The following is a 454020-nucleotide window of genomic DNA, read 5'->3' as shown; positions in this document are numbered from 1 at the left end:
TTGCTGATTTGTCTGTGTTGTTGTATCATTGGTGATAATGGTTTGTTTGCGTTGTTTTCATACATCTGAGTTATAATATAGCAAATAAAACTCAAGACAACATGTCGTACTTACCGTCAGCCATGTTAATATCGGCCAATGCTGAAAAAGTAATTGTTTCATGGGTAGCATTGAGCGTGTCCCCAGTCCCAGAACTTGTTAAACTCATTTCTGTTCTGCTGATCATCTGACGAGCTAGTTCACTGTTTACGAACGTTGGTTCATTTTCATCGTTAGCTTCTCTGATGAAAGTATTTGATCGTGTGACAATATCTGTATTTGGTGTCTGTATTTCTGATATTTCGTGGTAATTAAAATTAGTGTCTTCGTCGTCATACATATTTGAAACGCTCGCAGCCATAGCCCTATTTTGATGAGGGGTAGTAATGTCGATTCCATCAGCAGGATTGTTGATTTCTTAAATATTGGAGAACAACCACTAACAGAAAACGAAACTTATTATAATATTTTATAACTAAAATATTGCCGTATGTTGTTGACATTAGATAACGGATTTTAAATACGGTATATATTTCTACCAAAATGCAAATTTACTTACCAATCTGACGCGGGTTATATTTCCAATAAACGCAGAAAGACAAATTAATTACAATAAAAACCGTGACACCCGCTGCTGCCAAAATTCTAATAACTTCTGTGTTCAAACCAGCTGAAAATAAATAAAATGCATGTTTAAGTTGTTACTATGCTTTTTTCATTTTGTCACATACTCTTTATATGAATATTTCATGACTATCCAAATCGCATCTATATTGTATGACTATTGATTTGAGTTTGAAGTTTATGTACACATGTTTATTGTTAGATTTAATATAGGCTGTTAATTGACTAGCAAATGATCCAAAAGCTTTGAGTTGACCATACAAACCCGTTTACGCAGGTTTACATGAACGGTGTTGCACTTCACTGAACTATCTAAAACATGTTCACGTATCTTAAATAAACTAGCACGCAGAAATGTAAGTTTAGTTGATTCGCCGTATAAAATTTGCATTAAAATTCGCCGTATTATATTCAGTTTAAACGTTATTTGTTTTATAAATAACCGTCGCAATGGAAGCAGTTATGCAAACACGGTTTATAGCAAGTGTATTCGCATTCACTTTTCGAGTCGAAACATATTAAAGGGATCTTTTCACGCTTTGGTAAATTGACAAAATTGAAAAAAGTTGTTTCAGTTGCAAATTTTCGTTTTAGTTATGATATTTGTGAGGAAACAGTAATACTGAACATTTACCATGGTCTATTATAGCCATTATATGCATCTTTTGACGATGTTAAAACCTAAAAATTATAAAGCGTTGCAACGCGAAACGATTGAATAATTTGGAGAGTTCTGTTTTTGTCGTTAAATTTTGTGAAACTACGAAGATTGCTTATATAAGGTATAAAATACTTCAAGTATATGTACTCTGCGGAATAGCTCAGTAGGCTAAAGCGTTTTTACTTCAGGACTCTGGCAGGACTCCAGGGGTCACTGGTTCGAAACCTGGTCCGGGCAATGTTCTTTTCCTTTTTTTAATTTTATTCTTGATTTTTTACTGGAGCTTTTACGATCCAATGTTTACATTTATCGATATAAAGCATTTAATGAATAAGTTAAAAAATGCCAAAATCTGTGAAAAGGCCCCTTTAACGTTAATCAACGGCCATTACACTTACAGTTCAAATGTCCACTCTCAGAGTGTCCGTTATATACATTTTTCGTTTTGCTGTCAGAGGTCGTTGTAAACATGGCTATTTCTTCTGTTGAGAAATTGGTATGACGTTTATCTGTAAATGAATTAAATATACTTTACGGAGCGTGTATTTGTTTCCATTATCACATTTTTTTAATCGAGACGAATACATCATAAGAACGTTATTTTAGACATGTAGTATTTTTTTAAGTGTACACTTTGTTAGCGCTCTATACAATGAACAATTCGAGCGAGCCGTGTAAATAAAATGTGCGCAGCATGCCAATAGTGTTTACACGTACGTGTAGCAGTTGAACGTTTTCAGTTAGCGATAAATCGAAAGTACCTGTTTACTGTATAAATATAATATTGATTACGAGTTCTTACCTCCCGTATATGTGAACAGATTTACTGCCTCTATAAATGTTTCCGTAACAGCGTTCAAACTTGTTGTACTTGAAGCGAATGTTGCGTTTTCTTCCTCGGTTATGTGATCCAGACGCGTGGTCGTTGTACATTCAGTTGTATCTAAAATTACGTTTTCTTAAGACTGGTTGAAATTAATAATGATTTAAACAGTTAACGATAGTGCCGGTTGTAATTGTTTTAATTTACAAAAAACAACAATTGGATTAGATATGTCTATAGGAATAAGACATATTCACCTAACCTATTTTACCCAACAACATATAACACGTGATTTAGGACTACAGTCAAGTTTGTTCTTTGGTGCTATTCGGGATACGACTGCCCATAACGGTTTGGTCAGAGTGAATCATAACATCATCGCATACGGGCATTCTAATAAATAGCAGTAATGTCAAAGTCACACTTAAAAGATTCATAACTAGAAATGGCGCGGCAGAGGCCGACGCGTATCCCCACGCCGAATGTTTGACCTAGGTGTGCCCCAGGGTTGGTAATGGGGCCATGCATAGCTGAGATTGACCGTATTGTCATAAGAGAAGTTCATCATCAATTAGAAGTGAATTGGTGTAGAAATGAAGAAGTTATAGTAAAAGGCAATTTTGGGTGGGTGTGACATATGTGGGCAGGGCGCCCCTGGGTTGGTAATTGTGCCATGCATAGTTGAGATTGACCGTATTGTCATAAGAGAAGTTCAGTATCAATTTGAAGTGAATCGGTGTAGAAATGAAGAAATTATAGTAAAAGGCAATTTTGGGCGGGTGTGGTCTATGTGAGCGGGGCCCCAGGGTTGGTAATGGGGCCATGCATAGTTGAGATTGACCGTATTGTCATAAGAGAGGTTCAGTATCAATTTGAAGTGAATCGGTGTAGAAATGAAGAAATTATAGTAAAAGGCAATTTTGGGTGGGTGTGGTCTATGTGGGCGGGGCGCCCCAGGGTTGGTAATGGGGCCATGCATAGTTGAGATTGACTGGATTGTCATAAGAGAAGTTCAATATCAATTTGAAGTGAATCGGTGTAGAAATGAAGAAATTATAGTAAAGGCAATTTTGGGTGGGTGTGGTCTATGTGGGCGGGGCCCCAGGGTTGGTTATGGGGCCATGCATAGTTGAGATTGACCCTAATGTCATAAGGGAAGTTCAGTATCAATTTGAAGTGAATCCGTGTAGAAATAAAAAAGTTAAAGTAAATGGAATTTTTTGGTGGGTGTGGCCTATGTGGGCGGGCGCCCCAGGGTTGGGATTGGGGCCATGCATAGTTGAGATTGACCCTAATGTCATAACAAAAGTTCAGTATCAATTTGAAGTGAATCCGTGTAGAAATGAAAAAATTATAGTAAATGGAAATTTTTGGTGGGTGTGGCCTATGTGGGCGGGGCGCCCCAGGGTTGGGAATGGGGCCATGCATGGTTGAGATTGACCGTATTGTCATAAGAGAGGTCCAGTATCAATTTGAAGTGAATCGGTGTAGAAATAAAGAAGTAAATGTAAAATAACCTAAAAAATGAGTGATAATTTCTGACGCGGCCCCACCCCAACCGCTATAACTTTTGACCCAGGGGTCAGATCAAAATTCCAAATAGTGCAGGGTCGCACATATGCTCATAGCTACCATGTGTGTAAGTTTCAAGGTTCTAGTGCTTTTAGTGTAGGAGGAGATAGTGGCCAGGACGGACGGACGGACGGACAGACGGACGGACGGACGGCGGAGATAACCACAATATCCCCACCTTTTTTTCAAAAAGCGTGGGGATAATTATGCTTTTTTTTTATTGCACTTACTTTGACTGGAAACAATAAATTGGTTGCTTAAATGTAAATATTCATCTATGAATCTGCTGCAGTGCCATTGGTCACCTGCTTTAGCGATACTCTGATTGCTTATGCCGCAAATGACACGAGTATCTTCCACGCAAAAACAGTTCGTCGATGCAGTTGTTTTGAGAGCAGATACGAGGCATTCTTGTTTTGTGTTATCAATTTTTGCCATACTAAGCATATCTTCCAAACCAGCCCGAGTTCTGTAAAAAGCCCAAAGTCCGTTGCTTCCACTATCCATATCGCACGAAACTTCCACGGTGGATTCACACAGTAGTATGAAATGGATTAGTGGTTCATCTGACACTGAAATTTAATTATGTTCTGGTTCATTATTCTCAATGATGAACTTTAATATTGTCAACATGTTTAATAAGTTCACGGTGTACAGTTAAGAGTGAAAATATAACCTAAAATGTTTGTTCGTATTTCTTTGATTGTTTTTTTCCTTTTTAATAAACGCTAGATTTTCAAATATTATACACAATTATTTCCATCTAGTTTATTACGGTTATCCGCTTAATTAGTGCTATTTATTAAGTTAAATTTTGGTCTTATTTTATAATGCTTATTTAAGGTGAACGTGAGACTTACGGGCATGCATAGGTGTAATCGAAGCCAACGCGCATAGTACAAATATCCTTTCCATGTTCCTATTTGAAATACTTCTTAATAAACAAGCACATTGAAACGCGATTTTGTCTGCAACGATGTCAGATGATGTTTATATAATTATGAATATGCGCTATAATTGTTCGGCGAAACCGGAACATGTGTTAAACAATAAAAGGGGGAAGTTTGTATTCACAATTATGTTGTTTTCATGGTCTACTTATAAGCGTATTTTTTTTTACAAACACTATTTATTCGATTCATATTGTTTCAAAATTAGCCATTTTATTTGTATCAAAATATGTTTGCTGACATCATGTGTATGTGAACAAGATTACAGAGCACCGATTTATTTTATCATGCCTTTGTTACAAACATTGTCCGTATAAAGCAGGGTCGAATAAAGTAGTTGATCTCCGGCAACCGTAAGTACGTATTCCTACGCGCCGATTGACATGTTCTAATATGTGACCTTTTACAAAATGTACATGCGAAGTTCTTGACAAATGTTTTTGTCAATGAAAATGATAGTAAAAGTAATAAATAAGTATTAAATTCAAGCAAACATTTGGCAATGAAGTAATCAGGTTTGCCTTAAATTTATTTACTCATAACCTTTATATAAATATATTGGTTACACTCCACTAATACAAACTTATTTTCAGTCGTCTGCAATTGATTTTTCTTTTCAATGAAATATCATTTACTCGAAGATACTAACTATATTTGAATAAAAATCCATATCCTTATGTGCAGGCGCATCTGTGAATATTCATATTTAGCTCCACTGGCCAAAGGAGAGCGGGGCTTATGTCATGGTCCTGTGTCCGTCGTGCGTGCGTGCGTCTGTGCGTTAACTTTTTTAAAAACATCTTATTCTCCTTATCTACATGTCCAATTTTGATAAAAACTTCTCGCAAATGTTTCTGGGCTGAACCTCTTTTAAATTTGTTCAAATTATGCCCCTGGGATCAAATTTGACCTCGCCCGGGGGTCAATAAATATAACATATGCTTATTTTGTGCAAACTTTAAAAATCTTCTTTTCCATAACCATTGGGCCTAGTGCTACCACATTTGGTATGTAGTGACATTTAATAGTTTCCTATTTTGTTTGTCCAAATTATACCCCTGGGGTCAAATTTGACCCTGCCCCGGGGTCACAAAAATGAACATATGCTTATATAAAGCTTATTTTGTGCAAACTTTAAATATCTTCTTGTCCATAACCGTAGGGCCTAGGGCTACATTATTCGGTATGTAGTGACATCTTATAGTTCTCTACTTAGTTTGTTCAAATTATGCCCCCTGGGGTCAAATTTGACCCTGCCCTGGGGTCACAAAAATGAACAAACGCTTAAATGGGGCCTATTTTGTGCGAACTTAAAAAATCTTCTTGTTCATAATTAAAGACCATAGGGCTACTAAATTTGGTATGTAGTTACATCTTATATTCCTCTACCAAATTTGTTCCAATTATTCCACTGGGCTCAAATTTGGCCCTGCCCCGGGGGTCACAAAAATGTACATATGCTTATATAAAGCCTCTTTTGTGCAAACTTTAAAAATCCTCCAGTCCACAATTATTAGGTTAAGCGCTACCAAATTTGGTAAGTAGTGACATCTTACAGTTCTCTACCAAGTTTGTTCAAATTATGCCCCTGTGGCCAAATTTATCACTTGAAGACTCCCATTTAAATAGTTGTTCAAGAAAATTTGATTCGTCAAAAAACATGGTCACAGGAAGTCGTTGAACTTTGCATGTTTATACGTTTTTGCTATTTATTCAGTATGGGATGAATAAACTACTTTCTTCTCAAACTAAAAGTTTATCAAAATACACTTGGAATAACTTGTTAATTATAAGAGATAAATGCATACATGTCGAGCGTGAAAGGTAGACCAACATGTTAACTATCCATAAATGTTAACCCTTTACCAAACGACACATTTTGGACTGCCCCAAATTAAAAGAGATAGCAGACGAGAAATAATATTGTAAAGGACTATTTATAAATTGGCTCGGTGGGGTAGAAATCATTGTGATAAAATCCTTTTTGAAACCGGAAATCCTGTTTTCAAAACGAAAACAAACTCTTCAGAAGGAGTTATGGTCTATGGAAGGTCGAGAATGGCATTTGGTACTTAATCATCACATATCTACAAAGAAATTTAATGTATAACCTTTTTTGCCGTTAAAATGATAACCCATCAGTTCAAAAGCACGATCGAAAACATTTCTGCATATGCGTGGACCAGTCCAAGACGTTGTTTACATAATTAGTTCCAAGGTCACACCAACAACAACAAACCAACATGCATGCATGGGAATTAAGTCTTTTTGCGTCCGTTTGAAGATATTATCTCTAGTTTTTAAAGCATGGGGGATGTTTATCAATAAAAAATCAATCAATACATATAAGCAGATGCACAACTATTTATTTTACTTTTTGGATATCAAAGTTTATACAGACCATCGGAATCTGGGTCACGAAGCTGTGGGAAAAAATGTCGATTTTGTTGTTTTCTTCTGATTTTCTTGTAAACATGAGATAAAACCCTGTCATTTAGTGCCATTTTAGATCAAATGGTGACTGCTTACAAAGGCATTATAGTAAAAACATGTGTTATGCATGTTTTTCTTATAAACTGAAAAAAGTCGGGTTTTATTTAAATATGTCAAAGTGACCATATATCCGTATAAAAATATTTCGGATGACATGTTAATTTCATGTCTTTTTTGTAGTGTTTAAACCATTTTAACAATATCTTATTGATTTAGAAAAAACAACTGCCATGAACTTAATTATTTCAAGAAAAGTCAATATATGATACTGCATGGTAAACTCAAACTTTGTATCCAAGAGAAGGTGTTTGAATTAATGAAGTGCAATGTTCTTAACTATCGTATATGCTGCTTTTTAATTACTAATGATAAAAAACGGTGGAGCGATACAGGGCCATCATGGTCCTCTTAGTTTTAAGTATATCAAATAATTCATCGTGAAGTGTGACATTTTACTGTTCATCCGTTTTCACAGACACTCGTTTCAGTAAACGACCTTAAACTTAAACAAACAATGTGTTCATATTTTGGTGTTGTATTTTTTTCTTATTTCTAACAATAAAATTTTTATATTATCGATTCATTTTTAAATTACTTATAATATTTTCAATAGGAAAGTATTGAAAGGAACAGTTTAAAGTGCACCTACTTTTTACGTGACACAATCGGTAGTTATTCGGCTGTCATGTTGTGTTCACGTTGGAGGCCCGATTTAAATAATTATTTTGGTATGTTAAGTAATCGTTTGCCTTTGATAAAATGTGTTGAAGACATAATTTAAAAGGAAGCAGGATAAATCGAATACATGATAGGTGCCGAGATTGAGAAAGTTTATCCGGTTCGGCTCGAAAAAGAACAAAAGGGCTTGCCCTATTTTCATTTTCTAAGCCTCACCGGATAAACTTTCTTCATCTCGGCACCAACCATGTATTCTCTATAAAGGTGCTGTTAAGCAGGCCAACTATATTTTTTTAAACAATTGCACGATAAGCGCTTACTAAACATTGGTAGTATTTTGCTATATCCGTTATCGTATCAATCAGTGTTTTACCTTCATACTGCCGGAAACCAACCCACACTGCACTTCTATTTAATTTATTGTAGCACTATAACATAGGGGTAATTTTTCAAATTTTAATGATAAAGTTTGAGATAAACTATACGAAGTCTTACTGCATCGTGAGTATTCAATTATAATTTACCTACAGATTGTTTAAAAAGTTGTGTATGCCATGATATAAAACATTTTTTTCAAAACCGAATTTGATTAGCAGTAGATAAAATCGAAAGCGAATAGTTGAACCTTTCACTTTGGAATCTATATGTTTTATCGCGTTTAAGTTTGATTTTAATCTTCAAACCGATATTATTTGGACATACACAGATTTTAATCATTATTAAGATTTAGCAGTATTATCGTGAGACTGATTTTATTTTTTGTAAATATTGAAACTTTGAAATCCCAGTTCTTATAATACTGATTTCAAAATATTATTAAAAGCCGGAATAACTTGCTATTGAAACAAGTATTTTTGTATTCAAGGACGTACGGGGCTACAGGCCCGTAGCAAGGGTTGTGAAAAGGGGGGTGCGAATTTTCCCAGCAACGATGTAGGTCTGTAGTTTTACAATACCTATAAAAATAAACCAAACAAAACGTTTAGAATAAGCATCAAATATGATCTTTAAGACAGAAAAAGCAATTCATCAGAAAAAAATCTTAATTTGTTTGTTTGAAACCGATTAATTAAAAAGAGAATAAAAAGAAAGAAAAATGTCCGTAAACTAGTACCAATCTGAGTACTACTCAAGTCTTGAAAAAAATTAGCACTCCTTTCTTTAAATATAAAATTCAATTGAGGTTTCTGATAAGGGTTTCAAATAATCACACACATTTTTGTGTTGCATTATTTGAACTGCAATTGTGTTATTTCTGGGATTAATAAGGTCTACTGTATGACTTTGCAGATAATTTTCTTGTAATGATCTTTTAGAAAATATCTTTTTACTTCAAACATATAAACATGTAATATTTAAACAAACAATAAAAAACATGTTAAAAACTTACCAAACTCAGATGAATATGGTGGTTAAATTGAATGAAAACAAAATAGATTGACATTTGTTGCTGCATACTTTGTTTGTATGGCAAATTTATATCAAGTGGGAGTAACTCAACAAATTTATAGAACCCACAATCAGGTAATTTTTTTACAATTATAGTTGTTATAGCTTTCAAACAGTTTAAATTTGACTCAGTGGATCAACAGTACCATGTATTCTAATTAAATGAAAAAACTATGCTATCGAAAATGGTACATTTTTTCATTAAACTAGAAAATACTATACAGTACTGAAATGAAAATCATCATTTAGCTTTTAATCTATGTATAATACAACGTTAAGCTTACCTACCTTCCCACTTCGTCAGGACCGGCAATCTAGATTTTTTTCACATTTTGCTGTAAAAATTTCGGTGGATTTCAACAATTCTTCGGTAAAAAAATGTCAACAAAAACTACGCGCTATCTTGAAAATGACTTCAACGAGACATTCATTATATGGTTACCTGTTGATAGCCTATTTAAATCAACATTTTTTTAACGCTTAAATGCAAAGACTCACTTGATCCCGGGAAAAGATAAATAACCGTGTGTGTTTTTTAGTCGAATAAAGTTGGGTGCAACTTATAGAACAACATTTTTATTACTCGGCAAAAAAATAGGTTCCAACGCACCCAACGCACATCCTCTGGCTAAGGGGATGGGCTATTTAAATATGAATGTTTATGTGTGCATAAATTTTGCCTTATTAATCATCAGGAGATAGGGCGATGAAAAATAAAAATGAAGCGTACGCAAGGCAACCGAAGATCTGCTATCAACTTTGGAAATTAAAATCGATATCGAATTGGAACTCGACTTCGACTACCAAGTAAACTAAGTCGTTTAAAAAAGTATGAAACCGCTATCGCGAGAGGGACTCAAATAGATATGCATATTCACTTCTTTAGAGCACGGTCATGTCTTTTTAATATGTATGGTGGCATAGAGGTTATTATATATTTACTCCTCTTTTTTATCTCGTTGCCACGAGTTAGCTATGTCGTGACCTCGAGTTACTAAGTCGAGGCCACGATATAGAAAAAATAGGAGTGTAACACTAAATTAAAAAGGAGTGCAATTAAAAAAGGTGCAGTAAATAAAGGTGATGGTGCAATAAACAAAATAGGAGGGAATTTTAGCTATCGCGAGAGAACGAGTTAGTCAGCCAATCAAATTGTGCGTAACATGTGCAAATATTCTGTTCGCATATATACAGCTGATCAAAGCGGGCTTTTAGTGTGAGGATTACTTCCCTTTGTATAAAAATTTGATTGGCTGACTAACTCGTGGCCACGAGTAAGCGAAATCGCTGTCTCGAGAAAGCTAAAATTCTCTCCTCTTTTGTTTAATGCATCATTTCTATAATTACTGCACCGCTCTTTTTATCCCTGCCGAAATGAAATTTCGGAATGGGTTATAGTAATAGTCTCCGTCCGTCCTTCCGAAACTTTGTCCAGAGTATATCCAAATATATTCAATGGATTTACTTTAAACTCAGAATATAAACAGATGGCAACTAGGATAAGTGCAGTAACCAAGAACCATAACTCTACCTACCTTAGTTTTTGAATTATGTCCCTTTATATAATTTCAAAGTAAATTTTGTCCGGAGCATAACTCTTAAATCTACTGAAAGGATTTACTTGAAACTTGAAATATAAACAGATGGCAAGTAGTAGAATTGCAGTGACTAAGAACCATAACTCTATCTTAGTTTTTGAATTATTTCTATTTATTTTATTTCAAAGTATTTCTTTTCCGGAGCATACCTCTAAATCTATTGAAGGGATTTACTTAAAACTAGAAATATAAACAGATGGCAACTATGCGAAGATCACTGAACATGAACCATAACACTTTATGCCGTAGTTTTTTTAATTACCTCCCTTTCCTTCATTTCCATATTTTTTCTCTACAGCATAACTCCAACACTATATAACTAATTGAGCATTGGAATATAAATATATGAACAGAGACTAGAACTAAGTGCAGGGGTAATAGCGGCCTACAAAAACCCACTTATCATTAATCGCGACTCACTGTTGATGCCTCCAAGCGGAATCGCTCCTGTTGTGCGACTGCACGTGTTTAAATTTTTGCGCGACACGGGCTACTTAGATAAAATATAATATTCCGTTGGACTATTAGCGGTAGATAGAAATAACAACACATACCGTCAGTTATATACTGCTTCATTTATTCAAATTAATAATAGCAATCTTATGTACTAATGACGGGCGGGACTCGGACGATGGTCACTTCGGTGTGCACCATATGGCCACTCGTCTGGGCCCGAACTGAACCTAACCATATTATCCCGGCCCTATAGGAAAAATTAAAATAAATAAATAAATAAAAACTCAGATCAATAATGGCAACTTTATGTACTAATGACGGGTGGGTCTCGGACGATGGTCACTCTGGTGTTGTCCATATGGCCACTCGTCTGGGCCCGGCTCGAACTTATATACTATTATTAATTAATTTGGTTCTAAAACTGTACCGTAAAACAATCCATGATAAATGTAATTTTAAAGATCCCAATTAATAATGACAATTTTATGTACTTATGACAAGAGGAAAATTGCATCAACAAATAAATAGATATAGAAACACTGCATGTAATGTGCACGCCGAGAACCTATATTTGTATTTGGGGTCCAAATGTACTTTGGATTGGTAGTACATTACAATGCAGTGTCCAATAACACCTTGATGACGTCAATACATAAATAAACAATACTATAAACAAGGCAAAGATGAGGTAGCTGTCTATAACGAACGTTCGCGGTTTCCTCGTCTGCGCTTTATGATATATAGGAAAATTACACCAATAAATAAATAGATAAAGACTAATAATACTAAAACGACGGAAGGGTACGTCCCCCCCCCCCCCCCCAATACATATGTCACTCGGCCCCTTTCGACCACTATGGATAAGCTCTAAGCCTTCTTTTACAACCAAATAGCGCTCTAGGTAACAAAACCCAGGGTTCCGCGAGACCCTCGCTTTCCTTCTCTTAAAGCTGTAATCAGCAACAACGACGAAGGTAGGGGAAAAGCACAAAGACAACATACTTTCACGCAGGATCGGAAGACGCAGTAAGTGCGCACGTGGGCAAATTTACCCACAGTGCAACCCCTATAGGTGTAAATATTGTTGTAATTAAATGTGATTAGTTAACATTTTTCCCATATGTACAAGACTTAAACATGTTGAGTAGAGCGTGTCGGCTGGGCCAGAGGGCGCGCCTGAAGAAATATCATTCGCCCGTGCACTCTGGCTCCGTTGACATGACATCCGTGCACTCTGGCCCCGTTGACATGACATACCCAACATGACAAAAATAAAAGTAAAAAGAGAATGGTGACGGTATTTGTTGTTGTTGTTTCCCCTACTGTAGCGTAGGTGATGTTTTCTTGTAGAGTAGTGTAAGTTTTTTCCTTGCATGCCTGTGCCTTGTAACGTTTGACGTTGAATTGTAAACCTTGTATTGCTAACCTGCACGTATTACCCTTGTCACTATGAGGATCAGATCGAATTAGAGGGATGGTCAGCATTAACATCCCAGATCTATTCCCTCCTGAACAAAATGCACTAATACATATAATTACCATCTGTGTAACCACTAGCAATATAAACAGGAAGAAGAACGTGCGCGCGAAATTAGAGCGAGTCTAGAAGAGAGGACGCAGTAGGAGAGACGAGAGAGGAGAGAGAGGAGAGAGAGACGAGAGAGCTAGCAGGGAGCAGAGAGAGGAGAGACGAGAAGGAGAGAGAGAGGGAGAGAGAGAGAGAGATGAGAGAGAGAGAGCGGAGAGCGCGATAGAGAGCGACGCGAGAGAAGAGAAGAGAGTAGAGAGCGAGGACGAGAGTGGGAGAGAGAGAGAGAGAGCGATAGAGAGAGACGCGCGTAGCGAGAGAGTAGAATGAGCATAGCGATAGCGCGCGATCGGAGTACTCATCTATCTATATAGATCTCTCTACTCCTCTCTCTCTCTCTCTATCTCTCTCTCGCTCTCTCTCTCTCTCTCTATCTTCTCTCTCTCTCTCTCTCTCTCTATCTCTCTCTCTCTCTCTCTCTCTATCTCTCAAAAACAAATAAAGGCGCGTGAAAATTGTCTCGCAAAGAAAGAAAGTGTAGAACCAGATATTGTCCTCCCTTTACCACCAACAACCAACCAGTCACCTCGGTCCAACCACACAAGCGCAGCCCCTTTTCTACTATATTAACTTCAAAACTATTCTGACCCTTGCAACACCATTAAACACCTGACAATATCCAACAGCACAACAGAGAGAGCCCATGTTGAATTTTACACCAAGACACAGGGCAATAGAGTAATATCTGTACTAATCTATATTTATGTACTAACAAGTCCTCCGCGAGGGACGTTAAACGGGGGTGTAGTGTATCGATGCTGTACACCGGGCACTAAAAAGAACCAGGGGCGCCTCTGGAATCGGGGCGCCCTCTGTATCCCGCTCGAACCCCCACTAACACCTCTTGGGGCGGAGAGCACAAAAACCACACACAAACTATAAGGAATTAACATTAATGCCAATAAGGATAATGATAATCTAGAGATAATAGGAATACTGCAAAAACCATTTAGATAAAAGGCAAACCACTACATAATCCATTAAAAAAAAGCATCTAGTAAAAAAAAAAAAAGCATCTAGTCACATTAAGGTCTCATTGGCCATCGTGCTATGATGTATAATATGACCTTATTTTCTCCCCTGAAGGGTCACAGGGGCAGGTCGATACATCTGTAGTCGAGAAGACGCTGGACGACCTGTAAATAAATCTCAAATACACACAATATAAATATATGACACAGTTGCCATGTTTTACAAATATTATTCTACTCTCTTAAACACATGTTCTCATACAAGCAAACACATTTCGGCGAGGATGGCTCTTATTTTTAATTGCACTCCTCTCTTATTTAGTTTTGCATTAATGTTTTTTTTCTTTTATCTCGTGGCCTCGACTTAGTAACTCGAGGCAACGAGTTAAAAAAAAGAAGTGAATGTCACTTCTATGCCACCGTAATACGTAAATATGCCATAGTATATTGCTACTGTTAAAATGAGTTTCTATTACGATCGAAACATTCAAATGTAAAGCTGAAAACGTTTGTATGCCAACATCAACGGGAAGTAAATGTTATCTATACACACGAATGAACGTGACTAACCATAATTGTGTTTGTCGACTGGCGGTTAACCAATCCTTAAAATAGAAAGAAACTCGTGATATTGAATGCGCAATTTATCATGACTCAGTTGTCGTCTGGCTTCATAACCCGTATTTATTGTCTGTATCGGCTCTCTCATGTGCGCAGTAGTAGTTTAAAGGGGCCTTTTCACAGATTTTGGCATTTGTCGAAGCTTGTCATTAAATGCTTATATTGATAAATGTAAACATTTGATCTAAAAAACTCCAGTATAAAATCAGGAATAAAAAAGGAACCCTCAACAGGGCTCGAACCATCGACCACTGGAGTCCTGGAGTAAAAGTCTACCATTAAGACCATTCGGACATCCGTGCTCATATATTGCTGAATGTATTTTTTACTTTATTTAAGCAATCCTCGTAATTTCACAAAGTATAACGAAAACAACAGCTATCTCCAAATTTTGCAGTCGTTTTGCGTTGCAACGCTTTATAATTTTCAGGTTTTCAAATCGTCAACACATGCATATAATGGCTATTTTAGAGCATGGTAAATGTTCAGTATTACTGTTTCCTTACAAATATCATAACTAAAACGAAAATTTGCGAATCTGAAACAACTTTTTTTTAATTGTGTCAATTTACCAAAACTTGAAAAGGTCCCTTTAAAGGGATCTTTTCACGCTTTGGTAAATTGACAAAATTAAAAAAAAGTTATTTCAGATTCGCAAATTTTCTTTTAGTTATGATATTTGTGAGGAAACAGTAATACTGAACATTTACCATGGTCTAATATAGCCATTATATGCATCTTTTGACGATTTTAAAACCTAAAAATTATAAAGCGTTGCAACGCGAAACGATTGAATAATTTGGAGAGTTCTGTTTTTGTCGTTAACTTTTGTGAAACTACGAAGATTGCTTATATAAGGTATAAAATTCTTCAAGAATATGTACTCTGCGGAATAGCTCAGTAGGCTAAAGCGTTTTTACTTCAGGACTCTGGCAGGACTCCAGGGGTCACTGGTTCGAAACCTGGTCCGGGCAATGTTCTTTTCCTTTTTTTAATTTTATTCTTGTTTTTTTACTGGAGCTTTTACGATCCAATGTTTACATTTATCGATATAAAGCATTTAATGAATAAGTTAAAAAATGCCAAAATCTGTGAAAAGGCCCCTTTAACTTGGAATATCAAATCAAATCACAAGCTTTACGTTTATGTCGCTACTACGAAAAGAACATTTTAAATGGCCACAAAAGACAAAACCTTTTGTTTTATTATTATTATGTTTTTGTTTTGTTTAATATTTTGAATATTGGTTATAATGAGTGTTATGTGTGATGTAGACAAGTAAGTTGTGTAAATCCTTTTTTTTTCTATACTATGGAGTTGATTTATCTCAACTTTATTTTTTTAAATTCCGGCTTGATATTTTAAAAAGAGACATTATCCGTGTGTGCGCTGAGTGAAGGTTTTGTATATGATCATGCTTTAATTGTGTTCACGGCCAATGGTGTAAGAAACATAAAAATGCATTCGAATTAGCACTTTAAAGAATTTCATTTCAAGTGCTGTAAAATATTGCTGTTTATTTATTAGAGACTTCTGTTTAGATTATTAAAACAGTTTTTAACTCCTTGATATTTTGATTATTATAATTATATGCCGATACACACAAACTTGACCGACACCGATCTTTGTAATTCAGATAATAAAGGTATATAAAAGGTAAAGGTCGTCATTACTTGACCACGAGCGTGAACTTGTCAACTCGAGAATGTAATATTATCACTGATTCACGGATATTAAAAAAAATCACTTGATAGTTTAACCAAACGGTTATTAACATACATTGCTTTCACTTAATTTATATACTTATAAACTGTGCGCTGTATTCGGAGTCGATTGAGGTAGTGGCAACAGCGTAAAAATACTTTCGGTCCTGTTGATGTCTCTTAGGTTCCTCTGCGTGGTAATGCTACCTTATATGGAATTTCATAAACTGACTCAACAGCCCTTGGAATTAATGAAAACAATAATATTTCTTGGTACTGAACCAGCACTGTTGCCGGATATCAATTTTAGTATTTTATATGCATTATTCTTTTATAAATACCTGTAATCGAATGAGTGTTTTCTTCTGTGTATTTATGACATTTTAATTGCTAATATGTAAATCCGTTTTGTTTTTTATACAAATGTATGCACTTATAACTTTTCTATATAATGCGTTCCACCAATTTTATGAAACCTTTTATGGCAACATGCACTTCGAAATTTCGCTTTTTGTTAGACAATTAAACACTGTTACATGTGCTCCAAATAAACAGGTTGCGAACACGCAGAATGTTTATTAAAACAATACATGTGTTCACCTAGTGCTTTTTACACGTGGCGCGTAAAGAAATTAACATGTTTATGTACTTTCAGAGAATGCAGCTCCTTGGTGGACGTTTGACTGTCCTTATAGTCGGTAAGCCGACTATAACTATTATAGATTTAGATGGATATTTGGATAAACATAATATTGAATATTTGACAGTCGTTGGTTGGCTTTTTAAATCTCGAAACTGCATCAGTTGAAACATTTTTTTTTAATGAAAGGACATAGTATATTATTGTATTGTTTATTGTTTTGATGTAAATGTAACCACATGCGTGTTAATGATTTTTATTGATATCCCCTCAAACGAGATTGATTAACAGTAGATCAATCACTCACGAGCTGACTGGAGTAGATCAGACTTGCTCTTACTTAAAAAACTTAAACTTGTTTTATACAGTTTCAGTTTATGCCGTTACAAACACTAATGGAACAATCCTAATGGTTAGACCGAAGGAAACGGCAATAGAATGTTCCTCAAAGGCAGAAATTACTTTCAAATTCTACAGCAACATACCAAACATATCTCCAACGATTGCAGAATGCGATCCTGTTAGGAAATGTATTATGTTGCAAAAATCAACAGAAAACAAATACAGCGTTTCTTACACTGGGCGTGGCGGAATCCTGAGAATACTTAGAGTCGACGAAGAAACCACAGGGACATATCGATGCTATGAAACATTTGATCCCCAAAATTTCGTCACCACGATTATTACACCGTCGCCGATTGCAATCGAAGCAGACAACCCACTCAAAAGTACTGGTATTTTGTTATTCCTTCGCAGTATGGAAGGCATATAATTATACTATTCGTTCCTAATGCATATGTTTACATTCCAGTGCCATTGTGTGTTATATTTAAACCACCGTCGAACGTTTATCTGAGATAAATTCTAATGTGTTTGTCTGAAAAATATCATCCAATGGTAAAACGCTTTTTTGATATTACTTTATTATTGTTGGTTGGATATGTAAGTCATAAAGAAAAAGAAAAAGACGATATGTTTTCGGTGTTTGATTTTCTTTTTTTGTGTTTTACTGCTTTTGAATTTCGTTTCACTTTAGGTGATCGTTTTATTTAATAAGATAAGATCGTTCAAAGCATGTACTAATATATTATTGAAAGTATTTTTTTAAGTAAGACAATACATACAGAACTAGCTCTACGATACAACATTTAATCAGTGATAAATTGCAATGTTCATTTTGTAATTTCAGGACCCACTCCAAATGAAATAATAAGTCCTATCGTCTTGGGCACATTGAAGGACACATCTTTTGAATGCGCTTCCAATGCCGATATCACATTCAAGATTATAAATAATAAATCAAATACGTCTGCAACAATTGCAGAATGCGTCTTTACGATGAAATCGTGTTATACATTGAAACCAGCATTCAAGAACAAATACAATCTTCTTTACACGGGTCAAGGGGGAGTTCTGCAAATAATTAGTGTCGACGACGAAACAATTGGAACATATACGTGTTATGAAACACACAACCCCAACAACTTTGTCAGAATTGACCTTATTGTTAATTCTACAAAAGCAGAGAATGGCACGTGGACTGTTATCTCAGAAACTAGCAATACAAGAGGTAACTATAAGATAGTATTAGGTGCGTGCTTATTATTTAAGATGTGCAGTAATTCCGTTATGGCGACATATTTTATATAGTAATAAAAAGATTTTGCATGAATTATCTTGAAATCTAGTTATCTTAAAGTAGGAGTCGACGGTTGAGCAAAATTCCAAAAAACTGATTTACAAATACAGCGAATTTGTTCTTGCTTTGTTGGACAATATTTAAATATATCAAGCATTATTTAAGACTTAACAAGGATAGGATATTTTCATTTTTTGTGTGTTTCATATGTAAAAATGGAACCGTATGAACGCGCTTTAAGCACCAAAGTACATGCAATAAAGTACTTTTAATGGGCACTCAAACTAAACGTTTGTTCGAGTTTATAATTTTTCGTTAGTGTTTGTTGAAAATGTTCGCATGCATGCGTCGTTGGGAAATGAAACTAATAAACCGATAGGAGTGAACGTCCTTTTTCCAGACAAATCTGACCTTGAATATATTTAATATATTTAATGTTATCAAGCATGCACTTTTCCCAATAATTGAATGTTGTTGAAGTTTTTATTTTTCTTTGGCAATGTGCATTTGATTGTTTCAACAAGCATTTCAGACGATTGACGTAGGTTTTACAATGCAAAATCACGATATCAATACCGCTAGTTCTAGTTGTCTCTTGACGAATTTTAATAGTTATTAGTATGTTTTTATGTGGCCTTCTTAAAGCATCGTCACTTTGAATGCCTATTGGTTATGCAATTATTAAAAAACAATCATACTTTGAACTGTTTTGAACAAAAAAGCAAAAGGCCACCAAGAACTATATAAAATAATTATACTTTTGTTGCACAGAGCTCATCAGGTTCTTTCGAAAACTTACATAATTGTTTAGGAAAGAAACAACTTTTAAAAATGCATAAGTTTTGGTCACATACCTTAAATTGTGAGTACATATTTACTCGCAAATGAAATGACATTTTTATTTGCAATTGACATTTCCTGATCTGGTACATGTACATGTATATTGAATAACATTTTATCGATAGCATACTCTGACATATGTTACAGGAAACGTATTGGATGAAAGTGGAGTAAATAGTTCCGTGGGCGCGATTATCGGGAGTGTAACAGGTGTCGTCGTCGTTTTGGCATACTTTTGTTTGAAGTGCGGTACGATAATATTTTTCTTATTTTGAAAACAACATCAAACAAAATGTTTCATAATAGCAGCAAATTGCACTATGTTAAAAAATAGAGTATGGATTTCGTAAATTTAAAATCGTACACGATGCTTAAGGAAGAAAGGTACGTTAATATTTTTTCTTATTTTGAAAACAACAGCTAACAAAATGTTTCATAAAAGCAGCAAATTGCACTTAGTTAAAAAATGGAGTATCGATTTCGTAAATGTAAAATCGTACACGATTTTGCTTTTGTTTAACTTAGAATTGTAATAAAAATGTAGTGCCTTGTTGTCCTGGTGTCTTATCTTGAAACTTGCTAATTTCTTAATGTCTTATCGATACTCGTCTAGATATTCGTCTTAGATTTTAAAGATTTAGTGATATTTCTTTTTCAGGCTGTTTTCCTTTTAAACGCCAGACGAGGTAATATTTTTATTTGTGAGTCGTGACAATATAGTTTCGTGGTTGGTCAACAGATTATCTTTGCGAATTTGAAAAACAAGTTTTATTAAATGATTGTTTGAATTCGTACCCTCTCATTGTTTTAAAGTGCCATAGTAAATAGTATAGGTATTGGTAGTTGATTTTTTTAACGTGAAAACAAATCGCGTCCTTATAGTGTGCATATCTTGTAACATGAAGTAGTAGTATCTTATTTAAAAATAGCATTTTGGTAAAATACTATCAAATACTTCACTAGCTATTGATTCTTTAAATGAAAAAAAAAAACAACGGAAAGATTTTCTATATAGTATGACTATTGTGCTATTTTTTTCTAATAGGAATTTTTGAAAGACATTCATAAATGAAAAACAGTTGTGTGGGTTTTTCTTGCAATACACGTGTTGTTTTAAACCTTCTATTTGTGCCTGTACAGGTCGGACAGAACGGAACAGCAAAATTTACTAGACCCTGTGGATACAAACACTTAAGATATTACCCGACAGGCATCACCAACTAAAGGTATCACTAACTATAACGGTATATTTAAAGACACAATTTGCAATAACATAAGCATTTCATGGATTTTAATGCGGATGTTTGTATTTTTATCAGAAAGATACGCATAAGAATTGTTCCATTATAAGCTTACCTATGCACACTTGTCTTGGCCTTTTTCATCTGGTAAAAGGAAAAACGCAGTGAAGACTTGCAGACGATTTACGTAGTTAAAATGTATCAAGATATTTCATGAGCATTTTATTTTGAAACAATAACAAAAGGAAAATGTATTTTTTTGGTATTTTATTCAATTGTTATCAATGACAATAATAATTACAATAATATAAATAAATGCAAATAAATCACTATTACACACGAAAGTACTGTCGTCTTCTTCAATTAAACATTTAAGAAGAAAAAATATTAGAAAAATAAAAATAAAACAAGTCTTAAAAGAAAAAAACAAAAAAGTTAAATAATTGATAATATAACATTTATAGAGAATACTATGTTAGTGACATTGTGTACTTGAATTTATCCGACGAGTCAAAGAAAGGTTTACATGGCGAGACTTGCACCAAATGATATTATGCACTTCAAAGGCCACAAAAACATCCAATCTGTATTGAATTACAGTGCGATTTTTGAATCAGAACAGAAGGCCGGATCACACATCATCTCATTGGAAACGACGGTATCCAGCCACTGCATATGTGACATATTGAAAATTTCTCAGTGTGCTTTCAATAGTTGCTTTATATGGCATGGTAAATATGTGTTTCCAATTAAGTTTATTTTCTCCAAAAAGGACTTGCCATTTATTTTGGATTTTGGAGTTTTCTGTAGGGTTTTTAATTTGTAGTGTGTAAAATATTTTATTTGTTTTGTTTTTTCTTCCAAGTATGTTTTCTACAAATGTTGTTTGAGTACATGGTGTATTATTTGTATTGATTTCAGATTTAATATGTATGGGTATGCTTTTGATTAGTGTGTAGTATTTCAGAAAATTATTTGAAGGTATTCCGTATATGTAGCATATATTATCAAAAGAGTAAAAATCCTTAATTCTGTAGTCATATAATTGGTCGACATATTTTATGCTTCGTTCAAACCAATCTTTATAGAAAAACGTCTTATTGTTTGAAGTTATGTCTTTATTGTTCCATAAAATAGTTTTACTGCTGTTTTGGGTTTCTAGATTATGAGTGACATCACTCCATGCTGATAGAACATCAGACAGAAATATGTTTTCGTTTCCAATTTAATGTAGGATAGTATTGTTGATGTTACATTCAAAGAGTAAAGAGTCACCATATTTTTTTAGGATTTTCTGGTAGAATAGTTTCCATGTACTCGTATTGGTATTATCTAGGTATCTTTTAACCCAGCTGCATTTGATTGCATTCAAGAATGAGTCAATGTTCGTTAATTGGATACCTCCATTTTCTACAGATTGAACTAACTGAGTTCGTTTTATTTTGTCAGGCTTACCGTCCCATATGAAATTAAATATTGCTGATTTTATATCGTTAATAACATCATTTGGTGGATTTGGGAGGACTGTTAATACATAAATTAGTTTAGGAAGTGCAAACGTTTTCAATACTGTGTTTTTTCCGATTAGTGTAAGTTTACGGTGATGCCATGATTTTAAGCAGTTTTTAAAATTCTGTAATTTAGGTAGTATGTTTTTAAGAACTGTATCCTTTTCATTATTTGTGAAAGTAATTCCTAACGTTGTGGCTTCATCGGATGTCCAATGAAATTTCATTTCTTTTTTATATTGAACATTACGTTGTTTTAATTTACCTACTCGTAGCACAGTACATTTACTTTTGTTTAGTTTAAGACCCGATGTCATTCCGTAAAGGGTTAGCGATTCTATTAGATTATGGAAAGAATCGTAATTGTCGTTTAAAAAATAAGTTGCATCGTCAGCAAATAGGGACTGTTCTAGTGATATGCCTTTTATGTGTTTATTTGATTGGATGTGATGTGATAGATACTCGATGCAAATAATAAATAGCGATGATGAGAGTGGACATCCTTGTCGAACCCCTCGTTCGATGTTGAAACTTTTTGAAAAGAAGCCATTGTTTATGATTAAACTGTTAATATCAGTATAGAATAGTTTGACCCATTGAATGAGACTTTCACCAAAGTTCATATTTTCTAAGCAAGAGAACATAAATGAATGATCAAGCGAATCGAATGCTTTTTCGGAGTCTGCAAAGAATATTAGACCAGGATCATTTGAATTGTTGAAATAGTTGATGCATTCTTGGATAAGACGAACGTTTTCACCAATGTAACGTCCTTTTATGAAACCAGATTGAGATTTTGAAATGATTGATGGTAATATTTTTTTTATTCTGTTTGCTATACTTTTAGTTGCAATTTTATAATCATTGTTTAGTAAACTAATTGGGCGCCAGTTCGATAAGGATTCTAAGTTTTTTCCAAGTTTTGGAATGAGTGATATTATACCTTGTTTTTGAAGCGTAGTTAGGTTTTCATTATTATATGAATAGTTTAGTGATTTAATTAAATGTGTTTTGATATCATTCCAAAATATTTTATAAAACTCAATGGTGATGCCATCAGATCCTGGACTTTTGTTATTTTGCATTTCTTTTAGTGCTAATCCACATTCATATTCATTTAGTAATCCGTCACACAATAGTTTTTCTTCTTGATTTAAAGCGTGATGTGTGTTTTTAAAAAGAGTGTTATTTTCAACATTTTTTCGTTTATAGAGGGTTTCGAAAAAATAAACGTTGTTCTTCTAGTATTTGAGTTCTGTTTGTTATATCTTTGCCATTGACTACTAATTTGTGTACAGTTTTTTGTTCGCTTCTACGTTTTTCAATGTTTGCGAATAGAAAAGATATTAATAAAGTCGGTGTAGTTTAAACAGCATCTCTAATAAATGACATATCGAATGCAAGCAAACAAACGAAATTTAAAGCATGGGACTGTAGATGGGTGAATATTTGATTACGTTCCATTCTAATGAAAAAAATAATCAAAAACAAAATTAGTAAAGTAGTGTCGACAGACCTTTTATCAGTTACGTACATGTCAGACGGACGTCAACCTAAGCTGGACACGACCTAATGTGACCCAGATCGCAATTATGAAGGCTTTTTTAACGCACGTCAAAAGCTGTGAAGATAACACCGTTACGGACAAAAGCACTTGTTTGATAAAGTTTTTTATTTAAACTTGATTTATATGATATTTTTTTGCGTTGTTTTATTGTCTTAAGTGATTATGAGTGGCTATTACATAAATTCCAAATCGTAAGTGTCTTTATCAGAACATTTAGTGCGTAACGGTGTAAATATACATTTTAATTATGTTTTACACTTTTTATAATTTCTATAAAATGTTAGGGAACATGTTTATATACTAGTTTTTTCTTTCATTTGAAACTTTTATCAGGACTTTATGATGTTATAACACGTTTGCAGTATTTGTTTTATCTAAATGTATATAAAAGTGTATTTTTTGCGGCGTAACGGTGTTGTCACAAGTGTAACGGTGTGAAAAGATATAACACCGTTACGGACATAAATTCTTGTTTGATAATGTTTTTATTTAAACTTGATTTATTTGATATTTTTTGCGTTATTTCATTGTATAAAGTGATTGTGAGTGGCTTTTACAGAAATTCCAAATCGTTTGTGTCTTTATAAAAACATTTAGTGCGTAACGGTGCAAATATACATTTTAATTATGTTTTACAACTTTTAAAAATTCTATAAAATGTTTGAGTACATGTTTTATACTAAATTATTCTTTCATTTGACACCTTTTTGAGAACTTTATAATGTTTAAACACGTTTGCAGTTTTTGTTGAATCTTTATATATATTAAAGTATTTTTTGCGGCGTAACGGTGTTGTCACAATTGATACGGTGTGGAAAGATTATCTTATACTTTCACATTCTTGTTAATTCGCATCGTGTTTGTTACAAGACATGTCTTAAAAGGATGTTTTTAGATTGGTATTTAAATAACAGAAAAATCTTGAAATAAGCTCACTTGCATTGAATAAAAAATGTGTTATAGAAAGTATAATGGATAGTTTTATATGTCTGACAGAGTAACTGGCCATCTTGCCGGAGGCTGTGTCTGACAGAACTGGTTCAATGTGCATGCATTCTTTATTTTTGTCTGATAAGTTGCATGTTAAATAGCGATTTGTATGAACGAAAATCGGCAAAATGAATACAAAATTTATACAACACCAGAAACATAACATACAACTAGTGAAAATAACCTTTTTAACCAGATTAACACTAACTTGTATTAGTTCAAAAACGAAGTGTTCCCAACAAATGTACAGCTATCGGTAATAACACTCAAACCGATAATAATCAAGCACTGATGATTACATGTCAAAATGTTGTCAAACACACTGCCAAGTATGAAGTGGCATTTGCATGTGACGACTAGTAACACTTTCCATGCCTGCAAACTGCAAGACAACCTCGTCGTAGCAATAACCAAAAACATCTTCTCTGGCTGGCCAAAAATAACGATTTTTGCCGATGCAATGCATGACTTTCACAGAAACTTGATCATGGCTTATGTCTTGTACAATGCCTGGATATGGTTTTTCGTCATAATTTACAACCACCCAGCAGCCAACCAGATCTGACGAAAAGTCAATTTCATGAAGTGTGTTGCTAGGCACCGATGCCAATGATGGCACAGGAATAGACACACCGACGTCATGTTCATCATTTGTCGTCGTGGGCGTAGGTGTGTTTTTACAAACGTTTACCACTCTAGTAGCAAAGCAATCACACCTGATCGTCGACTGGCAGAAACAAGATAAATCCCTTACAATTATTTCGTTTTGATGTTCAAGACAGATTACCTGATGCAAAGACATGGTGCCTTTAACAGGTAACGTAATGACCTTTTGTAGTATGGCGTCATTCTTCGTGATTTCAGATTCCTCAATGTGGTAGAGTTTTACGTAAGGTCTGCCTGTTTCAAATTTGTAAACATATCATGAGCAGTTGTAATATCGTTTCCATACGAAACCTGTTTATCAGCCGTTCTTTTTATAAGGCCACCGACCCCATCCGGTGCTCCTTTCCCATGTCCAGACTCTGAAAAATTCCAAGTAACTGTTTTAAATCCAAACTCTTCAATACATTTATGTTTTATTAAATAAAAATTTGTTTTTGAACGGTATTGTGTAGTTGGGCCATCTGATATAAAATGGAGCATATTAACCAGTGGGAATTTGGTTTTGATTTCATCAATTACAGGTTGAAGATGAGCCCAAATACTCGGCGGATCGTGACGGGTGCTCTCAGAAATACTGCAGAACGAAGATGGTTTCAAATCTTTGATGTACATAACTCCTGTGTGGAGAGAGACTTGATTGCGTGAGGCACCAAAGTGCATACCCTGTACTTCTGTTTCAATTTTACAGGCGTAGTTCTCGCTAAAGTCTATGTGAAGGATACATTCGTTTTCTGAGATATTTTCCTTCAGTTTTGATAATTCTCTGTATTGGTGGGTTATATTAAACACATGTCGGCAATATTTTTTTTTTAACAAAATGTTCATGTCTTCAACCAATGTTGACAATGTGCAGTGGACTTTTTCTTTTGATGTTATTTGTACAGTTTGTGTTTTACCTTTGAATGTTCTCTGTTCCTGTCTATTCTGCCATTCAAACACAAATATTTGTTTACCTTCTTCAAATTCATTAGTTTCAAGCTTGCGCTCTTTGTATTGTAGACACTCTCTGTACATACATACTTTTTCTAATTCATTGCAGCACAAACTTGCACAAGCTTCTCTTAATGTTGTACACTTAAGCGTCCCATGTTGTTTCAAACGTTCAAATTTAAAATCAGCATTGGCGTGGAGTTTACATGTTCATGTTTCTCTGTCTCCACACTTCGGGTCGACTATCCAAAGTGGCCTCAATTTACAAAACATGGTGTATGACACCTTCATATCTTTATTTGCCTGTAAAAACTTCTTGTGTAAAGATTTCAGGCTGTCGGAGAGAAGTCGTTTTTGTTTCTGTATCTTATTCCGAGTGATTGTATCACGCTTACCTGGCATCATCCGAGAGTTAATGTCTTCCTCTAAGAAATCTCTTACTTTCTGCTTTACTCTCTCGCTGATTGAGTTCTTGTACTTGCGTCTACGGAACCTGTCACCTTTGCCCCTCAAAGAGTTAAACTTGAGCCTTTTTCTTGTTATTCCCAACATCTCGTTTGCGACCTTCATAAGGTCGTATTTCTTCAGGATCTTTCTGCTAACTACACTTGACAGTATTCGTTTCTCTTCTTGATTCATTAGCTTTTTGCTTTTCATTCTTCGTTTAATTTGGTCCGCAACGACGCAGTGTAATAATAATGCTTGTTTTAACTTTGATCTCATTGCGCTTTCTTTCAGCATAAGCCGTACCTTGAACTTCGCCCTTTTCTCTGGTTTTTCAGTCTTTTTTTTCAACCTATGATAACGTTTTCGAAATTTTTCTGCCTCCCTTGACTTTTGTAGTAATTCTTGTTCTAACTGCTTAATTCGCCTATAACTTTTCGCACGTTCCTTCTTTACATTTTTTCTTCCTCGCTTTGCCTCTGGGGTTATGTTCTCGTCATTCGATGAATGTCTAGGGCTGTGTGGAGGTGATATCATCACAGATGCATTCTTAATCATGTCATCCCTTTCTCGCTGTTTGCGTCTTCTTTCTTTCATTTCCTTCCTCCAAAATCTTCTTTTTGCACGTACATGCTTTTGTGTCATGTCCTTTACCAAAGGTGGTAGTTTATTCTCCTCTCTTCGTCTTTTCCATCGTTTTCTTTCATTTTCTAGATATTCAGCATGACGACTTTGATCAGTTTTTATTCTCTCCCTGTAACGTTTCATCCGCTCTGCTGCTGAAAGCGGCATTATTCAGCCTTTTATATGTACCTGGAATGTAAATCAATTAAGAATTGAGTATCATGTTCTGCTTTTCACCGGTGTATGAACTGTCGGTAAATTTACGCCTAATTTGAATAAACGCCGACGTCATTCAGGCAACTTGTTTACAACCAGAAAGTAGCGCAATTGATATTCATTTTTATTTTTGCATACGAAGTGGGTTCATCGGAAAATGAAATCAGGTCACGTGAATAAATTATCCAATCAGAATTCAGCATTCATATGAAAGTGACAGAAGTTGTAATTATATCAAAGTGTTGTGCAATTTTGAACCATTCTACATTTTAAGCGATAGTGTGTGTATACATTTGTCCACACCGTTACGATGTTGTCGACACCGTTTCTTATTCAGCGTAACGGTGTGGAACGTAACGGTGTTGACATTTAGGCATTTGATCATCCACAAACAGCATGCTACTTGTCTCGAAAACACATGACGCACTCATTATTTTGTAGCATCTAAGACTACATAATATTTGAAAATTATAAAAGAATAGAAAAGGGAAAAAGCAAACAAAATGAAAGAACGGTGTTGACACACAATAAAAGTACGTTCAATATTTTACTTACTTTTTGATGATTTTGGTATTTTTCGCGCTGCGTTCTTGGAGTATAATGACGTCAAAGGTTGAAAGAATGTTTACTGTTCGGAAAACATTGTATCACCGTATCATTCCCGTGCGGTAGATGGAATTTTCTTCGTAACGGTGTCGACTTGCAAAATTAGGGACAGAGCCATAACTGACCGTTTAAAATTATTCTGCATATATAGCTACTTAATATAACTGTTATTAAGTTAAGTTTAAATATATTTAGCTCCGTGTGGTTGCTTAATTTTATTTCCGTTTGACATTTGTTTATAAAACAATCAAGAAAATTACCTATAAAGAATTGGGACAACACACCGTTACCAAAATACGTGGGGGGGTAGTTACTTCAACAAAGCAAAAAACGGCTTTAAGCGTGTGATCTGCTTAGAATTCTTATCTAATAGTTTTCACATATAATTTGACATTGTAATTATGAAAATATTTACCGTTAATTTCTACCATTTATATTATTGTTGAATATGGACAGAAAATGACACCTAATCAAATATTCACCCAGATACACTTGAAGTTTTTTATTTAATAATTATAGGTTATTAGACGTTTCACTGTACAATACGGAGATATATTTGAACGAGCACACAGTTTGAAGTCATATTGGACGAGCCGTTAGGCGAGTCCAATATGACTTCAAACTGTGTGCGAGTCCAAATATATCACGTATTGTACAGTTTAAACGTCTAATAAACTTTTTATTCTATATCCTCATTACCAAACCAGCTTTCCGTATTTTTATTTTCATTCATTGATTACGCACTTTATGACGTATCTCGTGTGACGTCATTTCTCTGACGAAACAAATAAGTATAAGCAAGACTCTGCATTTTAGGGACAACAATATGGAGGTGGTAGTGTTTAATAAATCTAGTAGCACATTATACCATTTTGATAGCATTGAACGAATCCAAAAGGAAAAAAAACGTATTTCGGATTGTGTGTTTGTCATGCATAATTGTTAACTTCGATAGGAATAAAACAACTCGCTCCGACAGGATTACGAATTCGTAAATTGTGTTTTGGCCTTTGGGTCAGAATGGTGAGCAAACGCTATCAACAAATACTGTAGTTTAAAATACATTTCGATAAATGGATGGAAGAACAGAAAATGGAAAATGGAAATGCATATCATTGTAACTTAGTTGTTATTAGGCTAGCATTGGATTAAAGTTGTCATTGAGGTTAATAAAATTGATTTTTTGTTTTGCTGTTGCATATTTGTTTTCAATTTCTAGCAATAACAATATCACTTGCTTTTGCATTTTTTTTTAATTTCTAACAATAAAAATAAATTAAATATCACATTCTCGATTCGTTTTTTTATTTCCTCTCATATTTTCAATAGGAAAGTATTAAAAAGAGACATACAAGCAAAATATCGCCTGTGTGAATCGATTATAGTACATTCGGATACTTTTTCTCGGTAACGGCTTTTATTGTTATAAAACAATTGCTTAGTGCACTTGTACTCAACTGTCCAATATGGAAAAAATACAGGCTTTTTGGATCCAATACCGGAATATATTGGACGGTCACGTGGTACATATGAAGAATGCCGATTGGATGAATTTATTGGATATAGAATAAATTTAAATATTGTACACTATTTTGACGTTTCTTCAACACAGTATTGACATACCACTTATCAATACGTGCTATTTCTGATTGTTCTCAGTGTATTGAATCGAGATTTAATACAGCCCACACGGTGCAATATCATTCTTAATATCATGCATCGAGCATATTTACCATATTATTCAAAGCGTTGTGCACGACGTAATGTTCATGTGTTTATAAATAATAAGCCCTGAGTTTTAGCTGATCGCAAAGTATTGGCTCCAACCCACCGATTGTTTTTCAATCAAATCCGAAAATGCATACTAAATCAATTCAACCAGAGTTATATTTAATTTGGTTTAAGTTTTAGTTATGATGCTGTGATGTTTATGTTTATTTACATATCTATGTTTTAAGTTGTTGTTTGCGAAGTGTGACGTTTGAGATCCCTTTAACCTGTTTAAAACACCACTGCTTTGCTTTGCAAAACAAACATAAATTAATATTATCCTTAGTAATCTATTTAATGCACTATGTGACAAAATCAACTATCATAGTTAACGAGTACACGCTATTGAGTTCAGTTTATTTAAATTATAAATATTTCTGCGATTTATGCTTGGCAGCAAATTAGCGGTATTTAACAAATAGCTCAAAGTTATCATTGTAATCGACTGTATGATTAAGTTAAGAATGTATGTTTCAAATTTAACAATTCGCGTCTTCTGACGTTATGCCTTAGACAGATCCATTGCTGTTCTCAAATGATTGCATAAGTAGTAACCTAAGTAAGTTTATGGAGTACATTTTAAACTTATAGTCAAATGTGTTATGAAAATAAATAAAAAAATCCATGGATAACTCGTATATTTTAACAATCGACACGTGCGTATTACATTAAGTATCGGTGTACTGTAGGTGTCAGTAACGTCTAATGAACTTTTGTTCGATCAGCGTTTAGAAATAGTGTAATTACTTTAACGTTTCGTTTATTGATTATTACTTTTGTTACATCACATTTTACGCGACCAAACATCGGGGCGGGCAAGCCAACGCAAGCGTTACAACACCGCTTCGCTGGAAGACACATGTAACCAAGAAGAGTTCAATGTCACTGTCTCCAACAAGTTTCATGTCCTAGAGGAGCTGATTGAAGTACAAAGGAAGGATAGAGCAGAATTGGCATCAAGTGAAACCAGCAGTGACTTCAACATGCTTAGAAGTACTGGGCCAAAAGTCGAACACCCATAAGGAATGGACATCAGCAGAGACGCTTCAGAAAATTGAAGAAAAAGAAAAAAGAAATGTTAACAACAGCAGAACAAGAGCATCAAAAGCGAAAGAGCAAAAAGCGTACACAGAAGCAAATAGGAACGTCAAGCGAAGTATTAGAGTAGACAAGCGGAACTACCTCGAGACGCTGTAAACAGATCCGAAAGGGCAGAAACTCAGAACAGAACCAAGGACATGTACCCAATCACCAAGATAATGGAAGGAAAGTGAGCCAGGCCAGAGAGGCCAGTAAGGGACCGAATTGGAGAAGTGATAGCAGATAATCAAGGGCAAACGAAGAGGTGGATTGAGCACTTCCATGGGCTACTCAACAGACCAGCTCCTGTGAACCCTCCAGAGATACCGTCAGCAACAAGCGATCTGCCAATCAAGTGCTGCGCTCTCAGGAAGAGATCTGCGGCGTAATCAAGCAATTTAAGAATGGAAAATCTGAATCCTCTGACAGCATACCGGCAGAAGCGCTGACGTCTAGACCAGTGTGGAGCTACTCTTTCCGCTCAAGATATGGGAAGAAGAAGAAATACGAGTGGAAAGACAAAAACTTCATCTAGCTCCCCAGAGGACACATTTTCGAGCGGACCAAGATTTGATGGTGACGTCGTTTGTTTTTACAATGAACAATACTGTAACCGATATATTCAATCTGGAATATTTTTTATTCAAAGACATTGTTTCTATTGGCGCATCGTCGGGAGGTGTAATGGCAGATATCACCAAACTTCCAGGCACCTGCATGTTTTGATTATTTCGTTTATTCTGTAAAAGTTGGCTTACAAACAAGTTTCATTACTATTTTAATCAAGTTCACAGGGTCTGGTTACATGTACATGAGCACCATTTGGACGCTCTGACCTAAGATCAGTATGCCGGTTATTCTTAAATGACACCGTTTGAGAGATCCGATGTCTACGGCAGTAAAACCTTTTCAGTAAGTTGATATTACATTGACATTAAAGAAAAATTGGCCAATTTGACGGGCTTTCCATCGCCCGCTGTATACTTTATCTCGATCAATTAAGTTAAAACCGATCCCGGGGTTATACACGGTTAACAAACATACCTTTGTTATTTTCTATTCAAATATCCATTATCAAATTATCACTTACAAACTTAAAAAAAAAATTGATAGTTAGAAATGTGTGACCTACTGAGGAGTGGAAAGTTAGACAACGACAGTGTTTTAAAGTATCAAGAAGCTTAAAAAATAAGCTACGGATTGCGTATTACGTTTGCTATTGTAATCATACTATTCGTTGTACATAAAAGCAAATGGGGACATTACAAGTTTAAGCAATGTGTGATATTAATTGACAATTAATGTCCCTCTATCTCGCTCTACTCCTGTGAAGCGGGGATATAGATTTGGTCTGGTCGGTCCATGCGTACTGTCCGTCCAGCGGAGTGTATTACAACTAGATACAACGTTGTACAAAGAATTCATTAACTTGTTAACAATACATGCTTGTGTGCACCTGGATAGTTTGGTGCATTCATGTTGATTATAGATGAGAAACCAATAACTGTTTTGCGTTACTGTAATACTACAGCTATAACGCGCTAAATTTACGCCATATACTTTTATTAACGTCCGGAAATGTAAGCTGTATGGATTCGCCGGCCGGTTGCGCACTTACCCCATGGATCTCGCAGTGAATAGTGCAAAGAAAAGACAAAGACAAAATAACAAAATTCATGCATAATTCAATGTAGTCAATTTTGACAAATATGTTTATTTGTAAACGATCCAAGAAATATATATTTGTCAATATGGACGTTAAGTTCTTGTAAGGTAGAAAGTGTCTACTCATTGCGTTTCGAGCATGATAACTCGAACGCATCGTGTATCGGACGTGGAGAGGTATTTGCTTGTTTTTCGCGATAACCTGTGTGTTTAGTTCTTAAGGCGCGGATAGCGGGAGTCGGACTTGTCTTTGAAGTCTATTTGATTTCGTCATACGTAAAATGCAATTAGATTCGAATATCGGCGTAATATTTCATTTCGATTGTTTTTATTATAGGAAGGATACATCTTATTACTTCCGATGAGGTTGCATATCTTGTCGGTATCTGTAGAAACAAATACGAAAGTACGTTAAAAATCCAAACCACGAACGCAAATATGTCACCGCTGGTCATTCAATTCTGCACTCTTGAGAATTTTTGCTAAACAAATAAACACTATTCTTTCAACCCATCTTTTGAATCTGATGACTTGTAAAAATATTCTTCAGGTAAAGTAAATCACATGGGAGCTTATCGAGTCGCTGAGTCTAGAACGTCTAATACGACGTTAATTCCCTCAGAGAATCATCCGTTTCTTGTTGTACTGCTACTTGTTACATTTTAAACGTGAACTTTGCAATCTATGTAATTATAGCATGCATTTGCTTATGGACGTGGTAAAACATTATAATAAGATATCCATGATTTTTAAACACAAATGCGTTATCAGCATTTCCATAGTACTTCTGCATATTTGCTCTTTATAAACATCCCATACTTAATTAGCTATAAATTTACATGGTTACATTGTAAATCATGTCTTGTTGTCAGAGAAAGTGCATTAATCTGCATTTCGAAAGGCAAATTGTCAAATATGACTCAGCTATTATGATGCATTTACATTTACATACTTTATTGGGTAACCTCGTGACGTTTATTTGACATAAAAGCAAGTTCCGTTCCGCGGTGTGTCCTACAGCAAGAAGTCTGGTAATTCATATTTCACAAAGAGCGCGTCTACGTAAATATTTTAAAATAATAAAAAAATGCAAAATATCATGCAATTTAATAAGTACACAACGGGGCTATTATACGGATAAAATGGGAGTATCGTTCCCTGGTGCATTTCTATTGCTATAATATGGCATTTTGCAGATTTAATATGAACGGGAATTTCATTTTATGATTTACCTCTCTTTACAATACGGCACCAACTTTACGACATCACTTGCCTTATCAATTGTTATCTTCCGCTCTTATTTTGTTCTTATTGAATGTTTGGTTTTATTACACTTACAGCCCATCGGGCTCCTTTAGAAGATATATACACTTAATATTATCAAAGGTAGTACCTCAACAAAGGGAATATTTATTCGGATATATTCTCAATAACCGATATTGGGATCTATTTATCTGCACAATGGCATTGTCTGTTGCCAATAAGCGGGTTTGAAGTGGCCTGTGTACCCGTATGAGTTGTAAATATTTTATATCAACTTGTCATGTTTACGTTCTTTCTATTTTTTGAAACATATAAAACTGATTTTTTGAAAGAATTTCCCTTTAATATTTGGAAACATGTCCTCTCTGATATTTAGAAACAAAACGTACTGATGTAAGGAAAACGTCCCCTCTTATATTTGAAAAGACGTCCCTTCTGATATTTGAAAATACGTCTCCACGGATATTTGAAAAGACGTCCGTCTGAAATTTGAAAAGACGTCCCCTCTGATATTTGAAAAGATGTCCCCTCTGATATTTGAAAAGACGTCCCTCTGATATTTGAAAAGACGTCCGCTCTGATATTTGAAAAGACGTCCGCTCTGATATTTGCAATGACGTCCGCTCTGATATTTGCAAAGACGTCCGTCTGATATTTGAAAAGATGCCCCCTCTGATATTTGAAAATACGTCCCCACTGATATTTGAAAAGACGTCCGTCTGATATTTGAAAAGATGTCCCCTCTGATATTTAAAAAGACGTCCCCTCTGATATTTGAAAAGACATCCCTCTGATATTTGAAAAGACGTCCGCTCTGATATTTGAAAAGACGTCCGCTCTGATATTTGCAAAGACGTCCGCTCTGATATTTGCAAAGACGTCCGTCTGATATCTAAAAAGATGCCCCCTCTGATATTTGAAAAGACGTCCGCTCTGATATTTGCAAAGACGTCCGTCTGATATTTGAAAAGAGGCCCCCTCTAATATTTGCAAAGACGTCCGTCTGATATTTGAAAAGATGCCCCCTCTGATATTTGAAAAGACGTCACCTCTGATATTTGAAAAGATGCCCCCTCTGATATGTGTAAAGATGCCCCCTCTGATATTTGAACAGACGTCCGCTCTGATAATTGAAAAGACGTCCGCTCTGATATTTGAAAAGATGTCCGCTCTGATATTTACAAAGACGTCCGTCTGATATTTGAAAAGATGCCCCCTCTGATATTTGAAAAGATGCCCCCCTCTGATATTTGAAAAGATGCCCCCCTCTGATATTTGAAAAGATGCCCCCTCTGATATGTGAAAAGACATCCGCTCTGATAATTGAAAAGATGCCCCCTCTGCTAATTGAAAAGACGTCCGCTCTGATATTTGCAAAGACGTCCCTCTGGTATTTGCAAAGACGTCCGTCTGATATTTGAAAAGATGCCCCCTTTGATTTTTGAAAAGACGTCCGCTCTGATATTTGCAAAGACGTCCGTCTGATAGTTGAAAAGATGCCCCCTCTGATATTTGCAAAGACGTCCGTCTGATATTTGAAAACATGCCCCCTTTGATAATTGAAAAGACGTCCCCTCTGATAATTGAAAAGATGCCCCCTCTGATATTTGAAAAGATGCCCCCTCTGATATTTGAAAAGATGCTCCCTCTGATATTTGAAAAGATGCTCCCTCTGATATTTGAAAAGACGTCCGCTCTGATAATTGAAAAGACGTCCGCTCTGATAATTGAAAAGACGTCCGCTCTGATAATTGGAAAGACGTCCGTCTGATATTTGAAAAGATTCCCCCTCTGATATTTGAAAAGACGTCCGCTCTGATAATTGAAAAGACGTCCGTCTGATATTTGAAAAGATGCCCCCTCTGATATTTGAAAAGACGTCCGCTCTGATAATTGAAAAGACGTCCCCTCTGATATTTGAAAAGATGCCCCCTCTGATATTTGACAAGACGTCCGCTCTGATAATTGAAAAGACGTCCGTCTGATATTTGAAAAGATGCCCCCTCTGATATTTGACAAGACGTCCGCTCTGATAATTGAAAAGACGTCTCCTCTGATATTTGAAAAGATGTTCGCTCTGATATTTGAAAAGACGTTCCGCCTGATATTTTAAAACAAGTCCCCTCTGATATTTCTATACGCGCCCCTTGTTATCTTAGGAAAAAGTCCTCTCTGATATTGAGAAACAGGTCCCCTCCGATATTTAGAAACAAGTACAGTCTGATATTTAGAAACACGTCCCCTCTGATATTTGGCAACACGTCCCCTCTGATATTTGAAAACACGTACCTTCTGATTAAACCCGCCCCCCTCTGATGTTTAGAAAAAAGTCTATTCTGATATTTGGAAAAACGTCCCTTCTAATTTTTTGAAACACGTCCCCTCTGATAGTTAGAAACATGTCCGTTTTATATTTGACAACACGTACAGCCTGATATTTGACAACACGTCCCGTCTGATATTTAAAAATACGTCCTCTTCTGATGTTAAGAAACACGTCCCCTTCTGATATTTGACAACACGTCCCGTCTGATATTTAGAAATAATACATACCTTACTATATATAGTAACACATTTGTACAGTTGTTCATGCCATTATCACCATTGCGGGGTCATTATAAATATTCGGCCCTGTGGCCGATTATTTATATTCGGCCCTCAGAATGTGTGCGCGTGACGTTGAACTGGAAAAAATGGCGTCCAAATCCAGTCTTAGCCATAAATAGTAAAACATCTAGGCTATTGTTCTACTCACCGAAGTTGTGTGATATCCATGTTTATTTTCGTAAAGTTTAATTTGCTTCCATGATGAGTTAAAATTTTAGACACATTTCTTCATCGCCATCCACCTTTTCCATTTTAAAGCACTGGATGTAAGCAGGCAATTCTTTGTGGATAGACATTCTTTGATCGACTGACAAAGGAACGACTTATTCATCAAAGAAATTACCCTTTTAATTCAACATCGATTTCTTTCGAACAGTTTAAGAACAATTCACTTACACTTTTCTTAAATTTAATCAATCAATTAGATTCAACAAGACATCGCGTTATTCGACATTTTAACGAAATCGAAAATGCAGTCTCACCAGTTTCATTCCAGTTTTATATCCCAACACTGTTATTCACATTCATAAAAGTATAATAATCCATCGTAAACACGCACACACATGTAATCGTTCAATGCTTAAACAATATTTAACGGTTAAATAAAACCCCTCTAAGTCCGATTTGTTGTTGTCCTTAAATCCAAAGCGTCTAGCTAGTTTCGTCATTTAAATTACGTCACATGAGATACGTCAAAAATTGCGTAATCAATTCAATGAAAATATAAGTACGGAAAGCTGGTTTATCATAAATTTTAGTGAAGGACCAAAATAGTATGATTTTATGGCTCAAAACCTGTGCCCATCTATAATTTAGTATAAAAGAAAGATATATATTATAGACGTTAATACACAGCTGAGCCGGGCCGGGCAGTGATAATCGGCCCCAGGTCGCAAACGGCCCTCGGGCTAAAGCCCTCGGGCCGTTATGCTCCCTGCGGGCCGATTATCACTAGCCGGCCCGGCTCAGCCGTGTATTATCCTCTAAATACGTCCTCTTCTGATGTTTAGAAACACGTCCCCTTCTGATATTTAGAAACACGCCCCCTTCTGATATTTAGAAACACGCCCCCTTCTGATATTTAGAAACACGCCCCCTTCTGATATTTAGAAACACGTCCCCTTCTGATATTTAGCAACACGTCCCCTTCTGATATTTAGAAACACGCCCCTTCTGATGTTTAGCAACACGTACCCTTCTGATATTTAGAAACACGCCCCCTTCTGATATTTAGAAACACGTCCCCTTCTGATATTTAAAAACACGTCCCCATCTGATATCTAGAAATAAGTCCCCCTGATATTTAGGAACAAGAACAGTGGATGGTGTTATTTCTATGCATTTCGGTTGCAATGATTATGTTTTTTTACTAATAAGTTCTATATAAATCGTATAACCAATGGGGCGTGGGCAGATTTTCCCCAGGTGTGTGAAATGAGCAATCTTTGTAGAGGACAGCTAAACGATGTTTCACACGAACTATTAAACCACTGACCTTTGCAGTTACAGAAATTATATTTTATTTATTTACTACGTTTATATAAATCAACTGATCTATGGGGCGTAATAACAAACTTCCGCAAGATAATGACATTACCAGGGCGCAGGATCAACGGGTTTTTCAAAGGTTTACACACGGAATGGAAAGAATGTAAACACCGGTAAGAACTTTATTTTTGAAAGATCTCGAGTTATTGAAATACCTTTGAAAAATAAAATAAAAGACAGTTTTTCTTGCAGTCTGTGCCTTACGATTAAAGAATAAATTAATCAAGTCTGAAATCGGTGTCATAATGTCACGTTGCGTGCAGCATAACCGTGTAGATGAATGTTGTAAACATCGAATTTTGGCCAAGAACACAGGCTTATTAAACTAAGTAATTCTGATGTTTTCACATTGCCATAAGCCGCATAAAAACTGTCTTTTATGCACTGGTTGAAATTCTTCAGTTTTTTTAGTTATTTGAAAAAAGCACCACTTACCAGTGTGTTTACATTCATTAACATTTATACGTGGACCAGTGGCGTAGCCAGACCCAAATTTTAGCCGAGGCAAGTATCTTAGGTCATTCTAGGGGTGTCCGGGGGCATGCCCCCCTTCCCCGGAAATTGTTTTATACCTAGCACGTCTCTGGTGCGTTTTAAAGGCCATATAAACCACATTTAATACCTAAATTATTGGAATCGTGGACGCTATATATGACCGTTTAGTATCAATAAAGTTAAGAAAAAAATCTGCTACACGTTTATTGTCTTTTTTAGATTCTGTTACCATAAACGGTGTTTGAAGTGACAATTATTACAGATATTATTTGTTATGAGTTTTATTATAAATTTAATTTTTGAGTTTACATCAGATCAGCTTCCGCAAACTTGCTGTTGTAGTTCAGACAAGTTCACCGTGAAAAAAATCGTGGACGATTTGTTTTCCATTTAGAGCTAAGAAGCACTATAGGGCTCTTTAAAAAAGTTTAAATACATTAAATCAAAAGCGTTTTAAATCGTAAGCACATATGAAAAGGATCATTGATGGAAGTTATTTTTAAAAAACGGACCTACTGAGGTTCGAACCAACGCAGTCACAATATAATAGTGGTCAATGGATCCAGAGTCTGACGCGTTACCGATCGCGTCACAGTGACATATTGATGCTCATGAGGAGTACAAATATTTGACTTAAATCAGTAGAGTTTCTGGCCATTTTTTTCAATTTTCTTGTGTAACATTTTGTTTTAGCACTGCGTCATCATTTTCTGTCAGTTCTATCATCAACTAAATTGACTTTTAAAAAGAAAAGATTTGACCTTCTTTATATAAAAAAAGTTTAATACGTGGGATATCATAATTTGAAAATTCTAATGTAACCAAAGAATCGTACCACCTGAAACGGTCCCGGATTTAACTCGACGCCGGCCATAAAGAGGAGAATACCAATAAAGCCGAAAACGCCAACCACCCGAAGTGTGTCTAGGTCCAAAATAGACCCAGACCTGGCCGTAAAACACCCGATTCTAGCGCGGTACGTTCCGATGTCCACCATGATTACAGCATCGAAGTGTATAGTGCGACGCTTTGTTTAATATACGGATTTTCCATATCATTTTGCTGAGCCATTTTGGCATCAATATAAGTTATTAAATTGAAATAATTATCTGCCTCAACATGAAATAATTGTACTCAATGATAATATTTGTTTGTGAATATCATAGCGCCTTAAATTCATTAAATTGCCTCAATTTCTTATATAGATTTTATTCTTGGACATAAATTTTCCTTTTTTTCCTTGCAATCTCAAGATTGCTCTGCAAATTTTAGCCGAAGCAACTGCCTCGGTGTGCCTCAGCGTGGCTACGACGCTGTGGACCCCATGAAGTCACGTGATCCTGCACCCTGATTACGTCGCCTTTTATTTATTAAAGCTCGACATGCTTTGCACGAAAGGATGACATAAAATGCTATGGAAACAGTGACGTAATTGAAAAAAAAGAAACCGTTATTGCAAGTAGTCTTAAAATGAACGGATAGGCAAATACCGATTTCATGGTACGTGGAGTTGGTTTACATCTTTCAGACATTAAAACACAAAATCGCACTCAGTTGTAACGTAAAAATAGCATAGTAACACGAAGTTGTGAGTCAATGTTCCAGAATAACATCCGGAAAACTCAATGGCAACGATTGCAAACGCCGGACGTTTCACATATTTTGCGGCATCATCCGGTGGTAGTGCCCTGTTCGCAGACGGAAGATGATCATGTGATGTAGTCTTGACAGGTGACGGTAGTTGTCATGTGGCTGTTAAGTTCGAAAATTGCACAATACGATGTCATACCAACGTTTAACAAAGACCCTAGCCAGTCTATTATGCGCTCAGTTTGAAATAAATATACAATAATAAATATACATGGAAATAAAATAAAAAGATATATGTCGAGGAACGGCTCAATTTTTTTAATTATTCAATACGTATACCATTTTATCTCAGATAATCGAATCGTAAAGTTAGTGTATATCCGAGCAAACGCAGTATGACAGTTAGTGATCAGACCATTTTGTGCAGCGATCATCGATCGCCCTCCTGACGATTGCAGCTTTTTGGCCACACGTTTTAATGTATTGAGAAAAAATAGCCCTGATGTGTAGATGCACGCATAAAATCCAGCATTTAAGATAATTAATTAATATTTTTCACAAATACGTATATTTGTAAGTTGTATTTATATTCATAAAAATCCATTGAAAATTCAGACAGGTAATGCCATAAAAGGACAATGGCTGATGAGCCTTTTCGGAGGGAATAAAAATGTTACATTTAAATGTCAACTAAATAAAGCCATAGGAACTAATCAAATCGGAACACGAATTTGTAATATATATATAAATACTGTTTCATGTTTAAATTATTTATTGCGTTCGGATATTAGCAAGTTGTAGTAGTCTTTTACAATCCGTTTGGTATTTTTAAGCATTTGCAACACTCTGATTATTTCATTTTCATATCATTAAAGGTACCGTCACAGTCATTGTTATTTATACCTGGAAGCGATATTTGGTTTTGGGCTGATTAACTTCTAGGTATAGATTCATAAAATACTTTATTCGTGGCCGGAATAACAAATGAATCACACATACATTGTACTTAAGTTTTAGGTCAGAAAATTGGTTTAGTTTCGTCCGTATTTAATTGTAAGGTTATTGTCCTCTGGGCATATATATTAATGGACCACACTGGTTAGCAACATCTGGTGATGTTTATTGTGTGCATGCTGCATGCATTGCATCTCACTCCATATGTGTGGACGCTCTTGTTTGTGATGTACAACGGCCGGTATATAATGTCACATGTTTGGCAAATATATGTAATAAATATTTCAAATATTATGTTTATACCTTGAATATTATTTAGTTTTCAAACTCTTTCGACTTTTATTGTCTATTGCCTATTGCTTAACTTGAATACTATCTAGTACATGTATTCACTTTTTTCGACTTGTATTGTGTATAAAAAGTAAAGGAGCCTCGCTCTTAGCCCTTTGCATGCTGGGAAATTTGTCGTCTGCTAAAATGTCGTCTGCTGAATTTCTAAAATAAGCATTTTCTTTCAAAGAAAACTATCAGAATAGCAAACAGTTTGGATCATCTGGATCCAAACTGTTTGCAAAGGCCTTCAAAATTTGGTTCCAGCACTGAAAGGGTTAAAATGCGAGGCTTAATGCATGTGTATAAAGCATCGTCCTAGATTAGCCTATGCAGTCAGCACAATGTAATCTGGGACAAAGTCTTCCGCTGTTTTGGTACTTTGCGAAACTCCAGTTAAGTCGGAAAATGTCGTCCCATATTAGCCTGAGCGGACTGCACAGGCTACTCTGGGACGATAATTCACGCACATGCATTAAGCCCCGTTTTCCCAGAGCGCGACGTAAATACAATTCTTTCATGTTTACTCATCACCTTTTAATTTTTATACTATTGTATTATTTTAATATCAAAGCTGGTTAAGGTTTCAGCTAGGCTCCGTTTGTTTTCTGACATAGAGCCATTTGGAAGTATTACACAAGAAAGTCTCTTATAACTTTACAGACGAGTCACAATGGTGTATTCTGTCTTTTATTTTATGTATATATGTTTAAATGATATACAAAATTGATGACATTTTTAGATACCACGTTGCTGGAAAATACGAGCATACACGTTCTCATGCTCGTACGCATGACATACATGTTCACTTGGCTATTTTACAACCTTTCCAGTTTCCCGAACACGCGTGCAAATCTCGTTAGAGAAAGTGTAGTAAAATATAATTGACTGAAGCAGCAATGAGGAATTTCCATTAAAGTTTCTCGTAACAACTGCAAGGACCATAAAGTAAAAAAAGTTTAAATTTTATGACTAACAGTGTTCCAATTAAGATATTGTTATAAACGTGTATAACGAGTTCGAAGACAATGTTCTATTTTGACGCTCGAAACAAGCAAGTAGTGTTATTCATGTGAGTGAGTGACTGAGTGAGGTAGTGTATGAGTGAGTGATGAAGTGATTAAGCGAGTGAGTAAGTGAGTGGGTGAGTGAGTGAAAGAAGCATGTACGCAGAGAGAGAAGTAGGCAGGGAGGAAAAAAGTCATTGCTTGAGGGATGAAGGCAGGGAGAGAAAGAGGCGGTGAGGGAGAAAGGTAGGGCGAAAAGAGGGAAGAGATTGAGGGATGCCTGGATAGGAGATAGAGAATGAAGGAAGCAGGGAGCGAATATGCAAATGAGGATGTCACTGAACGAAAGCGGCAGGGGGGGGGGGGGGGGGGGGGGGGGGCGGGAAGAGATGCAGGTAGTGACGGTGAGGCTTACAGTAGGACGGAGTGAGGGAGGAAGGTATGAAATTTGGGACCGAGGGAGATATTTCGGGACCGACGGAGGGACTCCTACTTGAAGATTTACGAGTGACGGACTGCATTTTGCCAAGTCGTCAATGTCTTTATATATTATACAAGAGCGTTCTGCTTTGATTGAGAACACATAAGAACTAGCTTGCGTGTGATATTTGCTCGTTTATAGGTGACATGGAAAAGAAACATGCATCGGCGGTTTCAAAACGAACCTTTTTAGATATAAGTGCACAGAATAAATAATTATTTAATAGAAAAGGTATATAATCTAATAGACAAATAAACAAATTCAATTATTTATTAGTATGTCCTCGTATATCATTTACTATCTATTTAACAAGCAGAACATCGTAGACGGAGGAGGATAGTAAGATGCCAAAAATGAACGGCAACTCTATTTTGAAAAATTCACTAGATCTAAAAAATGCAATAGTCGTCGCCCTTTGTCTGATTTCACTATTTTTAAACACGAAAACGTGTAAATGTTCATCAATGTGTTTAATCCGATTGTCTGCGTGCTCAGATCATTTAATCAAATTATTAAGGCGTGAACGTATTAAAGGGGCCTTTTCACAGATTTTTGCATTTTTTTTACTTATTCATTAAATGCTATATATTGATAAATGTAAACATTGGATCATAAAAGCTCCAGTAAAAAATCAAGAAAAAAATTTAAAAAGGGAAAAGAACATTGCCCGGAGCAGGTTTCGAACCAGTGACCCCTGGAGTCCTGCCAGAGTCCTGAAGTAAAAACGCTTTAGCCTATTGAGCTATTCCGCCGAGTACACATTCGTGACGTATTTTATACTTTATATAAGTAATCTTCGTAGTTTCACAAAATTTAACGACAAAAACAGAACTCTCCAAATTATTCAATCGTTTCGCGTTGCAACGCTTTATAATTTTTAGGTTTTAAAATCGTCAAAAGATGCATATAATGGCTATATTAGAGCATGGTTAATGTTCAGTATTACTGTTTCCTCACAAATATCATAACTAAAACGAAAACTTACGGATCTGAAACAACTTTTTTCAATTTTGTCAATTTACCAAAGCGTGAAAAGATCCCTTTAAACACAATAGGACAAAGAAGGTGGCGTTAAGATTGAACCACGTTCTGTGAAAATGGGGCTTAAGGCGTGTGCGTAGACACTTTTTGTCTTAAGAAACAGTGTTTGTTTTGCCAAGTAGGAACATCCTATCAACGAAAAATACCATATAATCGGAGTGTTGTCCAAGATTAGCATGTGTGGACTGCACATACACATGCATATGGGACGACACTTTCCGCACAAGCACGAAGCCCCCTTTTCCAAGAGCGCGGTTAATATATAAGTTAATGAATGCCTCACAAGGACTACTTGCCGCCGGTGCTTTGTGAACTCAGGGAACTATATGCAAAGACCAAGAAGTGGAAAGACTGTAAACACGTAGACGGTATGACAAGAGTATAATTATAGACTATATAATTATTCATATTTTTCATTACTCGAGCCCTGCCTATATATGCTTCAGGTATTTCGATAAAAACAAAATCAAAGAATAAATTTTCTCAAAACAAATACAGTGAGTTGATTTTAGTCGCAAATTTATAGTTCGCAAAAAGTTTGTTCTCTAGGCAGAGGCAATGACCAAATATTTTAATCACCGTACACCATTAATTATAGTTTATTATTGTATGTTGTCACAGTACTAGTTTTGGCAAAGTTTTAGTATAAAATTACAGTTTTCTAACTGCGGGTATACCCAAACATGCGATCGAAACAGAGTTCACAGTGGACCATTTGCACGGAATATCTTCCGTTTACCGTGGTCAGTAGTATATGCAAAGATTGGTGGTGACAAAGTGAAACAATTTCACTTAAAATTCTTTTAATTGTTTTCTCATCACTTAACATGAGATATAAAACTACCAAAAGCGATTTTTAATTAATCAAGCACCGCTCTACATGTTTTCCTTCAACGCGTATTATTATTATGTTGTCTTTCATAGTTGTCTCTCATATCGCTGCAGCCCTTTTAACTCACATTTTTTGCACCACGACGCAGCTTCCAATCAAAGTTTACTTACACCCTCACTCAATTTGTCTTTAAACGTTAATACAATTTAATGCAAAATTTACCAATAACTTTCGACGGAATATTATTTTCTTGCACTTAGCTGGGTCAATATAAAACAAACAAACGGTTATAACCGCTGAACTTAACTTATTGAATTTTCTACCATTCCGGCTCTCGCGGTGTTTGATTCGCTGTCGGGATATTGTTAAATATAATATTAATGTCTATTAAAAGGCGTATTTAACACAAGCCCGATCTTATGATCTTACGTTTTAGAGTATTTGAACGTGTCGCGAAATAAGTCGGATTACCCAATGAGGATTAACCGAGTCTGTCGGCGAGATCAAATGCGAAGTGAACAGTGTTATTTGATTGGACAAATAATCACACCCCCAGTGTGAGAGCAATGGTAGCTTCCACAATGAGGTGTATTGGTCCGTCAATAGCGTAGAATGCTCTCTGTATTGTACTGAATTCTTTGGATTTTATTCGAATGCGTTTGATTCTATCTTGCAAACACGACATTAATAAATGTGTTTTTAATTTACCAAAAGTGAGAAGGTTTTCACATTTGGAATTAATACTTACAGCGCACTATTATGGAATTATTTTGAAAAGTGATTAAGGAGGTGATAATATTGTTTTTTTACGAAATAGCACAAAAGTCAATAATATATCGATACATTTGATGTTGATTTAAGAAAGATATGGATTTAATGGATAATTCAACGAGCAATTCTGTGAAAATGGATTTGAGATAATAATGGACTTTTTTTATTTGATTTTATAACAAGAGTACACAAACATCTTTTATGGAACGTTGTGAGTTAAATATGTAATAATATAATTACATATCCAGGGCTGCTAATAACGTGTCATACAAAACATGAATTTGTTAAAAAATGTTGAAAGTACATCTTTACGACAAGGCGATTAACATTTCTGTCTGATAATACGTAAGTGTTTTGTAAGTACCATTATTGATGTGTTTTTCGTGTCGGGGCATTCACAGATTCTGTTGATGGTTTTGCGAAAAGTGAGTGGATTTATTCACATCTTCAGTATGGAACCAAAGTATTATGCATGTGTGTGGATTTTATTCCATGGATTTATATGGCAGCTGACCGCCCTGGACCTTTGTAAGTATCCTCGTTGTTACTTGTTAGCATACTAGTGTTACAAAGTTGTTTTTAATTTGTACATTTTTTTTTCAGATGTTGAGAAAAATAACATTACACTACATAATGATATTATAATATATGTTGTAATAAAAGTATGTGTGTCCCACGAATTATCCCCTACTTTGACTGTATATAAATTATTATAAAGTGTACGTTGGTCATATATGATATTATTATACATATAAAAATAAATACAAAAAAAATCTTTTTCATATTTGTTCACATCTTAACCCATTTATGCCTCGTGGACTCTCTTCTAAATTGGATCAATTGATTTCTAAAATTAGGGATGTCTAGTATATTTATTTCTATATTTATAATATTTCTTACAGAAATTCCTTTTAGCAAACAGCACAGACCCTGATGAGACGCCGCATCATGCGGCGTTTCATCTGGGTCTACGCTGTTTGCCAAGGCCTTTTTTCTAGGCGCTAGGCATAAATGGGTTAAATATTTGAGCTATGTAGGTTTTTAATGGAACTTATAATTAAATTTTTTTTTTTTTAATAAATACATTATTTCCAAGATATCGTATCCTTTTCAAATCAAATGATAGCAAGTGATAAATCAAATGAGAACATAAAAGCAGTAACTGTGTATGTTCAATACATCCATAAATCTCCAAACAGTAATACCAAAATCATTTGAACTACTGTAGCAATAAATTGATGGCATTAATATTTAACTGACTTAATTTGCCTGTAAGCCAGATGGCTGCAAATAAAAATCAAATTGATAAATTGGTTTATTCAGCGGTTTTGAAACATAACAACTGGTCAATTAATCAATATTAAATAATATTAAATAAGCTTTATAATTGTAAAGCCATATGTTAAAGGTCATTTTCTTATTATTGTTTATAAGAGGACAGTGTATTAATGAATTTAAAAGCATTAAATAACAATAAAAAAACAGTTACACCAGTGATAACTAAAACAGAGCAATGGTGCATTATTTTTACTAAATCAAAAATCAGTAACTTTCTTCTAAAAATCAACTGAAAAACATTGACACCTCAGTTGACTCCTTGTTGATTACTGCAGCATTGTCATTCTGTATATTTTACATTAGTTAATTAGTTATTGTTATTAAATTTTTATCCCCATAGTTTTTGTTACCTAAACATATAAACTTAAGTTAACATAGTAAGCATAATGGTCCTAACTGAAAGCTCAGTTTGTTGTACCTAAATATATCAGTAAACTACCTTGATGTTATGATGCACTGCATGCTGTGAGTGACTGTCCCAGTCAAATGAAAGCTTGACCCAGTTGATGTTGACAGTTATTTCCACTGCACCCCTTCACTGCCAGATATAACTATTCTCTTGTAAACACCACTGCTCAGACAGAGAATAACCAAGTAGATAGGATTACTGTTTTCTATTCATGTATCCATTCCATCTGTCTGTAACAACCAACAATCATCCCACCCAACCAATCTGACTCCCACCGTGATTATGTTTTGTTCAGTGATTAAAATGTTCAATCAATCAATCAATCAATCAATCAATCAATCAATCAATCAATCAATCAATCAATCAATCAATCAATCAATCAATCAATCAATCAATCAATCAATCAATCAATCAAAACTTTTTTTCACCATTTATACTATAAATATGGCTGATACCTGTGACATTTGGTATTTTAGTGTCAGTTTTCATTAAAATGGAAAAAAAAATTGATTAACAAATATAATCTTGATTGAAATTAACCCGTTGGGTTAGAGGAAACAAAGTTTTAAACAACCATTTTTTCAACGCCTTATTAACGTTTAGATGATGTACATGCTATTTCTTTAATGGACTGTTGGTTTAAAATATCACCTATAGGAAACTACATGGACTCAAACCCTCTCGTTTGAAAATATCTTTGAAATGATAATTTCACTTCATTTTTCAAAAATTGGACAGAATTCATTGTTTTATTTTATTTTACAAAAATTATGTGTGGCAAATGTGACAAACATTGTGTCAACTATGTGTGGCAAATGTGACAAACATTGTGTCAATTATGTGTGGCAAATGTGACAAACATTGTGTCAATTATGTGTGGCAAATGTGACAAACATTGTGTCAATTTGGTGCATACTATTAGTTACATCAAGGGGATATTTTACATATTTATATTGTTTGAGACCAAAATGTCAGTTACTGACAGTATTTGAAGTTACAAAACAAACATCATATTAAGGAGAAATTTTGTTAAGTATGGTATAAAGAGGACAAACTTTTAATTTACCAGATTTTCTCCAGTATCATGCACAAAGTCCTTCATGGCAAAAAAAAATATCAGGTCGGTTTTCTATTTCTATTTCTATATTGTTGCAGGCTGATTATTAAAGGGATCTTTTCACGCTTTGGTAAATTGACAAAATTGAAAAAAGCTGTTTCAGATTCGCAAATTTTCGTTTTAGTTATGATATTTGTGAGGAAACAGTAATACTGAACATTTACCATGGTCTAATATAGCCATTATATGCATCTTTTGACGATTTTAAAACCTAAAAATTATAAAGCGTTGCAACGCGAAACGATTGAATAATTTGGAGAGTTCTGTTTTTGTCGTTAAATTTTGTGAAACTACGAAGATTGCTTATATAAGGTATAAAATACGTCAAGTATGTGTACATGGCGGAATAGCTCAGTAGGCTAGAGCGTTTTTACTTCAGGACTCGGGCAGGACTCCAGGGGTCACTGGTTCGAAACCTGCTCCGGGCAATGTTCTTTTCCTTTTTTTAATTTTATTCTTGATTTTTTACTGAAGCCTTTCAATCCAATGTTTACATTTATCAATATAAAGCATTTAATGAATGAATTAAAAAATGCCAAAATCTGTGAAAAGGCCCCTTTAAGTAGAAGTAAGGTAATTTTGAGTGTAGAAGTTGTCAGCAATTGGTATAAAGGGACCAAATGATAAATGACACTTTAAACAACATTAAACCCGATGACTTCTTTGACAAAAAAAATATGTACATGTATTAGAATAATATAAGTAGCCTTTTTCAATAAAAACATAAAGAGATTTTACCTGTATCAGTTTATTGTTGTTGCTTTTTTAGTTTCCTTTGTGCTTTTTATCTTGTCATGCAAAGTAATTTTCAGCTGTAAGATTTATTCAGGATTTCAGAGATGAAAGAAAGTTTTTTACACTATATCACTTACTGTTGGATAAATTATTATTATTAGACTGCCTCATGTAATGATGATATAATCTGAAATTTAAATAATTGTTGTAAGGAATTGCTTATTTGTTTTATAATGAAAATATTATTTAGATATTGTATATTTATTTTAAAATGACATTTTGAGACAGAATGTTGCTTTATTTGGAAGGATTTATAGATTTCTTGAGGGGATGGGTCTGTTTCGTTGTGAAGTGAAAGTAAAAGAAAGGTAAAATATTGAGGATTTTGAAAATATTATTTATCACTAATATGAATTTTTTTTGAATAATTTTATTTTTTCCTTATGGGAAAATGTTATGGGTCACAGAGAATTTGTATATGCACATATTACAATTATAACATGTTTTGCATTCCAAAAACGATAGTAGAAACTGAAGTTTACGATTTTGCTAAGAAATTCAAACACTTTGGTTAAGGGTTTCTTTGACCTTTAATTTGAATTTGTCATCTGAAAACAGTAGGCAAACAATCAAAGTAGCATATAGAGTAATTAAACGTATTAAAAAAGTTATGACAAAATACAAATGTGAGACCATTTATTTGAAATATGAAGCCTCTTATTCCATCGATCAAGATCAATTGTCTTTCCCTTTCATCTTAATTACTGCTAAAAACAGACAACCGCTATACTATAATTTTGTTCAAATATAACCCCTATCATATTGTTGTTTTATAGGATTTTTAATAAGGAGAGAGTTTGATGGCTTCGGATTCACATGTAGAAACTATCATCCTGTATTTGAGTTGAATGGCAACAAAAAGTTGCTGATCAAAGTTCAAGGAACAGAGCAATTTGCATGAGATCATATCTAATACACCCTGTTTATCATTCATCACTTGCACTTGTGAACAATGAAACAAAATCAATGTCCTGTTCTGCTGTCAACTGTTGTTTGGGCAGCAGGCACTGAATGCAGTGAATTGTGACAATATTCAAATTGACATTTTAGGAAGCTTTAGCCTTAAATGAAGATTATACACCAATAGCTTTGAATAATGCGAAGCCTTATATTAATATAATTTATTATTATTCCTCGGTAAAATCAGTATTAGCTGTTCAACAACGCAAATAAAAGTGTTTGTTGAATACTCAGGTTGATATTACACAAATTGTTTGCCAAAAACAGTTTGAAATTGTCTTTGTATTTGTTATCAAATGATGGGATCAACAAACAATGCAGCCTCGCTCTGGAAAAAGGGGGCTTAATGCATGTGCTTAAAGCACATTTCGCTTTTATGGAATTTTCCATTTTACATTTTCCCACTTAGGAGCAAAGTGAAAATGGCTATGTGCAAACAGCATAAAACCAAAACAGCCTGAGAGTAATACTCGCAGTCTGTTCAGGTTTTATGCTGTTTGCTGCTCATCAGTATCTAAGGGTTGGAAATGAAGCCTTAAAAAACTTTAGTAAGAAAGGTTTTTAATTAAATGTAACTTTCTAAGGAACTACAAATGCGTGAAAATACGTATCTAATTGGTAAAGGGTTAAAATAAAAGGAAGTCTCTTTTAAATGAAAATCCTGTCTAGGCGGAAAGTGTTGTCCAAGATTAGCCTGTGCAGACTGCACAGGCTAATAGGGAGAACACTTTACGCACATGCATTAAGCACTGTTTTCACAGAGCAATGTTCATATAGTTGGATACAAGTCAAATGACAAAGTTTGATTTGGTGATCTGAGGACCATGGTGTTTATCTGTCTGAAAAAATATTAGCCAGACTATTCTCTCATTTACCAACCAATGGTGATGACCACATATGGGGTATGTCCATTTATTAAACCCCAGGTGGCAATTCAATTGATTCACAGACTTCCACCATTTTCCTATTGATTTTTCTTGGGGGTTAATTTAACTCCCTAGAGTTCATTTAGTGAAATAAATGTTTAACCTTCAACTTTTGTTCACAATATCTTTCTCAGTTCAACTCTTGTTCACAATATTGTCTGAAAGTTATGTTGAGCTGATAAATTAATTTAATTCCAACTCAGTAATGATATAAAATTTATTGTAAAGTGTAATTAAACAAAACAAAAGATGAAGCTAGGATTTTATTACTCTTTCATTTATTTATGTAACATCATATGGCCCTATTCCACTACCAAAACAAGCCCATGATTCGCTAAGATTTACCACATTAATTGAATCGGGAAGACTCGTTGCAGTCTACGATTCAGTTACGACACTTGTACGATTAAGTTATGACGAATCATGGGGTTCGGTTGAAGGCTTTGTTAATACGGTCGGGACTTAACTACGATGTGTAAGAATCTACTGTGACTGTACTACGAATGATGCAGATCGGTCACAACTAAGCTTAGTCGGACCTCACCGAACGCACCCATGAATTAGGCACCAATATATATTGATATTGATCTAAATTGCGAGAATCTTAGCGGGCTCGCAACTCACTCGAGGTAAACTCGTGAGAGTCATGATCTAAATTGCGAGTATCTTAGCGGGCTGGCAACTCACTCGGGGTGAACTCGTGAGAGTCTTGTCAAAGTCGTAGCTGATTCGTAGACAGATCAAGTGATCAACGATTTCCTGATTCAGTCACGAATTACCTAAGATTCAATTACGACGCCCAAGAACGCACTAGGACGCTGTTACGAGTCAACTGCGATTAAATTCAGTCTATGAGGTCCTGGCAAAATTTTAAACATGTTTAAAATCTGACACGATTTTTCAGGAGCAGGAATCACTTGGGACCGGCCCATGACTTAAGCAACAAATGAGTTAGGACCTTCGCCTATTGAGCTACGAATGTCACTGACCTAAAAATATTGGAAATCAGGACAAATCGTGGGCATTCGGGTCGTAGTGGAATACCCCTAATACTAATGTCCCACAGGTTTACCTGTTTAGGTGTTTACGCATTTTGTTATTATTTTAAATATCCTCTTTGAAGAGCTAAATGCTCTAAATTATACAGGAATAAAACTAATTGATCCCATATTTGTTATGACTTTATTATGATTAAATAAGTTCATATCATTAATTTTGTATTTACAATTCATCATAACAGTTAACCAGGGATTTGACATGTAAAGACATTTTTAATAGAAAACATGTTTAATAGAAGGATAATCTCTCTGTCCAAGATAGTTGGTTTTTCATTGCCGTTTTATTACGACTCATAAAAGTTTTACTGCATGTTAATATGATGTTATAAATTCACCCAGCCTAAGTTAAAGGAAGTATTGAATTAATCTGAGTTTTTCAAAATAGTGGATATACTTATGTTGATTAGAGAAGTTACATAAACCTGTAACGAAGGTTAACATGTTGCATGTTATGATCACGTTTGAAAATCAATTTATGCCTCGTAGAAATAAAATTGTTTCAAGGTCAAACACAAAATTGTATTTATTGTTGCCATGGTGTAAATTTAAAAAATTCTCATTTGACTTGGTATTGTTGTTTGGGAAAAAATGTTGAAACTAAGGCAATACATTATAATTTATGTAATACATAAATAATTAAAACTATATTAATTAAGTATTTTCATTATTTATGTATATCTGCTCACAGGCTACTGTCCATTGCCTAGATTTGTCACAACAAGCAGAAGGATTTTGACACCTTTGTTATATTCGTAGATTAATCATTTGGACGAGGGTGATATCTGAGCAAATATCTGTCTTATCAAATAAATGAATTCTGGCTGGCGCATGGCAAGGGGCTTAAATTGGCTTGATGGATTTGCTCAAGTTAAATTAACCTTGGCTCCTGCATCAGGTCTTGGAAAACTTTATGACACCCTTTGCTATTGAGAATCACATGGAGCCTCACTCTACACAAACCAGGTTAACCCTTTTAGCGCTGGAACCGGATTTTAAAGGCCTTTGCAAACAGTTTGGATCCAGATGAGACGCCACAGAACATGGCGTCTCATCAGGATCCAAACTGTTTGCTATTCTGATAGTATTCTTTGAAAAAAATCGAAGAAAATGCTAATTTTAGAAATTCAGCAGACGACATTTTAGCAGACGACAAATTTCCCAGCATGCAAAGGGTTAAATGCATGTGCGTAAAGTGTCTTCCCACATAAGCTGGCGAGTACTATAGTCTGCAAAGGCTTATGACAGGGACGACACTTTTTGCTTTAATGGTATTTTCTGTTTTAACCCTTTCCCACTTATTTTGACGCATTTGTAGTTCCTTAGAAGTTTTCATTTATTTTAAGACCTTTCTAACTGGATTCAAGTTGTAAGAGTTTCATTTTCAACCCTTTAAGATACTGATGAGCAGCAAACAGCATAACACCTGTTACTAGCAGGCTGTTCTGGTTTTATGCTGTTTGCACATAGACATTTTCACTTTGCTTCTGTCAGCGGGAAAGGGTTTAATTATATATTGTTTCCTTGTCATAATGAATTTATGAATATCTTACAGGGCCAAAATATTATTTCAATTTGATTAACTTGCCATCAATTGAATGCACCTAACTTCACCAGCTCTTAGGTTACTTAAGATGAAAAAAAGCAAGAAATATCTCTAATGGTTAAAATTTGCAAAAACTTTGATTAAGATTGATGTCAGAGAATACGTTTATCTTGCATTTTTAACACTTTATGCAAGATAGCTGTTTCATAGAGAAATCTGAGAAGATTTATGCATATTTTGTCAAAAATAATCAGCTGAGTCATAAAGCATCCCTCTGTATGTTGGTGGCATTTCCACGCTTGTCAGTATTCATTGACTACAGAAGCCTGCATCACTTATAATATCAAAACTTTATTTATTTATTTAAACTGGCAGATACCAGTGCAAAGGGAAGCTTAACCTCTCAATTTGTATTTTTACTGCAGATATTTATTCTATTATACCAAACAAACATGCTGTATGTAGAATAGCAAGAACTGATCAGACATGCAGATTTTATATGAAAATCAAATACTCGTTAAGTTTCATGTGCATTTAAATAGTAGCTCACCGATTATTAGCGTAAACAGTATTTTTGGAAGACCTGTTGTACTTTTTTTAGGCCAGCATGCAAGGAAAAAGTATTATTGTTAAATTATTTATCATTTAAAGTCCGATAAGAATATGTAAAGTTCCAACATTATGCCATGGTATATAAAAAATATGCAGGCATTGATAAATGGAAATTTATTACGTGAAAGTCCCATATAATAACTGGTAATGATATTTGATTCTAAATTACAGGTAAATAAATACCCTTTTATAATGGCAAAAAATTGTTTCAAATGGTTTCTTCTAGTGACTATTAAATCAGATGTTCTCTGTAAAATCTGATAATCATTCAAATGAAATCCATACAAAGTGGCAGTTAATGTAGTTAATGTAGTTAAACAACCGCTATTGCGGTATGCCGGGCTAAGCCTTTATTTGTCAGTCAGCATTCTGCTGAAACATGACTGGCATGTATGTGCCCCGACCCGGGATCGAACCCGGGACCTCTGGATTTCGACGCAAGCGCCTTATCCATTCAGCTACACAGTGGCCTAAATGACCCAAATTCACACAGGCCAATTTTCCAGTTATTTTCACTCGGTCGGACTCCTATGAATGGGTTTTGTATGAATCCTGCCACTTTGCTGTAACCCAGACATGTTGAAAAGTTTGATGGTTTTTGCATGTTTCTGGTTCCATAATGCCCTCCACCAATTCTGTTTCAATTTGAGCATGGAACATTCAGTTAAACTGGTATCTGCATTTATCTAAGGTTCATAAAACCAGCTCCACAGAATGGCTGTGCTTGATTCTTCCTCTATGACAAGTTTTTCAAACACTGCAATCATTTCTTTGCAGGGAGTGCTTGTTTCTGAGTAATTCCCTGCTTTTTCTCTGATAAAAGTAATGTGTTTCATAATAAAAGAGGTCACAGTTTTTGTTCACAGCATTTTGTTTTTATTGGATCAAATACATCTATCTATTATCAGATTGTGTTTTTTTATGTTGCATAGTTTCAATGTATGAAGCCCACCTTTAAGTCGGAATATTTTTTGGCAACTTTTAATATTCTTTTTCTTCTGTATCTTTGCACATGCAATGCACAGATTTAGCCAGATATTCATGTTGTAAATATGGTTTTGTTTTAAAAATGAATTTGACAGAAAATCAATTATTACTGCAGAAAGAAGTGCATGAAATAGTGACACAAGATTTATGCTTGCATTCATAATTGACTATGCGCCATAAAAAGTTTGGTCCAGTCCTGTCTGATTGGATTCTGCAACCATGTGCTAATTTTTATCACTGAAATATAAAACATTAAATGAAGAAAAAATATTCAATAAATGACTGACAATTTAACTTATTGTTATATTGGTCAACTGATTAGTGGTGTAGAGATAGGAGTTTAAACCAGCATCTAAATGGGCCTTAACTAATACATAATTATGAGCCGGGCCCTGGGAAAACAGGCTAAAGGCTCAATGCATAGCATAAAGTGTTACACTAGATTAGTTTGTGCAGTCTGCACAGGCTAATCTGAGGGATGACACTTCGCGCCTAGACTTGATTTTCATTTACAAGAAACTTCCTTTAAATGAAAACTTCCATAATAGCGGAAAGTGTCTTCCCTGATTAGCCTGTGCAGACTGCACAGGCTGAACTGGGACGACATTTAATGCACATGCAGTAAGCCCTATTTTACTGTTTCGATAAGGAATTGTTTATATTCTTGTCAGGAAATAGATTGCAGAATAGAGCTGCCTTAATTATGGTATTCCAACAAAGATTCTGCAGATAGTGTGCTGCAATGTGTCAATTATGCACCAATTTTATGGGTCTTTTGTGTCATTTACTGGCAATTTTGTGGCATTTTCCCATGTTTTGAAAATAATCAGATCCTTCGTTATGGTGAATTGATCAGAAGGTAATTAGATTTTATTTCACATTATTTAATATCTTTTTGGGTGCATCTGTCTTGCTTGTTAGGAAAAGGTTATGAGTCAAAACTATAGCAAAATGCATTTGATGTATGGTAATTACTCTTTTTTGGACACTCTTAATTTACAGACAACCACATTTTAAACAAAAATCTAAAATTTCAGTGACTACTTTTTTCAACATACAGATTTTCACCCATATTTAATGACACTTAATTTTCTGTCATTTTATATAAATTTTGCATTTTATCATATTTTCAACCTATTTGGGTTCATGCTTTGCACACAGAAAAAAATGTTTTTAAAATAAGATAATGAGCATAAAACCACTGGACCATTTCATTATTAAGCGTTAGTACAGATAACAACTCAAGAACAAATAACAAAATCATAGCATTTTTTATTATTAATAAATTCATATTATATGAGATGTTAATCTTGAAACTTGGTGAACAAAGTGCAGTCTTGGCTTTATTTTATGAAAAACAAATTGATATGAATGAAAGGAGTTAAAATTCATAGCAAACATTGCTAAAATATAATATTATAATATGTATAATTAAATAGTTTTTTTAATATGCAACATTTTAAACAATGTATCACGTCTTTGCATGTTTGATTGTGTCTCTAAATTTTGGGACGTCCGTATTTATTGATTGTTTTGTGTAGCTTATTTTTTCAGACATGAAGGATTTCAATTATTTTTAAGTGCCAAAGGCTTAGAGTAATTACGGCTATGACTTACTCACATTACATTACATAAACAGTGTAAGACATCTTTCTACAGCCTTCAGTATGAATTTTGTCATCTTAATTTTTACCTAGAAATGACAGCCTCATAAACAAGGGCAATAACTGTCTGAGGATGGTTACCAGACTGTTATGTAAACCTCTGACCCATATTTGTCACTATAAATCAATTAATTTTGACTGGCTTCATTACTCCTGAAAGGAAATCACATGTATTTGGTTACATAAATTCCATTATGAAGAAAAATCAAGCTTGGTAGGTTGCCAGTGTACTTGATTGCCTGGAACAATGTTCAGTTGGTTGAACCGGGTTCACTGGCTGATATTTGGAAGTAATCCACTGCCAATTAGCTCAATTTGTATTAGCCACTTGATTCATAAATCCATAGAGATCATTGAGACTGTAAATCACAGACAAATACCTTGCTTATTCTGATATGATTAATTCCTCTCAGATTATCTGAGGAAGATGTTACAGATCTAATTAATTCATTAATTGAAATTGGAGAGGTCACAATGATACTCTGAAGATTTGGAAACATCTACCTTTTATTTTATTATTGAAATAAAAATATTTGTGAAACAAGCTCTGGGGAATAACATGTTTGTAACATGCATGACACAGCCAAAATTCTTATTTTTCCAACTAATCACAGTCCAATTTCCAACTTGAGTCAAACGCATGCTTATGAGTACTTCAACATTTTAAAGAAATAATTTTCTGCGAGGCATTTAAAAAGGTGAAAAGTGGTTAGAAATGTTATCTAATTTCCTGAAAAGCAGTTAAAAATATATATTGATTTCGGCAGACGCTGGTTGTTTCTCTCAATCTCCATGCCTGGTTTAACTTCTTCCACAGAAAGTATCAGCAGAAAATTGACCAATTTAATCAGTAGATAGTGGACTGGTAAACACAGATTTCCTGGAGCCATGTTATGTAAGAGAATGGAACCAGTCTGTCTGCAAAATGTGTATGGCCCCCCCAACTTCAGTAAGGTGTTCTGACCTATTAGGGCAGTCTGTAACCAACTGACTAGACTGGTGTATAATTATAAAAATTATCAACATATTAAACACTGTTGATTGTCATCAGTTATTAGGCTAAGCAAACCAATATGCATTTATGTAATCATAGAATAATCACGCTCTCTTTCCTGATATAATTTGCTTCAAATGATTCCAGCAAAGCATTGATATAGATTATGACTATGCTTCGTCTTTTTTTCCGCATCTTGCAAAATATGCAACACAATTTGAGCACATCAAGCTTTAACTTAAAAGTGTTGTTTATATAATGGAACAGAATTAATTAATGTTTCGGCTTTATTGGCTAGTTTCTCTATAGAGCTTACCAGAATTGATTAAAATTTCAGCTTAAATTGCTAGTATCTATAAATAAATACCTACGTACTATCATTGAGTCGCGCTCTAGGAAAAAGGGGCTTAATTCATGTGCGTAAAGTGCGTCCCAGTCGAGTGGCCTCTGATTCTATACAGGCTCTATACAGGCTAGTCATGGACAATATTTTCCATCTAAATTGGAACTTTCTTTATACTTCCTTAAAAAATAAGACATTAAAGCAGAAAATGATGTCCCTGATAAGCCTGTGCAGACTACGCATTCATTAAGCCTGGTATTAGAGTTACAGGAAGAAAGTTTGTTTACAATATGGAGTGGTCATTCATTTATAAGCTGCTGACCACACTAACCAGTGCACTGCTAGATGATAGGATGCCTCATGTTCTGGTGTGTATCACAGACAGGTACATGTATTTGTGCCACAATGCGCTATGGGCCAAGTGCTCCATTTCAGAACTAATTGGTTCATGTTGCTACATTTCTCCCCATAGGAAGTGTGATTTCCTACACCTATCTGTTACACAGAACATTTGTTACTGAACATTGAACCCTTGTTCTCATATGGGAATGAGGAATTGGTCAATTGATTTTGAACATGTTTATATAAAGATATGGTATTCCCTCAATTGGTATTAAGTATTTGCTATATTAAAATTGTGTTCAGTGTCCTTAATTCTGTGTTAATAAAATCATTAATATCAAACAAGACTTTCATCTTGCTTCTTTTACATTCCTTTTTCTTTCTGCCGTGGTGCTCTGTTTGTACTTACTTACTATGTGAATGTACCAGAATTAGACACAATATTAACAAAATCCCCAGGGACTAGTTAAACTGCAAAGCATTCCTGTAATAAAGAAGTGAGTCTGGTTTAAACTGTTAAGTAGATATCATGCTGTTTGTTTTGGTCACTTAATTGGTGATCCAGTCTCATTAAAAACCTATACCCTACAGTAGTGTTATTATCAGATACAGTTGGGTTGTGGAAAATGATCAGTGATATTTGTAAAGATACCATGCATGCCACTAGTGCTTAAGATGGATAAATAGATTCATGTAACTGGGGAGATGCAGAAAATGTGTAAATGTCATTATTCAGGGGCAAGCACTAGCTGTATCTACATTAACTTATTTGCTGCTTCTACAACATGATTTCTTTTCAGGGTGTGTACAAGATGGACAAGAAAAGATTATTGAAAAATACAAATTACAGAACAGTAGAAAGCAGACACTCCAAAATGTTTAAAACTTCATAAGATGAGAAGTGTGAATAATGACTTCACATCTATTGCCGGAATTTCAAAAAATGGACTGTATATATTTAAACTCATCTGACAGTTAGTTAATAACGTATGTAAGAGCTTTAACAAACACATTAATATTTTGAAATTCCGGAAAATGGAGCAGCCCCTGCGAAATGTTGTTCTGCAGTTCATGAATAATTCGTGAACTGTTCATGAACTGTTCGTGAACTGAGTTCATGAATTGTTCACGAATAGTCAGTGAACAGAAAATGAGCCACATCTGTGAAATGTTCTTGAAATTTTAGTTCATGAACTGTTCATGAACATTAATGGCATGAAGTGTTCATGAAATATTCTTGAAACCTAATGGCATGAAGTGTTCATGAACTATTCTTGAACCCTTATGGCATAAAGTGTTCATGAACTATTCTTCAACCATTATGGCATGAAATGTTCATGAACTATTCATGAACACCAATGACATGAAGTGTTCTTCAACAGTTCATGAACAACACAATTCTTGAATAATTATTCAGGGTTTTGCTGTTCATGAACAGTTCATGAACAATTTTCTTCTATTTTTCAATGGCTCATTTTCTGTTCACGGACTGTCAGTGAATAGTTCATGAACCATAGTTCTTCAAGAGTTCATGAACTGAGATGGCATGAAGTGTTCATGAACTATTCATGACCAAGAATTTGTCAATTTATGCAAAGGTTATCGTAAGTGTTACCAAAGCTCAACAAACAGGTCAGGGTAAGAAGAAACAAGTCTTGTATTAGCACTTAACATATTGATAGCAACATATAACAATAATTTAAATATAACACTAATAACTGAGATACAAGTGGTTTGATAATACTCTTTAAATTTCATAATACAACTTTGCACTATATGTTCATGAATAATTCATGTATTGAAAAGATTATGAATAGTCTCATTTTCAGTTCAAGAATCATTTACTAATCAATGGTTTCCCTGAAATGGTTACACTTACAGTGCCAAAGAACTTGAAATGGAACCAAAGGCTGATCAGTTCAGCCGGTAATTTATTAAAGACTTACATTTTCAAATATAACATAAACCATGTGCCTTCCGTTTCAACTTCCTGTGCACACAATATTCTTCCTTTGTAAAAACAGCAATGCCATGTACATGTTTGAGTTCTTGATATCATCTTAAACTATTCTTGAAATAAGATGTCCTTAAAACGTTCTTAAACTTGTCTTTTAAGTCTTCCAAGAACAATGACAGATCCTTTTAAGAACATATTGGATTCTTAAAAAGTCCATCATATGTTCAAAAACATTGTGTAGACCTGTTTAAGAACATCAGAAGGAAACATGTTGTTCAAAAAAGTTCTTTAAGTGTTCAAGAATAGTTTAAGAATAATTCAAGAACAGGAAAAGTCCTTAAAAAGTTATTGAAATGTTACTGAAGGCAGTTCTTGAACAGTTCTTGTACAAATTTTCTTAAAATTCTCTAGAATAGGTTAAGAACTCTTACTAACAGTGGTGAAAATACTATGCATATTCATACTAACTTCACAGGTTTCACAAATCTACAAAATTTGTATGCTAGACATTTCAATATTACTTTTAAAAATATTTATGTTCATTACTAAGTATTTATGGTTAGATGAAGAACTGTTCATGAACTTTGAAGTGTTCAACAAAAATTCATAAACTGAGCGTGTCTTAAGAACAGTTCATGTCCAAAAGTTCATGAACCAAGATCAGGAACTTTTTGAGAACGGTTCATGAACAATTCCTGATTGGCTTGAAGTGTTCATGAAATCATGAACAACATTTCGCCAAGGGAAGACCCCACCACCATGTGTTTCTTAGTTCAACAATGGTGAAATGAATACACTTATGATGTGGTACAAACAAGCTTATAAGCAATTAGACGAGAAGTCATTATTCCAGTATAACATTCCTCTTTAACTGGATTTTAACCAAAAAAGAGACTTCCCGTAAATGAAAAATTCCATTGAGGGATTTAGTGTCGTCCCTGACTGCACAGCTGCAAACTGCACAGGTTAATATAGAACTTTTGATGGCGCTTGGGTAGATTAATCTGTAAATTTAATTTACATATGAACCGCGTTCTGAGGAAAAAGGGCTTCATGCATGCTCATAAAGTGTTGTCCCAGATTAGCATTTGCAGTTCGCACATAAGCCTATCGGGGACAGCACTGTTTTTTATACATGACTTTAACTAATAAGAGACGTCCTGTAAACTTTGACTTTCCCTAAATCTGTAAAGGTCTGACATTGAATGGTATAAATCATCAGAATGTACCCAAACTCCAGTTAAGATGTCTGATGGTTACTTCACCTTTAAGACCACCAACATTTAATCCTTTTATAAAGAAATGTCATAAGAGTATTAGGTGACAGTGACCCAACCATTCTACTGACATATGGACCACAGATTGTGTGTGAAGAACGTGGTCTTATGGAGAATTTGGTCTTATTGAAAATATTCTAACCTTAATGATATTCAAACATTCCTCCTAAGTTTTGTTTAATGTTGGCAAACATGGCGAATTTCAAGGTTCAATTATGTTACTTACTAATATTGTTTGTTATACACCTTTTCAACATTGCCTTTTGTACATTATTTGTTGAATTCCAGTAAATTAAATAAATTTTATGAAATATTTTAACTCCTTAATATATTTTTTTGGTATACATGGAGATTCCATTTGGCATGAATATTTTATTTACTGTGCAATGTTTGCTGAAAGACAATACAATTTAGCAATGCTTTGGCACAAATAGGTTTAATGTATGTGCGTAAAGTATATTGCCACAGAATAGCCTGTGCAGTCCGCACTGGGACATTATGTTCCACCTAGACTGGATTGTTATTTTGAGGTGACTTCCTTTAAATGAAAAATTCCATAAAAACAATTGGTGTCATCCTGTTTGGGACAACACTTTTCGCACTTGAATTAACCTTTCCCCCTCTGATACGAATTGTTACGCATTTGTAATCTCTTAGAAAGTTAAATTTAATTAAAGACCTTTCTTACTAGATTCAAGTTTTAAAGGCTTCATTTCCAACCCTTAGTTACTGATGAGCAGCAAACAGCATAAAACCTTAACAGACTGTGAGTTACTCGCAGGCTGTTCTGTATTTATGCTTTTTGCACATAGCCATTTTCACTTTGCTTCTTACGGGGAAAGGGTTAAGCTCCATTTTCCCAGAGACCAGCTCCATATATTTTGATTTAGCACAGCAAAACTTCATTTCTTTGACTATTTTATCCCTGTACTAAAATAAACATTATATAAAATGCTTATTTTGTATTTCCATTCTAAAACTTTCAATTTATTAAATAATTTATGCATATAATTAATGAAATTGGTAGCAACTTATAAAATGAAGTTCAGTGCAGAGTAAACATAGTTGTTGAATGATTCCTATTACATAACACATACTGATAAAGTATGATGGTAGTATCAGTTATAGTTTGATAATTAGTAAAACCCTGGGACAAGGTCTCTGTTGATGAATTGATGAACTCCTAAACTAGTGTTTAACAGCAAACTGGTGTATCTTATGTACAGATATTCAAGAGATGCAGTAATTTATAGTTCAAATCTTATTAAATAACATTTGCTTAGGTCCCAGCAGCTTTGTATAAACAATTATGTAATAAAATCTCAGGATAAAAATTTGTTGAGGTTACAAAGTGGTTGTAATAATAAATAAACCAAATAAGTATAAAAAATGTTAAAAGAGTGGTATAATTGCCTAAATATAGGAGTAGAGGTGATTTGTTATATAAATGTGAATACATGCCTACCACAGTCACTTTGACATCATTATTTCATTTGCAATTATAGTTTTATCTGTTAAAAATGTCACTGTTAATACTCAATTCATTGTAAAGCAAAATTATGCAATTTTGAATTTGTTTAGCTGTGCCATTTCTTTATAAATTGTTTACAATATTCAGTCTACGCCAGTTTTGTTTGCATTATTTTGTCAAAGAGCCTGTTTTTAATTGGTCTATACAGAAGATCAATGATGAAAAGCCTTTGAGTACATTAGGTCATTTCACTTTGTTTTCTCTGTACATATTTAGCTTTTGGGTAAAAGATGTTCAAATATTTATATGGATTTAGTTAAAAGGGACAACAGAGCAAATTGTTGTAAGTGATTCAAATGAAAAGAATGAAAGAATTAAGTTTTCTCAAAGTATGTAGAGTTTGATATTCATTGAAACAAAATTTGTGTTCAATGAAAAATGATATCAGGCTTTTATAGTTTTTAGCTCTACTGGCCATAGGCCAGAAGAGCTTATGGGATGACATGGTGTCTGTGTGAGTGTGTGTGCGTTAGACTTTCTCTTGTTTATCCGATAAAGTCCACAGTTTTCATCCGATTCTTTTCAAACTTGCTCAGTGTCTTTATATTAATGAGGACTCAAACCCTATTGATTTTCAGGTCACTGGGTCAAAGGTCAAGGTCACAGTGACTCGAAATAGTAAAAACTTGTTTATCCAATAAAGTCCACAGTTTTCATCCGATTCTTTTCAAACTTGCTCAGTGTCTTTATATTAATGAGGACTCGAACCCTATTGATTTTCAAGTCACTGGGTCAAAGGTCAAGGTCACAGTGACTCGAAATAGTAAAAACTTGTTTATCCGATAAGTCCACAGTTTTCATCTGATTCTTTTCAAACTTGCTCAGAGTCTTTATATTAATGAGGACTCGAACCCTATTGATTTTCAGGTCACTGGGTCAAAGGTCACGGTCACAGTGACTCGAAATAGTAAAAACTTGTTTATCCGATAAAGTCCACAGTTTTCATCCCATTCTTTTCAAACTTGCTCAGTGTCTTTGTATTAATGAGGACTCGAACCCTATTGATTTTCAAGTCACTGGGTCAAAGGTCAAGGTCACAGTGACTCGAAATAGTAAAAACTTGTTTATCCGATAAGTCCACAGTTTTCATCTGATTCTTTTCAAACTTGCTCAGAGTCTTTATATTAATGAGGACTCGAACCCTATTGATTTTCAGGTCACTGGGTCAAAGGTCACGGTCACAGTGACTCGAAATAGTAAAAACTTGTTTATCCGATAAAGTCCACAGTTTTCATCCCATTCTTTTCAAACTTGCTCAGTGTCTTTGTATTAATGAGGACTCAAACCCTATTGATTTTCAGGTCACTGGGTCAAAGGTCAAGGTCACAGTGACTCAAAATAGTAAAAACTTGTTTATCCGATAAAGTCCACAGTTTTCATCTGATTCTTTTCAAACTTGCTAAGTGTCTTTATATTAAAGAGGACTCGAACCCTATTGATTTTCATGTCGGTGGGTCAAAGGTCAAGGTCACAGTGACATGAAATAATAAAATGGTTTCCGGATGATAACTCAAGAATTGGCCTAGGATCATGAAACTTCATAGGTACATTGATCATGACTTGCAGATGACCCTATTGATTTTCAGGTCACTGGGTCAAGGTCACAGTGACTCGAAATAGTAGCGCGATTAAGAACACAGTTTCCATCTTATTTCAGGTCACTAGGTCAAAGGTCAAGGTCACAGTGACTCGAAATAGTAGCGCGATTAAGTACACAGTTTCCATTATTCTTTCCAAACTTGCACAGTGTTTATACCAGTAGAGCGATTCAGACCCTCATGGGCCTCTTGTAGGTATAATAATGTTGAAAATAAATAGCTCAGCTGCAGCTCCAAGCTATACAGCAAACAGCAACAGCTTGGTCTGTGATTGTAATTGAGCCTTGTTCTGGGATAAATGGGCTTAATGTTATACAGCGAACAGCAACAGCTTGGTCTGTGATGTAATTGAGCCTTGTTCTGGGATAAATGGGCTTTATGCTATACAGGGAACAGCAACAGCTTGGTCTGTGGTGTAATTGAACCATGTTCTGGGATAAATGGGCATAATGCTATACAGGGAACAGCAACAGCTTGGTGGCGTGATGTAATTGAGCCTTGTTCTGTGATAAATGAGCTAAATGATATACAGGGAACAGCAACAGCTTGGTCTGTGGTGTAATTAAACCTTGTTCTGGGATAAATGGGCTTAATGCTATCCAGGGAACAGCAGCAGATCTGTGGTGTAATTGAGCCTTGTTCTGGGATAAAGGGCTTAATGCTATACAGGGAACAGCAACAGCCTGGTCTGTGGTTCATTATGGAGCCATGTTCTGGGATAAATGGGCTTAATGCATGTGTGTAAAATGTTGTAGCAGATTAGCCTGTGCATTCTACACATTCTTATTAGGGACGATACTTTTTGCCTAGCCTGGATATTTGTTAAGAAGAGACTAAATATCCTTTAAAAGAAAAATTATGTACAAGCTGAAATTGTCTTCCCTAATAAGCCCGTGCAGACTTCACAGCCTTATCTGTTACAACACTTTATGCACATGCATTAAGCCCAGTTTTCCCAGAATGAGGCTCATATATGTATAGCAACATCGTAAAGACAAAATCTTTTTGTTTTCTGTTGCATACAGTACAGCCAAAGCGGAACAAACGTATTTCGCGATTCGCGGCGGCAAGGCGAAATGAGTCGATGCCTCGTCAGTCGTTGAAGCCGCGTCAGTATGCGGCGGCAAGTCGCATTTCGCCGCGAAACTTCGCATCTGTCCGCCGAGGCATGCCGCGGTCCGCGACATGATGCCGAGTCGATGCGATCATGAAATATTTTTTTTTTAAATTATTAGTTACATGTAGTTAACAAATTTTGAAAGAACAATTATAATAATAATTAAAATCATAATAAATTTATTGTGCGCGGATTGTATTAGCATATACATGTAAGCATAGTTAATGTGTCTGGCCAATTATTAAGTTTGTTTCCCGCCCGTAGCGTATGTATTTCACACATAAACAAGGTCACGTAATTATATTTTCGCACATACAAGTGGTCAAGGCTCCAGCATATGGTGGATTTATAAATTAATTGCATGTTGATTCCGCTATTATATTTTAGCTGAGAAAATTAGCAGTTTGAAGCCACATCAATAATCAAGACGGTGACAACGTATTTGTAGTTTTGTTAATTATCAGCTTATTATAACTATTGTTTGAATATGCGTATATAAACACGTTTTATTTTGTTCATATTATACAGTTAATATCGCTACTTATTACCCGATAATCCCGTATATTCCAGTGTTAAAGCAAATGCTGGTAAATATTTACGATACACAAACATTCTCGATATTTCCTTAAGTATCAAATACATTTTGGCATTTGTTACTATTTATAGAGATGATGAAATAACGTCTAATCGGGGCGTTTTTTTCTCCACTGAACACACGATTTACGCCTGACGTGATGTTCATGTATTTATACAACACAAAATACACCCAAACTTTCCAAACGACGTTCTACATGTCTGCATAATTTTCGCGCGCTTTTTATGAAACAAAGGATATTTTATCATTGTTTATTTGACGCTAGAATTTGCCAAATGACGCGTTAGCATTAAAATTCGGAAGTGTGTTTCGGATTACAAATTTAATAATGGTAATCGAACAAAACATAAACAGTTGCGCGTAATTAATTCTACGCTACACATACATGTATGTACATGTAGGTGGATATCTTTTCACTCGATCCGCCGCGTACGTATGCGGCGGATTTACTCCGCGAAAGTACGCGAGGTTAATACAGACTCGGCGTCGTTGCGCGGATCGATGCCGAGTGCCACGGCGATACGCCGCGTGAACACACGATTCGGCCGCTGCGGACTAATAATCTGGCCGTGGCGTAGCCGCGGATTATGTTTGTGCCGCTTTGGCTGTACTGTAAAATAAGTTTAATTTCCACCCTCTGTAACTCAAAATTCCGTATCCTCACTTGGAAATGGACAACAACATAAATTGAAGAAAAATGTGTATAATTCACTGCAGAAATGAAAAAAAAGGCTGCCATTTGACAGGGTTGGTTAAAAAATGGACATTATTATAAGCGACTCTATTATTACTGCCATTTCAGGTGTTGTTAAGACTGTTTTTACTCCCCCCCCCCCCCCTTCAGGTGATTTATGAGTTTTCATGGAGGTGTAATCAGGCTTAATTAATTATTGCTTTGTCTAATGCAGATTAATTGGTTCACAGGTATTGAGAAATAAAACAAAGGGTCTTTATGGTTGTGATTCAACTGCTGTACTGTAGATTCATTACTTTTTGGGAGAACTTTAATTTTGGGTTACTGTTACTGGGCATTGTATAATAAATATTATAATTGCATGTTTTTTTGTTGTTTTTTTTTTTGGGGGGGGGGGGGTAAGAGTGTCTTGTTTGCTAAATAAAAACTGTTAATTTTAGTTACTTTGTGTATATTTATGGTATTTTAATAGTAAAGGCATTTAACAATAAACATATGATCAGTATTGGAATATACAGTTTAATGTGTCTTAATCCATTATATTTTAATATTGTCAAATCCACTCAGGTTAAGAGAAAATAAAATGTCCTGTAATGCTCTTAAGTATAGCATGTAAATTTAATTGATACTGCATTAAAATGTGTATGAAAGTAAGATCAAATATAAAGATATCACTTATGTGGTTAATATGTGTATTAATCGGATCATTCCGATTTTATCTTAAACTGTAAACCAGATGACTTAAATATTAATGGTGCATGGTTGTGTTTTTTTCGCTACTGGATGATAATTTGTAGATGTCATTGAACTTGTTTTACGGCAATTTAACTTATTAATATCAAATCTTGGGACATAAATGGGGATTTAAAGATTACGACAACAATTATTACACACAGTCAGTATCTTATTTCTTTATGTGGGTGTTTAATGAGTTATTTACATTTTTCAACCATTCCACAGTACTTCACATAATATCGAGATCCAATGAATCAAGCCTTGCTCAAAGCTTGTCAAATGTTACCTGCTAATGTCACAAACGTCAGATCAAATTTCACAGTTTTTAAGCTGGGTTTGACACATGTCTATTATTTAAAGACACTGCTGAATTGTCTACCATAATTTATATCTTTTTGGTACGCACTTTAAGAAAGGCCAAGAAAAGGCTCTGATTTTCTTAAATATTTATAATTTATTTTCCTAAAATTGTCTACAATTATTTATATCTTTTTAGTACGCACTTAAAAAGTAGGAGAGAATTCTATTATAGTTTCTGTAATAATTTATATATATTTTTTTTTTTGTAAATGTACAATTGGCCAGCTTAGAGTCCTACCAAAGTTTTTGTTTTGATTTACCATAAGATTACTTTTTTGTATTATGACTTAAAATTTAAAGTTATTTTTTTTTTTTCTATTTTCAAGTGTATAAGTATAAATATATTAATACATAAACTATATAAAAATCGCATATAATTTTAACAGCACAATAGTTTTTCAAGTTACAAGCCTCATTTTGATTCGATGGTGATCAAATTTATCACGGTTGAATCATAATCCGTTGTACGGGCCTATGTGTGGTCTTAAATAACCCCATACCCAAGCCATGGCGAGCATTTAAGATTTACACGATAGCTTCATTTTTAGTCAAATATTTAAAAAGCAGGGCAAGTTGTTAAACACATTCCTTACGTGGTAATTGAATCTTCAGAAACTTTGCGCTACATTAGTTACTTTAGGGTGTTTGTTAACGTCACACCATTTGAACAGGAGGCAATTAGCTGCACTAATGATTTTGCAATTTTTACATTGAATACATTTTATGGTGAGAAAGTTTGATGTATTGGAAATATGGGCGTACTTTAAAATTGGTGGCTGCCAACTAAAAAGATTCGTTGTTGACAACTTTAGCCATTTTGCATTTCTTAATTCAATATTCGAACACCCTTGTACTATAATATAATAATTATGGTGGCTCAATAAAATGTATAAAAATATGTCACACTGTTGTTCACAAAACTGTTGCAAATCAAAATAAAAAATACACCATTTGTTATTAAAATTGTTCATGGTTGTCGATTTAAATAAAAAACAACACATATTTGTTAAAATAAATTTTGTTTGCACAACTTCTTAACCGGAAGATAATATGGGATTAAGTATCTGACAAATAAATTATTTTTTGTAAACATTCCCGAAGATGCTTCCTAGGAAATTCACAACAAGAATTTTGGAGATTATTTAATATATTTTTAGATTGGATATATTTTTGATATTTATTTTAATGGGATAGACCTTAGACCAGATTTCTCACAATGTATTTTATCAGGCCTGTAAAGCTGCCATTTATCTGTATGTGTTACTCATTATCTCTATGAATATCTCATAATCAGTATGACTATCTCATTGCCACTTCAACAACCTTTTGATGCAGGTTTCATATTTTCAACATCATGCCTTTCACAGAGATAGGACACACACCACTCTTTTGCAACCATCAGCTTCATAGTGGTATTTTACCTCTTTTAAACACTGAATTGGGTAAGCTGTTATATAACTTTTACTGACTAAAATTATATTAATTAACTATCCATTCCATGAGTTATTCATATTGTTTTATACATGTAGATGGTATATAAAGTAATAACATTATTCAACTTAGGTTAAACATTTTCAGTCTTTATGCCCCCTTCTAAGAAGAGGGGGTATATTGTTTTGCTCATGTCGGCCCATATGCTTGTATGTCCGTCGGTCCGTCCACCAGATGGTTTCTGGATGATAACTCAAGAATGCTTAGGCCAAGGATTATGAAACTTAATAAGTACATTGATCATGACTCGCAGATGACCCCTATTGATTTTGAGGTCACTAGGTCAAAGGTCAAGGTCACGGTGACTTGAAATAGTAAAATGGTTTCCGGACGATAACTCAAGAACACTTATGCCTAGGATCATGAAACTTCATAGGTACATTGATCATGACTCGCAGATTACCCCTATTGATTTTCAGGTCACTAGGTCAAAGGTCACGGTGACCCGAAATAGTAAAATGGTTTTCGGATGATAACTCTAGAACGCTTATGCCTAAGATCATGAAACTTCATAGATACATTGATCATGACTCGCAGATGACCCCTATTGATTTTCAGGTCACTAGGTCAAAGGTCCAGTTCACGGTGACCCGAAATAGTAAAATGGTTTCCGGATGATAACTAAAGAACGCTTATTCCTAGGACCATTAAACTTCATAGGTACATTGATCATGACTCGTAGATGACCCATATTAATTTTCAGGTCACTAGGTCAAAGGTCAAGGTCACGGTGATCCGAAAAAGTAGAATGGTTTCCGGATGATAACTCAAGAACGCTTATGCCTAGGATTATGAAACTTCATAGGTACATTGATCATGACTCGCAGATGACCCCTAATGATTTTCAGGTCACTAGGTCAAAGGTCAAGGTCACGGTAACTCAACTTAGAAAAATGGTTTCCGGATGATAACTCAAGAACGCTTACGCCTAGGATCAGGAAACTTCATAGGTACATTGATCATGACTCACAGATGACCCCTATTGACTTTCAGGTCACTAGGTCAAAGGCAAAGGTCACGTTGACTTGACACAGTAAATGGTTTTCGGATGATAACACAAGAAAGCTTATGCCTAGGGTCATGATACTTCATAGGTACATTGATCATGACTCGCAGATGACCCCTATTGATTTTCAGGTCACTAGGTCAAAGGTCAAGGTCACAGTGCCAAAAAACGTATTCACACAATGGCTGCAACTACAACTGACAGCCCATATGGGGGGCATGCATGTTTTACAAACAGCCCTTGTTTATATTTTACACTTGTTACAAATTGAAAACAGTCAGAAGTGGTTACAGATAATCATAACCAAATGCTCCCATTATACCAGTGTAACGAATCCTTGTGATAAGTACATGTCCCATACATGCTGTCAGCACTTACTATGGCTCCCCATTTTCGTATGACCCGGCTTATCATTGTTTTTTTTTCACCATTTTGGGTGGCAGGATCCTTTTGGATTAGGAAAAACGCGTCATTTTTACTAAAATTTGGAAATTGGCATTGTTGTTGTTTTGTTAACAAATGCTTCAAATTAGAATATAAAAGTGTTTTCAATATTATGTTTAAGGTTCAAATTATTGAGCTGGATGCTCTAGATGCTGGATTGCGCTGAACTTAATGTTTATATTTAAAAAAAATATTTTTGTTGAAAACCTTCTATTTGGGAATTTCTAATTTTGAAATTTCCTGAATGTAAATGAAAAAAATCACTGCTCAAATGAAAAAATACTGTCACAAGAACAATATTAGTGTCCATACATGGAAGCGATTGATGTACATCTCACCAAGTTACGGCCTCATTTAACTTGTGCAAAATGTTCTAGAACAAAACCCATGCAATAAAATCTGATTCAACAATCCAAGTGTATAATTTATGTTAATTCAATTCAGAATGCCTGGTTAATGATTGTCAAGCTATATCTAAGAAGTAAACTTGGTGTACATAAATGATTAAGACTTTGTTGTTACCAGAGTTATGGTCATTGGAACTCCTACATGCCATGCATTTGATTTATGTTGGCATAGTCTTTGACAGAGTATCACCTAAAAGCATTCCTCAGAAAGTATGAGGAAATCTGTTATCAGGACACCTGTTTTAATTACATGTTCATTTTGCTGTGGTTACAACTTAGTACATGTTATTTATTATGCCCCCCTTCGAAGAAGAGGGGGTATATTGCTTTGCACATGTCGGTCTGTCGGTCTGTCGGTCGGTCGGTCCGCCCACCAGGTGGTTTCCAGATGATAACTCAAGAACGCTTGGGCCTAGGATCATGAAACTTCATAGGTATATTGATCATGACTCGCAGATGACCCCTATTGATTTTGAGGTCACTAGGTCAAAGGTCAAGGTCATGGTGACCGGAAATAGTAAAATGGTTTCCGGATGATAACTCAAGAACGCTTAGGCCTAGGATCATGAAACTTGATAGGTAGATTGATCATGACTCGCAGATGACCCCTATAGATTTTCAGGTCACCAGGTCAAAGGTCAAGGTCACAGTGACCCAATATAGTAAAATGGTTTCCGGATGATAACTCAATAACGCTGAGGCCTAGGATCATGAAACTTGATAGGTAGATTGATCATGACTTGCAGATGACCCCTATTGATTTTCAGGTCACTAGGTCAAAGGTCAAGGTCACAGTGACCCGAAATAGTAAAATGGTTTCCGGATGATAACTCAAGAACGCTTATGCCTAGGATCATGAAACTTCGTAGGTAGATTGATAATGGCTGGCAGATGACCCCTATTGATTTTCAGGTTTATAGGTCAAAGGTCAAGGCCACGGTGACCCGAAATAGTTAAATGGTTTCCGGATGATAACTCAAGAACGCTTATGCCTAGGATCATGAAACTTCAAAGGTACATTGATCATGACTCGCAGATGACCCCTATTGATTTTCAGGTCACTAGGTCAAAGGTCAAGGTCACAGTGACCCGAAATAGTAAAATGGTTTCCGGATGATAACTGAAGAACGCTTATTCCTAGGATCATGAAACATGATAGGTAGATTGATCATGACTCGCAGATGACCCCTATTGATTTTCAGGTCACTAGGTCAAAGGTCAAGGTCAAGGTGACCCGAAATAGTAAAATGGTTTCCGGATGATAACTCAAGAACGCTTATGGATAGGATCATGAAACTTAATAGGTACATTGATCATGACTGGCAGATGACCCCTAGTGATTTTCAGGTCACTAGGTCAAAGGTCAAGGTCACAGTGACAAAAAACATATTCACACAATGGCTGTCACAACAACGGAGAGCCCATATGGGGGGCATGCATGTTTTACAAACAGCCCTTGTTTATATGAGCTGTACTCCAGGAAAAGGGGATTTAATCAATGCGCGTAAAGTGTTGTCCCAGATTAGCCCATGCAGTTTGCACAGCCTAATCAGGGAAACACTCTCCGCTTTTATGATATTTTTTATTTAAAGACAGTCTCTTATTAGCAAAAATAAATAGTAGGTGGAAAGTGTCAGCCCTGATTAGCCTGTGCAAAGTGCACAGGCTTATCTGGGATGACACTTTACGCTCATGCATTAAATCCTGTTTTCACAGAGCATGGCCCATATATTTATGCCCCCCTTCGAAGAAGAGGGGGTGTATTGCTTTGCACATGGCGGTCTGTCGGTTGGTCTGTCGGTCGGTCCGTCCACCAGGTGGCTTCCGGATGATTTCTCAAAAACGCTTGGGCCTAGGATCATGAAACTTCATAGGTACATTTATCATGACTTGCAGATGACCCCTATTGATTTTGAGGGTCCCTAGGTCCAAAGGTCAAGGTCACGGTGACCCGAAATAGTAAAACGGTTTCCGGATGAATAACTCAAGAACGCTTAAGCCTAGGATCATGAAACTTGATAGGTAGATTGATCATGACTCGAAGACGACCCCTATTGATTTTCAGGTCACTAGGTCAAAGGTCCAGGTCACAGTGCACCCGAAATAGTAAATGGTTCCGAATGATAACTCAAGATCGCTTAGGCCTAGGATCATGAAACTTGATAGGTAGATGATCATGGACTTTGCAGATTGACCCCTATTGATTTCTTCAGGTCACTAGGTCAAAGGTCAAGGTCACGTGAACCCGAAATAGTAAATTGGGTTTCCGGAGATAACTCAAGAACGCTTATGCCTAGGATCATGAAATTCAAAGTACAGTGATTCATTGACTCGAGATGACCCCTATGATTTTCAGGTCAATGGTCAAAGGTCAATAACTCAAGAACGCTTATGCCTAGGATCATGAAACTTCAAAGGTACATTGATCATGACTCGCAGATGACCCCTATTGATTTTCAGGTCACTAGGTCAAAGGTCAAGGTCACAGTGACCCGAAATAGTAAAATGGTTTCCGGATGATAACTGAAGAACGCTTATTCCTAGGATCATGAAACATGATAGGTAGATTGATCATGACTCGCAGATGACCCCTATTGATTTTCAGGTCACTAGGTCAAAGGTCAAGGTCAAGGTGACCCGAAATAGTAAAATGGTTTCCGGATGATAACTCAAGAACGCTTATGGATAGGATCATGAAACTTAATAGGTACATTGATCATGACTGGCAGATGACCCCTAGTGATTTTCAGGTCACTAGGTCAAAGGTCAAGGTCACAGTGACAAAAAACATATTCACACAATGGCTGTCACAACAACGGAGAGCCCATATGGGGGGCATGCATGTTTTACAAACAGCCCTTGTTTATATGAGCTGTACTCCAGGAAAAGGGGATTTAATCAATGCGCGTAAAGTGTTGTCCCAGATTAGCCCATGCAGTTTGCACAGCCTAATCAGGGAAACACTCTCCGCTTTTATGATATTTTTTATTTAAAGACAGTCTCTTATTAGCAAAAATAAATAGAAGGTGGAAAGTGTCAGCCCTGATTAGCCTGTGCAAAGTGCACAGGCTTATCTGGGATGACACTTTACGCTCATGCATTAAATCCTGTTTTCACAGAGCATGGCCCATATATTTATGCCCCCCTTCGAAGAAGAGGGGGTGTATTGCTTTGCACATGGCGGTCTGTCGGTTGGTCTGTCGGTCGGTCCGTCCACCAGGTGGCTTCCGGATGATTTCTCAAAACGCTTGGGCCTAGGATCATGAAACTTCATAGGTACATTTATCATGACTTGCAGATGACCCCTATTGATTTTGAGGTCACTAGGTCAAAGGTCAAGGTCACGGTGACCCGAAATAGTAAAACGGTTTCCGGATGATAACTCAAGAACGCTTAAGCCTAGGATCATGAAACTTGATAGGTAGATTGATCATGACTCGAAGACGACCCCTATTGATTTTCAGGTCACTAGGTCAAAGGTCAAGGTCACAGTGACCCGAAATAGTAAAATGGTTTCCGAATGATAACTCAAGATCGCTTAGGCCTATAGGATCATGAAACTTGATAGGTAGATTGATCATGACTTGCAGATGACCCCTATTGATTTTCAGGTCACTAGGTCAAAGGTCAAGGTCACAGTGACCCGAAATAGTAAAATGGTTTCCGGATGATAACTCAAGAACGCTTATGCCTAGGATCATGAAACTTTGTAGGTAGATTGATAATGGCTTGCAGATGACCCCTATTGATTTTCAGGTCACTAGGTCAAAGGTCAAATTCACGGTGACCCGAAATAGTAAAATGGTTTCCGGATGATAACTCAAGAACGCTTATGCCTAGAATCATGTAACTTCATAGGTACATTGATCATGACTCGCAGATGACCCCTATTGATTTTCAGGTCACTAGGTCAAAGGTCAAGTTCACTGTGACCCTAAATAGTTAAATGGTTTCCGGATGATAACTCAAGAACACTTATGCTAGGATCATGAAACTTGATAGGTAGATTGATCATGACTCGCAATTGACCCCTATTGATTTTCAGGTCACTATATCAAAAGTCAAGGTCACAGTGACCTGAAATAGTAAAATGGTTTTGGGATGATAACTCAAGAACGCCAATGGCTACGATCATGAAACTTCATAGGTACATTGATCATGACTCGCAGATGACCCCTATAATAGTAAAATGGTTTTGGGATGATAACTCAAGAACGCCAATGGCTACGATCATGAAACTTCATAGGTACATTGATCATGACTCGCAGATGACCCCTATTGATTTTGAGGTCACTAGGTCAAAGGTCAAGTTCATGGTGACCCGAAATAGTAAAATGGTTTCCGGATGATAACTCAAGAACGCTTATGCCTAGGATCATGAAACTTGATAGGTAGATTGATCATGGCTCGCAGTTGACCCCTATTGATTTTCAGGTCACTATATCAAAGGTCAAGGTCACAGTGACCTGAAATAGTAAAATGGTTTCCGGATGATAACTCAAGAACGCCAATGGCTACGATCATGAAACTTCATAAGTACATTGATCTTGACTTGCAGATGACCCCTATTGATTTTGAGGTCACTAGGACAAAGGTCAAGGTCATGGTGACCCAAATATTAAAATGGTTTCCGGATTTCAAGAACGCTTATGCCTAGGATTACGAAATTTCATAGGTACATTAATCATGACTCGCAGATGACCCCTATTGGTTTTGAGGTCACTAGGTCAAAGGTCAAGTTCACGGTGACCCGAAATAGTAAAATGGTTTCCGGATGATAACTCAAGAACGCTTATTCCTAGGATCATGAAACTTGATAGGTAGATTGATCATGACTCGCAGATGACCTCTATTGATTTTCAGGTCACTAGGTCAAAGGTCAAGGTCACGGTGACCCGAAATAGTAAAATGGTTTCCGGATGATAACTCAAGAACGCTTATGGCTAGGATCATGAAACTTCATAGGTACATTTATCATGACTGTCACATGACCCTTATTGATTTTCAGGTCACTAGGTCAAAGGTCAAGGTCACAGTGACAAAAAACATATTCACAGAATGGCTGTCACTACAACGGAGAGCCCATATGGGGGGCATGCATGTTATACAAATACAAACAGCCCTTGTTTTTAATTACAATACATGTGTTGTACCTGGGCCGGTATGCTTGTATACCAGCACTGATGGTTGGAACATGGATACGGCAGGTTCTGGCAAATTAAACAGTATTACAGGCCTCACTTGAGCATTACCAAAGGAGTTCAAACCTGATGATTTCTTGACATGGAAGTCATCAACTGAAGTGTAGTGTGGCGGGTTTAAATAGGTTATATCTATCAAATACTTTGTTATTAATCAGAATTATGTGGTGAAAGTTGTTGTTTATTAATAGTAGACTTTTATTTAATAATTGAAATAATCAAAATTTGAAATTCTATTTTACTGTGGGTCTTGTTCCACAAATGTAGAAACTTTATTTATCATTTATAATTATAGAGTTAAGTCAAATAGATGAATGAAGACAGTAATAATAAGGAGTATCTTTCATTGAATGTGATTATCTCTTTCAGTGCGGGAACCAAATTTTGAAGGCCTTTGCAAACAGTTTGGATCCAGATGAGACGCCACAGAACGTGGCGTCTCATCTGGATCCAAACTGTTTGCTATTCTGATAGTATTCTTTGAAAAAAAATCGAAGAAAATGCTAATTTTAGAAATTCAGCAGACAACATTTTAGCAGACCATAAATTTCCCAGCATGCAAAGGGTTATAAACTTGCCAACATTATTATAAGTACTTGTGCACATTTACATTTAGGCAGCACTCTGGATGAACCTTATCATAATAATTTGTGCGTACAGCATCGTCCAAGATTAGCCTGTGCAGTCTGCACAGGATGACACTTTCCGCCTAAACTGGACTTTCTGAGAGCGCTGCTAATATGAATTAAGTTACCATTGTCCGGGAATATTATCACAAAGGATTATACATTTTAAAAAAGGCATATTGTGTAATCCCAATACCAAGGGCCCTCTCTTGCTGCCAGGGGAAGCCACCCACATCCCTCATGAGGGGGAATTTCGTATCGTTTCGGGCGGAAAGGGGAATTTTAGAAGATCTTTTCACCAACCATTCAACCCCTAAAATTGCTATATTTTAATTTAATTTACAAAAATGTACATTTAATCAAAGGTTAGTAGCACGATACCAGCTGGCAACATAGGTATAATAGTGAAAAAAAAAAATAATTTGGAGGGGGAATTTTAAGCTGAAAAAGGGGAAAAAAAATTACTTTTTTCATGGGGGAAGCCGCCGATATTTGGCGGTAAAAAGTGCAAAACGAGGGCCCTGATACCTGGTCAGGTATGCATGTAAGGCTATCAGCACTGTACTCAGCTCCACTCAATCCTTTATTAAAAGGCATATTGTATGCCTTTGGTGGTACATAATGTTCCATAAAACTTATTAACCTGTCTTTCTTGGGGTGCAAACCCTACTTTTGTCCTGTAATCTCCACTGTTATGTGTTATGCCAATTTGAAATTGGAGGCCTGTTCCGAGTGATTTCCTTGTATTTATGTACAAGTTTTATCTTCAAATTCCACCCAGAGACTAATAACGAGCATATGGCACCAAGCCATAGGGAAGTGCTCAGTAGCATGCAGGCTTGATGATCATCACACTAATATTTAAAATTTGAGCTGCGTCATGCAAAAATGGGTCTAATACCATATGTGGCCATTGTAGCTCCAGACAAGCCTGCGCAAATGTCGCATATTGCTTAAGACCAATTTTCGCACTATGTGGCTCAATTGGTATCTTAGTCAATCTTCCACCCTTGATCAATATCATAAAAGACTGGGGACATGTAAATCATGGATTGTATTAAAGCCAGATGGGGCTTATAATTTTTCATTTTAACATACCATGATTGTAGCTTTTAGCTTTCAAGAGACAAAGCCTGTCCAGCAGGTGAAATTATTATTTGAAATTAAGTGTTCATTTAACCCATTTACGCCTAGCGTCTAGAAAAAGGCCTTTGCGGCGTCTCATCAGGGCCTGCGCTGTTTGCTTAAAGGAATTTCTGTAAGAAATATTCTAAATATAGAAAAAAAGATACTAGACATCCCTTAAAGTTTGAAATTAATTGATCCCATTTAGAAGAATGGGAGAGTCCTCTAGGCATAAATGGGTTAATATGATTTACATCTAAATAATAGATAAACCGGAATGAAACAGATAAATAAGATGTTTCATAGTATTAAGATAGCCCTAAATTAATCAACCAACAATAAGGATATTTTCTGGACTGAACATTATAATCCATTCAAACCTTTTAAAAGATTTGGTTGTACTAAAACTATGCTAATCTTCCCTTCATGTTTTCAGTATAGTTCTTGTAAAGTTTATGTATCATGCACACATTAGGACTGTCTACAGGAGGAGTTTCATCAAAAAGCAAACATTGGAAGCCTTTGTTGTAATATTGTCTTGTTCATTGGTTTAACATATAGACCATATAGAATCAGGCATCATATGTCTGAGACTATAATCTGACAATTGCAAAGAGTGTGAATTGTTTAAAAAAATATTTATTAATCAAATTATTTACCCCCCCCCCACAAAAAATAAATAAATACATATAATAATAATAATAATAATAAAATGAATGTATGTTATATGAAATTATTTAGCCTAATTATTAGCCTCTATCTTGACATCTCGTTTTCCCACAGCCCTGTTCACCCACTTTCCAATGGCCTATGGGGGTAACTGTATGTTTGTTGATGATGATTTTCTGTTAATAATTGCCTTGCCTGCTGGACCTAACACTTTTCAGTCTGCCGTCCCCCACTCAGCCATGTTTACCACTTTCCAATGACCTTAGGAGGGTTTGTATGTTTGTTGAAGATGATGATCTGTTTATCATTACCTGGTTTGCTCGACCCAACACTTTCATGTGTGTGGACCCCCACTCAGCCCTGTTTACAGAAATGCCACCAATTTGTAGTGGAACATGTATACAGCATGATCACTTATCACTGGGCTTCTGGGTTTGCGCCTCAGACATGTTTGATGGATTAGATTTGACTCTTGACTCCTGTCTGAAAGAAGTCTTGCTGATTCATTCTGTGCTGTTTTATCGCAAAATTGTTATTATTTCTTATAAAAATGTACTATGAGACATTGATTAAAAATATATACAGTCAAAACCCGATGGCTAGAACTCATCGGGACCAGCAACAAAAGTTCGAGCCATCCGGAATTTGAACCATCCAATTTCTAATAAACTTTTGTTTACAAACATTTTCAGCTCCAATTGAAGATCACACATATTGCTTAAACTCTGTACTACTTCGTACTACATGTTGCTTTTGAATTAGTAAGAACCAAATATATACTAATACTTTAATACTTTTTTGTACCAATATTTTATTTAATGTTATATTTTACTCAAATCAATAACGATTGAGTCGATGACACGTTTGCAATATCAATTATTGGGTGCCTTGAATCAAGCAGTCCTAATCAATTAACAGTTTATGCGATCCGAAGCGAGTTTGAGCCATCCGAACAAAAGAACGTGTGAAAATTGTGATACCTGGACTGAGCAAACAGTTCGAGCCCGATAATTTGAGCCTCGGGAATTCGAGCCATTCCACAAAATTTTATATGAATATATAGCAATAAAAATCGGTGCTTTGATAAGAGTTCGAGCCAACTGGAAATTCGAGCCAAGCGAGTTCGAGCTATCGGGTTTCGATTGTAGCTCATAATTTCACATAAAATAGCCAGTTTTTGCTAAATAAATCTGTGCATAAAATAGTTGAACACATCTGACAATTTAATACATAGACCCTATTGGGCATAAAAACATTAGGTGAATTTGCGCATAAAATTAAGCATTTTGTTTAAATTGTTTTGTCCGTGCTGAAGACAGATACATTTGCATAATTTAGCAACGTAATGAACATAACAGTGACATATCTTAGATAATATAAAATAATAATATGCAATTTGGAAAATGTCATGTGTTGTAAAAATATAAAGAATGAGATCTCTTAATGTGCTGTAAGCAACATTATGCTCAAAAGTGTCAGTTATAAATGAGTCACGATCTGGGAAAATGGGGCTTAATGCATGTTTGGTAAGTATTGTCCCAGATTAGACTGTGCAGTCTGTACAAGCTAAACAGGGAGTACACTTTCCATCTAGACTGGATTTTTGTTTATAAGAGACTTCTTTTAAATGAACAGTGCCATAAAAAGCACAAAGTGGCCTCCCTGCTTAGCCCTTGCAGACTTCAGACTTTACCAACATGTATTAAGTGGCCTCCCTGGTCAGCCCTTGTGGACTGCAGACTTTACACACATGTATTAAGTGGCCTCCCTTCTCAGCCCTTGTGAACTGCAGACTTTACACACATGTTTTAAGTGGCCTCCCTGCTTAGCCCTTGTGGACTGCACACTTTACACGTATGTATTAAGTGGCCTCCCTTCTCAGCCCTTGTGGACTGCAGACTTAACACACATGTATTGAGTGGCCTCCCTTCTCAGCCCTTGTGGACTGCAGACTTTACACACATGTATTAAGTGGCCTCCCTGCTTAGCCCTTGTGGACTGCAGTCTTTACGCACATGTATTAAGTGGCCTCCCTGCTTAGCCCTTGTGGACTGCAGACTTTACGCACATGTATTAAGTGGCCTCCCTGCTTAGCCCTTGTGGACTGCAGACTTTACACACATGTATTAAGTGGCCTCCCTGCTTAGCCCTTGTGGACTGCAGTCTTTACGCACATGTATTAAGTGGCCTCCCTGCTTAGCTCTTGTGGACTGCAGACTTTACACACATGTATTAAGTGGCCTCCCTGCTTAGCCCTTGTTGACTTCACACATTACGCACATGCGTTAAGTGGCCTCCCTGCTTAGCCCTTGTGGACTGCATACTTTACGCACATGTATTAAGTGGCCTCCCTGCTTAGCTCTTGTGGACTGCAGACTTTACGCACATGTATTAAGTGGCCTCCCTGCTTAGCCCTTGTGGACTGCAGACTTTGCGCACATGTATTAAGTGGCCTCCCTGCTTAGCTCTTGTGGACTGCAGACTTTACGCACATGTATTAAGTGGCCTCCCTGCTTAGCCCTTGTGGACTGCAGTCTTTACGCACATGTATTAAGTGGCCTCCCTGCTTAGCCCTTGTTGACTTCACACATTACGCACATGCGTTAAGTGGCCTCCCTGCTTAGCCCTTGTGGACTGCAGACTTTACGCACATGTATTAAGTGGCCTCCCTGCTTAGCTCTTGTGGACTGCAGACTTTACACACATGTATTAAGTGGCCTCCCTGCTTAGCCCTTGTTGACTTCACACATTACGCACATGCGTTAAGTGGCCTCCCTGCTTAGCCCTTGTGGACTGCATACTTTACGCACATGTATTAAGTGGCCTCCCTGCTTAGCTCTTGTGGACTGCAGACTTTACGCACATGTATTAAGTGGCCTCCCTGCTTAGCCCTTGTGGACTGCAGACTTTACGCACATGTATTAAGTGGCCTCCCTGCTTAGCCCTTGTGGACTGCAGACTTTACACACATGTATTAAGTGGCCTCCCTGCTTAGCCCTTGTGGACTGCAGTCTTTACGCACATGTATTAAGTGGCCTCCCTGCTTAGCTCTTGTGGACTGCACACTTTACACAGATGTATAAAGTTGCCTCCTTGCTTAAGCCTTTGTGGACTGCAGTCTTTACGCACATGTATTAAGTGGCTCCCTGCTTTAGACTTGTGGACTGCAGTCTTTAAGCACATGTATTAAGTGGCCTCCCTGCTTTAGCCCTTGTGGACTGCAGTCTTTACGCACAAGTATTAAGTGGCCTCCCTGCTTAGCGCTTTTGGACTGCAGACTTTACGCACATGTATTAAGTGGCCTACCTGCTTAGCCCTTGTGGACTGCACACTTTGCACACATGCATTAAGTGGCCTCCCTGCTTAGCTCTCGTGGACTGCCATCTTTACGCACATGTATTAAGTGGCCTCCCTGCTTGGCCCTTGTGAACTGCACACTTTACACACATGTATTAAGTTTAGTGTTTTATACAGGAAGGAAAAAGGGCGTGGTGCAAAATTTCAAAAAAGGGCACTTTAGCGCGCGACATCCATAAAAAGGGCACAAATATATCTGTATAGTGACTTAATAACAAGCTTTGTTACACACAAACATTGTATGTTTAGTTTTGAGATTTATTGTTGAATAATTAAACCAACAAAATCCAGAATGTATATTTTATTATGTGTTTTTATATTTTCATGTAGTAACAAAAAACAAGATTAAACACCATAGGATATATATCTTATACAAACTATAGCTTTTCAAAGATGTCTTAGAATACTGTTAAATGAGTTACCCTCTTAAACAATTATTTATATTTAAAACGTTACACACATTGCACAAACAAGTCCTTTATATGCATTTTAACTGGAGATTCACAAACACTAACACTTTGTTGAATAGTCAGAAAGTTCTGCGTAATGACATTGTTTTCATGACCACGTGTTGTATTGTGTACATTTTATTTCGCAAAAAGTGTAACTAGGAACGGCGCCGTACTGTCTTTTGTTCATTGTTAATTAATTCAATACACGTTAATTGGTCTCCGATATAAACTTGTTTTGCTTACAAAGCAATTTGCATCAATTTCTAATTTACATTTCGTCGAAAGTGGAATGCCAAAATCGGAAAGCGTACGTTGTGACATTCTAAACACGAATGATAAGTGGTACAAGTTCAATATTTTTGTAAAATTCATATCTGTGTTTGCCAATTAACATATTTTGACAAGTTACAAACGGGTCATAATGTTCTGAATTGAACCAATTGTGCAGGCCTACTACTGTTACAACAATTCACAACTTTTGACCAAACAGGGTCCAAGACGGGGTATGAACTTCTTTGCCGACATTCACACGTTATTGTAATCAAAACATCGTGACAATAAACAAGCACGTGCTCCAATTAAGCGCGGTCTGCCTAACCGTGAACAGCAAACGTGTTAAGATTGTCGTCTGCTATAATTCATCAACACACATCTACTGTGAGCCTACGCCAATTGTATTGGATAGGAGGCGGAGCGTTATTTTAATCGACAGCTTAAATATGAGCCTGCGCCAATTGTATTGGATAGGAGGCGGAGCGTTATTTTAATCGACAGCTTTAATATGTCACGGGTTGCTATTTTCGGCGTATGGCCAATTTTCAGGTTGTACAGTGGACGTCATGGGGTTTTGTAATCGGCGTATGGAAACAATTATCGGGTGTAATATACCGCCGTACGCCGCTTAGTGCAAGCCCTGTAAATTAATATTATTTTATTTGCATTAAATTGAAATCAAATCAATATTTTACAGATACAACTGGTGTTTTTTTTTAAATTTAACTACGCGTAAAAATAAATGTTTTGATATAACTGAATTATGCATGAAATGCACAATTTCCACGTGAATAACATCGAGGTTTTCATCAAGTCTCCTAAGTAGCTGTGCACGATTGTATCCGGACCGATTAGTGTTACAAAGCCACTGAAATTATCGATTGATATTGACACATGGTTATTCACGCATGACGTATTCACAACCGCGCGAATCTTCGCTGATAATAGTCGGCTTAGAAGCTTGGTTAAGAGGCAATTAAGATGTTATCAATAAGGTCGCACACGGCGGAAAACAGGGCGGCGGCCTTTGAAAAGGGCAGCGTGGCGCTGATTTGCTTTGAAAGGGGCAGCGAGGCGCTTCAAAAAAGCGGCGTGGCGCCGCGCCACGCTAAAACGGCCTGGATAAAACACTAAAGTTGCCTCCCTGCTTTAGCCCTTGTGGACTGCAGTCTTTACGCACATGTATTAAGTGGCCTCCCTGCTTTAGCCCTTGTGGACTGCAGTCTTTACGCACATGTATTAAGTGGCATCCCTGCTTAGCGCTTTTGGACTGCAGACTTTACGCACATGTATTAAGTGACCTCCCTGCTTAGCCCTTGTGGACTGCAGACTTTACACACATGTATTAAGTGGCCACCCTGCTTAGCTCTTGTGGACTGCATACTTTGCGCACATGTATTAAGTGACCTCACTGCTTAGCCCTTGTGGACTGCAGACTTTACACACATGTATTAAGTGGCCTCCCTGCTTAGCTCTTGTGGACTGCAGACTTTACGCACATGTATTAAGTGACCTCCCTGCTTAGCCCTTGTGGACTGCAGACTTTACACACATGTATTAAGTGGCCTCCCTGCTTAGCTCTTGTGGACTGCAGTCTTTACGCACATGTATTAAGTGACCTCCCTGCTTAGCCCTTGTGAACTGCACACTTTACACACATGTATTAAGTGACCTCCCTGCTTAGCTCTTGTGGACTGCAGTCTTTACGCACATGTATTAAGTGGCCTCCCTGCCTTAGCCCTTGTGGTCTTCAGTCTTTACGCACATGTATTAAGTGGCCTCCCTGCTTTAGCCCTTGTGGACTGCAGTCTTTACGCACATGTATTAAGTGGCCTCCCTGCTTAGCGTTTTTGGACTGCACACTTTACGCACATGTATTAAGTGGCCTCCCTGCTTTGCCCTTGTGGACTGCACACTTTACACACATGTATTAAGTTGCCTACCTGCTTTAGCCCTTGTGGACTGCAGTCTTTAAGCACATGTATTAAGTGGCCTCCCTGCTTAGCCCTTGTGGACTTCAGACTTTACGAACATGTATTAAGTGGCCTCCCTGCTTAGCCCTTGTGGACTTCAGACTTTACAAAACATGTATTCAGTTGCTTCCCTACTTAGCCCTTGTGGACTTCAGACTTAACGCACATGTATTAAGTGGCCTCCCTGCTTAGCCCTTGTGGACTTCAGACTTTATGAACATGTATTAAGTGGCCTCCCTGCTTTAGCCCTTGTGGACTGCAGACTTTACGCACATGTACTAAGTGGCCTCCCTGCTTAGCCCTTGTGGACTGCAGACTTTACGCACATGTATTAAGTGGCCTTCCTGCTTAGCCCTTGTGGACTGCAGACTTTACGCACATGTATTAAGTGGCCTCCCTGCTTAGCGCTTTTGAACTGCAGACTTTACGAACATGTATTAAGCCCTGTTTTCCAAGAATGTGACTCAAATGTTTGTTGCATTAGCTTTTATTCCTGCATCAGTAGAAGGTATGTAAAACAATGTGTACATTTCTTAAATGCTGTCAAAAGGCCAGAAACAGGTGGTAATAGTTTAACCTGCTGTTCTCTGATCATCCCTGCCCCTAAAAACACAAATAAACAAATAAACCTGCCAATGTCACTGGATTACCTTCACTGATTCTGCTTGTGATGAACATTCTTCAGTTGGGTACCCCAGAGGTACAGCAGGTACCCCAGGGTCACTCTGTGACTGATATCTGCATTAGATGAACATTTAAATGTTAGGTACCCTGTAGTCAATGATAAGTACCCCAGGGTCAACCTGCAGGGCCTGATAAGCCATCTAACCCTCAACACAAGAAAACCTAATGCTTCTATATTACTGTGTAAACATGGCGTGGGGTTTAGGCAAGGTCAGGCCAGGGGTAGGTTCCCAGGGGATTTATTATCATAATAAATAACTAGGAACTGGAGGAGGTGAATTCTGACATATGGCCTCCAGAATGGAGGCACTTTGTACAGTGAGCTTGTCTGCATGATCTGTCAGGAATTCTGCTATAAAACATATCACCATTATATTGTTGGCCCACTTCTTTACTTTTCTAAGGCAGACACTATCATGTTATCATGTCGCTATAAAAGCTAAGCTCCTGTAGTGGTATAAGTTCTCCTTAACCCTCTCCATACTACATGAGAATACCTGTATATTTTTTTTACAAAATTTAATTGCTACAATTAATTTTGTCTTGTGGATCATGAAACTTTCAACACAATAAAAATAATAACAAATCCATGAAAGTAAACTAATATCAACATTCCATTAGTATACAGCTCAATGCTCCTAAGCATACATGCCAGAAAATTTCATGTTCGAATCCGGACATTCCATTAAAAAATGTCGGGACATTTGACCAAAAAGCGAGACACATAGAACGATCAATCATGCCACCTTTACTGTAGTCAGTAATCAGTATATAACTTACAAAATCTCATTATTTCTGGCAAAAATTGACGATAAATGTGTTTCAGAATTTCAGGAACACTGACGTTCTCCATTTTCCGGAAGTAAACACACATGTGCACTATGCGGATAAATCAATTACGTGAAATTTCGGGGGCATCCATTTGGGACAGACTGAGAGGCATGTGTAATCGTTCAACGCGAGGTGCGCGCATCGAGCAGTTTTTTTATTCAACCAATCACAGGTGGTATAATACACAGAATACTTCCTTATATATATATATATATATATATTTGGACTTGATTTGGGTCATGAAATAGTCAAAAGCAGTCTGTCTTAATTCACTACGAAGCATCTATCGCTAGCAATTAGTGACCCCTATCATAAAAACACCACGGTGTGAAAACGCGATAAAATCAATAGTTTGCCGATAGATCGCTGATAAGGTGTCAAAAACAACACTGGTTCACTACTAGTAGATATGGTTTGTTAATAGGGGGCAATAAAGAGATTCGCGATGATAATTCAAGCCAGACAGCGCTTGATTAGCGAAATTTATTGTAAACTTATAGAACGTAGGTTGTTTTTTACGAATGCCGGGACAAATTGTGTCTCATCCGGACGCTGGGACAAACACCCAAAAAGCAGGACTGTCCCGCCAAGATCGGGACATCTGGCATGTATATGCTCCTAAGATCTACAAGAAAAACGGACAGGCTTAATACTACATTAACTTTTATGGACGTTGGTTGGCAATATTCTGGAAGTGTGTAAAACATATTTAATGCCTCGCTTGCATCAGTTTCCGAGAAATTAAAAGTATTATCTCTTCTTTTAGGGAGAGATTTTGTGGGGACATAATTTGATGTTGTAGCATATTAAAAATCATCAAGTGTTTAAGTTGAAGTTACAAGATGATTTTTGTTCTGTTTATTAAATTAGTATATTTCTTGAAAAATGCCATAAGTATTAAATTCCATGATGACAGATCAGCCCATCTGGCTTTTAATTTGGGACAAATTATGCAAAGTTACCTGTTACATAAGTTACAATCATTGTTTGTTTGGATATTTTGTCCATACTCAACATAATTCAAATTTCAATTCAATGGTTTGTGCAGTAAATTTATGTCCTGTAAAAATCGGCATTATTAATATTGGTGTTTTGGACTATTTGTGTTTTCTTGAATGTAAAATTATGAATTAAAATATTTGTACTGTTAAGGATTTATGATTGTTCATATTGTCATACATGTAGATACTGTAACACAGCCATAACCTAATATTTTTGCAGCACACCAACTTTAAGTTTGAAAATAATTGTTTGAGATTAGATGTTTAAATGGCTAAAACTTCTTTTGTAGTAGTTTAAATAACATTTTAACATTAACATTATGTATGGAGGAAACAAATGAAATCCAGTGGTTAAAATTTAGTTTCAAATAGGTAATAACATTGTTAAAATGAATGAAACGGAAAACAAATAAATCAAAAGCAAAGTATTTTATCATGACTATATGAGGTGACAGTGTCATTTGTTTGTCTTCTAATGAGACAAATGTTACAGCTATCTAACTCAGTCATGATACCCTTGAGGGACAAATGGGCCGTGAACATCCATTGTGGCATATGGCAATCATATTTATGTTTTTAATTGCTTTTGATCATGTGGGCAATGTGTTTCCTGAGCTTGGAGACAAACTTCCATTCCATTTCATAATTGAGACTATCATTGTTAAACATATACAGGTTAATCAACCATCATCCTTGCGACCATTGCTCTGGGATGTAGCTCATGGACGCATTCTTGCATGCAGATGTGCACAATTGACAGAGCTCCAGATAAGGGTCGTATTTTCGTAATTACGAATTATTTTTAAGTCCGTTACATATTTATTTAAAAATCTTGTCGTACCATTAAGAATTTCAAAATCAAGTTACGAATATTATTTTTACATCGGTTCGTATCGATTGTTATTGAGTTCTTTTCGCGTATTAAACATCGTTGCGGTGCTTATATAGAATGGTTATTGGGTTTGTATAACACAACGCTTTGTTTTCAATAAAAGCGGCGTATACAGTCTATCTGTCGAAAAAACAATGGTGGCGACCAGAGAACGTCTTAAAAAACTGCAAAGCGTCCATAAACACGTTTTTAACATTTATTGTACGCAAAGTGAGCCGAAGTTAAATATTAAGAAAGACATAATAGAAAAGATCTTATACGATGTTGATACATGTTCAGTTGCCGACACAGTCGGAAAAGCTAAACAAAAACGCGACACGACGGGTCCAAACTTAAACACACAAAAAACATTGAACGAGTGGAAGGGACAAGTCCTGTGGCTAATCGTTGAAAAGATTGAAGGGGAGACCCGTTTTAATTGTGAAATATGTAAAAATTCATCTAAGGCATACAATGTAAGCACAGTTTGGGCATATGAAGGTATTTGAAAAATAACATTGTATAATACTGAAAAGACACTGTTGAACTCGCATAAATAAAGTTGCTAGTATGTTTATTTTGATTTTTTTGCATGAAAATAACCATTATTATTTATTTTTAGGTCATCTTGAAAGAATAAGAATTATTTTCCAAAACTTAGTAGTAACGTTAAGAATAAAATTTCAGAGTTAAGAATTCTTTTTGAAAATCTGGTAGTAATTTAAGAATTTCACAAAACCTTATCTGGAGCGCTGATTGAACTTTGATACAACATGAATGGAAAATGTAACCTTTAAGAGTCTGAGGTTTAGCAGTATTAAAATAATGACATTTAATGTTAATATATATGTTAGAATATTTTGTTCCACTTGGCCTTTGTTACCTTGCTTTGGTAATCATGGTATGTCAGTTTAGAATATATTATACTGCTGAATGTTGTGATTTGTTTGAAAGTTATACCTTTTGGGGTTTAAACTATACAAATCTTAAATAGTATATACTTTTCATATTAAACAGTCCTTTATTCCAACCGCATTTCTCTTCATCATTTATTATGCCCCCCTTCGAAGAAGAGGGGGTATATTGCTTTGCTCTTGTCGGTCTGTCTGTCGGTCGGTCGGTCGGTCTGTCCGTCCACCAGGTGGTTGTCAGACGATAACTCAAGAACGCTTGAGCCTAGGATCATGAAACTTCATAGGTACATTGATCATGACTCGCAGATGACCCCTATTGATTTTGAGGTCACTAGGTCAAAGGTCAAGGTCAAGGTGACCAGAAATAGTAAAATGGTTTTTGAATGATAACTCAAGAACGCATACGCCTAGGATCATGAAACTTCATGGGTAGATTGATCATGACTCGCAGATGACCCCTATTGATTTTGAGGTCACTAGGTTAAAGGTCAAGGTGACCCGAAATAGTAAAATGGTTTCCGGATGATAACTCAAGAATGCATACGCCTAGGATCATGAAACTTCATGGGTAGATTGATCATGACTCGCAGATGACCCCTATTGATTTTGAGGTCACTAGGTCAAAGGTCAAGGTCACGGTGACCCGAAATAGTAGAATGGTTTTCAGATGATAACTCAAGAACGCATACGCCTAGGATCATGAAACTTCATAGGTAGATTGATCATGACTTGCAGATTACCCCTATTGATTTTGAGGTCACAAGGTCAAAGGTCAAGGTCACGGTGACCAGAAATAGTAAAATGATTTTCAGATGATAACTCAATAACTCTTTTGCCTAGGATCATGACACTTCATAGGTACATTGATCGTGACCCGCAGATGACCCCTATTGATTTTCAGGTCACTAGGTCAAAGGTCAAGGTCACAGTGACAAAAATCGTATTCACACAATGGCTGCCACTACAACGGACAGCCCATATGGGGGGCATGCATGTTTTACAAACAGCCCTTGTTTACATTGCAGAAAATCATAATTTTTGAACTGTGAAAAGGAATAATAAACCCAGGTTTCTTCCCCAGCAATGAATATTTTATTGCAAGTGAGTGAGTGTTTTGTATCCTGAACCAACTTTTCCTAATCAAGTAGTTCTTTCCCAATGGAATTGTGGGATAGTAAAAAAATATATGCTTGATTTGTTTCCCTATTGGATAATTTCAGGCTGAGAATATGGATATTGGTCTTTTTAAAAATTCCTGAAAAAGGGCATTTGTTAATTTTTACGAAATTCTCCTTGGAGGATACAAATGAAATTGAAAACTTCGGAATGACACCAGATAGTCTGGTTCTTAGATCTCATTTGGGAAATGGCACCTGCAGCTCATCCAAAAGATACTACTGTAAAATCATTTATAATTCCCTTGAAAGGAAATTTTGTGGCTTAAAAAAAAGACTATTTTGTGGAAACGTACATTGGTGGATTTCTTTTTTGAAAAAAAAGGAATTTGCGTCTGTCATTTTCTGAGGTGTCAAAATTTGTAAAAAATTGTGTCAACCCACAAAATCAAAGAGAATTAATGTCGCACTAATTATAATGATTTTACAGTACTTTGCAATGAAGTTATAGTCCTCCACACAATTGGGAAGTGATTAAAATGAATTATAAATAATTTACCTATCAACTTATTCAAATATCCAATATAACCCAATAATTCCATAAAGTTAACCTCCAAGATTTAGCATTATAATTATTTACTTTCCTTGAAATGTTTGTCTCATCCAAAAAAAAATAAGATGACAGTCAGGTCTCTGAGGTGCCTAGGAAATATATTTTTCATGATTAATACTGAAAGTAAACATGTAAAGTTATATAATGAATGCTTTGAGAAGACGTATCATGCTGATAAGCCATGCCGATATTCCCATACTTTGTACTGAAAGCTAGTTGGAGATGTTCATATTTCATTCCACTTATTTACTGATTTAAAGGGGCCTTTTCACAGATTTTGGCATTTTTTTAACTTATTCATTAAATGCTTTATATTGATAAATGTAAACATTAGATCGTAAAAGCTCCAGTAAAAAATCAAGAAAAAAATTTAAAAAAGGAAAAGAACATTGCCCGGAGCAGGTTTCAAACCAGTGACCCCTGGAGTCCTGCCAGAGTCCTGAAGTAAAAATGCTCTAGCCTACTGAGCTATTCCGCCGAGTACACATTCTACGCGTATTTTATACCTTATATAAGCAATCTTCGTAGTTTCACAAAATTTAACGACAAAAACAGAACTCTCCAAATTATTCAATCGTTTCGCGTTGCAACGCTTGATAATTTTTAGGTTTTAAAATCGTCAAAAGATGCATATAATGGCTATATTAGAGCATGGTTAATGTTCAGTATTACTGTTTCCTCACAAATATCATAACTAAAACGAAAAATTACGAATCTGAAACAACTTTTTTCAATTTTGTCAATTTACCAAAGCGTGAAAAGATCCCTTTAAAGAGAATGGTAATAAATAATGTTGATAATTTCATGAAGATATAAATATATATACCATCGATGAGAAATAAATAGGAGTTTGTTCCCGAAAGGTTTTCCTTGTTTCTACTGGCACCAACAGACTGATTTAATTAACGTCAGCCAACTGTTAACGCATCCAGCTTTCATTCAATACAATTATTAAGTCTTCACTTTTATTGTGATATTCTAATTTAATTGAATTATAGACTAAACATTTTGATAATCCCTAATAATTTCCTAAAATTGTACGTTGGGTGAAAAAAGAAAAGAAACAAAGGTACCAATTTCAGTATCTCCAGAATCTGTACAATTTTCTCAGGCTTGGCGAAATTGGAAAAAAACTGCCGGTCATCCGGACAGGCATTTCAGAAAATGTGCCGGTCCGGAGAAAATTTAGCCGGACCGAAAAAAAACAACAACACAACTATGTACATTAAGATAAACCCTTTTTTTCTCAGAAAAATCGGAAAAAAACGCATCGTACCGAAGTATGAGCGTCCTAGAAACTGGTCCATATTCCGTGTTTTGTTGAATTCTCAAATGCGCATAATTAAATTTGTATTCCGAAACACTCTTCCCAATTTAATTTTTACTCGACGTTATCACATTCTTCAAATAAACTGCAAATGTACAGTGTGTTTTAATCCTTTCTCTCCAGAAAAGCGCGCGCAAATTATTCCCTACATGTACAACGTCACGTCAAACACATGGAAAGCGTGCGTGTATTAAATTTCTGTTAAATGTTTCGTGGTAAATTTTAATAGAATGATATCGCGAAGAATGTGTGAGTGTTGTGAAAACACGCTTAGCGGTTTTACTGACCCTGTGTAGACTGCGATGTTTTAACAAAAGGGATTAAAATGTGCGAAAGCAGTTGCCGATTTTGCGAGTTTGAAGTAGGTGTTGTGTAACCAGTTGGATTTGCTAATTGTACGTAACAAACTTATTGCAAACATCAACACAATGAGCGATTTCATTTTCATGATGTAGACTGTAGTAAAGGGTTTGCTCTTCGAATTTTCAACTTTGAAAAAATATGATATGTTTGCATTCTTTGCACATTTATTTTGCTGGTCACAAGGACCGACATTCTGGTTAAACCTGCCGGACCAAATGAAAATTTGCCGGTCAGGACCGATTGACCGGCAATTTCGCCAAGCCTGTTTTCTGACCAAATTATATGTTGCCCAAGCAGTCAGTTCAAAGACCTCGTTCTGGCAGCCCTCACATGTTTAAAGTCAGGCCAAGGGACAAATTTGTTGGTGGAGCATATTGTTATCTTCAAAATCTTATTAATGGAGGAAACATTGTTTTGACAATCTCTTCAGAAGCTTCAATGTTTTAATTGCATGAATTTCAGCTGTAACTTCCATTCTTTTTATTGTCAGAATGTATTTGTTAGTTTGTCACTCTGGCATTTAAGTGGGCCTTGTCTAGATGATTGCGCAACATAATCAAAGTGATTCCATTCTGTTTTTGAACTTTTTAATAATCTTCTTGATTCTTTGAGATTATCCTGAAATATAAAAAATAATAATCAGAAAACAACATTTAAGGTTTTGTCATAAAAAAGTGAGTTTAGAAGGCTACTATGTTACAACCATTTAGTCCAAACAATAATATTCCTATCGTAGTTCTTGACAACGACAACTTGAAACTTATTTCTTTATTCAGTAAATTTTAGTGCTTAAAAATTTCACAAACTTCTGTAACATAAACAGCAAAAAATGTTTCAATACTTCAACACTAACTGATGATGTTTGAATGACATGTTCGCTCAACTCTGGTTGAAAATTGGTAAATAATTGTTTTCATTCGTCTTGAGTAATCACAACATTTGCATGCATGTAACAGGAAGTGGCTGGAATGGATTGTCAAAAAGGCGTAAAGTATCACGCTGTACAGAAATCAATAGCGAATAATTGCAGTTCAGTAATAAGCATGTAGGAGACATGCTGTAAAATCAGAGTGAAGAAAATTGGGTTTTGCTATTATAGCCTGATATGGAGGAGAAGAATGAAAAGGGGAGATGCAAAGGTCTAAGAAATGTTAAAAAGGGCCTGCATGGAGATCAATAATAACTGCTTGAAAGGAATGGTCTTGGGGCTGGAAACCGTCTTCCACACTTCCTCGTAATTTAATACTTTGTTCATCTCATTACAGGCAAATGAAGTGGCAAAAGATTTCTTAGACTCTTTTAAATCGCAGAGTACAATCACATGTGATTTTGGTAGAAAATTGAGAAAATTGCAACACTAATTTGAAATATGAGTCAAAATAAACAACAGATGCTTAATGTAAGGCTTTTCGTTAATTGCCATGGGTATTGAGAGAGAAATGAATGGTTATTTAAACAAGACGCGCAGCAAATAGATTAAATGAAACAAAATTTAATCTAAACCCCCGTTTGGAAGCTAAATCAAAGGGTTTGAAGGTCAGATGCCTCTGCTGTAATCACTGTGCAAATGTAGCAACTTTGTCATTTCCAAGAGTAAATATTGACCATGCTGTTCAAAATTGAATCTTTTTTTGTGAAAATGCAGTTGATGGGATTTATAATGATTCATTTGATGCACGCCCAGTATGTAAGAGATAATCATGAAATGAAAGCAGTTTTTAAGAGTATCAGATGTCTGGTCTTGGGACATTAGTCAACGGATCCATGTTTAGTTGCTGGTGTTCTGAATTTGTTCTTAAAAAGATTATAAGAAAAAACATATTGACAAAAAATATTGAAACATATCTGTATTTTAAGCTGGTCTGCACTGTATTGCCCATATTTATGATAACACATACAAATGTAAACAGGAGAAATTGCTGCCAAATGTCTTGAGCGCAAGTATTATCAAAATGTATTTGCATCTGAAATGATTAACTGTCAGTGCAGGGAAATCATCGGAAGTCGTGTTTTATGGACAATAAATCATATTAACTGTCTGGTTATGTTGCAAGATTATTAATAAAGATGCTGCATGGATTGACGTGCAAAACCAAAAGGAAGTGTCTAGAATTTGTCAATTTATTTCCAAGTTAGTGGGCATTTATAGAATTTAGATGATGTGGAAAATTGCAAGATTTCTATTCATTGACTATTCAGATGTGTTTTATTGGAGGGTATGGTTCATGACATTGTTGTCTTAGACATCTAATCAGTTTTCTTTTCTGATGTAATTTAAACCCACAAGCGATCTTCAATTCTCATGTATAACTCAACAAAAGCTATGACAAATATAGATATTTATCTATGTATTATTTGGAAACATATGAGCAATTTTACAGAGAGAAACATCTCTTTCTGTTCAAAGTATTTTTGAAGGCATTTTTGTTGAACATTTCATTTGAATTAAAAAAAAATAGAAAAGAAAATTGAGTATTGTATAAACATCCTGTTATTGTTTTTAACTATTTACTGTAAAAGATCTTACAAAATATCAGCTATTATAATTGAAATTTAAAAGAAGTACATTTATTCACTTTTAGTAATTCAATGAAAATTCATATGAACATGTTTGAAAAAACAACACCACCATTATTCTTTGACTCAACTTTGCCTCCAGGTGGCGAAATTATTCATAATGAGAATATTATAAATCTTAAAGTCTTAATTTTGCCACTTGAAAAATTAGTTGACATGAAACACTTTGCAGTTGTACATAATTTTACATAATTGTACAGGTGTACTTTTTGTCACATCTATATATTTCATTTTATTAATTACATGTACACGTTAACAAGCGTGAGCGTGACACGTTCTTTTTTTTGAAAGATTAATTACAATTGCAAAACATTATTCATTAACAATTATTAATGAATTGTAGCATTAAAAGTTCGTCAAAAGCAGGCAGTTATCAGTGTTTTATTCAGTAACCAATTTAAACTTTTGTATCAAAATATTCAAACATTATGTCATTCTTTTTCTAAAAATCCAATTATTTAATTTGTCATTGTTACATTGGCTTTTATGTTCATCCAAGTTTGTTAATGTATCCTTAGAGTGGGTGGCTAATTTGAGCATTGCACGTGTGCATGTGTCGGTCTGTACTTGTCCATCTGTCAGTGTGCACTTGTCCATGTGTTCATCTGTACTTGTCCATCTGTCCGTATGCACTTGTCCATGTGTTAGTCTGTACTTGTTCATCTGTCCGTATGCATTTGTCAATGTGTCCATCTGTACTTACTTAATAAGCTTGTGTATTGAAATCCTTTTTAATTCCTGGGTGGATCTTGCTACAATATTCACTGTTGAACAACCTTATTGTATAGATAATTGTAAATTTTTGCTGGGGGTGAGTTTTTACAGAATAATATTGCCCTTTGTTTGTTTGTCCACTATATAATGCCCAGCAGCTTGTGTTTTCAACTTCTCTTTAACTACTTTGTGGATCCTATGCAGACTTTCGCAGTTAGATGATCCAAATAAGTAGATGAGGGTATTAGGAAAGGGGTTTTGGCTGGGACGTGTTTTAGCAGAATGTTTGCCTTTTTTTTCATTCTAGACTGTACATTTCTAGACTGTATATTACAAAAACAGTATTTGAACACAAAGTATTTTCTGTTCTGTTTAAAACCTCTATTGTTGTGTCTAAAATGATGCATTTGTAGCCATGAGGTCTTTTGTAACCATGAGGACAGAATTGGAATTCAAAGCCTGCCTCTGGTTACAGGGAAATGCGGTGTGATTGACAAATCTAGCTATTATAATGCTGAATTAAATGACAGAGGATCGAAAAACGTATCCGTCTGGAACAAAAGTAATGTCTGATGTCGATAAGAATTCGATAGAATCGTCATTGGAGACATAAGTCTGCGTGGAATATTTATTTCAGCCTGACGTTTTCCAAGAAAACTTTGTATTATAAATAAAATTCATTCAATAAAACAGTATGACTGGCACATCAATGCTCTTTTTGCTTATAATTTATTATCCATGCTCAGTAAATATACCCCTACTTCAAAGAAGAAAAACAAAGACGTAGAAGAAGATGACAATGCAAAAAAAGCAATGCAAGCAATATAGACATTTGATGACATTTATGTTGAATTATGGTGTTACATTTCACACTGTTCATGCCATCTAAGTATTTACAGTTGCAAACAGGATGTTAACAATAAGAAGCACTTTAATCACAATCTGTGGACATAATTATGCCCCCCTTCGAAGAAGAGGGGGTATATTGCTTTGCACATGTCGGTCGGTCTGTCGGTCTGTTGGTCCGTCCACCAGGTGGTTTCCGGATGATAACTCAAGAACGCTTAGGCCTAGGATCATGAAACTTCATAGGTAGATAGATCATGACTCGCAGATGACCCCTATTGATTTTGAGGTCACTAGGTCAAAGGTCAAGGTCACGGTGACCCAAAATAGTAAAATGGTTTCGGGATGATAACTTAAAAACGCATACGCCTAGGATCATTCAACTTCATAGGTAGATTGATCATGACTCGCAGATGACCCCTATTGATTTTGAGGTCACTAGGTCAAAGGTCAAGGTCACGGTGACCCGAAATAGTAAATTGGTTTCCGGTAGATAACTCAAGAACGCATATGCCTAGGATCATGAAACTTCATAGGTAGATAGATCATGACTCGCAGATGACCCCTATTGATTTTGAGGTAGCTAGGTCAAAGGTCAAGGTCACGCTGACCCAAAATAGTAAAATGGTTTTTCGGATGATAACTCAAGAACGCATACGCCTAGGATCATGAAACTTGATAGGTAGATAGATCATTACTCGCAGATGACCCCTATTGATTTTGAGGTCACTAGGTCAAAGGTCAAGGTCATGGTGACCCAAAATAATAAAATGGTTTTCGGATGATAACTCAAGAACGCATACGCCTAGGATCATGAAACTTCATAGGTAGATTGATCATGACTGGCAGATGACCCCGATTGATTTTGAGGTCACTAGGTCAAAGGTCAAGGTCATGGTGACCCGAAATAGTTAAATGGTTTCAGGATGATAACTCAAGAACGCTTACGCCTAGGATCACGAAACTTCATAGGTACATTGATCTTGACTCGCAGATGACCCATATTGATTTTCAGGTCACTAGGTCAAAGGTCAAGGTCAAGGTGACCCGAACAGTAAATTGGTTTCCGGATGATAACTCAAGAACGCTTTTGCCTAAGATCATGACACTTCATAGATACATTGATCATGACTCGCAGATGACCCCTATTGATTTTCAGGTCACTAGGTCAAAGGTCAAGGTCACAGTGACAAAAAACGTATTCACACAATGGCTGCCACTACAACTGACAGCCCATATGGGGGGCATGCATGTTTTACAAACAGCCCTTGTTAATTTGTTCACATTTAAGTGCAGGGATGAATTGCATTGGAATTGATGTGTGCACTAATTCATTTCCATTCAAAAAGGATCAACTGTGAAAACATTATTATTGGTCAGGGATTAAGTTTCCTCTATTACATCAGTGGAAGGAGTGAAGAATTTAGGGTCCTTACGAAAAATTATGTTCAATTTTAAAACAAAATTAAGACTGAATTACCGTAGGCATGAGACATTAAAATCCAAATTATGTAATTCACGCATACATAAATGTTTATTCAATTGGTGGATTTATTTATAAAATAACATATCATGTGTAACTATTATGCTAGTTTACATTACATGTGGCTTTATTTTGTAAAAATGTGTTCAATAACATTTGTGAAACCATTAAAAGGTTTCTTATCAGAAAATAGTTTTGTTTAATGTTTGTTTTAATAATGCATGATGCTAAAAATTCTGTAAAATCAGTTTTCTGTTTGGGACATTAAGTTTGATTGATTTCGTAGGTTGAACACTAATTAAACACTAACACATTGAAAATTGACCGACACAAATTTTCTTTTTTTCACCAAACCAGAAATCCACAAAATTAACATGGCCACAAACAAATATTTAAAAACAAAAAACAACAAGAAATATCATGCTGATGAGTATGTAATATAAATGATTTAACAGTAGTAATTACGATGTGTATCATTCTGTCTTAGCGATGATTCAATTTTATTTTCAAGTGGGCATAAAAAACCTCATAGCCAAGGTCTGTTGCAGTGATCATTTCCACTATAAACAACAAGTATGAAAGTGTCACAATGGTTAGTTATTGTGACTTTCATAGGTTTGCCGCAAAAAACAGAAGCAGGTATACATAAAGAACAATAAATGTCTGGGTTATGAAGTTGAGGAGGTTGATCTTATATTCTCACGATTTGTTATGTAGTCAGCAGAGAACATTCATTTTCTTGTTATAGCACATAAAGAAGGAATGAACTAATGTCTAAGTAGGTATGGCTGTTTAGCTTAATTGGCCTTTACAGGTATTATTGAGTGAATTAGGTAAATGGAACCTTCCTGTGACTAGATTGACCATCATTGGTGCTTTATTAGGATACCTGATCTCTGGTTGCCTACCTTCATACAGAGGCTGCCTCTGGAGTCAGTAAAGATTGGATTGTAAGTCATGTGCAGTCACAAACAGTTTGTGTAGCTCTGAAATGTAGTGTGACATTCATTGTTGACATTCATTGAAAGGCACATGTTAAATTCTTTTGATCTAAGGAAGGACGTTCTTTGAGGCTCAGATGTCAGGTACTTTCTTCAACTGAATTGTGACATAATCTCTTCAACTGAATTGTGACATTTTCTTCAACTGAATTGTGACATTGACCCTTCAACTGATAGTTAACATTCATTTTAACTGAATTGTGACATTGACTCTTCAATTGAATTGAGACATTGATTCTTTAACTGAATTGTGACATTGACTCTTCAACTGAATTGTGTCATTGACTCTTCAATTGGATTGTGACATTGTGACTCTTCAACTGAATTGTGGCACGCTCTTCAACTTAATTGTGACATTTTCTTCAACTGAATTGTGACTTTGACTCTTCAACTGATTTTTAGCATTCTCTTTTACTAAATTGTGACATTGACTCTTCAACTGATTGTTAACATTCATTTTAACTGAATTGTGACATTGACTCTTCAATTGAATTGAGACATTGATTCTTTAACTGAATTGTGACATTGACTCTTCAACTGAATTGTGACATTGACTCTTCAACTGAATTGTGACATTGACTCTTCAATTGAATTGTGACATTGACTCTTCAACTGAATTGTGACATTGACTCTTCAATTGAATTGTGACATTGACTCTTCAACTGAATTGTGACATTGACTCTCTTACTGAATTGTGAAATTGACTCTTCAACTGAATTGTGGCATTGACTCTTCAACTGAATTGTGACATTGACTCTTCAACTGAATTGTGACATTGACTCTTCAACTGAATTGTGACATTGACTCTTCAACTGAATTGTGGCACGCTTTTCAACTGAATTGTGACATTGACTCTTTAACTGAATTGTGACATTGACTCTTTAACTGAATTGTGACATTGACTCTTTAACTGAATTGTGACATTGACTCTTCAACTGAATAGTGACATTGACTCTATAACTGAATTGTGACATTCTCTTCAACTGAATTGTGGCACGCTTTTCAACTGATTTGTGGCATGCTCTTTAACTGAATTGTGGCACGCTCTTCAACTGAATTGTGACATTCTCTTTAACAAAATTGTGACATTCTCTTCAACTGAATTGTGACATTCTCTTCGACAGAATTGTGACATTCTCTTCAACTGAATTGTGACATTCTCTTCAACTGAATTGTGACATTCTCTTCAACTGAATTGCAACATTCTCTTCAACTGAATATTGACATTCTCTTAATTGTGACTTTGACTCTTCAACTAACGGAATAGTGACATTGACTTTTCAACTGAATTGTGACATTCTTTTAAACTGATTTTTGGCATTCTTTTTAATTGATGTGGCAGTTTCATCAATTCCCAAATTAAACCAAAAGGGGAATGTGAACATACTCTACATTTAAATAATGAATGAAATCCTTGTTCATACACTGTTTCATAGACAAGCCCTGTTTATCAGTTTACAGCATTGCCCCATCTTGCAGGTGTGTATAATAACATACATCAATTGCAAATAAAAGTTTACACATGTGCTATTACAGTAAATTCATATCAGTTTGTTGGTACACAATAAAATAAAAGCTTAAACTCTTTCCACCTGGATCATTATTATCAGCCGCTAAATCAGGTAATAATGTGATTGTAATCACAGGAAAGTAGGCCATAGCAAAAATGCTGGTAAATCCCTGTATTTGTTCAGCACCTTTTGGTATAAGTTTAACATATTTTACATTTTATTTGTATGAACATCATTTAAATGAAATGAATGAAATTTGGGAGTACGTTTTTATCGGGCAACTTTGATACATGAAACAAATGCACAATACCAAAATCCCGTGTTATAAAGTGTCACAATGAAACGCATTCTAAGCATGAAAACAAAGTTAATTTTTTTAATTAAGTAGTGTTTCAATTACAATGAACATCTTGATGCAATATCAAAACAAAATATGTTCGCTGAGAAATCAACACCTGTACTATAAAATAATGACAATTCTTTACATTGTCTGAATAAAAACACACCATAACACACATAGAATGAGAAAAAAATTGTGTACAATGAGCTGTCAGTAATGTAAAAATGGGTCTTATGCAGTATGTAGCTGCGCAGTCTGGTCAGGAGCTACCCTGTCCACTTATGAAACCACAAAACCTTTCATGACTTTGTAGCAGACTGGGTCTCTAAGTCAGAATGCATAAATGACACATATGACATAAGACCCATTTTCGCATAATGCGGCTCGTGTCTATTAAATTGGTGGGAGCTCAGCAATATGTTAATTGAAATACCTTTCAATCATATGCTATAATAGCAGCTTAATCTAAGTAATAAACATTTAAATTCTCTCTTAACAAGTGACCTTAAGTAGCTGCACAGGTATTTAAAATCTCATTTACTTGTCGTTATACATTCATATATTGCCCCAATAGCTCTATTATGAAAGCTAAACCATGTCATTTGCAAATTGTAAATGCACAGATTAGGGGGCCTGATATTTTTATTCACCTGTTTTAAACTATCAGTTTTCAATATATCAAATTAAAATCAAGAAGTCACCTATCCCGCTGTTTTCAAGCTGCCATTTATACTGTATTGGAGATAAAATCAACGATAAATCATCAAATTTCATTCAAAGATGTATTCGTTACACCGAGGTGTAGTGCTTTTATTTGTCCTTGTTGCTAAATTACAAGATTTTGTACCGCCGCTTTCCGATAGAATTACAAAAAGGGGCAGGATTATGATTTACATCCGACTTATTTTGAAATAAATGTCTTTTTGAAAAATGAAAGACAGCCTTTAGTACTTCTATCACTTCACTCATCGGCTTTTTATGAACAAATTAGTATTTTGTGAGGCTTTCACGATTGATGCTCCCTGTCGCACTAAAGTTGTGAAATCATAGCGATAATGTGCCAAAATTGATCATACTGTGAATGTGCGATATTATGCAAGACTGGCAAGGAATAACATTGAATAAATTTCTGGTAGATGAAAGGAAAAGGGACGCATAATTACCTACTAATATATGTAAACTGGCAACACGTCGTCCTCTCAAGCCTCCTCAGTGTCTCGTCGAGGTCGCGATTAAAATGAAAATTTCAAAACTTTATTCATGGGTAGTTACTGGTGGTTTTATCTGAGTTCAAATTTATGATCCTTTTAATGAATCATAGACAATGACTTGTCAGTTTAGTGGCTTGTTGACCCTACTGTTACACACAATGACTTGTCAGTTTAGTGGCTTGTTGACCCTACTGTTACACACCAAGTGAAAACAATATGAGCTATGTGCCGGGAAAATGGGGCTTAATGCATGTGCATGAAGTGTTAGATCGGCCTATGCAGTTTGCACAGGCTAATCAGGAACAACATTTCCCCCCTAGTGTGTATTTTCTTTAAGAAAAGACTTTTAACAAAACAATACCACAACAGCGGAAAGTGTTGTTCACTTTATGCACATGCATTAAGCCCTGTTGTCCTAGAGTGATGCTGATATGGGTAGAAATTTTGAATATTTTTTATGGCCTTGGCTTTGAAACCATTAATTTGCTTGTAATTTAAAAAGTGATGTATTACACTATAAACTTTTAATGTGCAACAATAAAATTAAAAGGTTCTCTGATGTATTGACAGCAGTGCTGCTGCTGCTGCTGCTGCTGCTGCTGATGATGATGAACATGATGAGAAAGCTTCCTCAAAAACCTCATCATTCCACTCTGATCTTTTATACAGTATCAAAACTATTCTAAATGTGCAACATTACAATTAAAAGGTTCTCTTAAGGTACACAAATATGCTGTGGATTGGTAGCACTGCTGCTGCTGCTGATGCTGATGAATACAATGATAATGTAGGACACAATGAACATGATAACAAAGATACCCATTTTCTATAAACATATCAGATTATTCCAAACACCTGTTCTCATCATGTCACTACAATTATTGACATTCAACGTGTCATCCTTGTTTTATTCATTAATTTTATGTTTATCCCCATAAACATACCCCTGACTTGCTCATTTGCAGTAACAAAAAGGTTATAAAAACAAGAGTGAAGTAATGAACATGGGCTGTAGCAGTTACTGCTGTCCATACAAAAAAATCTTAAATTGGGAAATATATTATTGTAATTAAAAACTGTGTTTCAACTAAACAGATGGGCTGCAGATTTAAATATTGGTTGGTCTGGGTATGGTTGTAATGACAAGTAGAAGATAATGTAAATCAGCAACAAAGGAAGCCCTATTGTGAAATCAGCAGCAACAGCAGCCATATTGATAAATCAGCAGCAAAAGCAGCCATATTGAAAAATCAGCAGAAAAAGCAGCCATATTGAAAAATCAGCAGAAAAAGCTGCCATATTGAAAAATCAGCAGCAAAAGCATCCATATTGTTGAATCATCAGCAAAAGCAACCATGTTTAAAAATCAGCAGCAAAAGCAGCAATATTGAAAAATCAGCAGAAAAAGCTGCCATATTGAAAAATCAGCAGCAAAAGCATCCATATTGTTGAATCATCAGCAAAAGCAGCCATGTTGAAAAATCAGCAGGAAAAGCAGCCATATTGTAAAATCAGCAGAAAACACAGCCATATTGAAAAATCAGCAGAAAAAGCAGCCCTTTGTGCAAAATCAGCATCAAAAGCAGCCATATATGCAAAATCAGCAGCAAAAGCAGCCATGATGAAAAATCAGAAGCAAAAGCATCCATATACAAAATCAGCAGCCATAGTGTAATAGCAGTCATCAAAGCACAGTCAAAAGAGAACACATGACTATCATTAGCTAACTTGTTTTCCTTGTTTGATGACAACATTAATGATTTATGGCATAAATCTGTCTCTAAAGTCAGAGTTTATACCTCTCCTAAAGGCACACTTCCAAATGTTTTTGTTTTTTTTATAAACCAAACCTTTTTTGAGGGCGACACTATTGCTTTGAGAAAGATTGAAGAAAATATAACCAGTCTTAAATTATTCTCAAGCGTCTAAAAAGTCATTTTGTCTACTCAGTTAGACGCCATAAATATGTGGCTACGATACAATAATTGTATGTTTTGCTGTTACGAGGAATAGTAAAAAAACGTACTGAAGATTAAATAAACCATGTCCGAATGATCAACTGTGATCACCTCAGGAACTGACGGGTTGTAATTATGTCTTGCTTTTAAAAACAGGTCTTTGTTTGGTTATGCAAAGTAACTCAGTGGTGTGGACTCAATGATGTTTGACATGTAAATATTTTCACTATCAAGGTATCTTAAGTCAACACATCCATTCTCCAAGGGTGCACATTTCCTACATAGTTGAGAGATAGAGGTGGAAGTCTGACTTCAGGCGCTGGCATGTCAAGGACAGTGTGAAACTGGTCTATCGGCTTACAAAATTCTTATCTGATATGACATTTTTGCATTTAACACTTTATAAATAATTGTGGTCATAATTAAATTAAATTCAGGATGATTCTCTGAGTGTATATCTATGACAAATATAAACAGAAAGCATTCCTTCTTTAAAATGTTCGATGAAATGGGCATATAAATCTTATACTTAAAAAATGCATATATATTCAGGATTCAGGATATAAAATGCTTTTGTAACAAACAATAAGTAAAAAATATTATGTAATTAAGGGATTTAATTTGCTGACACTAACCATATCACATAAAGAAACAAAAATATAACCCTGATTTACGTGTCATTTGTAACACAGACCATACAAATTCTGCAAATCCCCGATGACAAACGACCATGTTCAGTGTTCATCATGTTAATTCTCCTCATTATTAAGTGTCTCCCAGGTAACAAGTAATTGCACTGTCTCAAAACATGCAGTGTCAATGTCACCTCTCACAGTTACAGGGTTTGTAAGGAGATGCATCTGCATCAACACATGAGCACTTATGAGCGTCACCAGAACACTTATTAGCGTTATGAACGACATGCCATGGCCAAATACTCATTGCTCTTATCCGATTACTTAGGCTTAATCAATTGGATAGCAACCCAACAGATATTATGATGGACACTCAAGCCTATTAGGCCTTGTCCCACAGTGGACTGCAAGGTTACCATATGCAGGGATTTTTTTCCTTCTTTAGCAAGGGCCTCTTAAAGGCCCCTTCCCCATAGAGAATTTCTTTAAAATTATGCAATTTTCCCCAAAATTCAATCTTTGCTAATTTCCCCTTTCTCAGTTTTTATGTCCCCCACCACTATAGTGGGGGACATATTGTTTTTGCCCTGTCTGTTGGTTTGTGTGTTTGTTTGTTTGCCACAACTTTAACATTTGCAATAACTTTTGCAATATTGAAGATAGCAACTTGATATTTGGCATGCATGTGTATCTCATGGAGCACAAATGGGGACATAGTGTTTCTGACAAACACATATCTTGTTAAGATAATTTTTTCCTCAAAAATTGAAGGCCAGGCCAGTTTCCCCAAATCAAGAAAAAAAGCCCTAGTTATTAGTGTCAAGCGAATAGAATGTTGCCTGCAGAGGTTCAAACCTGGGACCATGGAGCTCTTGTAACTACATAAACCTGTGTCCACCTTTCTAATATCCATACGCTTAAAAAAATGTTATCATTGCACTAAAGTTAATATTTTGCTTGTAATACATGAATTGGTTGCCATAAAGGTTACATTTCAGTAAATTTATTTCACTAAGGACTTATAAAGCGCAGCAGTGACATAAAAACAAAAGGCTTGATCATGACACTGATTGAAGGTTGAAGATTGTAGCCTAAGACTAAATGACAATCTTTGAATGTTTTTTCTGTGTGTAAAGCTGAATCTGCATTTTGAATAATGTTGTAACTCTGAAGTGTTTTGCACCTGATAATGTTTTACTTTCACTAAATCATTCAGTGAAGACAACAGATATTCCACTTTATTGTTGTAATAAAGATTTTAGATTTGCAAAATTAAAAGCTCAGAAAGATTTTATCATGATACAAAGATACATTTGGAAATTGTCTACTTTTTTTCTAATAATAGATGAATTTTTAACCACATTATATGTTGTTGTATTAAAGGGATATTTTGGAGAAGAAAAGTTATTTTTCTCTTTTAAACTTAAATCACTTAAGAAGTTAGGAGCTGCAATTTTATTTAAACTCTTCTCCCTTCACCATTGATCTACAGTTCATTTGAATCTTCTGTAGTGTACAACTTTCAGCTCAATTTATGCAAAGTCTCTCCTTTCTTTGCATAATCATTTGCATATTATTTTGTTGTGGTGCTTTTACCTATTGAGTATTTTTCCACCTTATTAGAAACATTGAAATCCATGTGATGACTTTGCATTTGTAGATTGTGTTTAATCAATTTTGAAGTTTCTTCTTTTTTTGACTGCCACTTTAGTACTTGTTTTTCCCCATGAAATGGACTTGAGAGTGTCTGTGTTTGTCACTGTCTTTTATGCAATAGACCACATACAAATAAATGGTCTTAAACCAAAAAACTATATAATTCTGCTGAAAATTTAAATGCACACAAACAAAGTATTAATACAGTAAGAGTACCCTCTTTGACCTAAATGCATTTTGACCTTTAAAATAATAACGATCAATTAAGTATGAAATGTAAACTAAGTAACGGTATTTGGAATCTGTGGCAGCCCTTTCATCCTCCAAGGATCAAATGTCTTTAATTGGTCCCTTTACATTGAGCAATTTACGCTGGCAACTAGACACATACTCAAGGAGGCAAAATCCTGTGATGATAATTAACACCTAACCAATTACCTATACACATGCATACATTATGGTATGTAAGATTACCATAAAACTCCCAAGTCTATATCATGCACGGACTAAATGAAGGTATATCATTCCGAGCTAAATTGTATTCAAATAATGATGCTGTTCCCCTTAAATTGAGATCCTGGAGTTTAATTCCATTTTATGTAATTTGATTTGTTATCAAATCATTTGAGCATGGAAAAGAGCATGAACACAACATGTAACATTTTTTCATGTATTTCTTTTATCTGATTTAAAAGAAGAAAAATAATAGGAATCGTGAATAAATTCCCAGAGTTTGTTGCTTTAAAGGACCAGTTTATAGGGCTCCAGTTACAGCCCCCTTTCCTTGCAGCTGAGATCCCTTCATGAGTATTTCCCCACCCCTGCAAAATGTTGTTCTGCAGTTCACGAATAATTCGTGAACTGTTCGTGAACTGAGTTCATGAATTGTTCACGAATAGTCAGTAAACAGAAAATGTGAAATGTTCTTGAAATTTTAGTTAATGAACTGTTCATGAACACTAATGGCATGAAGTGTTCATGAAATATTCTTGAAACCTAATGGCATGAAGTGTTCATGAACTATTCTTGAACCCGTGTGGCATGAAGTGTTCATGAACTATTCTTGAACCATTATGGCATGAAATGTTCATGAACTATTTATGAACACCAATGGCATGAAGTGTTCTTGAACAGTTCACGAACAACACAATTCTTGAAAAAATATTTAGGGTTTTGCTGTTCATGAACAGTTCATGAACATTTTCTTCTATTTTTCAATGGCTCATTTTCTGTTCACAGACTGTCAGTGAATAGTTCATGAACCATAGTTCTTCAAGAGTTCATGAACTGAGGTGGCATGAAGTGTTCATGAACTATTGATGAACAAGAATTTGTCAATTTATGCAAAGGTTATCATAAGTGTTACCAAAGCTCAACAAACAGGTCAGGGTAAGAAGAAACAAGTCTTTTATTAGCACTTAACATATTGATAGCAACATATAACAATAATTTAAATATAACACTAATAACTGAGATACAAGTGGTTTGATAATACTCTTTAAATTTCATAATACAACTTTGCACCATATGTTCATGAATAATTAATGTATTTAAATAATTATGAATAGTCTCATTTTCAGTTCAAGAATCATTTACTAATCAATGGTTTCCCTGAAATGGTTACACTTACAGTGCCAAAGAACTTGAAATGGAACCAATGGCTGATCAGTTCAGACGGTAATTTATTAAAGACGTACATTTTCAAATATAACATAAACCATGTGCCTTCCGTTTCAACTTCCTGTGCACACAATATTCTTCCTTTGTAAAATCAGCAATGCAATGTACATGTTTGAGTTCTTGATATCATCTTAAATTGTTTTTGAAATAAGATTTCCTTAAAACGTTCTTAAACTTGTCTTTTAAGTCTTCCAAGAACAATGACAGATCCTTTTAAGAACATATTGGATTCTTATAAAGTCCATCATATGTTCAAAAACATTGTGTAGACCTGTTTAAGAACATCAGAAGGAAACATGTTGTTCAAAAAAGTTCTTAAAGTGTTCAAGAATAGTTTAAGAATAATTCAAGAACAGGAAAGGTCCTTAAAAAGTTATTGAACTGTTCCTGAAGGCAGTTCTTGAACAGTTCTTGTACAAATGTTCTTAAAATTCTCTAGAACAGGTCCAAAACTCTTACTTACAGCGGTGAAAATACTATGCATATTCATACTAACTTCACAGGTTTCACAAATCTACAAGATTAGTATGCTAGACATTTCAATATTACTTTCAAAAATATTTATGAAACATCTAGCACAAAGGAATTCATGAATTATTCATGATGGATCCTCAAAGTCTGTCTCAAAAAAGTCATCAGAAATAATTGTTCATGAAATGTTCATTACTAAGTATTTATGGTTAGATGAAGAACTGTTCATGAACTTTGAAGTGTTCAACAAAAATTCTTAAACTGTTCATGAACATGTCTTAAGAACAGTTCATGTCCAAAAATTCATGAACCAAGATCAGGAACTTTTTGAGAACGGTTCATGAACAATTCCTGATTATGGCTTGAAGTGTTCATGAAATCATGAACAACATTTCGCCAAGGCAGTATTGTAGCAGACTAATTAGGGCCCGTTTTGGAAAACAGTGGCTTTAATCTTGAAAGACCATAAATGTTGGAAACTTAAGAAGTAATTTAACACTTGTCAATATGGATTAAAATGATTCACTGCTGCTAGACTAATGAGCAGTGGTGAGCAGGGAGCTGTAATCTGGTAAAAGAATTCTACCTGAAGCTCCTTGTGAAAAAACAACATTACTCAAAGGTTCAACAGTTTACTTCACAACAAATGTGGGTGCATACAGTTTTAGGGCCCATGAATGAGGGTTGAGTAGGAAACTGTCCTATTTGATTAACATATTAATTGTGATACAGTCTAAGTTTCACCCTCATTGAAATACAGTCTAAGTTTCAGTCGCAGTGCCACATAGTCTAAGTTTCACCCTCATTGTAATACAGTCTTTAATAAATTACATAAATTAAAACATAGCAATGTTTGAAGCAGTTTTTAGCGAAGGTTAAATTTACTTGTTACATTATCAAACCACTGAAGCATCTTATTTACAAAAATTTATAACACAAATTCACTTTGAAGATGTCTTATAAATTCCAATATTGTTCGAATAACTTAAGAGTCACTAAAATGTTAAAAGTGAAATCCTCATAAACTGTCAACAATTATCTTCTGAAAATAAAATGTCAGTCATAAGTGTAATTAACTGAAGAAAAATATGTTTTTAAATCTCTCTCAAAGCGTGTGATTCAATGAAAGCTAATTTGCTTAAGAAACATAAAGAACAATTTTACTGTCATTAAAGTAATTTGAGCTAAATAAATCACCTTTGGGCTCTTTTTACTTCTGTGTAGCCCTTTGACCTGACTTGTCAATCACTGATATTTTGACAAAATTTTGAACACAAAGTTACTGCAGAATTGACGCATGTGAAAATGCTCACAATCAATTGTTAGGCTTTTGCACATTTCAGCATTTTTTTTGCAATGCATGGCAAAGAATTCTAAAGGGTAAAAATCCAAGTCTTTCCAATTGTTAAGATTGACACGGTGATCGCCAGGGTACTGTGATTATGATTGACATTTGAATAGCTTCCTATAATTTGTTTAAATCTGGACTGCGCATATCTAGGCTATCCTATTACATCCTGCATTAAACACCTCCTGAAAACTGGTGGTCCTCACACAATACCGGGATTGTGATGATAAAAGTTAAGACATGCATGAAACAAAAATATTTTTCCATTACAAAAAATGCAAATTTTTGCTTCTGATCTTATGCTGCAGTGTCACCTTTAGAATTCATTTATTCAAATGGTCTTGTATTAAACACAATTGTTTAAAATGCTTTTTCACATTGCAAAAGGCCCAGTCTGTACAAGTCTGGTAAATAAAAACTTAAGTGTGACAATATTCGGTTTTTACAAATGCAGCTTTTTAAGTTTAATTTTTTTTCTTAAAGTACTTTTTTCATTAAAACAATTGAAAGAATAAATATCCCTAAATTAGGAACTGGTCTCTATGTACTTCGTAAAAATGTCTTATTCCGTCAGTTATTTTTTATTTGATAAAACAAATTTAGATTACCAATTTTGTGAAAATGCAAGTTGCCTTATGCCAGAACCAATCAGACCCAATGAAAAGATGTAACAGCTGATCTGATTGGTTGTCAGGATAAAAGGTTGGACTGCATGTGTTCAATGATTTCTTTGTCCAAGCTGTCCAATGTTGTAAATGTGAGGAATTCAAGAAGCCAGTCTCCCTGGTGAGACTCATCTTCTTGCTACACTTGATTTAAATTGGTGATTAAATTGTCTTTAACAGATACAAATACCATAGCCCGTGGTATTTGATTGACATGACCTCCAATTAAAGCCATTAACTGCTTCTTTGAAAATTGTTGAGGTCGATTCTTCAGTATTCATGTTCCTTTGGGGCTTGAAATTAAAGTTGTTTAAGCAATCCTTCCACAATTCTAACATAAAACACATATTCACAGTGATTTTTAGACACTGTTAACTCATAATTGTTGTTTTGATTCAATTCAGATTTGGTACATTGTTTTATTGCTATTATATTTAGAATGATGTCATTTTTTGTCAATACATATTACAATGCTTTTTTTTCGAGTATTTTTTGTGTGAACAATATTCAAATATTTGAGTGAAATCCTATATAGTAGAGAATAGCCTCTTTATGTAACTGTATATAAACAAAATTTAAAACTTGACCTAGGAGTCAAAAATATGCTAAATACAGCGAAAAAAGGCAACAGAAAATTAAGATGGACAGATATCATTCTGTTGACATGTTATACTATCTGATGCAGCCTAAATATTATTCTGACACATTATGAATAATGCAAGTGTACCAAACACTGAAGAATTTAAGTGGTCTCGTATTACATATTTCTGTTTTGTTCTTGGTGAAAGAGTTATGTGGAACCAAAATAAAATGTTCATAACAATTTGCTTATCGAGTTATTTTGCTAAGCTGATGAAAATAAGTTAATATCGATAACATTTTCTCGTTTTCAAAACTTCATTTACCATGTTTAATGGTTGTTTGGAAAGTTTTTCAATATTATACATTGGACAGCGTAAATACTGGTGAAGTTGATAAAATGCACATTGAAAATTAAATAGGAAAAGAAAATGCAACCACTATTCAAATATAAATTAACATACACAGTTAGTTTATAAATGAAATTTCACAATTTATTTAACAGTATCATATCAGAGCATCACGCAAGCTCAGCAAGCATTATTTGTATTTGATCGACATGGGCCCAGTGAATTGATGCCTAATAATTGCTATCTACAGAACGCTTACTATGTATGCTAAATAAAATGCTTATTTCCTTATGAGAATGAATTAAAAAGTCTGTTCATCATGTACGCAATGACTAATAGTGTTCATTATTATCTTCAGTACAAGTGTTTTTGTCAAAAATATATTCACAACGTTATTCTAATAGCTTACTTGAATAATTATGTACACTTTAAACACCTTGAGTTTGCACCAATTATTGACGGACATTTAACCTATGTTGTAAGTTTGCATTCCCTACAATTAGAATGTGTGCAATTCTATTGGGCATTGAATTGTTCCGCTGCATAATTATAATCTAAATAAATCAAGGTCAAAACCCATCCTACGCAGCAATTCCAAAAAATAATCAGAGAAAAAACAAGATTTTGGACAAGATTAATCAATTAACTCAAAGTATTTTGATAAGCCCTCTTATTTAAACTGCAGCTACAACAACAGAAAAGCAGAATACAACAATAGCAGAACTTGCAAATGCTTCATGTATGTATGGAGGGTATTTGGTTACATATCCACCATTTAGAGTTGGGTTTCATTCCACCATATAGAGTGGTCTCTCTTGATCCTCTGACTTACTCGGTACTTCCCTTGATAATCTCTTTTCGGGTAGGATTAACCTCACAAAATGTCATTTCCTTGTCAACTCTTTCTTCACTGTAGTGTCCTTAAACTCACACATATCTTATATGGACTGTTACTGTTTAATCTTAAAAAAACTCTACTAAGTACATGTAAGTAACTTTATTAATTTACTGATTTACTTCCCTTATCGCATAGTTATGCGTCATGGTAACTTGCAAGGAACTCTAAAAACGACCAAACATATAAAATGTCACTGTATGATTATGATGTATATGCATGAATTTTATTATTTGAAACTTATATAATATAAAATATTGGTATTATGCAATCATATATCTGATTCTTTCTGATAAAAATCAGAAATATAGTTTGTGTGAGATAAAATTATATTTTTATATTTTGTAAAGCACATTGTATTGATGTCATGTTCTCAGTTTGGTACATATATTAATGTTATGCCATAGTTGTGTCATACAGTCTGTGTGTGTTGTATGTCTGGACCAGAAATATTATTTTCATTTAACCTTAATTTATGCTTACCTTATACTTCATTATAACCTCAAAACAATACCACTCTAAATATCTAGGCCACAAAGACTAATTAATATTAAATTTCTTAGCACAGTTTAGTGGATGTATGAAGTATACATTCGTTTTACTTTATCATATCAAATATTGAAAACTTAGTGATGTTTATTCAACTGCTTGAAAAGCAACTTCTATATAAGTATTTTAAAGACCTTTATTAACCCAATGTGAAACATTTAAAGCGGATATATACGATTTTGTCAAATATTTATGAATTTATATAAACTGTGTAAAAAACTTATTATATATATATTTCAATATAAATTAAAATAAAAGTTAAGAAGAACATATGTCGAAAAATGCGAAATAAGCCAGATATTTAATTCTGAAATTGAAAACGGCTGTACAGCCGAATTCGCCAGCATGTATACCATACATGTACGATGTGCATCTAAACTTAGTTTAACGGTTTATTTGAATTCCTGCAACGATATCTATTCATACGACACACGAACACTGTCTCCGATCCTAATACAAAGACAAATGCTTCGGTTATTGTAGGAAAATATGTATGTCACTATCGGCTCCGGGCGCTAATTTGTCTTTGCTGCATTTTATGAAATTCGGCTTTAATGTATAATTTTTCTTGCCTATTTTGTGTTATTGTAACATATTTTATCAATATATTACAATTAAACACATATAAAAAATCGTATATACCCGCTTTAAGCCTCGCTGTTGGTAAACTGGACTTAATGGGACGACTTAATGGGATGTTATAATTTGTGGTACTTAATGTATATACAATATAAAATAATAATAATATATATAATTGTGGGGGTATAATTTATCTACATGTTTTTTGTCATTGTAAGGTTTTTGTATGGCTGTCACTATTTCACAATGTTGTAACCATGGTAAGCATGTTGGTGGTAAACATGTTATTGTGACTGTCCATGTCTTAAGTGCGTATATGCAACACTTCTGTCCGTCTGTCGCTTCAACCATTTTGTTTTGCTTTATTTTTAGCCTCTGATGCCGGCCAGCACAACTTCAAAAAACGAAGTATGTATTGATCCTTGCACGTTTTGTGTGTGTTTTTATGTATGTTTGCCTTTTGATAAATGACCTTAATTCTAGGAAAAACGGGCTTAATGCATGTTCGTTCATTTTTTCCCCAGGTTAGCTTGTGCAGTCTCAGTACAGGCTAATCAGGGACTATACTCTATGCTTTCATGGAATTTTTTGGTTAAATGAGGTCTCTTCTAAACAAAAATCAGTGTAGGCAGAATGTTTTGTCCCTCATAAGCCTGTGCAGACTGCACAGGCTAATTTGGGACGACACTTTACGCACATAATATATTATATGAAGCCCAGTTTAATCCAGAACTAGGATTATTTAAAGATTAGCTGATCTATACTCCTGTATGTACTTGTGTTATTTGTATATTATTGCTAATTTTCAATTTTTAACTATGGTTATGTCAGATAGTTCCATTGCATGTATAAAAACATTAAAAAAAGAAATACAAAGAAAGCATTAGACTACTTATAAATGAATAAATATGTTTTTATTAAATCTGTTGCACACTTCGCTGACTACTGCATGGAAAATAAATCCCGAAATAGTTCAAATAACGCTTGTTGGAATTAAGGTGTGTTTGAAATTTTTATAAACATCAGTGTGCTTGAATTTTTATAAACATCAGTGTGTTTGAATTTTTATAAACATCAGTGTGTGTGAATTTTTAAAAACATCAGTGGCAGTTTCCATATTGAATGGTGCTGACTAAGGAGAGGATTCCTTTTTCTAGGTACACGACAAAACAGCCTGTTTTGGCAATAAAAGTGAGGTTGTTTGCTCAAGATAAACAAGCAAAACATAAAGTTTGAAATTTAAACATATTTTAATCATTGAAATGCAAAATATCCCAAATAAATTTTTGATTTGGTAGTATTAATTGATAAAGTCGAAGTAATTTTACAATATGTGACAAGAGTTGGTAGAAGCCCTTATTGAGAAATCATTAAATAAGGAAGATCAACATTAAGGTATATTCACTTATATATAACATGGAAGCTGATAATACACTATTAATGATTGTAATCAAATAATAGACAATGTACATGTGTTGATGATATAACCACTTTTTATATGTATTACTAACATTTTTTGATTGTCTATATTGATTATTGATCCTGAGTATCTATAATAACATATGTAACTGTATATTAATTGTATTAAATTATAAAAGTCATTTCTTAAAATTAAGGATATAGTTTAATAACGTATACTTTACCTTTAGATTTTTTTCTTTTAAGAAAAAACTTATTTGTCATGTCTTATTATTAATGATATATTTTTACTTACACCTTACCTTAAATAGATTTCATTTAAGAAAAAGCTTATTCTAACTATGCATTATATTTAAACGTAAATTATAATATTCAACAGTTTTGGTTCATAATAATCGTTAATTACATTGACAGACACTCATAACAGTAAACATACTTAAATATTTACTAACACATTCTGACTAATAAAGGTTATAGTGCAGTGCAGATAGCTAGTTAAGTGTTGATTGCCTTGTATTTTATGAATGATATTTAATTTTAAAAAATATTGAATTTGAGATATTGAGTTATTGTGGGGTTTATGCAGACAGGGCCACACACATGTATTTGGTGTTAAAATATTTATCTTTAATTGATAAACATTTGAAAGAAAATTAAGAATGTCAAAATCTTAAGTAAAAATATACAACATTGGTGAATATACACATACTGACTCATATGTTTTTATTTATCAATTGATAAGTAAGTTTTAAGTCAGACCAAGTCGTATAAAAGTCTATGTGTGTTGTGAATATAAGTACAAGGGAATATGTGTGACTGTTTTAATTTATTTCTTGTGATAACAATCTTTTCATCATTTCAGTGTGATTGCTAAAATTGGGGCCAATTAATCTACTGCCTTGATAGGCATCAACTCATTTAAATTTATTCAGATCTAAAATATGTGTATAGTTTTGTGACCAAAAATACACGGAGCATTTAATTGCGCATTCATTTATCACTTTGACGGGTAATGAGTTGTGTAATTTTGACATGATGACGATAATTGTTGAAATGTTTCACCCTATATGGAGCCTTTTCATGGAATGAATACTTCTTTACACTAATTGAAGTAAGATAAATGAGCTAATAATTGGTTATTTTTTAATTTCTATAACTTGCCTTAACTTCTCCCTATGATTAATGAGAAAACAAGTTAAGAGTATGACGCCCATTCCTTGGAACAGTTAAAATTTGCCATGTATGTTCTAATTAAATTAAATTGCACGATTCATGAATTCAAATGCGCTTTACTATATCTGGGTATTTTTTATTCGGAAGGATTTTTTAGTTTAACTTTCACTGTTTGGACAATTGTAATTTTATTTAATAAAATACTGATATAGAAGTAAAGAGTCACGACAAATTTCAACATTCATTTCCCAATTTTGTTTTGCCACAGATTGTATTTAATTTCAAGATACAAGAATGCTTGTTAGTCCCCTACCGGTTTCACCAGAGGAGACTTATGGTTTGCACTCCGTCTGTCTGACAGTCAGTCAGTCAGTCAGTCAGTCAGTCAGTCAGTCAGTCAGTCAGTCAGTCAGTCAGTCAGTCAGTCAGTCAGTCAGTCAGTCAGTCAGTCAGTCAGTCAGTCAGTCAGTCAGTCAGTCAGTCACACTTTTCTGGATTTTGCGATAACTTTTAAAGTTCTTAATATTTTTTCATGAAACTTGAAACATGGATAGATGGCAATATGGACATTATGCACGTCATTTCATTTTGTTCCTACTGTACGTCAAAAATTCTGGTTGCTATGGCAACAAATTAAAAAAAATAATCTGAAAATGGTGGAATTTCTGACAATGGTGGAGCTGGTAGGGGACTTAAATTGCTTGACAATAGTCTTGATAAAATCATTGTGAATAAAAGATGCTCCTTTTAGGCCAAACTTACATTTATCTAATGTTTCTCCAATGGCAGACTTGTTTTTGGTGATTTTGCATTTCAATGGCATGTGTTCTCTTTTGTGTGTCATGATGTCAAAATGATATGGCTTACACAAACAATAAGAGGCTATAATGATGTATTAACATGAGGTAATTTCAGGAATGCAGCAGTAATTGTTTGTGTCGTATAAATAAACAAACAGAAAAGTGGGTTTGCAAATGGCGTTACTCCTTTAGGCTTCACTGCACAACCATGATAGTAAATCAGTGTTTGAGTTATAATTTAGTACTTTTTGAAGATCAATTAAGGTAACAATCTGGGTTTAAGACAGCTATATATGCAAAAACCATAACAGATGGGAGGGAACACTGCAACAAGTAAGAGAAGTTATAAGTTGTATACTTGTATTTTTAGCTCTGCTGTTTTCCGAGAAAAGCCTAGGTATTGTATATTAGCCAGCTGGTCATCCGGCGTCTGCCGTCCACCATCAGCGTTGCGCTAAAACCTTGACATTAATGGCTCTAAAATCAAAGTGATTCCACCTACAACTTTAAAATTTCATATGTAGATGCACCTTGATGAGTGCAGCCGAGCATTGGCACCGGTTATGCGGTGCTCTTGTTTAATTGATGATATAATTATGTCTCAGGGTACAACTTTACAGTGGCGTTCTATTAACCAACTTTGGCTGTGCCTGCATGGGCTTCATTGAAAGAATGCTATTCAAAGTGACCAGACCTGGGTTTGGGCAATTGTTCCCATTATTTGTATTTCCAAATAATAAAGCCATGCTTTCTTAATTAAGGGCAAATACAGGAATAATAGCAACCAGAGTCAAATTTCGACAGACTGTTTATTCAGCTTTCTTACAATGGGACTGATATTTGGTCACAATTGGAACAGAAAACATCCATGGCATGCAAGAGTGGTGTGACAGCACACAAAGGGGCTCTGAAAGGCTTTTATGTTTGCCTTTGGGGATGACCCCTTCAGTCAGGGCCTTAAGTGTGAATAGCTCATAAATGGATTGTTATGTCATGCAATATCTGACTTGATTCGTTTGTTGAACCAATTTTACTTGATCTGTTAAAACCTTCAGCTTGGGTCACTTTATAATGATCTTTGCTTAGTGATTCTTTGCTTTGTGATTCTCGCTTTTATTGTCCCCTACCGGTTTCACCGGAGGGGAGTTATGATTTGCGCTCTGTGTGTCTGTCCGTCTGTCTGTCTGTGAGTCTGTCTGTCACACTTTTCTGGATCCTGCGATAACTTTACAAGTTTTTAATATTTTTTCATGAAACTTGAAACGTGGATAGATGGCAAAATGGACATAATGCACGCCATTTCATTTTGTTCCTACGTCAAAAATTCGGGTTGCTATGGCAACAAATAGACTAGAAATACTGCTGAAAATGGTGGTTTTCTTGATCCTGAGATAACTTTAAAAGTTCTTAATATTTTTTCATGAAACTTGCAACATTCCCCTGCGAAACGTTTTAGAACTGTTCTATAACATTTCTAGAATTGTACTGGAACAAATGACTAGAAGTGTTCTGGAATCATCCTTAAAATGCTCTAGAATGATTTAGAACAGTTGTTGAACATTAAATGAGAATAATTTGTAGAACAAATAGTTCTAAAAAAGTTCTGAAGGTTTGTTCTAGAACAGTTCTAGAACTATCTCCTCCTACACTATAAGCACTAGAACCTTGAAACTTACACACATGGTAGCTATGAGCATATGTGCGACCCTGCACTATTTGGAATTTTGATCTGACCCCAGGGTCAAAAGTTATGGGGGTTGGGGCGGGGCCGGGTCAGAGTTTTCACTCATTTTTTTATGTTATTTTACATAAACTTCTTCATTTCTGCACCTATTTACTTCAAATTGATACTGAACCTCTCTTATGACAATACGGTCAATCTCAACTATGCATGGCCCCATTACCAACCCTTAGGGCACCCCACCCACAGGCCACACACAACCAAAATTGCCTTTTACTATAACTTCTTCGTTTCTACAGCGCGATTCACTTCTAATTGATACTGAACTACTCTTATGACAATACGGTAAATCTCAACTATGCATGGCCCAATTACCAACCCTGGGGCACCCCGCCCAAATAGGCCACTGCACCCACACAAAATTGCCTTTTGCTATAATTTCTTCATTTCTACACCGATTCACTTCTACTTGATACTGAACTATTCTTATGACAATACGGTCAATCTCAACTATGCATAGCCCCATTACCAACCCTGGGGTGCCCCGCCCACATAGGCCACACCCACCCAAAATTGCCTTTTACTTAACTTCTTCATTTCTACACAGATTCACTTCTAATTGATACTGAACTTCTCTTATGACAATACTGTCAATCTCAACTATGCCAGACCCCATTACCAGCCCTGGGGTGCCCCTGGGTCAAACATGCGGCATGGGGATACGAGTCGGCCTCTGCCGCGCCATTTCTAGTTACAAAATGTGTTAATCTATTTTGCTGAGAAATATAATAAAATATTCAAAGGGTTATGTCTTCGGATACAGACATACCAGATACACACTGCATATGGCATAAGACCCATTTTAACATTACATTTGGCTCATTTTGGTGTTTCACACTAACACACTAATACATATATCAACATTTATAAAACTGAGTCTTAAACAAGCAAATTCGTAGAATTGATTTCCCCGCCAATATGCTTCTGGACACAAAAGTATTATATTTGACACTCAAAAAAGCATTTTTTCAAGATACAAAGGACCATAACTGCGTTATTAACAGATAGTGTACAATGCCATTTGGGGTGCATCATCCTCTTATCCATATATATACTCATATCAAGTTTCAATGAAATCCGCCAAAGCACTTCAAAAATATGGCTCCGGACACACACAAAAAAGCATTTTTTCAAGATACAAAGGGCCATTACTCTGTTATTAACTGATGGTGTACAATGCCATTTGGCGTGCATCATCCTCTTATCCATATACATACTCATACCAAGTTTCAATGAAATCTGCCAAAGCACTTCCAAGATATGGCTCTGGACGGACGGAAGGACGGAGAGACTGAAAACGCCAAAACAATATCCCTCCGCCTATGGCAGTGGATAATAAGGTTGACCAATAATTGTCTAAAGAATTAGGTTAAGTCATTAATGTTTCTTATGGGGTGTTTTCTGTATTGATTGGAACGGGAAAAAGTTTTTATTATGACCATTATAGGTAAAAAATATCTTGGAAGAAAAAGGGTGGATGAAACAATAAGCTAATACCACACTCTTGCACTGTCTTTACCAAACGTAATTAAAACGGCTCATTTGATTATTTTTAATTACAATGAAATAACCAATGCAGATGGTACTGTCACTCATTAACCATTTCACCTTGACCAAAGAAAACAAGACAGTCTGGGTTTGCAAATTGGCTTGACCATTCTGTAATTGAATCAGGAACAATTAAGTGACATGACTTTGTTTGTAGAAATGATGAAAATTTGAAGTGGACAAAATTAAATTTGAAAGCCATGTTTAGTTATTGAGCCTATTGACAAATATAACTTTCTTTATTAAATAATCAAATTTATCTTAGTCCATTTTTATTCCAAATTATTAGCATTTGACCAACACAATGAATTTGTTATGCATTTAACAAGTTTCTTTCAATATTGAGTATTATCAAAATTTCAGACTTCACATTTATAGATAGTCGAGGTACTGGCAAAAGTACAATCTGAACTAAGCTTTAACTTCTGGTTCAAATGTGCTGCTGATTGCTAATATTCAATGTCCTGATATGACATTGTACATGGAGTCAATCTAGCCATGGGGAACAGTTTGTGAAATTTAAGTAGTAATTCAGACCAAGTAAAGATTTTATTTATGATGGCCATTTGTATGTAAAGTGAACTCAGTAGTTGAATGTTTTGTATGAAAAGAAAGTGATTCCTAAGTATCTCCCTGTTTGAAACCTTTTTAGATGGAAACTGTGAGATCAAAGTCTCTTGAATGATCGTTTAACAGTATGTAACATTGAGTGTTAATGTTTATTAGAGGTATTTGCAAGTCTAATGTGGTATATATCTTGTTAAAGTTCTTGCGAGTCCAATTAAAGGAAAGGGTGTGTAAGTGATAGGAGCTTAATTTGAATGGTGTTTCAACCTTGAAGAGTAGCAGTGAAAACTACATGCTCTGAAATAAAAAATGAAATGTCACACTGTACTATGTATCTTTTACATGAGGCTGGGGGGTGGGGGTGGTGGTAAAATAACAGTATTAAATTTGGTAGTGAAACAGATATATCGGAATGATGATGGATGAGTGGAACTGAAGATGGATATTTTTCTGAATTTGATAGACAGCTTGCGTTATATTACAGCTGTATTGAGTTACTTATTAAGAATGTTTTGTAAGTGTCGCTCATTAATTGTCGAATTTCAATTGGTGACAATCTTTACAGTGCTTGGAGGTGTTGTGAATGATTAACACTTGTTTGTGGGTAAATAAAGGGTACTAGGAGAAAGTTGATTTCTTGCCAGTTTGTAAAGATAATTACTGAGTACTAGGAGCACTTTTCTATCTAGTCAAATAACTTTTAATTGATTAATGATATGGTTGTCTTTAATTGGCAATTTCATAGGTAACATGTCCTCAATTTATACACTTAAGCTGGCACTGGGGTATTTGTTTAGGATTATGTTACCTGCTTGAACTTTTATTGTTATAAATGAACTTCACTGGTATACCACAGGTATCTTAATTTTTCAAAACAATATTTAAGTACCTTAAACTAGTTTCATTTGAACATGCATCACATGTCAGAAAGTAAGACTTCTATCAGGCAAAGTTCAAATGGGATTTGGATCAGATACTTACAAAGTGCCAATAGAATTCAGATCATATACTGACAAAGTTTCATTAGGATTTAGATCAGATACTACTGACAAAGTTCCTTTATGATTTTGATCAGATATTGACAAAGTTCCAAAATGATTAAGATCAGATACAGACACAGTTCGAATAGGAATAAGATCAGTTACTGACAAAGTTCCAATAGGATTAAGATCAGTTACTGACAAAGTTCCAATAGGATTAAGATCAGTTACTGACAAATTTTCAATATGATTAGATCAGATACTGACATAGTTCCAATATGATTCAGATAAGATACTGACAAAGTTCCAATAGGATTTAGATCAGGTACTGACAATGTTCCAAAATGATTTAGATCAGATACTGACAATGTTCAAATAGGAATAAGATCAGATACTCACAAAGTTCCAATATGATTCAGATCAGTTACTGACAAAGTTCCAAAATGATTCAGATTAGATACTGACAAAGTTCCAATAGGAATAACATCAGATACTGACAAAGTTCCAATATGATTCAGATCAGTTACTGACAAAGTTTCAAAATGATTTGGATCAGATCCTGACAATGTTACAATAGGAATAAAATCAGATACTGACAAAGTTCCAATATGATTCAGATTAGATACTGACAAAGTTCCAATAGGATTTAGATCAGCTACTGACACAGTTCCAATATTATTCAGATCAGTTACTGACAAAGTTCCAATATGTTTCAGATCAGATACTGACACAGTTCCGTTTAGGATTTAGATCAGATACTGGCAATGTTTCAATAGGATTTAGATCAGATACTGACAAGGTTCCAATATGATTCAGATCAAGTACTGACAAAGTTTCGATAGCATTTAGATCAGATCCTGACAAAGTTCCAATAGGATTTAGATCAGATACTGACAAAGTTTTAATATGATGTAGATCAGATCCTGACAAAGTTCCAATAGGATTTAGATCAGATCCTGACAAAGTTCCATGAGGATTTAGATCAGATCCTGACAAAGTTCCAATAGGATTTAGATCAGATCCTAACAAGGTTACATTAGGATTTAGATGAGATCCTGACAAAGTTCCATAAGAATTTAGATCAGATACTTATTGATCAAGATGTATAAGATAGATTTTCTAGACTGAATGTGCAAAATGTGCTCGCAACCTTGCATGAATACCTGACAATGCAAATTTTATGGGCTTACATTTTTTAAAGTTTTTTCAAAGTCTTCTTTTCATTTCAGATTGACACCCATCATTATGTTAATTATCCAGATAAATAAAACACATTTGGCACAGCTTCTTAAACATTTATAGCTCTTCAAAATGTCCAGTAATTACATGCACAAGCATATGGGGAAAAAGAAAAGTTTTGCAGGATTTTTATCCAGTGTTGACCAGTGATCAATTCCTGTCCGGTCTTGGTCTCCCTGATTACTAGTAGATTTCTTGTCCTTATGCTATGTCCAATATCCCAATGCATCCGGAAGCCTTGATTAGAACATGCCTTATCTTTATTATTTGGCTGCTTAGGTTGGAATCCATGCTGATCCAACTGATAAGGAAAGGTCAATGTGAATTGAGATGGGTTCTATGAAAACTTGGCTAAATGCATGTGCAGAAAGTGTCATCCCAGATCATAGCCTCAGTGCTGTCTGCAAAGGCTAATCAGGGACGGCTTTTTCAGTCAAGACTGGATTTTCCTTAGAACAGACTTATTTTAATAAAAAAAATCCATGGAAGCGGAAAGTGTCGTCCCTGATTAGCCTGTGTGGACTTCGCAGGGTGTTCTGGGATGATACTTTAAGCACATGCATTACTCCCTGGTATTCTGGGATGATACTTTAAGCACATGCATTATGCCCTGGTATTCTGGGATGACACTTTAAGCACATGCATTACTCCCTGGTATTCTGGGGTGATACTTTAAGCACATGCATTATGCCCTGGTATTCTGGGATGATACTTTAAGCACATGCATTACGCCCTGTACTCCCTGGTATTCTGGGATGATACTTTAAGCACATGCATTACTCCCTGGTATTCTGGGATGATACTTAAAGCACATGCATTACTCCCTAATATTCTGGGGAGATACTTTAAGCACATGCATTACTCCCTGGTATTCTGGGATGATACTTTAAGCACATGCATTACTCCCTGGTATTCTGGGATGATACTTTAAGCACATGCATTACTCCCTGGTATACTGGGATGATACTTTAAGCACATGCATTACTCCCTAATATTCTGGGGAGATACTTTAAGCACAGGCATTACTCCCTGGTATTCTGGGATGATACTTAAAGCACAGGCATTACTCCCTGGTATTCTGGGATGATACTTTAAGCACATGCATTACTCCCTAATATTCTGGGGAGATACTTTAAGCACATGCATTACTCCCTGGTATTCTGGGATGATACTTTAAGCACATGCATTACTCCCTAATATTCTGGGGAGATACTTTAAGCACATGCATTACTCCCTGGTATTCTGGGATGATACTTTAAGCACATGCATTACGCCCTGGTATTCTGGGATGATACTTTAAGCACATGCATTATGCCCTGGTATTCTGGGATGACACTTTAAGCACATGCATTACGCCCTGTACTCCCTGGTATTCTGGGATGATACTTTAAGCACATGCATTACTCCCTGGTATTCTGGGATGATACTTTAAGCACATGCATTACTCCCTAATATTCTGGGGAGATACTTTAAGCACATGCATTACTATCTGGTATTCTGGGATGATACTTTAAGCACATGCATTACTCCCTGGTATTCTGGGATGATACTTTAAGCACATGCATTACTCCCTGGTATTCTGGGATGATACTTTAAGCACATGCATTACTCCCTAATATTCTGGGGAGATACTTTAAGCACAGGCATTACTCCCTGGTATTCTGGGATGATACTTTAAGCACAGGCATTACTCCCTGGTATTCTGGGATGATACTTTAAGCACATGCATTACTCCCTAATATTCTGGGGAGATACTTTAAGCACATGCATTACTCCCTGGTATTCTGGGATGATACTTTAAGCACATGCATTACTCCCTAATATTCTGGGGAGATACTTTAAGCACATGCATTACTCCCTGGTATTCTGGGATGATACTTTAAGCACATGCATTACTCCCTAATATTCTGGGGAGATACTTTAAGCACAGGCATTACTCCCTGGTATTCTGGGATGATACTTTAAGCACATGCATTACTCCCTAATATTCTGGGGAGATACTTTAAGCACATGCATTACTCCCTAATATTCTGGGGATATACTTTAAGCACATGCATTACTCCCTGGTATTCTGGGATGATACTTTAAGCACATGCATTACTCCCTGGTATTCTGGGATGATACTTTAAGCACATGCATTACTCCCTAATATTCTGGGGAGATACTTTAAGCACAGGCATTACTCCCTGGTATTCTGGGATGATACTTTAAGCACAGGCATCACTCCCTGGTATTCTGGGATGATACTTTAAGCACATGCATTACTCCCTAATATTCTGGGGAGATACTTTAAGCACATGCAGTACTCCCTGGTATTCTGGGATGATACTTTAAGCACATGCATTACTCCCTAATATTCTGGGGAGATACTTTAAGCACATGCATTACTCCCTGGTATTCTGGGATGATACTTTAAGCACATGCATTACTCCCTAATATTCTGGGGAGATATTTTAAGCACAGGCATTACTCCCTGGTATTCTGGGATGATACTTTATGCACATGCATTACTCCCTGGTATTTTGGGATGATACTTTAAGCACATGCATTACTCCCTGGTATTCTGGGATGATACTTTAAGCACATGCATTACTCCCTGGTATTCTGGAATGATACTTTAAGCACATGCATTACCCCCTAATTTTCTGGGATGATAGTTTAAGCACATGCATTATGCCCTGGTATTCTGGGATGATACTTTAAGCACAGGCATTACTCCCTGGTATTCTGGGATGATACTTTAAGCACAGGCATTACACCCTGGTATTCTGGGATGATACTTTAAGCACATGCATTACTCCCTGGTATTCTGGGATGATACTTTAAGCACAGGCATTACTCCCTGGTATTCTGGGATGATACTTTAAGCACATGCATTACACCCTGGTATTCTGGGATGATACTTTAAGCACATGCATTACTCCCTGGTATTCTGGGATGATACTTTAAGCACAGGCATTACTCCCTGGTATTCTGGGATGATACTTTAAGCACAGGCATTACTCCCTGGTATTCTGGGATGATACTTTAAGCACAGGCATTACACCCTGGTATTCTGGGATGATACTTTAAGCACATGCATTACTCCCTGGTATTCTGGGATGATACTTTAAGCACAGGCATTACTCCCTGTACTCCCTGGTATTCTGGGATGATACTTTAGGCACAGGCATTACTCCCTGTACTCCCTGGTATTCTGGGATGATACTTTAAGCACAGGCATTACTCCCTGTACTCCCTGGTATTCTGGGATGATACTTTAAGCACAGGCATTACACCCTGGTATTCTGGGATGATAATTTAAGCACATGCATTACTCCCTGGTATTCTGGGATGATACTTTAAGCACATGCATTACTCCCTGGTATTCTGGGATGATACTTTAAGCACAGGCATTACTCCCTGTACTCCCTGGTATTCTGGGATGATACTTTAAGCACAGGCATTATGCCCTGGTATTCTGGAATGATACTTTAAGCACATGCATTACTCCCTGGTATTCTGGGATGATACTTTAAGCACAGGCATTACTCCCTGTACTCCCTGGTATTCTGGGATGATACTTTAAGCACATGCATTATGCCCTGGTATTCTGGAATGATACTTTAAGCACATGCATTACACCCTGGTATTCTGGGATGATACTTTAAGCACATGCATTACTCCCTGGTATCCTGGGATGATACTTTAAGCACATGCATTACTCCCTAATATTCTGGGGAGATACTTTAAGCACAGGCATTGCTCCCTGGTATTCTGGGATGATACTTTAAGCACAGGCATTACACCCTGGTATTCTGGGATGATACTTTAAGCACATGCATTACTCCCTAATATTCTGGGGAGATACTTTAAGCACAGGCATTACTCCCTGGTATTCTGGGATGATACTTTAAGCACAGGCATTACTCCCTGGTATTCTGGGATGATACTTTAAGCACATGCATTATGCCCTGATTTTCCAGAGCGAGGCTTATATTAATTGTTGTATTTCAAATACTGGGAAGCCTAAAATTGTGGTTATAAAACAAAAGATTGACAAAAAGAAAACTATTTCTAGTATTAAATATATATAATTGTAATGATGGTGATGATATAAAAGGTAATGAATATTTTTCTGAAGAAATTATATTTTGAACAAAAGAAAAAATGAAGATGAAGAAATTGTCATTATTTGTTGATTGCACGCAAGGTCGAGTCAAAATTGAGTATTTAACCACAGTGCATAAAATCAAATGTGAGCCTTGCTATGGAAAATGGGGTTCAATGCATGTTTGTAAGCACAGGCAATCAGGGATGACACTTTCCTCTTATTGTATTTTTGGTTTAAACATTAGTCTCTTTTTTGGGGTAAAATCCAGTTTATGCGGAAAGTGTTATACCTGATGCTGACTGCAGACTGGATGACACTTTTTGCACATGCAAAATCCCAGTTTTCCTATAACGCGACTAAATTGTTAAGAATTCTGAAACCATTATGTGCTGAAATTTAATAAAACTCTCTGGTGGAACTAAAGTAATTTGGTGAGCAGCACAACCAATTAACAGAGAGATCTGTCAAACAAATATAATATCTCCTATTTACCATTGGGAAAAACAATTCCCTAACACATCAGAGAGAATCCCAATGGCCAACAGACAGTGATGATTGCATGCTGGGATACCATTAGACATTCATTGGCAGGGTATTATCAGCTCAGTGGATTTGTAGATGTCCTGCTTTTATTGCCAGTGATCATGGCAGTAACATTAGCTGGACACTTGATTTCCATGAAGATTACTGACACCATGCATGTGCGGTGATGGCCATTTGTATGAAAGTCCAGAACCATGAGGCAATTAGACATGATATTTTAACTATCTGCTAGTTTCATACCGCTATATGCTTACTTATTTGATTTCCACTAGAAGAATTAGAAAGTACTTGAACGTACAGAGATGCAGGCCCTTGATGAACTGATAGTAGTCAGCACTTGAGTTCATAAAATAATCTCTTGCCTGGTAAAAAATAAGACAGCAGACCTTGTTAAAAAGAATATTTCAATCAAACAGGCCTCCTGACAGAACCGATATCCTACCACAGCAAACACAGCACAAAATTTAATAGGATGTCAAAAACTGACCCACAACAAACAAAGGGGCTATTAATGTCCAGACTAAGTAACCTGTGGTCAGTTTTGGAACCTTCTGATTCCCAGCATGCACCAGGCTGCCATGGGGTGGTAGGTTACATTCCATCCATTTTTGACAAGGGATGGGTGATTTGTGTTCATGGTCAGTAAATCTTGACAGGTTGATATTTGTTTGGGCTAAGCTGCAGTAAATTATGAATGTTGTGGAATATTTTATGATTTGCTGAATTTAGTGAGGAAGGATTTACTGCCCATGAATACTGTAATATGTGCCTAACTTTCCTCATAAATAGTACAGCATTTTGGCAGTACAGCATTTTGATTGCCACGGTTTTGAACTATATTTAAGAAATAGTCAGCATATTGATTGCAACGGTTTTGTAAGTAATACAGCATATTGGTTGCCCAGGTTTTTATGTCCCCCACTATAGTAGTGGGGGACATATTGTTTTTGCCCTGTCTGTTGGTCTGTTGGTTGGTTGGTTGGTTTGCTCCAACTTTAACATTTGCAATAACTTTTGCAATATTGAAGATAGGAACTTGATATTTGGCATGCATATGTATCTCATGGAGCTGCACATTTTGAGTGGTGAAAGGTCAAGGTCAAGGTCATCCTTCAAGGTCAAAGGTCAAATATATGGGTCAAAATCGCTCATTTAATGTACACTTTTGCAGAATTTCAATATTCAAGATAGCAACTTGATATTTGGCATGCATGTGTATCTTATGGAGCTGCACAATTTGAGTGGTGAAAGGTCAAGGTCAAGGTCATCCTTCAAGGTCAGATGTCAAATAGATGTGGCAAAAATCGCTGGAAGTATTTTGAAAGCAGTAAGGAGAAACCAAATAGTGGCATATGTTGTGCAATGGCTTCCATAGAGATGACACAGTTTTGCATGAACACAAGTTTCAGAAGTCTATTATGGACTAATGGTTGCCTGTGACATGCTTTAACATCATATCTTCATGGTTTGATTTACATGCCTTTTGACACATATTGATTCCATTAATGGGCCTCTAAAAGCAAGATATTCCAGACGAACTTACACACATATAGTGACATTTATTCGTTTTATGACAGATTTTACTATGATACTCAGTGATACAAGTGTTAACCAAAACTAAGTGAATGGAGAAAGCTGGGTTATGTTTCAGTGTTCTTTTATAGCATCAAGACACAGGAGTTTCTCCGGTTCAAAAATAGATTTCACCACTTAATTTAGCCTATTTTATTAAGTTCAATATATTAAGTTGTTTTAGCATATCATAATTATTGTTTATTGAGACAAGTTATTCATTCTTAAAATGATGAATGCATTAAAGAAATCAATCTGAAGTACAATACTACTTTATATGATTTATCAACTGGAAGCAGATACAGTGTTTTGCTTTGAACAGTTGAAACATGAATTGTTGTAATGTGTATCATTTAAGACATTCTATCCCATTCAGTAAAGCAGTTTTTTTTCAGTACAAATTCCTTCTTTAATATGCATAATAGCTCAGTGATTTTGTAGCAGTGCCTTTTATAATATAAATTTAAAGTTCTAGTGATGTCAAGATGACATCTTAACTTTTGATTATACAATTATGAGCCTGCCTCATACAAAAATGGGTCTTGTGCCATATGAGGCCAGCTTAGCACATGACCAGCCTCAGAGCATATGCACAGTCTTGTCTGAGATTTACTCATGAGACCCCAAAACATTGCGTGACTTTATAGTGGACAGAGTATAGCTCCTGACAAGACTTTGCGTCTATGCAGGCTGGTCTGGAACTCTGCTGGCTGCATATGGCATAAGACCCATTTTCGCACGATGCGGCTCTTATGATCTACACAAATACTGATAACCAATTTGGGTGCATGCTCCTGTCGCTGTACACAAGGGCCAATAAACAACTTGCAATCAGTCAGAAACTTGAAGCTAATGGCTGCTGTCCAAACTTGTCCGAACTTGGTGTAGGCCCTGTAATTTATTGACCTTGCAGTGTGTGTGGCGGCTGGTAGGGGAGTGACAAGGGTGTCTGAACTGATGCCTTCACCATGGAAGCCCTTGTTGTAGTGACCAGAGAATGATGGTCATTTGATTTAGTGGGCCAGTGCACTGACCAGTTGATTTATGAATTGTAGGCAATTTATGAGTTGTTTGAAAATGGCTGTGTCTGCCACTGAAGCTCAGTTGTTATTTAATATTTGTTTGTATGTAGAGGTGTTAACCCTATACCACTTAGATACGTATTTTGACGTATTTATAGTCCCTTAGAAAGTTAAATTTAATTAAAGACCTTTCTTCCTAGATTCAAGTTTTCAAGGCATCATTTCAAAACCTTAGTTACTGATGAGCAGTAAACAGCATAAAACCTGAACAGTCTGTGAGTTACTCGCAGGCTGTTCTGGGTTTTTTGCTGTTTGCACATAGCCATTTTCACTTTGCTTTTAAGTTGGAAAGGGTTATTAGAGGTGTTGAACTGGTTTAATGGTTGAACTGACCATATGGCTGTATGGTTATCTTCATGTCACTAACATATTTTATGTCCTCAAGTCTATAATGAGGAACATATTGTTTTTGCCCTGTCTGTTTGTTGGTTTTTTCAGGTTTGTTTGTGTCAAACTTTAAGATTGGCCATAACTTTTGCAATATTGAAGGTAGCAACTTGATATTTGGCATGCATGTGTATCTCATGGAGCTGCACATTTTGAGTGGTGAAAGGTTAATGTCAATGTCATCATTCAAGGTCAAAGGTAAAAAAATATGGGGGACATAGTGTTTCACAAACACATCTTGTTTTTTTATATCTATTAAAACCTCTCGAATTGTATAAGTTTTTATAAAATTTATCTACAAGCGGTTAGTGTGGACTCAGAAAATTGTGTTAGAATGATGTCTTAGATTTGATAAAATGAACATTCTAATCCTTTATATCTATTTCCTCTTGTTTATGAATTCTTTAATAAGAAACTGAGGAAATATTCAGATCAGGGAAAAGTGACCTCACAAAAGTGACCAACTGACACAACTATAGCAACCAACAGGCAAATAAACTTGATGTTGACCTAATAAAAAATTATTAACATGAAAACCAACCACTAACAATTATGTTGACTTTAATTTAAATTAACTAGCAGTTAAACCAAGGTACTCTTGACCACTGCCCACAATATGGTCTCTACTATACCTGACTATCACTTGACCTTTAAATTACCACTTAACATCACAGAAGTGACCATACATCGTTGTACTGCCCCTTTAATTGTCCACTTGATAGCAAGTTGCTAGTGACTATTCCTGATTATTATTTGTCCTTCAATTGTCCACTTGACATGACATAAATGCTACCATCTAAGATGACAGTTATTTTTTATGCATAGACTCAAATGAGCAACAGGATAACCTGACCCTTAACTTACAACTTGAAGTGATGCACAATGTGCTCTTTATCACAACCACCTGGGAAGTATAAAAGGCTGCATCCTTCTCCACTGATTCAATGTTTGTACACAATAATATTTGCTTTAAGTTTGTGCTCCTTTTTGTAAACTGATTCTTACTCTACAAGTGGGTCCATTTTATCTTTAGGGTAATTTCATTATCTTAGTGGTCATTTCTGCTATCATGGCTGCCACTTTAATATCTTGTTTGCTGAAACTTTACCTTGATACATAAGGCTGTAATTGAGCCATTATTTTGGTATCAGATTAGAGATGATCCCCAAAGGTGTGACACTGACAGTGTTAGTGCTGTCTTGCCTTAATAAGATTATGAAGTTCACTTTGGGAAACACTCGTGGATTAAGACTGGTTGAAACACTGCCAACTTTCATTTTAGTTAAACTGAATGTTACTATATACACAAGTATCAATATTATAGTAATTGATATGTTTATTTAACTATATTACATTATTCCACTGTTCCCATGAATGTTGGTTTGAAAAATGAAAATATTAAAAGAATTAGTGGTGTTTTAATAGCTCTGATGGTAGATTTTGATTTAGTACATACAAAAATTTTGAAACCCCTTCTACGCTGGCTTGCTGCTTATTATTCCTGAGAGTGGTTATGTAGTGGTCATTTGGTCAGAGTACAGCCGGATTACCCCTTGATGTCCATGGTGATAACAAATTACATCTGATAAACTGATGGTCTGTGGACAAAGACAATGACAAACTCTAACAGTTTCACTGCACCAGTTTTACAGAGGTCAGGGTCACTGAAGATAGTGGAACTGGATACTGGACCAATTAGATCAAACCCCTTGTGATGGGGGTATCTTGTGTTTATCATGATTTAATAATATGATTTTAATTGTATTGGCTTTGAAAGTAAAAGCCAATTAATATTAATCAAGCTTCAGATAACCAATAAAATTGGGGAAAATAATACAAGTACTATACTACAATATAAGAATAAGAGAATAAACAAATGCCATATTACAAAAAACTTAATTAAACTGCACTTGATGAAGAATAAATTAGAATAAAATTACAATGGTTTTGAGTTTTCCTTTCCCATACTCACAATAGCAAATTTAAATGTAAAAAATGTCCTTAGGCTGAATTATTTGAGCCAGGTTCTGTGAAACAGGGGTTTAATACATGTTGGAAAAGTGTCGTCCCAGATTAGTTTGTGCAGTCCGCACAGGCAAATCAGGGACGACACTTTCCGTCTAAACTTGATTTTTGCTGAGACGAGACTCGCTTGAAATCATAAAATCAGAAAGTGTTGTAGCACATGCATTAAACCCCTTTTTCACAGAGCATGGCTCATTTGTATTATTGGGCTTAATTGGATTGTCTTTTACTGCAACAGAATTCTTTATCAAACTTTATCAAACACTTCCTCCATGGCTTTATCAGAATTTTGTAAAAAGTATTGATGGGATGACTATAATTGAAGGAATATGAAAGTAAATCATCACATGACCCATTCATCTAACACTCTGAGGAAATCTATCTCTCTGGAAAATGTTCTGTTGTATGCTTCCATCAGCAGATAAGGTTGATCAAGTAGATTTAACACCTCATTTAACGCAATCCTTGCAAAAAGTGTTGTTACTCCTGTCTGGCGCAAAATTATTTTTTATGTTTCAACATAAATAAACATTCTGTAATAGTACAGCAGTAAATGTGCTCCAGCGAGAGGAATTGACATGTCAGTTGGCAAAAATGTTGCACAAAAAAGCATAATTGTGTTTTCACTCGTTATTTATGTGGAATGCATGTTGCCCCATGAGTATGTTGTCAAACTGTCTAAAAGTATGATTAGTAAGTGTCTAAAGTAGTAAACAATGAAATGATACATGAAATTATGTCAATATACAAAAAACCATGAAGTGTAAGATAGTAAACTTATCATGAAAAAATAAAAATTAAAAATAACACTTCAACTACAATTACTATATTTGCAGAATTGCTGAAGCCCTGAAAATGTAATTGGTTAAATTCTCTTTTATATCAACGGCCATGTAAAGTTCCAGTCAAACTTGCATTTTCATGGCGAAATGATGGTTTTCTCTGTCATTCTGTTTGAACAATTGTGATTTCTTTAAGGTAACTTGGTATTTATTGAACATGTCATCTGGTATATTATTATAATGTTAATACAAATTGCTATGGGAGTCGCAGGGCTCTTAATTAATAAATAATTGATTGATTCCCACTGAGTCACTGTTCCATATTATATTATACCTGTTGAGGAGAGATTTACAGATTCTAATTATGGACTGATTATAGCTATTTTAGACACTTTAAGGACAATTTAAATTAATTCTTAATTTACCCACAGACATTAAGTATGAACATGAACATATACTGTCCATAGGGATAACAAAACATTCACTTCAGCTTTGCCTACCAAACTCATGTATTTTAAAGGTTGGTTCATTAGCATGGCTACTAGATGAACATTGATTTTTACACTGAGCCTACTAATGTAACTGTTGAATGACTCATGCAAAATCCATGGCGATAACAAAACATTCACTTCAGCTTTGCTTTCCAAACTCATGTATTATAAAGCTTGGTTCATTAGCACAGAGACTAGGTGGACATTGGTTTTTACACTGAGCATAGTAATGTAACTGTCGAATGACATGTGCAAAATTGAGATATTGATGTTTTACCTGAGGATTTCTGTACATCAATTTCATCTTGTTATTTTCAATAGTTGTCCTTAATGTTTTCAGCGTTAGTATTAAACAAACAATTTCACAGTGGCACGTGTTGATGATACATTTCATTGCTGTCTTGCTTTTATGGAATTAGGAATGATTGAACGGCAGTATTAGTCATCCAGCAGTTTCAACTTTTCATTTCATGAGAAGATAATGATAACATTAGCTTTGTCACTCCAAGATACTGTACACTGATTGGAAAACTTTTTATGCCCCCCTTCGAAGAAGAGGGGGTATATTGCTTTGCTCATGTCGGTCTGTCTGTCGGTCGGTTTGTCGGTTGGTCGGTCTGTCGGTCCGTCCACCAGGTGGTTGTCAGACGATAACTCAAGAACGCTTGGGCCTAGGATCATGAAACTTCATAGGTACATTGATCATGACTCGCAGATGACCCCTATTGATTTTGAGGTCACTAGGTCAAAGGTCAAGGTCACGGTGACCCGAAATAGTAAAATGGTTTTTGAATGATAACTCAAGAACGCATACGCCTAGGATCATGAAACTTCATGGGTAGATTGATCATGACTTGCAGATGACCCCTATTGATTTTGAGGTCACTAGGTCAAAGGTCAAGGTCACGGTGACCCGAAATAGTAAAATGGTTTCCGGATGATAACTCAAGAACGCATACGCCTAGGATCATGAAACTTCATGGGTAGATTGATCATGACTCGCAGATGACCCCTATTGATTTTGAGTTCACTAGGTCAAAGGTCAAGGTCACGGTGACCCGAAATAGTAAAATGGTTTTTGAATGATAACTCAAGAACGCATACGCCTAGGATCATGAAACTTCATGGGTAGATTGATCATGACTTGCAGATGACCCCTATTGATTTTGAGGTCACTAGGTCAAAGGTCAAGGTCACGGTGACCCGAAATAGTAAAATGGTTTCCGGATGATAACTCAAGAACGCATACGCCTAGGATCATGAAACTTCATGGGTAGATTGATCATGACTCGCAGATGACCCCTATTGATTTTGAGGTCACTAGGTCAAAGGTCAAGGTCACGGTGACCCGAAATAGTAAAATGGTTTTCGGATGATAACTCAAGAATGCATATGCCTAGGATCATGAAACTTCATAGGTAGATTGATCATGACTTGCAGATGACCCCTATTGATTTTGAGGTCACAAGGTCAAAGGTCAAGGTCACGGTGACCCAAAATAGTAAAATGATTTTCAGATGATAACTCAAGAACGCTTTTGCCTAGGATCATGACACTTCATAGGTACATTGATCGTGACCCGCAGATGACCCCTATTGATTTTCAGGTCACTAGGTCAAAGGTCAAGGTCACGGTAACAAAAAACATATTCACACAATGGCTGTCACTACAACGGAGGGCCCATATGGGGGGCATGCATGTTTTACAAACAGCCCTTGTTTTGTAAAAGTTTCTTCTTTAAAAAAAAAAGAGCACTCAGTTGACCACAAACTTAAAATGGGAAAACAGTAAGAAGAGAAAAATATCATTATTAGTATTGATAAACAAGCTAAGTGAACTATTCAGTTAATTTAGTATTCCACTAATTGCTGACAGGTTTTGTTTTCATCAATGTTTTATTAGGTGCCTTAAATTGCAGTCTTATAGTAACATACAACATTGATTTATAGAGCAGAGAATAAGTAACATACAACATATCGCGAAGCGCGACACGTATTATTGATTGTAACAATGAGTTGTGATAAAGGAAGCAGCCGCTTATCAAGGAGGAGCTGTGTTCCAGCAACCTGTTTCCCTAGAGTCAAGCACTCCTCAGAGTTTTTTTTTAAGAACCACATATAGAGCGCGAAGCGCAACACGTATTACTATCCAGGTGGTATGGACCCTTTGGTATGGACTTTTTTAGGTGACACTATCAATGCGCATTTTGTGAGATGAAGCAGATGTTTTAAAACCTACACAGTTCTGTTCCATTAATGAAAATTGCACATGGATGCCAGTAAAAAAAGGAAACCAATGTTAATAAAATGAACTATGGAATATTTGGGGGTTACAACACAAAATCAAAGATAATGGTTATTTGGGGGTTATAACACAACATCATAGATAATGGTTATTTGGGGGTTATAACACAAAATCACAGATAATGGTTATGCCAGTATCTATTTCTATTTTGATTAAAATTATATAATTGGCCAATATATTTATATTTACAGTAGAAAAAAAATCGTTCCATGTAACTTCATTGAGTGCCTTTTACACTGAAATTCCCGACACCCTTTGATGCTTTGCATCAATACTTATCTTGTTGTAAAAAATCTTATTCAATAAAATGACAGTGATACATTGTAAATGATGTGTTCAAAACAATCCTGAAAGCATGTGAGATGAATGTGTCTTGAAACATATCTGGGATCAAATAAGTATTAGAACAAAATATCAATTATTCTGCATCTAACAAACATTAAGGCATCCAAGAAATCCCCAGCACTGCCAAATACATATTCCCGAACACTTTGATAATAAATGCGTCTAATTGGCTTAATATACACTGTACTGTAGTACTTTATAAAGCGACAATATCAAATCTAATTACCTTTCCCATTTACGCTATCAGGAATGGATAAAATGTGGGTAATACTCGTCTATGAGTAATTGTTTTCTAGCTGAAAGACGGATTATTGCACTGCCAGCGTCAATATATCTGCTGGTAATTGCTAATCTTTGATAAAGCAAATTTTCTGAATGACTGGTGTTGTTAGGCAAGCTATAATGGTATAATGACAGATAAGAAACTACTAGTCAATTTATGAGAAAAATAATACTTATTTATAAGCTCGCAGTGTTCATGTGACACAAACTGTGTTTGAGTAAAATTGCAAAAGTATTTATGTCAAAATTGAATTATAATCAAATGCGCTATGTGCCAATTTAACTTAAAATAACAGCAATTATTTATGTCTTTTTTCAAGCACAATCATTTTATAAAATAAACCATTTCTGTTAGGAACACTGGGTATATTTTAAATGTGCAAAGAATTAACATGTCTGTGTTGATAATTAAATCAATTAAGGCTAATGTGACCTTTGCAAATACAGTTAAAAATGATAAGAGACTATACATTCTAGTTAATTATCTTTGATATGCCACTTTATAGACATTTAAATTAAGTCATAATTCATTGAACTCACGTGCTTCTGTTTTAAATATGCTTAATGCTTTTCACATGCGTGTAGAAATCTGTCATGGAATGCGTTTGGAAGACTGCTAGGTGTTAACTTTGATATTTTGATGTCTTGACTTTAAGACATTAATCTTAACAAAAATTTCCCCAATTATTATTTATTCGGAGATTTAGTTTTAATCTATTTTCTGTAAAATGCAATGAAATTTAATTAATTTGTGCCAAATTTTATTGCCAGGAAGAGTAAATCAGTTGGGGTTTTTTTGGGGGGAAAGGAGATAAAAATAATGGTATAAAATGACAGATAAGAAAATTTATGAAATAGAATGAAAAAGAAATAAGAAAACATGAGAAAGGAATGTGGCATCAGACAGGGAAATATTAATAATGTTTCTATGCGACTCTTGGAATGAAGCAATTACCACGTCTCTTGCATGGTATGTGATGATATATGAAGGACAGATAGTTATGTCATCGTAGACAATTCAGCCAGCACAGAAAATTACCCACAGCTTTTCTTATTACCGGTTTTGATGGTGGCGAGACACTCACATATATCTTTGTGTTGGTTGTATATGATGTTGCAGTATGATATCTTGGTGTCAAATACTCCTCATACATTTTTTTGGTAAGAACATTATACGGAAAGTTTTCTTTATGGCAGCATGATTATGTAAGGGAGAAGTCAACTGCTTGAAATAAATTTAACGCCAGGTGATTTTTAAGCATTTGAAGAATATACTATGTATTTAAATGAACTTCATGAAACAGTGAATAAATCATTCAATTAACCTGTCCAAAATGATAACTCCTTGATATTTATTATGTGTTGGAATCTTTAAATAATGTAACCTTGTTTTGTTTGCAAAAAGGGATTTTCTGCCTTTGAAACTTCTGCTGGTAACAATATGCAGTCTGCAATACACACAAGTGTTAGTAATTAGCTCTTGCATTAGCAGGTTCACTTTGAATAACTATGATCAGCTCACACTGGCTTGCACTGTTCTTTAATTCACATTATTGTTCTGCAAGCCAAGGTGATGCAGACATTGGAAATGCCATGGCACTGAGAGTAGAATTGCCTGGATTTCGGATGTTTAAAAAGCCAATAAATTATTCATATTTACCAGCAATAGTTCTAACCACATAAGACTGTATTCTTAAAATTGTCTTCAAGTCAGTTGTGCCCCATTTAAAAAAAAGAAAAGCAAACAATATTTTAAAGACAGGTAAAATACAATTTTATATCTGTGTTATTATTGGCCTCAAAACCAGTACATCAAATCCCCGTAAAGGCATAAAGTGAAATAGTGATTTGGCCTTGTTCCATCCTTGCATAAGACAAATTTGTCAGACCACACAAAACAGTTAATTTTAAAAGTTCTGTTCTTCATTTAAAGGGATCTTTTCACGCTTTGGTAAATTGACAAAATTGAAAAAAGTTGTTTCAGATTCGCAAATTTTCGTTTTAGTTATAATATTTGTGAGGAAACAGTAATACTGAACATTTACCATGGTCTAATATAGCCATTATATGCATCTTTTGACGATTTTAAAACCTAAAAATTATAAAGCGTTGCAACGCGAAACGATTGAATAATTTGGAGAGTTCTGTTTTTGTCGTTAAATTTTGTGAAACTACGAAGATTGCTTATATAAGGTATAAAATACGTCGAACATGTGTACTCGGCGGAATAGCTCAGTAGGCTAAAGCGTTTTTACTTCAGGACTCTGGCAGGACTCCAGGGGTCACTGGTTCGAAACCTGCTCCGGGCAATGTTCTTTTCCTTTTTTTAATTTTATTCTTGATTTTTTACTGAAGCTTTTACGATCCAATGTTTACATTTATCAATATAAAGCATTTAATGAATAAGTTAAAAAATGCCAAAATCTGTGAAAAGGCCCCTTTAAGGAACGAGTTTATAATTCTGCTGAGACTTTAAATGCTTAGCACTTGATGTCAACCATAATTCTTGAATCACTGCTTCTTAAAGTTGTTGAATCAGAAAGCTATAAGGTGTGATTTTTACAAAATATAAATTTACTATATACACAGTAGCCTTTGGGTGATGTGTGGCAAAATACTAGCTTTGCTTACTTTTGAACATATATTGGCATGCCCCATTGTACATGAAATATCAGTATCCAAGGGAGAGAATTCTTAATGGTTGTGACATGTATATCAGCACCTTACAGGTCAGCTCTTTCCTCTGCAATCAAATCAAGCATAGGGATGAATTACACTAATTCCAATTCCCATAGGGTTCATGATTGTAAAACTGCCAGCATTCAAAGCATTTTTATGTCCTCCACTATAGTAGTGGGGGACATATTGTTTTTGCCCTGTCTGTTGGTTGGTTGGTTGGTTGGTCTGTTGGTTGGTTTGCACCAACTTTAACATTTGCAATAACTTTTGCAATATTGAAGATAGCAACTTGATATTTGGCATGCATATGCATCTCATGAAGCTGCACATTTTGAGTGGTGAAAGGTCAAGGTCATCCTTCAAGGTCAAAGGTCAAATATATGGGTCAAAATCGCTCATTTAATGTACACTTTTGCAGTATTTCAATATTCAAGACAGCAACTTGATATTTGGCATGCATGTGTATCTCATGGAGCTGCACATTTTGAGTGGTGAAAGGTCAAGGTCATCCTTCAAGGTCAGATGTCAAATATATGTGGCCAAAATCGCTCATTTTATGAGTACTTTTGCAATATTGAAGATAGCAACTTGATATTTGGCATGCATGTGTATCTCATGGAGCTGCACATTTTGAGTGGTGAAAGGTCAAGGTCAAGGTCATCCTTCAAGGTCAGAGGTCAAATATATGTGGCCCAAATTGCTTATTTTATGAATACTTTTGCAATATTGAAGATAGCAACTTGATATTTGGCATGCATGTGTATCTCATGGAGCTGCACATTTTGAGTGGTGAAAGGTCAAGGTCAAGGTCATCCTTCAAGGTCAAATATATGGGTCAAAATTGCTCATGTAATGTCACTTCTGCAATATTGAAGCTAGCAATTTTATATTTGAAATGCATGTGTATCTCATGGAGCTGCCCATTTTGAGTGGTCAAGGTCAAGGTCATCCTTCAAGGTCAAACGTCATATAGGGGGACATTGTGTTTCACAAACACATCTTATTCATACCTTTTCTACATATCAAATGCTGTATGTCGTCTGGTATCATTTTTAAGATAAATCTGTCCTCTTCCAATTATTGTAGTTAAAAAGATACCGTATTGCTACTTCTGTCAATCTGAGAAAGTAAAATTCACCCAAAAGCATGAGCACCCTCGGCAAACAGAAGTTTCAGAAGTGAGATTTTGACAGAAGCCCCGTATTTCAATAAACGTAACCCAAATGTTCATCTTCCAACATAGCCCCAAATGAAATGCACCAAAGTGTTTCAAAAACACATATAGGATGCAGGATCTTATCATAAAAAGCATGAGTGTGGTCCCTAAATGGATTTTAAACCAGAAGAGAAAAAGAACTCTTTACAAATAGGCACTTCTTTTGAATTGACCACATAGGGATACAAACTGATTAAGTGTAATGTTTTAAGCACTCTTAATTTTCATTGACAGATCAATAAGAAAGGGGGAGCAAACTTTACTGTAGTGCAAGAACAGCAAGTAAGGGAAGCACTAGTCAATTTAATGATAGTTCAGCAAGTAAGGGAGAGCACTATTTACTGTAATGACAGAATATTAGGTTTAATTGTTTCTTATATTTTTGCAAATGTGTTGTCATTACAGTTTGGGCAATGTTAATAATGCCCCTTGAAATGGACATACACATTTAATACATTGCCACACTCAATTATCATTATTATTATGTCAATATATTGCCCACATGTAAGGCAAATGCTCAGAATTGTTTGTGGTCAGAACATTTTTGGGACTTTCTTAGGCAAAATGTTTTTAAACTAATTCTGATAATGTTTAATAAGAAGACTTCAAATAATAACATCAAGAGTACAATGCATACACAAAAAAACCTAACACTTATCTGAACATAAAACAAGTAGTGCTATGCAAACAGATTAGATCTATTCCAGGTGGTTGTATTTTCACACTTGAACAAAGCCATGTCTTTCCTGCTATTTGAAATGCTTTTAACTGACAAGATATGGAAGATTCCTCTGTCTTTTGAATGTTTTTCACCCTGTTTGTTAATGCATTACGCCAACATTGTCTGCTATGTCTGTATTGCGATTCCAGATAGACATCAGATAGAACTAATTGTGTGTAGTTGAGCTGTCATTCTTAACAAATAAATTGAATTCACTAATAACAATGTAACACAATTACACACACAATGTATAGCACAATATGAAACAACACTAATTAGAAATTTAAAAAAGTCATTTCATAATTGAGACTGATTCAAGAATTGTGTAATATAAGCAACTAATTTCCAAACAATTCATGAATGTTTTTTTTTTTTTAAGGTTCTTAAATGATTGATGTTTGAATCTTCTGAAAAGGAATTAGGGCAAAATTGTCAGCAAAACTCAGCGATTGAAATGAATGACTTTACAGAGAATTATGTGGCCTTTATCATGAAATGGCTCCCTGGGCAAGATTAATACGTGCCTAATACCAACTTGGCAATAATAAGCCAGTTAAGGTGACAATTTACTCACAAAATGATGACACTTCTCTGGGGTTTCTACTTGATTTGATAAATGTACCCTAATAAAAAAGTGAACTGTGAACTTCATAGATTTTCTGTGTGTTCCTGTGTGTTTTGGTAAACAAGGACAATGTGACGAATTTCAGATTTTTTCTTCTAAGTCCACACTTCAGTTTACTTTAAGACAATTGTCTTGGTATGAATGTATCAGTAACTCATCTTATGATGCCTCTTTGTGTAGTTTCATTTCCATTTATGAACAAGCACTTTTTGTCATTAAAAAAATAACTCGTTAGAAAAAGCTTCCTGCCCAGTTATTCAGTTTGAAACTTTTCAGTTTCCCGTTTTGAAAAGTTCTGTAAGATATCCATATCAACTGGCTGCATCCATGTCAACAGTTCGGTAGTTAGAGTTTGTTTGGTGACAAAAATGGAATTAGTTGCCATTATCTGTATGAAATGTTGCAATTTGCCTTTCAATTAGGACAAATGGTGGTGTAATATTTTTTTTCACATTTCCGCTTTTATCATCATAATTATTACAGCTGTGTTTGATATTTAAACCTACTTAAAAGGGGACATTGCATCAGAATGGCTCAGCATGGTGCATTATGGGTAACATTGGTTGCCAAGGGTGATCATGAGTGTCACATGACCTAGTGTGGTGTCTTGTGACCAATCAGGAGCTGGGTTGTTGAGCAAACAGCATCATGAGAAGGGCTGGGCAGGTCGAAGATGAGAATTTGAGTAATTTTGTGAAAAAATGTTGGTTATCATATAAGAATGGGTTCAATTTGAACTATTAGAAATCTTGAAGATTTGTTGTTTTGTTGTGTAGAAGATGATCTCAGGTTTTTAGCTGGGGAGCAGGTGCCTGGTTGATTTATTATTTCTGTGTTGGAAATTCATCTCAGTCCTATAGGGGGTATTTGTCTTCTGGAGTCATAAATGGTTTATTGGCAAACAAGAGGAATGGTTTTTGTGAAGATTGTGGCATATGTTCTCGCTTCTTCAGTTACCTGTTAATTTGAAATCGTTTTGTCACAAGTTTAAATGGATTTGGTTGTTTGATGCAAATTTTAGACTGATAATGTCAACTTCTGTCTCTCCATTTAAAGAGTTTGTTATCTACATTTGCATTTACTTAATGAACTGGCATTTGCCAAAATGAAAGCCTGACACCTATTTAAAGTGAGAAACATTCATTACTTGGATTGTAAATATTTACAGTGGCCTGAGTGTCTTGCAGCATATAATTTGGGAAAATTCTTCTCTTTGGTTTTCATTATGATTGAAGTATTTCAAGTATATATCAACGATATTTCAAGAATATTTGTAATGAAACTGTTATATTTTATCATATCTTTTTTTGAAACACATATAACATGCTGTGTTTATCAATGAAGTTTTCATTGACCAGGTTTGAAAAAAGTGTTTTGCAGTCTCTAATTACTCGTTGCAAAGCACAGGCTAATAATGGAAAACACTTTCGGCTTCATTTGAATTTTCTTTTTTTGAAGGAATTCTCTTCTAAATGAAAATGCAGTCTAGGCTGAAAGAGCTGTCCCTTATAAGCCTGTGTTCCAGCCTAATCTGGGACAACATTTTATGCACATGCTTTAAGCCCTTGTTTCCCAGAGAGAAGATCATATTAATATAGAGCATTTTTGATGACACAGTTTTCTGAGTACCGTAGGTTTCCACGTATAGCGCGCTCCCGTGTATAGCGCGCAGGCTGTTTTTTAAATGCAAAAATGGAGAAAAAAATATTTAAAGACAATAAAACCACCAAATCGGACCGTAAATGGCCGCCATTTTACTATTGCACAATCCAATAATCCAGGGCATTGGAAAGTTTAATTAAGCATTCAAAATCGGAAGCGTCATTATGATTAGGAGCATGGGTTGCATAGCACTATACTTTTCTGACGATTTTGTAATTTTTCTAGCAAAAGATTAACAGTCTACGTGCATTTCGTGATAAACGTGAGAAAATAAGAATTAGTGTTCATTGTATGATTTTTCCTCGGGGAAAGCCTGGGCATTACCGGTAAATTTGAATGTTGCATGGGAGACAGGGATACAGTTGTTAAGGTACACCACTGTTGAACGTTCAATATTTATACACACAAAATGCAATTGCATATCTTCACGTTCTCAAGTGTCAATAAGTGTCTCAAATGTCAATTAGCGTCTTAACAAGTCGTGGCACATATTACTCAATAACATCTGCCAATTACGAAGTGCAAAATGACCCCCTTTCACACCTACCGTTACCCGCAAAAAAGACCTCGTTCGCACCTACCCTTGCCTGCTCTCCGGAATGTCGACAACAATCCCCATCGGAATTCATCAATAAAGAAGTGTAAAAACACAAAGAAATGTCCGCAAATTTATTCAAACAAATTTTTTTTTACCAAAACTTCTTCTACCACATTCATATCTACCAGTAGCGACTTCTTGTTGTTTCGGCAATGGCCCCTCAGTCTGTACGATTATAGGGTGGTAGTTTTCTGGAAAAAAACATGGCGGCCATTTTGATTATTTACGACTACACAACATATTTTTTTACCAATTTAGCAGCCAGGATAGCGTTGTATCAATGTATAGCGCGCACCAGCTTTTTAATTTGAATTTTGAAGGTAAAACACTGCGCGCTATACGTGGAAACCTACGGTACACTTCTCTGATCTGCCTAAAAATCTTATATTATTGCATTTCTCCATTTAATTCCTTACTTGCAGTCTGGAAGCTAAGTGTTTTCTATATCTGTCATTTGTTTCTTTTTCCTTTTGTGTCTTTGGGGCCCAGTGGCAGACAATAGTGGCAGCTCACTCAGGGGTTATAGGGTAATAAATTGTTCTGATAGTAATCATGGAATGGGAAATGCTTTAGACAATACCCCCATTGAACAAAGTTGCATGTAACCACTTTGAAGGACACAATTATTAAAAAAATAATGGACAATTACTCAATAATTGTGATTTGTTGGTCTTTTTATCTGATGCAGAGGTGTCTTGTATCAGTTATGTCCAAAGGTCAGAGTGTAATAAATTAGTTAGATATTGTCCAACACAAAAAGCTCACATCACAGAAATTTGATGAACACTATCTCCATACCTTAGGGGCCAATCTTCAATCTGTTGACCATTTGTTTTTTTTAGATTCATAAATCAGCGCCATGCCCTCATTTCCTAAACCTTAAAAAGGACTACAGCAGTATGCAAAATGATACTTTTCTTGTGGTCACCAGACTTTTGGATTTGGTCCATTGTTTTAGACAGTCTCCAAAAGGTCACACTCCTCTCTTTTCTGGCACATTGTGATTTAGACAAATTAAATGCAGATGACAAGTGATTTTTCATTGTAAGAATTTTAATTTGATGACCTACCTGATGCCTGTTGCCTGGAATCGTTTTGACACAATGGAGTGTCCAAACCAGACATGGCACTTGTGGTTTTAGCCATTGTTTGAAAACCTTGTCCTGTCAATTTTTAACAATTTGATTAATGCAGTCATGGCATGCTGAAAGGGGATTTGAATAAAAATGAATTAAATGACTTTCCTTGAAACAAATTATGACAGATTATTGTGGCAGTGGCAAAAATTGTCCCTCTTAGCAAGAGTTAGAGTGAGAATTAGATTGTTGAATGAAGGGAGAAATAGTTTCTCTGTTTAACCATGTTTACTCACTTACTTACATCCAGCTAAGGAATTGTAAGCTCTCCTTATTGCTTGAGCTTTTTGCTTTCAATTGTTAACTATCCGACCTTTAATAAATATTTCTGCAAAAAATGTAGATTCAATGGAGTCTTGAAAGGCTCTATCAGGGATAATTTATAATTGTCAAGATATGTTTTTATACATAGACCTCAAAGGAAATGACATCAGTTAGTTCTAATTAATTTGATCTGACAGACTGTTATCTTCAAAAGCAATCTGTGCAATTCTATGGAAAAAATATCGCAGTAATTTGGCATTAATGAACATAATAAATTGCAAGATGCTTTTACCGTAAAACGCTGTGTATAACGCGCATTTATGTATAACGCGCATCTACTTTTTAAAGCTAAAAAATCGGGAAAAAAGTTTTTGAAGCAAACAAATCGGGGGAAAAATTCCGTACCACAGGCTAACTGAAAATCGTTATATTTACATTGCCGATCTTCCGTGTTCTTTTATTGCTTCAATTATTAATTATTTTAAAGATGATAACGATATACAAATAGTTTGTGTTTTTTTATAAAATCATATTATGCGTAAAAATAAATGTTTGGATTTAAATGAATTATGCATGAAATGCACACTTTCCACGAGGATACCATCAAGGTTTTCATCATATGTCTCCGAAGTAACTGTCCACGATTTTATCGTGGAGGTGTACACATAAGGGATGGATTAGTTATAACTAAGAAACTGACATTATCGATTGGTATTGTCACGTGGTTATTCATGCATGACTTATTCACAACCGCGTGTTTATTTACATTGCTGATATCATGCGTTCTTTTGGAGTGTCTATAATTGACAAGAGACTTAAAGGACTCAAATTTCTCAACACCATTACGACATTACCAACGATAAACAAACAATGGAGGTGTGAAGCCGTTTGCCGGTTCGCATTTTTTGATAATAGCCCAGCTACACAAAACTTGACAGGTGACGCAAATTGCTCGATAACCACATCCTCAATCTTGACAAGACGTATGAAAACGTGTAAACAAACACAACATCAATTTTATTAACACATTTGAAAAGCAAGAAAAATAATCATAAATATATTGGGAAAGACCTTGCCGACATACTATTGTAAATCGACAAGTGCCTCCAAATAAATTGTGTAACCCTAGTACAGTAGGGTAGAATATTGTGGGAAAACAATAACATTTAAATTAAAATGGCTTCCTTGTTTTTCATTCTCTTCTTCAAATTTATTTGATTTCAATGCTCTGTACGTACCTGAAAAAGATAGAAAATATTTATTTTAACTTTAGTATGTTTGTCCATCTTATTCAGATCGTAAATATAACACTATTATTAACATAGTTACAGTTTAAACACCAGGAAACAGTTTGATATGAATTACCGCAACTGGGTAACTGACAGGGAAAAAATGTCTTGGCATGGCTGTAGTTGTGCATAACGCGCATCAAGTATTTGAAATGAATTTTTGGGTTATATAAGTGCGCCTTATACACAACTTTTTACGGTATATGAGGCAGATATTTTTACAAATAAATCCATGCATTGTTGGTTGTTTGTTGTGATGTTTTAATTAGAAAATCATCATTTAATTTATATACTTCAATTTTATAATGATACTAATTAAAAGTTTGCTTTTATAGAACACTATTTTTATTTCAGTTTATTGCATTCTCATTATGAATCCTGAAATTTGGGCATACTAGTATTCAAAAGAGTGCAATATTAAGCAGATAATTAATAACAAAATGTGTTGTAAAATCAGATAATTATCCCTTTACCACTTAGATATGCATTTTCATGCATGTGTAGTCCCTTACCCTTTACCACTCAGAAACAAAGTTAAAATGGCTATGTGCTAACAGCATAATACCAGAACATCCTGCGAGAAACTAGCAGTCTATTCAGGTTTAATGCTGTTTTCTGCTCATCAGTATCTAACTGTTGGAAATGAAGCCTTAAAAACTTAAATCTTACTTAGAAGGGTCTTTAATTAATTTTAACTTTCTAAGGGACTACAAATGCGTCAAAATATGTATCTAAGTGGTAAAGGGTTAAGTGTCTGTGCAACTTTAAGCTATGCACAACTCCACTTTTACTTAAGTGTCTGTGCATGTTTAAACTATACACAAGTCCACTGTTACAAACTAAGTGTCTGTGCAGGTTTAAGCTATACACAAGTACACTGTGACTTCAGTATTTATGCAGGTTAAACTATAGGTAAGTCTACTGTGACTTAAGGATCTGTGCAGGTTTAAACTATACACAATTCAACTGTGACTAAACTGCCTATGCAGCTTTTACAATACACAAGTCCACTGTAACTTTAGCGTTTATGCAGGTTTAAACTTTGCACAAGTCCACTGTGACTTAAGGTTTAAACCCACTGTCTCACTACATTGTCTATGCAGTTGTAAACCATCTGTCTGTCCTTGCGTCCCACATTCTAGCGCTACCATGCTGTCCACGATATCCATGTAATCCATGTTATCTTAGCTCACAGCTGGCGTATCACAAAATGCCACCTTATACAGTGTAGACTATTTACTGAACATCACTTATTGCAGCTAATTCAATCATTTATCTCCTATGATGCTTCACTTCAGGAACACAAGACCATCGTACCTAATCCATGCATTTCTGTAAGGCTATCAACGTAACCCCATTGCTATTGATTTAAAAGTGTCTTGTGACATTGATTTTGAGATAAACATGTCCTGTTAATGGTAATACTTAACACCTTGTAGCCTTGTTGAGGCGTTTGAAGAACCAAGTTATTTCTTAAAAAAATAATTTTGGTTTAAACTTGAACAATCTTGTGAAAACAGTACAATCATTGTTACTTTTGTGATCTTGATGTATAATTATAGTTCCTTGTGTTTTTCTGCAGATTTTTTTTTAAATAAGAAAGATTAAGCGCCTCCTATTAAGACTTAGATCATTGTCCAATTGTTTATGCCCCCTTCATGATAATGGATGAAGGGCATATAGTGTCAACCCTTAAAAAAGGTGTGTGGTGGTGAGCGTGTGTGTATGGGACATTTAATGTCTGGCTCATAATGTTTTTGTTCGTTATGGGATTTCAACATAAAAGTCTGCCCAAATGATCATTAATGAAGACCGTGTGGCGCATGCAGCACCCATGTCACTCCCTTCAAGGTCAAGGTAGATATTTTTTGCATATTTCTTATATGGGTCAAATGTAAGTTCATGTTTGTGTCTGGCCCATGACTTTATTGTGCATGATGGAATTTCATAATAAGTTGCAACAAATAATCAGCATATCAACAAGACGTTTTGTATGCAAAACTGTGTCACTTGCTTTTAAGGTCAAGGTTACAGTGGACACACTTGTCCATATTCTTCACATGACAACCGTTAAGGTACATGCTTTTGTCCAGCCCATAGCTTTTCATGTGGAATGGGATTTAAAAAATAAATAGGCCCAAATGATCATGATATAAAGACAATAATTATGTCTTATGCAAAACCATGTCGATCACTGAAAGGTCAAGGTCACTGCAGACTTTTCCCATAGTCCTCAGGCCACGACTTTTTTTTTATTGGTTTACAAAAATTATTTTGAAAATGGTCCATCGGGCGGTCGAAAAAAAAAAAGAAAAAAAAAAACATCATTGGAAAAAAAAGTTAATACTAATAACATCAGAACAAGGACAACATATCTTTTATAACCTTAACACAGAGACAAAACATCAAATTATGCAATGAAACACATCTATATCATCAAATGTAATGAGTCCTAAAAGCATCTTTTGTAACATCAGGCAATTTTAAACACTCCATTACATGACATGCGTTCTTCTTCCATTAAAACAAAAAACTGCGCTTCATTTCCGCAATTCGATGCGCACCATAACGCAATGCGATGCCCGTTGCATAAATCTTATATAAGATAAACTACTCTTACACAAATTATGTGCTTGCTCTTACTCAACTTATGAGATCGTCCATGAAAAAAAATAGAGGTCGATCGATCCCCGCGTCGTCGCGGTTATGTTTGTTTAATTTGTTGTTTTCATGAAAACTCGTTGATTTACAACGCCAAACGTCTTATTTGAACTGATGCGAACTAATTTAATCATATTTGTCAACTTCGCTTTTGCTTTATTTTGATAATTTAATCCAAAGTTTAATGTAAGCAAGTGTTTTTAGCTCACCTGAGCACAACGTGCTCATGGAGAGCTTTTGTGATCGCCTTTTGTCCGTCGTCCGTTGTGCGTCGTGCGTTGTCAGTTGTGCGACGTCAACATTTGCCTTGTTCACTCTCTAGAGGCCACATTTATTGTCCAATCTTCATGAAATTAGGTCAGAAGATTGGTTTCAATGATATCTTGGATGAGTTCGAAAATGGTTACGTTTGCTTGAAAAACATGGCTGCCAAGGGGCGGGGCATTTTTCCTTATATGGCTTTAGCAAAATCTTGTTAACACTGTAGAGGCCACATTTATTGTCTTATCCTCATGAAACTTGGTCAGAAGATTTATCCCAATGATATCTTGGACGAGTTCGAAAATGATGTCGGTTGGTTGAAAAACATGGCCGCCAGGGGGCAGGGCATTTTTCCTTATTTGGCTATAGTAAAACCTTGTTAACCCTCTAGAGGCCACATTATATTGCGATCTTCATGAAATTTGCTCAGAAGATTTGTCCTAATGATATCTTAGATGATTTAAAAAATGGTAACCTTTGCTTAAAAAACATGTCTGCCATGGAGCGGGGCATTTTTCCTTATATGGCTATATATGGCTATAGTAAAATCTTGTGAACACTCTAGTTATTTATTGACCAATCTTCATGAAACTTGGTCAGAAGATTTATCCCAATAATATCTTGGACGAGTTTGTAAATGATGCCAGTTGATTGAAAAACATGGCCTCCAGGGGGCGGGGCATTTTTCCTTATATTGCTATATAATGAAACCTTGTTAACACTCTAGAGGCCACATTTATTTTCCGATCTTAATGAATCTTGGTAAAAAGATTTGTCCCAATAATATCTTGTTATCTCAGGTGAGCGACTTTGGGCCTTTCAGGCCCTCTTGTTACATTTGATTCACTGAAGTTTCCTAATCTTCATAAATATTGTTCTTTAGATTAAATTAGACCTATTTTGTAAACTAAATTTTTGAAGTACTTTCTAGACTAACAGTAACTTATATTTATATCAGTTTTTTTGACAGATTTTGAACTTCTTTTTACATTCATTAAGGTATTTGCTGTATGTTGTTCATTTTTGTAACGATACTTAGATTCTTTAGACTTGGCTTGTACCTGTTCTTAATTTTCTGTCATTGTTCTTCATTTTCCGAGTTCTTGGAATAAAAATTAGTTATTTTTGTTAAAGCTGCCTTGGTTTTCACTTATAAATACATTCTTTGAGTGTATTTAGGCGTCCCTGACTGAACGCCTTTAGTTAATTGAATTACAACCAGTCAGTATAGTCATCCTGACCGGAAATAAGAGTTTGTCAACTAAATATTTCCGCATTACATAAGTGCTTACAAAGTTACATAACTTGTTACCGTCCTGTGACCGGTTCATTTGCGTAAGCGAAGGAGACTGCACTACCACGCCTGGATAGGACAGTTGAGTTCGATAATGGTTTGGATCTGTAAAAAAACATGGCCGCTGGGGGGTCTTTTTCCTTATATTTATATAGTAAAAAAGTTGTGAACACTCTAGAAGTCACATGTTTTGCCTAATCATCATGAAATTTTGTCAAAACATTAGATATGTGGATGTCTCGGACGAGTTTGAAAATGGTCATGATCAGTGAAAAAACATGGCCGCCAGGGAGTTGGGCAGTTTTCTTTATATGTATATAGTGACAACATGTGAAGACACATTTTTTTTCCCAATCTTCATGAAATTTTGACATATCTTGGAAGAGTTAAAAAATGGTTCAGGTCTGTTAAAAAAACCTGGCCGCCAAGGGGCCATTTGTTGTTCATTCTTCATGATACTTGGTTAGAACATTTGTTCCATTGATATCTTGGGCTGCAAAGAACAGGTCATTTCTTTTTATCTCAGGTGAGCGACTTTGGGCCTTTCAGGCCCATTTGTTTTACTGGAATTGTAAACAAGGAGCCATGCAGTTAAAGTCTTCCGAAAATGTGCAGTCTGTGTGAATTGACAGTTTGACGTCATCAAAGGAAAGCCGCTGTCTGTCTGAAGCAATAAAGCGACAAATTTAGCGCCAACAAAATTTGAATCCTTTGTATAGCAATTAACATGCCAAACCAATCGTGTGTTTGTTTCTCAATTGCAATTCTCCAATTTAATAATAGCACGTGCATAGCTCCGCCTTCGAATCTTTTGCAGAGAATGGAGGCGGAGTTTAACGGTTAATTGAGCTAGTGTTTTACGCAAGTTGAGTTCCGATTTGCCGAAATTACTCGGCCCTTAGCATTGAAACGACAAATACATTTATCAATGATTTTCAGAGATATACCGATTTGTTCTGATTTCCAAACTTTCTGTACAGTTCCTATAAACTATGAAAGACGTGTTTACAAAATACCTAAACACATATATCGTAAATAATGGCAGTGTTTTATTGGATTATTTATACTAATTATCAAATTATAAGGTAATACTTTTTTATCTACTATTATATCGGGTTTGTTTAAAATAATTAACATGTTAAACAATATGGTTGCGTCACAGACTCGGAAATAAATTTTGATGAGGTCAACATTTACTGACGTTGATTTTCCTATTGTCTGTAATTTTTACCCAAAATAAATTTTGAGACGTGCCCATATAACTTCTGGACTGGTACATAATGTGTCACAATGAAAAATATCCTGATCTCTGCAATATATGTGAACCAATAGTTGATTGTACTTACTTGATTTTATTTGCAACCGTACTCAAACCGGATCGTTTTTTCTCTCGTTACGCTTATTTTCAGTGCGATCGGGAATAAAATATATTTTAAAAAAAGATGATTTTCCGATTATATTTTTTTCCCCATTTTCCAAAACTTAGGGTCGGCGGTTTTGTAAACCAAGAAATATAAAAGTCGTGGCCTCATATGTACATACTGAAAGTAAAAAAAGCATGTGCATAAAGTGTTATCCCAGATTAACCTGTGCAGTCCACACAGGCTAATCAGGTACAACACTTTCCACCTAGATTGGATTTTTGTTAAGAAGGGACTTCGTTCAATTTCAGAGAAGCGGAAAGCCGTCCCTGGTTAGCCTGTGCAAACTGCACAGGCTAGTCTGGAATGACACTTAATGCATATGCATTATTCCCAGAGTTATTCCGTTCTGTGGCTCAAGTGATTAAAACTAGGCTTTTGTGACTGAACCTTCATCTCCATGTCTAAGTGATGTGTATTCTATAACATTATCATACATGCCATACGTCCCGGATTGTCCGGGACAGTCCCGGAAATGAAGAACTTGTCCCGCTGTCCCGGAAATCTGTCAAATGTCCCGGAATTTACAAAATCCATAAATACATGTACCTTATCTTAGGCTTAACTGCACCTCGAATCTGTGTATATCTGCAGCGTCTCCATGACAATGCCTACCCGAATAGGCAGACTACGCTACGTGTAAAAATCGATCAATTAACAGGGGTCCTGTTATCATATCCATCGGCTCACGTTCGCGGTCAAACCGAAAAGGCGGCATTGTTTAATGTGGTTGTTAATTGACGTTAATTTATTACGTCATTATTTCCCGCTGCGTAAGGGCAAAGGATAGTTGTTCACACATCTGAAGTCCAACATCGCTGAGTAAAAAATTGAAAGCTGTTTATGTTCGCACGTTTAACCGACAAAGAAGTTGAGTAAAAAAGTAAGCATTTAAAAACGTCATCCTCACTAGGTTTATTATTGTCTTGTTCTTAACCCCCAGTAAACATAACGTTAAAAATAATAAGTGAATTTGAATTGCGTTCGCCATGTCAACAACTTCGCGTTTCACACCGGTCTTAATAACAATAACGCAGTGACGTCACCATCTATGTTTAGAACGCTTACACTGAAAACACGTGGCTTGTATCTAGTAACGGAAGTAGTAATGTTTAATTTGACGTTAATAGATCAAGTGTATTTCGGATAGGCTTTCAAACTTTTGCTCTTAACCCATCTCAAAAAAGTGTGTGAAATGTACGTTTTACGTACGTTTTGCGTGCGTTAAACGTGGCGGTATTGGCACTGCGTTTTTTGTGCGCTTTTTCTTACCGAGTGAGTTTTTAACAAAAACAAACAAACAACAAAATGTGCGCTTTTTGTGGATAAATGTGCGCTTTATGTGCGTTTAACGTGTGCTTTTTATAAGTGTGTTCAATGTGCGCTTTTATGTGCGTTAAATGTGCGTTAAACGTGCGCTTTTTATATAAGTGTGTTTTTGACTACCATTTATGTGTGTAAAATGTGCGCTTTTAAGTGCGTTAAATGTGCGCTTTTTGTGAGTTAAATGTGTGCTTTTTTATATAAAAAGCGCACATTTAACTCACAAAAAGCGCAGTTATAACCCACATAAAAGCGCACATGTGTGTTAAAGTGCGCTTTTATGTGCGTTAAATGTGCGTTAAACGTGCGCTTTTTATAAGTGCGTTTTTGACTGCCATTTATGTGTGTAAAATGTGCGCTTTTAAGTGCGTTAAATGCGCGCTTTTTGTGAGTTAAATGTGCGCTTTTTTATTTAAAAAGCGCACATTTAACTCACGAAAAGCGCAGTTATAACCCACATAAAAGCGCACATGTGTGTTAAATGTGCGCTTTTATGTGCGTTAAAATAAAAAAGCGCACATTTAACTCACAAAAAGCGCACATTCAACGCACTGTTAAGCGCAGTTATAACCCACACAAAACGCGCAATTTACGCACATGAATGGCAGCAAAAAACGCACTCACAAAAAGCACACATGTGCGTTAAAGGTGCATCTTTTGCCTTAACAGTTGATTCAATTATATGCTGTTAAAAGATTTTTTTAATTCAGATATGCAATAAAAACCAATAATTATATACACATATATATTTGTGTATTTTAATAATTACAAGATAATTAAATTTTATACTTTAATGTACACCAACATTTTTTAACATACATGAGTAATTAAATATCAATGGCAATTTGATGAAATAAATATAAACAAAATTTGATTATAAATAAACAAAAAATAATAGCATACTATAATAACATGTACAGTATATACACACGAACAGCTATATACATGAGAAAGATGCATATCAATCAAGGCCTGTCAGCATTTCTTTGAGGCGGCGGAGTGCAGCTCTCATCTGTCTCTCCAAGTCTGCCACCAGCCGGTCAAACTTCTTTGCAACTATTATACTGTCATGGCCTTTGCGCGATGCGTCTCGTGCATGATCTCATTTGATCAGGTCCTGAAAGATATTTTATAATGTAAGTGTTGAATATTGCTGTTATGGTAATCTTGTTGCTATAAAAATTATAAATTTAAATCAAAACTAGTTTGTTTGCTTGTTGTTTTTGGTTGTTTATTTTGCAATTTTAATCCCCTGATCACATGTGACTAAACGCTTTTCATAAATAAATACGTTTGATAAAAAAAATACTGTTCGAAAATGTTCCAAGATACGTGGTTCTCATTTTGCTGTGTGGACTGATCGGAAGTGTGACACCTTTAAAATGCAATAACCAGAACCCTGTATAGTTTTACCTCTAAACAAATCCAGCTTTTCTTGGTCAAGGAGAGGGCGCGGTTTTCCCACTCCTGTTCTCCTCATGTCGGCCAGCTAATGTGCAGGGTAAAACCTGGTATTCAAGTCCACACATCAGGTAGTCTCTCTTTTGCTCCCTTTTTTGGCAGGCAATGCGATGATGCACATTCTTTCCAAAGGATCTTCTGATCAATGTAAATTTCACGGTCACCATGGGGTTTAACCTGTAAAATTAAAAGTTCTCATTTAATATGGGGGAAAAATCTGTTCATTAATGACCAAAAATAGGTATAAATAACTTTAAGATGACAATAACCATAAAATACAGCCATAATAATTCAAATGGTGTTGTTTTTCTTTTAAATTGCATTACATTTACTCATCCATTTACCAGTGACAATACATTAATATGATAATGATCATAATTAATTCAATAAACTAAATAAAAAAGGGATGCAGAATTGAAAATACGAACCTGTTACAACAAACTGTTCTTCAGTATTCCAAAAATACAGGTAGTTGTTGAACTAGACCATATCACTTTATATGTCTTTAACCACCCTCTTTTAATCTCCTTTGCAACAAACTTATTGTTGATTTACACATTGTAGTAAATACACATTTTTTTCATCACACAATACTTCATGCTGAAAGTATTTCAAGACATTTTACACTAGAATAATAAGTCTTAATTCTAGCTTAAAGTCAGTTGCTGATGCTGCTTGTTTTCAAAAAATAACTTCCTGTCTGTGGTTCTCAAATAGATGGGGCCTGAACAAATCAAAAGTATATCAACACCCCTTAGTTAGGCTTAGATGGAGGACTGATAGGGACTGGCTATTCTCTTATCTGATTCCATGCTGTGTCTAAGCCAAAAATTGCATAATTTGAGAAATACTGATAAGGCAGTCATTTCAACACCAAAATATTTATTGAATAATACACAGCACCCTTAACACATTATATTTAATTGTAAATATTTAAATATAACATGCTGAATGGTTTTAGCAAATAATATTAATAGTATAAATATTGTTTTAATTGCCTTTTAAAATGTATGTTTATGGTCAATGTGGTAGACATTAATTGTATTAGCGTATAAATATCAGTATAAGAAAGTTCAAATACTTATTTATGTTGAGGAAATATAATTGATACTATCAAGCCCACATAATACTTTTGACACTTTCAATATTTTTAATTAGTTACACACAGTCTGATTTAGGTGGAAAGTTTTAGAAATGTTTGAGAATAAAACGTAAGCAATAGGGTATGCATTGAAATTGTATGATAAAGTATGTAAACATTAAACAGGTTAATATGGACAACCAGTAATTATTCAAACTGCCCCTTATATCATTACAGGTTACTGAGATATATGTCTATGTTTATTCATTTGATGTAAATAAATTGTTAGAGCCTGCAACAATTTTGTTTCTTGTTCAATTTCTGTACAACATTTGCTAAACGGTTGTTAAAGACGCACTTTTTAAGAAGTGTGTTAAACATGTGTCTTTTTAGATACATCCGTTTAAAACAGATCATATGATAAAAACGCACTTATGAAATAAGACTACCTTATGCTTAAAAAAGACGCACATCAAAATAGAAAAACGCACTTTTGTGAGAAAAAACCCACATCTGTAAACCTTAAAACACACTTCTTAGATAAAAGACGCACTTCCTAAATAAAAGACGCACTTCTTAGATAAAAAACACACATTTTGCTCACATCTACACTCAAAAGCGCACTTACAGATGAAGAAAACACACAAAAAACGCACTTCCTAAATAAAAGACGCACTTCTTAGATAAAAAACACACATTTTGCTCACATCTACACTCAAAAGCGCACTTACAGATGAAGAAAACACACAAAAAATGCACCTTTTCACTAAAATAACGCACTTGAAAAGCAAAAACGCACAAAAAGCTCACTTAAATGCACTTTTGAACACTGAAAACGCACATATTAACAAAAAACACACAATTAACGCACTTTTAAGTGCGCTAAATGTGTGTTTTGGTAAAAAGTGCGTTTTTATTTGACAAGAGAACGATGCGAAACAAATAAAAAACGTACCAAAAATGCGTATGTCTATAAATATCGCTACATTTTATACATGTCCCGGAAAATCGGCAAAAGTCCCGGACAATTTAACTCAATGTCCCGGGATTGGTCTGAAAAATTATGGCATGTATGACATTATATACATTTCAGGTGGCAAAAGTGGTGTTTGTTCTTACATTTATCAATGTCATCGTGATGTCTTCATTCCATAGTAATCATGGTGTTCTGTTTGCATTTCAGAAAACATGGATTAATTTGAAATAAAATCATCATGCAGTGTGATGGACAAAATATCTTGAAATTTACATGATTTAAATTATTCTGTCAAGTGAAGACAGGAAAATCAAACAATTGAGAATTAATTAAATTCTCATTAATAACTAACAAAAAAAGAAAGCACAAAGCAGATTTTTTCCGTAAATAAAAAAGAGATACAAAAAGAAAATGTGCAAATATGAAATATATTTTATATATAAATCCTTTGACCTTCAATACCCCATCATTTACTTTACACTAAACTGACATTTATTATGTAATAAATGAGACTTGAACATGCTTGCTTTTTGTTGTGTGCATGGCAATCCTAGAATCATTAGGCATGTAAGTAATAGACAAAAAAGGTGGCATTTTAAATACTTTACTTAATGTCTCTATCAATGATTTATCACTCAAAACCATTATTAATGCAATATCAAAAGGAATCCACGTGTCTAAATGTCAGATATCTATCATTTAATCGTGTTTGCTTTAGAAAATCTTATGTTTTTGATGTGATACAAAGTAAACATTCCTTGATTATTTGTCTTGGAAGAACGACTAACAGTCAAGTTCTTTTGCGGTCTGGTTTGAACCAAAAAGCACAAGTCATTACCTTCAGAAAGCACAGGAGGGCCTGTTTTTGATTCCTTAACCATTTATGGTTTTGTCTCATAGATTTTACGATGGTCTGGTATTTCTTAAGTAGCCACAGGACTTTGAAGAGCATTTCTTATTAAATGAATATTCGAGCCGAGCTATGATTACTAAAGGTGAACAGAGGTGGTACAGCTTACTCAGTTAAAATAGTTTACCCCACTTCATGGCATAAAGGTACATTGCCTTAGGGTGAGCCACGTTTTGGGATAACCGGGCTTAATGCATGTGCATTATATATATATGCATGTGCGTAGTGTCATCCAGGGTTAGCCTTTGCTGTCTGCACAGGCTAATTAGGGACAAAAATTTCCAGGCCTTCTCTTGTCCGTCCGTCCTAAAACTTTAACATTGCCCATAACTTGTGCAATATTGAAGATAACAACTTGATATTTGGCATGCATGTGTATCTCATGGAGCTGCACATTTTGAGTGGTGAAAGGTCAAGGTCATCCTTGAAGGTCAAAGGTCAAATATATGGCGTCTGTCCGTCCGAAAACTTTAACATTGCCCATAACTTTTGTAATATTGAAGTTAGCAACTTGATTCTTGTCATACATGTGTATCTCATGGAGCTGCACATTTTTAGTGGCGAAAGGTCAAGGTCAAGATCCTCCTTCAAGATCAAAGGTCAAATATATGGTTTCAAAGCGGAGCAATAGGGGGCATTGTGTTTCTGACAAACACATCTCTTGTTTTAACTTTTTGTTTAAAGGAGGTATCTTCTCAATGAAAATCCAGTGTAGGCAGAAAGTGTTGTCCCTGTGTGGGTCCCTGATTAGCCTGTGTGGTCAGATCGAAGTTGACATATATCGAGGCTAATGTGATGCGACAACTCTAGGTTTACCTCTGACATTAAATTTCATCCAATACAATCACAAACATTTGACAAATTTACCACATACTGATACATTTCAGGGTATATAAAATGTTATAAGAATCATCATGTGACGTTCAGTTGGAAAGACAACTGTTAATGACCAATCCTTATCACTTTATTCATTTCAATGGTGTTCACAACAAAATAAATGTTCATGTATTACACAAAGGGTGTTCATAGTTTGGAGTCTGAACACAATTGCCAATAACTTACATATACAAGATGCATAACTCAGTGAATATATTGTACTTTTTGTGCCTGTAAGCCCTAATGGATTTGGAAGTGCACCCATGACAATACTGCTGTCTGTGTAAATTTGCTATATCCTAATTTACAAGGCAGACATTCCCCAGTTATTACAGATCTGCAAAGCTTGTACCAATCTCTATCAGAACAATCCTCAACAATCCTGCCTTAAAAATCAGTGCCTGCCAATGTCGATATCACTCTTCCCATCTTGGCAAAGCTGTTGGAATTGCAATCACAGTGTTTTAACACAGTTCAGTTTTACCTCAGATCTTTTGTTCCCGTCTTGGGTGTGCTTTTTCAATCAGGAGAAGATAAATGTTAATTTTGCCATGTTGAGCCTGTGATGTATAGATGTGCTACCCCATTGGGCTTGGGTTTGGGCTCTCCACGTGGAGGGCTCCCAGAGATGGCACCCAGGGGTCATGGTAACGTAAATCATTGTTTCTCAGAAGCTTGATAATTCCAAGCCTTTGTGGTGGAGTTGGGTTACTGATTATGCAGCGCTGTAATGACAATTTCACATTGGCCTATTCTGTGATAAATAAATTAATCACAGGACCTAGACTTTTGATGTGTGAATATTTGGTGTAATGTTTGTTGAAGGAAATTCAAACAAATGTGTGAATTTTCATGAATGTTTTTCATGGTTGACAGATGTTTAACATGAAAAAACAAATGCTACAGCTTTGATATTCAAAGGAGCATATCCATAGTATTTCCCACTAAATTATGACATGTATTGGAACAGAGGACAAGCCTTTTCAGGCATGTATTTATCTACGACCAATGTTATATGATCAAGGTTTTTCATATAAAAAATGGCTATATAAAGTTCTTAATTATTTAAAATTTCACTTGCATTGGTGTTTCCTTCTAATGGACCTTTACCTTTATACAAATTTGTCCTGTTTTGGGCTGTGAATTTTTTCACAACATTGATTTAATTGGATTATAATTGGAAACTGATATGGTATGGGAATGATTTATTTATTTGGCATTTATTGTTCCAATCACTCTTTGCTTTCACCTCAAAACATTTATTTTCCCATCATACATAAATCTGGTACACTGCAGCTGTATTTCTCCAGTTCTGTGCTGCAGAAAGGCTTGTTTATTTGTTCAGTACCTATGTAAATGCATTTTTAGAGCTCCTGAATGATCCCGAATGTTTCCATCTGTCATCAGGGTCCTGTAGAAGCAATAATGTTGGGTCCTGCAAGATTTCATTGATAGGCAACCTTTGTGTCTAGAGTAACAGTATTGCATTTGGTTTCTTTTTCTAAGTCACATGAAAGGACATTTAATTATTTTATGTTGTAATATTGGTTTAAATAAATTGCAACAGCTGTTTTTTGTGTACTTGATGAACTTGCTATTCATGGGTTTCATTTTCATACCGTGTGAATATGGTTAACATGAAAGTATTTTTTTGATGTTGCCAAAATGTACATTTAAATCGCTTGTGTTTGTAACATCACTTATTGCTGTTCTTAATTTTACTTCTTCTATGCTGTCCTTTGGAAAGTCAAGAAGTCTGGAAAAAAGTACGTCATTACCAGAAAAGCTGTGGACTATGGTATCATTCTAGGTTTTTCCTTTCTTGTTTGAATGTTGAAATACAGGCTGGTTTTAAAGATCTGCATGATGGCTCCATGCTGGTGAAATGTGGTGTCAACATAGCTTCAAAAGTTTTCACAACATGTGGCTTTGGTTTCACAACATGTTACCTCGCCACAGTGGGTGGGGTTATTCGCCATGCTTGAAATTTGCATCATAATATTACAGAATGATGCAGGGTGTAATAACTTTTTAATTGCCACCCAGGGTGACTGAATTTGAGTTGTTAAACTGTATAGTAATTGTATATGAGTATGTAAAGAAACTGTAAAAGTTAGAATTCCTGGGATACTTTATATAGCACAAGTGCTTTGCATTGTATGATAGATCAAAGCAGTTATGATGAAAGAATATACAATTATTTTTGTTATCAAATTGAGTGGTTGTTGAGTACAAATCTTAACATATAAGTAATATGTTTCAGACATTCTTTCCATTTTGGCTTAGAGTGATACAAATAAATATTTTACCACATCATTATGGTGAATAAAACACAAAGCTTGCTAAGATGTTTTATTTGGAGTGTGTTGGTTACCAACCAGAAATTTTCCTTTTTACATTGATCAAAATGTGTGCATGTAGGATATGAATTCAGTTGTATTTGCAAAACATGACTGCACGACATGCACTATTATCCATAATAACAATGCAACATTAGTGCAAAGAATGTGCATATTTGAAAGCTGACATTACTGATACAAACAAGAACTTTCCTTTTTGAAAGGGATCAAAGCAGAAGTAATCAAAAAAGTTGCAAATAAGTGCAGGACAGGAGCTGTTTTCTATCACACTGCAACTAAGAATGTGCACATTTGAAAGATGATATTTTCCTGATTGATACAAATGCTGAAAAGAAAAGTTACTTCATTAAACCTTGAGTTGTCAGCTGCCAATTCAACAGAAGCTGAATTAATTGGGTAGAAAAACCCTGCCTGACAGTACATCTCATTGTGTAGGTTACACCCTACTAACTCCAGGGAGGCATAGTGCAGGTGTGCATGCATGGTTGTGTGCAGACATGCAATCAGGCTGACACATTACGATTGCATGTAGCTTATCATTACCATCACCAATCAAGGTCTCTGTTGATTGGCAGATTTTAATATTTTGTCATGAAGTTCCTTTGTTGAATTGGTTGCTGGCATTCCAGGCATTTTAAAGGAAGTATAACAATATAGTATTAGTTCAGCATGCAGCTAACCATAATGTATAATAGAAAATATTTTGAAAAATTGCAAAAAAATAGCTGAAGTCTAGCATTACACTTGAATAATGAAAGATGATGTGTTAAGAGTGGTATAATGTTAATTAAATTTAGCATAAAATGTACCATTAATTGAAGGCGACGATCTTTATCAAATTTTCTGTAATGCACCAACATGTATATTATTTTATTCAAGACTAATGGCCTACTAAGATTAGTAAACAAAGCGTCCGGTGGCAGCTATTCCAACAATGCGTTGCAATCAATGTCATCTAGCATGTTTTATCTGTTCACAGTTGACAGATATGAAGCCCTTTAGTTCAGAAGAGACTGCACTGAGTTTGGTTAAGAAAAAGGCCAACATATATAGGTGTTTGTGGCATGAAATTTTAACAAAACATAGTGCAATTCATTTAAACATGGTAAAAAAAAACAAAACTGAAAAACTTAGGTCTGAAAGTTTATGAATTGATAATGCACCTATTAAAACTGCAAAAATCTGTTTTTGTTTGTTTTTATATTTTATGTAGGCGTTAAGGGCAATCCATTATGAATTCTCATATAATAAAACAGTTTAATTGTGATTCTTTGTAACTGTAAAAAGTATCCAAGACGAAAAATACATATTTCATTTAAATATCAGCCTTCTAAATTTTTGATAGATTAAATTATGTGACTGTCAAAATTGCAAAGCAGCACACAAATACAAACCAATTATTTTATGAGATTGTTTGGCCTGCTGTAAGAAGTATAATTGATAATGATTGCAGCTTTGTTATGATACCATCTCATTATTGGGGAACATGTCAATGTTGGTACGCTGGTGGTCTACCATGCAATCAATAGATATCCATATATTACATGTCACCATATCCAGTGAACTGTCTGTCTAAGACAGCCAAAGTTTCACACTGCATTAACCTTGGCTGTCTCCTGTACCAAATGTCTCAAACTAATGGAGAACTGTGCAGCAAAGTTCTTCACAAAAACTTATTTTAAATCAGTTAATACATGTTCATGCATATATCCACTTTGGGAGCTTAAATTATTGAAACAAGTTTGTTTTTTATGGCCCCCACCACTACAGCGGGGAACATATTGTTTTTGCCCTGTCTGTTGGTTGGTTGGTTTGTGTGTTTGTTTGCTCCAACTTTAACATTTGCAATAACTTTTGAAATATTGAAGATAGCAACTTGATATTTGGCATGCATGTGTATGGCATGGAGCTGCACATTTTGAGTGCTGAAATATCAAGGTCAAGGTCATTCTTCAAGGTCAAAGGTCAAATATATGGGTCAAAATTGCTCATTTAATGTACACTTTTGCAATATTGATGATAGCAACTTGATATTTAGCATGCATGTGTATCTCATGGAGCTGCACATTTTGAGTGGGGAAAAGGTCAAGGTCATCCTTCAATTTCAAAGGTCAAATATATGGGGACATAGTGTTTCACAAACACATCGCTTTTTACCGTTGGACATAAATCCCATGGCTATGTCACACTTTCTTTTTCTTTAGTAGCAATACAATATTTTATCTCTCCTGTCACAGGACTTAAGACAAACAATAAATGTTGTGTTTATGCAAAATATGGGAAAATGGACTATATTGGATAGTGTTTGATATTTGATGTGCTGTCCAGAAATAAATTAATAACACTTTAAGGCTTCATATATTTTGCAAAAATTTCTCATTGTATGTTTTTTAATGTTTCTTCCTATGGGATTTTGTGAGAGACACTTTATGGGAACATTATTGATGGCAATTAAGGCATAGTTTCGTCTTTTTGGGCCAAAATTCAGCCCCATTCCCCGCTGCCAAAAGTACACATATTCCTCCCCAAATTAAAATCAAATTTCTCTAAAAAACAAAAAAGTAAACAAAATTGATTTTTTTATATTTATGTTATTTCAGTTAAACAGGTATCTAAAACAAGTATTTTAAAACATTGCCTGTGTTTGTTTTTATTAATTATGTCTACTTAATGTTACTAGATTTCACTATTTTAAGTAAATAAAAATATATACTTTCATTCCCCCTGTGAAGGTATTCAAGCTCTTCAATTATAAATCCATCCTCAACGGTCTAGCCCCATTTCCTTGGAGTGAGAATAAGCCTTGGCAATCTAATAGTTAATATTAAAAATTGGGGTTGCCTTGGCGTAGTGGATATGGTGTCCGCAACTGGGAGGTCATGGGTTCGTTCCCCACTGTGGAAGCGTTCTTTAGATCTCTCTCAAAGACACCAAGTAATGGTTCTAGTCCCAGGAAACGGACTGGAGAGCGTTTCAAATAAGCCTTTCAATGCAATTGAGCTCAAATAAAAAGGTTTAAACTTATATTGAAAATTTCTCAATTTGCCCATCCATAAATAAAGTCAAATGCAATTCTTTCTGGGTGTCAAAAGATGCATTTGAAGAATTACATAAAGACAATGTTTGTATGTGTATTTGAAAGCGTATTCAAAGTTCAAACATTTAATGTAGCTTTTATTAATAATTAACATAAAAAGCTAAATCGTTGAACATGGTTTACAATTCAAATTATCATATATTTTCAATTTAATAATTTAATTTTCTACGTAACATTTTATTAAATATATGCCTCAAACCAGTCATGCATTTTGTTTATATTGTTTTTTAATATAAATCAAATTTCTTTAGGACATGAAGGGGAATAAAAGAGGAGTCAAATGGCTGCACATGAATAAAGTTTCGTTTCTCAGATTTAATTTCATATTTACTGTACAAGGCACTGATGAATCTTAAACTCATATCTCTATACACCTCTGAAGAAGACATATAGTTGAAAGCGCTAGGGTATAGGATACTTATTGTTTACACTGTTTGAACAATTTCTTCTTCATAAATTATACTTGTGTATAATTGTTCTTGTATCCTCATAGGATCCAGTGTTTTTGAAAGTACCTTCGCTGGTCTTTTACTATCTTTCTAAACCATTTGTTTGAATTAAATTGAAGATGAATATCATAACCAGTATATTACTTGGAAAGTATTAGAATGGTGTTTTACAGGGAAATCATTGAAGTAATAATTCCTTAAACAATGTCAGTTTAATCAAAGTTTTTTTTATCTCATTAAATGGCCTCCGGTAACATAATTTTTATTTTGCTCTTTGATTGAAATATTTAAGATGCGTCTTGAAATTTTGCCAGACCTCATGGTGTTGACAGGTGAAATTTAAATACGGTTTAATAGTGAATTGTGTTTTAGATTTCATTTGAAATAGGTATTAATTATATAACAATGGCACCGCATAACGGATGCCAACGCTCGGCTGCAAAAGCTTGTCAGAATTGACCTTGACCTTTGACCTAGTGACCCAAAATTGGGTGTTGCGTGTAGAACTCATCAAGGTGCATCTTCTTATGAAGTTTCAAAGTTGTAGTTGGAAGCACTTTGATTTTAGAGCCAATGTTAAGGTTTAAGCACGACGCCTACGGCGGACGGATGACGGCAGACCGCGAGCTGGCTATGACAATACCTCAGGTTTTTCCGAAAACAGCCAAGCTAAAAATGGATGTGGCGTGTAGAAATGAGGAAGGTGAATGTATATATGAAGTTTAAAAGTTGTAGGTGGAAGCACTTTTATTGTAGAGGCTATGTTAAAGTTAAATATTAGAGGTCACAGCGACTTTGACCTAGTGACCAAAAATGGGTGTGGCATGTAGAACTCATCAAGGTGCATGTTCATATGAAGTTTCAAAGTTGTAGGTGGAAGCACTTTGATTTTAGAGCGAATGTAAAGGTTTATGTTAAAGTTTTATATTAGAAGTTACATTGACCTTGACCTTTGACCTAGTGACCCAAAAATGGGTGTGGCGTGTAGAACTCATCAAGGTGCATCTACAAATGAAGTTTCAAAGTTGTAGGTGGAAGCACTTTGATTTTAGAGCCTATGTTAAAGTTTTATATTAGAGGTCACAGTGACCTTGACCGTTGACCTAGTGACCCAGAAATTGGTGTGGCGTGTAGAACTAATCAATGTGCATCTACATATGAAGTTTCAAAGTTGTACTTGGAAGCACTTTGATTTTAGAGCCAATGTTAAGGTTTTAGCATGACGCCTATGTCGGACGGCTGACATCGGACAACGAGCTGGCTATGACAATACCTGTGGTTTTCTCCGAAAACAGCAGAGCTAAAAAAAGTTCGAAAGTGTGAGTTTGCGAAAACAGCCGAGCTAAAAAAAGTTCGAAAGTGTGAGTTTGCGACATACTTTTGGGGGGGGGGGGGAGTCTAAGAGTTTGTGACAGTAAGGGAGGGGGGTGGTAAAAATGGTGAAAAAAGCTTGACATACTTTGTCATTCATTTTACAAAAAAGCTACCCCCAAAATTAAGTAACCTAGGGGAAAACTGACTTTCATTTTGCAAAAAAGCTATCCCCAAAAAGATGTTTTATGTATTATATAAATTGTCTAGCCTGATGTGTCAAACGTAGAGCTGACAGGTGTAGTGTGTAACCCACAACATGGTGGAACCCTTGTCAGATAAACTCTTAATTGGTAGAATTGGATGCCCTTACATTTCAGCTGGAATTGAGATAATTGTTTGTGGAAATAAAAATATAATTGCCAAGGAAAGTCTGGTGGGACACAGATTCAATCTGTTATTTGATAGTTCAACCAAAATAAACTATACAGCAACTTAAGTTGTTAAATCTTACATACCTTTATGCCTCTGACATTATTAGCTTTAGAATCATCCAGGTAATTAGAGGGCTTTCACTGTATTAATTGTCAGAATTACTCTTTAAAAAGTGGATTTTGCATTTTGTATGCATCATGTTTTTAATGAAAAAGTTAATTGATGACAATGTCATAGACATGTTATTGTTTTTATTGATCAATTAACACATTTATTATTGTTATGCTTTGTTAAAAAATTTTGCTTCTGCTTTTAAGTTTTTCTTAGAAAAAGGACCTTTGAACAAAACATTTGCTACAGCACTTCATCGTAATTGGTTCCAAGCAGTGCCTCAGCTGGTTGCCAGCCAGCAGATGTTATGTAAATGGCAAAAAACATGAATGCATCAGGATTACTTACATTTTTTTCCCAAACAACAATTGTTATGCCTGTCACTTTGGCAACATTCTACTTATTTTTGCCCCATTTCTAATCCATTGTCAAGTCAGCGGCAAATTCAACTGCCACGGTTGTCCACATTTTCCTGTTTTATGTGTGAAATGTCATGTAATACGGAACAGATGCAGACAGTATTGGTGTTATTCCTTGCAGAAAATATAATAAGTATTATTGATTTCCACATAGTTCTCTCCCTTGTCATGTCTCCTTCAGTATAACTGCACAATATGCTAAAGCTTGTGTAGGTTATGTTAAGGACCCACATGTGATTTAGACATTGTGAAAACAAAATGACAAGATATTTATTTAAAATTTCTTAACATATTAAATGAGATTTCCAGGTTGTATAGTTTAACATAAAATATATATATAATGAAATATTCACTTGTTTTGATTACCTGCCGCATTGATTTAATCTGAATAATTAATATTTAAATCTGAATAATTGATACTTTGAGATATCATGCAAGAGTCGCTAAACTTCGGGTTTAAACTATATGTCAACCTTTCATGAAAAACTTCCTATAAATACAATTCATGTTTTTAAGTTATCAGTGTCATAAATGCTGTATGTTTTAATAGAAACTTAAATCACAATGTGATGGTAGTTTAAGATTTTATGAAATCTTTAATGATCGATTTGAGGTTGCTTTTATTGATCGGGATCGAAATCAAAGATCGTTGCGATATCACCAGCCTTCCCACCTTCCATGAATACTGTAAGAGCTGCTAATGATCACTAATTAAGGTTGTTGCGGATACATGTGTCCAATAAAATTATCACTTGTGACAATTGCAAAAGTGAGTCACAGATCGTGAGTGCAATTACAAAGGTATTGGGTTTCATTACTTGCAATTAATTTCATGTATTATGTATCCTGATGGAATGGGAATGGTATTGAACGAAAGAAAAAATGCAACTTAATGCAAAAGTGTAAGGGCGATGTTCAGTGAAATACTGGACAATAGAAAATAATCTAAGGTCCATAGAATCAAGCAATATCCTCTGCAGTAATTGTGCTGGTGGTGTTTGGGATGGTGGTAATGCTGGCTTGTTAGAAAAAGATTCTTTGATATAACAGAGTCTCCAAGGACTTTGAAAGGGACAAACTTGAAGTAATTATTAAAAATCCTTCATGAAAGATTTATGAACCAAATTAATTGATCATGGTAGCTATCAGATAATGATATTCTAATTGAAGATGGACTTATGCATAATTTATGACTAAAAGAAAGAATGCCTTGGTTTTGTGTCACGTGAATGTGTCTGTAGAGTCATGAGAATTCATATTCCATTAAAAGATTCATGAAAGTCCACTTAGTGTGTCTTAAATTATCAAGAGAACAATTGTCCCTAGTTACCATTTTCTCAAAGACTAAAAGATGCCATAAAGTGGTTTTTCCAAAGTTTCTCAAAAACTTGTGGGACTGGTTTCTTAATTTGCCATTGAAAAGGTAAAACAGGGAAGATTTAAAACATGTTTTTGAACAAACTAATCTACAGATACCTATTGCAATCTTCTGATAACAGTTTCACAGTTCAGATCACAAGCTCTTGATTTGATAAGTGGTCCTTACCACAGATATACATGTAGATGAAAACTTTTTTTTTTATCAAAACATGATTTTAATATTATCAGCTCAGAATAGACATGTTTATTGCTGATGATCTAAAATTGTCAGATATTTAATACTCCATAACCTTGATACTGTGGGATTATAATTATGTCAATAAAAAATGTGATAAAATCATTGAGTTGCAAATTTTGGATGAATTAATTCAAGATTGTGGGTATTATAAAGAGGCTATGAAGGATGAGTCAAGAAGTGATACCCTGACTTTCTGCTGAATGCTTTGCAGCTGGGAGTGTGGTCTGTAAACAAGGGCTGATGTAGAGAGAGGGAGGGAGCTACCTAAACAATGGCAGATAAAGGGATGGGGAGGGAGCTACCTAAACAAGGGCAGATGAAGGGAGGGGAAGGGAGCTACCTAAAAAGGGCAGATGAAGGGAGAGGAGGGAGCTACCTAAATAAGGGCAGATGTAGGTAGGGGGAGGGAGCTACATAAACAAGGGCAGATAAAGGGAGCGGGAGGGAGCTACCTAAACAAGGGCAGATGTAGGGAGGGGGAGGGAGCTACCTAAAATAGGGCAGATGAAGGGAGACGGAGGGAGCTACCTATGTACCTTATGTATTGGTCTCGCTCTATGAAAATTGGTCTTAATGGATATTGGTTAAATGCCGTCCCAGTGCAGACTGCACATGCTAATCAGAGGACAACACTTTCCTCCTAGACTTGATTTTCGTTTAGAAGATACTTTTTTTAAAACAAAACATTCCATAATAGCAGAAAGTGTTGTTCTGATTAGATTGTGCAGACTGCACTGGCAAATGTGGGACAACACTTTATGCACATGCATTAAGACCCGTTTTTTCAGAGCACGTCTCATATATATCTCCTGAAAAATGTCAAAGATTCAATCTTTATGCATCACGCTGACATTATAATCACTTATTATAATAAGAGTAATATAAAAGTTTTCACATTATTAACATTGTCATGTTGCACGTATGTCATAAAAGAAGTCAAAAACATTTAAACTATTATCTACAAAATAGCAATAGTTTTTACAACTGATCAGCTATACTTTTAAAACCTTAATGTCGGTTCATAGTATATGTCTACATATCTGTTTTCCATGGTTAGAAAGTGCAGATATGTGCCACCCATTCTAACTCCCAACACACAATCTGCAGCTGGTGTATGATGGGAATGCATAAACAGGGTCAGACACAGGAAGTGCAGATATATGCCACCTCTTTAACCTCCCAACACAGAATCTGCAGCTGGTGTATGATGGAAATGGTTGAACAGGGTCAGGCACAGGAAGTGCAGATATGTGCCACCTGTCTTCTACCTCCCAACACAGAATCTTCAGCCGGTGTATGATGGGAATGTATGAACAGTATCAGACACAGGAAGTGCAGATATGTGCCACCTCTTCTACCTCCCAACACAGAATCTGCAGCTGGTGTATGATGGGAATGTATGAACAGGGTCAGACACAGGAAGTGCAGATATGTGCCACCTCTTCTACCTCCAAACACAGAATCTGCAGCTGGTGTATGATGGGAATGGTTGAACAGGGTCAGACACAGGAAGTGCAGATATGTGCCACCTCTTCTACCTACCAACACAGAATCTGCAGCTGGTGTATGATGGGAATGTTTGAACAGTATCAGACACAGGAAGTGCAGATATGTGCCACCTCTTATACCTCCCAACACAGAATCTGCAGCTGGTGTATGATGGGAATGTTTGAACAGTATCAGACACAGGAAGTGCAGATATGTTCCAGCTCTTCTACCTCCCAACACAGAATCTGCAGCTGGTGTATGGTGGGAATGTATGAACTGGATCAGACACAGGAAGTGCAGATATGTGCCACCTCTTCTACCTCCCAACACAGAATCTACAGCTGGTGTATGATGGAAATGTTTGAACAGGATCAGACACAGGAAGTGCAGATATGTGCCACCTCTTCTACCTACCAACACAGAATATGCAGCTGGTGTATGATGGAAATGTATGAACAGGGTCAGACACAGGAAGTGCAGATATGTGCCACCTCTTCTACCTCCCAACACAGAATCTGCAGCTGGTGTATGATGGGAATGTTTGAACTGGATCAGACACAGGAAGTGCAGATATGTGCCACCTCTTATACCTCCCAACACAGAATCTTCAGCTGGTGTATGATGGGAATGTTTGAACAGTATCAGACACAGGAAGTGCAGATTTGTGCCACCTCTTCTATCTCCCAACACAGAATCTGCAGCTGGTGTATGATGGGAATGTTTGAACAGTATCAGACACAGGAAGTGCAGATATGTTCCAGCTCTTCTACCTCCTAACACAGAATCTGCAGCTGGTGTATGATGGGAATGTTTGAACAGTATCAGACACAGGAAGTGCAGATATGTGCAACCTCTTCTATCTCCCAACACAGAATCTTCAGCTGTTGTATGATGGGAATGTTTGAACAGGGTCAGACACCGGAAGTGCCAAGATTTGAAGTGATATTTTGACTTGAATGCATAACATGAGGCATTAATTTCCTCAAATGAATTTAAAAGCAACAGAATATCAGTTCTGTTGTCCTTGATCCTTTGATCTTTAAATGTTGTGATATTTATTAGAGTCTAAACATTAGTTCATCATAATGTTAGGAATTTAAAAAGGTTTTGCTACCCAAGAGATCAAAAATATATTTGAATGATCATTCGGCTTATCTATGTAGAGAAATGTACAGTGGAAAGGTTTTTAGTGTCATGGTCACCACACAACCCAGGACCAATGTCATCACTCTGCACACCTGTGTCTGCTCGTGTCAATTCAATATGGACTTGGTAAACCAAACAACAAATAGACAATATTTTTTATGTACCGAAAATGTACACAACAGACCATAAGTACCAGTAATTATAAACTATTGTCAATGGCAAAATATGTGTATTATTATTCCACATTACATAATTTTGATATGCTCAAATACATGAATTGATTAAACACACAAAATAATGACACAGAATTTCAAGTCACTCAAAAATGTGTCATGTAGAAAATGAAATTAAAAATATAATCTCAGAAGGCAAGATACACATGTATTTACTGCGTATTATTTGTGATAAAGCTTTTAGTTGTCTGTCAAAAACGCACAGATCAGATTATTCTGTAGATTTATCCTGCCATTTGCATAAAACACAAAATGTACTTTGAAACATTTGTCTTGGGTTTTGTTGAAAACATCTTCAGAATGGCACCAGACAGATTGGCAGTGTCAGGGTGATTATCCCAGATATTGTGGCGACATTCTATTTTTGTTGTAGATGAAAAAACGAAGCAGACACCAAACAAATATAGCAATTAATTACATGCTGACGTCTATGAACCTGCTTGATTGATATCATTTATGAATTTGAAGAAACCTTTGGTCGGATAATTCATTCTTTATTATGCACATTATTTGTGTTGCTCTAATAGTTTTACAAATGGCATATCATATAATAATTAGTTAATATTTTTTTGCATTATTAATTACACCTTTTGAGGAAATATATTTTGTCTGATTACTTGTAATGAAAATTCAAATTCATGTTTCATTCTTAAATGTCTGCACACATACAATTAGGGTTGCATACACTTTTTTGTATTATGTTACTAAAAGTATTTAGTCTGTGGAATTAATAAAATGATGAAACTGACATTACAGACTGTGATTATTATTCCATAATAATTTTTAATTCAACAAGAATGTAAAATGGTATATGTTAAACGGTCATATATTTTATAAAGGTCTTCGAAAGATCATTGTAGAAAATTATTCTTCTATATAGTGGCATCCCTAATGATTTCCAATCCACCTCTTTATATTATAATTTTTTTTTACACTATTTTGTTACCATTTTGGGTATTACATGATACTATTAGGTAAATTTGCTGTAAAACATCCTTGCATAATGCATCCATTGGCAAGGGCCTAACATGGAAGCAACTAATGTGCTAGTGGGTTTAAGTGAGATGGAATAATGGACACTGGCATCACCTGCCATAATTTGCAGAGGGCAATAAACTGTCTGCTGTGGAAACAGAGCATTTTTTATTTGCAACCAGATTTGAAATGGCATGGACTTTTTTCACTTCAAAGTCTGATCAATTTATTTTTGTTTGTCATATTTAATTAACAAATAATATGTCTGATTAACTATGGTTTTTGTTAATCATTTGAATTTGCGGAAGCTAAGCGACAAATCACATTCTGCTGTTTATTCTAGGATTTAAAAAACATTAAAGGAAGTCATGCAAGTGCAGGGTTAAAAGTCTTCTGGTTTGTGCCGGAATTCCAGTTTTTCAGGGCACCAAAAGGTTGTTTTCATAATTCATGTAAATTCGTTGAGATAATTTGGTGGGGGGAGGGGGGGGGGGGTAGAGGTTGACCCCCTCGCATTGTCCAAGCAACATGAAACGTTTATCAAGCAAACAAAAACATGGAACTAAAAAAATAGGCTTTGTAATGGACATTGCGGAACATGTTTCGGTGAACGAGCTGCAATTTTGTAAATTAACAAAAGCAGGTGCCGGAAAGAGTAATCATTCTTTACATTGTAATCTGCGCGAAAAATAAAGGAAGGCAAGAATTTGCGACATTTTCGAATCATTTACGTCAAACGAGCGCCATAATCAAAAATAGTTGCTTTTCGACGTAAAACGAATTTGACATCGAGAGAGTTAAAGAGTTTTAGCAACTCTCAATCAAATTCAGTTGTACAAACTACTTTTACATGGAAGGGGGGAAAAACTGGCCGAAAAGTGAAGAATAAATGTAAAAGATCAGTAAAATAAACAATAAGGGGGGGGGGGAGGCAGTTTTAGCTACTATCAATCATATTATGTTGTTAAAACTGCTTTAACAAATTAGGGGGGGGGGCAAACTGGCCAGGGCGGAAAACTAGCCGAAAGGTGAATAATACATGTTAAAGATAAGGGGGTGGGGGCAGTTTTAGCAACTCTATCAAATTCTGTTGTTAAAACTGCTTTTATATGTTTGGGGGGGGGGGGGGAACTGGCCAGGGGGGAAAAACTGGCTGAAAACTAAGGTGAAGAATAAATGCGAAACAGAAGTAAAATAAAAGATAAGGGGGTTGAGGCAGTTTTAGCAACTCTCTATCAAATTCTGTTGTTAAAAGTGCTTTTACAAGGTAGGGGGGAAAACTTGCCAGGGGAGAAAACTGGCCGAAAGGTGAATAATACATATTAAAGATAAGTACAATAAAAGACATGGGGGTGGAGGCAGTTTTAGCAACTCTCTATCAAATTCTGTTGTTAAAACTGCTTTCACATGGTGAGGGGGGGGGGGGGGAACTGGCCAGGGGGGAAAAACTGGCCTAAAGGTGAAGAATAAATGTGAAAGATAAGTAAAATAAAAGATATGGGGATGGAGGCAGTTTTAGCAACTCTCAATAAAATTCTGTTGTTAAAACTGCTTTTACATGGTGGGGGGGGGGGGGGGACTGGCCAAAAGGTGAAGAATAAATCGAGGGGTTAAAGCCAGAACGTTATAAGTGCACTTTTTATCAAAAATCACTTTTTTGCACTTTCATAAAGTTATTCCAACGCTCTACAATATGCACTATTCCCTGGAATCATATCTTGAATACAACATAGTTTATCCGACAGAACCAAGGTGCACTAAGTGCTTATCGACAAATCTGGTGTATGCCAGAATGCTTCAAGTGCACTTAAATCATTTTGGCACAATAAGTTTTCATACATATTGAGAGGAAAAACATGTGCCAAAAGGATTTAAGTGCACTGAAATCATTTAAACATAAGCCATTTGTGCATATAATTTAGGCCACGACTTTTTTTTTATTGGTTTACAAAAATTATTTTGAAAATGGTCCATCGGGCGGTTGAAAAAAAAACAAAAAAAAAACATAATTGGAAAAAAAAGTTAATACTAATAACATCAGAACAAAGACAACATATCTTTTATAACCTTAACACAGAGACAAAAAATCAAATTATGCAATGAAACACATCTATATCTTCAAATTTAATGAGTCCTAACAGCAACTTTTGTAACATCAGGCAATTTTTAACACTCCATTACATGACATGCGTTCTTCTCCCATTAAAACGAAAAACTGCGCTTCATTTCCATAATTGGATGCGCACCATTACGCAATGCGATGCCCGTTGCATAAATCTTATATAAGATAAACTACTCATACACAAATTACCCGGTATGTGTTTGCTCTTACTCGACTTATGAGATCGTACATGAAAAAAAATCGAGGTAGATCGATCCATGCGTCGTCGCGGTAATGTTTGTCAAAGTTGTTGTTGTCATGAAAACTCGTTGATTTACAACGCAAAACGTCTTATTTGAACTGACGCGAATTAATTTAATCAAATTTGTCAACTTCGCTTTTGCTTTATTTTGATAATTTAATCCAAAGTTTAATGTTAGCAGGTCGATACATCTGTAGTCGAGAAGACGCTGGACGACCTGAAAATAAATCTCAAATACACACAAGTTTAATGTTAGCAAGTGTTTTTTTTACTGGAATTGTAAACAAGGAGTCAGTTAAAGTCTTCCGAAAATGTGCAGTCTGTGTGAATTGACAGTTTGACGTCATCAAAGGAAAGCCGCTTTCTGTCGGTAGCAATAAAGCGACAAATTTCGCGCCGAAAAAATTGGCTTCCTTTCTCTAGCAATCAACATGCCGAACTAATTGTGTGTTTGTTTCTCAATTGCAATCCTCCAATTTAATAAAAGTACGTGCATAGCTCCGCCTTCGAATCTTTTGCAGAGAACGGAGGCGGAGTTTAACGGTTAATTGAGCTAGTGTTTTACGCAAGTTGAGTTCCGATTTGCCGAAATTACTCGGCCCTAAGCATTGAAACGACAAATACATTTATCAATGATTTTCCGAGATATACCGATTTGTTCCGATTTCCAAACTTTCTGTACAGTTCCTATAAACTATGGCGGACGTGTTTACAAAATTCCTAAACACATATATCGTGTTTTATTGGATTATTTATACTAATTATCAAATACTTTTTTATCTACTATAATATCGGGTTTGTTTAATATAATTAACATGTTAAACAATATAGTTGCGTCACAGACTCGGAAATAAATTTTGATGGGGTCGACATTTTACTGACGCTGATTTTCTTATTGTCTGTAATTTTTACCCGAAATAAATTTTAAGAAGTGCCCTTAAAAGGACTGGTACATAATGTGTCACATTGAAAAATATCCCGATCTCTGCAATATATGTGAACCAATCGTTGATTGTACTTACTTGATTTTATTCGCAACCGTACTCAAACCGGATCGTTTTTTTCTCGTTTCGCTCGTTTTGCAGTGCGGTCGGGAATAAAATATTTAAAAAAAGACGATTTTCCGATTTTATTTTTTTTCCCATTTTCCAAAAATTAGGGTCGGCGGTTTTGTAAACCAAGAAATATAAAAGTCGTGGCCTTAAGGTAAAAACAAAATATGAAGCCCTTACCTTGTTAAGGAATTATTGCATCTTGTTTATTTAAACAGGAATACACAAACTATTGTGCTAATTTGTAATTAGATAGGGAAATATGCCTTTATCGGTGCTTATCTAAAAGACATTATTCTCCCACTAAGATGGTAAACTAAGATTTGATCTAGAGGCTGTTTTACCGATTCCATGTTCTCGTGTGAGCCAAGTTTATTATAAAAGAAAAAGAAAAAGTTTCAATATTTTCTTTTACTGTTTACAAAACACAAGTTTGACATGTTTATTGTGGAACGAAACTGAAGGAAAATGCGGCTGTGAAGTGGGTACCTGTCTTTTGACTTACATGAAATCCCTTCCCATCACAGTAAAGAATGTCTGTTTTTATTCTGACTGTTGTAGTGGTCAAAATCGAAAATAGGTAATTACTGTTGCATTGAAAATGTAAAAACATAGACACCATTGAACAAAAGTATTTAGAAAGTGAACATACCCAGATGGAGTGTGATAGTGTACCTGCTTCCATAGAATGAGCAAAGAAATTTACATTGGTATATTTACTAATGGGAACCAATTGTGAGGGTTACACCAAAGAGAACTCCGTATGTTGTAGTGCCTATGAAATACTATGACGCTTTTTATATCAAGCATGTAGCTTAAACTGTAATGCAGCAAAATGTTGTAAATGTAAGTGGACAAAAGGTTATATGGACAAAAATAAAATTGATAAAACTACAATTGTGATCCGGGTGTGTGTTTTTTAAGACTTAGTGCAGTTTTGATGACACCAGTTTTCAGTGTGGTAAACTCATATCCTCTATAAAATCAAATCAAATCCTCTATCAAAGGACCTTCTATAAAATGTGACATACAACCCTTGTAGATTCCAAACTTCCAATTACAGCAACAAAGAAGAAAGACCTGCCATCACTTTGCTCTGAAGGGATAATTCCTTCAGAATATCACCAGTATTTCAAGGATATTCCAGACCCAGATACAATAGAAGATAGATAAGATGCAGATGTGGAATAGAATATCTGAATCTTAACTTTCTTCCATTGTTAATGTTGGAGACACATTTGCATGTCCTGTTCAAATCTAGAATGCAAAAGAAAATAAGTATGTACTTCTACAAAAAGAATTACCATTATGATTATTAAAATAAACTTGTTTTAAGTGCACATGTTTCGTTTAGTCTCGTAAAATAGATGCATAGCACAAGGCTGTTTTGCTTTAATGGCACTAAGTCCTGTATGGCATAGGAAAAGCAGCGTTCAATTCTTATGCAAAATAGCATCAAGTGCACTTAACACAGTTGTACTCTGAAAATATATATGTTTTACGTTTATGCCAGAATGAAGTAAGTGCTATTTTGAATACAAAAGCATTAAAATATTGTATGCAATCATATAATATGTTTACAATGTCATAACAATACTATTACCTATATTATAACCAAATATTATGCTGATATTCATATTCATTTAAAAGTTGTAGTCTGTCAAACCTTAATTTTGCGTTTTTCTCCACTATTTGAAAAATGGAGTTATCACGTTCTGGCTTTAAAGGGATCTTTTCACGGTTTGGTTAATTGACAAAATTGAAAAAAGTTGTTTCAGAATCGCGAATTTTCGGTTTAGTTATGATATTTGTGAGGAAACAGTATTACTGAACATTTGCCATGGTCTAATATAGCCATTATATGCATCATTTTACGATTTAAAAACCTAAAAATTATAAAGTGTTGCAACGCGAAACAATTGAATAATTTGGAGAGTTCTGTTGTTGTCGTTTAAATTTGTGAAACTATAAATATTGCTTATATAGCGTATAAAATACGTCAGCATGTATGTTTGGCCGGATAGCTCAGTTGGCTAAAGCGTTTTTACTTCAGGATTCCGGGGGTCACTGGTTCGAGCCCTGCTGCGGGCTACTTTTTTTTCCTTTTTTAAATTTTATTTTTGATATTTTACTGGAGCTTTTAAAATTTAATGTTTACATTTATCAATATAAAGCATTTAATGACAAACTTCAAAACATGCCAAAATCTGTGAAAAGGCTCCTTTAACCCCTCGAAATGTAAAATAGAAGTAAAATAAAAGATAAGGGGGTGGAGGCAGTTTTAGCAACTATCAATTAAATTCTGTTGTTAAAACTACTTTTACATGTTTGGGGGAAAACTGGCCAGGCGGTAAAAACTGGCCGAAAGGTGTACACGGAAAGATATATTGAATGAAGACTCGAGGGGGAAGAATTGGCCTAGGCCACTTTTTCTCTGGGGAAAAAATGGACTAGTCCATTTTTTCCCCTGGGAAAAAGTTGCCAGGGGGGGAAAAATGGCCTGTTACACCGGTTAACTTTTTGCTGCATTTATCCCCCCTGTAAGCATAATACAAAAGCTTTCTTGCTAAAAATTGGTTAATATACTCGGAGCCTTTACCTAATGTATACCGTAGACACTTATAATTTTGTTTTTATTGTTGCATTATGGAAAATTAAAAACAAATAAATCAGACCTGCTTATTATCCGGAACTAGTTGACAAACTGTATATGTTGATTGTTTATTGAAATTTTTGTTTTTTTACAATAAAAAATAATATATAAACTCTCCTTTATAAAATGAACTTTAAAATAAAATGAGGTTTTTCAGTTTTGCCAACTTTTGACCCTGCAACTGTCTGTAATTTACAATTCATCTCCTCCTTGCTGCCACTTGGAACATGGCAAAGATTTAAGAGGGCTTACTGTCAGGATGAGGGGAGGACAGCAGAGGAAGACAGAGTGGGATAGAGGATTTAGTTGAGTGTGACCTGACATTGGCAGGGGATTCAGTGGAGTGCGGTCTGTGATAGAAGATTTAGTGGAAAGTAGCCTGGCATTGGCAGGGGTGTTTGGCTGTCATGACGGGGCTGGAATTGGAATTAAGGGGCTGTGAGCATGTGATGTATGTAGGATTGGGAAGCCTTGTTGAGGACATGATGATTTGCCATTCTTCTTTTTTTGATTCCGTCTAATCTGGCAGGTGCTGAAGTGAAGATACTTAAAATAAACCCATGAAATAGAGTTTATTTCAAATTGTACTGTAGTTCTGTGTAGTGTACATAGTGTTTGCAGGTAATATTTTGCAAAGCAAGGGGTTAATATTACAAGGACACAATTCACAGGCTGGCAAAAATATACATTTATGAAAATGGAAAATATGGCATACTCCACAACAATTAATCAGCAATCTTCTAGCAATATCAGGAATAGAAAAAAATTCAATATGCCTGTTTTCAATACATTTGAATGGCTTCTGACTGTTGGCAAACACAATTAGTGTTATTACAGATGGTCAGCTGCCAAACACCACTGGTCAAGTGTCCAAAGCTCCTGGGCCTGACCACAGTTTGCCACTTGACCAGGCACTGTCCATTTCCACATTTTATTCATGATTTATTCATTGTCACACTTTCAATCTTCCATATTTGCATTCATATCACACCCAGCACGTGCAGGTGCTCTTTGAGTTTTACGACAGCATTTAAATTACAATATGTGAGACATAAATCCTTCCAAAGCGCCTGCCATCCGCTAACTTTGTTAAATTTTGACCAATGGTCACAACAATAGAGCCTGGTCAATTAATGTGCGGCCTATTGTTATTCACAGTGGCTGGACATGTGGGGGACAAATCTGGTCGGCGGCTAATGAATGATGGAAAAACACAAAACACAGCCAATCATATGTGGGGGCTGTTGACCAACCTTCCCCTTAAATTAGCTTTAAAGTTTATTGCCGTGTGCACATTGTATCCCAAACAATTTGTACCTTTCAGTTTGTGCAGCAATTTTTGTATGATAATAATCCGCAACTTTAAGGTTTTGGGACTTATACCTTATTACAGATTACTAAGTTTTGTGTCCATCTTCAGTGTATTGCATTTCTAAAATGTGATGATTGATTATGTTCTAAATCCATTCCAAGATATTCTTCAGGTTTCTTTACCACACCTTTGTGTTCACATTTGAACTAGAGACTTAAAGAAGTAGAGATCATTTAAAATTTCACACAAAACCAAGATCAAATCACATTATGAGCCAGAAGTATATTGTATATTGAGAATATGGTATGCAAGAAATAGAGCTTTAGTATTAATATTAGAGTGACTGTGATTAAGGATAGTAGCAACTGTGACAGTGACCCTCATAAATCATCTAGGGCCTTATAAATGGCAATGTCCCAAAGGACTTGAAGGGATATGCAGATATGACCCCACACTGGCCCTGGGGTCAAAGAGTAGTTTCTGGAAAATCAATATAGGGAATGAGGGAGGAGGAATAGTAATGAGCCTAATGCAGCCATTTCTTAATACCAGGACAGTCTGTCAAGATGGATCATCGGCAAGTCTTGGAATAATTTTGTTTAAAAAATGAGCTTGCAAAGTATGTAATGAGCCAATCATTCAACCTCACCAACAACCAAAGCCACAAACAGACCAGCCAACCAAGTAACCAGTCCATCAGCAAAAAAACAATCGGCAGAACATCCAGTTACCCATTTCACCAATTAATAAAGTTCAACCAATCAACCACTTATTAAAGACACCAATACAGCAATTGTGGCAGTCAACCAAAGTCCATCACACTATTATAATGTCCACCCATCATCAAGTCAGCAAACCAATCAACCAATTAACAATAACCACTTTCAATATGCAAAGTGAATCAACCAAGGAACAGAATAAGACAAAGTGTTACCTTAACCAGAGGTCAATATGTCATCTAAATTAGTGGAAACTGCTGTTAACTTTCCGCAAATCTTTAATTTGCACGTGGTGACATTTTAGTAATACGGTTATTTTCATTAGTTAGCGGTTTTAGGCACTAATTCTGCTTGCAGCAAGCTCCCATCTCACACAAGTAGCTTAATATACGCCATAATTGCTATTATTTCTGGCAACACATGCAATTATTGCTTCTGTCATCTTTAATATTATAATATCATTAATTATGTACTTACTGGGTACCAAGTGCTGCATGACTTGCAAACATGTGCAGCAAGGAAAGAAGTCCTCTGACATTTTGGGGTAATTGGAAATTGCAGTGCTGGTGTTGTTCTTTGTTTGTAACCATGAAGACTTTATGCAAACCGACTGGTAACACTTTGTTTTGAGTATTTAAAAAGATTTATTTTTCATAATTTCATTATCCTTGTATAAACTATCAGATTGACATGGAAATTTGTATAGTAAGTCCATCAAAATAATTGCATCAATATCATAACCAAAAATTATGACACATTTTGGGATGTATTGAATGTTTTTATTCATTATATAATTATCTTGAATCAATACACCAATAAATATCTTAAGTGCATTACAGTTCTAATTTATGTACACCATCATACATGAAAAAAGCATGACCATTGCATTAATAGATGAATCTCCTTTGGAAATATTTTCTGTCACATATCATGACAAATGATTAACAAATTATGACATAAAACTGGTCAAAGCAAATAGGAAACACACTGCCATGTGTTGTAGGTCTTAATTGATTACTCAAGTAAGACTGGTTCAGGAGTCTTTGATCTTAAAGGGAGGGAGTGTTTGATTCCAAGATGATGCCATATGGTGCAAATTACATCTTAATGAATTGCGTCTTAAGTGGACAGTAATAGAGTTAAAGCCTTTTAAACCTGTATGCAGATTTTAAACTGGTTCATTTTCACATGGTTTAAATTTATAATAAAAAATCAGAGGTTTATGGTGTGGCTTGTTTATTTTCTTCCTTAACCTTCCATGTGTCAGTTATTTGCATTTAATTAATTTATTTTTATACCCCACAAACAAAGTTTAGGGGGGTATATAGGAGTGAACAAATGTCTGTCGGTCGGTCGGTCTGTCTGTCGGTCCGTAATAAGTGTCTGCTCTCTAATTCAAGCAGTTTTCATCCGATCTTCACCAAACTTGGTCAGAAGTTGTATCTACATGATGTCTAGGACAAGTTCGAACATGGGCCTTGCCGAATCAAAAACTAGGTCACGGGGTCACTTATTGTGTTTTTAACATTCAGCATGTTGTCCGCTCTCTATTTTCAAGTAGTTTTCATCAGATCTTCACCAAACTTGGTCAGAAGTTGTATCTAGATGATCTTAAGGCCAAGTTTGAACATGGGCCTTGCCGGGTTAAAAACTTGGTCACGGGGTCACTTAGTGCGTTTTTTAACATTCAGCATGGTGTCCTCTCTCTTATTCAAGTAGTTTTCATCAGATCTTCACTAAACTTGTTCAGAAGTTTTATCTAGATGATCTGAAGGCCAAGTTCGAACATGGGCCATGCCGGATCAAAAACTAGGTCACAGGGTGACTTAGTACGTTTTACACATTGAGCATGGTGTCCGCTCTCTATTTCAAGTAGTTTGAATCCGATCTTCACAACACTTGGTCAGAAGTTGTAACTAGATGATGTGTAGGTCAAGTTCGAACTTGGGCCATGCCAGGTCAAAAACTAGGTCAAGGGGTCACTTAGTGTGTTTTAAACCTCACCATGTTGTCCGTTCTATAATTCAAGTAGTTTTTATCCAATCTTCACCAAAATTGGTCAGAAGTTGTATCTTGATAATGTCTAGGGCAAGTTTGAATATGGGTCATGCCGGGTCAAAAACAAGGTCACGGGGTCACTTAGTGTGTTATGAACATCACAATGTTGCCCGCTCTCTAACTCAAGTAGTTTTCATCCAATCTTCACCAAACTTGGTCAGAAGTTGTATCTAGATGTAGGTCAAGTTTGAATATGGGTCATGCCGGGTCAAAAACTAGGTCATGGGGTATCTTAGTGCGTTTTAAACCTCACCATGTTGTCTGCTCTCTAATTCAAAAAGTTTTCATCCAATCCTCACCAAGCTTGGTCACAAGTTTTATCTAAATGATCTCTAGGACAAGTTTGAACATGGGCCATTCTGGGCCTAAAACTAGGTCACAGGGTCACTTATTGCGTTTTTTAACATTCAGCATGGTGTCCGCTCTCTAATTCAAGTAGTTTACATCCGATCTTCACCAAACTTGGTCAGAAGTTTTATGGAGATGATCTTAAGGCCAAGTTAGAATATGGGCCTTTCTGGGTCAAACACTAGGTCAAGGGGTCACTTAGTGCGTTTTAAAAATTGAGCATGGTGTCCGCTGGTTTATGTGAATACGACATGCAAAATATTATGTGCCAATGCGGCATGTGGGGGTATTCGTCATGTCTGTGACAAAGCTCTAGTTGTATATTAAACTATAAGTAATTTTGTTTCATTATTCTTTAGTATTGCATAGAAGACGTAAAGACAATATTCAGTTAAGGATATACTTGCTTATAACATCTCTTTTATGTTGATGTTCAACCGGCGTATGATTACAATCTCATTTACATTATTATACCCGTTCTCTCTAGCTTTACTAACTAGACAAGATGTGGCAGACTTATGAGTGTACAATTAATAGTAAAGACTTTCAAATTGAAACAAGTAGGTCTCTATACCCAGCATTAACTCACTGTTAAACCCGCATCCATCAGTCAGGAAAATGTCTTCAGTAATTACATGTTTGAGACAGGGTAATAACAAGTCATGTCACATTCCATCACCCAATCTACTTCAAACCTTCCAACTCTTGCACCATGGTGTAGGTATAGGATTTCCTATATTGCATTCATACTGGTCCTATTTTGTGAGCAGGTCCCCTAAATCTCCTTCATGCTTCTGATACTTGCAAATTATGGTTGATAAGTGAGCTTGGGTCACTGGCAAGGTGTAATTTTTACCATGCTGATGACAGCAGAAAGCCTCTTAAAGTGAAACTGGTCACACAATAGACTTGGACTTGCTTAAGAAAGCATCTTAGGACTGGATGTATTGAAAACGAATTAAATGAAATTGACACAATAAAATCTAAGTTTATTTATAAAAATCTTTCGGACTTTTTAATAGCTTTCTTTTGACTTGTGTGAACACATATTAATAATTAAAAAAAAGTAATATAAATGTCTACTATTATTTTAAAACAGTTGATTTTATTTTAATTGCTACAGTAAAATGTAAACCAAACGTTATAGCATGTGTAGTTATTAGCTTGTAAATGGTGCTCACAAGTTTACATTTAGTAATAAATAACAATATGTTGCAAGAATATATGAATTATTGTTGATTTTTCTGTAAACTTTTTCTAAGATCAGCTGTATATAGCTGCATAGTTCAGCAACTGTAAACATCTTAAACTTAAATGGAGGTAACTGGAAGGGCATTGAATTAAAAAAAAAAGAGCATCACTATGAGAAAGTGTCATTGCAGATTAGCCTGTGTGTTCAACACTAGCTAATCAGGGTCCTGTGTGTTCAACACTAGCTAATCAGGGTCCTGTGTGTTCAACACTAGCTAATCAGGGTCCTGTGTGTTCAACACTAGCTAATCAGGGTCCTGTGTGTTTAACACTAGCTAATCAGGGTCCTGTGTGTTCAACACTAGCTAATCAGGGTCCTGTGTGTTCAACACTAGCTAACCAGGGTCCTGTGTGTTCAACACTAGCTAATCAGGGTCCTGTGTGTTCAACACTAGCTAATCAGGGTCCTGTGTGTTCAACACTAGCTAATCAGGGTCCTGTGTGTTTAACACTAGCTAATCAGGGTCCTGTGTGTTCAACACTAGTTAATCAGGATCCTGTGTGTTCAACACTAGCTAATCAGGGTCGAAACTTTCAACCTAAACTGGATTTTTGTGAAGAAGATACATTAAAAAATACATTAAATGCGGAAAGTGTCGTTCCTGATTAGGAATAAGGAATGCAGTATGCACAGGCTAATCTGGGTTGACACTTTACGCACTGTTAGAATGAGACTCAAATTTAAATATCACAAATGATTGAAAAAGTGTTTTGTATGGATAAAATAATAATAGTACAAGAAGTGATAGTTGTGAAATTGAAGAAGTTAATTCTGCAAATGTCTTATTACCTTTGTTAGCACTGTATTAACAACTGAGCAAACATCTTCTAAACTCTTAACTTGCATGCATATTATGATATTCATTATTGCACAACAAAATTGCACTAGATTCATCAAAGTAAATTTTGTGCAACTGACTATGCTTGATTTTGAATTTGTGTTCAATATATGACAAAACTAAGGGAACAATTAAGCAGTGCTCATGGAAAACCTGGCTTAATGCATGTGCGTAAAGTGTCGTCCCAGATTAGCCTGTGCAGTCCACACAGATTAATCAAGAATGACACTTTCTGCTTTTATGGAATTTTTTGTTTAAAAGAAGTCTCTTTTAAACGAAAATCTAATCCAGGCATAAAGTGCCCTCCCTGATTACATTAAACCCTATTTTCCCAGATAGAGGCTACTTTACTGTCTGTTGATCGATCACTTTGTGTTCAATACCATTGCCTTGCTGAATTACATGTGTCTGTTGATCGATCACTATGTGTTCAATACCATTGCAGTGCTGTATATCATGTGTCTGTTGATCGAGCACTATGTGTTCAATACCATTGCATAGCTGTATAGCATGTGTCTGTTGATGGGGCACTATGTGTTCAATACCATTGCAGTGCTGTATGGCATGTGTCTGTTAATGGGGCACTATGTGTTCAATACCATTACAGTGCTGTATATCATGTGTCTGTTGATCGAGCACTATGTGTTCAATACCATTGCAGTGCTGTATAGCATGTGTCTGTTGATCGAGCACTATGTGTTCAATACCATTGCAGTGCTGTATATCATGTGTCTGTTGATCCAGCACTATGTGTTCAATACCATTACAGTGCTGTATATCATGTGTCTGTTGATCTAGCACTATGTGTTCAATACCATTGCAGTGCTGTATATCATGTGTCTGTTGATCCAGCACTCTGTGTTTAATACCATTGTGGTGCTGTATATCATGTGTCTGTTGATCCAGCACTATGTGTTCAATACCATTGCAGTGCTGTATATCATGTGTCTGTTGATCGAGCACTATGTGTTCAATACCATTGCGGTGCTGTATATCATGTGTCTGTTGATCGAGCACTATGTGTTCAATACCATTGCGGTGCTGTATATCATGTGTCTGTTGATCGAACACTATGTGTTCAATACCATTGCAGTGCTGTATAACATGTGTCTGTTGATCGAGCACTATGTGTTCAATACCATTGCAGTGCTGTATAACATGTGTCTGTTGATCGAGCACTATGTGTTCAATACCATTGCAGTGCTGTATAACATGTGTCTGTTGATCGAGCACTATGTGTTCAATACCATTGCGGTGCTGTATATCATGTGTCTGTTGATCGAGCACTATGTGTTCAATACCATTGCGGTGCTGTATATCATGTGTCTGTTGATCGAGCACTATGTGTTCAATACCATTGTGGTGCTGTATATCATGTGTCTGTTGATCCAGCACTATGTGTTCAATACCATTGCAGTGCTGTATATCATGTGTCTGTTGATCCAGCACTATGTGTTCAATACCATTGCGGTGCTGTATATCATGTGTCTGTTGATCGAGCACTATGTGTTCAATACCATTGCAGTGCTGTATATCATGTGTCTGTTGATCGATCACTATGTGTTTAATACCATTGCGGTGCTGTATATCATGTGTCTGTTGATCCAGCACTATGTGTTCAATACCATTGCAGTGCTGTATATCATGTGTCTGTTGATCGAGCACTATGTGTTCAATACCATTGCGGTGCTGTATATCATGTGTCTGTTGATCGAGCACTATGTGTTCAATACCATTGCAGTGCTGTATATCATGTGTCTGTTGATTGAGCACTATGTGTTCAATACCATTGCAGTGCTGTATAGCATGTGTCTGTTGATGGGGCACTATGTGTTCAATACCATTGCAGTGCTGTATATCATGTGTCTGTTTATCGAGCACTATGTGTTCAATACCATTGCAGTGCTGTATAGCATGTGTCTGTTGATCGAGCACTATGTGTTCAATACCATTGCAGTGCTGTATAGCATGTGTCTGTTGATCGATCACTATGTGTTCAATACCATTTCATTGCTGTATAACATGTGTCTGTTGATCGAGCACTATGTGTTCAATACCATTGCAGTGCTGTATAACATGTGTCTGTTTATCGAGCACTATGTGTTCAATACCATTGCAGTGCTGTATATCATGTGTCTGTTGATCGAGCACTATGTGTACAATACCATTGCGGTGCTGTATAACATGTGTCTGTTGATGGTGCACTATGTGTTCAATACCATTGCAGTGCTGTATAGCATGTGTCTGTTGATGGGGCACTATGTGTTCAATACCATTGCAGTGCTGTATAGCATGTGTCTGTTGATTGAGCACTATGTGTTCAATACAATTGCAGTGCTGTATAGCATGTGTCTGTTGATCGAGCACTATGTGTTCAATACCATTGCATAGCTGTATAACATGTGTCTGTTGATGGGGCACTATGTGTTCAATACAATTGCAGTACTGTATAACATGTGTCTGTTTATCGAGCACTATGTGTTCAATACCATTGCAGTGCTGTATAGCATGTGTCTGTTGATGGGGCACTATGTGTTCAATACCATTGCATAGCTGTATAGCATGTGTCTGTTGATGGGGCACTATGTGTTCAATACCATTGCAGTGCTGTATAGCATGTGTCTGTTAATGGGGCACTATGTGTTCAATACCATTGCAGTGCTGTATAGCATGTGTCTGTTGATTGAGCACTTTGTGTTCAATACCATTGCATAGCTGTATAACATGTTTCTGGTCTATTTACAGCTCAGTGTCGTGACTCTCTGGGCATGCAGTCCGGAGCCATTCCTGACTCAGCCATCACAGCCAGCTCCTCTTTCGATGATGACACAGTCGGACCGAAGTTTGCAAGGTGAGATTTAATATCAGGTGCTTTTCAGTTCGGCTGGCTGGCTCAGTTGGTAGAATACTGGACTTTCTCCCTCTACCGTTACCCCTTTCCCACTCAGAAGCAAAGTGATAAAGCTATTAACTCACATTCTGTTCAGGTTTTATACTGTTTGCTGCTCACCAGTATCTAAGGATTCGAAATGAAGCCTTTAAAGCTTGAATCTAGTATGAATGGTCTTTAATTAATTTAACTTTCGAAGGGACTACAAATGCATTAAAATATATCTCTTAGTGGTAAAGGTTATGGCAGTTTTTGATACTTGTAGATCAGCTTACCCAGGAAGAATGTGACTTGGTGAACTGACAGCCATGATGTGTCCAAAACACTGTTGAAAACTGTGACCCAAACAATGTTGAAAACTGCATGAAATCCAAATAAATAAACAACATTGTCCAGTATTTTGTCCAGATGACACTTGGTTCATTATGAAATCTCTGAATCAGGTTGAACAAATTGAATATACGATATTGTGCTATGTCAAAATTGAAGAGTATAATATGAACTTATTGTACATATTGTGCATAAGATTGCTGACAATTTATGTCATGTGACTTACCACTGAAATACAACATGCTATATAGCATAGATAATATAAAGGCGATTCTATTGGAAAACGGTCGCCTGCTTTAAATAAAAACTTTAGGACGATACAAGAATGTCTCTCCTGGAGATTGGTCTAGATTTTCATGATTCCTATAACACAAACAAGAAATACCCGGTTTATACAGTTTGGGTGAGATTGATGTTCAAGTGCATATCAAGGTTGCAACTTTCAATTATTGCCCAAAATGCTTATATTTGGTATAATCATCAACAATTTATATATTAATACTTAAGTTACCTATTCCACATATTAGGTTTTACTGGAACTTTATATTAAAACAAACATTGGCCAGTCATTGCTCTCATCTCACTTGAAGATATAAAATAAGGATAAAACTCAAGACCAGTCTTTTCATTTCCTAAAATCCTCTGGAGTGAATTTCTTCACATGGAAGCACAAGTCGTCATAAAACACACGCTCATAATTTATTGTGTAGGGTACAGACTTGGGTAATAAAACCAACAGATTTTACAACACTGTAGTTGTACAAAACATTTGGAAAGCAATTTATGACAGTTTAATTCAAAAAGAGCACTGCACAACTACTTCAGGTCAATGTGGTACCCCGGGTTTGCTTCAATGGCATCGTACATGTAGAATAATTGCTTCCATAATTCTTTTATTCCCCTGTTGCATGCAAGTCAAGTCATGAAGTCAAGTTACAGTGTTCACTTCAAACACACTTCACACTTCTACTTATCAATGTCTTTTGATAGTGAAGTTTTTATGAAAGTCCATCTGTCAAATAATGATGAATGGTCGAATGTTGTGTAATTAAGATTCTGCTATTTATATTGTTGATGACATGTACAGCTTATTTATCCTGCTAATGGTTCCCATGGGAGAACAGGTGATGCCAAAATTGCAGCTTAAGCTGTTAGTGTGTTCACACTGCTCAAGAAGGATGAAGTTTTCTCCTTTCCTGTTATTTTTTTTTTTTTAACTGAGATCTGTTAGTAATCATTAACCAGGGGGTGGATCGTACGCAAGTAACTGGCGTGGCGTAAGTGAGAAAAATAGTAACTGGTGTTCAAAATGGCGGTAAATGGGTGAATTGTGAATGTTTTCGTCGGAATTTTTGAAAGGTTTGTACATTTACCATATTTATTCGACATTGTCCTTACGCGCATGATGATCTACTGATATTCATTTAACCTCGGTATAAATCCTGTAGATGCATTATTAATATTAAACAAGTTATTCAAGACTTTATACGCAAATGCTTCATTGTTTACGATTAACACGGTTAATTTTATGTGCATTTTGAAACCATATATAAGGATTTCTCAGCAGTTTTCATGGAAAGGTGGACTCAATAACCATTATAGTTTACCTTGTATAAACACCAGGATGCTTCCAAATGCAATCGCAATATATGCATCAAAATTTGAAAATTAAACCCCATTTCAATAACTGGTGAGCACCGTACCCCCACTTTCAGTAACTGGTGTTTATTCAATAGTCAGAGTACACAGAAAAAAGAAAACATAATAATATTTATTTTATGTGTTATTACAGATGGAATCGTCCAACGGAGATCAAATTCAATGGGAAGTGTGCGGTGTTGCATTATCATGTGCATACTCTTTAAAGCGGCGCATGCAGATTCATAGTGATTCCACATACGAGTGCGATTTTCCAGAGTGCGGAAAAACATTCAAGTGTAAAAAAAATCTCTGCAGCGTCACACCCGTTCCCACACCGATGGTCCAAAGGTCTGTAGTCAGTGTGGGAAGGAGTTCACAACGACGTATTGGCTTAACAAGCATGAACATGAGATTCACCGAGGCAAAGCATCGAAGTATTCATGGACAGTGTGTGCGAAGCATTGTCAGTCAGGATTCGCACTTCAACAACATTTGAGTTGACATTCGGATGAAAAAAATACACCCGTGAAGTATGTTCGAAGTCATACCAAACCCCGTCAATTCTTCGAATACACAATTGCAGCCCTCCGGACGATGGAAAAGGAAAGCATGCCTGTGCAACATGCACCAAAACATTTAAGACAATGAGGCTGTTGAAACAGCTCATGAATAAGCACGATGCTCACAAATTTTCTTGCCACGTCTGTGGAAAAATGTTCAAATGGAAGCATTGCATGAACAATCATATTAAGCAATGTTGTGTGGAAATTAATCAAGAGTAATTCTAACACCCTTTCTCGTAAAACTACAACGTTTGCCACTGTTTCCCTGTTTATTATTTCATTGTTTGAATTGCTTGTTTTTAAGTTGAGTGCCATTTTTTGCTTAATTAACAAAATTCCTATTCAAACCACAAATCACAATATTTCCTTTAATTTGAGCTTTATCGTCGTTTTAATGTAAGTAATCAGGAAATCAACACTGACAGTCTTTTTGAAGTTATTTTTCTCGAATGTTTTGAAACTTATAGGCTTGCATCCGTTCTTTTATAAATAGGATAGGAAAAAAAGATTTTAATAATTAAGTTATCACAGTTGATTTTTTAAAAGTTTTTTGTTTACAAGCTGTGTGTTCTATATTACGAGTAGACATTCTGGAACTGAGTGTTTGTTTTTGTATACACTTAGTTGTTTTTGTTCTTATTTCCCAATATGTACATTCCAATAATATGCGATTTTGTAAATTTTTCACAAGGACACATAGATAATCAAAAAATATGTATACATTGTGTTCGGAATTCTGCATTTTCATTGTTAATATATTTACAAATATTTTGTGGTGGAATTCATGGAAAGATTTTATATAGTATGGGTTTTGGTGCTAGTTAAGTTTCGTACAAGTGACATAAACCATACATTAATAGCGTCATATACTTTTCTAGTCGTTTAAAGTTGGCATGGAGTCTGAGTGTGTTCACATTTTATTGTGATAAATATCCCCACCCCCTCCGAACCGCTGTGATTGTCATTACAAATAGTAATGTGATTTTATGTTTCATTATTATTACATTCGTAAATAGTAACACAGTGTGTGTTAATACCGTGAGTCGTGTTCTGAGAAAACTGGGCATAATGCATGTGCGTAAAGTGTCCCAGATTAGCCTGTGCAGTCCGCACTGCTAATCAGGAACGACACTTTCCGCCTAAATTGAATTTTTCCTAAGAAGAGACTTTATTTAAAAGAAAAATGTCATAAAAGCGGAAAGTGTCGTCCCTGATAAGCTTGTAGGCTAATCTGTGACGACACTTTACGCACAAGTATTATGTCGAGTTTTCTCAGGACGCGGCTTTCGTGTTTCTAGTCAATTTACATTTATTTGAATTTATTTTGAATCATTATTTAAATGTTAATAAACGTAACAATGAATAAAGTACATTCTAGTATGTCTTATTTGTATGGAACAGATCATGCGCATTATATGATACAGATTCGAGCATTCATGTAAAACGCAAACGTGAACAGTTTTACCAACAATGCAATTTATTCAGGAAAAAACGTTAATATTTATAGTTCGCTGTACTTGTCCCGCGGATTTAAGCTACAAAACGGGTAAAACAACTTTTACCGCGTCACACAAATATTAGTTACTATTAATCTCATTCTGATCGAAATTCCGCGAACACTTTAAATAAGAAAACACGGCCTCGTTGAATCTTGTTATTTGTCTATTATGCACATAATAATGAACGCCTTTCGGAATTTCACCGAGGTTGCTTATCGTTCTCTTCTTTCCTTTGTGCGGAGCCCTTATGTCAAACTCATGGTTTCTGAAACAGAAAGCTAAGTTGTGAGGAATGGGATTGTAACTGCACAAAGGTCCGTATTAACAAATGTTGAAAGGCTAAAATATAGACTCAGACTGAGATTTTCAATCAATTAATTAGCGATTTTAAATCATGCTTTAATAATGAATGAAAAGTGGTCTTTGTGTAAATCTGTTTATAGTAAATGTGATTTTTGTATGACACGAATTGTATATAAAATGATAGTTCGATTCTTTTTTTAAGTCTGAGTCTATAATTCAGACGAAAACCTTCATGAATTTAAGCCTTGTTTTTATGTACATATACCAAGTGTGCTTTTTTAAGAAACACCAGTTACTGAAAGTGGGGGTACTGTGCTCACCAGTTATTGAAATGGGGTTTAATTTTCGAATTTTGATGCATATATTGCGATTGCCTGTTGGAAGCATCCTGGTGGTCATAAAAGGTAAACTATAATGGTTTTTGAGTCCACCTTTCCATAAAAACTGCTGAGAAACCCTTATATATGGCATAAAAATGCACATACAATGAACCGTGTCAATCGTAAACAATGAGAATCTTGTGCATAAAGTCTTCAATAACTTTTGTAATATTGATAATTCATCAGTAGGATTTATACCGAGGTTAAATGGATATCAGAAGATCATCCTGCGCCTAAGTATAATGTCGAATAAGTATCGTAAATGTACAAACCTTTCAAAAACTCAGACGAAAACATTCACAATTCACCCATTAACCGCCATTTTGAACACCAGTTACTATTTTTCTCACTTACGCCACACCAGTTACTTGCGTACGATCCACCCCCTGATTAACCAATATTTTGAAAAGATAAGAGGCAATGGCAGTTTTCCAATGTATATTAACCCTTTACCACTTAGATACATATTTAAATTTGCCACATTTGTAGTCCCTTAGAAAGGTTGATTTAATTTAAGACCTTTCTTACTAAGATTCAAGTTTTAAAGGCTTCATTTCCAACCCTTAGATACTGATGAGCAGCAAACAGCATAAAACATGAACAGACTGCGGTTTTCACTTTGCTTCTTAGTTTGAAAGGGTTAAGTTGTTGTGTGAACAGAAGTTAGTTGATAAATATGTATAACTTTCAGTACACACATATGGACCTTATAATTGCAGGTTTAATTTGCACTAGCTTTGTTCTTCAGTATTGCGATCACCCCATGAGTACAGTTTAAATGTAATAATGACGTAGCCTGTGTTATTATTCTATGCATGTGTTTGCTGTATGATATCTGAGCGCAGATCATATATTTCTTAACCATTGTAAAACGTTCAAATGCGTGCATCGTTGTTTTCTTTAGTATTTATTTGCCCACTAGTTTGGAGCAGTAGTTAGTATATAGATAACATAAAGCTATCCATCCCCCATTTTAGCTCATCTGAGCACAACGTGCTCATGGTGAGCTTTTGTGGTCATCTTTTGTCCGTCGTGCGTCCGTCGTCAACATTTGCCTTGTGAACACTCTAGAGGCCACATTTATTGTCCGATCTTCATGAAACTTGGTCAGAACATTGGTTTTATTGATATGTCGGATGAGTGTGAAAATGGTCGTGATCAGTGGAAAAACATTGCTGCCAGGGGATGGGGCAGTTTTCTCTATATGTTTGTAAGAAGCATTTTCCTTATATATATATTTTGAAAAAATCTGGGTATTAAAAACATGGCCGCCAGGGTGGGTAGGGTAATTTTCTATATAGGCCTATTTTGAATACTTTGGAACACCTTATTTTTAAAGTCAGTCTTGTCATACTAATAATTTGAATAATTTGAAATATTTGCTGAAGAGTTTTAATCTTTGTTTCTTTCCATCTAAGTCTCTCAGGTGAGCGACCCAGTGCCCTTTGGGGCCTCTTGTTATTATTTTGTCTTTCATTTGAGTAGCCCCTTAAATTCTAGAGCTATATTCAGTGATTTTATTTCTGTGGGCTTGATATAAAACTTTGAAAAGTGGCATTTTATATTTTGCCACTTATTATAATAAAGATGGTTTGATTTTGATCTATGGTTCGCTGTTGGACAGGGACAGTTGGATGCTGACCCATGCAGATTGCTTGATTTAGGGCATCTGATTGTAAAATGATTTACGACCACTGAAGTTGTAAACCATCTGTGATGTGCATTATTGATATTAATAGTAGTCATGATAAACATTGCCCTATCACCCGAATATGATACATTTGATGCCCGAGGATACAAATGGAAGTTGCCGTACTCATTATTATAATAAAATATAATAAATTCGTCTTCATATATCTCCTATCTTTAGAGATATCACGTCTGTGTTTTGAAGTTTAAAGGACAGTTTTTATTCTTGTAATAAAATGGTATAAAATGTATTTAGTAAGAAGGAGGTGGGAATAAAAACAGTGGTAAAATCTGTTTTCATGTGGAATGCATGGTTATGTTTAGCCTCAGTCTCTAAGGACTGTTTGTGTTTTATTGCGAGTTAGGTGTTCTCATGGTATTTTGATTACCTTATTGTCAATTTATTCATCAAATGATGGAAATAAATTGTGTTAAGGATGGCCTTTATTACAAAACCAACAAAGATTGAGCCGAGTCATGTGGAAATGTGTCTTATGCAATATGCTGCCAGCGAAGCTCCAGACCAGCCTGTGCTTTCGCTAAGTACGAAACATTGTGTGACTTTATAGCGGACAGGGTATAGCTCTTGACAAGACTACACTGATGCAAAATATTTGAAACTTTTACAAATGTTAATGCAAAAATTATTTTTATGTTTCTTAAAAATTTGTTTATTTATGCCAACAGCAAATACTTCATGTACGTTTTTCTCACTCAACATTCTGATTAAATAATCTGTATCAGATAATATACACAATAATGTCAGTATACGTGACAGTTATATTTTAGCCTGATGTACATTTCTAGGCACTTATTATTTTGCTTTTATTTGATGTTGGAAGCGTCAACATCAAATTGACGCTTCCAATATTCTCTCGCAGACAATTCAGAGCTTTTTGTCAGCAACAAAACTAAATTAGGAGAACTTTGGAATGAGTGAAGAGCTTCAATTAGTGCTTTGAAAGACATAATTGGGTTCAGCTGAAAGTGACACACCTTCTACACTATGTATATGAGTCACGATGCAATTGTGGAAATCCTCATTATTGTCTCATTTGCACAGTTTTAGAGTTGCACAACGGGCACCAATCTTACATAAGTAAGGAAAAAAATGTGCAAGGTCGAATGAAACAATAAAAATGTACACACAATTAGTAGACAGTAAATATTCTTTATAAAGGAAGTGAATGTCATTGTGATTGTTGTTTTAAATTTCTCAGTGAATAAATAACAATTTTGTTATTTGAGACATGGGGGTTCTTAATGCATAACTAATTAAAGACCAATGTTGTTTCTATAGTATCCAGGATGTCACTGGACACAAAGATGCTAACTAATGAGAATTTAGTGCTGCCTGGGAATAAATTGTTCAGACAAGAGCTAATTTTGCATGACAATAAATTACTTGTAGATCTATCACGTGAAGACTTTACTTATAATTGAAATCTTTAATAGTTCCTTTTGAATTGTAAATAATGTTGGTATCATAAGAAAACTTTTGAGGTTCTTTATGCTGTAAAATTGTTAAACATTCGGATGTTTTCGCATTTGCAATAAATGTTTCATAACATACTCTGCTAAGTCCCTTGGCCTTGAACACCTTTGTGTACCATGTTCTGCAGTTTTGGGTTGGTTTGAGGTCAATGAATAATTTATTAGCTCAAATTCTATCAAGTTTAAGAATTTCCAGGAAGATATTCTCTTGTATCTTTTGTGTTCACCTTGATTGAGATAATCAATAATTAAGAGATCTCAGGGCCATCGTCAGACTTTTCAAAGTGGTCAGGCTCTAAGTACCGGAGGTCTGCGAGCGCCAATCGCGCGAAGCTACTAGGGGGGTCCGGGGGCATGCCCTTCGGAAAAAAATTTGAAACATAAAGGCTAACTTGTGACATCTGGGAGGTTTTGAGGCCAAATAGATCTTAACTCATTTAGCCTCTTTCATTATCTTTTTAATATCCCATGAATATTTATTGGCTTAAATAAATCCTTCGGCTTTCTTTAAGTTTGTTCGTGTATGTTTATTCATGGATTTGCAAAAGAAAATAATGAATACCCCAGATAGCAGACCGACGTTGGCCCAACGTCGGCATTACGTTGGCATGATCTTGGTGTTGGCGTGCTAATCTTGGGCCAACGTTGGCCAAATATTGGTTGGCCAACTAAGGTTGGCACCTTCTGTGGTAATATCTTCCAATGTTGGGATTCATTATTTGCACTATTATATAAGATAAATGCTTAGCAGAAATGAGCAGATTGGATTTATAAAAAGATAGGTATTGAGAAATGCTTAATCTTAATCTTAAATATAGAGATTAATCAATTGGCAGATGTGTGACGAATGGGCTTCGTAGTTTTACATTTTGTACAGAGGGACACCATGATAAAGCCCTTTTTTCTTTTTTTTTCCATAATTTGCAGAGACATTGTCAAAGGATTTTGATACAAGATGATCTGTCTCATACCTTCAATTGAACGTCAGGCAGAAATCAACATTCTTGGAAAAAAATGGTCTGCATCTTCCGGTATTAACGTCCGGGAAAAATGGAGTGTACGGTGGCTCGTTTCTACCATCGGAACACAACGAAGTTAGAAAACGGATAGAACTAACGGGATTTTATCACTTTTGCAACAGCATCAGTTTTGTATTGAAAATCGCTTTTTTTTTTAAATAAGGAAGCATGATAAAATATGTCTGATCCAGAAGAGATTAAGCAATTCATCTCCTTGCTCAGCCTTCTTTCTCTTTTTTTGGTCAAAAAGTGGTCAGACTATAGCCTGACCGGCCGACGGCCCACGACGGCCCTAGATCTCAAACTTCAAAAGAGCAACCATCTGTATAACCTAGATCAATGCAATCTTCTAGAGGTTTGTGTAATGAAGGTGATTTAGAAGCTTCTTTAGGTGATTAAAGCTTCTCAATGACTTGATTGCTGGATCAGCTTCTAAGCAAAATGATGAATGGGTTACATTCTACTGATTACTGATGATTTATTTTGATAAAAGAATGTCTATTTTAAGTATAATATGTGTATCAAGTACAAGCAAGTGTTAAAGAGCTAATGTGATACTGTAATTTTATCACACGGTTGCATAATAAGTTTACAATCTTAAGCTTTTATCTTCTGATTGCACAACACTGAAGTGCATACAGTGCATACAAATACATCTGTTGAATTGTTTTATAGGGTACTAAAATCATATTTCATTCAGATTTGTTGATATCCTTATTACTACATTAATCTTAATGATCAATCATCATTGAATTTATTTTTTTTGCCACTCCTAAGCCCAAAGCTGTTATTTTAATTCTCTTTTTATAAATAAAATTGTAAACCTTTTAAATTAAAAATGTATTAAAATGAAAGTTAGGATTTTAATACGTAGACTTTTATGCAAAAGTTATAATTAAATTTATAATAAGGTTTTTATATCTTCATTGTACTGTATCTATCTATATGGCAATCACGAAAACCATTAAAAAAGTGATTCATAGCGAGATTCAAATTGCATATCATGATGATATTGAGGCATGCCTTGCCTGAAATAAGCTTCATTTGGTCCATCTTATTTGAATCTACCATATGATGTTGCCTGGAAGTGCATTGTCCATGCCTATAAGTGCACTTGATATGATCCCATGTGCACTGACTTTTACTTCAAGCAGTCAGGCTATAATATCATCAAAAGTGCATTACAGTTGATACATTTATATATGACTTCACATTTTAAAAGCTATATTTTCATGAAGTTTCCAATGGAAAGTGCACCTGAATATATATTTCTTAGCTATTGAGTAGACAGATTGAAGAATAATCCTGCCATCATATAATCTGATCCATTTGTTTCTGAAGTCCCACAGGGTCACTCACTCTAACCACGCCAAAACACCCAAAGGCTTGCAAAATAACTTGATAATACCCATGAAAACAACATTTTTGCATGGAATGTGCTAATGGGTCACAGTTAATTTATGGTTCATAAAAAATGGGAGTTTTCAGGAATGGCTTCAGTGGCCTCTATCAGAATGGTGAAAGAAATATGGCCGCCTGGAACCTGTGGCAGATGAAAGAACTGACTCTGATATCTACCATTATCTACACCATGTTTTTGAAGACAATTCAGTTTTGTTAGTTCTTACCTTCAGTAGATGGAATGAACATCCAATAAACTTGAAGATGCCAGAATGTGGCTTTGAAATTGTCTGCTTGCTTTTTGAAGGATATGTCTTCAGTACCATTACAGTTTCTGTAATAATAGATTTGAACAGCATGATGCAACAAAGGTTCTTATGACATATGCCATATGCATCTGCTCAGTCTGGTCTTGAGCTTCACTGTCTGCTTATGAGACTCTGAATCCTTGTGACTTTATAGAGGACAGCGTTGCACCTGACCAGAGTGCATGATTCCACAGGCTGGTCTGCTACACTATAGTCTCATTTGGGATAAGACCCATTTTTGCATAACATACATCATATAATTTTCAAGCATAATCAATCATCTTCTTCAGTTACGTGTCATCATGTCGTGCTTGCAACATACACATGACTTTTTGTTCTGTTATTTTTATAACATAATTTTTTTTTTTGATAACAGTAATTACCTATAAGCTTTGGCAGATGATTGATAAGACATGGGTCTGCATGTTGGAGATGCTTCATAACTGTTTTGTATACTCATTTTATGCATAATACTTACATAAACACTTCATTTCACCATCGAAGCTTAATGACTGTTGGTTTTTTCGACAAGGGTTTATGAAAGCATGTTCATGACACAAAGAGAAATGCGATTGTACCAAGTGTAAACTGAGTTCTTATTTTCCTGAAATTCAAATTTACATTAAGATTTATTAATTACTATTATTATGTGTTACTTGGTTACATTGGATTTAAAGGTTTTGGATCATAGGCCTAAGTGAGTCTGTGGATGTGACTCATGGGAGAAGAAACAGAATGAAGCCCATGTATATGAGTCTGTTGATAAGACTCATGGGAGAAGTAACAGAATGAAGCCCATTTGTATGAGTCTGTGGATGAGATTCATGGGAGAAGTAACAGAATGAAGCCCATGTATATGAGTCTGTGGATGAGACTCATGGGGGAAGTAACAGAATGAAACCCATGTATATAAGTCTGTGGATGAGAATCATGGGAGAAGTAACATAATGAAGCCCATGTATATGAGTCTGTGGATGAGAATCATAGGTGAAGTAACAGAATGAGGCCCATGTATATGAGTCTGTGGATGAGACTCATGGGGTAAGTAATAGAATGAATCTAATGTTTACAAGTCTGTGGATGAGACATATGGGAGAAGTAACAGAATGAAGCCCATGTATATGAGTCTGTGGATGAGACTCATGGGAGAAGTAACAGAATGAAGCTCATGCATATGAGTCTGTGGATGAGACTCATGGGAGAAGTAACAGAATTAAGCAATTGTATATGAGTCTGTGGATGAGACTCATGAGAGAATGGATGAGTTTCATGGGATAAGTAACAGAATGAAGTCCATGTATATGAGTCTGTGGATGAGACTCATGGGAGAATGGATGAGACTCATGGGAGAAGTAACAGAATGAAGTCCATGTATATGAGTCTGTGGATGAGACTCATGGGAGAAGTAACAGAATGAAGCTAATTTATACCAGTCTGTGGATGAGACTCATGGGAGAAGTAACAGAATGAAGCTAATGTATACCAGTCTGTGGATGAGACTCATGGGAGAAGTAACAGAATGAATCCCATGTATATGAGTCTGTGGATGAGACTCATGGGAGAAGTAACAGGATGAAACTAATGTATATTAGTCTGTGGATGAGACTCATGAGAGAAGTAACAGAGTGAAGCCCATGTACATGAGTCTGTCTCTAGGAAAACAGGGCTTTATGCTTGCGCTTAAGGTAACTTCCCTGGTTGGACTGAATATATTCTTTTTTTTTATTTTAGAAAATGAAACATAATTAATGTCATCCTTTAAAACTGAATTAATGCTAAGATTTCCTCGCCTTTTATTAATTCGCAAAGGTGGGAGACAATTTAATATAAAAGCTGTATAGTGCAGGTTCCTTAAGGAAAGTGCAAGTCTAAAGCAATAAAACAATTTTGGCCATAAACAAAGAACCGTGAGATTTTATGGTCACTTGTTTCAAATAACCTTGAATATTATATGTCATGTTTTAAGATTTTTGAGACATTTGTGATTGAAATAATATGTGTTGTTTTTCTTTTTGGATTGGCATTTAATTGGTCACCATATGGCTTGCATTAACTTTGTGGAGGTGTGTGTGTACAAAAGGTAAAAAACCAAAAGATTTTAAGGCATTTATTGTGTTCTTTTATGTGGTACATGTATACTTAGTACCACTGTTTGTAAGTGTTAAAAGTTATACATTGTAACAGAAGTGTTGCTTTTAAGTCCTATATTCCTGTATTTCAGTGTTCTATTTTATGTTTTATCTTTTATAATCATTGAAGGATCATAACCCTGTGGTTACCAGTAGGCATGTTGCTCTTTGGCGAGGTGAATTAGTTCATTGCATGTGGGTATTTCTAACTAAAGTACTAACAACCATCTGTGTTTGACAAAAACACCCCCAACTTGTTGGCCCTGGATGGCCCATTTACATGACAAGGTCATTCAAAATGCTGTCAATTTATGTTTTGAAAGGGAGTATATATTGGCAACAAAGGTTTTAGTTTTACAGGAATGTAACAACCATTGTTGATGTTAGAAAGAACAATAATTTCAACATAATCTGTTTCAACCTAGGCCATCTGTAAAAAAATTGTTTCTTAGTGATAACCCCATCACTTATCCAACCAAAAGGCTTTATAGTTGTAACCATTTTGTTTTCTTCATGAAACAATCGTATCTGCCTAGTTCATTATGAAAGACAGTTTCACAATTACACTCTTGATCAGACTTTTCCGCAACACAATATGTCATGTCTTCAACCAGCTGTTGAAAAATTGTTTTTGCTCTCATTATCCCCCGCCAGAGGCGGAGGGATATTGTTTTGGCGTTGTCCGTCCGTCCGGCTGTCCGTCCGTCCGTCCGTCCGTCCGGCACTTTTGTGTCCGGAGCCATATCTTGGAAGTTCTTTGGTGGATTTCATTGAAACTTGGTATGAGTATATATATGCATAAGAGGATGATGCACGCCAAATGGCATTGTACACCATCTGTTAAAAACAGACTTATGGCCCTTTGTATCTTAAAAAAATGCTTTTTAGTGTCCGGAGCCATATCTTGGAAGTTCTTTGGCGGATTTCATAGAAACTTGGCATGAGTATATATATGCATAAGAGGATGATGCACGCCAAATGGCATTGTACACCATCTGTTAAAAACAGACTTATGGCCCTTTGTATCTTGAAAAAATGCTTTTTACTATAGGCACTTTTGTGTCCGGAGCCATATCTTGGAAGTGCTTTGGCGGATTTCATTCAAACGTGGTATGAGTATATATATGCATAAGAGGATGATGCACGCCAAATGGCATTGTACACCATCTGTTAAAAACAGACTTATGGCCCTTTGTATCTTGAAAAAATGCTTTTTACTGTAGGCATTTTTGTGTCTGGAGCCATATCTTGGAAGCGCTTTGGCGGATTTCTTTGAAACTTGGTATGAATACATCTTCTCTGGGCTTACTTCAATTTCAATTGGCTGTTGCCTGCTCATGGAGTAGTATTCAAATTGTGATTGACAGATCAGAATGTAAGACAAGGCATTTCAGCCCATCCTTCACCCATCCTCAAACAAAGCATATGTTGCCGGGGATACCTTGGGCCTTTCAGGCCCTCTTGTTGTTATTTTTTCTAAAATGAGGCAAGTGTAATATGAATGGATTCAAATTATATGACTTGTGTATTCTTTTACTGTATATTGTCATAGACATCAATCAATAGATCTTCATGTAAACAACAATGAATACAAAAAATCACATACCCTGCTTTAGGTCAAGTTATCCCAAACAAACCTGTTGTTTTAAGGATGGCCAAAATAGTTTGAATATTCAAATTTCAAATTAGGGCAAATAGATGATGGTGGCTGCTATGGGTGGATTGGAGTGGGTCATCAAGAACAACTTCTTAAGTATCAACGTGTTGTTTCAAGCTCTGTAGCTACTAGATGAAACTTTGATATCTAGTTGACCAAGAAGAAGCTCATTTAATTGAGTTTGTACTAATCAGGTCAAGATAAAGATAAAGTGACAAAGGAGAATAGTGACAACCACAAGCAACTACTAAGTATCAGAAAGTTGTAGTTTTGGTGTTTGATGAAAGACAGATGGATGGATAGTAGAATCACTATATGCCGCGCACATGGAGATGTATGGTACCAACATTTCTGCACCTGAAGTCCTCTACTCAAACCTGCTGCTCGCATTTTGCATCAGAAGTAGCCTATCTGGAGCTCTCTGTAATATCTTATAGTAGCCCACCTTGGCGGCTACTCATCACTGTGGTGTTGAGTGGCATGTAACCTCTCATGAAGACCCATCTATCAACACTTGGTATGCACAGGGAGATATTTGTGTCCATTCTCATTAAGATCTGACAGATAATCCTGGGCAGATGATTTATGGCTCAAAATGCATGGTATTTGTAAAGCACTTTTCAAATAGATTGTTTAACAATTCTTTTCCATCGCAAGTGACCAAAATGACCATGTTTGCAAAGTTGTTAAGTTAAGAATGAAAAACAAAGGTAATTGATCATTTTTCCCTTTGTCCAATCTACAAGAAATGTGTATATAAGTTTATTTTGACAGCTTTCGATACAGTGTGTTTGATGTTATAGATGGCAAGCGTTGAAAGGTGAAATGAAAACAGTAGTTTGTGATTGTGCGCATCAAATGTGATGGATATCTCACCTGATACAGTCCGTCAGTGATTGATCTATGCCAGAATATCAGGGGCCATCTTTGACTCCTCTGACTTCCCGAGACATGTGCACATATAATCACATATGATCTCTTATAGCCACATTTTCATACTTACAATACACCCCCATCCAATACCCACCAATCTGAGCGTGATATAATGAAATGCAAGATAACTTGGCTTCAGTTTCAATATGCCGCTTCATGCATGTGCATAAAGGTTTTGTCCTAGATGAATGAAGAGACTTCCTTTTTATAAATCCATGCAAGCGTAAAGTGTCTTTCCAGACTGCACAGACTAATCTGGGATGACACTTTACGCACATGCATTTAGCCTGGTTTTCTCAGAACTAGACTCAAATGTTTGTTCATGGTCCTTTCATCCTGAGGTGGTTGAGGAAAATCAGCTTTTTAAACACATTCATTTCCATTTCGTTAACAGAATACTGAACACACTTACAATGCCCATGGTCATTGTGTCATTGCTTAAAATTTCCATGAATGGTAAAATGTTCATCTTCCTGATCATGCTGCAAATTACATATCTACTCAGTAAACACTAAGATAAGAATATGTGGATAAGCCTTAAATGAGTGCCAGTGGTAAGAGAAAAAAAATCAGATTAAGTTTAAGGCTTCTGTCAACGGCTTTTCTCTACACTTTATGACATTGAACAATAATTTTGTATGGTCATAGATGTCAGTACATTTTTGCTAATTGATGAAATCTCCAAATTATTTTCCTATTTACCTTTTTTGTGAACTCTGAGTGTGTAAACCAAAGTCTACAAATATGGTTCATCAAATAAACCAATTAAAAGATAATTGAAACACATGGTCAATGCAAAAACAATGGCTGGTTTTTGCTCATTCTTATTACCTCAATAATGAATTTTAAAATCCATTAAGGGAGGTAATTATCCGCAGAATATGAGTGATGACATATTGGCATTTCCATGAAATGCTTATCAGCAGACTGGTTGACAGCTTGTGATGGATTGGTTTTCTGCTCAAGTGTCATCTGGAGGCTGTACAAGCATCTTGATGATCATGATCATAGAAATTGATAAACCTGAAAATAAAACAATAATCAAGGGAGACTACTCATTTAGATAAAGGTGTAGAAAGATTTGGGCAAGTTCTTCATTAAATTGGTTCACAGTGATTGAAAGATATTGCTTTGCCAAGAGCAATTTGTTCAGGGGCAGTCAATTTAACAGTTATTCAACATTTTCCTTCAAACACAATGAGAATTCTTTGTGCGCTATAAAATATGTGGGGTAATTACAAATATCTTGCTGTACTTGAAACTCCAATCATAGAAAGAGAAAGTTGCTGCTGTCAATTTTGTTTTGGATTTTTTAGTTAATAAACACAAGCTTGATCATCCTTATTGCACAGTTGCTTATGGTGATCTAAAATGTTTGCAGAAAAAAATTCATTCGCAAAGGAGAATTTATTGAGATTCTTTTTAAATAAGAGCACAAGAATATTCAGGCAACTCTTTGATATAAAAATTGTCTAGTAGAAAATGTTTGTTTGTGTCTACTCAATAAATTGTATATACCAGAAAAAAAAGCAAATAAGTGTAGTAGAACATTATTGATAAAATGATTGTGCATAATTATATCTGGTGGCCATAAAACAAAAATTTAAATTAGATGACTTTCAATAAAACAAAGTCAATGTAAGTTTCGAGCAATAGTATAATGGGAAAGCATAATTTTTTGGTTGGTTGCAATTCACACCACATATTCATAACATTTGCTGCCATAATTAAATGTGTCAGTTATGTGTATGCATTACTTGATTATCCGTTAGAAAGGGTTTTATGTTTTCCATCTTTAATTGAAAGTAGACACAGCAGATTTGATTTGTGGAAATTGAGCAGCAAGTTAATCTGTGGTGGCATATCGGACGCACATGCAGTAATATATTCAAGAGTTGGACATCAAGACAAGTCTACGTTGGTTGTTCAGTGCACACATAGATTTTAGATGACATGGATAAAGATAAGAAATAATATAATAAACAGCTTCTTATAGTCGAAAATATGGAGACTGTGTTGGTGGGGTATATTAAGACTGGGCGGGTGGGGTATATTGAGATGGGTGGATGGGTTGGGTATATTGAGACTGGGTGGGTGGGTTGGGTATATTGAGACTGGATGGGTGGGTGGGGTATATTGAGACTGGTGGGTGGGTGGAGTATATTGAGACTGGTGGGTGGGTGGGGTATATTGAGACTGGGTTGGTGGGTGGGTGGAGTATATTGAGACTGGGTGGGTTGGTGGTGTATATTTAGACTGGGTGGAGCATATTTAGACTGGGTGGAGCATATTTAGACTGGGTGGAGCATATTTAGACTGGGTGGAGCATATTTAGACTGGGTGGATGGGTGGAGCATATTTAGACTGGGTGAGTGGGTGGAGTATATTTAGACTGGGTGGGTGGAGTATATTGATATTGGATGGTTGGGTGTTGTATATTGAGACTGGATGGGTGGAGTTTATTGAGACTGGGTGTGTGGGTGGAGTAGATTGAGAATGGGTGGGTGGGTGGGGTATATTAAGACTGGGTAGATGCGTGGGGTATATTGAGACTGGGTGGGTGGGAGGAAATATATTAAGACTGGGTGGGTGGGTGGGTTATATTGAGACTGGGTGGGTGAGTGGGGTATATTGAGACTGAGCGGGTGGGTGGGGTATAATAAGACTGGGTGGGCAGGTGTGGTTTATTAGGACTGGGTTGGTGGGTGGAGTATATTGAGACTGAGTGGGGCCTGAGACCAACTTTAATACAGACTCTATGATAAAACATGTCAAGATGCAGAATCCACATGTATTCTGAAGCATCTTGCATTTTAATTGGACAAACGTGAATCAATCTTTTAATTGTTTATTTATACACCCTTGTAGGTTATATTTTCAGATAAACAATACCCTGGAATGAAGGCACTAATAAATGCATTCTGATATAGTTTTGCCACTTAAACTAAGTTCTCTGGAGTAGACAATTGTTTTATGTGCCCTTCTACTGTCTACAATCAAACAGCAGCATTATAAAGGCGTTTCTGAACAACATGCAAAAACTCTTTTTTTAATCAGCGTCTTGATTTTTGAGAGTCTTCTGTTATTAATTGATATGTTGATTTTGTAGTAACTATAAAAATTACTTGCCAAATAACATAATGCCTAGATTGTCATTTCCCCATTTATGTTAAGAATGATTTAGCATACAATTTAAATATGTTTTATTTTGTGACTTATCATCAGTTTCTTTCCTAGTCATTCTTTTGTTTGCAGTTTTTAAAGTTGGAAAATCCATACAGTCAATGACAGTCTACTCTGAATTTAGGGAACTGACATGTAGTAGCATCCTTCATAAAGATGTGCCAATGTTCAGCTCTATATGTCTTGTAAATACAATTTAATTTTTTAACAAATTGTAATGAAATATATACGCTGCGGTAGATTTTTATCAGACAATTTACATTGTCACTTCACATTTTTCGTTTGATTGTTATGTTTCCTTTTACATCTTCTGATTTGCATGAATTCCTTGTGCAAAAGCTATCAGAGACACTATCAGAGATGTATGAAATACATTTCATCTCACAATATTGGTCTTTCAGTTAAGGGAAGAAATATTGAGACAGTAAAGTGAGGGCTTTCTATACTTAGACACCAATTTTGGTAACACTGAGGAGTTGAATATGTAAATTGCTGATTATTTTTACAATTAAGATGTGTTTGAGGTAAGATTGGTAAGGGGCCTAAAGGGATTTTTATTGAAATGGAAATTCAAACGCGCGTCAATTGAATGGATTGTGTCGCCAGGGACATTTGTTGTTGATGTTGTTTTATGCAGTACGCTGCAGCAAGTTAGAACAAATTGTGCAACAATTGGCCAGAAGGTCTGTATTGGTGTAAACAAATTGGCAGATGTTTGAAACATCTTGAAACATCTAACTTTTTATGCCCCCCTTCGAAGAAGAGGGGTATATTGTTTTGCACAGTCCGTCGGTAGGTCGGTCCATCCACCAGATGGTTTCCGGATGATAACTCAAGAAAGCTTACGCCTAGGATCATGAAACTTCATAGGTACATTGATCATGACTGGCAGATGACCCCTATTGATTTTGAGGTCACTAGGTCAAAGGTCAAGGTCACAGGGACTTAAAACAGTAAAATGGTTTCCAGATGTTAACTCAAGAACGCTTACGCCTAGGATCATGAAACTTCATAGGGACATTGATCATGACTGGCAGATGACCCCTATTGATTTTCAGGTCACTAAGTCAAAGGTCAAGGTCACAGTGACTCGAAATAGTGAAATGGTTTCCGGCTGGTAACTCAAGAATGCTTATGCCTAGGATCATGAAACTTCATTGGTACATTGATCATGACTGGCAGATGACCCCTATTGATTTTCAGGTCACTAGGTCAAAGGTCAAGGTCACAGTGCCACTACAACTAAAGCCCATATGGGGGTCATGCATGTTTTACAAACAGCCCTGGTTTTTATTTCTTTAAGACACATATCTGCTGGAAGATTCATTTCTCCAAGCATTCACATGACAATTAATATTGCTTGTTGTTAAGAGTTTTTTAACAGGAATTGTACAAATATCAAGACACAATTTGTTATTGTTGGTGTCTGTTTGGTTTTCTGACAGAAACGGGTGCTCAAAAGACAATTAGCAGGTTGGCAGTGAACAAACAGAGGGCCAATGTTAGAATAAAGGAATTCAATGAAATTGTTGGCAACTCTTCAATACAAATAAACAGATGCTAAATAAAGTATATAAGACAGGATATTTGGCTTTTGTGCATGTATCAGTCGCCTATACAAACATTTTAAACCATTACATAATTACGTAATTATCATGATTATAATTTGCTGGTTTCTATAAAAAGTATCAGGAGCTGTAATGGGCAACATTTTCTACACAGTGAAATTTTGCTAGCAGGTGAATGGAAATTATACTTCAACATTTGCGTTTTGATACTTGAGAGCTCTTAGGAACTCTTTGAAAACTTTGGAAACCTGACTGGCATACAAGGAACATTTAAATGTAATATGGTGTGAGATAATATTCAAAGCTGTATATTAAAGTCTTGATTTACAAGCTTGCCTGTGGAGTAATGTGGCAGTTTAGAGAAGTTAAAAATTGCCCTGCTTTTTCTAGATCCTGTGCATTTTTCCGACAGCTTTACAAAACTGAAAGAAGCCAACAAACTCCATGCAAGTTCTATGTTCATATTTAATTGATTTGAATGACAGTCACTTATTATCCTTGCTAAAGGCAGAAGGATATAGATATCGCATTGTCTGTCCCTCCGTCAGTTCATCTTTCACAAACATTTTAGGGCTATATGTAAAAAACTATGTAAGATTGCAACATGAAACTTTATGATTGTGTACATTTTAATCAGGATAATTGCAATTCACAAGAACCATAACCCTACACATTCTTAAATAAGAATTATTGCCATTTGTTGTTTTGTATGATTTAACAACACTAAGTGAGAAAAGGCACAAACCTCCAAATAGCCATTTATTTTATTTCTGCAACCATCAATGAACACAATTCATTTGGCAGGGGATTTCAATTAAAAGATTTGCTTGTTATACACTTATCTTCTTTATTTTCTCACGGTTTCTTTTGAAATGAAAACTTTGATTAATGGAAAATAATAAAAAGAATGTATCGGAAATACAAATAAGGTTGTCAAGTACAAAAGCATATCCAATTATTTTTCTTGGTATGTAAATATATTTGGGCTGTGCTCTGTGAAAAAGAGGTTTAATGCATGTGCGTAAAGTGTCGTCCCAGATTAGCCTGTGCAGTCGGCACCGGTTAATTAGGGATGGCACTTTTTGTAAACAGAAAATATAATAAAAGCGGAAAGTGTCGTCCCTGATCAGTATTTGTTTTTCATTCACAATCAGGTCCAGTAACCGGCCCCATTCCCAATGTAAAAAAGTGTATTTTTTTCCCAAATGGGAGCTAAAAATTCCCTATGTAAAGTTTCCCCGCCCCCCCCCCCACCCCCGATTTTTTTTTCTGATCTCAATATTTTTGTCGACCCTCAATGGCTCATCCATATCAGTTCAACCTTAGTAAATATTATGCTGAAAACACTTGTATTCTCAATTTTGAAGCATTGTTTAGCAAAACAACAACAACAACACTAATTTCCCAATTTTAGTCAAAACGCCGCAATTTTTCCAAATCAAAAGGGACCCGGCCCCATTCCCAAAATGCTGAAAAAAAAACCACTGCTGATTAGCCTGTGCGGACAGCACTTTAAGCACATTCATTAAACCCCTTTTTCACAGAGTACGGCCAAATTAAATGGTAAATGTTGGAGCCAAATGTGAAAGTAAGGTAATAAAGGATGGGAAAAATACCAGAAAGGCATTTGTACATCAAAAGGGTGCTTGGTCATAAAATGAACATATGCCATTTTATTAGCAATAAATTCCATCAAAATGTAATCAAAAAGTGTTAACAATAGCAATTGTGCAAAAATAAAAGAAACATTTTATTTCTGTAACTTATAAATTAATGCTCAGCCATTATGTATGATTATGTGCGAATGTCCATCTATAACAAATCAAGGTTCACAGTCATGTTGTTTGGCTTCTATCTTTCTTCACTTATAATAACACTTATCAGGAGGTATAGCAGCTGCTCAGATGACAGTTATTGATTTAATCGTCGGAACTTTAATAATTATTTTATATTTGGACATGACTTCTGCAAGTTGAGTGTTACCAGTATTTGGTGAACGTTGTAGTCATGTTTCTTCACCAATGTACCAAAGAAGCTTAAGTTGTTTACTGAATCTTCTTTGATATGATTTTCAAAAATAGAACACAATGGAATGAAAAACAAAGCTGAAAATATTTCTGTAAATATTAACAGCCCCTAAAACGCTTTTAACAGTTTTCACTTAAATACGTATCTAAGTGGTAAAGGGTTAAATATGTATCTAAGTGGTAAAGGGTTAAATACGTATCTAAGTGGTAAAGGGTTAAATATGTATCTAAGTGGTAATGGGTTAAATATGTATCTAAGTGGCAAAGGGTTAAATATGTATCTAAGTGGTAAAGGGTTAAATATGTATCTAAGTGGTAAAGGGTTAAATATGTATCTAAGTGGTAAAGGGTTAAATATTTATCAAAGTGGTAAAGGGTTAAATATGTATCTAAGTGGTAAAGGGTTAAATATGTATCAAAGTGGTAAAGGGTTAAATGTGTATCTAAGTGGTTAAGGGTTAATGGTGTAGTGAGCCTTGCTCTGGGAAAACGTGGCTTAATGCACTGTAATAGTGAAGTGTAGCCTAAGGTTAGGCAGGGCTAGCAAATCAACAACAACGCCCCCATTATATGACATTTTTCATTTACAGGAAGTCTCTTCTAACAAAAATCCAGTCTTGGCAGAAATTGTTGTACCTGACACAGGCTAGTCTGGGACAATACTTTATGCACATTCATTAAGCATGAATATCTCAGAATGAGGCTTGAGTGTTTATGATAGTAAGCTGTTGTGGCGGAGGTTTGAAGACAATTGCTGATTCTGATTGCTGAAATAGCTGTTTACAATGGTCTGTTGTTTCTCTATTACTTAAAACAGATAATTACAACATTATAAATTAATAATCATGTTCTTTTGTCTTTGTATTGGAATTCCTTCAAATGGTATGACAGTAACATTATACAAATGGTAAGTTTTGAGGAATTTTTAGAATTTCAAACCTCATGGGTGTAATTGGATATTTGAAAGTGTTATTTTACATTTGAATGGACATCATCCATCATTTTAATATTATCAGGCATTGTGAATTTGTTTGACAGTTTTTTAGATAATAAATTGAAGGTGTTATTGTTTTTAAGAATGTTATTTAATATGGCGTAATAATGGTTGCATTTTTTTTATTAAAAGCTAATGATATTTTATAGTAAACGTTCAGTCTACCCAGGAGCTACCCTGTCTGGTGCAGTCTGGTGAGGAGCTACCCTGTCTGGTGCAGTCTGGTCAGGAGCTACCCTGTCTGGTGCAGTCTGGTCAGGAGCTACCCTGTCTGGTGCAGTCTGGTCAGGAGCTACCCTGTCTGGTGCAGTCTGGTCGGGAGCAACCCTGTCTGGTGCAGTCTGGTCAGGAGCAACCCTGTCTGGTGCAGTCTGGTCAGGAGCTACCCTGTCTGGTGCAGTCTGGTCAGGAGCTACCCTGTCTGGTGCAGTCTGGTCAGGAGTTACACTGTTGTGCAGTCTGGTCAGGAGCTACCCTGTCTTCTGCAGTCTGGTCAGGAGCTACCGTGTCTGGTGCTGTCTGGTCAGGAGCACCCCTGTGTGGTCAGGAGCTACCTTGTCTGGTGCAGTCTGGTCAGGAGCTACCCTGTTTGGTGCAGTCTGATCAGGAGCTACCCTGTCTGGTACAGTCTGGTCAGGAGCTTACCTGTCTGGTGCAGTCTGGTCAGGAGCTAACCTGTCTGGTGCAGTCTGGTCAGGAGTTAACCTGTCTGGTGCAGTCTGGTCAGGAGCTACCCAGTCTGGTGCAGTCTGGTCAGGAGCTACCCTGTCTGGTGCAGTCTGGTCAGGAACTACCCTGTCTGGTGCAGTCTGGTCAGGAGCTATCCTGTCTGTTCAGGAGCTACCCTGTCTGATGAAGTCTGGTCAGCAGCTACCTGTCTGGTGCAGTCTGGTCAGGAGCTACCCTGCCTGGTGCAGTCTGGTTAGGAGCTACCCTGTCTGGTGCAGTCTGGTCAGGAGCTACCTGCCTGGTGCAGTCTGGTCAGGAGCTACCCTGTCTTGTGCAGTCTGGTCAGGAGCTACCCTGTCTGGTGCAGTCTGTTCAGGGGCTATCTGCCTGGTGCAGTCTGGTCAGGAGCTACCCTGTCTGGTGCAGTCTGGTCAGGAGCTACCCTGTCAGGTGCAGACTGGTGAGGAGCTACCATGTCTAGTGCAGTCTGGTGAGGAGCTACCTTTTCTGGTGCAGTCTGGTCAGGAGCTAACCTGTCTGTTGCAGTCTAATCAGGAGCTACCCTGTCTTGTGCAGTCTGGTCAGGAGCTACCCTGTCTGGTGCAGTCTGGTAAGGAGCTACCCTGTCTGGTACAGTCTGGTCAGGAGCTTCCCTGTCTGGTGCAGTCTGGTCAGGAGCTACCCTGTCTGGTGCAGTCTGGTCAGGAACTACCCTGTCTGCTGCAGTCTGGTCAGGAGCTACCTTGTCTGGTGCAGTCTGGTCAGGAGCTACCCTGCCTGGTACAGTCTGGTCAGGAGCTAACATTTCTTGTGCAGTCTTGTCAGGAGCTACCCTGTCTGGTGCAGTCTGGTCAGGAGCTACCCTGTCTGGTGCAGTCTGGTCAGGAGCTACCCTGTCTGGTGCAGTCTGGTCAGGAGCTACCCTGCCTGGTGCAGTCTGGTCAGGAGCTACCCTGTCTGGTGCAGTCTGGTCAGGAGCTACCCTGTCTGGTGCAGTCTGGTCAGGAACTACCCTGTCTGGTGCAGTCTGGTCAGGAGCTACCCTGTCTGGTGCAGTCTCGTCAGGAGCTACCCTGTCTGGTGCAGTCTCGTCAGGAGCTACCCTGTCTGGTGCAGTCTGGTCAGAACTACCCTGTCTTCTGCAGTCTGGTCAGGAGCTAACCTGTCTGGTGCAGTCTGGTCAGGAGCTAACCTGTCTGGTGAAGTCTGGTCAGGAGCTACCCTGTCTGGTGCAGTCTGGTCAGGAGCTACCTTGTCTGGTGCAATCTAGTCAGGAGCTACCCTGTCTGGTGCAGTCTGGTCAGGAGCTACCCTGCCTGGTGCAGTCTGGTCAGGAGCTAACCTGTCTGGTGCAGTCTGGTCAGGAACAACCCTGTCTGATGAAGTCTGGTCAGGAGCTACCCTGTCTGGTGCAGTCTAGTGAGGAGCTACCCTGTCTGATGCAGTCTGGCCAGGAGCTACCCTGTCTGGTGCAAACTGGTTAGGAGCAACCCTGTCTGGTGCAGTCTGGTCAGGAGCTACCCTGTCTGGTGCAGTCTGGTCAGGAGCTACCCTGTCTGGTGCAGTCTGGTCAGGAGATACCCTGTCTGGTGCAGTCTGGTCAGGAGCTATTCAGCCTGTTGCAGTCTGGTCAGTCGCTACCTTGTCTGGTCAGGAGCTACCCTGTCTGGTGCAGTCTGGTCAGGAGCTACCCTGTCTGGTGCAGGTCAGGAGCTACCTTGTCTGGTGCTGTCTGGTCAGGAGCTACCCTGTCTGGTCAGGAGCTTCCTTGTCTGGTGCAGTCTGGTGAGGAGCTTCCCTGTCGGGTGCAGTCTGGTCAGGAGTTACCCTGTTGGGTGCAGTCTGCTCAAGAGCTACACTGTCTGGTGCAGTCTGGTCAGGAACTACCCTGTCTGGTGCAGTCTGGTCAGTCGCTACCTTGTCTGGTCAGGAGCTACCCTGTCTGGTGCAGTCTGGTCAGGAGCAACCCTGTCTGGTGCCCTCTGGTCAGGAGCTACCCTGTCTTGTCAGGAGCTACATTTTCTGGTGCAGTCTGGTCAGGAGCTACCCTGTCTGGTGCAGTCTGGTCAGGAGCTACCCTGTCTGGTGCAGTCTGGTCAGGAGATACCCTGTCTGGTGCAGTCTGGTCAGGAGCTATTCAGCCTGTTGCAGTCTTGTCAGTCGCTACCTTGTCTGGTCAGGAGCTACCCTGTCTGGTGCAGTCTGGTCAGGAGCTACCCTGTCTGGTGCAGGTCAGGAGCTACCTTGTCTGGTGCAGTCTGGTCAGGAGCTACCCTGTCTGGTCAGGAGCTTCATTGTCTGGTGCAGTCTGGTCAGGAGCTACCCTGTCGGGTGCAGTCTGGTCAGGAGTTACCCTGTTGGGTGCAGTCTGCTCAAGAGCTACCCTGTCTGGTGCAGTCTGGTCAGGAACTACCCTGTCTGGTGCAGTCTGGTCAGGAGCTACCCTGTCTGGTGCAGTCTGGTCAGGAGCTACCCTGCCTGGTGCAGTCTGGTCAGGAGCTACCCTGTCTGGTGCAGTCTGGTCAGGAGCTACCCTGTCTGGTGCAGTCTGGTCAGGAGCTATTCGGCCTGTGGCAGTCTGGTCAGGAGCTACCCTGTCTTGCCAGGAGCTACCTTGTCTGGTGCAGTTTGGTCAGGAGCTACCCTGTCGGGTGCAGTCTGGTCAGGAGCTACCCTGTCTGGTGCAGTCTGGTCAGGAGCTACCCTGCCTGGTGCAGTCTGGTCAGGAGCTAACCTGTCTGGTGCAGTCTGATCAGGAACAACCCTGTCTGATGAAGTCTGGTCAGGAGCTACCCTGTCTGGTGCAGACTAGTGAGGAGCTACCCTGTCTGATGCAGTCTGGCCAGGAGCTACCCTGTCTGGTGCAGTCTGGTTAGGAGCAACCCTGTCTGGTGCCCTCTGGTCAGGAGCTACCCTGTCTGGTCAGGAGCTACATTTTCTGGTGCAGTCTGGTCAGGAGCTACCCTGTCTGGTGCAGTCTGGTCAGGAGCTACCCTGTCTGGTGCAGTCTGGTCAGGAGATACCCTGTCTGGTGCAGTCTGGTCAGGAGCTATTCAGCCTGTTGCAGTCTGGTCAGTCGCTACCTTGTCTGGTCAGGAGCTACCCTGTCTGGTGCAGTCTGGTCAGGAGCTACCCTGACTGGCGCAGGTCAGGAGCTACCTTGTCTGGTGCAGTCTGGTCAGGAGCTACCCTGTCTGGTCAGGAGCTTCCTTGTCTGGTGCAGTCTGGTCAGGAGCTACCCTGTCGGGTGCAGTCTGGTCAGGAGTTACCCTGTTGGGTGCAGTCTGCTCAAGAGCTACCCTGTCTGGTGCAGTCTGGTCAGGAACTACCCTGTCTGGTGCAGTCTGGTCAGGAGCTACCCTGTCTGGTGCAGTCTGGTCAGGAGCTTCCCTGCCTGGTGCAGTCTGGTCAGGAGCTACCCTGTCTGGTGCAGTCTGGTCAGGAGCTACCCTGTCTGGTGCAGTCTGGTCAGGAACTACCCTGTCTGGTGCAGTCTGGTCAGGAGCTACCCTGTCTGGTGCAGTCTCGTCAGGAGCTACCCTGTCTGGTGCAGTCTCGTCAGGAGCTACCCTGTCTGGTGCAGTCTGGTCAGAACTACCCTGTCTTCTGCAGTCTGGTCAGGAGCTAACCTGTCTGGTGCAGTCTGGTCAGGAGCTAACCTGTCTGGTGAAGTCTGGTCAGGAGCTACCCTGTCTGGTGCAGTCTGGTCAGGAGCTACCTTGTCTGGTGCAATCTGGTCAGGAGCTACCCTGTCTGGTGCAGTCTGGTCAGGAGCTACCCTGCCTGGTGCAGTCTGGTCAGGAGCTAACCTGTCTGGTGCAGTCTGGTCAGGAACAACCCTGTCTGATGAAGTCTGGTCAGGAGCTACCCTGTCTGGTGCAGTCTAGTGAGGAGCTACCCTGTCTGATGCAGTCTGGCCAGGAGCTACCCTGTCTGGTGCAAACTGGTTAGGAGCAACCCTGTCTGGTGCCCTCTGGTCAGGAGCTACCCTGTCTGGTCAGGAGCTACATTTTCTGGTGCAGTCTGGTCAGGAGCTACCCTGTCTGGTGCAGTCTGGTCAGGAGCTACCCTGTCTGGTGCAGTCTGGTCAGGAGATACCCTGTCTGGTGCAGTCTGGTCAGGAGCTATTCAGCCTGTTGCAGTCTGGTCAGTCGCTACCTTGACTGGTCAGGAGCTACCCTGTCTGGTGCAGTCTGGTCAGGAGCTACCCTGTCTGGTGCAGGTCAGGAGCTTCCTTGTCTGGTGCTGTCTGGTCAGGAGCTACCCTGTCTGGTCAGGAGCTTCCTTGTCTGGTGCAGTCTGGTCAGGAGCTTCCCTGTCGGGTGCAGTCTGGTCAGGAGTTACCCTGTTGGGTGCAGTCTGCTCAAGAGCTACACTGTCTGGTGCAGTCTGGTCGGGAACTACCCTGTCTGGTGCAGTCTGGTCAGGAGCTACCCTGTCTGGTGCAGTCTGGTCAGGAGCTACCCTGCCTGGTGCTGTCTGGTCAGGAGCTACCCTGTCTGGTGCAGTCTGGTCAGGAACTACCCTGTCTTCTGCAGTCTGGTCAGGAGCTACCCTGTCTGGTGCAGTCTCATCAGGAGCTACCCTGTCTGGTGCAGTCTGGTCAGGAGCTACCCTGTCTGGTGCAGTCTGGTCAGAACTACCCTGTCTTCTGCAGTCAGGTCAGGAGCTACCCTGTCTGGTGCAGTCTGGTCAGGAGCTCTCCTGTCTGGTGAAGTCTGGTCAGGAGCTACCGTGTCTTGTGCAGTCTGGTGAGGAGCTACCCTGTCTGGTGCAGTTTGGTCAGGAGCTACCCTGTCTGGTGCAGTCTGGTCAGGAGATACCTTGTCTGGTGCAATCTGGTCGGGAGCTACCCTGTCTGGTGCAGTCTGGTCAGGAGCTACCCTGTCTGGTGCAGTCTGGTCAGGAGCTACCCTGTCTGGTGCAGTCTGGTCAGGAGCTACCCTGTCTGTTGCAGTCTGGTCAGGAGCTACCCTGTCTGGTGCAGTCTGGTCAGGAGCTACCCTGTCTTCTGCAGTCTGGTCAGGAGATACCCTGTCTAGTCAGGAGCTACACTGTCTGGTGCAGTCTGGTCAGGAGCTACCCTGTCTGGTGCAGTCTGGTCAGGAGCTACCCTGTCTAGTCAGGAGCTACCCTGTCTGGTGCAGTCTGGTCAGGAGCTACCCTGTCTGGTACAGCCTGGTCAGGAGCTACCCTGTCTGGTGATGTCTGGTCAGGAGCTACCCTGTCTGGTACAGACTGGTCAGGAGCTACCCTGTCTGGTGCAGTCTGGTGAGGAGCTACCCTGTCTGGTGCACTCTGGTCAGGAGCTACCCTGTCTGGTATAGTCTGGTCAGGAGCTACCCTGCCTGGTGCAGTCTGGTTAGGAGCTACCCTATCTGGTGCAATCTGGTCAGGAGCTTCCCTGTCTAGTCAGGAGCTACCCTGCCTGGTGCAGTCTGGTCAGGAGCTACCCTGTCTGGTGCAGTCTGGTCAGGAGCTACCCTGTCTGGTGCAGTCTGGTCAGGAGCTACCCTGTCTGCCTTATATAAACATAAGGCTTTAAGTGGTCTCATTAGCAGACAGTGTAGCTCCTGGCCAGCCTGTGTGATTGCACACTTCTCTTATAATGATTGCCATGCAATATTACGCATAAAAGCGTTAATCATATATTCGCCATATTTAACAATGTTTTTTGTTACATACTTAACATCATCTTTTGCAAGCTTATTTATTATATTCATCTGGGAATAACTATGAATTGCAAAAAGCTATTTAACAAAAGTTATACATGATTGCTTTATAGAGAAATATAATGCAAGATTGCCCATAAAGCTTATACAGGCAAACAGCTATACATATTATTCTGACAACACAAGAAAGGGTTGTAGCTAAGTTACCTTGTAGGTAATTGCAGATAATCCTGGGGAGGAAAGATTTGAAGCACAAAATATGTACGAGCTTTGGGAAAACAGGGTTTCTTGCATGTGCATAAAGTGTCATCTCAGATAAGCCTGTGCTGTCTGCACTTAATGATCATGGACAACACTTTTCGGCTATTTTTGATTTGCGCCTAATCCTGATTTTTGCTTAGAAGAGACTTCCTTCAAGCACAAAATACCATAAAAGGAGAAAGCATCCTCCCTGATAAGCCTGTACATGTACATAATGTACAGGCTAATCTGGGACAATAATTTACACACAGGCAATAAGATTTGTCAGAGTGAGGCTCAATTGCTTGTCAAAGAAAACAGAAAAGCATACAATTAAAATAATAAACTTACTAAATAATAAACTAAATTTATAAATATTAAAATAAAAAAATAAAAAGTTTTATAAAGTTAAAAGTTTGATTATCTTTCATCTGAGAGTGTCTGCCCAACTTGTATTTACAATTAAAATATTAAGTTAATTACGTTTAAAGTTCAGTATTACAATTTAAACCTTTTTTTCAAAGTTTTAAAGAATAAAAATCATAGTTTTAAGGATAAATGAATTTGATACTGTAAGTAATGGAAATCTATTAAAAACAATCATGGGTAGGTTTGAAAGTTGTTTTTATATTTAAAGAAATATGGCCCATCTATATTAGATATTAAATTTTAACGTATATAATGATATTAACCTGAACACAAGTAAAAAAGCAAAGTTTACTCATGTTCTCATACGTATTCCAAGTATGCTGTAATAGCATTATTATTTGTGGGACTTTGAGTTTAGTTGATTTAAGAGAAATCCTGGACCATGACTTTAAAACAACCACTTTTAGTCTTCTTTTTTTCCAAAATCAGAAATCCATGAATTCATAATTATATCAACACATTTGTATTTTTGTTGGAAAAACCACGAAATTTCATGCTGATGAATATAAATGATATTACAGTATCTAAAAACAACAGAAGTGCCTGAGTGTGACAGAATATGAACTCTGGTATTTGTGTTTATGTCACTGGGAGATCACAGACATTTAACTCATTTTGATTGCTGCTAATGACCCCCACAGCAGCTTTCATCAATCTCACTTTGGTGTTTCTTTGGACATTTTTTGTTGCCAGCTTTAACTGTTGCTGTTAGAAGAAAGTAAAAAACACTTAAACCTTAAAGTTTGATATTTATTACTGAAATAGTGGAGCATGACATTAGTCTTGATATGAACCACATTCTGGCAAAACAGGTCTTAATGCAAGTGCATAAAGTTTCATCCCTGATTAGCCTGTGCAGTCTGCACAGGGCGTGAAAGAAATTATATATTTTTCGACAATCCATTTTAGCGGGAGGAGTTGTCCCTGATTAGATTGTGCGGACTTCACAGGCTAATCTGGGACAACACTTTATGCACATGCTTTTAGCTCGGTTTTCTGAGTACACTGCCAATATTTATTGCTTTTATTTGTGAACATCATTCTGTGTATACACAGAAATTGAAAGTTATCTTTTAAGAGCTCTTGAGTTTTATAACTTACATAATTTAAATATGCATAATTACCTCTTCATGTGTTAACAGCTTCATTTTGCACTTAATTTGAGCAAGCAGTCCTTATGAAAGACAGGGTGTTAAATTATATTTTTGTTTTATAGCAAAGAATGTCGATGTCTATCACTCATGTGATGAATTTTATTAGTGAAACACGAATATAAGCCCAGTAGTGCAATTAATTCAGACAACAAATGTTTCTATTTTGCTTTTACAGCGTTTTGAGTGTAGCTAAATACTTGGGGTAATATCCAATATATTTGTAGCATTATCAGCCAACAAAGATGTTATCGAAATAAACAGTCTGATGAACGTTATGTTGGTCAATAAAATAGGCTTAAAGTTGGGTACATAAGATATTTGCTCTGGGACTTGAGGCTTTTCTTAATGATATCAAAATGTACTAGATTTATTATTAATCTGGGCTGTTTAATGTGCAAAACAGTTAATAGCAAATGTACTTTAATAATTACATGTAATCAACAGTTAATAGCAAATGTACTTTAATAATTAATCATGATGAGCAGAGCTATAATCATAATGGTATGTTTTGGTATAATCATAATCATAATTATAATGGTATGTTTTGCTTGCTAAACACCCTTTGCAAGACTTAGTCATGTTTTAAACTTACCTTTGAACCTTGACCTATAGACGTGTTTTTTGCTAGGAAACTTAACCTGATCTTTATGTTTGATAGTTCCTAGGATAATGACCCCTGACCTATATATGCATGTTTGTTGCTAATATACATACCCTTGACCTTTATATGTGTGTTTGTTGCTAGGATAATGACTTCTGACTGCTATGTGTGTTTCATGCCAAATTATTATCTCCTGACCTCTTTGTGTGTTTGTTGCTAGAATACTGACCCCTGACCTATATGTTTTTTGTTGCTATAATACTTACCCCTGACCTATGTGTGTTTGTTGCAAGGATTATGATCTCTGACCTGTTTGTGTGTTTGTTTCTAGGATACTTACCTCTAACTTCTATTTGTGTTCGTTGCTAGGATACAGATCCCTACCCTGCTAATGAGTTTGTTGTGTAATGATACATACCATTTTGTTCCTAGGATACTGATCCCTGACTTTTATATGTGTTTGTTGCTAGTATGCTTATGCCTGACCTCTTTGTGTGTTTGTTTCTATGATGTTTGTTGCTAGGATACTGGCCTCTGACTTCTGTGTGGGGTTGTTTCTAGGATACTGACCCCTGACCTCTATGTTTTTGTTGCTAGGATACTGGCCTGTGACTTCTATGTGGTGTTGTTTCTAGGATACTGACCCCTGACCTCTACGTGTGTTTGTTGCTAGGATACTGGCCTCTGACTTCTATGTGAGGTTGTTTCTAGGATACTGACCCCTGACCTCTATGTGTGTTTGTTGCTAGGATACTGGCCTGTGACTTCTATGTGTGTTTGTTGCTAGGATACTAACCCATGACCTCTGTGTGTGTTTGTTGCTAGGATACTGGCCTCTGACTTCTATGTGTGTTTGTTGCTAGGATACTAACCCCTGACCTCTGTGTGTGTTTGTTGCTAGGATACTGGCCTCTGACTTCTATGTGGGGTTGTTTCAAGGATACTGACCCCTGACCTCTATGTGTGTTTGTTGCTAGGATACTGAACCCTGACCTCTATGAGTGTTTGTTACTAGGATACGTACCGAGACGATGGGAGGTGCCTGGTGTCCCAAGCCAATGATCAGCCAGAACTCGTATGAGTATCTGCAGATTGACCTCGGAAAACTCTCCGTGGTAACCATGGTGGAGATTCAGGGACGCTTTGGGAACGGTCAGGTATGTCATCACAGAGTAACATAGCTGTTAATTTCGTAATTGTCAGTGCCTGACTGTTAATTACATTTATCAATGTGAAAATTATTTCTTAGGTGTGTCAACATGTTTGACTGTGACAATGTTTATTGGCATTGAATTTAAAACTCAATTAAATATTTTTTAACCAAAGACACATTTATTTGTTGTTGTTTTTTCAAATAGACGAATAGTGACATTTCAGTAGTTTTAGATTTCTTACTGTTTGAGATAAAGTTTTCTAGCCTGATGTAATAGATCGCTTAGATCAATGTAGATCTATGAATATGTGTTTGAAATAATGGCAGAAAGTATAAGGTGCAATAAGTATGAAAATAACGAGTTTGCTGAGATATAACTAGATGCAACTGCTGTTTGTTAATGACAGAATAAAACAGCAGAGATCTTGGCAGAACAATATTTTATTTAGGGTTTTATCATTGTACACATGCCATCTAACCATCTTGCATGCTATCAATGCAATAAAACACCAATTTGCTAGGATTTGAGAGCCATTTTCAAAAATATGAAGAAAGAATTGCTCCCAATTATTCCATGAGATAAATTTCTTGGATTATTTCTGAATAACTGCTCACCAAATTAGTGTCAAACCATTGGGAATAGTGTATGTCTGAAAAAGTATTTTTGAACATGCAAACATAGATAGCAATAACTTCGTTTAACTAGAATGTACATACATTGAACACCTTTGTTACCAAAAAAGTTATAATAAAGAAATTGCCAAATATTCTCCTATTTTTTTTATAGTTAACAATAACAAGTTTGTTCACAGCTCTTATACTTTGTTATAAAATACACTTCTTGTGGATTTTCATAGTAATGGAACCCAGAGTGGATTCAAATGTAGGCGTGTGCATCCACAAGTTAAACATTAAATTGTGATGAATCAAAAGTGAAAGTTTCAGCTCTAGACCTCCAGTGTGTTATTATAATCAATGACAGTATGAATGTAACTTTCTTTAAACTAACATCCATTTTACATTCAGGTATCTTAGTTTTAAATGTCCTGTCTATTGGAACAGCACTGAGACCGAGAGATAAGAGGCATAATATTTGGAATTAACCAGCTTTCCCTATTACTGGTGTATTGAGATTAAACAATAATATTTAAATTGTCACATTCATAATCTACTTTCTGTGAAACCAAAACTCACACTTTCTCAGCATGTGTAACTTTGTAATACATGTTTTACTTGAGACTAAATAAATATTCAATTTATTTCAATTGCTGGGATAAATTACAGAAATAAACAAAACTACCCATAATTCACACCATTCTTATCATGAGGCATATTTTCCACTTATCATTAGAGTCTCTACTTACAAATAGTCCAGATAAGCCCAGTAATTTATGACTTCCATGAGGGCTCCAGATTCCATAAAATAATAACTGCCCCCTTTGAGGTTAAAAGCTCATTGTCAACTGGTTATCTTGTTTATGAGGGGAGCAGCTAGTGTTGATAGATTCCAGAAAATAAGTTGTTAACAACAACATTATTATTAATCTAGCATCTTGAAAGGTTTAAAGTTAAAGTAAGATTTACCAACAATATTAGTAAAAACATAGTAATATGAAAGATTTGAGACTATCTGGGAGCTATACAGTTATAAAGATTATTATAATGTATGAACACAGTAGAGGGCTCAATGTTCTCTTTTCCTAACGGAAAAAGGAGTCAGTATTGCTTTGCTTTGTAAGACCATTTGTCAGAGTGATGTCAGAGTGTCCTTAGGCTTAGGGCCTTTGTAGCTATGTTAATCAGAGGTCATTGTGGCCATATAGGATAGCAGTAAAAGGTCAAAATCAAGGTCAACATGTTAAAATGACCCACATTCTTGGAAAACTCGGCTTAATGCATTTGTGTAAAAGAGGTCATTGTGGCCATATAGGATGTGAGTAAAAGGTCAAAATCCAGGTCGAATGATTAAATGACCTGCATTCTTAGAAAACTGGGCTTAATGCGTTTGCATACTGTGTTGTCCCAGAAAAGCCTCTGGGCCAATATTGTAAAACATGGATATTTTCCCCATTATTTCTGGTTTGAATGTTTATTATCTTTGACATCAAATATGGAGCATAAACAAGTATAAACTCTTACCTGAAGTAATTGCTTTTAGAAGATAATAACTGTGCCATTGTTCTTGCAGGGTCAGGAGTACACAGAGCAGTTCTTGCTGGAATATCAAAGGGAGGACATGGGCGAGTGGATGAGATTCAGGAACAAGCAGGGGCAGGAGGTAATGTCTACAATAGCATGTAACAAGCAGGGGCAGGAGGTAATGTCTACAATAGCATGTAACAAGCAGGGGCAGGAGGTAATGTCTACAATAGCATGTAACAAGCAGGGGACAGATGTAATGTCTACAATAGCATGAAACAAGCAGGGACAGGAAGGTAGTGACTGCAATAGCATGTAACCAGCAGGAGCAAGAGGTAATGTCTATAATAGCATGTTGCAAGCATGGATAGGGGGTAATGTCTACAATAGCATGTAACAAGCAGGGGACAAAGGTAATGACTACAATAGCATGTAACAAGCAGGGGACAGAGGTAATGTCTACAATAGCATGTTGCTAGCATGGACAGGGGGTAATGTCTACAATAGCATGTAACAAGCAGGGGACAGATGTAATGTCTACAATAGCATGAAACAAGCAGGGACAGTAAGGTAGTGACTGCAATAGCATGTAACAAGCAGGAGCAAGAGGTAATGTCTATAATAGCATGTTGCAAGCATGGATAGGGGGTAATGTCTACAATAGCATGTAACAAGCAGGGGACAGAGGTAATGACTACAATAGCATGTAACAAGCAGGGGGGAGAAGGTAATGTCTACAATAGCATGTGACATTAGCAGGGGACAGAGGTAATGTCTACGACAGCATGTTGCAAGCATGGACAGGGGGTAATGTCTACAATAGCATGTAACAAGCAGGGGACAGAGGTTATGTCTACAATAGCATGTAACAAGCAGGGGACAGAGGTTATGTCTACAATAGCATGTAACAAGCAGGGGACAGAGGTTATGTCTACAATAGCATGTAACAAGCAGGGGACAGAGGTAATGACTACAATAGCATGTAACAAGCAGGGGGGAGAAGGTAATGTCTACAATAGCATGTGACATTAGCAGGGGACAGAGGTAATGTCTACGACAGCATGTTGCAAGCATGGACTGCGGGTAATGTCTACAATAGCATGTAACAAGCAGGGGACAGAGGTAATGTCTTCCAGAGCATATTTTGAATGAGTCTTCTTTTATGCCGCTATATAAGCAACAGATATGATTTATTTAGTAATTGTGTTTTCCCAAGTTGAGGACATGCACTGAAATACATTCCTTTAAAACTCTTTAGTTACTATAGAATGAAAGGTGGACCCTTTGCCTGTGAATGTTTTCTGTTGCTAGAAACCCATTCCCTCAGTGTGTAGGCATAGAAGGATGTTCATGTTTACATGCCCCTGCACTGATCAAAATTGAGACATTTCAAATCAGGTGTTAATTTTCAATTGGCAAAGAGCACTGGAACATCCAAAGGACATAAGGAAAATCATGACAAGATATATTCTTGGTGCTTATGTATTGTATTATCTATATGTCTGCATGGGAATGGGTGAAATCATTTGATTAATTGTTTTGGTACAGTCTGCAAAGGAGACACAATTGAATCTACCCCATCCCCTGTCTATGTCTGTCTTGACAAGATGATGCATATTAATGGTTGTGCTGTATGTGTTTACTTGCACAATTTGTCCTCGGTATAGCATATGTTACCTTAAAAAAAGTTAACCAAAAGAAAACAATTCTAAAACAAATAATGTCATGAAAATAAACGAAATAATATCATAAAAATCAACAAAGTAATGTCACTATACTGTGCATGTTTGTAGTACTGGTTTTCATTTTTTTTTTAAATACTCCAACATTTAACAGATATGCTATTATTTCTTTAAAGCGGTTATGAAAACCGCAAAAATGCTAAATAATTATTGTGTAGGTTATGACTTTTTTCAATTAATAATCTATTAAATAGGGAAATGACCATGCTCTTGTCTGGTTTGTATTTCAATGATGAATGTCTGACCCCTATTGTTATTATGAATGCTTCAGTCCACAAAGAACCAAATAAAGACTTATTGACAAAATGAAAAAAAAAGTCACTTCTCACCTATTTTCCCTGATAAGGGTTTTACATTGGAATGCAAATAAACAAAACAGCGCCTTTAGAGAGTATTTTGATTGATGTATGGAATGCATTAATATTATTATAGGAAGGAAATCTGTGAAAGCATGTTTATAAAACAAATATCAATATCTTAGGGGTGGAAATGAAGTCGTTAAAACTTAAATCTAGTAAGAAAGGTCCTGAATTGAGTCTGGGATAAAGGGGCTTAATGCTTTTATCTAAAGTGTCGTCCCAAATAAGTCTGTGCAGTCAGCACATGCAAGTCAGGGGCAACACTTCCCGTTTAAATGGTATTTTTTGTTTAACCCTTTCCCACTTAGAAGCAAAGTGAAAATGGCTTTTGCAAACAGCATAAAACCAGAACAGCCTGCGAGTAACTCGCAGTCTGTTCAGGTTTTATGCTGTTTGCTGCTCATCAGTCCAGAGTTAATGATTCTAATATCCTACAATGTTGCGGCAAAACCACTGTTATCTATTTATTTCATGGTGAAAAGATTTTATACAAAATAATAATAATGATGGTAAAATCTTTTGTGAAAGAAGATATTTTAGAAAACAAGGGGTGGGATGTAATGGAAATTGTTTTGAAAGAAGTGGAATTAAAAGTCAGTATCTTATCACATGGGAAACCAACAAAGGTATCAGAAATCAAGCAAGAGGAATTTGCAAAAAGGTGTGTCTGATTGCTAAGATAAGCAGATTTGGTTTCATATGTTGATGGACGTCCAGGAAAGGTGTATAACCTAAAGTGTGATCAGGTGTGAAAGGCCATGACCAGATAAAGGCCATAATTATTCCACAAAAAATTCATTTTTTTTAAAGTGTTATCTATGTTTATAGAGGAGGTAAATGATAACAAATATCCTGCAATTCATCATCTAATGTTTAAAAACTGTTGGAGGAATTTTTGTCACTTTCCCAATTTAAATGCCATTCATCATCTGTTTATTTTATATGATAGGTGCTGAGAATTCACCTGAGACAAACTTAGGGCTTATTAGTAGAGATTCCTCAGGAATAGGCCCCAGGCTATATATCGGACTTATCTGATGTTATTCAACATGATTGGATTGCTGATTTGGGAAGATTTATTTGATATAATGCCAGTCATTCCCACATACTTTTAATACAAATATTCTCTTGATAAAAGTGCACCTGTGAGGTAACAGTGGCTATTGAAAATGCTTCAAAATGATAAATTGTTTTGAAAAAAATAGGACTTAGAATTGAGTGTTCCCTTCATTTGATTTATTGGCACTTGTATTTTGAATAGTGAAATTAGTCTTTCCTTTTTAAGCTTTTTTGAAACATTCTATTTGTAGTTATGATTAATGGTTGTACAGTATTGAATGCACTTTATGTTGAACTCTAGGTTTGGATATCTGAATTATAAGTAATTATGCCATACTTCAAAGAAGTAGGGGTGCATTGCTTTGCACCTGTCGGTTGGTCATTTAGGGGTCGGTCTGTAGACCATTTTATTTCCGCAGGATATTTAGGGAAAGCTTGTGACTGGTGTATTAATTTCCTTGCTTATATTAAAATAATTGTATGTGTATGCATTTTAATATAAACTAGCAATACCTTACATAATCTGTGTTTGTTTCAGTTGTTCAAGGGCAATGAGAACACGTACCTGACGGAGATGAGGGAGGTAACTCCACCAATCATTGGCCGCCGTGTCAGGTTCATCCCGTATAGCAAGACTCTCCGTACCGTGTGTATGAGGGTTGAGATATATGGCTGCAAGTGGGAAGGTACAATCCAATTTGCCAAGCTCTGAGAAAACCCAGAATTAATGCATGAGTGTTTCATATAGATCCAGATTAGCCTGTGCCATCCGCAGAGGCTAATCTGGGACAACATTTTCTGCTTTTATGGAATTTTTCATATTAAGGAGTCTCTTCTAAACAAAAGTCAAGTGTAGGCTCAAAGTTGCGTTCCAGATTAGACTGTGTTGACTGCACAGGCTAATCTGGGACAATACTTTACGCCCATGCATTAAGTCCAGTTTTTTCAATGCCAGACACAATTTTATCTTAATATCCACAATAGGCTTTGTGAAATATTTCTGGTTTTTGAAAAAATGAAATGCCAGGGTTAATAATAGCCCATACATGAAATATAAGAAATGCTGTTGTTTTTGCATCAAACAATTTTGAAACTTTCATTGGCCATTAATAAGGACATATTTATCCAATATGATGATGTATAAGGTAGATAGTATTATGATGAGAAAAACCTGCTGATTATTTTCTTTCATCTGGGTTTCTTTCCTGTTCTTTCAATGTCATCATTTCGATAAAAAAATCTGCATGCACATTCATATGTCACCTTGTCAATATTTTTCAATAAAGACTCCAAAAAGATATTCATTAAAAGCTGTGTACATTTATTGTAAAATCTGAAAGAAGTCTGCAGACATATGGATTTTTTTGTATTAATAAAAATGCACTGACATAGTTCTTGGCTTTATATAATATCTTAAAGTGCAACAAAATTAGCAATATATAATGTTTCACTATAATCCTGAAATCTACAAATTATGGTATTAAAATCTGTGAACAGCTTTGTTAGGTTTTCTTCTTAATTCTGTGATTTCTTGTAACTCTGCTTTATTACCATGAACTTCTTCCCTGCACGCCAAATAAATTTTATTTCAAATGGCATAATTAGCCGTAGTATATCTTGCAGTTATAGGATTAAGATGCTCTTCAAGACTAAATAATTCTTTCTGACTGAACAAATTGTTTACAAGTTAGAGAATTGTTTACATGATCTGTTTATATAACTTTGAAGAACAGTGTCTGGTTTAATGTTTTTAAGCTGAAAAGCCATGTTTTGAATCTGGTTTTATATCAACAAGCTTAGTAGTTTCGAAAATTTGAACACATTTGTAAACACAGACTGATGCATGAAAGAACGCATTTGTTAATTACAGAAAGAGATGTTTCCAGGAATGTAGTTGTTGTATCATGGGCAGCTCTTACATTGTTGGTATTTTGTATGAGGTGTGGGTATCATTGCAGGTTGTAGTTGGTGAGTGTGGGGTTTCAAATGCCGGAATTTTGTTGGTTGGCACAGTGCAAGTTGTTTGTTGGTTGGTAGGGGATGCATCGGGATATTGGTGGTACAGAAATTATTGAACACATTTGAAACTAATTTGACTATTATTGAATTAAAAGACTCGTCAAGGAATCTATTATGTCAAAGCTTCCCCACTCTTTTGTAAACCAAGGTTTAAGGTCAAGGTCATGTCCTTAGGTCAAAGGTTAAAGGTTTGCATTAAAAAGCTAAATGTTGACTTAATAAGTGATTCATATAATAATTAACTTGTGGAACATCATGACCTATGCCTGTGTCACAACATCAATAATGGGGAATCCACATCAGTGTCATACTATTGTTGATTATGTCAGTCTAATACTTAAACACAAAGCCTTGTAAGAAAAATAAAGTAATATTATGTATACACACGTGAAACAAATTATTTTCGGATCAAAGTAGCTGCTGCTGTGAATTTGTAGAAATTAGGCAGACTTTGGTTACATAATCGTGAGTACAGAATATGCAGTCACATGTGCCACAATAGATATAATGTGCCCCAATGATTTAAAAGCATGCTGCTATGATGAACGGGGATAAAAATCGTTATGCACAGCTGTGACATATTAGGTTTGATTTCCCAGTGCACATTGTGCCATTGTTCCCTAAATTATTATAGCAAATGTAACGTCACATGTTAGATCATGATGTCCTAGATTGCTGACATTGCTGCATGATGTCAATGATGTACAATTGTGCTGCCTAGCTGTCATATTGGGTTCAAGATTTAAGCCGCGTTCTGTGAAAAGGGGGTTTAAATCATTTGCGTAAAGTGTTGTCCCAGATTAGCCTGTGTAGTCCCCACAGGCTAATCAGGGACAATGCTTTCTGTCTAAACTGGATTTTTGCTATGAAGAGAATTTGTTTAAACAAAAAATACCTTTAGAAGCAAAAAGCGTCATCCCAAATTAGCCTGTGCAGTCTAATTAGCCTGTGCAGACTGCACAGGCTAATCAGGGACGACACTTTACGCACATGCATTAAACCCCCTTTTCACAGAGTGCGGCTCATTTGTTTGTATGGTTCATTCTTCTTACATCCTCTTCATTGTGGTATGGTAAAGAGTAGTGTTTTCAAAACTATGGTAATATATCAACTTTTTTCTTCCTGGACAACAGAACAACTGCAACAAAATGTCTGCTCCTCAAAAACAAAAAAAGAAGAAATTACAGCAATATACAGGCATGTTTCTTGATTTTTCTAGTGGTTTTCATTGAGTCCCATATATTTCATACAGTCTATGAAGATTTGTGACCTCAGATTTTAACTCACTTGGGCACACAGTGCTCTTTGTGAATGTGTAGTAAACCACAATTGTCTGCCAGTCTGTGAGTGGGTGAGACTTCCTGAAATATTGGGCAGAATTTCAGGACATATCACTGGAATGAACTTCGGGTGCCACTCTATTCAAGTAATTCCAGTCCACTCAGATGTAGGTCACAGTAGCTACAAATATATATTTTAAAAATGAAAACTTCTTATAACTTTGGTTTGTAACTTCATCTAGTGGTCATCTTCTAAGTAGATAACTGAGGCCAGAAAGCAAAATAACTTAAAAAAAATCTTGAAGCCAAGGCCCAGAGTGTAAAGTTTGGCATGTAACATTGTATGGTGGTCCTTTACTCTTTTTTTTAAATCATACTTCTTGGATCAAAATTATCCCTTACCTGAAACAGTTAAGTTGTTATTTATTTCAGATGGAGTGGTATCAAACAGTATGTGTCAGTATGCAATCTTGTTATGTATTTCAGATGGAGTGGTATCAAACAGTATGTGTCAGTATGCAATCTTGTTGTGTATTTCAGATGGAGTGGTATCAAATAGTATGTGTCAGTATGCAATCTTGTTGTGTATTTCAGATGGAGTGGTATCAAACAGCATGTGTCAGTATGCAATTTTGTTGTGTATTACAGATGGAGTGGTATCAAACATTATGTGTCAGTATGCAATCTTGTTGTGTATTTCAGATGGAGTGGTTTCAAACAGTATGTGTCAGTATGCAATCTTGTTGTGTATTGCAGATGGGATGTTGTCCTACATTATTGGTGCATACAATCTTGTTCTGTATTTCAGTTTGTGTGGTGTCGTATAGCATGTGTTCTATATATTCCAGATGGTGTGGTGTCATACAGCGTACGTCAGGGAGACAGACGTGGCTCCGAGCTGGACTTTGTGGACTTCACGTACGACGGCATGATCCAGGAGAACTTCCTGTTGGAGGGGCTGGGTCAGCTAACAGACGGGGAGATAGGGGACTACAACTTCAGGCTCGACAACGAAGAACTGCGCATCAAGGGGTAAGAGAGTGGTGTGGCTTACATTGGCTTGATAGGGTTATGAGATTGACGCTTTAAATTGGCTTGATTAAATAGTCATGTATGTCATAATAAGGCACTGCACATAAAGGGGTGCAAATTGTCCCTTTACATGGGCGTTTTTAAAACCTATTTATTCAGGCTTGATTGCATTGAAATCCTAAGGCTTATTGAAATGCTCTCAAGAGTGTTTCCTGGGTAGAACCAGTACTTGATGCCTTTTGGGGATATCTAAAGAATGCTCCCACAGTGAGGATCGAACCAATGACCTTCCTGGTTGCTAGGTGGACTATGTATCCACTACACCATGCCGACCTTATATTGCTTGATCAATTAGTTATGTATGCCAGTGCTGCTTCTTTTCTTTCTTTTTTAAATAGACTCTAAAATTCATAAAAGAGTTATATAACTAATAGCAGAGTAGATCTTACAGTATACAATAGTTACTAGTATGTTATATATGAAAAAGGGTATATTTTTTATTTTTAAAATGTGATACTTTTATTTCCCGCAAAATTCCAACACCATATTAAAAGTCTGAATGTGAGAAATGTGACATTAACTAATGGAGGGAATTTTGTTCTCAACACATTCAAAGAAAATTGTAAACATACTGCACTGCAGTTATTCACTAAAATTCCTGTTAAGAGATTCTAGTTATATATTGAAAATGTGAGTGATGTCGGTAGGTGAGTAACATTATTTGTTGCCATAGAAGCTCTTTATTGGATCAATTTACCAAAAAATATTACTTGGCAAAGTTATCTAATAATCTATTATAATTTTTTAAACATGGACAATTATATCTCTGAATGTGGTCATTTAATATAGCAAAAACTATATCATTACTCAATCCGTTGTTGTTTATTTCTTTCAGTAAAGAGTAAAAAGAGGTACCCATGTATTGTTTCATGGTCTCACTGACATATTCATCTAATTAAAAGAATTTAAATGTTTGGTAGTAATCAAAATGCTTTAAAAAGTTCAATTGTGTCAAATGTTGTTTAAAACGAAGAGAAAGAACCTTTTCTTGCTAAGATTATTAATATACAATGTAGATTGTTCCCTGGTGCTTATAGTCTCAGCGTACCCTATTAACCTGAGTGTGTGTTTTTGTATTCACATACACAAAATACTCACAGTATGTTCTAATGAACGCATTATCATTTAGCCTCGCTCGTGGAAAACAGGGTTTCATGCATGACTGCCCAGGCCAATCTGGGACAACGCTTGACACACATGCATTTAGCCCTATTTTCCTAGCGGGAGACTCAATTCCAAATCATGAAATACTTGTTACATCTAGATATTTAAGCACATATTGTGTTATCAGAAAAAAATCCCGTCTACTTGCAGATATGAGTGGGTGGGCTGGCGTAATGACACACAGGACTTCGAGGGCCCTCTGATCATCACGTTCAAATTTGACCAAGTACGCAATTTCAGCAAAGTCTTCATCAACTGCAACAACCTCTTTTCAAAGGACGTTCGTGTTTTCAAGGTGGCGCTGGTTTACTTCAGCGTTGGTGGGAATCTCTACCAGAACTCGCCAGTCAAGTATGACTTTATTCGGGACGACGTAGTGGAGTATTCGAGACCTGTGATGATCAAACTGAACAACAACGTAGGCCAGTACGTCCGTCTGCAGTTGTACTTTGATGCCAAGTGGATCATGATCAGTGAGGTGCAGTTCATATCAGGTAAGCAACCGAAAATATTGAAATTCCTTTATATGTGGAGTTCATATCAGGTAAGCAACCAGGAATATTAAAATATCTTTATAGGCGGAGTTCATATCAGGTAAGCAACCGGGAATATTGAAATAATTTTATAGATGCAGTTACTATCAGGTACGCAACCGGAAATATTGACATGTCTTTAAAGGTGCAGTTCATATCAGGTATGCAACCGGAAATATTGAAATATCTTTATAGGTGGAGTTCATATCAGGTAAGCAACCGGGAATATTGAAATAATTTTATAGGTGCAGTTCATATCAGGTTTGCAAACGGGAATATTGAAATACCTTTATAGGTGCAGTTCATATCAGGTACGCAACTGGGAATATTGAAATATCTTTATAGGTGGAGTTCATATCGGGTAAGCAACCAGGAATATTGACATATCTTTATAGGTGCAGGTCATCACAGGTAAGCAACTGGAAATATTGAAATACCTTTATAGGTGGAGTTAAAATCAGGTAAGCAACCAGGAATATAGAAATGTCTTTAAAGGTGCAGTTCATATCGGGTAAGCAACCGGGAATATTGAAATACCTTTATAGATGGAGTTAAAATCAGGTAAGCAAAGAGAAATATTAAAATGCTTAAGCTTTGCTCTGTGCAAAAAGAGTTTAATACATGTGCGAAAATGTCGTCCCAGATAAGCTTGTATAGCCTGCCTAGGCTTATTAGGGTCGACGGTTTCTGCTTTTATGGCATTATCTGTTTAAAGGAAGTCTTTTCTAAAGGAATAACCAGTCTAGGTGGAATCTGTCGCCCCTAATTAGTGTGTGCTGACTGCACAGGCTAATCTGGGACAACACTTTACGCACATGCATTTAGCCCCATTTACACAGAGTGAGGCTCACTTCTTTTAAGGGTTTTAATTTTATAAAAACATCTTCAATTGTTGTAGCTTTTATTCTTGTTAGTAATTTAATACTTAACAAACATTAAAATGAATTAAGCTTTAGTTTGATCTGGTAATGTTATGTGCATGGTTTAGAAAATTTGAAGTGAAACTTCAATGCATTTCCATTTATACAAGCAATTTATTCCATGGGTTTTCATTTACTTTGAATATTTAAAAACATTGTCTACTTGAAAATACTTTTTATTAAAACTGAATAAACTTGACATGCTCAAACCTGAAATATACATTTTTAGCACAATAACGATTCAATTTGATTTTACATACATAATAAAAATAATGATACAGAAATAAAAAATCTATTGATGATCATTTCATTTTAAATTCCAACTGAAAAATCATCAGCCATCATGAATCATTTACTGATACTGTAACCACATGTAACTCCTCGGGGTTGTGGATATGATGCCTGCCTTGCAACCAGTAGGTCATGGATTCAATCCCCACTGAGTAAGAGTTCTTTAACTCTAAAAGTAAGTACTGATTCTATGCAGGAAACAGACTTGAGAGCTTTTCAATAAGCCTTAGGCTTTCGATGATAAATAAATAGATTTGAACTTATCATGAAAATGAGCTGCGCTTTGTGAAAAAGGTGTAATGCATGTGTGTAAAGTGTTGTCCGCACAGGCTAATCAGGGAGGACATTTTCCTCTGAAACAGGATGTTCACTAAGAGGAGGCTTCTTTCACTTAATATTCTGTAATGTGTGTTCAATCAGAGCTTGTGACAGGCAACTTCACAGAGGAGGTTCCCCCTGCGACCTTGAAACCCCCGCTGGTGCCTCCCAAACCAGAAGACAAGTACTATGAACATGAGCTGAGCATCGGCAAGGATGGCAAGGGTGAGTGTTGATGTATTACCGTACTTAACAATGTATTACGCACAACTATGAATAATACGCACCTGATTTTTATGTCCCCCACTATAGTAGTGGGGGACATATTGTTTTTGCCCTGTCTGTTGGTCTGTTGGTCTGTCTGTTTGCGCCAACATTAACATTTTGCAATAACTTTTGCTATATTGAAGATAGCAACTTCATATTTGGCATGCATGTGTATCTCATGAAGCTGCACATTTTGAGTGGTGAAAGGTCATGGTCAAGGTCATCCTACAACGTCAGAGGTCAAATATATGTGGCCAAAATCGCTCATTTTATGAATACTTTTGCAATATTGATGATAGCAACTTGATATTTGGCATGCATGTTTATCTCATGGAGCTGCACATTTTGAGTGGTGAAAGGTCAAGGTCATCCTTCAAGGTCAGAGGTCAAATAAATGTGGCCCTAATCACTTATTTTATAAATACTTTTGCAATATTGAAGATAGCAACTTGATATTTGGCATGCATGTGCATGTCATGGAGCTGCACATTTTGAGTGGTGAAAGGTCAAGGTCAAGGTCATCCTTCAAGGTCAGAGATCAAATATATGTGGCCCAAATCGCTTATTTTATGAATACTTTTGCAATATTGAAGATAGCAACTTGATATTTGGCATGCATGTGTATCTCATGGAGCTGCACATTTTGAGTGGTGAAAGGTCAAGGTCAAGGTCATCCTTCACAATGTCAAGGTCATCCTACAAGGTCAAACATCATATAGGGGGACATTGTGTTTCACAAACACATCTTGTTAAATACCAAAATGGAGGAAAACATTTTTCTATTGATTAAAACTGTCAAATTTGCCACCATTTTATTATTTCACAACTTTTTGAAAACACGAGCTGAACTTAAACAAGGGTGGAAAGGGGATGGGTAATAGGTGATGTCTAGTCTTTTTGTGTCACCTGAAAAGGTGTCATGAAGCAGTTACTCTAAGAAGCAAAAGGAGTAATGACTCTGTAAGTTGTATGTAGGCAATGGTTTAAAGGGTGTTGATCCAAGGGTCACATGTGTTCGAAAATAAGGTCACCCGGTAAAGTTTTGATAATTGTTTTTTTCTTACTCAGGTGAGCGGTTCAGGACCATTTTGTCCCTCTTGTTTATTTTATGTGTCTAAATGTGAATGCCATATTAACATAGTACATTAAATATGTTGTGAAAATGATGTGACGTTGTGCGACGTTGCCAGGAATTGTCATGTTCAGTAATTATTTTTGTTGTTAATGCTATGATTCTTATATTTGAACGATGATGTTGAAAAGGTCAAACATTGAGTGCGTTTCTCTTCTTATTAACAGGCTATTTAAATCTACAATATAATCATGTTTACTGTAATTCTTCATCAACAGGTATGCACTCATCCTATGTAGAGCCAGAGAATATGAATTCAATATTAACAAAGTGCTTAGTATGATAATTCATGCCCACTGTCATTCTTCATCATAGGTACGCAGGTTGGCAATGTAGAGCCAGAGAAAGCTACCAAACAGCAGACACCAGGAAGTGACATCATCAGTATCATCATCGGTTCTCTGGCGGGGCTCATCGCCATTCTCATCGCCATTGTGATCTTCATAGTGTGCCGACACCGGCATAAAAAGAACAACAACAACCGTCGCATGAAGACAGCCATCGCAGACACAAATAACCAGATGGCGGTCAACATGTCTGACCTGCGGGGGACACATAACAACGGCAAGGTGCTCAATGGACACATGTACAACGGGGTTCCTCTCACGGAGCTTGAGTCTGACAGGGAATGCTGCAGTGGTGAGTTTTATATGACAAAAACTTGGTCAGAACCTTTGTTCTAATGATATCTCTGTTACTCAATTGACACGTATATACAACGGGGTGCCTCTTCCTGAGCTAGAGTTTGACAGGGAATGCTGCCATAGTGGGTCACTCATTTATTCTTATCTTGGCTACCCTGAGCTAGAGTCACACATCTTAGGAAACAATTTGGGAAATTCTTTAAATTCATTAAATACGTTAAATCTGTTACTAGTTCATGTTTCAAATTTTTGACATTAACATGTTTTAAACAAGTCAAACAAGTTTGCTTAAGTTATTCATCTATTTTTTGTTATTGGATAAAATGGTTTTCTGATAGCAAATTTGATCTGAAATTTCATCTTAGTTCATGGTAGACATTTCCTAGTAGTTGTTTGCTAAATATAACAAAAAAATAAATAAATATGTTTTACAAAAAGACACATAATGTCTTTTATAACAATATTCTGTTTTGAAATGATTAAACCATTACCGTGAGGCATTATAGAGGCTTTGTTATATGCAAAGATGGAAAGAATTTCTAGAATCAATATTTCTTCATTTTATTAAGAAAGATACCATCACAAAAAAATATTTATTCATTTTTTTCTGCAATATCTTATTTTTTAAGACTAGTGTTTGTGTCAATGACCTTTTTGTCAGTGATCCTCTTTAAGTAAGGTTATTTAATTGTTTCAGAATGCAATATTTTTTTTATCAAAGTACAATGTCCGTACTTGTGTAGAACAAAAACTAATTTATTGCGAGTATAATTAGTTGTATCCAACAATATCTTTTAGAGATATGTTTTTGACTTAAACTTTTACAGTTGAGCGCCCAAAGCACAATGGTTATCGCGAACCAAAAGACTCGGTTATCGTAAATAGGGGCAGCTTGGCCCCTAATTTGACTGACCTCCCAGAATTACCTTCACCAGGTATTATACTGTTTCTGCTTGGTGCATGGGAGTTCCATACTAATCTGACTGACCTCCCATAATTACCTATACCAGGTATTAGACTGGTTCTGCTTGGTGGATGGAAGTTCAATACTAATCTGACTGACCTCCCAGAATTACTTCACCAGGTATTATACTGGTTCTGCTTGGTGCATGGGAGTTCAATACTAATCTGACTGACCTCCCAGAGTTACCTTCACCAGGTATTAGACTGGTTCTGCTTGGTGCAAGGGAGTTCAATACTAATCTGACTGACCTCCCATTATTACCTATACCAGGTATTAGACTGGTTCTACTTGGTGCATGGGAGTTCAATACTTATCTGACTGACCTCCCATAATTACCTATACCAGGTATTAGACTGGTTCTACTTGGTGCATGGGAGTTCAATACTTATCTGACTGACCTCCCATAATTACCTTATCCAGGTATTAGACTGGTTCTGCTTGGCGCATGGGAGTTCAATACTAATCTGACTGACCTCCCATTATTACCTATACCAGGTATTAGACTGGTTCTACTTGGTGCATGGGAGTTCAATACTTATCTGACTGACCTCCCATAATTACCTATACCAGGTATTAGACTGGTTTGCTTGGTGCATGGGAGTTCAGTACTAATCTGACTGACCTCCCAGAATTATCTTCACCAGGTATTAGACTGGTTCTGATTGGTGCATGGGAGTTCAATACTTATCTTACTGACCTCCCATAATAACCTACACCAGGTATTAGACTGGTTCTGCTTGGTGCATGGGAGTTGAAAGGAATACAGTCTTGCATGTGAATAGATGGCTTCGGGTGAAATACTGCTCATATAAATATAACATTACTATTAACTAAGACATGCATGGGTTGTGTATTTAAGCCTTAATTTTTGCTTCCAAACTAACATCAATTCAAAATTTGGGTAAAACAACAAGAAAATATGAATTACATCAAATTTATAGTATGATACAAAAACGAATCGAAGTGAGAATTGTTTCAATGTGATATTATATAAAAATGTTTAAAAAAAATGTTAATAAAAGCCAAAAATGGCAATCAATTGGTCTTAGCAATGAAACCTTGCAATTATACCAATTTTTGCCTGGCCTGATAAACCACACAAGACCCGGCAATGCAAATGGAACCTTATAGTTTGCTTTAAAGCTATTCAACCCTTTGCTCTATTTTCTTACACATCTATTCATTTATAACTTCACTTCCACATTGTTCACCTATAGTGTGTCGGGCCTTCTAGCTCAGTACTTTAACTCGCTCCCACTCAGAAGCAAAGTGAATATGGCTATGTGCAAAAAGCATAAAACCAGAACAGCCTGTGAGTAACTCGTCAAAGTGTGTCAAAGTGCGTCTCTTAGTGGTAACGGGGTTAAGCACTGGACTACACATTGGAGGATCATGGGTTTGAGCCCTGGTCCAGCCACATGAATTGTGTGAAGATGGTAATTAAAACTGTTCTACGGCCCTTAACCCCCTATCTCTCTTTAAAGAAAGGCAGTTGTCGTTTACTGACATAAGTATGTGTACCTGGTACTAGTAATTATTCAGCTTGGCATAAGTATGTGTACCTGGTACTAGTAATCCACCTTGGCATATATATGTATACCTGGTACATGAGAAAACCTCATGTAGAGCTCTGTGTGCATTTACAGTTTATTCTTGCCTCACAATATAGTTATGGACCTGACTAACAACAATTATTAGTTTAAGTGTTGGTAGCAAAACGTTTTATTTCACTAAAAAGATTAAATAGAAGTGATTATTGAAAATTTTGTGTGTAATAACTAAGAGATAAAATATGCACATTGTTTTATTAGTAATTTAAAGTTCATACCATAATAATTTTTAGTAGTTTAATGGTTGACATCTGCATGGGAACTGGAAGGTTGTTTGATACTTACTTGAGACTGGTGGACTGATCTCTGTCAGAATACATCCAGTTCTCACCATGGTTCTACCCAGAATAATAACATTTGTTTATGTGGCTGTTTCATTGAAAGTATATTGTGTTCCTCTTTTTTTCAGCAAGTAAAAAATTCTCAAGAATGCTTAATATTCAAACAACTTTCAAATACTGGTGCTAAACTACATTTGAATTTTTATGCGTTACTATGACATTAATTCAAAGGCATTTTGGCTAAAGGTGCCAGCTCAAGAAATACAGAACTTGTCGATCTCAGAAAAATCTCTGAACATAAAATATTGACCCCAGAGAAACATTTAAGATTTCACTCTCATTTATTCACTATTTAAAATGAAAAATAAAATTAATCTCAAGTTTTATCATAGTCATTGGCCCAGTTTTTACAATCATCTCAACATTGCTCTTCCCTTCTATAGCAGAAAGCCAGGATTACGCTGTCCCCGATGTTACCAAGTCAGCTCTGATGACCTTTCCACAGGCGCGCAAGCAGAACAACCTTGACAAGCCACCCCCACAGTATGATGCCCTCTATGCTGCAGCCGACATTGTCAGCACCCAGGTCCCCAATATACCTTCACTACAGGCAAGTATAGCAGCACCTAAGTCCCAAATATACCCTCCCTATAGTCAGGTACAGCAGCACCCAGGTTTCTAATATACCCTCCCTGCAAGCAAGTATATCAGCACCCAGGTACCCAATTTACCTTCCCTACAGGCAAGTATAGCAGCACACAGGTTCCCCATATACCTCCCTGTAGGCAAGTCTAGCAGCACCCAGGTCCCAAATATACCCTCCCTGCAGGCACGTTTTGCCAATATAGTAGTGTTTCTCATACTTTTGATTGTTCTGCATTAAAAACTTGTCATTGACTTAAAATATTGGCACTGGAACAACAAGAGCTGTGTTCGTCAGAAGCACAATGCCCCCTACTGCTCTGCTTTGAAATAAAATTTCTATTTATCATTTGGCAGGTATAGAAATCATCTCCTTTTAAAGCTTATTACTTCCCTTGGATTTTGTCCAATCCAAGGGGGGGGGTCTGTAGACAGTCAAAAATGACCAAGTCAGACATCGCTGACAACCAAGGCTTGTGGTTTATCAAAGAGATCATAGCCAGAGTTCATCATGTATCTATGGACATAAGTCCAAATGTATGTAATGAACCCTACCATTCACAAATTAGTACAGGAAAGAAATGACAATTATATCATTTAAAAAAAAAACCTTTGACAAATCAATCATTTGAGTTATAAATAATCAAAATAAAAAATCTGTACAGTAACTGTGAAAAGAACTTAAATTCTTGGAAATATATTATCTGAGATTTTTAATTATATAAATTACTTCCCTTGAAAGTAATTGTCTCTAACAAATCTCTATTTTTTAGTTGCAAATAGTAAATAATAAAGCCACTACCCTGACTGTAGATTCACCACTCAAAATGTGCAGCTCCATGAGATACACATGCATGCCAAATATCAAGTTGCTATGTTCAATATTGAATAATTATCTCCCTTTAAAGTTTATGACTTCCCTTGGATTTGTATTTTTGACCTTAGACCTTGAAGGATGACCTTTACCATGATGTTTTTGTCAGAAACACAATGCGGCCCACTATGCCGCTTTGATTTATTTAACAAAAATATATAGTTTGGCAGGTCATATAATTGTCCATTTAAAGCTTATTACTTCCCTTGGATTTGTTTTTTCGACCCTTATGACCTAGTTTATTACCCGGCATGGCCCATATTCGAACTTGACCTAGATATTGTCTAGATACAACTTCTGACCAAGTTTCATAAAGATAGGATGAAAACTATTTGAATTAGAGAGCGGACACGAAAAGTGCGACAGACTGACTGACAGACTGACGGACAGTGTGAAAACTATATACCCCCTTTTCTTCGAAAGAGGGCATAAAAATTTGCTGTTTTAATTAATCATTATAAGTTTTAATTTGTTATGATTGAATGTCCTGTATAAACTCTCCAATTGGGAAGGAATGGTTGTGTTTTTATGCCCCCGGATCGAAAGATCGGGGGTATATTGTTTTTGGCTTGTCTGTCTGTCACTGTGTCAGTCAGTCAGTCATTATGTGTGTCCCAAAACTTTAACCTTTGTAGAAAACTTTTGCAATATTGAAGATAGCAACTTGATATTGATTGACATGCATGTGTATCTCATGGAGCTACACATTTTGAGTGGTGAAAGGTCAAGGTCAACTATATGGCTTCAAAGCGGCGCAATAGGGGGCATTGTGTTTCTGACCAACACATCTCTTGTTTCTTCATTTATCATCAAAATACACACATTAACTATAATTTGATAAAAAGAAACCTAGGTATTGCTTTGGAATAAAGCTTGGAGTTGAAGTTTGCTAAACCTAAATAAAAAGTGAGTTAAGCACCGCACAAGCTAATCAAGGATGGCACTTTCCGCCTTGACTGGACTTTGTTTAGGAGAAATCTACTTGAAGCAAAATATTCCATTAAAACAGAAAGTAGCGTCCCTTATTAAGCCATGCAGACTGCACATGCTAACTATGAACAACACTTTACGCACATTCATAAAGCTCAGTTTCTCCAGAACCTGGTTCATATTATTTTACAGGGTGTGAGTGGCAACAATGTGTACGCTGTTCCCAATGCAGAGCTGCTTCTTAGCATTGATGTTTCTGTCAACGAATTCCCACGTGAGAACCTACGCTTCATCGAGGTGTTGGGACAGGGGCAGTTTGGAGAGGTAGGCAGGGGAGTGCACTCTTACTAAGTTTGAAAGGGAAAGCACTCTTACTGAGTTTGTTAGAGGGAGCGCACTCTTACTGTGTTTGTTATCTGATTTGTTTAGGAGAGCACTCTTACCGCGTTTATTATCTGACTTTTAGGGGAGAGCACTCTTACTGTGTTTGTTAGAGGGAGAGCACTCTTAATGTGTTTGTTATCTGACTTGTTTAGGAGAGCACTCTTACTGCATTTTTATCTGACTTGTAGGAGAGAGCACTCTTACTGTGTATGTTAGGGGGCAGTCTACAGTTCTTCTTGAAAATCACCAGGCCAACTGTTCTGCAAAACACCCTCAAAACAAGGCCTTCAGTCACAACCTGAAAATAGATCCAGACAATATTCAGTGCAGCTCAGCAACAGCTTTAAAATAATGCAAAAAACAATGCAGAAAATGCACTTTAAATTGATATCTGGGGTAAAATAGTAGGGGAGAGCACTCATACTGTGTTTGTTTTCTGACTTAACATAAAAAAATTGAGTATAGAATTATCAAATACTTTTAGGGGAGAGCACTCTTACTGTGTTTGTTAGAGGGAGAGCACTCTTACTGTGTTTGTTATCTGACTTGTAGGAGAGAGCACTCTTACTGTGTTTGTTTTCTGACTTAACATAAAAAATTTGAGTATAGAATTATCAAATATGTGTTATCTTACTTAAAATCCAAAAAAGGTGTTATGTGATCTACTTGTGTATATGCATGGGTCTATCACTTAAATTGAAACATATAAATCAAAGTAAATCATTTGGTCATATTATTGTTTAAGTATGAGAATCATTTAATATTAACCACATGTCATTTAAAGAAAACCAATATAACAAATATACTCAAAATATTGTGCAAATATTGTGCAAAAACAGAAACATACTTATTACAGTTAATCAATTTACATTTCTTTCAATATCAGTAAATGTATAAAATGTGCAATACTTAACTACTGTTATTTCCTTAAGAAACTACTGTTATTTCCTTAAAAAAATCAACATTTTCAATATGATACATGTAGTTTCATCTGTGTGATATATATAATGTATCAATCCATTCCCTGGTAGGTTCACCTGTGTGATACATGTAATTATCAATCCATTACATAATAGGTTCATGTGTGTGATACATATACATTTCTTTCAATATCAGTAAATGTATAAAATGTGCAATACTTAACTACTGTTATTTCCTTAAGAAACTACTGTTATTTCCTTAAAAAATCAACATTTTCAATATGATACATGTCGTTTCATCTGTGTGATACATGTAATGCATCAATCCATTCCCATGTAGGTTCACCTGTGTGATACATGTAATGTATCAATCCATTCCCTGGTGGGTTCATCTGTGTGATAACATATCAATCCATTCCCTGGTAGGTTCACCTGTGTGATACATGTAACATATACATCCATTACCTGGGAGGTTCACCTGTGTGATAACTTATCACTCCATTCCCATGTAGGTTTACCTGTATGAAAACCTATCAATCCATTCCCATATAGGTTCACCTGTGTGAAAACTTATCAATCAATTTCCCAGTAGGTTCACCTGTGTGATAAATTATCACTCCATTCCCAAGTTGGTTCACCTGTGTAAAAACTTATTAATCCATTCCCATGTAGGTTCACCTGTGTGATACATGTAACATATCAATCACTTCCCTGGTAGGTTCACCTGTGTGATACATGTAACTTGTCAATCACTTTCCTGGTAGGTTCACCTGTGTGATACATGTAACTTGTCAATCACTTCCCTGGTAAGTTCACCTGTGTGATACATGTAACTTGTCAATCACTTCCCTGGTAAGTTCACCTGTGTGATACATGTAACTTGTCAATCACTTCCCTGGTAGGTTCACCTGTGTGATACATTTAACATATCAATCAATTCCCTGGTAGATCCACCTGTGTGATACATGAAACATGTATTTCCATTCCCGTGTAGGTTCACCTGTGTGATACATGTAACGTATCAATCACTTCCCTGGTAGGTTCACCTGTGTGATACATGTAACATATCAATCACTTCCCTGGTAGGGTCACCTGTGTGATACATGTAACATATCAATCCCTTCCCATGTAGGTTCACCTATTTGATACATGTAACTTGTCAATCACTTCCCTGGTAGGTTCACCTGTGTGATACATGTAACATATCAATCACTTCCCTGGTAGGTTCACCTGTGTGATACATGTAACATATCAATCCATTCCCTTATAGGTTCACCTGTGTGATACATGTTACTTATCATTCCATTCCCGTGTAGGTTCACCTGTGTGATACATGTTACTTATCACTCCATTCCCGTGTAGGTTCATCTCTGTGATACATGTAACTTGTCAATCCATTCCCATCTAGGTTCACCTGTATGATACATGTAACTTATCAATCCATTCCCATGTAGGTTCACCTGTGTGCTAACTTATCACTCCATTCATATGTAGGTTCACCTGTGTGATGCAGTGAACATGAGTCATTTTGTGGAGGAGGATTTCATAATGAACCGCACACTGTCCAGACCATGCCTGGTGGCCGTGAAAATACTCAGAAACAACGCAGAGGACAGAGCAAGGTTGGTAGACACACAGTCATCTTGGGGTGGGAGGGGACAGAGCCAGGGTGGTAGGCACACAGTCATTTTGGGGTGAGAGGAGATAGAGCCAGGCTGGTAGGCACACAGTCATTTTGGGGTGAGAGGGGACAGAGCCAGGTTGGTAGGCACACAGTCATTTTGGGGTGAGAGGGGACAGAGCCAGGTTGGTAGGCACACAGTCATTTTGGGATGGGAGGGGACAGAGCCAGGTTGGTAGACATAGTCAGTCATCTTTTCAAAACATTTTACCCCATGCGTTTCTGTACATTAAAAAACAGGCTTCACGGAGAAACACTTTAAGCCTTAACCAGTTTTTTTGTATGAGAAAAGACTTGCTTTAAACAAAAAAAAGTAATCTTAGCACAAAGGGTTGTTCTTTATTAGCCTTTGCGGACTGCAGAAACTTACATGGATAACTCCACATAGACTGAAATTTTGTTTACAAAAGTCTTCCTTAAAAGAAAAAGTCAATTAAAGCGGAAAGTGTCATCCCATATGAGCGTGTTTATGCACTGCACAGGCTTATCTGGGACAACAAACAACTCACATGAATAAAGCCCTGTTTACCAGAGCAAGGCTCATATGTTTATTCTGCTGATATGTTTATTCTGCTCATATGTTTATTCTGCTCATATGTTTATTCTGCTCATATGTTTGGCTAATATGTTTATTCTGCTCATATGTTTGGCTCATATGTTTATTCTGCTCATATGTTTGGCTCATATGTTTATTCTGTTTATATGTTTGGTTCATATGTTTACTCTGTTCATATGTTTGGCTCATATGTTTATTCTGCTCATATGTTTATTCTGCTCATATGTTTGGCTCATATGTTTATTCTGCTCATATGTTTCTTCTGCTCATATGTTTGGCTCATATGTTTGGTTCATATGTTTATTCTGCTCATATGTTTGGCTCATATGTTTATTCTGCTCATATGTTTGGCTCATATGTTTATTCTGCTCATATGTTTGGCTCATATGTTTATTCTGCTCATATGTTTGGCTCATATGTTTATTCTGCTCATATGTTTATTCTGCTCATATGTTTATTCTGCTCATATGTTAATTCTGCTCATATGTTTGGCTCATATGTTTATGCTGCTCATATGTTTGGTTAATATGTTTATTCTGCTCATATGTTTGGCTCATATGTTTATTCTGCTCATATGTTTATTCTGCTCATATGTTTATTCTGCTCATATGTTTATTCTGCTCATATGTTTGGCTCATATGTTTATTCTGCTCATATGTTTGGCTCATATGATTATTCTGCTCATATGTTTGGCTCATATGTTTATTCTGCTCATATGTTTGGCTCATATGTTTATTCTGCTCATATGTTTGGCTCATATGTTAATTCTGCTCATATGTTTGGCTCATATGTTTATTCTGCTCATATGTTTGGCTCATATGTTTATTCTGCTCTTATGTTTGGCTCATATGTTTACTCTGCTCATATGTTTGGCTCATATGTTTATTCTGCTCATATGTTTGGCTCATATGTTTATTCTGCTCATATGTTTGGTTCATATGTTTATTCTGCTCATATGTTTGACTCGTATGTTTATTCTGCTCATATGTTTGGTTGATATATTTATTCCGCTCATATGTTTGGTTCATATGATCATTCCGCTCATATGTTTGGCTCATATGTTTATTCCGCTCATATGTTTGGCTCATATGTTTATATTGCTCATATGTTTGACTCATATGTTTATTCTGCTCATATGTTTGGCTCATATGTTTATTCTGCTCTAATGTTTGGCTCATATGTTTATTCTGCTCTTATGTTTGGCTCATATGTTTATTCTGCTCATATGTTTGGATCATATGTTTATTCTGCTCATATGTTTGGCTCATATGTTTATTCTGCTCATATGTTTGTTTCATATGTTTATTCCGCTCATATGTTTGGTTCATATGATCATTCTGCTCATATGTTTGGCTCATATGTTTATTCTGCTCATATGTTTGGCTCATATGTTTATTCTGCTCATATGTTTGGCTCATATGTTTATTCTGCTCATATGTTTGGCTCATATGTTTATTCTGCTCATATGTTTGGCTCATATGTTTATTCTGCTCATATGTTTAGCTCATATGTTTATTCTGCTCATATATTTGGCTCATTTGTTTATTTGGCTCATATTTATTTGACTCATGTGTTTATTGGGCTTATATATTTATTTGGATTATATATTTAGTTGGGTCATTTGTTTATTTGGCTCATATTGATTTGACTCATGTGTTTATTTTGCTCATATATGTATTTGGCTTATATGTTTAGTTGGGTCATATGTTTATTGGGCTTATATATTTATTTGGCTTATACATTTAGTTAGGTCATATGTTTATTGGGCTAATATATTTATTTGTACTATATGTTTAATTTGCCCAAACGTTTATTGAATTCATATATTTATTTGGGTCATAAGGTTATTTATCTGTTTATTAGGCCAATATTTGTATTACCGGTAGGCTAATATGTTTATTTGGACCATATGTTTATTTGGATCATATGTTTTATTTAGCTCATATGTTCATTTGGCTCATTTCTTTATTTAGCTCATTTTTCTAATATGTATATTCATCACATATGTTTGTGTTGGCACATATGTTTATTCAGCACATATGTCTATTTGGCTCATATGTTTTTTCGGCCCAAATGTTTATTCGGCTCATAAAAACTATGTTTATTCAGCCTTTATTTTTATTTGGCCAATATGATTATTTTGACCATATGTTTATTCAGCCGATATGTTTATTTGGCCCATTACCAATATGTTTATTCCACCCATTTGTTTATTCAGCTCATATGTTAATTTGGCTCATACTTTTATTTGGCTCATACTTTTATTTGGCTCATGTTTATTAAGGCATAATTATGTTCATTTTTCCCATATGTTTATTCGTCTTATATATTTATTCCATGACTTCCAGAAAGGACTTTCTGAAGGAGATCAAGATCATGTCCCAGCTACGGGACCCCAATATCGTTCGTGTCCTGGGCGTGTGTACGGGGGAGGAGCCATTGTGTATGATAGTGGAGTACATGAAGTATGGAGACCTCAACCAGTTTCTGCTCGACCACGTGCTGGAGACACCTTCTGCACAGGCTATCAATGCTAAAATACTCAGGTGAGTCACAGGCGCTCTTTGCATAGTTTGTCAATGCTTAAATACTCAAGTGAGTCACAGGATTGAGACGCCCTCTGCGCAGGCTGTCAACAATAAACTACTCAGGTGAGTCACAAGCTGGAGATGCCCTCTGAAGAGGCTCTTAATGCTAAAATACTGAAGTGAGTCATTGAGATGCACTCTGAGCAGACAATCATCCCTTAAATACTCAGGTGAGTCACAGGCTGGAGATGCTCTCCACACAGGCTGTCAATGCTTAAATACTCAGGTGAGTCACAGGCAGGAGATGCTCTCCACACAGGCTGTCAATGCTTAAATACTCAGGTGAGTCACAGGCTGGAGATGCTCTCCACACAGGCTGTCAATGCTTAAATACTCAGGTGAGTCACAGGCTGGAGATGCTCTCCACACAGGCTGTCAATGCTTAAATACTCAGGTGAGTCACAGGCTGGAGATGCCCTCCACACAGGCTGTCAATGCTTAAATACTCAGGTGAGTCACAGGCTGGAGATGCTCTCCACACAGGCTATCAATGCTTAAATACTCAGGTGAGTCACAGGCTGGAGATGCTCTCCACACAGGCTGTCAATGCTTAAATATTCAGATGAGACACAGAATGGAGACACCTTCCCTGCTGGCTATTAATGCAAAAATACTCAGTTGAGTCAAAGGCCATCAACTCTAAAATATTCAGGTTGCTCACAGACTGCTTTGACAAACAGACTACATTTGTTATCAAGTTAATCCACTTACAAAAATCCATGTATGATAAAAACAATGTACACTGTAATCCCATTATATTCAAATAAATGCATGTATAATGAAAACAATCAATTTCTAATCCACCTATTATCAAAGAAATCCACTTAAAATATACTTTTTATCTAAGCAATCCATGTATAATCTACATTTCATGTAAGCAATCCACTTATGATGTACTTTTTATCCCAGCCATCCACTTATAATGTACCTTTTATCTAAGCAATCCACTTATAATCTACTTTTTATCTTAGCAATCCACTTATGATCCACTTTTCATCAAAGTAATTGACTAATGAGCAACTTTTAATCCAAGCAAATAACTTAATATACTTTTTATTTAGCAATCCACTTATTATATATTTTTAATCTAAGTAATTTAATCCACTTCTAATCAACCTTAAATCAAAGCAATCCACTTATCCCCTTATAATCAAGGCAATCAGCTGTTGCATAAGACTTACTACTACTGGGGCTTCAATTGTTCATATCAATGAGCAGTTTTGCAGAAAAATAATCCTGTTCTGGTATAAATAGAATGGTTTGCCATTATTTTAAATAGACTTGTTACTGATTGATACATTCACAATAAAAAACACTATTTTGATTTGTTAACTTATGAAGCATTCCATTTCAATTGCTTATGATGAGTATTTATAATTACTTTCTACAATCTAAAAATACTCCAGTGAGTTGTGAACCAATGTGAGGAATCGTGACAGCTAAGTCTGGGAAAAATGAAATGCTGTAGACACTGCCACAATGTTGACCACCGCTTAAGTACTCATGAAATAATTATAAATATTTGTTTTGTCTTGAACTATATATTGTTCAAGTTATATAACTTGCACAGTATTTTTAGTTAATAATTATAAATATTTGTTTTGTCTTGAACTGTATATTGTTTAAGTTATATAACTTGCACAGTATTTTTAGCTCATCTTATCATGAAATGCTTATGGTGAGTTTTTGTAATCATGTCCAGTGATGTGGATCGTCTTTAAGCTAGTTATTTCTTAAGACACCATTTTTATGGAATCTTGATAAAACTTGGTCAGAATAAATATCTTAATAATATCAAGATCATGTTAAAATCTGATGTCACATGCTTCCAAAAACTAGGCAACCATGTGAAATCTTATAAAAACTTTTCTACCACTCTAGAAGCCACATTTATGATCAACTTCAATGAAACTTGGTCAGAATGTTTATCTTGACAATATCTAAGCCAAGTTTGAATCTGGATCATGTGTGTCCATAAATTAGGTTACATGGTCATATCTTTTAAAACCCATACAACCCCTCTAGAGGGCACATGGAAGACCCAAGTGTGATGAATCATGAATTAAATGTTTATCTTGACAATATCAAGGCCATGTTGGAATCTTTGTCAAATTGGGTCTAAAACTATGTGACCAGGACAAGTCTTCAACAATTGTAGAACACAGACTTCAGGTGAGCGCTGCAGGGCCATCATGGTCCTATTGTTCTTTAAAAAGATGCGCGTGTTTAAATAATAAAATATCCAATATGGTTAGTACAAACTATAGAATGTACATTTCAGCTACGGGTGCCTGATCTACATGGCGTCCCAAATTGCCTCCGGCATGAAGTACCTCGAGTCTCTGAACATGGTGCATCGTGACCTCGCTGTACGCAACTGCCTTGTTGGCATGAACTTTACTATCAAGATTTCTGATTTTGGGATGAGTCGGAGTTTGTACAGTGCTGACTATTACAAGATAGAGGGACGAGCTGTGCTTCCGATACGATGGATGGCGTGGGAATCTATACTACTGGTAAAGTGACATAAACACTTTTTCTTTTTTGTGCATAATTATATGTTCACCATATACTAATACATAAATTCATGTTATATACATAGTATGTCATGAACTTGTTCTTGAAGGTGTATTTAAACACATTTGTAATCATACATTCATATAAAACGCATAGTTTTATAAAACATTACAAAAAAGATTACTTGTATATGCTTAATAAAGTTTCACATGTAAGTATGTATATCTTCTTTCTTTGAATAATATACACAAAATGACGTCACATCCTGCATTTGACTCACACAGTGTAACCTATGTTTTCTGGGGAACTTAATAATGTTTCAAATTTTTTTTAGTATTGAAATGCAAAACGGGTGTAAGTGCATGTCATTTCAGGGTAGATACAACATTAAATTTTACCCTAATTAGCATTGAATTGAATGTGTCCATGCCAATGGTAAATTCACAAAGGAACTTAAATAATACTAAAACATGTTCAAACAAACGGATTTGGAAGTTATGTGCAAATGGAATTGTGTTTTTCAAATTATGCATTTAAATCAGAAAATAATAATGATATTTTAGATTTTGATTTTCAAATTGATTAATTAAGGATGGATCTGAATCTACTGTGACATAACATACTTGTATTTTCTTTTCTATATTTGTTTAGGGCAAGTTTACGACTAAGTCAGACGTCTGGTCATTTGGAGTGACGCTATGGGAAATATTGACTTTTGCTCGTGATCAACCGTATCATAATCTAAGTGATGATCAAGTGATAGCCAACGCAGGACATTTGTACAGAAACGACGGACAGCAGATAGTTCTACCGCAGCCCATTGTTTGCCCCCGTGAGATTTATGACATGATGGTCGAATGTTGGAACCGCTCTGACTGTGAGCGACCCACATTCAAAGACATTCACATGTTTTTGTTACGAAAGAACATGGGATACAATCCAAAGGATGAAAAGTTGAACCAATTAAAAATTCCAGTGTGTTAGTTATGGTGACTTATACTGGTAGATATCGAAATCGAACTGAGACAACAAAGCTATTGTGTCCTTCAGTTATCTGCCAAGAATTGGAAGCAATATTAAATGCTGTGAGAAAAGCATATAGAAGAGTTGTTATTCTAGCAGAGCGCTCTCCGTTTGTAAACAAAAGTGTCAACAATAAAAACAGTGAAGATCCAAACAATATTATCAACGGTAAATACAGAGAGGCATCCAAATGAATAAACAATTTTGTCAACGGTAAATGCAGAGGAGATCCAAATGAGTGTAACATGAGGCTTGGATATGGTATTTTAGCATATTGTTTTATTTGAAAGAAAGCTTAAAGCCTTTAACTCTTCGGTTGGCGTCCCATTGTGCTATTTACTAAAAAACATCTCAGTCCACGACTTGACTAACTCAAATAACTTATATCATTCATTTCTTATTTTGTGCTAACTGTTATATTGTTATATATCTGGTATATATTTTTCAAAGTTTTTAAAAACCCTGCTGTGTTTGCATTAAACTGTACACTTTTCTTTGTTGTACTTATTTGGAATAAAAAAAAGCTATTTATGGTAGATCTATATTGAAGTCCTGTACATAGTAAAAATAAATCCGATTTAAAAAAAAGTACCGTACTATGAACACTATTATTTTAAAATGCAGAGTTCTTATGCATTAATTTGTCATATTTATGCCCCCCTTCGAAGAAGAGGGGGTATATTGCTTTGCTCATGTCGGTCGGTCGGTAGGTCAGTCGGTCCGTCCACCAGGTGGTTTCCGGATAACTCAAGAACGCTTGGGGCTAGGATCGTGAAACTTCATAGGTACATTGATCATGACTCGCAGATAACAAAAATAATTTACTGGTAGACAAACATTTTAATGGCAAGTTCAGAATATCTTTCAGCTTACAATGGCCTTGTGCTATATTTTGTGCCTGATTTTATCGGAGATGTTTAAATGTAAACAAAGATGATGAAAGTCATAATTGTATCAAAAACAAAATCTCACTTAGACAAAATTAAAACAAACCACTTTTGTTGGTACAATTGTGAAGTTGTAATGTGAACTGCCTTAAATGATTAAATACCATGTTTGGGGTAGCATAATTCAACTGTTTATGTAAGAATAGTATTTGTGTGATACATTATGCTCAGAAGACTTCAAAATCTGATACAGTTTGTTCATATTCGATATCTTCATAACTTTTCAATATCTAATCTTTGTATGCTTCATAATACCATTGAACATTGCCCTGTCATTCTTTGTTACCGGTTTTAGTGCCATTTTTGTGTTGTTGTTAATTTTATTTTGTAATTATACTGAAGTTGTTAACATATTTACCTTTAAAAATATTGTATGCTTGTTGAATTTTTTATTCATTACTGAACAGTGTAAAACATTTTTAATTTGTCATTCCCCATCGTCTTCTATTTGGTCTAGATTGTTCAGTTTTCATGATAGACTTCATGCAACCCCATCTGTCTTAATGGAAACATTTACACCTTGCTCTGTGTAAAGGAGTTTAATGCATGTGGGTAAAGTGTCGTCCCAGATTAGCCTGTGCATTCCACTTGGGCCAATTAGGGACAACACTTTCCGCCTAAACTGGATTGTTGCTAAGAAGATACTTTCTTTAAACAGAAAATACCATAAAAGTGGAACGTGTTGTCCCTGATAAGCAAACTGCACAGGCTAATTTGGGACAACACTTTAAATACGCACATGCATTAAACCCCCTTTTCACAGAGCACGGCTCATTTGTTTATACATTTCCTTCTGGCCATGAAATCCATTCCAGGTTTACAAGTTATGATAATGAGCTGTAAGTTCTGCATGGCATAAGTTCTGCTGGTGAACCATTTTATAACTGATATAGCTCTAGCCAAAGTTTGGTTACTCTATTGACATATAAAACATGAAATATCAATTTTATTTCATGTACTGATAGTGGTATCTGATAATATACGAAAAAAGCTAAAAATATTTAGACTGTTAATTGCAAGGACATATATTTGAATTACATGTACCAATTTAAGATCACTATGTTTGAATGTCATCTATAAATTGCTACTTAAAAAGATAATAATAACATCATCTAAGGTATAAATGCAGAGGGACATATATTTAATTTCTGCTATTGCCTCATCAGTTATCTCAGTAAAAATGACTGCACGTATGGTTAAAATTGTATCATCTCGTTATCATCAATGTTGTGATTGTCATGATACATGTTGTATTTTTGTTGTGCAAATTGGAAAGAAATTAGTACGTTCCAAAATGCTGTTTTTTTTATACTGTATTGTAAAGAATACAATAGCCTTACTCCATTAATGTTAATGTGAGTTTTGACTATTGCATGCGCCTTAATCACCTAATTACCTCCATTAAAAGCCACTTGTATATTTCTGCATAAAATCAACAATATGTGAACATTTGGATTTATTTCCTTTGGCTCTAAAACCAAATTATAATTAACGTGAATGTATGACTAAATAAGGAAAATATTCCCTTTAAGTACACTAAGTTAACCTTAAATTTTGTATTTTTTAAAATTGTGAGAAATTCATTACATGTATATGGATATAATTTTTATTACGTTATGCCATAATTGATTAATATAGGTAAGCGACTTTGGGCCTTTCAGGCCCTCTTGTTTCTAAAATGTTGGTGCTTAATACTTGTAAAACGAAAAGTTGTAAAATTATTTATTAAAACAATCGTTTTTTACCTACATACTTATACATAAATTAGCCAGCTTATCTGTGGTTAGATTGAATTTGTTAACTATGAGCCATTACATTTAACGAGTACCAAATCATGCTTTAATCATTTAGCAGTTGTATCTGCCTAGCACTTCAAACATTTGTTTTGATGGTTTTTGTCTGTAGCTTCGGTATAAATAAAGACATATATACACATTATGATCAGGACACATGTTTATCTATAAATTGTTTGTTTATTATTTACTGTTTGATTAATCAGAAATGTTAAATGATAAAATATGCTTTCAAAGATATGTAAAACAAAAATAGCATGTTAGGTTTGTATGAAGTTTTCGAAGTTTGAATCAAGAGTTTTATTCAGATTTACCAATTAAACTAACAAAAGTAGTAAGTTCACTAAATATGTTGTTATTTTAATTAATATAAATACATTATAATTTTAGTTTCACTAATAACATGTCCAGTATTTGAATACTTTTGAATTGGTCTGTAAAATAGTTTCTTTGGGCACATGAATCAAACTGTTCATAGAACTATTATATATAGTCAGATTTAAGGTTTGTGTGTTATTTTTGTGTTCCAAGTGTCTATTAATATTTGCTTAGGCAGTGCTCCAGCTAGAATTTGAAAAGGGCAGGGTGGCTTTTTTGTCAAAAGGGCACTTTCGACGCGCAGTATTTTGTGAAAAGGGCACTTTCGACGCGCAGTATTTTGTGAAAAGGGCACGTTCGAGCGCGCAGGTGTTTCTGGAATGCTTTCTATTGCATGTTAATTTATATGCTATAAATAATTGTATTATTCCCATTATTACTAAACCATTCAAATATAATGTCTACAATGAGGATTAAACTAATTACAATGTAATAAGAGATTTATGAATTATCATATGTAAAAAAAAAAAAAAAAAAAAAAAAAAAATTTTTTTTTTTTTTTGGGGGGGGGGGGCAGGGCGGAGGTTCGGGAGGGCAGGGCGGAGGTTCGGGAGGGCAGGGCGCGGCGCCCTTCGATTTAGGCCTAGCTGGAGCACTGCTTAGGCTTAACCTATTGTGGTTGTGTCACATTTATGCGACTTTAGCCTTATTGTGCTTCACTAATATTAAAGCCATATTATTGTTATTTGAGAATTTGTGTACAGTACATTGACTTCGTTACTGGAATATGATCTTAGTGGTCGTAGACCTCTAACAAATTTAAATAAAAATGATGAAACATGTTGCGTTCTTGTTTGTTCACACAGTCAAGCCCAGCGTTGTCACTATGTTTCAATTTCAGTTTATGAATTACCAATTCATCCATTTGCAGTGAACGAAACAACAACATGGACAATCATCGAGCCAATATTAAATTTCGACCCCTATTTGAAGAGGGTTTGTGAGTGGTTTTGTATTGGCAAAAATATGATATAAGATAATTGAAAGTTGATTTCTATATTACGATCTGACATTCAAGAAAAAAACGTAGTAAAGAAAAAAGAACATTTGAAGAAAACATTGCCAAAACATTAAAAACAAGAGCACCGCCTTGCGGGTGCAGACCGCTCATCTATTTTCTTTTGAAAGGTGAAGGGACTCTCATTTTTAATCACAAAGGAGGGAGGGGTGGAGTGAAGAGGGGTGTATAGTGTGGGGTTGTGGACATTTATTACATTATCTTCCAAAAAAGCGAAATAAAAAGTGGGGGTGGGGGGGATGGGGGGGGATTTTTTGGGTGCGATGGTTGGACGGTATTTCAAACATAACCGTTTAAAAAAAAAATTGGGGGGGGGGGTGGGGTATAGTGTGAGGGTGTGGTGGTAATTTGTGATTTGATCTTAAAAAAAAATAATAAAAAAAAAATAAAATAAAAAAAATTGGGGGGGTGGGGTGGGGGTATAGTGTGAGGGTGTGGTGGTCATTTGTGAGATGATCTTAAAAAAAAAAAAAAAAAAATTAGGGGGGGGGAGGGGGGAGGGCACGGGGGATGGTTTGGGTGGAGTCTATTGTGGTATGTCAGGTAAGAGTAGTTTTGTCAAAGTATCAATCAAATCTAATCATAAATAAAGAAGTTATGGCAATTTTAGCAAAATTTAATAATTTGACCTTGAGAGTCAAGGTCATTCAAAGGTCAAGGTAAAATTCAACTTGCCAGGTACAGTAACCTCATGATAGCATGAAAGTATTTGAAGTTTGAAAGCAATAGCCTTGATACTTAAGAAGTAAAGTGGATCGAAACACAAAATGTAACCATATATTCAAAGTTACTAAGTCAAAAAAGGGCCATAATTCCGTAACAATGACAACCAGAGTTATGCAACTTGTCCTTTAACTGTACCCTTATGATAGTTTGTGAGTGTTCCAAGAATGAAAGCAATATCTATGATACTTTAGGGGTAAAGTGGACCAAAACACAAATCTTAACCAAATTTTCAATTTTCTAAGTATAAAGGGCCCATAATTCCGTCCAAATGCCAGTCAGAGTTACATAACTTTGCCTGCACGGTCCCCTTTACGATAGTTAATAAGTGTTGCAAGTATGAAAGCAATAGCTTTGATACTGTAGGAATAAAGTGGACCTAAACACAAAACTTAACCAAATTTTCAATTTTAGAGGTATAAAAAGGGCACATAATTCTGTCAAAATGCCAGTCAGAGTTACATTACTTTGCCTGCACAGTCCCCTTATGATAGTTAATAAGTGTTGCAAGCATGAAAGCAATAGCTTTGATACTTAAGGAATAAAATGGACCTAAACACAAAACTTAACCAAAATTTTCAATTTTCTAAGAGTAAAAAGGGCACATTATTCTGTCAAAATGCACGCCAGAGTTATCTAACTTTGCCTGCCTAGTCCCCTCATGATAGTAAGTAAGTGTACCACGTTTGAATGCAATAGCATTGATACTTTCTGAGAAAAGTGGACCTAAACGCAAAACTTAACCAAAATTTTCAATTTTCTAAGTATAAAAAGGGCACATAATTCTGTCAAAATGCACGCCAGAGTTATCTAACTTTGCCTGCCCAGTCCCCTCATGATAGTAAGTAAGTGTACCAAGTTTGAATGCAATAGCATTGATACTTTCTGAGAAAAGTGGACCTAAACGCAAAACTTAACCGGACGCCGACGCCAACGCCGACGCCAAGGTGACAATAGCTCATAATTAAAAAAAATAAAAATAGATGAGCTAAAAATCAAACGTGATTCCACATAACAAGTTGTCAAGCAATATAACTATAATATAAATTCAGTAAGAAGGGCACAACTAAAATGGATTATTGTCTACAGTTGTGAGATTTTACTAAAACATCAAGGGGGAAAATTACCTAATTTACAATCTATCATAATTGTATACAATAATCACAAAAACTCGACTTGTGATTAAAAAGTTAAACTTAGCTTAAAACAAAAATTACAGTCACATACAACTTCATTTATATTGCAACTTGAATGGAGGGCATCTTAACATACAGGATATTGCACAGCTGTGTTCAACCAATGTATTTTGAGGGTTTGAGGGTTAAATTAGAAACAAACTATCAAACTATTTATTACCCGTACACTATATCTTTTTATTGTAAGAACTTTTATAAAGGAACATTTTTTTTTAATAAATAGGAATACATTGCACATTTTTAATATCAACAAGAGATGTGTTTGTCAGAAACAAAATGCCCCCTAATGCGCCACTTTGAATATTTTTTTTGACCTTCGACCTTGAAGGATGACCTTGACCTTTCACCACTCAAAATGTGCAGCTCCATGATATACACATGCATGCCAAATATCAAGTTGCTACGTTCAATATTTCAAAAGTTATGAAAAAGGTTAAAGTTTTGGTTAAAGTTTTGGGACACACACACATACAATGACAGACAGGCCAAAAGCAATATACCCCCGATCTTTTGATCCGTGGGCATAATTAACTTAACAAAAATGTCTGCCTCTGACAAGAAAACTATGATCTAAACAAAATAACAATTCTAAGAATAAAAATTGCAAATTTGTATGACTATATTGCTCTTATTTCATTTCATTCTTAACATTTTCTTCTTCTAGCACTGATTGTCTCACTGACAAATAAATGTCCCTGATGTAATGAAGGAACATTATTATTTCGAGATAAATACAAATTGCAGGGACATTATTAAAAATCTTATGTGTGAACATTGATAATAATTTACTAAAGTTAATACCCATGATGGAAAAAAATAAAAAAATAAAACAGTTTTAATTATTTTTAGTTCATACACAATTTCCATTTTCCTTAACACATACATACTAAGGGTGACAGTTTACATACATACTGACAATAAAAAATGACAAGGACATGATAGTTATTATGTAATGGCAAGAACATGATAACTTTAATGTAATGTAAGGAAAGTTTCCTTACTTGACATTTGTATCACTCCCGCCCGGAAATAGGTGACTTTGTGAAAATGTAAACATTATAAACATTCATAACACATCGACAGAAAATACCTGGATAGCCTACGGAGGAAGCCAGCTGAATCCACCAGAAATCACCATCGATGTATAATTTATGCAAGAGATTTGAGTTCTCCAATTATGTGTATTCAAAAATGGAAACATTATATTAATATCGTGTTACATTCAATATTTTCGAACGGTGTTTTATAGAAAAGAATCAATAAACAATGATCGTATTGTACGTGTCGCGGAGGAGATTGTTTATGAATGATTAAAATAGTTCACTTTCTGCTGCGTGTGCGTGACGTAGTATTTTCGCTCAGCTCATTCATAAATCTAAGGCTGGCGATAAACAAAGGGGAGTCCGTGTGAGAATAACGCAGTAGTATAAGGTTACGCTTGTTCATATTCACAGGTCTCAATTAATAATACGTTGACCACGAGTTCAACAATTATTACAGGGATACGATAGACAACATACAAAAATGTTTCATTATCGCTGAAACTGTTAAAAAACATTTAAATATAACAATAATATTCTCTAAAAAATGTAGTCTTGCTGTTTTGAAATAAGGTTTGGAATTTTGTTTTCTAAATAACTTAATTCAAAACAAAAGTTTAATTATAGTGTTTTTTACTTGTTAGTCGCATATTTACCGCATTTTAATGTGTGTTATAATAGGCAAACCATACAATAGTAAAATTCAATCTGCCTTCGCACATAGAAGGAATGGGTCAATTAGGTGCTGCGTTTCCTTTGCTTACTTCAGTTAGAGGTCAATTATTTACGTAATAGCAATCACAAGGCTCCGACTTCAAAGGATTTGCGGAGCGTTCTTACATAATAAAAGTCGTAGTCGCATGGTATTTGCGTTTTGCGTCCTATTTGGTCACGTGGTTCTTTTTCCCGGTTGTTTTGGCATTCATGATATGAGGCTATTAATAGATGCGCCTGTCGATAAACAAGGGAAAGTTTACGGGTTATAACAACGCAATAGGTTACGCTCTCGCATACAACTCAATGACGTAGTACAGGTAGTAAATTGAGAGATTCGGGAAAAAGTTGACGCTTATTTATATTCTCAATTTATATACGATAGACAAAAAAAAGTTTCATAATTGTTAAACCCGAATATAACAAACAATTTATAATAATAATACGAATGCAATAGTAGAAGGTTAGTAGAAGGTTAAGCTTGTTTATATTCACAGTTTTCAATACATAGACAGTTGGATATGAGTTCATCAATTACTACAGGCATACTATAGGCAACCTCGAAAACGCTTTTTAATCGCTAAAACCGAAAACAACTTTATATATTATATTAAATATATTTATAACAATAAATGTCTTTTAAAAATGTAGTCGGCGTATACGCTGACTTTGAAATAAAGTTAGCAATTTACTTTTCTAAATAATTAAATACAATTAAACAAAAGTTAAACTATTGTGTTGTGTTTTTCACTTGTAAGCTGCATATTCACCGCATGAAATGTGTGTTAGCATTGTCAAACCACACATAGGTGTGAGTAAATAAAAAATATACTACGGGAGAGCACTTCATATGTGTCCTCATATGCCTTGTTATGAGTATCTTTCTTCACTATCGAAATATATCGTATGTTTATATTTCTTTTAAACGCAGTTTTCTTTCGACACATTTAAATCACACGTCAATAGCGCCGTCATGCGAAAATGGGTCTTATGCGTTTCGGCAAGCGTTTGTTAAACCCAACATTGTCTTTTGCGCAGTCAGGCCATAGGGGATGCTGTTCGCTTTAAAATTACTCAATATGTTATGTTTCTCCTTACCAGAAGGAGGGATAGCTGAGCGGGCTATTTATATGATGGGCGCATATGGAATAAGACCCATTTTCGCATGACGAGGGTCATTACAAATCTCATTGCGAATTGAACATGCCACATTTAAGAACAATGCTTTTTGATACAAAATTGAATTGAAAATAGCAAACTTGTTAATAATGGCAGCCTATCCACACATTAAGGAATGATTTCCAGACGTGCTGACCAAGTACGGCAAACATTGTGGTATGATAATTAAACGATTTTCTCTTATCGTGACACTATACTCTTTCGCTAATGATTGTTTTCTCATCTTGGAGGCGAAAGTGAAATTCTGCGAGATGGATTGTAACGCGTAATTGTAACAGGGCCACAATTTGTGTCGTTTGAGCATACAGAGAGTAGTCCGGAATTCCTTACACTGAACAGTGCTACATCCTTTGAATTGAGCACATACGCAGTGATGTAGCAAAAATTCAGAGGTTGTATCTCGAATCAGCTTATTAAATATTCGAAAATATTCATGCGTGTCTGTTGGCGTTATGTAAAAGTCACTAAGATGAAAACTGAAACAGCTACGCCTAAAAGCGCATTAGTGCTCTATACCTATGTTTATGTTAGCGTTGTTGACACCGTGTGAACTGCTCGGGTAATAAGTTAAGCATAAACAGCAATGTTTATATACTTTTATTCCTCCATATACAAGAATCGAAGATTGTTGTATATTTTGAATTTGTATATGGTGTCAAAAATCAAAAGTTTGGTACACGGAACTTTCATTATGAATTTATATTCTGGGTGTGATAGTCATTTGATATTAGAAAAAAATATTCATTTAATATGATGGTGACTGCAAATTTTCTTTATATTAAGTTATCATTACCATTTTCATCATACTTTCTATGCTTTCAGAACTTCCAAAAGCATGTTGTTTTTATTTTGTCTTCGTTATTTCTATGAAATAATAAGGATGATAAAAAGTGCACACAAAACTCGGCCCGTGCGCTACGACACACACTTTATAAAGTTGAATGGCGTGTGTTCATTTCAAACTTGCGATTGATTTTCAAAAATGAATTGCGTGTTAAATTATGCAATAGCGAACATCTTCAGTGCCTTCAGCGCTTTGATTAATATTTATTTTAAGCAAAAGACCTCAGGTTCAAATGTCTATGCTAAGTATTAAACAGAACATTCAACCTTATCCGTCACAGCAATGCGCTTATTCTAGATAAATCGGTCAATGTACAGTTATTATGAATTGAAGTAAATAAACGAAACAATAAGTTTGTCTTTAAATTAGATACTTGAATTTCCCAGAATCAAGCTTTACCAAGGCCGAGAATGACTGTCGAAATCCGGACAACACACCATGTCCATGGTGTTATACGACTGACCCGAACATTCGCTGGTAGTGTTGTAACCTTTATCGATGTTTCAACGCCGATGGTAAGTCTTACTTTTAATATGTAAGAGCTTGAAGCATTGAACCTTAAATATAATTTGAAAATGAAGGTTATTTACTTCTTCCCAGTTGTTTTTTATTGACATTATTCAATAATAATGATTGATGCAAACCAAAGAATTAAACAGTAAACATAAACTATCTCATAGAAAATGTGTCAAAGTCAAATGGATAAATTAATAGGATGTTGAATCATCCACAAATGTGCCATGAACAACAATTTTGGCTCGTCAATATTATGTTTTGACAACATTTCTACCTAATATATTAAGATATTATGTATTAAATCGAACGTTGTCTTAAGTATGCCTTTTTTCTCGTGTGAACTATTCGTTGACTTCGAACAATTACGTAATAAATAAAATTGCTTAAATCCAAATATAACTAATTTGAATTTACATTTTTTAAATAAATATTGTATTATACGGCGGTAAATATCGATTTATTGTATACATAAACATTCCATTACATTTAATGTTTAATTGTTTTATTTCAGTCAACTGCAAGCTGTATGAGACGACTGGAACCAGGACTGAAGATATATTGAATATGTCGATGGCTACAGCTTCTTTAGAAAGAAATAGTAAACTGTGTTGTGGTCGATTGCATATTAGACGAATATATCATAAAATGGGTCTTATTTCGTTCGTATTTAATTGTTAGGTTATGTGCCCCTCAGGGGATATACATTAATGTGCCACATTGTTTAGTGGCTGGGTGAGTGAGGTATTGAAAGAGGTAGTAAAAGGTGAGTGAGTGAGGTAATGAAAGAGGTAGTGAGTGGGTGAGTGAGTGAGAAAGTAAAAGAGGTAGTGAGTGGGTGAGTGAGTGAGTTAGTGAGTCAGGTAGTGAGAGGGTGAGTGAGTGAGGTAGAGAGTGGGTGAGTGAGTCAGGTAGTGAGTGGGTGAGTGAGTGAGGTAGTGAAAGAAGAAGTGAGTGGGTGAGTGAGTGAGGTAGTGAAAGATGTGTTGAGTGGGTGAGTGAGTGAGGAAGTGAGTGAGGTAGTGAGTGGGTCAGTGAGTGAGGTAGAGAGTGTGTTAGTGAGGTAGTAAATGAGTGAGTGGATGATTGACTGAGGTAGTTAGTGAGGTAGTGAGTTAGTGAGGTGTGAGTGAGTTTTGTGAGTTAGAAAGTGAGTGAGTGGGTGAATGAGTATGTTAATGAGTGAGTGTTGTGAGTGAGGTAGTGAGTAAGTCCGTGTGTGAGTGATTCGGTGAGTGAGTGAGTCCGTAAGTGAGTGAGTCTGTGAGTGAGGAAGTGAGTTGGTGAGTGAAGTAATGAGTAAATGAGTGACTGAATGAGTGGGTGAGTGAGCAAGTGAGTGGTGGGTAAGTGAGTCGGTGACTGAGGTAGTGAGTTTGTGACTCCGTGAGTGAGTACGTTAGTGCGTACGTCCGTTAGTGAGTCCATGATTGAGTGTGTCGGTGAGTGAATGTAAGTGAGTGAGAGTGTGAGTGAGTGGTCCGTGAGTGAGTGCGTCCGTGCGTGAGTCCGTTAGTGAATGAGTCCGTGAGCTAGTGAGTCCGTGAGTGAAAGTGTCCGTGAGTGAGTGAGTCAGTGATTCCGTGCGTGCGTGAGTGAGTCCGTAAGAAAACGAGGTAATGAGTGGGTTAGTTAGAGGTTGAGTGTGCCGGTGAGTGAGTGAATGAGTAAGTGAATGAGTGGGAGAGTGAGTGAGTGGTTGGGTGAGTAAGGTAGTGAGTGAGTGAGGTAGTGAGTGAATGGGTGAGTTAGAGAGGCAGTGAGTTGAGGTAGTGAGTGAGTGAGTGATTGAGTGAGAGCGAGTCCATGAATGAGTGAGAGCTTGAGGTAGTGAGTGAGAAAGTGAGTGATGCAGTGAGTCTTTGAGTGGTAGTGAGTGAGTGATAGAATGATATAGTGAGTGAATGAGTTAGTGAGTAATTGAGTTAGTTTTTTGAGTGAGGTAGTGAGTCAGTGAATGAGTGAGTGGGCGAGTCGGTGGGTGAGTGAGTGGGTGAGTGAGTGGGTGAGTGGGCTAATAAGTGAGTGGGGGAGTAAGTGAGGTTTTGAATGAATGGGTAGTGAGCAAGTCTGTGAGTAAGTGAGGTAGTGAGTGTGTGAGTGAGGTATTGGGTGGATGAGTGACTTGGTTAGTGTATAAGTGAGTGAAGAAGTAAGTCCGTTAGTGAGGTAGTGAGTGATGAGTGAGTGGGTTGATGTGTGAGTGAGTGGATAAGTCGCCCCATTTGTGAAAAAGGTACCATGTTACATTGAAATTAGAAGGCACATGGTGCCTTTTTGCACCAATGGGGCGAAGTGAGGTTGGTGTATGACTGAGTGATGTAGTGAGTTAGGTAGTGAGTAAATAAATGGGGTAGTGAGTGAGGTAGTGAATTGGTGAGTGAATGAGTCCGTTAGTGAGTGAATCCGTGAACGAGTGAGTGATTCAGTGAGTGAGTGAGTGAGTGAGCGAGTGAGTGAGTGTGTGAGTGTGTGAGCACGTGAGTAGAAAAGTGAGGTAGTAAGTGGGTGAGTAAGTGTGTGATTGAATGGTCGAGTGAGGGAATGAGTTAGTGAATGAGTGGGATAGTGAGTGAGTCCGTGAGTGAGTGAGTCCGTGGGTGAGTAAGTCCGTGAGTAAGTGAGTTGTTGAGTTTTTGCGTGCGTGAGTGAAAGAGTGGGTGCGTAAGTGGGTCAGTGAGTGTATGAGTTAGTTGGTGAGTGAGTGAGGTAGATAGTTGATGAGTAAGTGAGTGAGTTTGTAAGCGAGTCTGTGAGTAAGTGAGTGAGGTAATGAGTGGGTGAGTGAGTGATTCGTGAACGAGTGCGTTAGTAAGTGAGTGAGCTGGGGAGTGTTTGCGATAGTGAGTGAAGGAGTGGGTGAGTAAGTGGGTCAGTGAGTGAAAGAGTGAGTTGGTGAGTGAGTGAGGAAGGAAGTTGATGAGTGAGTGAGGGAGTCAGCGAGTCTGTGAGGTAATGAGTTAGTGAGTGGGTGAGTTAGGTAGTGAGTGGATGAGTGAGTTGGTGAGTTAGTGCGTTGGTGTATGCGTGAGTTAGGTAGTGAATCCGTGAGTGAGTGTGGTAGTGAGTGAGTGAGAGGATGAGTGAATTATTTAGATAGTGAGTGACTGGGTGAGTGAGTAAGTTAGTGAGTGAGAGGATGAGTAAGTATTGTAGTGAGTGAATGAGTGGTGTAGTGAGTGAGTGAGACAGTGAGTTGGTGAGTGAGTGCGTAAGTGAGTTGAGTGAGTGAGTGAATGAGTGAATTATTTAGAGAGTGAGTAAGTGGGTGAGTGAGTTAGTGAGTGAGAGGATGAGTGAGTTTGTATTGAGTGAATGAGTGGGGAAGTGAGTAAGTGAGATAGTGAGTTGGTGAGTGAGTGAGTGCGTTAGTGAGTGCGTAAGTTAGCTGGTGAGTGAGTGTGTAAGTGAATGATTGGGAGAGTGAGTGAGTGAGGCATAGCGGCGGGAGAGCAGCAGGAAAAGAGGAAAACAGGCATGGATTGAGGGAGGCAGGCGGGTATTATAACATGATATACCATGTGTAATTTTAACAACGGTATGCAGACAGTTTCAAATCGCATGGTTCGGTTCAAACAAGTATTCTTAAGTTCGACGTATATTACATTTGATTCAAACGATACTTAAAATGGTTAAGATTGTAAAAACACTATTTTAAATACCCTTACACACCGAATGCTAATTATGAATGAAAATGTGTATAATCGTCTATCATATCATGAAGTCATATTTATTTTTATTAAAATCCACAAACTTGTGATTAAAGCTGTCTCAAATAGTTTTCATTTTACAGTACTGCTAACAAATCATTGTCTTAGCAAGTGCTTGTTAATTTGGTTGTTGTTTTCTGATGCGTTTTGCGAATCGATAGAATAAATAATTATTTGATAAAACATATGCCCTCTTATAGAGTCATACACAAGTTTTATTATAGAGTATTATGTCCTCGTTTATCATTTACTATCTTTTTAACAAGCAGAACATCATAGTCGGTTGAGGATAGAAGGATGCCAAAAATGAACGACAACTCTATTTGAAAAATGCGCCAGATCTAAAAAAATGCAATAGTTGTCGCCCTTTATCTGATTGTACTTTAAAAACACACACGAATAAATCTGATTGTCCATCAATGTGTTTGATCTGAAGATCTGAGTTCTAAGATCATAAAATTGAATTATTAAGGCGCGAAAGTACTAAACGCAAAGGACACATAATGTGACGTTTCGATTTTAACCACGTTCTGTGAAAACGGGGCTTAATGATTGTGCGTAGAAACTTTTTGTTTTTAAAAACAGTTTTTTTTGCATAGAAGAGACATCGCATAAAGGAAAAATACTATATAAGCGGAGTGTCGACCTGTGTGGACTGCACATACGCATGCAGCTGGGACGACACTTTCCGCCAACGCATTAAGCCCCTTTTTCCAAGAGCGCGGTTAATATATAAGTTAATGAATGCCTCACAAGGACTACTTGCCGACGGTGCTTTGTTAACTCAGGGAACTATATGTTTGTAACGGTATGACACGGGTATATAGTCTATGCGATTATGTTTTACATAACTCTAGCCCTACCTATCAAAAGCGAATTTTAAACGTGCACAGCTCTTTATGTTTTTCCTTCATCGCGAATGATAAATTATGTTGTCTTTCATAGCGCTGCAGCCCTTTTAACTCACATTTCTCGCACAACGCAGCTTTGTCATCAAAGTTAACTTAAACCTCCAATCAATTTCTCTTTAAACTTTCATACAATTTAATGCAAAATTTACCAATAACTTTCGACAGACTTTATTTATTGCACTAAGCTGGGTCAATATAAAACAAACAAACGGCTAGAACTTTCTACCTTTCTGTCTCGCGCGCCGTTTATTTCGCAGTGAGTCGGGATTGCGTAGTAAGTCGGATTATCCAATGAGGATTATCAAAATCTGTCGGCGAGATCAATTGCGCAGTGAACAGTGTTATTTGATTGGACAAATTATCACACCCCCCAGTGTGAGAGCAATGGTAGCTTCCACAATGAGGTGTATTGGTCCGTCAGTAGCGTAGAATGCTCTCTGTATGGTACTGAATTCCATTGGAGTTTATTGGAATACGTTTGCTTTTACAAGTACTTTGCAATCACGACATAAATAAATGTGTTAAAGGGAGAAGGTCTTCAAATTTGGAAAACAATATTTACAGTGTCCTAAAAATAGAGTTATTTTGAAAAGCGATTAAGGAAGTGGTATTGTTTTTCATTGTTCTTTACAAAGCTATTAATATACGGATTAATTTTATGTAGATTTATCAAAGATACTAAGGACAAAATGGATTATTAGACGCGTTTGTCTTGACAATCCATTTACCGGTTATTAAGACAATTATGGAGTTGTTTTTAGATGATATTATAACAATAGTACACACACATCTTGATGGAACGTTGGGAGTTAAATATGTAATATCATAATTACATATCCGGGGCTACTGTAACGCGTTCTTCGAAACATGAATTTGTTTAACAACGTGAAAAATACATCTTTACGATAAGGCGATTAACATTTCTGTCTGATAATACGTAAGTGTTTTGTAAGTACCATTATTGATGTGTTTTTGGTGTCGGTGCATTCTCATATTCTTTAGATGGTTTTGCGAAAAGTGAGTGGATTTATTCACATCTTCTGTATGGAACCAAAGAATTTTGCATGTGTGTGGATTTTACTCTATGGATTTATATGCCAGATGACTGCCCTTGACCTTTGTAAGTATCCTCGCTGTTAGCACACTATAGTAATACAAAGCTTTTTTTTAAATTTGAACATGGCATTTCAGATGGTTGGAAAAGAACATACCGTTATGATAGTATGCTTTGATTTCAAATGATGATATTATAATATATATTGTTATAAAAGTACTGTAATGTATATATACATTAATATAAAAAGTACCTTGATTATATACGTAATAAAAAATCCTAAACAAATCTTTTTCATATTTTATCACATCTTAAATATTGTAGCTATGTAGGTTTTTAATGGAATTTAATGAATTAATTTCTTTTTTTTTTAAATAAATGCATTATTCCGAAGAAATATGTTGTACAATTTTAAAATTTTGATTGCAAATGGTTAATCCAATGAGAAAACGCAGTAACTGTTGGGAATGTGCATGTGATATTTTAATTCAAACATGTTTTGCATTCCCAAATGGATAGAAACTAAAGTTTAAAATTTTGCTAAGCAATCCAAACACCTTGGATAAGGTTTCCTTTGACCTTTTATTTGAATGTGTCATCTGATAACAGGCGACAAAAAATCAAAGTAGCATATAGAGTAATTATACGTAATTAAAAAGTTATCACAAAATACAAATGTGAGACCATTTATTTGAAATATAAAGCCTCTTATTCCATCGATCAAGATCAAGTGTCTTTCCCTTTCATCTTAATTACTGCTACAAACAGACAACCAACTATTTTGTTCAAATATAACCACTATCATATTGTTGTTTTATATGATTTTAATGAGAGAGTTTGATGGCTTCATGATCCACATGTAGAAACCAGGATCCGGTATTTGAGTTGATTGGCAACAAACCTTGCAGATCAAAGTTCAAAGAACAAAGCATTTAGATCATATCTTACACCCTGTTTATCATTCATCCCTTGCACTTGTGAACAATGAAACACGATCAATGTCCTGTTCTGCTGTCAACTGTTGTTTGAGCAGCAGGCACTGAATGCAGTGAATTGTGACAATATTTAATTTGACATCAAGGAAACTTCAGCCAGAAATGAAGATTATACACCGATAGCTTTGAATGATGCGAAGCCTTATATTTAGTAAAAATTGTAGCAGCTGTTCAAACAATGCAAATAAAAGTGTGTGTAATACTCCGGGTGATAACAACAAATTGTTCGCCCAACACAGTTTGAAATTGTCTTTGTTTTTGTTGTCAAATTATGGGATCAACAACCAATGCAGCCTAGCTCTGGGAAAACGGGGCTTAATGCATGTGCTTAAAGCACATTCTCCTTTTATGGAATTTTCCATTTAGAGGAAGTCTCTTCTTAATGAACATCCAGTCTAGGGGGAAAGTGTTATCCCAGATTAACCTGAACAGATTGCAAATGCTCATCTGGGAGAAAACTTTTCGCACATACATTTAGCACTGTTTTCGCAGATCAAGGTTCATATAGTTGGATACAAGTAAAATGACAGAGTTTGATTTGCTGATCTCACAAGAGGACCTATGTGCTATCATTCTGAAAAATATTAGCGAGACTATTTTCTCATTTACTACCCGATAGTGATGACCACATATGGGGGATGTCCATTTATTAAACCCCAGTTGGAAATTTAATTGATTGACTTCCACCACTTTCCTATTGATTTTTCTTGGGGTTAATTTAACTCATAGAGTTCATTTAGTGGAATAAATGTTTAACCTTCAACTTTTGTGCACAATATTGTCTGAAAGTTATGTTGAGCTGATAAATTAATTACTCAGTAATAATATAAAATGTAGTATAAAGTGTAATTAAACAAAAACAAAAGATGAAAACAAAGGATTTTATTACTCTAACATTAATTTATGTAACATCATTCTTGTCCCACAGGTTTAGGTGTTTACGCATTTTGTTACTAACTTAAATATTCCTTTAGAAGAGCTAAATGCTCTATAATAGCTATAGCAATAAAACAAATTGATCCCATTTTTTATGACCTTATTATGATTAAATAAGTTCATAAAATTAATTTTGTATTTATTATTCATCATAACATTTAATCAGGGATTTGGCATGTAAAGACATTTTGAATGGAAAACATGTTTAATAGAATCTCTCTTTCCAAGCTTGTTGTTTTTTCTTTTCATTGCCGTTTTATTACGCCTTATGCAAGTTTTACTACATGTTAATATGATGTTATAAATTCAACCAGCCTTAAGTTAAAAGGAAGTATTTAATTAATCTGAGTTTTCCAAAAACGTCGATATACTTATGTTGATGAGAGACAAATTTGAAAAAAACTCATTTGACTTGATATTGTTGTTTGGAAAAAATGTTGAAAATAAGGCCAGTTAGATGAATAATCATTTATGTAAAATTTAAATAATTTAAACTACATTAATTTAGTATTTTCATTATTTATATATTTATATCTGCTGGTTAAGCTAATTTCCCTAGAAGTCACAACAAGCAGAAGGATTTTGACACTTTTGTTATATATACTAAAATTGGAAAAATGCATTATTTTAAAAGAATTTGGGGCCATATTCAGCCCTGGTAAAAAAGGAAAAAAATCCCTGCAATAATGCAAATTCAGACTGAATCAATATTATTTTATTGCAGGGATTTTTTTCCTTTTTTACAAACACATCTTACTATTTGCTACTCTGACATCACTTCCGGAAAATGTACCATATAAACATATGGTGACCACCTGACCGGGTCAACGCAGGATACACAGGTATTTTAAGTGGGTCTTTATTTTGCGTAAAATACATCTGAAAAGGTTCAATTAAAAGAAACAAGTCAGTAAGGAATTTGACTTCAGATGTGAAAAAAACATAGTTACATGTAGTTTGGCGGGGTGATTTCTTAGAAAATATCTGTCTTATCAAATACATGAATTCTGGTTGGCACATGGAAAGGGGCTTTAATTGGCTTTATGGATTTGCTCAAGTAAAATCATCCTTGGCTCCTGATATTTTCTGTTTTAACCCTTTACCACTTAGATGCATATTTTTACGCATTTGTAGTCCCATAGAAAGTTAAATTTAATTTAAGTTACTAGCAGGCTGTTCTGGTTTTATGCTGTTTGCACATAGCCATTTTCACTTTGCTTCTCAGCTGGAAAGGGTTTATGAAGTTTCTTAATAGCGGAAAATCAAGTTTAGGCAGAAAGGGTTGTCCCTGATTAGCCTGTGTGTACTACTTACCGCACATGCATGAAATAATGTTGTCCCAGAACTAGGGTCAAAATTATTATCTTTGAGTACAATTATGCATTTAACCATTTACCACTTAGATATGTATTTTGGAAGGTTTGTAGTCTCTTAGAGCGTTTTATTTAATTGAAAATCTTTCTTACTAGAATCAAGTTTTTAAGGCTTCATTTCCAACCCTTAGATTCTGATGAACAGCAAACAGCATACAATCTGAACAGACTGCGAGTAACTCGCAGGCTGTTTTGGTTTTATGCTGTTTGCACATTTTCACTTTGCTTCTGAATGGGAAAGGGTTAAATAATATATCGTATCCTTGTCATAATGAATTTATGATTATCTTACTGGGACAAAACATTATTTAAATTTGAGTAACTTGCCATCAATTGAATGCATCAACAGCTCCTAGCTGAAGATGAAAAATAAACGCGAGAAATATCTCTTCTGGGTAAATTTTTTGAAAACTTTGATTAATTTTGATGTCAGAGAATTTAGTTATCGTGCATTTTTAACACTTAAAGTAAGATAGCTGTTTAAGAGAACACTAAGAAGAAGATTTATGCATATTGTGTCAAATATAATCTGCAGAGTTGTAAAGCATCCCTTTGTATGATGGTAGCATTTCAACCCTTGTCAGTATTCATTGACTACAGAAGCCTGCATCATTTATAATATCAAAACTTTGTTCATATATTTACACTGGCAGATACCTGAGGCTGTAACGAGAAGCTTTAAGACCTCTTTGTTTTCATTTTTTTTATGTCCCCCAGTCTATACTTCTACCAACATGCAAGGGAAAATTATGATTATTCAATTATGAATTATGAACCATTTAAGATCAGATAGGAATATATAAAGTTCTAACATTAAGCCATGGTATATTACAAATATGCATGTTTTGGTAGATGTAAAATAAGCTTGTAAAAGTCAATTATAATGACTCAGGTAATGATATTTGATTCTAAATTACCAATAAATAAATACCCTTTAATGGCAAAAAATCTTGTCATTGTGTCAAAGAGTTTCTTCTGAGTGACTATTCAACCAGTTGTTCTCTTTCTTGTAAAATCTGAGTTCATTCAAATGAAACTCACACAAAGCCATTGATGCCAAATTCACACAGGCCAATTTTCAAGGTATTTTCACTCAGTAAGACTCCTATGAATGGGTTTTGTATGAATCCTGCCAGTGCTACCCGGATATGTTGAAAAGTTTCATGTTTTTTGCATGTTTCTGGTTCCATATGCCATCCACCAATTCTGTTTCAATGAGCATGGAACATAAACCGGTATCTGGATTTATCTAATGTTCATCAAACAAGCACAGAATAGCTGTGCTCGATTCTTCCTCTATGATAAGGTTTTCAAACGCTGCATGCATTTCTTTGCAGGGAGTGCTTTCTTCTAAGTAATTCCCTGCTTTTTCTCTGATAAAAATAATTTGTTTTATAAAAAAAAAGAGGTGTTTTTGTTCACAGAATTTTGTTTTTATTGGAGCAAATACATCTATTTATTATCAGATTGTGTTTTTTTATGTTGCATAGTTTCAGTGAAGCTCACCTTTAAGTCGGAATATATTTTGGCAACTTTTAATATTCTTTTTCTTCTGCATCTTTGCACATGCAATGCTATGATTTAGCAAGATATTCATGTTGTAAATATTGTCTTCTTTCTAAAAATGATTTTGACCGATTATATATCTGTCAAATGATTACCGCAGAAATAAGTGCATGAAATAGTGACACAAGATTATGCTTGCATTCATAATTGACTATGCGCCATAAAAAGTTTGATCCACCTGTCTGATTGTCTTATTAGATTCTGCAACCAATATGTGCTAATTTTTATCACTGAAAAAAAACAACAACATCACATGACGAAAAACTATTAAATAATTGACTGACAACTTATTGTTTTTAGTAGTCATCTGAAGTGGTGTAGAGATAGAAGTTTAAGCCCGCTTCTTGGGCCTTCACTTATACACATGAGCCAGACCCTGGGAAAAGGGGCTCAATGCATGTGCATTAAAAGTGCTACACGAGATAAGTCTGTGAAGTAGGCACAGGCTAATAAAGGATGAAACTTTCTGCCTAGACTTGCTTTTCATTTAGAAGGTACTTCCTTTAAATGAAAACTTATATAAAAGTGAAAAGTGTCATCCCTGATTTGCCTTTGCAGACTGCACTGGCTAATTCAGGGACAACAGTTACGCACATGCATTAAGTACTGTTTTTACTGGAAGTTTTATTCGAAATTGGTTATATTCCTGCCAGAAAAAAGATTGCAGAACATAGCTTCCAAAATTATGGTATTTCAACAAAGATTCTGCAGATACTGTGTTGTAATGTTTCAATTATGCACAAATGTTTTGAACATAATCAGATCCTTGTTAATGGTGAATTGATCAGACCGCAATTTGATTTTATTTCACATCGATTAATAACTGTTTGTCGGCATCTGTCTTGCTTGGTGAAAAAAGGCTATGTGTCAATACTACAGTAATATGTATTTGAAGTACCGTAATTACTCTTTTTTTGGACACTCTAAATTTACAGACACCCACATTTTAAGCAATAAACCAAAATTCCGGTGACTACTTTTTTCCACATAAAGATTTTCACCCATAATTAATGACTCTTAATTTTCTTACATTTTATATAAATTTTGCATTTGATCATATTTTCAACCTATTTAAAATGATGCGTTGCACACGGAAAAAAATAATTTTACAATAACAGAATGCTTATAAAACCAGTGGACCATTTCATTATTAAGCGTTAGTAAAGATAAACATTCAAGAACAAATACAAATCATAGCATTTTTTAAAACTTATTTACAAATTCATATTATATGAGATGTTAATCTTAAACTTGTTGAACAAAGTGCAGTCGTTTTCGAAAAAAAATAAAATGATATGTATAAAATGAGTTAAACTTCATTGCACACATTGCTAAAATATGATATAACAATATGTATGATTAAATAGCTTTTTAAATATACAGCATTATAAACTTAATGTATCACGTTTTGCATTTTTTATTGTGTCTCTAAATTTCGGACAACCGTAATTTGTGATTGTTTGTGCATCTATTTCTTCGAACATGAAGAATTTCAGTTATGTTTAAGTGTCCCTATGCTAACTGTGATTATGGTAATGACTTACTCACATTACATAATATAAACAGGGTAAACAATCTTCTTTATACAGCATACAGTATGTATTTTGTCATTTTAATTCTTACCTAGAAATGAAAGCCTCATAAACAAGGTAACTGTCTGAGGATGGTTACCAGACTGTTATGTAAGCCTCTGACCCATATTTGTCACTATAAATGAATTAATTTTGACTGTATTCATTACTCATCAAAGGAAATCGCATGTATTTGGTTACATAAATTCCATTATGAAGAAAAATCAAGCTTGGTAGGTTGCCAGTGTACTTAATTGCCTGGAACGATCGGGTTCACTGGCCAAAGTTTGGATGTAATACACTGCCAATTAGCTTAATTTGTATGAGCCACTTGATTCATAAATCCATAGAGATCATAGAGACTGTAAATCACAGACAGATACCTTGTTGATTCTGATATGATTTATTCCTCTCAGATTATCACAGGTAGATGTAACAGATCTAATTAATCCATTCATTGAAATTGTAGAAGTCACAATGATACTCGGAAGATTTGGAAATATCTACATTTTCATTAATGTTTTATGATTGAAATAAAAATATTTGTGAAATAAGCTTTGGGGAATAACATGGTTGTTACATGCATGACACAGCCAAAATTCTTATTTCATTTCAACTGCTCACAATCCAATTTCCAACTTGAGTCAAACATGGTTACCAGTACTTCAACATTTTAAATACATAATTTTCTGCAAGGCATTTACAAAGGTGAAAAGCGGTGAGAAATGTTAACTCATTTCCTGAAATGCAGTTATAAATACATTGATAGGTAGATGCAGGTTGTTTCTCTCACTCTACATACCTGGTTTAACTTCTTCCCCAGAAAGTAGCAGCAGAAAATTGACCAATTTAATCAGTTGATAGTGGACTGGTAAACATAGTTTTCATGGAGCCATGTTATGCATGAGAATGGAACCAGTCTGTCTGCAAAATGAGTCCGGTCCCCCCACTTCAGTTTTGATCCGACCTCGTCAGTCTGTAACCAACTGACTAGACTGGCTTTCCTGATATATTTTGCTTCAAATGATTCCAGCAAAGCCTTGATTTTGATTGTTTATGTTCTTAGTATTTTTTTCAGCATGATGCAAAATATGCAACACATTTAGCACATCAAGCGTTAACTAGTGTTACATGTACATGTATTTATATAACGGACCAGATAAATTAGCTTATATTTGCTAGTATCTAATTATGGCTATTGATTCTGAACATGTTTATAAGATATGGTATTCCCTGAAGTATTTTCAAAAATGTTTTCAGTGTCCTTAATTCTTTGTTAATAAAATCATTAAAATCATCAAACAAGACTTTCGTCCCCAGGGACTGCAGTTAAAATGCAAAGCATTCCTGTAATAAAGAAGTAAGTCTGGTTTAATATGTTAAGTTGATCTCATGCTGTTTGTTTTGCAATATTGGGGATCCAATCTCATTAAAAACCTATACCCTACAGTAGTATTATTATCAGATACAGTTGGGTAGTGGAAAATGATCAGTGATATTTGTAAACATACCATGCATGCCACTAGTGATTAAGATGCGATAATAAGATTTGATGTAACAGGGGAGATGTAACTGAGGCGATGCAGAAAATGTTTAATGTCTTTATCCAAGGGCAAGCAATAGCTGTTTCGAGCTTTTTTAAGCAGAAGCAGTTAAAAGTCTCTGGCAAAGTGGTATGTGAAAAGATTCAGCAATAATCTAATGGCACAATTGACTCTGTGACATAAGTGGTGAGAGACAACAATGCAGATCGATTAAAGTGGTCACTTTTTACACCTCAAAATGACTGGGGGATCTATACTGACCGCTAAGCCAGTTGCCCATTCAACTCAGGTGACTGTTAGGTTAGGTTGGACTGTATATATTTAAACTTATCTGTCAGTTATTTAATAATGTATGTAAGAGCTTTAACAAACACATTCGTATTTTGAAATTCATGAAAATTGAGCAAAGACCCCCCCCCCCACCATGTGTTTCTAGTTCAACAATGGTGACTACCACTTCAATTTAAAGAAGAAATGAATACACTTATGATTTGGTACAACAAGCATATAAGCATATAAGCAATTAGATGAGAAGTCATTATACAAACTTCACATCTTATAAAGTTCTGAAACATTTTGGAGTGTCTGCTTTCTACTGTTTTGAAATTTGTATTTTTCAACAATTTTTTCTTGTACATCATGTGCACACCCTGAAAATAAATCATGTTGTAGCAGCAGAAAATACAAAATTATGCACACCACTTATACATGCTATCCTTTTGTACAATTGCATATTAAGAATGTTTATAAGTTTTTGTTGTTTTGGATGGTAAAAAACTAAGAAAAGTCTCTCAATCTCAAAATCGATTAGGCTTTTCCAGCTTTTGTTACTATCATTTGTAACTCCTTACAGTCGTTCGTTCTGTTAATTTAATTTCATTCTTGACTTTTGGAACCTATTGCAACCTTTGCCTTTATAATGTTTGTATTTGATTGACTGTTTAAAATGTGATGTCGAAGTGCAATTATTGCAGGTAAAAAATGCATTTAATTCAGATTTGTTCTCGGAATAAGTTGACATTGTTATTTTCTTTATATTCTTGACCATACCTTTGTGCTATGCATTATATCACCTGTTACTCACACACAATCTAGTAATAGTTTTGAAGATATCAGAAACTTGTTTACCAAGAAAATGTTATATCAAATCAGGCTTTTGGTTAACATTGACCATAGATAAAAAGCTCCTTTATGCATTATGGACATGATTAACCTTTCCCACTTAGAAGCAAAGTGTTTGCTGACATCATAAAACCAGAACAGCCCTCGGAGAAACAGGTTCATGAACTTCATGCATTTATTCATGAAAGTATTCATGAATCAATTCATGAACAAGATATTCATGAAAAGCAAAATTTATGTTTCACGAACTTTTAGAATTCATGAACTGATTCATGAACAAATTCGCGAACTCTGAAACAAAAAGGTTAATGGACTTAGTGAAAATATTCATGAATCAATTCATGAACAATATATTCATGAAAAGCCAAATATATGTTTCACGAACTTTTAGATTTAATGAACTTATTCATGAACAAATTCATGAACTCTGAAACAAAAAGGTTCATGAACTTAACAAATTTGTTCATGAACATGTTTCACACAAATAAATATAGAACTGTTAAAAGACAAGTTGAGAAATATTTTAACAGGGCAAACAATGGAAATATGATAATAACAGAAAATTTTAATATTCACAGTTTTTATTCACAGTTTAATATGTTAATAAAATTGTAATAATTGTATGATTTGAGGATCTTCATTTAAAAGACGACGACGAAGAATAACACAGCAAAGTTATGTACTAAAGCTTATTTAACACAGTCGTTAAAATCTACAGGAGCGATATTCCTGGTAAACTCAAAGAACTTAAAGATAAAATTCAACATTGTAATAAAATCATTACAATTGGTGACTTTTCATCGGCATGTTGGCAAACAGTTAATGAGTATGACATGATTGAATATGCTTCTGATTCTGTTGATGACATAAACATTCATAAAGCAGAGGAAAGAATGATACAATGTAGCACAAATTTGGAAACACAAATGAACTCAATGCCAAAGAAGTTCAAATGGAACCAATGGCTGATCGGTTTAGCCGGTAATTTATTAAAAACTTACATTTCCAAATACCATAAACCATGTGGCTTTATTCAGCTTGCTTCCGTTTCAACGTCCTGTGTACACAATATTCTTCCTTTGTAAAAACAGCAATATTTTGTTCATGAACCAGTTCAGGAAGTGTCTAAAGTTCATGAATAAATTAATAATTTCAATGAACCTGTTTCAAGTTCATGAACTTGGAGTTCATAAATACTTGTGTTATTCATGAATATTTTGTCCATTCTTGAAATGGTTCATGAAGTTCATGGCGTACATTCATGAAGTTCATGAATAAATCATAAAGTTTACGAACCTATGTCAAGTTCATGAAATTGGGGTTTATGAATACTGATGTTATATTTATTAAAATTTTGTCCATTCATGAACTGGTTCATGAAGTTCATGAAGTAAATTCACAAAGTTCATGCATTAATTCATGAAGTTCATGAACCTGTTTCCATTGGGTGCAAGTTACTAGTAGTCTGTTCAGGTGTTATGCTGTTTGCAGCTCATCAGTATAAGTATCTAAGGTTTGGAGATAAAGCCTTAAAAACTTGAATCTAGTAAGAAAGGTCCTAACTTAAATATAACTTTTTAAGGGACTACAAATGCGTCAAAAAATATTTACCTAAGTGGTAGGGGGTTAATTGTCTCATCAATCATGGCACTTGGGATGACAAAATCATCTACACACATATGCCTTTACAGTCTGCACAAGCTTATCTGGAAACACTTTTTTGTTTATACTGGACTTTCCTAAGAAGAGACTTCTTGTAAACTTTGACTTAACATAAATGTGCAAAGGTCTGACATTGAATGGCTTTAATCAGAATGTGCCTATAAAGTCCAGTTAATATGTCTGATGGTTACTTCACCTTTAAGACCACCAACAGTTAATCATTTTATAAAGAAATGTCATAAGGGTATTAGGTGACATTGACCCAACCATTCTACTGACATACGGACCACTGATTGTGTGCGATCAAGGACGTGGTATAATGAAGAACTTGGTCTTATTGAAAATATTCAAATGTTAATCATATTCAAACATTCCTTGTAAGTTTTGTTTAATGTTGGCAAACATAGCAAATTTCAAAGTCCAATTATGCTACTTATTGTTTGTTTGTTTTACACCTTTTTAAAATTGCCTTTGTACCTTATTTGTTCAATGCAAATAAATTAAATAAATAATTAAATATTTTCACTCATGCATAATTTTGGCATCCCGTAATAACCCTTAGATTTCGGACACTTTAAATTATTATTTGTCTCCGTGTCCGAAAATTTTGATACGAAAAATATTTAAAAATTACAGGTGTCCGAAAATTTAGAGACAAAAATTAAGGTGTCAGAAAATTATAATTTTGATATAAACGCAATAAATCAATGTACAATAATTTTCTCGTGATTAAAAACGCTTGTTTTGCTGCTTATAAAATAAATGCAACTTTACAGCTTTGCTAAATCTTTCCTGAAATTATATAGAACAAAAAAGTAAAAACAGAAAACATTCTGCTTCCTTAATAGGATGACACTGTTTCAAATGCTGTTGGGTGAATTCATTATTTTCTACCGGTATATATGGTTATTTACCCAATTACGCGAATGTAATGGTACATTGCCCTCAGGCATGCATCTGCCATGTTTTATGACCTTAATCCGGTTGTAAAAATCCATGATGAAAGTATCATAAGATAAGCGAAAACAGGTCCGAAGTCTGATGAATAGCGCAGTAATATATGCTGTCGGAAAATTAAGAGACTTTACTTATGGACGAAAACCCAGATGTCCGAAAATTAAGATTCATGAAAAATAATTATTTTTGTTAAAAATAGGATGTCCGAAAACTTAAAGCGTCCGAAAAATTATACAATTACACTCCATGAGATTCCATTTGGCATGAATAAGTGATTAATTTTACTGTACAATGTTTTCTGAAAGAGAATACAATTTAGCAACGATTTGGGGAAAATGGGTTTAATGTATGTGCGTTAAGTATTGTACCTGATTAGCCTGTGCATTCCGCACTGGGATATTATTATCCGCCTAGACTGGATTTTCGTTTACAGGAGACTTCCATTAAATGAAAAATTCCATAAAAACGATAAGTTCGTCATCCCTGTTTGGGACAACACTTTTCGCACATGAATTACGCTCGATTTTCCCAGAGACCGCCTCAATATATTTAGATACAGCACAGCAGAACTTCATTTCTTTGACAATCTTATCACTGTTAAATTATAAAAAAAGTATTTTAAAATAAAATACTTATTTTGTATTTCAATAAACTTATTATTTATTAAATAATACATGCAATGAATGAAAACGATACAAACTTATAACATGAAGTGCACTGAAGAGTTAACTCAGTTGTTAAATGTTGGCAATTACATAACAAAGGCTGATTAAGTATCATGGGTGTATCTGTAATAATTTGATAATTAGTAAAGCCCTGGGACAAGTTCTCTGTTAATAAATTGATAAACTGCTGAACAAGTGTTTAGCAGCAAACTGGTGTATCTTATGTACAGGTATTCAAGAGATGCAGTAATTTATAGTTCAAATCTTATTAAATAACATATGTTTAGGTCCCAGCAGCTTCATATAAAAAAAAGTAATAAAATCTCCTGATAAAAATGTGTTGAGGTGACAAAGTAGTTGAAATAATAACTAAACTAAAGAAGTACACAAAATGTTCAAAGAGCGGTATTATTGAGTTAATGTAGGAGTACAGGTTATTTGTTATATAAATGTGAATACATGCTTACCACTGTCACTTTGACATCATTATATTGTTTGCAATAATAGTTTTATCTCTAAAATGTCACTGAAAATACTCTTTTCATTGCAAAGCAAAATTATGCAACTCTGAATTTGTTAAGCTGTGTCATTTCTTTATACATTAATATTTACAATATTCTGTATATGCCAGTTTTGTTTGCACGCCTTTGTCAAAGAGCCTGATTTTAATTGGTCTACACAGAAGATCAATGATGAAAAGCCTTTGAGTACATTAGGTCATTTCACTTAGTTTTCTTTGTTCATATTTAGCTTTGAGATAAAAGATGTTCAAATATTTATATGGATTTAGTTAAAATGGACAACAGAACAAAGTGTAATAAGTGATTTAAATGAAAAGAATGAAAGAATTACGTTTTTTAAAGTATGTAGAGTTTAATATTCATTAAAACAAATTGTATTCAAGGGATAAGTATCAGGCATTTGTAACTTAAGCAATAATAATGTTGAAAATAAATAGCTCAGCTGCTTTCCAGGCTATACAGGGAACAGCAACAGCTTGGTCTGTGGTGTAATTGAGCCTTGTTCTGGGATAAATGGGTTTAAATCTTACGCAGTCCACGCTTATCAGGGATGACACTTTTTGCCTAACCTTGATTTTTGTTACTTACTTAAAACAAAAAATTCGGAACAATATAAAAAAGTGAACCTTCAGCTGCTGGAGCTGTATTGAATTCTCATTATATACAACTAGTTGTTTCTCTATTTAAGGCAAGTGACCAATTGCCAAAACAGCACGCCAAAACAGTACAAAACATCACAAAACAAAACAACATACATAACACATAAAATAATAAAGCTGGGGTCACCGCCTTGGAACGGTCAATGCAAAGCATTGGGGGTTTAAACCGGTTTTAGAGCGCTCAACCTCACACTTGGCCCAGCAATATTCATAATACAGTTAAGTGTAAATAAACTTTAATCTCATAGCATTGCAACTCAAATTAAACAATAATAAAAGGGAATTAAAACGCATTCAATTTAATTACCATTTAATCACTGGTAAGAAAGAGACCAGAGCAACAGAGTTACAACTTTTTGAGGAACGATGAAATAAAACTGCAACAAGTGTCAACTACATTCCTTCTTTATAGAAAAAGATTTAAGAATATAGCATCATAAAGTTAATATTTCAGATCAAATACAGGAAGAAGCAGTAATAATGGGTGTAAAAGTTCCATATTACATATCTTGGTTGTTTATTTGACTGCTAAGAAATAAATCAAACAAGCAACGCCTGTCAGAGAGAAAAGCGTTACCCCGTGGAGATTGCACAGGCCAATCTGTTAAAGCACTTAACGCACATGCATTAAGCCCAGTTTTCCCAGAAAGAGGCTCTGTTTTAAACATATTTAACCATTCTGATATATCTATAGCAACATCTTAGAGACAAAATCAGGTTTTTTTCTGTTGCTTGAAAAAGTATAATTTCCACATTGAGACTGTAACTCGAAATTCTGTATCCTCACGTGGAAATGGACAACAACATAAATGGAAGAAAATGTGCATATCACTGCAGGACTTAACAACAAATGGCTGCCATTCGACACGGTTGGTTCAAAAATGGACATAATCATAATTGACTCTATTATTACTGCCATCTCAGGTGTTTTTAAGTGTTTTACTCCCCCCCCCCACTTAAGGTGATTTATAAGTTTCCATGGAGGTGTAATAAGGCTTAATTAAGTCTTGCTTTGTCTAATACAGATCAATTGGTTCACATGTACATGTATTGAGAAATAAAACAAAGGGTCTTTACGGTTGTCATTCAACTGCTGAACTGTAGATTCATTTCTTATTTGGAGAACTTAAATTTTGGTTTACTGTTATCGGGCATTGTATTATAATATAATCAATATTATAATTGCATGGTTTTTATAGGTTAAGAGTAGTTTAACTGTAAATGTTAGTTATTTTGTATATATCTATGGTATGTTAATAGTAAAGTCATTATCAATAAACGTAGGATCAGTATTGGGCCATAACAATTAATGTGTCTATCCATTTTATTGTAATAGTTCAAATCCAGGTTTAAATAAAATAAAATGTATAGTGATGCTCTAATATAGCATGTAAATTTAATTGATACTGCATTGAAATATGGTTGAAAGTGAGATACAATATAAAGATATCACTTTTGTGGTTATTATGTGCATTAATCGGATCATTCGGATTTTATCGTAAAACTGTAAACCAGATGGCTTATTATTGGTGCAGTGTTGTGTATTTTTATGCTACTGGATGTTATTACAGATGTCAATGAACTTTTTTGATGTCTATTTATATAACATGTTGATACCAAATCTTGAGACTTAAATGGGGAATAACGAGATTACGACAGCAATACATTATTATCACACACAGTCAATATCTTCTTTTTTTTAATGTGAGTGTTAATGAGTTATTTTCATTTTTCAACCATTCCACAGTACTTCACATAATATCGAGATCCAATGAATCAAGCCTTGCTCAAAGCTTGTCAAATGTTACTTGCTAATGTCACAAAAGTCAGATCAAATTTCACAGTTTTTAAGCTGGGTTTGACACATGTCTATTATTGCGTGACACTGCTGAATAGTCTACCATAATATCGTTTTAGTACGCACTTAGAAAGGCCAAGAAAAGGCTATGATAGTTGCTGTAATTTTTTATATATTTTTTTTAATATTGTCTACAATAATTTATACCTTTTTAGTACAAACTTAAAACGTCCGAGAGAAGGATTTGACAGTTTCTGTGATAATTTATATATTTTTCTCATGTGCGTAAAATGGCCAGCTTAGAGTCTTATCAAAGTTTTTGTTTTGGTTTACATAAAGTTCCTTGTTGTATTAATGTCTTAAAATTGAAAGTTATTTTTTTTCTATTTTATTTTCAAGTGTAGAAGTTATAAATAAATGAACACGTAAACTATATAACAATAGCATATAATTTTAACAGCACAATAGTTTTTCAAGTAGCCTTATTTTGGTTCGATGGTGATCAAATTTATCACGGTTGAATCATAATCCGTTGTACGGGCCTATGTGTGGTCTGAATTTATCCGATACATGCAATGGCGGGCATTTAAGATTTACTCGATAGCTCCATTTTTAGTAAAATTTTTCAAAAGGAGGGCAAGTTGTAAAACACATTCTTTACGTGGTAATTGAATCTTCAGAAATTTCTCGCTACATTAGTTACTTTATGGTGTTTGTTAACCTCACACCATTTGAACAGGAAGCAATTAGCTGCACTAATGATGTTTGCCATTTTTACATTGAATACATTTTATGGTGAGAAAGTTAGATGTATTTGAAATGAGGGCGTACTTTGGTGGCTGCCAACTAAAAAGATTCGTTGTTGGCAACTTCAGCAATTTTGCAATTTTTTAAATCGAAATTTGAACACCCTTGTACTAAAATATATGATGGCTAAATAAAATGTATAAAATATGTAACACTGTTGTTCTCAAAACTGTGCAAATCATAATAAAAAATACATTTTTTATTAAAATTGTTTATGGTTGTCAATTAAAATATAAACAAAAACAACGTATATATTAAAATAAATTTTATTTACACAATTCTTAATCAGAAGATAATATTGGATTAATATCTGACAAATAAATTACTTCTTGTAAACATTCCCAAAATGATACCTAGGAATTTAAATCCACAACAAGAATTTTGGAGATTATTAATATATTTTTTAGATTGGAGATATTTTTTTATATTTCTTTCAATGTTTATATCAGGCCAGTATGGTTGTCATTTATCTCTATGTGTTACTCATTATCTCTATGAATATCTTCTAATCTGGATGACTATCTCATGGTCACTTCATCCATGATGCAGGTTTTATTCTTCCAACATCATGCCTTTCACAGAGATAGGCCACACACCACTCTTTTGCAACGGTTGAGCTTCATAGTGGTATTTTAGCACATTTGAACACTATAATTGGGTAAGCAGAGGTTTATATAATTTTTACTGACTAAAATTATATTAACTCTCCATTCCATGAGTTACTTCATATTCTTTTATACATGTAGATGGTGAATAAAGAAATAACATCATTATTTAACTTAGGTTAAACATTACCATTTATATATTAAATATACAATACATTTATTACAAATTGAAAGTCACAAAAGTGTTAAGATAATCATAACCAAATGCTCCCATTATACCTTTAATGAAACCTTGTGATACGTACCTGTACCATACATGCTGTCAGCACTAACTATAGCTCCCCATTTTCACATGGCCCGGCTCATCATTTTTTCCCCAACAAATTGGGAATGTGTGCTTTTTGTGTCCACGAACAAATTATTTGAAAAACCACAAAATTTCATGCCGAAAAATATGAATTATTTATTGTATCCTCAAAGACAAGATAAATTCCACTACAGTTTACAAGTTTTCTTCAAGTTATGGCTGTTAACGTTTCCCAGCCTCTTCAAGATTTTTAGAGAACTTAAACATTACATTCTTAAATTTGTTATGTTCCCCAGTCTATACTGGGGGGCTATATTGTCTTTGCCCTAGCTGTCTGTTTGTTGGTTTGCGTCAAACTTTAACATTGTCCGCAACTTTTGCAATATTGAAGATAGCAAATTGATATTTGGCATGCATGTGTATCTCGTGTAGCTGCACATTTTGAGTGGTGAAAGGTCAAGGTAATACTTAAAGGTCAAAGGTCAAATATATGGAGGAACATAGTGTGTCAAAAACACATCTTGTTGTACTTAAATTCTTAGCTTTCAAAAGCATCTTTTTGTAGAAAACAGGTTTGATGTCTGCCATACCTTTCATACCTGTGCCGGTATGCTTGAATACCAGCGACTAATGGTTGGATAAATTACGCAGGTTCTGGCAAATTAAACAACAATACAGGGATCATTTGAGCATTACCAAGTGAGAAGACCTGATGATATTTTGACAGGGAAGTCATCAAATGAAGAGGGATCGGGTGGGTTAAAATATGATTTATAAGTAAAATACTTTGTTATTAATCAGAATTATGTGGTTAAAGTTGTATATTAATAATATACTTTTATTTAATAATTGAAATATTCAAAATTTGAATTATGTGGTTAAAGTTGTATATTAATAATATACTTTTATTTAATAATTGAAATATTCAAAATTTGTAATTCTATTTTACTGTGGGTCTTGTTCCTTAACCACAAATGCAGAAACTTATCATGAATAATTATAAAGTTAACTCAAATAGATAAATGAAGACAGAAATAAGAAGTATCTTTCATTGAATGTGATTATAAACTCGCCAACATAGTACTTGTGCACATTTACATAGGCGGCACTCCGGGTGAACCCTTTCTTAATGCATATGCGTAAAGTATCGTCCCAGATTAGCCTGTGAAGTCTGCACAGGCTATTCTGGGACGAAACTTTTCCGCCTAAACTAGATTTTCGTTTCGGAGAGACTTCCTTAAGACTAACAATTCTGCTCATAATAATTATGTTACAATTTAAAGGTGTTACCTGGGAATATTATCACAAAGGATTATATAATTTAATAAAGGCAGATTGTGTAATCCCAATACCTAGTCAGTGTATGCATGTACCACTATCGTCATTGGAATCTGCTCAACTCCACCCTTTATCAGAAGACATATTGCATGACTTTTGGGATACATAATGTTCTATAAAACTTCATTAACTTGTCTTTCTAGGGGTTCAAACCCTACTCTTGGCTTGTAATCTCCACCGTTATGTGTAATGCCAATGTAAAATTGGAGGCCTGTTCCGAGTGAATTCCTTGTATTTATGTACACGTTTTATCTTCAAATTCCACCCTGAGACTAATAACAGGGGCATATGGCACCAAGCCATATGGGAGTCCTCATGAGCTTGCATGCTTGATGGTACACACTAATATTTACAATTTGAGCTGCGTCATGCAAAATGGGTCTTATACCATATGTGGCCATTGTAGCTTCAGACCAGCCTGCGCAAATGTCGCATATTGCTTAAGACCCATTTTCGCACTATGTGGCTCAATTGGTATCTTAGTTAATCTTCCACCCTTTATCAATATCATAAAATACTGGATTGTATTAAAGCCATATGGGGCTCGTCAGTAGTCATTTGAATATACTATGGTGGTAGCTTTTAGCTTCCAAGTGACAAAGCCTGTCCAGAAGGTGAAATTATTATTTGAAATTAAGTGTTCACAAAAAGGTTGACATTTAAATACAAAATAAACCGTAATTAAACTAATAAATAAGATGTTTTATAGGTTTAAAATTGAGACCTAAATTATTTAACCAACAATAAGGATATTTTCTGGACTGAACATAGCCTTTCAAACCTTTTATGGACTTTGGTTGTATAACTGAAACTATGCGTATCCATCCCTTCATGTTTTCAGATATATTTCTTGTAAAGTTTATGTATCATGCACAAATTAGAATGTCTACATCAGGAGAAGTTTCATCAAAAGTATGCTAACAGATCTCTGAAGTGGTTGGAAGGAACAGATACCTGCATTTACAAGTAAAACAAACATTGAATGCCTAGGTTGTAATATTGTCTTGTTCATTGGTTTAACAAATAGACCATATAGAATCAGGCATCATATGTATCGACTATAGTCTGACAATTCCAAAGAGTGCGCATTGTACAAAAATATTTATTTATCAACTTATTTACCCCCCCCCCCCCAAAAAAAAATACAAAAAAATACATATAATAATAATAATAATAATAATAATAATAATAATAATAATAATAATAATAATAATACTGATAATAATATAATAAACGTTTTGATAAAATTATTAGCCCATATAAGCCTATATCTTGACATCTCGTTTTCCCACAGCCCTGTTCACCCACTTTCCAATGGCCTACGGGGGTTACTGTATGTTTTGTAATGTTAATAATTGCCTTGCTTGCTGGACCTTACACTTTCAAGTCTGCCGACCCCCACTCAGCCATGTTTACCACTTTCCAAAGACCTGCCAGGGTTTGTATGTTTGTTGAAGATGATGATCTGTTAATAATTACCTGGCTTGCTGGACCCAACACTTTCATGTGTGTGGACCCCCACTCAGCCCTGTTTACAGAAATGCCACCAATTTGTAGTGGAACATGTATACAGCATGATCACTTATCAATGGGCTTCTGGGTTTGCGCCTCAGACATGTTTGATGGATTAGATTTTACACTTGACTCCTGTCTGAAAAAAGTCTTGCTGATTTATTCTGTGCTGTTTTATCGCAAACGTGTTATTATTATGAAAATGTTACTATGAAACATTGATTAAAAATATATAGCCCATAATTTCACATAAAATAGCCAGTTTTTGCTAAATATTTCTGTGCATAAAATAGTTGCACACATCAGACAATTTAATACGTAGACCATATTGGGCGTAAAAACATTAGGTGAATGCGCATACAACTTAGCATTTTGTTTAAATGTATTTATCATTGCTGAAGACAGATACCGGTACATTTGCATAATTAAGCAACATAATCAACATAACAGTAACATATCTTAGATAATATTTAACAATTATATGCAATTTGGAAAATGTCATGTGTTGTAAAAATATGAAGAATGAGATCTCTTAATGTGCCGTAAGCAACATTATGCTCAAAAGTGTCAGTTATAAATTAGTCACCCTCTGGGAAATTGGAGCTTAATGCATGTTTGGTAAGTATTGTCCCAGATTAGACTGTGCCATCTGTACAAGCTAAACAGGGAGTACACTTTCCATGTAGACTGGATTTTTGTTAAGAAGAGACTTCCTTTAACCCTTTCCCACTCAAAAGCGAAATGAAACTGGCTATGTGCAAATAGCATAAAACCATAACAGCCTACGAGTAACTCGCAGTCTGTTCAGGTTTTATGTTGTTTGCTGCTCATCAGTATCAACGGGTTGGTTATAAAGTCTTTACAACTTGAAGCTAGTAAGACAGGCCTTTAATGAAATGTTACTTTCTAAGAGACTACAAATGCGTCAAAATACGAATATAAGTGGCACAGGTTTAAATGAACAGTGCCATAAAAGCAGAAAGTGGCCTCCCTGCTTTAGCCCTTGTGGACTGACGACTAAACGCACATGTATTAAGTGGCCTCCCTGCTTAGCTCTTGTTGACTGCACACTTTATGCTCATGTATTAAGTGGCCTCCCTGCTTTAGCCCGAGTGGCCTGCAGACTTTACGCACATGTATTACGTGGCCTCCATGCTTTAGCCCTTGTGGACTGCACACTTTACGCACATGTATTAAGTGGCCTCCATGCTTTAGCCCTTGTGGACTGCACACTTTACGCACATGTATTAAGTGGCCTCCCTGCTTTAGCCCTTGTGGACTGAAGACTTTACGCACATGTATTACGTGGCCTCCATGCTTTAGCCCTTGTGGACTGCAGACTTTACACACATGTATTAAGTGGCCTCCCTGCTTAAGTCCTTGTGGACTGCAGACTTTACGCACATGTATTACGTGGCCTCCATGCTTTAGCCCTTGTGGACTGCACACGTTACGCACATGTATTAAGTGGCCTCCCTGCTTAGCCCTTGTTGACTTCACACATTACGCACATGCGTTAAGTGGCCTCCCTGCTTAGCCCTTGTGGACTGCATACTTTACGCACATGTATTACGTGGCCGCCATGCTTAAGCCCTTGTGGACTGCGCACTTAACGTACATGTATTAAGTGGCCTCCCCGCTTAGCCCTTGTGGACTGCACACTTTACGCACATGTATTACGTGGCCTCCCTGCTTTAGCCCTTGTGGACTGCAGACTTTACGCACATGTATTACGTGGCCTCCATGCTTTAGCCCTTGTGGACTGCACACTTTACGCACATGTATTGCGTGGCCTCCATGCTTTAGCCCTTGTGGTCTGCACACTTTACGCACATGTGTTTTCACAGAGTGCGACTTAAATGTTTGTTGCAATAGCATTTATTCCTGCATCAAAGGAAGGGATGTAAAAAAAAATCATTTCTAAAATGCCATCAAAAGGCCAGACACAGCTGGTAAGAGTTTAACCTGCCGTTCTCTGATCACCCCTGCCCCCCCCCCAAAAAAAAAAAAAAAACACAAATAAACGTGCCAATGTCACTGGAACCTCCACTGATTCTTCTTGTGATGATCATTCTACAGTTGGGTGCCCCATATGTACATCGGGTACCCCAGGGTCACTATGTGACTGATATCTGCCTTTAATAGACGAACATTTAACAGTTAGGTACCCGGTAGTCACTGATAAGCCATCTACACAAGATAACCTGATGCTTCTATATTACTGTGTAAACGTGGCGTGGGTGTAGGCAAGGTCATGCCAGGGGTAGGTTCCCAGGGGATTTATTATCATAATAAATAACTATGATCGGAGAAGGTGAATTCTGACATATGGCCTCCAGAATGGAGCAAATTGGTACAGCGAGTTTGTCTGCATGATTTGTCATGATTTTTGCTATAAAATATATCACCGTTATTATTGGCCCACTTCTTTATTTTTCTAAGTCAGACACTTTATCATGTTATCATGTCGCGATCTAAGTTAGCTCTCCATACTACATGAGGATATCTGTATAGTATTTTTTTAGAAATTGCTTCAATTAATTTTGTCTTTTGGATCATTAAACTTTAAAAAAAATAATAACAAGTTTATGAAAGGAAACTAAGATCAACATTCCATTAGTGTACTTCTACAGTTCATTACCCTGATAGCTTTCTCTGCTATTGATGCTACTCAATGCTTCTATGATCTACAAGAATAACGGACTGCCTTAATACTACATTAACTTTTATGGACGTTGGTTGGCAATGTTTAGGAAGTGTGTAAAACATAGTTATTGCCTCACTTGCATCAGTTTCCGAGAAATTAAAAATATTATCTCTTCTTTTAGGAGAGATTTTGCAGGGACATAAATTGACGTTGGAGTGTATTACAATCACAAAGTGTTTATATTTAAGTTACAAAATGATTTTGGTTCTGTTTACTAAATATTTATATTTATTGAAAATGGCATAAGTATTCATACTCAACAGTTTTCAAATTTCATTGCAATGGTTTGTGCAGTAAATATAATAATGTCCTGTAAAAAGTGACATCATTCATATTGGTTTTGTAGACTTATATATATATATATATATATATATATATATATATATATATATAGATAGATAGATATATATATGTGTGTGTTTTGTTGAATGTAAAATAATGAATTCAAATATTTGTACTGTATAGAGATTTATAATTGTTCATATTGTCAAAGATACTGTTCCAGAGCAATGACCTGATATTTGTGCAGCACTCCAAATTTAAGTTTGCAAACAAAAATGTCTGAGATTAGATGTTTAAATGGCTAAAACCTTTTTGTAGTAGTTAATAACAGTTTAACATTAGCAGGTGTATGAAGGAAACAGAAATGAAATCAGTGGTAAAAAGCTAGTTTGAAGTAGGTAATAACATGGTTAATATGAACGAAACGGAAAACAAATACATCAATTGCAAACGGTTTTGTCAATTCTTTATGTGGTGACAGTAATTTGTTTGTAATCTAATGAAACAAATGTTATTGCTCTTTAACGTCATGATAACGTTGAGGAACAAATGGGCCGTGAACCATTGGTGGTGGCATTTGGCCATCATATTCATGATTTTAATTGGTTTTGATCGTGTGCAATGTGTTTCCTGAGCTTCAAGACAAACTTCCATCCCATTTCATAATTGAGACTATCATTTTTTAACATATGGCTGTTAATCAACCATCATCATTGTTACCAACCACTGGGATGTAGCTCATGGATGCATTGTTGCATGCAGATGTGCACAATTGACGTTTGATACAACACGAATGGAAAGTGTAACCTCTAAGATTCTTAGGTTTAGCAGTTATTAAAATAATGACATTTAATGTTAATATAGGATAGAATATTTTGTTTCACATGACCTTTGTTGCCAATTGGTTTGGTAATCATTGTATGAGTTCAGAATATACAATGGTGCTGAATGTTGTGACTTTGTGTTTAATTATTACCAGAAAATATATAATTATGTTTCATGTAAAGATTGGTTTCAATATGTTTTGAAAGTTATACCTCTGTTGTTTTAAACTATACAGATCTTAAATAGTATATATTTTTCAGATTTAACAGTCCTTTATTCCAACCGCCTTTCCCTTCATCATTTATTTACACTGCAGAAAATCATAATTTTTGAACTGTGAAAAGGAATAATAAACCCAGGTTTCTTCCCCAGCAATGAATATTTCATTGCAAATGGAGTGAGTTTTTGTATCCTGAACCAACAAGTAGTCCTTTCCCAATGGGCTTGTGGGATAGTAAAAAAAGATATGCTTGATTTGTTTTCTATTGGATAATTTCCTTACCCATCATCAGGCTGAGTATGTATTGGTCTTTTTAGAAATTCATGAAGAAGGGCATTTGTTAATTTTTACGAAATTCTCCTTGGAGGATACAAATGAAATTGAAAACTTCGGAATGGCACCAGAGTGTCTGGTTCTTAAATCTCATTTGGGAAATGGCACCAGCTCATCCAAAAGATAATACTGTAAAATCATGTATATCCATTGAAAGGAAATTTTGTCAGGCTTAACAAAAGACTACTTGGACACGTACATTGGTGGATTTCTGATTTTGAAAAAAAGAGGAATTTGCGTCAGTCATTTTCTGGGGTGTCAACATTTTATTAAGAAATGTGGATCGGTCTACCCACAAAATCAATGAGAATTAATGTCCCACTGATTATAATGATTTGACAGTACCTTGCAATTAAGTTATAGTCATCCACACACGGGAAGTGATTAAAATTAATTATGAATAATTTACATATCAACTTATTTAAATATCCAATATAACCCTATAATGCCATAAAGTTAACCTCCAAGATTTAGCATTATTTACTTCCCTTGAAATTTTTGTATCATCCAAACAAACTAAGATGACAGTGGTCTCTAAGGTGCGTGTGAAATATATTTAACACGATTAATACTGAAAGTTAACACTTAAACATATAATAATCAATGAATGCTTTGAGAAGACGTATGATACTGATAAGCCGTGCCGATATGCCCATACTTTGTACTGACAGCTAGATGGAGATGTTCATATTTCATTCCACTTATTTACTGATTTCAAGGGAATGGTAATTCATGACGTTAATATTTCACGAAGATATAGATACGATAGATGAAAAATAAAAAGGAGTTTGTACCCAAAAGGTTTTTCTTGTTTCTACTGGTACCAACATACTGATTTAATTACATCAGCCAAATGTTAACACATCCAGCTTTCATTCAATACAATTATTTCACTTTTATTGCGATATTCTAATTTAATTGAATCATAAACTAAACATTTTGATAATCCTTAATAATTACCCAAAATTAAAGAAAAGAAACGAAGGTACCGATTTCACTATCTCCAGAAACTGTACACTTTTCACACCTCAAAATTCTGATCAATGTTGCCAACTAGCATTCAGTTCAAAGACCTCGGTCTGGCAGCCCTCACTTACATGTACATGTTTGAAGTCAGGCCATGGGACACATTTGTTGGTGTGAGCATATTGTTATCTTCAAAATCTTATTGATGGAGGAAAAATTGTTTTGACATTGTTTTCAGATGCTTCAATATTTTAATTGCATGATTTTCAGCCGGATATTCCATTCATTTGTATTGTCAGAATGCTTTTGTTACTTTTTCACTTTGCTAGATGATATCGCAACATAATCAAAGTGATTTTCTTTCTGTTTTGAACATCTTAAAAATTTTCTTGATTCTCTGAGATTATCCAGAATTTTTTTTTTAATCAGAAAACAACTTTTAACGTTTTGTCATACAAAAGTAAGTTTAGAAGGCTACTGTGTTACAACCATTTAGTCCAAACAATAATATTCCTATCGTAGTTCTTGACAACGACAACTTGAAACTTATTTCTTCATTCAGTAAATTTTAGTGCTTAAAAATTTCACAAACTTCTGTAACATAAGCAGCAAAAAATGGTTCAATGCTTCAATACTAATTGCTGATGTTTGAATGACATTTTCGCTCAACTCTGGTTGAAAAATCGGCAAATAATTGTTTTCATTCGTCTTGAGTAATCACAACATTCACATGACTGTAACAGAGAGTGGCTGGAATGGATTGTCAAAAAGGCGTAAAAGTATCACGCTGTACAGAAATCAATACTGAATGATTGCAGTTCAGTAGTAAGCATGTAGGAGACATGCTGTAAAATCAGAGTGAAGAAAATTGGGTGTTGCTATTAAAGCCTGATATTTAGGAGATAATTGATGTAAAGGGGGGTTGCAAAGGTCTAAGAAATGTTACAAAGGGCCTAACGATCAATAATAACTGCTTGAAAGAAGCCGGGAAATGGTCTTCCAAACTTCCTCGTAAATTAATACTTTTTTCATCTCGTCACAGGCAGATGATGTGACAAAAGATTTCTTAGACTCAAATTATGAAGAGCATTATTTTAAATCGCAAGCTATTTTGGTAGAAAATTGCAACATTAGTTTGAAATATGAGTCATTTTAAACAACAGATGCGTAATGTAAAGGCTTTTCGTTAATTGCAATGGATTTTGAGAGGGAAATGAATGGCTATTTAAACAAGAAAGCGCAAAAAGTAGATTTAATGAAACAACATTTAATCTAAGCTCCGTCTGGAAGCTAAATCAAAGGGTTTGAAGGCCAGACGCCTCTGCTGTAATCATTGTGCAAATGTAACAACTTTGTCATCACGAGGAGTAAATATTTACCATGCTGTTCAAAATTGATTTTTTTTGTCAAAATGCAGTTGATTGGATTATCATTTGATTCACGCCCTTTATGTAAAACATAATCGTGAAATGAAAGCAGTTTTTAAGAGTATCAAATATCTGTTTTAATAGATACATTAGTCAACAGATTTATGTTTATTTGCTTGGGTTCTGAATTTGTTCTTTAAAAGATTACAATAAAAAATATTGACAACAACATTGCAATATATCTGTATTTTAAGCTGGTCTGCACTGCCTCACGCGTATAGAATAAGACATCAAGAGGAGAAATTTCTGCCAAATGTTATGAGCGCAAGTATTATCAAAATGTATTTGCAACTGAAATGATTAACTGTCAGTGCCGGGAAATCATCGGAAGTCGTGTTTTATGGACAATTAATCATATAAACTGTCTGGTTATGTTGCAAGATTATAAATAAAGATGCTGCATGGATTGACGTGCAAAACCAAAAGGAAGTGTCTAGATTCTGTCAATTTATTTCTAAGCTAGTGGGCTTTTATAGAATTTATATGATGTGGAATATTGCAAGATTTCTATTGATTGACTATTCTGATTTCAGATGTGTTTTATTGGACTCCTGGGTATGATTCATGACATTGTTTTCTTAGACATCTAATCAGTTTGCTTTTCTGATGTAATTTAAACCTTCAAGTGATCCTCAATTCTCATGTAAAACTGAACAAAAGCTATGGCAAATATAGATATTTACAATGTATTATTTTGACTATTTTAAGGAGAGAAATCTTTTTCTGTTCAAGGTACTTTCATAGCCTTTTTTGATGAACATCTCATTTAGAATAAATGATTAGAAAATAACGTTGAGTATAATATAACATCCTGTTATTGTTTTTAACTGTTTTCTGTAAGAGATCTTACAAAAATATCAGCTATTGTAATTGACATTTAAAGAAGTACATTTATTCACTTTTAGTAATTCAATGAAAATGTATAAGAACGTGTATGAAAAAAACAACACCACAATTATTCGATGATTAAATTTGCCTCCAGGTGGCAAAAATATTCATCATGAGAACAGTATAAATCTTAAAGCTTTAATTTTGTCATTTGAAAAATAAGTTGAAATGAAACACTTAGCAGTTTTACATAATTTTACATAATAGTGAAACAGGTGTACTTTCTGCCACATTTATACTTCATTTTATATTACAAACGCAGTGTTTGTATCTGACATAATATTTCTGTTTTGTATAAAACCGTTATTGTTGTGTCGCAAATCATGAGGACAAAATTGGAATTCAAAGCCTGACTCTGGTTACAGAGAAATGTGGTGTGATTGACAAATCAATTATAATGCTGAATTAAATGACAGAGGATAGAAAAACGATTCCGCACGGAACACAAGCAATGTCTAATGTCAATAAGAATTTGATAGAAATGTCATTGGAGACAGATGTCTTCGTGAATTAGTTGATTCAGTCTGACTTATTCCAACAAAACTTTGTATTATAAATAAAATTGATTAATAAAACAGTATGTGGCACATCAATGCTCTTTTTGCTACGTAAATACATCCCTACAAAGAAAAACAAAGACGAAAAAGATGATAACAACACAAGAAAAAAGCAATTCAAACAATAGACAACATTTGATAAAATTTATTTAGAACTTTGCTGTAACATTTCACACTGTTAAAGCAATCTAAGTATTCCAGTTGCAAACAGGATGTTAACAATAAGTTAACAAGCGCTTTAATCACAATCTCAGAAAAGTTTTTTGGATTGTCTTCACTGTATTTTAATAAGGATTTCGTGACGAATGACTTATCATTCATACGGGCAATGCTTTGAAAAAACAGGGCTTAATGCTTAATAAAATAACATATCATGTGTTACTGTTATGCAAGATTACATTAAATGTGGCTTTATCATGTAAAAAAAATGTTTACATAACATGTTTAAACCCATTAAGCAGTTTCTGATCAGAAAATAGTTTTGTGTAATGTTTGTTTAAATAACGCATTATGATGAATATACTGTACAATCATTATTCTGTTTGGGACATTAATTTTAGTTGATTTCGTGGGTTGAACACAATTTTAACACTAAAACACTTTGGAAAATAACCGACACACATTTTTCGTTTTGTCCTCAAATCAGAAATCCAAATTAACGTGTCCACAAAAAAATCATTTTCTTGAAAAATATAATGACATTTCACGCTGACAAGTATATTATATAAATGATTTAACAGTAATTGTGGTGTTTATTATTATGTCTTTGCCATCTTTGTATTGTTATTTCCAAGTGGGCATAACAAACCTCATAGCCAAGGTCTGTTGAAGGTCTCCACTATAAACAACAAATATGAAAGTGCCAAAACGGTTTAAGTTATTATGACTTTCATAGGTTTGCCCCAAGAATCAGAAGCAGGAATACATAAAGAAAATAAATGTCTGGGTAATGATGTTGAGAAATTTGATCTGTGTTCTCAAGAGTCTTACGTAGCCAACAGAGAATATATCATTTTTTGTTAAAGAACATGAACAAGGAATGAAGCTTGTCCTATGTATGGCTGTTAAGCTAAATTGGCCTTTACATGTATTTTGGGTGAATTAGGTAAATGGAACCCTCCTATTGCTAAATTGACCATCACTGGTGTTGTAACAGGATACCTGATATCTCAGGTTGCATACCATCATACAGAGTCTGCCTCTCCAGTCAGTAAAGATTGGATTGTGAGTCATGTGCAGTCACAAACAGTTTGTGTAGCTCTGAAATGTAGGCACATGTGAAATTCTATTGATCTAAGGATGGTTATTAGTTGAGACTCAGATGTTAGGTACTTTTTTCAAATGAATTGTGACATAAATTGAATCTTCAACTGAATTGTGACATTGACTTCAACTGACTTGTGACATTGACTGTTCAACTGAATTGTGACATTGACTGTTCAACTGACTTGTGACATTGACTGTTCAACTGACTTGTGACATTGACTGTTCAACTGAATTGTGACATTCTTTTCAACTGAATTGTGACATTGACTCTTCAACTGAATTGTGACATTGACTTCAACTGAATTGTGACATTCACTCTTCAACTGAATTGTGACATTGACTCTTCAACTGAATTTGACATTGACTCATTAACTGAATTGTGACATTGACTATTCAACTGAATTGTGACATTTACTCTTCAACTGAATCGTGACATTTACTGTTTAACTGAATTGTGACGTTGACTCTTCAACTGAATTGAGACATTGACTGCAACTGAATTGTGACATTGACTCTTCAACTGAAGTGTGGCATTGACTTCAACTGAAGTGTGACATTGACACTCCAACTGAAGTGTGACATTGACACTTCAACTGAATTATGATATTGACTATTCAACTGAATTGTGACATTGATGCTTCAACTGAATTGTGACAATAACTCTTCAACTGAATTGTGACATTGACTCTTCAAATGAATTGTGACATTGACTCTACAACTGAATTATGACATTGACTCATTAATTGAATCGTCACATTAACTCTTAAACTTAATCATGACATTGACTCTTCAACTGAATTGTGACATTGACTCTTCAATTGAATTGTGACATTGACTTCGACTCAATTGTGACATTGACTCTTTAACTGAATTATGACGTTGAATCTTCAACTGAATTGAGACATTGACTCTTTAACTGAATTGTTACATTGACTCTTCAACTAAATTGTGACATTGACTATTCAACTGAATTGTGACATTGACTCTTCAGCTGAATTGTGACATTGACTCTTTAACTGAATTGTGACGTTGACTCTTCAACTGAATTGAGGCATTGACTCTTTAACTGAATTGTTACATTGACTCTTCAACTAAAATGTGACATTGACTATTCAACTGAATTGTGACATTGACTCTTCAGCTGAATTGTGACATTGACTCTTTATCTGAATTGTGACGTTGACTCTTCAACTGAATTGTGACATTGACTCTTTAACTGAATTGTGACATTGACTCTTCAACTAAATTGTGACATTGACTCTTCAACTGAATTGTGACATTGACTTCGACTTAATTGTGACATTTACTCTTCAACTGAATTATGACATTGACTCTTCAACTTATTTGTGACATTGACTCTTTAACTTAATTGTGACATTGACTCTTCAACTGAATTATGACATTGACTTCAACTGAATTGTGACATTGACTCTTCAACTGACTTGTGACATTGACTCTTTAACTGAATTGTGACATTGACTCTTAAACTGAATTGTGACATTCTCTTCAACTGAATTGTGACATTGACTATTCAACTGAATTGTGACATTGACTCTTCAGCTGAATTGTGACATTGACTCTTTAACTGAATTGTGACGTTGACTCTCCAACTGAATTGAGACATTGACTCTTTAACTGAATTGTTACATTGACTGCAACTGAATTGTGACATTGACTCTTCAACTGATTGGTACATTGACTCTTTAACTGAATTGTGACATTGACTTCAACTGAATTGTGACATTGACTCTTCAACTGAAGTTGACATTGACTTCAACTGAAGTGCCACATTGACACTCCAACTGAAGTGTGACATTGACATTTCAACTGAATTATGACATTGACTCTTCAACTGAATTGAGACATTGACTCTTTAACTGAATTGTTACATTGACTCTTCAACTAAATTGTGACATTGACTATTCAACTGAATTGTGACATTGATGCTTCAACTGAATTGTGACAATAACTATTCAACTGAATTGTGACATTGACTCTTCAAATGAATTGTGACCTTGACTCTACAACTGAATTATGACATTGACTCATAAACTGAATTGTCACATTAACTCTTAAACTTAATAATGACATTGACTCTTCAACTGAATTGTGACATTGACTCTTCAACTGAATTGTGACATTGACTATTCAACTGAATTGTGACATTGACTCTTTAACTGAATTGTGACATTGACTCTTCAACTAAATTGTGACATTGACTCTTCAACTGAATTGTGACATTGCCTTCGACTTAATTGTGGCATTCACTCTTCAACTGAATTATGGCATTGACTCTTCAACTTATTTGTGACATTGACTCTTTAACTAAATTGTGACATTGACTCTTAAACTGAATTATGATATTGACTTCAACTGAATTGTGACATTGACTCTTTAACTGAATTGTGACATTGACTCTTTAACTGAATTGTGACATTGACTCTTCAACTGAATTGTGACATTCTCTTCAACTGAATTGTGACATTGACTCTTCAACTGAATTGTGACATTGACTCTTCAGCTGAATTGCGACATTGACTCTTCAACTGAATTGTGACATTGAATTCGACTAAATTGTTATATTGAATCTTTAACTGAATTGTGACATTGACTATTCAACTGAATTGTGACATTGACTGTCCAACTGAACTGTGACATAGACTCTTCAACTTAATTGTGACATTGACTCTTCAACTGAATTGTGACATTGACTCTTCAACTGAATTATGACATTGACTCTTCAACTTAATTGTGACATTGATGCTTCAACTGAATTGTGACAATAACTATCCAATTGAATTGTGACATTGACTCTTCAACTGAATTGTGACATTGACTCTTCAACTGAATTGTGACATTGACTCTTCAACTGAATTGCGACATTGACTCTTCAACTGAATTGTGACATTGACTCTTCAACTGAATTGTGACATTGACTCTTCAACTGAATTGTGACATTATTTTCAACTGAGTTGTGACATTGACTCTTTACCTGAATTTTCACATTCTCTTCAACTGAGTTTTGGCATTTCTTTTACTAATGTGGCAGTATCATCAATTTCCCTATTAAAGAAAATGAGGAAAGAAAACATAATTTGAATTCACATTTGAATATGTTATCTAGTATAAATCCTTGTTAATACAGCGTTTCATAGATGAGCATTTGTTATCAGTTTACAGCATTGCCCCATCTTGCAGGTGTGTATGATAACAAACATAAAAGACAAATTAAAGTCAACAAATGTGCTGGTACAATAAATTCATATCAGTTTGTTGGTACACAATAAAATAAAAGAAACTCTTTCCACCTGGATCATTATTATCAGCAGCTATATTAGGTAATACTGTGATTGAATCACATAAAAGTAGCCCATATTGTGCCAGTAAATCCCGATATTTGTTCAGCACCTTGTGGTATAAGTTCACATTTTAAGCATTTTATAAGTGTGAACATCATTGATGTTAAACAAATGAAATTTGGGAGTACATTTGATTGGGGAGCTTTGCATACATGAAAAAGAAAAAATATACAATACCAAAATCCCCTGTTATAAAATAACAAAAAAAAAAACGCATTCAAGGCCTGAAAAAAATGTTATTTTTTTTAAATTTAGCATGAGTGTTTAATTAATGAAAATCTTAGAGAAAAGTTTCAAGGGTGATGATCGATAAACGTACAGCGAGCATCTTGATGCATTATCAAAACAAAATCTGTTCATTGAGATATAAGCACATGTACTATAAAATAATGACAATTATTTACATTGTCTGCATAAAAACATTTCAAACACTTAAACACACATAGAAGGAGAACAAATGTCTACTATGAGCTGAGTCAAGCAAAAATGGGTCTTATGCAGTATGTATTTTCGCAGTCTGGTCAGGAGCTACCCTGTCCACTTATGAAACCACAAAACCTTGCATGACTTTGTAGCAGACTGGGTCACTAAGTCGGAATGCATAAATGACACATATTGCATAAGACCCATTTTCGCATAATGCGGCTCATGTCTTTTAAATAGGTGGGGCTCAGCAATATGTTAATTGAAATACCTTTCAATCATTTGCTATAATAGCAGCTTAATCTCAGTAATAAACATTTAAATTCTTCCTTAACAAGTGACCTTAAGTAGCTGCACTTGTATTTAAAATCTCATTTACTTGTCGTTATGCATTCATATATCGCCCCAATAGCTCTATTATGAAAGCTAAATCCTGTTATTTGCAAATTGTAAATGCACAGATTAGGGGGCCTGATATTTTATTCACCTGTTTTCAATATATCAAATTAAAATCAAAAGTAACCTACCCGCTGTTTTCAAGCTGCCATTTATACTGTTTTGGAGATAAAATCAACGATAAATCATCAAATTTCATTAAATGGTGTATTCATTACACCGAGGTGTAGTGCTTTCATTTGTCCTTGTTGCTAAATTACAAGATTTTGTACCGCCGCCTTCCGATAGAATTACTAAAAGGGGCAGGATTAATGATTTACCTCCGACTTATTTTAAAATAAATGTCTTTTCGAAAAATGAAAGACAGCCTTTAGTACTTCTATCACTTCACTCGTCGGCTTTTAATGAACACATTAGTATTGTGTGAGGCTTTCACGATTGATGCTCGCTGTCGCACTTAAGTTGTGAAATCATAGCGATAATGTTCCAATAATGATCATACTGTAAATGTGCAATATAATTCAAGACTGGTGAGGCACAACTTTGAATAAATGTCTGGTAGATTTAAGGAAAAGGGACGCATACTTAGCTACAAATGTATGTAAACTGGCAACACGTCGTCCTCCCAAGCCTCCTCAGTGTCTCGTCGAGTTCGCGATTTAAATTGAAATTTCAAAATTTAATTCATAGGTAGTTGTTAAAGGTTTTATCTGAGTACAAATATATGATCCCTGAATGATAGACAATCATTGGTCAGTATTGTGGCTTGTTTATCCTACTGTTACACACCTTGTGAACACAATATGGGCCATACTCTGGGAAATGGGGCTTAATGCATGTTCATAGAGTGTTGTCCTAGAACAGCTTTTGCAGTTTGCACAGGCTAATCAGGAACAAATTTTCCACCTTAAGTGGATTTTTCCCCAAGAAAAGACTTAAAAAAATACCATTACAACGAAAAGTGGTGTTCACTTCACAGGCAGCAGTATCATAAATTTGCCCCACCCCCGAGCTTACCCCAGAGGTTCCAGATTGTTAAATGTATACCTATTGTGTATGGTTTGACTTTTCAACACCGAATATTGACACAAATTCACAGTTTAAAAAAAAAACCTCGTATATGTATTATATATACAAGAGGTATGAAACGCAGTATATGCCTATTGCTGAAAGATTGTGGAACACTGGACGTGACCGTTTTTATCGAGAACACACACATGTCCATGCAGTTGCCGACAAAATGCAACTGGATTCGTTAAAAGACATTAAAAGCAACGTGATTACACAACTTATCGATCTCCTGTTCGGCTAATAACGTTAATATTCAATTAACTTCGACTTTCTCGATACATGTCTGTGTTTTGCTGCAGCAGACTGACTTAATGCAGTTATCATTCCTAGCGTAGCTAAAGCAGACTGACTTTCAAAACTGACTCTCTACATTAGTCGTGAGCTACACTCACAACTAACAAGATAAAAATTCCAATAGCAGTTATGCTGTCGATAAAAAAAACATTTAAATCTTATATTGGGATTTATATTTTTTTGTAATAAAAAAACTTAGTTTTAACCAAACAGTCGGGCCTCAGATTAAAATATTGGTTGGTCTGAGTATGGTTATAATATAGCAAGTAGAAGATGTAATGTAAAATCAGCAACAAAGTAAGCCATATTGTGAAATCAGCAGAAAAGTATCCGTATTGTGAAATAAGCAGCAAAAGCAAACATATGGTAAAATAAGCAGAAAAAGTAGCCATATTGTAAAATCAGCAGAAAAGACTGCCGTCTTAAAAATCAGCAGTGAAAGCAGCCTTATGGAAACATCAGCAGCAAAAACAGCCCTATATGCAAAATCAGCAGCAAAAGAAGTCCTTTATGCAAAATCAGAAGCAAAAGCAGCCATGTGGAAAAATCAGCAGCCATAGTTTTATAGGAGTCTTCAAAGCAGAACCAAAAGAGAACACTTGACTATCAGAAGCTAACTAGTTTTTCTTGTCTGATGACAACATAAATGATTTATGGCATAAATCTGTATGTCAAGTCAGAGTTGATACCTCTCCTAAAGGTACACTTCCAAATGTTTGTGCTGTTTTTATAAACCAAACCGTATTTTGAGGGCGACACGATTGCTTTGAGCAAGATTGAAGAACATATCCCAAGTCTTAAATTATTCTCAAGCGTCTAAAAAGTCATTTTGTCTACTCAGTTAGACGCCATAAATGTGTGGTTACGATACAATAACTGCATGTTTTGCTGTAGGAATAGTAAAAAAATGTAATGAAGATTAAATACACATTGTCCGAATGATCAACTGTGACCACCTCATGAACTGACAGTTTGTAATTACGTCTCGCTTTTAAAAACAGGTTTTTGTTTGGTTATGCAAAGTAACTCTGTTGTGTGGACTTAATGATGTTTGACATGTACATTTTTTCAATAGGAAGGTATCTAGAGTCAACACGTTCACTCTCCAAGGGTGCACATTTCCTACATAGTTGAGAGATAGAGGTGGAAGTCTAAGTACCTTATCTGACTTCAGGCGCCCGTATGTCAATGACACAGTGTGAAACTGGTCTATCGGCTTACACAAGTCTTTATCAGATATGACAGTTTTGCATTTAACAGATTATAAATTATTGTGGTCACAATTAAATTAAATTCAGGATGAGAATAAAATATGATTCTATGAGTTTATATCTATGACAAAAATAAACAGAAAGCATTCCCTCTTTAAAATGTTTGGTAGGCTATCGTTGAAATGGGCATATAAATATTATGCTTTAAACATGCATAATAATTATGTATTCAGGATATAAAATGCTTTTCTAACAAACAATTAGTAAAAAATATTGTGTTATTAAGGGATTAAATTTGCTGACACTAACCATATCACATCAAGAAACAAAAACATAACCCGGATTTGAGTGTCATTTGTATCACCGACCATAAAAATTCTGCAAATCCCTGGTGACAAATGACCATGTTCAATGTTTATCACGTTAATTCTCCTCATTATTAAGTGTCTCCCAGGTAACAAGTAATTGCGCTGTCACAATATATGCAGTGTCAATGTCACCTCTCACAGTTACAGCGGTTTGTAAGGAGATGCATCTGCATGGACATATGAGCGCTTATAAGCGGAACCAGAACACTTATTAGCGGTATGTTTCAGTGTTATGCCATGGTCAAATGCTCATTGCTCTTAACCGATTACTTAAGCTTAATCAATTGAATAGCAACCCAACATATGTAATGAAGGACGCTCAAGCCTAAGGCCTTGTCCAACAGACTGCAAGGTCACCATATGCAGGGCTTCTCTTCCTTCTTTAGCAAGGGCCTTGTATTTAAGGCCCCTCTCCCATAGAGAATTTCTTTAAAATGATGCAAATTTCCCAAAATTTGAATCTTACTTTGGGATAATTTATACTCCTATCTCAGTTTTCTCTATAATTTTGTCCCAGAAATGGAAGGCCTGCAGGCCCTTTCTCCAAATCAAGAACAAAAGCCTTGATAAGTGTTTAGCGGCGAATAAAATGTTAAGGCAATAACGCCTCAGACTAAATGATAATCTGTGAATGCTTTTTCTGTGTGTAAAGCTAAATCTACATTTAAAATAAAGTTTATCTCTGAAGTGTTTTGCACCTTATAATGTTTTAAATTCACTTAATCATTCAGTAAAGATGAAAGATATTCCACGTTATTGTTGTAATAAAGAATTTAAATTTGCAGGAATAAAAGCTCAGAGAGATTTTATCATGATACAAAGATACATTCGGAAATTGTATACTTTTTTCTAAAAATAGATATATTTTCAACCACATTACCGGTATATGGTTATGTATTAAAGGGATAGTTTGGAAAAGAACAAGTATTTGTCTCTCTTTTAAACTTAAATCTGACTTAAAGAGCTGCAATGGTATGTACACTCTTCACACTTCACCATTGATCTACTTATCATTTGAATCTTTGTGGTGTACAACTTTCAGCTCAGTTTATACAAAGTCTCTCCTTTCGTTGCATAGTCATTTGCATGTTATTTTGTCCCGGTGCTTTTACCTTGAGTATTTTTCCACCTAATTAGAAACATTGAAATCCATGTGATGACTTGCATTTGTAGATTGTGTACATTGAATTTTGAAGTTTCTTCTTCTTTTTTTGTGCCAATGACTTGTTTTTTCCATGAAATGGACTTGAGAATGTCTGTGTGTGTCACTGGCTTTTTATGCGATAGACGATATACAAATAAATAGTCTTAAACGAAAAAAATAATATAATTTTGATGAAATATTTAATGCACACAAAGAAAGTATTAATACAGTAAGAGTACACTTTTTTACCTCAATGAATATGACCTTCAATTAACGATCAATTAAGTATGACATGTAAATCAGAAAAAGCATTAATGTTTATGGTGTGTATATTCGTAACACTGTATTTGGAATCTGTGGCAGCCCTCCAAGGACAAAATGTCTTTAATTGGTCCCTTTACATTGAGCAATATTTACCCTGGCAACTAGACACATATTCAAGGAGGCAAAATCCTGTGACGCTAATTAACACCTAACCAATTACCTATACACATGCATGCATTATGGTATGTAAGATTACCATAAAACTCCCAAGTCTATATCATGCAGGGACTAAATGAAGGTATATCATTCCGAGCTAAATTGTATTGAAATAATGATGCTTTTCCCCTTAAATTGATATCCTGGATTTTGATTCCATTTTATGCAATTTGATTTGTTATCATGTCCTTCGAGGACGATTAAGAGCCATGAGAACAACATGTAACATTTTCTCGTGTATGTCTTATATCTGATCTAAAAGAAGAACAAGAATAGGCATCATTAATGAATTACCAGAGTATGTTGCTTTAAAGGACCAGTTAGGGCTCCAGTTCCAGCCGCCTTTCCTTGCAGCTGAGATCCCTTCAGGAGAAAGTCCCCAGTATTGAAGCAAGCTAATTAGGGCCCCTTTTGGCAAACAATGGCTTTAATCTTGAAAGCCAATAAATGTTGGAAACTGAGTAGAAATTTATCACTTGTCAATATTGGAAAAAAATCTGGTAATATAATTCTACTAGAAGATCCTTGGGAAAAAACAACATAACTCAAAGGCTCAACAATTGACTTCAGAACAAAATGTGGGTGCATACAGTTCTAGGTCACATGATGAGGGTTGAGTAGGAAAATGTCCTATTTGAGTAACCTATTGATACAGTCTAACGTTCACCCTCATTGTATTACAGTCTTTGTTTCATCCTCATTATGACACAGTCTTAGGTTCATCCTCAGTCTGATACAGTCTTAGTTTCACCCTCATTGTGATACAGTCTAAGTGACCCATATTGTAATACAGTCTTAGTTTTACCCTCATTGTGATACAGTATTACTAGTAATTTCACCATCATTGTGATACAGTCTAAGTTTCACCCTCATTGTGATGAAGTTATAGTTTCACCCTTAATCACACTGTGGATGAAACTAAGACTATATCACAATGAGGGTGAAACTTAAGACTGTATCACAATGAGAGGGAAACTTAGACTGTATTACAATGAGGGTGAAACTAAGACTGTATCACAATGAGGGTGGAATTAAGATTGTATCATCCTCGTTGTGATACAGTTTCATAAGTTTCATACTCATTGTGATACGGTCTTAGTTTCACCCTCATTGGGACACAGTCTAAGTTTCATCCTCATTGTTATACAATCTTAGTTTCCCCATCAACATTCAAGTATAAGAGCTTTAAAATAAAAAAACTAAGAAGAAAGGTTGACACATACTAGTATTTATTTAGGAAGTAGTTATAGTTGAAAAGAAACGATTAAATGCATGGGCAGTTCCAGTATATTAAAAGACATATTGAACAGGTATGATTAAAAGTCAACACATTAATAAATTACATTAATTAAAACATATCAATGTTTGAAGCAGTTTTTAGCCAAGGTTAAATTTACTTGTTACATTATCAATCCACCGAAGCATGTCATTTACATAATTTACAACACAAATTCACTTTGAAGATGTCTTTTTCCAATATTGTTCAAATAACTATAAAGAGTCACTAAAATTTTAAAAGTGAAATCCCCTTAAACCATCAACAATAATCTTCTGAAAATAAAATGGCAGTCATTGGTGTAATTAACTGAAGAAACATATGTTTTTAAATCTCTCTTGAAGCGTATGATTCAATGAAAGCTAATTTGCTTAAGGAACATAAAGAACAATTTTACTGTCATTAAAGTAATTTTACTTAAATATTTCCCCTTTGGGATCTTTTTACTTCTTCGTAGCCCAACTTGCCAATCACTGATGTTTTGAAAAAATTTTGAAAACAAAATTAATGCAGAATTGACGCATGTGAAAAGGCTCACAACCAATTGTAAGGGTTTTGCACATTTCAACAATTTGTTTTGCAAATGATAGCAAAGAATTCTAAAGGGTAAAAACCAAGGCTTTCCAATGGTTAAGATTGACACGGTGATCGCCAGGGTACTGTGATATGATTGACATTTGAATAGCTTCCCATAATTTGTTTAAATCTCGTCTGCGCATATCTAGGCTATCCTATTACATCCTGCATTAAACACCTCCTGAAAACTGGCGGTCCTCAAACAATACCCGGATTGTGATGATAAAAGTTAAGACATGCATGAAACAAGAATATTACCATTACATAAATGCAAATTTTTGCTTCTGATCTCATACTGCAGTGTCACCTTTAGAATTCATTTATTCAAATGGTCTTGTATTAAACAAAATTGTTTAAACTACTTCGTCACATTGAGGCCAAGTCTGTATAAGTCTGGTGAAACAAAATTAATTGTGTCAATATTTGTTTTTTTTAGAAAGGCAGCGTTTTAAGTTTGAAAACTATAATATAAATATTTTTGTCATTAAAACAATCGAAACAATACAAATCCCTAAAATGGGAAATGGGTTGGACTTGGTTAAACTGTCTTATTCCGTTAGTTATTGTTTAATTGATAAAATAAATTTAGATAACCAATTTTGTGAAAATGCAAGTTGTCATATGCCATAACCAAACAGACCCAATAAAAAGATGTAACAGCTGATCTGATTGGTTGTCAGGATAAAAGGTTGAACAGGGTTCAATAATTTCTTTGTCCAAGTTGTCCAATGTTGTGAGGAATCCAAGAAACCAGTCTCCCTAGACTCATCTTCATGCTACATTATATTTAAATTGGTGATTAAATTGTCTTTAACAGATACAGATACCATAGCCTGTGGTATTCGATTGACATGACCTCCAATTAAAGCCGTTAACTGCTTCTTTGAAAATTGTTGAGGTCGATTTTTCATAAAAAAATATCAGTGTTCATGTTCCTTTGGGGCTTGTAATTAAAGTTTTTTAAGCAATCCTTCCACAATTCTAACGTAAAACACATATTCACAGACATTTCTAGACAAAAGAACACAAATCATTGTTGTTTTTAATTCAATAAACAACAAGGATAGATGTGAAAATATGTAAAGACTTGACATTGTATTGTTAAATATATTTTAGAGGGCATTCGAAATAAGTTTAAAAAAAAAAAATGAGACCTTTTACCATAATGGCCATAATTTGGTACATTGTTTTATTGCTATTATATTTAGTATGATGTCATTTTTTGTCAATACATATTACAATGCTTTTCTTCGAGTATTTTTTGTGTGGACAATATTCAAATATTAGAGTGAAATCCCCTATAGTAGAGAATATCCTCTTTATGTAACTGTATATAAACAAAATTTGAAACTTTTCACCTAGGAGTCAAAAATATGCTAAATACCGTGAAAAAGGGCAACAGAAAATTAAGATGGACAGATATCATTCTGTTGACATGTTATACTATCTGATGCAGCATAAATAATATTCTGACACATTATGAATAATGCAAGTGAAGAATTTAAGTGGTCTCGTATTACATATTTCTGTTTTGTTCTTGGTGAAAGAGTTATGTGGAACCACAATAAAATGTTCATAATAATTTGCTTATCGAGTATTTTTGCTATGCTGATAAAAATAAGTTAAGGGGTGTTGCTGCAGTTTTGCTGATTTTTTTTCCATCAAATAGATTTTGTCTAAAATTTATATTTAAGTTATTTATATAAATACTATACGAAATGAAATAAAAACATGGGGTCACCGGCCTTGTTTTGATTTAATTCACCATTATATAACATGTACTTTTTCAATAAAACTGAAAAATCTCTTTTTGCGTAAAAATAATTAATAACCTATGAAATTGGCAACATGTAGATATTATATATGCTAAAATACATCATATACCATTTAATTAAACCACACACTACCAACAGAATGGAGAACACAAGTTAAATTAAAAAAAAATATTATTTTTATTTTTATGTCACCAAAAAAAACGTCATTATTTTACTATTGTAACCACATAAATGGAATTTAAAAAAATTATGTCAAATAGAATTCTGCGAAACTGCTCAAATATGTTCATCTACGTATTGTCATCATAAAACACAAATAAAAAAAGGGGGGCACCGCACTTTTAACAGAGATTTTTTGTTTTAACAATCCCTACCGTCTAGGTCAAATTTCATAAAATACGGCAATTAGGCAAAACCCAAGTACCGGTACATAGATTGTTAGAAATATGCATAAACATTAGAAATTGTTTACAATCTTAACTGGGATCACAAAAGCTTACCAAAAGACATTAATAAAAAACAATATTTAATCACAAACATAAGACCATTCAGTATCAAGATCGACCTTAATCATGAATAACTTGTTCACAAATTTCGGCATGTTTAAATTTTTTTTTAAATGCTTTAAATTGATAAATGTAAACAACAGGACTAAAGAACTCCAGTATAAAACAAGAATGAAATTAAAGAAAGCAAAAAAAGTTAACCCCACCTGGGATCGAACCACTGACAATTGTATTATGAACCAACACGGTCATTTCTGATGATACTGATAACAAAATATTGAGTTGTGATAATAGCATAATCGGTGTTGCTATAAATATATACTCGGTTAAATAAACTGCCGCAAAACCCCTTAATATTGATAACATTTTCTCGTTTTCAAAACTTCATTTACCGTGATTTTATGGAAAGTTTTTCAATATTATACATTGGACAGCGTAATACTGGTGAAGTTGATAAAATGCACATTCAAAAGTAATTAAGAAAAGAAAACGCAACCACAATGCAAATACAAATTAACATACACAGTTAGTTTTATTTGTTTATGAATATAATTTCACAATTTATTTAATAGTATCAAATGAGAGCTTTCACGCAAGCTCAGCAAGCATTATTTGTATATTTTGATCGACATAGGCCCAGTGAATTGATGCGTAATAATTGCTATCTTAAGAACGCTTAATATGTAGCCTAAATACAATACTTATTTCCTAATGTGAATAAATAAAAAAGTCTGTTCATCATGCAATCGCAATGACTAATAGTGTTCATTATTATCTTCAGTACAAGTATTTTTGTTAAAAATATATTCACAACGTTATTCTAATAGCTTACTTGAATAATTATGTACACTTTAAACACCAGGAGTGTGGACCAATTATTTACGGACATTTAACCCATGTTGTAAGTTTGCATTCCCTACAATTAGAATGTGTGCAATTCTATTGGGCATTGAATTCTTCCGCTGCATAGTTATCTAAATAAATCAAGGTCAAAACCCATCCTACACAGCAATGCCTAAAAAAAAATCAGAGAAAAAAATGATTTTGGACAAGATTAATCAATTAACTCAAAGTATTTTGATAAGCTCTCTTCTTTATTCTGCAGCTACAACAACAGAAAAGCAGAATACAACAATCGCAATTGCAACTTGCAAATGCTTCATGTATGAATGGAGGGTATTTGGTTACATTCCACCATTTAGAGTTGGGTTACATTCCACCATATAGAGTGGTCTCTCTTGATCCTCTGACTCTGAATTACTTCCCTTGATCATCTCTTTTCGGGTAGGATTAACCTCACAAAATGTCATTTCCTTGTCAACTTTTTCTACATATTATTCACTGTAGTGTCCTTTTACTCACATACATCTTATTTGGACTATCACTGTTTAATCTTTAACAAACTTTACCTCCCTTATCGCATAGTTATGGGTCATGATAACTTGCAAGGAACTCTAAAACGACCAAACATATAAAATGTCACTGTATGACTAGTGAGGTATATGCATGAATTTTATTATTTGAAACTTATATAATATAAAATATTGGTATTATGCAATCATATATCTTATTCTTATTGATAAAAATCATTGTTAATGAAAAACAGTTTGTGTGAGATAAAATGATATTTTTATATTTTGTAAAGCACATTGTATTGATGTCATGTTCTCTGTTTAAGTTTGGTTCATATAGTAATGTTATGCCATAGTCGTGTCATACAGTCTGTGTGTGCTGTATGTCTGGACCAGAACTATTATTTTCATTTTACCTTAATTTATGCTTACCTTATACTTTACAACCTCAAAACAATACCACACTAAATATCTAGGCCATAAAGACTAATAAATATTAAATTGCTTAGCACAGTTTAATGGATGTTTGAAGTATGAATTCGTTTTACTTGATCATATCAAATATTGAAAACTTAGTGATCTTTATTCAACTGCTTGAAAAGCAACTTCTATATAAGTATTTTAAATACCTTTATTAACCCAATGTGAAAAATTTAAGCCTCGCTGTTGGTAAACTGGACTTAATGGGACGACTCTCTCCGCATAGACTGGGCTTTCCATAAAAAGACACTTTAAAGAAGAATTTCATTAAAGCGGAAAGTGTTCTCTCTGAATAGCCTGTGAAACTGCACAGGTTTATGTGGTTCAATGCTTTACAAACATGCAATATGCACCATTTTTCTAGAGTGAGGTTCAATTTTATATAGATTTTTATAATGTTATAATTTGTGGTACTTCATGTATATACAATATATAATAATAATAATATAAAAATTGTGAGGCGAGGGGGCATAATTTATCTACATGTTTTGTCATTGTAAAGTTTTTGTATTGCTGTCACTATCGTACCTTTGTGTAACCATGGTAAGCATGTTCGTGGTATACATGTTTAAGTGACTGCCCATGTCTTAAGTGTGTTCATGCAACACTTCTGTCCGTCTGTTGCTTCAACTATTTTGTTTTGCTTTATTTTTAGCCTCCGATACCAGCCACCACAACTTCAAAAAACGAAGTATGTATTGATCCTTGCACATTTGTGTGTGTCTTTATGCATGTTTGCCTTTTGATAAATGACCCTAATTCTAGGAAAATGGGGCTTAATAAATGTGTGTAAAGTTTTTTCTCAGAGTAGCATGTGCAGTCTGCACAGACCTATCAGTGACGATACTCTATGCTTTCATGGGTTTTTTTGTTTAAAGGAGGTCTCTTCTAAAGAAAAGTCAGTGAAGGCAGAACGTTTGTCCCTCAAAGCTAATGGGGGACGACACTTTACGCACATATATGAAGCCCAATTTAATCCAGTACTAGAATTATTTAGTGTTTAGTTGATCTGTAATCTTTTATGAACTTGTATTTTGTTGGTTATTGCTAGTTTTCAACTATGTTTATGTCAGATAGTTCCAATGCATGTATCAAAACATTTGTTTTAAGAAATACCAAGAAATCATTAGACTACTTATACATGAATGAATATGTCTTTATTAAATATGTCTTACACCTCGCTGACTACTGTATAGAAAAACACCCCTAAAACAGTCAAAATAACGCGTGTTGGAATTAAGGTGTGTTTGAAATTTTATAAACATCGATGTGTTTGAATTTGTATAAACATCAGAGTGTTTGAATTTTTATAAACATCAGAGGCATTTTCCAAATTGAATGGTGCTGATTGAGGAGAGAATTCCTTTTTCTTGGAATATGACAAAACATACTGTTTTGGCAACAAAAGTGAGCTTATTTGCTGAAGATAAAACAAGCAAAACATTAAATTGGAAATTTAAACATAGTTTAATCATTAAAATGCAAAATATCTCAATGAAATTTTATGTGGGAGTATTAATTGATGAAGTTCAAGTAATTTTACACCAAGTTATAATACTTGGTAAAAGCACTTTCTGAAACATATTTAAATAAGGAATATCAGCATAAGGTATATTCACTTATATATAACATGGACGCATAACACACGATTACTGATTGAAATCGAAGGGACTATGTACATGTATTTATGCTATAATCGCTTTTAATATGTATAACTAACATTATTTGATTGTTTCTTTATATTGATAATTGATCCCTAGTATTTATCATTACATATGTATATTATAATTAACAGTATTAAATTATAAAAGTCATTTCTTATTATCTAGGATATATTTTAACTTATACTTTACCTTAGGGTTTAATTTAAGAAAAAACTTATGTGTCATGTCTTATTATTAAGGATAGATTTTAACTTATACTTTACCTTTAGATTTCATTTTAGAAAAAGCTTATCGTAACTATGTTTTATATTGAAACATAAATGATAATATTCAACAGTGTTGGTTCACAATAATGGTAAATTACATTGACAGACACTGTTACCATAGTTACATATTTACTAACACATTTTGACTAATACAGGTTTAAGTGGTGTTAAGATAGCTAGTTTAGTGTTGATTGGCTTGTATATTAATGATATTTAACAAATCTGGAATTTGAGATATTGAGTTACTGTGCGGTTTATGCAGGCATGGCGACACACATGTAATAAAATTTGTTGTAAATATATATTTATCTTTAATTGATTAACATTTGAAAGGAAATTAGGAATGTGAACATCTTTAGGAATGCCTGCTATACTCTGATATGCCTCTAAGCAAGCATGCATGAATTCCTGCACATGTCTAGCAAGTTGCATCTACAAGGCAGGTACCATGTTCGAAGTGACCAATAATAATGTGAGTTTGAAACAGCAGAGAACCCAAATATGAAATACTGGCAAGTTAGTTGTGTGAAAGAAGTTAATTGAGAAGATCTAGAGTGAAATAACTGGGTGATGAACCCTGTCCCATTTTGCTACCTCTTAACTGGTGAACACACAGTAGGTCCTTTTTATCAATACCCAGGTACCTTTTAATCTTACCCTTGTGGTAGAGACAGAGCCAGGTACCTTTTGTAATTCTTAATCTTGCCCTAGTGGTAAGGACAGACCCAGGTACCTTTAGTGATTCTTAATCTTTCCCTAGTGGTAGAGACAGACCTAGGTACCTTTTGTGATTCTTAATCTTGCCCTAGTGGTAGAGACAGACCCAGGTACCTTTTGTGATTCTTAATCTTGCACTAGTGGTAGAGACAGACCCAGGTACCTTTTGTGATTCTTAATCTTGCCCTAGTGGTAGAGACAGACCCAGGTACCTTTTGTGACTCTTAATCTTGCCCTAGTGGTAGATACAGACCCAGGTACCTTTTGTGATTCTTAATCTTGCCCTAGTGGTAGAGACAGACCCAGGTACCGTTTATGATTCTTAATCAATCCCTAGTGGTAGATACAGACCCAGGTACCTTTTGTGATTCTTAACCTCGCCACAGTGGAAGATACAGACTCAGGTACCTTTTATAATTCTTAATCTTGCCCTAGTGGTAGAGACAGACCCAGGTATCTTTTGTAATTCTTAATCTTGCCTTAGTGGTAGAGACAAACCCAGGTACCTTTTGTGATTCTTAATCTTGCACTAGTGGTAGAGACAGACCAGGTACCTTTTGTGATTCTTAATCTTGCCCTAGTGGTAGATACAGACCAGGTACCTTTTGTGATTCTTAATCTTGCCCTAGTTTTAGAGACAGACCCAGGTACCTTTTGTGATTCTTAATCAATCCCTAGTGGTATATACAGACCCAGGTACCCTTTGTGATTCTTAATCTTGCCCTAGTGGTAGATACAGATTTATGTACCTTTTGTGATTCTTGATCTTGCACTAGTGGTAAAGACAGACCCAGGTGTACCTTTTGTGAATCTCAATCTTGCCCTAGTAGTAGATACAGACCCAGGTACCTTTTGTGATTCTTAATCTTGCCCTAGTGGTAGAGACATACCCAGGTACCTTTTATGATATTAATCAATCCCTAGTGGTAGATACAGACCCAGGTACCTTTTGTGATTCTTAATCTCGCCCTAGTGGTAGATACAGACGAAGGTACCTTTTGTGATTCTTAATCTTGCCCTAGTGGTAGAGACTGACCCAGGTACATTTTGTGATTATTAATCAATCCCTATTGGTATATACAGACCCAGGTACCCTTTCTGATTCTTAATCTTGCCCTAGTGGTAGATACAGACTTATGCACCTTTTGTGATTCTTAATCTTGTCCTAGTGGAAGATACAGACCCAGGTACCTTTTGTGACTCTTAATGTTGTCCTAGTGGTAGAGACAGACCCAGGTAACTTTTGTGATCCTTAATCAATCCCTAGTGGTAGATACAGACCCAGGTACCTTTTGTGATTCTTAATCTTGATCAAGTCGTAGAGACAGACCCAGGTACCTTTTGTGATTCTTAATCAATCCCTAGTGGTAGAGACAGACCCAGGTACCTTTTGTGATTCTTAATCAATCCCCAGTGGTAGAGACAGACCCAGAAACCTTTTGTGATTCTCAATCTTGCCCTAGTGGTAGAGACAGACCCAGGTACCTTTTTGTGATGATTCTTAATCTTGCCCTAGTGGTAGAGACAGACCCAGAAAACTTTTGTGATTCTTAATCTTGCCGTAGTGGTGGGAACAGAAATACAGAAAGCTTCAAGCATGCATTACAGGATCCATGGTATTTGTTGGCTTTCAAATGTTGTTGACTACAACATTGCTAAATATACACATACTGACTCATATGTTTTTATTTAACTCTTTACCACTTAGATACGTATTTAAATACGCATGTGTAGTCCCTTTGGAAATTTAATTTAATTCAATACATTTTTATGTCCCCCACTATAGTAGTGGGGGACATATTGTTTTTGCCCTGTCTGTTGGTCTGTTGGTTGGTTGGTCTGTTGGTTGGTTGGTTGGTTTGCGCCAATTTTAACATTTTGCAATAACTTTTGCTATATTGAATATAGCAACTTGATATTTGGCATGCATGTGTATCTCATGGAGCTGCACAGTTTGAGTGGTGAAAGGTCAAGGTCATCCTTCAAGGTCAGAGGTCAAATATATGTGGCCAAAATCGCTCATTTTATGAATGATTTTGTAATATCGAAGATAGCAACTTGATATTTGGCATGCATGTGTATCTCATAGAGCTTCACATTTTGAGTGGTGAAAGGTCTAGGTCAATGTCATCCTTCAAGGTCAAGAGGTCAAATATATGTGGCCCCAAATCGCTTATTTTACGAATACTTTTGAAATATTGAAGATAGCAACTTGATATTTGGCATGCATGTGTATCTCATGGAGCTGCACAGTTTGAGTGGTGAAAGGTCAAAGTCAAGGTCATCATTCAAGGTCAGAGGTCAAATATATGTGGCCCAAATCGCTTATTTTATGAATACCTTTGTTGTTTTTACTAAATTCAAGTTGTAAAGGCTTTATTTCCAGCACTAAGATACTGATGAGCAGCAAACAGCGTACAACCTGAACAGACTGCGAGTTACTCACAGGCTGTTCTGGTTTTATGCTGTTTTCTCAAAGGCATTTTCACTTTTCTTCTGAGAGGGAAAGGGTTAATGAATACATTACTAAGTTATACGTCAGACCTAGTCGTAAAAAAATCTATGCTTGTTCTGAATATAAGGACAGTGGGATATGTAATCTCTGTTGTTATTTTTTTTCATGAAAACAATCTTTTAACCAGTTTTCTGTGATTGCTAAAATGTGCTAATTAATCTACTGCCTTGATAGACATCGACCCATTTAAATTTATACAGATCTGAAATCTGTATAGTTTTGTGAACAAAAATACTCTGAGCATTGTAGTGGGTTCATTTATCACTTTGACGGGTAATGAGTTGTGTAATTTTTACATGATGACGATAATTGTTGAAATGTTTCACCCTACATTGAGCCTTTTTATGGAATGAATACCTTTTTACACTAATTGAAGTAAGATAAATGAGCTAATGATTGGTTTAATTTTTCAAATTCTATGACTTGACTGTACTTTTCTCCATTTTCAATGATAAAACAAGTTAACAGTCTGACGCCCATTCCTTGCAACAATTAGAATTTGCCATGTATGTTCTGATTCAGTTAAATCGCACAAAGCATGAATTTAAAATGCACTAATCTATATTTGAGCATTTTTTTCAGATGGATTTTTTTATTTCAACTTATTAAATACCGATATTGATAAACAGAGTCAGGACAAACAACATCCATTTATTCATTTTTCAATTTGGTTTCGCCACAGATGGTGTTCAATTTCAAGACATTAAGATGTTTGTTCGGCATGCTGCTAACATCATTTGATAAAATAGTTGTGAAGAAAAGGAGCCCGTTTTAGGCCAAACTAACATTATAGAAAGTTTCTGGAATGGAAGCCTTGTTTGGGTGATTTTGCATTTCAGTGGCATGTGTTGTCTTTTTAGTGTCATGATTTTGAAATAATATGTATGGATTATACAAATATTAAGAAGCTGTAATGATGTGTTAACATGATGTAATTGCAGGGATGCAGGAGTCATCGTTTGTATCGTATTAATGAACAAACAAATAAGCGGGTTTCCCGATGGCGTAACTCCTTTACTGCACAACCATGATAGTCAACCACTGTTTTATATTAAAACTTAATACTTTTTGAAGTCCATGCAGAACATTTTCCTCTTTGCTTAGTTTAGGTATTTTTAACAAATGCAGTATTCATTTTGGCCTACAATTTAATTGGCTATGAAAAGATCAATTAAGGTGACAATATGAGTTAGACAGCTAAGCAAAAACCATACTAGATGGTAGGGAACATGCACTGCATAAGTAAGAGAAGTTATAAGTTGTATACTTATATTTGTTAATTGATGATAGAATTATGTCTCATGGTACAACTTTACAGTGGGGTTCCATTAACCAACTTTGGCTGTGCCTGCATGGGCTTCATTGACAGAATGCTATTCAAAGTGACCAGACCTGGGTTTGAGCAATTGCTCCCATTGTTTGTATTTCCAAATAATAAAGCCATGCTCTCTGAATTAAGGGCGAATACAGGAATAATAGCAACCAGAGTAAAATTTCGACTGACTGTTTATTCAGCTTTCTTACAATGGGACTGATATTTGGTCACAATTGGAATAGAAAACATCCATGGCATGCCAGAGTGGTGTGCCAGCACACGAAGGAACTCTGAAAGGCTTGTATGTTTGCCTTTTGGGATGACCCCTTCAGTCTGGGGCTTTGTGTTAATGTCTAATAAATTGATTGTTAGGTCATGAAATATCGGTTCTGAGTGGTTTGTCCTATTGACTTGATTTGTAAAAACATTCAGCCTCCAGGGTCACTTATGTGCTTGCTTTGTAATACTTGCTGATTGTAGATTCGCTCTTATTTGCAGTATTTTATACACATAATTAGTATTAATATAGGAACATCATTATTTTTTGCAAAAATATAAACAAGGCATTGGTTGGAAAAATTAAGCTTATTGAAATGATGTGTAAATTTGCATAATTTTTCAAGGATGCATTTACTGTTTTTATGCTCACCGAAAATTTTCGGGGAGCATATAGTTGCCAGTTTGTCCTTCCTTACTTCCTTCCTTCAGTCCGTCCTTCAGTCACACTTTTGTTACAGTTTCTCATAGCGCCTTCACTATTTTACCGATCTCTTACATATTTGGCATGTAGGTACCTTGCATGGACCTCTACCTTTTGGTGAGGTTTGAGGTCACTGGGGTAAGGTCAAAGTCACCGAGGCTAATAATAGATTTTCTCAAGGTTTCCGTCACACTTTTCTTACAGTTTCTCATAGCGCCTTGAATATTTTACCGATCTCTTACATATTTGGAATGTAGATACCTTGCATGGATCTCTACCTTTTGATGAGGCTTGAAGTCACTGGGGTCAAGGTCAAGGTCACCGAGGCTAATAATAGCTTTTCTCAAGGTCACACATTGGTTACAGTTTCTCAAAGCGCCTTCACTTTTTTACCGATCTCTAACATATTTGGCATGTAGGTACCTTGCATGGACCTCTACCTTTTGGTGAGGTTTGAGGTCACTGGGGGTAAGGTCAAGGTCACCGAGGCTAATTATAGATTTTCTCAAGGTTTCCGTCACACTTTTGTTACAGTTTCTCATAGCGCCTTCAATATTTTACCGATCTCTTACATATTTGGAATGTAGATACCTTGCATGGATATCTACCTTTTGATGAGGCTTGAAGTCACTGGGGTCAAGGTCAAGGTCACCGAGGCTAATAATAGCTATTCTCAAGGTCACACATTGGTTACAGTTTCTCAAAGCGCCTTCAATATTTTACTGATCTTTTACATATTTGGCATGTAGGCACCTTGCAAGGTATGATGTCACTGGGGTCAAGGTGAAGGTCATATAAGGGGAGCATCCATCATTTTCAACGATACTTTTTATTTGTTATTTTCTGTATGACATCTAGTACACACAGTCACCTGTTTTATTAACTGGAGTAAATTTGATTTAAAATTGTGTTTCACCTTGCCCCCAAACTTACCCACCATTAATTCTGCTGGATGCTTTCTATAAAATATGACTTGAGCTGGTCTTATGCTTGAATGTTGATCATTTTGTTTTTAACATCAATTTATAATCATTAAATCTTGCATTGTATCCAACTTAAAGAGAAGATTTTAATGGTCCCAGTTTATGCTCACAACACCTTGTCTGTTCAATGTTTTCCACTGTGTGTGCAGGATGGAAGCTGATAAGCCTGTGTGGATGGGCTCACCGGGTTTGCGGTATCATTGCAAGCCTGATTGTGGCTTATCAGCTGTGATTTATGAGGGCTGCAACTCCGTGTGAGTTTATCCTGTGCAGCAATAATATAGAACATTATGAGATTGATCAGCAAAATAATTGAAAGGAATGGGAGTAGTAAAATCTTTCTTCTTTAAGACCCTCTCATATTTTATAAAATACAAAAAAATGGATGAAATCTCATCAGTTGCGAAGAATGGCTAGGTGTTTGATTTACTTCTCATGGGAAAACCTAAGAGAACACGTACTACTGAAATTTCTTACAAATTCCAAAAGGAACTCATTGAAAATGTTGCTCAAAGTCCATTTATTACACAGGGCGACATAAACCCTTCATTATTATGCCAGGCTTTTTCCAGGCTTAATTGACTGCAGAACTTTTAATCTGTTGAGGAGCATCTTAATTTTACATGTACTTCTTCACATTGTACTTCTTTGTTTACATTCCTTGCATCCATTGCCATCATACCACTGAGCTGCATGAGATTTTAATTGGTTGATGCAGTTTGTGAAATGTATCTCTTAATACTTAACATTTGATTGCATTGTATCAATTTAAAGTATTTAAAATATAGTGTAATTAGTAGTGAACATGTTGTCAATCTTACTCAATTTATATGGCATGTACAATTGATTATGAAACATGGACGATGCTAAATGTTTAATTTTATTTTATGCTTTCCGGTGGTTTATAGAGAAATATCAGTGAAATAAAAGTGGTATTTCACTGTTTCAATCAGTGAAACATAACAGTGAAAAATATCGTTATTTTTCACTGTTTCAGTTAGATACTGGAACTACTTCCCCAATAACCCCATGGTGAGCCTCAATTGCAATTTTCATTCAAGGGAGACTAGTCTACTTGAACATGAAACACACATTTACCTCCCTTAAACATAATTATTTCGTCTGCTGCTTAACTCTTTAACAACAATGGATGAATTGGAAAACAATGAAATAAATCTTCTTTTCTCAAATATCTTTGACTTTGACTTTTTTAATGAAATGAATGAACAAGATGATGACAGCGCTTCAAAATCACAAGAAATAACATCAGCAGCACCAACAGCAGGAGCAGCAACATCAGCCCCACCACCACTGGTAACAGCATCAACACAGGAAGAAAAAGAACAAAACCCAACATCAACACCAACAAGGAATTTCAGATCTGTAAGTGTGGATAGCTTTCTGCTTGAAAACGAAAATTAAAATACAAAAAAGAAAACCGACAATGACATCAGACTTTTCAAAACTTTCCTAAAAAGTCACAAAAATGAGGCAAGAAATATTGAAAATATACCTCCTCATGAATTGAACCCTCTGGTCTGCGAGTTTTTGTTGGGTGTGACTAAAAAAGATGGATCAGAGTATGAACCCACATCTTTGAGGGCATTTTTAAGCTCAATCGACAGGCATTTAAGGCACATGAACTACAAGCACTCTTTGATAAATGACCCTGAATTTGCCAAGGTGAGGGAAGTATTAAAAAGTAAACAAAAAGCTCTGAAAAAAGAAGGTTATGGAAATAAACCGCATCAAGCCCAGGCATTAACAAATGAACATATATGTACGCAGCTAAAACTCTGGGAGAATCAAGCCCAAGAGCTCTATTACACTCACTGTGGCTTATATGTACAACCCATTTTGGGATGAGAACCGGCAAGGAAATTCACACCCTATGCTGGGGTGATGTCAGCCTTGGAATCGAAGTATTAAAAAGTAAACAAAAAGCTCTGAAAAAAGAAGGTTATGGAAATAAACCGCATCAAGCCCAGGCATTAACAAATGAACATATATGTACGCAGCTAAAACTCTGGGAGAATCAAGCCCAAGAGCTCTATTACACTCACTGTGGCTTATATGTACAACCCATTTTGGGATGAGAACCGGCAAGGAAATTCACACCCTATGCTGGGGTGATGTAAGCCTTGGAATCGATTTTGAAACTGGTGAAGAATTCATCACCTTCGACACTGAGCGTCAGACAAAAACCCGTACTGGTGAAAATCCTAGGGATAAAAGGTGATTTTCCTACTTTAATATATTTGAACACAAATCTGAATTGATAATTTTTTATTTATATAAAAACTGGTACTGTTTATAAAATATTTAAATGGATTTTTTCTTTAGTAAAAATAATACAAACATGGAGGATATTTGTTGGTTAAGGTAGAATATCGATTTTATTTCACGAGTGATCATAGAAATTATTATTTTTACGAGTGGCGAAGCCACAATTGAAAATATATATTTTCTATTATCACAAGTGAATTAATAGACCTTTTTTTACAATATAATTCTTATTTGTATTATTAATATACAGTAGACTTCACTTTTGGTGGAATAGTATTTAATTTAAACAAAACATTTAATGCAACACACATTTTAACTATTTATAGGAAAGTCAAGCCACGGGCATATGCAGTTCCCGAACAACCTGACAGAGATCCGGTGCATCTCTACAAGCTATATGCCGACAAACGCCCTGTTGACATGATGACAGAAGACAGCCCCTTCTTCTTAACTACTGGCAACAAGACACAGCAATGCTGGTTCAGGAAGTCTGCCATGGGAATAAACAAGCTATACAGCATAATGACCGAGATGAAAACAGATGCTGGTATTCAAGAGCCAAGAATCACCCCATACAGGTCAAAACCCCATATTATATACACTACTTTCATAACAAGACTAAAATATATAATAAAAATCACTTACCTCCCATTTATTAAATAGGTGTTGTTTGTCCAATTTACATGCTACAACACTCAAAATTTTAATTCATAAAATCTCCTGTACTCTACTGGTACTATTCCTCTACTTTCCGGTTCCATTACATCCAGTACTTGACAGACCACCATGTATTTATTGAAGTGTTTCAAGAGCACACAAAACAATTACAACTTATATCTTATGTAATATGTCATGTGTACCGTTGAATATTGATTTTATTTTTACCATAGATATAAACTTTTTTCAGTGCAAGAAAGCACTTGATTCAGAAGCGGAATGACGAGAATGTTCCTGCTCATCAAATAATACAGATTTCAGGGCACAGAAATATTAACAGCTTAAATAATTACAGCAGTTTGAACAAGGAATAGTCAAAAAATATTTCAAAAATACTTTCTCATTCAAACCAGTCAGTTGAAAAGCAAAACCGCACAGCCACTGCCACTGCGTCAGCCACACCTGCATCAAGTGATTTTCCGATGGCCCGAGGATTTTTTGTCAACTCACATTTCCAGGGCAATGTAACATTTAATTTTCACAACTCTGAATCTTACATGGGCCTTTCCCAGACACAGAACGTAGTCAATCACCAGAGGCAATCTCCATCCCGTACACCGGCGGTAACCGCAGATTCCCCTGTACAGCGACACTACAAGCGAATCCGTCTTATTGCAGAGAGTGACAGTGATTGATATCGAAACCATTTAGCACAAAAACACTGTTGAAATATGTTTGCGTTCCTAGTTTAATCCAGTTATGTGTTATTAATCCAGCAAGTCGTAAAAGTGTTGTTCAAAATGGCGAGCACTTTCGTAACTTTGAGATCAGTTGAATACACAAATTACTACGCCAGTATTTGCAACACTATTAATTTCATAATAATTAAAATTAAACTTTTGTTTGTAATAATATTGAATGTATAAAGTATGAAAAAGATATATGTTGAATAAAACATTGATTTTAATAGTAATACACTTTTTACAGAGGTGAACTATTTTCTTGTGTAGTAAGTTCTTTGTGCGTTCTAAAAATTGAGGCACCCCACGGGGAAACTTAATTAGGCAAATTCGGAAAATTAACAAAACTACAAAAATAAGCATAAAATAAAAAGAAAAATTGTTGGTTTCGGTAGCATATAGAATTTAATTCACTCGTGATCATAGAAAAAAATATTTTCACTCGTGGCTACGCCACTCGTGAAAATATAAATTTCTATGATCACTCGTGAATTAAATTCGATATGCTACCGAAACCAACAAATATCCTCTATATAATTCACACACTTGGTTTAAGTATTGGAGAAAATATTTTGCACATCTTTTTGAACTTCCAGATTTACGCGAATATTATCATGATTTACAGTATTAATCTTACATATATTGAACTTATATTATCATGGTTTATATATCAATTCGTGGTTATTTGTTTACTGGTTTGTTGACTGTTTGGTTTAAAATAGAATTCCCAGAAGTAATTGCTTCCTGTAATTCGTTTGCAAGGTGAACAATGTTTAAGTTATATAACACCTGTATTGTCTGCCAAATCGAATGTGTGTGCAACCCATCCATATATACTTGGGTGTGGGGTTCTGGCCTCCCAGACTGATTTGGAAATTGTTCTGGTTGTGAAGTGTACAGTTTGACTGGTTTATTGTTGCCTCTTAATAAGACCTACCCTGATCACCTTTGTCCTGGATGACTTGTTGGGATCTTGTGGAACCAGTCTATAAAGATCAAATGGATTCCATTTCACATGCGTATTGTAATTTTAACTTGCTCTCCAAATTTCCACTGTTTTATTACAAAATGTGTAAATCTAATTTGCTGAGAAGTATAATACAATATTCAAAGGTTTATGTCTACGGATGCAAACATACCAGATGCAGGCCGCATACGGCATAAGACCCATTTTAGCATGTCATGGCTCATTTTGATGTTGCACGCTAATACATATATCAACATTTACAAAACTGAGTCTTGAATAAGGTTGACCAGTAATTGTCCAAAACTTCAGGTTACGTCACTTATGTTTCTTATGAGGTGTTTTCTGTATTTATTGGAATGGGAAAAATGTTGTTAGTATGACCTTTACAGGTTAAAAATATTTTCGAAGAAAAAGGGCCAATGAAACATAGCTTACCACTGTCTTGCACCAAACGTAATTAAAATGTCTCATTTGATTATTTCTAATTACAATGAAATTACCAATGCAGATGGTACTGTCACTCATTTACCATTTTACCTTAACCAAAGAAAACAAAACAATCTGGGTTTGCAAATTGGCTTGACCATTCTGTAATTGAATTGGTAACATTAATTTATTAAGCAATATGGTTTTGTTTGTAGAAATGATGAATATTTGAAGTGGACACAATTAAATTATAAAGCCATATTTGTTTTGAGCTATTGACATACTTTAGTTCCTTTATTGAAGAATTGAATTTATCTTAGTTAATTTTGATGCAAAATTATTAGCATTTGACCAACACATTGAATTTGTAATTTTTTTTCAATATTGAGTAGTTTATCTTAGTCGATTTGAAAGCAAAATTATTAGCATTTGACCAACACATTGATTTCGTATTTTAAAAGTTTCTTTCAATATTGAGTATTATCAAAATTTCAGACTTAACATTTATAGATTATTGAGGTACTGGCAAAAGTACAACCTGGATTATGCTTTTACTTTTAGTCCATACGTGTTGCTGGTTGTTAACATTCAATGTGCTGATATGACATGGATTTAATCTAGCCATGGGTAACAGTTTGTGAATTTTAAGTAGTAATTCAGACCAAGTTAAGATTGTATTTATGATGGTCATTTGTATGTAAAGTGAACTCAGTAGTTGAACATTTTGTATGAAAAGAAAGTGATTCATAGCATCTCCCTATTTGAAAAATTTTCAGATGGAAAATGTGATCAAAGTCTCTTGAATGATCGTTAAACAGTATGTAACAATGAGTGTTTACATTTATTAGAGGTATTGCTAGTCTAATGTGCTAGATATTTCTTGTTAAAGGTCTTTAGAGTCCAATTTAAGGGAAAGGTTTGTGAGAGATAGGAGCTTTATTTGAATAGAGTTTCAACCTCGAAGGGTAGCAGTAAAAATTGTATGATGAACTAGAAAGATTCTATTAAAAAATGAAATGTGACACATCACTATGTATCTTTTACATTAGGCTGGGGGTGGGGGTGGTGTTAAAATAACAGTATTAAATTTGGTAGTGAAACAGATATCTGGGAATCATGATAGATGAGTGGAATTGAAGATGGATATTTTTCTGTTTTTGACAGACAGCTTGCGTTATATTACAGCTGTATTGAGTTACTGAGTTAGAATGTTTTGTAAGAGTCACCGATTAAGTGCTGAATTTCAATTGGTGACAATCTTCAAAGTGCTTGGAGGTGTTATGAATGATTAATATTTGTTTGTGGGTAAATAAAGGGTACTAGGAGAAAGTTGAAATTGTCCGTTTGTAAAGATAATGACAAGACTACTAGGAGAACTTCTTTTTTCTAGTCAAATAACTTTTAATTGATTAATAGTATGGTTGTCTTTAATTGGAAATTTCGTAGGTAAAATGTACTCAAATAATGCACTTGAGCTTGCACTGTGGTATTTGTTTAGGATCATGTTATATGCTTGAACTTTAATTATTATAAATGACCTTCACTAATATACCACAGGTATCTTAATTTTTCAAAACAATATTCAGTACCTTAAACTAGTTTTATTTGAACATGCATGAAAGTAAAACGTCTATCAGACAAAGTTCAAATATATTTTTTCAGATACTGACAAAGTTCCATTAGCATTTAGACCATATACTGACAAAATTCCTATTGGATTTAGATGAGATACCGACAAAGCTCCAATAGGATTCAGATCAGATATTGACAAAGTTCCATTTGGATTCAGATCAGATACTGATAAAGTTCCATAAGTATTTAGTTCAGATACTAATTGATAAAGATGTATTTATTAGATAGATTTTCTAGACTGAAATGAGTGAAATGTTCCTGCAACCTTGCATAATTACCACAATGCAACTGTCATGGGCTTATTTTAAGATTCCAAAGTCTTCTTTTCATTTCAGATTGACATCCATCATGTGTAAATGATCCAGATAAATAAAACATGTTTGACAGAGCTTCTTTAACATTTATAACTCTTCTAAATGTCCAGTATTTACATGCACAAGCATATGGGGAAATGGAAAGTTGTGCATGATCTTTATCCAGTGTTGAAGAAAGAAAAATTCCTTTCAGGTCTGGGTCTTCCTGATTCCTAGATTTCTTGTCCTTAGGACATGTTCAATATCCCCATGCATCCACAAGCCTTAATTAGAACTTGCCTTTTTTGTGGCTTCACAGGTTGAAACCCATGGTGATCATGCTGATATGGAAAGGTCAATATTAATAGAGCTTCATTCTTCGAAAACTGGGCTAAATGCATGTGCAGAAAGAGTCATCCCCTATTAGCCTGTGCAGTCTGCAAAGACTAATAGGGACGACTCTTTCTGTCTAGACTGGATTTTTCGTTAAGAACACACTTCTTTTAATAAAAAAAATGAAAAGGAAAAGTGTTGTCCCTGATTAGCCTGTGCGGACTTTGCAGGGCAATCTGGGATGACACTTTAAGCACATGCAATGGCCCTGTTTTTCCAGAGCAAGGCTTATATTAATTGTTGTATTCAAAATAGTGGGAAGCCTAAAATAGTGGTTTATAAACAATTGTCAGAGAATATTCTAGTATCAGATAAATATATGAATATGATTGTAATGAATTTGATCATATAAAAGGAATACATTTCTTTTTGAAGAAATTATATTTTGAATAAAAGAAGGAATTGAAGCAAAGAATATAATTATTTGTTGATTGAAAGCAAGGAGTCAAAATTTAGTATTTAACCACAGTGCATTCTCAAATATGATCCTTGCTATGGGAAAAACGGGTTTAATGCATGTGTGTAAGCACAGGTGATCCAGAATGACACTTATCTTTCATTGTTTTTTTGTTTAAAGGAAGTCTCTTGTTGGCGTTAAAAACGGACAGGGTCATCCCTGATTAGCCTGTGCAAACTGAATGAAACTTTTGCACATGCATAATCCCAGTTTTCACAGAACGCGACTAAATTGTGAAGAATTCTGAAACAAGTATGTGCAGAAATTTAATAAAACACTCTCATGGAACTTAAGTCATTTGGTGAGCAGCACAACAAATTAACAGAGAGATCTGTCAAAACAATATTCTCCTATTTACCATTGGAAAACGATTCCCAAACACATCAGAGAGAATTCCAATGGCCCACAGACAGTGAAGATTGCATGCTGGGATACCAATAGACATCCATTTGCAGGGTATTATCAGCTCCCTGGATTTGTAGATGTCCTGCTTTTATTGCCAGTGATCATGACAGTCACATTAGCAGGACACTTTATTTCCATGAACATGTTTCACCATGTATGTGCTGTGATATAGGGCCACTTGTATCTAAAGCTGCCTATGTCTTATGATTGCTTGTTAGTAGTCCGTTAAGAGAACACAAAACTTGTGCTTTGATTTTCATGATGTTCCGTGGAATATCATCAGTTCAATTAGCTATAAAGTATTGAGAGACATTATTTGTCAATCTTATAATCCTTGTCTATATCATAGATAAATTATTAAAAGTAATAAAAAATAATGAAATTAAAATAAAATATTTACAAGATGTGTTTGTGAAACACTATGTGTCTCCCCATATATTTGAAATATGACCTTAAAGGATGATCTTGACCTTTCACCGCTCAAAATGTGCAGCTTCATGAGATACACATGCATGCCAAATATCAAGTTGCAATTTTCAATATGGCCAATGTTTCAGTTTGACACAAACAAACAAACCAACAAACAAACAGACAGGGCAAACAATATATGTTCCCCAGTATAGACTGGGGAACATAAAACTATTAATAAATAATGATAATTAATGAAACTCCAGAGCCATCAGGTAAGACATGTATTTTAACTTTCTGCTAGTTTCATGCAGCTATATACTCCCTAAGTTGATTTCCGCTAAAATAATTAGAAGGTACTTGAACATTCAGAGTTGCAGGCTCTTGATGAACTGATAGTTGTCAGCAATCCAGTTCATAAAATAATCTCTTGCCTGGTTAAGACAGCAGACCTTGTTAAAAGGAATATGCCAATCAAACAGGTCTCCTGACAGAACCGACTTCCTACAACAGAAAACACAGCACACAATCTAATAGGATGTAAAACACTGAACCACAACAAACAAATGGGTTATTTAAATGTCCAGACTGAGTTACCAGTGGTCAGTTTTGGAACCTTCTGATTCCCGGCATGCACCAGGCTGCCATGGCGGTGGTAGATTACATTCCACCCATTTTTGACAAGGGATGGGTGATTTGTTTTCATGATCAGAGAGCAGTAAATCTTGACAGGTTGATATGTGTTTGTGCTATAGGCTGCAGTAAATTATGAATGTTGTGGAATATGTTATGATTTGCTGAATTAAGTGAGGAAGGATTTACTGCGCATGAATATCGTAAATTGTGCCTAACTTTCCTCATAAATGGTACAGCTTTTTGGCATTACAGCATAGTGGTTTCCACGGTTTTGAACTATATTTAAGTAATAAAGCATATTGGTAGCCCTCAGGTTTTGACTATATGAAGTAATAAGTAGTCTTTCCTAGAGAGATATATTTTACACACAGCTTCTCACTGGCTTAAATTTAAATATTTGGAAGTAAAAAACAACAAAGGGTTCTTTGTTTGGATTTTTGTATATGTTTAGGCATTTATACATGCATGTTTTATTGCATTCCAGAATCCTGTTAACAGACAAATGATACCTACACTTGTGAGTTTCTGCTGGTCTCACAAATAAGCTGCCACATAAAAAATGATTATGATTCACACACATCTGGATTTCTGGAAGTATTTTGAAAGCAGTAAGGAGAAACATAATAGTGACATATGTTGTGGAATGGTGTCCATAGAGGTGACACAGTTTTGCATGAAACTCTTTCAGAAGTCTAATGGACTAATGGTTGCCTGTGACAATTGCTTTAACATCATATCTTCATGGTTTGATTTACATGCCTTTCGACAAATATTGGTTCCACTTATGGTCCCCTAAAAGCAAGGTATTCCATCAGAACATACACACATATAGCAACATTTATTCGTTTTTTTAACATTTTTACTCTGATAATGGTAATATGAGTGTTAACTGAAACTATGTGAATGGAGAAAGCCAAGGTTATGTTTCAGTGTTCTTTTATAGCATCAAGACAGAGTAAGTAAACACGGCGTTTTTCTGGTTCAAAAACAGATTTCACGACTTAATTAAGCCAATTTTATTAAGTTCAAAACGTTGTTTAATTATATCATATTGTTTATTGAGACAATTCATTCATTCACTCTTAAAATGATGAATGCATTAAAGAAAGCAATCTGAAGTGCAATACTACTTTCTATGATTTAGCAACTGGAAGCAGAAACTGCTTTTTGCTTTGAACAGTTGAAACATGAATTGTTGCAATTACTTTTGCCCAATTATGAGCCTGTGTCATACAAATGGGTCTTATGCCATTTGCAGCCAGCATAGCACCCGTCCAGACGGAGCATATGCAAAGTCTTGTGTCGAAATACACTCATAAGACCACAAAACATTGCTTGACTATTATAGCGGACAGGGTAGCTCCTGACACGACTTGGCGTTTGTGCAGGCTGGTCTAGAGCTATGCTGGCCGCACATGACATAAGACCCATTTTTACACGATGCGGCTCTTATGATCTACATAAATACTTCCTATCCATTTGGGTGCATGCTACTGTAGCTGTACACAAGGGCCAATAAACAACTTGCAATCAGTCAGAAATATGAAGTTTATGCCTGATGTCCAGTCTTGGTGTAGACCGTGTAATTTATTGACCTTTCAGTGTGTTTGAAGGCTGGTATAGGAGTGAACAGGGTGTCTGATTTGATGCCTTCACCATGGATGCCCTTGTTGTAGTGACCAGTGAGAGACGGTCATTCGATTTAGTGGGCCAGTTACACTGACCAGTTGATTTATGAATTGCAGGAAATTCATGAGTTGTTTGACAAATGGCTGCATCTGCCACTGAAGCTGTTGTAATTTAATATGTGTTTGTATGAAGAGGTGTTAATAGTAGTGTTGAACTGGTTTAATGTTTGAACTGACCCTATGGCTGTATGGTTATCCTCATGTCACTTCAGAAATATGTGTATGTCCTCCAGTCTATACTGGGGGACATATTGTTTTTGCGCTGTCTGTTTGTTGGTTTGTTCAGGTTTGTTTGTGTCAAACTTTAACATTGGCCATAACTTTTGCAATATTGAAGAAAGAAACTTAGTATTAGGCATTCATGTGTATCTCATGGAGCTGCACATTTTGAGCGGTGAAAGGTCAAGGTTTATTCATCCTTCAAGGTCAAAGGTAAAAAATATGGGGGACATAGTGTTTTACAAACACATCTTTTTTTTGATATCTATTAAAACCTCTCGAATGGTATAAGTTTTTATAAATACGCGGTTAGTATGGACTCAGAAAATTGTATTGTAATGATGTCTTAGATTTGATAAAATTAAAATGCAAATCCTTTATAAATATTTCCTCTTGTTTATGAATTCGTTAATAAGAAACTGAGGAAATATTTAGATCACGGAAAAGTGACCTCACAAAAGTGACCAACTGACACCACTAAACAACAGACAAATAAACTTGATGTTGACCTAATAAAAAATTATTTACATGAAAACCAACCACTAACAATTATGTTGACTTTAATTTAAATTAACCAGCAGTTAAACCAGGTACTATTGACCATCATCCACTTGCCCACAATATGGTCACTGCGTGCTTTATCTGATTATCATTGCTGGGCCTATAAAAGACCACTTGACATCATAGAAGTGACCATTCAGCATTGCAGTGGCACTTTAAGTGTGCACTTAATGGCAAGTTAACAGTGACCATTCCTGATGATTACTGCCCCTTCAATTGTCCACTTTACATGACATAAATGTTACCAGCTAAGATGACAATTATTTTTGGTACATAAACTCAAATGACCAACAGGATGACCTGACCCTTAAGGTACAACTTCAACTGATCGACAAGGGACCCCTTATCAAAACCAACTGGAAAGTATCAAACGCTGCACCCTTCTTCACTGATTCAATGTTTGAACACGATAATATTTGCTTGTAGTTTGTGCTCCTTTTTTAAAAATGATTCTTACTCTACAAATGGGTTCATGTTATCTTTAGGGTAATTTCATTATCTTAGTGGTCATTTCTGCTATCATGGCTGCAACTTTAATATCTTGTTTGCTGAAACTTTACCTTGTATTATTCTGTAATTGTGCCATTATTTTGATAACAGATTAGAGATGATCCACAAAGGTGTGACACTGACAGTGTTGGTGCTGTCTTGCCTTAATAAGATTATGAAGTTCACTTTGGGAAACACTGGTGGATTAAGATTGGTTGAAACACTGCCATCTTTCATTTTATTTAAACTGAATGTTACTATATACACAAGTATCACTATTATAGTAATTGATATGTTTATTAAACTATATTACCTTGTTCCACTGTTCCCATGTATGTTGGTTTAAAAAATGAAAATATTACAAGAATTAGTTGTGTTTTAATAGCTCTGATGGTAGATTTTGATTTAGTACATACATACATTTTGAAACCCCTTCCACGCTGGCTTGCTGCTTATTATTCCTGAAAATGGTCATGTAGTGGTAATTTGGTCAGAGTACAGCAGGATTTACCCATGATGTCCAGGGTGATAACAAATGGAGCAGCTGATAAACTGATGGTCGCACTGTGGACAAAGACAATGACAAATTCTAACAGTTTCCCTGCACCAGTTTTACAGAGGTCAGGGTAACTGAAGATAGCGGAACAGGATACTGGACCAATTAGATCAAACGCCTTGTGTTTAACATGATTTAATTATATGATTGTAAGTGTATTGGCTTTGAAAGTGAAAGCCAATTAATATTAATCAAGCTTCAGATAACCAATAAAATTGGGGAAAGTATGATACAAGTACTATACTACAATATAATAATAAGTGAATAAACAAATGCCATATTACAAAAACTTAATAAAACTGCACTTGATGAAGAATGAATTAGAATAAAATGACAATTATTTTGAGTTTTCCTATTCCATACTCACAATAGCTTATTTTATGTAAAAATTGTCCTTATGCTGAATTATTTGAGCCAGGTTCTGTGAAAAAGGGGTTTTAATGCACGTGGGAAAAGTGTCGTCCCAGATTAGTCTGTGCAGTCCGCACAGACAAATCAGGGACGCACTTTCTGTCTTAACTTGATTTTTGCTATTAAGAGACTTGCTTCAAATGAACATCATAAAATCAGAAGGTGTTGCAGCACAGGCTTATCTGGGACGACACTTTACGCACATGCATTAAACCCCTTTTTCACAGAGCACGGCCCATTTGTATTAATGCCGGCTTATGGACACTCTTCTTCTGCAAGATATTTCTATATCAAACTTAATCAAACACTACCTCCATGGCTTTATTTATCAGAATTTTGTAAAATGTATTTATGGGATGACTATAATTCGAAGGAATATGAAAGTAAATATCATAATGACAAATCCATATAACACTCCAAGGAAATCTATCTGTCTGGAAAATGTTCTGTTGTGTGCTTCCATCAGCAGATAAGGTTGATCAAGTAGATTTAATGCCTCATTTAACGCAATCCTTGCAAAAAGTGTTGTTACTCCTGTCTGTAGCAACATTATTTTTTATGTTTCAACATAAATAAACTTTCTGTAATAATACAGCAGTAAATGTGCTCCTGCGCGGTGAATTGACATGTCACTTGGCAAAAATGTTGCATAAAAAGCATAATTGTGTTTTCACTCGGTTATTTATGTGGAATGCATGTTTCCCCATGAGTCTGTTGTCAAACTGTCTAGAAGTATGATTGGTAAATGTCCAAAGTAGCAAACAATGAAATGATACATGAAATTATGTCAATATTCACAAAGCTATGAAGTGTAAGATAATAAACTTATCATGAAAAAATAAAATTAAAAATAACACTTCATCTACAATTACTTTACTTGCAGAATTGCTGAAGCCCTGGAAATTGTATTGGTTAAATGCTCTTTTATATCAACGGCCATGTAAAATTCCAGTCAAACTTTCAGTTTCATGGCTAAATGATGGTTTTCTCTGTCAGTCTGTTTTAACATTATTGTGATTTCTTTAAGGTAACTTGGTACTTACGGAACATGTCATCTCATGTATATTATAATAATGTTAATACAAATTGCTATGGGAATCGCAGGGTTCTTAATTAATAAATAATTGGCTGATTTCCTCTGAGTCACAAGTTATAAGACCTGTTGAAGAGAGATTTACAGATTCTAATTATGGACTGATTATAGCTATTTTAGACGCTTCTGTTTAAGGACAATTTAAATTTATTCTTAATTAACCCACAGGCATTAAGTTTTAACACAAACATAGAATATCCATGGTGATAACAAAACATTAACTTCAGCTTTGCCTACCAAACGCATGTATTATAAAGCTTGGTTCATTAGCATGAGACTACTAGTCTAGGTGAACATTGATTTTTACACTGAGAGTAGTAATGTAACTGTCCAATGACACGTGCAAAATTGAGATATTGATGTTTTACCTTAGGATTTCTGTACATCAATTTCATCTTGTTATTTTAAATAGTTTTCCATAATGTTCTTAGCGCTTGTATACAAAAACGATTTCACGGTGGCACGTGTTGATAATACATTTCGTTGCTGTCTTGCTTTAATGGTATTAGGAATGATTGAACCGCAGTATTAGTCATCCAGCAGTTTCGACTTTCATTTCATCAGAAGATAATGATAACATTATTTTTTACACTCCAAGATACTGTACACTGATTGGAAAACCTTTTTTCTCAAAGTTTCTTCTTTTAAAAAAAAGCACTCAGTTGACCACAAACTTAAAATGGGAAAACAGTAAGAAGAGAAAGATATCATTATTAGTATTGATAAACAAGCTACTAAGTGAACTATTCAGCTAATTTAAGTCATATTGATGTATTCCACTAATTGCTGACAGGTTTTGTTTTCAATTTTTTATTAGGTGCCTGAAATTGCAGTCTGATAGTAACATACAACATTGATATATAGACCAGAGAATAAGTAACAAACAACATTGATTTATAGAGCAGAGAATAAGTAATATACAACATTGATTTATAGAGAGGAGAATAAGTAACATACAACATTGATTTATAGAGCAGAGAATAAGTAACATACAACATTGATATATAGACCAGAGAATAAGTAACATACAACATTGATTTATAGAGCAGAGAATAAGTAACATACAACATTGATATATAGACCAGAGAATAAGTAACGTACAACATTGATTTATAGAGCAGAGAATAAGTAACATACAACATTGATTTATAGAGCAGAGAATAAGTAACATACAACATTGATTTATAGAGCAGAGAATAAGTAACATACAACATTGATATATAGACCAGAGAATAAGTAACATACAACATTGATTTATAGAGCAGAGAATAAGTAACATACAACATTGATATATAGACCAGAGAATAAGTAACATACAACATTGATTTATATTCAGAGAATAAGTAACATACAACATTGATTTATAGAGCAGAGAATAAGTAACATACAACATTGATTTATAGAACAGAGCATATTTTAATGTGATCAACTGCCCACCAGAATTTCAATCCGACTTAGTGTCTCTATCCTAGAGGAAAATTATTGTAAAAATTTTGAATGATGTGTTCAAAACGATCCTGAGAGCATGTGGGATTGATGTGTCTTCCGGCATTCTGGGATCAAACTGGTATTTGAGGAAAATATATATTCTGCATCTAACAAACATTAAGGAATCCAAGAAATCCCCATCATCGCAAAAGGCATATTCCCGAACACTTTGATAATAAATGCGTCTAATTGGCTTAATATACGCTGTACCGAAGTAATTTATAAAGCGACTACATGTATATCAAATCTAATTACCTTTCCGATTTGCGCTATCAGGAATGGATAATATGTGGGTAATACTCCCTGTGAGTAATTGTTTTCTAGGTGAAAGACGGATTATTGCACTGCCAGCGTCAATATATTTGCTGGTAATTTCTAATCTTTGATTAAGCAAATTTTCTGAATGACTGGTGTTGTTAGGCAAGCTATAATGGTATAATGACAGATAAGAAAATACTAGTCATTTTTTTAGGAAAATAATATTTATGCCCCCCTTCAAAGAAGAGGGGGTATATTGTTTTGCACATGTCGGTCGGTCCGTCGGTCTGTCGGTTCGTCGGTCCGTCCACCAGATGGTTTCCGGATGATAACTAACGAACGCTTAGGTCTAGGATCATGAAACTTCATAGGTACATTGAACATGACTGTCAGATGACCCCTATTGATTTTCAGGTCACTAGGTCAAAGGTCAAGGTCACAGTGACTCGAAATAGTAAAATGGTTTCCGGATGATAACTCAAATATGCTTAGGCCTAGGATCATGAAATTTCATATGTACATTGATCATCACTGGCAGATGACCCCTATAGATTTTCAGGTCACTAGGTCAAATGTCAAGGTCACAGTGACAAAAAACATATTCACACAATGGCTGCCACTACAACTGAAAGCCCATATGAAGTGCATGCATGTTTTACAAACAGCCCTTGTTATTTATAAGCTCACAGTGTTCATGTAATGCAAACTGTGTTTGAGTTTGCAAAAGGATTTATGTCAACAATGAATTATAATAAAATGCGATATGTGCGAATTTATGTTTTTTTTTCAAGCACAATAATTTTATAAAATAAACTATTTATGTTAGGAACGATGGGTACATTTTAAATGTGCAAAGAATTAGCATGCCTGTGTTGATAATTACATCAATTAAGGCTAATGTGACCTTTGCAGATACAGTTAAAAAGGATAAAATACTATACATTCTAGTTAATTAGCTTTTATATGCGAATTTATAGACATTTAAATTAAGTCATAATTCATTGAACTCGCGAGCTTCTGTTTTAAATATGCGTAATGCTTTTCACATGCGTGTAGAAATCTGTCTTGGCATGCGTTCAGAAGACTGCTAGGTGTTAACTTTGATATTTTGATGTCTTGACTTTAAGACATAATCTTAACAAAAACTTCCCCAATAATTATTTATTCTGAGATTTAGTTTTTAATCTTTTTTCTGTAAAATGCAATGAAATTTAATAAATGTGTGCCAAATATATTGCCAGGAAGAGTTAATCAGTTGGTTTTTTTTTGGGGGGGGGGGGGAAAGGAGATAAAAATAATGGTATAAAAAGACAGATAAGACAATTTATGAATTAGAATGAAAAAGAAATAAGACAACATCAGAAAGAAATGTGGCATCCGACTGGGAGATATTAATAATGTTTCCATGTGACTCTTGGAATGAAGCAATTACCACGTCTCTTGCACGGTATGTGATGATATATGACGGGCAGATAGTTATGTCATCGGAGAATATTTCGCCAGCAAAGAAAATTATCCCACAGCTTTTCGTTATATCGGTCTTGATGGTGGCGAGACGCGCACATATATCTTTGTGTTGGCTGTACATGATGTTGCAGTGTGATATCTTGGTGTGATGTCATCACATTATGGAAAATGTTAATAATGTCCCTTGAAATGGACATTATACATGGCTACACTCAATTATGTCAATATATTGCCCACATGTAAGGCAAATGCTCAGATTTGTTTATGGTCAGAACATTTTTGGGACTTAAATTAGGCAAACAGTTTTAAAACTTATTCTGATAATGTTAAATAAGAAGACTTCAAATAACAGCATCTTGAGAACAATGCACGTATACACAAACAGACCTTACACTTATCTGTACATAAAACATTGGTAGTTCTCCGCAAACAGATAAGATCTATGCCAGGTGGTTGTATTTTCACACTTGAACACAGCCATGACTTTCCTGCTATTTGAAATGCTTTTAACTGACAAGAAATGAAAGATTTCCCTGTCTTGAATGTTTTCCACACTGTTTGTTTATGCATTAACCCAACATTGTCTGCTATGTCTGTATTTTGGTTCCAGATAGACATCTGTTTGAGCTATATGTTTGTATTTGAGCTGTCATTCTTAGCAAATATGAATTCACCAATATAATTATAACACAATTACACACACAATGTATAGCACGATATGAAACAACACTAATTGGAAACTTAAAAATGTCATGTCATAATTCTGATTAAAGGATTGTGTAGTATATGCAACAAACAATTCATGAATATTATTTGTTTTTTGTTTTTTGACATTCCTAAAAACTTGACATCAATTTTTGTATCCTCTGAAAAGCAATTGGGGCGAAATTGTCAGCCAAACTCAGCGCTTGAAATGAATGACTTTACATGGAACTATGTGGCCTTCATTGTGAAACAGCTCCCTGGGCATGATTAATACGTGCCTAATACCAACTTGGCAATAATAAGCCTGTTAAGGCGACAATTTACTCATAAAAAGATGACACTTCTCTGGGTTTTCCACTTGATTTGATAAATGTACCCTGATAAAAAATTGAACTTTATAGATTTTCTGTGCGTTTGGGTAAACAAGGACAATGTGATGAATTTTACATTGTTTTCTTCAAAGTCCACACTTCAGAATACTTTATGACACTTTTCTTGGTATGAATGTATGAACTCATCATGTGATGCCTCTTTGTGTAGTTTCATCTCCATTATGAACAAGAACTTGTTGTCATTAAAAAAAATCATTAGAAAAAGCGTCCTGCCCCGAGTTATGCAGTTTGAAACTTTTCAGTTTTCCGTTTTGAAAAGTTCTGTAAGATATTCATAAAAACTGGCTGCATCCATGTCAACATGCAGTTCGGTAATAAAAGTTAGTTTGGTGACAAAAATGGAATAAGTTGCCATTATCTGCATCAAATGTTGCTAATTGCCTTTCAATTAGGACAAATGGTGGTGTAAACAATATTTTCACATTTCCGCCTTTATCATCATAGTACAGCTGCGTTTGATATTTAAATCTTCTTAAAAAGAGTTGTTGCATCAGAATGGCTCAGCATGGTGCATTATGGGTAACATTGGTTGCCAAGGGTGATCTTGGGTGTCACATAACCTAGTGTGGTGGCATGTGACCAATCAGGAGCTGGGTTGTTGAGTAAAGAGCATCATGGCTTGGCTGGTTGTTGATGGGAATTTTATAAATTTTGTGAAAAAATGTTTGTTACCATATAAGAATTGGTCTAATTTGAACTATTAATATATCTTGACGATTCATTTTTGTTGCTATGTAGAAGATGATCTCAGGTTTTTAGCTGGGGAGCAGGTGCCTGGTTGATTTATTATTTCTGTGTTGGAAATTCATCTCAGTCCTATAGGGGGTATTTGTCTTCTGGAGTCATAAATGGTTTATTGGCAAACATAAGAGAGATGTTTTTTGGTGAAAATTGTGGCATGTGTTCTTGCTTCTTCAGTAACCTGTTAATTTGAAATCTTTTTGTCACAAGTTTAAATGGATTTGGTTGTTTTATGCAAATTTTTGACTGATAATGTCAACTTCTTTCTCTCCATTTAAAGAGTTTGTTATCTACATTTGTATAAACTTAACAGACTGACATTTGCCAAAATGAAAGCCTGACACCTATTTAAAGTGCGAAACATTCATTACTTGGATTGTAAATATTTGCAGTGGCCTGAGTGTCTTGCAGCATATAATTTGTGAAAATTCTTCTCTTTGGTTTTTATTATGATTGAAGTATTTAAAGTATATTTCAAGGATATTTCAAGAATAGTTGTAATGAAACTGTTTATCATCTCTTTTTTGAAACACATATAACATGCTGTGTTTATCAATGAAGTTTTCACTGACCAGGGTTGATAAAAGTGTTATGAAGTCTCTATTACTCTTTGGTTAGCACAGGCTTATGAGGAAAACACTTTCCTCACACTTTTTTAGCTCACCTGAGCACAACGTGCTCATGGTGAGCTTTTGTGATCGCCATTTGTCCGTCGTCCGTTGTGCGTCGTGCGTTGTGAAATGTGCGGCATCAACATTTGCCTTGTTAACTCATTAGAGGGCACATTTATTGCCCAATCTTCATGAGCTTTGGTCAGAAGATTGGTCTCAATGATATATTGGATGAGATCGAAAATGGTTACGTTTGCTTGAAAAACATGGCTCCCAAGGGGCGGGGCATTTTTCCTTATATGGCTATATATGGCTATAGTAAAATCTTGTTAACACTCTAGATGCCATATTTATTGTCTATTGTCACGAAACTTGGTCAGAAGATTCATCCATATAATACCTTGGATGAGTTCGAAAATGATGCTGGTTGGTTGAAAAATATGTCTACCAGGGGGCGGGGCATTTTTCCTCATATGGCTATAGTAAAACCTTGTTAACACTCTCGATGTCACATTTATTTTCCGATCTTCATGAAACTTGTTCAGTGAAAAGTGTCCTAATGATATCTTGGATAAGTTTAAAAATGGTAACCTTTGCTAGAAAAACATGGCTGCCAAGGGGCGGGGAATTTTTCCTTATATGGCTTTATAAGGCTATAGTAAAATCTTGTTACCACTCTGGAGGCCACATTTATCGTTCAATATTCATAAAACTTGGTCAGAAGATTCATCCCAATAATATCTTGGACGAGTTCAAAAATGATCCCGGTTGATTGAAAAACATGGCCGCCAGGGGGCGGGGCATTTTTCCTTATATGGCTTTAGTTAAACTTTGTTAACACTCTAGATGCCACATTTATTGTCCAATCTCCATGACATTTGGTCAAAAGATTTGTCTGATTGATATTTCGGATGAGTTTGAAAATGGTTACGTTTGATTGAAAAACATGGCTGCGAAGGGGCATATATATATATATATATATATAAATAGTACAAACTTTTTAACACTCTAGAGGCCGCATTTATAGTCTGATCTTCATGAAACTCAGTCAGAACATTCATCCCAATAATATCTTGGACGCATTCAAAAATGATGCCGGTTGGTTGAAAAACATGGCCACCACGGGGGCGGGGCATTTTTCCTTATATGGCTATAGTAAAACCTTGTTAACACTCTAGAGGACACATTTATTGTCCGATCATCATGAAACTTGGTCAGAAGATTTGTCCCAATAATATCTTGGATTGGTTTGAAAATAATTATGTTTGAATGAAAAACATGGCTTCCAAGGGGCGGGGAAATTTTCCTTGTATGGATTTAGTAAAATCTTGTTAACATTCTTGAGGCCACATTTACTGTCCGATCTTCATGAAACTTGGTCAGAAGATTCATCCCAATAATATCTTGGACGAGTTAAAAATGATGCCGGTTGGTTGAAAAACATGGCTGCCAGGGGGCGGGGCATTTTTCCTTATATGGCTATAGTAAAACCTTGTTAACAATCTAGAGGCCACATTTATTTTCCGATCTTCATGAAACTTGGTCAAAAGATTTGTTCCAATAATATCTTGTTATCTCAGGTGAGCGACTTTGTTTAATTTTATATTGAAGAAATTCTCTTCTAAATAAAAATTCAGTCTAGGCTGAAAGAGTTGTTCCTTATAAGCCTGTGCTCACTGAACATCATTATCTGGGACATTTCATGCACAGGCTTTTAGCCCCATTTTCCCAACTGTTTCTTTTTTTTATGTCCCCCAGTCTGTACTGGGGGATATATTGTTTTTGCCCTGTCTGTCTGTTGGTTTGCGTCAAACCATAACATTTGCCATAACTTTTGTTATATTGAAGATAGCAACTTGATATTTGGCATGCATGTGTATCTCACGGAGCTGAACATTTTAAGTGGTGAAAGGTCAAGGTCATCCTACAATGTCAAATGTCAAATATATTTGTTGGGGGAGGACATAGTGTTTCACAAACACAACTTGTTGAAAATCATGTTATTAAGTACACTTCAGTGTAAGCTCAAATGTGCCTGGAAATCTTAAGTTATAATTAAGGTCCAGTTGCATTCCTCCATTTAATTCCGTACTTGCAGTCTGGAAGCTGTGTCTTCTGTATCTGTCATTTGTTTCTTTTTCCTCATTTGTCTTTGGGGCCCAGTGGCAGACAATAGCGACAATTGGGGTTATAGGGTACTAAATTGGCCTGATAGTAATCATGGACTGGGAAATGCTTTAGACAATACCCCAATTGAAGTTGCATGTAACCGCTTTGAAGGACAATTATTAAAACATAATGCATAATAACTCAGTAATTGTGATTGGTTGTTCTTTTTATCTGATGCAGAGGTGTCTTAGTATCAGTTATGTCCAAAGATCAGAGTGTAATAAATTAGTTAGATATTGTCCAACCCAAAAAGCTCACATCATAGAAATTTGATGAACACTATCTCCATACCTTAGGGGCCAATCCTCAATCTGTTGACCATTTGTTTTTTCAGCATCTTAAATCTGCACCATGCCCTAATTTGCCAAATCTCCCTCTTAAGAAGGACTACAGCAGTATGCAAAATGACACTTTTCTTGTGGTCACCAGACTTTTGGCTTTGGTCCATGTTTTAGACAGTCCACAAAAGGTCACACTCCACTCTGTCTTCTGGCACATTTTGATTTAGACAGATTAAAAGCAGATGACAGTGATTTGTCATTGTCAGAATTATAATTTGATGATCTACCTGATGCCTATTGCCTGGATGTTTAGACACAATGGAGTGTCCGTAACCAGCCATGGCCCAGGTGGTTTTAGCCATTGTTTAAAAACCTAGTCCTGTCAATTTTTAAAAATTTGATTGATGCAGTCATGGCATGCTGAAAGGGGATTTGAATGAATATGAACTAAATGACTTTCCTTGAAACAAATTATGACAGATTATTGTGAAAGTGGCAAAATTTTTCGCTCTTCTAGAACAAGAGTAAGAATTAGATTAATGAATGAAGGGATCGAGAAATAGTTTCTCTGTAAAAGTAACCATGTTACTGTACACCCAGCTATGGGTGGGTAAGCTCTCCTGATGTCTTCAGCTTTTTTCTTTCTATTGTTAACTATATGACCTTAACTAATTATTTCTGCAAAAAATGTATATTCCATGGAGTCTTGAAAGGCTCTGTCAGGGATAATTAATAATTGTCAACATATGTTTCTATACATAGATATCAAAAGAAATTACATTAATAAGTTCAAATTAATTTGATTTGACAGACTGTCATCTTCAAAAGGAATCTGTGCAATTCTGTGGAAAAAATTATGGCAGTGATTTGGCATTAATGAAAATTGCAAGAAGCTTTTATATGAAGCAGATATTTTCACAAATGAAAATCCATGCATTGTTGTGTGTTTTTTTGTGTGATGTTTTAATTGGAAAATCATCATTTTTAATATATAACAATTTTATAATGGTACAAATTAAACGTTTCCATTTTTAGAACACTATTTTCATTTGAGTTTAATTGTATTATCAATATGAATCCTGAAACTTGATCCAACTAGTATGCAACAGAGTGCAATATTAAGCTGCTAATTAATAACCAAATGTGTTGTAAAATCAGATTATTAACCCTTTACCACTTAGATACGTATTTTTACACATTTGTAGTCCCTTACCCTTCCCACTCAGAAGCAAAGTTAAAATGGCTATGTGCAAACAGCATAAACCAGAACAGCCTGCGAGTAACTATTCAGGTTTTATACTGTTTACTGCTCATCAGGGTTGGCAATTAAGCCTTTAAAACTTAAATCTTAGTTAGAAAGGTCTTTAATTATTTTTAACTTTCTAAAGGACTACAAATGCGTCAAAATACGTATCTCAGTGGTAAAGGGTTAAGTGTCTGTGCAACTTTAAGCTCCACTCAAGTCCACACATATGTGTCTGTGCACTGTATAAGCTATACACAAGTACACTGTGACTTCAGTGTCTATGCAGGTTTAAATAATACATAAGTCTACTGTGACTTAAGTGTCTGTGCAGGTTTAAACTATACACATGTCTACTGTGACATAAGTGTCTATACAGCTTTGAACTTTGCACAAGTCCACTGTGACTTAAGATTTGAACCCACTGTCTCACTACATTGTCTATGCAGTTGTAAACCTTCTGTCTGTCCTTGCGCCTCACATTCCAGCGCTACCATGCTGTCCACGATATCCATGTTATCTTAGCTAACAGCTGGCGTATCCCAAAATGCCGGCCTTATACAGTGTAGACTATTTACTGAACATCACTTATTGCAGCTAATTCAACCATTTATCTCCAATGATGCTTCACTTCAGGAACACAAGACCATCGGACATAATCCATGCATTCCTGTAAGGCTATCAACGTAACCCAGTTGCTATTGATTTTGCATTTTTCAAAGTGTCTTGTGTCATTGATTTTGAGATCAATATTTTCTGTGAATGGTAATACTTAACACCTTGTAGCCTTGTTGAGGCGTTTGTAAAACCAAGATGTCCCTGAAAAAAATAATTATGGTTTAAACTTTAATAATATTGTGGGAACAATACAGTCATTGTTAGTTTTGTGATCTTGATATATAATTATACTTCCTTGTATTTTTTCTGATTTTTTTAAAAAGTAAGATTAAACGCCTCCTGTTAAGACATAGCTTATTGCCAAATTTATGACAATGGCTGAAGTACATATAGTGTCAACCCTTAACATGTGTGTTAGTGAGTCTGTATGTGTGTATGGGACATTTCATGTATCGCTCATAACGTTGTTGTTGCCCAAATGATCATTAATGAAGACCGTGTGGCGCATGCAGCAACCATGTCACTCCCTTCAAAGTCAAGGTCAGAGTGGATATTTTTTGCATATTTCTTATGTGGATAAAGTGTAAGTTCATGTTGGTGTCTGGCCAATGACTTTGTTGTACATGATGGAATTTCAAAATACATGATCAGCACGTCAACATGATGTTTTGTATACAAAACCATGATGTTTTGTATACAAAACTGTGTCACTTGCTTTTAAGGTCAAGGTTATAGTGAACCTCTACCTTGTGCATATTCTTTACATGGCTACAATAAAGATGCATGCTTTTGTGCAGCTTTTAACTTTTCATGCAGTATGGGATTTGAAAATAAAAACACCCAAATAATCATCATATGAAGACAACGCGTCTAATGCAAAACCATGCCGATCACTGGAAGGTCAAGGCCACTGCATACTCTGAAGCTTTTCCATATGCTTCATATGTACATAATGAAAGTAGGTTTATGAGTCTGGCCCATTACCTTGATGTACATTTCTGATTTTTTTCATAAATCGGCGAAAATTATTATGATATAAAGAAGACTTGTGACATGCAACAACCTTGTTGCTTGCTTGAAGGTCAAGGTCATGTTGGACACTTTAAGCTTGAGCATAGTCCGTATATGGTAAAAGTGACAATAGATGTTCGTATGACTGTCAGTTCTATTTGTTTAAAGTGCATTGGCAAATTGTTTCATCATTTTAAGATGACAATTTGTATGCACGAACTATAATGTTTGTATCAATGTCAATGTGTGCTTTGTTAACAGTTCACATTATGTCTTTTATAAAACACTTGTTTATGTGTCCAGTAACATGTAGCAGTGGTATCTGTGTCCTTTTGACACATTTCTAATATATGAATGTAACATTATTTGCTGATTTGAATTTACACATCAAGGATCTGAAGCTTTGCCACATTTCATGGTTTGCTTGTATCTCCACTTAGGATTAATTGATTAATTAATCAAAACCTGCCACCATGCCACGTTTTTAGTCTTAATAGTGAGTGTTGGTGCTTCATCAAAAGCATTAAAGATGAAAACTAAGCCTTTGTGCCTGAACCACAATCACCATGGCCAAGTGATGTATATTTTATAGCATTATATGAGCTGTGTTCTGCGAAAGCAGGGCTTAAAAAATGCATGTGCGTAAAGTGTTGTCCCAGATTAGCCTATGCAGTCCACACAGGCTAATCAGGGATGATACTTTCTGCCTAGATTGGATTTGTGTTTAGAAGGGACTTCATTCAATTTCAGAAAAGCGGAAAGTCGTCCCTGGTTAGCCTGTGCAAACTGCACAGGCTAGTCTGGAATGACACTTTATCATATGCATTGTTCCCAGTTTTTCCATTCTGTGGCTCAAGTGATTAAAACTAGGCTTTTGTGACTGAAGCTTCATCGCCATGGCTAAATGATGTTTATTCCATAACATTATATACATTTCTGGTGGCAAAAGTGGTGTTTCTTCTTACATTTATCAATGTCATCGTGACGTCTTTATTCCATAGTAATCATGGTGTTATGTTTGCATTTCAGAAAACATGGATTAATTTGAAATAAAATCATCAGTATGATGGACATAATATCTAGAAATTTACATGATTCAAATTATTCTGTCAAGTGAAGACGGGAAAATCAAACAATCGAGAATTTATTAAATTCTCATTAATAACTAACAAAAAAAGAAAGCACAAAACAGATTTTTTTCGTAAATAAAAAAAGAGATACAAAAAGCAAATGTGCAAATATGAAATATATACTATATTAATCCTACATTCAATACCCCATCATTTACTTTACCCTAAACTGACATTTATTATGTTATCAATGAGACTTGAACATGCTTGCATTTTGTTGCGTGCATGGCAATTCTAGAATCATTAGGCATGTCAATAATAAACGAGAAAAGTGTCATTTTTAATACTTTACTTCATGTCTGTATCAATGATGTATCACTCAAAAACATTATTAATGCAATATCAAAAGGAATCCGCGTGTCTTAATGTCAGCTATCTATCATTTGATCGTGTTTGCTTTAGAAAGTCTTGTGTTTTTGATGTGATACAAAGTAAACATTCCTTGATTATTTGTCTTGGACGAAATACTTACAGTCAAGTTCATTTGCGATCTGGTTTTGAACCAAAAAGCACAGGTCAATACCTTCAGAAAGCACAGGAGGGCCTGTTTTTGATTCCTTTACCATTTATGGTTTTGTCTCATTGATTTTACTGTGGTCTGGTATTTCTTAAGTAGCCACAGGAATTTGAAGAGCATGTCTTATTAAATCTTATGAATTTGAGCCGAGCATGGCATAGAGGTACATTGCCATGCGGTGAGCCACGTTTTTGGGATAACTGGGCTTAATGCATGTGCGTTGTGTCATGCAGGGTTAGCCTTTACTGTCTGCACATGCTAATTAGGGACAACAATTTCCAGGACTTTTCTAAGCATACGTACAGGTCCGTTAAATGCACCCATTCCCAGACCGAATTTGTAAAACAAAGTTCCCAATTTGAGAAAAAAAAATCCCAATTTCCCCCCAAACAAAATTAAGAAAGAAGTGTAATTTTTATAATAATTATTATATCTCAATTTAATATTTAATTACATCTTACAAATTATACGTATATTTGTTTTATTTTGTTCCTCTAATTTTAATGATAATGAAGAATTATATTAAAATAGTTTTTCCCAAATCAGTGGACTTTTGCGCAAAACAAATCTGGTTTCCCAAAGGAAAAGGCTGGTTTTTGACCGCTTTTTATGCTCCCGGTAGGATGGCATATAGCAGTTTAACTTTCCGTTAGTAAGTCTGTTCGTCCGTCCGAAAACTTCAACATTGCCCACAACTATTGCAATATTAAAGATAGCAACTTGATATTTGGCATGCATGTGTATCTCATAGAGCTGCACATTTTGAGTGGTGAAAGGTCAAGGTCATCCTTCAAGGTCAAAGGTCAAATATATGGTGTCTGTCAGTCCGTCCGAAAACTTTAACATTGCCCATAACGTTTGCAATATTGAGGATAGCAACTTGATACTTGGCATGCATGTGTATCTCATGGAGCTGCAAATTTTTAGTGGTCAAAGGTCAAGGTCAAGGTCATTCTTCAAGGTCAAATGTCAAATATATGGCTTCAAAGAGGTATCTTCTCAATGAAAATCCAGTGTAGGCAGAAAGTGTTGTCCCTGTGTGGGTCCCTGATTAGCCTGTGTGGTTTTCTCAGAACGAAGTTGACATATATCGAGGCTCATGTGATGAGACAACTCTGGGTTTACCTCTGACATTAAATTTTATCTAATGCAATCACAACAATTTGACAAATTTACCACATACATATCAGGGTATATAAAATGTAATAAGAATTATCACGTGATGTTCATTTGAAAGATAATTGTAAATGACCAATCCTTATCACTTAATTCATGTCAATGGTGTTCACAACAAAATAAATGTACATGTATTACACAAAGGGAGTTCATAGTTTAGGGTCTGAACACCATTGCCAATAACTTACATGTACAAGTTGCATTACTCAGTGAATATATTGTACTTTTTGTGCCTGTAAGCCCTAATGGCTTTGGGAGTGCACCCATGACAATACTGATGTCTGTGTAAACTTGCTATATCATATTGGAAGTGCACCCATGACAATATTGCTGTCTGTGTAAACTTGCTATATCATAATTTACAAGGCAGACATTCCCCAGTTACTACAGATCTGCAAAGCTTGTGCCAATCTATCAGAACAATCCCCAAGAATCATGCCTTAAATCAGTGCCTGCCAATGTCTGTATCACTCTTCCTATGTTGGCAAAGCTGTTGGAATTGCAATCACAGTGTTTTAACACAGTTCAGTTTTACCTCAGATCTTTAGTTCCCGTCTTGGGTGTGCTTTTCCAATCAGGAGAAGATAAAAGTTAATTTTGCCATGTTGAGCCTGGTGATGTATAGATGTGCTACCTCCAAGGTATTGGGTTTGGGTTCTCCATGGGCTCCCAGAGATGGCACCCAGGGGTCATGGTGACGTAAGTCTTTGTTTGTTAGAAGCTTGATAATTCCAAGCCTTTGTGGTGGAGTTGGGTTACTGATTACGCAGTGCTGTAATGGAAATTTCACATTGGCTTATTCAGTGATAAATAAATTAATCACAGGTCCCAGACTTTTGATGTGTGATTATTTAGTGTAATGTTTGTTGTAGGAAATTCAAACAAATGTGTGAATGTTTTTCATGGTTGACAGATGTTTAACAAGGGAAAACAACTACTACAGCTTTAATATTTAAAGGGGCATATCAATAATGTTTCCCACTAAATTATGACATCCATTGGAACAGAGGACAAACCTTTTCAGGCATGTATTTATCTACGACCAATGTTATATGATCAGGGTTTTTCATATAAAACTTTAAATTTCATTTGCATTGGTGTTACGTTCTAGTGGACCTCCTCCTCTATACATATTTGTCCTGTGTTGGGCTGTGTTTTTTACAACATTGATTTAATTGGGTTATAATTGGAAACTGATATGGTGTGGGAATGATTTATTTATTTGGCATTTATTGTTCCAATCACTCTTTGCTTTTACCTCAAAACATATATTTTCCCATCATACATAAATCTGGTACACTGCAGCTGTATTTCTCCAGCTCTGTGTTGCAAAAAGGCTTGTTTATATTTGTTAAGTACCTATGTTAATGCGTTTTTAGAGCTCTTGAATGATCCGGAATGTTTCCATCTGTCATCAGGGTCCTGTAGAAGCAATATTGTTGGGTCTTGCAAGATTTCATTGACAGGCAACCTTTTTGTCTAGAGTAACAGTATTGGACTTGGTCTGTTTTTCTATTAGTTACACGAAAGAACATTTCATTAATTTATGTTGTTATATTGGTTTAATTAAATTATGTTTAAATTGCAACAGCTGTTCTTTGTGTACTTGATGAACTTGCTAAAAAGTGATTTCATTTTATTCAACCATGTGAATATGGTTAACATGGACGTATTTTTTTGATGTTGCCAAAATGTACATACTTTATAATCGCTTGTGTCTACATCACTTATTGCTGTTCTTCATTTAACTTCTTCTATGCTGTCCTTTGGAAAGTCAAGAATGCTGTTTTAATGAAATGTTCTTCTACCAGAATCTGTAGCAGACAATAAGTGCATGTATCCCCTCTGGATTTCTGCACAAGATTGTATCCAGGAATGCCCCATACAGGTCGGTTTCCTGGCCTACCCGTGTTAAAGAGCATCAGTAATTAAGTCAACCAATGATAGGGAAAACCCTAGCTGGCAGAGATTGGCATATCTGAATCACAGAATCCCCATCATCATCATCAACACACAAGCCATGGCTAGCAGAAGGTTAGATATTGCTTCCTGATGCCCATGACATCCATTGGGCACCATGCACTCTTAATGACTAAAGCAGGTCTGGTGGACATGCATGCTCCTGGAGGCATCTCATGAAGACGACACATATTTAATTTGTGCATGCCTTCCTTCCCATGGCAAATTGCTTTCTCATCACCGTCCAGCAAATTGTCATTGACTGATGAAATCTCATGATAAATTTAGATTAGGGAGGCTTAGGAATCTGTGTTTCTTTTTCATTTTGCTTTGTTTTTCTCCATGTCTGCATAAGACCAAATAATGAATGGCATCTAAGAAGCCATGGTGACGCCATCCCCTGTAAGTAGCATAAAGAATTTTTGTACAATTACAGAACAAAATGAAAAAAAAAGATCCCACCAGGATGTTATTTAAAGCACAATAGTTTTTGTGTGTTTTACATTAAAATTGAATTCCTGAAGGGATTTGTTTCTGACAAAAGATAATGCACTTTGTGAGAGGGAAAATATTAATTTGCAGCGACACAAAGAACAGATGTAACTCATCTCCAGAAAAGCTGTGGACTATAACGGTATCATTCTTGACTTTTACTTTCTTGTTTGAATGTTGAAATACAGGCTGGTTTTAAAGATCTTCATGATGGCTCCATGCCGGTGAAATGTGGTGTCAACATAACAAAAGTTTTCATTACATGTGGCTTTGGTTTCACAACATGTTACCTCGACACAGTGGGTGGGGTAATTCGCCATGCTTGAAATTTGCATTATAATATTGCAAATGCAGGTTGTAATAATTTTTTGATTGCCACCCAGGGTGACGGAATTTGAGTTGTTAAATTGTATTTATTGTATGTGAGTATGTAAAGAAACTAGTTATAATTCCTGGGATACTTTATGTAGCTCAAGTGCTTTGCATTGTAAGATAGATCAAAGCAGTTATGATAAAAAACATAAAATTATTTTTGTTATTAAATTGAGTGGTTGTTGAGTACAAATCTTACTAATATGCAATATTTTTCAGACAATCTTACCAGTTTTGCTTAGAATAAGTATTACAAATAAATATTTTATTATATTGTTATGGTTAATAAAAGGCAAAGCTTGCAAAGATGTTTTAGTTGTCTGGGTTACCAACCAAAACTTTTCCTTTGTACATAGATCAAATTGAATGTGTGCATGTAGGACATGAATTAATTTGTAGTTGCAAAGCATGACTGCAAGACACTATTATCCATTATAACAATGAAACATTTGTACAAAGAAATGTGCACATTTGAAAGCTTACATTACTGATACAAAGTAACCAATGTAGTTGCACATAAGTGAATGTGCACATTAAAAAGATGATATTTTCCTGATTGATACAAATGCTGAAAAGAAAAGTTACTTCATTAAACCTTGAGTTGGCAGCTGCATTCAACAGAAGGCCACAATATACTAAAAGATTTCCTACACAAATTCAATGTAAACGCAATAACTTTTACAAAAAAAGTCAAACTTTTGCGCATAGAGACCCCCATAACCATACCTTTTCTTAAAGAGCATTCCAAGCCGCAATGATAAAAACAATAAAAAGATAGGTCATGCGTTATGCAAGAAAGAACTCGACGCGAATCAGCGGTCACTGTTTTACGGCCATCTATTTACCGGCTTCGTACCACTGGATGAGGGTTTCCCGCCATCTGTCAAAGTCTCATGTAGTCTCCAATCTAAAAGCAAAACACTGAATTTGTAGTATACAACAATGTTTTCCCTACCACATGCACACAAAAATATTCAAAAATAAAGCCATGGCAAGTGCCCATACAGAGAATTGTGCCTTCAAATAAATGCCGTCCCATTTTTTAGAGAGTGTATTGTAACCAGAAGCTGAATTAATTGGGTAAAAAAAAACTCACCTGACAGTACATCTCATTGTGTAGGTTACACCCTACTAACTCCAGCGAAGCATAGTACAGGTGTGCATGCATGGTTGTGTGCATACATGCAATCAGGCTGACACATTACTGATTGCATGTACATGTAGCTTATCATTACCATCACCAATCAAGGTCAACAATATAGTAGTAGTTGATTTTTTCGGGGCAGCATGCAGCTTATCATACTGTATAATAAACAATATTTTGTAAAATTGCAAAAAAATAGCTGAAGTCTAGCATAACACTTGAATAATGAGAGATGTTATTGTGTTAAGCGTGTTGTAATGAACATTAAATTTAGCATAAAATGTGTACCATTAGTTGAAGATTACAATATTTATCAAATGTTTTGTAATGCACTTGTATATTATTTTATTCAAGACTAATGTCCTACTAAGATAAGTAATCAAAGCGCGCTGAGGCAGTTATTCCAACAATGAATTGTTATCAATGTCATCTAGCATGTTTTATCTGTTCACAGTTGACAGATATGAATCCCTATGGTTCAGAAGAGACTGCACTGACTTTGGTAAAAAAAGGCCAACATCATAGGTGTTTGTTGCATGAAATTTTAAAATTACATAGTGCAATTCATTTAAACATGTAAACGCCGCTGCCAAAAGTACACATATTCCCCCCAAATTTAAATCAAATTTCTCTAAAAAAAAAGTTAACCAAATTGATTTTTTTATTTATGTCAAGTTCACTAAAACAGGTATCTAAAGCAAGGTATTTTAAAATATTGCCTGTGTTTGTTTTCATTAATTATGTCTATTTAATGTTACTAGATTTCAATATTTTAAGTAAATTAAAAATATGTACTTTCATAGATTCCATGCCTTGGCAACCTAATAGTTAAAATTGAAAATTGGGGTTTCCGTGGTCTAGTGATATTGAGTCCGCCTAGCGACTGGGAGGTCATGGGTTGGTTCCCCACCGTGTGAGCGTTCTTTAGATCCCTCTCATAGACACCAAGTACCGGTTCTAGTCGCAGGAAACGGACGACGAGAGCGTTCAAATAAGCCTTAGCCTTTCGATGCAAATGAGCTCAAATAAAAAGGTTTAAACTAATATTGAAAATTCCTCAATTTGCCCTTCACCCACAAATGAAGCCAGATGCAATTTTTTTATGGGTGTCAAAAGATACATTTAAAGAATTACATAAAGACCATGTTGATATGAGTATTTGACAGCGTATTCAAAGTTCAAACATTTAATGTAGCTGTTATTAATAATTAAGATGAAAAGCTAAATCGTTGAACATGGTTTATGATTCAAATTATATATTTTCAATTTAACGATGTTATTATCTACCAACCAGTTTATGAAATATACGCATAAAACCAGTCATGCATTTTGTTAATATTGTTGTTTATATAAATCAACTTGAGGAAATGAAGGGGAATATAAGAGGAGTCAAATGGCTGCACATGAATACAATTTTGTTTCTCAGATTTAATTTCATATTTACTGTTCAAGGCACTGATGAATCTTAAACTCATATCTCTATACACCCCTGAAGAAGACATATGGTCGAAAGCGCTAGGGTATAATGTCCCTTTCAACACTTTCTCCAAACACTCAGGTTGCTCCTTTTGCATTTACCATTGAATTGAATTGAAGATGAATATCAATACTGGTATATTGCATAGGAAGTATTATAATGGTGTTTTACATGGAAATCATTTAAGTAATAATTCCTTAAACAATGTCAGTGTAATCAAAGTTTTTCTCATGAAATGGACTCCGGTAACATAATTTTTAGTTTGCTCTTTGATTGGAATATTGAAGATGCGTCTTAAAATTTTCTTATCAGAACTATTACCTGCTGGGAAAAAATGGAGATTGGATATTACATTTAGCAAGATGTTGGATATTGCCAGAATAGAATATTATAAATTGGAATTTAACAGTGAATAAGCAAAAAAATACTAGTTTAATAGTGCGTAAAACTAAGGTGCTTTAGTGAATGCCAATGAATTAAATAGCCGATTATTGACAAAATGAAGTGGCTTCTGTATACATAGAATTCAGGCACTCTGATTTCAAATTGTATGTATATATTATGTCTTAAACATTTGAGCGTGATTTTAAATTTTGCATTTTCAAGTTAGACTGTTGTTTTGGTAATTTTAGCAACCCCACTATGAGCAACAGATGGTCACCTTGTGGATGTTCAAACAAAGTGTCAGTTTTGATAGAAGTGTGTAACAAAGTGATACTTACATTACAGATCAGATCAGCAAGTGCATTAGAGCTTCTATGGATCTCTTTAATTACACTTGTTAGCCTGAGTTCTTTTTTATTCACAATTAATTACCAATTACACTTACCCAACTTCGTTCATTCACTGTTGTAACATAGGCTTTTGAATGGCTTCTGTTCCTCCAACTTCTTGTGATGTCTTTTCTCTTTATTACACTTATGCTCTGTCTGCACTGGGGAATGCTTTTTCTAGATATACATAAAGCATTTGATCTGAACTGTAACTGGTTAGGGCAGTCCAGTCATGACTGCAGTGCCTTTTTGGCTCCAGTTTTAGATCAGAGCCCTTCTGATAGTTTCATGGTTTTAATTGTGTATTGATGTGTGAAATTTGGTTACACAGGTGTTAAAATAAATATGGTTCACAAGTTGTTGTGCCAGTATGTGGGGCTATGTACAATATTAATGTATCCTTAATAGGCTAGTAAATGCATATGAAATAAAACTCCATGTTAGTTTCTGCAATTAAACTTGCTTGCAGCTAAAAGATGCATAATTCTATCAATTATACACTACACCCATTTTTGAAAAAAATTGAAATTCTTCAATACTTCTTTAAATATAGACCTTTTGATGTACCAAAGATGTCTATACAAATTATTATTGAGTTATTCTTATATTGTAAGTATAGCTCTTCGATCATGTTTGTATCGCTGATTTTACAGGTACATGTAAGTCTCTGTTGGCATATAAGTTTATTAAACAATTACCGTGTAACTAATGAGAAAACTGTCATTTAATGTACAAAAAGCTTTCCCCAAAAATAAGATGTTTTATGTATTATATAAATTGTCTAGCCTGATGTTTCATTCTTAGAGCAGACAGGTGTAGTGAGTAACCCACAACATGGTGGAACTTGTGTCAGATATCCTCTTAATTGGTAGGATTGGATGCTATAACATTTCAGATGGAATTGAGATAATTGTTTGTGGAAATAAAAATATAATTGCCAAGGGAAGTCTTTTGGGACAGATTCAATCTGTTATTTGACAGTTCAACCAAAATTAACTGTACAGCAACTTAAGTTGTTAAATCTTTCATACCTTTTAATGCCTCTGACATTATTAGAATTACAGAAAATCCAATTAATTAGCTGGCTTCCACTGTATTAATTGTCAGAATTACTCTTGTAAAAGTGGATTTTGCATTTTGTATGCATTATGTTTAAGTTAAAAAATAATTGATGACAATTGTTTTTATTGATCAATTATAACATTTGTTATTCCTATGCTTTGTTCCAGAAATGTGGCATCTGCTTATAAGTGTTTCTAAGAAAAAAGACATTTGAACAAAAAAGTTGCTACGCTGCACTTGCTCCTCCTGCTGTTATATAGAGCTGGCATACATTTACAATGGCATATTGGCAAAAACTTTATTGGGACATGCCCCTGTTTAAGCAGTGGGTGGGGTAATGGCTGTCATGATTCTGCAACATCATTCAAATTGGTTTCCAGCAGTGCATCAGCTGGTTGCCAGCCAGCAGATGCTATGTAAATGGCAAAAAAAAACATGAATGCATCAGAATTACTTACTATTCTTTCCAAACAACAATTGTTTTGCTTGTCACTTCGGCAACAGTCTGCTTATTTTCGCCCCATTTCTAATCCATTGTCAAATCAGCGGAAAATTCATCTGCCATGGTTGCTCACATGTTCCTGTTTTATGTGTGAAATGTCATGTCATACGGAAAAGAAGCAGACAGTCTTCTTGTTATTCCTTGCTGAAAATATAATGGGTATTGTGGTTATCTTATTGATTTCCAAATTGGTCTGCAGTGTCACGTCTCTTACAGTAAGTGTTCAATATACTAAGGCTTGTGTATGTTATGTTAAGGGCTCACATGTGATTTATATATTGTGAAAACAAAACAAAATGATGTCTCATTTAAATTTCGAAGCATTAAAAAAGAAGAGTTCTAGGTAGTAAAGTTTAATTAACATAAAGTAATACAATATTCACTTGGTTTTATTACCTGGAGCATTGATTAAATCAGAATAATTAATATTTAAATCTGAATAATTAATACTTTGAGATATCATACTCATGTTGCTAAATGTTAAAACTAAATGTAAATCTTTGATGAAAAACTTCCTATACATACCATTCACATTTTCTAGCTACCAGTGTCAGAATGCATTTTGTTATAATAGAAATTTAAACCATAATGTGATGGTAGTTTAAGATTTTATGAAATCTTTGATGATCGGTTGCTTTTTTTGATCGGGATCGAAATGATATCAAAGATGGTTGCGATATCCCCAGTCTTCCCACCTTCCATGAATACTGTAAGAGCTGCTAATGATCACTAATTAAGGTTGTTGCGGATACATGCGTCCAATAAAATTATCACTTGTGACAATTGGAAAAGAGAGTCACAAATCGTGAGTGCAATTACAAAGGTATTTGGTTTCATTACTTGCAATTAATTTCATGTATTATGTATCCTGATGGAATGGGAATGGTATTGAACGAAAGAAAAAATGCAACTTAACGAAAAAGTGTAAGGGCGATGTTCCGTGCTTGGGTGAAATACTGGACAATAGAAAATAATTTAAGGTCCATAGAATCAAGCAATGTCTCTGCCGTAATTGTGTTGGTGGTGTTTCTGATGGTGGTAATGCTGGCTTGTTAGACAAAGATTGTTTGATATAACAGAGTCTTCAAGGGCTTTGCAAAGGGACAAACTTGAAGTAATTATTCAAAAGCCTTCATGAAAGATTTATGAACCAGATTAATTGATCTTCGCAGCTTTTAATGCTATCAGATGATGATATTCTAATTTAAAATGGACTTATCCATAATTTATGACTAAAAGAAAGAATGCCTTGGTTTTGTATCATGTGAATGTGTCTACAGAGTCAGGAGAATTCATAGTTGGTTAACATATTCATGAAAGTCCACTTAGAGTGTCTTTATAATTGTCAAGAGAACAATTGTCCCTAGTTACCATTAGTTTCTCAAAGACTGAAAGATGTCATGGTAAAGTTGTTTTTCCACAGTTTCTCAAAAACTTGTTTGACTGGTTTCTTCATTTAAAATGTTTAAACAGTGAAAATTTAAAACATGTCGCTGAACAAACTTATTTTAAAATACCTATTGCTTCAGTTCCACAGATCAGATCACAAGCTCTTGATTTGATAAGTGGTCCCTTATTTAATACCCACAGATATACTATATCATATAGATGAAACCTTTTTTTAATCAAAATATGATTTTTATATTATCAGGTCCGAATAGACGTGTTTATTGCCGATATCTGAAATTGTTAGATATTTAATAGTCCATAATCTTGATACTGTGGGATTATATGTCAATAAAAAAATGTTATAAAATCATTGAGTTGCATATTTTGATGATATACTTCAAGATTGTGTGTATTATAAAGTGGCTATTAAGGATGAGTCTAGAAATGATAAGCAGACTTTCTGTTGAATGCTTTGCAGCTGGGAGTGTGGTCTGTAAACAAGGGCAGATGTAGGGAGGGGAAGGGAGCTGCCTTAACAAGGGCATATGAAGGGAGGGGGGAGGGAGCTACCTATGAACCCTATATTTGAGTCTCTCTCTATGAAAATTGGTCTTAATGCATGTGGGTAAAGTGCTGTCCCAGTGCAGACTGCACACGAGGACAACACTTTCCTTCTAGCCTTGATATTCGTTTAGAAGATACTTTTTTAAACAAAACAATCCATAATAGCAGAAAGTGTTGTCCTAATTAGCTTAAGCAGACTGCACTGGCTAATGTGGGTCAACACTTTATGCACATGCATTAAGCCCCGTTTTTTCAGAGCACGGCTCATATATATTCTATAAAATGTTTCAATCTTTCAGCATCACGCTGACATTAAAATAACTTATTATAATAATAGTTATAAAAATGTTTTAACATTATTAACAGTGTCATGTCGCACGTCAAAAGAAGTCAAAAACATTTTAATTATTATCTACAAAATAGCCATAGCTTTTACAACTGATCAGCTATACTTTGAAAACCTAAATGTTGGTTCATACATATGTGTACATATCTGTTTTCCATGGTTGGAAAGTGCAGATAAGTGCCATCTCTTTTACGTCCCACCACAGAATCTGCAGCTGGTGAATGATGGGAATGATTGAACAGGATTAGACACAGGAAGTGCCATGATTTTAGGCAAATTCTGACAGTTGAATGCATATTGTGAGGCATTAATGTCCTCAAATATATTCAAAAGAAACACAAATCAGTTCTGTTGGCCTTGATCCTTAAATGTTGTGATATTTATAAGAGTCTAAAAATTAGTGCATCATACTGTTAGGAATTTAAAAAGTTCTTGCTATCAAAGAGATCAAAAAAGATATTTGAATGATTTTTCTGCTTATCTATGTAGAGAAATGTACAGTGAAAAGGTTTGTAGTGTCACGGTCACCGCACAACCCAGGACCAATGTCATCACTCTGCACACCTGTGTCTGCTCTTGTCAATTCAATATGGACTTAATAAACCGAACATCACATAGAAGTTGTGTTTTATGTACCAACAAATATACACAATAGATCATAAGTACTGGTAATTTAAAACTATTGTCACTTACACAATTAAAAAACAAAATGTACTTTGAAATATTTGTCTTGAATATTGTTGTAAATATCTTCAGAATGTCACCAGACATAAGCACTGACAGTGTCAGGGCGATCCCAGATATTGCGGTGACATTCATTTTTTGTTGGAGCTGAAAAAACAAGGCGGCAACCAAGCAAATATAGCAAGTAATAACATGCCGACGTCTATGAACCTGCTTGATTGGTATCATTTATGAATTCGAAGAAACTATTGGTCTGATAATTCATTCATTATTATGCACATTATTTGTGTTGCACTTAGTTTTACCAATGGCATATCATTAAAGTAACAATCACGCTCAAAGATATCGAATATTTCGTTCAATAAAGCTAACCCATAAAAAATCAATGTTCCTTTTAGCAAAATGCAAAATTTCAACGTTAGATGTTGTCTGGTAGAATTGATTTAACGAGATACAAAATGCTCGTTTTTATTTTTTGTGGCCACAAATAATTCCATTTATATCTCCCGTGAAATATCCGAACATTTACGGGCGAACACGAGATTGGATACGGTAAGCGTCGGAAGCATGACGTAGCTGTCATGAATAATCATTCTGTGAAATCAAAATGAATTTTGGGTAACTGGAACTTAGCGAATGCGAAAATGGCTTGTATAAATTATGCAAATGAACGCAACCCGAATGAATCCGATTCTGACTCGAAAGCGAAAGTATCGTGGAACGATATTTAGATATTTAGATGCTTAAAACTTGCCGAATGCTTGTAATATAACGTTTTTTCACCAATGTTACTTGTTTTTAGGGTCTTCCTATTGTAATTATCCATCGTATGGTACTACTTGTTCAAGTTGTTGTCAAATGTTTTTATATAGCATAATACAGTAGCCGTATGTATTGGTGAGCGTGATAGTGACTTTAATAATTAGTTTAATAAACTGGCATTAGTTATATATATAAAATCTAGGTTGTCAGTACAGTGCACTTTCATAAGCTTAACGGTAGTTAAAGGCGTAATCCGAACATTATTCATTGTGTATAGACGCAATAAACATACGATATTGATTAGCCTTTGAAAGGAATGCGTGTCATAGAGCAAAAGAGTCTGGTAGGATGTGTGTATTTCAAAGCTCCTGGGTCTGACCACAATGTGCCTCTTGACCACTGTCCCTTATCATCTTTTATTCATGATTTATTGTCCGCTACCGGTTTCACCGGAGTCTGTCTGTCTGTCTGTGAGTCTGTCTGTATGTCACACTTTTCTGGATCCTGTGATAACTTTAAAAGTTCTTCATATTTTTCCATGAAACTTTAAATATGGATAGATGGCAATATGGGCATTATGCACGTCATTTCATTTTGTTCCTACGTCAAAAATTCTGGTTGCTATGGCAACAAATAGACTAGAAACGCTGCTGAAAATGGTGTTTTTCTGGATCCCGCGATAACTTTAAAAGTTCTTCATATTTTTCATGAAACTTGAAACATGGATAGATGGCAATATGGACATAATGCACGTCATTTCATTTTGTTCCTACGTCGAAAATTCTTGTTGCTATGGCAACAAATATTTATAAAAACTCCGACAATGGTGGAATTTCTGATAATAGTGGAGCCGGTAGGGGACATATATTGCTTGGCAATAGTCTTGTTCATTGTCACACTTTCAATCTTCCATATTTGCATTCGAATCACACTCAGCACATGTAGGCGCCCTTTGAGTTTTATGACAGCATTTAAATGACAATATGGGAGACTTAAATCCTTCCAAAGCGCCTGTCATCCACACTTTGTTAAATTTTGACTGACCGATGGTCACAACAATAAAGCCTGGTCAATTAATGTGCGGCCTATTGTTATTCACATTGGCCGGACACATTGGAGACAAATCTGGTCAGTACCTAATGAATGATGGAAAAACACAAAACACAGCCAATTACATGTGGGAGGCTGTTGACCAACCTTCCCCTTAAATAAGCTTTAAAGTTTATTGCCATGTGCACATTGTATCCCAAACTATTACTTACTTTCATTTTGTGCAGAAATGTGTGTATGATAATTATCAGCAACTTTAAGGTTTAACGGATTACTAAGTTTGTTGTCCATCATCTGCAGTGTATTGCATTTCTAAAATGTGATGATTGGTTATGTTCTCAATCATTCCAAGGCAGTTGTAAGGTTTCATTACCATACCAAGATATTTTGTGTATCACATTTAAACCCAAGACTAACACGTAGAGATCATTTAAAATTTCACACAAAACATCAAACCATTTAATAAGACAGGAGTATATTTTATATTGAGAATCTGGTATGCAAGAAATAGAGCTTAAGTATTAATCAAAGTGACTGTGATTAAGGATAGTAGCATGTGTGATAGTGACCCTCATAAATCATCTAGGGCCTTATAAATGGCAGGTCCCTGACCCCACACTGGCCCTGGGGTCGATGACTAGTTTCTGGGAAACCAATAATTAGAATGAGGAGGAATAGTAATGAGCCTAATGCAGCCATTTCTCAATACCAGGAGAGTCAGTCAGGATGGATCATTGACAAGTCTTGAAATAATTTTGTTAAATGAGCTTGCAAAGTATGTAATGATGAGCCAATCAACCAACCTAACCAACAACCAAAGTTGCAAACAGACCAGCCAACCAAGTAACCAGTTACCCATTTCATTAATAAAGTTCAGCCAATCAACCACTTTTTAAAGACACCAATACAGCAACTGTGGCAGTCAACCAAAGTCCATCACACTAATGTCCACCCATCATCAAGTCATCAAACAAATGACCCCTTTCAATATGCAAAGTGAATCAACCAAGGAACAGAATAAGGCCAAGTGTTACCTTTACCAGAGGTCAATATGTTATCTAAATTAGTGGAAACTGTTGTAAACTTTCCACAAATCTTTAATTTTCACGCGGTGACATTTAAATATGGTTATGATTATTGCTTCTGTCATCTTTAATTTTATAATATCATTAATTATGTACTTACTGGGTACCAAGTGCTTCATGACTTGCAAACATGTGCAACAAGGACAGACGTCCTCTGACATTTTGGGTAATTGGAAATTGCAGCGCTGGTGTTGTTCTTGGTTTGTATCCATGAAGACTTTATGCAAACCAACTGGTGACACTTTGTTTTGAGTATTTAAAAAGATTCATTTTACATAATTTTATTATCGTTGTATAAGCTATAATAAGATTGACATGGAAATTTGTATAGTTAGTCCATCAAAATAATTGCATCAATATCATTACCAAAAATTTTGACACATTTGGAGATTTATTGAATGTTTTTATTAATTAATTATCTTGAATCAATACACCGATAAATATCTTAAGTGCATTACAGTTTTAATAAGTGTACACCATCATACACGGAAAATGACCATTGCATTAATAGATGAATCACCTTTGAAAATCTCTTCTGTCACATATCATGACGAATGATTAACAAATTATGACAAAAAACTGGTCAAAACAAATAGTAACCACACTGCCATGTGTTGTAGGTCTTAATTGATTACTCAAATAAGACAGGTTCATGAGTCTTTGATCCTAAAGGCATGGAGTGTTTGATTACAAGATGATGCCATATGGTGCAAATTACATCTTAATGAATTGGGTCTAAAGTGGACAGAAATAGGAGAAATAAAACCTTTTAAAGCTACATAAGGATTTTGAACCGGTTCATTTTCACATGGTTAATTAATAAAAAGTCAGAGGTTTATGGTGTGGCTTGTTATATTTTTTTCCGTAACCTTCAATGTGTCAGATATTTGCATTTAATTAATTTATTTTTGTTTATATAACTAAAACAAAAGTTTTGTTTAATTATTCTTTAGGATTGGATAGAGTGCTTATGTCAATATTCATGTAAGGATATACTTGCTTTTAACATCTCTTTTATGTTGGTGTTCAACCGGCATATGATTACAATCTCATTTACATTATTATAACTTTTCTCTGGAACTTTTCTAACTAGACAAGATGACTATTTGTGGCAGACTGTTTAGTGTACATTTAATAGTAAAGACTGTCAAATTGAGACAACTAGGTCTCTATATAGCATTCACTCACTGTTATACCCTCAGTCAGGAAAATGTATTTGGTAATTACATGTTTTAGTCAGGGTAATCACAAGTCATGTCACATTCCATCACCCAATCTATTTCAAACCTTCCAACTCTTGCACCATGCTGTAGGTATAGGATTTCCTAGATTTGATTCACTGGCTTTGTGCTATAGATTTGCACATTATAGTGAGAAGTGAGCTTGGGTCACTGGCAAGGTATAGCTTGGGTCACTGGCAAGTTGGAGCTAGGGTCACTGGCAAGGTGGAGCTTTGGTCACTGGCAATGTGGAGCTTGGGTCACTGGCAAGGTGGAGCTTGGGTCACTGGCAAAGGTGGAGCTTGGGTCACTGGTAAAGGTAGAGCTTTGGTCACTGGCAAGGTGGTGTTTGGGTCACTGACAAGGTGGAGCTTGGGTCGCTGGCAAAGTGGAGCTTGGGTCACTGGCAAGGTGGAGCTTAGGTCACTGGCAAGGTGGAGCCTCGGTCACTGGCAAAGTGGAGCTTGGATCACTGGCAAAGGTGGAACCTGGGTCACTGGCAAGGTGGAGCTTGGTTCACTGGCAAGGTGGAGCTTGGGTCACTAGCAAGGTGGAGCCTGGGTCACTGGCAAAGGTGGAGCTTGGGTCACTGGCAAGTTGAAGCCTGGGTCACTGGCAAGGTGGAACCTGGGTCACTGTCAAAGGTGGAGGCTGGGTCATTGGCAAGGTGGAGCTTGGGATCACTGGCAAGGTGGCGCTTGGGTCACTGGCAAGGTGAGGCTTGGGTCACTCGCAAGGTGGAGCTTGGGTCACTGGCAAAGGTGGAGCCTGGGTCACTGGCAAGGTGGAGCTTGGGTCACTGGCACGGTATAGCTTGGGTCACTGGCAAGGTGGAGCTTGGGACACTGGCAAGGTGGAGCTTGGGTTGGCAAGGTGGAGCTTGGGTCACTGGCAAAGAGCTTGGGTCACTGGCAAGGTGGAACCTGGGTCACTGGCAAATTGAAGCTTGGGTCACTGGCAAGGTGGTGCGTGGGTCACTGGCAAACGTGAAGCTTGGGTCACTGGCAAAGGTGGAGGTTCGGTCACTGGCAAGGTGGAGCTTGGGTCACTGGCAAGGTGGTGCTTGGGTCACTGGCAAGGTGGAGGTTGGTTCACTGGCAAGGTGGGGCTTGGGTCACTGGCAAGGTGGAGCTTGGGTCACTGGCAAGGTGAGGCTTGGGTCACTGGCAAGGTGGAGCTTGGGTCACTGGCAAAGGTGGAGCTTGGGTCACTGGCAAGGTGGCGATTGGGGCACTGGCAAGGTGGAGGTTGGGTCCCTGGCAAGGTGGAGCTTGGGTCACTGGCAAGGTGGTGCTTGGGTCACTGGCAAGGTGGAGCTTGGGTCACTGGCAAGGTGGGGCTTGGGTCACTGGCAAGGTGGATCTTTGGTCACTGGCAATGTGGAGCTTGGGTCACTGGCAAGGTGGAATTTGGGTCACTGGCAAAGGTGAGCTTGGGTCACTGGCAAGGTGGAGCTTGGGTCACTGGCAAAGGTGGAGCTTGGGTCACTGGCAACGGTGGAGCTTGGGTCACTGGCAAGGTGGAGCTTGGGTCACTGGCAAAGGTGGAGCTTCGGTCACTGGCAATGTGGAGCTTGGGTCACTGGCAAGGTAGAGCTTGGGTCACTTGGGTCACTGGCAAGTTGCAGCTTGGGTAACTGGAAAGGTGGAGCTTGGGTCACTGGCAAAGGTGGAGCTTGGGTCACTGGCAAGGTGGAGCTTGGGTCACCGGCAAGGTGGAGCTTGTGTTGGCAAAGAGCTTGGGTCACTGGCAAGGTAGAACATGGGTCACTGGCAAATTGGAGCTTGGGTCACTGGCAAGGTGGTGCTTGGGTCACTGGCAAACGTGAAGCTTGGGTCACTGGCAAAGGTGGAGCTTGGGTTACTGGCAAGGTGGAACTTGGGTCACTGGCAAGGTGGTGCTTGGGTCACTGGCAAGGTGGAGGTTGGGTCACTGGCAAGGTCGGGGCTTGGGTCACTGGCAAGGTGGAGCTCGGGTCACTGTCAAGGTGAGGCTTGGGTCACTGTCAAGGTGGAGCTTGGGTCACTGGCAAAGGTGGAGCTTGGGTCACTGGCAAGGTGGAGATTGGGACACTGGCAAGGTGGAGGTTGGGTCCCTGGCAAGGTGGAGCTTGGGTCACTGGCAAGGTGGAGGTTGGGTCACTGGCAATGTGGGGCTTGGGTCACTGGCAAGTTGGATCTTTGGTCACTGGTAATGTGGAGGTTGGGTCACTGGCAAGAAGGAATTTGGGTCACTGGCAAAGGTGAGCTTGGGTCACTGGCAAGGTGGAACTTGGGTCACTGGCAAAGGTGGAGCTTGGGTCACTGGCAACGGTGGAGCTTGGGTCACTGGCAAGGTGGAGCTTGGGTCACTGGCAAAGGTGGAGCTTGGGTCACTGGCAATGTGGAGCTTGGGTCACTGGCAATGTTGAGCTTGGGTCACTTGGGTCACTGGCAAGTTGCAGCTTGGGTAACTGGAAAGGTGGAGCTTGGGTCACTGGCAAAGGTGGAGCTTGGGTCACTGGCAAGGTGGAGCTTGGGTCACTGGCAAGGTGGAGCTTGGGTCACTTGGGTCACTGGCAAGTTGGAGCTTGGATCACTGGAAAGGTATAGCTCGGGTCACTGGCAAGGTGGAGCTTGGGTCACTGGCAAGGTGTAATTTGCTCCTTCTTGATGACAGCCTGGTTGATGGAATTAGGTAACTGCTCACACAATGGACTAGAACCTGCTATAGAAAGCATCATTAAGTCAAACTGGCAAACAAATGAATGGGACCTGCTTTAAAAAGCATCTCAAAGAAAAACTGGTCACACAATAGACTGGGACCTGCTTTAGAAAGCATCTCAAAATGAAACTGGTAACACAATGGACTGGGGCCTGCTTGAGAAAGCATCTTACAACTAGAATAAATACAACAGTTGAATTTTTTTTAATTGCTTCTGTCAGAGGGTTGCAAAACAAGTTTACATTTAGTAATGAATAATACTATGTTTAAATAGAATATATAAACTATTGCTGATTTCCCTGTAAACCATTTCTTCGATCAGCTTAGATAGCTATGCAGCATAGTTCAGCGACTGTAAACATCTTAGAATTAAAGGGAGGTAACTGGAAGGGCATTGCAGTTTTAAAATGAGCCTCACTATGAGAAAGTGTTATCCCATATTAGCCTGTGCAGTCTACAATGGCAAATCAGCGTCAAAACTTTTCACCTAAACTTTACAAAACAAAAAGTACATTTACAACTGAATGTGTCGTTCCTGATTAGCCTGTCTGGACTACTCGGATGACACTTTACGCACATGCATTAAATTCTGTTTTCTCAGAGCAAGGCTTATTTTATTGTGTGGATAAAATTATAACTATTCTTAAATAATGCCAAGAATGACATGTATTATGCTTTTAAAGATTGTAAAAAATAAGTTACAGCAAGCAATTAACAATCAATCTGAGCAACTTACAGGCACAAAAATATTGATAAAAAATCAATTATTAATTAAATAAAAATAAAAAATATGGTTAAGAATCAAGTACTGACAAATAAAAAGTTCCTTGGCACTGAACTTGAAGTTATTGTATGTTTCAGAGTCTCTAATATTATGTGGTAAATTATTTCACAAACTGCCTCCCCTGTAGGCAAATGTCCATTTACCAAACCCTTTTACCTTAGGGATGGAGAAAAGGCTACACTCTATAAAGTAGAGGGATTCTCGTCACATTTAACAGGGTCTGTACATTTAACAGCCTTGGCTATGACCCTAGTTTTGTGTTTATGAACGCAAAATTATGAACTGTTAACTTCATGCCTTCACATTATGATATTCATTATTGCACAATGAAATTTATGAAAGTCTTAAATTTCTCTAGATTCATCAAAGTAAATTTTGTGCAACTGACTACATGTATGTTTTATTTTGAATAAGTGTTCAATGTATGACAAAACTAAGGGAACGATTGAGCAGCGCTCATGGAAAATCTGACTGGCTAATGCGTGTGCGTAAAGTGTTGTCCCAGATTAGCCTGTGCAGTCCGCACTGATTAATCAGGCATGACACTTTCTGCTTTTATGGAATTTTTTGTTTAAAAGAAAATTCTTTGAATCGAAAATCCAATCAAGATATGAAGTGTCATTCCTGATTACATTTAACCCTATTTTCCCGTGATTCTCTGGACATGCAGTCCGGTGCCATTCCTGACTCTGCCATCACATTAAATATACAAGTTAAGTGTATCCTAGTATATAATTGTATAGTTATACTTGGAACTCAGTATAACATGGTCTGGTGCCATTCCTGACCCTTCCATCACATCATATATATAGACAATAGTGTGGTGTAGCCCAATAAATAAAAGAATAGTTATACATGGCACTGTATAACATGTTCCTCATCTATTTTCAGCTCAGTGTCGTGACTCTCTGGGCATGCAGTCCGGCGCCGTTCCTGACTCAGCGATCACAGCCAGCTCCTCTTTCGATGACGACACCGTCGGACCGAAGTTTGCAAGGTGAGATTTAATATCGGGTACTTTTCAGTTCGGCAAGTTGGCTCAGTTGGTAGAGTGCTGGAGTACAAATTTAAGGAACACAAGTTCTTGCTCATGAAATCCTGTCAATGGACATTCTCCCTCTACCATTATGGCAGTTTTCAGCTACTGGGGCTTTTGGTACTTGTAGATCAGCTTACCCAAGAAGAGTGTGAGTTGGTAAACTGACTGCCTTGATGTGACCAAAACACTGTTGAAAACTTCATAAAATCCAAATAAATAAACAGCATTGTGCATAAGATTGCTGACAATTTATGTCATGTGGCTTAATCACTGAAATTCAACATGCTATATAGCATAGATAATAATATAGGCGATTCTATTGGAAATTGGTCGCCTGCTTTCAATAAAATCTTGAGGAGGATACAAGAATGTCTCTCCAGGAAGTTTGTCTGGATGTCTATGATTCCTATAACACAAACAAGAAGTATATACATTCTGAGTGAGATTAATGTTCAAGTGCATGTCAAGGTAGCAACTTTAAATTAATGCCCAAAATGTTTATATTTGATACAATCATGAACAATTTATCAAATAATACTTAAGTTACCTTTGCCACGTATAAGGTGTTACTGGAACTTTATATTAACCTTTAACCACTTAGATACATATTTAACCATTCACCCCTTAGATTCGTATTTAACCCTTTACCTACTTAGATACGTATTTTGATGCATTTGTAGTTCCTTAGAAAGATAAAATGAATTTTAGACCTTTCTTACTAGTTTGAAGTTTTTAAGGCTTCATCTCCAAACCATAGATATTGATGAGCAGCAAACTTCATAAAACCTGAACAGACTGCAAGTAACTGTTTGTACATAGCCATTTGCACTTTGGGGAAAGGATTAAAACAAATATTGGCCAGTCATTGCTTTCATCTCACTACAAAGAGGATAAAACTAAAGACAATAATTTCCATTTCCCCAAATCCCCAAATGGTCGAATGTTGTGTAATTAAGAGTCTGCTATTTATGTTTGTTGATGACATGTACAGCTTATTTATCTTGCTAATGGTTCTCATGGGAGAACAGGTGATGCCCAACTTGCAGTGTGTTCACACTGCTCAAGAAGAACATAGTTTTCTCATTCCCTTTTATTGTATTTTTTAAACTGAGACCTGCTTGTAATCATAAACCAATATTTTGAAAAGATCAGGGACAATGTCAGTTTTCAAACAATGTATATTAATACTTTACCACTTAGATATGTATTTTGATGTATTGGTAGTCCCTTAGAATGTTAGATTTAATTAAAGACCGTTCTTATTAGATTCAAGTTTTAAAGGCTTCATTTCCAACCCTTAGATACTAATGAGCAGCAAACATCATAAGACCTGAAATGACTGCGACTAACTTGCAGGCTGTTCTGGTTTTATGCTGTTTGCACTCAGCCATGTTCTCGTTGCTTCTGATTGGGAAAGGGTTAATTACTACAAAGCTTGTGTTAAATTGTTTTATGGTGAAGTTGTTGTGTGAACAGGAGTTATTGAATTTGACCTCATAATTGCGGGTTGTTCACTTACTTTGTTCTTCACTTTTGAGATCATCCCACGGGTGCAGTTTAAATGTAATAATGACGTACTCTGTGTTATTTGTCTATACATGCATTTGCTGTATGATATCTGCCTGCAGATCATAGCTTTCTTAAGCATTGTTAAAGGTTCAAATGCGTGCATCATTGCTTTCTTTAGTTTTTATTTGCGCACTTGTTTGGAGCAGTAGTAAGTATATAGATAAAATAAAGCTCTCTCTCCTTCCCTTTCTTTTTTTGGTCTTTCATTTGAGTAGCCCCTTAAGTTCTAGAGCTAATTTATTCAGTGATTTTATTTCTGTGGGCTTGATATAAAACTTTGAAAAGTGGCATTTTATATTTTGCCACTCATGATAATAAGGATGATTTGATTTGGATCTATGGTTCTGTCGGACAGGGACAGTTGGATGCTGACCCATGCAGATTGATTGATTTAGGGCATCTGATTGAAAAATGATTAATGTCCGCTGAAGTTGTAAACCATCTGAGATGTGCATCATTGATATTAATAGTAGTCATGATAAACATTTGATGCCCGAGGATACAAATGGAAGTTGGCCGTACTCATTATTTCAATAAAGTAGAATTAATTCGTATTCATATATCTCCTATCTTTAGAACTATCACGTCTGTGTTTTAAAGTTAAGGACAGTTTTTATTCTTGTAATAAAATGGTATAAAATGTATTTAGTATGAAGGAGGTGATAATAAAAACAGTGGTACAACCTGTTTTCATTTGGAATTCATGGTTATGTTTAGCCTCAGTCTCAAAGGACTGTTTTTGTTTTATTGCGAGCTAGATGCTCTCCTGTTATCTTGATTACGTTATTGCCAATTTATCCATCAAATGATGGTTATAAATTGTGTTAAGGATTGCATTTATTACAAAACCAACAAAGATTGAGCTAAGTCATGTGGAAATGTGTCTTAATTGTCATATGCTGCCAGCGAAGCTCCAGACCAGCCTGTCCTTTCGCTCAATACGAAATATTGTGTGACTTTATAGCGGACAGTCTGGGTAGCTCCCTACATGACTGCACTGATGCAAAATATTTGAAACTATGTGTTTTTATAAATTTTAATACAAACATCTAGATTTTTCTTAAAAATTTCTTAAAGTTATGACAACAGCAAAGACTTCATGTAAGTTTTTCTCACTCAACATTTTGATTTAATAATCAGAATCAGATAATATACACAATAATGTCAGTATACTTGACAGTTATACACTGCACTAATTATTTTGCACTAATTATTTTGCTTTTAATTGACGTTGGAAGCGTTTCCATGGAATTTTCTTTCGCAGACAATTTAGAGCTTTTTGTCAGTGACAAAATTAAATTAGGAGAACTTTGGAATGAGTGAAGAGCTTCAATTGGTCTTTGAAAGACATGATTGGGTTCAGCCAAAAGTGACATACCTTCTACACTATGTATATGAGTCACAGCGCAATTGTGGAAATTTTCATTATTGTCTCATTTGCACAGTTTAAGTTTTGCACAGCGGACACAAAATCTTACGTAAGTGAGGAAAAAAAGTGCAAGGTCGAATAAAACAATAAAAATGTACGCACAATTAGTAGACAGTAAATATTCTCTAAAAAGGAAGTGAATGTCATTGTAATTGTTGTTTTAAATTTCTCTCAGTGAATAAATAACAATTTTGTTATTTGAGACATTGGGGTTCCTAATGGATGAATAATTAATAACCAAAGTTGTTGCTATAGTTTCCACGAAGTCACTGGACATGATGATGCTGGCTAATGAGAATTTAGTGCTGCCTTGGAATAAAATTGTTCAGACAAGAGCTAATTTGGCATAATAAATTTGTCTTGATGACAAAAAATTACTTGTATCACATGAAGACTTTACTTAGAATTGAAATCTTTAATAGTTCTTTCTTTGAATTGTAAAAAAATGTTGGTATCATAAAAAACTTTTAAGGTTCTTTATGCTGTAAAAATTGTTATACATCCGGATGTTTTCGCACTTGCAATTAATGTTTCATAACATACTCTGCTAAGTCCCGTGGCCTTGAATACCTTCGTGTACCATGTTTTGCAGTTTTGGGTAGGTTTGCGGTCAATCAATAATTTACTAACTCAAATTCTATCATGTTTAAAAACTTCCAGGAAGAGATTCTGTTGTATCTTGTGTGTTCACCTTGATTGACACAATCAATAATTAACAGATCTCAAACTTTAAAAGTGCAGCCATCTGTATAACCTAGATCAATGCAATCTTTCAGAGGTTTGTGTAATGAAGGTGATTTTGAAGCTTTTTTAGGTGATTAAAGCTTCTAAATGACTTGATTGCTGGATCAGCTTCTAAGCAAAATGATGAATGGACTACTTGTTACTGATTACTGATGATTTATTTTGATAAAAGAATGTGTATTTCAAGTATAATATGTGTATCAAGTACAAGCAAGTGATAAAGAGCTAAAGTGATACTGTAATTTTACCACATGGTTGCATGATTAGGTTACAATCTTAAACTTTTATCTTATGATTGCACAACACAGAAGTGAATACAAATATATCTGTTGAATGTTGTATACTAAAATTATGTTTCATTCAGATTTGTTGATTTCCTTATTACTACATTAATCTTAATGATCAATTATCATTTAAAATTGTTGTGCTGCCACTTCTAAGCCCAAAGCTGTCATTTTAATTCTCTTTTTATAAATAAAATTGTAAAAAAATAAAATAAAATTTTATTAAAATAAAAGTTAGGATTATAATACTTAGACTTTTATGCAAAAGTTATAATTAAATTTATAATAAGGTTTCTATATCTTCATTGTACTAGATCTATCTAATTGGCAATCACGAAAACCATTAAAACGTGATTTATAGTGAGATCCATGCGTATCATGATGATATTTAGGCATGCAATGCCTGTAATAAGCTTCATTTGGTCAATCTTATTTGACGCTACCATATGATCAGATGTTGCCTGGCAGTGCATTGTCCATGGCAATAAGACAGTGCACTTGCTATGATCCCAATTGCACTGACGTTTACTTCAAGCAGTCTGGCTATAATATCATCAAAAGTGCATTACAGTTGAGTAATATAACTTCACATTTCAAAAGCTATATTTTCATGAAGTTTTTCGATGTAAAGTGCACCTGAATATATATTTCTAAGCTATCAAGCAGACAGATTGTACCCACAGCTGTGTCAGCAGAACCTTCCTAGAAATTTTGTTTATAGAGCTGTGATGTCATTAGTTCTGACTTGAAGAATTTACCCTGCCATCAGATAAACTAAAACCATTTGTTTCTGAATTTCCATAGGGTCATTTTAACCATACACAAACACCCAAAGGCTTGCAAAATAGCTTGTTAATATCCAAGAAAATAACATTCCTGCATGGAATGTGCTACTGGGTCACAGTTAATTTATAGTTCATAAAATGGAAGTTTTCAAGAATGGCTCAAGTGGACTTTATCAGAATGGTGAAAGAAGTGTGGCCTCCTGGAACCTTTGGCAGATGAAAGAACTGACTCTGATATCTACCATTATCTACACCATGTCTTTGGAGACAATTCAGTTTTGTTAGTTCACACCTTAAGTAGATGGAATGAACATCCAATAATCTTGAAGATGCCAGAATATGGCTTAGCACTGCTTTTTAGGTAAAATGTCTTCAGTCTCATTTCAGTTTCTGTAGTAATAGATATCAGCAGCATCATGCAAAAATGGTTCTTATGACAAAGGCCATAGGCATCTGCACAGTCTGGTGACTTGAGCTTACCTGTCTGCTGATGAGATTCTGAATCCTTGTGACTTTATAGAGGACAGAGTAGCACCTGACTATAGTGCACGATTCCTTAGGCTTGTCAGGAGCTGCTACACTGGCCACATATGGGATAAGACCCATTTTTGCATGATATGGATCATACAATTTTATAGCATAATCAATCATTTTCTTCAGTTAAAACTGTCATCATGTTGTGCTTGCAACATACAGTTGAATTTTTGTTTTGTTATTTTTATAACATAATTGGTTTTTATTTGATAACAGTAATTACCTAAAAGCATTGGCAAATGATTGATAAAGCATGGGCATGCATGTTGAAGATGCTTGATAACTGTTTTGTCTAATCATTATTTGCATAATGCTTACATAAACACTTAAGTTTACCATAGAAGCTTAATGGCTGTTAGTTTTATGACAAGGGTTTATGAACGCATGTTCACTATGCAAAGAAAAATGCGATTGTACCAAGTATATTCTTTTTTTACAAAAATTCTAAGACACATTTAGATGCACCATTTACTAGTATTATGTGTTACTTGATTCCATAGCATTGAAAGTTTTGGATCATAGGCCATAGTTAGTTTGTGTATGAGTCTCATGGGAGAAGTAAAAGAATGAAGCACATGTGTATGAGTCTGTGGATGAGACTTATGGGAGAAGTAACAGAATGAAGCCCATGTATATGAGTCTGTGGATGAGACTCATGGAAGGTGTAACAGAATGAAGCCTATGTGTATGAGTCTGTGGATGAGACTTATGGGAGAAGTAACAGAATGAAGCCCATGTATATGAGTCTGTGGATGAGACTCATGGGAGAAGTAACAGAATGAAGCCCATGTATATGAGTCTGTGGATGAGACCCATGGGAGAAGTAACATGAGTCTGTGAATGAGACTCATGGGAGAAGTAACAGAATGAAGCCCATGTATACGAGTCTGTGGATGAGACTCATGGGAGAAGTAACAGAATGAAGCCCATGTATATGAGTCTGTGAATGAGACTGATGGGAGAAGTAACAGAATGAAGACCATGTAAATGAGTCTGTGGATGAGACTCGTGGAAGAAGTAACAGAATGAAGCCTATGTATATGAGTCTGTGGATGAGACTCATGGGAGAAGTAACAGAATGAAGCCCATGTATATGAGTCTGTGGATGAGACTCATGGGAGAAGTAACAGAATGAATCCCATGTATATGAGTCTGTGGATGAGACTCTTGGGAGAAGTAATAGAATGAAGGCCATGTAAATGAGTATGTGGATGAGACTCATGGGAGAAGTAACAGAATGAAGCCTATGTATATGAGTCTGTGGATGAGACTCATGGGAGAAGTAACAGAATGAAGCCCATGTTTATGAGTCTGTGGATGAGACTCATGGGAGAAGTAACAGAATGAAGCCCATGCATATGAGTCGTTGGATGAGACTATTGGAAGAAGTAACAGAATGAAGCCCTTGTATATGAGTCTGTGGATGAGACTCATGGGAGAAGTAACAGAATGAAGCCCTTGTATATGAGTCTGTGGATGAGACTCATGGAAGAAGTAACAGAATGAAGCCGATGTATATGAGTCTGTGGATGATACTCTTGGGAGAAGTAACAGAATGAAGCCTATGTAAATGAGTCTGTGGATGAGACTTATGAGAGAAGTAACTGAATGAAGCCTATGTTTATGAGTCTGTGGATGAGACTCATGGGAGAAGTAACAGAATGAAGCCCATGTATTGAGTCTGTGGATGAGACTCATGGGAGAAGTAACATTATGAAGCCCATGTAGCTGAGTCTGTGGATGAGACTCATGGGAGAAGTAACAGAATGAAGCCCATGTATATGAGTCTGTGGATGAGACTGATGGGAGAAGTAACAGAATGAAGCCCATGTATATGAGTCTGTGGATGAGACTCATGGGAGAAGTTACAGAATGAAGCCCATGTATATGAGTCTGTGGATGAGACTCATGGGAGAAGTAACATAATGAAGCTTATGTATATGAGTCTGTGGATGAGACTCTTGGGAGAAGTAACAGAATGAAGCACATGTATATGAGTCTGTGGATGAGACTCTTGGGAGAAGTAACAGAATGAAGGCCATGCATATGAGTCTGTGGATGAGACTGATGGGAGAAGTAACAGAATGAAGCACATATATATCAGTCTGTGGATGAGACTTATGGGAAAAGTAACAGAATGAATGCCATGTATATGAGTGTGTGGATGCGACTGATGGGAAAAGTAACAGAATGAATGCCATTTATATGAGTCTGTGGATGTGACTTGGGAGAATCAACAGAATGAAGCCAATGTATATGAGTCTGTGGATGAGACTCATGGGAGAAGTAAAAGAATGAAGTCCATGTACATGTATATGAGTCTGTGGATGAGACTCATGGGAGAAGTAACAGAATGAAGCCATGTATATAAGTCTGTGGTTGAGACTCTTGGAAGGAGTAACATAATGAAGCCCATGCATATGAGTCCATGGATGAGACTCATGGGGAAGTAACAGAATGAAGCCTATGTATATGAATCTGTGGATGAGACTCATGGGAAAAGTAACAGAATGAATCCCATGTATATAAGTCTGTGGATGAGACTCATGGGAGAAGTAACAAAATCAAGCCCATGTAAATGAGTCTGTGGATGAGACTCATGGAGAAGTACGGTATGAAGCCTATGTATATGAGTCTGTGGATGAGACTCATGGGAGAAGTAACAAAATGCAGCCCATATATATGAGTCTGTGGATGAGACTCATGGGAGAAGTAACAGAATGAAGCCCATGTATATGGGTCTGTGGATGAGACTCATGGGAGAAGTAACATAATGAAGTCCATGTATATGAGTCTGTGGATGAGACTCAAGGGAGAAGTAACAGAATGAATTCCATGTATATGTGTCTGTGGATGAGACTCTTGGGAGGAGTAACAGAATGAAGCCCATGTTAATGTGTCTGTGGATGAGATTCATGGAGAAGTTACAGAATGAAGCCTATGTATATGAGTCTGTGGATGAGACTCATGGGAGAAGTAACAGAATGAAGCCCATGTTTATGAGTCTGTGGATGAGACTCATGGGAGAAGTAACAGAATGAAGCCAATGTTTATGAGTCTGTGGATGAGACTCATGGGAGAAGTAACAGAATGAAGGCCATGTATATGAGTCTGTGAATGAGACTGATGGGAGAAGTTACAGAATGAAGGCCATGTATATGAGTCTGTGGATGAGACTGATGGAAGAAGTAACAGAATCAAGCCCATGTATATGAGTCTGTGGATGAGACTGATGGGAGAAGTAACAGAATGAAGCCCACATATATGAGTCTTTGGATGAGACTCATGGTATAAGTAACAGAATGAAGCCTATTTTTATCAGTCTGTCTCTAGGAAAACAGAGCTTTATGCATGTACGTTAAGCAATGTCCCAGATTAGCATTTTCAGTCTGCACAGGCTAAACAGGAACAACACTTTCCACTTTAATGGAATTTTCGTGTTAAGGAATTGTATTCCGAATGAAAATCTAGTCAAGGGGAAAGTGCCATCTAAAATATCTTTCGGTTCCTTACACACATGCATAAAGCCTGGTTTTCCCAGATACTGGCTTATATATGTTTAATTCTCTCAATTCAAGTGTCGTCATGTTTAGCCTCTGCTTCTTAACGCACATGCATTAATCCTGGCTTTCCTGACTGTCTCATATGTTTAATTTTCAATTTTGTCTTTGAATTCTTAAGTTGTTCACATCCGTTTGGCATCCCGATTTTAATGAAGGCCATCAATGTTTTTATTAATCCTTTAGACATACCCAGGTCTGCCATGTCCTTCATTGACCTAAACAATGCTTTTGATGTTTCCAACAGTGCTTAGAACAATCCCTATGAAAATGTACGGGATTATTTGCACCTGTGTGCCACCTAAGATGTTACCAATGTCAGTGATTATGATTTTGGTAATCTTGCAGTTGTATCTGGAGTAGGGAACCAAAACCTGATGGGCAAAATTAATGCTGGGTGGGAGGGGAAGGCTTTGTGTCCTTCTTTATTCATTATGTTTATCTATTCTTTGGTGAGGTCTACATTTTGATTCTTTGAAATCTTGGTATAAACAGACACTAAAAGCTTGTAAAAAAATATTTGTGCGCACACATCCCACACACAGCATATTTTTATCTGTTTAATCACAAAAGCATCTCAGGTTTCGTGACTTGTCGATATCATGTTGTGTTAGCTTCTCCCATGGAAATTAAACAAGACTTAAAAACAAACATCCACTTGCATACATGAAGAAAGATTGTTTCAAAAATTGCAATTTGATGACTGTTTTGCCACATTTGACAATAACTAATCATGTTAATGCCTGTTTATAGCAACACATGCTAGCTAATTGTGATTGTTGACACCTTTTCAGCAATAGAGATCACCTGATTTTGCCATGCGCACATGTTTTAGCGTTATGACTTTGGTGGTGTCAGAGATAAGAGAGAGCAACACAGATTGATTTGAGTGTTTACTTTTTGCTTCTCAAAACAACAAACTGGTGACCACATTACACAGGTGAAACATTGCTTTGGGAGTGAAATATACTGGCTGTTGGCTGTTATAGACAGGTGACCATTATTTTCAGGTGCAATATACATGTATTTTTGTCGAGGGGGGGATCCAAACTGATTGCTGTACTGATTGTGGTAAATGTTGTTCTGAGGTGGTCGCCAGTTGGACTGTATATATATTCTATAATAGGTTTTGAAAATGAAACATTGTAAATGCCATACTACTCATGTAGATAAAAGCGTAGAAAGATTTGGACAAGGTAATCGTTTAATTGGTTCACAGTGATTAAAAAGATATTGCTTTGTCAAGAGCAATTTATACAGAGGCAGTCGCTGTAAAGAGAAATTCAACATTTTCCTTTAAACAGAATGAGAATTCTTTGTGCGCTATAAAATATGCGGGGTAATTACAAAATATCTTGCTGTACTTGAAACTCCAATCATAGAAAGAGAAAGTTGCTGCTGTCAATTTTGTTTTGTCAATAAACACAAGCTTGAATTATAATAATCGCAGTTGCTAACGGTGAACTGAAAATAATAAAAAATGTTTGAGGAAAAAAATCATGTGCAAAGAAGACCTCATTTAAAAAAAAAGAATTCTAAAAACAATAGAATAGTTAGAAATCTCTTTATATCAAAATTGTGTAGTAAAGAGTTTTTGTCTGTGTTAACTGTTTTCTTTGAATATGCTTGAGAAAAAAGCAAATAATTGGAGTTGAACAAATTTGATGGTTTATATAATTATACCATGTATATATTAGACAATAATTTTTCATACTATGACTTTCAATAAAACAAAGTCTATGTAAGATGTTAGCACTAGGATATGGAAAAGCAATGTTTAATTATTCTTTTTGCAAAACTTGCTTTATTCACACCCCATATTCTTTACATTTGCTGCAACTGCCATAATTAAATGTGTCAGTTATGTGTATGCATTACCTGATTATCAGCTAGAAAGGGTTTTATGTTTTCCATCTTTAATTGAAAGTAGACACAGCAGAGTTGATTTGTGGAAACAAGTTTATCTGTGATTGCATATTGGACGCACATGCAGTCATACATTAAAGAGCTGCGCTTATAAAAGGCAGGCATCAAGACAAGTCTACGATGGTTGTTCAGTGCACAAATATTTGATGTAAAATGTCACATAGATTTTAGATGACTTGGATAAATATAAGAAATAATATAATAAACAGCTTCTTACAGTAGCACAAATCGATTCTGTATGGGTTGGGTATATTGATACTTAAGTCTTAACTGGTCACACAGTGCACAAATGTAAGGTGTAAAAGATCACATAGATTTTAGCTGCCATGGATAAGGATAAGAAATCACAAAATAAAAACACAACTTATCATAGAAATATTGAAACTAGGAGGGAGGGGTATGTTGACACTGGTTGGGTTATATTGAATTGGGTTGTGGGAGAGATATATTGAGACTGGTTGGGTGGGTAGGGTATATTGAGAGTGGGTAGGTGGGTGTTGTATATTGAGATTTTGTTATGATGGGAATAAAAAGACGGTAATGTTTTCTATGGTAGAAGGTAGAACAGTTAGTGTATCAAACTGCCAGTAAATAAACAATATTGTAATTAAGTTTTTGATATTCAAATTTAAAGCCAAATTGGACTCCTGTGCACTATAACTTCACTTACTTTCATTATATTATATAACCAGCTCATATAAACACATTATATAACATAAATGTAGCATTATATAATTTGTCAAAACAATTAAATTCCATATATACGCTGTTATAGATTCTTATAGGACAATAGTCACATTGTTACTTGCTCATTTTTCAGTAGAGTTTTAGGTTTCCTTTAGCTGCCATGGATAAAGCCATATTGGACTCCTGTTCACTACTTCATTTACTTTTATTATATTATATAACCAGCTCATATAAACACATTATCATTATATAACATTAATGTAGCATTATATAATTTGTCAAAAAAATGTAAATGTCATATATATGCTGTTGTAGATTCTTATAAAACAATACCCGGTAGTCACATTGTCACTTGCTCATTTTAAGCTCGGAGTTTTCGGAGAAAACCCGAGCTATTGTCATAGCCAGATCATCGTGTCGTCCGACGTCCGCATCGTGCTAAAACCTTAACATTTTGTTAAGGTTTTGAACATTGGCTCTAAAATCAAATTGCTTCCACCTACAACTTTGAAACTTCATATGTACTTTGATGAGTTCTACACGCCACACCCATTTTTGGGTCACTAGGTCAAAGGTCAAGGTCACTATGACCTTTAAAAAAATATTCTGACATGCTTTCATTTATTATGCCCCCCTTCGAAGAAGAGGGGGTATATTGCTTTGCACATGTCGGTCGGTCGGTCTGTCGGTCTGTCGGTCCGTCCACCAGATGGTTTCCGGATGATAACTCAAGAACGCTTAGGCCTAGGATCATGAAACTTCATAGGTACATTGATCATGATTCGCAGATGACCCCTATTGATTTTGAGGTCACTAGGTCAAAGGTCAAGGTCACTGTGACCGGAAATAGTAAAATGGTTTCCGGATGATAATTCAAGAACGCTTATGCTTAGGATCATGAAACTTGATAGGTAGATTGACCATGACTCGCAGATGACCCCTATTGATTTTCAGGCCACTAGGTCAAAGGTCAAGGTCACGGTGACCCGAAATAGTAAAATGGTTTCCGGATGATAACTCAAGAACGCTTATGCCTAGGATTATGAAACTTGATAGGTAGATTGACCATGACTCGCAGATGACCCCTATTGATTTTGAGGTCACTAGGTCAAAGGTCAAGGTCACGGTGATCCGAAATATTAAAATGGTTTCCGGATGATAAGTCACGAACGCTTATGCCTAGGATCATGGAACTTGATAGATAGATTGATCATGACTCGCAGATGACCCCTATTGATTTTCAGGTCACTAGGTCAAAGGTCAAGGTCACGGTGACCCGAAATAGTAAAATGGTTTCCGGATGATAACTCAAGAACGCTTATGCCTAGGAACATGAAACTTCATAGGTACATTGATCATGACTGGCAGATGACCCCTATTGATTTTCAGGTCACTTGGTCAAAGGTCAAGGTCACAGTGACAAAAAACATATTTTCAAAATGGCTGTCACTACAACTGAGAGCCCATATGGGGGGGCTTGCATGTTTTACAAACAGCCCTTGTTCAAAACTGCACCAGCAGCCGGGCGTGGCACCCGTTATGCGGTGCTCTTGTTCAGTAGAGTTTTAGGTTTCCTTTACATCATCTGAATTTGTATGAATTCATCGTGTTAAAGCTAGCAAAGACATATAAAATATATTTCATCACACATAATTGGTCTGTCAGTTAAGGGAAGATGTTAGTGAGACAGTAAAGTGAGATTTTTTTACTTAGGCGCCAATTTTGATAATATTTAGGAGTTTACTATGTAAATTGCTGATCATTTTAAAGATACAGATGTGTTTGAGGAAATATTGGTTAGGGACTAAAAGGGATTTTTACTGAAATGGAATATCAGACACTTTTTCATTGAATGGGTTGTGTCGCCATGGATATTTGTTGTTGTTGTTGTTTTATTCAGTAGGCTGCAGCTAATTAAGAAAGAACTGTGCAACAATGGGTTCGAACGTCTGTATTGGTGTATTAAATATTGGCAGATATGTTCAACCATCTTGAAACATCTAACTTTTATTTGTCCATGTCTTCAAGACACATATCTACCAGTGATTCTTTTCTCCAGGAATTCACATTACAATTAAAATTGCTTGTTGTAAAGTGTTTGTTAACAGGAATTTTAAAATATTTTAAGACACAATTTGTTATTGTTAATGAATGTTTGGTTTTCAGACAGAATTGGGTGCTCAAAAGACAATTAGCAGGTTGGCAGTGAACAAACAGAGGGCCCATGATAGGTTAGAGGAATTCAATGAAATTGTTGGCGACTCTTCAATACAAATAAACAATTGAGCAATGAAGTATACGAGACAGGATATTTGGGTTTTGCGGATGTATGTGCAGCCAAAACAAACATTTTGCACCATTTTGTAATTTGTGTTTTATACTTTGATGATTTCTATTAAAAGTATCAGGAGCTGTAATCAGCAATAATTTCTCCACACTGAAATGTTGCAGCAGGTGAAAGAAAATAATACTTGAAAGTTTGAGTTTTGATTCTTGAGAGCTCTTAGGAACTCTTTGAAACTCTGGAAACCTGACCTTTCAAACATTGAACAGTTAAATGTTTAAGATGGTCTTAGATAATATTCAAAGCTGTATATTACAGTCTTGATTTACAAGCTTGCATGTAGAGTAATGTGGCAGTTTCGAGAAGTTTTTGCTCCTCTTTTTGTAGTTCTGGTGCATTTTTCCTCCAGCTTTACAAAAACTCAGAAGCCAACACATTCCATGCAAATTCTATGTTTATAAACATGAGCTGCGCTCTGAGAAAATGGGGTATAATGCCTGTGTGGACTGCACAGGCTAATCTGGAATGCACATGCATCAAGCCCCATTTTCCCAGAGCAAGGATTATACAGCTCTATGCAAGGTCTATGTTCATATTACAATTTATTGAATTAAACAGGTATCTACTTAATTATCTCTTTTTAAAAAGACTTTTGTCGCTTTTGAAATGAAATAGTCTGTTAATGGTTACAAAAAATAATGTATGGTAAATACAGAAACATTAATCTAATACAACCTTATATCCAATTGTTTTCCTTAGTATATTTTAGTCAATGCGAACCAATGCTTAACCATTTACCACTTAGAAATTTATTTTGACGCATGTGTAGTCCCTTAGAAACTTTAATTAAAGACTTTTCTTACTAGATTCAAGTTTTAAATGCTTTATTTCCAACCCTTATAGATACTGACGAGCAGCAAACAGCATAAAACCTGAAAGACTGCGAGCAGGCTGTTCCGGTGTTATGCTGTTTGCACATCACTATGCTTCTGAGCGGGAAAGGGTTAATAGCGGATGGGAAAAAATACCAGAAAGGCATATGTACATCAAAAGGGTGCTAGGTCATAAAATGAACATATGCCATTTTATTAGCAATAAATTCCAACAAAATGTAATTAAACAGTGGTTACGATTTATTCAAATGTTGTTATAGCCTGTTGATTCTCTATTACTTAGCAGATAATTACAACATTATAAATTAATAATTATGTTCTTTTGTCTTTGTATTGGAATTCTTTCAACTGTCATTACCAATACGTTATACAAATGGCAGTTTTGAAGAATTTGTAGAATTTCAAACCTCATGGGTGTAATATGGGATTACAAAGTGTAATTTTACATTTGAATAGACATTATCCATCGTTTATTATAAGTCATTTTGTATTCATGTCAGATCGGGAAATCAATTATATATGAGCCATGCTCTGTGAAAAGGGAATTAAATGCATGTGTGCAAAGTGTCGTCCAAGATTAGCCTGTGCAGTCCGCACAGGCTAATCAGGGAAAACACGTTCCTTTTGTATTGTATTTTTGTCTAAAGATAGTCTCTTCTGAGCAAAAATCCAGTTAAGGCAGGAATAGTCGTCCCTGATTAGCCTGTGCGGGCTGCACTGGCTAATCTGGGACAACACTTTGCGCACATGCATTAAACCCCTTTTTCACAGAGCATTGCTGAAATATAAAATCACCCAAGGCTTGGTGGTCTCGTTACTGGACCGGGAGGCACAGGCTGATCTGGTATCACTCTGGCAGCATATTTTTAGTTCGCAATCTACAATTTTGTCACATTTAGTTACTTTGAAAAGCATATTAGGTCAGACCAAAGTCGTTTATTACATAATTCTGATGGAAAATGGAGGCGTGTACAAAAAGCAACATTTGCTATTTTTCCCAGACATATTCTCAGTTACTGTAAAATCATCATTATTTTTGAGACAATATTCTTTTGATTTGGTGGGTTATCCAATCCGCAAAATAATCAAAAACACATCAGAAGATGGCCGATGCGAATTCTTCTTTTTTTTCCGAATTAGAAATCTCAAAATTTGTGCGTCAACAAAAGTTTGTTTTTTTTTTCAAAAGAGAAGAAATTTCCTGCTGACAAATATAAATTATTTTACAGTTTCAAAGAACAACAGAAAGGCCTGAGTGTGACAAAATATTCACTATTTGTGTTTATGTCACTGGGAGATCACAGACATTTACATGTACCTCATTTTGATTGCTGCTAATGACCCCCACAGCAGCTTTCATCAATCTCTCTTCAGTGTTTCTTTTGACATTTTTGTTGCCAGCTGTTTTGAGGCTTAAATTGTTGTTGTAAGAAGAAAAATACAAAACACTGTGAACAGTTTCATATAAACTGCTGAACTAAATTGCGTTATGGGAAAACAGGGCTTAAAGCATTTGCAGTCTGCAAAGGTTACTCAAGGACACAAATTTCTGCTTTAATGGAATTTTTCGTTTATATAAAAAGTCTCTTCTAAATTGAAATCCAGTGTAGGCAGAAAGTGTCATCCCTGATTAGCCTGTGCAGACTGCATCGGCTAATCTAGGATGATACTTAACACACATGCGTTAAGCACTGTTTTCCAGATTGAGACACACTTTATTCTAAAAGTTTCATATTTACTGCTGAGCAAGTGGTGCGTTATATTGTTTTTGCTCCTGACAAAATATTGTATTGCTTTCATTCGTAACATCTGTACATTCACAGAAATTGGAACTTATCTTCAAGAGCTCTTCAGTCTCATAGCTTACATAATTGAAACATGATTAATTACCTCTTAATGTGTTAACAAATTCATTTTGCACATAATTTCTGCAAACAGTTCTTATGACAGATAGGGTTTTTAAATTATATTTTTACTTTTAAGCAAATAATTTTTATGTCTATTTCTCATATGATGATTTTTATTTGTGAAACAGAAATTTAAGCCCAGTTGTGCAATTAATTCCGCCAACAAATGTTTTTGTTTTGCTTTTAATGCTTTTTGAGTGTACTTGAATGCTTGCGGTTATATTCAATATATTTGAAGCATTATGAATAATAGCCAACCATGATGTTATCGAAATAAACAGTCTGATGAAGGTTATGTTGGTCAATAAAATGGGCATAAAGTTGGGTACCTAAGATATTGGCTCTAGGACTTGAGGCTGCTGTTACTGTTATTAAACGGTACTAAGTTTATATCAGGGCTGTTTAATGTGCAAAACAGTTAACAGCAAATAGACTTCCAATAGTCATGATGAGTAGAGCCATAATTGGATGTGTTAGCTTGCTTTACACACTTTTAAGGCATTGCTATTTTAAACATAGCTTTGAAACTTGACCTGTATGTGTGGTTAGGAAACCGACCTGACCTCTATCTTTAATAGTTCCTATTATATTGACCTCTGACCTCTACTTGTGTGTTTGTTGCTGGGATACTGGCATCTGACCTCTATGTGTGTTTGTTGCTAGGATACGTACAGAGACGATGGGAGGAGCCTGGTGTCCCAAACCGATGATCAGCCAGAACTCGTATGAGTACCTGCAGATTGACCTCGGCAAACTCTCTGTGGTAACCATGGTGGAGATCCAGGGACGCTTTGGGAATGGCCAGGTTTGTCGAGTAACATTGGTAACATTGCTGGCAATTTTGTATTTATCTGTGCCTAACTGTTTATTACAATTAGTAATAATGACATCAGTTATCATTTGTGTAAACAAGAAACATGGTGGTCATGTTTATTTGCATTTAACTATAGTAAATATTTTTTTATTCAAAGATACATTTTATTTTTCAGTAAGAAGTTCAATTACATTCCAGTAGTTTTCGATTTCATGATGTTAGAGTAAAAGCTTGCCAGTCTTGTTTAACAGAATGCTTAGATAAATCTATGAACATGAATTAGAAAAAAAAAATGACTGAAAAGGATTGGGTGCAAACAGTATGAAAATAAAGAGTTTGCTGAGATAAAACTAGATACAAGCTATTAGTTATAAACGAAAGAATAAAACATCAGTGGTCTTGGCAGAACAATATCTTATTAATGGTTTTATGATAGTTTAAATGCCTTGTAACCATCCTGCAAGCTATCAATCCAATAAAACACAAATGTGCAAGGATTTGAGAGCCATTTTCACTGAACAATCAAGAAACTATTGTTCCTTATTATTCCATGAGATACATTTATTTGGTTATTGCTGAATAACTGCTCACCAAATTAGTGTCAAACCATTGGGAATAGTGTATGTCTGAAAAAGTATTTGTGAACATGCAAACATAGATAGCAATAACTTATTTTAACTAGAATGTCATACATTGAACACCTTTGTTACCGAAAATTTTTAATGAAGACATTGCTATATTATTCTCCTGGGTTTGTCTTTGGCTCACAACAACAAGATTGTTTTCAGCTTTCATGGTTGGGCCTGAAAGACACTTCTTGTTTGTTTTCATACTTGTATTATGCCCAACTTTATGCAGTCTGCCTAGGTTTTACGCTGTTTGCGGCTCATCAGTAACTAAGGGTTGGAAATGAAGCCTTTTAAACTTGAATCTAGTAAGAAAGGTATTCAATTAAATGGAACTTTCTAAGGGACTACAAACGTGTCAAAATACATATCTAAGTGGTAAAGGGTTAAAGCTGTCCTGCACTAAGACTGAGAGATAAGAGGCAAAATACTGGGAATGTGCAAGCTTTTCTTATTACTCCAAATAAATTGGAAAGTTAAGATAAAACAATAACATTAAATTTTATTATTCATATCTAGTTTCTGTGAAAACAATTTTGAACATAATACATTTTCAGCATGTGTTACTTTGAAATGCATGTTTTGTGTGAATAACAAAATCATTTTATTTCAATTGCTGGGATAAATTAAAGAAATGAACCAAACTACCCATAATTCACACCATTCTTTTCAGCAGGCATATTTTCCACTTATCATTAGAGGCTCTACTTACAAATAGTCCAGATAAGCCAAGTAATTTATGACTTCCATGAGGGCTCCAGATTCCATAAAATAATAACTGCCTCCTTTGAGGTTAAAAGCTCATTGTCAACTGGTTATCTTGTTTATGAGGGGAGCAGCTAGTGGTGATAGATTCCAGAAAATAAGTTGTTAACAACAGCATTATTATTAATCTAGCATCTTGAAAGGTTTAAAGTTAAAGTAAGATTTACCAACAGTATTACTAAAAACAAAGTTACATGAACAATTGTAAGCTATTAGGGACCTTTATTGTTATAAACTTATGAAAATGTGTATATCCAATTAAGGTTCTATTCTCAATCTCTTCGAAAAAGGCAGAGGTATTTTGTTTTGCATCTTTTGGAATGATGACAAGAGCAATTCTTGTCAGAGTGATTTCTAAAGAGTTCTTAGACCTTGGTAAGTAGGTTAGGCAGAGGTCATTGTGTCTATAAGGATGGAGGTCATGGTCACGGTCAAAATTATTAAATATAGAAACAGTAACATGCCCTTAGGGAAAATATTATAAAACATTTACATTATACTCATTATTTCTGGTTGAATGTAAATTGTCTTTGAGATCAATATGGGACAGAAAAGGAGGTAAAAACTTAATGGCTTTTATAATAACTTTGCAATTGTGTTTGCAGGGTCAGGAGTATACAGAGCAGTTCCTGTTGGAATATCAAAGGGAGGACATGGGCGAGTGGATGAGATTCAGGAACAAGCAGGGGCAGGAGGTAATGTCTACAATAGCATGAAACAAGCAGGGGCAGGATGTGATGTCTACAATAGCATGAAACAAGCAGGGGCAGGAAGGTAGTGACTGCAATAGTATATAACAACCATGGGCAAGAGGTAATGTCTACAATAGCATGTAACAAGCAGGGGCAGAAAGTTATGTCTACAATAGCATATCGCAAGCAGGGGACAGGTGGTAATGTCTTCACAAGCATGTAACAGGCAGGGGCAGAAAGTTGTGTCTACAAAAGCATGTAACAAGCAAGGTACAGGAGGTAATGTCTGCAATAGCACGTAACAAGCAGGAGCAGAAAGTTATGTCTAAAATAGCATGTGACAAGCAGGGGGCATGAGGTAATGTCTGCAATATCATGTAACAAGCACGGGCATGAAGTAATGTCTACAACAGCATGTAACAATCACGGGCATAAAGTAATGTCTACAATAGCTTGTAACAAGCAGGGGCAGGAGGTAATGTCTACAATATCATACAACAAGCAGGGGCAGGATATAATGTCTACAATAGAATGTAACAAGCAGGGTCATGAGGTAATGTCTACAGTAGCATGTAACAAGCAGGGGCAGGAGTTAATGTCAACATTAGCAAGTAACAAGCAGAGGCAGGATGGTATGTCTGCAATAACATGTGCCAAGCAGGGGCAGGAGGTTATGTCTACAATAGAACATAACAAGCAGGGCAGGAGGTTATGTCTACAATAGCATGTAACAAGAAGGGGCAGGAGATAATGTCTACAATAGCATGCAACAAGTAGGGGCAGGAGGTAATTCCACAGTAGCTTGTACCAAACAGGGACAAGAGATTATGTCTACAATAGCATGTAACAAGCAGGGATAGGAGGTAATGTCTACAATAGCATGTAACAAGTAGGGGCAATATGTAATGTCTGCAATAGCATTTTTGAATCAGTCTGCTGTTATGTCACTATGTAAGCATAGTAGGTTTTGTTTAACTAATAGTTTTACCCAAGTTTAGGACATGCATTGAAAAAGATTCCATAAACATTCCGTAGGTATTATAGAATGGAAGGAGGACCCTTTGCCTGTTAATTGTTTTTGTTACTAGAAAAGCCTTCCCTTCGGTTTGTAGGCAGAGAAGGATTATCAAGTTTAAAGGATATTGCTCTGATCAAAGTTGAGAACATCCAAAGAACATAAACAAAAACATTGCAGGATATATTTGTTTTGCTAATATATTTTATTATCTATCTGTCTGCATGGGAAGAGGTGAAATCAATTGATTAATTGTTTAGGTACAGTTCGCAGAGGACAAACAACGGACCCCGCCACCCCTGTCTATGTCTGTCTTGACAAACCAGTGCAGATTAATTGCTGCGCTTTATGTGTTAATTGCACAGTTTGTTACCAGTATATTATGTAAAATGGATGAAACAAATTGTGTTTTGCTTTTTTCACCTATTATCTGTTTTTATAGTAGCAGTAATTTTGTTGCAGCTTTGATCAAGATGGAATTGATATTGCTGCAACCAAGATGTAAAATCGTGTGGTTGTACAACGTCTATATTTTATACATTATCATTACAATAATTTACATGTTCCAGCAGCTTGAGTTTCACTTCTTTATATTGTTAATAATATATTTGTTTTCCATTGTTTTACCACTGAATGTGTTCAGATTGTTATCAATGCAGAGTTTAAAATTACCAATAGCACTTACCATGTGTGTTTAAGAAAACAATTATATAATAATTCAATCTAAATACCCCACATAATTATATAACAGCTTATTCTATATTTATCTTATATGTTAAATCATTAATGTAAGATTGATAAAGATTATGCAAACTGCCCACATTAAGATAAACCAGGGTTGTAAAATTCTGCTAAAAGCAAGTCGCCATGCAGGTCGACCTGAGTACAAAATTAGGTCGCCCATTAACTGATTTCGTGGTCGCCACGATTTTTTAAAATGAGTTCTGTATACTGATTCTTTGTTTTAAGCTATCAGTTGTTTACTTAACTTTACTGCTGATCCATGGATCATGATCGTGATATAGCTTGCAATGTACATAGATATACATGTAAAATGTATAGCTCTCATTTGTTGAATATAATTTATTTAAAATACTCTATTGACTCACCTAATTAAATGAATAACATCTATGTTAAATTATCAAAATGTATGTAGTTAAATCAATTTGAATGTCAATGATGACATAAACAAACATGTATCTATTTTAAGTCCCAAAAGCTTTTCTGAATTTTAATACACACAAGGCACATGATGACGTAAAATAAGCTGCTGTGAACGTTACAACAAGGCATAAATTTTGTGTGTAAGAAAAAAAGTACAAAACTTGATTCCATAAAAGACATGTCGTCCCATGAAACGCATATTGATTGTTATATAAAAACAGAGAACTCTGAGATCTATTCTTTTGGGATAAAAAAATTGTAGCGCGTGGTAACTGAATTTCGTGGCCTACTATATCGCAAACAGTGTTGAATTTTTCTGGATTCATTCATGTGCATAAGAAAGGGATTTTTATGTTGATGCGGTCGCCCGATTTTTCAATTTTTAATGTATTCAATGAGGAAATGTCCATGCTCTTATCTGGTATAATTTTCACTTATAAATATCTTATCTCTGGTGAAGGTATACCCTTACTGTTATTATGAATCTTTCAATCCAGAAAAAAACAACAAATACAGACTTATTGACAAAATAACAACAGTCACTTCTCACCAATTTTCCTTGATAAGGTTTTTACATTTGAATGCAAATAAACAAACCAGCGCTTTAAGAGAGTATTTTGATTGATGTATGGAATGCATGAATATTATTATAGGAAGGAAACCTGTGCAATCATATTTATAAAACAAATAATTAACTTTAGATATAAAAGGTTTGTACAGCTAAAAAGAAGCACTAAGGAAAAGTGTTCAAAAGCAAAAATATGTTTGTATATAATTGTTAATATATTTTAATTAAAGATTGGGTAAAAAAAGAAGATACTTCCGTTAAACGAAACATTCCACAAAAACGGCAAGTGTTGTTCCTGATTAGCCTGTGCTGACTGCAAGACTAATCTTGGACAACACTTCACGCACATGCATTAAGCTACATTGTCCCAAAGCGCAGCTCAATTTGATTTTCTATGGACAACACCTGACTACACAGACATCAAAGTTTAGTGGTAGAGGGTTATTGGCCTGTGGAATGGAATTCTGAGGGACCAGACTCTGTCATAATTAGACTCCCTTTATCGTCCAGGGGAAATAAAAATGTGCATAAAAATACTGTTAAAATATCTGGGAAATATCTGCGACTGAAAAACTGTCCAGAGTTAATGACTTAATGGTTCTTGTATCCAACAAAAGTGCTGTAAAACTGATGTTATCTATTTCTTGGTGAAAAGATTTTATACAAAATAATTGAGTCTGTGTTGGGTAAACAGTAGGTATGGCAAAATTATTTGAATATTCGATTGAATGGTCAGTATTCGAATAACAGAATTTATATTCGCATATTGCAATTTCTTTTTCAAATGTAATATTCATGACCTACGAGGCGCTTACTAATTGGCACCTGAATTCACTTGGGATTAACATGCTTGATGTGGCGTTCTTCGTGTCAAACTGATAACGCGGCCTGTATCAGCGTTGATTGCGCAATGCAATATACACACTCTAAGAAAGGCCCCGAACTGTTGTTTGTCAATGGGGTGCCAATCAACTGCTTCAATTGACTGGCGAATAATAATTAACTTTCTGTGATCACAGTATGAACAGCCATAATAATGTGTGAATTACTCCAACTGCGCAATGCAATATACACACTCTAAGAAAAGGCCCCAACTGATGTGTGTCAATTAGGTGTCAATTAAGGGCTTCAAGTGACTGGCGAATAATAATTTAGTTTCTTAGTGATCACAGTTTTACATACATATATATATATATAAACATACTTAAAAAATTGTTGGTAGAAAACTTCAGAACAATTATTTGTGATAAGGGATCATAATTTAACTCTGAAAATGCCACCAGCCCCTTCTGAAGTATGGAAATACTTTACACGGTCTGTGGATAAGAAGATCGCAACGTGTAATGTGTGTAAAGTTAGTTTTACATACGGCGGTCTTCTACAAATCTGTGAAATCATGTCACTGTTAAGCATCTGGATTTCCTGTCGTCTGTGCAGCGTCACAAGGCAGAAGAGGTTTTAGAAGGCCGGCTGGATGATATACCCCTACGTCTCCCTGAAAGTGAACCAACACCGTCAAAGCGTCCCCGTCTGAGTTTCATGATATCAAAATCGTCAAAACCACAGACTGACAAACTACGCCGATACCTTCAAGAACCGGCTGATGAGTATGGATCACCTCTTGACTGGTGGCAACAGAATCAAGGCCCTTTTCCTTGCATTGCCATAGTAGCCCGCCGTCTTCTAGGAATTCCAGCTACATCAGTTCCATCAGAAAATATATTTTCTTGTGCCGGACTGATAGTGAACAAGTTGAGGAACAGACTTACCTGTGATATAGTGGACAAGATTATTTTCCTCAAAAAGAACTATGTGACCTTGAGCCAGGACGACACTAAGGCATAAATTGCTTTAACAGGGTGCTGTCACCACCGAAAAGCTTTGTGATGTACTTTGCATGACTTATTTATATGTTTCTTTTTATAAATATACAGGGTATCTTTTTTTTTATTAAAAAATATCTATGACATGAGGTTTTTCCTTATATTAATTTTGTTCTTGAATATTTGGTGTATTTTGCATGCCTTATTGATATGTTTCTTTATATAAACATAAATGCAATCGTTACTTAAAAATTTCAAATAAGAATAAAATTGTATGACATGATGTTTTTCCTTCTAGTTTTGCCCGATTACAGTGTCGGTCATAGTAATAGTCGACAGCGATACAATTATTCGATAGCAACTTTTATAAACAGCCTCCTATTCAGCAAACGAATATAACTTACAAAACAATGAAAGTTAACACAGAACAAGTTTCACTCTTTCTGATATATTTCGCCAAAATAGGCTTTTTCAAAGTTTGTTTTTACAATTAAGCTACATTTTATTTCTGTTTCTCAACACAACAATTGTATATTGAATTGTATTTCTGTGTCAATTTATATTTAATATCCCTACTGGATACGAAACTGTGTAATAGAAGTTATATCAATCCAGCCGTTTAATGCGAATATTCGAATAATCAATTGAATGGATTTGCGAATATTCCAATACCGATTTAGGTATTCGATGCCATCCCTAGTAAACAGGCTTGAATATATATCATATGCGTTAAGTATTTAGCTTGTTCAGTCTTCCCAGGCTGATCAGGGACAACACTTTCCACGTCTATGGTATTATTTGTTTTAAGGAACTCTCTCCTTATCGGAAATCCAGTGTAGGCAGAAAGTCTCGTCCCTGATTAGCAAACCGCACAGGCTAATCTGGGACAACAATTCACCATATGCATTAAACCTGTTTTTCTCAGTGACTGTGTCAATTATTCTTATTAAATCTTTGCTGACACAAGGGGTGCATGGGGTGGGGATGGAGTTTTGTCAGATGTGAGCAGAAAGAATTTTGATATAAGTGGAATTGAAAGTCAGTCTTATCACATGGAAAACCAACACATATATCACATATCAGTCACCAGGAATTTGTAAAAAGGTGTGTCTAATTGCTGAGATGAGCAGATTTGGTTTCATATTTAGATGGACATCCATGAAAGGTGTATTACCTAAAGTGTGATGGGGTCTGAAAGTCCAGGGCCAGATAAATGCCATAATAAACTTCACTTTTTTGTAGATTTTTTAGTATGTTGTCTATGTTTATAGAGGAGGGAACTCAGTAATTGATGTTAAAAAATGTCCTGGTTATTCATCATGTTATATTTGAAAACTGTCTGATGATAAAGAAATTCACTTTCCAAATTTAAATGCCATTAATCAGCTGTTTATTTTATATGATAGGTGCTGAGAACTCACCTGAGAAAATTCTGGGGCTTATCAGTAAAGACTTGACAAATTCTTCAGAAAATGGCCACTGTATTGGAGTTATCTGATGTTATACAACACAGATTTGAAGAGATTTATTTTAGATAATGCCACTCATTTTCACAGACTTTGTAAAAATAATCTTCTCTTATTTAATATGCACCTGTGTGGTAACAGTGGCAGTTGAAACTGCTTCAAAATGATAAATTATTTTAAAAAGAAAATAGGACTTAGAATTTAGTGTTCCATTCATTTGATTTATTGGATCTTGCATTTTGAAAAGCGAAATAATTATTTTCCTTTTTTAAGTTATTTGAAACATGCTGATTATAACTATTATTAATGGTGATACTGTATTGAATGCAATAAGGTTGTTCCGTAGGTTTTGATATCTAATTATGCCACACTTTGAAGAAGCAGGAATGTATTGCATTGCAACTGTCCGTCTGTCAGATGGTGGTCCATTTTGTTTCCACTGGATATCTAGAGAAAGCTTATATTTTTTAATATACGCATTTTAAATATTAACAGGCAGCACCTGACATAATCTGTATTTCTTTCAGTTGTTCAAGGGCAATGAGAACACGTACCTGACGGAGATGAGAGAGGTTACTCCCCCCATCATTGGCCGCCGTGTCAGGTTCATCCCGTTTAGCAAGACTCTCCGTACCGTGTGCATGAGGGTTGAGATTTATGGCTGCAAGTGGGAAGGTACAATCTAATTGTGTCACGCTCTGAGAAAACCAGGCTTTATGCAAGAGCGTAAAGTATAGAATGATTAACATTTAGCCTGCCCACTCTGCAGGGGCTAATTTGGGACAACAATTTACACTTTATAGAATTTTTAATTATAAGGAAGTCTTTTCTCAATGGAATTACAGTCAAGCCTGAAAGTGATTTCTCTCTTAAGCCTGTGTAGAGTTCACAGGCTAATATTGGATGATCCTTTACCCACATGTATTAGTATACCCAAGTTTTTCGAAAGTAAGACTTTTTTTTAAATATCCATTTAAGATTATGTGAAGTTTTGATAGGTTTTGAAACAAAGAAGAAATTCTATTGGTTATATAAGCCCATGTAAGAAATGTCTTTGTATGAAACATGCCGGTGATTTTGCTTCAGACCATTTTGTATATTTTTTTGGCCATAAATGAGGACATATTTATGAAAAGTTGGCTGTATTATGATGAGTGTATATATTTTTCTCGTGTAAAAGTAATGATATTGTATTCCACCAAATTTGGTCTTTCTGGAAAAAAGTCTGCAAATTATTTTCAATGATTTCAGTTTCTTACTAATTCTTACAATGCATTGTGATTAAACAAATCTGCATGTGCATTAATTATGTCGCCATATAACCTTTTCGTTTTTTCAAATTATGCTCCAAAAGCTGTTTATTAAAAGCTGTGTGCAAAAATCCTAAAGAAGTCTGCAGACATTGGGCAATATTTTTTGTACTCAACAACCTTTTATTTATGATAATTTATTAATCCCAATTTGTATCCACAATTTCAATGCACAGACAACGTTCTTGACTTTAATATCTAAAGCTAAATAGCAATATATACTGTTTCACTATAATCCTGAAATCTACAAATTATGGTATTATAATCTGTAAACAGCTTTGTTAGGTTTTCTTCTTAATACTGTGATTTCTTGTAATTCTGCTTCATTATCATGAACTTGGTCCAGACGCCAAAATAAATTTTATTTCAGATTGCGCAATTAGCCGTAGTAAATCTTGCAGTTAAAAGGATTCAAGACTAAATAATTCTTTCTGACTGAAGAAATTGTTTACAAGTTACGGAATTGTTTGCAAGATCTGTTTATATAACTTTGAAGAAAGCGTGTCTGGTATCATGCAAGGAAGCGATGTTTTGAATCTGGTTTTATAACAAGTAGCTTAGTAGTTTCAAACCTTAAAATACATTTGTAAACACAGATTTATGTATGAAAGAAAGCATTTGTTGACAGAAAGAGATGTTTCAATAATGTAGTTGTTGTATCATGGGCAGCTCTTACATTTTGGCTATTTTGTATGAGGTGTGGGTATCATCACAGGTTGTTGTTGGTGGGTTTGGACTTTTATTTGCTGGTATTTTGTTGGTGGGTACAGTGCATGTATTTTGTTGGTGGGTGAGGCATGATATTCCAGGTATTTTTGTGGTGGGTGGGGCGTGCATTACAGGTATTTTATTCGTGGGTGGGGCATGCATTACAGTTACTTTACAGGTATTTTGTTGGTGGGTGGGGATGATTACAGGTATTTTGTTGGTGGGTGGGGCGTGCATTACAGGTACTTTGTTGGTGTTTTGGGCGTGCATTACAGGTACTTTGTTGGTGGGTGGGGCATGCATTACAGGTACTTTGTTGGTGGATGGGGGTGCATTACAGAGTATTTTGTTGGCGGGTGAGGCGTGCATTACAGGTACTTTGTTGGTGGATGGGGCATGCATAACAGGTATTTTGTTGGTAGGTGGGGTGCATAACATATTTTTTGGTAGGGGTGCATACAAAGTATTTGGTTAGTGGGTGGTGGGTGCTTTGGGGTATTGGTGTCCTTAACTATGTTTTTTTTTCAAATTATGTTCCTTGGATTTAAAATGTTACCTGCCCACAGGGAAACTTGTTTATATGTACATTGTTTTCTATTTCAGACGGTATGGTGTCATAAAGCATGTGCTTTATATATTCCAGATGGTGTGGTGTCGTACAGCGTGCGTCAGGGTGACCGGCGTGGATCGGAGCTGGACTTTGTGGACTTCACGTATGACGGCATGATCCAGGAGAACTTCCTGTTGGAGGGGCTGGGTCAGCTGACAGACGGGGAGGTAGGGGACTACAACTTCAGGCTCGACAACGAAGAACTGCGGATAAAAGGGTATGAGATTGTCGCTTTACAAAGGCTATTTTAAAACCTATTTAAATTCGCTTGTTTTCATCAAGAGCGTAAGGCTTATTAAAATTCTTCTGAGTATGTGTCCTGGGTAGAACCTGCACTTTACGCTATTGTTGAGATCTAAAGAATGCTCCCACAGTGGGATAGAACCCATGACCTCCCGGTCACTAGGGGGACACTGTATCCACTACACCACAGCAATCTTACATTGGCTTAAAACAATAGTCCTGTATGAACTGGAAAAACTACCTTGTATGTCAGTGATGCATAGGTTCTTTGTGTTGTAGAAACTCTCTGAGCGCTAAACTTGGGCATTTCATCTTTGAAAAGATTGATCTTTAAATTATGTTACATCATATATCTGATGTGACCTTACAGTTCACAAGAATTATGTTATATATGACAAAAGATATTTATGTTATTTTCAATTGTTTATAGACATATTTTAAGTGAAGCAGTGTGTATAATGCTTACAACTTTCATGTCATCTTTCAACTACCAAATTCAAAACAATAAAGAATGCAGATTCAAAAATGCAGATTCATGCATGTGTTGTAGTTCTGGCTTCTGCATTTTATCATCACCGAAAGCGTCTTTTGTGTAATAAAGAACTGAGAGAATTCATAATGGCACAGGAATAAAAGAATTCCTTCAAATTTGCACTTTATCTCTTTGATACTTTTATTTTCATACATAATTCCAACATCTTGTTAAAAGTTGTCTGAATGTTAGAAACGCGACGTAAACAAATTTACAAAGGAAATTTCCTTCTTAACACATTCTTAGAAAATGGAAAACATATTGCACTGCAGTTCTGCACAAAAATACCTGTTAAGAGATTCATATCTGTATAAACTCAATGCCCTAGAGTGATGTTAGAAGATAAGTAACTTTATTAATAGCCATTGAAACTGGTAATTGGATGGATTTACCCAAATATATTACTCTGCAAGGTTCTCTTATAATCTATTTAAATGTGTTTTTAACTTGGATTATTAAACCTTTGCATTTAAAAAAAAACGTGGACCTTTAATATAGCATAAACTATTGCATTAATCAATCCGTTGTTGTTTATTGCTTTCATTATACAGTAAAAACAGGTTCCATGTATTGTGTCATGGTATCCCTGAAACTTTCATTTTATAAATTAGCTGCTCTCTGTGAAAAGGGGGTTAAATGCATGTGCACCAAATGTCGTCCAAGATTAGCCTGTGCAGTATGAACAGACTGATCAGGGATGACACTTTTGCCTAAACTGGATTTTTGCTGAGGAAAGACTTCCTTAAAAGAAAAAACAAACAATAACAGCGGAAAGTGTTGTCCCTGATGAGCATATGCGGACTGCTAATCTGGGACTATACTTTACGCACATGCATTAAATCCCCTTTTAACAGAGAAAGGCTCAGATGCTTCAAAAAGTTGTTGAATAAGATAGATGCTTTAATGAAATGAATACAACCTTAACTTGTTATGTTTAATAAATTATAGAGTAGTTATTGACCTTTTAATTAGGGATGGCATTGAATACCAATATCGGTATTCGAATGTTCGCAAATTCATTCAATAGAATATTCGAATATTCGCATAAAACGGCTGGATTGATTTTTCCTTGTTATGTGTTAATTTCCATTGGTTTGTAAGTATATCCGTTTGCTAAATACGAGGCTGTTTATTAACGTTGCTATCGAATAATTGTATCGCTGTCGACTAATACTATGACCGATACTGTGATAGGGCACAAATAGAATGAAAAACATTGTGTCATAGAATTTTATTTTTTAATGATTCCACAGATTTGTAGCAGACCGCGCATATGTAAAACTAAGTTTACACACATTACACGTTGCGGTCTTCTTATCCACAGACCGTGTAAAGTATTCCATACTGCAGAAAGGGCTGGTGGCATTTTCAGATTTGAATTATGATTCCTTGATGATTGTTTAATTTATATCATCTGTTACTTTTGAGTAATTCGCATATTTAAATGTCTGTTCAAACTGTGATCACAAAAACTAAATTACTATTCGCCAGTTAATTGAAGCCCTTAATTGGTACCTAATTGACAAACAACAGTTCGGGCCCTTTCTTATAGTAAGTATATTGCATTGCGCGATTTGAGTAATTCACACATTTTAATGGCTGTACATACTGTGATCACAAAACTTAATTACTATTCGCCAGTCAATTGAAACTGTTAATTGGCACCCCATTGGCAAACAACCGTCGGGGCCTTTCTTAGAGCGTGTATATTGCATTGCGCCGCGTTATCAGTTTGACACGAAGAACGTCACGTCAAACATGTTACTCCCAGGTGATTTCGGTTGCATTTTAGTAAGCGGTTCGCAGGTCATTAAATATTGGTGAAATTACGTTTGAAAAAAATGCGAATATGCGAATATCATTTTTATTATTCGAATGCTGACCATTCAATCGAATATTCGAATATTCGAATAATTTTGCCATCCCTACTTTTAATTCATAACACAAAATACCCGCAATATGTTTATACAGTATAGTTACAAACAATGAAATCAGTGTAATACTATTAACACAGTTATTGTAGCAAACAGTTTAATATCCTTTTCCACTCAGAAACACAGTGAAAATGACTACATGCAACCAGCATTAAACCAGAACAGCTTGCACATAAGTTGGCTGTTCAGTTTTAACACTGCATGTTTGCTGCTTATCATTAACTTTCGGTTTGAAAAACTTAAGAATCTATTAAGAAACGTCTTTAATTAATTTTATTTTCTACAAATGTGTCAAAGCGGGTTTCTGAGTTATACATGTTTATTGTAGAAAACATTTTATTTTATGAAAAAATCCCGTCTACTTGCAGATACGAGTGGGTAGGCTGGCGTAATGACACTCAGGACTTCCAGGGTCCTCTAATTATCACGTTTAAATTTGATCAAGTGCGCAACTTCAGCAAAGTCTTCATCAACTGCAACAACCTCTTTTCCAAGGATGTTCGTGTTTTCAAGGTGGCGCTGGTTTACTTCAGTGTGGGTGGGAATCTCTACCAGAACTCACCGGTCAAGTATGACTTTATTCGGGATGACGTGGTGGAATATTCAAGACCAGTGATGATCAAACTGAACAACAACATGGGCCAGTACGTGCGTCTGCAGTTGTACTTTGATGCCAAGTGGATCATGATCAGTGAGGTGCAGTTCATATCAGGTACGCAACCGAAAATATAAAAATATCTTTATAGGTGGAGTTCATATCAGGTACGCAGACGGGAATATTGAAATATCTTTATGCAGTGCAGTTTATATCAGGTATGCAACCGGGAAAATTGAAATATCTTTATAGATGCAGTTCATATCAGGTAAGCAACCAAAAATATTGAAATACTTGAGCCTTGCACTGGGGAAACAGGGTTACGTGCATGTGTGCAAAGTGTTGTCAGAGATTATCTTGTGTTGTCTGCACAGGCTAATCAGGGACAACTCTTTTCGCTTTTATGGAATTTTAACTTTAAAGAAGTATATTCTAAAAGAAATACAGTCAAGGCAGAAAGTGTTGTCCAAGATTAGCCTGTGGCTAATCCAGGACCACACTTTTTATGCATATGCATTTACTATTGGTTCCAGTGCTCACCACTATTCAGGATTTTTATTCAATAAAGAGTTCTTGATTGCTGAAGCTGTTATTCTCATCAGTAATGTAATACTTACCAAAAAATAAATTGAATTTACTTTGGAAATGTTATGTGCATGTTTTATGAATTTTGAAGTGGAATTTGAATGTATGTCCATTAATACAAGCAATGTATTCAAATGTTTTTTCTTTATTGTGAATATTTATAAAAAAAACATGTTCATCTAATAATTTTTATTAAACTTGTCTTAACTTGAAATGCTTAAACCTGAAAAACAACTTTTTAGCAAAACAAAAATATTAAATTGATTTTACATAAATTGTTTCATTATATATATTTATTGAAAAATCATCAACAATAGATAATCAATACTTACTACTGTAATCTGAAAAATAAGGTCACCCTGGCGTAGTGGATATGGTGTCCGCCTAGCAACCAGTAGGCATGGATTAAATGCCCGCTGAGGAAGCGTCTTTAGATCGAGTAGAAAGTCACTAAGTACTGGTTCTACGTAGGAAACATAGTTTAGAGTGTATCATTAAGCCTAATGAATTTAAATAGAAACAAAGAATATACACTTACTTAGAATATTCTGCAATGTGAGTCTAATGAATGTAAATGTAATAAAGTACATACTCTAAATCAGAATTGTCTGCATTGTGAATAAATGTAAGTAGAATAAAGTAATTACACTTAATTAGAATATTCTGCAATGTGAGTCTAATGAATGTAAATATGGTAAAGTACATACTCTCAATCAGAATATTCTGCAATGTGAGTCTAATAAATGTAAATAGAATAAAGTACATACACTTAGTCCGAATATTCTGCAATGTGGGTCTATTGAATGTAAAAAGAATAAAGAACGCACACTTAGTCAGAATATTCTGCAATGTGAGTCTATTGAATGTAAAAAGAACAAAGTACTTACACTTAGTCAGAATATTCTGCCATGTGAGTCTAATGTATGTAAAAAGAATAAAGTATGTACAATTAGTCAGAATATTCTGCAATTTTTGTCTAATCAGAGCCTGCAACTGGCAACTTCACAGAGGAGGTTCCCCCCGCAACCTTGAAACCCCCGCTGGTGCCTCCCAAACCAGAGGACAAGTACTACGAACATGAGCTGAACATTGGCAAGGATGGCAAAGGTGAGTGGTGATGCATTACCTCACAGGTGGTTTTCATAAACCCGTTCTTATTCAACGCAGAAATGAATTTCCTTTCTGGAAATGTATATATCTTGTTATTTTTCGCATATGTTGGGTCAAATTTTAAGAAATAACACGATACACAATTCACTTGACCCACTTGACAATGATCAGACAGTATCCATGAATGAAATCTCCAGTTGTAAAGACACACCTTCGCAATGGACCAATGACATCACTCGTGTGTTTAAAATGTCAGTTAGTTGAAATGTATGTAAACAAAGGTTTCAAACGGCACTGGACAGTTAGTTTTGATGCATAATGCAACGACAAGCACGGTAAGAATGTTTTTTTATACGTTTTATTGAATTATGGTATCGAGGTCCGTGAACTTTGCAGGGAAAATGCCTTTTACTCCGCGAAAATTTCAGTCATGAATACTGTCTGATCGATGTTAAGTGGGTCATGCAAGTTGTGTATCGTGTTATTTTTTAAAGTTGACCCAGTATTTGTAAAAATATTGCAAGACATATACATTTCCAGAAAGGAAATTCATTTCTACGTTGAATAAGACCAGGTTCGTGAAAATCGCTGCAAAATTGATGAAGTAATGTCCGTTCAAAGCGATGCACCCCGTTTTCGGGTGTTTCGAGTTGGATACCTTGTTATATATATATTTGATAGTGAAATTTGTTTTCTTCAGAAAAGTAGATTTTTCGTTATAATATGATAATTTATCATTCAAAATTATGTTTTCACTAATTAATATAATAGCCACAGGCTAACCACCTGTAAATTACCTTACTTAACCATATATTACACACAGCCATGAATAATACACACCTAATTTTCAAATGCCAAAATGGAGGAAAACATTAAATTCCGCCCCTTGGTGCAAAAAGGTACCATGTGACATTGAAATTAGAAGACACATGGTAACTCATGCTCCAATGGGACAAAATGTTTCAAAGTAAAGAAAACTGTCAAATCTGCCGGCATTTTGATATTGCACAATCAGTTCTATCAATGTATAATGCGCTTAAACTATTTGAATGGAAATTTGGGAATATAAAACTGTGCTTAATAGAAGGAAAAGTACAGTAACAAGTATTGCAAGGGCATGTGTGAGTGGTGATTTCCAGTTTTTTTATGTCTACAGAAAAGCTGTCTTGTAGCGGGTACTCTAAGAAGCAAAATCAGTGTTGTCTCCTAAAGTGTATGCAGCAATAGTTTGAGAGGTGTTGATGTAAGGATTACTAAACAATAGGGATGTGATAATGTGTATAAGTGTCCAGCTCCTGGTATGTGTTATGCAGAGAAGCACTTAAACAGAAGTTAGCTTTGTGCTGATCCTATCAGTTTCCTGTTTCCATGTTTGAATTGTTGTAAGTAATGATCATATAATTACAAGTCAACCTCTCTGTATAATCTACTTACAACTCATATACCGCTTGCAATTCTGCAAGATTATTGTTTTGCTTTTTAAACAGCCATTTTACTCGTTTAAGTGTTGTAAGTAAGGGATTCTAGGAAGGAGGTTTGGGCTCACCTGAGTGTCATTATCACACTAGAGGCCTCATTTTTTCCTCCAATCTTAATAAAACTTGCTCAGAATGTATATGATCAAAACTAAGTTTAAATGTGGGTCCCATGTTTCCCAAAAACTAGGTCACCAGGTCAAACTTAAGAAAAGGCATGTTATCATTCAAGAGACATCATTTATGACCCAATCTTGACGTGCCTTGGTCAATTATACCTAGGTCAAGTTTGAATCTTGGTCACATGTGTCTGAAAAAAAGGCTCATCTGGTCAAATTTTGACAAACAAAATCTAACTGTATCTAACTAATTGTATGTGTGTAAATGCCATATTAACATGGTATATTGAATTCTGTATATTAAATGCATACTTACTGTAATTAATCATCAACAGGTATGCATGCAGGCAACGTAGAGCTAGTTTATATGAATTCAATATTAACATAGTGCTAAGTACGATAAATTCATACCCACTGTCATTCTTTATCATAGCTACACAGGCAGGCAATGTAGAGCCAGAGAAAGCTCCCAAGCAGCAGACGCCAGGAAGTGACATCATCGGTATCATCATCGGTTCCGTGGCGGGGCTTATTGCCATCCTAATCGCCATAGTGATTTTTATTGTGTGCCAACACAAGCGGAATAAGAACAACAACCGGCACATGAAGACTGCAATTGTGGATACACACAACCAGATCACCCTAAATATGTCTGACCTGCGTGGGACACACACCAACGGCAAGGTGCTCAACGGAAACATGTACAATGGGGTCCCTTTCACGGAGCTCGAGTCTGACAGGGAATGCTGCAGCGGTAAGACATGACCTGAGCCTTGCCCTGTAAAAACATGGCTTAATGCATGTGCGTCATGTGTCATCTCGGGTTAGTCTGTAGAGTCCCACAGGTAAATTAGGGACAACACTTTAAGCTTAAATTAAATTTCTTTTAAGTGATGTCTCGTGCTAACCGAAATCCAAATTAGGCGGAAAGTGTTGTCTCGATTAGCCTTTGCAAAGTGCACAGGCTAGTCTATGAGGACTTTTAAAGCACATGCATTAAGCCCAGTTTTCCCTGATTCTTATCTTGACTACAATGGGCCAGTAGTTACACATCTTCTTAAGGAACACTTTGGGAAATTCATGCTTCATTCTTTTAACATTAATATGCTATAAACAAGTCAATATCATTAAAGTGGGTAAACTGTTTTGTTATTAGAAAACAATTGCTTTCTTCTAACAAATTTGATCTAAAATGTCCACCTTATTACATTTTAAGTTAAGAATTCCAGAAGAAGCTTAGTGAATACTGACCATGGTAGACATTGTCTATTTGTAGCAATGAAGCTTAGTGATTACTGACCATGGTAGACATTGCCTAGTAGTAGCAATGAAGCTTAGTAAATACTGACCATGGAAGACATTGTCTATCTGTAGCAATGAAGCTTAGTGAAAACTGACCATGGTAGATATTGACTAATAGTAGCAAAAAGGTAAGTGAATACCAACCATGGTAGACATTGCCTTATAGTAGCAATGAAGCTTAGTGAATAATGGCCATGGTAGATATTGCCTAGTAGTAGCAAAATAGCTTAGTGAATACTGACCATGGTAGATATTCCCTAGTAGTAGCAAAGAAGCTTTGTGAATACTGAACATGGTACATATTGCCTAGCAGTAGCAACGAAGCTAGGTGAATACTGACCATGGTAGATATTGCCTAGTAGTAGCAATGAAGCTTAGTGAATACTGACCATTGTAGACATTGCCTAGTAGTAGCAATAAAGCTTAGTGAATACTGACCATTGTAGACATTGCCTAGTAGTAGCAATGAAGCTTAGTGAATGCTGACCATTGTAGACATTGCCTAATTGTAGCAAGAAAGCTTAGTGAATACTGACCATTGTAGACATTGCCTAGTAGTAGCAATAAAGCTTAGTGAATACTGACCATTGTAGACATTGCCTAGTAGTAGCAATGAAGCTTAGTGAATACTGACCATTGTAGACATTGCCTAATAGTAGCAATGAAGCTTAGTGAATACTGACCATGGTAGACATTGCCTAATTGTAGCAAGAAGCTTAGTCAATACCGACCATTGTAGACATTGCTAAATGGGAGCAAAGAAGCTTAATGAATACCGACTCTGGTAGACATTGCCTAATAGAAGCAATGAAGCTTAGTGAATACCGACTCTGGTAGACATTGCCTAGTAGTAGCAAGAAGCTTAGTGAATACTGACCATTGTAGACATTGCCTAGTAGTAGCAATAAAGCTTAGTGAATACTGACCATTGTATACATTGCCTAGTAGTAGCAATGAAGCTTAGTGAATACTGACCATTGTAGACATTGCCTAATAGTAGCAATGAAGCTTAGTGAATACCGACCATGGTAGACATGGCCTAATTGTAGCAAGAAGCTTAGTGAATACTGACCATTGTAGACATTGCCTAGTAGTAGCAATGAAGCTTAGTGAATACTGACCATTGTAGACATTGCCTAATAGAAGCAATGAAGCTTAGTGAATACTGACCATGGTAGACATTGCCTAATTGTAGCAAGAAGCTTAGTCAATACCGACCATTGTAGACATTGCTAAATGGGAGCAAAGAAGCTTAATGAATACCGACTCTGGTAGACATTGCCTAATAGAAGCAATGAAGCTTAGTGAATACCGACTCTGGTAGACATTGCCTAGTAGTAGCAAGAAGCTTAGTGAATACTGACCATTGTAGACAAGGCCTAATAGTAGCAAGAAGCTTAGTGAATACCGACCATGGTAGTAGTTGCCTAGTAGTAGCAATGAAGCTTAGTGAATACTGACCATGGTAGACATTGCCTAGTAGTAGCAAAGAAGCTTAGTGAATACTGACCATGGTAGACATTGCCTAATTGTAGCAAGAAGCTTAGTGAATACCGACCATGGTAGACATGGCCTAATTGTAGCAAGAAGCTTAGTGAATACTGACCTTGGTAGACAGTGCCTAGAAGTAGCAAGAAGCTTAGTGAATACTGACCATGGTAGACATTGCCTAGTAGTAGCAAAGAAGCTTAGTGAATACTGACCATGGTAGACATTGCCTAATTGTAGCAAGAAGCTTAGTGAATACCGACCATGGTAGACATTGCCTAATAGTAGCAATGACCATGTTAGACATTGCTTAGTAGGAGCAAAGAACTTAAGAAGCTTAGTGAATACCAACCATTGTAGACATTGCCTAAAAGTAGCAAGAAGCTTAGTGAATACTGACCATGGTAGACATTGCCTAATTGTAGCAATGACCATGTTAGACATTGCTTAGTAGGAGCAAAGAACTTAAGAAGCTTAGTGAATACCAACCATTGTAGACATTGCCTAAAAGTAGCAAGAAGCTTAGTGAATACTGACCATGGTAGACATTGCCTAGTAGTAGCAAGAAGCTTAGTGAATACTGGCCATGGTAGACATTGCCTAGTAGTAGCAATGAAGCTTAGTGAATACTGGCCATGGTAGACATTGCCTAATAGTAGCAAGAAGCTTAGTGAATACTGACCATGGTAGACATTGCCTAATTGTAGCAATGACCATGTTAGACATTGCTTAGTAGGAGCAAAGAACTTAAGAAGCTTAGTGAATACCAACCATTGTAGACATTGCCTAAAAGTAGCAAGAAGCTTAGTGAATACTGACCATGGTAGACATTGCCTAATTGTAGCAATGACCATGTTAGACATTGCTTAGTAGGAGAAAAGAACTTAAGAAGCTTAGTGAATACCAACCATTTTAGACATTGCCTAAAAGTAGCAAGAAGCTTAGTGAATACCGACCATGGTAGACATTGCCTAATTGTAGCAATGACCATGTTAGACATTGCTTAGTAGGAGCAAAGAACTTAAGAAGCTTAGTGAATACCAACCATTGTAGACATTGCCTAAAAGTAGCAAGAAGCTTAGTGAATACTGACCATGGTAGACATTCCCTAGTAGTAGCAAGAAGCTTAGTGAATACTGGCCATGGTAGACATTGCCTAGTAGTAGCAATGAAGCTTAGTGAATACTGACCATTGTAGACATTGCCTAATAGTAGCAATGAAGCTTAGTGAATACCAACCATTGTAGACATTGCCTAAAAGTAGCAAGAAGCTTAGTGAATACTGACCATGGTAGACATTCCCTAGTAGTAGCAAGAAGCTTAGTGAATACTGACCATGGTAGACATTGCCTAGTAGTAGCAATGAAGCTTAGTGAATACTGACCATGGTAGACATTGCCTAGGAGTAGCAAGAAGCTTAGTGAATACTGACCATGGTAGACATTCCCTAGTAGTAGCAAGAAGCTTAATGAATACCGACTCTGGTAGACATTGCCTAGTAGTAGCAAGAAGCTTAGTGAATACTGACCATGGTAGTAGTAGTTTGCTAAATAAAATAAAAAATAATAATGTTTGACAAAGAGACGAATAATTTATATTTAAAAAATATCCTGTTTTGAAACTCATGATTATACCAAACTAAACATTACTGTGAGACCTTATACAGGCTTTGATGAGTTGTATGCAAAGATGGAAAAAAATTCTAAAATCAGTGTTTCTTCATTCTATCAAAGTGTTTAACTTGTCCCATACAATCATTGAGACAGATATCCATAGAAAAAAACATTATACAAAGCATAGTTCCAGGCGTAAAGCTTTCCAGTTAATGCAAATATTGTACGATATCTTAAGACTTGCGTTTGTTTAAATGACAATTGTTCTGTTTCCACTTAAAGTTAGGTTATTTAAATGTTTCAGAATCCAACATTTTTAAGCAAATTACAATCTTAGTACTTGTTTAGAACAAGAACTAATTTATTGTGAGTATAAATAGTTGTATCCAACAAAATCTTATGGAGATATGTTTTTGACTTAAACATTTACAGAGCGCCCAAAGCACAATGGTCATCGCGAAACGAAGGACTCTGTTATCGTAAATAGGGCCAGCATGGCCCCTAATTTGACTGACCTCCCAGAATTACCTTCACCAGGTATTAGACTGGCTCTGCTTGGTACATGGGAGTTAAAAAATACTAATCTGACTGACCTTCCACAATTATCTTCACCAGGTATTAGACTGGTTCTGCTTGGTGCATGGGAGTTCAATACTAATCTGACTGACCTCCCAGAATTATCTTCACCAGGTATTAGACTGGTTCTGCTTGGTGCATGGGAGGTCAATACTAATCTGACTGAACTCCCAGAATTACTTCACCAGGTATTAGACTGGTTCTGCTTGGTGCATGGGGGTTCAATACTAATCTGACTGACCTCCCAGAATTCACCAGGTATTAGACTGGTTCTGCTTGGCGCATGGGAGTTCAATACTAATCTGACTGACCTCCCAGAATTATCTTCACCAGGTATTAGACTGGTTCTGCTTGGCGCATGGGAGTTCAATACTAATCTGACTGACCTCCCATAATTACTTCACCCGGTATAAGACTGGTTCTGCTTGGTGCATGGGAGTTCAATACTAATCGGACTGACCTCCCAGAATTATCTTCACCAGGTATTAGACTGGTTCTGCTTGGCGCATGGGAGTTCAATACTAATCTGACTGACCTCCCATAATTACTTCACCCGGTATAAGACTGGTTCTGCTTGGTGCATGTGAGTTCAATACTAATCCGACTGACCTCCCAGAATTATCTTCACCAGGTATTAGACTGGTTCTGCTTGGCGCATGGGAGTTCAATACTAATCTGACTGACCTCCCAGAATTACCTTATCCAGGTATTAGACTGGTTCTGCTTGGTGCATGGGAGTTCAATACTTATCTGACTGACCTCCCAGAATTATCTTCACCAGGTATTAGACTGGTTCTGCTTGGTGCATGGGAGTTCAATACTAATCTGACTGACCTCCCAGAATTATCTTCACCAGGTATTAGACTGGTTCCGCTTGGTGAATGGGAGTTCAATACTAATCTGACTGACCTCCCAGAATTGCTTCACCAGGTATTAGACTGGTTCTGCTTGGTGCATGGGAGTTCAACACTAATCTGACTGACCTCCAAGAATGATCTTTACCCGGTATTAGACTGGTTTTTTTAGTGCATGGGAGTTAAATACTAATCTGACTGACCTCCCAGAATTACTTCACCAGGTATTAGACTGGTTCTGCTTGGTGCAAGGGAGTTCAATACTAATCTGACTGACCTCCAAGAATTACCTTATCCAGGTATAAGACTGGTTCTGCTTGGTGCATGGGAGTTCAATACTAATCTGACTGACCCCCCATAATTGACCAGTCGCCAACTCCGCCCACATTTTGTCGATCAGCCAATGAGATATCGATTTTTCACACACCCCTCAGCAACGCTTATCTGGCCGCCATTGTGTCCGACAAACAAAGCGTGTTGAACATATGGAATGGACGTAATTTTTAAGAGTTTACACAGATTTTATATCAAATGCATGATCATTACTGTTCGATCATTATTCAAAATTGTAGGTGCTATACATACTTTATAAAAGGCTATTATTTTTATCTTTATTTCTTGAACATATGTACGAGTAATGAGAAAACAAACACAATAAATAGTTTAACCACACCAGGTGTGTGTTCTATGAAACGCGTTATACCGTTTGATGCACAATATTATTAAGCAGTTTTGGCAACATAATAATTGCTACACGTGCTTATTAATCTCAGCGTAATTGTCGATGATTAATAAATAACAGTATGTTGCGTGGATCTCAGAATGAAGGAACATTAAGGCATTGTTAGGTACTGTACACAAGAAAAGAAAACTATTTAATTACTTAAATGATTTCCAATTATATATTTATTTTCTGTGGATCATAAACAAGGGAAATCATTATAAATTGTTAACTTAAATATTGTTAAAAACTAAAGTAAAAGTAACAAAAATACGGCTTTTAATACAACAACAGCATTTCTAATACAACATATATTGATGCGGGGAGAAATGTGAAAATTGCAATTAACATATAAGGGCCATCTTGTTATAAATAAGCAAATGCATAATATGCTAAATGTATTCAATTCGAATGTGCGTGAACAGCACCTTAATACGAACATTTCATTTTTTGATAGTGAAATGTAACAGGTTCGCATTAAACATAAATGAAATAAAATGCATATTAGATTATCTGTTAATGAAACCACGAAATTAGGCCTGTATTAAGTTATGGTTAAAATCATAATTTATATCTAAATAAAAAAATCGGTGTCTTTTTAAAAATAACACAATAAAACAAAGATCTAAACATTTTTAATAAACAAAAAACCCATTATGATATGGATATGTCATTTGCATTTAATAAAAATATTTTCAAAATTATATATTAATAGCCACCGGGTTCACTGTCAGACGGTTGAATACAAGTTCAAAATCAATATGAAATAAATGCTCATTTTTACAACGGATTTTTCATCAACTCCCTATATAATATGTATAAGAAATGTTTTTGATAGTAAGTCTGCCGTTAACTCATGTATTTTGATTACGCCATTTCTCTCTAAAGTTTTTATGATTGTATTAACGTTTTACAAAGCAGTTTAGTTTAGTGTGCGGCTTTAATAATTTATATTATAGAAAAGAGCATAATACATCATTACAAATATAGAATTTCCCTCACGTAATCCGCTATAATTGCGATCTGCTTGTCGGAGTTTTCTAATCACTAGACCACGTGACTATGTGGGGGGAGCGATCGATAATTTGGCGACTGGTCAATTACCTTCACCAGGTATTAGACTGGTTCTGCTTGGTGCTTGGGTGGTGAAGGGGACACAGTCTCGTATGTGATTTGATGGGTTAGAGTGAGATGCTTCTCATGTTAATAGTATATTTATATTCAAAATGACATGAATGGGTTATTTATGTAAAAAGAGCCATAATTTTATCTTCCCAATCTTATATATATTCAAAGTTTTTGAAAAATAACAACACAATATTAATCGCCCTAAAGTTATTGTATTACAGTGTAAAAATCAATGGAAGAATTGTTTGGTATAATGTAATATTTTATAAAATTGTTTAACAATTTTGGTTAAAGCCAAAAATGGCAATCCATTCAGCTTTAAAATTGAACCTTGCCATTCTGTTATTTTATTCCTTGCCTGACATATTAACAAAAGACCTGGCAATAACAATGGAATTTTGTAGTATGCTTTAAAAGCTATATGAGCTCAGTTATTCAACCTCCTGCTTCATTTCCGTTCACATCTTTGCTAGAAAGAAGTCAATACACCTGCTTGATTATTGTCCAAAGAGCATAACATCTTCAATAATTCTTTCTATAAAAGTCGTGAAAAGTGTGAACAATAAATAGCTTTTTTTATCATTTAGTGTTTCTGCTTACTACTAGTTCATTTTGCTCTAATGCATAATTTGTTGACAAAGTTATGTAGGTTACCTCCAGTATGTAACAACTCTTTGACCTAATTTCAGCCTTTACAACACCCCACCCACTTTGGAAAGCCTGCTTTGGCTCCAGTCAAATCTAGTCATCTATAACATCACTGGCTCATTGTCAAAAATTACAGCCTGTTACAGGCTGTTTCCCAATAGCAAAAAAAAACACATTTTTTCCAAAAACCTGACCAAACTTCTCCCAAAACAAATGCCAACCTTTTCCAATAAACTCAATAATTGGTTTCTGGAGTTTATTACAGAGCCATATAATTTTGTAGCATTTTGTTGTATACATTTTAAAATGCAGTTAAACATGCACTCATAATCAATTGGAATAATGATAGTTACACTAATATTAATAATGTTCCATTTTTTAGCTCACCTGATTACTCAGGTGAGCTTTTGTGATCGGTCTTTATCCGTCGTCTGTCCGTCCGTCCGTCAGTTGTCCACATTTGTTTGTAAACAATCTAGAGGCCACATTTCTTGTCCGATCTTCATGAAACGTGGTCAGAATCTTTGTCCCAATGATATCTCGGTCAAGTTCGAAACTGGGTCATGCCGGTTCAAAAACTAGGTCACTAGGTCAAAATAAAGAAAAACCTTGTAAACACGGTAGAAGTCACATTTTATGCCCAATCTTCATGTAACTTTGTCAAAATGCTTGTCTTTATATTATGTTGGTCGAGTTCAAAAGTGGTTCTGTTCCGTTGAAAAACATGGCCGCCAGTGGGCGGGGCCGTTTTCCTAATTTGGCTTTATATAAACCTTGTAAACACACTAGAAGTCACAATTTTTGCCCAATCATCATGAATCTTAGTCAAAACATTGGTTTTATTGATGTCTCGACCGAGTTCGAAAATGATCCAGATCATTGAAAAAACAAGGCCGCCAGTGGGCGGGGCAGTTTGCTATATATGTATATAGTGAAAACATATGAACACTCTAGAAGTCACATTTTTCGCCCAATCTTCATGAAATTGTATCAGAACATTTATTACCTAGACACGTGAGTTAAGTTCAAAAATTGTTCCAGTCCGTTGAAAATCAAGGCTGCCAGGGGGAAGGGGTAGTTTTCCTTATATGTATATATTGTAAAAGAGGCTTGTGAACAGTCAAGAAGTCACATTTTTTGCCCTTTCATCATGAAATTTGGTCAAAACATTAGTTTTATTGATATCTCCGACGAGTTTGAAAATGGTCCTGATCGGTGAAAAAACATGGCCGCCAGTTTGCGGGCAGTTTTCTCTTTATGTATACAGTGAAAACATGTGAACACTCTTGAAGTCACATTTTTGGCCCAATTTTAATGAAATTTGCTCAGAACATTTGTTTCCTAGATACGAGAGTTTAGTTTGAAAATGAATCCGGTCCGTTGAAAAACATGGTCGCCGGGGGGGGGGGGCATTTTTCTTATATTTTTGTAGTAAAAAAAGCGTGTGAACACTTAAGAAGTCACATTTCCTTATATGACTAAAGAGAAACCTTTTGAACACTATAGAAGTCACATTTTTTGCCTAATCATCGTGAAACTTAGTCAATACATTGGTTTTATTGATTTCTCAGACAATTTGGAAAGTGGCTCAGTTGGGTGAAAAAAATACACTTGTTAGCTCACCTGATTGCTCAGGTGAGGTTTTAGCATTGGTCTCCACATTTGGTTTGTAAACACTCTAGCATTCACATTTCTCAAGCATAGTTAATCAAAGTTGCTGAGGAGCTATATGGCCACAAGATCTCAGTCAAGTTCGATCCCAAAATCGCATAATAAATGCCATAATTATTGCCCTTAGATTGCGAAATTGTCATTATATTTTACAAAATCCTTGTTAACACTAGAGGTCACAATTTTGTTTCAGATTTTTTTGAATCTTGGTCATAATATTTATTTTTGTAAGCAAAGTTTGATGTTTGGTTCATGAGGGGTCAACTCATAATATAGGTTACCAGGTAAAATCTTACGAAAACCTCGTAAACACTCCATACACCAGAGTTTTGGTTCAATAATGATGAAACTTGATCAGGATGTTTGTCTGGACAATATCTAGGTCAAGTTTGATGTTTGGTAAAGATTGAATTAACCGATTTCCTCTGATGAGCGAACTAGGGCCATCTTTGCCCTCTTTTTCATGATTTATAGCGCTATTTTTTCCAATCTAATTGCACAGGCTGTAAAATATAAAGCAAACAAAAATCACTGCTAAACTATAGTGTGCTGGGCCTGCTGTGCCGCAGAGCTGAGTTTGTAGAGTCCTGGGCTACAAATCCATGGATTGCGGGTTCGATCCCCTGCTAACGCATAATTTATGTGTGATTTGCCATTTAACCCCTATCCCTTATTCAAATAGGGGATTTGTTAGTTACTGGTATAAATATGTGAACTTATGCTTGCATTTACATTTTCGTTTTGCTTCATATAATAGTTCTTTACCTTACTAACAACAATGTTTGGTTTAAATGTTTGTTACAGTTTGTTTCATTTCAGTAAATAGTTTTTAGAAGTGAGAAATTGTTACTAAACTTTGAAACGATTTTTGTGATAACTTTTGCGTTAAATATGAAAATGTTTTTCTTAATTATTAATTATAAACTTCAGATCATAATAATTTTGATTCATGAATGGCTGATGTCTGAATTGTACGCTGCGAGGTCATTGAGTGTAGGATTGACCTCTGTCAAAGTACATCTAGTTTTACCGAGGCAATGGACTTAAAATAAAGAATATAATTCCTTTATAAGCCTGTTTCATTTGAAGTATATTTTGTTCTTTTTTTCAAATAAATTGAAAATCCCAGTAATGCTTCATATTCCAGCAACTTTCAATTACTCATAAAAATTCATTTACAATTGAGTTTATAAGTGTCACTATGACATAAGTTCAAAAGCTTTGTGGCTACAGAATAAACTCTGAAATTAAATAATGGCCCAAGCGAGTAATTAAGTCTACGCATTTATGATTTGGTTTATTTGATTCAATAATTAAAATGAAAACCAACATTAATCTCAAGTTTGATCATAGTCATTGACCCAGGTTTGACAATCATCTCAATATTGTTGTTGCCTTCTGTAGTAGAAAGCCAGGATAACGCTGACCCCGATGTTACCAAGTTAGTCCTGATGACCTTCCCACAGTCTCGCAAGCAGAACAATCTCGACAAGCCGTCCCCACAGTATGACGCCCTCTACGCTGCAGCCGACATTGTCAGCACAAAGGTCCCCAATATACCCTCCTTGCAGGCAAGTAAAGCCAACATTAATAGTGTTTCTCATACTTTTGATTGTTTCGTGCTTTGAAACTTGTCATTGACTTAAAATATTAGCAGTTATCACAATTTGTCTTGTTTTCATGAATAATTATGAGTTTTTATTGGTCATGATTTAATTTCCTGTATAAACCCTCCATGTGGACAAAAATGGTTGTGTTTTTTCTTCATTTATTATCAAAATACATGTTTACACCAATCAACTATGCTGTGATAAATATAAAACTATATAGGTATAACCTTTTAAAAAAAAGCTTGAGGTTGGAGTTTATTAAACCTTTTTGTAAAAAACAACAATGGAAATTCAACTCCACACAGACTACTGAGGGATGGCTCTTTCTGTCTAGACTGCATTTTCATTTAGAAGAGACCTACTTTAAGCAAAAATTTCATTAGAAACGGAAAGTGTGATCTTTTATAAGCCTGTGAGGATTGCACATGCCAACTAGGAACAACACTTTACGCACATTCATAAAGCTCAGTTTCTCCAAAACGAGGCTCATATTATTTTACAGGGTGTGAGTGGTAACAATGTGTACGCTGTTCCCAATGCAGAGCTGCTTCTCAGCATTGATGTTTCTGTCAACGAATTCCCACGCGAGAACCTACGCTTCATTGAGGTGTTGGGACAGGGGCAGTTTGGAGAGGTAGGCAGGGGAGAGCACTCTTACTGTGTTTGTAAGGATAGAGCACTCTTACTGTGTTTGATAGAAGAAAGCACGCTGTGTTTGTAAGGGGAGAGCACTCTTCTTTGTTTTTTATCTGACTTAAACTCAAGGATTAAGGAGTATAAAACTATCATATAAATTTTTGGTTATCTGACTTTAAATTTCTGAAAATGTGTTACACAATCTTTTTGTTAGTATGCAAGGGTCTATCATTTAAATTGAAACATATCAATCAAAGTGAATCATTTTATAATATTATTGTTTAATAAAAAAAATAACAAATACATGTATACTCAAAATATTGTTCTAGAACAGAAACACACGTGTTACCGGCAATCACTCTGTGCATGTATAAAATGGACCCCCCATCAAAGCACTTGTGTGATGGATGGGGGCATTATAGGAAATAAGGCCGGAGGCCGAAAATATACAAGCATATCACTCCAGTGACCAGCATATTTCGCTACTTTCAAGTACAAAATGAAATTTTGTGACGTATTAACACGTGACCACAGCTATATAAATACCGCACCTTGCACGAGGAAACTCATAGGTTTTAAAGTCAGAATTTATGTTGTCGTAAACTACTCAAACATTCAATATGGTTCTTAATCTACAAAGGGTGGGCACATAAGAACATAATTCTTCCATTCAAGGGTGGGTGCTTGTATATTTTCGGCCTCCGGTCGTATTTCCAATAATTTTCCCCATCCATCACACAAGTGCTTGGTTTGGGGTCTATTATTTTCATAAGGCCTCCAGCCTCCAATATACAAGCATATGTAAAGACGACAACATAAATAGAACAGACAATTACTCAGTTTTATCAATTTTATGTGTCATAATGCATAATTCAATGAATGTCTACATAATTATGTAACAACATATACCGTATGCAACTATTACCACGTATATATCAATATTACATCCATATTATCTATATTAATATAGCATATAAGATTTGATATAAAAACGCAGTTTCAATCGGTTATAACAAACAATTATAATAAAACAAACCTGGCCATGAATAATGTAATACAATCCAAGCACATTGCATCCACTTAGAAAATTCTGGAGTAATATAAATACCAGTTATAAATTAAGTATCTGAAAATAATAAGATATTACTTAGGTATCCAACCAGAAACAGAAAATTAATGTCTGCAAGACAATACAGCTTCACTAAATAATGTACTATTTTGTTGATTAATGCCATCACCCATATCTCGTAAATAGAACTTCTTAGCAGTAGACCAATCTGCAGTTTTCAAAATCTCAGAAGTTTTACATCTAACCATGGCAGCCGCCGAAACTGATGCCCCTCTATTAGAATGGGCTTAAAATGTGTTAACATTAATACCTGCCATAAATAAAACCTGTTTAAGCCATCTTGCTAATGTATGAGTAGAAACTGACTGATAAGTAAAATACAAAATGAAAAATTGAACATCTTTTCTAAGATACTTGGTTATTGACAAGAAAGTTTTCAATGTCCGAGCTGGACATAATTTTGGCTCTTCATAATCTTTTAACTGAGAAAATACTTTTTCCTTGGTTTAGACGTCTTCAATTGATCACCACAATTGAATGTTATATCATTATTTACAAACACACACTTATTAACACACAGAGATTTCAATGTCTGCACACGAGATGCCATACCAGAGGCGTATCCAGCAATTTTTCAGAGGGGGGGGGGGCTCAACTGCCTGGGGAGGGTGCGGGAGGGGTGTCCCCTCCGTAGACGAATTTTTTTTTAATGGCACCTTGAAATGATGCAATTTCCCGCTATCTAATCAGCATTTTGCATGATAAAAGTGAATGTTAAACAAAAAAGAAATTGAGTTCAGACACCAAGTGTGACACACACACAGACACACAGGGGTAAATAAAATGTCTCCCAAACCAATAAAGATGGTGCCGGAGGTGCCGGAGAGCTGAAAATAGATAAAGTAATCGAAGATAAGTAATCACTTCAAAGTTTTCAATAAAAAAAATTTTCATTAAATTTAAAAGTACAATTTGAACACAATCACATTTTTTAGGAAGTACCTGATAGCAGAAACAGACTCATTTTCAGTTGGTTCATTAGTTTGTTGTTTCTTGTTTACTTGCAAGTTACTAGTGTTGATTACTTTGTGTATGTTACACAAAGTAATCAACAATAGTAACTTGCAAGTTAACATTTTTAATGACAAGTCATTTAATGGCATCCATGTTGAAATTATATATAATACTTTACTTAGGTCCCATGTTATTTGATACCTGGGTTTTGGAGGATTAATATTACACAAAACTTTCATAAATCGGTTAATAAGAATAAAGGACATATTGAATTTATAATCTATTATTTGTAATGTTTCTAAAATTACTGCTTTATGTGTGCAAATAACACTATACGATTTGTTCATGTTCTTTAAATACAAAAGATAAGACACAATTACTTTTCGTTGGACGAACTGTATTACTTTGTCTAATATTACACCACAAACACCACTTTCTTCATGCACTGGTATACTGTTTTTTGGTCCCAGTTCGCCAGCTGTTAAAGATATGTTCGGCAACATCCTCTCAGGAAGGCCTAGACTTTTGAGTTTTGTCCTGATACAATCACCCCAATCAGTTGTAGATTCTTTCCCATTAGATTGAACGCCCAATTGTGTGGCAGTGTCAAAAGTCTCTGTCTTGGTAAACAGATTATACAATGTAATAACATTGGAAACCAGGTCTGGTTTGTCCAATAATGGCATGAAATAAGAGCTTTATCAACATATACTATCTTCATTGATTTTATTCAATATCGCTCCCATTAATCTAAAAGGAGGAAATATATATGGAATATATGTTGACCAGTGTTTTTTCCATGAAACATCATGTTACAACTGAGAATTTAGCTTCGAAGCAAATAAATCAACATTTGGTAAATATTTGTCTTTTAACATCAATTCAGTAGTGTCTAAAACATTTCTGGACGAGAAATCAGCATGGACACCTGGTAAATAAAAGGCTGTTAAGAACAGCTTCCTTGCCATACACCATTGACAAATTTCTTTTGTCAAGGAATTTTACATTCTGCATACATCCTAAATTATTTATGTAAGCAATTGCAACCATCGAGTCTGATTCAATAGCAATGTAAATTTCGGAGTTATCTATCGACATCTCAAGATTTCAATGCAAAGAAAATTGCAAGCAATTCCAAAACATTTATATAATAATTTGTTTCTTGCAATGACCATCTACCACCTGACCGTTTCCTTTCTTGTACACAATATGACCCATATCCTTGATTAGATGCATCTGATTGAATCCACAAAGAAAGAGGTTTTTGCCTGTAATCTCCTTTCCATGTTTCGTTTGGACATTATCCAACCAGCATTTTATTTCATTGCAAGAATCTGAATTTAACATGATCATTGAATCGTAATCTGGAATTGCATTCAAAATTTGTACATTTTGCCTTTCTTAATTCCTGTAATGCATTTGGGCTTCCATAATAGCAAAAATGCATTTATCAGCAAACCAATAAAAGATGCCAATTCCCTAATTGGAACTTTTTGTTAAGGAACCTAGATGCAGACTGCTTTATTTTCTGTACTTTTTCATAAAATAAAACTACCATAAATTTCATTGAATCTATTATAAAACCAAAAATATGTAATGCTTTGAACAGGAATAATGATTGATTTTTCATTGTTTATAACTAATCCAAACGACTTTAATAACTCAATCATGGTTTCACCATCTTTTGCACATAAATGTTTATCTGTATTAATGCCAATTGAGTCGTCAATATAATATTAGCATCTGATACTCCTACTACGAAAAGAAGCATATACTGGCTTCAATACTTTGGTGAATACAAATGGTGCTGACGAAAGTCGAATAGAAGGCAGACAAATGTTGAGAAACTTTGAATATTCTTTACTTATGAGAATTGACCAATAAGCAGATTGTAAATCCAGTATAATAAACCAGTCATTTGGGTTGTATTAATTAAAGAACAAAATTCAAGGTTTCTTGTTTAAAATTTCTCATAACATACAAACTCATTTAATTGTTTTAGATTTATGAATGGCCTAAACTTGCCATTTGGTTTTGGCACCAAAAAAAAATTTGAAATGAATTCTCCATCCTCATATTCTGAACATTCAATCGCATGTTCATGTAACATTTTATTAATTTCTTGATCAACAAGACTTTTTAAACAATTTTTTCCAGGTAATTTTTATTGTACTGGATTTGTTTCAAAATTAATATGATACTCTTGAACTGTTTGTAACATCCATTTATCCGATGTTATTTTTGCCTATTTATCAAAATATGATATTATTCTTTCAGACCTTCTTACCTTACATTAAATTTTGCGCCTCTACTTTAGGGCTGAAGTTACTGTGCACGATGGCGACATCTTTGCCGGTGTACTGGCATAATTATGCACGTGTCTGAACTGACCATACTGTTGTCTAGGCATTGTTGCTTGAATGCCGAACATGGGACCACTGCCATATACAATAAAATACAATGTATATTTTAAGTTTGTGTATATATGACAATATAACATTAACTATGTATAGCTATTTAGTTTACCAACATATGTAATTGAACCTGTCCAAAGGACAGTCAATGAATCAGATATCAGTTCCTTCATCTGTGGCAACTTTGAAATATATCATGCTGAACAAACTTTGACTGGGACAAAATACGGATCATGCCTGCAGTTACATAACCATTGTAGGGTCTTGCCCTGTATGTGCCTTTGCCACGAGATACTCTCATTGGGCCATTGTCTAACTCTATCAAATTACCGGTTTTATTTTCTTCTTTACTTTTCTGCTTTTCTGTTTGCTTCGCAGATTTTTTCTTACCGGAAGAGGAAACGTTCGGATTACTATTATTCGGCTTTGTAGCCTTAGAGGCTAACTTTTGGGGGCCCTAAACGGGGAACAATTGCCCGCCGATTTATGAGTAGGCATATCCTCGGTTTCAAACCCAGAAAATTCTTCCTCATCAGATTGCAAAATATACAGGACATCGTCCTTATCTCCTTTATCTTTGCTTGACATTGTCAAGCAATTTGGCAGTGAAAATGGCACGTGCTTATATGCAACAAACAATTAGAAATGTATGGCAACAAGTAGTCCGTGCACGTGCCGTAGTTTATAAAACTGAAATAATACAATATTTTCCAAACGCTTTCTGTATGAGTTCGCAGTTAGCAGGCACTTTGTATATTTCAATAATGTTATTTACTTGGCACTATTTTGTACAAAAAATGGACGACCGCGTCCTCGTTTATGTGTAGCTAGATAGGTCTCTAAAATGGCTATGAGTTTCCTCGTGCAAGGTGCGGTATTTATATAGCTGTGGTCACGTGTGAAAACCTCACACAATTTCATTTTTTTACTTTAAAGTAGCAAAATAGACTGGTCACTGGAGTGATATGCTTGTATATTGGAGGCTGGAGGCCTTATGAAAATGATGTGCAATAATTGGATACTGTTGTTTCCTTGAGAACATGAACATTTTAATATGCCCTATATTCCTGTGTATTCTTTATACATCCATTCTCTGGTAGGTTCACCTGTGTTATAACTTATCAATCTATTCTCATGTAGGTTCACCTGTGTGATACATGTAACTTATCAATCCATTCCAATGTAGGTTCACCTGTGTGATACATGTTACTTATCAATCCATTCCTGGTAGGTTCACATGTGTGATAACTTATCAATCTCTTACCATGTAGGTTCACCTGTGTGATGCAGTGAACATAAGTCACTTTGTGGAGGAGGACTTCATAATGAATCGCACACTGTCCAGACCGTGCCTGGTGGCCGTGAAAATACTCAGAACCAACGCAGAGGACAGAGCCAGGTTGGTAGGCACACCTTAAAATGTTCATTAGGTAGACACACAGTCTGTTTGGGGTGGCAGGGGATAAAGCCAGGTTGGTAGGCATACAGTCATTGTGGAGAGGGAGGGGACATAGCAAGGTTTGTAGACAAACAGTCGACTTTGGATGGGAGGGAACAGAGCCATGTTGGTAGGCAGGCTGTAATCTTGGGGAGGGAGGTGACAGAGCCAGGTTGTAAGGCACACCTTCATCTTGGGGAGAGAGGAGTTAGTAGACACACGGTCGTCTTGGAGTGTGAAAGGACAGTGGCTAATCTGGGACAACACTGTATGCAAATGTATTAAGCCTTGTTTTATTAATGTGTGGCTTAAATGTATATTTGATGATTTGCAGAAAGGACTTTCTGAAGGAGATCAAGATCATGTCCCAGCTACGGGACCCTAACATCGTGCGTGTTCTGGGCGTATGTACGGGGGAGGAGCCACTGTGTATGATAGTAGAGTACATGAAGTATGGAGACCTCAACCAGTTTCTGCTGGACCACGTGCTGGAGACACCTTCCGCACAGGCTATCAACGCTAAAATTCTCAGGTGAGTCATTGAGATGCTGTCTGTGCAGGCTATCGACACTAAAATACTCATGTGATTCACAGACTGCTATTGTTTTACAGACTACATTTATAATCAAGTCAATCCACTTTCAAATAAATCAATTCATGTCTAATAAAAATGCACCCTATTATACCCCTATATTCATATCAATACACTTATAATCAAAGCAATCCACTTATAATTCACTTATGTTCCACTATTTAACTTAGTAACCCAATTAAAATCCACTTTAATCTGAGAAATGCAATTATAAGCCACTTTTAATCCAAGCAATTCACTTTAATTCCACTTTTAATCTGAGTAATCCACTTAAAATTCACTTTGAATCAAAGCAATGAGCTTATAATCCACTTTTAATCTAAGCAACCCATTTAAAATCCACTTTTAATATAGCAATCATCTTATAATCCATATTGAATCAAAGCAATACACTTATAATTCACTTTAAATCAAAGCAATTGACTTATGATCCACTTTTAATTCAAGAAATCTAGTTATAATCCATTCATAATCAAAGCACTGCACTGCATCTGCAACTGTTCAGATTTTGATGAAGAGTTATCCTGTTCTGTTATCAATAAAATGGTTTGTTACTTCTATAAATAGACCTGTTTCTGACACTGACACAATGTTGACCACCGGTTCAGTACTCATAACTATAAAAATGTATTGTCGTGAATTACATATGTTTATGCCCCCGGCAGGGTGGCATATAGCAGTTGAACTGTCCGTCAGTCCGTCTTTCTGTCTGTCAGTCTGTGCGTCCGTCCGAAAACTTTAACATTGGTCATGACTTTTGCAATATTGAAGAAAGCAATTTGATATTTGGCATGCTTGTGTATCTCATAGAGCTGCACTTTTTAGTGGTAAAAGGTCAAGGTGATCCTTCAAGGTCAAAGGTCAAATATATGGCTTCAAAGCGGCGCAGAAGGGAGCATTGTGTTTCTGACAAACACATCTCTTGTTAGCTCACCTGAGCACAACGTGCTCATGGTGAGCTTTTGTGATCACTTTTTGTCCGTTGTCCGTTGTGCGCGTCATTATTTGCGTTGTTAACACCCTAGAGGCCACATTTATTTCCAATCTTCATGAAATTTGTTCAGAAGATTGGTCTCATTAATATCTTGGATTAGTTCGAAAATGGTTACGTTTGCTTGAAAAACATGGCTGCCAAGGGGCGGGGCATTTTTCCTTATATGGCTATATATGGCTATAGTAAAATCTTGTTAACACTCGAGAGGCCACATTTATTGTCTGATCTTCATGAAACTATATCAGAAAATTCATCCTAATGATATCTTGGACGAGTTTGAAAATGATGTCGGTTGGTTGAAAAACATGGCTGCCAGGGGGGCGGGGCATTTTTCCTTATATGGCTATAGCAAAACCTTGTTACTACTCTAGAGGCCACATTTATTTTTCGATCTACATGTAACTTGCTCAGAAGATTTGTCAGAATGATATCTTGAATGAGTTCAAAAATGGTAACCTTTGGTTTAAAAACATGGCTGCCAAGGGGCTGGGCATTTTTCCTGATATGGCTACATATGGCTATAGTAAAATCTTGTTAACACTCTTGAAGCCACATTTATTGTCCAATCTTCATGAAACTTGGTCAGAAGATGCATCCCAATAATATCTTGGGCGAGTTCGAAAATAATGCTGGTTGGTTGAAAAACATAGTCACGTGGTCTTGGCGCGAACGGTCGTAATTTTCAAGTGGGAAAGAAATTTTGGATTATTTAATTAAATCTAAACGTCTTATAGTGATATTTTAGTGTTTTTTATGTGCAAATGTGTGCAAATGTGTGCTTTATCAAAATGTGATATTGATCGATGACAAGAACGTGAGATAAAAAGAGGAAAGAAAGAAACAGTAGTGACAATGATCCAAATAACCGGAAAATATGTAAACAAAGAGGCCCGTCTGGGGAGTCAGCAAACGCGTCAGTAAGCGAAGTTTTGCACTGGACTAACTCTGTGCTTTATGGTGAAGATAATTTAGAAAGTAGCGTATTTGAACAGGTTTGTGACAGTGCTGCAATGGCGGAAAATAATGCTGAACCAACAATCCGGAGTTTAATGACATTCATGAAAAATGTAAGTGATCGCCTTGAGTCTGTAGAAAAGAAAATGGGCGGCATAGACTCTATCGAGAAGAAAATGTGTAGCATGGAGAAAGATTTGAATAAACTTTGGGTTGCCCAAGAAGATCGAGTAAGGAAGGTAGACGAGCGCGTTACACGTATTGAGGACAATGTGGACGGGGCGGACATCCACGCGGCGCAGCTGTCGGAGCGGGTTCAGAAGCTGGAGAAACAGAGGGATATCCTGCGTGACAACGTAACTTACCTCCAGTCGCAGTCAATGCGCAATAATCTAATATTCACGGGGGTATCGGAGGACAATTCGAATGGAAGTGAGCCACCGGAAACAACAGAGAAGAGGCTATGCCAGCACCTCCATGACGCCTGTAAGATAGCTCGTGACGTTGCGGACTCCATAAAGTTCGAAAGGGTGCACCGTTCACCGGGTTCACCAATTTCTGGCAAGGTCAGAAATATAGTGGCGAAATTTACATATTTCAAGGACAGAGAGAGCGTTCGAAAGTGCTGGAAAGAGTTAGATGGGACTGTGCACCGTGTGTTCGAACAATTTCCACAGGACGTAATCGAAAAACGGCGTAAATAAGTGCCTAAGATGAAGGAGGCAAGGCGACAGGGTAAGCGTGCGAACCTGGTATTCGATACGCTTTACATCGACGGAAACGCGGTGCGAGCGTAGGGGCACGAAGGCAGTGAGATATCCATACTATCATGGAATGTACATGGACTGAGTGAATGTAAAAAAATCTAGTACTGAGTTTTTAAATATTTAATGTTCTTCTGATATATGTTTCTTATTTGAATCATGGACCAAAGCTTCTAGTAACATTACAATCAATGGCTATCAATCCTTTAAAGCCACACACCTTGAAATGAAGTACATGTTAATCAATACATATAGATGCAATTTGAAAGTGTGCAAAATTGTCATTAAATCTAAAGCCTAGTTAGCAAGTTATTTATTATTTTTGTAAATTTTAAAACCGAAAGTAGGATATACATCCATTTCGACACACGCGATTATTTTTAAGTTTAAAAGGGCAGAAAAGACGGATTTCTACCTTGAAACCACCAGATATATTCTAATTAAGATAGATAAAATTACATCTATAGCCTAGTTAGCAAGTAATTTATTATTTTCCAAACGGTACCGCTTTTTAAACCGAAAGTAGGATTTCTAGACGTATACGTCCATTTTCGACAAAAATGATTATTTTTAAGTTTTAAAGTGCAAAAGAGACGGATTTTTACCTTGTAACCACCAGACATATTCTTATTGGCATAGATAAAATATGTTTCTTATTTATACTTAAATTTACTATGTCATGTATTTCATTTCAAGGTGTGTGGCTTTAACTTTTTTAGAAAATTTCAACACAGGAATGCACGGCGATGCAGCGGTGGAATTGTTATTTATTTTAAAGACAATCTGAAAGATGGCATCGAAATTGTTCGTAACCATCACGACACTATTATTTGGTTAAAACTTAAACATGATTTTTTAATACTGCTAATGATATGTATATACGTGGAAGCTATGTATGGGGAGAAGATTCTCCAGTTTATAATACCATTAACGTGGATCTTTTTGATATTTAAAAAAATGATGTTTCATATTATTCTGAACTTGGTAGTGTCTTTGTAACAGGAGATCTGAATAGCAGAACCAGTAATAAATGTGATTTTTTTGTATATGACTCAATTAATACTGTACTTGACGATTTTGAATATATACCAGACCACTCCTCAGTTAGGGCCTCTATTGATACAATACACAATAATCATGGGATTAAATTGCTCGATATATGTAAATCAACCACTTTACGTATTGTCAATGGAAGAATAGGTGATAGTTGTAAACAAACATTCTTTTCAAGTAACGGTTCATCTGTCATTGACTACTTATTGACCAATGAATGCAACTTTCCATTGATATCACAATTTACTGTTGGCGAATTTAACGAGTGGAGTGATCATGCTCCGTTGCACTTTTCATTGTTTGGTTATAATTGTCTACCTAGTTACGAGACATTCTCCGATGTCAAATATAAATGGGACAGTTCGCGTAGAGATGAATTTCGCTCAAGAATTATTTCGAAACTTCCTCTTTTAAATGATATTGTTATACGTATTGATAATTCGAGCCAATTGTCAATTAACTCCATTATAGATAAATTCACAGCCACAATTCGCAGTGAAGCGGATGAGTTATTCTCAAAATCGTACAAGTACAGTAATAAACCTTCATTCAATACTGACAGTAGTTTAAGCATGCAGATTGGTTTGACAACGAATGTTTTACTGCACGAAATCACTACCATGACGCTTTAAAATATTTAAACCTTAACATGACCGATTTAAATAGAAAAGTGTTGTGCGAAAAAAAAGTATTTATAAGAAATTAATTATGAAAAAGAAAAATATTGTATATCAGCGTAAAATGACAGAAATTGAATGTTTGAAAAGTAAAAAGCGGAAAGATTTTTGGAAAATTTTCAGATAAAAAAATAAAAGTAATTGCAATAAAATTCCATTAGACGTATTTAAAGAGTTTTTTTAAAATTTAAGTAATACTAATTCGGACAATCATCATGCACAGGCATGATATGTTGTTTACGTTGATATGCTTAAATGTTTTGATAGCATATATCGCAATGCATTATGGCTAAAAATGTACAAATCCGGTATACAAGGCAAAATATTACGAATAATTAAAAATATGAATGAAAATGTCAAATCATGTGTAAAAGCATGCTCGACATACTCTGAATACTTTAGCTACGCCGTTGGTCTACGACAAGGGGAGGTAATGTCTCCTATTCTATTTTCATTGTTTGTCGAGGACTTAGAACATTTTTTACAAGATAGTGTCCATTCTGGTTTAAATATAGAAGATATAATTTTAATTTTACTGTTGTTTGCAGACGATATGGCGATTTTGGGTAAATCACCCGAAGAAATACAATCTCATTTAGACAACCTTTACCTTTATTGTAACTCATGGGGACTTAATGTTAATACTAGCAAAACAAAAATAATGGTTTTTCGGAAAAGAGGTAGAATTCTCCGAGATGAGACTTGGACATATTATGGGGAAACTATAGATGTCGTTGATAATTTTAACTATTTGGGTACTGTTATTAATTATACTGCTAGTATAATCTTAAACCAGGAGCAGTTAGTAGGTAAAGCCCTTAAGGCTATGAATACTTTGCTTTATAAATGCAAACAGTATGATCTAAAACCTAGAATATTGTGTCAATTGTTTGATGCCTTTGTTGGCTCTATTTTAAATTATGCATCAGAGAAATGGGGTTTTAATAAATTCAAAGATATTGAACGCATTCATTTAACATTTTGTAAAGGGTTGTTCTATGTTAAAAGCAATACATGTAATGCAACGGTATATGGTAAATTAGGTAGACACCCACAGAATGTAATTAGATATGTTCGTATTGTAAAATATTGGCTTAAAGTTGTTAATAGTGAAAATATTATCATAAAAGCTGTGTATAACCAGGAGATAAATGATTGTGATAAAGGGTATAAAAATTGGGTTTCGAATGTGAAAAAGTTATTAAATGATTATGGATTTTCATATATATTCGAAAATGCAAATATGATAAATACAAAGTCGTTTTTATGTGAATTAAAATGTAGAATTGTAGATGCTCTTAAACAAGAATGGTTTGGCAATGTGAACGATATTTCTGTTTTAGATATGTATAGAATATTAAAAACAACTCTTAAATACGAAACTTACTTAGATTTACTGCCAAAAAATTTGTGTACATACTTTGTTAAACTAAGGGCTTCTGCCCACCCTTTGAGAATTCAAACTGGAAGATACGCACGTAATAATATTCCCCGTAATGAAAGATATTGTCAATGTTGTGAGCAAAGGGACATAGAGGATGAATTCCACTTTATATGTAAATGTCCATGTTTCCAGCAATTAAGACAAAATTATATAAAAATTGTTTACTATGTGAATCCATCAGTTTTTAAGTTCCATACTTTATTGAACTCAACTTGTAAAATTGAAATTATAAATTTGTGTAAATATATGAAGGAAGCTCTGGCCGTAAGACATTCTGTCACAAATAATATTGCCAGCGAAAACCAAAGTAGTTTCTTACTGCTAGTAAAACGATATATATTTAGCTACGGTAATGTAAAGTCTTTCTTCTTTGTTAAATATACTTTGTCTCAAATTGTTATATTACATTTTGTATATTGTTATAACTCATACGTTGTAATATATAGACAAGTGACAATATTTTGTATTATATTTTGTGTATTTAGACGATGTACATTTGTATAAGTCTTAATAAACCGTCTGTTCTGTTCTGTTCTGTTCTTATATGGCTTTAGTAAAACCTTGTCAACACTCTAGAGGCCACATTTATTTTCCGATCTTCATAAAACTTGGTCAAAAAATTGTCCCAATGATATCTTGGACGAGTCTGAAAATGGTAACCTTTGCTTGAAGAACATGGCTGCCAAGGGGCGGGGTATTTTTCCTTATATGGCTATAGTAAAATCTTGTTAACACTCTAGAGGCCACATTTATTGTCCAATCTAAATGAAGCCTGGTCAATAGATACATCTCAATAATATCTTAGAAGAGTTAAAAAGGATGCCCTTTGGTTGAAAAACATGGCCACCAGGGTGCGGGGCATTTTTCCTTGTATGGCTATAGTAAAACCTTGTTAACACTCTAGAGGCCATATTTATTTTCCAATCTTCATGAAACTTGGTCAGAAGAGTTGTCCCAATGATATATTGTATGAGTTCGAAAATGGTTTTAGTTTCTTTAAAAACATGGCCACCAGGGGGCGGGGCAGTTTTCCTTATAATGCTATATATATATTGCTTTTGTAAAAACTTGTTAACACTCTAGAGGCCACATTTATTGTCCAATCGTCGTGAAATATGGTCATAAGATTTGTCTTATTGATATCTTGGATGAGTTCGAAAATGGTTACGTTTGCTTGAAAAACATGGCTGCCAAAGGGCGGGGCATTTTTCCTTATATGGCTATATATGGCTATAGTAAAATCTTGTTAACAATCTAGAGGCCACATGTATGGTCCGATGTTCATGAAACTCGGTCAGAAGATTCATCCCAATAATATCTTGGACAAGTTCAAATATGATGACAGTTGGTTGAAAAATATGGCCACCACGGGGGTGGGGCATTTTTCATTATATGGCTATAGTAAAACCTTGTTAACACTCTAGAGGTCACATTTATTTCCGATCATCATGAAACTTAGTCAGAAGATTTGTCCCAATGATATATTGGATTATTTCGAAAATGGTTTTAGTTGCTTTAAAAACATGGCCACCAGGGGCGGGGCATTTTTTCTTATATGGCTATATATGGCTTTAGTAAAACCTTGTTAACACTCGAGAGGCCACATTTATTGCCCAATCTTCATGAAATTTGGTCATAAGATTGGTCTTAATGATATTTTGGATGAGTTCGAAAATAATTATGTTTGCTTGAAAAACATGGCTGCCTAGGAGCGGGGCATTTTTCCTTATATGGCTTTAGTAAAATCTTGTTAACACTCTAGAGGCCACATTTACTGTCAGATCTTGATGAAACTTGGTCAGAAGATTCATCCCAATAATATCTTGAACGAGTTAAAAAAAAAGATGCCGGTTGGTTGAAAAACATGGCTGCCAGGGGGCGGAGCATTTTTCCTTAGATGGCTATAGTAAAACCTTGTTAACACTCTAGAGGCCACATTTATTTTGCGATCTTCATGAAACTTGGTCAGAAGCTTTGTCCCAATAATATCTTGTTATTTCAGGTGAGCGACTTTGGGCCTTTAAGGCCCTCTTGTTTTAAGTTATTTCACTTGTTCTCCTCCCATGATTATCCCATATATTGATTGGAAGTCTGAGTCCTTGACTCACAAAAACCTCTGGGGATGCAAAGTTTCTAATTATGTGAGTCGCAAAAATGCATTAGAATTTCATTTTTTTATATAGTTTAATATTTGGACTCGCTCTTTCAATTCGGGGACTCATAGATTAGCAAGTTATTGAGTCCTAGGACTCTGATGAGAAAATTTGTAAAACAATATCACTGACTCATCATTTACTCCTATTGTAATCTTCTTAGTATCTTGAAACTCCTTTTTATGCACTCCTCTGAGTTTTTGTAGCTTATCTAAGCATAAGGTGCTTATGGTGAGCTGTTGCAATCAGTCTATGTCCAGCGTTGTGCACTGTCTGTCTCGCATGGTGTTGGCAAAGTTTAGCTAGTCATTATTTAAGAGGCCACATTTTGTTTTATTAAGACTTGATTAAACATGGTCAGAATATTTTTCTTGGAAATATCTAGAATACATTAAAAAATCTGGGTCACATGCCTCCAAAAACTAGGTCGCCATGTCAAATCTTATTTTAAAAATTCTAACAACTCTAGAAGCCACATTAATGATCAACCTCTATGAAACTTGGACAGAATATTTATTTCTACAATATCTAATCCAAGTTTGAATCTGGGTCAAGTGTGTCAGAAATAAGGTCACCTGCTCTGATCTTTAAAAACCTATAGTACCACTCTAGAAACCACATGTAAGACTCAATCTTGATGAATCATGAATTAAATGGTTATCCTGACAATATCAAGGCCATGTTTGAATCTTTGTCAAATCGGGTCTACAACTATCTCACCAGGACAAGTCTTCAACAATTGCAGTACCTTGACTTCAGGTGAGTGCTGCTTTAGGGCCATCATGGTTCTCTTGTTCTTTAAAAAGATGCTATTGTTGAAAAAAAAACACACATATCCGATATTGTTAGTACATACTATATATCGCATATTTCAGTTACGGGTGCCTGATCTACATGGCGTCCCAAATTGCCTCTGGCATGAAGTACCTCGAGTCTCTGAACATGGTGCATCGTGACCTCGCTGTACGCAACTGCCTTGTTGGCATGAACTTCACTATCAAGATTTCTGATTTTGGGATGAGTCGGAGTTTGTACAGTGCTGACTATTACAAGATAGAAGGACGAGCTGTGCTTCCGATACGATGGATGGCCTGGGAGTCTATACTACTGGTAAAGTGACGTCAAAACTGGAATGGGACTCACATGATTCACCTTTGTCATGTGGGGAACTTAATCATAAATTAATATTTTCAAGCGTTAAATTGATAAACTGGTGTAAGTGCTTGGCATTTCTATGGCAGGTACATAAGTTTTAAATATGAACCTTGTTAAAAATGAAAAAAGTTTCGGTGTCACTGGTACTTGAATAATACTCAACAAATGTTTGAAAACATTTAATCAGAAAGTTATGTGCAAATGAAATTTTGTTCATTCAACTTGTAAATTGAAATCAGAAAATGGCAATGATACCGGTGTTTTAGATTTAGTTTTACAATTTGATTAAGGCAGGGGCAGACTCGTCTGACATTTCAAATCCTTTCATAACAAATATTTTTCAAAAACATTAGTTTTAAGTACAAACTTATTTTTTTAATATTGGAGTTGAATGGTTTTACACATTTAACAAATATTATTATATTTATTCATCCAGATTGTAGAAATTTAATAAACTATTTTTATTTATTGTTAATCCATACTAATAAAAGCCCACTTTTTTACATCATCACAATCATTGGAAATGACAGTGCTAGGACAAAATATTAAGAGTATTTAAGCAAAAATTCATCGACATTAACTTAAGGTGTATAGCTTTGTTTGCTATATTTGTTTAGGGCAAGTTTACGACAAAGTCAGACGTCTGGTCCTTTGGAGTTACGCTATGGGAAATATTGACTTTTGCCCGTGATCAGCCATATGATAATCTAAGTGATCATCAAGTGATTACCAACGCAGGACATTTCTACAGAAACGATGGACAGCAGATGCTTCTACCACAGCCCATTGTGTGTCCCCGTGAGATTTACGACATGATGGTCGAATGTTGGAACCGCTCTGACTGTGAGCGACCCACATTCAAAGACATACACATGTTCTTGTTACGAAAGAACATGGGATACAATCCAAAGGATGAAAAGTTGAACCAAAGTTCCAGTGTGTTAGTTGCAGTGACTAAATATCGAAGTTGAACTGTTACAGCTAAGCTATTGACTCATTCTGTTCTCTTATCTCAAGAATTGGAAGCAAGATAAAGCTTAAAGCCTTCATCAATTCTTTCAGTGTCCTATTTTGCTATTTACTAAGAAATGTCTCAGTCAACGACTTGAGTAAATAGTAACTAATATTATTTCTTTCTTAATTTGTGCTAACTGTTATATTTATATATGACCGGTTAATATTTTTCAAATTAAAAAAAAACGACACTGCATTGTTTACAATTAAGTGTAAAAATTCTTTAGTTGAAGGAATTTAGAATAGTCATTGTTGATAATTAAATGGGAAGGAAAGTGTCAAGAATGTCTTCTTTTAAAAGTTTGATATTATTTGTTTTATAACAGAAGTAGCACACCTTCTTGCTCCATACGTCTTTAAGTGCAATGTGTACCCTGTAGAGTACAGTCAGACTTTGTTACCTCAAAACAGTCTAAGAAACTTGTTGACAGTTTGACCAACAATTTTTGTTTTGAAAAATTGTCCTAGATTCAAGAAACGAATGTATACATTATATTGAAACCCTCGCAATAACACTCACGACTATGAAGCCTGTAAACAATGCTAAATCAAGTATGAATAATAATCAATAGCAATCAGAACAAAAATGTTTCAAGGAAATTGTATGTATAACGAAATGAATATATAATGACAAGTTCAAAAGATCTTGCTGTTTACAATGACCCTATGCTAGATTTTTGTGCTTGATTTTATAACTGATGTTTAAACATTAAAATTGATGTTGAAATTCTTAATTGCATCAAAACACAATCGTACAAGACTAAATATTACATTATATGTGTTTATTAAAGTTGGTAAAATTGTGATGTTGGAATGTAAATTGCCTTTAATTATTAATTAATTTTGGGGTAACAACGTTCAACTGTTTATGTAAGAATAGTATTTGTATCAAACATTTTGCTTAGAATAAGTAAAAATCTGACGAACCTTGTTCATATTCAGCAATGTAGTACACTAATTTTATTATTCTTTGTATTCTTTACAATGTCAGTGAACATTTGTATACATTCTACCAGTGTTCAGAATCACATTGCTATCATGTCATTATTTGTTACCGGTTTATGGTGCCATTTTTTAATTTTTGTTGTGAACTCTATTTAGGTGAATAATTATTCTTTAGATATTTTCATATTGACCTTCTAAATGATTTAAGCCGCGTCATGCGAAAATGGGTCTTATTTAATGTGCTCCAGAAAAGCCTGCTTATTCGTCGCTCTATTCAGGAGCTACCTTGTCCGCTATTGAGACCACTAAATCTTACATGACTTTATAGCAAACATTGTAGCTCCTCACCATACTGGACAAATTCGCAGGCTGGTTTGGAGCTACTTTGGCAGCATATGGCAAAAAACTAATTGCATGGCAAAGGTCATTTTATGCTTGCTTGTTGAAATTCTTACTCATTACTAAACTGTGCAAAAATATTTAATCAGTCATTCCCCATTGCCTTTTCGTTTGGTCTAGATTGTTTAGTGATCATATGAAACTTAATAAAACGCCATCATGCTTTACATGGAAACATTAAACAATACAGATATGTTAGTACATTTTCTTCTGATTATGAAATCCAGTCCAGGTATACAAATCATGTGACGAGCTATGAACGTTTCTGGTGATTGAATTTTTCGATGTGATAAAGCTGGAGCCAGAGTTTGGTTGCTTAAATGTGTTGAATGATGAAACATATTTTTTTTTCATATGCTCAAAGTGGTATCTGATAATAGAAAGAAGGTAAAAGAACAATCAAACAGGTAAAAAATATCAAGACATATTAGTCATAATAAATTTGAATAACTTATTTTCGATTACTATTTTTGCATGTCAGCATGAAATGGTTACTTTAGAATATGATACTTATAACACCATTTAAAGTATTAATTCAGAGAGAGGTATGTTGGTTGTCTGCCATTGACTCATCAATTATTGTACTGGAAATGGCTGCAACTAGTTTAAAAAAGGTAGCATCTCATTGTCGTCAATGTTGCTATTATTTTGGTACATTTTGTAGTGTTTGTTGTGCAAATTGGGAAGAATTACATTTGCAAATGTTTTTTTTTAATTAACGTATTAGTACATAATATCATAGGCTTACTCAATTGATGTGAATTTGAGTTTCGCTCAATTGGTCATTGTTAGCTGGGTTACTTCTTAAAAGTACCCCGAGTCAGGAAAATTTGTATAAAGGCAGTCACAAAATCTGCCTCAACATGCTTTTTAGCTCACCTGATTGCTCATTTGGTTTGTAAACACTCTAGAGGCCACATTTCTTGTCCGATTTACATGAAACTTGATCAGAAGATTTGTCCCAATGATACCTCGATCGAGTTCGAAACGGGGTCAAGCTGGGTCAAATACTAGGTCACTAGGTAAAAAAATAAAAACCTTGTAAACACTGTAGAAGTCACATTTCATGCCCAATCTTCATGTAACTTTGTCAAAATGTTTGTCTTCATGCTATGTTGGTTGACTCCAAAAGTGGTTCTGGTCCGTTGAAAAACATGGCCGCCAGTGGGCGAGGCAGTTTTCCTAATTTGGCTATTGAGAAATCTTGAAACATTTAACACTCTATAAGTCACAATCTTTGCCAAATCATCATGAAACTTGGTCAAAACATTGGTTTGATTGATATCTCGAACGAGTTCGAAAATGGTCAAGATCGGTGAAAAAACATGGCCACCAGGGGGCGGGGCAGTTTTCTCAATATGTAAATACTGAAAACATGTGAACACTCTAGAAGCCACATGTTTGGTCCAATCTTCATGAAATTTAGTCAGAACATTTGTTTTCTAGTTACGTGAGTTAAGTTCGAAATTGGTTCCGGTCCGTTGAAAAGCATGGCTGCCATGGTGGCGGGGCAGTTTTCCATATATTTATATAGTAAAAAAGGCTTGTGAACAGTCAAGAAGTCACATTTTTTGCCCAATAATTATGAAACTTGGGCAAAACATTGGTTTTATTAATATCTTGGACGAGTTTAAAAAAAGGTCCCGATCGGTGAAAAACCATGGCCGCCAGTGGGCGGGGCACTTTTCTCTATATGTATATAGTGAAAACATGTGAACATTCTAGAAGTCACATTTTTGGCCCAATTTTCCTGAAATGTTTTCAGAACATTTGTTTTTCTAGCTTCGAGAGTTGAGTTCGAAAATGGTTCCGGTCCGTTCAAAAACATGGCTGCCAGGGTGGGATGGCGCATTTTCCTTATATTTATATAGTGACAAAAGCTTATGAACACTCCAGAAGTCATATTTTTTGCCCAATCGTCATGAAACTTGGTGAAAACATTGGTTTTATTTATATCTCAGACGAGATCGGTATTGGTCCGAATCGGTAAAAAAACATGGCCGCAAGGGGGGGGGCAGTTTTCCTTATGTGACTATTGAGAAACCTTGTGAACCTATAGAAGTCACATTTTTGCCTAATCATTGTGAAAATTAGTCAAAACACTGGTTTTATTGATATCTCAGACAAGTTAGAAAATGGCTCAGATCGGTGAAATGAAAGAACCCCACACTTTTTAGCTCACCCGATTGCTCATGTGAGGTTTTAGGATCGGTCTTTGCCCGTCGTCCGTCCGTCCAAATTTGGTTTGTAAACACTCTAGCATTCACATTTATCAAGCATTCTTTATTAACATTGCTGAGAAGCTATATGGCCACAATATCTCAGTCAAGTTTGATAATGATCAAAATCACATAATAAATGCCAGAATTATTGCACTTAGATTTTCAAAATCTTCATTAGGTAAGCGAACTAGGGCCATCCATCTTGGCCCTCTTGTTTGAGTATGAGTTTTGATAAAACAGAGGCCATTTTACAGAAAATTGTCATAAATAATTATGAACATAATTAATTTGATAAAATTAGCCGACAACAACCAATTTAGCCATAGTATTCCCTGGTAAGTTTTAGTTTATTTTCCGTACCTATGGTATATTGCAGTATGTTTTAGAGTACTGGGTGTACTTTTAATAAGTACCCGAGCCGACAATTACATATCGAGTGTGAGTTTAGTCTTTATCACCTAATTACCTCCTCTTGCCACACGTTGGTATCTTGAAGTGAGCTTCCTTTGCTATTTGTAAATATCTGTGCAAAATCAACTATCTGTGAACAACTTGATGTAATGCCTTAGATTCCCAATAAAAAAATTAATGAAACTTCATGAGATAATATTTTTTTGAGGTTAATTAAGGTAACTTGACATTGGGTATTTCCAAAAAATTGTGTAAAATTCTATATACAGTAGTTCTTGTTATGTTATGCCATATTTAATGTATGTAGAGTTTGCAACAAGCAGTTAAAACTCTTTTTTTAAACAATTTTTAAAGAATGATTTGATTTTATCTAAAATCTCATGGGCTCCTATGAAAATTGCAAACAACAGTTATTTTGTAAGGAATATGTTTAACCCTTTCCCACTCCGAAGCAAAGTGAAAATGGCTATGTGCAAACAGCATACAACCAGAACAGCCTGCGAGTAACTCGCATTCTGTTCAGGTTTTATGCTGTTATGCTGCTCCTCATTATGGTTGGAAATGAAGCCGTTAAAACTTAAATCTAGTAAGGCGTGGCTTTTATTAAATTTAACTTTCTAAGGATCTACAAATGCGTCAAAAATACGTATCTAAGTGGTAAAGGGTTAAATACGTATCTAAGTGGTAAATGGTTAACTGCGTATCTATGTGGTAAAGGGTAGGCTATGTATCTAAGTGGTAAAGGGTTAACTACATACCATAGTGGTAAAGAATTAAGTACGTATCTAAGTGGTAAAGGGTTTACTACGTATCTAAGTGGTAAATCGTTAACTAATTATCTAAGTGGTAAAGGGTTAACTATATATCAAAGTGGTAAAGGGTTAACTACATATCTAAGTGGTAAAGGGTTAACCTATTATCTAAGTGGTTAAGGGTTAAATACGTATATACGTGGTAAAGGGTTAACTACGTATCTAAGTGGTAAAGGGTTAACTACATATCTAAGTGGTAAAGGGTTAGCCAATTATCTAAGTGGTAAAGGGTTAAATACGTATCTAAGTGGTTAAGGGTTAACTGCGTATCTAAGTGGTAAAGGGTAAACTTCATAGCATAGTGGTAAAGAGTTAAATACGTATCTAAGTGGTAAAGGGTTAACTGCGTATCTAAGTGATAAAGGATTAACTACGTATCTAAGTGGTAAATGGTTAACTATATATCATAGTGGTAAAGGATTAACTATGTATCTTAGTGGTAAGGGTTTACTTCGTATTTAAGTGGTAAGGGTTAACTAACTATCTAAGTGGTAACGGGTTAACTACGTATCTAAGTGGTAAAGGGTTAATTACATATCAAAGTGGTAAAGGGTTAGCTACATATCTAAGTGGTAAAGGGTTAACTAATTATCTAAGTGGTAAAGGGTTAACTACATATGTAAGTGGTAAAGGGTTAACTGCTTCACATGACTTGATGCTCCCATGCTAAAGCTTGAGTCTGATTTAAATATGACCTACCGGTACTTTTGTGAAAACTGTTATATTATGTTAAAAATATAAAGGCTTACCATTTTGCATTATACCATGTGCTTATTTTTCACAAGTTTATATTTTTTAGTTTCAGTATTGGTGCAGCATATGCAGTGTTTGATCATTGATATGTGTGGTCAGCTTATTTTCATCAAAGTGCTGTAGCACAGTGTGTGTGTGTTTTAATTTACTTGTGATAGTTTCCATTAAAAATTCAGAGACGTTTAAGCCACAAATATCGCTGATTTCACATTGAAGCTTCTTTCTTGTTATTATATGTGCATATTATTTCATTCCATTCATATTCACATGTCAGCTGTATATATTGTTTACATTTGTTGTAAAGATATGAGCTGTGCTGTTCTTTGGGAAATTAGGGCTTAATCCATGTGCGTAAAATGTCTCAGATTAGCAAGTGCAATTTTCACATCCTAATCAGGGAAGACACTTTTCTCTTTTGTGGTAAATTAAGTTTAGAAGAGGTCTCTCCTTCATCAATATCCAGTTTATAACATAACTGTTGTCACTGATAAGCTTGAGCAGACTAAACAGAGACAATTTCCGCACATGCTTTAAGACCCATTTTCCCAGAGTGCAGATGAATGTATATATTTGACGAAGTCATGTGCTTTTTATGTCCCCCACCACTATAGTGGGGGACATATTTTTGTTTGCCCTGTCTGTTGGTTTGTTTGTTGGTTGGTTTGTGGGTTTGTTTGTGCAAACTTTAACATTTGCAATAACTTTTGCAATATTGAAGATGGCAACTTCATATTTGACATGCATGTGTATCTCATAGAGCTGCACATTTTGAGTGGTGAAAGGTCAAGGTCAAGGTCATCCTTCGAGGTCAAAGGCCAAATATATGGGTCAAAATCACTAATTTGAAAGAACAATTTTGCAATATTGAAGATAGCAACTTGATATTTGGTATGCATGTGTATCTCATTGAGCTGCACATTGTGAGTGGTGAAAGGTCAAGGTCATCCTTCAAGGTCAAAGGTCAAATACATGGGGACATAGTGTTTCACAAACACATCGCTTGTTTTCTATTATTTTGGTGCTTAAAGAAATGATAAAATATGCTGATAAAAACCCGGTTTGGTTAATTAGAAATGTTAGAATAAGTGATGAAATATGCTAAACAAAACCTGTTTGATTAATCAGAAATGTTCAAAGAAATGATAAAGTATGCGCATAACATTTGTGAAATGAAAAAGCATTTCATGTTTGAATGTAGAATCATGTGTTATTTCCAAAGTTGAAAGCAAGATTTGTATTCAGTCAAAACAATGAAACCCACAAAGAAAATAGTTGTTCACTTACTAGGTTGTTAATTTGATTCATAGAAATGCATTTTCATTTTAGTTGAACTTATAAGATCGTGTGCATTGGTATAAATCTGAATTGGTGTGTAAAACAGTTTCTTTTAGCACATGGACCAAAGTGTTCATAGAACATTTATATCTAGTCAGATGTAAGGTGTATGAGTTATATTGGTGTTCCAATTGTGATATATGCCTAGGCTTACCCTGTTGTGGTTAATTGTATCCATGCCAGTGATAGGTTGATGTTATAGCAGATTTACAGCAATTAAACAAATTTTGACATCTACCCATTCATATTGAATGAAGATTGTTTATACTTATGATCTGAATTGCTGTTACATTTAGAAAGAGTCAATCTTGTTATTGTCACATTATTATGTGTAAGTGATGTTGTTATTTTGTGAATATGAAAGTTATGTGAGAGTAGGAACAGATATGCAAACCATAGAACTTATTTACACTTGTCATAACAATCTCAGTTGCACATCTGGCAAGGACTTCACTTTTTATGTTGTACCATAAAACTTATGTGAGTACTCAAGTGAGCTTTATCAACTTGAAAACTTGTTTTCTGCACTTTTTAACTTGTGTAGTTTGTATTATATATTATAGTACCAGATACCTATTCAATATAATGTAAATCCCCCCCCCAAAAAAAAAAATAAGTTTTTTTTTTATAAAGTTGGGTGTTTTTTTTCAGATTATATCTGTTTAATGTATATTAGGAGTACAAATACATGTAGAAAACGCGATGAAAATAATGTTTGGATGTTACTTATGGAAAAATAAACAATAAGTACAATATTTTATTATAAGTTCAATTTTTCTATGTTGTATTTCTGTGTGCATGATTGCAATCATTGTGCTATTTGTCATTGTATATGATACAAAATCCAATTTATATATATTTTAATAAAAAAAACAAAAACATTTGATTCACATAGATTTGTTGCTCACCTGTTATGTTCTTGGGCTATAATCTCATCTTTGAAATGAAGTTTTCAACAAAGTTATTAAATCTAGCCAATAGCTGCTTTGGCTAGAAAGTGTTCGAAACAGAATGATGTCCAAATTCCCTCACCCCCAAAATATGTTTGGGAGCATAAATATCAAAGCCCATTCACATATTCAAGTCCAAACTAAAAAGTTAGCGAACGCTTTAATCATCAGTGCATTCTACCAGAACAAGAGCTGTCAGAAGACAGCACGCTCGACTTTTCGAGTGCTTGACAGTATTAGGGGGAAATTGTTCATATTCAATAAGTAAAAGGTAATATAGTCATATTCCAACTAGAAGAGGACCATAATTTAAACATATTGATCGCTTATGTTTTAAAGAAGTGGTACATTATAGACGATTCTGAGTTGAAGTATATTTTTCACAATCTATTGAACATTTGTAAAGACATAAATAAACTAATAAGATTATATTCCAAGTTTGATAGCAATAGCTTGCGTGTGATGGTTGGACGGTCTTTCAGAAATAAAATCATAAAAACAAATATTTGTGTTTTTTACCATGTTTCAAAAAAAATCTTTTTGTGTGTGTGGGGGGGGGGGGGGGGGATGGAGAGGGGGAATAATGTGGGTTTGTGGTCATGTATTAGATGATATTTCAACAATAAGAAGAAAAAAAGGAAAAAAATCAGGGGGGGGATTCTGGGGTGTGGGCTGGGGGATGGTTTGGGTGGAGTCCATTGTGGTATGTCAGGTAATTGTTGTAAGAGCTGTGTTCGTGAAACTCAATGCCCCCTACTGCGCCGCTTTCAAGCCATATCTTTGACCTTGAATGATGCCCTTGACCTTTCACCACTCAAAATGTGCAGTTCTATGAGATACGCATGCATGCCAAATATCGAGTTGCTATCTTCAATAATGCGAAATTTGACCTTTGACCTTGAAGGATGACCTTGGCCTTTCTCCACTCAAAATATGCAGCAACATGAGATACGCATGCATGCCAAATATCGAGTTGATATCTTTTATATTGCAAAATTTGACCTTTGACTTTGAAGGATAACATTGACCTTTCACCACTCAAAATGTGCAGCTCCATGAGATACGCATGCATGCCAAATATTGAGTTGCTTTCTTCAATATTGCAAATTTTGACCTTCGAACATGACCTTTGACCTTGACGGATGACCTTGACCTTTCACCACTCAAATTGTGCAGCTCCATGAGATACGCATGCATGCCAAAAATCGAGTTGCTATCTTCAATATTGCAAAATTTGACCTTTGACCTTGAACTTGAAGGATTACCTTGACCTTTCACCACTCAAAATGTGCATCTCCATGAGATACACATGCATGCCAAATATCAAGTTGCTATCTTCAATATTGCTCAAGTTATGACCAATGTTAAAGTTTTCGGACGGACAGACGCCATATATTTGACCTTTGACCTTGAAGGACGACATAGATCTTTCACCACTTATAATGTGCAGCTCCATGAGATACACATGCATGCCAAATATCAAGTTGCTATCTTCAATATTGCAAAAATTGACCTTGACCTTTGACCTTGAAGGATGACCTTAACCTTTCACCACTCAAAATGTGCAGTTCCATGAGAAACACATGCAAGTCAAAAATCAAGTAGCTATTTCTTATATTGCAAATTTTGACCTTTGACCTTGAAGGATGACCTTGACCTTTCACCACTCAAAATGTGCAGCTCCATGAGATACTCATGCTTGCCAAATATTAAGTTGCTATCTTCAATGTTATTATTTTCGGACGAACGAACAGACGCCATAAATTTGACCTTGAAGGACGACCTTGACCTTGACCTCCCTTCTAAGTATAAAAATGGGCATAACTCTACAAATAATGCTGACAGAGTTATGCAACTTGACATACACAATTGTCTTGTTGCCATAAAGAAGTATTCCAAGTTAGAGTTAATTATCTTTAATATTGTTAAAGTTATTTGACTTTATAAAAAACTTTAACCAACGCCGACGCCGGGCGAGTAGTATAGCTCTCATTTGTCTTCGAAAAGTCGAGCTAAAAATGTTATCTTAATGTGAATACAATAAGGTCAAATTAAACACAACACATACACCGTTATTTTAATGAATATACAGCTCAACCTCACCTTAGTAAAGCGTTCGCCTGACTATTGCGGCAAGTGTTGATTCCCCCACAAAAATCAGTATGTCCAACGCATTAGAATAAGGGTGACAATCATATGGACTGTATCGAAAATGTTCCCATGCCAGCGAAACAGGTAAACATGAGAGACGCAACTCTCCAATACATTACATTACTAGTGGTTTACAACTGTTGAATGGGGTTGAGAAGTATTCTCAACAATTGGCCATGCTTATCAGCAACGGTAATAAATAATCACTAAACACCACATTATCACACATGCATGAAAAATTTACAATCTGCAGGTCAATAACTTGTTTATAGAATATAGTTTTAACCTAAAAATATAATTTAATAAATGTTAAAAGCCCTGTTTGAACAGTTAATGATTCTTAGTTGTAATACTATCTTGTCTTGTAATTTACATAATTTTGTAATTAACATAATTTAATAAATGTTCTTGTAATTTACATAATATTGTAATTTGCATAATTTAATAAATCCTAACAATATAATTTAATAAATGTTAAAAGCATGGTTTAAGCATGTATTGATTCTCCGTTTTAATAGTTTATTTTCTTGCCATTCACATTATCTTGTAATTTAAATATTTTTAATAAATGTTCTTGTAATTAACATAATTTAATTAATGTTAAATGCCTTCATCCTAAGAATATAATTTAATAACTGTTAAAAGCCCTGTTAAAGCATTTATTGATTCTTAATTTTAATACTATCTTTTCTTGTTATTCACATTATCTTGTAATTAATATAATTTAATAAATATTCTTGTAATTTACACAATCTTATAATTTACATAATTTAATAAATGTTAAAAGCCTTCATCCTAAGAATATAATTTAATAACTGTTAAAAGCCCTGTTTAAGCATTTATTGATTCTTAGTTTTAATACTATCTTTTCTTGTAATTCACATTATCTTGTAATTTACATAATTTAATAAATGTTCTTGTAATTTACACAATCTTGTAATTTACATAATTTAATAACTGTTAAAAGCCTTCATCCTAAGAATCTAATTTAATAACTGTTAAAAGCCCTGTTTGAGCATTTATTGATTCTTAATTTTAATACTATCTTTTCTTGTAATTTACATTTTTCTTGTAATTTAAATAATTAAATAAATGTTCTTGTAATTTACATAATCTTGTAATTTACATAATTTTATAAATGTTAAAAGCCTTCATCCTTAGAATATCATTTAATAAATGTTAAAAGCCCTGTTTGATCATTAATTGATTCTTAGTTTTAATACCATCTTTTCTTGTAATTTACATAATCTTGTTATTTAAATAATTGAATAAATGTTATTGTAATTTACATAATATTGTAATTTACATAATTTAATAAATGTTAAAAGCCTTCATCCTTAGAATCTAATTTAATAACTGTTAAAAGCCGTGTTTAAGCATTGATTGATTCTTAGTTTTAATACTATCTTTTCTTGTACTTTTTATAGCATATATATGTTCTGAACATAATAACGGCAGTATGCTACATATGTGTTTTTATGCATAAATATGAACTTTAGATAAAGAAATAATTAATAACAAGGAAACATTTTCATCAAATCCTGAAGCTTTGCAATTATAAAACAACAATAAAACACCATAAGTACAGAGGAATGTATACAAGTCTGTACGCTTGCTGGTAAATCTTTTGTTTACCTGTTTCAATTCACTGGCGGTATCTTGTCGATACAGTGTACAGCCGCCAGTATATTTCGAACCGGAAGCAATTTTTCACCTGTGTTGAGCGGTCACTAGGCAGTTAACACTCGCATCATTCAGAGTTGTTGTCTCTGACGTCAATGTTCAACCTCCGCACATAGATTTGATCAAATCTATGCCTTTATTACCAACTACGTGATGATAGCCTAGCCACGCGGTAAATAATTGTACCGTTGTTATATTTACTTTTTTTAATTTAGGTAATTTATTTCTTATTATGAACCTTTACTTATATACTATTTGCAAAAAAAATAAAAGATAATGATACTACTTTTCATATAATACATAAACAAGAAAATCCTAACATATTTGGTGATTGCAGTGATTGTATGTAAGAGCAGGGAACGACAACTCTACGTGGAGATGTATCAATGTGTATTAAATGCGTCTATTTTGCGCCTTACGAATCTGATTGCAGTAACTGCCTTTGAAATGATAACTGCTATCCACTGTAAGGAAACAAATAATTTGGTGTTGAGGTTTGGTTTTGCGATATTAACATGGGGAAATCTTCAAAATATATTATGTAAGAGTATGTCACACCTCGAGGATACTTATTTAAGCTTGCCACACCAAGATGAGACCATTCGTAGAGTGAGAAGTTTCTCTTAAAGAATCGTATCTGAATGAAATAATTTAATTAAGTAGTGTCTGCTATGTCATAAAATATTTTCAAAAACAGGTTCGACCAAATGTGGGATAGTGATGTTCAGTACCTGTTCTAACCCGTGTTATGTATCTTAATTGGGGTATTGAATGCACCGATTATCACTAGATAAGTGTTTTAAGTTCAAAGTGTATTAGAAAAAACGTTATTACCAAAAAAGTGCAGTCACCATAAGATAACGAAGATGTAAGCCTAAGAGAATATTGAGCCTTCCTTACGAGCCTAGCAACGATTCTACGGTATTCTTCGTCAAATTTATAATACTCTGGTTTATAAGTGGTTCACCTAGGATATGGCTGGTATGGTAAATAATTCTGGACCTATGATTCACAACAATTGACGTTTTTAAGATAAATTGTGATAAGCTTTTGTGGTTGTTTAAATATAAAAATGATGCTTGTGTACGATACAGTTTTCATAGATTTTGGTGTCAGTTTCAATTAATGATATTATACTATTATGTGACCGACCATTAAATACGTGGTCACGTGAGAACAGCAGACACCTGCCTACAGCGTCCACTTTGGTCGCTTACTTTGACTGGTTGTTGTATACAGATTGGACTAAATGTTTTATCAATCTATCAAGTCAGTCAATATTTATGTAATGTGATTCGAGAGAATAAAATTGTAACGAAATACATTTTATAATTTATACGGCGTTCGAGTTACATGTAATGGCTTAGATGTTACATGCCATTGTTCAATAAGATCAAATAGTTATGCCTTATGTTAATAATGGTTTTTGGCCTGGGGCGTAGCCCTAAGGCCATAGTAATGATACAAATTTCTGAGACAGTCAGAATTGGCTGGCTGCCAAAACCCACGAATGAATGAATTCCCAAAAGTTCGATTTACCACTTGGCGGTAATTCATGCGCAATCAAAGAAGATCTTCGCAAATCTCAATAACCCGCCTTGTAAATACAGAACATCACTATATAACATGACAGTGTCATAATACGTGTAAAAAAATATTATTATAGTTTTTATTATTGTTTGCATATTCATGCGAATATAGGTTCCTCACTTGACGGTCTAGGCCGAAAAGATACGAGTAACGAGTGTCAACGGAGACAGTAAGAAGAATTTTTTTCTGATACATTTTTTAAGACATTACATTTGGTATTTATAAACATATTTTAAAATATTGTTATTTTATTTTGCGTTAACGAGACATTCACGAAAAAAGAAAATGAAAAAAACAACAACAAATATTCATGATCATTCTCGGAAATATACGAAGTTACCGGATATGATATTTCACTGCGCAGATTGAGCGCGCAAATCGAGCGCGAAAAGTTCTACGTGGTACCACGTACACAATCTTTGCACCGTTCTTTATCAGGGCAAAGGCCCAGTCTCACTATGATGCCGGCGGAGGCTCCATGGGCGTCCGCACATAGGGGCAAATGGGGTCAGCTGACCCCCCCCCCACCTGGAAAATCGATGAGCGAAAAAAATAGTTGAATATGGAAAAATATATACGTATACAATTATGATTCCTGAATTGAACAATTTGGGTCAGAATGACCCCTGGTTAGTTTCACACGAACATCTACTCCCATTTACATGTAAACAAGTCATGGATGCGGTTATTGCACAATTTACTAACTCTCTAAACAATGTTTTAAACATTATTCATTCGTGCGGAGAAGTCAATTTATTAGCAATTAACATTTATTCAGTCCCTAAATAGTAAGTGAAGGCGATGTGGGTGTCTGCCGAATTTTATCGATGATTTTTTAAATAAAGATATTCCTGTCGGTGTTGATCCGATCCCTGTGAACATCATCATGCATAATCATGAGAGCCTGTCGTCGGACATGGTGGATCTTAGCCATGTCTTGGCTCGTCTCAGCGTGCTAAATGATCGTTCAACCGTACAAGTGGTTTTTGACCTAGTCAACAAAAGCTTACTCATTCTGTTTGATGGATTCTTTCTTGTTCCTGTTGTACCATGACATTGCGTCTTGTTCAAAATTATCGATTCGATAAAATTCGTCGATGGTTAGGACTATATATTTATAGTCTGATCGATTGAAATTTTGATGTGGTTCGGATGGAGTTGATATAACATTAACGCAGGCATATTAGAGGATGAAAATCGGCTTCCTAGAGACTAGATCAGTGAGTCCATGTACGGAATATAAATCGTGCGTCGATAGTATTCTTCACTGGTGCCACCAACATTTGCTCGGTGTACTCGACGGCCACATTGTCGTGGTATTGTCATTGTAACACCAATATCTTCAGCCTGAAATGCTTTCGTATTGGGCTCTATAATGGATGAATATTTGGCTAGTATGTGGAGCGTTATCACAAATGTCGCCGTTCCACTTGCCGTCCATAGCTGATGTGCAGTCTGTCGTCCTTTAGTTTTCTGTTCGTTTTGCTCTATATATTTTAACTGACGGCGTATTTCGATGAAATAGATAGCAAAGATTTGTATGCTTTTTTACTTGCAGTCCACCTTGTTTCGCTTTACAATGGTTTGTTCGGAACTAGCCGTCTTCTCTTAGGGCTCTCTCTGAAATACTTAATGTTTGCGTTCACAGTCCCTATGTGCGTCAGAAATTGTTTTAAGATTCTATATGAGAAAAGTCACTATGATCAAAAGAGAGAACAACCTGAAATGCTTTCGTATTGGGCTCTACAATGGACGAATATTAGGCTATTATGTGGAGCGTTATCACAAATGTCGCCGTTCCACTTGCCGTCCATAGCTGATGTGCAGTCTGTCGTCCTTTAGTTTTCTGTTCGTTTTGCTCTACATATTTTAACTGACGGCGTATTTCGATGAAATAGATAGCAAAGATTTGTATGCTTTTTTACTTGCAGTCCACCTTGTTTCGCTTTACAATGGTGTGTTCGGAACTAGCCGTCTTCTCTTAGGGCTCTCTCTGAAATACTTAATGTTTGCTTTCACAGTCCCTATGTGCGTCAGAAATTGTTTTTAGATTCTATATGAGAAAAGTCACTATGATCAAAAGAGAGAAAAATATGTATATTTTACTCCAATACAATCAATTGATCAATTCCAAATCCTAACTTGTAACCTTCTAGATATACTTCATGATGCACCATTATCTGGCCTTATTCTCAAAATTTTCTACGCCTCCGGCGGCAAAGGGGAAAAACCACCTTGACCCCCCTAGGAAAATTCCTGCGGACGCCCATGGGCGGAGCCCCTTTGCGTGATCCGGGATCTACCGAGATGAATCGGGGCTCCACCGGGTTCGACCGGGATGAACCGGGGATAACCGGAGCTCCACCGGGAAAGTATTAAAATGTTTAATACCTCCGGGATGAACCGGGAGTCACCGGAAAGGACCGGCAACGACCGGCGCGGCACCGGGAACAACCGGGACGGCACCGGGAACAACCGGGACGGCACCGGGAACAACCGGGACGGCACCGTAGCTCCACCGAGGCCCATACAGACCCCGGCCGAGCTACGTCAACGCCCCGGTGAATGCCGTTAGAGTCCCGGTCTAGCTACGGTATATAAGAAAACAGGAGCTCTGCCGGAACGCCACCGGCATTCACCGGGGCTCCGCCAGGGCATTACCGGCGACGACAGGTGTAAAACCGGGGCGTTGCCGTAGCTCTGTGAATGAGTGACACGGTGAGTGCCGGCGGTGTTACGGTATACCGGGGCTCTGCCGGCTTTCACCGGGGCTCAACCGGGGCACTACCGGCGACAACCGGGGCTATGCCGGGACGCTTCCGGCTTTCACCGGGGCACTACCGGCGACAACCAGGGCTCGCCGTGGTGTAATGGATATGGTGTCCGCTTAGTGACCGGGAGGTCACGGGTTTGATCCCCGCTGTGGGAGCGTTCTTTCGATCTCCCATATAGACACCAAGTACTGGTTCTAGGCCCAGGAAACGGACTCGAGAGCATTTCAAATAAGTAGGAATTACTTTCTATGCAATCGAGCTAAAATAAATAGGTTTAAACTAAACTAAACTAACCAGGGCTCTGCCGGGGCTTCACCGGGATAAACCGTAGCCAGTCCGGGTTGACCGGGACTCTGCCGGGCTGTTGACCGGCTTCAACCGGGGCGGCACCGGGAAATAGTGTGACTGCGTTAAAAAAATTCTACGAATCATCCCGGTCCTCGCCGGTTGACCGGCGTTAGCAAACCGGGATGGACCGGGGCCTTACCGGCAAAAGTGAGACTTGGGCTTAGTGGGTTTTGTTTTGTATACACATTACAAAGGAAGTATGACTGTTTTCCTGATCTGTTAATTATGTAATAGAAAGCTATTTTAGGCTATTGAAAGTGATTTATTTGACGCCAACAATAACCGTTTTTCGCGGCCATGTTGTTGCTGTTGTATATCTTCACCGCCTATGAAGACGAACCTCCACCAGATCTGTAGAGTTGAACAAAAGGTTATCGTTCCCACAACCAGTATCGTGTTGTCCTACACCGTCTATGTACACTGTAGTATATACACAAGTATTGTCTTATAACAATCGACATTCCACCGAATCCAACAAATTTTCTTTTTATTTTATGCTTTTTCACCGTTTATGTACATTGTAAAATAGTGTAACTGGAGAATTTCGCTGGTATAATGACGTCATTTCTTTACACTAATGACGTCATTTTGTGTTTTGTTTTGAAATGTATTGAAGCACGTCATGGGAGAAACACCTGTAACTTTACAGCGAAAGGGATACAGGTGTTCATTATTTTCTTGAAAAAGGGGCATAAAATAAACAGAAAATGTGTATATGTCAGTGTAAGATCGTTTGTTATTTCACGAGTGATCATAGAAAAATAATATTTTCACGAGTGGCGCACAAATATCCTCTATGTCGTTCTAATGGTCAATCGACTTGTCCAATACATCTGTATAAGACAAAGTGTGTCGCGTATTAAATGTAAAAATAAAAAACAATAGTTACAGTAATTCGAGTTTCTCTGAACATATGAGGATGCAATTACTTTAATTAAGATCTTCTGCATTGTAGAAGACAACCGAATACATGTATATCAAGAACACAGATCGGACCTATTTAGTGACTTTGTAACAGGCTTATTATTTATTTATTCTAATATCTGTAAATTGTGTCTTGCTAATCAACGTCAAAGAACGTACGAGCTACCTTAAGTGTTCTTGAGAAAAAGCAAACTTGATGCAAAATCACAGGCTTTTATACCATAACAGACAATTTTAAACAGAGGCCATGGCTTAAATAAAGGCAAAACATAACAATGCAAATAAGTGTTAACACAAACAGAAGCAGTTGTATGTGCCCACATGTAATAATAATAATTTAATAATAATTTAAAGTATATAGAAATAGTAATTATTTCTAAATTCCTCTCCACGTAAAACCTGCGTTTAAAAGGTTTAGATTTTTGTTATCTTTGTGTGACCTTGCATGTTTAATTGTAGAGGTTACCGATTCAGAAAATAGATACAATTGCCAAACCATCTCTCTATCGCTTAAAGTGTAAGGTTTCAAGTCGGTAGGGTAAGCTTTTTTTTGCCTGGACGCAGCTTCTTTTGAATGTGTGCTAACCTGCTTTAAAGACATTGTCATTGGAACATACGAATTCTACTTCACCAGACTTTTGTCCTAACATAACGTCTTTAGGAAGTGTTTTTTCCCTTCCAAGCAAAAGTAAAGTATGAATCTATTTTGTATTTTCGTGACACGATGCTTTGTAAGCCATCATAACTAATGGTATATGGCCATCCCAATCATTTTTGGTGTTGTTTTCGTATAAGTCCAGCATTGCTTGTGAAGTAGTATTTTTCGTATTCCTTAAGTAGTCTCATGTGCTCAAAAAGAAGGAATTCAAATTCGGAACTTTAAGCTGAAAGTATAATTGTCGAAACTCCATATCTGTAAATGAACTGAGTGACAAGCAACAGTAAGTGGTGTTTGGTCCTTGAAAGCGAATGCAATTTTTTTATAATATAATAATCTGAAATCACTAGAACATTCTTTTTATCATTACATGTTATTGGTAATGGGCCTAAAATGCCCAAAAGTATACGATAAAGTGGCTGATACGATACATCTTTATGTAGTTCTGATTTGCCACAACCTGGACCAGATTTCCTACACGAACACATTTAAAATACACTTTCCCATCGCGTTTTATCACAACAATAGTATGGCAAATATAACCCAGTGCCCCAGATAAGCTGCGTATCTGCGTCTTTCACCCTATTTAAATGTTTAAAAACGCAAAGAAATGAAATATCATGCGTATTGAAAACGCAACCAATTTGATTTTTACACAAATATGTCAAATTCGATGCGTACGACACAATAGCTTCGATCGAAAATGTTTTGTTCATTTTCGGTATATTCATTTTATAATTATTATCGGAACGCGGCGACGCTTTTATTCAGATAGCGCCTGGATGACGGAGCAAGAAAACAGTCAAAGTTATTGAACGCTCTGTGGACTCCTAGATTTCATAGTTAAATAAAGCGTCTGACAAAATTATATACCACGACATACATGCGTTTTCAATCTGACTTATTCCGTCGCTCATTGTGCATGTATTTTTAAAAGCGTCTGTACTTTCAAATTCTATTACGATGCGAAATAAAAATGCCTAAGAGTATTCGAAAGACGTCCGCTATTATTGCCCCAAAATATCAGTCGATCGCAAACTTTTTCGAATCAAGAAAGCAAGAGCCAATAAGTGCCGAATCATTCGTGTTATCGATTTTGTTTGTAAGTTTAACGTTTATATTATGGACAGTTTCAAGGATTAAAGATGTTATGAAACATCAGTTTATTAAAGTTAATGATATTTTACAGTTTTATTGAATCAATACAAGTGTGCAGCTTCAACAGAAGTAAAGCAACAATGAGTTTAAGGTATGCATTTTTATAATTCATTTCACCCTATTTCAAGAATGAAATCACTCTATTTTTCAAAATCAATGGGTGAAAACCCTATTTCCCAAATAATTATCTGGGGCACTGTAACCTTTTATAAATATAAGTTTATGTTTTGTCTCTTAGTGTCCTCCCGATGTGGTTTCATTCAACTGTTTAAAAATGTTATAAGTCTGATGGAAGTACAAGTCTTAAGCCGTTGTCACCTGTTCCCAATAACATATTGTCCTTTAGTGTCAGGGTTTCTCATAAACACCACAATATTCTTACGTTTTGGCCATATTCATTGATAGCATACGTATATAGTTATTCACATGAAGCAGACTTGAACTTCTATGCAATTGTTATGTCGGTATCACTTATTGGCATTTCCACTATCTGTTATTGTGGCAAGTGTTCAAACCAGTTCGAACAAAACACACTCCGTTTCATTATGCAGGGAATAATGTATACTATCATCAGAAGACTGAATCGAAGAACATTGAACATCATCCCCGAGTGCCTTTCTATTTAGTGAATTAGGCATCTGTATGCCTGTTTGACAGGTTGAAACTGTATGAACACATCCTAACATTCATTGGTATTCAGAATCACAATAATTTAAAGCATGATGTTTTTGACCATCATGTGGGCAAAATGGAGTATTGACGCGACGGTCTGGAGCTTATGTTCGAGGCAAAGGTTTGCTGTTTGAGCTACATCAATGCAATACGTATACCTTTCACATTTACAGTGACAGTTTCTAAACGGAAGTCTAGACCTTGTATCGGAATTTGCAATGCAAACATTTGCTATATTCAACTGTAAAGTTTTACGAGCATGTCCTCTGGTTCCTTAAAGTTGTGTAGCCATGTTAGTGAAGCATGATCCTTGCGTACACGAAAGTTTCGTCACCATAAGAAATGCCTAAAGTGTTAAAAAAAAATTACACTAGCTAGTATCCCAATCTTAGTAGTATAATACTTTTGTTATTACTTATTCAGTGACTTTATGACATGATGTGTTACACGAAATTCCTTCTTCTGAAACAATGTGGCATAAAACTTGTCGTTTAAATAAATGGCATTTCTTTGGTTTGAGAGACAACTTTAAAGCACACAAATCTAGAGAAAACCTAAGATCAATTGAAAAATATTTCTTTCAAATGTTCTTCCAAACACTATGATATCGTCCAGATAGCGAAGACACATCCCGATATCAAAGACACAGTTTCCAGTTCATGCCACGCAGAACTAATTCTAACAACCGCTCAAAAGTTACGGGTGCGTTACATAGGTCAAAGGGCATGACTTTAATTGATATCAACCACAATGTGAGGTAAATGCAGTCATATGCTTATGTTTATCCACCATCATAACATGCCAATACCCAGTAGTCAAACCTAACCTGCAGAGGTATATTGCATCTGCAAAATTATAAAAAATCCTGGAGGAAATACATTTTTCCTAATTAACGCGTTTAAATTGCAGTAGTGAATGCAAAAAGGACAGTGTGGTGGATAATTTGTTTTGCGTTCAGAGTTGTCGTCAAATATGTCATTATACTTATTGAGAAGACTTTTAAGCTTATTTTGCTGCTCCGCACAAAGAGGTGTGCAAGAAACATCAAATAATGGCTGAATATGAATAGGCATTGTGATTGGCTCTTGTATTATCTGATTGTGTTCATTTATCTCATTCATTGACAAAATTGACAGCAAGCTGGCAACTTTCACATTTCGTTCAGTTGTTATACTTTTTTAGCCAAGTTTATAAAAGTAACTGGCATTTCGGCCTGGTAAGCATCAAAAAACGTTTTTCCATTATTAAGCTTAACTATTTTACTAGTTTGTATGGTTCTGCATACCTTGTTGCTCAATAAATAATCCTTCAATACTTGCATTGATTGTCATTTCAGAGTAAGCCGGGATTGTGCGTGTATTTTTTAGCCGACAGCGTGCTACTTTTTGGCTTTATTATCTTATCAGTTTGATCTTATGCTTACCAATTTACATTAAGGCCTTGCTAAACTTTAACAGAACGTCAAAATCTTCAAAGAAATCACTACCTATGATAGAACTAATTTCATCCAAATATGCAACTTGGAATTCATAAGAAAACAACCATATTGATTGTCAGTTTTGCAAATAAACAATACATTGTACCGAAAACATTTAACATAATTTTTTGTTGCCCATTAACCTCACAGTTCCGTTTTCTGAAATGTCGGGCTCAATCTCAGCCACGTCTAGTTTGGGATATATATCGGGGACATATTGAAGATATGTGGCCTTTCGAATGACATTTATAACATCTTATTGTTTTAAGATGTTGTGTTTGTTCTCTACTGGTAGATCCGCCCCCGTTCTTGAAACTGAGAGATTCACTGAGGCCTGTTTTGTTTACAGTGTCTTTTAGAGTTGTTACGCCTTCAGGCCTTTCTTAATGGTATTGTATTGTGATTGCCATGTATCTAAATCGAACCTAGGTTTTGTTAGAATGCCATAAGAGCATTCGAATGCCTCAAATGCACTTACCGATGCAATGGCTGTATTTATTGTTGCGGGATTTCTAAATTGGTCCTGACTTTGGACTTCGGTCTTGACAGGCCGTGAATGACATGGTCTATGATATAAATTATCTTGCATCTGATTGGACAATGGGTGTATTATTGTAAACAAAGCTTGTGTAAGGCATAGCCAAAGTCAGAAGCAGATTCAGATCCTAACTGACGCCTGAATCTAAACTCACATCTGTATGCAGTTTCTCGTTCTGCGGATTTTCAAGCAGGTATTTGTAGCCATTATGTATCTAAGGTTGTAAGTCACTCAAAACTGTGTGTGCATTACTCTTATAGCTCATCACTAATTGCTGTGCCCTCTCAAAGTTATTCCAATTGTTCCCGCGAGCGACATGTTCAAAGTGAACTATGTTATATCGACAATCTTTGTTATGACCATCAAACTTTTCTGGGGTCTTAGCTTTTTGCACGCTATGATAAGTTTGGTTGGAAAT

The 454020-nt window shown here is 35.7% G+C and overlaps 2 protein-coding genes and 4 long non-coding RNA genes across 6 annotated transcripts; 3 read left to right on the top strand and 3 right to left on the bottom strand.

Moving 5' to 3' along the window:
- Positions 1-170: 170 nt before the first annotated feature.
- On the bottom strand, positions 171-1835 carry LOC127851932 (uncharacterized). The gene is made up of 3 exons (XR_008036056.1): positions 1723-1835; positions 599-709; positions 171-456 (listed from the first exon to the last, which is right to left on the bottom strand). It is a non-coding gene; the product is annotated as an uncharacterized LOC127851932 (long non-coding RNA).
- Positions 1836-45403: 43568 nt separating this feature from the next.
- Positions 45404-255812, top strand: LOC127851928 (discoidin domain-containing receptor 2-like). The gene is made up of 17 exons (XM_052385924.1): positions 45404-46099; positions 114687-114722; positions 189124-189229; positions 222167-222308; positions 224493-224582; positions 228142-228289; positions 231751-231934; positions 233309-233652; positions 235323-235445; positions 236935-237258; positions 238091-238198; positions 240562-240728; positions 242757-242888; positions 245363-245490; positions 248454-248651; positions 250975-251209; positions 251862-255812. The coding sequence occupies exons 1-17, from the start codon at positions 45982-45984 to the stop codon at positions 252192-252194; spliced, it is 2916 nt and encodes a 971-aa protein (XP_052241884.1). The 5' UTR covers positions 45404-45981; the 3' UTR covers positions 252195-255812.
- On the top strand, positions 72195-90862 carry LOC127851935 (uncharacterized). Its single transcript, XR_008036059.1, has 3 exons — positions 72195-72450; positions 72596-72665; positions 90342-90862. It is a non-coding gene; the product is annotated as an uncharacterized LOC127851935 (long non-coding RNA).
- On the bottom strand, positions 155818-157276 carry LOC127851934 (uncharacterized). Its single transcript, XR_008036058.1, has 3 exons — positions 156727-157276; positions 156251-156475; positions 155818-155954 (listed from the first exon to the last, which is right to left on the bottom strand). It is a non-coding gene; the product is annotated as an uncharacterized LOC127851934 (long non-coding RNA).
- Positions 204238-259429, bottom strand: LOC127851933 (uncharacterized). Its single transcript, XR_008036057.1, has 5 exons — positions 259379-259429; positions 243153-243246; positions 228169-228275; positions 224444-224519; positions 204238-205637 (listed from the first exon to the last, which is right to left on the bottom strand). It is a non-coding gene; the product is annotated as an uncharacterized LOC127851933 (long non-coding RNA).
- Positions 259430-267874: 8445 nt separating this feature from the next.
- On the top strand, positions 267875-432637 carry LOC127851927 (discoidin domain-containing receptor 2-like). Its single transcript, XM_052385923.1, has 17 exons — positions 267875-268319; positions 313029-313064; positions 367917-368022; positions 385330-385471; positions 387477-387566; positions 394127-394274; positions 396261-396444; positions 399305-399648; positions 401101-401223; positions 403254-403574; positions 407656-407760; positions 414226-414392; positions 414934-415065; positions 420836-420963; positions 421337-421534; positions 430509-430743; positions 431406-432637. The coding sequence occupies exons 1-17, from the start codon at positions 268202-268204 to the stop codon at positions 431757-431759; spliced, it is 2931 nt and encodes a 976-aa protein (XP_052241883.1). The 5' UTR covers positions 267875-268201; the 3' UTR covers positions 431760-432637.
- The last annotated feature ends 21383 nt before the right edge of the window (positions 432638-454020 follow it).

This window comes from Dreissena polymorpha, chromosome 11 (genome assembly GCF_020536995.1).
Source record: "Dreissena polymorpha isolate Duluth1 chromosome 11, UMN_Dpol_1.0, whole genome shotgun sequence".
Taxonomy (NCBI): domain Eukaryota; kingdom Metazoa; phylum Mollusca; class Bivalvia; order Myida; family Dreissenidae; genus Dreissena; species Dreissena polymorpha.
This window is presented reverse-complemented; position numbering and strand designations above follow the sequence as displayed.

Bases quoted from the DNA above. Each gene is read 5' to 3' on its own strand.
- LOC127851928 (XM_052385924.1), top strand. From the start codon at position 45,982: ATGGTTTTGCGAAAAGTGAGTGGATTTATTCACATCTTCAGTATGGAA. The intron at 224,583-228,141 runs GTAATGTCTACA...TGTTTGTTTCAG, and splicing joins GGAACAAGCAGGGGCAGGAG to TTGTTCAAGGGCAATGAGAA. The intron at 231,935-233,308 runs GTAAGAGAGTGG...GTCTACTTGCAG, and splicing joins GAAGAACTGCGCATCAAGGG to ATATGAGTGGGTGGGCTGGC.
- LOC127851927 (XM_052385923.1), top strand. From the start codon at position 268,202: ATGGTTTTGCGAAAAGTGAGTGGATTTATTCACATCTTCTGTATGGAA. The intron at 387,567-394,126 runs GTAATGTCTACA...TATTTCTTTCAG, and splicing joins GGAACAAGCAGGGGCAGGAG to TTGTTCAAGGGCAATGAGAA. The intron at 414,393-414,933 runs GCAAGTAAAGCC...ATTATTTTACAG, and splicing joins CCAATATACCCTCCTTGCAG to GGTGTGAGTGGTAACAATGT.